Source organism: Chelonia mydas, chromosome 2, assembly GCF_015237465.2.
Source record: "Chelonia mydas isolate rCheMyd1 chromosome 2, rCheMyd1.pri.v2, whole genome shotgun sequence".
In the NCBI taxonomy this organism is placed as follows: domain Eukaryota; kingdom Metazoa; phylum Chordata; order Testudines; family Cheloniidae; genus Chelonia; species Chelonia mydas.
Window position 1 is genome coordinate 109,638,646 of NC_057850.1, and position 468,796 is coordinate 110,107,441.

Sequence of the window (468,796 nt, forward strand, 5' to 3'; positions counted from 1 at the left end):
ACATTTGAGAGAGGGGGCTGTTTTTTGTTTTGTTTTGTTTTTTGCTTTCCCAGCATTACAAATGGAAGCTTTGGCGAGTTCAGTGGTTAGTTAGTTCATGCTCTCTGGCAGAGCTCTTCAGTCTGTTCATGATCAGCCCAGGTTGCTAATGACCAAAAGCAGCTGTCGTCCAACAACTAAAAGAGGAGCCTCATATGAAATGAATGGCAGCCTCTGCCAATGCTTAGTGAACAAGTTATCCATGTCCTGAAAACCACTAGTATAATTGATGCTAATTGCTAAGATTGCCATGAAAAATGACAGAGATGGAGGTTTGAGCATGGAGACTGACCTGCTCTCTCATTCCTAGATATGGTCTCCTCTGCACATTGGATTACTTAAGTGGAGTGATATAGGGAACACTTCCTCTGTTGCTATGTCTGCTGCATCAGTTCTGTGGGTGAAAGTTGCTCCCATACAGAGGGTCAACACAAGGTGTGTGTTCCCTGCTGGAGTGTTATTCTGAGGGCACGAGTTGCAGATCAGCACCACTGAAGTCCTACTCTGGAGTAAATTTCACGTTGGGTGAATATAGGACTTAATTCTCCAGGACTGCTGCACTCATGTTCACAAGCATCCCCTTTCCCTTCTAAGCAAATAATGAACTGCTCATAGCCCAGTACGGGCAGGAGAGAATGGTGCTGAACTGCCTCCTGTGGGATCACCTGAGATCCATGGGCTCAGGGAGAAAAATCTCCTTTGCTTCTTCCTTGGGGATATATAAACACCCAGTAGAAGAATGAGTCAGAAATTTCTAGTTTAAACTCACTCACTTCTTTCCTATATGTGTTAGGCCCCTGGGGGAAAATGAGGGCCTAAATTCAGACATGGGATTGGCTAGGCTCAGAAATACCAATTCCTCCCAGAATGCAAGAAGAACAGTGGCACACTAGCCTCCCCTGATGCTGCACTGGGTCTGCTCCTTGGGCCACCATGTAACGTGATGCAAGGGGGTTGGGGAGCAAGGGGAAAAAGTCATAGGTCCTACCTCTGTTCTTCCTGCTGTTGAGGTGATGTGAACCCCTGTGTGGGATATGAAGAGGGGACACACTGCGCTCCAGGGATTGCTTTGTGACAGGCCATTGCATGAGTTATGTAACGGTAGAGAAAAGATTGTTGTTGAAGACCCTTTTAAATGTAAATCACTCTGGTGCTACAGCTAAAATAACCTAGTCAAGAAATACAAACATTAAGGTTCCCATAGCAAAGTTAACTCAGGTGTGTTGCATGGACAGTATCTTCCATTTTTTATTCTTCTTAGTATAGTATATTTTTATATTGTAAAATGTGTACATTTGCTGACCCACCACACGTGCAATATGACCTTGTTAATGTTGTTATTGGGACCTCAACTTCAGAATGTCTCATCTTTTTTTTTTTTTTAAACTGTGCAACCTAAACCATTGCATTAACACAGATTTGTGCATTTAGTTGAGAGACAATAACTCTGCAACTAGCAATAAGTTATGAACAGTACAGTTCTGGAGCCTTACATTTTCATCCATCCCATAAATGATTTTACACAGTAGGGTAGGTAACATTGAGTTTGAGTGTGTTTAGTTTTTGCTTTTTAAACACCCTTCCTGGAGAACAGATAGAATCTTAAAATCCAGAGCTTTGAAGTACTATATGGATGAATTAACATTGCTAGAGGAATTGTAATTTCTTCATTTACTGATATTTGTATGTTGACATTTACAGGCTTAACTTGGTGTTAACATAGCTTTCTATATTTAATTTTCTTGTTTGGTTTTAAAGTGAAAGAAAGGAAAATACCCTGCTAGCCCTGTGGTATAGTGCAACTATTTAACCTTCGCTACTATCTCAATACTTATACACTAGCTGGGCTGGCGTAGAGTTGCACAAAACACAATTGTGCAACTTCATAGTACTGCTTGCAATTACACAGTTAAAAACAAATATATTTTATGTTGCACCTGCATAAAAATATATTTTTAAAGATCTATAAACTATTAAATTTATTTCCGAAATGTTGAAGTTCAGGCTCCTTTTCAGTTATTTGTACACAAGTAAACATCTAAACAACATTTTCAAAGCAGAAAGTATCCATTTTTTTTCTGTTCATGTAACTCAAAAGCACGTAAGTGAAATTTCCTCAGACTTACAATAAAACAACCTCTGGGCAAAGTCTAAGCATATAACGTTTTAGCTTTCAGGGAATTTTTGATGAAGTAACGAATGAATGAAAACTGGGAATTGTAATATAAGTTGAGTTCCAACTTTAAGTGTAGCATTAGCTCCTGTGAATGTAAGAATGAGGAGACTAGGATAATATAAGAAATGGAAAAATATTCTTGTTTTAAGGAATGCAGATTCATTAAACAACACATATCAGTATTGGACAGCATCTGTGTGATAGGTTGGATATCAAGAAGACTATTACAAGATACAAGTTTGGAAAGTTTGCATCCAGATATATTGCTGAAAACATTAGGGGGATGCTGTATGACTGAGCTTGGTTTTTAGGGTAACGGCGGTGAAATGATCACAATCTGTCATGCTAGTGCTGGTAGAAGTCTTGCTTTCAAATTAGTATCTCAGTTGGCAGTAAGAATCCAAGGAGCATGTGTGCTGTATTGGCATGAACTGTGTGACAGGCTGACAATATCCTGGATAAACTTTTATTGAATTAGGTTGAATGCCTTTGGGTCCACTGTATTAAAAATGCAATTGTGTGTGTGTGTTATTGTAGACTTGTATGCAACTCCTCTAGGAGGAAGGGGATAATGATGCAATTCTTCTAGTTATCAGCCCCTTTGAAGTCCCTGGATCGGTTCATATACTAATTCCAACTGGATTCTCCAGGGACCAAAAGATAGAGAAAATGTTTTTTTGGATAAATAGCCTGGTTTTAAACATGCTCCTGGCCTCCTTCCTGATCCAGTAAAAGGACACGACCTCTAATCCACAGAAGGACCCAATCCTTAGGGAAGGGTTAGAAGGACAGGGCTAACAAGACCCCATAAGACTGCATGCTTGTTCGGAGCTGAACCTGTGATGAATTTGAAACCACAAGGAAACTCCTTGGGTGGGGTTTGAAGGACTGCTCCTCCCAATGCCCATCATGTTAGGGTTGGGGTGATCTCTGGTAAGCTCGTTAGCATGTATATACATTCTTTTATTGTTTTTAATGTTTTCTCTGTAGTGCTTTTACCTTAAGAATAAAATAGGCTTGCATAAAAAGAGCTGTCTGGTCACTATAACTGTGGGCAGTCACACTGTTTACCGTCTCTGAAGAGAAAGGAAGCAGGCCTGCTTGGGCAGCCTGTCTCTGATGGGAATAACACAGTGAAGACAGGGAACTGTTCAGCCTGGAGATACCCCAGTTAGAAGGAAGAGAGACCTGTGTTTTCACCCCAGAGAGGTGACTGCCAGGGGAGCCAGAAGCCTGAGAGCAGGTGCTGTTGCTGGACCCCCGAGGGGAAATACAGGTGCTGTAGCCCTGACCTATGACAAACTGGAACAAAGACAATATCTTGGCGTAAGCAGCAAGTGCAGACTCCTTTAAAGGCATATACAAGTTTTCACTGTGAGCTCAGTGTGAACTACAATGAAATGCTCACAGAGACAAATTACATAGGCCCCTCCCCCCAAGAAGCTCAGTCTAAAGCTGAGGAGAACAAGAATTGATCAGGTTTAATGTTAAATGGTAAGAAAAAAATTGAAATACAGCGCAGAGTGATCAAAGCAACCAGAAATATACAGAGAGTATCAATTCTTCACAATGGTAGGAGCTCAGTTCTGAAAAAATTGTTGTTTTCAACCGATTTGGCCAAAACCCATGGAGTTGGGCCCATGTCTTATTTAATTTATTTATTTTCCTTGTTTGAAATAAAGAACAAAGCTTAATTCAACACAGAGCACATAGAGGTGAAAGGCTAAGGAAGCAGGGTTAATTGCTACAAGGACTGCTATATCCAATGTCACCAATTTGTTCAGCCCCTTTTGGTTTTACTTTAGAACTATACTGGGCTTAGTAGTTTGTGCCTTTGTAAAGGTGGGGACTCTCTGTTGTGTGCTCGGTTCTGCAGCACCGCATGAGAGAGCTCCAGCAGTGGTTCATTTGCTTTCCATTTCAGAATCGGTGAAGCAGTTGGGTTAAAACAAGAAAAATCCTGATTCCTTCATCTGAAATTGAACTGAGCAGCCTTGTGAAGTCTGAAAATGTTTAGATAACAATTCCTTCCTCCCACCCTCCCTCCATTATGTACTGTCTTCTGCACTTCCATATGCCATCTGAGGCCAGTAACCGGAAGCGCTGAATAGGAAATCTTAGCATTTTATACAGGAGTAGGAGTTCATCGTTAACACCCTGTACACTCGTTATCCTATCACATTGATTTTCACACTGTGGGGTGTGCCCCCATGCGAGGAGCAATGAGATTATCGGGGGGAGGGGTGGCGAGGACCTGAGTGATTACGAACTTTTTTCTTGTTTTTGAAAATATTGTTGATAAAATAAGAATTTGTCTCCCTATCTGAATCTCCTTCTGCTACTGCCAGGCTGGAAGAGGAGCAAGGGGGTGTGGCCTCTTCCTGCACAAGGGGGTATTCCAGTTTGCTAGTCTCTCCAAAGGCTGATGTGCATGCACTCCCTTGTGAGGCTCCTGTGCATGTGTGCATGGGATTGCATCAAGGCCAGAGGAGCCTATGGCCTGTGAGTGATTCTGGGTTGTTCCCAGGGCCAGGAGCATGAGGATAGGGGTGCAATCTGGCTGGCTGTGTCCTGCTAGAACTGTCCACCTGGAGCGTGTCCCAGGAAGGAACGTTCACAGGCCAGGGAGCAGCGGGGCGCACCAGCCGAGATGGGCTCCCAGTCCCTCAAAATTTTGAGAAATACTGTTTCTTACTAGGGTGGGAAGGGCACATGAGAGATGAATCTGCAAAGTGTGTGTGGAGGGGGGCACAGCAAAAAATATTTGAGAACTTCTGATCTATCGTAGGATTCTTAATAGTGCCCTGCCCTGCAGTATCTAAGTGCATTACTTACTCTTCACAACACCCCTGTGAAACAGGCAGTTATCCTTCTTTACGGAGAGGAAAGCTGATAAGGAGACTCACCCCAAGGCCACAGAGGTAGTGCCGGAGCCACAGTTAGAATCCAGGACTCCCTGGTCCCTTGTCATTTGCACAGACTACTAGAATATGCCTCTCCTGGTTGTTAGTGCAATATTTATGAATGGATGTACAAAATACTGGAAGCTGGAGACAAATCTTGTTCTCACAAGGTTTCCAACAGGATTATGCAGACTCAGGATGTTTGAATAATTTGGATGAATTCTGGTTAAGGGATGAAAATCTGGGGGGCAGGGCAGGCTTAACTGAATTAAAACTCTGGATATTTCAAAAGTTGCCCACCCCATGATATTTCAATGACAATTTTAGTCATTCCTTTGACTACTGCACTAAACAAAATCCAGTGCATTTGTTCATCACATTAGTTATGCAGCACACTGAGTGTGCTGCTCTCCTAGTCCAACGTGCTATCACTAACCTTAGAAGATTCATATTATATTTAATTTGCTAGTCATAGGTGATGCAAACAAATCCTGTTTTATCATAAAACAAACTGCAATGCAGTTTCCCTTCATAGGAGTAGTTGTTATCAGAATCACTATTTAAGGAAAATATGGTCTTTTTAAAATCCAGTATTATACTGTAGTTTGCAAGTCTAAACATATTTTGTTTATTTTTCATATGTAGTGGTTGTTTCCTTTGGTGAACTATTAACAATGAATGAAAAAGGATACATTTATTTTATGATATGTATTCTTTGAGTAACATCTGAACACAATAATGCTATAAATTGTCATTCATACAAGACAGAGTTCAACTGCAAAAGCATATGGTAATTTTCAAGAATCTCTAAGCTTTGCTCTTTTTTAAATGTCACCAGTTCACTTACACTACTGTATCTTAGCCCTGTGTTTCCTGTGACCTTATCAAGAAAGCAATTTTCCCGTCTTGTAGAACACCACCTGAGAACCTGCCAAAAGAAATCGAAAATCTAGATTGAAACCCAGAGAGTAGCAGTGGATTGTGAAAACAGAAGTGTGCTGTTCAAACTTCAAAGTGCTCATGACAGAAGTGGAGCTGATATGTAGTTATGTTATGAATACTGTAGGAGCTATGATGTAAATACCTAAGGATACAGCTCTGTAACCTAGTTATCACTGTATAGATTATATTGGGGTTATAAGACTTTTTGGTGTGAATGTACTGATCTAATTTAATAAAGTTAAGAGCAACCAGGGAAGCAACACACCGGCTTCCCAGATAAGAACACTTGAGTACATCCTAGAAAGGCAATGGACCAAGCTGTCAGCTTCAGAGATCCTGTATCTTGTCTCTAACATGCTGTAAACATTGTTTTGCAATGCTGGGTCCTACCAGGTCAAAGGGCTATGAATAAAGTATTTTGATTCTTGTGAAGGTGGGCACGTCTAAGCAGCTGTCGAGCGGACAGACTGACAGAGAGAGAGAGAGAGAGACACTGAAGGAGTTGGGAATGGTGAGCCTTAGAGAAAAGCAGGCATTGCATTTAGTTTGTCTTCTCTGAAACATTTCTGTTCTAAATAAATGGTATTTGCTGTAAAGAAGCTGTTTGAGTTCTAATTACCACTCTCATTGCTCCAGGGGGAACAGAACTGCAGCATCTAGGCATAAGCCATATCTGCTGAGGTAATCACAGTTGATACACGAGGACCTGCAATTCAGTCCCCGGTCTGAGAGAAGGAAAATCGCCTGATTCCACCTTGAAAGAGAAGTGATGGCTCAAGGCCAGAGACCTAAAAAGGGTGCACTCAAAGAGACCAAAAAGGGTCAGAAAACTCAGTATCCCCGGTAACTGACACTGCTATCCCATGGACTCATCTAGAGACCTCCACTGTATCCAGATCCCTCCCATTCGCTGTGGTGTTATTTCTGATGATAGAATAGTCTCAGATAATAATACTGGGAAGTAAAATGTAAAACCAGAATTTCCAGATCATTATTGGTTAAAAATTAGTGCAATTATTCCAGTTTTCATGACTCTTGTCAAGGTTCCTTCCCCACTCTGAACTCTAGGGTACAGATGTGGGGACCTGCATGAAAGACCCCCTAAGCTTATTCTTACTAGCTTAGGTTAAACGTTGCCGCCACCACCAAAGTGTTACACAAAGAACAGGGGAAGTGCCCACTTGGAAACGTCTCCCCCCAAAAATATCCCCCCATGCACTACACCCCCTTTCCTGGGGAAGTCTTGATAAAAATCCTCACCGATTTGCATAGATGAACACAGACCCAAACCCTTGGATCTTAAGAACACTTTAAAAACAATCAGGTTCTTAAAAGATAATTTTAATTAAAGAAAAAATAAAAGAATCACCTCTGTAAAATCAGGCTGGTAAATACCTTACAGGGTAATCAGATTCAAAACATAGAGAATCCCTCTAGGCAAAACCTTAAGTTACAAAAAGACACAAAACCAGGAATATACATCCCATTCAGCACAACTTATTTTATCAGCATTTAAACAAAACAGAATCTAATGCATATCTAACTAGATTGCTTACTAACTCTTTACAGGAGTTCTGACCTGCATTCCTGCTCTGGCCCCGGCAAAAGCATCACACAGACAGAGAGAACCCTTTGTTTCCGCCCCCCTCCAGCTTTGAAAGTATCTTGTCTCCACATTGGTCATTTGGGTCAGGTGCCAGCGAGGTTATCTTAGCTTCTTAACCCTTTACAGGTGAAAGGGTTTTTCCTCTGGCCAGGAGGGATTTAAAGGTGTTTACCCTTCCCTTTATATTTATGACAACTCTCAAAGACAAAACCATAGAATCTTACAATTTTAAAGCAAGGGGAATGCAGGAGTTTGGTAATTAGACTATAGACCCTTTACTAAGTCAAATCTAGCCCAGGTTATTACATAGTCTGAGCTCTTTGTCATAAAGGTAAGTGAGAAATTTAGAACATCAAAAGCACTGTGGCTTTCTTAAAACAGAAATCATCTCAAGAAAAAACCAAACCAAAACAACTTCACAGCTTGGCTCACCAATTCCATAATTCAACGACCTCTCTTCAGAAAAGAGCTGCCATAGCTTCTGGCTGGTCCAGTGTACACAGACAGCTCTGTGTACAGCTCTGAGCGGCTGTGGTTGCTGTCATGATTTTTTTAAAATTATGAATGTGCGGGTGGGGGGGAGGGTTGGTTTACCTAGTCTCTTTACTGTAATGTGAAACAAGGAGGAAGAGGATAGAATATTGTATTTTAGGTGCTGATGACCGGTGGCGTGAGATCGATCAGATTAGAGGATAGTGTCGCATGGGAAGTGGGTAGAAATTTTATAAACAAACTGGGCAAAACATTAGAGAAAATACTGTAGGAACAATCCTGTACTGGGAAGGGACAGATCTCTTGGATTCTCTAATGACTTTGTGAGATTCATTTCCTCCCACTTTTCCTTGGAAGACCCAACCGAACGGAGGACTGCCAGATTTACCCTGGATTATCTGTTACGGAATGGAGCTACAGAGCAAATCTTGATATCTGAGGTAGGCCCAAGAATGTACTCCAGAAGCATCAGGCACCTCCTGCCCTATTCATGATCTAAAGAGGCTCATCTCCATTTTTGCTGGGTTCTATTCTTCCATAGGTAGATATTGCACTATCTGATTGAGGCAGTAAGGCCTGGATCCACAAAGGGACTTAGGGATTGCAACACCAAACCTTAGGTGCCTAGGAAATCACTCAACCAATACTGGGATCCACAAAGTGTGAGTTAGGTGCCTATGCTCCCTATAGAATGAATGGGGGGAGAGAGGCAACTAACAATGTGATCCACAACAGCCTGCACATTAGGAGGGGAGCTGCCTAAGATAGCCAAAAGGAGGCTCATGAGAGGGGCTAAGCCCCTAGTCCTCATGGAGTGAGGCACCTAAGTCCAGGCTGCAGGGAAGCCTAGCTATGCCTAAAGAATCATTGGCACAGGCCGACTGGACCCTGGGTCTCCCACCTCGGTGCCCTAACTGCCAAGTTATAGAGTGTGTCGTTCTCGCTGAGCTAATGACTATTTAAGTATTTATACACAGTGGAACAGCTTCAACAGGAGAGACTGAGGTAGACCCACATAAAAATATTCCATAAGCCACCCTCCTGAGAGGTGGGAGACGCCCTGTTCAAGACCTTGAAATCAGTGGGAGTTAGGCACCTAAATACCTTTGAAGATCTGTGCCTAGGGGTCTCCACTAGATGGACATGAGCCATTCAAGGTCGGGTGGTCACTTAAATCACAAGATTGGCTGAAGAGGGTTCTTCTGACCAATCAGAAACCTGAGCAGTTTGGTATGCAATTTGCCATTTCAACTAATCATGAAAGAGAATGCATTGAGAATACAGCTGGGCAATGCCACTTCTATTGTTTATATCAACATTGTGTATCTTTTTCCATAAGCATCTGTGAAACTTGACCATTTTCCATGAATCAATATTTTTTTTAAAAAAAATTGAATCTACCTTTAAAACCTAATTTAAAATATGAAATTCCCCACACCACTGCTAATCAGAGGAACACTGGAGTGTCTTATGCGGGCATGCAGAAATCTCCTATTCCACATGAAGCTTATTATAATTTCATCTATTTAAATAAAAAGAAGGGAATGATGGGATATATATAAGGTTTCCAGAAAGGTAATAATTTTTAATTAATTGATTTGCCCTAACAAGAACAAGGTCAGATTTGTCCATAGAAAAGCTTCTCTTTTAAAATATGAAATCAAAGGCTTCCAATTAGTGGAATGCCTCTGCTGTTTTTAGCTCTTTCTTTGAAAATAAACACAGTGTGAAGGTTTCTTGCTCAGTCGTTCCTGCCATCCATCACCACTGATCCTCCCTCACTCCAGAGCCTGCATAACCCTCTCATGCTTAAGCATTGTTCTAGCTCCTGCCTGTTTCAATTGTTATGTAGTCAGCTTGGCTTATAAACTCTTTTGGAGAGAGGACCCTATCTTCTTCTTTGGGTAACGTGCCTAGTGCACGCACGCATGCACACACATGCAGCCCTGCAATTTCTGCCACTGTTCATTATGCTACCACCCTAGTTAATGAACCCCAAAATTCCTTCTCCTGCCCTTATTACTGTTGGTTAGGAGATTACAAGAAAGTCCATTCTTTATAGGAGACATCATTATATAGGTGTGCAAACCAGAGGGGAACCGTTTGAGTGTCTGGTAATTAAGAACTCAGGAAGGACGTATTTGGGGAGACCTAGGACTGGAAGTGTTGTTGGTTCACCCTGCAGAGAGTAATTAGGCTGATGAAAGCCAGGGTGAGACCTTATACTTGTGGCAGGCTACCGGTGTCAGGGAATTGAACTATAGTTGAACAGCACAAAGGCTTCCAAAGTTACAGGGCAGGTGATGACAGAACTCCTTATGGTCTGTGTGGACTCCAAAACATCACAACAGGTCAGGCAGTTTGTAAAAGTCTGCTGCATAGCAAGGATTTATTTTTTGTGTGGGAAGTTCATTCTTTCCGGTCTCCATTTCTTCGCCCCCGCCCCCCCCCTCCCCACACACATTCTCTTTCTTCCCACCCTCTTTCTTTGTGCACTCTATCTGCTATGGGGATCTCTGGTTGTCTATCTCTGTCCTCCCATGTGTTAGTTGAGTGTGCTGCAGCTCCTGGTCCCTTGGTTATCTCTTTAGTAAATCAGAGGTCCCTGGGAGACATTGGAGAAGCTAGACAGCATGTCTGTAATTTTCATGATGCTGCGTAACAGAGTTCTTGATGGGAGAGGGTTCACCATGATCTCCTCCAGTCCTGCTCCACTTGTGTAGGCCCTTCATTCCACAATCTTCATTCCTTTTGATCATTCTTTCCCTTTGTCGTTACTGCTGATTAATAACAGGGCCAAGTTTTCAAAGGTAGGCGCATACAAGTATATACTTTACAGACATTGGCATCTGCGTAGCTTATATGTGTATTTCCCCAATGTGTGCGCACAGCTTGTATATTTGTCCATGCACATGGCCTGTTAAGTACCTAACCATCCATTTTTTTTCTGTTTCCTTTTCATCAAAGACAGTGTGTACTCATTACAAGCTTGTGAAAGAACCTGCTAGTTCTAGGAACTGTTCAGTCAGACATTTCAATTCTGCCAGTTCCTGCTCCTCTTCCAATTAGCGCTTTAGAGTATAAGCCTTTGAAACTTATAGTAAAAACTCCTTATGGGTAGGAGCTATTAAAACTGGCTGCTGCCAGCACATCCTCTTTAGAGAGACAGATGTCCCACTATTAAAACTGACATTCTCTGAATAATGGACAGGAGCTGGCCAGGAAATGAAAGATGAACAGCAAAAGTGGCAGTATAGGGGCCTGGCACAAAGTCAATTGCAGTGAATGGTAGTCTCCCTGGACTTCAACAGGCTTTGGATCAGACTCCAAGAGCGCAGAGGAGCAGGCATCCAGGAACAGCACTAGAAGGGGTCAGCAGAGCATCAGGAAACCAGGGTATACGGCATGGGAGCAGAAGAAGAATCTTGAAGGGCCTGGAGGAAGAAGAGTTCCTGGGTGAAAGCCAAACTGGGAGGGTAGCGTGGTTTAAAGAGCATGTACCCCGGAAAAAAAGGAATGGTTAATCCATTTACTCATTTAGTAGTTATAAAATTTGCACATCCACCAATGTTTTTTAAAACATTTGAAGTTCTGTTTTCTACAGCTGTTTTTCTTCTCATTTTTGGCACATTTCTCGTTATAGCCAGAGCCACGTAGCTCCCAGTCTCTCTCTCCGACAGACTCCTGGCACCTCTCAGGCCATCTCTTTTAAATCTCCCAGCTGCCTCTCTTACCCCTTGTAGCATTTCTTGCCTACTCCATCTGTCTATTTTTTCTCTCCTCCAGCTGCCACATTTGGCTCTCCAGACATCTTTCATTCCCTCTTTCCCCTTTCTTCCCCAGACTATGCTTTTTTAGCATGTTGTTGTGCATTCATTTTACAAGGATGATTGTCTTCCAAAATCTGAAAAAATTCTTATCATATAGAAATCTATTAAACAGAATCTCATCTAAGCTTCTTCACAGTTGTCATGAATCAAACTGTGAGTTCCTTATGGCTAAGGACAAAGCTGGGAAGCTGACAGAAAGACACATGGTGCTAAATTATCAAAGACATGATTGTACAAGATTTCTCTTTGCCTTCCTATGAGTAAAACTCAGTTATGATGATTTCATGGAGTTTGTAACACCCTCTGTGTAAGAAAATCTACTCAGCATCCCACATTACATTAAAAATGTAAATACTGAAATACAGAAAAATTTCAAACAACAACTCAGAATGATTCGGCAACCAATTTCCTGATTCTTTTCTTACTCATGCAGTATGCAATCAGTGTCATCAATACATCAAAAACCTATTTCTTAAACTATTGTTTTGGATTGTAGGGGCAGTGGTAACAGCCACCTTATAATTTTTTAGTCCAGTGGTTGGTGCACTCTCGTGGGATGTGGGAGTGCTAAGTTCAATTCCCCACTCTGCCTAAGGGGGAGAAAGGATTTGAACAGCAGTCTTCTACACACAGGCGGGTGCTTTAACCACTGAGCTACGGGCTATTCTGATATTAAGCTCCCGCAGTCTCTCCTGTTGAAGCTGTTCCACTGTGTATAACTAACAAAAGAGTGATTGCAGCAGGGGGACTGAACCTTGGGTCTCCCATGTGGGTGCCTTAAGCACCAGGCTACTGAGTCATTGTCACTCTTGCTCTGTGGCCCAATAAACCCTTAGTATTTATACAAAGTGGAACAGCTTCAACAGAAGAAACTGAGGAAGCCGCACATCAGACTATCCCATTGCCCAGTGGTTAGAGCATGCTCCTAAGAGGTGGGAGACCACTATTCAAATATTTTTCTCCCACCTCACACAGAGATGAGACTTGAACCTGTGTCTCCCACATCCCAGGGGAGTGTTGTAACCATTGAGCTAAAAGTTATAAGGTGGGTGGCACCTCCTCCTCCAGCAGCCAGATTTTGAATAAGACCCAATCTGGTAGGTGGCCTCTGAGCACTTCTACCAGATCAGGCCCTGCATGCAAGATAGGTGGATAAATGCCTAGCTCCCCATGGCTCATGTATTGCTGTGGGGCTTAGGCAGAAGATAGGCCTCCTGATGCCTAGAGTGAGGCAACAGTGTACATGCTCAGAGGCATAAACTTAGGTGCTGAGGGAACTATTACCCTGAAAAGTCAGGTGCCAAATAGGTTTAGGTGCCTACAGCGTTCAGTGGGAGTTTTGTGGACAACAGTGGAGCCTAAAACTGGGACTTAGGCACCTAAACCCAAATCTGGGGTACCCTAAGTACCTTGTAATCGTTCGCTAGTTCTGCTACTGTGATGAATCTTCACATTCACTGCAGACGTAAATTTATAAGTCAACTTCGACAAACATTACTATTAAACCTTTAGTGTCTTCCACTATTTTGGCTGAAGTCAAGTCAGACTTTTGAAAGTGCTTACAAACTTGAGGGTACGAAGGAGATATTATGTAAAACCTGGCTAGGACTCTATAAAAGCCCTGTAGGAAAATGCCATCTGAACAAAACATCCTTGAAGGATCATAAAGTAGTACAAAAGACAGAACATAAAGGTCTTATCTTTGCATAGCTTTACTGCCTATCTGAATCACTGTAGCTGCATTGTTTCACTGTAACACAACTATTTATCCTGGTATAATCTTGGACCACTCTACCTCCCCTACCTTAATGGGCTGGGTGAGTGACATCCTCCAAGACCAAAGCCAGTGGTACTCCAGGAATTAACCAGTAGGGCATGTATTTTGAGAATACATCCATTGCCCTTCCTCAGAGTCTAATGGCCTGATCCAAAGCCTAGTAAAATCAATAGGAAAATGTCCATTGACTTCAATGAGCTTTGAATCAAACCCGAGGCCCTGTTTAGACTAGGAAATTAGGTGTTTTTAACAAACATGTTAGCTAACAGATTAATCAACATGTTTTCAAACTTAGTGCAGACAAAGGCAGTGGTGTTTAAAAATGTGTAATGTTGTCATGTCAACCCTAGGGTCTTGGCAAGGCACCTGATCATCACCAGGCCAGAGAACAAGAATCCCAATGTTGTTCCCCTACTCAGATTTTACTGCCCGCAAAAGAATCTCTGACAACAATCTGAGAAAACTTGGTTTTGTGTGTTAGCTCAAGAGCTGCAGCAGAGTAAAACTCTACAACTAAATGGCTCATCGGCCACATACGTCTAGGATAGCAAGCAGCTCTACATAATTATCAAGCACTATCAATAATCCATGGCCATATGAAGAACCCTATTAATAAGAAATGCTGTTATTTGGAAAAGACTAAGCTAATGATGCCCTAGTTTCAAAGAAACCAGATATGCTCACTGTGACACCGCACTCTGAACTTCCCATATTAGATCACCAGATATCTTTGACAGTGAGAACGTAGAATATGTCTCTGTGTTCAGCATACCCACGCAGTTCCACCCTTTGGATGATCAAAGGACACATCAAATTAGGTAACAGGAATGGGATTAAACATATTTTTGAGATTAGACAATATTTATGTCGTCCCCCCCCAGCCCTTAAAGTGAATTAGACAGAAATACTGTTTAATGGTGCTGAGCCTCACACTATATATTGCATTTTACCAGTTCACAGTTTTGCACGCTGTTGGATATACATTTAGTTTTAAAAGAAATTCTCAATCCAAAGCAGTACTTGTAGCTAATTAAGAGACTCTCAGATGAATTCCCATTTATTTTACTAAAAGTTGGACTGCCTTTATGGAGCTCTCCTTTACTTTTTTCAAACTAAATATTTAATACAACCAGTGCCTTAGTTTGAGTCTCCAAAACTGAACTGTTAGACAATCAACTAAAGATAGGTTGTATCGACCATCATAAAAACAATGCAGCCAAGCTATTGTTTGGGAATCTATTGTTATTACCAGCATTATTATTTTGTTACTAGCTTTTAGAACAATCATATTTTCACTGTGAAAGATACAACATTAAGTGATAATGAAGATTAACAATAAGAGATACGTACAAGACATGCTAACTATTAAGTACAGCGGGTCAAAAAAAATTTTAAATGTCCATGAGAAATTTCAAAGCTATTTCTGTTTCACAGGGATCATAAAAGACTGATTTTTCATTTACTGAATTTTTTTTCTGGTTTTTTTCTTTACTGAAACTATTATCAACATTTTTCATTTACTGAAAACTGGAGCTTTGAATAAAAAATTTACTGAAAAAACAAAACAAAACACCAAAAACACATTTTTTGGTAAATGAAAAATGTTGATAACTACCACAAAAATTGGAAAAACGTAATTTTTAAATGAAAATACCTTTATGTTAAAAAAATTTAAACTAGCTTTACTATTAATTAATTACATTTATGAATGGGAGGAAAAAGGATGATCTGTAGAAGAAAGATAAAAATATTTTGTTTTGACTCTTTTACAGTGTTTTCTTCCAACAAATTTAGTATTTAGTGAATAATCAAACTGATATTGTTGCATGCACACTATACAATACTTATGCAGAGAAAGATTTTTTAAAAATATATTTTTATTTCGCTTATACCAGTGGTTCTCAACTAGGGGTATGCATACCCCTGAGGGTACGCAGAGGTCTTCCAGGGGGGACAGCAACTCATCTAGATATTTTCCTATTTTTACAACAGGGTACATAAAAAGCACTAGTGAAATCAGTTCAAACTAAAATTTCATACACACAATGACTTGTTTATACTGCTCTATATACTATATACTGAAATGAAAGTACAATATTTATATTCCAATTGATTTATTTTATAATTATATGGTAAAAATGAGAGTCAGCAATTTTTCAGTAATAGTGTGCTGTGACACTTTTGTATTTTTATGTCTGATTTTGTAAGCAAGTAGTTTTTAAGTGAGGTAAAACTTGGGGTATGCAAGACAAATCAGACTCCTGAGAGGGGTACAATAATCTGGAAAGGTTGAGAGCCACTGGCTTATACAAATGATCATTTGCAATGTTATCTCAAAGACACAAACAAATATCCCATTATATCTATATCTATCTATCTAGATATATCTATCTATCTATCTTATACCAGTTTATATATGTAAGCAGTGTCAGGATGAGCTCCACCCTGACATCTGGTGGTGAGGTGTGGCAAGTTGTGGAAAAGAACTTCAGGGGCCGATCTCATTTGCATAGGCACACCCACTCTGCCTAGAATGAGGCCATAGCTGCCCAAATGGTCACTTTGGCTGCTGTGGGATCCCCAGTGTCTCTGTTATTGGGGCAGGAAGAATAAATTGTTATTACCCTGATTATGGGAACTGTGCTTGGAACTGTACTTGGCCTTTTGTTATGATGGAGGGACTCACCATCAACTAAGTAGCACTCGCTAAGCAAGGGTCATGGGTTCCAAAACTCTGTGAATTGAGAGAGGTTGGGGACAAGTATTAATACTTGGTGGTATAGGCCCCTTGGTGAGGGCCTTACATGCTAATTGCACTGCCTCCTCTCTCCACTGTGGAATATGAGAGCTAATTTTGATTTCATTAGGAGTCTAGTCACAGGCTGCTGAGCTCACTTTGGGTTAATGGTGCACCAGCACTGAGGCTCCCCTACTACAAGCTGAATTCACCAAAGAGCTGAACTGACTAAGAGCTGAAATCACTGAGCGTTGTGTTAAGTAGTGGGGGAGCCTGAAGATATATTGTGGAGAAGTTTGTGGGATGGCTGGAGTGCCTGGTGGACAGGCTGGTGGAGCAGTTCATAGGACGGCGGGAGCTGCTGGTGGGACGAAGAGCAGTTCGTGGACCGGCTGGTGGAGCAGTTCGTGGGACGGCGGGAGCTTATTGTGGGCCGCGGAGCTGAGCGAAGCAGTTCGTGGGGCGGCTGGTGGAGCGGAGTGGAGCGAAGCGAAGGCCTATGGAGCTGTGGGGCGGTCAGCTTCAGATCATGTAAGGTGCCTTTTACCCCCGCCCCCATCTCCACCCAGGTTGGGAGGTAAAGCTCTGCAGATAAACTTTCAAACTCTGGGGCTGCCCTGACCAGGGACAGAGACTTTTGGGTCATTGGACTTTTGGGACTTTGGGTGATTTGGGGTTGCTGGACTCAAGAACCAAAGGGAAAGGGCATGCCCCAATTTGCTTGGGGTGGGTTTTTTGCTCATGGGTTGTGTTATGAATCCTGTTGCTGGTGGTTCCCCAACATAATGCCACATTGTTTCTCTCTGTTATTAAAAGGCTTTTTGCTAAACTCAGACTAGGTGCTTGCGAGAGGGGAAGATATTGAACCTGGCCCTTATTGCTGCCAACTCTGACGGGCAGAAGGGTTACATATATATATAATTTCTCCCACATGGAAAAAATATATAGGTAATATGCAAATGCGATATAAATAGTGCATTGTTTTACATATTTATATATTAAATATATTCCTAGTTTGGTCTCACATAGGAACTAATATAAAAGCCTACACACATATGTAATATGTAATCCATTATGTGTATAATACACATATGTCTTTTCCACGTGGGATTATCTTCTGTTAATTTGCACAAAATTGTGAATTTGAGATAAAATTTTTGGTTATATGCATAATGTATACATATTTTTAAATCCTCTCTGCATCAGTAAATCCCATGTTGTACATGGTACACACTACAATATCTGTTTGATCACTCACTTATTATTAGGTGTAGTTATGTGTGTGCATGCGCTTATGGATTGAGAGAGAATTTGTGAAATGTGAGAGACGGGATCACCAGATAACTCATACAGAATGGAGTATCATGAAGTGGCAAATAGCCTAGAATGACCATGTATGGTTTCCAAATATTTCAGGTGCCTCATGGTCCAGATCTTTACAAATTTCTAAGCTGGGTACAGACTGTAAACTCTGGAGTGTTATAAGAAATATGATTAATATGTTTTTGAGGGGTTTATTAACTGTGGTATAACCGTGGAATGAATGAGCCAGGTTTCATCCTGGTGTAATCCCAATGATTTTGTCCCATAATTTTCTACTGTGAATGTTCTCTGAAAAGTAATTATAGGGGAAAAAACAGATACCGCTTTTCAAAATTAACTATGCCATGTCCACCATTTGAAAGGAGAGGCACACAATACATATAAAATCCTCTAAAGCACTAGTAGGACTGATAATCCAGAAAGAAGTACTGATTCAAGGGTTAATTTTGTTATAAAAATTAATGCATGGGATAGGCCCATGTTGTGGAGTAATTGTTTAATAAGATCATTGGAAACTAGTAATATTTGGAGGGAGAGGGGCTATTGTAAAAGCTGTACAATAAATTCACATGTGATCTGAAGATTGCGAGAAAGTTTCACTTCTTGGTGAATCTTTACATCAGACTTCAAATCCCTAAAATTAGGGGATCATAATGGAAAAGCTAACATATCTTCCGTTATTGCAACACAGCAATACTATACATTTGAGCACTGTGTTATGCATTTCTGCCATTAATACCTCACAGTTTTTGGACTCTTGACTCACCAAAGATATCCTGTCTATGGATACAACCCATGGAGACAACCAAATGTTTGCTACTAAACACACACAATGTGAGTATCTGCTAATCACAGTTCATCCCCTCTGACACTTGCCCAAATAACTGCTACCACTGCCAGACTCAAATAGACCTCTCTGTCCCTCTAATAACTGGCTTCCTTCTAAGCCTACCAAAGGACCGGACACCCACAAACTCAGGTCTGTCACCCTTCTGAAACAGACAGAACTTAAAAGAAAATGCAATTACTATCATCAACCTGCAGAAGATCAGATTTAAATGTACTCCCTTGCCTTCTCCCATAGATCTTGACACAAATTATCTGTTTGCATATTTAGCCATCAAAAATATATAACCAGGATGCAGCCTTGATCAGATGGAGCTTGTTACATACCTTGGGAAATACATAAATGTGAACACATTTGTGCTAAACTGAGTTATACTGCAAGCGGAAGAGTCCTGCACCCTTAATAACAGATATCCCTCAGACTCTCAAATACAAAGATAATGCAGCATTACTCCTATAAAGTCCAGCACAAAGTTCAGTGTCTGCTCTTTTAATCCCAATGGTGTACTATGAAGCCCCTTGAATTTGGTACCGTTGACACACACATCCAAAATAACTAGCAATTTAGGGGGAAAAAATAACACTTGGATGTGATGGCGTCTCATTTGTTTGTTTATTTTTGACATGGAAACTCCCAAAACAGTGACACTATAGAATGCAGAGCGTGCAGTAGATTTGCCATGTGCTCATTTCTCTTATTAGCAGCATCTCCTAATGCCTAAATATGGTGAATCACCAGTTTGTTATGGATATCATGTTGCAGCTGGACTGTTATCCATCTCCCAAATGTGATAAACTGGAAGGGAGAAAATAATTCTACATTTGTATAAGACGTATTTAATACAAATAACTTCCCTATAAATACACAAAAGGCAGACTGACCTCCCTACAAAGAATTTACAATCTGCACCCAAACACTACCTGCTTGTTTTGTGCCTTTATAACATTTGTTTTTTTTAAACTGCAAAACAATTCTGGCTGGGTCTAATGCCATAGAACATAAATAACCCAAGAGAACCTATGAAATCACTAGAGAAGAAGCTATTTAGACACATCAGGAACTATGCTATAAATCAGTGTTTCTTAACCTTCTCAGGCTGGTGACCCCTTCTTCCAAGTGCCCTGTTAGATTTACTATAAAAGCCAGTGTAAAATTGTATCAATGATAATAATGATAAACCTATATAATTTATTTGTGTGTGTTTTGAGAATTCGACAAAGAATACTTGACCTTGAAGAGTAAGGGTGTGCAGGGAGTGGGGGAGTGAGATTTTCTTTGCTTTAGACTGTAATAACATTTTCAACATCTTGCAAACACCTCCTCCCACCACTCCTCTTCTGACCCCCCTGGGGGTCACAAACCACTGGATGAGAAACACTGGTCTAAACAGATCATACAGACATGGGAATGTGGTCTATTTAGCACCCCTTCAAGTCTCATGCTGCAATTAATATTTTGCCAAAGAACAGGCCAGAATAGGGCAGAATTACTTCTTCTCAGACAGCTCTTTCTATATATTTTGGGCAACAAAGTGTGTATTCAGTTAATCAAAGAAGGTGAAACATTGGTGAAATGTGCCTTGATTTGTGGTCTTCAAACAATGAGGCTCTTTCCAGTAATCAGTGATAATATATTATCCTGACAGGAATTAAAAATGCCAAATACTAATTTTAAAGTGGTCTTGAATTTCTTGTTCTCTGCACTCAGTGGCAGTGACAATGAAAATAAAGTAACAAAATCCAACTGATATTCAGGTGGATTCCCTAATAGAAACATGAGTAGAGTCCATTAGAATCCTACAGCTGGTCTTTATTACTTTCCTCTTGTCTTTTTGCTGTTGTACAGGAGAATCAGTAGCCACAGAAACCTTCAGAATTATTGCTCTGTTCCAACACCTACTTGCCTGGTGGAACTCCAACAGAAGAATTCTTCCATTGACCTAACTACTGCCTCTTGAGGGGGTGGATTTACTGCAGTGATGGAAAAACCCCTTTCACCGCTGAAGTAAATGTCTATACTCCAGTGCTACAGGAGGGTAGCTGCAGCTGTGCCGCTGTAACACTTGTAGTATAGATATACACTAAAGCTTGGTCTACACTTAAAAGTTATGTTGGCGTAGCTACGTCAGTCAGAGGTGCAAAAAAATCACCCCGACCAACACAATTCCCAACATAGATGTAGCTATGTTAATGGAAGAGGGCTTCTGTTCACATAGCTAATATTGTTCGGAAAGGCGGTGTTCCGACACTGACAGAAAAAGCTGCATCCACACTAGGGGGCTATGCCGGCATAGCTATGCCGATATAGGCTCCATAGTGCAGACATACCCTAAATTATGCATTTTGCAAAACTGACCTAATTATAGCCTTGCTAAGTGAATGAGAACTAAGAGTGCTCTTCAAAGTCCTATTGATCCAATATGTATTTCTGACTGCTGGAATTGATAGGGAACTTTACTACAAGCAGGACAATCTGCAAACAACCGCCACTTAATTTACCTTTGATTTCTTATGACTTGAAAATGGACTGTTGTCGATAGCCAAGGTGCCATTAAAAATTTCAGGAACTTTATTTTTTTCCCTTCTGTTCCACCAGTAAACATCTGGATTGAGGCTTACCAAATGGTCAATGAAATTAATAAAGTGACATCTTTTTTCAAAATGCCGATGCCCAATACACATATCAGTGACGCTTCACATGAGACACCCACCAGTACCACAGTCTGAGAGCGCCTACTTTCAAGTCTAACATTCTTATTTCCAACTTCCCAGCTAACCCAAAACAGTGAACAAGGGGGGGAAAAAACTTGCTGCTCCCTGAAGTGCACTCATTCAGAGAGGCAGGACTTCTTTGATCTTTTTTTGATAGTAAGAAGCTTGAACCTCTTTGTAACAAATACAATCATGGTCAACTTGCTAACACATTCACTAACTAAGCTTTTTGTTACAGCTCCTAATTCAGAGGGACCTGGCTGATCTAATTGAGAATTTTCTAAATCAGTGTATAATGTAATCTGACAATGTCAGTCTTCCCTTTAAAGTATTATGTGCAACAACTTGTTTCAGTTGCCTGTTATGATTTTTTTATTAAGCTGGATGGCATAGAACAGTTCCTTGCACCAGATAGCAAAGATTTTGGTGCAGTTTCTTTCTACTTCCTGCAGATTTACCAAAAAAAAACCAGTTTGTTTGTCTCCTTCTCTCTCCTTCACTGAGTTTCTCCCATCGTTCTCTATTTTTCGCATGGTGACCCATGAACATAGACTCCTAACTCTTCATTCCTGAACTATCCATCACCACAATTTTCTGAGTCTCTTTGGATCTCTACCATGCTTCTATTGATATTATATGATAATCTGTGTTAAATCCAAAAGTAGGAATGTGTCTGTTTTCTAGTCTCCCTTTGGATGTGGTTGGAACATCATGAGAACAGCTGATTTGTCTTCATTTCAACCTTTTGGACCAAAACTTTGTGAGAACAGCGTGTGGCATTTTGATACCATCTAATCCGATCACAAACCTTAATCCTGATTTGGCCTTGAACCTCGAATTCTAAATTAGAGCCAAATGCAATCTCCTCAACCCATAATTTGTTATGCGGACCGTATATTGAAGGGGGAGAATGAGAGACTAAATGCATGATGTCATGGTCTGGTTTAAAGGTTTGAGTGTGGGATGGACGTATTCCAACCAGCCTCCATACTGCTGTCCATAGCCAGTCTTTGAGAAAAGACAAATGCTTTAAGAATCACATTTAATGAAGAAAAACAGGAATGTCAAATACTAGAAATGTGCAACATTGCTCAGTTAAAATTATAAGAGCAACCTTAACTAAGGAATTTTCTGTTGACTGGTTTTTCAAACTTAAAATCACATTAATTTTCTTTTAATTTTAATGTCTTTGTTTTTTAAAAGGTGATTGGGGAAGAACAGAAGAGGAAATAAAAAAAGAAATGCTGAACGATTAGGCTATTCAAGTTTTAGGGGGGAAAAATTAAAAGGGCAACCAGAAGGTACACATCACTCCCAGCCTCTGACGACTGAACCTGTCTGCCTTATTTGTTGACACAGGAGAGTTATGGAGTGACTATGGCTTGATTTACAACTGGGAAGGGAAGGTTAGAGGACCCCTAAACAAGCATTGTGAAACACAGTAGATGTTATCTGACCTAACTTTCTGGGTGGCTTCACAATCTTCACCCACAGAGCTACTTTTTAAAATTACTGTTGTTATTTCTATTTTTGGGCTTCCATGAAGACCTGACAATATCCTATAACAAAAAAGCAATAGTTTGTAAATTTGCATATAAATTCACGTACAAACTACCAGAAGTATGCACCTTCCTATTTTGAAGTTACATTTTAACAAAACCCCAAGGGAAGATACTTACATGCATAATGGGGCACACAGGACCAGATCTTAGCTGGTGTATATGAGTGTAGCTCCATTGACTTCAATGCGGCTATGGTGACTTTCAAGGGAGAATCAGGCCCAGACTATTTACAATCGGTTCTTGATATAAATATAAAATCAAACCAATATACTTCTAAGATATTCCTCTATGTTTTACTTTACAGTGCCCAAAGGCACTCATCTTACATAACATCTGATGAAGACATCGTTCCTTGTCCGGAAGAGATTACAATTTAATATTAGACACTACACAGTGAGTGGGGATAAAGAGCAGTTGCGGGGATGTGGTGAGAAAGGAAAAGGCTTAGACCAACAAGATCATGTTATTCAGCTTCCGCTATATTTCCAGTATTATTCCTATTATCTTTCTCACTGTGGCAAGTTCCAAGAAAAGGTGGCAGATGAGGAGAACAAGTGCCTATCACTTGATCTATTCATCAACTGATGTCAAAAAATGTCAAGCCACTTGTGATTCATTTGTACCGAGATAGGCAGGAGAACTGGCAACGATGTGTTGAGATTTTACACGGGAAAGTCACGGAGCCATAAAATAAAAGTAGAAATCTCACTTTCCCATTTTCTCCTTTGCCAGAGAGTTCACCTTCTGACCCTAGAATAATCTGAACAATTGCAAGGCACTCCAAGAGGAACACATACATTTCAAACTTTAATGGGATGAAATAAGAAGCGTGGACATGAAAATGAGAGAGAGAGAAAAAATATATTGTTAGAATTCTGTTTTGTTAGAGAGTCTGGAATAAAAAAAAATCTACATTAGGAGATCATTCAGGGATTCAGAAGATGATTTTTAAACATTTTTATTGCCAAGTCTATTTCCAGCACACACAAATCTCTCTGATTTAATTCAAAATTCCTCTCCCACTCCCAGTGTGCCCAAAATCACAAAAAGAGGTAGGCTGGTCAAGCTTCATAACAGACCTGTAGAATGGGGCCCAAAAGTATTAGTCTACTGTGAAAAGCAATAGATTTGGCTGGTCTGCGTGTGGCAGGCTGACCTTTCCTCAGAAAAGGTCATCCTGTTAAGGAATCAGGTTCCCTAGCCTTCCAGGGATTCTGCTGCTCAAAAGGCTCTGGATATTTTAGGCTAGATCATAATCAAGCCCTAAAAGGACAGAAATCAATAATTGTTTTTCAAACCTTTAACATTTCTTAAATGAAATCAGTTGCTGGGGTCAGTCCATTTAACAAGTGTCCACATTAAAAAAAAAAAAAAAAAAAAAGTAAATAGCTATAACTGTAACCATTGTTAAAAATCTCAGCAGAGGAGTGAGGGACACCATGGACATAAAGGCTGTACGACACTCACTAGGTCAAGCGTTGAAGGACATTGGCAAGATAATGTAAGGAAGCTCGATTTGCTTCTGTCTGAGTTGTCTCTGTTCTATGGTCAAATGGAGGACTTTAGTTTACAGTGCTATCAGTGTGATTCTCTTCACTGCACTACACACGCTTTTCAAGAGACAGATTTTTTTCTTCTTTTTTTACAATGACTATTGGTGGAAGAAAATGAGCCCGCTACATATCTATGATTGCTGCTTCCATTTTGTGTCCTATCCAATTGCTTATCTAACATGCCCCTAAAATTAATTATTTAGGGAATTTGATTCTAACTCACTACATTTTATATTAAACTGATTTGCTAAACAAACAAAAAGCTGGAGTACAGTGGCACTCTAAGTGTAAGGATACTTTGGAAGTTAGAACAAAATAAAAGGTTAAGCATTAATATTAGATTAAATTCTAAATTAGGTGTGTAAAGTTTTTCAGTTTTTCAAGGTGTGGCTCAGATATGGAGTGACCAAACCAGCTCTTTGAACAAGTAGAAGACTTTAAATACAGAAAGAGAGCTTAGAACAATTCAAAAGAGGCCAGATTCTCAGATGGTGTAAATCAGCTTAACACCATCAATGACAATTAAGCATGGTGGTTTACACTGCCTGGGAATCTCGTCATTCTTTTGGATGAAAGATGTTAAATAAAAGGCTTTCATTTTCCACATGAGTGCATTCACTCTGGATGTAGAAAATCAGGTAAGTGATGGAAAACTAAAAGAACAGCAGAATAAACATCTATCAAAAAAGTATCAATGAAGGAAAGGATTCCGGGGGGGGGGGGGGGGGGGGGGGGGGGGGGAATGGAATTTCTTTTTAATTTTTGGTCTGCTGTGTTTTTGAAGTAGCACATTGTATTTAAAACAATGTATGTAACAAGAACACATATGGTATTATTATGGTTATTATTTATTTTTATTACAGTAGCACCTAGAAACTCCAACATAGATCAGGGCCTTATTGTGCTTGGGGCTGCATATACACATAGTGAGAGACAACCCCCTCCAGATCTGGTATTGTTCATTTATATATATATATAATTTTACCCTCAGCCATAACTGTGCAGCCACGGAGGTCATATAGCTGTGTCTGAACTCAGAATTTGGCCACTGACTTTCCTCCTAGCATCTACATTAAGTTTTTTGGTGTTTTTTTTAAGTGAGGACATGCAGGGTAAATGCCTTTTGATTAGGTATTCATTCCAGGTGAAATCCACTGCAGCTGCATAGAAACTGAATAATCAGTCCCTATGGAGACAGAGTGTGACTGGTGAAATCCTCCACCAGTGAATGGTGACTCCTGGACGTACACACACACACACACGCACGCTGTTGCTGTTCTAGTCTATGACTTCATGGTGTCTGAGAGTGAACAGTGTTCTCCAAAACTGAAGGTGACTGAGCTTTGCAAAGGTTCAGGAGCACAATATTTACTGAACTCCAGAGAGGAAGGGTAAGCCACAGAGCTCTGGCTTCAATTCTTGACTCTGGCACAGTCCTCCCTGTGCCTCCGTTCCCCATCTGTAAAGTGAGGATAATAATAGTCCCTTTCTCACACCCTTTGTCTATCTTACCTATTAGGGAAAGGGACGGTCTCTTATAACGTGTATACAATGCCTAGCAGAGTGTGGTCTGATCTCATTTGGAGTCTTTTGGTGTTACTATAATCTACCTACTTATTTTAGGTGTTTATATATTCCCCATCACCTTACTATCTGAGCATGTTACAATCTTTAATGTACTTATCCTCACAACACCCCTGTGAGGAAGGGAAGTGCCATTCTCCCCATTTTATAGATGAGGAACTAAAGAACAGTAAAATTGAATGACTTGCTGAAGGTCATAGAGGAAGTCTAAGGCAGAGCAAGGAATTGAATTCACATCCCCCAAGTCCAAGACTAACACCCTAACCACTGGGGCATCCTTCCTCATCAAAATATAAAATAACAACATCCCCCTTTATGCTTTTAGGACCGTTTTTCACAAACATTTTTGTAAAATGTGTGTCCCTGTTTAACATATTTTTTTTTAATTTTGAATATTTTTGACCAGCTGTACTCTGAACGATAGTACCTGATGTGGCTGTACGTGCCACTGTCCACTGTGCTATTATATTAATGCTCATATTAGACCAAAGGCCCAAGCAAACTCCTAAGCAAAGACCCCTATTGACTTCAGCTGGTACTGGATTGGTACCTAAAGGCCTGCAGCTGCGCCCATTGACTTCAATGGCTAACCTCCCAGTGGTGCAGGATCAGACCCTAAATATGAAAATTAATCACCACTTATTTTTTCTTATGATTATGTGAAGCTAATTTTTTAACTGCTGTAATTTGTTGGTGTGCAACCAATCAGAAATCAGTCATGGTCAATTTGAATCTTATCTTAGTTTATTAGTTATAACATGAAGTTTGCACTTATTGAAAAACATGGTATTGTGAGTCATGTTAAGCGCAGAGGAGTGACTAATCATCTCTTAGAACTGACACCACAGGAATGACAACAGCAGAGAAAATGTAGTGCTAATAAATATTAGAATTAGTAAGAGCAAAGACATATTCATAGCTCCCACAGCAATCCAAACAATACCAGAATGGGAGAGTGACCAAACCCATACAAAAGGACTATAACATTTTGGATAGGACACTGGGGTATTTAAAAAAAAATGGTTCCAAGTATTATATGGAATGCCATGAAATATTGGATTCTCTGACAGACTTGTGCACTGACATTGAAAAAAGATGTAAGGAAGTGTTTTTGGGAATGCACAGAAACATCAATGGAAAGTTGTGCACCTTGATCATACTTCATCTGGTTTAAATGTTATCACGTCAGCCATTATTAGGATGACTATATTTCCCTATGTTGAATACGGGATACCTAGTAAAATTATTTGTATTCAAGCGAGTTCAACGGCAATCAATCAGAACTATGCAGTACAAATGTTCAAATTAACATCAAGCTGACTGAGCCCCTGTTAAAAAAAAATACTGTGTAATTGGATTCTTTTTAATTACCTTGTTATCTTTAAGTGACTTATCTTTAAGGCTTTAAGGTTCACTTGGAGAGGGGTGACACACATCACTACCTCCCCCCACACACACACACGGGGAGAGGTGACACACCTACACTCCCGTACACTTCTCTTACCCAGGGGGGATGACCGACCAACCCAACCCTCCCTGCCCAGCACTCTCCACCCTCCATGCCTGGCTGGGCCCCTGTCACAGACTTGCCTCTCCTAATACCTGGCACCGCGTCTTCCCAAAGCAACATGGGGCGGGGAAAGGAGTCACAGGGCACATGCAGTGCTGGTTTTACAATGGCTCCAGTGGCTCCAGGGAGCCGGGCCCATGTTCAGAAGTGGTGCCAGCCTGTTCCGCTTGTACTGTGCCCCAAGACCCCGCTGGCTCCCCCCACCCACCACTTGCTCCTCTTGGCCAGCCCACCGGCTGGCCGAGGGCTCCTCTTCGCCCCATGGCCCCACCCCCTGCTCCTTTCAGCCCCTTGGCCAGACCCCAGTGCACCTTCAGCTCCGAGCAGTCTCTGCTTCCTGCTACCTGTGGGGCCTCATCTGTCTCCCTGGAGCTGAGCTGCCTGGGACTGGTGCAGAAGCCTGGTCTGTCTCAGCCAGGTTTGTGTGTGTGTGGGCGGGGGGGGGGGGGGGGGGGGGAATAGTGTGGAGGACTTGGCTGGGCCTCTCGAGGCAAGTGTGTGTTGAGGGACTCCAGCTGGGGCAGGTCCTGGCCTGACTGATCGCGCCACTCCTGAGGGACGGAGTGATTCCTGGCCCTAGGACCGGCCCTGGGACCAGCCCTGGCTGCGCTGCCGGCTTAGACCGGCCAGCTTAGACCGGCAGGCACAGTCGCCTCCCAGCAGGGCTGGTGAGTGCGGCCGGGAGGCAGGGCTTGCAGGAGTGGGTCTGTAGGGAGTATGGGGGTGGTGCTGGGCTGGGAAGGGGTGGGGAGGATCTGTGTGTGTTGGGGCAATAGGAAGTGGGGGTTCTGTGGGGGATGCTGGGCAGTTGTGGTGGGGCTGTGGGCAGAGGGGCGCAGGGCAGGGGTGGTGTTGTGCAGGGTGCTGTGCATTTGTGGAGAGGTCTGGGGAGACGCTGGGCATAGTTGGACCGGGGGGGCCTCTGGCCATAGGGAGTCGGGGGTGGCGGGGGTGGCATAGGCCCACCCCCGAGGGGAAGGGGCATGCTGGCAGCACAGGGCCGGGCAGGCCACTGTGCCTCTGGCAACTGCCGGTTTATAAATAGTTCCCTCGCATTGGGCGGAGCGGGGCCGCCCCTGCCATGCTATGCCCCATTGCCTCTGGCTGGCCCCTTGCTCCGGGGACTGACCTTCCCGTGCCATGCTCCATTGCCTCCATGGCAGCCCACAGATATGTTTGGCGCCAGGCCCACAAAAGGTTAATCCAGCCCTGGTCACATGCCCCCCTCCCCAGATTTCTGCCAGGGCTCACACAAGAATGTGGCCAGCAGCAGCCTTTCCGCACTATGTGGGAGGGAAGGGACACGAGCTGCTTCCAGCCACGGGGAACGGCGGGAGAAATGACCTGGCCCGCGTCTTTGCAGAGCTCATCTCTTCCCCCGCCCTAACCCTCCTTCCCACTCCCCTGTGGCTGGAGGCAGCTTGTCCCTTCCTGCCTGCACAGTGTCAAAAGCAGCTAACACCTCCAGGCTGCTGCTGGCCACCGACATAACCCAGCCGCCTCCTGTGCCCTGGCTGCAGCGCGGGCAGGAAGGGGTTAAGCCCTAAGGATGCACTGTGCACCAGGGCCCAGGGAACCTGACTGTAAAGGCTTCAGAGAGGTGGCTCAGCAGAGGAGGGTGCCTAAGGGATGGAACAGCCTCGCGCTCCCTGGGGGGGGGGGGGAGGGGGAGGGCAGGTGAAGAGGGTTCTAAGCCCCTGCCCCAGGGGCTACTGTGGAGCCTGCAGGGTCGGGGCATGAACAGGCTGGAAATTGCTTTCCCCTCCCTCGATTTCAGAGCTTAGCTGAAGGGAGGAGAGGATGCCCCATGCCAGTGCTGTGCGGGGCTCTGGCACACAAAGGGCTCGGCTCCTCCTGGCCAGTGCACCGGGCTGGAGGGTCTTGGGCTTTCCAGGGGCACCAGCCCAGCCCGAAGCAGTGGGGGAAGGAAGGAGCCTGCAGACCAGGCTGTTGGTGAGCTGAGCGCTCTGACTGGGGGCTGGTTCTCCACACAGCACTGGGAGTGGGATGTGCCCAGTCAGGGGAGATATGGAGGAGTGGTGGGGCTGGGTTGTGTGAAGGGGCAAAGCAGGGAGAGGACAGCGAGAGGGGGAGCACGTAAAGGGCCAATGGGTGGGCAGGAGAGGCGACGTAACCGGTCGCTGCCTGGCACCTGTCCAGACTCACCAGCCACCTCAGCTCACAGCCAGTGCCGGCCGGAAATGGGACAGAAGGCTGGGCCCTGCTGGCCCAGAGCCAGCACGCAGCAGGGGCTGCACTGACGGGCCAGCAGGAAGAGCAGCCAGCCCCGTGAGCTACAGCTTTGCCCCACCACCAGCCTTTCACACCCACCCCCACTCACTGCTGATGGGCGGGTGGCTGGTGAGCAGGGATCTGACCAGTAGCAGGACCCACTAGTACTGATCAGGGGGAGACAGAAAATATTGGACAATTTGCCCATTTTTAAGAAAAAGTTGGGACACCTGCAGACGGGCTTAAATATGGGACTGTCCCCTTAAAAACAGGATGTCTGGTCACCCTAGCCACGATGAATGACTATAAACTTTTATGCATGGCTTCTAAATCAAGATATTGTATATGTTGCTCACTGCAACTGAGACCGTAGATCTACCTGCAGAATATTTTAACATGGGGACTCTTTCTTTTCCAAACAACAATTGAGTCTACCCCTTCCTTAACCCCTTTTTAATTTTGTCTCATTTAGTGCTGCACAAAAAGACTCTCAGTGGCCCATTGCTCACTGTGCTCTGTCTGTACAACAGGAGGGGTTACAGTCTGGACCACAGATTAAATGTGACCAATGAGTCCTACAATGTAGTCCATGGCCTTGCTCATCAGTCATGGAGGGGTTGCCCACAGAAGCTGCAGAAGACAGCTGTGATCAAGATATGGAGCACTGCATGTGGAGACAACTGATTATAGAATGGAAAACTGGTTCTCCTGGTTATCATGAGCCAAGTGGAACAGGAAGACATATTTTTTGAAGAAGCTGAGAGAGGTTGAGATGTAACTTAACAGTCTTTTATATATTTTAATATGTCTAAAAGTTGTGGAACCAACATGTGTCTTTAATATGATCTTGACCTTAAAGATTTCTATACACCTTCTTCAAGGAGATATTATAAAACTGTTCTGGTTATTATCCCTCACTGTTTTATGAACATCCATGAGCTATATGACTTGGAAACAACACTTCAATGTAAGATGCAAGGTGTGAACCCTTCTTGTACAGACAAAAGTATAGTTAGCTGGGGTCCCCTTTCAACAAAGCCTTGGAGATACTCCAACTCAACAGCTGGGCTAGATGACCTCCTGCAGATGAGACTGACAGGTTCCAATTGAACTTCAGTGGGTGTTGCTGAAAGGCGGCTTCACTGATCTCATTTAGGGATTTAATATAAGTTAGTAGGTAGAGTAAAAGATTAAACATGTGGTGTAACTCTGTGCCACAGTTTCTTAGTGGCTACACTATGTTGGTTTTTTCCTTTCTTTTAAAAGTATTTGTAGTTTACCAACGTATATGGGATTTGGGAAGAAAAGTGATAAAGGAAGCGGTTGCATATGCACACATTACAAACCATATTCTGTCTACGGTGGTGTTTGTATTATGTTCATTTTGGTATCTAACCATAATACAAACTAATATCTTTTCCCTAAAAATCTCTTATATATCATTCACTATATTGTTCCAGGAATAAATACCAAATTTCCCTCAAATCCTTATCTTTCAAACAATGTAAAGAACCCAATTCTGATCTTCATTACATGGATCAAAACCTGTAGTCAGTGAACTTATTCCAGATTTACACATGTGTAACTGAAATCTGGCCTGAAGTTATGATTTGTAATGACCCTTTATGTATTTATGTTCATGTTTTAATTCATAAATCAGCTTTAGAATGTTTGTTTTGTTCATTTCTTTTCTCTCTGAAAGATGTTGGAATGGAATATTTGATGGGGAATTAATAAGAGAACTTCAAAGAGGAAATATTTAGCAGAACAAACAATTCCTTTTCCAGGGAAAATTATAGCCTTTTTATATATGGTACAGTAGGTACAAAGCTAGTGTAAATACAGGGGTGGGAGGTGTGAGAGAGAGAGGTATTAAATGAAGGAATGGTTTGGAAACAAAAAGAAAAATATTTCTGACACATAGTATTGAACTTTCCTACATAAATCTTTTTAGCCTATCTTTATTCAAGCCAATCTTTAGTCTTGGAACTTGGAGTGAAATTCTGGACCCTTTGAAGGCAGTGGCAAAACCCCCATTGACTTCAGTGGGACTGGGATTTCACCCCTAGAGCCTGAAGCATTTACAGATCGTTCTAGTCCATATTTCATGCATCAATATGAATTAATTTTTTGCTACATTTTTAAAGCAAAATATGGCAAATGGAATGAGAGCCTTTGCAATGCCAACATTTATCTTAAAGCCCCCCCCGCTCTATTTTTTATGTATTCAATATTTTCATTGTAGAAATTCATCCATAGATGAGCACAATTCAAAAACCCAGGTACAAGAAGAAAGCTGTGTCTGTTAAGAGCCTCATACTGCAATACTTACAAAGGGAGAACACACATTATTATTTCTTTTTTACTGAAAGAAAGACGACCTTCTGCTGAACTGGAATGGCAAAAGCATAGACTGCAAATGAAGTTATTTTATTTTGACCATAAAAGAACCCTTTGAAAACTGAAAAATTAAAAAGATACCAGTCCTTTCTTCACAGTGACGGAGTATCATAATGGAAAGACTGAGCATACCTACACCAATCCTGCAGTCCTTGCTCACTGACCTGAATGAAAAGTCTGCAAGATGCCCTTTACTTTTTTCACCAATATTTTACAATAGAAAATGACCAACCTAGATTTCATAGCACAGATCATACTGTGATGAGTCGAAAGAATAGTAAATATGGCAGGCGACCAGCTTGGCTTAATGGTGAAATCCTAGCGGATCTTAAACATAAAAAAGAAGCTTACAAGAAGTGGAAGGTTGGACATATGACCAGGGAAGAGTATAAAAATATTGCTCGGGCATGTAGGAAAGATATCAGGAGGGCCAAATCGCACCTGGAGCTGCAGCTAGCAAGAGATGTCAAGAGTAACAAGAAGGGTTTCTTCAGGTATGTTGGCAACAAGAAGAAAGCCAAGGAAAGTGTGGGCCCCTTACTGAATGAGGGAGGCAACCTAGTGACAGAGGATGTGGAAAAAGCTAATGTACTCAATGCTTTTTTTGCCTCTGTTTTCACTAACAAGGTCAGCTCCCAGACTGCTGCGCTGGGCATCACAAAATGGGGAAGAGATGGCCAGCCCCCTGTGGAGATAGAGGTGGTTAGGGACTATTTAGAAAAGCTGGACGTGCACAAGTCCATGGGGCCGGACGAGTTGCATCCGAGAGTGCTGAAGGAATTGGCGGCTGTGATTGCAGAGCCCTTGGCCATTATCTTTGAAAACTCGTGGTGAACGGGGGAAGTCCCGGATGACTGGAAAAAGGCTAATGTAGTGCCAATCTTTAAAAAAGGGAAGAAGGAGGATCCTGGGAACTACAGGCCAGTCAGCCTCACCTCAGTCCCTGGAAAAATCATGGAGCAGGTCCTCAAAGAATCAATCCTGAAGCACTTACATGAGAGGAAAGTGATCAGGAACAGTCAGCATGGATTCACCAAGGGAAGGTCATGCCTGACTAATCTAATCGCCTTTTATGATGAGATTACTGGTTCTGTGGATGAAGGGAAAGCAGTGGATGTATTGTTTCTTGACTTTAGCAAAGCTTTTGACAGTATGCTTGTCAGCAAGTTAAGGAAGTATGGGCTGGATGAATGCACTATAAGGTGGGTAGAAAGCTGGCTAGATTGTCGGGCTCAACGGGTAGTGATCAATGGCTCCATGTCTAGTTGGCAGCCGGTGTCAAGTGGAGTGCCCCAGGGGTCGGTCCTGGGGCCGGTTTTGTTCAATATCTTCATAAATGATCTGGAGGATGGTGTGGATTGCACTCTCAGCAAATTTGCGGATGATACTAAACTGGGAGGAGTGGTAGATACGCTGGAGGGGAGGGATAGGATACAGAAGGACCTAGACAAATTGGAGGATTGGGCCAAAAGAAATCTGATGAGGTTCAATAAGGATAAGTGCAGGGTCCTGCACTTAGGATGGAAGAATCCAATACACCGCTACAGACTAGGGACCGAATGGCTAGGCAGCAGTTCTGCGGAAAAGGACCTAGGGGTGACAGTGGACGAGAAGCTGGATATGAGTTAGCAGTGTGCCCTTGTTGCCAAGAAGGCCAATGGCATTTTGGGATGTATAAGTAGGGGCATAGCGAGCAGATCGAGGGACGTGATCGTTCCCCTCTATTCGACACTGGTGAGCCCTCATCTGGAGTACTGTGTCCAGTTTTGGGCCCCACACTACAAGAAGGATGTGGATAAATTGGAGAGAGTCCAGCGAAGGGCAACAAAAATGATTAGGGGTCTAGAGCACATGACTTATGAGGAGAGGCTGAGGGAGCTGGGATTGTTTAGTCTGCAGAAGAGAAGAATGAGGGGGGATTTGATAGCTGCTTTCAACTACCTGAAAGGGGGTTCCAAAGAGGATGGCTCTAGACTGTTCTCAATGGTAGCAGATGACAGAACGAGGAGTAATGGTCTCAAGTTGCAATGGGGGAGGTTTAGATTGGATATTAGGAAAAACTTTTTCACTAAGAGGGTGGTGAAACACTGGAATGCGTTACCTAGGGAGGTGGTAGAATCTCCTTCCTTAGAGGTTTTTAAGGTCAGGCTTGGCAAAGCCCTGGCTGGGATGATTTAACTGGGAATTGGTCCTGCTTCGAGCAGGGGGTTGGACTAGATGACCTTCTGGGGTCCCTTCCAACCCTGATATTCTATGATTCTATGATTCTATGTAGCAGAACAATTGTCTCGCAGATGCTTCTCTCACATTCCTGATATTACTGTAGCAACTACATGAATCGCTGATATGGAAAATTAATATTAGAAAAGTATTTAATGTTATTTTAATTTTCTTTTGATTTTATCTTATCTGGTGGAAACAAGGTGAATTAGCCCCACCCCACCCAGCTTTCCACAGGTTGTGAGTGAGTTCTCAGAGCACAGTTTGAGAACCACTGTGTGGTTGTCATTGATCATTCAATGCTTTAGGTGATTTCAAGAGCTCTGCTTTATTCTGTCTCTGGTAACAAGTTCCAACTGGCTATGCATAATGAGATGCTTCATAGCACCTCACGCAGATTCTCTGCCTGGGAAGCTCAGCCCTTAAAGGCATTGTCCCCAGTCACACACTGTGCTGATTAGGACACTAACCACTTTTATGTTGGGTACAATGCCATTTTTAAGGCTAGCAGCAATATGAATCAGCACTGCAAAGACCCTAAAACAGTAAGGCTACATTTGATTTCTTTTTTGAAAAAAAGGCTTCAGCAATAACAAATCCTGCAGAAAGAGCCATCACTTGTAAAAGATATTGATTTAGATAGACTAAACTGAACAATTAATATAATGTAATGTACCTTGACATCCATGTCATCACTCTCATTTAAGAGGACAGAGAAGGACACAGAGACTGAGATATCCTCTGAGTCCGAGATGTTCTTGGTCAAGGCACACAGCTAATGGAGTTTGGGTAAAGCTCACACTGTGGCTGCCCCAATCCTGTTCTGTGGGGAAAAAATATGGGTTAGTTCGGTTCAGTACCTTTCATGAGCACTATCACCATAATAATAATATTTAAATGGCCATTCATTGTGCTAAGATTACCCAGTCTGTCTACAGGAGATATTTATTTATGGCTAGATTGTGACTCGCAGTACAAGCCCATTTATGGGAGAGTAAGAACCCTCCTTACACTCTTAGGCCTGAACCACTTACAGGGCCTGAGGATGATTGGAGCTCCTGGATAGGGCATTTTGAATGAGCCCAACAAGGGTGAATCAGTGGTCTGGAGAAGAGAGGTGGAACTTTTGGTATTGTTTCTCAAATGCAGGAAGCAGCAGGTTTTCACATCTGCTCCCCAGGCACAGATGGATTACAAAGCCCTGAGCAATGACTAGGTTTCCGGCACTGACACTTAACTAGCTATAATTACCCTACTCAGATGCTTCATAACTTGCATTTGGGGCAGGTAGGGTGGCCTAGTGCTAGCACTCTCTAATGCCATAGTGGAGTTCGTTGTAAAGCAGAGGCAGTACATTCAACTACTATGCTGGAGGTAGTGCCTCATTTCATCCAACTGCAATACAACTAAGACATACGGACAATCTCTTAAAGGAACCCAATCTGCCTGGGTGAAAAGAATAATCAAAGGAATGGAGAGCCAAAAGCATGGGGAGATCAATAAGGCTCAAACTGAGGTGCTGAGGATTCTTCAGTGAAAAAGTTAATAGCCCATTACAACTAAAAGTACACAACTCCTTTGGAGTTATTGTTTCATCGGTGCTTACAGACTAATGAGACAGAAGTGCATCAAAAAGTTGGCCTGGGTCAGTGTGTGCTGCACCTTTAAATGTAAAGCTCTCTGGTGAGGGACAATGCTGTAAACCCATTCAAGGTGAGTGTTACAGAGCAACACTATGCTGGCTCTCATGAAAACTGAATTTGTTCTTTCTTTGTTGCTTTTCCTGGTTCTCAAATAAGTAATTCTGCTTGAAAATACTTGGGGTTTTGTGTGTGTGTGTGTGTGTGTGTTTGTTGTGCTTTTATTTATTTTGTATTGAAAACATAAAACTTCATTTGAAACTGATTCAGAAAAGCAATATTGTAGGGAAAGAATTTTTCTTTTAGCAACAGAATGAATACCTGTATATTGTAACTCTAAATCATTACCCATCCTTTCGTCACAGAGATGGAGTAGCGTAATGCAAAAACTGAGCACATTTAGGGCCTTATCCTGTGCTTTACCCATGTTAACTGTCCCCTGAACTTAATGAAACGGACACATGAATCACTTTATTCATGTTAGTAAAGTGTTCAGGACATTAGATTATAGCTTTTTTTTAAATTAAGGCCCTGATTCAGCAAAACCCTTAAGCATCTACTGAACTTTAAGCGTGTGAGTAATCATCTCTGATTAGGTTTCAGAGTAGCAGCCGTGTTAGTCTATATTCACAAAAAGAAAAGGAGTACTAGTGGCACTTTAGAGACTAACCAATTTATTTGAGCATAAGCTTTCGTGAGCTACAGCTCACTTTGAGCTGTATCTCATGAAAGCTTATGCTCAAATAAATTGGTTAGTCTCTAAGGTGCCACTGGTACTCCATCTCTGATTAGCAAACCACTTAAGCAAAAGCTGTGCATAGGGCTAGCCTACCTGATCTAACTTGAATCCAGCTAGGACAGGTAACAATATCAGTGAAGACAACACATTGTGGGCAGTCCAAGCCTGGTAAGGACCCGGGTATGTACTTGGCTTGCTAACCCTTTCTGAATTCCATGCTATGCTGTCTTCACTCTATTGTTACTCATGCTAGCTGGATTCAAGCTTGCTCAGGTAGGCTAGCCCATTTTTGGGTGTATCTTTTGCTATGTAGATATACCCAAACACACATGGAATGCTTATGTGCTGTGCTAAATAGGGAAAAGATTATCCACATGCTTAAAGCTAACCATGTGTTTATTATTTAACATTTTTATGTAGTCGCACCAAAAGGTCAGCCAGGTCAGGACCCTCTTGTGCTAGGCACTGTACAAATATATATTAAATAACAGTCACTGCCCCAAAGAGCTTACAATCTAAAAGATAAGACATAACAAGTAAATGAGACCAAAAAGAGATAGTATAATACCCTATCTGAGACTACATGTAATCTGAATCTGCTCTAACCTTTTCTTACAGGTGGTCAAATGAATGAAGACAGATTCTCCCCTTGTTTTTAACTAGTTTGCTCATATTTCTTCTTTTTTGACAGTATCTGTTTCATTCATTGCACATCTTGATATCTGATACAGGCAAGGTGTCTACAAAATGCTCCATTCAATTAATTAATTATATATATTTACTTGGTTCAATAGGCTAAGATGCAGATTTTATAGATAAAAGATATCAAGATATGTCCTGAGTAGATTGCAATATGAGATAGGCATGTCTCGCAATTCAAACTGCCAAGATGTTCTGAACAAGCTACTCCCATTTGTGTTATATACATATATTGGCTTGAAATCAATATCTAATTAATATTAATCAATGGTATTTTGTTCTGCAATGCTTCAACAGAATTGTCTTTATAAAATCAAGGTAACTAATAACCATATTTGTTTGTTTCCAAGTTTCATTTATCAATCAGATATGGCTTATGTCATTGGTAAAATTTTTCAACAGTACAAATTCAAACATATGCTTTGTAATTTTATTCCCAGTGAATTATTATAAGGATTGAGGAGAGGATTTTTAACATTTTCCTCAGTTTTCGTCTCTGTAAAAATGAGTATGCAGGTAAAAAAAAGTGCATCATAGTATTTTTTATAGAATATAATTCTCTTATTTTATAGAGCTTGACATAGTATATCTCTGTAACAGACTCTGTAGTTCATCGTGGGATCTGTTCAGAATTTCAGAACTACTCTTTCTTCCAGAAAAGGAACTAAAGTATGCAAGCCTTGGGTGCAGCAACAATCTGTGTGAAAGTCAAAAAGTAAAATGAAAAGATTATACAACCAAAGGTATATTAAATATGATCCATTAAAGTACAGTACAACATACTTCATGCAGCATTAAAATTTAATCTCATAAATTCTCTAGCAAGAGGCTACTACTGCAGTTTTTAACTCAGTCAAAGCTCCTGTTAATTTCAATGGGAGTTTTGCTTGAGTAAGAATTGTAGGTCAGGCCTCCATAAATTAATAAGTAGTACTGAAGTCTCTCTGAAGATTTAGGGTTTTATCCTGAAAGTGACTGAACACACTGACGATCCAGAAAAATAATTAAGCACATGCTGAAAGATAATCATTATTATTAATTATTGACGTCAATGGAACAACTCATGTGCATAAAGTTAAGCACCAAAGCATCAATGTTTTGCTGGATCATGGGCAGAGTGCTCAGCCATTATAGCCTGATCCTGCAATCCTTAAGTACACACGTATTTCCATTTGAAGTCAGTACCATATAGTTTCATATCACCTGTTCTATTGCGATCCAAAGCCTGTCTTTTTTTCTTGAGAGGTTGAAATAGTTTATAATGAGTCATCTGTTCATTACATTTGCATATACAGTATTCTGTAAACTACAAACAGGCTCATAAGAGTTATTTTGGAGGTCTTTTGTCCTTTTTTACTCTTTAGAAAACCATTAATAAGAATTCTATTTCCTGGTATTGTCTTTTAATATTATTTTTATTATTTATATAGCAACAGAAGTGGACATGGCTCTTAGGACTGTATATTTTGACATATACCTGCTTTTAGGTCTTTTGTTTCTACTAGGTTTCCTCTGTACTTCGAAGTAATTTACAATGATGATATATTTATTTTCTCCTCTTATTGAATTTACCATTTGTTGCTGTTCCCTTTGCTCAGTTGATGTCATCCAACACTCTGGGCTTGTCTACACTTACCGGGGGTTTGACGTGCAGTGATCGATGCATCAGCAGTCAATTTAGTGGGTCTAGACCCGCTAAGTCGACCGCCAATCACTCTCCTGTCGACCCCTGCACTCCACCTGAACGAGAAGAGTAAGGGCAGCCAATGGGAGAGTTTCTCCAGTCGACATCGCATAGTGTGGACCCCGAGGTAAGTAGATCTAAGTACATCGACTTTAGCTACGTTATTCACGTAGCTGAAGTTGCATAACTTAGATCAATCTTCCCCCGTAGTGTAGACAAGGCCTCTCTTAAAGGAAGTGATGGATGCCCATTCTGATTTATTTTGTTTTATTGGTAGCTGTAGCTCCTGTTTAAGATGTTCGAAACCAGAATGAACAAAGCACTAGAAAATATATTATAGGGAACTATTTATCTATCTTTGATATTTATAGGGCATCTACGATCTTGGTACCCAAGTGAACAATCCTACTCTGCTAAGGGGATTGACCTAGTAGGTCTTTTCCATCTCTAATTTCTATGAGTCTATGATACAAATGGGTGATGTTTATAACCCTAGTGCTTAGCTAAATGTATTGCATTTTTGCTTATAGATTCATAGAAATGTAGGGCTGGGAGGGACCTCAATAAGTTAGCAAGTCCAGCTCCTTGCACTGTGGCAGGATCAAGCAAACCTAGACCATCCCAACTTGTTTTTAAAAGCTTCCAGTGATGGGGACTCCACAACCCCCCTAGGAAGCCTATTCCGTAACTTAACTACCCTTATAGTTAGAAAGTTTCTCCTAATATCTAACCTAAATCTCCCCTGCTGCAGATTAAGCCCATTATTTCTTGTCCTGTCTTCAGTGAACATGGGGAACAATTGGTCTTCAGCCTCTTTATAACAGCCCTTAACATATTGGAAGACTGTTATCAGGTCGCCCTTCAGTCTTCTTTTCTCAAGACTAAACATGGTCAGTTTTTTCAACCTTTCCTCATAGGTCAGGTTTTCTAAACTTTTTATCATCTTTGTTGTTCTCCTCTGAACTCTTTCCAATTTGTCCACATCCTTCCTAAATTCTGATGCCCAGAATTGGCCAAAATACTCCAGCTGGGGCCTCACCAGTGCTGAGTAAAATGGGACAAATTACTTCCTTTGTCTTACATACAACACTCCTGTTAATACACCCCAGCATCATGTTAGCCTTTTTTGCAGCTGCATCACACTGATGACTCATATTCAGCTTGTGGTCTACTATAACCCCCAGCTCCTTTCCAGCTACCTCAGTAGTTATTTCCCATTTTGTAGCTGTGCATTTGATGTTTCCTTCCTAAGTGAAATACTTTGCACTTGTCTTTATTGAATTTCAGCTTCTTGAATTCAGACCAATTCTCCAATTTTTCAAGGTCATTTTGAATTCTAATGTTCTCCTCCAAAGTGCTAGCAACCCCTCTCAGCTTGGTGTCATCTTCAGATTTTATAAGCATACTCTTCACTCTATTATCCAAGTCATTAATGAAAATACTGAAGAGTACCAGACCCAGGATTGACCCTTGCAGGGCTCCCCTAGATATGACCTCCCAATTTGACAGCAAACCATTGATAACTACTCTTTGAGTATGGTCTTTCAGCTAATTGTGCACCCACCTTATAGTAACTTTGTCTAGACCACATTTCCCTAGTTTGCATATGAGAATGTCATGCAAAATTGGGTCAAAAGCCTTACTAAAAGCAACGTATATCACATCTACTGCTTCCCCCAACCCACAAGATCAGAAATCCTGTCAGAGAAGGAAATTAAGTTGGTTTAGCATGATTTGTTTTTGACAAATCCATGATGACTATTCCTTATAACCCTATTTTCCTCCGCGTGCTTACAAATGACTGTTTAATAATTTGCTTGTAAAACTCTTCTGATCTTGACTGTATTCCATTGTCTCAAATGAACTTTCCATCATTTGGAAGGAAGAAATCTGTTTACATTTTATCAAATTAAACCTTCTATCGCATTAACCTATTATCTCCCCAGACTATAGAGGAACATTAAAATGGATCTTTCAGAATGTAATATATTCAGTGAACTTTTGATCTTTCCATTTCTCTCTCTTTCTCCATACTTTCTTTTCTCTCGTCTCCCTCTTTTCATTTGTCCTGTTTCTATTCTCGATCTGTGAGTATCTGCGATACTTCAGTTCATATTAATCTGTTTCCCTCCTAAAACCTGTAAATGGGATTCATTCTACTGATTCAGTAGGAGTTTGATCAAGGCCAACAAGCCAAATAGATATATTTTCATAATTGTGTATATGGTGATGCAGCATCAGTTCCTGTTAGTTATGAACTAGTTCACTATCCAGCAAGATGACAGTTTGGCTTGCAAGACATTTTTTGTTGATCTTTGCCATCAGCTTTTCTCTATCATATTTTCTTATATCTCACCATATACAAATATATAGCTCTGCTGAATTGGTTAGACAGTACTTCATTAATGTATAGTTTCCTCAATCCCAATTAACACTTATATAATTCAAAACAAACATTTTATGTTCCATATTTTATAGAGTTCCAACATTGAATTATAGAAAATCATCTATATTGTTACATAAGGACTTTTTAAATATATATGTACCTACAACAGGGGAAACTGCCACAAATCCCAACTGTGTGAAATAAATATTTTTTACGTCAGGCAATTATTTTCCTTTTAGGGGCAAACTGACTTTTCTAGATCTCCTGAATTTAAAAACATTCTGCTTCCTCCCCATGGCACTAACCAATATATTTATACCCTTATAACTCTTCTAGCATAGACCACGCCTAATTCCACTGACTTCAGTGGAACTCCACTGGGATTGAATCTGTCCTTATGTCTGAGAGACAATGAAGGGCACTGTCCTGGCTGTGTATCTCGATAGATGTGCAGTGTTGTTACAGCCACCCATGCTGGTCCCAGGATATGAGAGAGAGAGAAGGTAAGTGAGGTGACATCTTATATTGGACCAACTTCAGTTGCTGAGAGAGACAAACTCTGGCACTCCAGAGAACTCTTTTCCCGACTTGAAGAAGAGCTCCAAAGCTCGCCTCTCCTCTCACCAACAGAAGTTGGCCCAATAAAAGGTATTATTACCTCACACCCACCTTGTCTCCATATTACAGAGGGAAGACCAGGCAGGGCTGCCCTGGGTAGCAAGCCAGAGTAGATTTCCTTTTCCCTTGCCCAGCTTTTCACTCAGGGCAAGGTATTACCCCAGATCCTTGCTTCCCCCACCTGCTCCATTTCCCCCCCGCCCCAACCTGCTGTCTTTCCCCTTGGCGAGCCCACTTTTCCCAGCCTCCTCCCTAGTGATGTGCTAAGATTTCCACTTCCTCTCCGCCTGTTACACAGGGCTGTTGGTGGAGCTGCTGAGAGGCAGTGCTCGCTCGCTCTCTCTCTCTCTCTCTCTCTCCATTTTCACACAGCCCCTCACCCCCTTTGCTGTCTTTCTCCATCTCTCTCTTGCTGGACTTGGCTTTATTTGGCGCTCCCGGAAGCGGCGGTGCGTGTGGCTCTGCCGGGCTGACTGACACCAGCTCCCACGGTAGGGGAGGGGAAGGGGAAGGAGGCAGCGGCCAGGGATTATCCCCGCAGCGAGGACGCGAGCAGGGGGCTCCTCCAGCCAGGTAATTCCGGAGCAGCCCGCAGCGGAGCCGGCTGTGGGGGCCCCGCAGGAGGGCTGGGGTGGGGGCAGCCTCGGGGGGGGGCGATCCGGAGCGGGGCGGTATGTGTGTGTACGCGCGCGAGGCGGAGCGGCGGCTGCAGGGGGCCGTGCAGAGGGGCCCTGCGTTGCCAAGCGGCTGCTGCCTGCAGAGGACAGGTGGGGGGGGGGGGCGATGCTGAGGGGTGGGGGTAGGGGGTTTATTGTGCCATGATCCCCAAGCAGTGCTGCCCTGGCGGGCTTCTGGGGCGGGGCTGCATAGCGGCAGAGCTGCCTGTGCCTCCTCTATCTGGGTCAGCTCTGCACACTGGTGCTGCCTCCCCCACATGCTCTGCCTGGGGCTGTGGCCTGCTGCTGGCCAGGGCCCCGGTTCGCTCTTCAACTTTCGGCTCAGCCCCTGAGAAGCCCCAACATCACTTCACCCCCCCTCCGCCCCCCATGAAGCCAGGCTGACAGCTGCACGCAGCAGTAGAGACGCGCTTACAGAGAACCAGGGCTTTTATTATTACAGCTGTACCTGCATATTCTGCTTTTCAACCTCGTCTTCAGCTGAGGAGGAGGGAAGGTGTATGACAGCCCCTGAAAGCAGCACTGCAGGATTTGGCTTGTTGAGGGTAGATAGCCATGAAGTGTGTTGGATTAGAAACCCCACCCCCGCATCACCATGTCTTTCTAAGAGATTATCGGAAACCCTCTGGTTCTTCGTTTAGATCTGATGGTGTCAAGTGATGCCCTGCTGATTCGGGCAGTGCAAGACTAAGATTGGCTAATTTTGTTCAGGAGCCAGGGCTGTTTGATGGTGGCTAGGCTAGAGCCACAGAAGCAAAATGTTAGGTGACAAGAGACATAGGTTAGTGATTAGCCTACAGGTATAGCTGCATGGAAAGCAAAGGGTTAAAGAGCAGTTTAGGATATACTAGCTATAGGGAAGACAGAGACTCCTGCTTATAGGGATGCTACAAAACCAAAGGCGGGGGAGGGAGAGAAAGAGAGCAAGAGAGAAGAATCAAGGAACTCAAAGCCTACATACACCTTGCATTTTGAAATAAATGAACATTTTAAAGGAATGTTCTCAACAGATTCATTTTGCACAATAGCAGAGTAGAACTGATCATGAGCCCACCTGAAAGACTATAAAATAAATGTGTTTTTTTTAAAATGACTGGTAATTTAGAGCCATATATTTGCAATAGACAAACACAGTTGATGGCTTATACCAAATCAGACCAAATTTCATCATAATCAGCATATTTTTTAAAATAAAGGACTTTTGAAAAAATGACTTCCAAAGTTTCATTATCTAAATGTGTTCTACTAATACAATGATAGAATATATTTAAAGAAAAACACATTGATCAACAGGCAGCTATATTAACAGTTGTTTAAAAAAGGGGGACTACTGTGTTTTTAAAAAATGCTGCAGGAGATAAAGACAAAAGTGATATTTGTTTCAGTGGGTACCATGCTTCATTGTTCTATGAAATCATTATCTGCAAACCATTCATATTTCAGGGAGTGAATGGCATTTTTAAAAGTATATTGTAGATGATGGGGGTGGTTAAAACCCCCACAAAATTGCAAGCTCTTAAATACTGTTTCTCAAAGCTGTCCTTATTGCATAAGGTATTAATACATTTAGCAAAGTGAACATTTTCACATGCTAATTTTTATGCCTCAGACATATTGAAGCAGGTTTTTCTTTTGTTTACAGCTCACAGAATAGTAAAGTTTCCTTTAGCTTTTGTTTAACACTATAAACTTTAAAACAAGGATTTTATAACAAAATTGAATGGGGGGGAGAAGCTTTTAAACAATGTAATACTATGAACAGTGCTTTTTCTATAGAGAAGCGAGGTGTGTAGAATAGTTTGACGTTTTAGATCTTTGTTGTAATAAAATGTTACAGGGTCCTTAGACAATTTCTGTGATTCATCAACCTCTTCTCCCTCAAGAAAGCGAGCACTGCTCAGATCTAGATGGTGCACATACAGAACTCCAAGTGTAATGAATAAAATCTGTTTTCTCTATTAAATGAAAAAGGCGTGCATTATTTACTATAGTAGGTCTAACACATTACATGGCTTGGTCATCCATTGTAGACAATGGCAAATACTTCAGTGAAAAAAAATGCATAGTATCCTCAGTCCTATAGCTAATGGTGAGTGATCTTGGTATACGAAGATCCTATATTAACCAAAGTGAAAACAAAGAAATATTTGTTTACCTATGTTCATATCAGACTTCCACATTCAAAACCATAACTCACCTAAATCTCCCTTGCAAGAGCAATAACTGAAAATCCTGATAGTGGCTCCAAAAGAACACTAAAATTACCACCTATACAGGACTAAATTTGATGGGAATCTGGGATTTTACCCTGAATTATCATACACTGGAGAAAGAATGTGGCCCAGTGGAGCAGGCAGGAGGACTGGAAGTCGGGGCACCCATATTTTGTGCCTGGCTCTACCACTGATTTTAGTGTGACTTGATGCAAGTCATTTAATTTTGCTCTATTTCAGTTTACAGTCTTTAAGGAATAAGGACATTTACCCACCTTAGTAAAATGCTTTGAGATCCATATAGGAAAAATGCTGACATGCAAAGTACCTTTAATGGAATGTTCTTTGTTGATTTGTGCAGACTTCATTGCTCTAAAAATCACCTGCAAAAAAAAAAAAAGATAATTTTAGTAGGTGTGTCTTAGTAAGACATTTTTATAGGTAAAAATTGGGAAAGTTCCTTTACTTCTCACATTTATTAGGCAAACAAAAGAGCAAGTTAACCCTAACTTGCGCTCAGTTTTCAGGCACGTAGATCTTATAACAAACTAAGGAAGAGACTTTGGCTGAATTATTCAATTTTTGAAAATTCTTTCCTCTTAATTCTAGATGTTTCTCTTGTATTTGGAATGCAAAAGGAAAGTTCTTTTGTATAGCTTAATTAACAGTTATAAATTCCCATGAATGGTGATCAAAGCTGTCTAGTCTATACCAAGAGTTCCCAAATCTTTTGGAAAACTGATAATAGTTTCAGACTAAGGGCCCAGTCTGACTCCTATAGATATCAGTGAGAGCTTGTTCGGGCTCTAAGTCTTTGTATGTACCTCTAGTTCATCTATACATATTAACTTACAGTGGCACTTGGGCTCCTGGAGACTTCAGTCTAATGGTTCCAACCAGTGTTAACACACATAAAGAGAGTGACTCACTCTTGTGAAGTGTTGAGCCAATGGTGGCCAGTGGTCTTCAGCATCTCAAGACTCAGCTGGCAGGAGCAGTCAAAAGTACTAATTATAAAAGCCTGATGTGCAGGTACTGCTGTGCATTGGGAATCACTTGGCCCAATGAATAAGGTTTGTGGCCTAGTTAAAAGGTAGATAAGTGGCCAACTACATAATTGGTTAAAGTATCTGATTTAGTTCCAAGGCAGTGAGTTCAAATCCTATTACAGCATAGGATTTGTAATATTTCAGTCCAGTTTTTCCATCATTGTAACTACATATTAAGGCGTTACTTTTCTGAAGCAAGACAAGCAATGATTCAACACATTCTGTACCTAACCACCAGTGGGTTTAGGGAAAAGAACAATTCAGCCATATAAAGATTTCATGTCAATCAGAGCAGCCATGTTAGAAAAGGTTAACTGTACAAATGGTCAAGTTAAACAAGACCTAATCAGGGCTAACTTGGTCATTCTGGAGTTCATAATTCCACACATTGAAACTCTGACATGGGATAAGTTGCGTACAACTCTGTCACCCTGGGATATATAGCTGTTAGTTTTCATAAACAGAGTAAGGTTGAGCTTGGTCACTATTAAGAGGGAAGATCTTCAAATAGAAACCAAGGTGCTATAAGAAATGTTGTTGGTAATTCAGTAGGTGGCACTCTTCATTCTGTGTCAGAAGCGAACACATGCCCCAGCACAGTTTTGGAGATATTGTTCTGTTAGAGCCTTTGTCTTTGGAATGAGACATGAAAAAAGGGCCTGATTACTTGTCATCAGTAAAGATCACCGCACTTTTTGCAAGAGTAATAATGGTACCCACCATGTCCTAGCCCTATTCCAGACATTCTTCCAACTGCCATTTCTTCTGTAGTTTCAACAGGACAGGGCAGTATTCTTTGCTTGTTCTAAACTCCTGTGAGTTGTTAGACCAATGCTGTATTCCATACCAGAAGTGGCTGCATTCCCATATTGAATGAAGTGCTTCCTCTGCTTATAAAGTTCAGGCTAAATGTGGTCCATGAGTGATGGATTTTATAATTATGATATGGCTGAACTGTCCTCATTTTCTGATGGTGAAATTTTATTGGATCATGGAGTATATTCATGGTAACTGTTTTCCATCCTCCTTTCTCAATCCACTAGTACCAGTTAAAAAGTCTACTCTAGCTCTCTTACAGAAATGGACCAATTCTCATTAATATAAGTCAGATTCAAATGATGTTATTCTACCTCCTTTTGCAGAAAGCCCCCTCCCCCATCCCTAAGTACTAGGATCGCAGGGGCAGGACAGAGGAGTGCTCCACAAATCCATGGCATGTTTCTCTGGTAGCATGAAAGAGGATTTGAGTGTGGTGGGAAGTGAGCTAGGAGAGTGGTCAGTTAGTATGCCACAGGCCTCACTTAGAACTTGATCTAAATCTCTTAGAAGAGAATTGGAGTCTTTCCACTGACTTTAGTGGGAGTTGAATCAGGCTTTGTGAAGCCACAGCTGATACAGCCCATGGAATGCAGTATTAATAGCAGCAGAGTAGTTACTTATTCCCTCCCTCCCTACCTCCTGAATTTGCAGGAGGATTCCTGCCCAGTCTCTCTTAAATCTTGAGCAATCTATTCAGCATTGGTGAGGCCTCATCTGGAATACTGTGTCCATTTTTGGACCCCACACTATAAGAAGGATGTGGACAAATTGGAAAGAGTCCAGCGGAGGGCAACAAAAATGATTAGGGGGCTGGAGCACAGGATTTATTAGGAGAGGCTGAGGGAACTGGGATTATTTAGTCTGCAAAACAGAAGAATGAGGGGGGATTTGATAGCTGCTTTCAACCACGTGAAAGGGGGTTCCAAAGAGGATGGAGCTAAGCTGTTCTCAGTGGTAGCAGATAACAGAACAAGGAGTAATGGTCTCAAGTTGCAGTGGGGGAGGTTTAGGTTGGATATTAGGAAAAACTTTTTCACTAGGAGGGTGGTGAAGCACTGGAATGGGTTATCTAGGGAGGTGATGGAATCTCCTTCCTTAGAGGTTTTTAAGGTCAGGCTTGACAAAGCCCTGGCTGGGATGATTTAGTTGGGGATTGGTCCTGCTTTGAGCAGGGGGTTAGACTAGAAGACCTCCTGAGGTCCCTTCCAACCCTGATATTCTAGGATTTAGAAAAGATTACCCATTGACAGCCCATTTTGCCTGAATAAAACAAAATTGAATGAGGAATGCAGGATTTGACAGAGTATGGATATTCTCGAGAGCTAGGGTATACTATAGAGAAACGATCAAGTTTGTCCTAAGTGGTAGTAACAGCAACTTAACTGTTGCCAATTCTGGAAGTTTTGCCTAGAGACTAATGTCTTCTTGCCTTCCATGTTTTTTTATTTGTTTGCCATAATTCTCTGTGGTCAAAGAAGTGAAACACTGACAACTTCTTTGCATTGGGAAGCATACCCTTTTAAATAGCACAAATGCGTTTTAAAAGCACAACTTAGATAGAACTCTAATTTAGTTAAGGATTTTACCATTCAATCTTATTGGATGTAGTAGTCATACTTCACCAACTCCAACATCTGTGGCCGCATGCAGTATATTCTCCAAGTTCAGCAGCTCATTTTGCTTGCATACAGTAATTGGACTTGTGGCATGTAATTAAGTAGCTTGCAAGCCCTATAGAATGTTTGATTACTTGAAAAGTATTATGCTAATACATGGCAAAGGGGTGCCTAAGAACACAATATATCTATTGATGGGAAAAATACTTAAAATCTTACACTTCATTGTCACAAAGAGAAGCAAGTAAAACCAGACAAAAGATAAGGCGAGAACTGGGAGAACAGTGACATAAAAGGTAGCATAAGTGATTAGGAGGATGTAGTAGGAAATGGGTTGCCTTCGTTATTTTAACTCCATCAAATTGGCAATCCTTGATTGCTACAGTAGATCATTAAATAATGAACTTTTCTTTGTCATCACCATTGATGAAGCATTAAGAATTATTCAGCTGTGGATGGGAGTGGTTTTTTGTTTTTGTTTTTTAAAACAACTGGATATTCATGTGTAATTAGAGAATGAACTGCTATTTCAAGGGATACTAAATATATATGCACATACTATATTCAAAAATGTGAATCAGTAAAATATTTCAAAGACCTCAGCACAGTGTGTGCATACACAGATTCTTGAATAATTATCCTGGCATGTGCTATTGCTTACCTGTAGTTATATGAGACTAAATTGGGATGTGATAAGAAATTTAAGATGTGTTTCTAATCTTAGTCTCTGTTTTGATGGATGGGATTTTTATTTTTTTAAATGAAAGCTCTCCCAATATAAAATACTGTCAAAATATAAAATGCCACACTGGCCTCTTGAATGTTTTTGTTTTTTTTAAACTTTAGTCTGTTGGACAAAACACAGGAAAGAGGAAAAGTGACAGAAAAACCAAACACACAGTAGATAGGCTCTGTGGTACTAGTCAATTTGCATACCAACTCTGTGAAGTCAAACAAAGGAAAAAAACTTGGGGATAAGTAGGAGAAAACAAGGAAAAGTCAGGATTTTCTCTTCTCCATAGAGGTCTCTTCTGATAAAAAGGCTTTTAAGACTTAACACTGTACCTGAAGAGTGTAGCGCACAGAAAAAACCCTTTTGGATACCATCTTGTGGCTATATATATAATATTTAAAAGACCCATTTTCATTAATAGAACATCAGTTTTCATCATCTGTATCCATCAAGACACAGGTATGAAAGTTCCTTTATACTTTGTACCATACTAGAACCAGTCAAAAGCTTCAAACACTGACAATTTTTTCCATTTCAAATTTTAACCAAAAAACCCCTCCCACACACATTTTTTGCCTATTTTTTTCCAAGGCGGTTAAGGCTAGTCAAAATGTTGGCAAAAAATCAAAATGCTATAAAAATGCAAGAGCATTGCATAATTTAAAAAAAATATATTTATAACATTTTTACAGACAGCTGTCCTCTACACTTAGGAGCACTGTTCCTAAAACAACCTGCAGCAGGGCCAAGGGCAAAATCAGTGCTTCTATATCGTGATGCCAACTTTTCCCAACCTAGCGCTAAAAATTTCCCAAATCTTCCCAAATCTGGTGAAAAATTCCCAGCAGTGCTTCTATATCCTGGGAAATTTCCCCAAATCTGGGAATTTTTGAATAAAATGTTTCAACTTGGGAAATTGGGAATTTTCATTCAAAACATTTTACTCAAAAATTCCCAGATTTGGGGAAATTTCCCAGGATATAGAAGCACTGGGCAAAATTGGAAGAAAGCTCACCAAAGGCTCAGGTTTGAGTACAAAGTCACCCTCTCTCTAGGTAGGGTTTTATTGCAGGGATTCTTGTTTAATCTAAATTGACATTAATTTGGCATGTCTCTAACTACATTCTTTCCATGGAGTTAACATAAAAACAAAGTACTAACCATACAAGGTAGCACTTCTGTTTCTCTAACATGCAAGCTTCTGGCAAACACACTCTTCCTATCTCACCGTCTTCTATGAGAGAAATCCCCATTTTGTCTCCTCCTGCCACTCATGCTTTATGGTGAAGCAAACTCACTACCCATGCTCTTTTCCTTTTCTTCCTCCTACTCCTCTTCCCTCCCACCCCTTTTCAGGTGATGAAACTAAATAGGTTCTGCTGCACTTAATTAGTCCCATTCTTCCTCTCCCCTTTCGCCACCTTAGTGTCTCTGACTGGAATTAATCCCTAAAACCATAAGCCATTGCATTGGCTGGCACAGTGGGGCCTCATTTTATGGACAACCTGAGTGTGGGGAACAGCAAAGTTTTGAGTTCCTCACCAGGAAATGCCAACACACCTGTAATAATTTAAAGGAGGTTACATGTCAATAACAGGGGAAAGTAGCTATTCTTTGCATTTCCATCTTACATTGGCTGTGTTTTATGACAATTAAACTATGATTGAATGCTTCTCCAGTTTGAGAAGAATTCCAGGAACGTGCTGGGATGTTTCTCCTCACTTAGTATATGTTGTACTGCTTTCTTAGCTAGCAGATGAAAAAAGCCTTCCTGATATAGATTGCTACATACTACTCTAAACCTGTAATAAATCTGTGGTTGGCTTTAAGATGCTACCTTTTTAGAATACTGGAGGCTTGGTTTTTGTATATTTTGTAGTTCAGTTACATCTTATCAGAGAGCAAATGCATGGGCCACTATAATTTGAAGACTATGACAGTGATTTCTCCAAGCAGTGCAAGGGATTTAGTCACACAACTTCCAAATTGCATCTCATGAGGTTGTACAGGAACAACCGAGGGCAGAATTTGCCCTGCACTATCTGTAGTGTGGTGGAGATATGTGAGAAAGAAAGGACCCAGCTTGACTTTCAGATCCCAGGCTGATTTTGAAGGGGCTGGCAGCTAGGAAAAAAACAAACCATCTTTGTAATTTTAAACTGAGTGAATATGGTAAGGAATCAAAAAGGCCCACTAAACATGGAACCCTATGACACTATTTTTACAGTTACTTTTCAGAGTAAAACTATACTTAAGAGGCTACCACCTTTCCTTTGTTCAAAACTGGAATCTTTGCTCTTCTGATTGTCATCATGTTTTTTCACTTTTTTATTTTCTTATGTCACTGTGCTACTTACCCTCATGGACTCATTACAGCTTGTTTCTACTTGAGACAAAGCAATATGTTTTTCTCCTGTCAGCCATACAGAATGATGGCAGGAGCAGGCCCATTTGTGCTGCTCTTTCTTTGTCTGCTATGTTGGAAAATATTTGAGATGAAGAGTGTCCAGAGAAATTATTCTGCAGTTTTGTTCTTTCCTAGGTTACAGACATAAGTATATTTGTAGGTAGAGGTCAGATGGGGGTAGGGGAAGGAATGGTCATTCTGTTTTAAGGTTTGCCTATAAAATATGCTCTGCCCACGTCTCCATAGGCTGTGCTAGGCTCCTTGGGCTTGGAGAAAAAATAAATGGTGACCCCCCCGTCAACACCACCCACTTGTGACACCAAATTGAGATATCACAGTAAATTGTGCAAGTCTATGATCCCCCTCTCCTTTTTTACATGCATGAAATAGTTAACAGCGTTGATATTTAAATTATCATCACTGGGCATCTGAGTTAACATCCTAGTGAGCACCTTTCAGAGATATTGTTCCAAGCTTTTTCCAGGCTCAGGTAGGCTATGTCTTTACTGTAAGAAAAAGAAAGCTGTGTTTTTTACATCAGATAGTTGTCTTAACTTAGACTGTAGATGGTCCTTATTTCAAGATGATGAGTCAGCCCAACCTCACTTTAGAGTCTTTTACAACTTGAGTTTTAGACTTTAGCACATGAGATTTGTGTAGAATGTGGAAAGAAGAGAGTCTGTAGTTTCTTTAGGGGTGTACAATACTTATTTTAAGAAAAAGTTCTTATGTTTTCACAAAATCTTGCACATTGTGGAAGCTCTCCTGGTGCCATCTATCTTATTTCATTCAGACAAAATACCCAGTATGTTAAAAAACAAACAATGTTTGGAATATTTATGACCAACTCACTCACTGAATATGCAGATTATATTTTGCAAAAAGAACAATGTACACATCTATTGTAGGCAGGTTGAGTTCCCACCCTGCACCATGCACAGTGGATCTAGTCCAAGCTTACCCACATCCAAGGATTTGCCTTTGTTGCTAATGTAAATGAGAACAAAGTATAAACCTCGACGAACGCTTTTTCCTGAAAATGTCTGTTCCTAGGGTTTTTCCCTGTAGAATCCACTGGCTTTTACTTCTAGTTTCTTGTTCTGTAGTCACGCACAAACCTTATTAAACTACTAGGGTTGAGCTAAAAGGACCCATTAGCCTGACAGCCAAGGTGAATCAGCAGAAGAGCTCTGCATCTATATGTAGAATCCTAATACCCTGTTACATCTTTTTAAAAAATTAAAAATATGTAGTAATAATAATGATAAAAACTCTCTTTGCATATTTGGCTATCTAATAATAGTACTTTAGACACTCTCCCCACAGTACGGGGACAGGTAATTAGCACAATGGTGTTTGTTCTGGTTGCTAGTGTAGCTTAATAATATGCAGTTTGTTGGAATCTAGTATTACACATGTGGTATCTCTGAGGGATTAACACTTTTCACAGTGATGTTTATTAGGAAATAACATATGCATACCCTGGATGTCATTTACTGGGATAAAATGTTCACAACCTTAAACGGAACATGTGTGCATGAAACCTGTTAAGTAAATGATGAAGGGGGGGGGTTCCATGCTTTGAAATCTAGCTGTTTATTTGATTTGTTCACATCATGTACTTTTGGAAGGGAAAGAAGACAACATTAACTGATGAGAGGTCAGATCTTAAAGAAGCAAATACAAGACTTTCTTGGTTTCTTGAATTGAAGGTGTGTAGTCATTAGTAAAAACAACCAAGACAGAATCTTACCACAGTATATACGAGGATTGGAAAGATCTAGGAAATTCAAGGAGAGAGTGTACATTCACACAACTTTTAGTCCAGACTTAACTAGCGTTCTGTATTGTATCTGTAAATAGCAGGTACAAATGATTGCAGGCACAACCTTATGCCAACAATTATTTGCAACGGTATTTCAGTCACTTGGATATCTAAGTACCTAATTTGCAGGTGCCGTCAGGCTGTGCACGTAACCAGAATTGCACTGACAGTCATTTGTACCTGTCATTTGGAAATGTAAAAATAGAGACCACTTTTGGAAACCCATCCCTTAAAATATAATTTAAATTTACTGGCGAGGAGAGAGGAGATTGTTTTTCTAATGTTGCGATGATGCAAGCTAAGTAGTTTTTATAAAGGAGATCAGTAGACCTGTCCTTATCCTAGAAATTGATGAAAATTAAAATCACCAAAAACTACAGAAGAATGATAGTGCTGTAAAACCTGTGCTCATATTCAAATGTCTAACATTGTTTCTGTCTTTTAGAATGGCGGAGACACAGGTGTTGATGGAGAGGCTGGAAAAAGCTGTAATTCGACTTGAATCATTGTTTTCAGATTCACACAGATCCATTGGAATGGAGTGTGGAGCTGTAAATGGAGTCAATGGAGGTATGAGTGGCTCTTTCGAGAACTGCATGCCTTTTTTTGGAATGCCAGATATATAGCTTGTAAGTGGAGCATGTTTTTTGTTCCAAGAGAGGGAGAACAATCCCAGCCCCTTAAGAGCTGAACATTAGCAGAAAGCAATATTTTTCTTTTTGTAGACTCAGTTGGAACATGTCAGGAGGCATCCTTAATCTTAATCATACGTTAGCATGCCCTAGAAAATTCAAGATTTGAACTAATCTTAAATATATAGTCCATATTTCAAGCTTTATTGCTCTGTTTTACTGTTTATATTGTTACAGAGTGCTCACCAGTTGCAAATGTCTGCTGAGGCTAATTAGCAGAAGAAATGAGTGTTCCTGAAAAGTCAGAACATACATTTTACTGAAGAAATCAGCAGTGCAAACTTTGGATTTATTTTCCAGCTCCCTGAATTGAATTTCACTGTGCAGAAACACTGCATGTAATTGCCTGATCCCCTTAATAACAGCTGAACTTGTTCTTAAGCATTTGCTCACTAATCGCTGCCACTATCGCAGCATTGGCCTTATTTTGTGCTCTCTTTCATCCTCTGTCCCCAGAAGTGCATCTCCAAAGTCCTGGAGTTTGGAACAGAGGAAGGAAGGCTGGGATCACAATCTACCCACACCTGTCTGTACCATGTTGCCAAGCCATACTTAACACTGTGCAGCTCTTAAGTTAGACTTTTGGTTGTCCTTGAAATTTCCAGGTTAAGCAAAACTGCATGAATGAATAGTCAGAGAAAAACACATGACCCACACAGAAGCTGGGAAAATAAGTAACTATTAAAAACTGTGTATTTTCAAAACATAGGCTCCAGTCCTGCAATGAGCTCCTTGCGGGGAAGACCCCTGCATCCACAGAAAGCTCACTGTGGGATTGGAGCCATTGTTACTAAGGTCCCTGTTCTGATTATTTTAATTGCAAAGCCACATCTACCCATGAAATTTGCACAACCCTGTGCTTATGGGGCCAGCTACATCAGATGGGGGGCTCACCACTGGGGAAAGTGCTGCTTTAAAATCCTGGCTGGGCTGCACAGGAAGTCAACCAGCAAAGCCTGTCTGTGAGAGGTTGTAAATAAACACATCTTCCAGCTGGTCTGGCCCTGCCTATTCTGGAGGCTGCATCCGTCAGTCCCAAGTTTCCTGGAGGACCAGGGGCTACAGGATATTCCCTGTATAGCACGGCTGCCGCAGGCAGTTGCCACAGATGTGAGCCCAGAACCTAGGCTGTGCTGGCTGCGTGCATAGAGCCCACATCATATGCAGTGTCACACTCAAGCAATCCGTGAGTTTGGAGAGATGGTAGCCGTTCTAGCAATAGTGTTCATTTTGGGCCATTGTTATGTGTGTGGTGTCATGAGCACAGCTATACGTTATATGCCTGTGATGGTTTGTTTCAGGGCAGATTTTCCCATTCCAAATGGTCTCTATGGCTAAACATGATGGCCCAAGTTCCTCACCAGAGATGAATGTGGCTCAGTAACATGACACACAGAGTTCCCCATCTGTATTTATTCACGTCACTTTCCTTAACTGTGCCCCTCAAAGATGGAGGCTCTGGGCATACCTCCTAAAGACATGTTTTAAGCCACGTTATCACTCAACTTAGTCTTAGAGCTTTACAGTTGCACCTGTCTTATAGTAAGGTCTTTATTTCATTTAAAACAGGAATTCATGTAAAAGAGTATATGTTCTTCCATAGTAATGACCCAAATAATTTACCATTGCTTACTTCAGAATATATGTGTGATAAGTTAGGCTTGAATGTATATTGTATTCCATCTTAATTGGTTAATATCTTTATCATACATGGCTTGATGGAGAAGAGTACACATTTTGGTCCTGAAGATCATGGTGGCAGGCTTGCAGGAAAAACATGCAGTTTCTGAATTACAGAGAGGTCCACAGCAAACTCTAGGATATGATCTCATAAATCAGCAGCTTTGCTTCCTAAAAATATGTGTAGCTGTGTTCTGTTTTTCTACAGTGTTAGTGTAGTTGATGGGCTGCTGTTTGAGTCTCCGTGCTCCAAAATAAAAGTTTAAAATGGAGTCTCTTGGAGACTGGCATGGATTTTTACAAAGAATATAAATAGGCTTTGGAAAACATTTTCTTCTCCACCATAAAAATCTTTGTGTGGTAGATCCCACAAGAAACTTACACATAAACATTTCAAATGGACAAAAGCCCAGAAATCCTTAGAATCGAAGGTGAGAGAAAAGTAAGTGACATAAGGAGAACAGGACAGCCTAGGCTTTCCATCAAGCAGCTTAAGCACAGAGTGCTAAACATAGGCAATTCCAAGTCCTCATTGTCAAAGCTAGTGTTTTCTGTCAAAGGGCCAAAATGCTGTTACTGCAAAAAGAGCTTTCAGAGTTATTAATCAGGGTTCTGCCGTAGTGCAGTGCCAACTGGTTAAGACAGCACTGGGCAAAGCCTGGGGTCCCTTCAGAACAGGCTTCACTTTTACCAAGTAGAGGGGAAGCTCAGGGAGAGAGGCAGGAGAAAATTTTGACCCTGATTCTGCAAAGCACTTGAGTAGCTTAAATTTGCATATGTGCTGGATCGGGGCCATAGAGAGGATATGACGGCATATCAGGGAGTGAAAAAGGGACTGGAAAACATCCTAGAAAAGATTACTTTCTCTGGCTTAAATGATATATAAGGTTATTCAGAAAGCCAGTTTGGTGTAAGAAACTGACTCTTACCTGGGTTTCCCAGTAGTCCAGACAATCCACGTCCAGTTTAAATGGAATCCACTATATCAGGAGACAGTAGTATACTCTATATGAAAAATTGTGCTTGTACTCATCAGCTTGGTATGTTAAAGGTCACATAGTCATTGAGATTAATGATTTAGTAAAGTTAGATTTTTTCCAGTGACCGGAGGAGCTTTTATCATTAATGGAATTTACAGTTTTGTAAACTCAGACAATGAAACAAGGAGATTCCAATGCTGTGCTTCAGTATACTGATCGCTTAGGAACTGATTCCCTCATATAGTAGAATTGCACTATTGCCATATTGAAGCCCCATCTTACTAGAAATTGACTTACTGGTTTTTAATGTCTGCCAAACACTTTATAAAGCTTCAGGAATGGGTGTGTGGAATAAACATAGCAGTGGTTCAGTACAGATTCCTTTAGGAGGATGACACTTGTTTTATGTATATTAATAGCACTGTGTTAATGAAAAGGTCTAAATCATGCTTATCCGGTCATTCTGACTTTGCAATATTGAAAAATGTTCATTTTAGCACCTGTTATTTTAGCACAAAGGCCGCTAGCCACATACAGTATATAGATTACATTATTTTCACGCTGCAAGCTAGGTTCCACTGGGAGCAATATTGTTTGGTTGTTGCTGGAAATAATGGTGATGCATTAATTTTCACTGATTTTACAAATCAGTGAATATGGTAAAAGATTACAACCATTTTTTCCCATTTCTACAGTATTTTTCCCTCTGGCAGCAAAGGACAGTATTACAAATTACTGACTTTATGAACCAGTTGTAATGAAATGCCTTTCTCCCAAAGGTGTAGCACCGTACGTAGAAGCCTTTGATAGACTGTTAAATGGGAGTGTGGCTGAGTTTCTCAGGAATAGCAAGATCCTGGAAGGTGATGTGAAGATACATGTGAGTATTTTCCCATTTCTCCCCAGTATAACTGTGGTTGTCTCTAAATACACAAAACCTCCTCTACCAGCCTTGATTGTGGAGAGGGCTATGGAATTCTCATTGCTGTTGCTTTAATTATTAGTAGTAGTAGTTCCCAGAGGTCTCAGTCGGATAGAACCGCATTGTACTAGTGGTTGTATGAACACAAAATATGATACAGTCCCTGTCACAAAGAGTTTACAATACAAGGCACTAATGTAGAAAAAAAAACCTTACACATATGCATTAGCATACACAATATGAGTAGTCCCATTGCGTACAGTTCAGCAAGAGCATGAATATTTGCAGGATTGGGGCCTAATTAAAGACAAGGTGCAACAAGTGAATAAAAAGCAATATGAAGTAAGAAGGGTATTAATGTGCACAACTCGGTTCCAGATCTTAAGTTTTGGGTTTTTTTTTATTTTAATCCTCATCTGCTTTCTTTATTTTCAGGACTTTTGCCTATTTTGTTTTGTTTTAAATTATTAAATTGTTTTTAATCTGCCCAATTTTTTAAATCTATGCCTGTTTCTTTTTTCTTTTGCAATAAATTTTGTAACAAGGAAGTTTTATAAAGACAAAATTAGTTCACATTGAATGTGGTCATTTTATGTGCTGATACCTCCCTTTTGTGATCTGGGTTTTTATTTTTTTTAAACTGTCTTTTCTAAAATTCAGTGACAATATACTCATTATCTTATACACATTATCTTAATCCCTCCTGGTCCCCCAGCATGAGATACATAACTCTCTGTGGCTTGTTTCTCATGCTGGGGGACAAGGATGGGATTCAGATAATGAGGAGGTTCTGATAACAGCACAGAGACCTCTGGCCAGGACTGTGAGGAGGAGCCCCCAGGCATGGGGAGGCCACCCTGCTGCTGTATGGGAGTGTGTGGAGCCCTCTGCAGCCCTGTCATGGAAGTGAGTGAGCGGGGCTGGAGAGGGCTCCCTGTACAGCTGCAGGGTCAGTGACACCCAATCCCTGCAGGTGCAAAGTGCAGGGAAGGCTGCAGCCCTGGCAGGGCAGAGCAGAGTCCTGTATGGGGATCTCTGCTGTGCCCCACTAAGACCTCCCTCCCTCACCTTGCATCTGCAGGGATCAAATGTCACCGGCCGTGGCAGTACAGGGGGCCCTCTGCAGCCATGCTGTCATGGGATTGAATGAGTGGGGCAGAGCAGAGACCCCTGGCAAGCACTGTGAGAAGGAGGAGGAGGACAAGCTCCCGGCCCTGGGGGAGACCACCCTGCTGCTGATTGGCTCCTGCCCTCGATTATCTAAACTCCCAATTACTGAGATAAAATCTGTGTCCCCCACACTGTTTTGATAATCAGAAGTATACTGTATTTTCTAAAAAGAAAAGGAGTACTTGTGGCACCTTAGAGACTAACAAATTTATTTGAGCATAAGCTTTTGTGAGCTACAGCTCACTTTCTGTGGCAGAGGGACAAAGGATGGATTCATCTGATCACAGCTTGCAACATCCTGTCTATCCTGGTAATGTCATAAAGCTACATGCAAATGGGTGGCTCATCGCTCAAAGTCAGTTAGCTGATCTGAGTTGGGGGTGAAAGAGGGTCAGGGATTTTCCCTCATCTCAATAGAGCTGTGCGACCATGCCTTTCCCCGTATGAATTAATCCTTGCCTAATTCACTGCTGCTGCTACTCTACCCCACAAACCCTGTAGCAAGGGAAACATGCAGCATCCACTGAGTTTGCAAAGACAGGGTGTCTCACCTTAGCGGCTGAGAGCATCATATTCAAAAGACCCTTGCACCCAGTCTGCTCAAGGTACAAGAGTTCTGAGGTTGCTCTCTGAACTGGGTCTCTTGTATGGTTTTATACATTATTGTCCAATAGGGTTAGAGTGCCTCAGTCAGGAAGCTCTAGCATATTGGAATGGATCAGGAGATGAGGCGGATCCAGAGTCTGACTGTCTTTAGAAATTGCTACAAAATCTGGCTCTTCAAAAAAGTCTTCCTACCATAAGAATGACACTCCCAACACTTGTAGCCTGAAGCCCCTACCAGCAAAAAATAAAACAAAACAAGCTGAAAAAAGGAGGGGAATTCCCTAGGTGCTATGGGAATACAAATTATAAAATAATAATAAAATATTTTTAAAAACAGAAACCAGGCCCTAAGCAGAGATTTGACCTCAAAAATAGAGAAGTGCGAGAGCCACCATGAAGTTCACTGTGAACTTCACTATTGCAATTGATGGGCAGCAGTATAAAATCCCATGATAAATAGGAAACCTTAGTGTTGCATCCTAACAAACAAACAAAACAATGACATGGGCTAATTTACATATGGAATCCCGAATCTCCTCTATGGTAATGGGTACACTGCAAATCCAGCCGCAGAACTCTGCTAATTGAGTAAATCCTCTCTAAGCTGGCCACCATTTGACATACACAAATTAGTCACTTAAAAGAATACTTAATTGAAAAGATTGAATCTTCCTGAAAAGGTGGGCAGTGCTGACATATTGTGGGTGCTCCTGGAATATAAATACAATAATAATTAAGAGTGTTTGTTCAGAGCTATAGAAACTATTAGTAAGTTTCCAATTGTATAAAGAAAATGGGATTCTGTTTGTAACCTGTTAAAATATTCTGAAATTTTAGTCTCTGAATTTACAACATGAAACACAGACTATAGTTGCTTTATGTTTCTACTTGCTGTTGCAACAACATCTGTGCTTTACCGTAACAAGCAGAACCAGGAGTGTTTTTCTTCTGGGTGTCTTATAGACCATGTGTCCTAAGCATTATGCTTGCAGCTGCTGTCTCTTTCACATAATAAGCTGAAGGGAAGGTTGTATTTTGTTTCAAAAAACACCTGTTGCCTAGAAAACCTCACATACCTGATTGATCAGGATGGTAATATGAGATAGAGCTCATAGGGGACGTTATATTATGCTAAAGAAATAAGGGATTTAATGTGATGCATTTCATGTTTATTGCTGTAAGAATGGTGTGGTTTGTGTTTCTGATGAAAGGAAGAGTACAGCTACATCTCATGTCCGCTGCAGTGCCCCATTCCTGTGTTTTTCTTAGCTTACTGTATGCTAGTCTTTGGAAAGAGAACAAAATAAAAAAGAGAACTGATAACTAGCTTTCGTAAGCCCTGGTGAACATAACAGCGCAGTGGATTTCAGAAAGATTAGTTCACTGAAGAAGAGTTCGGCGTAGACCCAATCCAGTTAGTAGTAGAATGGTTTTGAATTCAAACTATAGCATGTCTAGTGATGATTATTTTGGGAGGTAAAATGCATTAAAATAGCTAACCACATCAAAAACCAAAAGCAAGGATTTTTGTATAGCCTATTGAAAACAAGCTATATTAAATGTTTACGGCCAGATCTTCGGCCTTGCTGAGCCCCTGTGGTGATGCATATTGGCCACAAAACAGGTGTAACCGGCTATCTGGCAGTGTATAACTGGGGAAACCAACTCTAATCCATGCCTCTCAGAGCCCCTGAGGCATAGTGAGGCTGCTCTAACTTGAGGCCAAGGATGAAAAGGTCCAAGGAATCAGGGGAGTGCAAAGATGGCCTCCTGGTTTAAACTGCACTCATGTGGATATTCCAGCAGCCACAGATAGCTGGAGCAGAGGTGCATCAGTGACATCCCCTTTTGCCTCTGGGTGAAGCTGTCCCTGCTGGCACACAGGGGAGGGGAGGGGTGATTTTTATACATACATACACCAGCAGAAATTAATCAACCCCCCTGTATATTGTGTGTGACATTTAAATTGGGTTTCTAGGTAGTTTCTTGAGAAGAAAGATCTTGGAGTCATTATGGATAGTCCTCTGAAAACATCCACTTCATGTGCAGTGGCAGCCAAAAAAGCTACCAATGTTAGGAACCGTTAGGAAAGGGATAAATAATAAGACAGAAAATATCATATTGCCTCTATATAAATCCATGGTATGCGCACATCTTGAATACTGCATGCAGTTCTAGTTGCCTCATCTCAAAAAAGATATATTAGAATTGGAAAAGGTACAGAGAAGGGCAACAAAAATGATTATGGGTATGGAACAGCTTCCGTATGAGGAGAGATTACAAAGACTGGAACTATTCAGCTTAGAAAAGAGACGATGAAGGGGATATATATCCAAGGTCAGTAAAATCATAAATGGCATGGAGAAGATGAATCAGGAAGTGTTATTTACTCCACATCACACAAGAACTAGGGGTCATCCAATGAAATTAATATACAGGAGGTTTAAAACAAACAAAAGGAAGTACTTCTTCACCCAACACAGAGTCAGCCTGTGAAACTTGTTGCCAGGGGGTGAAGGCCAAAAATATAATGGGATTCAAAAAAAAATTAGATAAGTTCATAGAGGATAGGTCCATCAATAGCAGTTAGCCAAGATGGTCAGTAATGCAGCCCCATGCCCTAGGTGTCCTTAGCCTTTGACTGCCAGAAGCTAGGAGTGGACAATGGGATGGATCACTCAATGATTGCATGTTCTGTTCATTCTCTCTGAAGTACCTGGCATTGGCCACTGTCAGAAGACAGGATACTTGGCTAGATTGACTACTGGTCTGATCCAGTATAGCTGTTCTTATGTTCTAGGAAGGTCTTGTAGTTCAGGCACTGGCCTGGGATTTAGGAGATCTGGGTGTAGTTCCTAGCTCTGCCACAGACTTTCTGTGTAACCTTGGGCAAGTCACTTAGGCCCAGATTTTCAAAGGTATTTAGGTGCCTAACTCCCAATAAAAATAAATGGGAGTTAGGTGCCTACATACCTTTGAGGATCTGGATCTTAATCTCTGTTCCTCATCTGTAAAATGGGGATAATAATCCTTTTCCCCCACATACTTTCTCTATTTAGATTTTAAATGGATCAGGCAGGAACTTTCTCTTGCTGTGCATATACACCACATTTAGCACAATGGGTCCCCAATCTCAATAGAGGCCACTAAGCACTACTGTAATGCAAATCATTATAGGTGCTGACTCTGTGGGTGCTCCACGGCTGGAGCACCCAAGGAAAAAAATAGTAGGTGCTCAGCACCCACTAGCAGCCAGCTCTCCTCTTACCCACAGAACCTCCTGTCCGCTGGTGACCCCACCAATCAACTCCTACCCCTCCCTCCCAGCGCCACCTGCCGCCACGATCAGCTGTTCCACGGCATGCAGGAGCCGCTGGGGGAGAGGAGTGGGGACAAGGTACGCTTGGGGGGAGGAGGTGGAACTGGGCGAGAAGAAGCGGGTTAGGGATGGGGTCTTGGGGGAAGGAGTGGAGTAGGGGCAGGGCCTGGGCAGAGCTGGGGCAGGAAGAGGTGGGGTGGGAGCATGGGAGGAAGGAGTGGAGTGGAGTGGGGGCAGGGCCCGGGGTTGAGCGGGCATTGAGCACCCCCAGGCAGAGGGAAAAGCCGGTGCCTGTGCAGATCATTAATGATGGAATCTCATGTCAGTGTTCATGTACCAGGATTCAGCAAATGCTATAGGTGAACATGTACATGCAAGGTCAGACTAAGCAAGAAACATGGTTATGTGGGAGACAGACAAGATTGTCCATGATCTTTGCAGGCTGTTGTATCCTTGCTTTGTGCTGTTCACATTTTTCACAGAAGATATTAATGTGCCTTGCTTCAAAGCAGTTAATGGTGACATGACATATCTGCAGCCACCTTGCTTTGTCATGGGCTGTTGCTTTCCAGTTGTTGGGATCAACCTGATATACTTTCACGTTTGACTTCAGGGTGTCTTTATATCATTTCTATTGGCCACCACGAGAACAGGTACCTTACATTAGATGACCATAAAATATGGTCCTGAGTATTCTCAAATTGGCAATAGAACGAGATGCCCAAACTAATGCAGCTGAGTGTTTATGAGCATGCTTTGAATGCCAGACATTCGACAATGATTCAGGATTTCGATATTGGGAATCTTGCCCCACCATTTGATCCTGCAAATGGACCAAACACAGCACATGTGGAACTGATCAAGTTTCCAAATCATTAATAATAATTAGACTAAGGGAAGGTAACTTTCTTTTTCGTCCTGTTGGTAACTACCTACAAAATAAGTAATAATCTACATCTGTTCATGACAAGCATTTTATTGTAAGATATAACACTCCCTGTACTCAAATCATCTGTCCTTTACAGGGAGACGTGTAGAAGTAGACATTGGACTTTCATGGTAATGATTTTTCAACAGGATCTCCTTTCTGTGATGGGCAGAAAACACTTTTACAATTTATATTGCCTAATTTAACCACGCACTATCAAACCTATTATTTGGCTGATTCCTCATTAACAAGGCAATGTGCTTACAGGGCAGCAGAATGCACACGTGTACTCTCATGTTGATCTTGCTGTGCCCACAGGCTGTGTGGTTTCAGGCATTGTGCTAAAAGTTGAGTCAGGACTCAAAGTAGAGAATGATGTCAGTCTGCCCAATGAGAAGCATGCAGCAGGGCTATCTCTCAGCTGTTGAAAGCAAACACTAGATAGAGCAGTTTTCAGGGTAGGGAAACAACAGAGCAAAAGAAAAAAGAATGAAGCAAAAATATTTTTAAAATATTCAAAATACAATTTTGTAAAATAAAGAGAAAATTAAATAAAAAATAGTCTTAATATGATGTTGATCGAAAAAAACAATATTAAAAAAATCCAGAAATTCTCAAAGTTAAGGTTGCTTTAGTAATCCTGACTTAGCTTTATTGCACATCCTATATCTGTACCATAAAATATTACATAATATAAATTTAAATCTTAATGTATTACTGGTTAAGAAGACAGACAGGAATACAAGATACTACATATGTGCAATATGGTCAAATTACCAATGCAATACCCACATTTACTTGTGGAATTTCCTGACTTTTGATTGCTTGGAAGCAGCTCCCATGGAAGTCAATCAGAATCTTTCTGTTGATTTTAATAGCAAATTGGATTGGGTTCTTTGTTTCTTAACCTTAATGTTGCAGTAATGCCAGCTTTATCTTAAAAAGGAGGAGAAAAAAAGTCCAACAGACACTGCTTAAAAACGGGAAATGGTGCCCAGCATGCCTAGCTGTGCATTGCTGGCACCAGAAGCATGCACCTGTAAGTTTGGGGGTGGGGGCGGGAATTCTACTGGGAGTCCTCCAGATGGCATTTGTTAAGTCAGAACATTAAGAACCCAAAAACAAAAATAGTCAATCTATCAACAATTCTATACAACCTGCTTCCATAGGCTTGGATTCTGCATAAATTTACACACATGCTTAAGCATGTACATTGTCCCACTGAAACCACTGGGATGGCTTGAGGGAGGGAGTAGAGTTAAACACATGCATAAGTGTTTGCAGGATCACGACCTTAGACTGTAAGCCTCTCAGGACAGGGACAGTGTCTTCTTCTGTGTTTGTACAGCACTGAATACTGTGGGATCCTCATCTCAAAATGGATGTTGACAAAATAGGGAAGGTTCAGACAGAGGCTGATTAAGGTTTTGTGGGGCCCTGGCCAGAGCAAGTGGGGGGGCCCTCCCAATGGTCCCGCCCCCGTTCCGCTCCTTCTGCTTGCGGCCCTGCCCCTGGCCCCACACCATTCTGCCCTGCCCACTGTGGCCCCTGTTTGCTCCCTTCTGCCACCCCCCACTGTGGCCCCAAGACTGGAGAAGCTCTGTTCCCCTGCCCCAGCCCTGGGGCCACAGTGGGGAGTGAGAACTCCCCCAGCCCTGAGGCTGCGGCAGGGAGTCAGAGCTCCTCCATCCCGGGGCTGCAGCCGGGGTCTGGATGCTGGGTGCTTCTTCTGCTGGGGAGCAGGGTCGGGACATTGGGGTTTCCCCTGCCCCGTCCGTCCTGTGGTATCTGCTGGAGTCCGGGCGCTGGGGCTTCCCCCACTGCCTTGTGCTTCCGCCAGAGAGTGGGGTTGGGGCTTGGGGGCTTCCCCCGCCACGCCCGGTGCTGCTGCCAGGGCTCCGGGCTTCTGCTGCCCCACGGCAGATGTCTGCTGGGGCGGGGCAACCATTTTCTGGGACCCCCCCAATTGGCTGGGGCCCCTGGACTCGGCCCCTGTCGGCCTGTTGGCTAATCCACCACTAGGTTCAGAAAAGAGAAGAATTATGTGAGATCTGGAAAATCTGCCTTAAATAAGAGATTAAAGAAGCTTCATCTGTGTAGTTTATCCAAGAGAAGGTTAAGAGGTGACTGGAAGCTGAAGTAGACAAATTCAGACTAGAAAGAAGGTGCAGGTAACAGTGAGGGTGATTAACCACTGGAAAAATATAGGAGGGATGTGGTGGATTTTCAGGCACTTGAAGTCTCTAAATCAACATTTGAACTTTCAAATTTCAGCAATTTTTGAGGTATGATAAAAACTGGTGGTGAGAATAGAAAATAATGTTGTCAAGTTTTTTTTTGTAATTCCCACAACAGCTGAACATAATCAGCTTCAGTTTAAAACAGACATCTTCTGTGCAGAAACCAAACATGAAAAATATCAGCCCATAAGAAGAATTTTGGGGGAAGTCACAAGTGAGTAAAAACAGGGGTCGGGTGGGAGTGTGGTGTTATAACTTAAGCCTTTTCTGCATTCTTAATTCTAGAGGTGGCATCCTCAACCCTGCTCTGTCTCCTTTTTGCTTGGTTAACGGGCCTGAATGTCATAAAGGGGTCCTAAAAGCCCCGGTTGCAGCTGGGGGAGGGTTCCTTTGGCACACACACTGCAGAAGACAGCTGTCGGGTTGCCTTCCAAGGAGCTCATTCTAAGCCCCAGGATAGGGGGCTTGTCAGGGGTGGCACTCCAGCAGGCAGACTTTGGAGGTTCACAGCCATTAGGAAACGGTTCCCAAACCTCTTCTCTGCATGACCCCATTTTCAGATGTATTGTTTCCTATGACCCCAGATAATCTGAAGGATGCCATTTTAAAACAGTGTCCTCTGCACAGCATCACCTCGTAGGTGCAAGATCAGGCTTCATAGAGGATGCCATTTTGTTCTGCACATCAGCGGTGTCCACCATGGAGTGTGATCTCGCAGACACCATACATGTGAGGTCATGGTGTACAGAGGATGCCATTTTACAATCCTGCGCACTCAGGATTGCTGTGACCCCACCCACTAACGGAGCGACCCCACTAGAGGTGTCCGCCCATAGATTCGGAACCACTGCAGGAAGGCAATCCTCCTTAAAGCTCTCCTTTGCTGTGATGCCTGTAAAAAAAAAAAATGACAATGATGAGGCTGCTTTGTGTTCTAAGACCACTGCATATCATGCTGACCAATACTGTCTCATTGTTTCCTTGCACTGTCTGCATGTACTTATTGCTTGTTTCTTGTCTTATACTTAGATTATAAATTCCTTGGGGCATCTGTTTTTCCCCCTATGTTTGTACAGTGCCTAGCGTAGTGGGGTCCTTGTCCATGACTAGGGCTCCTAGGAGCTATGGTAAAATAAATAATAAGAAGTCCTGAAAGGGGGCCATACCTTAGACAGCCCCAAGGCTAACTTATGCTGGGGACCTCTTCAGTCCCAGACAGCCCAAGATTGGGAGAGTACAAAGGTGGGTTAAAGCCGCCATAGCCGCCCATCCTTCTAGGCTGGGAGTTCTGTGCCTGTCACAGTGCTAGCAGACTCCTATGTAGTCCTCGCCAAAATAGAAAGCTGCCCTGATCCAGCAGAAAATCTAAGGGGGAATGGCAGAATTAGTATTACCTGCCCTCCGCATCAGGGCAAGCTCCCCGCATCAAGCAATAGTTGACAGCTTCTTGCACCATTGAATCTGGCCTGTGGTTTTAATTTCTCTCACAGTGAAGGAGAATGTATTATTATTTTTTCATCCCAAAGCTGCAGTGCTACTGAGCCCAGTTTTTCAAGTTGAGAATAATATACCCCTCAGTGTCCATTTTTAAAGCTTTTCCTCTGATGCTGAACAGTAGTTCCCCTCTCTTATGCTTGATTGGAGTTATTTGTTTTTACAGGCAGTGAACAAGCTTTTTCATTAATTTTCAATCTCATTTTCTCCAGGAACCACGTGCCTTCACTGCCCGGCATAACTCCTCTCTCCCTCCCCCTCGCTTTTTTTTTTTAGTTGGTGGCTGCAACTGTTTGAGTCGCATAGAAATGCTGGGTTTGGAAACTGGGGGTTATTTATTGCAGTCAGCATATATGCAAACAATGAGTTCAGAATCTGGCTCTTCAGTCAGTTTCTAGAAAAAAGGAGTTCAGTGAATAATGAGTATTAACAAGGCACAAGAGAAACTGATGTGCCGTTTGAATGTTGTTTTAAATAAGCTGGGAGTGATGTTGCGGGAGGGGGGAGCGACTGGTATTGTAAATGTGCATTTGCCTCTTTTTGTTCAGATTGAAGCATATTATCAGTATGTCCAGTTTCATGAATGCTGGAGAATAAATTTGGGTAGAACAATCCTGTTGTTGCTAACTTCTGTTATCATATGACATCATGAACTATACTATATCACTTCATAATCAATCTGAACTATGCACACATACACACAAAAACACCAGTGGGTAATGCAAAAATTTATTTAGTTATTTACAAATTTAATTTCACATTTCTCAACAACTCCTGGAGGTGCAGTAAAATAGATTGGTACAGGGTCTTGAAGTCAGTAGTTAAGTCTGAAATCTTTTTATAGCCTTCTATTTAAGGAATGACCTTAGGTCAAATTCTGCTCTCAGCTATATCACTGTGAACCTGGAATAAATCAATGGAGTTACTTTGAATTTACATCTGGTATAACTGAGGACAGAGTTTAGTCTCCTGAGCTTATTCTTATAAAATACCTGTTTAACAGAGACCAAGGGTGACTGCAGAAACTGCATATTTCTTTGTAATCAATACTAAAAATTAAATCAGAGCCCAAAATATTCAAACATGGTGCCTAAAAGTAGACCTCTAAGTCCATATTTAAATACCTAGGACTGGTCTGCACTACAAACTTGCATTGGCACAGCTGCATTGATGCAGCTGCACTGCTGTAGCGCTTCTGGTGAAGACTCTCTAAGCTGACGGAAGAGAGCTCTCCTATTGACTTAAAAACTCCACCTCTGCGAGAGGCAGTAGCTACATCGGTGGGAGAAGCTCTCCCGCCGACATAGTGCTGTCTACCCAGGGGTGTTAAGGTCAATATAACTATGTTGCTCAGGGGTGTAGATTTTTCACACCCCTGAGCAATGTAGTTATACCTAAGTAAGTTTGTAGTGTCAACCTGGCCCTAGATAAATGGCCTGCTTTAGTGCTTTTCAGAGATGCTGAGCACCTGCAACTCCAAGTCATGAACTGGAGAACCCTGGGTACATAGTACCTCTGAAAGTCAGGCCACTCTTTAGCAGATGGGTACCTAAATATAGTTTTAAATGCCTTAACTTTAAATACCTACATCTGTAAATTTTGGCCTGGGAGTCTTCCAAAACCATATAAATGGAAATCAAATTCAAAGGAGCCAGGATTCTGACAAATTACTTACTTTGAATGGTATCAGTGATTTCAGTAGGGCTACTCACAGAGAAAGGTGGGTAAGGGTGTAAAAATCTAGACCAGGGATCGGCAAACTTTGGCACACGGCTTGCGAGGGTAAGCCCCCTGGCGGGCCGGGCCGGTTTGTTTACCTGCTGTGTCCACAGATTCGACCAACCGTGGCTCCCTCTGGCCGCGGTTCACCACTTCAGGCCAATGTCTGTGGGAAGCGGCACGGGCTGAGGGATGTGCTGGCCGCCGCTTCCCGCAGCCCCCATTGGCCTGGAGCAGCAAACCGTGGCCACTGGGAGCCGCGATCAGCTGAACCAGCCCGGCCTGCCAGGGGTTTTCCCTGCACAAGCAGCGGAACAAGTTTGGGAACCACTGGTCTAGAGTCAGCTGCATAGAGACATCAGTGGGACCAGAAATTCACCCTTACTTTCTGCATGGGCCAATGAGAGAAAGATGATGGTCGTTTGCTCGCTTTGCTTTTCCTAGACCAGTTCAGTTACTAGCCCAGTGTTTAGAGAATTGTCAGTGACTAACATTTGGCCCAGTTATACAAACCAAAGAAACCAAAACAAAACAAAAAAAAGCAATCAAATTATTCAGCAGTACAGCATACATATTGTCTCTGCAGCTGCACTGGGTAGTTTGTTTGTTCCTGTTTAATCAAAGCTCCATTCTTTCTCCATTTCTTCCTTGTTCCTTAAAGCCATCAGGAGGTCATACTTCTGAAAGAGTAGCCTCTTCACTCTCAAAAGGCTCTTGAAAACAGACAAGTATCTCAGAGGCAAGACCATTTTCTCCTTTTGGTGGTTGAACTCTTTCTTACAATTCTTAAAAGAAAGAACGGAGTATTAGCTCATGGTAATGTTGTGACCCTCAGTCAGTTGGGGTGTTTATTGCTATAATGTGTGTGTGTAAGATAGAATAAGATGTTTAAGCTGGAAGAAAAAGTAACACATTGATGCTCTTAGAGCCAACTTTGTGATTGGCATCATTTGAGCTTCACCAGGTTGTCCCCCTGACCATCTTGGCTAACAGCCATTGATGGACTTATGTGTTTTATTGTCTATAAAATGTGCTTATGACGAGGTAAAGCCACAGCCTGGAAAAAGGTGAGGGATTGATTTCCAGGCAGGCCCTCCTGAGACACTCCCTTGTGGCAGGACCATCCCTCCCCAGGATTCTGGCCTTGGCTCGCCCATCTCAGTATCCCTCAGATCACCCCACCACTGCACTTTAAGCCAAAGCCATCCATGTTCCAGGCTCAGTTATTAAAATACGGGCTTCAGAATAACCCTTTACAATCTGAAAAGAAAGTCCCAATTTAATAGCTCAAAATTTATCACTTAGCTCTGTCATCTTCTGCCAATCCAGACCCTTCCATCCCACTCATCCTTCAGAATGGGGTACCAGGCTTCCTTCCATGTCCTCTTAATATACTCAAGGCCCAGTGGTGGATTATCTTATGGGCCCCTGGGGCCTGTCCCCAGGGGCCCCGGCGAATTGGGGGGCCCCTCAGGATTGCCGGAATTCTGGCCCCACCCCCTGCCCCACCCCTTCTCTCTCCCTGCCACCCAGCTCCTCCTCTTCCCCCTGAGGCACCGCTCCGTGGTTAGGCCAGACGCAGGAGTTATAGGATGACCATATTCCCCACACACCCTGTACGGCGCAGCCCCTCGAATCCCTCTCCCCCCTCCCTCCCACTCAGAGCTACCAGCCCCTCTCCTTCCCCTCATTTTACACATGGGTATAGTGATACGCACAGAGGTTAGTGAATTACCTACAGTCAAGCACAAAGTGAATCAAGTATCACTGCTAGTTAGAGAACTCAAGAGTCCTGACTGCCAGTCTCCAACACTTACCAATAGATACTGTTTTAATAAAAAAATTCATGTCTCAGCTATTACAATATTTGGCACTTAGGCAGAGTTCTCTGGCATAATGCTGTGTTATGTGTACAGACATCTGCAGCTGTCCACACTCACTCACCTGAAATTACAGGCTCCAAAACTACTGTCACAAGTATCAGCAGGGTTATTAATTCAAAACCAAACAATTTATTGACAAGGTGACAACTTTAAGATAGACAAATTTTTAGTGCGGTGAACCATTTATTTTCATTCATATTTATTTCTATGTTGACTGTTTTACATCAGTGTTTGATTCTTTGACATGTAAATAAACAAGGCTCCTGCCCTCAGCAGCTTACGATCTAGTGTTTTCCCAATAAATATTTATTTTATATTTAGTATTTTTAAATTTCAAGCTGCTTTATAAAAGCTAAATAATTAATCCTCACTCCCTGCTTGGGAGGTAAGTAAGTAAAAATCATTTTATGATGTGGAAACTTAGACAATGCAAAGTTATGCCAGAAGCAAAGATCACCTAGCGAAGAAGAGAACTCATTTTTCTGGCTCCACAGCCTGTGCTGAGATGCTCTTACTACATCAGCTTCTCAAACTACTTAAAAAGAAAAAGTTACATCTCGTATCTGTGTTAAACAGGAATAATTGAAGTATTTTAAATCATTACATGTTTTTCTTTATTAAACAAGTTGCAATAAGATAGGCAGTTCTAACTTACTTAAAACAATAAAGGCAGTAAAATAAAGTGTAGCAACTGTACACGGTTCCTTTGTTGTCTTCAATAAATACCCCCATAGCTGTTTTTTTCCAGACAGCCCAGTATGTTATATATAAGCTATGTAGGCTTTTCGCAGCTCCCCTCTCACCCTCACTCAGATTCATTCCTTCCCCATTTGAATTGGCCTTTTAGACAGCCAAAATTTCCCCTCTCTTTTAAACATATATACACACTGCTCCTTTGCTCCCTGTATTTGTATACAGACCTTCCCTTCTAGGGCCCCCCCGAATCCCTCTCTCCCCTCCCCCCGCACAGAGCTGCTACTACCCCAAGACCCTTTTTGGCAAAGCTGGGCATTTATCCCATTTGCTCTTGCCAATTGATGATGGACAAATACCTAGTTTTGCCAAAAAAGTCAGGACGTCCAGGGCAGGGCTTAAAAAGGGGACTGTCCTGGCCAAAATAGGATGTATGGTCACCCTACCATGTCACCCTACCTACGTATGGTCACCCTGCCTACGTATGGTCACCTGTAATAAAAGCCACCCAGGGAGCCTGGGGAACCCCGGACCCTCCACCTGCCCTGGGCGAGGAGCCGGGGTGCCCGAGAACAGCCCCCGGCTCATGTCCCAGCTTCCCAGGATGCGCTGTCTAGGACAGGTGGAGGGTCCAGGACTCCCCACAGCAGCCCAGGCTCTCTGGGCAGCTCTTACCACAGCCCAGCTTCTGGCCAGGCCAGGAGGCAGGGCCATGGGGGGAAAGGGAGAAGCAGAGGATGGGGCTCCATGGTGGGGTGTGTGTGTGTGGGGGGGCAATGTTCTTTGTGCCCAGGGCCCCAATAAATCTTAATCCACCTCTGTCAAGGCCCCAAATGAAGAAGCTGAATAAATAGCATCCAGCCATCCTGGGCCTAAACAAAACTCCCATGCAATCAGTGTCTGCCCTCCCTGGCCTGGGCTTAAAATCCTAGTCCATCCTGGGTCCTTCCCCAGGACCCTGTCCCTGTACAGAAGAGCGGGCTACAGGGTAATTCCCTGATCCTTTTACCCAGTAGCTGTCTACTGCTTCCTTCACCAGGGGACTCTGGGAAGCACCATGCAGCTATCCCAGAGAGCTCCCACCAGTACACATGTACCCACACACATACACTGTCCTAACTACTTCAAGGCTCTTTATAGAGGCCAGGTACTGTCTATGAGGCCCCATTGAGAGGCAGCTAATTAGTCACAGGTGAACTGAACCCAGTCCCTCTTAACAGGGCCAGTCATCCTATGACAGGATCCTTGCTATCCCTGGCCAGACAGGATATATAAGGAAGAAAAACCTGGGTCATGGGGAAGAACACTGTGGCCTCTTTCTCCTTGGCTGGTTGAGGCAGGGAAAAGTCTGGGGATAGCAAGCAACATTTTTCAGCTGAGTTGTTATTTTGTGTTGTTCATCTCCTTTGTTATGAACAATCTACCATGCAGGGACCTGGGCATGGAGTTTGCTTCCCTTTCTGGCTGCTGGAACAGCCCACCAGCCTACAGCGCTCATATTCCCAAACTCAAGGTGCAGGTATGAAATGTATACACATTCAGAATTTATAGTTTGCAAAGATAATAAAAAGAACAAACATTGCCCCAAAACAAAGCGAATTACCACCACCACCACCACCACAGCCTGAGAGGAGGGATGGACTTACCATTGCCTAGGACCATGCCTGCACTACAGAATTGAACTGTTCCTAACTGAATGGGTGGTATAGAATTGGGTCAGGCACAAATGGCTCAGCGTAACCTTGTCAGTTCACATTCTGAACCAATGAAGCTTTGCCCAGTGTCCAAACTAGCACTATTGTAAACAGTTCAATTGCAGTATCTTTTCTAAGCTTCGCTCCCAGAGTTCCTGGCACCACTACCAGAGCAGTGCATTCAGGGAGACATCAAAAGCCAGTAGTGAACAAACATAAGAAAGGCCATATTGGATCAGACAAATGGTCCAGTATCCTGTCTTCTGACAGTGGCCGGTGCCGGATGCTTCAGAGTGAATGAACAGAATAGGGCATTTATTGAGTGATCCATCCCCTATCGTCGAGTCCCAGCATCTGGCAGTCAGAGGCTTAGGGACACCCAGAAAATAGGGGCTAATAGCCATTGGTGGACATAGCCTCTGTGAATCTATCTCATTCTTTTTTTGAACCCAGTTATAGTTTTGGCCTTCACAACATCCCCTGGCAATGAGTTCCACAGGTTGTCTTTGCATTATGTGAAGAAGTACTTCCTTTTGTTTGTTTTAAACCTGTTGCGTATTAATTTCATCGGGTGACCCTTGGTTCTTGTGTTATGTGAAGGAGTGAATAACACTTCCTTATTCACTTTCTCCACGCCATTCATGATTGTGTAGACTTCTGTCACATCTCCCCTTAGCTATCTCTTTTCAGACAGTCCCAGTCTTCTTAATCTCTCCTCATAGGGAGTCTGTACCATACCCCTAATCATTTTTGTTGCCTTTCTCTGTACTTTTTCCAATTCTAATACGTATATTTTTGAGATGGAGTGACTGCATGCAGGTGCATGCAGTATTCAAAGTGTGGGTGTACCAGGGGTTTATATAGTGGTATTGTGATATTTACTGTCTTATTATCTATCGCTTTCCTAATGGCGTCTAACATTCTGATAGTTTTTTTGACTGCTGGTTCACATTGAGCGGATGCTTTCAGAGAACTATCTCTGATGACTCCAAGATCTCTTTCTTGAGTGGTAACAGCTAATTTAGACCCCATCATTAGGGTGCACTGTAGGAGAGTGGTTTGAATCACTACAATTTGGGCAAGTCTCCATCTACACTGGCACTAAAAGAATGCAGTAGTTTAGACTGTCTAAAAGGAAGTTTAATCCAAATCGTTTCTTGGAACACATGTTAACCATTCGGAGCACTTTTGTATGTGGACATGAGATATTTTACAAGTCTACTGGGGGACTAAACGTTCTTAGAACAGTAAAATTCTCTAGAGTAGACAAGGCCTTACTTGGCCGGATAAGGGGGAGAAGTGAATTCCTGAGTCAAGGACCCTCTGCTGAGAACACACTGCCACCAGCCACTGTGAAAATACATGTATCCTCCAGATGTTGCAGACATATGTACTGATGACAACCTTCACTGAAGCCTGAATTTTAGCTAACATCAGCCCAAATATATCTATGTGAAATTGTAGAGGCAGCTTCAAAACTGCTTAAAAGACACACACACACACACACAGCATACAGTTTATTTAATCTCTTTAGTCATCTGTCATGCACAGAGCTAATTGTATGGTGTGGCAGCTAGGATGATACAGGTATACTGTTTTTTATCGTGCTTTCTCCAGAGAAGGGGAAGTTTTGGCCAGAACTAGGGCACAGTGCTTTTAAGATGCATAGTTTACTGTACTTGTACATTAGGAAGCAGATTTTCGAAACTGCTAAGACCTCAGCAGCTCCCATTGACAGCCATTAGGAGCTGAGCTCTTTTTAAAATCCAGCGTCTTATTTAGGATCTTAAATGGGAGCTATTGGGTGCTGAGCTTTTTCGAACATCTGGTTCTATGTATATGTGCCTGTACAGCAATCTAGCCAGAATTCTGCAGAGACCTTTTGTAGGACAAATGCAGTGTCACTGTCTGTAATATGCCACTGCTCTTCCTTTTTAAACACCTCACAGCCGTTGGGACTGTTTCACACATTTCATTGTTACCTACATGTTATCTACTTAAACAGACAGCATTTTTTTTACAGGGAGCTGGTCCCTGAATTGGATTCTTTATTCAGTGTACAGCCAGCATAGTGAGTGGAGCATAGCGGTGAGGTGTTCACGGTGAGCTAGGTTTCACTGTCTCGAGACCTGGGTATTGATAAACGTTACTGAGAATGTACAGAAGGACCCACTCCTTATCTGATTGTAGTCAATGGAAGCGCTATAGACTTCCATAAGAAAGAAATTGGCTTCATAGTTTGCTTCCTCTGTAACGTACACCTCAACTGAAGGCACCTGCCCACTAATTGTGAAATCTGTGCACAGCCTTGAACAGGCTAAAAGGACTCCCAAAGATTTTGCATGCCCGGAGAGCTATGGCTGCAAAATATTTCCATTGGCACCCACGGATAGCCGGAAGTTGTGCCCTATCCAATAGGACACAGGTCTAGCCATGTTTACCCAGGCATTTATGACTTCCAGACTTCATTACTTCATTTCATATCTGGGAAGGAAGCCAAATAAAACTTAAAAAGCTTCAGCTGATACAAAATGCAGCAGCCCATCTGCTCAGCCACAAAAGTCACTGTAAACACATCACCCCTGTGCTCACGGTCACTACACTGGCTGCCCATTCAATAAAGAGTCCTATTCAAGGACCAGCTTTCTGTAAAAATAAATGTATCTGTTTAGGTAAATAACTAGTTTGTTAGAACCCGGGAGGTAGAGCCCTGCGCGGATACAAAATGTGTGTCCGCATCCAATCCGCGAGCTGCAAACATGGTCTGCAGATGTAAAGTGGATATCCACGGATTTGCAGGGCTCCTCAGGTAGGTGACAATGAAATGTGTAATGTCGAGTTCCAAGTCTGTGAGGTGGTTAAAAAAGGAAGTGCGGTGGTAGATTACAGCCAGTGATACTGCAGTCTCACTGTGAAGAAGCATTTGTGTTACTTTGCAGAGACATAGTGGAATGAAATCAACACACCTCCATAAACAGGGATATGCAGTAGAACTCAAGTAGAACCATCTTTAAATATTATTGCTGGGAGAAGGAAGTAAACAGTGATAATAAAAGGCCTTATAAAATTATACTATATTAATTGCAAAGGCTATGTTAATACAACCTTTTGGTCAAGATTTAAATACTCATGCCAGGAACATGAGCATTCTGGTGCCCACAGCAGCCTGAAGTATCTAAAGCCAGATTAATTCCTGGCATACAGTAATCACTCTGAAATCAGCAACATTACACCACAGACATGAATTGACTCACATAGTATCTGATGTTACTAGGTATGATATTAAAGGTAACATTCATGTGTGCAATGTGTCTGGTTTACTCTTGCTATAACTTTGAATTTCCTGACTCATGTATATTTAAAATCAAAAATCAAAATCAATCAAAAGTTATATTCACATGGGCTTTTACAGTTAATTTCCTTGTTTTATTTTTAGATGGGAGGGACAGATAAATAAAGGAAAGACATTGGGGAAAAACAAAAGGACCAATATGTACATTCCCATTTGAAAGTACAGTTATTAGGTTAATTTAACATAGTCATCCTGTTTTTCCGTTTATTGATATTATTACTCAATTGTATTATCATTGTGCCTAAGAACCAAGTTCAGAAACCAAGACCCTGTTGTGCTTGGTGCCATACGGAGAGCTTACAATCTAAGGCCTGGTCTACACTACGAGTTTATGTCGGATTTAGCAGCATTAAATCTGAATTAACCCTGCACCCGTCCACACAACGAAGCCATTTTTTTGACATAAAGGGCTCTTAAAACTGATTTCTGTACTCCTCCCCAATGAGGGGATTAGCGCTGAAATCGACATCGCCATTTCGAATTAGGGTTAGTGTTGACGCAATTCGAAGGTATTGGCCTCCGGGAGCTATCCCACAGTGCACCATTGTGACTGCTCTGGACAGCACTCTGAACTCGGATGCACTGGCCAGGTGTACAGGAAAAGCCCCGGGAACTTTTGAATCTCATTTCCTGTTTGGCCAGGCGAGCTCATCAGCATAGGTGACCATGCAGTCCCAGAATCGAAAAAGAGCTCCAGCATGGACCGAACGGGAGGTACTGGATCTGATCGCTGTATGGGGAGAGGAATCCATGCTATCAGAACTACGTTCCAAAAGATGAAATGCCAAAACATTTCAAAAAATCTCAGAGGCCATGAGGGACAGAGGCTACATCAGGGACGCAACATAGTGCCGCGTGAAACTTAAGGAGCTCAGACAAGCGTACCAGAAAACCAAAGAATCAAACGGGCACTCCGGGACAGAGCCCCAGACATGCCGCTTCTACGCTGAGCTGCATGCAATTCTGGGGGGGCTGCCACCACTACCCCACCCCTGTCTGTGGACTCCGAGGATGGGATACTCTCTGCCATGGCTGCGGATTTTGCAGATGGGGAAGATGAGGAGGAGGATGAGCTTGAGGAGAGCACACAGCACACAGTTTTCCCCAACAGCCAGGATCTTTTTATCACCCTGACTAAAATACCTTCCCAACCCAACGAAGCCGGAGAAGGGACCTCTGGTGAGTGTACCTTTTAAAATATAATACATGTTATAAAAGCAAGCGTTTTTTAATGATTAAGTAGCCCTGAGGACTTGGGATGCATTCGTGGCCAGTATTATTACTGGAAAAATCTGTTAACGTGTCTGGGGATGGAGTGGAAATCTTCCAGGGACATCTCCATGAAGCTCTCCTGGAGGTACTCTAAAAGCCTTTGCAGAAGGTTTCTGGGGAGAGCAGCCTTATTCCGTCCTCCATGGTAGGACACTTTACCACGCCTGCTAGTAGCAAGTAATCTGGTATCATTGCATGACAAAGCCTGGCAGCGGATGGTCCTGGTGTTTGCTGGCATTCAAGCAACATTCGTTCTTTATCTCTCTGTGTTATCCTCAGGAGAGTGATATTGTTCATGGTAACCTGGTTGAAACGGGGGAATTTGAATAAGGGGACATTCAGAGGTGGCCGTTCCTTCTGGGCTGTTTGCCTGTGGCTGAAAATAAATCCCCCCCCCCCGCAGTTAGCCATGTGGTGGGAGGGGGGGCCATTGGCGCTGAGCTGTTCGCGTTTGGCTAGCAGGGATCTTCCCTGATACCAGCCAGGCAGTGGTGGGAGGGGAAAAACGATCATCCCAGAGAATTGGATGTGGGGAGGGGGTTAGTTTGGTTTCTGCTGCTGCACATTAACAGGAAAACTGCAGCAGTAAATGGCCAAGTCAACGGGCTTTGCTTGGTATGGGAAAGGAGGGGGCTGCTGTTATGAAGGTTGCAGAAGCCGAAAGACTATGGCTTACCATGGCCGCCTGCAAGCCAAATTCTGTTGCCCGGCCCTGCGTGTGTGATCTCTAACACCAAAGCTGCAGGCACTCAATGTAAGATGCAAAATGCGATCTTGTACCAAAATCACATGTGCTATGTAATGTGAATAGTGTTGTTCACCGTGAAAGAGTATAGCCATTGTTCTGTAAAATGTATCTTTTTAAATACTTCAACCCCTTTTCTTCCTCCTGCAGCTGCAGATGTTTCAAGCCTCCCTCCTCCATCCCAGAAGCTATCTCAGATAAGGCGGCGAAAAAAACGCACACGCGATGACGTTCTCTGAGCTCATGCAGTCATCCGGCACTGACAGAGCTGTGTGGAGGGACACAATAGCAGAGTACAGGAAAGTGGCCAATGAACATGAGGAGAGGTGGCGGCAGGAAGATCAGAGGAGGCATGAGGAAACGCTGGGGATACTGCGGGATCAAACGGACATGCTCAGGCGTCTGGTGGAGGTTCAGGAATGGCAGCAGGATCACAGTCTGCCGCTGCAGCCCCTGCTTAACTGCCTTCCCTCCTCCCCAAGTTCCATAGCCTCCTCACCCAGATGCCCAAGAACGCGGGGTGGCGAGGCTCCGGGCACCCAACCACTCCACCCCAGTTGACAGCCCAAGCAACAGAAGGCTGGCATTCAACAAGTTTTAAAGTGGCCTTTTGCTTCCCTCCTACCCTCCTCCCACACCCCACCCGGGCTACCTTGTGAGTTATCTCCCTATTTTTATAATCAATTAATAAAAAATACATGTTTTTTAAACGATAGTGACTTTATTTCCTTTGCAAGCAAGCTGTGATCGAAGGCGGGAGTGCGGGTGGCTTACAGGGAATTAGAGTCAACCAAGGGGGCGGGTTTTCATCAAGGAGAAACAAACAGAAGTGTCACACAGTACCCTGGCCAGTCATGAAACTGGTTTTCAAAGCTTCTCTGATGCGCACCGCCTCCTGCTGTGCTCTTCTAACTGCCCTGGTGTCTGGCTACGCGTATTCAGCGGCCAGGCAATGTGCATCAACCTGCCACCCCACCATAAACGTCTCCTCCTTACTCTCACAGAGATTGTGGAGCACACAACAAGCAGCAATAACAATGGGATATTGGTTTTGCTGAGGTCTGAGCGAGTCAGTAAACTGCGCCAGCAACCCTTGAAACGTCCAAATGCACACTCTGCCACCATTCTGCACTTGCTCAGCCTATAGTTGAACAGCTCCTGACTACTGTCCAGGGTGCCTGTGTATGACTTCATGAGCCAGGGCATTAAGGGGTAGGCTGGGTCCTCAAGGATAACTATTGGCATTTCAATATCCCCAACAGTTATTTTCTGGTCTGGGAAATAAACCCTTTCCTGCAGCCGTTTAAACAGACCAGAGTTCCTGAAGACGCGAGCGTCATGAACCTTTCCCGGCCATTCCATGTTGATGTTGGTGAAACGTCCCTTGTGATCCACCAGTGCTTGCAGCACCATTGAAAAGTACCCCTTGCAGTTTATGTACTGGCTGCCCTGGTGGTCCGGTCCCAAGATAGGGATATGCGTTCCGTCTATAGCCCCACCACAGTTAGGGAATCCCATTGCAGCAAAGCCATCTAGTATGACCTGCACATTTCCCAGAGTCACTACCTTTGATAGCAGCAGCTCAGTGATTGTGTTGGCTACTTGCCTCGCAGCAACCCCCACAGTAGATTTGCCCACTCCAAATTGATTCCCGACTGACCGGTAGCTGTCTGGCATTGCAAGCTTCCACAGGGCTATTGCCACTCGCTTGTGAACTGTGAGGGCTGCTCTCATCTTGGTATTCTTGCGCTTCAGGGCAGGAGAAAGTAAGTCACAAAGTTCCATGAAAGTGCCCTTATGCATGCGAAAGTTTCGGAGCCACTGGGAATCATCCCAGACCTGCAACACTATGCGGTCCCACCACTCTGTGCTTGTTTCCCAGGCCCAGAATCGGCGTTCCACGGCATGAGCCTGCCCCGTTAACAGCATGATCTCCAAATTGTGGGGGAATGCAGTTTTAGAGAAAAGTGTGTTCATGTCCTCATCACTGCACTGCCGTCACCTCCTCGCCTGGTTTTTCAGGTGCTGGTTCTGCATACACTGCACGATAATGCGCGAGGTGTTTACATTGGTCATAACTGCTGTGGTGAGCTGAACGGGCTCCATGCTTGCTGTGCTATGGTGTCTGCTCCTGCTCGGGCAATCCAGGGAAAAGGGCGCGAAACGATGGTTTGCTGTTGCTCTGGTGGAGGGAGGGGCGACTGACAACATGGCCTACAGGGTTGGCTTACAGGGAATTAAAATCAACAAAGGGGGTGGCTTTGTGAGAAACAGAATGGCCCCCTCAAGGATAGAACTCAAAACCTCAAGGATAGAACTCAAAACTGGGTTTAGCAGGCCATTGGTTTCACGGAGGGAGGGAGGAGAAAACGAATACAAAACAAATCTGGTCTATTTCTTGTTCTGATCCACTTCATCTATCTTTACACATCTTGCTGGCAGCAGATGTGCAGTGCAACTGCTAGCCATCGTCATCACCTGGGTGCTCGGCAGAAGACGGTGCAGTATGGCTGCTGGCCATCGTCTTCTGCTGGCAGCAGATTAAAAGACAGTGCACTGCCGGTAGGACTGAATCGCCATGAGACAAAACTTAAAAGGGAAATGACCTGGCTGAGTCACTCCCATGTTTGCCCAGGCACCCCTGACCTCATCGAAGTCGGCTAACAGAGCACCCTGGACTACATCAACGACGGCTACCAGTCATATTGCACTGTCTGCTGCCAAAAGGCAATAAACTGCTGCTGAGTAGCAATGCAGTACCGCGTCTGCCAGCACCCAGGAGACATACGGTGACGGTTAGCTGAGCGGGCTCCATGCTTGCCGTGGTATGGCGTCTGCACAGGTAACTCAAGAAAAAAGGCCCAAAACGATTGTCTGCCCTTGCTTTCATGGAGGGAGGGAGGGAAGGGGGCCTGACGATATGTACCCAGAACCACCCGCGACAATGTTTTAGCCCCATCAGGCACTGGGATTTCTACCCAGAATTCAAATGGGCGGCAGAGACTGCGGGAACTGTGGGATAGCTACCGACAGTGCAGCGCTCCAGAAATCGATGGTTGCCTCAGTACTGTGGACACACTCTGCCGATTACATGCACTTAGAGCATTTGTGTGGGGACACACACAATCGACTGTATAAAAACGCTTTCTACAAAACCGACTTCTATAAATTCGACCTAATTTCGTAGTGTAGACAAGGCCTAAGTATAAGAGAAGAGACAACGGATGTATGCAGACAGACCAACGGGAGAGTACAAGGAAACAGTGAGACAAGTATTAGTCAGCATTATACACAATGGTTTCAGCGCACCAACAGCCTAGCTGTTGTCAAGCTTTTTGTAGGCTTGATGGTAAAGGAGAGTTTAAGGAGGGTTTTGAAGGTGATAACGAAATAGCTTTGCGAATGTTTATGGGTGTTCCTCCCAAGCATGAGAGACAGCATAGGATGGGGTGGACAAACTATGGCCCGTGGGCCATGTCCAGCCTGTCAGACCTTTTAAACCAGCCCTCGAGTTCCCGCCGGGGAGCAGAATTGGGGGCTTCTCTGTTCCGCGTGTGCCATGATGCCGCGCAACTCCCGGAAGCAGCGGCATGTCCCACCACCAGCTCTTACACGTAGGGGAAGCCCAGGGGCTCTGCACACTGCCCCCGCCCCAAGTGCTAGGTCTGCAGCTCCCATTGGCCAGGAACTGCGGCCAAAGGGAGCTGCAGGGGTGGCACCTGCGGACAGGGCAGTGCACAGAGCTGCCTGGCCATGTCTCTGGGTAGAAGCCGGCGCGGGGACATGCCGCTGCTTCCAGGAGCTGCTTGAGGTAAGCGCTGCCCAGAGCCTATACCCCGACCTCCTCCTGTGCCCCGACCCCCTGCCCCAGCCCTGATCCCCCTCCTGCCCTCCGAACCCCTTGGTCCCAGCCCGGAGCACCCTCCTGCACCCCAAATCCTTCATCCCCAGCCCAGAGCCCACACCCCCAGCCGGAGCCCTCACCCCGCCCCCGAAGCCCCAGCCCAGAGCCCCCTCCCACATTCCAAACCCCGAAGCCCCAGCCCAGAGCCCCCCCCCACACCCCAACCTGGAGCCCCCTCCTGCATCCTGAACTACTGATTTCTGGCCCCACCCCAGAGCCCGCATCCCCAGCTGGAGCCCTCAGCCCTTTCCGCACCCCAACCCCCAATTTTGTGAGCATTCATGGCCTGCCATACAATTTCTATACCCAGATGTGCCATCCCAATTTCTATACCCAAAAAATTTGCCCACCTCTGGCTAGGAGAAAGCACAGATATGCTTGTCTGAACTGTTATCCTCTACGCCTGAATTGGATTCTCCTGATCTGCAGTTGAATGAGGATTAGATGGTACATTCTAGCCCATGTCAAGTTTTGTGCTTGTTTGTGCATGTTCAGAAACACAGAGGACCCAATGCTACCAGTAGCTGAGCACCACCTGTAAGGTGCTGGACTCCCCTACCTCCATTGTCTTGTGGCCAATCTGTACTGCTGCAGGGAGTTAGACTAGAAGCAGAAAGAGAGAATTAAGTCATAACACTTGACTTGGCGGTACCAACTAGAAGAGTGAAAGGCTGTCGGGGGGAACTAGGGCATAAAGAAGGAACAGAATAATTGTTAATGCTAAGAAGATGAGATTAATGTTACTATTAACATTTATTTTCCTTCCAAGATTAAAGTTTAATTTGTTTTGCTCCTCTTCTTATAGGCAGAAATGGTACGTGCTGCTTTCCAAGCACAGAGAGCCTTCTTGTTGTTAGTGTCTCAATATCAAGAACCTCAAGAGGTAAGGAAATCAGTATAACATTTTGGGAGGCAACGTGTTAGAATGTCTGTGTATGTATAAATGGCAGCACTCAAGCTCTGGTGCATTCACTGCTCTTTATTTAGAGGGAATATGTGATGGTGTGGTATAAATGCTGTACTGACATGAGTTTGGGATGGGCGCAGTACCAATGGCAAAGCTAGAAGTGGGTCATGCGGCTACTCTCAAATGAGCACTGATATAAACACACTATTATTTATGCTTTGTCACACGTATGGCAGAACATTTAAAAAATATATTAGAGAGTTTTAGAACTTTTTTCGTAGGACGAGTTGTTGCAGTCCTCTCTACCTGTAAAGCAAGGTACCTTAGTAGCTCAAAGTTCTATTGCACAGGGATCGGAGTAAGCCATAAAATCCCCCAAATGCCCTAAAACAGTTTTTGCATGCCCAAAAGTGTCACAATACTAACGGGACCTTTGGACCTTCTGGGGCTGGAAGTGAGTGCTGTGTATCTCATTGGGAAGCCAGAAATCTCCTGTTTCCCATGGAATAAAACTTCCATCTCTAGCCCTGCAGGGACACTAGGTAACAGACTTGAAAACCACAACACTTTTTATGTATAGAAACATTATTATTGGCCCAGGGCTGACTCGTGTCCTGCCTGAGGCCCAGATTACACTAATTTTGGGAGGAAAATACTTCAAGGAGGTAGTATTATGAGGAGAAGGAGGAAACATTTCTCTGTCAGGATGATTATTTTTTTAAAGGGGAGTTATTTGAATCATTCTTCACAATTTGAAGCTAGGGCTTGGAGCAGCCCTATGGAGCCTCTATTACAGATTCTGTAATACACTGAGCTTTGATCTGTCTGAATCAAATATCCCAGTCTCTCCATGGGCCCACCCTCAAATCCTCCTTCATGGGGCATGCAGGGAATTAAGAGTCCCTGTGCATAGTCTGTCCATGGCCTGCATTTTTGTGTAGCTTCCTCATTTTTGTGTAGTGCTCCTTTTGAAGTTAAATGCTACTGTGGTGGGTTTCTTTGGAATTTCCTCCCTACAAGGGCGTTACATTTAATTACATTATGGTTGCTATTCCTGAGTGGTTCAGCCATATTCACCTATTGGACCAGATCCTGTGCGCCACTTAGGACGAAATCAAGAATTGCCTCTCCCCTTGTGGGTTCCAGGACTAGCTGCTCCAGGGAGCAGTCATTAATGGCGTCCATTAATGACTAACTTCCATTTTAAGACACACAATGGTCAGCCAGGGAGATAAGTGTCTCCTATCCCTTGTCTGAACAGAAGCTGTTTATCACCTTCTCGTGACCTGTCTTACATACCTTAAGAATTCAGTTTTCAGTATACATGCACATTATCCCTTCCATATTATCTGTACATATATTTTGCAGTGATTGTGACGAACAGAGTGAGACAGGCTTTCAGTAGAGACCTTACATGACATTCTTTGGCACATTATTATCCATATAACTGATTCAGGAGATCCCAGTAAAATTCTATGAACCCCCTTTGCCCTCTGCCAATTGACATCAAGAGGTTCCTGGGTCACGATAAATTAAGCACTAGGCATGCAGTATTGCCACACCCAAAAATAGGGAGTCAAGCCCGCCCAAAAGTTCATGATTGGCTTTAAAAAAGAACGCATTTTGGGGTTCTTTTTGTTTGTCTTCTTGTTTCTGAGCTTTTGGCAGAATTGAATCACATTTTCAGGCTTCTCTCAGCAACCATGAGGGCTAGAACCTTTCAATTAAAAAAAAAAAAAGTAAACTAAGATTCTCATGTAAATCACTGCTTTCCAGGAGCTGGGGCTTTAAGAAACACACTACATATTGCAGATCTTGCAATAAAATCACAAAACTTGGCAACTTGGGGCATAATTTTACTTGCGCTTTGGCTGGCATGACAGTTTTGTTTACCTTGTTAGGACTTACAGCAGGGATCTCAAACTCAGATCACCACGAGGGCCACATGAGGACTAGTACATTGACCTGAGGGCCGCACCACTGACACCTTTTAATATAAAGATACAAAAGCCCCCGCCTCTTCCCCCAGCCCCACCCCCACTCCACCCCTTCCATGAGTTCCCGCCCCGCCTCTTCCCACCCCTTCCCCGCCCCCATTCCAACCCCTTCCCTAAAGTCCCCTCCCCAACTCCGCCCCCTCCCTGCCCCTATTCCAACCCCTTCCCCAAATCCCTGCCCCTACTCTGCCTCTTCTCCGCCTCCTCCCCTGAGCATGCGGCTCCCTGCCCTCCCCCCTCCTGAAAAGCGCTAAGCACCACAAAAGAGCTGTTTGGCGACAGGAAGCACCTGGAGGTAGGCAGAGGAGCGGGGACGTGGTGAGCGGGGGGGGTGGCGGGTGTGGGGAGCTTGGGGCCACAGGAAATAACTCCGGTGGCGGGCGGGTGGGGGAGCTTGGCGGGCCACAGCAAATAACCCCGCAGGCCGCATGTTTGAGATCCCTGACTTAGACGATCAAGGCTGGAATGTTATAGCTATAGACAGAGGTCCACGTAGTCATAGTGTGTAGGCGAACACTATTGGAAAGTTAAAAATGTCATAAGGTGTTTTTTCCGATTGCTTGTGAGTGAGACCAAGCCCAGTGCATTTGTTCCTTTTAATATCAAGAGCATTAGGGAGCATTGCTGATAACACACATTTATTTTGGTGGGCCTCCATAAAAAGGATATTGCTGCTCATTCTAACTTTTTTTCAGACCCAGTTCTTTGCATAGCTTTACACTCAGCTATTCTGTGGGCAGACCCGAATGCTGCGGATGGCTACTTATTCCGTGCAAAATGTAGTTTGCATGGCAGCAGCTTGAATAGTATTTTCCATTGCAGAGCATGCAGTTCCAGGTACCACTCTGTCTTTTCACATCTACATGTCAGTAGTAGAAAAAAAAGCCTGTGTTACTAATTCCACACAGATTAATGGGTTTGCAGATTATTTTCTGCACCACATATGAAAATTGGTGAGCATAGAATATCCCAAGAGCGGGAAGGAAGGGGAGACCCCCCCCCATGACTATATCAGTGTGATGTAATCTGGGTCTGCTTGTATTTATAGCCTAAAGCTACAAAGTCAGTGTGGAATCCAAACAGGAAAGCTAATCATTAGTGTATCGGAATGCACAGGGCAGAGAAAAGCAAATGAAGATAACAGCGTATCTGTAAATGCAAGAGAAAAGGGAGTAATTCTGTCATTCAGCTGTCTAGACTGTTTGCTTTAGTAATGTAAAGCTGTGAATGAGCCAGTGAGTTGCAATTATGGCATAGTAGCTTTGTAGATATTCAGAGACAGCGGTGTGGAGACTGAGAGGATTTACTGACTTCCTGTGGTGTTGGGATGTCGCACATGGTGACTTTTTAAGAAAAAAAACTAAAGAGAGAAAACCCTGAAAAAACAAATTAGCTCAGCTGTCTTTGCTAAAGAAACTAATGAATTAGGCAATCAGCATTAGAAAGATGGCTGTTGAGGTAATAATATTATAACTTTGAGGTCAGAAAATAGAAATACATAATTTGTAGAAGTCAGGATTTTTTTCTCTTCTCCTTTTATTCAAATGCTGAGGTGACTAATTAATTTAGTTCTTTAATATCTGTAGTCAGTGAGTTACTATCAAATGCTCTTCCATTTAGCTAAAACTCATTTAGCTTGGTTTTGTTCAGATTTGTTTCTTATTATTAGCTTCTACATTTTTTCATCTTGGAGCTTGTGGTGAACAGCATTTATCATCTGTATATGTGAAAATAACTGTTCCAGATGGCATACCAATCCTGCATCAACTGCAATAAATTACTTAGCAGAGTGCATGTTCTCCTTACTTTTTATGGTCATGTTCTATATTTGTAGGTTCAGTGGAAAAGATCACATGACAAAACTATCATTTGATATTAATGTTTGTGTCCCAACTAGTGGCTGCTGGATACAAACTAATTCTACAATTCTTACATTCACCCACTTATTGGAAGTAATTTTCTGATGCTACATTTTAAAATGTTAAAAATGTAAACCTGTCTACCATAAATTATTTATACATGGGAATGGAAAGGGGTGAAGAGAGAGCCAAAGAGGTGTAAGTGTGTTGTGTTCTGTGAGAAATTATTTTAAAAGGCATTTTGATTTATATGCTTTTTGAGCTGTTCAAAAAATTAAAATATCAAAACATTGTGAAACAGTTTTGAACTGAATTTCCTATTCCACATATTCTATTCCAAATCTAATTCTGAATCAAACAGAATATTATTTTGTGGCATATTTAAAGTTATTTATTTCCTTGAGTAACTATCTTTTTAACAATATAAGTTTTTACTTGTGATCTGCAAAAAATGCATTCTTGTTCCAGAATAGTACCATTCAAAGTCATAGGAGTAAACATTCTATGAATGATAAATTTTATGCCACTGCTTCTTCAGTAACTGTTTCTTTTCACTTCAAGAGTTTAAATATCTTAAAAAACTGCTTTGTCAGTTTGATCTTCTATTTGTACGGCTGTTCCCACAAAGGGGATCATTAATAAGATAAGTTTGCCCATGAATTATTATAAGTATAAGCAGTATCAGCTTTAGATCTGTGCCAAACACATTGCTGCAGATGGTACTGGACTGAGATGTTGTAGCCCAGTTTATCAGGAACCTCTCATATTAAAGTTTATTCCTCAGATATGTTGTGGGAGACAGAGGGGCTTTTTTCATGATGTAATGATGCACATCTTGCCATTAAGTCTATTCATTTAAAATTACACCACAGCACTTCTGAGGTAAAGCCCTTTACATTCAAAAATTTAGTGTCCATACAAATAGGCACAGCTAGAAATGTAAGAAACTGGTCATAAGAGATTATCACAACCAGATTCAGATGACAGATGCAGTTCAGACTATAAATGGTGCATATGTCTGCCAATCCCCAGCTGGTCTGATATTAACATTCTGTAGACAAACATTCCGGTTAAATACCTGCCTTTAATGTGCAGATGCTATAACCAATTTGAGGGTGGGGAATGGGAAGGGCTCACCTAGAAAAAAATAAATCACAATAACCTGTCCTCAAAATCCCACAAAAACTAGGGAAGTTAGAGTGGAATTGTAGGAGCAAAACCTGAGGTTTTAAATGGCCCTTTACTCAGACATGACTTTCGTTAAAGTCAGTGGGAATTTGCCTGAGTAGAGACTGAGTAAATACGTCGAAATTTAGTCTATAGAAATTAGAGATGAATGTTTTCAGCCAGCTCGTTCCTGCGAGTGCAGGATTGTTTGCAGCATCATATTCTTAAGTTTTTTTCCAGTCTGTTTTGTCCAGACTGAAAAGAAGTTGAGCACCATTCAGATGAAGCTAGCATCTCAGAAACATTCAAAAACATCAAATGGTCCAAATTCAAGTCAATTGAAGAAACCCATCTTCCAACTAAACAGGTCCCACTCTCTTGGACGGTCACCCAACGTTCTCTAAGGTGGTGTGGTCATTTGCTCCTAATATCCACCAGCTTCCCTGAGAGAATTATTTTCAATTTTATCTAATGAAAGCAGGATAGAAAAGACCCCTCGGAAGACCTAAAACACAATAGCTGGATAGTCTCAACAGAAACCTGTTGGTCATCGGCATCTAATCCAGTAACCCACCAGATTTGGCTCAGGACAGAACATCATGGAGGCAGCATGGGAACTATCCTATTTTTAAATTACCCCAGTGATAGGATGGCCGCTGCATCTCATGGGAGACTATTGCCTCAAGTAGGAGATTTTTCCTATTACTTATGTAGAATTTCTCTTTGTTGATTGTCATTCCATTACTGATTGCTCCTAGATATACCACCCATGGACCACCTATTTTCTAAATACATCCCTTCCTCTTCAGTCATTGCTCAGCCAAACTAAACATTTTTGGTCAAGATCTGCTGTCATTTTACTCATTTGGTTGACTTCAGCAAGGCTGCACCTTTGTAACTAGAAGTAGAATTTGGTCCAATTATTTTTTCTTCTTTCTTAAATCTTTCTAGGCCCTCAGGGCACAATCTGGTAAAAAGTGTGGAGGTTGAAGTGAATGAGAGTTGAGAGTGCTGAACCCCTAATAGGAGGCACTCAGCACCTTGCATCATTAGGCCCTTATTCCCCCTTCCACCCAGGTTCTCTGCATTCCTTCCTGATTGTCAGCATGTTTCAGGTATGAATAAGCCTAGAACTGTGTGATGCCTGTGGTCTCATTAATGCCATATAAAGAGGGTCCACAGGCAGCATACAGTTCCCAGCTCCTTCATGTGATGCCTTTTGTATATGCAGCCCAAAACTGCATGGGCTCTTTTTTTGTTCAGCATTGCACACTTACATCCAGTTGTCCACCACCATCCTTGGTTGTTTTTTTTGGTAAGTATTATTGTTTTCCAAATAGCTACCTGCCATTGGTTGTGTATTGCTCACTTTTTTTCCTCCAGATGCACTTTACCAGCTTCAGACTAATTTTATTTCCTGCCCACATAGCTCACCTCTCTAGATCCCCTTGTATGGTTTCTCTTTCCTCATTGGTGTCTGCAAAACCTCCCAAGTTAATGTCTTCTGCAGCTTGATGGTCTGAAGTGTTTGAGACACAGCCCTGCAGGCAGGGCATTAGCTTCGGGAAGGCATAATGCCACCTGGAGCTCCAGAGAGTACAGGAAGGCTGTGGTTGTTGTGGTACCATTGAGGAAGTCCATTCTCTGTACCCTACCAGCTCTTCTGGCCAGTGCAGAAGGGAGGTGAGGCTACGGTTCTGCTTCTTCACACCCTTTTGAGGGGCAGACACCACCAGCATCGCTAGCCTCTCACAGATTTTGCACTTCTCAGTGTGAGCGCTGTCATCGTGTACACATGCAGGGGCCAGACACAAGTAAGAGGGAGGCTCCTTCCACCTTTGACCCCCCAGCACATCCATGCAGGGGCTGAGCACCATTTTACCGTTTTAACGGATATGCTATTCATTGCCTCTCGAGGCTCATGAATGAAATAGTAAATGCCTTTGGACACAACACTAATAATCCCTGTGGCTCCTTATTGGATACCTGCCTGAAACATTTCCTTTTGGCATTTATTCTTTCTCCACAATCCTTCAGCCAGTTTTCAGTCCCTGCAGAAATGCTCATACTCAAGCCCTTGAGCTATATAAGGTTACATTAAACCATTTTGATGTAAGTATTCTGGTAAGAGTCCCTAATCCACTAGGGACCATGCTCTTCATTTTTTGCACACCCAAAACTGAAGTAGCTCACTCCCTTGGCCAGCAGGTCCACCCACTTCCCAGCACTTTTGGTCTGCACTCACCCCCGCTACATCTTCTGGCAGGAGAGACAACATGGTGATTGGGCACTGCTGCAGTCTCCATCTCTGGCAAATATGCTACCACTAGTGACCTGCGACTGGGGTTTTTGCCATCATAAACACAGGGTGAATCCGGTGAGTGGATTTTAACAGTGGCAGTGTTTAGAGAAGAATTATTGTCCTTCTTAAAGCTGTTGGAGTGGTACTACAGCATGTGATTGCTTTTTAAAACCCGAGAAGCTTATATAGCTAGTCAGCTCAGTCTTCCTGCGCACTTCTGTGTTTTCAGTTAGTGCACATGCCCTCCTACCGCCATTCTCTGTCATGAAATTTGCTTCAGTCTATTGCTAGAACATACAGAGTAGGGCAAACCATGTAACAAACAGAACCCAGGAGTACCTCGAGCAGCACAAATTAGGAGCAAATCTGGTCTTGCCTGGGTAGCAGCCCACAGTTAGGAGTGGAATCTGTTCAGTTTGGCTGGGACAGCAGAACACCTAGGTGGGTCTGCACAGTTTGTCTGACTTTAAGAGTGGCTCTTTGTTGGACGTACAGTGTGCTGCCTGGCCAGAATGACCGCAGAAGGTAATGCAGTGTGCAGTAGCGGCAATTCTAATTATAAAAATTGTCAGACTGACTCCAGGCTCCCAGGATAAATATATTGGGCCTGATTCTTTGTTGGTATAACTTGGCACAGCTTCACTGAAATTTACACCAGCCCCAGGTTTCTTCACTGATTAGGAAACTATTTATCTTTCATGTTCCTGGCTGTTTGCTTTCCTAACGTTTTATGCATAAAAATAAAAACCACAAGTGACAAAAATAGTAATTTGTCAGTTTTGACAGAACACCAATTAGTTATTGGGTTGGGCATTGCTGTGGTTTTTAAGAGAAATACATCAAATGCCATTTAAGTGACTGCTGAATCACATGCATCTGTCAATAGACAACTGACTTGGTAAGGCCAGGAATTTTCCCCCACACTTGTCGCACCTTGTTAAGGCCCAGGTCCTGCACTATTAAAGTCAATCGGAGCTTTGCCGTTGACTTCTGTGAATGCAGGAACAAGCCCTAAATGTACAATTGTGTTGGAGACTCATTTAATTTAAGAAAAATCAGAAAATTCACTTATGTATGGAGGGTCTGCACAAGGCCCCCTGCATGGAAATATTGCTGTAGCCCTCCCTGGGGGAGGTGTGAGTGGATTGGTCACACAGAGGGATCTCTGTACTGATCCTGAATAAGCTGGTGTGGTGAAGGCCTATGGACCCAGGGTGGGGGAAGTTCAACTGAAGCTGCAGCTGCATATATTTAGCAAAAAGAAAAGGAGTACTTGTGGCACCTTAGAGACTAACCAATTTATTTGAGCATAAGCTTTCATGAGCTGTAGCTTATGCACAAATAAATTGGTTAGTCTCTAAGGTGCCACAAGTACTCCTTTTCTTTTTGCGAATACAGACTAACACGGCTGTTACTCTGAAACCTGTCATATATTTAGCAGTAACCCACTTGCTCCCCAGTGCACAGGGGCAGCGGATGCTATTCTGGCCCAGAGGCTGAAGTAGCAGATGCAGAGGGGCTGCAATTTCTTCCCACTCAAACCTCACACAAGACAAAGCTCCTTTGTGCAAGGGGGGTGAATCATCTCATCCCATGGAGGAGGAGTGTGCAAAAGGAACTGTCCGGCAGCTGCCTTTGAAAGCTGGATACATTTTTGCTAGGAAATAAACAAACAGAAAATTGTAACCATTCAAGGGATCCAGATATTTCCCAAACAGCAAGCCCTGGAGGTTCAAGGCTGTTTAGCAGCTTGTTTTGGGTTTATTTAGATTCAGCTCTGAAAATCATTCCTCAGCCTAACACAAGCACCACCTCAGTTGAGTTCAGATTAGTAATAAAATAGAAAAATTTTTCCATCACGCTGCTGACATTCTTGAATGTCAAAAACAAAACAACCTTTCATTCCTTCCGTATGCATAATAAAAGAAGGGTTCAGGTCCAATAAAAAAAAATGCTCTTTACAGATTGCCTTTAAAAGAAACACAAACATTTGAAAGTGTGGAAAAGCACAGTTAATGCACTCAAACTCTGCAACTGTAGTTATGCCAGAAACTCTTAGATGATTTTATCCAACCATAACAGAGTTTCATCTCATCAGCGATAACAAACTACAATGCCTTATTCTTCAATACACAGTGATATCACTAACTCTGGCCTACCTTATGGCCATACACAATTCACAGTAAAAGATATGCTGTACTGCTTGGTGGAGGTGCAGGGAATTATTCTAACTTGGAATCCAAGATGGGAAGGATCTAGGAGGACCAGATAGCTGTGGGGATGCAGCATCTCAGGTTACAACTCATCAGATGCTAATCCAATCACTGTGTAGCTCCAGCATTGTTTCGCAGTGCGACCACTCTCTGCTCTCACTCGAACTCGGGTAACCTGGATGCTGTAACTGGAATGTACGAACTCAAACTAACTGCTGCAGTGTGGACAAGGTTGAAGAGAACTCAGGGTATGTCTACACAGCAGCTGGAGGGTGCTTCCAAACACTGCTGGAGCTAGTGTGCTAAAAAAAATAGCAGTGTCCCATAGCATCATGGGCAGTGGCTTTGACTAGCTACCTGAATACAATCACACCCAACCTCCAGGGTATATAGTTGGGTGGCTAGCCTGAGCCACCTCCTGTGCTACCCTTGGCTATGCGGTTATTTTTAGCGTGCTAGCTCAAGCAGAGCTAGCACGTGTCTGTTGATCCAGGATGGGGAACACCTTCCCAGTTGCTGGGTAGATATACCGTAAGTGTTGTCAACCCCAAGCTTTTTTTTTTTTTTTAAATTAGTCAAGCCCCAAAACACTATGAGATTGGCTTAAAGTCGTGAGACTAAAAATAGTACATTGGCTTCTTTTTATTTGCCTTGTGGTTTGTGAACCTTTAGGATTCACATTTTCAAGCTTTGCTCCACAACTACTAATAACGGTAAGAGATTCTTGTCTGGCATTACTAATTATTATAAAGGCTGAAAGGTAAGAGAGAAGCTAAGAATTATATTTGATATTTTTCAGTTGTACTATTCTGCATTTTTTAAATTTCAGTAAAATGATGTTATAATAGGAATGGATCTAGTGTTTAAATACCCAGAGTCCTAAATTACTGTACCTTGAACAACTGTGCTGTTTTACATGACAAGAAATTTCATGTAGCACATGCCGAAGACATGTTGAAGATTTTTTCCAACTAAATTGGTCAGATTCATCTCTTTGAATTGATTTTTTTTTTGTTACAGATACAGTATAGAGATTCACTTTAACGCAATGAATATTAAATCAGCTGGTAGCTAATAAAGAGAAAATTCTTTTAGAATCCTGAGCAGAGCAGATCCATATTGCTCCTATTGTAGAGCCAAATCAAGAGCTATTACTGCCAGAAGTAAGAGTATTTTATTAATTAATTGCCCCGCATCACATAGTCAAATGCACTGTATATCATTCATCTAATGGTACATTTCAATCATTTAAAGAAGTTCGGATGCTTAGGGCTGGATTGTGACAGACCCTTGCCCAAGTGCATGAGTAACAGGAAGCTATGCGCGCACACATACACACACACACACACACACACACACTTTGAGGATGAATCTAGCTGCTGTATGAATCCAAATTCTGCTCCTTTCAGTTTCTCTAGCACTTAATATTTCATCTTTAAAAGCCCTGCGATGGGCTTAAATAACTTAATAGAAAATGTAAAATGGACTACGTTTTTAGAAATATTTAATATGTAGTGCAGCAAAAGAAAATATATATCTCCCTACATTCAAAGCAACAGAAAACTCTAACACACGTAAGATGAATGGACATAATCTTGTACTGAAGTCATGGGAGCTTTTCTGTTGACCTTAATGAAAGCAGGATTGGGTCCCCTGCCCACAGTAATAATACTACTTACCTCTTATTTAGGGCTTTTTATCCTTGGCTCTCAAAGCATTTTACAAATGAAGGTAAGTATCATCAGCCCCAATTGACATATAAGGAACTGAGGCACAGAGAACTGAAGTGATTTTCCAGAAGTCACACAATAAGTCAGTGGCAGAGCCTGGAAGAGAACTGAGGTTTCCTGATTACCAAGCCTGTGCCCTATCCCCACGACCATGCTGCCTCGATATGCAAGGCCTTTCTGGAGCTACATGTTCTGTTCCTGACATTCTCTTGGGCTGTTTGGATCTGGGCCATGAAGGTTTATGATGAGCTAGAGACTGTAAACATTCTTTAGACTCTAGGAGCAAATTAGCACAACACAAAAGCAGGGAAAATACTTTATTTAATTTTATTTTTGCTAATCACTGTTGTACTCAGATTCCTGAGTGTTGTATGAAAAAATAAAAACTGTAAACAAGAACTTTTCCAAACTTGATAATATTATGGTCACAAAAACAATTTTTAAGAGATCGCAGGGTCTTTTCAGACTTAATGACTTGTAGTTGGGGAGCCAGAGATAAACAAGAATCCTTTCTGATCCAGTTAATATTGTAAATATCATATTTTTGCCCTTTGTGGAGGCAGGCCAGATATCACCAACTTTTCAGATGCACCTTTCTCAATGTGACAATAATAAGGTTCGAGACTGACTCCTTTAAAATTTTTTAACCCCTGATTTTTCCCCTGTTGCTGGGAAAGCCTTTTGACCATGTGTTGATTTATGGTAACTTTGACACATTTATTTTAAGTAGGGAGAATATTTTAAGAAGCTTACGTCATGCGGAATGGCTTGAAACACATGTTAAAGGGGAGGGAAATAAACAAGCAAAGCTTACTGCTGTGTGTTATTTTTTACAGCCATCAGAAGTCATGAGATATTGTTGCCCAATCAGAAGTCATGAGATATTTTAAATGGCAAGGCAGGAAGAAGGTCATCCTGTAAAGGTATTCCTCAGCTGATCTGGGGAACATTTGAACTTCTCTTTGTTACAACTCTCTCCCAGCATGGAAAAGAAAATTGTGTAGCTCTCAAAAGGCCATTTAGGAGCTTTCACCTTTTCCACTAATCCCACTTTTGGTTACATCTTTTGCAAATGAAGCCACTTACAATCAATCTTTCTTTGCTGACTGGAAAGTCTTTCTGATAATTAATCTCTCTGTTACACTACCTACCTATTTTAGGAATTGTATAGCATCCATCACTGCAGTATTTAAGCACTCTGATATACCAGTTTCTTACTACAGAATGGACCTGCACCTTGACTGGGCAGGTAATTGTACAATAATGGTAATTTTATTATGTGAATGGTAATGCTGGTCCTCAAAGTATTCTGAAAAATGAATTTTCTTCAGTAAACAGTTAAGTCAGTCAAACAGTTACACTCTTAGGAAAAATGAAAAGAAATATCTGTCTCAGACAACTTTGTCCATAAATACTAGTGGCCAACTTCTCCCCTCGGTTGTATTTCAGGAAAGAGCGTGGGCACTGGAGAATGGTGTTCTCTCAAGTCGGTCACATGTCAGTGTGCGGCATGAGTTAGGTGACTGAACTTTTAAAATCAAAAACTGAGCCATTTTTGTGGCAATATATTTTAGGGTCGCAAGATAGTTTATATTACAGATAAGAAGATGCTGACAGATTCTCACTCTGCAGCAACATGTGTCTATTACTGAATGTGGTAAACTTTCCACCAACTTAGTGTTTTGAATGAGTTTATCTGGTACACTGGACAAGTGTGATTAATATTCACGTTGAATAAAAGAATAGCTTAGATGGCCATCTGTGCTCATCCAGCTTTTCTCTTCATTCCAAACGCTATTCAGTCGCACTGAGTACTCATTCTATTGGACTGTTTGTTGCTGGTAAACACAGAGCAAATTCTACTTGGTATAGCAATACATCAAAACAAATATTTTGTACTTCTAAAAAACAAAGTCAGACATAAAATACATTTTGATAAATAAAATGAAAACCCAGGGCATTGCAAATGTCCTAAAGAAGTTTCTGGAATATCATATGAAAAACTAACTGTCACAGTAACTCCAAAATGTATAATCATTTTAGGAGTGGGGTCCTGTGACCCAAGAATCTCGTAATGCCAGTTGATAAGTTTATGGGCATATCCTGATTCTAGTATGTACATTTTGCTTTGTCAAAGAATGTCATGTGAGGTCTCAAGTTAAAGCAAGTGTCACACTGGTCATTACTATCCTAGTGAAATGTATGAAGAAGTTATGTATATACACACACACTGAAAATATGTTTTTTAAGTCTGTATCAAGATGTTTGTCACCAGCAAAGGTGAAAAACAGGTTTTCCTCCAAACGGGAGGTAAGAAATGTGTGTGTCTCTGTGTCAGGATGTAAATTAAGCATTGTAAACTAACACAATGGCTGCCCATTTACATATGAAGTCAAATATTAATGAAGAGGTGTGAAGCAAACAGGGAAAGGTCACACAGGAAAAAAGACAATCTATGGGAGGTTATCCTGTCTGTGAGTAAAGACCATGAACTTTGCTGATATATCTAGAAGACAAAGAAGATACCCCTTCATCTTGTACCTAGGAAGTAAATGGACGATGTGTTTATATTCATGAAAATGGGATCTCAGCCAGCCTTGGTTGAAAGTGTTGAAAATCTTTAGGAAGGAGGTTAATCTGTCTCTAGAAAGTGTGTTATGATATTGTTTCATATGTAACCATGTTTCCAGTATCCTTACTCACTATCTCCTGAATATCTATTTGATAATAAACTTATTCTTGTTTTCACTATAAATATATCTCAGAGCACTGATGTTAAGCAAAGTGCGGGTCTTGAGCTGAATCTTACAAGCTAGTGTATGCCTTATGTGTACATTTGTTTTCTCTGTGTGTGTTTTCTGAGTGTGAGTGTTCTCTATATCCTGGTATTTCTCTGAGTGTTTAATGAATACGGGGCTGGACAAAACAGGGAATGCTCAGAAAGGGCTTGGCGGTTGGTGTGTGCCAACCTGCTCAGAGGGAGTGAGGCCTGCAGAGGCCTGAAGGCAGTGCTTGTATTGCCAGAGGCCACTGGTTTCAGGGAGTTGATCCACAGTGTGAAGGAGTCTTGTCTGTGTCTGCTAAAGGGAGGTAGTAGTGAGGTGCCTCACAACCATGGGTGCCCTTGGGGAGCATCATAGGTCCCAGGAAGCACAGGTCCCTGTTTAACTATATAGCAGGGGTGGCCAAACTTACTGGCCCTCTGAGCCACATTCAAAAATCTTCAGAAGTTCGAGAGCTGGAGCACACCTGGCAGGAGCCAGGGCTCGGGGCGTCAGCCCGACTCTTGCTGAAGCCCCGAGCCCCAGCAAGTGCGCCCTACAGGGCTAAAGCCCAGAGACTCCCCCCTCCCTGCTGGACAGAAGTCCCTACCCCACCACCCCACTGCAAGGCAGAGGGCCTGAGCTCACCCCCAGTCTGGTAGACAGAGAATGGGGGGACGTGGGGGGCTTGCGAGCCACACTTTAATGGTAAAAGAGCCAGTTTGACCAGCCCTGCTGTATATATTGCACATATCTCAGACACTGCCAATGCTGACTGTAATTTACATTGCAATGCACATCAGTATTTAATGGGTGGATGTTTTTCTGTTGTAACTGGAGCGGGGCAAATGAAGTTGTGTGGTGAGCTTACAAGTGATACAAGACATTGACCTTTATTGCCTCCCTAAATCGATGGCATTACACGGAGAAGTGCTGAGCACAGAGTGCCTCCAGTCTGCCAGTGTTACCAATAGTTTCATGTTTTACTGCAGAGTGAGATGGCCGTGCTGCTCAAACCTATATCTGACAAGATCCAGGAAATCCAGACATTCAGAGAGAGAAACCGAGGAAGTAAAATGTTCAACCACCTCTCAGCTGTCAGCGAAAGCATTCCTGCACTTGGGTGGATAACAGTGGTGAGTTAGACACAGACTAGGGCATTTTTAAACGCACTTCTTAATGGTACTCCATAAACAAATAATCAAATCAGAACAGTCCTGAATATTATTTAACTCTGCATTCCCATCTCCTTATTTCTACCCTCAGGCCTAGTCTACACTAGGGGAGTAAGTCGATCTAGGTTACGCTATTCCAGCTACATGAATAATGTAGCTTAGGTCGACTTACCCTGGTGTCTTCACTGTGCTGTGTCGACGGGAGATGCTCTCCGGTCGATTTCCCTTACTTTTCTCGGAGAGCTGGGGTACCGGAGTCAACCGAAGAGCACACTGCTGTCGATTTAGCAGGTCTTCACTAGACCCGCTAAATTGACCCCCCACTGCATCGCTCGCAGCGGCGTTGATCTCCCTCGTAGTGAAGACAAGCCCTTAGTCTAAAATACTGGTGGGGGGTTTTGACTAATGTTTTAACTCTTCTCTTCTTTTATTTTTTTCTTGCTCTGCTTGGGCAATGGTGCTGTTCTCTTAGTCTCCTAAACCAGGCCCTTATGTCAAGGAGATGAATGATGCTGCTACCTTTTATACTAACAGGGTGTTAAAGGATTACAAAAACAGGTATGTTGCCTGGTGTGAATGTCTACGTTTTCTCTATTGATAGCTTAGAACTGGCTTTACTGAGATGCTAGAGAGTACTGTATTAGTTGCAAACACATGACAAAAAAAATGTTTTGAAAATTAAAAAGCATTCAATGCGTGAACACACGACACACACACACACACTGCCAACTACAGCACTACCCTGTCTGACTGATACACTGCTGCAGAGATGGAATTCCCTGACTGCCCATCTTGCTTTTCTGCTTGAAAAATTGCACTTAGGCTCTATCATCTGGAGTCCATCTCCATGCAGTTGAGACTTTACTGCCCCTTGATGCTGTGTTTCCAAAGGGGCTCTTTTTGCACCAATACATGGGGATCTTAAGGGGTGCGCACAGGGAGGCATGTGGTTGCTGCAACACATATGGTGCAGTGCTATTGGTGTTCTGTAGCCTGAGACAGTGAGAGGATGACTCCTTTTTCTGAGCCCCTTTGGGGAACCCTTGCACAAATCCCATTCACTTGGCCTTTGCAGAGTTTTTAGCCGATAGTACCATATTGTTACTAAAATACAATACCTGCAAATTAGGGTTTTTTTTTTCCCCCTTAGCCATCATCTTCCATGACAAATTAGGCTGATTGAAATCCCATTTTTGTTCTTTTATAGAACGTAAGGCATTTGATACCGTGCTACATGGGGAATTATTCGTTAAATTGGATAAGATGGGGATCAATAGGAAAATTGAAAGGTGGATAAGGAATTGGTTAAAAGGGAGACTACAACGGGTCCTACTGAAAGGTGAACTGTCAGGCTGGAGGGAGGTTACCAGTGGAGTTCCTCAAGGATCGGTTTTGGGACCAATCTTATTTAATCTTTTTATTACTGACCTCGGCACAAAAAGTAGGAGTGTGCTAATAAAGTTTGCAGATGATACAAAGCTGGGAGGTATTGCCAATTTAGAGAAGGACCGGGATACCCTACAGGAGGATCTGGATGACCTTGTAAATTGGAGTAATAGTAATAGGATGAAATTTAATAGTGAGAAGTGTAAGGTCATGCATTTAGGGATTAATAACAAGAATTTTAGTTATAAGCTAGGGACGCATCAATTAGAAGTAACGGAGGAGGAGAAGGACCTTGGAGTATTGGTTGATGATAGGATGACTATGAGCCGCCAATGTGATATGGCTGTGAAAAAAGCTAATGCGGTCTTGGGATGCATCAGGAGAGGTATTTCCAGTAGGGATAAGGAGGTTTTAGTACTGTTATACAAGGCACTGGTGAGACCTCACCTGGAATACTGTGTGCAGTTCTGGTCTTCCATGTTTAAGAAGGATGAATTCAAACTGGAACAGGTACAGAGAAGGGCTACTAGGATGATCCAAGGAATGGAAAACTTGTCTTATGAAAGGAGACTCAGGGAGCTTGGCTTGTTTAGCCTAACTAAAAGAAGGTTGAGGGGAGATCTGATTGCTCTCTATAAATATGTCAGAGGGATAAATACCAGAGAGGGAGAGGAATTATTTAAGCTCAGTACCAATGTGGACACAAGAACAAATGGATATAAACTGGCCACTAGGAAATTTAGACTAGAAATTAGATGAAGGTTTTTAACCATCAGAGGAGTGAAGTTTTGTAATAGCCTTCCATGGGAAGCAGTGGGGGCAAAAGATCTATCTGGCTTTAAGATTAAACTCGATAAGTTTATGGAGGCGATGGTATGATGGGATAACATGGTTTTGGTAATTAAATATTCATAAATAGGCCCAATGGCCTGTGATGGGCTATTAGATGGGGTGAGATCCGAGTTACCCAGGAAAGAATTTTCTGTAGTATCTGGCTGATGAATCTTGCCCATATGCTCAGGGTTTAGCTGATCGCCATATTTGGGGTCGGGAAGGAATTTTCCTCCAGGGCAGATTGGAAGAGGCCCTGGAGGTTTTTCGCCTTCCTCTGTAGCATGGGGCACGGGTCACTTGCTGGAGGATTCTCTGCTCCTTGAAGTCTTTAAACTACGATTTGAGGACTTCAATAGCACAGGTGTGAGGTGTGAGGTGGGTGAAATTCTGTGGTCTGCGTTGTGCAGGAGGTCAGACTAGATGATCATAATGGTCCCTTCTGACCTAAATATCTATGAATCTATACCTGATTCAAGTCCTTATATCAGGTCTGTTGATACACATTTTCATCCACACTGATCAGCAGAGGGAAAGCAGCTCACAAGTAATTTAATCTTTTGCCCAAGTAAAAATTAATCTGCAGATCTGAATTTTTGAGAAAGTTCTTTTAATTATAGTTGTGAATTGCCTGCTGGAGCCCAAAATGATCTACTCTGGGTAATTCTTTGCTCCATTTTAGAATGTACTTTTTGAACGGGTATAAGCACCAGTGGGGAAAGTGCACCTTTTAAAAAGGAATAAACAATGTGCATGATTTTTAGGGATGAGGAGAGGGATGATGTTTGTTTAGTATTTCACACCAAGATGTTTCTGAGTATTGGAGCTGAAAAAGTTATATAAAAATAAACAAACAAGACACAGGATTTAAGTGTGGAGATTTTTCTCTGAGGCTTTGTTTTACTTTAAGACCTGATCCCAGTGCCCATGCAACGGAATCAATGGGAGTCTTTCCATTGACTCCAGCGGGCCATGGATCAGGCTTTTAGTGATCACTGTTATTATCTTTAACTGGATTTTCACCATTAAGGGCTCCATCCTTTACTCCCATACATATTCTTACTTCCACTCATTGTCCCATTGCAGTCAATGATGCTTGGAGTTTTGGAAAATTAGGCCACTTATTTAGGTGCCTAAATAGTAATTTGGGAACCTAACTTATTTTTTAAAATCTTGGCTTATAAATATGAGTCTGAGAGAAATTATAACATGACACCATATTATCTAGCCTAAAGATGCACATAACCTTTGCTTCCTGACCAGCCTTCATTTATGACAACTCCTCCTTTTCTTTTGAGATTAATATTTTGGTTGCGTTTAAGAGTTTATAAGGTGCTGGTTAAAATGTTCCAAGGGGAAAGGGTAGCAGAGCACATGCTCATTTGAGAGGTGTAAAGGAAAGCAATAAGCTACCTTTGAACTCAGAAGCCAGGACATTTTACAGAATATGCTGATCTTTAATTCTCTAAAAATCAAAACACTGAAGGGGACCAGGTTTGAATTCCTGGCACAGGGCTCCATCTAGCTTTATTACTGCCCTGGCTCACTTTGAGCCTGGGCAGGAAGCATTCTGTCCTGGAGCCCTCTTGTTCCCTTATCTCTCCTCTGGAAGGATCTCAGGGCTCACCAGTCTGCTAGGCCTCACCATTTGCTGGGCTGCCTGTCTGTCAGCAGTCTTCTGACTGAATTGTCAGTGGCCAATGACAGATGCAGTCTCTAGTCTGCTTTAAATACAGGGTAGCAAGTATCTATATTTAAACACAATAAATCATACATAGAAATATTTCCTTTTTTTTTCCTTACAGTGACTTACATCATGTTGATTGGGTGAAATCATACTTGAACATCTGGACTGAGCTTCAAGCTTACATCAAAGAGCATCATACCACAGGCCTCACCTGGAGTAAAACCGTGAGTGCTCCTTCCCTTTCACAGTCAGAACAGGAAAATAACACTAGCTCATTCTGCTTTTACCAGATTCTGGCATTATTGCAGTGATACCAAACATTATCTCCGGGAGAGGAAAGGATTTAAAAAAAAAAAAAAGAAGACGACATTTCTGTATTTAAAATTTTAAAAATATTTTAAGCGGATAAGACAAATGTGACCCAGGAAGAAGATTCAAAACAAAAGTTGACCGTGCAAAGCAGTGAATGTTGTAGTAAGGTAGCTTTTTAGGCTATGTCTACACTACAGACCTTACAGCGGCGCAGCTGTACCACTGCACTGTAAGGTCTCCTGTGTAGCTCTTCTATGCCGGCAGGAGAGAGCTCTCCTGCTGGCATAATTAAACCACCCACAATGAGCAGTGGTAGCTATGTCGGCAGGAGAGCATCTCCCACTGACATAGCGCTCTCCACACTGGCGCTCTTGTTGGCGAAATTCATGTTGGTCAGCGGTGTGGTTTTTTCACACCCCTGACAAAAGTTTTGCTGACAAAAGTGCTGGTGTAGACAAAGCCTAAGTCTCCTAGTATGAGAGATCTAAAGTGGGTCGGGTGCATAGATAAAATAAAATGGAGATCTGAGTGGGCGGAGGTGGACATTGTAATAATAGTCGTCAGATATGAACAAACTAGGCTCAATGTATGCTGGCTGCAGGATTTTTCTTTCTTTAATCTGCCTTTGTGGATAGTGCCATGTCTACCCTCATCTTCCCTTTCACTTTTCCAAAGCATCACAACGGATGGGCCCCAGGGAGGTGAAGCCTCCCCAGAAATTTTGTGTCTTAAACAAATCAGAGACTAAACAGTGCTGGCTGTGTGGCTGCACAACTGTGCTTCTCCAGGGCAGAGCAGGCAACGGTCACAGCTCACTGTTCTTAGCCAGTAGCAGAAGTTACATTCTTTTTGCTCTCCGCTGAGAACAGCTGAAACTTGTGCGAAAGATGGACAGAATGATGCTTTAGGACGATTGTGGCCTAGACATTTGGGGAGGTGGAGAAATTCTTTGGGCTCCTAGTTCTCAGCAGCAATGAGGGAGGAGTAAGGAAATTAGATTCTCCAGGTCCAGTGCGCTATTGCTTGCGGGGATAGAGAGCAGAAGAAAGGTTAAGAAGGGGATAAAAAGTTAAGGAGAGATTGAAAGATGGAAGAATGGGAGGGAAAGACAGAGAAGAGGGAGGTTTTATAATGAGAAAAAGAAATACAAGGGACACATACCACATTATTATAGTATAGATAATTTTATTTTACTATGTTATACGAATATAAATAATTATTGAGCTCCATGCTGTGTGTATATATTGTGTGTAACATATATACAATATAAGTACATTTTCATTGTGTTACAACTATGATGTGTAACCACATTAGAGGATCATCTTGCAATCTGTTGTCTATTCTTCTCTTAAATAGGGTTAAACTTTAAGAATAAAGAATTTGCTGTGTTTGACACACATGCAAGGATTTTGATCCTCTGTCAATATAAAAATGTAAGAGTCTAAGTTTCTTCTTGGTAGTCTAAAGAATGTACTCACATTACTTATTATCTAGTTAGAGGAATTCTAGATGTGAGTCAAAATGTCTTATGCCCTGAAATTTCATTAACAATTCTTTGGTTTTGGAGCGTCCTAATTCTTTTTAAAAAGCACACACATACAATATTGTTCATAGTTTCTTTTGTGTAAGCAAATAAAGACACAGTTTAAAAATTTGTAATTAAGTGGAATGGGACAAGTCACCAGAACGTTACAGTTTCAGGCCAAAACAGTTTTCCAATCCAAAGACATAGAGAAGCTAAAATTGTATCTTATAATGGAGGCTAGCTTTAACTTCAGCTATGAAGTGGTTACCTCCCCTCCAATATATATGGCACATATGTAGAGGTGAGATCCATGTAATAAACTGTATCTGTCGCTAACCTTTGATGCCTGCATCCTAACCACTAAGCCACCTCTTCTTAGACGTATTCTAATATTACAAATCCATGATTGCCAAATCACTACAGCCTAATAGTAGGAGTCAGGATAAAGGCCCTGATGCAACTTTTATTGTAGTCAACGAGAGTCTTTCCACTGACTTTAATAGGAGTTACATTGGCCCAGAGAAAGAAACACATATTAGCATGCCAAGGATCGCACTTGACATGTCCCTTTAGACACATACATTCACTGCACATGCCTTGCACTCAAGGGGCTTGAAACTTACTTCTGTTCAGGGAAAACAACTGTGCCTAGTACATCATGTTACTTGTGCCCAGGGATAGCTTTTGCTCAAATTTGCACTGGACTACAACTTTGCACTCTTCCCTGTGCACCATGCAAGACCTTGAAGCATAGCAAGTGCAAGTGCAAGTTCAAACAAAGGAGAAACTAGCATTTGTTGAAATATGTGTACTTTTTGGTCTAAAAGTAAAATATTAAACTTTTTTGAGGTATCTGAGGAATTAGCTGCTTTTTTGTGGGGTTCTTTCTTTAGCAAAGATTTAAAATATTAAACTTCACTTTCGTTCTCAGTGTTTAGTATAAAATTACACCGTTGCTGCATCCTATTCTATTTTAATCCAGTCAGTGGGTGTGAGAAGAATTACCGATTTTGAAATGATTATAAGACAGAGCTAAGGAACTCTATTACCCTATTAGCAGAATGAGCATTAGAATAAGGGCCAACTTTATATCTGCGAATATATAAAAGAAATAATTTTATTTTACATAATGGAACTTTACAGGTATGGAACTAATATTAAGATAAGACAAAGCTATCTCATTTGCATTTCGTCAGATAGGAGTCATTTTTAGCTTTGTGGGCACCTGCAGTCTTTCCCAAAATAGTAGCTATTGCAGGATACATTTGACTGGTTGTAAGTCAGCATCTCAGCCTCCCACCCAGGGTCTCTCTGTTTCCTTTGGTTTAATTGTCAATCAGAGTGCTGTATGCAAACAGACCGAAACCCACTATTTGTTCATATCAAATATAACGTCTCCACAGACAGTACTCCATCCATTACAGTTGGTTAAAGATGATTTACTGCATCCTTAGTATTATTAGTTTCGCTCACTTGAAATATGTCCTATCTGAAGTGGTTTATCCTGAAAGTATGGTTCAGTTAAATCTCAGATGACCTGGGGCTCAGATGTCACATTCTAAACAGAATGTTCTTATTGATGTGATGTGTAATTCTTTTGACATACCACCAAGTGAACCTTACAAAGTCAGAAGTTTAATAAATTAGCATGTATCTTTTCTGTTTAGATATTTTTCTACTAGACACCTGTAACAAATCCATGAGTTATAAAATGGTATTATGATTTTTCTTTTACTTTTTAAAGTCAGAATTAAACAGTCACATATCAGTATTTTTGGATAGTTTCAGTGAATCCCTGATTATATACTCAGGCTTTCAAAAGTGATACACCTAAGAGTTTTGGCCAGGCATAAAGTGACTGTATCATAAAGATACTGCATTTAAAAGGGAACTTTTGACCAATTTAGCACAGGTTTAATTCCCAGTGAAATCAGTGGAACTACTCACAAGGCCTGATCCTGCACTATTGAAGTCAATGGCAAAGATCCCATTGACTTCAACAAGTCAGGACCAGACCCACAGTGTATAAAGTCGGGCACACGCCCAGGTGTTTGCAGGATCAGGGTCTTAGATAGGTACTATGGGACTATTGCAAACAAAATTGTTAATCCTTGAAAGGAATAGCATCCGCTTATGTGCATAAAAGGAAAAACTGGTAGGTTGGCTAGGCATTGAGAAAGAAATGTTTATGGAAAGAAAATGTTGGTACAGAATCGCTATTGTGTATACAATAAACTTTTGACCAACTTGAATGCATATTTATAAGTACCATGTCGTACAAATAATTTGTCATTGGTATCTACACAACTGAACAAGGAATGCTAGAAATCACACTCACACACAAATAAAATAAATAACTCAGAGTGTTTGGGGTTGTTAAAGAGAGAGAAAAAGTGTCTTGGAAAATCATTAGGAAATTACTACTTTTTTCCAACCAGTTTGCAAATATCTTGGGAAAATGTGCAAAATCAAGAACATAGGAGTTACCAAATTAGATCAGACCATTAGGGAATCTAGAACTGTATCTCTGTCTCTGGCACTGGCCAGTTCTGGATGCTTTAAGAGGCAGGTTCAAGATAGGTCTTAATGGAGTACAGTATAGCGGCCCTAGTACAGGGCACATAAGGGTGAAAGCACACATAAGCAATCAGCCCTCATAATATAATCACAGGGGCTCTATCAGCTTTTATTATTGTGCTTATGCTGATAAAAATAGATCTGTACAGAGTCTGAAAGATAATAATGTGCCCTGTTCTGTCACCCTTATTCATTTCGGTCTTGATTCTGCCACCCTGTTGAGTAATACCTTATTCTTTAAGCAGTCCCACTGAAATATGTGTAATTATTTGAGGAGTAAGTTACTTCTCAACGTTCATACAGGTGGCAGAACTGAGCCACCTGTATTTGCAGATTTTTTAAACAAATAATAAATAGGGTTAGTGCATTTCTGGGCTCTTTGCTCATGGAAAACCTATTCACAAGACTGGTTCCCCTTGGAAGAACCTGAGGGACTAGATAGGTCGACGGCACGTTCTGGGCTGCTGATACTTCCACAGTGCCATTGGACACTTAGGCTGGGTTTCCACTGGAGGACTTTGTGAAGATAGACATTGGAGGAAGTACCTCTCAGCAGAGCCTGAGTAGCCGCCCCTCACAGCCCACTGATTGGCTCATGCTGGTATATAAACCAGGAAGCCATCATGGGGAGCTGTCTGAGCAATGACACAGACTGCCTGCTTGCTTCTGCCCCAGACCTTGCCTTGCTCTGGATCCTAGACTCTGGCTTCTGACCCTGGTTTGTCCCCGACTCTGCTATTTACCTGCTGTCTGTAACCTGGTTCCTGATTCCCTGGTATCCCAACCCAGCTTTACTCTGACCCTGCTACTTGCCTGGTGCCTGACCCTGGCGTCCTGGTATCCTGACCTGGCTTGACCCCAACCCTGCTACTCTTCTCCTGCCTGCAATTTGGTAACTGACCATGAACACAGGCTACCCACAGCCCAGCCCTGACAGTTTACTCAAACCACCTTCACCCCCTAAGCCCATCTAACCCCTGCATATATGATGGAAGGGGTGGGCTGCCCTCCGACCAGTAGCTCCCCAGGGGTCTGGGACCTGCAAGAGCAAGTTGCCAACCTGCAGGCGGAGAACCTAATACTACAGACCCGAGTGATGAAGCTCACTGTCAAAGCACAAACCCTACACAAACAGCTGGCATGCTTACAGGGAGAAGCAGCCGCACTATGTGCCCGACAGACCACCCATCGCCTGAACCAACGCCTGCGGTGCCACTGCCCAAACAGTTTGACAGGGATTGTTGGAAATTCCAGGGGTTTCTGAACCAAGGCAGCCTGCTCTTCCTGCTGTGCCCCCAACGTACCCCATGGACCAGACAAAGGTGGAGCTAATAGTCAGCCTGATTGCCTGTGAAGCATTCGATTGGGCTTCCCTCCTGTTGGAATAGAGCAGGCCCATGGGGTCTGATTGGGACTCCTTGCAAGCCTTCTCAACCATCTTTGATGACCCACATTGTGGCTGCTCTGTAGAGGCTGCCCTCTGGAAGCTTCGCCAGGAGCAAGGGCCAGCCACTTACGTGGCTCATTTCCAACAGTGTGCAGCGGACATCCAATGGAAAGACACTGCCCAACTACATAAATTCTGGTGGTGCTCAGTGAGTATGTAAAAGATGAGCTAGCCTGCCCCATCTGCCTACAGGCCTCTATTGATCTCACATCAACTCTCAGCTGTGTGAGTAGAAGGAGGAAATGAGGGGTGGTCAGATGCCCCCATGTCCGCCCTCTACACCAAAGCCTGTAGGACCCAGTCCTGAACCCATATAGGTCAACAAGGGTCACCAACACTTGACCTCAGGAGAAAGAACATAGACAGCAGTGAAGCTCTGTTTTCACTGTGTGGTTCCAGAACACTCCCTTGCCTCCTCTCCAGCTCAGAAGAGCTCAGGAAATGAACAAGACCAGGCGCAGTAGGGGGGTACAGTCTAGGCACCACCACACCTCATGCTCTGGAACCACCCCCAACCCTCAAGTAGAACCCAACCCAGAATTGGGGGGGAGGAGAGAAAGAGTTAGAACCTGGACCATGAGAATTCTGGGCTGCTAACAATTCAGCATTGTCATAGGAAGCTTACGCCACGTTTCCGCTGGAGTACCCTGTGGAGCTAGGCACTGCAGGAAGTACTGCACAACAGGGTCTGAGTGGCAGCCCCTTGCAGCCCACTGATTGTCTCATGCTGGTATATAAACCAGGAAGCCATCATGGGGAATTGTCCTGAGCAATGACACAGACTGCCTGCTTGCTTCTTCTCCAGACCTTGCCTTGCTGTGGACCCTAGACTCTGTCTTCTGACCCTGGTTTGTCCCAGACTCTGCTATTTGCCTGCTGTCTGTAACTTGATGCCTGACCCTGACTCCCTGGTATCCTTACCCAGTTCGACCCTGACTTATCTCCTGACTGCAACTTGGTAATTGACCAGTGCATACAGGCCACCCACTGCTCAGCCCCACTGACACCCATGGAATAAAATATAGAATTATATTTTCATCATGATATGCAAGCATAATTTTCATGAATGTTGACAGGATTGTGTTTGTGCAACTCAAAGAGACTGTTCTTGCCAGTATGATCCAAAATAATTCAATCTGAAATCATTTCCCTAAAGTAAGGTTTTGGGGATTCATTGAATTGATTGGAATGTGTGAAGTTTCAGAAATCACGTGAATGGGTGGGAGTCATGATACCTGGTTCTACTAGGTAAATCACTAAGTGTTGTGCCTCAATTTACCCATCTGTATAATGGGGATAATAATATTTACTTACCTAATAGAGCTCAGTAAAATTTAATTCATTAATGCTTGGACATTTTCAGATGTCAGAAGAGACTGTAGAAGTGCAAAGCTATTATTATAATGAACTGTTGAAAATGATCAGCATATCATTTCCCCCACACAACAACTGTTCTGTTTTGTGACAGTTGCAACCATGTTTCCTTGTTACCACTTTTTGAACTCTAGACGAAATCTACAGCTGTAGTAATAAACTGTTCCTTCTTTCAGTTGTCACTGGTGAAATGCAAGAGACTACTGAACTATCTCTCCCTCCCCTCGCCCCACTTTTTTTTCTTTTTTAGAAAAAGGACTGAACAGCTGTAGTATAAGCTATCAGGAATGTCTCATAAAAGTTTTAGTTTGCTGGAGGGGTTGAGTGTGTTGGGAGGGACCAGGGAAACACATCCACTCCTATTCATGCAGGTTTACTTTATGGCCTGAAAACAACTGGCAATAAGGAGAGTTTGCTGTAGCTAACTGTATCTCAAATCAGTGCTAACAAACAAATACTGCCTGAGGATTATTTTCCAAAACATTCATCTCAAGTTACTTGTGTAGAGCTGGGATAATTTATTTTTTGTAGACCATGGTCATTTGGGACAAAATTGGTGAGTTTTTGATTTGATGAAATAGTCTCACAATAGTGGTGAATTTAGTGAAAATGTTCCCTTTGACGCAATCTCAAGGAAACACTAAACATTTTCCCCATTTATAAAAAAACACAGATACCTAGGAGAAAATCTGCAATTTACGAACAGTTTCAAAATTGAGATTTATTTACAGTGGGCCGATCCTACTCACATTGAAGCCAATGAGAGTTTTATCTGTGTCTGCAAGTCTTATCTCCTAACACATATTTTTCTAAAATATTCATAATGGAATACATAATATTTTTAAATGTTCTTTAAAAAACTGAAATTTTGATTAAAACTCCCCTAAGCATCTTCAGCGAGAACCAGAGTTAGATCAAACAGTGGTAAGTACTGCAGCCCATAAATTAGCATGCCAGTCTGCCCTTATATTAGTCCCAATACAATCATTTGGCACTTCATTCCCAGCTACAGATGCCTGCTCTAGACATTCTCTCACGGAATCGCCACCATTTCCTTTAACACCTCAACATTTTCCCCATAAAACTTTGTCTTGTCCCTACCATCTGCATGCTCAGAGGAGGAGGCTGCAAAGGCTGATTTTTGCAACCAGCAACCTCATGCTATCTTTATAGTATATCTGCCATGCTATGTTTAGTTTGACCCATTTATCAAAAAGCCACATAGCCACGCCCAGGGGGAATTATAAGTCTTGTGTTCTTATGTGGAATAAAGTTCATCTTTCTTTTCTGACCACCCCCCAGAAGAAGAGATGTTGGGAAGGTATAAACATACACCTGATGCAATTCCATATTTCCAACAAGAAATTTAGAAAATAAATGATGCACCCACCATTGCCAGCGACACTCATCTTTCATAAAACAAGGGGTTAACATGATCAGGTGAAATTCCACCCCGTGTTACTGTATAGCGGTGCAACTCCACTCACCTCAGCAGGATTGCACAAATATAAGTAAGGGCAGAGTCTGGACATAGGGTTTTAATCCTCTAGGTCTTGGTAAGAGACCATGGCTTGCCCCGCCCTTCCTGTCCCCCCCCAATCTTTTCTGGGGCACCCTTCTGCCCCATGTTGTATTTCCCTCTCACTCATTTTGCTGACCAGCTTGCATCACTTTAATCTTAGCCACTTCCATTTCACAGAACACACTGTGCTCCGAGACTGTTACTGGTGCAATGCCAAGCTGGAGATTGCCTGGCAGAGGTTCCTGTAGAAAGCTTCAGCCGTCACCTTTCCCCTGTAAGACAGAGTCTCACCACTGAGACACTAACATTATAGAAACTGCCATTCAGGACACTCAATGTAAACATGGCAGAACACCATCCAGTGCTGAAATCAGTTTCCCCACTGGTGTAGATAGGGTCGGTTACATTCAACACACTTGCTAAGAAGGTGTCCTCACTCCCTCCTTCTAGCAGGGGTTCGCAACACTGTATACTGATTTGGCCCTATCCACACCAGTGGCCAAACATTATTCAGCCCCAGTTAAGGGGAAGCCTGGGGAGACTTGTTTGACACCAGCCATCAAGTGCAGCTTGAGCTGTAGTATAAAAACACAGCCAGGGGGATGGAATGGGAGGACTGAACATACATAGAGGGAAAAGGAGAGAAAGATGTCTACTAATCAATTTAATAGGTTACAAGAAGTATTTCCACATTTTTTTACTTTTAAAAAAGAAACAGCTTAAATAGGCCCATTAAACAAATTACTTAATGATAGTACATCATCATTCAGCTCCAGGGTGATTTAGAGAACCCAGACTTTGTAAAGCATCTCTGATTGCGTGATTGAATGGTATCATTGCTCAGTGGCAACATAGGCCCTATGTTAAATCCCAAACAGGTGATAAATGGCACAAATGCATAAAAGCGGCTTCAGAGCTGGAGAGCCGGACAGATAAATAATCCTGCCGAGAACCAGAAAAAGAGGATTTTTTTTTTATTCACAAAGACTGCAGCCCCTGCACATCAGCTGTTTCATCTTATAACTTCCATATCATTGGGCAGCATGAATGCTTGCAGACAGGTGGCCTAACATGTTGTAGTTAATAGGGCCATAACATTAAGCCACTTTTACAGAAGAAACACCTTAACAAAAGATCTATGTCTCTGTGTCATAGTCCACCTGTTCCTGGAGGCTGTTACATGATATTTTGAGCTCTACGATCCTCATCTTTGTGCCTGCATGTGTATGAAGAGAACAACACAGAGCAGTAATCATTTCAGGCATGTAACTAGGATTAAAGGGGGGTGGGGTATCCTTTTATGAGGAGAAAGTGAACCTCCCCATTGGGAGTCCTATTCATCTGTTGCCTTGAAAAGGAAAGCGTTCAATGAATTTCAGGGGGTTATGCCCCCCCAAAACCACTTGTCTCGTCCTCAATTAGATACCTGTATCATGAGATAGATATAAAGGGATACATTTTATTTCTAACTTACTTCAGTTATTTATATATATATATATATATAATTGTATGTATTATTTAGAAATTTATATTTATACCCAATGTCTTTCCTCACTAAGAGCAATCAGTAGACTACAAAATGAGATGTGTTCCCATTTAAATGTTCCACAGTAATCTCACACTGCACGGGAACCTTCATCCTCCCATCTTCCTTGTTATTACACATAAAACCCTGCAGTAGATCACCAAAAGCTAGAACAAAAAGAGGCATGTCCATGTCTTTCTGTGTGTTTGTACACCACCTAGCACATTAAGGCCTCATTTCTTATTGTGGCGTCTGGATGCTACCATAAGGACAGATACCTTTCTGTGGTTCACTCAATTTGAACTTGATGAGTGATAGAAGTGAGATCCTTTCTGCGTCTAGCCCTACAGAAACTTCCTAGGAACTTAACCTTGGGAACTAGGAGCAAGAGTGATCAGGTAGGTTGTAACGCCTGCGCTGGGACATTACCTGGCTTAAATTACGCTCCAAGAGCTACCATAGAGAAGCTACTCAGAATAAAGAGCTTTGGGTCCAAACACCTCTTCCCCACTGATCTGCACATTTGATGTCGCCCCTCCAGCATGGTGTGGGGTTATCAGCTTCTTCCATGCAACATTCTACTCCTTCACGTCCCTGGCCCATCCAGTGGGGGAAAAGAGGTAGGTCAGGAGGAACATATGGGCAGCTCTGTGGAGCTAAGGGTGGAGACATAATACAGCCACGGTCTGTATTACATTCCTGCACCCCTTCCACAGCAGTATCCCCCTTTTACAGAGAATCCTGGGGCATGCACAAGCTGCTGGAGGTTTATAAGCATGACGCCACAGGAACTGTGTCACTGAGGTACAGGGGGCTGCTAGGGAGCCAGAGTCAGTATGGAGGAACAGGGCCTCTGTGCAGATGACTCTGACCTACACAGGGTCAAACCCTGACCCCAATGGAAGGCTGCAGAGGAAACACCATGATGATAATCCTGTGGAGTTTCCTGTCCCTTGCACAGCTATTTCCACATAGAGCTAGGTTCTAGCCTTTCCAATGTTCATAGGATCTTACTCAGACAGCTACAAAGAATTCTTTGTCCAGTTATATAAATCTTTACTAAAGCAAGCTTTACTAAAGCAACCACATTGAGATTGCTAGTACTGTATGATGAAACGTGTATGATACATTCCCTTCTTCTCAGATGTCTTCCTGTATTTGTATAAAATTGTAATTTTAGCTAGCTAGCGCTGAAGTCAGTCACTTCCCTAATATTTCTTCCAAGGGGCACATTTGCAAGTGATGACACTGTTTCAACAAAAAGATCTTAATTACAAATGGAAAATGACCACGCAAAGATGCAAGTGGGAACAAACATCCCTGAGCATAACTTGAGTGGATGTATGTAAACCAGGGCACTGAAGAGAGCAGCTGTTACCAAGGAAAACAGCTGAAATGAAAATAGAAGACAGGGGCTTGCAGATAACATCCCTCGCTAGTCAAATGGCTCTTAAATACTCTTTGTGTAAAGATACATTGTTGTGGACATCTGCTCAAAGTTAATGTAAAGAGTTGTTTGCAAATAGCAAGCCTTTTAAGCACCTGCTGTATTAGAAAAGATGAACTTTTGTGAGCGTATAATGTGCTGTTTTTTCAATTCCCAGGGGCTCACACATACACACTCCACGCAATGCAAAGCACAAATAAATGGGCTTTATGAAGGGAACTCAGTGGAAACTGGACAGCAATGGAATTCACCCCAATTCAGGGACAGGTCACCCAACTGTAAAATACCCCTTACATAGCTACTACTCCAGCTTGTATGGTGATTGGTGCCCCACGGTGATCCCTATGCAGCCATTCCTAGATACTAGAGCAATTTATGGATCCAATGGACCCTCCTAACCAAGCCCACTCCAAAACTGCCCTCCTTACCAGCGTATTTGGAAGCAGCACAAAATATATTGCCCTGGCAGGCTAGGGATGCAGAGACTTTCCTGCACATCCAGTCTGCTTGCCTGCTCCCTGTCCCCTTGCCAAGAGGTGTGATGGTTCTCAGGGTACCCAGGACTGTGAGTCATCTTTCTTACCGCTGCCTCCAGCAAGAGGGAGTCTTCCCTTTGGTAACTGAGTATCACCTCCCTGACACCACCAGCCTGTCAGCCACTCAGACACTCTCCTCTGGGCTATGCCAGCTCTGTCTTCACCTTGCAGGTTAACAATAGGTGCGCCCCAAGCCTTGAGTCCCTTTGAATCATTCCCTTGTGACATCCAGCCCCAGACACTGGCTACTCACTGAAATTCCAGATTCTCGGCACCCAGAGGTGCAGGGTACCCCAGTTTACCAGTTTTACCTTAAACCACCACTCCTGAAAACCACACAGCACTTGTGAACACTTACAATAAAACAAAAGTAGGTTTATTTAAGAAAGAATAAAGATTTAACTAGAAGTGAGAGAAAAGGATGGAAACAACTGGTTACAAATACAAAACAATCGTAAAACACAAACCTGGGTCTATGCTTAGCAGTAGTTACCTTTCCTATACAACAAAGTAGGCTTACCCCCAAAGTTCAGCTTGTTGCAGAGCTGGCTGGTTTCACAAGAACTAGGATCCAAACGTTCATGAAAGCCCCCTTGTTAAAGGGTTTCCTCAATGAATGGGTCCAGAGCGCCTTTCCCTACACTCTGTTATAGTGAAACAGTGTTTTGTTTTTATTCATAGCCAGGGCAATCTCCTGCCTGCTAAAATGTTCTTTTTCACCTCCAAGTGGTTTTGTTTTGATTGTTGGCATTTGTCTTTGATGGTTTTCCATTGACTGTTCTGCAATGTGGCAAGGGTAGACAATAGAATCTTGCATTACCTCACCAGCTGACTAGGGAGGGGTGGCAACTCTTGCTTGAATAGGTCATCACCAAGACTACCCTGGTGACTAATTTTTGCTCCAAGTCGATAAAGCATAATTTCAATATAAATACAATATTCCTTAAATATTATCCATATATATCTTGCAAAGATTATGAGTCTTGACAAGTTATAAGCACAGTTGCCAACTTCCATGCGGTAAATAAGCACCCTGACTTTCACAATAAGCCAAAAATCAAGCAAATCCCATTTCAAAACAAGGCCAAAACAAGCCAATCCCTAAGAACCCCAACACTCTATGTGACTAGATACCCCTGTCATGCAGTCTGGGACTGTGGTGGGCCCACTGTGCATCCCTGACTCTCTCCCCTGCTTGCCCCTGCTTGCCAGGAGCCGATCAAAAAAAAGAAGCAACAAGCTGCAATAAGCTACAAGCCAAACAAGCAACAAGCCAACAAGCAACTCACAAGTCAATTAAGCCAAAAACAAGCCCAATTTCTGCATTTTTTCGTGGGTTTGGCATGTCTGGTTATAAGTTTTCTGTAGATACCTTACATGTCACTCTTTATGGCTAAATATCCTGTAAGACATGTGTTTGATGTAGTGAGATTGTCAGGTCTGAGGTGAGATTTGTTTTAAAAGAACAGGGGACCCTTGCCCAAGGAGCCTCTATGCTACACATGGGTCCTCCTCCATGGAATGAATTTCATGAAGCATGAATATTTACTTGATCTAAATTGGACAACTCAATATTGTACAGGTTAAAAGAGAGAGACAGACACACACACAGTACACACAGAGGCAGACAATTGACAGCAGCACCAGTATGTTTCTGTATGCCTCCTAATTATTTAAATTGGTCTGTCTTTTCTCATCATTCTGTCCCAGGTGTGTTCACTGGGTGTGTTTGGTAACTTCAGCTGAGTCCCTCATGCCTTGAGATGTGTACGTACAATGGAGCAAACTCAGCCCTGAATTATACCCCAGCAATCTCATTACCTTAGATTTGTTATTAGATGTCTCAGTGGCCTAAATTATGACTGAAATTCATGACAGGTTAAAAAGTGGGACTAGGTTTTGAGAATCTCTTCCTGTGCAATAATTATGGAGACAAATTCTGCTCTTACATACACCCATGTTATTCTGTTGATTTTTATAGGATTACTTGGCTGTAACTCTTCTTTCTAGATCAGTGGTTTTCACGTGGGGTCCACAGAATGTCTAAGATTTCCAAAAGGATCTGCACCTCCATTCTAAATTTTTTAGGGGTCAACAAATGAAAAAAGGTTGAAAAACACTGTTCTAGACACTTCCCTAGTCAGTGTCAGCAACTTTTATAGCCTTCTTCCAAAACCCATGATTGTACTCTAGGCTGTTGTGCAGATTGATTTCTCTGCAGTCTGCTGATATTCTGTGTTGCTTGGCTGTAATTGAGAAAAGAATTTGGCACACAAGAAAAAAGTTTGCAACAGAAGTTCAACTTAACTCTTGAACTTCCTTGATTTCTGTTACAAAGTCGATTGTTATTTTCTCTTCTCCCTTTCCCAAGCCACCTAAATGTGCATAAAAGTAAGAAACAAGAGAAAATGCAGCTTATTTACCATTCAATCTTTGATGGCTCAGTGAGTGCTGCTATGAATTCTAGGAGTGTAGTGGAATATAATGATTTTTGTAACCTCTATTGTTTACTTAGCCCATGGAGGAGGAGGAGGAATACAAAACACTGCTGGTTTTACAGTGTTTAGAGTTCTGATCCTTTACTCACTACCTGAGTCATAACTTGTATGCAAAGATCTTACCCTAGACTGAAACAGTGGGAAAGTACATTATAGAGGTACTGTTGGTTGAATATATTAGCATATTTTTGTCAATTACTGCCATGCTTTTTACTTCTGATACAATTGCCAAAATGCTTCCTTGTTGTTATAGGGCCTGATCCAAAGCCTGCTGAACTCAAATGAAAGACTCCCATTGACTGAAATGGGCTTTAGACTGGGTCCATAATAGGATGTGAGGCAGTTTTGCAGCCTGGGGGGGAAATGATCCCAAAACCAAACAAAAAGTTCTGTTTTCTCTATGGAGAAATTTACCCATCCCACATAAGGCTCAAGGATCTGTGCTCTATGGGAGTGGAGTGGCTGTGGAGGTAAAATCCACCTTCCCATCTCAGGTTTTGTGCAGCCCAGCCTAGCCTTCACCCTCTTGACTGCTATTCTAGTCTATGGGCTGGAATAATTCAGGGACTCTGCTCACATGTGAACCTATGGCCTTTCCAGCAGCCTCATCCCATTGTAGCCTTCCCCATTGGATTGTGCTGGACCCACACAGATGCCAGGTCCTCCTATACATCCATTTTCCTAGCGACCTGCCTGTGCAGCCCCCATGTAAGATATAAGTGGTGCAGAGGGCCTCATGCTACTTCCATATAACCAGCCTGGGCTGCTGCTTCTAGGTGGTAGTTATGCCTGAAACAATGAGGTTTTCAGGTATAGATTCCAAACGTCTGATCTTCCATAATGGATCCTATAAAATGTAGTCTTTATCCTCCTCTGCAGAGGTGCTGTCCAGATGAGGGATTCTTGGAATCAGGGTGACACTCGGTGAGTGGTCAGACAGAAAAAATGAATCCCAATTCCTTTGATCCTTCCTGTCTTTCCTGTGAGTCAGGCAAATTAGAAATCTAAGATCTGAATTGGATTTTTTACTAATAAAGCTGTTCTGTTTCTTTTCATAGTGCACTGGCATAGACATATAATTCAAACAGACCAATACCATGTACTGCTGATTATACAAACCAATTGCTAGAAAGATTAGTTTATTCACACTATATCCATGTCCCTCATTACAGTATTTGTCTATAACTGGTATTATGACTGCACCTGGAGCTATTGTGTTAGAAACATATAGAAATTTTAAAAAATAAAAAGCAGTCAAATCAGAATTCTGAAATATAGTGTTGAATTTAACAGCCTGAGTCACCACAGCCCTACACCACATTGCAAAGTATATTCAAAATCTGAAGGGTAGCATTTTATGCCCACTTAGCATGTGTATAACTGGCTGGGCAAGTTCCACCCTATTATTCATTGTGTTATCTTCACTGGAGATTAGAGTGAAATGCTTTTTTATTTGTCTGGCCTATACTGAATGTGCATCATTTGGGGGTTTATTTTATCTGGGTATTTGGGGAAATAAGAAACTTTCTTCCTTACACTATGAATCTTTCTTAATATGTAAGTTCATTCATTAGTGCCAGCAATTTTTCCCAAGCCCACTGCTGGCCGAAGTCCAACTCCCAGCAGCATTCAAGTATGAAAAGAAGTAAGATTCCATAATAGAGCGTTTTTGAAAAACTGTATTAAACATATTTTCCATCTCTCCCACACATAGGGCCCAACTGCGTCAACAGCATCTGTGTTGTCTACTCTAACAAGTGGGCAGTGCCTCCCACCACCCCCACCTCCACCGCTGCCCCCAGGACCTCCTCCTGTCTTCGATACAGAAAGTGGAAAGGATGAAGCAACCACATCTCGCTCAGCCTTGTTTGCCCAGCTTAACCAGGGAGAGGCAATTACCAAAGGTTAGAGGAAAATAGTTCAACTTGTCACTCTTCAGCCAACTGATACTAGCTACCACTGTACGTACTTAGCCAAATTCTCCCTTTAGTCACATCTATACGGCCCAAAGCCAGTATATTTTTAAGCTTGGAAGCCTAAATTTAGGCATCTAAATCCATATTGAGGCACCCAAATAAATAGCCTGATTTTCAGAGATACTGAGCCCTGGCAGCTCCCATTTAATAAGTAGGATCTCATAGGTACTCAGCACCTTTGAAATTCCTGTCACTTATTTAGATCCCTCAATGTGAATTTGGGCACTTATTATAGGCACCCAAGTTTGACACTTTGGGTCCTGTTGACTTCAGTGGCAGTGCTCAGATGTCACTGAGGCTAGAATTTGTCCACTCTGCATTTTCTGCATACACTGATTTGTACTGAGACATTGGTTTAGATAAGCAGGTACCGACTGCTATACCACTGTATAATGTTGTTGTAAGTACACCTAGATAAAGCTATTAAGCTTTTCTTAATAAAACTGGACAGTCTTAATTAGTGTACACAGTTTTGAGTTGAAATATACGCAGTACAGTAAAGTTCAGTCTTTGGCCCTAGGTATTCTGAGGATGGGTGCATTACAATCAGATTAGCTAGAGAATCTAATTTTCACAGATGAACCTATAAAATGAATGGAGTGGCGGCATGCACAGCTGATGACAGATATAGTGAACCTTTAGATCTGTGAACAGAGAGATGCCAATAGACATTGCTGAGCTTATCTGTGAAGACATAATGCCAGCCCATTCACAGTAAAAGAACCTTTATTTAAAAGTATGAGGCCAGACTGTTCCCTTTTGGCTAAATACCTAAAGAAGCATAAAAGTGTGTTGGACATTTTAATACAATTGTAATCAAACTAGCTATGGTATTCTCTTCCCTGTTTTAATATTAACCTCCCTAGGGGCCTAATGCTGTGAGAGAGACTCAGTCATATCAGCACCTCTTTGTTTATTTATCTATCTATTTATTTATTTATTTATTAGGGCTACGACATGTCTCAGATGACCAGAAGACCCATAAGAATCCCAATCTACGTGCTCAGGGTCCGCCAGTTCGTTCTCCTACAAAAAGCCATACTCCGAGCCCCACTTCTCCCAAAAATTCTCATCAGCAGAGCCATTCTCCTTTGTTAGAACTAGAGGGAAAGAAATGGAGAGTGGTAAGTTCAGCTCACATCGCACATATATACACACACACACACACACGTACTTGTGCCTGGAATATCCCCAGAGGGATTGTACCTGCCTGAGGCACAATCTCTCCAGTGCTCCTCTGGGGGCACAGTGGCTCTGCACTGTCCCATCTAGCCACAGCTTAGTCCTTAATATTCTTGTGAGATTTACAGCTTGTTCATTTGTTGGTGAGAATAGTATGAGAATTTACCTGAACTGGAAAATACTCTTATAAGGTTCAGAACCAATATTTTAGTTCTTAACTCAGTCAAAAAGTCCCTCAGAAGGAAACCCACAGAGAACTCCAATTGAGTAAAGTCCCATTGTGCAAGCCATTCTTACGTATGAGAGATATAGTTGTTGTGACACAATGGAAGTTCTCATTTATTAGCCAGTGGGAGCACCTCTATCTAGATAGTCATATAATCACAATATCATAGTATTTACAAATAGAAAGAACAATAGTTCTCCATCTTCTTTCCCAGCCTATAGAAGGAATAGCTTGATTCGTTTAGTTTTGGAGGGGGTATGTGTGGTTTTTTGCATGTGCATGCAGAGAACTTATTGAATGGAAAGTTATGTTGTTTATAAGGGTGGGGAAGACAAGACATGATTTAGTCAGTTGGTAGCTTACATAGGCCCTTGTTTGCATGGGTCACAGTGTGCATGAGGGACAGCCATTGTTTACATGGGTTGTGCTATGCTAGTGTTAGAATATTCCAGGTACTCTCACTGAGACAGGAAAGTGCAGTAAAGGCAAAACATGGGAGAGCCCCTGTGTACATGCTAAGTAGACCAGCATTTTGCTATGAATTCTGTTTTATTATGCTGGGACACGCAGTGTGTAGCTTACATACCTCAACTCTCCCATTGAAATCAATTGGAAGTCTTGTGTGCAGAATGGGCCCTCAGTGTCTTAAAAATAGAAAGGAAGGTCTTCATGCACTACTCCTTATTGGATACTGCCTTGCTCACACCTAACCCTAATGAATTATATAACAGTATGCACCAACAACTTGTTCTATTCCTGAAGGTGCCTACTTGTTCTAAAATTGGGTGGTAACCAAGCAACAACTTCACTGAGATAGTTTTAAATAGTTGAGTGTATAAGAACCTAGTACCAAAATAAACATTTTTTGGTCTTGGTCAGTGTTAAGATCTTCACAACACAGACACTTCAGCTCTAAATCATGCACACACAGCACTGAATGTGTGCCCTCATAAACACAATCAGTTAGACTTATCACAGGCTGAGATAAGTGAGAATCTTTTTTCCTCCTCATTCTTTTTCTGTGTGAAGATGCAATGACTGGAATAAGTTGTGCTTAAAGTCTACCTTATTGCTGCCTTATTAAAGATAGTGAAACCAGTATATGCGTTTTTTAAAACAGGAATACCAAGAGGATAAGAACGACCTTGTTATTACTGATACTGAACTCAAGCAAGTGGCTTACATTTTTAAATGCAACAAATCTACACTACAAATGAAAGGAAAAATAAATTCTATTACAATTGGTGAGTGGACAGTCTCACATATGAGCTTTGGGGCAGTAAGTCCTGGAAAGATTTGCACATGCAGGTAACTTTATTGACATGAATAGTGCTGTGTAAAGTTACTCACACGTGTAAGTCATTGCAGGATTGAAGCATTTTAGTTTTTAATGTGGTCATGTGATTTTTTTTAAAAAAGATCTTTTATTTTGCCTTCATTCGTTTCGGGTTTGTTTGTTTGTAGACAACTGCAGAAAGTTTGGCCTTGTGTTTGACAACGTCGTGGGTATCGTGGAAGTGATCAATTCCAGGGATATTCAGATTCAGGTAAACATCCAATTAGACAAGAAGAAGAAAAGAACCAACAACTTCAAAGTGGTATTTGACTACTAGAGATAATTTCAGCTTCCCTGGAGTATACAAAAAAAAATGTATATTTCCAAAAATTACCTTTTAGATGCACTAAATTCTTCTAACTTGTCTAGAAAAAGGTTGAGAGTTACTATTGTTTTTGCCTTTGAGTTTTCAAGTGCCACTGATCATGGCTCCCTGTCGAGAACACCTTTCCTTAATGTTCTGGTGCTGTAGTTGAGATCAGCAGAGGTATTTTCTGATAGTCTGGGAACTTTTACTTCTGGGGAGTGGTGGTCAGGTTCTCTCAATGAACGGTCCCCAGGTTTGGACTCCATGCATCCTGGTCCATCAGTGCTGGAGTTTGGCAAAGCTTCATGGCATAGTGCCACTCATTTGCCTAATTGGTGCTAAAGTCAAGAAGGTGGTTGTGAGGCTCAGCTAATTTTCTCACACTGAGGATGTTGGGTAGATTTTCAAATGGCACCTAACTCCAAATGACTTTAATTGAGCGCTAGGTGCTGAGCCCTTGACAGTCTACCCCGTTAGCAACAGAATGGAATTGAAATGGCTTCTTCAGCTTTGCTGGGGGAAGGGCAAACAATGGCTTTTCTTTAAAATATCAATAAAAAATAAAACTGTTAAAACACTCATCAGCTCATATCCTGCCATCCGTCTCGAGGCTCACATTCCTCACTGAAATCAGTGGGGTCTTCTATTTACATGTAGATGGGCAGATACAGCACAGTGAGTGACATTAATAATGGAGAATACTGTACCATGCTTCAGAAATGTGGGTCAAAGCCACCACAGGGAGAGGAACAGCAAGATATTTTGTATCTTTTAAATGTTAAACAAGTGAATGCCATTACTACTAGCTACTTGTCTACTTCTGAACATTTACCAATAATTTTACTGGTAATCACTACATTTCCTTTTGCAGGAAAGAGGCAGTTGGGAGAGAGAAAAGGGCATGATTATTTAAGAAATAGTGATTTTTTTTCAATAAATAGAGGATTTTGATTGTTAGCGCTAGAACTATTCACCAAAGCTGAAAAGTCTATACACAATGAATAGGAACACCACGTCTCGTTAAAATTCAAATAAAGGGGAAATAGATTTGCTAAAATCAAAATGCCTTTGATGATTCAGGCTTCATGAATGTTGCATAAGATTTCAGTGCCTTATAGCGTGGCTGGTCTTGCACTTAAGAAAAGCATGAGTCAGGCTGAACAACAACTGCTTGAAGCAGGCTGCTCTCTTCTTTCTAAGAGTTTGATCCTGCAAGGTGCTGAGCACCTGAACTCTGTCAGCACTTTGCAGGTTTGGTCATATGAATGATATGTTAATGTAACAGATCAATGGAATTCACCAAGCAGATCTTGCCATAAACAGCAATAATAGTGCAATGCTCTTGGCTCTTGACCCCCACCAGTATAACTATTTACTGATTATTTTTCCTGCTGGGTTAATATTTGTCAAATAAAATACCCCCAGGCATACCATATGATCCATATAGGAGCATACTTTCGCCTCAATGGAGCTCCATTAAAATCAACCTAGAGACAGTGCTCCACTTGCACAGACTAGCTATAGAATCAAGGCCATGGCCACTGAACACTCTGTGTTTATCAGCATGTTGTTCAGGAACTGAATCTAAAATGTATTAACGTGAATGATGTGAAAAAACACTCCTTTTTATTTACATGGGTGTGTATATATATATATATATATATATATAGAAATATATATATATATATATATATACACACACACATATATACCCTGCTGCTGCTGTTTTATGACCCTAACTAACCTCTGTCCTTTTGATATCTTGGCAATCATATACCATGGGGCTCTAGTTCCTGCTTTTTTTTTTTTTTTTTTTTTTTTTGCGGGGCAGGGGGTGGAGAGAAGGGGATTCTTACTGAAAAACAGTGACTCAACCACTTTGCCCTGTGGAGTTGTTTACAACCCCACAGATGCAAAGAGGAGTTGGCTCGTTTCCTCTTCTCGCCTCAAGTAAATCTTGCACTTGCTTTCAAACTGACTTAAAGAAATGACTGTTTAATTTAAATTGTAATCAATTTCAATACACTTTTAGAGCTGTACCATTGCTGGCAGGGGAAATAAAAAAAATCCTTTCTTATTATGTGCTGCAATACCTCAGAGACCCTTCAGGCTGCAGAATGTTTTAAGCAGAAACTTGTGGAGCATCTCTCTAGTGAAGGAGTATTTGCAGTCAGAAAAGGAGTACTTGTGGCACCTTAGAAACTAACAAATTTATTTGAGCATAAGCTCACGAAAGCTTATGCTCAAATAAATTTGTTAGTCTCTAAGGTGCCACAAGTACTCCTTTTCTTTTTGCGAATACAGACTAACACGGCTGCTACTCTGAAATCTGTCATTATTTGCAGTCAGTCACTCTGTGTGTGGGGGGGATCTGTTTCCCCATAAGTCCCACTGATGTACATGCAAGTTATGCACTAGTACTGGTGGGAGTGTGTGTGGATCCCATCATCTTATCCCCTTTGGTAAAGAGGGCCAAGGGGTGGAGACCGTGTCTATGTGTGTAGGAGTGAGAGGCTTGTTGTTTAAAAGTTGATGTTTTAGAACTTCAGGGCTAGAAAATAACATTTAATACAGTTAAACAGTAGCAGCCTTCCCACCATCCATTAATTGGTCCATGCCAGTCTGTTTAAATCCCCAAATGTAAATGCAGCTGCCATACATCAGAGTTTGGTGGCCAAAGCTAGGCTCAGCAGGTGGATGGGTTTTTGTTATTAACTGTTACTTTCACTGACGCAGTGGCATTTGGTATTAGGTGCATTTATTGTTCTTCAGGTGATGGGGAAAGTGCCAACCATTTCGATTAACAAGACAGAAGGCTGCCACATATACCTCAGTGAAGATTCATTAGACTGTGAGATTGTGAGTGCCAAGTCATCTGAAATGAACATTCTCATCCCCCTAAATGGAGATTACGTAAGTGGAATATTTTTAAAGACTCAGTTTTTCTCTCTCTTTTAATCTGTGTAGTGATTAGCCTTTCATATTACGAGGCAAGTAGGAGTTAAAGTGCCACAATTCCCCCCCCCCCCCAGCAAGGTCTGATTCAAACCACAGAAATAAACCCTCTTTCATACACCAATAGTCTCAGCTACAATCCATCAAAGAACACCTTTTCCTGGGGTGCAGAGTAATTCCGTACATTAAAAGAGCCGTTATCTCCTTCCGTTGTGATGGAAAATAATTCAGTGTCTCCTATGTCACTTTAGTCTCTGGCCTGTGTGAAACAGATTTCTAACTTCAGTTTCCTGCCACATATTATAAGAACATCAACTCAAAGGTCAAGAAATGCCAGTGTTAAGGTCAACATCATCACATATTAATTCTCAAATAATACAGTGTATTTTTAAATACAAGCTTTTGGTACGTGTATAGTTTCTTTTAGTACTTTCTGCACATGCCAGACAGAGTCCAGGAAAGCATCCGATGAAGTGAGCTGTAGCTCACGAAAGCTTATGCTCAAATAAATTTGTTAGTCTCTAAGGTGCCACAAGTACTCCTTTTCTTTTGATTCATACATAAGGGACACGTTACCTGAAGCCAGGGCTCTGACTCTTCTACTGAGGTTCTCATACTATACTTAGGACTGCAGTATCTCAGCACCTCCTGTGAAGCTGTGCCTCATTCACTGCATGCAATACAGTAGCAGGATATCATATAATTAGGCTGTGTTGTAATACATACACACAAAGGGGCAGGGTTAAAGTTGTGTATGCAACTTTACTGAGGGCTTAACCAGGCTACCTTAACGTTCTCTTAATATTTTTGTGCTGGAATTTCATTGGGGAGTTTTTTGTTAATTAAAAAAAAAAAGCCTAAATGTTCAGCAGTGACTAGTGGTCCTGGGTGCCCAACTTCCGACACCTTAAAAGGGCCTCATTTTCAGAGGACGGTTGCTAAGCACTTTCTGAAAATCAGGCCCCTTTGAACGTGTCTCGAGCTGGGTACCCAAAATCACTAGTCATTTAAGAAAATATAAGTCTACTGCAGGGTCTGAGGAAAGGAGCCCTCTCTTCCACATCTTAGGAGCATCACACAATTTTTACCCTACAAGGTGTGCAGCACCTGAGGCCAGGGATCCAGCAGAGTTCACAGGTGCACACTGAATGAGCTAAGGACTCCCGTGAAGTCCTGCAACATTGACTGTACATAGTGTGTCTTTTGGAATGCTTCACTGTTAAAGTGGTAATGTGACAGTGTTTTTGTTAACATGCACCTTTGTTCATCCACCTAAGACTGGTGAACAATTATCTTGAGATCTGAGATTACATCTGCTACCAAATTCTGGGGATTGACCATGGGTTTTGCTCTGTAGGACATCACTTTTCTCTTTAAAATTCCTGTTAGTCTTGTTACTACCTGACCAAGTTTACTGGTATTTACCAGGTTTTCTTTTCTACATTCCCATCCAGTTAGCTTGACTGCCTGCTAATGGAGTCCATAGTCTTTTTTGAAACAAGTTATATTGATGTAGTTTGCCCAAATAATGAGGAAAGGGGGCTGTTACAAACTAGCACAGGAACAAAGCTAAGTGAATTATGGTAATAATGAGCTTGTTTTCTGTGTGACATTGAAACAGTTTCCTGCGCGTAATGAAGAAGGCCTCTTTGTAATCCAGGCATGTCTGAGTTATAAATGCCTTGTCAATCATGCAGCACTAATAGTATTCCATCAGTTTTTATAAGATATCCACTGTTTATCTAACAATCATTGTTGCTCTTTCCATTTACCAGAAAGAATTTCCTGTTCCTGAACAGTTTAAGACAGCATGGGATGGATCTAAGTTGGTCACTGAACCTGCAGAGATTGTAGGTTAACTTCCTAATGCCATACAGCACCCGCTGACCACGATCTCAGACCAAGGTCAGCCTAAATAAAACAGCAACATAAAGAACTAGAAGTAACAGTAGCATATATTGCTGTAGTAGGTCTTCAAACAGCAGCTCTGTACACTAGAAACCATGACATGTCTGGCACGCTTTTATTAGGCATTCTGATATTTTTAAAGTTTCCACAGTTTGCCTTCATTTACGGTTTTGATTCTACATGATGTCATGTGAACATAAGGGATTTTTTAAAAAAAATACTCCATTCGCGTTATTGGCTATTACACTGCACACAATAAGCCAAAATATTGCATGATATATATACTTTGTTATAATCATGTTTCAGTGCATTCCTTTTTATGTTTCTGCTAGTCAAAAATAATCTTAAAACAGTTAAGATGTTTATTTTACCTTTTAGACAATTCATGTATGATGCGGTGAACATGTACCTTTAGGAAGTGTGTGATTCTTGTAGATCTGTTCTAATAATCATGGGGATTTTTAAGACACAAAAGTACAATTTTCAGCAATACATTTTGCCAGTGGAATATAAAAACAGGATATTTTAATCAAACATTTTTCTAATATGTATATGTAGAGTATCCCTCAGCTTTCAGTTTACACAGACCTGTTGTATCCCTTTTGGTTGTAAATTATTAATCCTAATATCTTCTAGAAAACGTTATTTAATGTTCAGCATATCATCTGAAGGTTTTTCACTTCTCTGATTTCTTTTGTGTTCCTTTATTTGGGGTTGGGGGGACAGGAATTGGGTTTTTTTGTTTTTCTTCACACAGTACTGCACAGCCTGCTCTAAAAACTGAGGGCAGGTCTACACCAGTGGTTCTCAAACCTTTGTACTGGTGACCCTTTTCACACAGCAAGCCTCTGAGTGTGACCCCCTTTATAAATTGAAAACACTTTTAAATATATTTAACACCATTATAAATGCTGGAGGCAACGCGGGGTTTAGGGTGGAGGCTGACAGCTCGTGATCCCCCCATGTAATAACCTCACGACCGACCCGCAGTTTGAGAACCCTTGGTCTACACTACATCCAGGATCATTGCTCTGAGATCGATCCACTGGCAGTCAATTTAGCGAAGACCCGCCAAATCAACAGCAGATCGCTCTGCAGTCAACCCCTGTACTCTACCCCCAATGAGAAGAGTAAGGTAAGTTGACGGGAGAGTTTCTTCTGTTGAAACCCCCCCTCCCCGCCCCCGCAGTGTAGACCCCACGGTAACTTGACCTAAGGTACGTCGACTGCAGCTACATTATTCACGTAGCTGGAGTTGTGTAGTGTAGGTCGATTTTCCACGGTAGTGTAGACATAGCCTGAGATAGGGTTGTTTTATGATTTGGGCACATGCTAAGTGTCAGGTGCCCTATAACTGATTTCCTTGCTGATTTTGGTTCTCTAAAGTATTCTATTGTATAAACTGTCTGTGGGGATGTAATCCCAGGGTTTTGATTGGTTTTTTTAGTCACTTGCAAGATTTGCATACTAATCTTCAAATATGTCCATAAATAAAAGCCATAGATGTATTCCATATGAATTCTGAACCCAAATTAAAGGGACTCTTTCTTGTTTAAGACCCTTGATTCTATGTTACAGTTCTTATTTACGTGCTTTTTCAACACTAAGGTGGCGTGTGCTATACATTTTACGATTTCAGCGTGTAGTACTCAACATTCAGCATACATTTTTGATCACTTGTAATCCTTTGTAAGAGTGAATTCATGGTTATATGCTTGCAAAGCTAGTTACAGGATATACATTGTGCCTCCTGCACCTTTTCAGAGTACATCAATTCCTTCAGGTTTAAGGTATCTGATTGTACTACAACCAATAGTGCTCACACAATAAGGGTTTATTATCTGATGTTTTAGCTGTATGTATAATGTTGTGGCTTTAGTACATAGCATTTTTCAACGGTAAACCTATTCTGAAATAAAAAAAAGGAGTCTGTACTTGGTTTAAATACAGCGAGTTCAGAGTGCACTTCATTTAAGTGTTTTCATCCATTTTCCTAAATGCCATTTCAAAAGGTCTGAATGAGGGGAGGCAGCTCTTACTCCCTGCAGTTGACCGAGTGTCTCTTGTACATCATATCCCACCCTCCCTACTCCCAGAGAATAGCTTGGATATAATGTATTAGTGATAATGGGCAGACTTGCAGTTTCAAAATTAAAGCCTTAGTGGCAACCACAGAACTTCAGAGGCCCTTACTTTAAATAATTGCATTACATAACATCACTCTCTCTTTCTGGAGCACCTGTATGTGCTATAGGGTATGTCCTGGAAATGACCGTGTTCAAGTGGGAGTCACTGAAACTTTGTTTCTAGTCTCAGCTCTGCCACTAACTCACTGTGGGCCCTTGGGCATGACCCTTTTGGTCTGATTGTCAGAGGTGCACAGCATAGCACCAACCACTAGTTGTGCAATGTATTTCACCTGGATGTAGAGCACATACCTAAAGGAACGGGTAGCCGGTGTAGGTCATGACTGAACAGTTTATTAACATTAATTACACTAATAATTCCTGCAGTAAAACAATCATACATTGGAACATTCTAAACCTGAGCCACTGACTTCTCTTCTAATACTGCATCTGATATTGATATTATATATGTCATCACTCAGCAATGTGATGCCAACCAACCCTTTGGACTGCTGAAGCAAAACAAGTGTTGAATACTCAGTAACAACAGGAAGCAGATATACAGCTCTGACTTATAGTAGGCAGGCAAATAATTTCAAAATATCCCGGTGAGGAACCAGGGATACTGATTCTCCCCTGAAATAAGTGGCGGTTTGAGGGGCAGTATACGTGTATGGCTTTTCTCCTAAATATTTGCAGGGAAAACACCACTGTGGTACAGCTTTCTCCTTACGGATTATGTTCCTGCAAATGGTTTACAAATATTGCAGAAAAGGCACGTCTAAGGAATTATCGTATTAACTGTTGATATCAGATACATGTGCCCTTGCTACACTTTTTTAAAAGTGCAGTTTAGCTTCCTTGCCATGCACTGTCATGTAGGATGGACTGCCCCCTGCCCTACAACGGAAACCCATCTTTAATGTATCTACGGGACATGAAGGAAGAGGATCTTTTTTAAAAAAATCCCAGCTTCTGACTCCACTTAATACACATCTGTGTATAGTTGCCTCTAAAGAATAATCCTCTACTGAAAATCATATATAAAATCATGTTGGTCAAGATATGTAGATGCCTACATCCTTCAGGCCTTTTGCATAATGACGATCTGATGAACTGTGCCAACTTTAATCGATTGTCTCCAGGTTTGATCTACACTTAATGCCTTCCCCAGTTCTGTTGCAGCCCTAATGTGTGAAGATTGTTGTGTATTATCATGTACCGATTCCAGCGATCTGTGTCCAAGTCACACCCTCATTGTGCTTTTCTGCCCCAAAATTGTGCTTATTCTTCAAACTAATTGTTGCACCAATTTAAATTGTACAGCATCACACTAGCTAGAACCCACTTGGGTGCATACAATGATCTTGAGAGAACAATTATTTAAACATGTGTGCTATCTGTGGGGATAATTGTGGCACCTAGGACAGTTATCACCTTTTTGAAGAAGAATTACACAATCAGTGCATCCGATGAAGTGAGCTGTAGCTCACGAAAGCTTATGCTCAAATAAATTTGTTAGGCTCTAAGGTGCCACAAGTCCTCCTTTTCTTTTGCGGATACAGACTAACACGGCTGCTACTCTAAAACAATCAACGTAGTGTGATTTTCATGAAGTTTTGTACCCACATAAATATTGGAAATAATGCAGGGAACAGGCCCTTTTGAACTTTAAAGCCTTTATTCTCAATGTTGTCATTCTCTGTATATTTTTGTTTGTTAATGGAAAGAGATGGGAGTTATCAGGTGGCCAAAATAGCAGCTTCTAGTTTTAGTGGCTGAAGAGTTGTAGCTTTATGAGTGAAGAGTCAGCCTTGTATCCAAGGTAATAAATACAGGATACAAGGTTGTATCTTCTAAACACATCTCAACTTCTTTTCATCAGTGTAATTATAGATAAATGTAACTATTATCATTTTACTCCTAGAGACAATATCTAGACTCTGGAACCACAGGTTAAAATCCTTCTGGCATCACTTCCGCCCTTTATCCTTCCAAGGTGTATAAACTGAGCACCATAAGTCATTTACTGTATACGTCCTTCTTTATTATTATCATACCTTCCCTGAGGGCCTGTCCGCTTTGCATGGATCTTAGAGATCCTAGGACATTTCCACAACATTAGGAGGTCGCTTCATTGTTCTTAGCAAAAAGTGTCCCTTCTCCACACTGTTGTGCTGTTTGTTCACTGGCTGCTGCCAGCCACACCAAAGGTGACTGCATTTCAGTGATACTGTATGTATGTGGCCAAAAGGACACGTGCAATGTGTGTTGCCAAATAATGAAAATAATTACTGCAGAATACAAAGTTCGCATGTAATGATGTTAGAATGATCGAGTTTGTAGAAAGCCACAAAATAATAAAGGTTTCATACTGTGGGGCAACATCCCATATCCCGTATGAAGTTCATCACCCTTTGTTGACACTATGGGCTTGTCTACACTGGCACTTTACAGCGCTGCAACTTTCTCACTCAGGGGTGTGAAAAAACACCCCCCTTAGAGCTGCAAATTTCAGCGCTGCAACGCACCAGTGTAGACAGTGCCCCAGCGCTGGGAGCCGCGCCCCTCGTGGAGGTGGAAGCTGCGCCGCGAATACACAGCTGCAGCACTTTAACATTGCCAGTGTAGACCAGCCCTTAGCCTTTGTCTCTACTGCCTTGCACTTTGTGTAGTATTTGGGCCTACACAGCCTGCTCTTGCCAAATTAAAAACATGAGTTTTTCCATGGATTTTAATGGGATCAGGATCAGACCTTAAGGGATATGTAGTTCTAGAAATAATCCCAACATTATATAATAGAATCTGGGCCAATTTTTGGTACAGATTGATGACAGGATATATCCCTGAAAGCAGAAACTCAGGTAGTAAATACAGTAATTCCCCAACCGTTATCAAGAAATGGTGAATTGGCCCTTTGTTTCATATTATCTTAAAAAGGAAACTGTAAAAATCCTGATTTATTTAATCATACTTGTCATTAAAAATGTAGGAAAACATAAGAGATTGTAAGTATTGAGGTACTGACCCTATATATCCACCAGGTGGCAGAAAACTATTGTGGTGCAAGAAAATCCAAGCTGTCTGGGTAATCAGACAATGTAGGAACTATACTATTTATACAGAATACATGTACTAATTTAGAATTGCAGCTAATCCAGGAATTAGGAAAGTTTACACTCCAAAAACGAGGCCAAATTTACATTGTTAAAAACAAGAAAAGATTATTTGATTCTGAAAATGATCGTTTGAGTAAATCCAGAGGGGGTTTTTTTATTATTTTTTTAGAAAGTGTCAGGGAGGGAAAGAACATCCAGGTCTAGGTGTCAGTGAATAATTCAGCTCATCTATTTTCAGCTATCCTTCTATAATAATCATTTTAAAAACACACGCAACAGGAAATACCTACCTGGCTTAGAACACTGAAATCTAGTGAACAGGGTTATTGAAGAAGGTGACAGAGGAAATAATTTGAAATACAGAAATCTTTCCAGTGTGTTCAACCAAAACATTCATGTTATTATTAATTGTTAAGTGTGGTCAGAGTGCTCGGCTTTGTACAAGTCACAGTCCATGCCCTGTAGAACTTGCATCCAGTATTTGATTTAGTGCCATTGTATTATACACATATCCCAGAAATACCTACACCTGAAACCCCAAATTCTACTCCCAAACATCAGCCCATATCATGTAGTCAATGGAGATCTCCAGCCTAAGAGCTAAATAGCCTACATAAGTGAAATGCTGATGCCATTGACTTCAGTGGAGCCACAATTTCTCTCTATATCCCTTGCACCTCCAGAGGGTGGGGATGACTGGAAGATCCACATGGTGGTAGAAAGACTCTGTGACTATCAGTCCAGCCTCTAATGCCCTCTGGTTACTTAGCGGGGTGAGGGGAAAAGGTGTAGAGTAGTGTTTACTGGTTTGTGGTTTGTTTACCTGCCGCTTCCGCAGGTTCGGCTGATCGTGGCTCCCACTGGCCGCGGTTTGCCACTCCAGGCCAATGGGGGCTGCGGGAAGAGGCATGGGCCAAGGGACTTCCATTCCTTAGCTATTGCTACCCTGAGAAACTGAGAGCTTTCCTCTAGGTCTCAGCTCTAGAGAAGAAAATAATAAGCTGTTAAAAGCCGTCCCCTCCTAAATTCCAGCCAGTTACACCTATGTAAAACCCCTGAGGGCAATGGGATTGCAAAGGTGTCACTGAGGGCATACCTGAAGCCTGGAAGATTTCACAGATGTAACTGGAGATCTAATTTGGCCTTCAGAACTCTTTATGCCAGTGGTAATGCCCAGGAAGGAAAGAACTAAGTTGGACTTCTGGAGGCTAGTTGAATTTGCAGGGCTCGAAATTAGAAAACCTATTTAAAGCAAAATTTTAAAAAAGTACAGTTAATATAAAAATCAATGAAAGGTAATGAAAAGGAGCCCCCTGATACCAATTTTACAGTCCCTTTACAGAATAGATCTCCACTTAAGGATTAATAAACATTTTAAAATAAATCTGTTTTTCAGGATCTCTTAAAAAATCCCTGGGCTTGCCATAGTCATTCAGCAGCAGAGCAGCTCTCTACTGTAAGAGTTTCTGATCCCACAGTCTTTCTTCCAAAATGTTACCTTACATGAATCACACTGTGCAGTTCTCGTTTGCTCACCCTTCTTTACCTCCTTTCTTATCTTTTCTCCTTTCCCTCTCTCAGTGATTAAAGTGCACTGGGTTAGAGGCCCAGAAATAAAATTTCTAAAACTCAAGCAGGGGTGACATTTCAGCCCTACCTGGGGCAAAAAATACCCTGCTTTCCTCTCTTGCTCGCATCTCCTGGGGCCAGTCAATCAGAGCTGCTGCAGGAAACAAGCTGTGCTCTCTCCCCTTCCTCTCAAGAGCCAAAGCCCTTCTCACTGGACGGAGCACAAAAAATTCAGGGTAGCTCCACTCCCTCCTTCCCTCCTGTGAACGATAGGATGGTTCATGGACCCCCACCCCACCCCCAAATGGTTTGGAATGGAAAGTGTGTGGGGGTGGAGCCCCTGGAGCTGCCCCCTGCAGCTTGGAAAGGGGAGAGGGGGCAGCCCCTGAGTCTGGGGGGGGGGCGGGGCAAAGAACTCCAAGAGCTGCAGGACCAGAGATGAGGCAAGGTGGGAGGAGACCTGATGTGAAGTGTTGGAGGGACAGAATTGATGAGCTGCAGAGACAGGCCAATGCGATACCGCTTTCAGGTCTGTAGAAAATGATAGATCCACCCAAACACTTTTTTCAGACCACTTTATGCACTACCCTCTTTTTGTATCTTTCCCCACTTATGCCATACTTTGCAGTATAAGAAGGTCTCAATTCATCTGCTTAATCTGATCTCTAATTTTGGTCTGGTCTATATTAGAAAACATGCACTAGTGTGGATCTTCCTACTACAGATGTGCTTAAACTGATTTAGCTAACGTCTGTCCCACTCAGTTAAATCAGTTTAAGCATGATTTAAATGTCTTTCAATCCATCTGTATTAGGGGCTTGCAACAAAGTAACTAGATTGACTTCAAAATCAATATGGTTTAATCCCTGTGAGGTTTGTTTTGTCTTTCTAATATAGACAGTTATTTCTCCAATGTTGCTGAGCACCATAGCTTGGCAGCAAGGGGAAGATGTACGGCCACCAGCCCTGTTGAAGGTGGATCTTCAGAGGAAAGCCATCACTTCCTACTGAAGAGTGGCTGTGGTGCACAGCAGCATCTGGAAACCAGCAAAGTAGTTTAAAAATGTAAAGTTAATTTTAGACAGCTGAGTTGGAAGATGCTGTAAGGCTCCCAATTTAGTTTCTTACACTTCCAAGTTTTGCAAAGAGAGAAGAGGGAGACAGAAAAGATGAGAGGCCGAGGTCTCAAGGCAAAAAGATACTGTCTGACTTAGATACCATGAAAAGAAAAGGAGTACTTGTGGCACCTTAGAGACTAACCAATTTATTTGAGCTTAAGCTTTCATGAGCTACAACTGATGAAGTGAGCTGTAGCTCACGAAAGCTTATGCTCAAATAAATTGGTTAGTCTCTAAGGTGCCACAAGTACTCCTTTTCTTTTTGCGAATACAGACTAACACGGCTGCTACTCTGAAACCTGTCATTAGATACCATGGTGACAAGTGCCTTAGAAACAACTAGGATACATAGAAAAATGGCAACTTTTAGCTACCTCCCATCCTCCTGAGCCTTGATGCCCCTAGCTAATTCTGTGTCCTCTAGTTAATTTCAGTTTAGAAAATGCAACTGCAAACCTAATTCCGTTTTCAGAATAGAAAGTGATTTGAAAGTAGCCAGAGGCCACAAACAAGCTGAAAGCACAGATGGGCAAGAACAACAGAGAAAATTAAATTTATCCAGCTACATCTGCTCAGAAATGTAGGGTAGGGTGAGAGCACATTTTAGTCATGTCAGTAGATTTATTGGCATGACAAGGTAACTGTTGGTAAGACTGATTCATCAGTGATGTCGACCAAATTCAGAGGAAAGTTTATGGGAAGCTTAAGTGGTAACTTATGCCCTGCCCCCTTAGCACATCTGTTACACCAGCTTAAACTCAGTTCTGAATTCAGAATGGAATTTCAGCTGGTAATGGGGTTTGTACAAAAGCTCCACTCTATCTTTTACACCCCATGTAACACCATTGACTTCAGTAGAATTGCATGGGTGTGATGGAGGACAGCACTGGGATGAAAATAACTTAAATTATAGGAACAATGAAACCAAGACATGCTTGCTTATCTACAGAGCAGCCCCAAATGTCTCATGCATTGACTAAAGAAACTTGTTAATTAAGGAATACAGCTGAAGGCCTTTGGGAATGAAGGGTTTGCCTACACGTGTTTCAGCTGGAGGTTAATATTCTCACATTAAAAAAAAAAATCTTTGTGCACATGGTCTCTGTGGTTTGCAATGCAGGTAGTGCTGGGACCAGGAGGTCATATGAGAAGATATTAAAGCAGCTTAGAGTACGAAGTCGTCTCTCTCAAAAACTCTTAATACTAAGACATTTAATAAAGAAAGCAGTACTCAACTACACAGATTTCTGTTGAGAAATCTTTCAGCAATGCTCTCACCATCACATTTGCTGCTCTCTGGGCTCTCATCAGCATTAGTGGCATTATTTTGTTATCTTAAATGATTTACTGTGGAAATTCCTGGGGTCATTTCCCTGCACCTTTAGCTGCTGGAGTACTGATCCCTACATAGACCTATCAGACAAACAGATTACCGCACTGAGTGAAATGTATTAAGACTCACATGAACTGTCACCAAGTACAGAATCAGTGACCGTAATCTAAAGGCAGAAAGCAGGAGGCACAAGCAGTCTAAACCTAGTGGGGAGCAGAGACACACTTTTTACTCATGGAGGATAGGTCCATCAATGGCTATTAGCCAAGATGGTCAGGAACAGAACCCCATGCTCTGGGCGTCCCTAGCCTCTGACTGCCAGAAGCTGGGAGTGGACAGGATCAATCACTGGATTATTGCTGTCATAAACATACAGCTCAGGGTAGCATAAAATCCCTCCTTTACCTGTAAGGGGTTAAGAAGCTCAAATAACCTGGTTGGCATCTGACCAAAAGGACCAAGAAGAAAAGAAGATACTTTCAAATCTTGGGGGGAGGTTTTGTTTGTGCTCTCTTTGTTTGTTCTCTCTCTGGACGAGAGAGGGACCAGGCAGGAAAAAACATCTCCTAAAAACCTACCTGAAATAAGCATTTAAGGTTACAAAAATTGTAAGTAAAGACAAGGAAATGTGTTAGATTATCTTTTGTTTTAGCTTGTGAATTTTCCCTATGCTAAAAGGTAATTTCATTCCTGTTTTGTAACTGGAAAGCAGAGTCAGAGGAGAATCCTCTGTGTTTTAAATCTTTTTATTTACTCCTAAAAGTTACCTTCCATCCTCATTTTATAGGTGTGATTCTTTTACTTTTTTCTTTTAAATAACATTCTCCTTTTAAGAACCTGATTGATTTTCAGTGTCCTAAAAACCCAGGGGTTTGGTGTGTGCTCACTTTGTAACCAATTGGTTAGTATATTATTCTCAAGCCTCCTCAGGAAAGGGGGTGAAGAGACTTGGGGGAATATTTTGGGGAAACAGGGACTCCAAGTGGCCCTTTTTCCTGGATTTTTATCTAAATCACTTGGTGGTGGCAGCAATACTGTCCAAGGACAAGGAAAGGATTTGTGCCTTGAGGAAGTTGTAATGTAAGGTGGTAGAAATAAGCTTAGGGGGTCTTTCATGCGGGTCCCCACATCTGTACCCCAGGGTTCAAAGTGGGGAGGGAACCCTGACAATTGCCCTTTTCTATTCATTGCCTCTAAAGCACCTGGCACTGGCCACTGTCAGAAGACAGGATACTGGGCTAGACAGACCATTGATCTGACCCACTATGGCCATTCTTACGTACTCACTAGGTGGAAGCGCAAGAAGGGTATTTTTCTCAAATGAGCAGACACTATTAAGGACTTCTCCTCAAAAAGCAATGAGGCCAAACTGGAAAAAGGAGAGAGAAAGTTGACGTAGCCACCTGCACCTGCCTCGGGACCACAAAGGGTCAGCAATGACAAAAGGACACGTGACAAAACCCACTCCCAAGCAGATCCGACCCACCTCTGACAGCAGCAGTGGCAGGGGGCGTTAGGGGGGTAGGAGTTGCGGGAAATCTTTCTCTTCTTTGCCACCAGGTGGGCAGGGCAGCCTCCTGGGGGCTCTCCATGAATGGGGTAACACTTTTTGGGGGTGATTTCCCTAGACCCACCTACCCCGGTGACACTGAAATGCTCACAACTAGGAGTCCAGGGGCACCTTAAAAGACTACCAGATTTATTTGGGCATAAACTTTCGTGGGTTATGCCCAAATAAAGCTGTTAGTCTTGGAGGTGCCCGCGGACTCCTTGTTGTTTTTGTGGGTACCAGACGAACACGGCTACCCCCTGCTACTCAGAATTAGGGACCGTCCTCCCAGCCGGGTCACCTGATTTAGGGGCGGCCCCGTTGCACTGAACCTGGGCGGATGGAAAGGGGGGTCCCTGCAGCGCAAAGGCAGGCCCCGCCCCCTTGCAATTCCATTCCCGGGACTCTGCGGTCTCGAGCTCCGCCCCCACAGCGCCAGCAGCTCCCGCCTTAGCCGCTCAACCCTGGGCCATACCATCTCACCTCGGCGGCGGGGGGGAAGAGCTCTTCAGCTTGTCTCATGCCGCCCCCCCCTCTTGGCGGCTGGATGGGCTGGAGCGGGTCCCCGCGCCTGCGCAGTCGGGGAGCGGGGTCGGGGAGCGGGTGTGCGTCACAGGGAAGGCGGAGGAGGGGACGGGGTTATGGCGGAGGTCGCGGCAGCCCCGAGCGAGCCCGAGCCGGCGGGGGCCGAGGGCCCCGAGGCCAAGGCGCTGAGCGCGGGGGAGTACGCGCGGCGCGTGCACCAGTGGCTCTGGGACTCGTACTGCGGCTACTGGAGCTGGCAGAGCAGCCTCCCCGCGCTGCTGGCCGCCGCCGCCCCCTACGGCAGCCCGGGCCCGCCCGCCGCCGGCTGCCCCCCGCCGCCGCCCGCCTACTACGGCCCCTGCTACCTCCTCGCCGCCCCCGCCGCGCCGGGACCCCGCGCGCCGCCCGCCTGGCCGGGAGCCGCCCGCCTGGCCGCGGTGCCCCGGCCCGGCCCCGCCGCCAGCAGCGCCCCGAGGGGGAGCGGGCGGCCGGCAGGTGAGACTGGCGGGGAGGGGAGGCGGGCCGTGCCTGGCGAGAGACCCCGGCCGAGGGGCAGGCTCGGGGGCAGCTGGGGAAGGAGTCTCCTAACTCGTGTCCGACTCAAGCGGGTGGCCCCGGCTGGGTCTCTGAGCTGAGTGGCCGGGGCGTCCTGCGGGTGCCTGTCTTCCCCCGTGCCGCCTCTCCCACTGCTGGTCTCCAGGCGGACTTTGGGCCGGGCTTGTCGGTGATGGGGCTTTGCTGTTATGAATTAGGTGGGTGAGGCGATATCCTTGACTGGGCTGACCTCTGTTCGGGACAGAGCCCAGTTGCACAGAGCCCTTCTTCGGGTCTAATATTTAGCGTTTTATATTTTCGAAGCATAGCGTTGTGGTTGGCCTGGGAGTGGGAGCTTCTGTATTTCATACGAGGCCCTGCCACTGTTTTGTGGTGTGTAGGCAAACTTAATCTCTGTGCTTCAGTTTCTTCATTTCACTGTAGGGGAACTATGACTGATGAGGTTTAGGTGCTAAGGTTGTAATGCTTCTCAAAGAGCTTTATAGAAGCAACAGTGTTATTGGGATTGTTTAATGCCTCTGAACTTGAGTGTATGACACGCCCTTTAATTGCCTAATGAAAAAAATGGTGGTGATCCAAGTACTAAATAAAATCATTTTATTATTGAATCAACAATTTTATCCTCTTCAGAAATCAGTACACTAATTTACTATGCCAGAGGATAATGTGTGGAATAATGGATAGTTGGTATTGTGTGTTTCACTGGCATCTGAAAGTGGTCACAACTATCCTTGATATTCAAAATCAATGTTCCCTCTAATTTTTGACAGGCCGTGTGCGCAAAAAATTTCTTCTGTGCAAATTGTTGTGCTCATGGTGTTTCGCCGTGTGCGTGGGGTTTAGGATCTGTGTGTGCGTGCACAGTTTAGAGGGAACAGTGGTTGTGACCACAGTCAAAATTTCATGGAAGCAATAAAATAATTCTTCTTAATTCAGCATAGACAGTTATCCTCAAATAATAGCATGTGCAGTATTATATTAGTAGCACCATCCATGTTAATAGATTTCGGAATTCTGAGATACTTTAACAAGTCTGTCATATTTAAATCCGGACTTTCACAGCCTTAACGCTTACCTTCCATCTTAACCAGTTGTTGCTGCATTTAATATATTAGTGTGGCTGTAGTCGGAAGAATAAAATCAGAGGTTCCATATCACTAACTTTCATATTAAACATTCTCATATTAGAAAGTTGACTTGATTCCTACCTTCTGGCACTGCATGCTCAACCTGGTGTGAGGAAGTCCAGCTGTGTTCTTCACATTCTTGCCTCATCTTTGGTTAAAGATTGTACAATCAGAATTTGACAGTTGTGACAATGCAAGAATGGGAATTGAATCTGTTTTGCTATTTTTTAGCATTAATGAGACTGAATTTGTCAGTGAGGTAAGCAGATATAAAAGGAAGATGCACAGAAACAAATATTAAGATGGTGCCCTTCTTACCTAATCGCTCTTCTAGCTGTATTTGCCTTTTAAAAACAAGAACACAGAGGCTGAGAGCTTTGTGCTGCTCTCAAGCAATTTGTTGAGGCTAGTTTTCAGAGTGCCATTTGTGCAGCTTCTGTGGATGCCTTGTGAAGATGCCTTTTTTGGTAGGAGAGGTTATTGTGGGGGAAGAAGTGGAATAGTAAAGGGTTCCTTCTCCCTTCCAAAATATACTTGTGTGAATTTTAACAAGGTTATATTAAGTCAGGTGCATGAGTATATTTAAATTGTAATTGTTAGAATATTAGTTTCATACAAAAAAGAAAAGGAGTACTTGTGGCACCTTAGGGACTAACAAATTTATTTGAGCATAAGCTTTCGTGAGCTACAGCTCACTTCATCGGATGCATTCATACAGGCGCTCCTGTAAGTGCTGCTGAAGAAATAGTGTGGAGAATCAGCCTAGCTACAATTCTTTTATATGGCACTTTTCCTTTTGGTTTAAAAAAGAAAAAGAAAAAGCTTGCTTGTATTATTACTACCACCACCTGAGATTATTAAGACCATTTTAAAAATGATTGCATTTCTTTCACCAGGGCCAGTTAAACCAGAGTAGCCACTTTCATTTTCCTGTTCTCTCATGGTAGTGTAACCCGCTGTGTCTGCATAGGAATGCTTGTCTGCTTCTCCTGAAGTTTAAAAAAATAGACAATTTCTTGGTCTTTAATTGTGTTTTTTTTTAAAAAAAAACAAAAACAAAAACCACTTGGGGCCAAGAGTGGCTAGGCATTTAGGACACCTGTCTTGAGATATCTAAAAGGACCCTCCTTGATTTTCACAGGGCTCGTGCTCAGTTCTTTCTGAAGTCTTTCTCTAAAGTGGAATGAGTGAGTGGTGGGAAGGAGGCAGTTTTAATACCAGATAAAAAAATTGAACTTCAGGAAAACATTCTATATCAAGTTCCTTGTAAATATCATAATAGAAGGCAAAAATGATACACTACAAAAAGTAAGCTGTTCAAGGGTGTAATATGTGACTCGGACAGAGCAGGGAGGGGATGGGATTAGGAAGAGCAACAGCAAAGATATGTTACTCGGTTTAGGTACATGCTTAGTTAACTTGTTGTCATCCAGTTCCCATTGTATCAAAGTACATTTTAAGGAGGTAATTGAATAAAAAGGATATGAGCTTCCATGGGTCAGAATAAGGATTTTTAAATGTTCCCTGCAGTGGGACAATGTGGAATACCATTTTAATATTGCCTCTTATTCTGCATAGTGCAAACTAATGTACATTCAGGTTTCAGTTATAAATTGCTTTAGCACAGTAAAATTTTAGGTAATTAACTGTTTTTGTTACAGGTCGGGAATACATTATCCCATCCTTGGCGCACAGGTTTATAGCAGAGATGGTGGATTTCTTTATTCTTTTCTTTATAAAGGCAACCATTGTCTTAAGTATTATGCATCTCAGTGGAATAAAGTAAGTTAAACCATTAAGGCATTATTATATAAAGCTTTTCACTCTTGTGATTGAATATTATATATATATATTGTGTATTTTGGAGTAGCTAGAGTTACACAGAGGAGAAGCACGTGGTGGAACCTTAATTGATAAGAGGCTCCTTTCAAACTTACTTTGTCTTTTAAAAATAGATCTTTATTAAAGTGATGCATTATACAGGTGTGTGTATTATAAAAAGTTACTGTAGATACCTAGAAATGCTTTCAAATGTTAACTTTTTTTTGTTAAATAAGCTTAATAGTTGGCATTCACAGTTTGTTTAAAAATGAAATTTCTGAGTATGAGCAGTTGGGAAAACACTTTAAACTAGCTTGTACTTTTAAAAGAGACTATCAGGGTTTTTCAAAAATCTCTTATGCCGTGTTTAGAAAAACTTTGAAAGCTGATATATTTGAAGGTTTTTTCCTGCATCAGTTGTTCTACACAAATTCCATGGTCTTTGGTGTGGAATTTTTATTTATTTATTTTAAAGAAAAAGGCTAAGTAGCATTTACTAAACGAAACACTTGTTTGCAATTCTTTAGTATGGGTACGAGGTAAGATAAGTCAGATGTGGAACCTGTCAACCTTGACTGTTCTTTGCTCCTTGTATAAAATGTAATTTTAAATGCTACTTGAGAACATGTTGCATGAGAACATTCATAGGTTTATAAAGTCAGAAGAGACCGCTGGGATCATCTAGCACGACCTGAAATAATTCATGTTTGAACTGGGAAAAACATCAAATCTTGATTTAAAAATTGTCAGTGATGGAGAATCCACTTTGGCCCTTGGTAAGTTCCAATGATGGTTACCTTTGCTGTTTAAAAACTTGTCCCTTGTGCCTTCTAAGCTGAAGCTAGACAATTCAGACATCAGATCTTGTTATACCTTTGCTAGATTGAAGAGCCCTCTATTGAATTTGTTTCTCATGTAGGTAGTTATAGACTGATCAAGTCACCCGTTAACCTTCTCTTGGTTAAGCTAAAAGATTGAGCTCCTTGAGCCTTTCACTGTAAGGCATGTTTTCCAATCATTTAATAATTCTCTTGGCTCTTCTCTGATCCTCTCCAATTTATTCTGAATTGTGGGTATCAGAACTGAAAATAGTATTCCAGTGGGTGTTGTACCAGTGCCAAATAGAGATAATACAGTCTCCCTAATCCTACTAGAGATTCCTTTGGCTATACGTCCAAGGATTGCATTAACCCTTTTGGCCACTGCATCTCACCTGGACCTCATGTTCAGCTATTGATCATCCATCAAGATCTCCAAGTTCTGGTTCATAATAAAAAGGAGGAAAGGGATGACTCTGCCCCTTGTGTGGAAAGGTCTGCTTTCTTTTCCCTGATGAGCATCTACATGAACTTGCAGTATCACTATAAAGGTACTGGCACTGGAAGATAGGTCCAAAGTTGGTGCCAAATGAGGAGTAGGTGCTCAGATGGGTTTTTCCTGCATCATTGCCAAGACTTTTAGAGTCTCAGTAGACAGTGATGGTTTGGTCTTCCGTGCCACTTCTGATTTAGCTGCTACTAACAGTGCTGGATAAGGGATTTGCTCCTGGTATAAGGCTGAAGACATTCCAGTTTTGGACCTGTGAGAGACAGCGACATTACGGCCAGAATGGCAATATCTGTTTTGGGTCCTGTGTTAGAGGATCTTGGCACAGAGGCTAGTCTCGGTTCCCTCAATGGCCCTGTCTGAATATCAGGCTGTAGGCATGGAAAAACCAGATGAGCCTTGAGCCTCAAGTGTCTTCCCCCTTCTAGTGGGGGTGCAAGGGAGTGAAGGTGTGGCAAGCTGTGCAAGACAAAGAAGGTATTGGATGTATAAGGTACGATCAGTCAGGAGGTGTACATCTTGAAGGGCTGGGGGCTCAACTTGGTCCCAGTGGAGAGTCAGTTGTTCCCCGGGACAAGGGCAGTCTGTGTACTCTAAACTATCCTATATGAAAATAATCTAGCGTAAGGGAAGATCTAGCCTTAGGACAGGAAGGCAAGTTCCATTTTCCGTCTATGGCAGCAGAGTAGGAACTGAGGTAGTTGAGGCTCCCCTCCCTTACACAGAGTTGGGTGATGAAGCTGCCTTCCTGTAAAATCTCTTGTGTGCCCCTCAAAGGATATTGCTTTTCAAGACAGCTCCTCATCTCAACACCTGGGGCACCAGATCCTGCAAGTGGGTATACAGAGGAAGGATCTACATTAATAAAACTGAGAGGTAATCTAGAATAATGAAGGAGGCATAACAAACCTGGTGCAGTAGCCCAGAAGTGACCTGTTAAGAGGTCAAAGTGGTTCTGTTCCTTGGTTGAGTATACGAAAGAAAGAATGGAGGGAATCTGCTACAGATGACTGCTTTTTTTCAACTTCAAGGCCCTTTCTAACTCAGTTTGTTCCCCTATCTACTGCACAAATGATGCAAATTTTTAAGGCTTATTTGTCTGCTCTTGCAAACATCTTCATTCTTTCTATGCATGCCCTTATGCTTGGAATGCTGAATTAACCAATAAGACTACTGCTCTCTCCAGACTCATTTCTGCTGTGATACTTAAAGGAAAGCCAACCAATTATGGCTGTATGTGCAGCAGTTATGGGAAAAGTGAGTTAATTTGAGATAGAATAATTGGAATCACGAGACTGCAACATAACTAATCTATGTAACTACATGATCCAGTTTCTTACTCTTGTCCCCTTCTCCTTGCCTCTTTGAATCTCTTCATAATTTTTCTCCAAGTAGAGTAAACTGTTCAGGGCAGGGGCTTTGTAGCTATATATTTGCACAGCATGTAGCACAATGGGGTTTGATCTTGATTAGGAGCTATAGGGACTACTGCTATCCTAATCATGAAAAACTTTTTTCTACTCTACTCAGTCTGCATGGGAAGATGGGATCAGTGTTGTTTGAACCACCTACTCTTGATGACCTAATTTAAGCAGCCTTTGGGGGAGAGGTTTTTTTATAATGCCTTATAACTTAACTTAAATTATTAGGCTTTCCAAAAAAGAGTTGTGTTGTTGTATACATGTAACTGAAGTATGCAAGTTTGATATTTAGACATGTGTAACTATTTCATTTAGGGGTGTGGCTTCTTTTAAATGGTTAAACCAGTATAAATGTGCCCTATACTGGTATAGCTTATTCTCCTTCCTGTATGGGAATAGCTATATCAGTATAAAGCACCTTTACATCTCTGTAACTGTGTCCATACTAGGAGTTGTACTGCTTAATTATATGGTACAGTATCTCCTCATTTAGCATCGTCCTGGTTAACATTGTTACGTCACTGATCTATTAGAGAACATGCTCGTTTAAAGTTGTGCAGTGCTCCCTTATGATGATGATTGGCAGCCACCTGCTTTGTCCATTGTTTGCAGGAAGAGCAGCCAGTTGGAGCTAGCTGGTGGGGGCTTGGAACCAGGGTGGGCCAGCAGCCCCCCATCAGCTCCCCTAAGTTCCCTGTGTGGCAGCCGCCCATCAGGCTGTCAATTGCTGGGCAGTTCAGCTGTCAGTCCCCCCACTGCCATGTGCTGCTCCTGCCCTCTGCCTTGGAGCTGCTCCCAGGACCCTCCTGCTTGCTGTGCAGGGGTCTGGGGGAAGAGGAGTGCTGATGTCAGGGTGTCCCCCTCCACCTGCTCCTGTACTCCATCTCCACAGAGCAGGAGGGGGACATGACAAGGCTCAGGATGGAGGGAGCTTGCTGATCTCCTTAAAAAGGCAGTGTACTTAAAGTGGGGTCAGTGTACTTAAAGGGGCAGTGCGCGTGTCTGTCTCTCTCTCTCGTGCTTGCCCACTCTCTCTCACGCTCACACTCTCACACTTGCACACACCACACTACACACCCCCTCCCAGCACTTTGGAAAGTGGAGGGAGTGGTACGCTCCAGTGGGATAGTGTGGGTTCAGCATCATGTTCAGTTTCTGCAGGGAATGTATGCAGCCACTGCCATGGGTCTATTGTGTCTCCGCCCTCCATTCATGCTGCCTTGTAGAGTGTGAGACTACATTAACAACAATGTATTAACCCTTGAGGGCTCAGCTGAGCCCTAGTTCATCATTTAGCAGCAAGGCATTCCCTGGGAAATATCCCACCCTCTGATTTCACCACCTCAACCAAGCTTCACAATCATCATTGCTGTGTATAGTATTAAATTTTGTTTAAAACTTGTGCTCTGTGTGTGTGTCTTTTGTCCGGCAAAAAAAATTTCCCTGGAATCTAACCTCCCCTTATTTACATTAATTGTTATGGGGAAATTGGATTAGCTTTAAATCGTTTTTGCTTAAAGTGGCATTTTTCAGCAACATAACTACAACGTTAAGTGGGGAGTTACTGTAGTACCTATTTTTAAGGAAGAATAAAAAATGATCCCGGAAACTACAGGCCTGTTAGTTTGACCTCAATTGTATGCAAGGTTTTGGAACAGCTTTTGAAAGAGAAAGTAGTTAAAGGATATAGAGGTTAAAAGGTAATTGAGATAAAATGCAACATGGTTTTACAAAAGGTAGATCATGCCGGACTAACCTGATCTTTCTTTGAAAAGATAACTGATCTTTTTAGACAGAGGAAATACAGTAGATCTACCTAGTTTCAGTAAGGCATTTGATATATTTCCAGATGGGAAATTATTAAATTGGAGAAGATGGGAATTAATGAGAACTGAAAGATGGATAAGGAACTGGTTAAAGGGAAGACTACAATGGGTCATACTGAATGGAGAACTGTCAGACTGAAGGGAGGTTATTAGCGAATTTCCTCATGAATGGGTCTTGGAATCAGTTTTATTTAACATTTGTATTAATGACCGTGGCACAAAAAGTGGGAGTGTGCTAATAAAATTTGTGGATGACAAAAAGATGAGAGCTATTACGGTCTTCCTCCGTATTGGGAATATCATACAAGAAGGTCTGGATGACCTTGAAAACTGGAGTAATAGAAATGGGATGAAATTTAATAGTGCAAGGTCACGCAGTTAGGGACAAACAAAAGAATTTTTGCTATAAGCGGGGGACTTATCAGTTGGAAGTGACAGAGGAGGAGAAAGACCTAAGTGCACTGGTTGATCACAGGATGACTATGAACTGCCAATGTGAGCAGCTGTGAAATAGGCTAATGCAGTTCTAGGATGCATCAAATGAGGTATTTACAATAGAGATAGGGAAGTATTAGAACCATTGTACAAGGCACTGGTGAGACCTCATCTGGAATACTGTGTGCAGGTCTGGTGTCCCAGATTGAAGAAAGATGAATTCAAACTGGAACAGGTGCAGAGAAGGGCTGCTAGGATGATCAGAGGAATGGAAAACCTACCTTATGCGAGGGAGACTCAGAGCTTGGCTTGTTTAGCCAAACCTAACCTAACCTGAGGGGAGATAGGATTGCTCTCTATAAATACATCAGAGGGATAAATACCAGGGTGGGAGATGAGTTATTTAAGTTGGGGGCCAGTGTTGACACAAGAACAAATGGATATAAACTGGCCATCAACAACTGTAGGCTTGAACTTAGACAAAGATTTCTAACCATCAGAGGAGTGAACTTCCAGAACAGCTTCCCAAGAGGAGCAATGAAGGCATAAAATTTAACTGGCTTCAAGACTGAGCTTGATACGTTTATGGAGAGGATGGTATGATGAGACTGTTTACAATGGCATGTAGCCAAGCTGCGACTGCTAATAGCAAATATCCCCAATGGCTGGTGATGAGACACTAGATGTGGAGGGCTCTAAGTTACCACAGTGAATTCTTATCCAGGTGTCTGAATGTTGGGTCCAGTTGACCACCATATTTGGGGTTGGGAAGAAATTTTCTCTTGGGTCAAAATTGCCAGAGACCCTGTGGTCTTCATCTTCCTCTGCAGCATGGGGCATTGGTCACTTGCAGGTTTAGACAAGAGTAAATGGTGGATTGTCTGTAACTTGAAGTTTTTAAATCATGATTTGAGGACTTCGGGAACTCAGCCAGAGGTTATGGGTCTAGTACAGGAATGGGTGGGTGAGGTTCTGTGGCCTGCAATGTGCAGGAGGTCAGACTAGATAATTGTGATGGTCCCTTCTGGCCTTAAAGCCTGTGGCCTGGTCTATCCTACACAGTTAGGTCGTATGCAGCCTTGTGTTGACCTAGCTGTGGAAGAGTCTTCACTTAAATTTGGCTGCTGCCAATGTGCTTCTCTGTGCCGCTTTCCCCGAGTGGCATTATCACGGTATGTGTAATTAGGTCAATGCAGTGTCACTCTAGACACTGCATTGCTTATGTTGACTGTAACTGGCCTCCAGGAGCTGCCCCACAATGTCCCACACTGACAATATAGTCCATACACCAAGCACTCCTGGTAAGGATGTGCTCTGCTGACACAAGGAGCCAAATGTGCGCACACGAGCAATTTAATAATCCTGGCTGAATGCCCATGTAACATAACTTGTACTGTAGAATTGGGCTATGAGGCTGAGTCAACAAGCTACATCTGCACTAGGGATTATGCTGGTATAGCTACATCTATCAAGGGAGTGGTTTTTTCACATCTCTGATGGACATAGCTATGCCTATATAACCTTTCAGTGTAGACCAGGCCTAGGTTCCAAAGGGGTAACCAAAGTGGTGGCTGCAGGTATGGCAATACCATAATGAAGGTCAAATGCAGTAGGTTTGTGGAATGGCTCACTTGTTAAAGTGAAGTCTTCTTTTGTACAGGGACATTTCCAAGTTTGCTATGCACTATATAGTAGAAGAAATAGATGAAGACACATCCATGGAAGACTTGCAGAAAATGATGGTAGTGGCCCTTATCTACAGGTTGTTAGTCTGCTTCTATGAGGTAACTAGTCATGAATATTAAATCCTAACTTATCAGCTGGATATCCAGGTCAAATGTTGTTCCATGACTATCAGAAATATTTGAAAACTGATTAATTAATTGGTTAAGAAGTTTAACACTAATATACCAACTGAAGTTGTTGGAATTACTAATATAGGATACTACTAGAAGTTCATTTAACCATAAATTCCTTTATTAAATCCAAAGGCCAAATTATACAATTGCTCTAAAAATCTAAACAATAAGCAATCAATACATCTATACAATAGCAAACATAAGTTGATTAGTACACTCTGAAAAGGCCCATCCTAGGGACATCTCTCTCATCCTGACTGGCATCAGCATAATCAGATAGGAATGACAACTACGCTTAGCAAACATGGGTTTTTTTAATACAGTATAACAAACAAGTGATGCCATTGCCAATTGCTTACTTCAGCTAAAAACCAATTTTGGGCCATCTGGGGCTGCTCTTTTCTTAGCTTTCCATCGACCTTGGCTAAGACCAGATAGGGTTAGGGCAGTGTGGGCCATTTTCTTTGAATGTATCTGTGTCAAAGCTAGCTGCAACTGGTCTTTTATCTCTTTACACGTGCCCATATTTTAAGATAATATTGGAGGTTACTATAAATTCATCACAACCCTTTTGTCTGTTAGAACCAAGTTTTTGTTAGTGTTCTCTTAGCCATATTTCAAGAATAGCCTTCTCCTAAAACTTGTCTTGTTAAATGTTACATTCTTTTTTAGCATTTGAACCGATTATTTTTCAAGGATTAGTTACATTTGCTTAGCTCTTTACACAATTTACTAAACACACACGTAATTCTTACCCAAGCTAAACTAACTTTAAACCTTTTATTTTAAAACTATAAATGTAAACTTACTACATGAGAATAAATGTAAATTAAATATTCAGTGTATTAAGATTAAGACTTCGGTGCCATTTGGATTGCTCTTATTTATAGATCAGACTTACTAAAATTATATACATTTTGGGCAACCAACAGTGATGGATTGCAGAAATAAATTAGTTGATTTCTCTTGCAGATAATCTGCATTTGGGGAGCTGGTGGGGCAACCCCAGGGAAGTTTCTGCTTGGACTTCGAGTTGTGACATGTGATACATCTGTACTTATTGCACCAAATCGTGTGTTAGTGATTCCATCCTCTAATGTTAGCATAACAACGTAAGTATTCTTCACTTAATTGTATCACTCACAAATTAATAGGTTTGAAAGTACATGATTTGAAATAAGATTACTTTGCCAGCATTTTGCTAATTTGTTTCCTTATTAAAACAGTCATGTATAATGAGATCTCTCAGTCCATACTTGGTAGTGAGGGGTCTGCCTTTTAACACTAAAGAATTGAGGGGATCTATTTCTTCTGAAATATTGGTCTATTATAGGCGTGGGTGGGCAAGGTTCTATAGTCTGCAATGTGCAGAAGGTCAGTGTGTCCTTTCTGGCCTTAAAGTTTCTCTCTTTGGCAGTGAGACTTATCAGACAGAATCCTGCAGTGACCCAAGAATCATGTACTGACTATCTAATCACTTAAAGAGAGAGGCATATTTTAGCTTTGCATGTTAAAATACTTGATTTCTAAATCCATATGATTCACTTTGTGCTGTATAACTTTGAGGTACTGGATCAGTGGCAAAACTACTCTGGGCAGGGACTGAAAATTAAAACAAGCTGATTTCCTTCTCATTCTAGGTCTACAATACGAGCCTTGATCAAGAATTTTTCTATTGCTTCCTTTTTTCCTGCTTTCATTACGCTGCTATTTTTTCAGCATAACAGAACAGCCTATGACATTGTAGCAGGAACTATTGTGGTAAGAAGAAATGGAGTCAGATGATACCAAAAGAAGCCCAGATTACCAAACTTTTTTTAACTCCTAAAAAACAAAGTAAAGAAGACCATCAGTATTGCTTGCCCAAACTAACTGGAGACAGATTCGGACGTTAAACAATGAGTCATTCCAGTATGGTGGCAATGATTATCTTGAAAGTATTGATTTTTCTTAAATGCCAAAGAGGTTTCAGAGAAATAGTACCTATTCAATTTGGGAAGTATTAACATTAGGTTGACAGGAAGGAAACTGCTTATATTTATCCATAAAGGACAGTATCTCTCAGTCTCCAGAAGGGAGATGCCTTGAAATATTGCCATCTTAAGAAGTACTAGTTCTACAACTTGATTATTTTATGGCAAAAGTAAGCTGGAGAATGTAGTTGTCGTCTATGTTGATGTTTACAAAACACATTACAGAAACTATCCCTTAGAGGGGATTGCAGTGTTTCTTTGGGGGATGGAGGCAAAAATATAGCTAATGTTTCCATTAAACCGATGCATTGTGCCGTGGTTGGGTATTATCAACCCCTAAAAGGCTTAGTGAACTCCTTCACTTCAAGAATTGTATTTCTTTACCACTTTTTAAATGTCTTATCTAAACATGTACTGTGGCAGGTTTTTTGCATGATTGTGTTAAGCATTAAGTCACTTACTATTTATGTCTGTCCTAATGAAGAGGTAAATTAAGTTACTACTACTTTGTGGGAAGAATAAGTTACTGTGGTATTTGTGAATTAGGTTTGTGTAAATAACTTCAGAGCTATAAAATTAACATGGTTACAAACAAAAGGTGAAAATGGTTGCTTCTGTTTGTAGGGGAAGGAAAGTTTTTACTTCCCTCAAATTGTTGCAGATAGACTATGTAAACTGATAGATGGAGTTTATATGTAGCATGTAGAAATATCAACCAGAACACAAATTATGGCTAACTGTATAGATAAGTTCAAAAATTGGTTTTCACTTTATATTTTAAAATTCTGCCTAGTCACTGCTATATGCAAATAACTTGGATACCTACTGATGAATAAAGAAGCCTAATATTTTGCATGATTACATAGCTTTATTTGTTTATTCATGTAATATTGACTGGGAAAGAGCTTCTGAAGAACAATGCCAACTTTTTGTTAAAAGCTTGATTAAATGTGTTAATTTTTTTAATGAATTGGAATTCCCCATTACTGTCTGTAGTTGGCTTAGGACTAAATATTGACAAGTGGTTGCAGCAGTTACTCTTGACTGTCATCTACTTTGTGCAAGAGGGTGTTGTGGGAGGGTATTTTAAAATGTGCAGTTTAAACATAGAACAAGCATTTGTACTGTTAATGAAATAATTTAGGAAGGTGAGTGCCACTATCAACTTTCATAATAGTTCAGCATTTTAACGATTGTTTGGTGTATCGTTAGGGCTAAGTATTGAAGTGTTCCTGAGGGAGTGCTCTGATCTAAGGAAGCATGAAGCTGTACTAATTTTCGCTACAGTGGTGTTTAATCTGCTTTTTGGTTACTGCTTGCAAAAGGTTGAATGTCTGCTTTACAGAGATGTATATTCATTTGCATGATTAGATTCCCCCGCTCCCCCATCCCGGAGTCAGCTCACTGCTTCTTGTAAACTTTGTCTCCACTTACACACTGTAATTTTTAAGTCTTGCCTGCTAACTGCAGATCAGATTAGAAACTGCCCGTTTCTTAAACTGCAGAGCCACTGTTTATAATCTGAACCTCAGCTAATACTCATTCCTAGAACTAATGAAGTCGATGAACACTGAGTTCAGCCACAGTACAAATACAACCATATTCTACTTTCCTTTCTGGTTTCACTGTGTGGTAGGGCAGCAGGTTTCACCAGCACATTGTGTGTGGTGTACCCCCTCCCCTCCCCTCCCCTTCCCTTCCTAAGCGGTTCCTGTTCTGCACATGCTGTAAGCAGAACTATTTGGATACAATACTAGCATGAATAGGTTAGATGACAGAAAGCTGGGAGATGAATCTACACTACAATCTTAAATAGCTGAGTTAGTCATACTAGTATAATTAAAGGGTTTTGGGAGAATGACAGTAACAGTGAATATGAACTACTGCTAGATAGAGATGACTGGCTAACTCTGCTTAAGCCATTGCTTTTCAGTACAGATATGGCAGGGGAGGGCAAACTACAGCCTGTGGGCTGGATCCAGCCTGCAGGATTGCCAGCCCCATGGTGCAGCGGGGCTAAGGCAGCCTCCTAGCCTGCGATGCTCCCAGAAGTGGCTGGCACCACATCCCTGTGGCCCCTTGGAGGGGCGCTCTGTGTGCTGCCCTCACCTGCAGGCACTGCACCCTGCAACTCCCATTGGCCGGGAATGGGGAACTGCACCTAATGGGAGCTTTGGGAGTGGTACCCACAGGCCTGAGCCCCCTACCTTGAGCCCCCAGCCCTCTGCCCTGATCCCCTTTCTGTACTCCAACCTCCTGCCCCAACCCAACATTCATTGCCCTGCATACAATTTCCCCACCCAGATGTGGCCCTCAGGTCAAAAATTTTGCCCATCCCTGAGATATGGGTGGCTGTTTGGCTTGATGGGCAGCCTTCTGCTTGTATCTAAAGTCAGGACACTGACCAAACCTTTTTCAGCTGGAGACCCAGATTCCAAACCTAGACCCATCATCAATTTAGACATCTTTTATTTGTATTAAAAGAGTGACCCCCCCCAAATTATGATGGCACTGTACAAACAGTCCAATGAGCCCTGTCCAAAGAAATTACAGTTGAAGAAAAGATTTAAAAAGTAGTGGGTTTATTTTACAGTGTAGTCATTGCAAACAACTGGAGCTAGGCTTGCTATTTTAGGGAAGAAATCATTAGTATTAAAAGGAGCCATCTTTGCAAGGTGTATTTTGCACATACTTTTCCTTCAAAAATGATAATTGTACAGTTTTAATAAATTTAACAGTAAATAGTGTAGTTAAGGTAAAATCATTCCACTGGCTACACACAATATAACTTCCCATTTAATCTGTATTCACTAAGGCTGTAATGTCTCACACCCCAAACTCTTGGGGGAATGTCTTATAGGTGTGGCTCAAGCTTAATTGTACCAGCATAAAATTGTTCTAATGATGTATGGGTCTTCTCCCTGAAGACATGCATTTTTGAAATCTTAAGATTAGTCCTAACCTTTAAAACTAACACCCAAATCAGATTTCTGAAAGGCTCATAGCATTCTAAACAGGAATCTAGTTTCTGCTATATAAATGAATTCATTCTTTGTATCACAAAAGGCTGCATGTTACCTTATCAGTTGCCTATAGATGATACTTTGTGTTGTCTGTTGCACCATAGTGAGGCTGTACTAGAGTAAAACTTCAGAGATTGTAGAATCAAGAAAAAAACTTGACATGTCAAGGTTCTGCTCTTAAGTGCTCAAGATGTCAATCAGATGACCAGATTTATGGTGAATTGCTGCAGTTAACTGTTGAGTTTCTCTTGTTTATATATTTAATCTTATCTCAAATAAAAGTTTGTTTCTACAAAGTACTTGAATTCAAATGTCACTGCCTCTGGCTTCAGTCTGTTTCTTGCACTCAAATGGGTGCTTGCCATCACTGTTTGAATACCCTGACCAGTTCCAAGTTGTCTGATACTTCAAAGACAATTTATACCATTCAGTTCCTCAATAAAAATCTAAGCCCTGAAGTGTCCTTTTATCTGAAGTGTGACATTACCACAAACATTTGAGTTTTGAAATTAATTCCTTTGAATTATCAGCACTTGGTCATAGCTTGCTGTCATTCATAAAAAAAAGTTCATCTACAGCTGTTTGCCTATTTACAATATAAGAATTCACTTCTAAATTAACAGTAGACTATAAATTAAATGTGACCAAGTTATGCTATACTTATCACAAAACTGGATCGTTCAGCTGTGCTTGTGGAAAATGAATGGCTTGTCAGTTGTGCTATTTGCCAATCAGTGACTGTAGGCTGGTCTGTATAAAATACAAGTACCCTTTTGTATTCCTACTTCAGCTAAAGCATTAGGTATGAAAGATGCAAGGTAAAAATAGTGACAGGGAAAAAGGACAAGCTAATCATGGACTGAAGTGTCTCCCCTCTTTTGGAGAAGTGTTGTATTGTTGAGGAGTGATTAAGATCAGCCTAGATATTAAAATTCAGAGGTCTGTGAAGGAGACTACCTAAAGGTGGGAGGTTGAAACGTTCTCTTTGCAAGAGGCATGTTCTGCTTCAGTCTTTAGGCATATTTCAGAAGAAATTACCTGTTAGGAGTGTGTGCTTTGCTTTATAACAAGGTTAACTCAGTCATGATGCAGAATCCTTGCAGCAACGGGAAGAGTTGCAGCTCTGGAAGTTGCTAATACTATCGCTGGAGAGCTGCCACCGGTTGACATTTTTTCCTGTAGAGCATCAGTAGTTCTTCACTGTAAGTATGGCTTGGCTAGGATAAAAGGGATGTTTATTTTTAAGGTTTAGCTAACACTTCAGGCATACTGTAGGAACTGCTACAATTTCCTTCCTTCCTTCCTGTGTGGAGGCCATTTTCTGCCCACAGTGGGAGAGGGCGAAAATAATTCCTTGGTAACTTTCAGGGCTTATCTTTACTGAAGTGTTAACTCAACATATAACTTGTGTTGCTTTAACCCACCTCCTGTCCATATACAAATCTTAAGTTTGAATTAGGCGCTTTAAACCTGAGCGAGTTCGCCCATCATCTGCTACAAACTGAAGCTCAGGTTAAGGCAGATCAAAAAAAGCCCCTCAAACACATGCACTTATACCAGCAAAACAGTGCTTTTGCTAGTTTAATCTCTTTCTCTCACGGGAGGCCAGGGATGTGGGAAACACCCCAGCAGCTGGTTTTGGTTATACCAGTAAAAGTGTCCACCGTAGGAGAGCTTTGCCAATGTGGTATGCTGACACAGCTATTCCAGCAAAGCCTTCCAAATGTAGACCTGGCTTTAATAAAGTAGGGAGACCTTGCTGCTCATCTAATCACTCTGTGCATCCTCAGTGTTGTTTTATAGTGCGGCCAGTCACTTGAGTTTAGCTAATGTGCGGCAATAGCAGCGTATAGACAGTGAACCCTTGAAACAGGTAATTACTGTTTGCAAAGGTGATCAGTACAGTAGGAGTGAAGTGGGGAGCTACCCCTTCAGCTGTTTAAATCTGCCCCTCCCAAGTTTCCAACTGTTCCTATCACCTGTACAGCTCCACTGAGGGGAGCCCTACTGGAAACAGACTAGCATACTTCTTATTAAGTCTTCTGAGCTTGCTTAGAGCAATGGAGCTAGGTGGGACTACTACAGACTTTGTTAAAAAATACCTACACCTTGTCTCCACTAGGGTTTTACAGCAAGATAGAAGTCTGTCAAACCCTCCATTTTGGAAGTGAAGAGAAACTTGAGGTTCCAGCACAGTCAAACTACTGAAATTAAGCAGCTAAGAGTATGACAAATTCCCCATTTTCAGAGATGACTAGCACATTTAACTACAAAGCTGTTTTAAAAATGTAATTTGATGTGTGACTGACCATAAATATCTTAGCTATCAAAACACTTAACTTTTAAAATTTTTAGTACTAGTTTGTGCTTTGGTAATTCTAATAGGCTAGAACATTATGTAAAATGTTCAATGCTTAAGTGAGGAGTCTTCCTTGGAGTAGGCTTTGGATTTGTCTACACCAGAGAAGTTTGAAGTGTTAACCACATGTAGCTCCTCAGCACATGTAACATAACTTAGATTATTAACACAGTAGAATGGATACCTGGGTTCCAGCCAATCCATGTTTCTGAACGTCCAGTTGTTTAAACCTCTAAACCACCTTCACCGTAACAATCGGAGGTAGCTTGTTTCCACAGGGAAATGGATGTTTTTGTCAAGATATCCTTAGCTCCAGGAATGCCTCCTTACTTATGTAATCCTCCCACTAGTCTGTTTCTGGACCATGAACAATATTGGCAAGTACAGACTGTCAAATTCTGGCAGCAGAGGTGGGTGTCTGACCATTCCCCAGTGAGCTCTGAGATCAGCTTGTCTTCCACCAGCTCACTGCAAGAAATACTTACTGCTGCCTTAGAAGTTTTAATCAGTACAGTGGAAGCCACCATACCAGGTGACCTGGTGGTAGGGATTTTAGAATTTTTCCCTAAAATTATTCTAGGTTCAGAGGCTTTCTAACATCCTCACTAGAGTCTCACAGACCACCATCCCTTCCTATTTGCAATCACTTAAGAGCCCTATGACAATTACACAGAATACTAGGAAAATATTTAACAGCTGGAACAAGGACAAGGAGCCAGGCCTATGTAACCGAGTCACCAGCAAGTGCTTTGCAGTTTGAGATGCTCTGGGCCTCACCTCAGTCCCATATGCTACAGCTCTCTGAATGCCTTGACTTTTTGGTTGGTTTTCAGTGCTGTTGAACTCCACACAGCAGCAATTTTAATTAAATCAAGTAAAATACGAGTACAGGCAAATATTATGGTTATGTGCATTTATTTTGATTTTTAAAAGTATGTAAATGTATATGCAAATTAGGTGCAGCCCTCAGGCTCTAGGTAAGTAACCAGTTACAGCCCCTCTGGGTTGAGAAGTTTGAACATCCCCTCGTTTCGAGGATCCATTAAATCACAGAGCACACATTTATACCAATCTCTGTATTTCTGTTAAAAGCAGAAATGTTGCAGAGAGGTATGACTTCTATTCTGATGGACACAATGCTTCATCTTACAGATAGGTTTCAATGTGAGTTAAAACTACCACAAACAATATTTCATAATTTTTATTGATGGCATTTATCCCATGGTTTAACATGTTAATTATACTGTAATAAACATGGCTTTAATATTAAACTTTTCCTTATTATCCAAAGTCACCACAGTCCATTTCTGTAAATATAAAAATATATACTTAATACTTTGTACAATACTGGTTTTTGGTCCAAACAAAAATGGATCAGAAAAGCCAATAAACTCACTTTAAGAATTCCCAATTTTATTTAAAGATTTTCCAAATGGATTTAGGCAACTTTGAATAATGGGATTTACATAATAAAATCTGAGACAATACTAAACAAAAATTGCCATAACACAAAATTAAAATTTCAAGTTCACAGATCTGTTATGCCAAAAAAGAGAAACAAAATTGTATTTACACTTTTTCATAATAAAATAACAAAAAGGCGAGACAGGTGATAAAGAGCCGTAAGAATGAAAATATAGAAATAGCATATAATTATTAAATGGAGAACTACAGATCTAACAAGTCCTTAGCAGGGACCATCCTTTAATCAGTCTTCCTCTATCAGAAAATTTTAGTGCACAATACACCCAACTCACTCACTTCACACATACACCAGCACAAACTCAGCATAGAAATCATTCATTATCAACATTCTCTACTCTATACAGAATCCCTTCACTGATATAATTACAAGTTTGAGGCGTCAGTAAACGCAAATGAACGCACATAGTGGTGCAGATGAAGAGGTATTATACAAAGCTATTTGCTGTGCAGGCTATCGTCATGTCTATAGCCAGACCATGCCAAGTCTGAATAAAGAAATTACTGGATTCTAAAATAGTTTTGCTTGAGAACCTTCCTGTTGCCAACTCTACCTCTTACCAGAAAAACTAAATGGGGAAAAAGACAGCAGAGTTTTGAATTTCTTTAGGCAGATCTGACTTCAGCTAAACCCAGCATGAGGTACAATCCAATAAGTGCAGGGCACCAGCTGTTGTGAAAATTGCTGTCTAATAACCACTGACAATTATTTTCTACGTCTAACTGCAGTCTTTATCTTCCGCCCAGAAACTGAAGATCCAGAAGCAGAGAACACATTTTTCCCGTTAGACCTGTCAAAAAGAATTCAGAAGTAGTCAAAAGTCTAGCATGCTGCCACTGGAAATCTCAGGATCTTTCTGGAATAATTTAAAATCATCATATGTATTCTGACAGCAATTAGCTAGGCCCAAACTTCATAAAATCCACAGCAAGAGAAGGATTCCAGAAACAAAACAAACATCCACATTTACTGTATTACACACAGAACAAGATGAATAAGTTGCTGGCTTTAAAGTAGATGCAAGGTCTGCAAACATGAGAGGCAGCCTAATTTTCATGCCTCGCTTGAGACACTTCAAAAAGTACAGGAGGACTTGTGGCACCTTAGAGACTAACAAATGTATTTGAGCAGAAGCTTTCGTGAGCTACAGCTCAGTTCACGGCTGCTACTCTGAAACCTTTAAAAAGTACCTGATCTTCAGAGGATGGATGCTCAACATCTGAAAACCAGGCCCCTTTAAGATGATGCCAGATTTGGCACCCAAAACCACTAGTCAGTCACTTTTAACATAATTCAGTCTAAGTATTTATATGGAGCTCATTGTTCATGTGAACACCTAAAGTAATCATGTAAATGAAGACTGATTTGGGAGTTGGAAGCTGCACATACTTAACTCTAACAGCTATAATTCCTATGAATTAGGATCCTTATTCCTCCCCACCACCACCACCCTTTTAGTCACTTAAAAGATATTCTTACCCCATTGCAAATGATGGAGTCGGGTTGAATGGAAATCCTGAAGAGCCAGAAGGCTGGGTTGGTGGCGCTGATGCACCAAAATTAAATACTCCTGGGTTATTACTTGTGAAGCTGAAATTATTACTACTTCCGAACTGGAATACAGCACCTAAAAAAGACAAAGTCTATGTTTAACTCCCCCATCCGATGCAAAAAAAAAAAACAACACAATTCTTCCCCTTTGCCATTCTATCATATAAGTTTGTGTCACAACAAGACTACAGGCTTCCCTAAAGCAGTGATACCAAAGTAGCTATTGCTAAAACCTACACTAAAAATATTCACTCATTTAAGTGGGGCAACTTCATGGAGGACTGGGACTTTTAAGCCAACAGCTACTGCAGCATTGCTGATTCAGATACAAGGTGATGGCCCTGTGACTGCAGCAGCTTTTAATATGTGCAGCAGGTTTATTAAAGTCATTTACGGTACGTGACAGTCAATTCCTCTTTATTCTGGATATTTGTGCATTTCAGATTATGTGCCTTTAGAAGTCAGAATAATTCATTATAAAAGCAGGGCATGTGGCATATTTTGAATGGTCTGAACATTTTTAGGAAGCCTTTCGAAAAGGAAATTGAGGAACTATACTTAAAATATATTTATAAGCACAGGCGATGCCTCCCACAGGTTGGATTTATGCATAATACTTAAAGTGGTTTACAATTTATCTGGTCATTCATAAATCAAAATACATACTATAAAGTTTTCTGAACCAAGAATTGTATTCAATTATTGTTTATTATCAAACAAAAGAGTTTCAACATATTCACATAGGCTTTCAGTGAGAGGACGCAGTTACAGACAGAGGCTCCAGAACAGAACCCTTCTAGGTAAGGCAAGGCAAGGCAAGGCAAGGCACCTCGCTCTTATTAACCAAGTACTTCTTTGCAACTTACATTTTTCAATACTAAAGTCACAACTACTGTGATTTCAACTTCCAGGGACACTCCCAGAGCTTACACCCAAATTTTGGTGCTGTTAAAAAAAGTGTTACTGAACCTAAGTTAAGATTTTTTAAAAAGTGGGTCCCTAAAGTCAGTCTCTTAAATCTATAGGAGAGCTTCTAAAATTTAGGCTATTTAGCTAGGTGCCTAAGTATAAAATAAAATAATGTTCATTTTCATTCTTATTGTATTTTTTTATTTTGAAGAGAAAAAGTTGTACAAAACCATTAATGCAAAACCATTAAAACCGGGAGGCAGACTCCATGGTAGGTGTACTGCCTGAAACAAAAGGTAGGCAATTTTTAAAAATTGCTGAAGGTAGTTTAGATTTCAAGTTAATCATTAAACCCCAGACTTACGACGAGGACTACACCCACTGCAGGACTAGGGCCTGACTATTTCAATCTGAACAGTTTATTTGGATTTGAACATTCCCTTGCAATGTTTACAACCCAGCCCTGTGTTACAGGACAAACAAAATCCATTAAAAAATGAAACTGACTACTGTACTTTCACTGTCCAAACTGAGTGAAATGCAAAAAATAAATAAATCTAACTTTCTTTTCAATTTTTCTATTAAGAATGAGTCATAACATTTAAAGGTATTATCGTGCCCTTTTAAAACTGTTTCCCTATTTTCTGTTACAGCAGTAACCTTATAGCTACAAGCCTAGCTGTAAATAAAGTCTTACTTTACAGTTGAGTGTTGTGGTTTTGATATTTAAGCAAACATTTTATACTGTGCGAAGAAGTTCATAAATTCACCATCCTGAAGGCTCAACAACAGTCCATATGTTTGTATAACGCCTAATGCAATGAGTTAGGCACTACCACAATATAAACGTTAAATAATTTGTGCAGACCAGGTAATCAGACAGACACTGATCTCTAAATGCCACCAGATCAAGGGACGGCTGACTAAGTCTTTCAAATGAATAGAAATAAAGTGTCGATATTGTTGCTATGGATAACTGATTACTGACCTGTATTATTTGCTTATTTTCCTAGATGATGTTTATAATTTCTATAGAATTACTGCATACACCCCTAGTCAGTGAGTAAAGCTCCCACAAAGACAAGGAAGCTGGAAAATTGTTCCTTTTAATAAAAAATATGCATTCTATTCTGAGAAAATACTACTTAAGCTACCATAATCAAAAGAATAATAAACTACAGTGACAGAGGAGGATCCTCATGAATGCAGGGCCTTGTCCAGGCTTAGAGTATATTCATCTTCAAGTCACATTGCCTTCAACCTTGTGGTGTGAGTTTCATATATTTTTATACTTGTTTTTCTAACATTTGTTAATTTTAACACTAACATTCTTGAAAGAGAACAAATCTTAATTTCACCCTAATGAATTTTGTGGGGAAGTTTCTGATGAAGGTGGGGGGTACCATCTGACCTCTCCGAATGAGGCAAATTACTGAATAATTCTGTTAATGGACATTACATGTTATAGTAATCAGATTCTATTTCTTATCTGTAATAAAGTGTTTAATATGCACTGTGTTTGAGAAAGGAGATTAAAAAATAAAACAATTTATTCCTTAAAAGTTGTAGCGTTTTACCAAAAGTTGGCATGAAATCCCACGTAGCCTTATTACTTATTGAACATTTACGGAGAGTTCTTTCTAGAAACAAACCTACATCTTGAGACCAAAATAAATGTCAGACATGAAGGGCTTGCACTCACTGGAATTAGGTGTTGTACCGGAGCCAAAACCAGGCTGTTGGCTTGCTTGCTGTCCAAACACAGGAGGCTGACTACTGCTTGACACAGACCCGAAGGCTGGAGGTGCAGGCTGAGAGCCAGTTGAAAATAATGAAGTTGATGATAATGATCCAAAGGTTGGAGCATTTGGCTGGCTGGCACCTTGACTTTGACCAAATGTTGGTGTCTGGCTGGCACCAAATGCTGGACCAGCAGCAGGTGCTGAAGACCCAGAGCCAAACACAAATGAAGAGGAAGAACCTAGAAAAGCAAGGAAGCAGAACAGAAACTTAAGTATTGCATATAACTGACATACAGTAATAACTGAACACACAGGGAACACATCTGCCAAGTGTCACTATTTCAATGACTTTTCATTTTGTCTAAAGACATTTCAGGCAGCAATTACACAACAAAGAAAAAGAGCATGGTATACTGCACTATAACTTAGAATGAAGGAAAACAGATTTGTTTAATTGCACATACAATTTTGGATTTCTGCATTAGAAATAATAGTAAATTAATATGTCATTTTTGCCTCAGATTCAGTGCGATTTATTCAAAGTGACAAGCTGGTTTGCTGGCAAAGAAGCCATAATTCAGAGTTAGGATATTATTTGTTCTTAAAAAATGTGGAATTCTTCATATGGCAATTCCAGGTCCAAACTCTGAACTGCTGCTTCTGGCACAAAGAGTTCCTGAACTTAACTTCTTGGGTTATGAGGGTTGGAGACAATCAAATTTAAAATTCTGCTTCTTAATAGAAAGAATAACAAAATAAATTTTACTTAAATCACTGGGTGGTTTGAGCCTGTATCTCTGAGTTTAACTTAAACTCATGACAAATTAGATGACACATTTTAGGATTTTAGACTCTGATCTCTAATTTGTTTGAATCAGAGGGAGATAAACAGGATCACTGTTCTTAACCCATTAACCTGGAAGAAACAAATCTGATCTTAAATGAACTGGTCATAGTAGCAGCAGCAAATGCATGAGTGTTGTGCTTAAACACTGCACTAATGAAGAAGGCTGCACTAAGGTAAAGAAGTCAAGAATTCTGTGCTTAAAAATACTAATGACATTTGAGGATTTTCACATGTGGAAGGTGGAGTGGGAAGGTAAATAAATGACCATTTTCACTGAGAAGCCTGAGGGCTGTCAAGTTGATCTGAGCTGCAGAGGAGGCAAATTGAGAACCAAGGGCTCAGCAAGGTAACTATGACAGCTACAATATTGTGGCAACAAATGGACCCAGACCATTTAGTGAGGGCTTTAACTTTTCCAAGAGGTTGTTTGGTTTTTTTTAATCTCTTTACGTTTTAAAAAATTGGGAAATTAGGCTGGATTTTCAAAAACTGGTTCTGGTACAGCAATATTCCATAACTTCAATCAAATTTCTCTACGGTTTCCATATTGGAAGCAGAACTCTAGTTATATGAACTGAAAACCAAATACAGAGGTTATGTGGTGTATAAAACAATGACTGTGACACTTTGCTCTTAAACTATTTCTAATCCTTATGCCTTTTTCCAATAGGAATGCCTTTTCCTAAAAATTTCTGTGACAAAGTCCTTGAGATTTATTGATGAAAAATACTAAGAGCTAGGCATTTTTTTTCATAACAAGGTAGCCCCACTAATGACTGTTTGACTCCTTTGTTGTACAAAGACTACTGAATAGCCCATGTATTCTCCACAGTAAAATGCTGATGGAAATAAAATCGTGTTGGTCCTTCATCTACCCACCACAGTGAAATTACCAGCACTAAATGGTGTACATACCTGTAGAACTTGATGTGGTTGTGGCCCCAAAGTTGAAAGCAGGGGTTGCAGTATTGTTACTGCTTGTTCCTGAACCAAAGAGAAATGACCCAACAGCTGCACCTGCGCTGGAGGATGTGGTTGCTGGTTTGTTTTCTTGAGAGAACCCAAATGACTGAGGGGCACTGGATTCAGCAGCATTGCCAAATGCAGAACTGCTCACAGTGTTGCTGGCCTGTCCAAACAAAAAGGCAGCGGCAACTGGTGGAGGATTTGAGGCAGAGGAGGAGCTGCCAAACACACTACTGCTGTTAGCTGAAGTGCTTGGTATGGCTGTGCTGGAGGAACCAGAGGTCAAGAAACCAAAGGCTGGCTTTGCTGCCCCTTGATCTGAAAAGAAGGAAAGCAATTATAAAGTACTTTAGAAATGGCAAATGAGGCTCTGAAGGCACAACATACGTTTTGTTTCAAGCACTGTATGCCAACAACAACACTGGATGACACTTCAGTTTCATGGCTTCTCTCTCGCCTATGTAAAACCAAGGTGAAATGCATAAACTGGTCTCTTTCCCAGGAAAAATACAATGGGGGGGGGGGGGGGAAGGTTCAAGAAGAAGACTACAAAGCAGAGGAAAGGCACTCCTGTCTTGGCTCTACTTGTGGCTGGCAAGAGTAGGGATGTTCGCTAAGGAAATATGAACTAGCATTACAGAGGTACAAGTACTTAGGGTTTTTTGTTTTGTTTTTGTGCCACCAGTAGTGGAAATGCTTGGTAGTAAATTTTTCCAAGAGACATCAGAACAAATAGTTTCATGGCTATGCTAAATGGATCCTACTTCGGGGGGGGAGAAGGGACAGACTGATTTAGAGATTTTTCTTCTCCACCCCACTGTGAATCTAAGGACCTGATCCTGCTTTCCCAAGTCAGGCAAACCTCAACAACTAAAGTGAGTACTTAGCCGGTGTAAAGGCTGCAAGGTCAGACCCTTATACTTTCACAAAAATTCCAGGGTGCCCTGTTTATCCCTAATGGGGGTTAAAGTTTACTAATTAACCCCTGTGCTATCTGGAAAATAATTTAAAATTGGTAAAAGTGCATATATAAATATGCATATTTAAGTACCTTCAAGATTTCCTACAAAAGCAAATAAGACTAACCCTCCTCAGTCCGATTTCTTCATCAACCATTTTGTTTTAAGACATTAAACTAAGTTTACCCACATTTTGGAAAGCTTTAAGCTTTCTCTAAGTCTGTTGCTCTGTCCATTTCTCAGTCTTAATTGTCTGGCATCTTCTTTTCATTTCTCAGTCTCCATTTTTCTATTACTTAGGTCTCTGTTTCAACTCCCCCTTTCTTTGGGGATGGAGAAGGGGCCACTTTATGCTGAAAGGGGAACTTAATTCCTCAAAGGACTGTCACAAATCTTTTTAATTAGAACTAACAAGAGTCCTTGATGACACTGACTCTGGGATTAAAACAACATGTAAATATTTGCGTCATGGTATTTCATCTCAGAACTCTGGGCCCTCATTCTACTATTTGTCTAGCAACATCATCATGCAGTTTTATGATTCCGAACAACATAACACTGTGAAGAGACTAATTGCAAAACAATATTTTTAGTCAGAGTTACTGACAAAACTCTTTGCTAATCCTTTAGACAAAAAAAATCGGTTTTAAAACATGACAGGTAGTTGGGCACAACTGGAACTTAACAGCCAGAAAGCCCTCTATGCAGCGACATCACTAAAAAGCTCATTTTCACCTGCAAAGGTGGAGATATTACCAATATATGGACTAATGTGGGACAATATACTAGTACCAGATTTTGTACCAGTATAACTATTCCAGTTAGGGCTGTGATTTATTTTATCTTTTTTACTAATATAGTTATAGTGGTATAACTTCTCGTGTGGCCACAGTTATAGCAGTATAGCATATTCCCCATCCCACACTGGAATACGCTGCACAGGTATAAGGCACCGTTACACTGGGATAACTGCGTCCACACTGTACTGCTTTAACTATGGAGGTATGGAAAGCAAGAGGTACAACTTTTGTATTTAGGCAAGGCCTAATAGAAAATGGTTCTTGCATGCAGTAAATATTTTCTCAATTTTTCAATCCATGGTGTTCAACTCCACTAAAGTCCATAGAGAAACTGTAACAATCCTGTTATCCTCTAAGACCCAGAATTGTAAATTCATCTTCATGTAGTAAACAAAAGTTTTTTTTCTAAAAACCTAACACATGAACAAATCACTCGAATATATTTGTTTTCTTGGCAGTGACTTAATTTTGTTACTTCATGGACTTGACCAGACAACTAAAGTTTAAAGCAAGAGATTCTTTTACCTGCAGTATTGGTTTGTGCCCCAAATGTAAAAGCTGGCTTTGTTTGCTCAGTTTCCTTCTCTTCTGGTTTTGTTAAGTTGAAACTGAAAGTGGGTTTTGCTGTGCTCTCTTCTTTGGTCTGCTCAGACTTCCCAAATGAAAAGATGGACTGCACCTTTGGCTCCTCCTTGTCAACCGTCTTCCTGAACACTAATGAAGTAGCAGAGGTAACAGTGTCCTGTTTCTCCTCTGTCCTTCCCAAGACAAACTGTGAGGCAGATGTGGGCTCCATGCTGCCAAAACTGAAGCCTCCCTTTGCCGAAGGAGTTTCATCTTTTTTCTCCTCTGACTTTTTAAATAAAAAAGGAGTTGTTGCAACTTCCTTTTCTGCCACCGTTCCAAAACCGAATCCACTCGCTCCTGTTCTATTCTCTGACGGAGCAATGGAGGCAGCAGAACTTGTGCCAAAACTGAAACCCCCTAGAACAGGTTCCTCCTTCTTTTCCTGCTGTCCAAGATTCGATGTCCCAAACTGAAATGCTGAAGTAGATGGATTGCTTGTACCAGAGGGAAGTCCAAAGTTAAAATTGTTATTCTTACTGTCTCTTTTACTCTCCTCTGATTTAGAGTCGGAGGAAGTGACTCCAAATTTGAAGTCCCCTGCAGTTTTAGAGAAATTAAAGCCACCAGTCATGTTGTTTGTTACAGATCCTGACTCTGATGTAATACCAAACTTCAAACCCCCTTGTTCTCCAAATTTAAAACTTTCTGTGCTTCCTACTGTCTGAGATGACTCAGAGGATGATGACTGAATACCAAATTTAAATGACGGTGCAGCAGCATCTGAGGGGACAGCAGCGGTACCAAAACCTGTAGAAAGGAATAATAGACTACATTTGTAATACAGACACATGCACTTAAGTCTTGCTCTGCAACAACACTGCTATTCTGGTCCTGATCCTCTCCTGAGCCAATTATATCAAAAAAAAACCTTTTACTAGAAATGCCTTTTGTTTGTAGATTGTCAGTTACTTTATCATACAGACCCTCTCAAATGAGTGGTGCTGTATCCCCAACTAGGATCAAAGAACTGTACTTACGACTCACTCTAAACCTAAACTTTTTACACACTTCAAACTAACAGATTTGGTGATATGGAATACTTTAACAACAAGAATATATTCCCCCCCCAACACGAGATATTTTCCCCACACATACACACAAGGACAATGCTGAGCCCTAACAAGTCATTTGTGAACGTTTATTTTCTTTTTTCTGGTATACAACACACACACTTTGGAAAAAATGCAGCAATTCACACAAATCTTCCACTACAACTGATAAAAAAAAACAACTGAAAGAGTGCAATTATTATTTCCTTCAGGAAGCAAACATTACCTTGCAGCTCAGGTTTGGTGCCTGGTTTTGCATTCTCACAAGCTATGCACTTTGTGGCCTCTGCTTTGTTTTGTACCAAGCATATTTCACAGTCCCAGCTTCCCTCAGGTTTCTTGAATTTGTCTAGTCCTAGAAATCCTCCAGAAGGAGTGGAGAAAGAGGATGAGCTGCTACTAGTCACAGGCAATGAATCCCCTAGGAAACAAAGGAAAGTGTTAAAAGTCTATTTAACTAACTAACTAACTAAGATAATTTCATGAAGCTCTTAAGTTTCAAATACACTTTCAAGCTGTAATGTATAAACTGACCAAGCACAAGAAGAGAAAACAAAACCTGCAGATTATTTTAAACATAAATTGAGTATCTCTGAAGAATCTTGAAGAGCTTTACAAACTTAAAAGTAATATACAGACTATATAGAGGGATTACTTGAAGCACACTAAAATGCAGCCAATGCTAGGTTTAAACAGCTAATGAAGTTCATAGGCTACTGCAACATACCTCAGCTATTTAAGACAGAAAGGGAAGGAAACTGTATCCAACTGAAACTGCAGGAGAAATTCAGGTTGACAGAAGGTAATTACCAGAGCTGGAATTAATGCTGGCCCAACTTGTAAAATGACATGAGGTAAGAAGTTATTTACTAAGCAGACTCATCAGCAAATTCCAGCCAGATCTCTTCCTCCTTCCCCTCTGCCCCTGCAAGCCTGAATAGAGGACTAAACACTCCTGCAGCAGCAGTGACTCTTCTCCTCCTCCTGCTCCTTGGTGGTTGCTAAAGCTACTCCCACCCTCTACCCCATCAGAACTGTCAAAGGCTGGAGGAGAAGAGGAAAGGCTGGTGATAAGGCAGAAAGAAGAGACTTGTCTAAAACCACACACCCCTGTCAGTGATAAAAGAGCTAGATCTCATGAGCTCCAGACTCCCAATGCCATGCTCAATCACCCAAACCAACTGTCTTCAACAGCAACAGAGGCTTCTTTGAAGAGACATGGAAGGCACCGTATTATCTGCAGCACTGGCATGCTCTCATTAGTAGCTGGCTCCTTCTGCCTGTCCTGCAACCTAGACCCACTGTCATCCCCCAACAGAGTGTGCCAGTGGATGCTGCTCCCGCAGCAGGTCTTCTGACTTCCATAACAAATACTCAGATTGAAGCACAAATCCAAATCCAGCACGTATATAAAGGGTCCCCTGAACACCAGTTGCATCCCAACAAATTTATCCTGTTGATCTAGGTCTTTGAAGCAGCCAGATTGAAGAACTGCCTGCCTACCTTCTACTCTTCTCCTCAAATTCACCCTCCTTTGACTTCAAACATGGAAGATAGGGAAGATATTCACCCTCATCCCACAACTTATCTTTTAGAATGATCGGATATTCTTTGCCCTCTCTCTCCCCTCTAATTCTCATCTTTGATGGACCTGGAGGCCATGCAGTTCTCTGCATCATGGGGATCTCACTGAAATCTTTCATTTCCCAAACACCCCTCAGCAATAGCCCAAAGCCAGACAAGCCACGTCTAAAGGGCCAGCTCACATGAGCAAGTCTCTGAAGTAACAAGGTGTTCACTATGGTGATGAAAGTCCACAAAAGCAACAACCTCTGGAATTGAATATATATTTGGAAGAAATTCCACTCTAACCGTGCAGAGTGGTTGGAGAGCTAGGTTCAAGCTCATTTTACAGTTGTCAGAATTTTTCAGGAAGGCTTTAAAAAGGTGATAGCACGTTACATATTACTAGAACAACTCATTCTTAAAGTCCATAAGGGGGTCCTTTAAGAAGGGTTTTCCACCATTTCCCACCAACCAATCCAGATTTTTACAGCTCACAGAAAATCTATAAACTAAGCCTTGGCCAATAGTCAGTCTGGAGTCTTGGCTTAGTGGTCTACAGACCCACCCCCACTTCCAAACCCTTAATGTGATTCCCTTTTTCTAGCTCTCTGGCCATCGCTTAGGCCAGGAGGGTGGGCGGGGTAGTCGCTCTCTCTATGGATGCCTATTCCTGCAAAAGGTGCCCCAACTTGGAGATGTTCCTAGTTTTATGCCTAAAGATAGATGGCCTTATTTCAGTGCATCTCCCTTCATTCTGCTCCCACCCACCTTTACTGAAAGTAGCCACGTGGCAGTCAGGTGCATAAAATTATAAATAAAACTCAAAACATATATATTAATATTAATTTTAGACATATAAATACACTACACACAAAAATCAGATGCAGTCAGGGTCAAAACATATTTATAAAGAGCTCAAAGATTTTGCAAGGAAGAGTGGTTCTCTTCAACTGTCATAAAAATGAAAGTATGTGTACGTAGCTTCTCCGACTCAGAGGCCAAAAGGAGCCACCATGATTATTTAGTCTGACCTGCACATTATAGGCCACAGAACCTCACTCACTCACTCACTCCTGTAATAGGCCCTGGCTGTGTTACTGAAGTCCTCAAATCATGATTTAAAGACTTCAAGTTACGGAGAATCCACCATTTACACTAGTTCAGGCCAGCAAGTGACCTGTGCCCCACACTGCAGAGGAATGCGAAAACCCCCAGGGTCTCTGCCAATCTGTCCTGGGGAAAAGTTCCTTCCTGACCCCAAATATGGCAATCAGATCCTGAGCAGGTGGGCAACATACAGCAGACACACACAGGAAAGAATTCTCTGTAGTAACTTAGAGCCCTACCTACCCCCATCTCTGCTACTGGAGATATTTGCTAATAGTAGCTGCGAATGGGCCATATGCCATTATAAGAAACCTCATTGTACCATCATCTCCATAAACTCATCAAAGACAGTCTTGAAACAAGTTGGGTTTTATATGCCCCTACTACCCCCCTTGGAAGGCTGTTAAAGAACTTCATTCCTCTGATGGTTAGAAACCTTTGTCTAATTTCAAGTCTAAACTTGACGGCCAGTTTATATCCATTTGTGCTTGTGCCAACACTGGCCCTTAAATAACTCCTCCCCTTCCCTGGTGTTTTATCCCTTTGATGTATTTATGGAGAACAATCACACCTCCCTTCAGGCTTCGTTCTGTTAGGCTAAACAAGCCACACCCCTTAAATCTCCTCTTGTAAGTTAGGTTCTCCATTCCTCTATCATGTTTGTAGCCCTGCTCTGCCTTTGTTCCAGTCTGAATTCATCTTTTTTAAAAATGAATTGCACACAATATTCCAGATGAGGTTTCACAAGTCCCTTGTACAATGGTAATAAACACTTCCCTTTCTCTACTGGAAATACCTTGCCTGATGCATCCTAGGTTTGCATCAGCCTTTTTCACGGCATCATAGTCATCCAGTGATCGACCAATGTACCTAGGTCTTTTCCAACTGATATGTCCCCAGCTCATAGCACAAATTCTTGTTATTTCTCATTCATAACAAAATAGCTATGTGCTTATATTAAGGAAGACTATATAGCTGAAGCTCTCCCCTGCCATCTAGAAGTCAAGAGACATTCCACTAATGGACTGACAGTTACTTAAACATAAAAGGAATGTGGACACACTGCCAGGATATAAACTAGAAGTCCATTCCTACCTTCATTCTCTGATGAGTACACATTGGTACATCTGTAAACGTGTTTTTGAAGACTTTTTGGAACCACAGTTCAAGACAATGTGGTTTCTTTCTCCTCTCTATAATGCAGTACTACAAAAGCCTTAGGAGAATGAGTCATTTGTCTTGCAAAAGGAGTTTAACTACGTTATCAACTTGTGCTGAAAGATGAGCTACAGTTTAGGGAAGCGTAACCCTTTGGGGCAGAACTACCTCATTCCAGGCAATGAGGAGAACCAGATGCTAGTTCCAAAGCAGTGGCCCACAAGCAGAAACTTGGAAGAAATGGTAACCAGAAAACAGAATCAAATATTTAGATACAAGTCATAAGAGACAGATGTGTTAAAGAGCTTATACATTAATCTTAATCCTCAATTTTAAAACCAGAATATTCAGTGTTCTATACTTTAAGCTTCAGATAAAACAGATTTTTTTTTTTTTAAAGACAAGGGCTTTTTAAAAAAATATTTAAGTAAATTTGCAAGCACGGACAGTTAAAATACAAAAAAAAAAAAAAAATTCGTACCTGGTCTCTCACATTGACAAGCTACACATTTACTGTCTTCTGCCTTATTTGACACAAGGCACACTGTACAGTCCCAAGAACCCTTCGGCTTTTTGAATTTGTCTCCAAACCCCAAAGTGACTGTAGTTTCAGTGCAGCTAGGAGAGGAAGTCACTGTTGTATTTTCTGTGACCACTGGCAATGTCAGAGCAGGTTTTACTCCTGTTCCAGGCTTTGGTGTCTCACAGGCCACGCATTTTGTAGCTTCAGGTTTATTCTGGACTAGACATGTATCACAATCCCATGTTCCTGCTGCTGTTTTAAATTTGTCTCCAAAGCCCAGTGTTCCCGTGGCAGGAGCAGTTGATTTAACAGTGCTGCTTAGAGTCAACATTCCACTCTGTTTAGCAGGGTCTGCTGTTGGCACTTTAGCAGCTTGACAGGCGACGCATTTGTTGTCTGTTGCCTTGTTTTGTAAGAGACATGTGTCACAGCGCCAATACGATGAAGCTTGTTTAGAGGTCTCTCTAAATCCCAATGAACCTGCAGAAAAATTACTTATTGCAGGCCGTGTATAAACTTCTGTGCTTGTTGAAACAGGCTCTGTGGCTGTAGGGACGTGTGTCTTCAGAGAAGTAAAGTCTAGAAAAATATAAACACAAAATCAGACACATTTACATTAGCTCCTTTGAGGAACTCTTTTTAGCCCTCATTCATCTCACCACACAACAGGAGATCTACACGGGGGTCCTGGGGATGGGGGAGGACTCCAGTACCATAAAAACAGAAGTGGTAAAGCCACTGTAAAAAAGCTTTACACCATCCACCCCTGTGTTTTTTTCCATAGTTAATATTGGAGTCCTGGACCACAGTGGACTTCCATTCAGTGTTTCAACACTGAGCTTGTTTTCAATTTGTCAGCAAACTTCATCTTAGATGAATGATTTAATTAAAGTTTCTCTAGAACTGCAATGCTGCATACCAGTCCAGGTTTTACTGTAAATTCTTTTAAAATGGAACCCATTATCTCACCAGGGCTTTTTAGAATATCCAGTACACTCCCTTCTTTCAAGACTTTTGCAGGCTTGAAGGCGCCATCGTACTCTTCCTTTTCTTTCCTCTTATTGCTGGTGCTATTTACAGCAGTGGTACCTTTAAACAGAAAGTTTACTACTTTCAAGGAGAAACATGCTCAAACTGAATCAAAAGGTTATTTCCTTCTTCCATCCCTCCCAAAAATATAAACTTTTCAAAAGTCTTCCTACTTTCCAAGATTTGATTTTTAAAATTTTATGTTCACACAAGATAGAAACTTATGTATGCGTGTATTATTACAAGAACTATACAAGTCCAATCAACTTTTTATGTATAATTACAAAGTTACTTTCTAATTTCAAGAAACATTTACACAGCCTCCCACTTTCAACTTAGTTGACAAGCATAATAAAATTAATGCGGACTCCTGCAAAGAGAGGTTGGATGTAGAGCTTATTTTCCATTTGGAAATTTCCATTAAAAAAAACATTTAAAAAAAAAAACAAAAAACAAAAAACAGAAAATGCAGTTTCTGTAAAACTGAAATTTTTCATAGAAAAAAACTGATTTTGCTAGGTTTTTTTATTTATATTTTCCCCAACAGGAAAATATTTCACTCTGGGTCAGTTCATGCCAAATAAAAATATTTCAGTTTGTTGAAATGAACCAAAACATTTGGTTTATAAAGTCAGTTCAAGATTAAACTGCATCCTCCTATCCTGCCACCTTGCCCCATGAGAGTTGTAGTTTGGATCTATCATGCCTCCATTCTTTCCTATGCGTTAGGCTCCCTCGCCAGTCTCTCCTGTGACTGGGCCATATGATGCATCATGGGAGTCACATGACTATTCATGTATCATGAGAGATATAGGATGGCTAGAGAGCCCAGTCTCTAAGAGAGAATGAAGGCAGGAGGCACCCAAATGACAAATCCAATGAGACAATGCAGCACCAGAAGAAGATGCAACTTAACACTGAAGTGAACTGAAACAAAAGGTTTCAATTTGGGAATATCAAAGCATTTTGTTCTGATCAAAAATGCAGAAATGTAAAAACGTTTTGCCACTTCTGAATCAATTTTTCAGAACTTTTTGTTCCACAACTTTTTTTTGATATTTTAACTTTTTGTTCCACTTGAGGCTGAAAAGAAATGTAGAAATAGCAGAATTTCTGATTTTCATTTTACTGCAGTTATATGCAGTAGTATTAACATCCACTGTTGCAGTTTTCCCCAAGAAGATTTTTTTCTTCCTTACTATCACTGAAAACAAACTATTAGGGCCTGCAATTAAGAGTGGGAATGGGAAAGAGTAAGACTCAAAAGGAGAGAAAAGAGTTGCTTTCAAGCTACCAAAATTTTATACTTAGAGAAAGATCTGCCTGTCACACTGCTATTATTGTGCCTGTTTATGGACAGAAGACTTCAGTCTCTTGGACTATAAATATAGCATTTGTATGATTGATCTGACACAAAGTGCACCGTAAACTACTTTTTAATCCACTCACTTTTTTAAATGTCAGATCAATTTTTATTACTTTTTGTTAGTTTTTGTACTGCTAGACTGGGGCCATATGTGCCAAAGTTCTGGTAAGACAATTTCTATAGCTAAATTATAAATACCACAAGATAGGATTTCATCATTAAAATGGTGACACAACCTGAACTGTGGTGGCACAAATATGTAGTTTTAATAAATGACATTTAGAAAGAGTTCCTAAAAAATCTGGGAAGTTACCCCAGTTTTGATGGAATAGAGCTATTAAGACAGAAGGGAAGGGAATAAGTTAATAACAGGACTTTCATGTGCAGTAACTACAACACAGCAAGTGTTCTGAAATTCCTTGGTGTGTAAGATGTGGATTCGACATCATTTTAAAACAAACAATCTGAAATAGTCAATTAAAAAAAAAATTAGTCAAATATACTTTCAGGGCCCTTGAGTCTCCCTGCCAGTTTTTGTAGTTTAAAAATCTGGTTTTCCTATCTTTAAAAAAAAAAAAAAAAAAAAAAAGTTCTAACATTTGCTGTGTGAAAGACACCCACTAACAGAGGAAACTGAATATTAAAAAAAAAAAAAAGCTATCAAATGCAAAAAGTTAAACTAAAAGAATTTTTTCTCTATAACCTTTCACAACAGTAATCTTAGTTGCTGCTTGTAACAATAGTATATAAAGTTTTCCAACAGTAGTGTGGTTTAAATTTACAGTGTCCCCATAACTTATGCACAAATTAAAGTATGCATTACATGATAGCATTTCAGTGGCATTTTCATATAACACACTATGCCAGAAGAAACCCTGGCTATGTAAATAAAAAAACATCCCTTGCAACAGAGAAGTATTTAGGGTTGTGGTTGGGAACTCTTATTGCTTTCAGAAGGAACAAGTCAAAGAAATAAAATTTCAAGTCTCAAGATAAACCAAACACGTTAATAATCATTACTTAGGCATTGTGATTGAAACACAAAAGGATAAAATAGCAGCCTATAGGAGGAAAAGTGGAAGATTGAGAGTGAGGGCTGGGAGTGGGATGATTGTTCTAGAAACTCCTCCTGGTGACACACTAGTTCCAATACCTGGTGGAAAATGATCCCCATCTGAGAGCATGCAGATGGTGGGGTAAGACAGTTCAGCTACGATATGCCCACCAGCCAGATCTAGTGCTAGAAAAAATAAAACATTTCAGGTCTGAAATGCTGGATTTTTAATTACCTGGGCTAATCAGAAGTGGCACTGGAGTATCACTGGATCCAGAAGCTTGTGTTGATTTCACAACAGGAACACTAAATGTAAACCCAATCTGAAGAAGGGGAAGGGGGGAAAAAAAAAGAAAAGATCTTTTCAATGCCAAAAGGAAGAAATCTTAATTCAGTCTAACATAGAAGTACAAATTCAGACTTCAATTCTCTAGCATACAATTTATTTGGCATCCAACTGAATATCGAAACGTATGTTCCTTTTTCCATTATTTGCCACGAATGCCACTTTACTGTTTTGAAATGTTTTGCTAAGCCCACAGCAAAAGCTTCAAGGACAGCCGAGTTTCTACATGCATTACTTACAGACAGTGGAGGTAGCACTTCTGCCTCAGTAGATTTTACAATTGGAGATGAAAATCTGAACACAGGACTGCTAGCATTACTTGCTGGTTGCACCTAAATTTTCAAAAATAAAAAAATTAAGACTATCTAAAAAGAAAATATGTTGAAAGAAAAACCAGTAACTATTTAAGGCTATAAAAATATCAGGAGTTCTGCACTGAACTTGGGAAAGCTAGTTTCGACATTTATCATTCCCAGACAAGAACTATGATGAAATGCAATTAAGGTTCAGAGTACATATCAGTAGTTTATGGTAAAATATATCAGAGTCATGTTTTAATTATTCCAAAACCATATGGTATAAATTCAGAAAATTCAGAGTTGAGGTTACACTGAAAATATATTCAAATATGCTAAGGTACAAAAATGCAGCCAAGACACCTAAACAACCTTAAATTTAACTCAACATTTACAAGGTCCTCCATAAATAAATGGGTCTCCGATTCTTTTTTAAAAAACTGTACACAAATATTAAAATGTCTCTAGACATTTTTAATGTTTATTTTTATTGCAGTTATATACACTAATTATTGTGATGACATTTCTTTCCTACTGATGCTTCCAATGCCATTTATGGTACTTCTAAATTGTTGAATAAATCTTGGCATACTGTAACAATAACAGGCTTTCCAGAGCACTTCCAGATGCTATACATCTGTATTATCCAATAATTAATCCATCAACTTTGTGAAACTACATCAAAATCTTTCAGCAATCTTATTACACATCAGAATATAATGGCCCTCATTTACTCAGCTGTACATAAGCTAACACTAGTTAGTCTACCCCCTAATACCACTAAGAACATATCTGATATGCAACACGGCGAATGAACAAGACAAACCAATTCTAACCCTGTAAAGTTTTAAGTACATACAATGTAAAAAATTACCTTGTTAATCACTGGTTGTGTATTAGTGATTGGTGATGACGACACATTAGTACTGGCAAGGGAGCCAAAGCTGAAGTTAGGCAGTGATACAGTATTAATTGGTAAGGGTATTTTGGGTAGTACTGGTGCCTCCGCCTCCTAAAATTGTACATTTATTTAGTTATTTTTCTATTCTACATTAGAAACTACATTTCCCTCTCTAATATCTATACAAAATTAAAAGCAGCAAAGCCAAATTTAAAATAAAATGACAAAAATCTATCCCACACCCCACCCTAGTCTACTAGAACATTTTTAACCTTTGGCAGGCACTTTCCATGGGTATGCCATGATCATCATGTGTACAGCAGGTAGAACAGGGAAGACTGTCTCAAAGTTGCTAATTCAACCATTGCCCATAGGATGTGCCATAAAAATAACATAGAATGAAAGAGAGTCTGAGTTGTTCCTCTCCATTTAAAACTTGTTTTTGTTGTTATCATCATTTAACTTTAATAACCAAAATTCTAGAGAAAGGATAGTTGTGCTAGTTGATCCTCCCTACTCTTTAATTAAGAGGTGGGATTTCAATACATGCTGAGATTTGCAAGAAATCCTCTAGCAAAGCTAAGGAAGACCAGTCTTGACGTTTCTGATATTTCTAAGGTAAAAAACAGAGAAAGCAAGTTTTGTTTTTTTTTTAAAACACACACACACAAATCTTTCGGGCCTTTTTTGTACATCACAGAGACACAAAAGGGCATAAGCCCTATTTTAGGAACACAGGAATTGTCACACTGGATCAGACCAGTGGTCAATCCGGTCTAGTATGCTGTCTGACTTCATGGTATGTCATATAGTTTAAGGTAAGGTGTAAAGACAATTATGCAACAAACACAGAAGCCACTGAAGCATAAAGACATTTCTTTTAAGGTATTTAGCTGCTGAAATTAAACTGGATATTATAAAGATTTAACTAGTTTAACGACAACTCATTAGTGGCACTTGGATCTATGCAGAAACAATTAAGTGTGGATAAATTAAGACCTAACTTTCTCCCTGTGTTTATACCCAAAGGAATTTGGGTTCCCAACTTCTATATTGGTTCATTTCAACATATTTAATGAAAATTAGACCTATCAAATCTTTATACTAAGTTCTCTTATTTGTACTACAGAAATACCCTCCAAGATCTCCAATATCCAGCTGGATTTTCTCTCTACATCAGTTCAGTCAAAAGATTGGTCTAATGATTCATAACTTTATACTTAAGACAAAAGAGGCAGTGTATAGTTTACTGTATGCTTTGGACTATACATATTTGAGACACTAAACACAGAAATAATTCTGTGGACATGTACTACTATTTATGCGTTTTATTAAATTGATTTTATTAAAAAAATAAAGAGGGAGTGGCTGATTTGTGCACCCGGGAAGCATTAGTCAATGTCACCCACAGATCTCTAACATATTTAATATTTTTGCATGCACGTATAGTGTTGTCTTCAGCTTTATTCCATTTCAAAATTTTGATTTGTTCTATATTATTAAGTCATATAAGATAGAATTATGAATTTAAGTAATACTTTATTTGCTTACTGCCACTTATTTAATATTTTAATCCTTTAAAATAAACTGTACATATTACCCTGACATATTTACTCAGTGTTTCTTGTATAGATTTATTCAGCTCATAGCAGGGAAACCCTACAATACAATTGGAAGAACTCCTAAAGTAATATGGCCAAAGTTTCCAAATGCAGCCTCTCATTTTGGGTGCCCAACTTCAGAAATCTAGGGCCTGATTTCCAGAAGTGATGAGTAGCTATTGACTGGAGATGGAAGTAGCTCAGCACTTCTGAAAAGTCAGGGCCAGGTGTCTCAAGCTGAGTACCAAAATTGAGGCATTCAAAATCAGCAGCTCTTTGAAGACTTGGGCCTATATATCCAACAGAATTAACTATTATTATTTATTATTTGTATTATCATAGCACCCAGGAGCTTCAATCATAGTCCAGACCCCATTGTGTTAGGCAATGTACAAACATGACTGGCTTGTAACTATTAATTTTTTGTGTAGTCTCTTAGGAGCCAAATATGTCAGTTTCATTGCATCCATGCTTTGAAAAATTCCACTGTGATAAAGCAATTTAACTGAAGTATTTTCTCTTACCTGTTTTTCTTGTCCTGGTTGAGATACATAATGTACTCCTCTTTCCCTTCTCATCTTGCCACCGCCACCACCTCCCACTCCAGAATATAATCCATTGGATGCAGGTGTACTGAATTTGGGGTATGTGAAATTGCTAGCACAGAAATAAACAGTATATGATTAGAGGGCACTCTTATTACTTAATTGTTTTAAGCTCTTATACCCTCAGTCTGGGCTGGAACAGAAACCTTCCCACCAACAGTCCAGAAAAAGCAAAGTTCTTGTCCAAGTTGTCTTGTGTTGGTCAAATAGACATCCCAAGCAATAAGAATATTGCTAAATAGAAAAAGCTACAACCAAAAAAGAGAGTCAATCAATCAATCAGAAACAGTCCCAACTCCACAAGGTGTGATGTCTGAGCCAGCAGAGAGGAAGATGGAAAAATTAAGTTAGCTAGTAAAATATGTTATTCTCCCACATCCCTTATTGTTAGCCTGGACAGTGGACATTTCAAATGAAATATTCACCACCAAATGAGAGACCAGATAGAATGGGTGTAACGTGGGAGGGAGAACAGATCAGATTACATGCAAACACTGACACATCAAGATTTCAGCATAGAGAAGATATAAAAGGATGTCAAGGTATCTGTCTGCCACTGTTATGGAACGAACCTTGACAGAAGGCAGAGACTCCAGTTTCTGCAGCATGACAGTGAGAGACAGAAGCCTTAGAAGCTATTGCATCTTTTATATGGCCCTCAACAGAACAAAGAGGAGTTCTGATTGTGTTAACATTCCAGAATTCTTTTCAGATACACATACATCAAAGAGCTTTATAAAGTGTAATGGAATTTTCTCTTTTTCATTCCAAAAGCCTGGACAGAACAAAGGGGAAAGGTATTCTAACCCAAGTGGAAAGGGGAAAAACTACCCGAGGAAAGTAAGGAAAAAGGAACAAGATTAAGCATTATACCTTGCCCAGATGAAGAGAGAGATAAAAGTGCCCAACAGAAAGAAATCCTATATTGAAGCTCTTCTTGTGGCCAAGCAGATGACTACTAAAAAGGCAGGTTTAAGCACACATGAAGGCTTTTAAGCCCCAGGTCAAGTCCCCATGAGGATGAGGGCAGAGCCTTGGTTTAACCTGGTTAGATGCTCCAGAATAATCTCTTCTGCTCTGGATGGGAACCTATGGAAGAGCACTCTGTTGCCTCTTAAAGCCTAACTAGCACTTGGATGCTCAACCTTTTACTATCCAAACTTAAAAGAGCAGCAAGAATTTTAGAAATTTCGTATTTTACTCAATTTAACTACTCCTGCACCAGAGCCTGACTCAGACTCTTATGCAAAATATGTAACCTTTTCTGCATACACCTGTTTGTCACTTATGGAGGAAGTCACTCCTCTGTCCCGAAAGGAAAGACTCTGACTTACAAATCTTTACCCAGATTTCAAAAATGGAAAACTTTTGCAAAAATCCTAAGGGACTTCCCTTGTTTCTTATCAAGAGCCACCCAAGAACTAAACAGACCCATGGATTAGAGTGCAGACTCTCTTGATCAATTAATACAACTGGATTGACTCTCTTGCAAAAAAAACAGTATCAAAAAGGGTGTAATTATCCCTTCCGCAGAAGAGTAGAAATCCACAGAAGCCAGGCTTTGTACAAGTTCATTATCTTCATGCAGAGGATATCTTGTGAGAAAAATCCTATTTCCACTATAGAATAATCAATTTTGAGGGGGAAATGCTAAACTGAAACTGATACTGAGGCTATGAAAGTTGAGAGACTTATAAAAATCATAGAGGAAAACTCAGGTAATCATTTCCAGGCCCACAGAACTGCTCCAAGAGGGTGAGGGCTAGTTTCTGAAGGCTAACAGAGCCTTGTGACTCATCTAGGGATGAAGCAGCAATTTGTCCTGTATGTTACACACAGCAAAGCATCTGATAAGGCCATGCTGCCTTCCACAAAGAGCATGAGATACAACTAAGAAAACCCCCCCACTGTTCCTCAGACGTTCTTGTCAGCTGTTGGAAATGGCCCACCTTGATTATCACTACAAAAGGTTCCCGCCCTCTCCCCACTCTTCTGCTGGTAATAGCTCACCTTAAGTGATCACTCTTGTTACAGTGTGTATGGTAACACCCATTGTTTCATGTTCTCTGTGTATATAAATCTCCCCACTGTATTTTCCACTGAATGCATCTGATGAAGTGAGCTGTAGCTCACGAAAGCTTATGCTCAAATAAATTTGTTAGCCTCTGAGGTGCCACAAGTACTCCTTTTCTTTAACTAAGAAAATGGTACTGGTTCACACTCAAAAGAACTTCCCTCAGAGAGAACCCTACCTTACTGTAGTAACCATATGTGTACAACAGGACTGATACATCAATTGGTTGCTAGGTTAATATACTCTTCAATATCATGAGCCAAAACTGAAGGTGAGAGTGTAGGACAGGTGGAACCACACAGGCTAGTCCACTAAGCGGGTTACTTCTGCCATGTCACGGGAAGTGGTAGGTCAGCTCAGAGCACCTTAAACCAAGGCTTCACATTCCAAACTATTAGAAAAACGTGAGGCTGCTACCATACAGAGTACCCAGATGAACTAAGAGAAATATCTTCACTGCAAAATGCCTTACTTCTACAACATCTAATCCTGACAGAATTGCTAAAGGAGCTAAGGTAATGTTAGAAATCTAGTTCAGCTAGCTGAAAAACTGTCCACACTTCCTGGAGAAGGGAAATTACAATGCCTCACCAGCCAAACAGCCCCCTCTACAAGAGTGACATTGCAAGAACTTTGTTTATTTCCTGTCTTCATTTGCTGGTAGGAAGACACATACTGGCTAATAAGTGGTTGTCTGTAAATCATATTATTCTTGTGTATCCTTTTTTCATTTAGTATAATTACTGCTATCATTAATTTATCTATCATCATTCCCTTCTTTTCTACTAAGTGTATATTAACAGACTTCAGACATTTCATATGCCATTTCTGAGAAACAATTCTTAACTAAAGAGTCCCAATTTCACACACTGTTGTGTGATCAAGAAATATTTCTTATTTCCTTTAGAAAAAGGGTAAGCACGGAGATTCCAGCGGAGGATGCACAAAGCCACCACCCTTCTCTCATGTAAGTAATTTAGATTAAATCTAGGAGGTCAGACATACCTTTCAGGTGGCTCTACTTGCTGTTCTGCAGTCAAATTCTTCTCCCTCACTCCCTGCAAATAAAGGAAAATAACTTCGGCTTCTCTGAATTTGCTATTATTTGAAGCACAAAACAAGACTGTAGTTATGGCAATTCTTACAACATTTCTTCTGCTTCTTTTATTAGTTAAACTAACTAGAAAAATCTAATCGCATCTACTTAGACTTTGGAGTTAAGTCACTATTACAGACACACTCAAATTAAGCTTTGCAGCTCCAATGGGTGTCATCAGTTTATCACTATTACTGATTAAAATAATGGGAGATTAAATTCTTTTTGTATTAACCAAATTTCACTAGCATAGCCTGCATACAAGACACATTAAGTACCAATTTTAACAAACACTGGATTCCAAATAATATATTATAAACTTTTTGGACCAAAATCTGGACTGATTTTACAGTCCATGCAATCCCACTGAGGTAATATTTACTGAAATTAAGCAGTATATCATATAATACTAGCAAGGTATTTACATTAGAAAGAGCATGCCATTTTAACAATCCCATTAATCATAGAAACAAACATCTACTGACATCTGACTCATATCAATCTTCTATCAGGACAAAACACAAACTCTGCAACCTAAACAATTTATGAATTCATAGATATTAAGACCATAAATTACCATTATGATTATCCATTCTGACACTGTATAACACAAGTCCTATAATTTTACTCAGTAATTCCTACATCAAGCCCATAACTTCAATCTGAGGTAAAGCATATCTTCAGAAAGACATTCAATCTTGATTTTAAGACTTAAAGTGATGGAAAATCCACCACATACCTTGGTAATTTGTTCCAACAGTTACCCTATTTAAAATGTATACCTTATTTCTAGTCTAGTTTCTTTTTCCAGACATTGGACTTGGTCATGCTTTTGTATACTAGACTAAAGACCCTTTAATCAGAAATTTTCTCCCTGTGTAGGTACTCAGACCGTGATTTTAATCTTCTCTTGGATAAACTATACAGATTGAGCTTCTTAAATCTTCCTTTGCAAGACAGTTTTCTACACCTCTGATCATTCGTCTGAACCTTCTTTTCTGAACCCCAATTTTTCAACGTCCTTTTTCAAGCACTGAGACCAGAACTGGATGCTGGGCTCCATTAATGGTCTCCTTAACACTATACGTAGACATACTGCCACCTCTCTATCCTACTCAATATTCCTCTGCTTATACATCCAAGGATTATGTTAGCCCTCTTAGCATGGCATCTTATCATGACCCTCTAAGTTGTTTTCAGAGTCACTGTTTTCTAGGATGTAGCCCCTCACTGTGAGACGCACACTTTTTGTTCCTAAATGTATCTTACATTTGGCAATATTAAAATACATGTTGTTCAAATGAGTCCAGCTTACTAAGCAATCCAGAAGGCTCTGCAGAATTGACCTGTCTTTTTTTTTTTTTTTAATTACTCCACCAATTTTTGCGTCATCTGCAAAAGTAGCCAGCAATGATCATATATTTTCCTCCAGATCACTGAAGATAATGAATAGCACTGGGCCAAGAACAGATTCCTGAGGTACCCCACTGGAAACATGCCCCACTTGATAACAGTTCCTCAGTTACAATTACTTTGTGAGATCTATTAGCCAGTTCTTAATGCAATTACTATGTGCCACACTGATTATGCCATTTGCATAGAACTTTGTATTCAAAACAAAGTGTTTACAGCGTGGGGAAAAATCCCATTAGAACAGATACACAGATGATTGTGAAATACAGCTCATCTCTCTCCCCTGTAATATAACAGAAAGCCTCAGCTAGTCATTAAAACACATATAACATGGAGTTTTGTATGGAATATTCAGATAACATTAAGGTTAGAGAGATAGACCCTCAAAAAATTAGAAAATCCAAAATTAAGCCTGCACACATAATCTTAGCTCTACCTCTTGCAGGTATGTATTTTTTCTGAGAGTTGCTATTGGAATAAAACATCTTTAGTCTCTTGCTGACTAAGCAGGCAGCCCTAACAGATCACAACCACTAGGTTTCTTTCTTTAGTTCCCTTTTATAACTACTTATTTTTCTTCTATTAAACACTTTCACTCCCCCCTCTAAACTGCAATGAGTTTCTTCTCTAGGTTCTCACTTGCATCAACATGTAATCATTATGAGTTACAAGGGGCAGTTAAGGTCAACAACATAAAACAGGTCCTCCTGCTCCCTGGGCCCTTCCAGACATGAGACTTAAATCCAAACTGAAATATTAAACACAAAAATGCTGAACTGAGGCACCCCCACATATGGTAGCTGTGCTGTTTATTTACTAGCAGACAGTTCCCATTTAGAGTTTAAAATTCACTGAATATTTATTTAATTCTGACAACTTTTGAGTCTAATGAAAATCATGATAAAATATTTATGCTATCTACATAACAGCTCAAAATTTCAGTTTAAGTTCAATATTGTAAAACTGAAAACCCTCCAGCCTGAGCCTGAACATCTACACTTCTAGTTTTAGCCCCACAAACCCGAGTTAGTTGACCTTGGCTCTGCGACGTAGTGCCGTGGGTTTTTTATTGCAATGTAGACGTACCCCCAATGTCTTTGCACTTTAACAGCTCACCGTATATTCCTGTCTCAACTCCCCCATAGCAGTGCTGCCTTGGTTCACAATGGGGAGTTCAAGGAGCAGTGCCATGGACAGCCTTTCAGGCCTTAATGCCCAAGTTACGGCCACGGAACCTCTAAAAGTAGTGACAGTTAAGGGCCAAGTCATCTACCAATGAGAACTCTTGAAACACAAGTCCAGTCTTCTCATGCCACTGACTCATTACAACCAACAGAACGGCTTCAAGCAAACAAACTGTAGAGAAGAGGCAGTGACCTAGTTACCACTCTCACAAACTTGAGCAGTGACATAACTCTGTAGCCTCTATATTCCTAACAATTAAATGCAATCATTAATTTAGCTTCATTACAACCTAATTTCTTCAAATATAGCCTATGCACAAAAGATTTCAATTGATTTTAAGTATAAGTTTGAAGTGTCTGTCTTTCTTTTATTAAGATCACTCAGGAAAACAAAAAAACTTGACAGATAGACAATCAATCATTTAAGAAAGTTAACTCAAAACTTATTAACAGATTTACTTGTAAATTCTCAGAAAATTCATTCTGTAAAAAGAGCAAGTCCTGTAAGTTTGGGGAGGGTAAGCTGTTTTGTTTTTTTTTAAACCACAAAAAGGTTAAATCCCTGCTTTTAAGGACAAAAGGGAACTCAGACTTAACTACTGAGCTATAACCAACTCCGCCATAATAGACTGTATTACAAATGTCTGTGGCTAGGAAATATGTTGGTGTACTGCCTAAAATCCATTCAAGCTTTACTCAGAAGAGCCCAAGGGAGAATACTTAGTGAAAATATCAATACTTTTTCGGAATTTTAACAACTATGCTTTCTATAGAAACATAAATGGCACCCTCTTTCCTCCAAGCCTATGCCACTTGGTTGTTCAACAGTTTTACAACCCATACACTTCACTTCACTTTCAAAAATATCCATAGGTTGGTTCCTCCCACTCACGTCAGTCCTACTTCATCTTCCTCCAAAGACGATCTCTGGCAAAACAGATAACTGCACAGGCAGGGGGGTTCCCTCACTCTTCTGGTTCAACCATCTCAAAAGAGACCCTCCCGACTTTCCAGTCCCCAGTATTTGCATAATAGGAAAGGACAAGGTACAATTTTTGTCTGGGAACTATGGTATATTAGAACAAGCTGCAAAAGTTTATATGTTTTATAAGTTACCTATAAAATTTTAGAGTAACACAAACTGAAATGCCCTACAGGATCTCACAAATTAGATCACTGGGAGACCACAGCTTAACTGAAGGGTAGTTTATACATAGCTTAAGTATGTTTATTTAGCATGAAAATAATCCAAGTTTTGCTAGATAATTATTTCAGCAGAAGTTTCTTGTAAGACTATCAGAGATTTGATCATAACTAGGTCTCAAAATTTACTGCACTTCTGCGTTATCCTTTCAGTCCAAATATAGTCCAAGCCAGCAGCACATCATTACACTGAGGATGACCAACCAATCACATAATGGTCCATGAATACAATAAAAGTCGACACAAATTCAAATATTCCTTCTACAAAGATTCCTACTGTCTTAAGCATTACCCTACCCTGAATGTTATAAATGGTCTTGACAGGTAAGAACATCTCAGTAGGAGAACTATTTATATTTATAGCTCTTCCAAAGTTAAGAGAAACCGTACTTACTTTGTGCTTTACGTCTACTCCCTGTCTAATCTTGCCTGGCTCAGCAGCTGGAGTCAGAGATGGTTTAAAATACTGTAACCGGCTCATTGACTGAGAAATTGTCTTCGGTGTCACTAGTTTCTGGACTGGAGGGTGCTGGGATTCCACCTTTAAAAGAAGCAGCAATCAATATAGTTAGTTTGGAGTCTTTGGGATCATTTATATTTACTTAAAAACCTGAATAAAACTAGCTAACTACCTCTACGCAATCACTGCACTCAGTGAGGTGCTTTCATTTGCTATACAGGTATTCGATGCGCATGGAGAAATTAGGAAGAAAGTCAAGCAAGGTATTCAACAGTGTCTTGAATCTAAAACCAGGATTCCTCAGCTAATTTTAGTAACATTTAGGAACATTAATTCACTGAAATCATCAGAGTATTATTCTGTTTTACACACACAATGAAATTTGTGGTCACAGTTGAAGCCAGGAAATAGACTTCTATGTCAAAGTGCTAATGGCTAATCAATCAACCCTCTGGATTTGATTACCCCAACAAATCTCATCCTAAAAAAAATACAACAGTATTAGTCAACTAAGCCCTCAAACCATGCAGGCACTTTGAAAATTTTACCCCACATTTCATTTTACTGACTCATTTTAAAAAGACAATGTCAATTCAAATTTTATCCAAAATTTTGGATTTTGCATAAAGCAAGCTTCTACAGAAGAACCAAAAAGATGAACACAAAAAGAATCTGTAAATTTTCTTTTTAACAAACATTCCAACGTTAAGAGTTATTTTAAACAAATAAACTATATTTATTTAATTATTATTAACTATATTTAAACTATATTTGCAACTTATACATTGCTACACTACATACATATCTAAAAATTAAACTGACTTCATTGATTTTCATTGTCCTAACAAAGAAACAATATTTCAATGAAATAGTGAAAATTAATCTGAATTTTATAATCTGCTTCACTTGCAGTAATTTAGTTTTGTCAAACACCAGTAGAGAAAATAATTTACAATATTATTTTTAAACTAACAATATCCCTATAACTCAGGAAGGAGCCAAATTTTATTTCCCCTAGTGTAATTTCAAGGATTATTTCATGAAAAGGATCTTTTTAGAAGCTCATTACAATGCTTCTTGTCTGCTTCAGATACCTTCCATAAAGTATGTGTTAAACTAAGTTTGTTCATCAATCTAGTCCATTCTAAATGGAAGAATTTTGCAGTGTGAATTTTAATGTGCATTATCAAAACATTATAAGGAAAGGTAGGCGGACGTTTTTCTGCAAAGGGATTACAGATAAAAAGCACTAACGTGAGTGCTATTCTGACCTACATGGGTTTTTAAAGTAAGAAATGTACTGCACCACTGATATCAATTGAAACAGTTTTTACTAAGTACACAAGTGTTCTGTCAACAGTCCAGTTACTCTGGCAGCTAAGCACAAACAAAAAAAACGCCCAACAATCCTTGTCTCGACCAGCAATTACTACCATCAAGGGCTTCCCTTTTCTTGCCAAATATTGCAGTATGAATAGACAATTCTTTTCCTTTCAGCCAGAGACAGCTGTGTGCAACATTCGTTTAGTCTGACGTCGCCAGGTTCTCTGTTGCATAACTGCTACATCTTTTTTAATGCCTCGACACAGGTGTGGCTCTATAATTTAACTGAAAATGCTATACTGCAGTTTTCTTTGCAGTTTATTTACATGACACTTATGCTGAAGAAATTACACACTATACTTTGTGTTCGAGTGTCATCTTTTCAACAAATGCTCAACTACAAAAGATGTAGATTCTAATATGTTCTGGTAAACTGTCAAGTGTAATACTATTTCTAGTCAAAAGGTCAGTACAAAAATTTAAGAGACGTTCTCTCCATTTTCTGTGTAAAACTTCATGTGGTGGATGCTATGGAAGGAAAACAATATTTTTATTTCTATAGTGGTCTCAGATCCCAAATTTATGCAATATTAGAAGTATCTGAAAAACTTGAAAAATCCATTAGCATTTTTCACTTGTTAACACCATGATAGGAATCAGGATTTACCATACCATTATGACTAATTAGGGCTTCTTTAACAACAGCTTAAACTTATTCTTATGTGTAAGAACATTGGTTAAAATTATAGAGGTGACCAGAAATTACAAAATTCCTTCCCTCCTCAACAAGCCACCATTTTTCAAGACAGAAGCACTAAGAAGCACAGGTAACAAGTTTAAATCATTGGTTTAAATACAAGTCTGGCAGAGTCATTTAGCACCATTTATAAATATTTATTATTTGTTCCATTTCTGGTCACTCTTCCGGCACAAGACCTTCCTCAAACTATTGTCTAACACACACCTTGCTTGCCAACTAGTAGCGGGAAGAAGCAAAGCTCCCTTTAGAGTTCCAGCCATGTTCCTCTTAGTAACAGATCTCAGGAAAGAGCAACATGAAACTAGCCTGCCCCAGAAGTGGCGTGGATAACCGTCCCAGCCCTCCCAGATATAGTGTATACAAGAGAACATTTTTTGTCATTAATAACCCAAACAAAATATAATTTTAATATTATGTGAGTTAATATCCTATTGCTTGTATACACTACACTGTATACCACTTCAATTCATATCCTTTTAATCAAAATGTAAAAGGCTGAAAAAGAAAAAAATAATGGGCCTGCTATAGGTTTGCAGAAACTTCACAGTACTTAAAATTAATGAATATTTTAATTAAATTGATAAAACTACCTGGGTATCAGTGAATCCTTACCTGTTTTCTCTTTGAATGGAAGCGAGTAATATCCAGCATGCTCCTGTCCACAGGCTGTAAGGAAAAAGCCACACGTTAGAGGAAAATTCTTTACAATGACATTGGCATGAAACAAAAGAGAAGACAGTTTAGAGACAAACTTACAGAAGACAATGGAGAAGCAACAGAAGATGGAATCCTTTTAGCATCCTGTCAAATAAATATTACAGTAAGTTAAACTATATTCAGAAAGTTTTCACCAATATGGTGCAGGTAAGTTTAGAATGTGTTACATGCTCTTGCACTGAAACACAATAGAGTAAAATGAGAGCCATTTACTGCTAAAGGACTTGACATCTTCTCCAGAGACTGCAAGATGCGCCGCGCTGTGGAACTTGTCACTCCATAGGATTGCACATTTGCTTGCTTAGCTTTCATTTGTCTTCTGACTGGTGTCTGAAAAGTTAGCATGATAAATGTTAAAATGTTGGACTTCAACATTCATATATTTATTTGTTTTGGGACAAAAATGGGTTGGATCCCAATATTTTAGAAGAGATGTGGGGAATGAGCTCAATGAGGACCTACTGAAGAAAATGGGAGTCTACTGGCTTCACAGCAAGAGTTGGATTGTCCCCGCCATGTGCCTGAAAGATGGGTGTGGGACAAAGTGACGTCTTAAATCACTTCAATTCATATTCTTTTAATCAAAATGTAAAAGGCTGAAAAAGAAAAAAAATAATGGGCCTGCTATCTTTTTTGAAAAAGGGCAGGAAAGAAAAAGTAAGTAAAGTCTCATTGCAAGTCACTTCTGAAGAATGTACTTTGAGTAAGCAAGAGAAGTCAGATTTACATGACCGTATAATGAATCATCTTAATCAGTTTACATCATGATTAGGAATTCCAATTTGTAGTTTCTCTTTTTAATTATTTTCAGAGTTTATATTTTGCTACTACAGTGCCTTGTAACTTCTTTGTAAAGAAGTGAAACCTTTATATTTACAACAATACATATCAAATATAACTATAAAAGAGAAGCTACAAAGGTCAAAAGGAAGAATACTCGGAAAGCTTCCTTGAATACTAATTTATTGTTGGCATCCTATGTTGCCCCTGTGTAATCACAGACAAATGCTGTGCATCACACTGCTGCTATGTGCAGGCAGGAAGCAAAGCATAGAGGGTACAAGCAGCCAGTAATACTGGCTGTAATCCACAGCAAATAGCATGGGCAGGATTTGAGCTTATTCCCTCCTTCAAAGGAAGCTTGCCATTTTAGTTCCCCTTCCCCAGGCCCAATTATGTTTATTTTTTAAAACTGATTTTTGAAAAATTGCAATCAATTTTTTTGGCTGTTTATAGCATTTATGATATTAGACATGGTCTTAGTCTATAAGACATTATCTGTCTTTAAGAGTTGTATCTTTGTAAAGTGCCATGTACGTCCATTCAGATTATGTATATGTTTAAATGGATTGTGTTATAGTGTCTATCTTGACATTGCACTTAGGATTGTATCCTAATCTCTGCTGGGTAGAAGAATAAAGGTCAGCAAAACTACGTTGTTTGTTAAGTAGTATGTCACTTTAAATATGAAAACTTTCAAAAAGGCACGAACATCTGTTCCTGCTGTAGTTAAGGTTACATGATGTTTTACACACACATTATATACACATATATACTATGTGTATAGTGAAGCATGCGTAAATTATATATAAATTGTTATGCAACTTTAAAGCAATCACTACTGTTTCTTCTATAATACAAGTTTTCCAATTTAAAGATGCATGATAAAGTATAACTGTATTATAATACAGCTTGTCCCTGTCTCTCAGACAACAAACAGCATTGTACTATTTGTAATTTTCACTGATCATTTCTACAACATTCCTAAGGCCAGACTGTTATTACACAAACAAGGCACTGACCCTTTACTATTCTACTCAGCAGAGATTAGGATGCATGGAATTCATCATGGAAACCTGTATTCAATGTTTCACTTACTCTGGTTTACATCCGGAAGAACAAGAGAAGCACAGGTCTCCATGAGAGCCAAGGATTGAGTACCACTGCTCCAGTGAGACAAGGTGGGTGAGGTAACATTTCTTATTGGACCAACTTTTGTTGGTGAAAGACAATTTTCAAGCTACAGAGTTTGAGTTTTCACCAACAGAATTTGCTCCGCTAAGAGCTATTACCTCACCCACCTCGTGACTCTCCTGGAATCAACATGGTTACAACACTCCTTTTAGTGGCTGGCTGCTGAAACAAAAACTGCACAAGAGTGTGTATGCACACTGGAGAAGCAATGGTTGCTCTACAACAGTTTTTAAATTCAAAATCAGTTTAATAAGCAACTATTCATCACCAGTAGTCCCACAGGTGAATACGCTCATGAAATTTACCTTTAAGATTGGAAGCTTTCCTGGTTGAAGACTTCTACATTTGACAGTTTCCTCCCCCATTACTGAATGTCAGTGATATCACTAACTAACACGGATGCTACTCTGAAACCTATAATAGTATAGTGTCTACTACTGAAGTATTTGATAACAAAGTAAGTTTTTGATCTATCTTGATGCACATTTTCAAGACAAAATTTTCATTTTACATTTCAACTGCTCTCCCCTGCCCATATAACCAATGGTTTCTCTTACCTGATAAGGAGTAATTCGTATTTTAGATTGCCTTGCTGCTGCTGCTGCACCACCATAAGTGGTTTTTCCAGGGTAAAATGGAGAATCCCCAAGCTGGCTTGTCTTAAGGACAGAAGCATTACCAAGTGACTGCAGAGAGAAATATTAACAGGTAGTTAGCAAAATGGAGACAAAACTAATGTGATTAGAATTTATATTGTGTAGTACTCACAGGGGATAGGGCTCCAAAAGCAGATAAGTTGAATGCAGGTTTTTTAGAGCTGGTAGCAGAATGTTGTGTGAGAGAATGAGATCGTTCAGCCTCTGTGGACCAGAGAGGTGGTACTGATGTATTTTTTGAAATTGCTATATCTGACAAAAGGACACATGGTGTGTGTAAATTATATTGTAAGTTAGTTAATACACAAGAAAATTGGATATAAAACAGCATTAAGGAGAGACATAATAAAATCGAATATTTAATCCTGCACTATTCTACCCCAGTGTTTCAGGGTTCTTTAAACAAACTAATATTATGTATTATGGCAATATAATCTGCTTCAAAGAGTAGGAGCACCAACATCATCCCTGAACCCAGGCTTTGTTCTCAAAAGTGTATACACAACTAGCCCTTAGAATGGAAATTCAAGGAACTAAACAGAACTGAATACTGATGGATTTACTATAAAACGGTATTTCTTCTTTCTGACGAAGACAGGAGGAGACTATAACACATGGGGATTGGTAATCAGACTATAAATCCTTCACACGTAGGTCAATGGTTCAAGACTAGCCCAGGTCAGAAATGACTCATTCATAAATCTGGTAACTGTTTAGTTATCCATCTGAAATGAGATAATGCTCTTATTCCCATTACTATCAAATAGTCCATAGAAACCACCAGCATTCTTACCGGCAAATTCAGGTAGGCCAAGAATCGCAACAGCATGGAAACAACTATCCTCACCAAGGATAGCTCCTCCAGAAAGGGGGAGAGCAATGGTTGATGCACAGTACGAGGAGACCTGCAATATGGCTGCCTGTGCTGTCCAGCACTTATTCTGAAGATAAAGGATCTCAGTATCCAAAGGTGTCAGTCCAAAACTTAAAATTTTTACTTTAAAATCTTGAGAATGTTTTTCCTTAGTGAATGTAGTATTCATGAAATGTGACAGACTTGTCAGTATTGAAAAGTGAAGTCCTCTGTCCACAAAACAGATAAAGCACAAGCAGTGCAAGTCTCCCCACATGACCCTGACCGTATGCCTCAACTCTGACCTGCAGAACACCCCAGCCCATTTTCAGGGTTTCCATTGCCATTCAATGCTGAATTACATTGGTGATTTTGATATGAACATCCATTTAAAATTAAACTGATTGAGACCACCACCCAATTTCATGAGTACAACGAGCTGTCAGTCACTACTACCTCAACTTAGATATGAGTATAACCTAGGTGAAAGGCTTTGTGTTCCAGCACCAAGTCCTGAGACATCCTAGTCTCATAACAGCATTTTTCAGAACACTCGTCTAAAAATTACAATGTGATGTAATATTTCAGATACTTAAACAAAGTTAAATTCTTAAATACCAGAAGATATACATCTAAGTAATTGGCACTAACAAATTTTGTATTTACTAAGATGACAGATGGCATATGAAACAAACTCAATTTATTCATGTTGTGAAACACGATCATCATATAAGGCAGATATGACCGTAGTAAAATGAAAGTTACCTTTATCAGATGCTCTAGAGGAGAAGCCACTAGTAGTTGAGATGTTATCATCATCATGCTGAGAGGTAGAATCTTTGATTTCTTTTACAAGGGAGAGTCCAGAACTGCCAATTGCAAATGCAGAGGATGTGGAGGGCTGACAATGTGGTGATGGGGAATCCAACATGGTGCAATTCAAATGACTCCGATGAAGAGAGGGTCTTGTTAATACATCTGAGAAGTTTAATGCAGATCTACTTGTGGACGGTTCTAAAGAGGAATTAAAAAAACACAATTAGCATTCTATTACGCAAGGTGAGTGTACAACCACACAGAAATCAAGAGCTGTTTTCTATCAACAGTCACTCTACTGCCATGTGTCAAGTACAAAAATAGAGATAAGCCAAATTTAACTTCTTCCTCACCCATACAGGGTTTCATTTAACTGTCTGATGACAGCAGCAGCACTACATGCAAATACTTAACCTACTGCAACATTAAACAAAATTTTAAACTACAAAGAAGTGAGGAAATTCAGTGTCAAGGTTTCCTTAGCAGCCCTAATGTTGTCCCCATGTCCAATTGCTCTCAAATAGAGTCTTTCATCACACAAAATATATGCAAAATTTACAAAATGCACGTATGAAGAAAATGATGAGATTCAGACATTAGACAATTCACCTAATTAATACAATCTCTATTAGATAGAAAGTATTAATAGTCACTTGATTATATGCAATAAAGGTACTTTTTTTGGTATCTTCTCTAAATTTTAATTGTACTGGCTCCCCCTACAAATGAAAAATGTTGTGTCCCTGCCATCAGTTATTGCTGGGATTTTAGCATACAGAGAGAGGATACAAACCTCTTGGTTTGTGTGAAAGTGATGCCACCCTATAGTAGCAACTTCTCAAATAAATCAAAAGGTCTGAAAGGCTATTGGTGGATTAGTTCTTATAGTTCTTGTGCAAAGGAGATGGCTATTAAAGTATATTTTATCTAAAAGGAGCCTGAGGCCTTCCTCAGACGTTCTAGGAAAGCAAATGCTATTAATATCAGCATCTATGGATTAGCTCAGTGTCCAGAATCATGGTGCGGTCACTAACCAGTCTGCCCAATCTCCAGCAGATTTTTATGACAACATCTTGAGAGGAATTATATACACCAGGCTAAAGGTCCAGCTTGGGAGAGAGCATCTGTGCTTCAGGTCAATGGTTCCTGAAAGCTGATTATATGGAGTTTGTTTTTTCTGTTCTCAAGTCATTAAGATTTATCTGTGGCATTCCTCATTTGTATCATAACTGATCAAAGTTCTGGACAGTAGTGTTATTCCTAATCCTTTGGAGTTGTTTGAGTAAATCTGCTGTGTGGTTGTCCTTGCTGAGAAGTCCTGTAAGTACTTCTCAACCCAAGACAGTATGTGTTCCTCTGTCCTGAAGACATCCCCTATTCCTTTATGAAAACTTGCTCTCTAGTCAAGGACTGCGAGTGCTGTAAATTTTCTTATTTGCCCTTAAAGTCTTCTTCAAATGGTGTTGCTAGCAGAGGCAACTAACCTTCTCCAATTTGACAGTCATATAATGATAGATGCACACAAATGACCTCCTTACCCAGGCTAGCAGTTTTGGTGATCGCCACCCAGCAAACATTTTTAATACATGCTCACAGATGGGAGTATCTGGATAGTCCTGCACTGCAAATTTAAGAAACTATTGCCATGTCCTGCCAACTTTGTCATGTTTATAGGTATCCTAATTTTAAGGTAATTAAGAACTAACCTGAATTTACCACCTGTATTACTGATCAAAGGAGCCTGATTTAAAAGTCAGGACTCCGAGGAGGGTATCTTCCACTCATTCTAGACTGCTCATCAGTATCTAGAAACATAATGAATGTTTCTATGGTAATGGGATAAGAGTTTTTCATCTAGAGCTCTTTTGTTTATAAACAATCCAGCTTACTTCTGAGTACAAATCATGACCATTTAACAGCTATTTAATGGATTATATGAAACTCATTGACATATAATTCCCTATAGGACACCCCTCAGAGAACACAGGAAGACAATGTTTCAAATGACACATTTGCACTTAAAATTGAAAAAAGTTATTAAAACATTTGTGTCAGAATTTGTAAAATCGTTTTTCCTTCCAATTTCTCTTAAGTTATAATTAATTCGGAAATGTAAATTTATGAATAAAGATTATTCAACTAACTGGCTACAGTTTTGATTGCAAACTCCCACATACCTTCTAAATTAATTCTTGTTGACTCAGGAGTGACTCTCCCATCAAACACTGGGGTGTCATCATCTGCATAACCATGATGGTAGTTTACTGGAGTTTCCTGCTGGCTTGTAGGTTCGCTTGCATCTACACATTCATCTTCACTTTTATTGAAATACCTTTGTAACCACCCTGGTACGATATTCTTCACTGATTCTGTAACTCTACTAATGATTCCCTGCTTGAAAAAGAAAGTGCTTATATTTAACCACAAGCATGAACTCAAAAATATATTTTGACATACAACATTACGCAGATACTAAAGACATGTCAGGCAAGAGCTGCTGAGAAAATGAATACAACAGACAAGAAGTTCAAACCCTTAAAGAAAGTATTATATTCCTCGAGGACAAATAAGAAGACTATTCATTGGACAATTTCCCTGCATCAGAGTTTTTAATCTCCCTGATGCCCTTCTCTCACCTAATTCTCAAAACTCTGATTGAACTTCAAGAGACAGGTCACTAAGCTACATTCTTCCTCCAGTTTGTAAGAAGACCTTCTTCCTACCCCTTCTCTTAGTGCTTGTCTACACGTGGAGTTGCTCCTGATTAATGCCATATGTGAATATTCTTTTGCTAGAATAAATGTGTCCCTATGTGGAGTTAATCAGGAACAACTATATGTGCAAAGAAACCCTTAGTCAACATCTACAGTGACATCAAGCTACTTCCAACAAACCATGAGCCTCATGATTTTTTGCTCATGGCACTTTAAACATTGACTACTTGTATCAAAATCTATAAAATACTATGCTTTGAACAGATATCTGTATCCTCTGATGAACTGTTAACATGAGTGAGTAATCAATGCTGATTTATCATTGTTATATTAGTGTTATTGAAAGAGAGTCATCAATCGGTCATTAAGTTTTGAGGGCTGAAGACAGTGTGCTCTTGAACTAAGTTGCTGTTGAAACTTAGTTGGAAGAAACGTGGCTACATTTCAATAGCATCTATGGCATCAAGAATGTATCTATGTGGGACTGTCAAAATAATTAGTGTTCTGCTCTTCTACCTTGGTTAAGTTTCACTCAATGACACATTTAATCTTCAAGAACCCCCAAAACCTAATTTTTTGCACTTTTTAAAATACACAAATGCTTTTGTTTTCCATTTAATAATTCTTGGCAAGGTTTATATTTTACTTTAGAAGATTATGATTTCATTACTTCTGTCTACACATCACTTGATTCCTACTGTTCCTTTTACTTCAGGCATGTCGAATCATTATTTAGACACCATTTGGTAATCACTAAACGTTAATCATCCATTTGAAGTATCGATCAACAGCTTTCAACTCTATTACAGTTAGAATGAGAAATACCCTAGAATGAGAAAAATTCGTAGCTGTAGCTCACGAAAGCTTATGCTCAAATAAACTGGTTAGTCTCTGATGCATCCGATGAAGTGAGCTGTAGCTCACGAAAGCTTATGCTCAAATAAATTGGTTAGTCTCTAAGGTGCCACAAGTACTCCTTTTCTTTTTGCAGATTTATATAGAATCACTATATCAGATACTACAAACACCTTCAAAGTGTTCAGACCCTCTGTAAAAAGTTCAATTTCAAAACACTTCAATGTCAGCACTCCAGTCAATTCCATCCACTAGTCATGCTCTTCAACCCCCCTGATTCAGCAAGATGCATAAGTATATGCTAACTCTTAGCACCTAAGTAGTCCCTCTAACTTTAAATAGGACTACTTAAGCATATACTTAACTAAGAACTTGAGCAGTCCTATTTAAAGTAAATGGGACAACACAAGTGCTTAAAGTTAGGCTCATTCTTAACTACCTTACTGAACCTGGGTCTAGGTTTCTAGGTAATTATGTAACTTTTCTTTCCTAATAGACAGAACAAGAACCTTGCTGTACTCAACTTTCTAGAATAAAAGTTATTCACAGACTGAAATCAGAGACTTTCTAACAAAAAAGTCTTTCAAATAAGTTCATATAAACACTTGTGATGGAAGTTAAAAAAAAAAAAAAATGAAAAAGGCTTGCGTAACCAGCTTGGATGGCTTTTTTCTGCAGAAAAAGTTCTACAGCTGGTTGATCTGAAAGAAAGTGGGGTCATTCTAGCTTTCCTTGTTTAAATACGGAATCTCCTTTACAAATAGCATCATAAAGATCACAATAGACACACAAATGTACACAATATGTAATCCATACTTACTACTAAGATAGCACTTGGCATCTTGTACCGTACAAACACTAAACCTCAGCTTCCCTACAGGGATAGTTGACTGTACCCAAATCACACAACGAAACAGATTTAATCATGATCTAGTTACGCAGTCCACTGAATCATTTCTTTCCAATTTGAAGGAAAAATAAATGTAACACAATATATAAGAAAACACTACAGAACTGTTCATTGCATGTCAGGTTATGTCACTGAAGCAGTAATTTGAAACTGGAATTTCAGAGGACTTAAAAAAATGCAAAACTGTCAGTTCAAGTTCTGTTTCTACTACATCAAAATCAATAGACTTGTGGCAGGACATTATGAATGTTGTTCCTCAATGCTTCAAAAGCAAACAAAACTAAACTATGTGGACTTCACTGTAGAAGATTATATATAAACATGATCAAATGAGTAAACTGAAGATTCAAACTACTTAAACTGAGGAAGAAAAGACATTACAGATGACTTTTGTTCTGTCATAATTGAATAGCAGCAGCGAGGCACCTCCCAGAGTGGCGTTGGTGGGAGCCAACCAGAACAGTGGATTTCAGAATTAACACCATTAAAATGTGTTGTGCCAGTTCACACCTCAAAGCTACCATCAGATATTGTCTGTGGACTCAGGCAGACATTACTGTATGGGTTATATCCTGGTCATGTTTTCAAGTTTTCTGTCACAACCACAAGGGCTAGGAACAGAACTTTTATTTTATATTAAAGCTTTCTTTCCAGAAGCTGCAGCCCTAGGCACATGTCTACAGTGCCAACACCTTAACCTGGCCTTCCTATAAGATCCCATTTGTTGATTTTTTTAAATTATTTTTTGTAATTTGACTAAGAAAATTTATCCCCTTGTTCAGGGTAGGAAGGATGGTTCAGTGCATCGGACACTGGAAGGGAATGTCAGAGACATGGACTAAATTCCTGGCTTGGCCACAGGCTTCCTGTGTGACTTTGGGCAAATCACAAACTATCCTGTATAGGCATTATATTTATTTAGCCCTATGGCAGACTGCTATTGAATTAGATAATTTCTCACACGTTACAGCAGTTTCATATGCTATTGTTAGTAATAATAACAGTTTGACCAGTTTAAATTCATTTACATCTTATTCTCATTCCAGTGTAAACAGTAGGAAAACACTACAAATCATAGAAACATGGAATCCTGGAAATAAGATAGGCAGTTGAAAAACAAATATTTGAAAACATACAGTACAAATCTTCAATTATCTACATTCTGCATCTGGTTCTGCTTACTGTCAGAAGACAGGATACTGGGCTAGATGGACAATTGTTCTGACCCAGTATGGCCATTCTTATGTTCTTAACGCTATTAAAAAAATAAAACTAGTACTATCTAGAAGAGGTGGTAGCACCTACAGTTTTGGCTGATTATTTAAAAGTAATTTTGATGGCTATTTAATACATACAAAGATGCAACTCTGAAATCAAGTCAAGCCTCTACCTAGGATGAAGATTTGACTAGCAGCTGTAACCAGTATAAATGAATGTTATAATTCAGTGGGGAGGGGGGTTTAAATATCCACTCTTCAAAAGGAATCACAAGCAGAAATAAGAAGTATATAAAACAAATAAATGTGCAAACTGTTTATGTCACAATTTCATTCCCCAACTTTATTTTAAAATAATCCTTCCGGTCCTTTAGCTTACTTTCTGCATCTGAGACCTTGTCTACACTGGTGGTAGTGTGTAGGGTACATGTAACTACAGACTACAGTGAAAGGCCTGCTGCATCCACACTCACTACTGTGAAAGGCTGTGGTGGCAGGAAGCAATAGGGAAAGCCTCTGGCAGGGAAGAGCTGTTGGAACGTTTCCCCACTGCCTTCCCCCTTCCGGAACCTTCCCTTACTGCCGAAGTCTTTCATCGTGGTGGGGAAAGGCTCCGGCAACAAGGAGATGGTAGGACGCTACACTGCTAAAAGTAGTGGTATAGATCCAGGAAGCACTGCTTGGGCACGTAGAGAGCCATGTAGGGTATATACCCTAAGGCAGTGGTTCTCAACCAGGGGTCCGGGGCCCCCTGGGGGCTGTGAGCAGGTTTCAGGGGGTCCGGGAAGCCTGACTGGCGTTAGACTTGCTAGGGTTCAGGGCAGCAAGCCAAAGCCCCATCATGCAGGACTGCAGCCCAGGACCCCGAGCCCTGCCACATGGGCCTGAAGCTGAAGACTAAGCAACTTAGCTTTGCGGGGCCCCTGTGGTGTGGGACCCCAGGCAACTGCCCTGCCTGCTACCCCCTAGCACCGGTCCTGGCTTTTATATGCAGAAAAATATTGTTGTGGCACAGCTGGGCAGTGAAGTTTTTATAGCATGTTGGGGGGGCCTCAGAAAAGAAAAGGGTTGAGAACTCTTGCCCTAGGGTTAGGCATGTAGGTCACTCTACTCATCTAAGCTGTGCCTCACCAACTACATTGCCATTTATACCCCTGGTAGCTGGGTGTACAGTGTCTCTAAATGTAGATATACCATGAAACTACTTTATGCATGTGACAGTTTCACCTATTTGCATTGGCCTTTCACACAGCAATAGGAAAGAAAAAAAAATTTAAAAGAAGAAAGCGTGTTTGAAAAACCACAACAAGTAGTAAGGGAATCCAGAGCAAGTGTGTTATATGAAACTACATTCAATTCTTTTCTTTAAAAAAACTGATTAGATTTCAAGCCAACAGCATTAAAGATCAGCTGCAAAATTGCAATTTGCCTTAATGAACTTAATGAAGCTAAAAGACTATGCATGAAGTTCAGATCATACCTTCAAATAGCCAAAGGTATACACTCACTAATGTAAATAACAAGTGGAAATTAGCCACCAATAAGCATCTTTATCAGGCTGTAAATGTTCACATCCAGCCAAGTTCTCAGGATTTTCCTTTTTCTTGTCAGAATTTACTCTAATTTCTTAGAATGCATGAATCTCAAAATGAAACTGCATATTGCTATGCCTAAGTAACAAAGTGATCTTGAAGTGGTCTTGATCTTGACTCCTGGGGGAATTCTACACCACCATGCAAGCACAGAATTAATGTCCCCCCCAGATTCTCCCCTTCCCCGCAGAATAATTGATTCTGATGGGGAAGTGAAGGGAAGTTGCAACTACATCTTTCGTTCACCAGGGGCTGATGTGGCATGAGAAGAGAGGCAGCTGGCCCATGGGCTGGAGCAGCCAGCTGTGGAGAGGGAGGGGGCAGAGGCTACCTTCTTCACAGAGCCCTGCGCACGGGGCCTTTAAGGATGCACTGGATGGAAGGGAGGGAGAATAGAGAGGCACACAAGGGGCTGCTGGGGGGTCACACAGATGGGGGTTTAGAAGGGCTAATAGGGGGCAGATTGTGGTGGGGGAACAGCAGCTAATGGGGTGACAACATTGAGCCAGGGTTGAATGGGGTGGGGGTACAGGGCCACACAGGGATAGAGGGAGTGGGGATGGTTGAGTGGGGGTGCAGGGACATATGGGGACAGGGGCAGCTATGCCTGGCTGAATGGGGAGTGGGGGTGCAGGGACATATGGGGACATGGGCCAATATGCCTGGCTGAATGGGATGCAGAAACACATGGGGACAGGGGAGGAGGGGTTCAGGGACACATGGGGACAGGGGCAGACGTGTCTGTCTGAATGGCAGAGGCTAGGAGTCAGCCAGGTTCTGCATGGGGGAGGCTCCCCAACTCTTTAACAATCCTTCCCTCCCTTCCCCCCAAAAAACTGTTCCATACTTCTCACACCTACACCCAACAACCTGCCAAGTTTACTCCCAGGCTCCTCCCAAGCAATTACTTCCCTGACCCTCAGCTCTCCATTACCCCGACTTCCACAAGCCTTTGGGCTGCTTTTGAGGGGTGTGGGAAATACGTTTCTGTATTGTAGTTTAAATGAATTATTACTCAAAGTTCTATATTGACATGCCTAGTAAGGAATTTGTCAAAAAAACATTTCCTGAATCTTTTTTGTTGTCTGTATTGTTACAGACATACTTGAAGACACGTATTTTGAAATAAATTACCAAGTGATTGAAACTGGCATGATTATATTGTGTTATTTTAACAAATAAAATATACAGAATTTTAAAATATTGTGTGCAGAATTTTTAATTTTGGGTGCAGAATTCCCCCCAGGAGTAAAGTATGATAGAACAGCATATTTGGCCTTTTTTATTATTATTATTATTATTATTAAATGAAGGATTGGTAAGTTTCTGATTTAATATCGGTATTTTGCTCCGAACAACGTTACTGGCATGCCACCAATTACATAACCCTTTGGAATGTTTGCTTCATTTAGGGCAATTGGAATACTTCCAAAATTTTGTTTCTAAAATCCTGAATGAAGGATTGTGTCTCTTGATACCAGCTTGTTTTTCTTTCATTATTTGAACTGAGACCTGGAAATGCTTTAAAAAATATCTAGTTAGTTTACTAGATCCAAACATCCCAGAGAAGATACTGCAGTGTTCTACATTTTAGTACCACTAGCAAATCTGCAAAGCAAACACCCAGCCTATCATTACCAACAATCCACATTGTATACGCTACAAGAGAAGTCATACCCAGACATTCCCGGTTCTAAGGAATTCAGGTTACCAGTTGGTTAAAGCCTGTTCCTGCCCTGCTCCCCCAGTATTGAGGGTCTCTGTCTAGGTAAATACATTCTATGTTTTTAGCCTATAGTATATAGTGTAAACATTTCATAAAACTACATAAGATTGGAAAATGTGAGACTACAGCCTGCATGCAAGCCTTAGTAATATGTTGTGCCTGTCACTGATCAGTTCTATCAGAGCACATGCTAGGTATAACACCTTGAGAAAGCCATCAATTACAACACTGAAAAGAAAAAAAGAAAAAGAAAAATTTAAAATACTAATATGCACCTTAACCACTGTTATGGGCACCATGCTAAAATGCAAGGAAAAATTGAGAGGAATCCCTGGCAACCCTAAAGTCTATGATTCTAAGAGAGACTGGGGATTTAGCTAACTGTATTTGTTTGCATCAAGACTTCTATATTTACACAGTGTAAAATACATCTACAATTGAACAAAAACATAATTTAGAACTGTAATAATGGAAAGCCAGCTCAAAACCGATGATACTGGTTCTATTCATATAAAGAAAAATTGTTTCAGACTAAAATTAGAACTTTTATTTAAAAACAGGCAAGGCAGCAGGATGGCAAAGTAGAGTAAACACTCCTGACAAATACTTTGACATGTACTGAATAGAAAATCATCCAGAAATACCTTTTCCAATCCATCTCAGATTATGTGCTTATATAGGCCCTTCACCATATTATCTGAACACTTACATAGTATTTAAAAATAGGAATAACAACCCTCTCCCCTCCCTTCCTTCCTAGTCTGTAAAAAAAAAATAGCTCAATTAATTTTTTAAATGTTTACTTGTGAGTTCAGTGGAAGAGCTGTCTGATTTTGCTCTCCCTCACTATGTTATATGTGGAGAGAGAATGACGAAGAAATATGATTCACAATTAATTCTAAAAGTGGTGAGGTCTATGAATATCATCACTTCTTATGGGAGTTCCATTGCCAAAGTCCAGCTCCCATAAAAGTTCTGTCTCCACGTTTACAAACTTCCATTGTAGAAACTGGTCAACAGTTTTATTCTTCCAGTGGAACGGAGCTATCGTGCAAGGTCATCAGAGAAAAGGCAATCTCTCAGGGAGAGGGGAGATAGCATCACTCCCATGAAGAGCTTTGAAATTTAGGACAGATAACTTCTCTATTCTATGGGGAGACCGCACAGAGAATGGACCACTGAAGTGATCTGTTTGTGACAATTTGTGTTGCTAAGAACCCCCAAGATAAAACAGAATCATAACTTAACACCTTTGGCCAAAATAATTAGCAAATAAATGACTATCAGAATTTAAAGTCCTCAATTAGATGTATGAACAATTAGCTGCGTCATACTTAATTAAGAACAGTGAAAGTGGGGCTACGTTACTGTGCAGAGTAAGATTTCAAATAAATTAAGCATGAAAATAAAAATGTGAGACACTAGTAAGGACAAGTCTCTTGTGCTTTTTTCTTTTTTTTAATCTATAAAGGACTCATTCATATATGATGAAGTGATAGATGACCTATCCTACGGTAACCTTCTAAAAAATTGTTTAAATGTGATTGCATAACCCGAATGTGTGTGTGTGTTCGGGGGGAGTGGGGGGGGGGGGAATGTTTGCTTTGTTTAATGTATATGGACAGAAAAGCCTTATTTAGGCTAGAAAAATTAGGCACCACAATTTATCAGTAGAATCAGTCTAACACATGACACATGTAGTAACAATGATATAAACTGTAGCATAGACAGGACATATGCATTTTTACCAATGTATCATCTAACCCTTGGAATGGAGAAAGAAAGGTTACTTATCTTATAGTAACTGGAGTACAAGATGTGTAGTCACTGTGGGTGTGAATACACTCTGTACATTGGGGACCAGAAACTCTTCAACAGCAGCATCCACTGGTCTGCACTTGCGCCTCCTTGTGCTTTCAACTGAGGGCATAAAGGGCAGTGCAGACCAACTGCCTCTCCAGTTGTGATTCTAACATGGATCCCAAAAGGACCTGAGCAAAGGAAGGCAGTCTTTAATATTCAAAGGGACCACACATCTCAAATAACTCTAGTTACTGTAAGGTAAGTAATCTTCCTTTCTTCTTCAAGTGCTAGTCCCTATGGGTATTCACTGTGGGTGACTCCCAAGCAGTGCTCATTAAGGAGAAGGGCACAAGGAAGTTTGTTATATCACAGAGTGCAGGACTGCTGTGCTAAAGGAAGCATTTCACAGCCAAAGCTTGGACCAGAGCATAGTGCCTGGTGAAGGTGAATACAGAGCCCCAAGTAGCTGCTCTGCATATCTCTGAGAGCAGGATTCCCTGTAATGAGGGTACTGACAGCACTTGGACTCTCACAGAATGGGCCCTGACAGTTTGAGGAGGATGGACTTTTATACGATCATAGCACAGAATGATGCAGGAGGAAATCCACTTAGAGACCCTTTGGGAAGAGACAGCCTTTTCCTTCACTGTTTCAGCAACAGTGCCAAACAAACCTTGGGGACTTCCAAAAAGGTGCCATTCTGTAGAAGGCCAGAGACCTACACAAGTCCAAGGAATGGAGTCGTGTCCCCTGCATTCTCAGGTTTTTGGAAGGTGAACAGTCTAGTTAAGGTGAAATTCAGAAGGTATTTTAGGTATGAACTTTGGATGTAGTCACAAAGAAAACTAGTTCTAGTGAAAAACTGTACAAGGCAGGTCCGCTATAAGGAACCCAAGCTCCCCAACCCTTTTAGCAGAGGTAACTGGTATCAAGAAGCGACATTCAAGGAAGGTGCAGAAAGGAACAGTAAGCCAAGAGTTCAAATGGTCATCTCATGAGAGAGGAGAGGATGAGGCTCAGATCCTAGGCAAGGACTGGTTTTGCAATTTGAATGTCCTTATGATATGCTTCAGGAACTTTGCAGTAGTAGGATGAGTAAAGACTGAGTAGTCTTCCCCACTGGGTGGGAAGAGCTCAGAGCTGCCACATGTACCACTGGGACCTGACAGACAAGCCACGTCTTTTGCAAGAAAAGATACTCCAGAACAAGAGGAATGCCCAAACCCTCTGATGAGTAGCCATTTGACATGTCCGGGACCTATTTGTCCATTGTAATAGTGTGCCACATCAGAAGGAAATGGACCAGGTGGCCTCTGAAGGGGACAGCAGCAGACATTGTGGAGACTGGCTGTCAATCCTCAGGTGCTGCAACACAAGAAGCAGCTGACACTAAACTGGAGGATTGTGATGCAGGGTGCCTACACAGCTGGATCCTCTGTCATTGCTTTAGGGGTTCACACATCTTCTGTTGGAAGAAGATGGTGGTTGATGTCAAGGCAGAAAGGAGACCTGGAGTATTTTCTACACAGTGCCGAAGTACTCAGAGAGCAGAGGGTATGAAGTCACTTGTTTTGTCCCTAATGAGATTGTGACCTTCAAAGGGAAAGCCCTCAAGGGTGGTTTGGACATCCCAGAGGAACCCCAAGGCCAGCAGCCATGATGCCCATCTCATGATTATGGATTGTGACACTACATCAAGGGACACCTGGAGACAAGATCTTGACACTAGTTTTCCCACATCCAGGATGGCCTGGAACTAAGGTCTGTTTTTCTGAAGGAGCTTGCTATAATTCAAGAAGTTATACTTAAACACTGAAGTTGGTAGTTTGCTATTCAGAATGCTAAACTAAGCTGACAAAAACATCTTTCTTCCAAAGAGGTCAAGTCCTTTGGTATTTTTATTCAGTGAAGTGGATTTGGGCTGAAGTAGCTGGCTTCTTTTTGTAACTCCTTGGACCACCAAGGAATTGGAGGTAGGGTGGGAAAACAGAAATTCCACGCTTTTGCGGGGAGCAAAGTAGCATTTCTCAGCCCTCTCTGGGGCACAGGTTGCAGTAATGTGCACGATAAATCGGGCAAGTTCCATGATGGCCTTGCCAATCTGGACTGCCATTTAAAACGGAGATGTAGCCTGGAGGATGTGCAAAAGCAGGTCGGCTGGATCCTGGAACTCCTCTAGTGGAATTTGGAGAGCATCTGTGATTCTCCTGAGGTGATCCTGGTACTGTTTAAAATAATCTAGGGGTAATGGAGACGCTGGTGATAGTGCCTCATGTGGAGAAGACAAGGTTTCACTGGTGGATCCAGCTGCTCCCTCTCCATCAGCTGCTCCCTTGGTGACTAGTGATGGTAACCACTACTGGGCGCAGAACATAGGGTCCTCATATTCAGGTGCCTGGAAGTATGGTTCCCAGGGACCTCAACAGAGATATAGGATGGGGTGTAGGGGTACTTGTGGGGGTCCACATCAAGAGTACCATTAGTCCCAGGACAACAAATGCTGTTGGGGAGGACATGAGGGCAAGCGAGTGCATTTGGAAGCAGTCTGGGTTGATGGCTCTTTGTCGGATATCTGGAGGGTCAGTCAGTACAAGCTCATTTTTGTTTGATGAACAGGATTCTTCATGTTCCAGTGGTGGGGCTGGTGGCGTAGTGGGATGGTTCCCACCAATCAGGAGCAAGGACAAGCAGGAAGTAGAGAGGATCAGGCTGATCTCTTTCTCCAGCTGGTTCACAGTATTGGCGAATGAATGGAGAGTCGATGGCGTGGAGACCTCCTGGAGCAGGATCAGTTCAGAGAAAATCAGAGATGTCGGGTCTGCATACATAGCTACGTCTTCCAGAAGATTACAGGGCCTTGAGCTGATTGATGTCTTTGGCTTTGTCTAGACCATTGGTGCCGTCTTGAAGGAGGAGGATCTGTAAGTGGCTGGCACCACTAAAATGGAGGAGGGGGGGAGAATCCCTTCTGACTTTATGAGGCATAGGCGTTGTTAACGTCCTTTAATGTGTGGCATTGGGGCACTGGAAGCTCCCAGTACCACCAACACTGCCTTTTTAGTACAAGCTCTGAGTGCACCTGTTCCGGGGTGCAAAGTCTCAGGTGGTGCTAGAGGAAGAGGTGAGGCAGACCTGTTTTTCAAAGATTTATGTGGGGACTTGTCCCTCTTCTTGTGTTTGCCCTTGTCCTTCTCCTGCCTCTGCCTCATGGAGCCCCTGTGCTTGGTGAAGGACTTTGAACCACCGGTACCAGATGGCAGAGGAACACTGCCCAGTGACGCCAAACAGGTTGAAGGGAAGCAGGAGGGTTCAGGATACAAGCAGGGTCTCACGGAGAGCTACATGAAGTGTTTTCAGAGCCTGAGTTCATGAGACTACTTTGTACATGGGGGGGAAAGAGCAAGAGATGCCACACCTCAAGGGCATGTGAACCTCCCCAAGGCAATCCAGGCACCTGTCATGCAGGTCGCTCACCAGGAAGACCCAGGGGCAGGCCAGGCAAGGCTTAAAGCATGGTACCTTGGGCATAATAGGTAAACAAGACAAAGGGGAGATAATGGAGGAGGACCCTCAATTCTCCACTAATTAGCACTAAAACTAGACTAAACTATCTCAGCTAAAATATTGTTTACAATATTTACAGATTCTAGGTAGGAGAATGAAGAAGAGAAGAATGGACACAAGGTTCTGGAGAGGTGGTCAGTTTGCGCTGCCCCTTCTGCCCTCATTTGAAAGCATGAGGAGGTGCAAGGTGCAAACCAACAGACACTGCTAATGAAGAGTTTCTGGTCACAGGCAAACAGAGCATTCATAGTGAATACCCAAAACGATCAGCACTCGAAGAAGTGACAAGTTATTGGCGTAGACTACATACCGACACTTTTATCATCATATCATGTAGACTGCGCTGAGCCACTGTAGCCATCGGGGCTGTCAGATGATGGGGAAAATTGCAGTGAGATTGTGTTAACATACAGGGGAGCAGGGTTTGTAGAGTATGAGGTAGTGAGATTCTGGCACGTAAGGAGAGAGCAACCATGTTGGTGAAGATGCAAGTACAGGAAATGAAGAAACCAGGGAAGCACTAGAATGTTATTGCTTTCTCCACCCATCACATCTGATAAAGTTTGCTGAGGAATTAAGTCACTCTGCACATCTCTTTACTCCTGTGGGAATTCTGCACCAAAAAATTAAAACTTCTGCATGCTATTTTAAAATTCTGCATATTTTGTCAAAATAACACAATATAATCATGCCAGTTTCCATTACTTGGTAATTTATTTCAAAATACCTGTCAGCAAGTATAATTGTAACAATACAGACAACATAAAAGATTCAGGAAATGTTTTTTGACAGATTCCTTGCTTGGCATAATTAATACTGAACTTGATGTATCTTTGTTGATAGTTACCTTCTTTTTCAGTGAAATGAAATATTTCATTTAAACAAAGTCATTATATAAAAATATGCTGTATAAAAGTACAGTGGAACCCTGATTATCTGATCTAATTGGAATCTGGGCCAGATTGGATAAACAAAAATCCAGATAAACTGGAGAATGGGTGATTGGGGTTCCCACCATCAGGTGTGGGCAGCTGGGGCTCCGGCTGTCACAAATTCTGCATGAAAAAATAAAATTCTGCATTGTGCAGTGGCACAGAATTCCAGCAGGAGTATCTGTTGGATGGAGAAAACAAGGAAACACTAGCCAAACCCTGCCTTCTTCTCATGTTGTACCCCAGCGCTCCTTACATACTACCCCCATCATTCCCTGCCCCCAAACTCCAAGCACCTCTGCTACCTTGACAAATTCTTTACCCTCCAACCCAAAACCTCCCAATCACTTGCCGCCATTGCCTCCATAAAAATCCTTGTCATTTTCCCCTATGCCCACAACTTTCATATACAAACGTTAACTAGGACCTTGAATTTTTAAGGTAGTAAAAACTCATTATATATTTTCACAGTGAAGCAACATATGCTTATCTTAATGTCTTGCTGAGGTCATAATTAAACCTTTGCATTTCTTTGAGATTTGGAGAAACTGGATGCGTGCTTTCTGGGTAGATATATATGGGAAGTGAAAGTTTGTTGTGGAAGTAAAGAATCTATTGCTTTGTTTACAAAAGAATTTCCTATTAATGTTATTACTTGTTCAGCTGTACCCATGTTAGCAACAGTGGGAGCTCAAGCATAGACAAGACTCCGGCGGCTTTAATTAACATAGCAGTAAAGCCAAACGAAGCCAATAGAGCCTTGTCTACTAGGGAACCCCAACTGTGCCAGTGCCAGTTGGCATCAGCAGGAATTTCTTTGTTAGAGTCTTTGAAGGTTTGGGACTGGTGAGACTAGTGCAATAAATTACATGAACTGAAGCTGCTCCGGGTGTTAGTGTAGCCTAACTGGCGATTTCCTGGACTTTTTGTGACTGCGTTGATAGGAAATGCACTTTAGTAACATTCTCTGAGACAATTAAGCGCACGTGTATGTAAAAATATCAACTAGGATTAAAACTTAGTTCAACATGTTATCTGTCCATGCAAGAAAGAAAAAAAAGTGCTATAATATGGCTTAAACACAATCATGTTTAAATGTGGTTAATTTTGTAGGCAGGTCTCAATTTGGTTTTTTCTAAGCTCTGTTTAGAATGCACATCAACAATATTAGCAAAGAGTGGGTTCTAGCACCATTATGCATACATAACGTAAAAGACCGCTATGCCCACCCAAGACTTATGATTTTTATTCTTTCATTACCACAGTTGCAGCAATACCAGCTGGGAGCATTAATATAAACTAACTAACATTTTAAACACTGACTGTGTCATCTAGCTGCCCAGAACTTCCTAAGTGTTTTTAGCATTGTAGTAGGGTCTACACTAGGAAAATTACTCATTGCTTACAAGTGGTGTGAGCAGTTGGCTTGGTTTTGTTTACTCTCTAGCCATATGATTTAACAGGATCTGTATAAAACAAAAACTCTTCAAGAATCAATGCTATACTGTCTTTACCTCCCTTCCTTATTATAGACTGAGCTGATATACGATAGGGCTATTGTGATTCAAACACTGAACGTGCCAATCCTATTATGTATTCATCTCATCTTGTTCACAAGTCCTCCCTATTAGTGAAGACGCAATTTTTGAGTTAGACATGAACTCTGTAGCGTTTTACTGTAGATACTACCTACACCAATGGGAAGGATTCTCCCATTAGCACAAGAAGAATTCTTCCATCAACCTAGCACTGTCTATACCAGGGATTAGGTTGGCATAGCTACATCTCTCAGGGGAGCGTATATTTTCACACCAGAGAGACATAGCTATACCCATGTAAAATCCTAATGTAGACTATACTTGAGTTTGAAACTTTGCATGTATAGAGAGCCCTTATTTAGAAGTATCATCTTGTTAAGTTTGGGTGATGAAATGGGAAATATTAAACTAAGGTAAATAATTGAAAAGTCACTTCTTATGCTCAGTGGCCATCTATGATTTTTAGCATGGCTCAACAAAGCTCTATCAACTTTTAAGCATCATACAGGGGCTTTGTCTACAGCAGAAGAGTTAGGATCCAAAATTCACTTTTGGGTGGCAACAGTGGAAGTTGTAGTTACTTTAGTCATGGCTCAAGAGTTTTTAAATCTATATTTTGTCTAATCCTGCTATGTATTCTCTGACCAGTCTGATAAACACAAGGATTGCCACTTGGACAATGTGCTTAAAGGAGATTGTAAGTATCCCACCGAAGCACACAACAAGGTCCTCTGAAGACAGATGGAACATCAGTGACAAGATAAACCAGTGGTTTCAAAAATGGCAGATTCTGCAGTTTCATCATGGTTGTCTACAATTTCTGATTCATTCTGTAGTGTTCTGTACATTCTAATCTTCTGTTAAAAACAAAGAACTGCTCTACATTATAAAAATTGCACTGGTGTAACTAAACACTGGTGTAAACCAAACACTAAACCGTGGTGTAACTAAACAAATTGACTTAAGCTAAACAGATGTAAGACTGAAAACTGTTTAAGTGAATCTATACTAGAGGTTTGAACATGTGGGTATAGCTTGTCTAATGTAGACCAGTCCCAATTTTCTTTTTCACTGGCGAAGATTAAGGTGCCCCAATATGTTTCTAACCTATATGGAAGTTGTCTGCAGCCATATAGCAGCAAAGTTGGTAATTGCTTTCCTGTTCTATTCATTTCAGTGAGGTATGAACATCAAAACCAAATTGGAACCATTTCAATTTAAACACGATCAGTCAAAAGCATTTTGTGTCTCTCAAAAAAACACAAGAAACATCAATTTAATATTATATATTAAGGCAATGTTAAGGTTACAAAGTGCAAATCAAAAATATATATTGAATGTGGGCAAGTTAATGTCACTAATGTTAATACCCATTTCCCCGACTTGTGTGTATTTATATCTGTAATTTTACGATTTCATTAGCAGGTTTTTTTTATTTTAATTAACCTGAGGTGAGCGTGCTGAAAGCCCTAAGTAGCATCATAAACTGTGAAGATTCAGGACACTGCTCCTTTATTTCCTAAATTTTCCACACAGATGGTAGTCATGTCAATTAATGCACTACTAGAAGGCAATCAGGACTTGCCTACATTAGAAAAGTTCCACCAGTTTAATTAAGTCTATTAAAAACCGATCTCGTTAATACAGTGCAACTCATTAATACAGATATACTTAAACTTGCTTGACCCTTACTAACCAAATTAGGATAAAATAATTTAAAGTGAGAGTTAAATCAGTTTAAGTACAGCTATATTAGAGATCTGCACTAATTTAATTCACTTGATTTAAATTTAAGACAATTTGTAGACCAGCCTACAACTCCATAGCAATAGCTGCAGTAAAAAAAATTATGAATGGAATTTGTTAATTTGTAATTTGTATAAGGACCTTGAGCGGATCACTGCAGACGACATGGCTCTGGGAAGAAGGATAAAGGAGTTTGAGGCACAAGCAGTGTTCTCGTCCATCCTCCCTGTGGAAGGAAAAGGCCCAGGTAGAGACCGTCGAATCATGGAAGTCAATGAATGGCTACACAAGTGCTGTGGGAGAGAAGACTTTGGCTTGTTTGACCATGGGATGGTGTTCCAAGAAGAAGGATTGCTAGGCAGAGATGGGCTCCAACTAATGAAGAGAGGGAAGAGCATCTTCGCAAGCAGGCTGGCTAACCTAGTGAGGAGGGCTTTACACTAGGTTCACTGGGGGAAGGAGACCAAAGCCCTGAGGTAAGTGGGATACCAGGAGGAAGCACGAGCAGGAGAGCGCAAGAGGGGAGAACTCCTGCCTCATACTGAGAAAGCAGGATGATCAGCGATGTATCTTAAGTGCCTATATACAAATGCAAGAAACCTGGGAAACAAGCAGGGAGAACTGGAAGTCCTGGCACAGTCAAGAAATTATGATGTGATTGGAATAACAGAGACTTGGTGGAATAACTCACATGACTGGAATACTATCATGGATGGATATAAACTGTTCAGGAAGGACAGGCAGGGCAGAAAAGGTGGGGGAGTTGCACTGTATGTAAGAGAGCAGTATGACTGCTCAGAGCTCCAGTATGAAACTGCAGAAAAACCTGAGAGTCTCTGGATTAAATTTAGAAGTGTGAGCAACAAGGGGGGTGATGTGGTGGAAGTCTGCTGCAGACCACCAGACCAGGGGGATGAGGTGGACGAGGCTTTCTTCACGCAACTAACAGAAGTTACTAGAGCACAGGCCCTGGTTCTCATGGGGGACTTCAATCACCCCGATATCTGCTGGGAGAGCAATACAGCAGTGCACAGACAATCCAGCAAGATTTTGGAAAGTGTAGGGGACAATTTCCTGGTGCAAGTGCTGGAGGAACCAACTAGGGGAAGAGCTCTTCTTAACCTGCTGCTCACAAACAGGGAAGAATTAGTACGGGAAGCAAAAGTGGATGGGAACCTGGGAAACAGTGACCATGAGATGGTCGAATTCAGGATCCTGACAAAAGGAAGAAAGGAGAGCAGCAGAATAAGGACCCTGGACTTCGGAAAAGCAGACTTCAGCTCTCTCAGGGAACTGATGGGCAGGATCCCCTGGGAGAATAAAATGAGGAGGAAAGGAGTCCAGGAGAGCTGGCTGTATTTTAAAGAATCCTTATTGAGGTTGCAGGAACAAACCATCCCAATGTGTAGAAAGAACAGTAAATATGGCAGGCGACCAGTGAAATCCTTGCTGATCTTAAACACAAAAAAGCTTACAAGAAGTGGAAGACTGGACAAATGACCAGGGAGAAGTATAAAAACATTCCTCATCCATGCAGGATTGAAATCAGGAAGGCCAAATCACAATTGGAGTTGCAACTAGCAAGGGATGTTAAGAGTAACAAGAAGGGTTTCTATAGGTATGTTAGCAACAAGAAGGTGATCAGGGAAAGAGTGGGCCCCTTACTGAAAGGGGGAGGCAACCAATGACAGGATGTGGAAAAAGCTAATGTACTCAATGCATTTTTTGCCTCTGCCTTCACGAACAAGTTCAGCTCCCAGACTACTGCACTGGGCAGCACAGTATCGGGAGGAGGGGACCAGCCCTCTGTGGAGAAAGAAGCTGTTCAGGACTATTTAGAAAAGCTGGATAAGCACAAGTCCATGGGGCCAGATGCACTGCATCTGAGAGTGCTAAAGGAGTTGGCGGATGTGATTGCAGAGCCATTGGCCATTATCTTTGAAAAATCATGGCGAGTGGGGAAGGTCACGGATGACTGGAAAAAGGCTAATGTAGTGCCCATCTTTAAAAAAGGGAAGGAGGAGGATCCTGGGAACTACAGGCCAGTCAGCCTCACCTCAGTCCCTGGAAAAATCCTGGAGCAGGTCCTCAAGGAATCAATTTTTAAGCACTTTGAGGAGAGGAAAGTGATCAGGAACAGTCAGCATGGATTCACCAAGGGCAAGTCATGCCTGACTAACCTAATTGCCTTCTATGATGAGATAACTGGCTCTGGGGATGAGGAGAAAGCAGTGGTCGTGTTATTCCTTGACTTTAGCAAAGCTTTTGACACGGTCTCCCACAGTATTCTTGGCAGCCAGTTAAAGTAGTATGGGCTGGATAAATGGACTATAAGGTGGATAGAAAGCTGGCTAGATTGTCAGGTTCAACGGGTAGCGATCAATGGCTCCATGTCTAGTTGGCAGCCGGTATCAAGTGGAGTGCCCCAAGGGTCGGTCCTGGGTCCGGTTTTGTTCATTATCTTCATTAATGATCTGGAGGATGGCGTGGACTGCACCCTCAGCAAGCCTGCAGATGACACTAAACTGGGAGGAGTGGCAGATACGCTGGAGGGTAGGGATAGGATACAGAGGGACCTAGACAAATTAGAGGATAGGACCAAAAGAAATCTGATGAGGTTCAAGGACAAGTGCAGAGTTAAACGTATATAGTAAAATTGATATAACTCCCCGTGTGAACATTTACTCCAGAATAAAAACTTACATCACTTAGAAAGAGGCTTTAAGTTAAATAAACCTGGGGGGACACACTTTTTCCAGAACAAAAATATCCACACCTGGAGTTATACTGGTTTACGTTCACAGCTCAGCAGCTATGAGTATAACTTTCCACCACAGTCCACCCTTTAAATCATTTTTAAACCAGTTTAATTAAAGTGGAGTGATCCCCTGTGCTTTCATTTTAGTTTATCTTAAATCTGTTCAACAGTCTTAAACTGAACCAGAAAGGACTGCTCTAAAACCAAAATAAGAGCGTCCAAACAGGGGTTTTTACCTCTTTAACAATATTGGTTTAAATTCCCATTTTAGATTAAATCAGTGCAACTTTGTGTGCACAAGCCTTCAATAAGTGTTTTGACAGCGGGATAAAGAAGAAATGGCAGATATTTGAAGTGTCAACGAAATAAACCACTCACTCAATCTGGTGAATGCCCAGACAATGGGACAGACTGACATATATCCAATGGCAACGCCTGAAAGTTGTCCAAATTTTTCGTGGCTATTCTTGGAAAGAATCAGATTTGAGACTAAATACAGAAAGAGTGGACAAACTGAGGAATAATCCCAAGGTTCTGTTCTAATGAGTCAAAATTAAAAAATTGACTACAAGAAAGGGTTTCTGCAAAGTAGCATTTTGGAATACCCAGCATAATTATTATTTCTATAGCACGAGTGACCACAGGGGTATATTATACAAAATGTAGTACAGACCAGGGATTCTCAACATTTCATAGCAGATCATGTATTAACAGAAAGATTATACTGGGGACCACTTTTTCTCCTGTGTCACTGTGCAGAATACCTCCCTTTCACAATTTGTAGTTGCACAATATTTATGCATTAAATACAATATCAGAAAAAGATTATGAACAATTCAATCAATTTTTGCTATCTTTCATGTGACACAGCAGCTGGAAAAATAGAAGAGCCTGCACCACATGATCTGTCAGTTTTCCGTTAAGTCAGCAGTGGTCCACGGACCACTTTCAGAAACAGTAATATAGACAAAAAAATGTAGGCATGTTCTTACTCTGAAAGAATCTCATACTCTAAATTGATGGATAAACTACCTAGGATAAGATACAACAGCAGGATGTAAACATTATTTCTCTGCTTCAGAAAGGACTTTTCTCCATTACAAACTTTATTCTTCCATTGGGAATGAAAGAACCTAAGCCTTGAGACAGAACTGAAGTATATACCAATAAGGACTGTTATGAACCTATAGTCTCGTCTACATTTGTCATGGAACTACATGCTAATATGAGTTCCCTGGTCAACATACCCTAATGAACCCTGCTATAAATTGTTTCACAAAACTATGCTAAGCTATATTTAAAGTGAGTTGAGATAGACGAAAATTGGTAAAAATGCCTGTATCCACTCTACATTAGCATTTCCAGCTTTACTAGCACAACTGCTAGACTAAATGTGAGACAACTGCTAAAAATTCTCAGTGTAGTTAGGCCCCTGTGGAGTAGGAGTCATTTTTATGCTAATGGTGGAAACTGTGTTAATACCTGCTAATAAGAACCATAGTTAAACGCTGCTCTTGATAACATGGTTGCCACCTACGTATAGATGGTACCAGAGATAAAACATGAGCTGAAATGAACTACAGCCCAATTCTTGAAAGACAACAAACTTTTAAAACCTGTTAGTGTTCAGTTTCTTACACCAGACTACTACTGAACTAAAGTTTGTAGAGACAGACACACAAAATACTCAAATGAACATTATTATTCTTAAACTAAAAAATCTCTGACTCATTTACAGAATATCACCAAATTATACTGTTGATTGCAAAATTCTAAAAGTTATGCCTAATCATGAGACTTTTTTTTTCCTAGGATGATTCAGCAGCAGACAATGAGAAGATGTTCCTCACAGAGCAGGGCAGGTAGTTCAGATATATGACAATTTTTTATCTCTTTTGGCTCTTGTATTTCATGTCACTCAGAAGCAAAACAACCAACAGTTTAGAATGAGGGATTGTTCATGTGCATGTGAAAAAAAAAAAAAGATTTAAAGCACTGGTACATGCAGGATTAGGCCTGAAAGAGCAATCACTCTGCATGCGCAGACCCAGATATCAAGCCTCAACAACTTCAGTGGGGTTCCAGATGCTCAAAGCAATTTGCATGACCAGGACTTGGGAGGGGGATGCAATACTACAGCTCCATCAATGTATTTGCACTTGTGCAAACCCCCTGTGAAGATATACTACCCTGGTACAGCTTAACCAGGTTTCAAACACAGGTAAGCCAGTTCAAGTCACTTTTCACACCAGTGCACAAAAAGGTAGACAACTCCTTAAAAGTACAGATGACGTAACTCCAAGATTAAAACCATTAATCTGAATCTTAACGTGAACATACAGGTTGGTGGCAGGCTTTAAAAAGCCTGGCCAGTAAAAATTGACTTACCCAAGGAGGAAAAACAAATAATTGTGCTTTCAGGCTTTATAATTTTTGCCTGAAAAATTTAGTTTTAAAGTATTATAATAAAGAAAGCAATTTTCTTATTACACCAAGTTACATCTGTAAATTTGACCAGTACATTCAAGTATCTATTCTTAGGCCCTGATCCTACAAATATTCCCAAACACATGCTTATTTCAGCACTTATCCAAAAGAACCTTTTGGGAATATACAAAGACAACACAACTGGTGCATTTAGACTAGAGGATTGGGTCCATAATTACTATGGTAAACCTTTCCATACATCTCCTTCAAAGTTTCTCCTCAACTAGCAGTGATCAACACATTCATTACTTGCTATTTCAATACTTCTTTAGCTTTTACACAAATGTTTCAATACTACACTTAGAGATGAAGAAACTGATTTTTACTGTTTAGACGTCATTAAACCACTGTCTCCTAGAGCAGTGGTTCTCAAACTTTTGTACTGGTGACCCCATTCACATAGCAAGCCACTGAGTGCGACCTCCCATATAAGATATATAAAAAAGTGTTTTTAATTAACACTATTATAAATGCTGGAGGTGAAGCAGGGTTTGGGGTGGAGGCTGACAGCTCGCGACCCCCTATGTGATAACCTCATGACCCTCTCAGGGGTCCCGACCCCCAGTTTGAGAACCCCTGTCCTAGAGCTTCAGCGACAGATGCAGAACAGCGTTACACAATTGTATAAGTATACTTAAGGCTGCAGAAAAATTACAATTCCTTTCTATTATTCTGAGAAGCAGTATGTTATAAGATTTATGTATGACAGACCCTCATTTTATATACAAACAGAACATAACTGAATTGCCTGGCTTCTCAAATTACTCATTAAATAATGACAGGTTTCAGAGTAACAGCCGTGTTAGTCTGTATTCGCAAAAAGAAAAGGAGGACTTGTGGCACCTTCATCCGATGAAGTGAGCTGTAGCTCACGAAAGCTCATGCTCAAATAAATTGGTTAGTCTCTAAGGTGCCACAAGTCCTCCTTTTCTTTTTTCATTAAATAATGTATTAACTTAGTTCAACATTTACATAAACATATTCCCAAATGTATGCATACATATATACCCACACAGATGAGATTTGTACAGTACATAGGTATACGAGCACCCTAAAACTCCTAGAAACACACACAGTAATAAGGAAGGATCTATTTGCCTGTCCACCAGCCATCCCACCTAGTTTCTGGATTTTTATCTATAAATGCCCTGCAGTATCAAGTGCTGTAATATATAAACAAGTTATTTTGTTATTTATCCACCACTTCAGCAACATTTAAAAAAACAAAACATATTTTAATATTATTACTTATACTGTATTAGCATCCACAATGTGCTAGCAACCGATATACACAGAATGACAGTACCAAAAAAAATTTATGAGAGGGGTTGAAGATTATGAACTATTAGCCTACTGAATTATCACAAGGACAACTAACTTCATACTGCTCTTATAAAGTGGTTTGTAAGATGTTTTGAAACTTGTAAATAAGAATCAAAGATTTGGTCAAATCTCAAAATTCACTGTATTCTAACACCTATTTAAGATAATGTCATTCTAGAGCAATGATTCTCAAACTTTTGTACTGGTGCCACCTTTCACATAGCAAGCCTCTGAGTGCAACCCCCCCCCCATAAATTAAAAACACTTTTTAATATATTTAACACCATTATAAATGCTGGAGGTGAAGCGGGGGTTAGGGTGGAGGCTGACAGCTTGTGACCCCCCCAGGTAATAACCTTGCAACCCCCTAAGGGGTCCCAACCGCACTTTGAGAACCCCTGTTCTAGAGGTTTATCCTGATTGTGTATAATGTTTGCCCAAACGTGAACACAAATTATTTCTGCTGATAAATATCTTTTAGCAATCTGAGTTGGAAAGCAACTAGTAAATTGGGCATTATAGAAAAAGACTGTATCAAGAGTGGAGCTACACCACCCCAAAGTCCCAGAGATATTACAGGATGGGCAGAGTAAAGTTTACATCCTGGGAAAATCTGCACCCTATGCGCATCTGTGTGACAGGAAACGCTCTCCAGATTTTTCCTTCCAATGTTTTATTTTCCCCTTCCCGCCCCATCAAAGCTGTCTGAGGCAAACTGAGACGGGGTTAATTCACACATGGCACCAAGTGCTAAACACGTTTCCTCTTCCCTCTCTTGACCCCTCCCTGCTTCACCAAAAAAAAAAAAAAAAAAAAAAAAAAAAAGGGCAGGAAATCCCTAACTCCCCCCCCCCACCCCACCCCCGCGCGCTCCCAGAGGGAAATCCCAAACCCCTCCCCGCTGACCGAGAGGAAACCCCCACACATGCGTACCGGCCCCAGCGCATGGGAAAGCCTCCCCCACACGCACCCCCAGCCCCGCAGGAACCCCCCAGCTTCCCTTACCCCCCCACCCCGGGCCGCGACTCCCCACAAGCCCCCAGCAGCCCGATCCCCCACGCGGCCTCGCCGCCCCCGGGCTCCACGTGGGTCCCCAGCCCGCGGGGCCTGGATAGACCGGGGATCCTCCGCCCGGCCCGGCGGCTCCCAGACCCCGCGGGCCCCGGGCCGGGCGGGCCGCCGTGAGGCTGAGCCCCCGGCCTGGCAGAGCGGCGCGGCCCATCCCCGGCCTCTCACCTGCTTGTTTCTCGGGTAGGGCTTCGCGGCGCCCAGGTGGTACCGCCGGGTCCGGATCTTCCCCCCTCCAGTGCCGCCGCCGCCGCCGCCTCCCCCGCCCGAGGCCATGCTGGGATCCGGCCCCCCGGCGCAGAGCGGGCCCGGCCCCCGCTCGCTCCCCCTTCCCCCCGCGGCCTGGCCGCGCCGCGCGCTCCCTCCTTCCCCTCTGTGCTGTCACTGTCACTATGGAGATGCCCCCGCCACGCGCCGCAAGGCCTGTCTCGCGGACTCCGGGGCCTCACGCGCCTGCTGCCGGCTCCGTCCCGCCCGCGCCGCGGCAGACTCCGTGCACCCCTCCCCCCGGCCCGACCAACCACACAGCGCCCGCCCGGGCAGGCCGCGTCACTAACTCCCGCACAAGGGGATGCGTCATCCTGCTGCGTCTTACCCAGAAGCTAGTGCGCCCCACCTCAAAAGCTCATGGGAAGTGTAGTTTCGGGAAGTGGCAGGAGCTGCAGGCGCTGGCAGAAGGGCAGGTAGGGACCGAGCCAGGTTAAGGCCAGGGGTGTCTTTTTCCCAGCTCCAATCGCAGTTTGCATTTAGCAGAACTCCACCCTTATTGCTCTTTAGATCGTGTGGGTTCTTTTAAGGCTAGTGTGTGGCTTATTTAGCGCTCAACATAATTTTGGAGGCTTCAGGTTGACAATGTTGCTGTGTGCATTCATGTTATACCCGCACATATTCTGGTGGATTATTTCCACTCTGCAGCGATCAAAAAGATTTGAATCAATATAATCAGAAAATGTGGTAAAGAAAAGTAACATCTGCCACTGGATCCATAACTGCTTTTGTCCATAAGGCCAGATTCTGGTTGGCTGTTATGAAAGCCCACAGTGCAATTGGAGGGACAGAGTTGCTATGTTGTGGTGCAGGGAAGAGCGAGAAGCACATGATGTGTCAATGGAGATAAGTCCCGTATAGATGTTTGATAAGCGACACACAAGCATCAGAATTATTTCTAGGTGAAGTCAGACCAACAACATGTCTAGCAAAAATTTAGTCACTAAAGTTAAATAAGTGTTAATAAAAACAAACACACCAAAAATGGCCAAATCTCAGCTGCTTAAAACGAGCCAATGAAGTTCACTTCAATCTCCCTGGACACTCAATAACAGACTTAAAAGTGGCCGTTCTTCAAGAAAAAAATTTAAAAAACAGACTTCAACGAGAAACTGCAGAACTGGAATTCATTTGCAAACGTGACACCATCAAATTAAGCCTGAATAAAGACTGGGAATGGCTGGGTCACTACAAAAAGTAATTTTCCCTCTGTTGATACTCAAACCTTCTTGTCAACAATCGGGAATGGGCCACATTCACCCTGATTGAATTGGCCTCTTTAGCACTGACCCCCCACTTGGTAAGGCAACTCCTGTCTTTTCATGTGCTGTATATTTATACCTGCCTACTGTATTTTTCACGCCATGCATCTGATGAAGTGCGTTTTAGCCCATGAAAGCTTATGCCCAAATAAATTTGTTAATCTCTAAGGTACGACAAGGACTCCTCGTTGTTTTTGCTTATACAGACTAACACGGCTACCCCTCTGAAACTTGATTTATACCAGATGATGATCTGGCTCATATTTATAAATCTATGTCAAAAATGCGGTAAAATATAAAAATGCCCTTCCAGATAGGTTTATAGAGAAAATTTTGCCCCACAAATTGCCTTCATTGATCCCTGGAGAAGAAACAGTCAATCAGTTGTGACGTGCCCATTTATTCTTTCTGACTGGTCTCTTTCTCATTATAGAGAGCAGTTCACAAATATGGGATGGACTTCTTTACAAACGGCCTGAATCTTAATCAATAAGGAACAAAAAGGCTGTGCCAGTCACTGAAGTTTTAGTGAACGAATTCACCACCAGATTTGGGGTTCCAGGTGATCGGCGCACAGATCAAGGGGAAAAATTTGAATCAAAAGTATTTCAACAGGTTTATGAGATTCTAGGAATCCATAAGACTCACACCACAATTGTGTGGGAAGGTAGAATGGGTCAAAAAAGGTTAAGCAGGCTACCGTTTCAGAACAGCATCAAACCAACTGTATCCAGCATCTCACATTCTTTTTGATGGCCTATAAGATAGCAGTCAATGAAAGTACAAAATGAACCCCCCATGCACCTCATGTTTGGACATAAATTAGGGACCCCCCCAGGAAATCTCTTCTGTAGAGTTTCTGGGAAGGAACAAAGGAATTTGGATCATTTGAACTATACAGATATTCCACAGCCCCAAACTGAAAAAGCACACACTTCCTTGGGAAAATTTGAAAGCATCTGAAAATGAAAAAAGACTAACCATAAAGATCATATGGGGAAACTTTAGGGGGGCTAATCTGATTCCACAGTCTTAGTGGAAGGAAGGGTAGGAACCCTAAAACTGATTAACCTTGGGAGGGATTCAGTACAGTATTGATAAAAATAAATGAAGTAGTGAATAGTATACAGCTGGATACCAGGACTAAGTCCAAAATTACCCAGAAGGTTCATCTGAGAAGATACCAGAGAGTCAGAATTCCAACTTGGCTACCCCAGAAACTGAGAACACTGTTTAGCTGAGGCTGAAAGACCAATGGATGCCCTGTTAAAACAGAATGGGAAAAGTCCTTCATTGTTGTCCCAGCCCGCAGACTTCACAGAAACAATGGACACACTGCAGGAGTCAATGAAAAGCAGCCCTTTCAAACTGCTGAAAGAAAATCAATCAGGGAGTGACAGGCTTTAAATAAATTTGGATAGGAATAAAATTAAGTCAGGAGTAATGGCATGGAAAGTCCTGACAGGAAAAATACTATGTAAATCATTTAACCCTTATTAGAGGCAGTGCTGGTAGACTAGAATGAGCTGAAGAGAATGGGACAAGAAGCCAAGTGAGGAAGACTGAGGCAGGGTTGCGTCGGAAGAATTGTTCATTGTCTGCTAGACTCCACAGAAACAGTGGAAACGCTACAGGAGTTTGCTTGTGGCACGCACCAAGCATGCCCATTATGAGTTCCCATCACAGCCCCAGACTGTCGTGCACAAGTATAAAATCAAATTGACATAAAAACTGTGTGCTACATCAACATTTTCTAACTTGGATACCAACATTTAGGGACTTATGCACCTCCCCATCCCTTGTGTAGAGCAGTGATCTCTCCCTTCTCCCACTACATATCTCATCTTCTCCTTTCCTGCATGAATTTGTTCTTCCCACTTGCCCTTCTCCTTCCTAAATTATTCACAGTCTCTCTCCTCCTCCCCCATCCATCTGGCTCCAACCTACTGCCAAGCCTTTAACTTTCCAAAATCCACTCACCCCCACCCCCAACTACTTATGGGGTCTCATTCACTATTTTCAGGACACCAATAGACTTCTGAACAAGGAGTAGAAATTTTGGTGAGAGTTTTTCACTAGCCTCCATGGAGGAGCTGACCATCTGCTCCTTCCTCAGCTAGGATGGTGGGCCACAGGTGCTCCACTTCTAGATCCAGAGATCCTGTTTTTTCTTCCTCCAGCTTGGGGTGGGAGGTTGCAGAAGCCTGTAACTCTTTTGCAGGAGTAAATCACAGTTTGAGCATGATCAGGCCAGTCTTTAGTCCCAGCTTGCAGATTGGATGGTATGGCCAAATCCAAGATACCAAGGGGGAAGTGACAGAAGCTACTAGTTAACTACTTTGCATAGTTGCTTTATAAAACCTAAATGAGAACTGGGACTGTTTCCAGGATGTACCCTCAACAGCAGGAATCCGCAATCTACGGGAGATAAAATCTTACATCCACTACTTAGATTCAGGATTCTTGAGGGACAGCTGCATAGGTGGTTGGAGAAACTACAAAGTTATGTTATAGCACTTCTCCTGAATCAAGCCCTTAGTGGGTGCTAATATAAGTTAATAAATAATAAAATGAAATAATTTTGGGGGCAAGGATGGTCTCTGACAATGTGTTTATATAGTGCCTAACATGCCTAGCACTGCTCTCAGTGGAAGGATCAGAAGGAAAGGAAGGGTGGTTGGGGCCACTCCCCCTTTATATCATGGGAACCCCCTGCAAGAGAATGGGAGAGAGGGGCAAATGACGCCGTGGGCACCGCCCTCTAGAAGCTCATGGCGTAGGTGCCTTGGTATTAACTATGTGCATCTGTGGAAGCCACACCCCCAATGAAGGAACTGCTCGCTCCCTTCCTCCACCTGGCTCTGCCCACTACCCAGTCCCAAAGCTCCCCATTCCGTGTTCTCAGTTCCAGGGCAGGGGATTCTACGTAGTTTTTTAGGGGCTCTGGGGCAACGGCTTCAAGGGCTCTTGAACTGGCACTTCCCTGTCCTGGAGCCGAGTGCTGAACATGGGGGGCAAGACAGGGGAAAGGTACATTCTACAGAAGCCCCAACCCAAAACAGCCCTATCCTCAACCTCCCGTCACCTGGGAACACCGCCACAGCAGCCCCAGCCCCTCTCTCCAACCCAAGAGGCACAGGACAGTTTTACAGCCAGTTTGTGACTCACAGGAATGGGAAAGGTGGAGCAGCAGCACTCAAGGCCTGGAGAGCCTGAGTAAACAGCTAATCAGCTCAGGCCCCGCAGAGCCAAGGCCTCCTGGCCCAGGGAACAAGCAGGGCTGACTGGATAACAGGGAGAGGACCTTCTCTCCCCACCCCCAGCCTCTGGCAGGGCTGCAATGCTGGGGAGTGAACCACAGAAACATTGGTCCCTGTGCTGCCGGGATGCTCCCTTCTCTGGCAGTGCATGGAATGCGGAGTCCTGTGAGGTATCTGGCTGGAGCATTCTAGTAGGGCCGAGTCATCCAGCTGGCCTACTGGTGCCTAAGAGGGGCAAAATATTCTTCAGACCTTAGACCAGGTTGAGTACGTCAGGGATTCCCAAACTTTTTCCCCTGATGCCCACCTATGCAGCTGCAATAGGCACTGCGGCCCACTATTAACACTTCTTGAAGAAAATTATTTTTATGATTACATACATATAAATTTCACAGTAAATAAACAATCTAATGTTTCCTTTTCATTTTAACATAAATGATTGTAAGTCCTAGCAATATGCACTCAAAAAAAAAAATGCTTAAAAATCTTTGAAACCCAACAGTTGTAGTAAAACTACACTTTAAAAAAATGTTGAGAGCAAAGTGTGGTGTTCAAACAGGGAAAACTCAATTTCGTATAAAACTGAAAATAAGCAAAACGACGGTTTTAACAAAATAGTTAAAAAACAGTGTTATTTGCTGGTTTTAAAACAAAATAGTTGTCCAACTTTGAACACTATATTACGTTTTCAATTTTTTTAAGTGTAAAATCTGAATTTCTGCGCTTTGTAAGTAACCCAACCCTACTCTCTGCTAATTAGAAAAGAACCAAATATTGCAAATACAAATATAAAATAACTTACAGACCAGGAGTCTTCTTAATGGGATGGAAGTGCCAGATTCTCCTTGCACAGTTTTTCCAGTTGGGGACACATTATTGAGGTTCAACCAGATCTCATCTTCAATTTTCAGCCCCTTGCTGACTCCAGCCCTTGAGTGCAGCCCTGTATGCTTTCCCTGCACACGGTCTGTCAGGCAGGGCAAGTGGATGGGGCTGCGTGTCCTGGAGCTGCGCTGGGGGCCAGGGTTGGGAGGGGAATGGAAGATGCAGGGGGCAGGGGAGGGGGCAATGCCCCTACAAGCCCTCCCCAATCTCTGCCCTTGACTTGATGGGAGAATGCAATTTTGCCAGTGGACCACCCGGGATTGTGTTGTAGCCCACCTTTGGGCCATGGTCCACAATTTGGGAAGCCCTGGACTGCGTAACTCACACTGGGGGCATTGGCTCCGAGTGAGAATCATGCATGGGCGGAGGGACTGCAGGGCACAATTGTACCAGGGTTTAGCAACGACATGTAGCTACTGTATCTGGGGCTTACAAACTTCATAGAGGTTGGACCCCAAATTAGGTAGCTTACATATCAGAGGTGTAGGGGTCACTGCTACCAACGTAGAAAATTCAAGCCACATGCTCTAGAGCTCAACACCACAGGCAAACTATACCAATAAAGTGAGTTCAGTTTCCAGAGCTGCAAAGGTCTTGAAGTCCTTACCAAACCTTCTCCATCAAGCTTCAAGGGGCCTACACCTACATCACTTACTCCCACTCCCCCTTGAGTCCACCAATTACTCTCCCTTCTCCTCCCCACACACATCCATCAACTCTCCCTCCCACCCTCATCCAGTCCATCCACTCTCCCTCCAAACCACCAGTTCCTCCTTCAGTCCCCTCTTCAAGGGGTTCCCAAACTGTGGGTCTGGATGCAAAGCTGGTCACTTCACATTATGGACTGACTGGGCAAGCTCTTCACGCCACCTGGAGTGAGCTCTTAATAGCAGGGAGGAAGGCACCTGGTGATGGCACTCTATTCTGCTGCGCCCCCTGCCATACAGGAGGCTCTTTGCCTTATGGGTCCTGTTCCACTCTCACAGCTTAACAGCTAGAGAGTAAGGGAGCCTCCTGCAGGTCTATGAGAGAATTTATGGCTGGAAGATGCCTCCTATCTGCCAAGCAGTGGCAGGGCTCGGAAAGCATCCCAGCAGCAAGTAAGAGATAAAGAAGAAACAGTAGAAATTTCTGGTCAGCACTCAGAAAAGCCAATAGTGGCATGGGGCACGCTCAGTAGTGAGGGGAAAGATGAAGACACAGCACTGTGGGTGGAGCGTGTACTCATTGTGTTACTGTTGCATTCCTTGGCAGCCTGTTCTTCTCAGCTGCTACTACTGGTCTGTTCAGAAACAGCACAATAAGTCAAGTCTGCAAAGTCTCACCACTCAGCCCCTTAAAGGAGGGAGGGCTATTTGAACCCCTTCTGGTTTATGCAATTGGCCTATTGCTTGCCATTTAGGCAGCCCTCCCAGATTTTGTTTTGATCACTTTGTTTTTAACAAGTCATCAGAAAACTCAAGATTCAGAGCTTCAATTTGATACAAATCAAGTCATAAAACTAAATTTAAGCCCCCCTGCACTTCAGAACCAAATTCACCATTGGCTACGGTATAAGGAATTAACTGTCAATGATTAGGTGTTGGCACTGTTTAAAACAAAATCATTGATTCAACAGCTATTGTATTTATCAGCTATTAAAAATGTATAATGATACAGTACATGGTTTATGAACCTCACTTACGTTGTAAATCATAATAGAGACAATTAACAAGCTAGAATGACCACCTTCCCACCAACATCATAAAACAAGCATGTCATAGTGCTGGTGCCAGGATCAGATGTGAAAGTGAGATCCTGATTACTTGTGATAGTTAAAAGACTCCATGGCACCTTCCATAGCCTTAATACTGGCAAAAATTAGTAATGACAGTAGTTTCTGTTCACAGGGCCCTTAAGAACTATTCTTCAGTTTCAGGCCCAAACTACACACACAGTGAAGGGATCCCTGTACCTGCAACATACTTTATTGTCCTTAAGGATTAAACTCCTATATAAAAGTAGTGAAGTCTTTCAACTGGACTCCTCCGATTCAGAGTCCAACTGAAAGAAATGAAGGAACATACACATCTTCTTCCAGCTCCTCCAACACACAGGGTGTGAATATGAGAACATTTAAGTCCAGACGGAGTCTCTGTATAACCTTTTACTAAAATGTAATGTACACCCTCTCTCTTTGCATGTTACAACTGAACTTGGCACAGAGTTTTAGCGTAAGGAACCCTAACTAAAATTAACAGAAATTTGAGTTGGTACAATTTACTTCCATGCCAAAGGGCCAAAAAAGAGAAATGCAGTGAGGAAAGCAAGGTACAAAAGAATGAGTTTTCACAGTAGGATTATAAGGATACATAATATGGTATATATTGGGCTCTCTGTATATAAGTAACTGTCAGATGCCAAGGATATTTTCAGAGGTTTCCGTGAACCTTTAAACACTATACAAATACAAGTGGACTGCTGATAGACAGTATATTAAATAGGAGGACAGGAGTGCCAGATGCCAACTGCTCCAGCTGCACATCATTGCATAAGTTAAGCATGCCTCTAACTAGTTTAAATTAGTTTATTAAAAAACAAAAACCAATAATGGAGCAAGTGGCTGCCCAACTGCAATTCTTCAGTGTCAGGAGGCTGCAGGAGAGCCATGGGAATGAATGCTCCATTCCCAAGTGTGGGAGTCCCCAACACTGATGGCTGCTAGCTAACTGAGCCAATAGCATCTTCAGAATATGTTCACATCTATATTTATTTTTCAGATATTTCTTTGGTGCTAGATCTAATGTTCACTCTAGCTATAGCCATTGTATAGCATGGTGTCAGTTCCAAAGTAGAAGTTAGAAAGTTATAGAAACAAGGAGACCATTTGGATTTTGCAAGCCCAAAAGAGAATGTGTACCAAATCGCTTACATGTGAAGAAGTGAAATTCCCCACTGACAGGTTTGCAGAAACGAGATTTTATTTACACAAGCAAGTCTATCTTGAGATTCTATTCAACTCTTTACATTTCTAGAATATTTACATGATTTCAAGATGCTTCATGAGTAGAGTGATGAACAAAAATTACAAAGGCTGTCAAAAGCTTAGCAAAACAACCCATCCTTGTGCTTTAAAACTTATGGTCTAGAGTAATGTAGAAGAAATGTAATGTTAGCACCTTGGTCATAACGGTCATGCTATATATTCATGTAAGACACTTTTAGAAAGCATTAGGGATTTCAGAGGTGACCGTATCCAGAGGCTGCCAATGACAATTCATGAGTGAGTCATAGAGTTCTTCACTTCTTTCCATAAATTGTCTGTTCATTTCATCAACATCCAGATGGAGCTGTGGATCTGCAAAAATAAACCCAGTAAATAAAAAAAAATTGGACCCAGCACCGAAGACCTACACAGGCACATACACAAAAATTAATGGCAAGAGCTTCATATGTGACATGTGGTTACTGTTATTCATTACACCAAACTTTCTGCCTCAAAAAACAACCACCAAAAAAAACCCTCTGCAATCTGGACTTTAAAATAACCAACATTAAATTACATTAATGCTTAGGGTTAAAGTATGGAGACTACATTACTACTTTGTGAAAAAATCAATTATATTAAAACACACTTGCACAGACTTGTTGAAGGTATTAACCTAAATTATACACCCATCGCTACAAACCTGTGAAATATCACTACCCCTACATTTAAAAAGGAGAGAAAATGCATGCCAGGATATGCTTTCCTAATATCCCAGTATCCAACATACACTTATGTCTCAGGCGTGAGGGTGAAAAGTTGCTGAAGGAGTTAGGTTCAAAGTCTTACTTTGTCTGTCTGAACCTGACCAAACGTCAATCATGATAAACAGCAATTCAAGCAGGGGACGAGCCCTCTGGCATAAGCTAGCATACCATTATGGTTAGATAAATGGTAGGGCATCCCACTTTGTTTGGGACGAGGGGGAAGAGTTCTGTACAAAATATAACAGATGTCTTTTGCTTTTTAGAATAGGATTCTGTTAAGCAGTACTGATATTAAACATGCTGTAAAAGATTTATGAACCCTGTTTTCTACTGAGATTTTTTAAAGCAGAGTCAAGGCTGTAAAAAGCTGGAGAAATTATGATAAGGTGGACAATAACACATGGATGAAAATTAGCAGAGTGGAACAAAAGACTATTTCGTCTTCATGTAAGAGCAAATTAGAAGAAAGTCATTTGTCATAAAGAGTGCCAAGTCTGAAAACTCCTAATTTTACATACAATGTAAATTACGTTACATTCCCAACTTGCTGACCTCTGTGCCAGTATTTAGAATAGCTCATTTGGAAATGCGAATGCAACATTTGTAAAGATATTTTTCATGAACTAGCACTACTTTGTCAGCAGTTTTGTATAGAAATTTTATAACGCCAGACATTATTAGGACCAAACAATCTGGAAGAATGAGAGCATTAGCTTTACCTTCAGTTATTAGTTCATCATTGCTTTCAGCCACAGTTGGGGTCTCCTGAAACAAACAAGAATATGTCTATGTTAGTTTTATAGAAGTGTAATCATTATCAATTCCAGGTTCTCCAGAAATTTTTACATTCAATTATCTGAAAAAAGGATTTTCAATGCATTCATGCATCTTCGTTTAAAAAAAAAAAAAAAAAAAGTTAAAAGCTGTAAAAAAATGGGGTTTTTCAACCTCAAGCCATTCCCTTTCTAAAAAATAGACATATTCAGGAGAAAGCCAATTTAATAGTTAAGTATGGCTTAGAACAGGGGTTCTCAAACTGGGGGTTGGGACCCTTCAGGGGGTCACGAGGTTAATGCATGGGGGGGGGGGGCGGTCGCAAGCTATCAGTCTCCACCCCAAACCCCATTTTGCCTCCAGCATTTATAATGGTGTTAAATATATAAAACAAGAGTTTTTAATTTATAAGGGGGGGAATTGCACTTTGAGGCTTGCTATGTGAAAGGTGTCACCAGTACTACAAAACTTTGAGAACCACTGGCTTAGAACAACTAGAGAATTAAACTATGTGCCTCACAGACAGACTTATTAGGATAAAAAATTACATACAGATAATGTTGTCAGAATCACATTTGGCAAAAAAATACATAAATAATGCAAGGACAAATGGTACACATTTAGAGGATTATAGAGGTCTAATACTAGAGAAGTTTATCATATTAAGGCTTGGATATTCAGACTGCCATTTAGTCCTTATTTTACACATTATCGTAGGATTTAAGCATGGTTTCCATGTTAAAACCAAAGGGGGGAAATGACATACAACTCTGTTATAAATTAATTATGTAATTTAAGATTTTGGGAAGAACTTATCTTCAATGTAAATTCAGTAAGATCAATACCTCAAATACAGCTGGAGTCAGAACTGAGTCTCCTATAGCAGAATCTCCAACAGCTTGCATGTTGTCATAGGAAGGATAGCTATAGTTGTAATCAGCATAAGGATCGTAACCCCACTGTGAGTAGTAGTTCTGATAATCTTGATAATAATCATTATAGTTATAGGACTGATACCGCTGGAATTCTGCTTTCATTCTAAAAACATATTTAAAAGTTTATAATTAGAATTTAAGAACTGGATGTAAACTGATTTTAGTTTAAAATTAAACAATTTAATAAGTCTTTGTACATCAAATTATGATGGTGAACATTTCTCTGAAAAAGTTGCCAGAAATGAAAGGGTGAGGAAAATCACTGCACAGTGCTTTTCATCTGTGTTTATACAGAAGTAAATGGTCTCACCTCTGCCAATACCAATAGTAATTACTATCCTGGGTAAAATCCAAATCCATGAAACTATTACTATTTCTATCCATTTACTTTAAAGTAAGTTTCAGTGTCAGCATAAACACAGTTTCTGCAGCTAAAGTCTAGTGCTCTGCTATAAATTGGTTAAGTAGTACTTGTCAAACAGCTATCAAGTACAGCTGCTTTAAAGCTACGTTCTTTTTTATTTAGCCGTTTATGTTTTGCTTGGCTAATTACTAAATCTTTGTTCCGGGGGAAAAAAAACCAAAACAAAAAATCCCAAAGAGATAACAGATTACACATTTTAAGGAGCATCTGAAACTTCTGGGATTTTATTTCTTTAAAAACAACAAACAAAACAAAACAAAAACAAAAAAACAACCCACCTCACATTTCCCCCCTCCCACACACACTCCGCCTGAACTTGTTTTGCATGGAGACTGGTTTGGCATTCAGCAGCTGCCAGGGTTTTTTTCCCCCATCTGAAGTTATAATCTTGTTTGTGACAATCATTGCCACAACAATTTATGAAGTCAGAAGTGGAGAATAAGCAGCAAAAGCACATAAACTCTAAAAAGGAGCCTGATTCATTTACTAATAGAGTGAAGGAAAAAATGTAAAATAGTTTGACAATTTTTTCTTCAGAAAAATTAGAAAACTCCCTATTTTAGATTCATCTGATACTCATTCATCATTATACACTATACAATGAAGTCAGGTGGACTGATTGCACATTTCAGAGACATCAGATTTTCCATATTTAATACCCAATTCTAAACGTGGCCCTGTGCAGGCAGACTCCTGTACTTGTAGGGCCCCATTTATTTTCATAGTTCTCTACACAGACACAGAAAAGCCAGTTGTACAGTCTGCACCTTAACCAAGAAAGCAAAGCTAAAATAAACCAAAATAAAGTAAAACCTCTAGTTTAAACCTAAATTTGAAACAGATTAAATGTCTCCTGGGTAATGTCTTCCAGATTTTAAATTATTATTTTTTTTTTAAAAAGGCACAGAAGTCAACCAGTCTGTCATTACTAAACTAGAAATATAAATCAATATAGGACCTACACATAAGTGCATTTGTCATGAAAGCTGCACCCACACTTTAATGACAGTTACTAGTGTTACAAGAGAATAGGATGATACATAAACAAATTGAACCAAGTTATCTTTTCTCAGTTTTTATACACAGGAACAATCAAGTCATTTTTACCAAATGGACAAGGACAAAATTAGCAAAGAAAGACACTGAAGTTTTTGAAAAGACATTATTAAAAAAAAACAAACAAACAAACAAACAAACACTCTTTATTAAGTATGCAACACTGATCCTGTTTTGGGATGTGAAAGAAACATACCCCCATATCACAGGATCCCCAGAAAGGAGAAATAGACATTTTGTTCATAACCTGACAGTTTGAAGACAATGGTTTCTAGCTCTCAGACCAGCTTTGGGCAGTGCCAACTTGAATTAGAAGAAAATTTATCTCCTTTAAAAAGGGAAAGAGGTAATATTTACAAGGTCTGGGTATACCTAAGAGAAAAGGAAGCTTCATTTTTGGATATTTCCCACAGATTAACAGGAATATAAGGTGAGGTAATTTATGTATGTTTAGGAGCTTTCCTCCTCTTTGTTACATGCTATTTCACCCATGTACTGGATGAGACCGTATGTCAATTTGATATCAACCTACCCAAACCTAACTGGTAAAAGCGGGGATTGCCTCAAAAAGTGCCTATCACTGACCAAGAGTTTAGGAGGCAGAACAAGGAACCTTTAAGAGTGATTCACAGTCCTCACTTGCATGTTAAGAGCTTCAGTCAGGAATCCTTGGAGAGCAAAGAACATTGATGGAAATCGGTGTATTTTCAGTATATCGCATTTGGGATCTGATTTTGGCTTTTGTACTATAGACTTTTTTTTTGTTCTCCCTGCTTAAGAGTGCTCCCTCACTTCACCAGATCATTGTAAAATAAACCCGGTACTATTTTCATTGGAAAAAACTCTTTTTATTTACTCCTGAAGGCCCTGATTGTGAAATAACTTATGATGTGCTTAACTTTGCTATTATGAATAGCCACATTGATTTCAGGGGGACTACTCACAGTAGTAAAGTTAAACACATGCTCATTTAGGTGCTTTTGAAAAAATTTACCCCAGAATTCTGGCCAGGCTCTAGGTACCTCATGGTTACCAGACAGGAAAAGCAGATGGAGGAGCACTAAATAGAAGAACTGCAAAACTAGATCCTTTATATCATGAAATATGGGATGACACCACCATTACAGTAGATGACATATGGTTTGACAAGGTGAAGCTACCAGTGTTTAATGACTACCTTTAATTCCTGTGTCAGTACAAGACTGATTCATTACCTTTTAGAAATTCCTATACTCAGTCGGATTCGTTTTCCACCTAGACCTGGTGCATTTTGGCAGTCTTGCAGTGCTCTCATCTGATCACCTTGTTCACCAAATCTGACAAAGCCATACCCCCTGCAAATTCCAAAATGTAGAGATTTTAGTAATTCCACTATACACAGCATTATAACAGAGTTAATAAGTTTAGTGTTGTCTTCTGCAGACAAACCCCTTATTTAACATTGTAGTTACTATGGCTTACAGTACATATTTGCTTTCTACCTGTTTTGTTTTGTTTGTTTTTAAACACCCATGCTAAATGCTTTCTCTCAGAGCTCAAACTTGTGTCAAAAAGCAAATACTGACAGCTGACTACAGTCAGATTAATAGAGCAAGTTTCTTTTAATGGTGGTTCTCAACAAAAGATTAATTAAAAATAACGTAGTTACCTGTGTATCATATTAATGGAGTATATGGCAACTGATTTACCCACATCCTCAATTAGTGTTAACCAAGAGCTATCAATTTACAGTACTTAGCCTTTTAAGAAGAAAAGTTCACTTTCTCCGTATTTTGTGTTTCTTGCCCCCAAAGTGTACTGTGATCTTAATAGGGAATCAGCAACAAAGAGTTATAGTCCCAGTCCTGCCACTGATTCATTGGATGGCCCTGGGCAAGTCACGAACTCTCTGGGCTCTTTTTGCTGCTCCACTGACTTCAGTTTATGTGGCCCCTTGTCTATTTTCCCCATCCAACAAATGAGGATAATTCTTAGCCCTCGGTACCGCACTTGATTATGCGTACGTGCACTGCTGGGCATGAGCAGAGCCCCATTAATTCAATGTACATCTCCTTTGCCTCCCCAGGTACATTTTCTGGCAGGCAAACATGTGCATAATGAAATCACAATTTGGCCTATTAGGTGCCCAATCCAGACAAAGACTTGAAATCGCACAAGGGATTTTCCTCTAATATTGCTTTGTTTATAGACTCTAACCTCTGTTCTACCTTCTCTTTGCTTTGGGAAAAAACACAGAAACATGATCCAGGTTTAAGTTTGACAAAGTAGTTTACAAATAACAGTCTACAGTCCTTTTATCAGCAGCATTTTGATTGTGTAAAAATTACCTGGAGTATCCCAATAGGTCTGTGGCTATTTTGCAGTCAATGCACGTAGGATACCTTTTCACAAAATAATCATAGAGCTGAAAATCATCCACTTCAGGAGTTAGCTCTCCTACAACTATTGAGAAATCTGGTCTAAAAAGGATTGAAAAGAAATAATTAGATTGCAAGAATATTGAAATCTTAAGAGACTGCTCAGAAAGCTATTAAGTTATTGCATATAACTATGGGACTAATCCTGCAAACATCATGGTCTTCTATAGCACTACACACTGTAGTGATCATTGTACTTGGCAGTGTACACATTTGCAGGATCGGTCTAAATCTTGTAGTACTGTACAACCACTGTGGTGCAATATGCTCGAAGCTGAGTCCAGCCTACTGCTCTAGCTAAACAGGCTTTACTTCTGCTTTGAGAGTGAGCAGATGTCCAAGTCAATCCACCTTTTTAAAAAACAAAACAAAACAAAAAAAAACAAACAAAAAAAAACCAAACAAACTCTGATTGGATTTTACTATGTCTTAGTTAAGAGGAAAGAAGAGGAGTGATAAAAATACCAGCAACAAATGAATAAATGCATAGTTTATGGATCTCAAAGTACTAAGTAAAAAGAAAACCCCAAAAATATACGCTATTGGCATCACTCACATTTCAGCAAAGATTTAATAGCAGAGTGGTGTAATGAAATCTCATTACAAAGACTTACTTCTACAAAATATACTAGCATAAACAATACTTGGCACTTACATAAGAACCTCCATTTAAGAATCTCAAAGTATTCGTTCAGTGTTCACTATTGATTTAAATGGATTATTATGGACAGGGGCTTGTTCTTTTGGTCTGTTTCAAGAGTTTTTTTACCTGATTGGAAGATTAACAACACTAACATAGTCTGTTCTTCCTGCTTTTATTTTGTTCTTTTTCTTTCGTTTTTTCTGTGGTCCTCTCCACCAGCTATAGGTTTGTAGGGACTCTCTTTTGTGCTTTCCCATTGTATCCTGCTGGGATGAAAAAAAAAAAGCTTTATAGTACTTAGTCTCGTTTAAATTCCTCCCACCCACTCCCCATCACCACAGGTGATTTCCCCATATTCACCTTGCCCTTGAAAGAAGCCTGGGGTCCCATCTCTCCCTCCGCCTCCCATGAGGGAAAGCAGCCTCTGGGGAAAATGCCTGGCAAAAATAACAGAGCCAAAGGATTGTATGAACAGCCATATTCCCCTGACTTGTCAAGCTGGCTAAAGGATTGAAAGCTTCCTCTTGGAATTAAAAAAAATAAAATAAAGCAGTTATCCCTTAGATGCTGGCCAATCCTAAATGTTAATCACTTTAAGGACCGGACTGCGCCTAAGCGTTCTGTAGGACTTGCTAGAGCAATGTTTCTCAATGACCGGTCTATGGACCAGCGCTAGTTCCTGAAATCTTCCTGACACAGTTTAGGAAAGCAGCAAGCTGGTCGCTGGCATAAAAAAGGTTGAGACACACTGTGCTAGAGCACTCTAGTAGCATTTTTTTGGGTGACTGAAAGGCACAGCTAGGTCATCACTCTTGCCTAAAATGAGCCTTAACTGGCCCTGCTTCCCTTTTGCTGGAAGCTTTTCCCTTCCTGCTGCTGTGAGACACCTCTCCTCACAGCTAGTTGTCAGTCACTCGCTCAGGCCAAGAACCAAGAGGAGGTTGGTAGATGGGATGCAAGGGGAAAGCAGGCGAGGGACAGATAGACTCTAGTTTGGAGCCCAGGGGAACTCATGCCCAGATGCAGGGCAAAGAAGAAACAGGCACAAAGCATGCCTCACTCAAAAAAGAGGAAGGAGGTAGGGCAACTACAAAGAGAAGAGAAGGAGGGAGATGATGGTAGAGTTAACGCAGGTCATGTTCCTCACCTTAGAATCTTAAGAATGAGGATTCTCATCCTTAGGGCTCCAAGAGTTAATACATTTGGTATTTATCAATAAATTTTACTTACTAGAAGTAGAACGTTAATGTCTGTGTGAGTGCTTGCATATATCCTGCTCAGAGAGTGTTACAGGCAAGCTCCTCCATGAGAACTGACTTTTAAACAATGGGAAGTCCAATGCTTCATGTCAGGTCCCCCAACCTGCTTCAGTTGATATAATTAGGTTTCCAGAGTAGGGGAGAGTAATTAATTAGCAAATTACCTGAAGGAAGCACAGGGCTAGAATCCACCTACTCAGAGAAACTATTTTAGTTTTATATTTGCTAAGAATTCTGGATATGGTTTAGTATCCCTCCTAAGCACTGTGGACCTCGACTTGTTCTCACCAGATGATCTTACCTGGTTTGCCACTGTTCAGAAGTTTTCTTCACAAGGAATGCTGCACTGCTTCACAATTTATTCTGATCCTCTATTTAAAGAAAAAGGGGAGGAGAGGAGAAGTTTTTATGAAAAGTAATTCAACTAAAAAAAATTGTTGCTGCACAGCTAAGAACTTGTTCACCTTCTCTTAAATCAGATTTAAGAGATTTAACTTGAGGAATTTTGAAAGGTTCCAGAGCTCAGACTTGCATTGCAAAAGCCTCACCTTAATACACCTATGCAGACCACTGCTATTGGCAACTATTGATTATTTGTGGATCAAATAATCATTGCATCATATCATGACACAGCTTGACTTGGGGATAACCTGGAATGACCACACATATCCTTTCTATTCACCAAGACCAGTAATTATCTTTCAACTTCTCTATTCTAGAGGACAGTTGTGAGTTTTTATTCTTATTCCACCACTGCCTCAAGGTTTTCCATATGTGTGTGTATGTATATATCTGGCTCACACCCTACTATTATTTTAAACATGTGTTTGGTTGATGGAGGATATAAGGTCAGCTTAGAAGTAAGGAAAGATCTATTATCCAAAAGCTTAAAAAGATAGCTAGCTCATTTTTATGGGCCTTTGAGGTTTTCTTGGTTCTTCCTCTCTTTGGGCCAAATTCAAAGGTGCCTTGGTTGGTGGTGTAAGTTACAAATCAATAAGAGAGTGCAGAGTGGTTCATATGGAAGAAGCACCTGTAGCAGTAAAAGAAACAAGACAGTATAAAGTAAAGCAGAGGGAGAATTTTGCCCTCCTGTATCTTTTCTAGCTACCCCCCTTCTGCCAGCTTAGCATGTAAATTTCACCCTCTTACTGACTTGTAACTTACATAGCCATTTAGCACCTCTGAATTTAGCCTCTCATTATTATTTGTATTACAATAGTGGCCAAAGGCCCATGCTAGGGCTACAGCTTTGTGCAGTTATGTCATTAGTTTCAATGCCTTTTCCCCTTAGCTCACTCACTTGCTCTACACAAATTTTAAGGAAAATCTGAAATAGCTGTTCACTGTGTATTTTCTTTTAAATCACCTCACTAGTCAAACAATGTTAGGGATAGGAGCACGTCACTGCACACAGCACTTTCTCTCACAACAATTTTTTAAAACTCTGTTACTCCATTGCAAATGATTTTTACATTCAGTACTTTGTACATTTTAATAAATGCTTGCCTGATGAAATTTCACCCCGTATTATTCCACATAACAGATTTTGTAACATATTACCCTAAAGTGGGATCTATGTGGCAAAATACATAGTACATCTTTCATTCTAATGACTATGGGAACTATTGTGAATTTAGTAAATCACAACAGTAACTCAGTTTGAAAACTGTTAAAACCCTGGCACTGCGAAGACTTAGCTTGTCTACATATGGAGTTATTCAGGAACAGCAACTGTCCTTTAAATTCACAACGTGCCTTAAGGCAAATTAATTTTCATGTGTAGACAAGCCCTTAAACACACACATAACTTTGTAAGAGTTGAGTAGTCCCACTGACTTCAGTGGGACTATTCATGTGAATAGTCACTCACATGCTTTAATCCAGTGGTCACCAACCGGTCAATCGCAATCGACTGGTCGATCCTGGGGACTCCCCCAGTCGATCACGATCTCTGGTGGTGTTGTGGGGCTGCTGCTAGGCAGGAAGGGAGCAAGCCTTGGTCCCACACGCTCCCAGAAGTGGCTAGCACAGCCCCACGGCCCCCCCTTTTGGGGGGGGGGGGCAGGGGTCTCGTGACATTGCTCCTGCCTGCAAGCGCTGCCGCCACAGCTCCCATTGGCCGGGAATGGGGAACTGGGGCCAATGGGAGCCGAGGGGGCGGTGCTGGCAGAGAGGGACAGCATTCGGAGTTACATGCCCTCTGCCCCCCCCGCATGGGCTACAGGAGTGCATTGGCCCCTTCTAGGAGCAGCATGGGGCCGGGGCAGGCAGGAACCCTGCCTTAACCTTGCTGCACCGCAAACCAGGAGCCACCCACGATAAGTGCTGCCCTGCGGGAGGCCGCCACAGTCCCCTCCTGGAGCCAGCACCCCAATCCCAGACCCAGCCCTGACCTCCCTCCCAGAGCCAGCACCCCATACTCCCTCCTGCACCTAAACTCCCTCCTAGAGCTTGCACCCCAACTCCCTGCCCCACGCTCAGCCCAGAGCCCCCTCCCACACTGTGAACCCCTTGGCCCCAGCCCAGAGCCCGCTCCCCCTCCTGAACCCCAACCCCCTGCCCGGTTAAAGTGAGTCAAGGTGGGGGAGAGCGAGCAGGGCAGGGCCTGGCCTGGGGAAGGCGTGGATCCTGCGTTGCGCTTAGATTCAAAAAGTGATCTTGGGCATAAAAAGGTTAGAGACCACTGCTTTAATCTTTTCAGGAGCAGCACTTCACTTTGAATTTCAGCAATTAATTTTTTAACAATATGGGAGACTTTACAACAGCACTCTACTATTAACTCTTTTCTGATACAGATGGATGTCATTTTGCACAAATTATGAAATGCACAGATTAGCAAAATGTGCATCAGCAAGGTTTTACTATAGTTCTGCTATTTAAAGAGACAGAGCCAACAAAATTTCACTTTTGTATAAAAAAATAAAATCAAAAAAGTTCTAATACTAGGCCTTTAGATTAAAAACTGTCCAATTTACTTTTGACCATTTATGCGGTTTGTTTTTGGACTTACCACTCTGTGCGAACATTTAATTCAAGCTGCAGCACAATAAAAAAGCAATCTGACCGCAGAAAAATTGTATCAGAAAAAAAAGTGATGCAATAATATCTTGATCACAGTTATCATGGTCTTCTATATGAAACAATAATTTTGGTATTTTATTTTCTGAGCTTGATAGTTGTCATTTGATCTTTTCACTGCAATTCAAACAAATTTTTTAAAAAGTTAGAGGTATACACATTAATAGGATACATCATTTATTCATACTAACATTAGCTACATAGGTAATTTATCATTTAGTTATTAAGGTCCCAATCCTGGAAAGACTTGCATGCTTAACTTCAAGTATTTGACTCCAATAGGGCTACTCAATGGGACTATTCACGTTTAACTTTAAGCATGCGCATAAGGGCTTGTATGTATCTGTAAGTTTTGTCTCTTTAATTATACTCATGTAGTTAAAATGTCAAAAATACCTTAGGGTGAATGTAATTATATTTGTATCAAAATGCTTAGACTAGTATAACTTATTCTGGGTTGGGAAGGAAAATAAGCTATACCAGTATAAAGCACTTTTATACATGTCTAACTGCATCCAAAATATGGCTTATAGCTGTATAGGTGGAAAAATCACACCCACTAACTGACAGTCCTATCAGTAAAACTTTTCTAGTGTAGACCAAGCCTAACTTTTTCAGGCAGTAGCATGAAGGAAAGATTTTTAAAAGTAAGACCATTTAAAAAAAAAAACAAACAAACAAAAAAAAAAACGACCATTATGAGATTAATGTTGCATAAATATCCTTAATTCCAGTTCTTTTTTCCGACTTTATAGTAAAATGGAAAAACCATGGCCAGTGAATCACATATTCAGAGGCACGTTTAAGACCTCGCAGCTGTACGTCACGAGACAGTAACGCAGAGGGGTCGCGCTCGGGATGGGTAGGGGTGGGTGCCTTGGGCGAGGCTCAGGGGGGCTAGTTATAGTTGCCTGGCCGGCGCGCGGAAGCTGCTGCTGCTGCTGCCCGGGGTGTGCGCGCGTGACGGTATTTGTGTGGCGCGGCCAAGGCGCAGAGAGCCCCGGGCAGAAGCGTTGAAAGGGTCGGGGGGGAGGGGGGGGATTTTTTCACCCACTGACCCAGGGCGGCCGTTTGACCCCGAGGGCAGTGACCCGACCCGCAACTGTCCCCCGGGCGGATTCCCCCGGTCACTCCCCGCGGCCTCCCGGGGGTGGGGTCAGCGGGCGGAGCTGAGAACGGAGTTGCCATGGGGGGGGAGCCGCCCGCCAGGAGAGGGGGAGGGGCGGCGGCGGCGGCTCCGGGAAAGGCCCCGGGGAAGGACAGACCCACACCCCCAGAAGGAGGAGGGGGGGCGATAATCCTGGGAGCGCGCGCGAGAGAAGCCCACCCGCTTCCCCCCGCTCGCGAGCCCCCCCCCGGCCCGGTCCCGACACTAACGTCTCCCATCCACGGCGTCGCCATAAGGAGCCGTACGGGTCCTACTTCCGCCCCCGCCCGGGACCTCACGCTGAGCTGGCCCCAGCGACGCCTGTTACCCCAACCCCAGGGCCCTACCGCGCCCACAGCCCGCGCCCTCCCTATCCGACTCGGGGACTCCAAGGGATACACCCCGGCTAGGAAACCCGAGGGGTGGGCCTCGGGCTCGGGGGTGTCCGGGCGTTGTCAATTCCGGCTCAGGCAGCGCGTGGCCAGCCCCTGCGACGGGTGGCTAGAAGGACCCCAGGCGTCGCCTCCGAGCGTGGGGGAAGGAGGACCCGGGTCGCGGCGGGGAGATGGAGCTAGTCGGCGGCTGTTACGAGCAGATTCTTTTCGGGTTCGCGGTGCGGCCGGGGGAGGTAACGGTGCCGAGGCGGCAGCTGCTGGGGGCCCCCCAGTAACTTACCCCGGAGGTGCGCGCGCACGCCTGCCCGCCTCCACGCGGGCTTTAAGCAGGCTGGTTCCGCGCGCCCGCGACGCCGAGGGGTTCCCCCTGCTGGGCGCTCGCGGCCGGTGCGGTGAGCGCTTGGAGCGAGCTGTGAGCCGGGCCGGGCGGGGCTGCTCGCAGCTGATCTGATCAGCGCCGGGGCTTGGCTTGCAGCAGGGGGTGCCGGGAGCCCTGCCTGGTGCCTGCTACAGGCAGCCAACACTGTGCCTCGCTCTCGCTGCCCGTCGCCAGCTCCTTGCCAGCCCTCCCTGCCCCTGGACGCAGCCACATGCTGGTGCAACTCCGTATGCCTGCGGGCCCTGTCCCCTGCGGGGCTCTAAAAGCAGGAGCCTTTGCCGCCCGAGTTACTCGGCTGCAGTAGGCATAGCCACACTCTTTTTGGCCCAGCTACCTCTAGAGGGGCACAGAGCACCACACTTGTTATGATTATTATTTAGTACGTTTATTGTGGTCCTTAATACCTAACAACCAACCCAGAATGGGGCTCTGTTTTGCTGGGCATTGCCCAGACATAGAACAGTAGATGGTCTGTGTTCTGAAGCATTTACACCCTGACTAGAAAAGACAGACACAGCGGGGTGGAATATACCTGCAGAATAAACTGTGTGATTGCAACTAATGGCACATTAGTTCCACAATTTATCACCTCCACTTCAGCTACCCAGGGAAGCATCAAGGCTGCATAGTAAGGGTGGAGAGGGGGATGTCAAGAATATAGAATCATAGAAGTGTAGGACTGGAAGGGCCCTCAGTATGTCAGCTTGTCCTGTTCTCTGCACTCAAGGCAGGACAAAGTAATAACTAGACCATTCCCGACAGGTGTTTGGCTAACCTGTTCTTAAAAACCTCCATTGACAAAGATCCCATAACCTCCCATTTTTCTTAATGTCCAGCCTAAATCTCCCTTGCTACAATGTAAACCCATTGCTTCTTGTCCTATCCTCAGAGGTTAAGGAGAACAATTTTTCACCTCCTCCTTGTAACAATCTTTTATGTATTTGAAAACTGTTATCATCCCCGCCTCCCCCCAGTCGTCTTTTCTCCAAACTAAACAAACCCTGTTTTTTCAATCTTTCCTCACAGGTTACATTTTTTTAGACCTTTAATAATGTTTGTTATTCTCCGCTGGACTTTTTCCAGTTTGTCCACTTTTTTCCTGAAATGTATCTCCCGGAACTGGACACAGTACTCCAGTTGAGGTTATCAGCACCGAGTAGATTGGAAGAATCACTTCTAATGTCTTGCTTACAACAGTCCTGCTGATACATCCCAGAATGATGTTTGCTTTTTCTGCAACAGTGTTACTGTTGACTCTCATTTAGCTTGTGATCCACTGAATAACCCCTTGATTCCTTTCCGCAGTACTCCTTCCTAGGCAGTCATTGCCAAAGTGCTGAAGGAGAAAGGGGAGGACTGGCTTGGATTTTCCTAAGAGCCTCAACTTGTCTCTTTCTTCTGGAAACCATAGAACCTCTTTCCACACAGCACCAATCCATCTGCATCACTAGTCACAAGGGAAGCTCTGGAGAGTGGAGAAGTTGTGGGGGAGGGGATTTTGGTCACCATAAAAGATTTATTTTCTCAATCATTTACATGTTTTACTTTTGGCTTGACTCAGATTTAGATGTAGAGGCCCTCAATGAGGAGAGTCGTCGTCTCTTGGCTATCTGCTCCTGGCGTTTTTCTTTGGCCTCCCTCATTCTCTTAGCCAAAAGCTTAGTATATTCTGCTGCTTCCTCCTTGGTCTTCTGAGTTTGTTGCTTCTTTAGAGCAATACGTCTGAGTTGTTAGGTTGATGGTCTAGTCACACAGTGACCACTAGGAAACTTCCTTCACAGGTTCCCATTAGATTTGTAACAGAATAGAACATTTTTGTATGTTTGGCAAAATGAGCATGGCTAGTTTTTGCTATTTCAAAATTAGTCTTATACTGTGATATTTATAATCTGATCATAGACAAGTTAGAACATATCACACTGGTTGTGTTTCAAAAAAGGTTCATTTTATATTTTGTTTTCAGAACTGGATGCCTATCCCTGACTTTACCCATCATGCCCACACTGCCTCATTATCAGCAGTAGCTGTGAATAACAGATATGTAGTCACTGGTAGCAGAGATGAAACAATCCAAATATATGACATGAAAAAGAAGATAGAACATGGGGCATTGCTTCATCATAATGGTAAGGGAACTTTTCTTTTTAGAGGTATTAATTACATGATTTACTAATGGGTGTGTTTCTGTAACAGAGAACTGTCAATTTTTAATGGTGCCTTAGTTGAGATACATTTGAAATGGATTAAGGAATTATTAAATGCATATAAATAAATGTGACTTACGTTAGAGAGTGAGGGATCAGACAGAATTCAAAATTGTATGCTACTACAGACAAGGACAAGAGAGGGGCATCAGTGATTTTTAAATATGGTAATTAAACTTATTTTTATGAAGAAATATGTAGTAAGTAAGCCAGGTTTCATCTAACAAGTAGAACAAAAGGCTGGCATGTTTGGATGCTGGAAGCAGTCTGTTCTTTCAGAGATACAGAGGTATTGCTGCATGTTTTGTGCATGCGTTAGTTTTGCAAATAATGTATGAGGTGTGCTTACAATGTTGTAATTCCTAGACATGTATTATGTAAAAAGGTATCTGTGTTATAGGTGTGAGGCAAAATGAAAACAATTTAAGTGACTTTCATTTTGAACTTCAAAATATAATTTCATGTGTGTGACTTTATTGGAAATTATGCAATTAAGTTTTAAAATATTAGCATGTCTTTAAGTGAATATCTTGACGTTTTATATAAAACTATTTTTTGTGTAGTATTTTTATTTAAGATGTCATAACGTAGATTAATAGTGCTGATCTTGATCTGTAGGCACGATAACTTGCCTGGAGTTCTATGGGAATGCACACTTATTAAGTGGAGCAGAAGATGGATTAATTTGTATTTGGGACACAAAGAGATGGGAATGTCTGAAATCCATTAAAGCACATAAGTGAGTCTTCTGAACTGCTTCTTTTTAGATATTTTTGGTTATTTATGTGACAAAGAAAATACATGATTAACTTTTTTTGTTGTTGACTTTATTAGGGGGCATGTGACATCTCTTTCTATTCACCCTTCTGGAAAATTAGCTTTGTCAGTAGGAACAGACAAAACATTAAGGTGAGTCAAAATTGGCTGAAAATCTTATTTAGTGAAATTTACTAAATTATCTCATTGAATTATAAGAAAGGATTATATACTGGGGCTAGATTGTGAAGCAAGGATCAGGGAAGCATCTGTGATGCTGCTGTCAGTTAACCTATGTAACTGTGTATGTTTTCACACTTGCAGGATTCCTGGTCTATCAATATGTACCTCTGTGCCTTAGCCTACACTTAAATTAGGTCATCATAGCTATGTCAGTCAGGGATTCTAAAAAAACCCACATACCTCTGACTGATTTAGCTATGCCAACCTAACCCCCAGCACAGATGCAGCTATGTTGATGAAAGAGGGCTTCCGTCAACGTAGCAACCATCATTCAGGGAGGAGGTGTTCCATCAATCTAGTCTGCATCAATACTAGGGGGTCATAGTTATGGTAATATAGCAATACTTGTGAAGTTTCTATAGTGTAGCTGTACCTAGCACTTTGAAATTTCCTGTTAGCTCCGTTGAAATATTAAAGAGTTAATATTCATCCTGTTGACTCTGTAGTATACAAAACTGGCCTTTTAACCCAAAGGAGTAGGGAAGCCCACCTTTATCAGACTGCTAGATTGATGTCTTCTGTTAGCTTCAAGAGTGATGTCAGTTGCATGTGGAACAAGTGCCAACCTTTCAGGGAAGAATACAAAGCTAAGAGATTGTTGTTGGGAGGAGGACTGGATGGCCTGCTCTAGACAGGAGTGCAGACTGTTACATTTTTAAAACTAGCAACAGCATTTTAAAATATTCTTTTAAAGAACAGCGCCAGCAGCTGTCCCAGGCACATGCTGCCACCCCTTTCCCCCCGCCCCGTTGTGCGCCAGTGGCAGTCCCGGGCAGTGCTGCCCCTCCTTTCCCTCCCCTCCCCTGAGCACCAGCAGTGGTCCTGGGCTGTGTGAACGGGGTCCCCAGCCACATGCTGCTCCTGCCCCCCTTCCCCCCCAATACCAGCAGCAGTCCCAGAGCACCCGTGGTGCCCCCGAAGCCCCACCTCCAGAGCACCCAAGATTTAGTCAGGAGTATAAAGTACAAGTCATGGACAAGTCAGGCCATTCATTTTTGTTTACTGTCCGTGACCTGTCCATGACTTTTTTACTAAAAATACCCATGACTAAAACATAGCCTTACCAATGGTTAGTAAATGGTACTTTAATTTCCCTGTGCTATTTTAAGTGATGCATATTCAATCCCTTTTTGGTATTTTACAGAACATGGAATCTTGTAGAAGGACGATCTGCCTTCATCAAAAATCTGAAGCAAAGTGAGTGTGTCAATCTAATCTGCAAAATATTTATTAAAACTAAAATTAGATGAGTTCCTTTTGTATATGTGCATATTTGTTTAAAAGTTACACTAGGGTAGCCTTTGACTTGCAAATGTTTGACTTTTTAATTAATTCACTCTGCTCTACCTTTTACTAAAGATCAAAGGCGCATGTCCTGAATACAGAAATTGCAATGGACAGGGTATAGTAATACTACAACAGAAATCTTATTTCTTTCCTCAAAGAAATAAGGCTAAAAATCTTTTTTTTTTCTGTACCTCTTTTAATTATAACACTTTAGATGATCAAAACGGAAAAATTAAAAAACATAATTTGCTATTTATTCTGTTAGTGATAGTAGTAGTATTTGTGTTACTTGTTTACTTTCTGCATTTATTTCAGCTTGGACATTAAAAATAGACTAGACAGTTTCTAAAGATTTTCACTTTTAGATTCTTATGCGCTAATATGAATTTGGGTTGCAAAGACTACAGAAAAATGTTTCTTTTAAAATATAACTCTTTATTGGAAGTTTCTGTTTTTAGTTCTTTGGAACATTGATTTTTGGTAGGGTTTTGTAAAAGCTTGTTTTTACAAAACCTAAATTTTGGGACCTAACAATGTTTTTAAAAATCTGTTTTGCTACGAGTAGATTTATTCCAGTAAATATGAAGATTTGATATGATTTCCCCTTCCGGGTGGTAATATAATCCCCTATCCTGCAAACACACATGAACATGCTTACGTTTACTACTATGAGTATCATTGAAGTTAATAGTACTACTCCTGATAATAAATTAAGCATTGGCATAAATATTTGCAGGATTGGGGTCATATACATTGCATGTTAAAGATTGCAGAGTGAAGATGTCAAGAATGAGATTCAGAGTTTTAAAATTATTATTAAGGCAAAACTTACATTCTTTCTGGTTGTTTTTTACTTAAAATTGTTCAGATGCACACATAGTTAAATGGTCTCCTAGTGGAGAGAAGTATGTGGTGGTCGTAACTAATAAAGTGGATGTCTACAAACTTGAAACAGCATCTGTCAGTGGTGCCATCACAACTGAGAAAAGAATTTCTTCCGTTAGATTTATAACAGTAAGTACATAAAAGAAGGGGGTGGAAAGCTAACTTGTTTGAATTACTTTAGCCTCATCTGCGTTTTCTTCTCTTCGTCTTCAAGGATTCTGTTCTTGCTATTGCCGGAGATGATGAAGTTATAAGACTGTACGATTGTGACTCACAAAAGTGCCTTTGTGAATTTAAAGCTCATGAAAACAGGTATTTTATATTTGTCCTGTTAAATTGTTTTAAAGTTTATGGCAGTGTTGAATACACACTACTACCTGGTTAGTGGCAGCATTCAGAACATCTTGGCTTAATACAGTTTATTTTTATTTTTAAAATAGAAAGTAGACTGCCTTGTTTCTGATGTACGGAGTTGCAAATTCAATACAGATTTGTGCATTCTCACTGAGTGTGAGTGTACACCTCTTTTTATATGAAACATCAAGGAATCCCGGTGTCAGGTTTATTTTAATACCTACCCACTGGATATATGATGATTTTGACAATAATATGATCTGGATGGATCCATGTCAGCCCCTTGTCAGGTGGAAGGGACTGTCCACATACCATATAAAAGCCTTGGGGGGAAGGACAGCAAAATGGAAAATATACAAGCAAGTCTTTTTATATATGTTAAATACAGTATGCTGTGTGTTCGTGATTTTAAATTGTCATGCCAATATTTTCCAACAAGAGTTTGCGCTCACATCTTTCGTGGATGTATTCTAAAGAGAAATGGATTTATACCTCCAGATTCTGATTTTTTTATCCATAAAATAGTTACAGCACAGCACAAGAATTGCAGAATTACCTATTTGTCCCACCAGTGTGCCTCAAATCAGTTCTCGAGGAACTACTTTTTAACAGTGGTAAGGATTTCAGGTTTTTCATTTCTAATCTATCCTTGGCACCAGGATGCCAAATGGTACTTAGCATTTTTTTATCTTGTTCTCCAGAATCTCAACTTACTCTTGTTTTTGTTTTAATTAAAATTTCAAGCCCTTGTGGTTGAGGAGAGAACCTTGAAAACAAGCGAAACAAATGTAAACCGATGCAGAGATGTTTCCAGTTCTCTGCAGGTGCAGGCATATTATAGCTTGGAGAGGTGTGAACTGCTCCATTCATCTAAATGGTCTCAGCTTAGATGCCCAATAATAATGATTTAATCATCTATATTGTTCAACATTTCACTGATAGTCAAAGCATGTAAGAAAGGAGAGGGAGGTGTGTTTGAAGTATAAATTGAAAGGATGGGGACAGCAGAAAAAGAGGTGGAACAAATTGCATTGGAAGAGTGTGCTTCTGTTCTAAAACACAGTGGGTATGTCTACACTTATTGTGGGAGTGAGTCTTTCAGCTCAGGTCCACAGACCTATGCTAGCGGGGCTCGCACTAGCGCACTAAACATAGCCGTGTAGAGGTTGCTTTGACATGGTCAGGGTCTGAAGTCCACCTCAACCCTCAAGTTTGAGAACCCGATCTCCAGCCCAAGCCACAATATCCACACAGGTGTTTTGACAAACATGTACCAGTACTTAGTTGTTTTGGTAGTGTCTGCACCTTTTCCTGGTCTTCTCCACAAAGCAGTCATGAGTCTTGCTCAACACCAGATACTAACAAACAGTTGTCCATCAATGCTAATTTTTAGATTGGATGTTTTTCTAAAAGATGTGCTCTAGGAATTATTTTGGGGAAAGTTATGGCCTTTGTTATATAAGCGGTCAGACTAGATGATCACAGTGGTCCCTTCTGGCCTTTAAATCTGTAAATAAAAATTTAAAAAATGGCATAAGGAGTCTCTTTTTTTCTTTACTGAATCCCCATAAGCATTGACTAAGAGGCTGTTACCAATTTATAATCTTGTACTGGTGTCCAAATAGACACCCGTGTAAAATAGCACAGTTGGACTCCAAGCCAGTAAAAAGGGAGTCTTATATGTTCCTTTTATCATTAAAGAAATATCTAGCACTCTGTCTTAATTTAGATGCCAATTCAACAGAGCACTTAATCATATGCTAAAGTGCGGTTGATGTCAGTGGGTGTTCAGCATGTGCTTAAAATTAAGCACTTACATGCTTTCCTGAATCAGGGTCCTAACAGCCCTCAACATGAATTTTTCAAAGGCACATATTGCTCCAAATGGCAGAATACAAAACAGATTAGTCCTGTGCATGAACTGTATCTTACATGCCTGAATCAAAAATATTCACATGAAGCATCCATAGTTTGTGGCTCTCTATATGACATGTAGAATGTTCTCTCTTGATTTTTAATTTCTGATAACTTCTTACCATCTGTCCTTATTAGTTGAAGCCACCTGTCATGCTATTAAGTATCCAGGTATTATATTTTGTTCTAGAATAAAAGACATCTACAGTTTTGAAAAAGAAGGACTACAGGTTATAATTACTGCATCCAGTGATGGATACATTAAATTGTGGAATCTTGAACTCGATAAGGTTAGTACATTAACAACTCATGGAAAAATTGTGGAGAACTAATTTACAAGTGAACATTAGGTTTTTAAAAAGCATGCTGTGCCGGGTTCCCCCACCAGGGTACCTCCTGGAACTAGGGTACCACAGCGCCCCCCCAACCCACCAGCCTGGGCTCCCTTTACACTGTATTGCTGTGACAAGCGCTCTCTCCAGGCTCCAGCCTGCACTTTCACCAGCACACATACAGGTATGGACACACCCAACTGCAGTTACATGCAGACACTGTGGTCAGCCCTGCATGGGAATGCTTCATTTAGGGAACTTCCCAGCTACTCAGGCATGCACCCCCTCTGAAGTATAAACCCAAAATTATACCATCTTGCGCTATGCAGGGAACTGTACAGCGTAAGCTCATGAAATTCGACCTGTCCCTCAATGTGGACAGGAATATAAAATAGCTTTATGCCCTGAGTTATGACTCCCACACACTGGTTTTAGATACAGCAAAAACAAGTTTATTGACTGAAAAAGATAGATTAAGTGATTATAAGGGATAGCAAACAGATCAAAGCAGATTACCTTGCAAATAAACAAAAACACAAACTAAGCTTAGTATACTAAACTAAAGAGATTGGATATGAATAGCAAATTCTCACCCTAAGTGATGATACAAGCAGGCTGCAGATTCTTAGGGGGCAAGCTGTACTAGTTTATAGCTTGGAATCCCCAGATGTTCCATTCACAGGCTAAAAATCCCTTTATCCTGGGTCCAGCACTTCCCCCAGCTCAGTCTTTGTTCCTTAGGTGTTTCCAGGAGTCTTCTTGGGTTGGGAGTCAGTGAAGAACCAAGATGATGTCACTCCCCTGATTGCAGAATTTGTTTCCCCATGCCAGTCAATGGAAAAATACTGATATCCCAAGGTGGAGACCAGCACCAGGTGACCTGGTCAGATGTCCCTGTTACAGCAGCCATTACTTGGAGGCTGTCTGTAGTGTCCTCAGGAAGGCTCTCCAGGTGGGAGATAAGCGTCTCCTAGGGCCTATTGTTTCTTCTTAATGGCTCATTAACCTGAATGGGCCCTTGCCAGCCAGCTATCTAGACTGACAGCATTTTACCTAGTAGGTGTTGCCCAGGAATAGCTACATGTGAAATAGATACATAGTCAATATTAATAACTTTGGATACAAAAATGAAACATGCATACAAATAGGATAATCATATTCAGCAAACTATAACCTTTCCAATGACACCTCACATGACTTGTCTTGCAAAAAATCATTATGATTATGTCATAATCGTATCATAATAATATGGTGAAGAATATGGGGTGCAGTGTCACACATGCATTTATAAATTATTTTTAAATATTGAATAAACCTGTTTGCAAACTAGAAATTATGAACTTCCTCCACACCATGTTTATCGGCAAATTTTTATATATATATATGCGCACTTAGATCTTTTGGCTATCAGTTCCTCTTACCATAACTTTAAAACTTTTAATTTTTAGTGGTGATTTAAAAAAAAAATCTCTGAAATTCTCAAGTAACTTCACCCTCCATCTCGTGCAAGGTTATGCTCTCCCTGATTTCTAACTGGCCAGTCTTATAGCTTCCTAATCAATCTTTTATGCTTTGGTGGTTACTATAATCTTTTGTAATGTTGATGACTAACACCATTCTTTAAAAACACAAAATATATTATTTACTTTTTGTGTTCAAGAGGGGAAAAATACAGTCTTGACTGAAAAAAATCAAAGATGGTGATACACCAGGCATTTCAATTTTATATTGAGCACTTTTATTCCAGTGTTCATTCAAACATTTTATTTTTTGACGAAGCAGAAAAAAAAAATCACTTCAGAATGTGTCTTTTGCATTTTTATCCGAATGCCTTTTCCCAGGATGCAAAAGGTGAACAGTTTTAGTAACTGTAGTTAGCCAAGGTTTATCAATTATTCATTCTTCATTGAAATGTGATAGGCCCCGTCCTCACTACAATTTTTAACCAAGTTTGTAGCCAATTATTGCCTTGGTTGGCTCTAATTGTGGGTTGTGTCCTCACTTTTTTTCATCATTATTGTTATTACTGTAGCACTTAAGGACCGCAAAGAGGGCTTCATTGTGTTAGGCACCGTACAAATGACACAAAAGACAATCCCTGATCCAAGAAGTTCACATTCCAAGATTCAAACAATATTGTTAAAGCTCAGCAACCATGGCAGCTAACAGCGTTTGTTTGGCTTCAGCCAGAGACCGAAGCTGGCACATGGTTGTTTTACTGTTACTGATTCAGCGAGTGCTTTTTCCCCCAAGAGCAGCTGTCCTAAACATGTTTACGTAACTGGTGGGCCTGCTCCTTCCTCCTCCCAGCTCTCTGTGTGGTAGGACATTCCAAAGTGCAGTGCTTCCTGGGCTGCTATTGCGTGTCCCCTCAGGACACACTTTGTCTTGATGAGATATTATGGAATGTTTGCCCAGATTGTCCCAAAGCGCACTGATACAAACACAGTTAAGCAGTATGGTAGATGTAGATACACAAATGTGATTGTGATCACAGAAAAGCTGCTGTGTGCACATATACTGAACCATGTTACTTGTAACCAGTTGTAACCCTGTATTTGAGGAAATAAACGGGGGGTGGGATATATTTCAGTCATATTAGCTTAACACCATTGAGCCCCATTAAGTTGCAGACTAGCAAGCTTTGTTGTAGCCAAGATTCACCCAGGCTACAGCCAGCCAACTAATGATTTGAGTTGTGTTGAGCTCTCTCAGTGGAACCAATGTAATTAAAAAACACACCTGTCTTGCCCCTCAAGATGTACCCTTAAGGCAGCCATCTGTCTGACAGCATTACAAAACTACAGTTAACAGTTGTGGCATGGAGATATAAAGCCTTAAAAGTAGATGTACAGGTTAAGTGACTTAAACTATATTGAAATAACCTCTTAATGAATCTGTTTCTATATTTTCCTCAGATCCAGGATAGCCCATCTTTGCTATGTGAAGTCAATACCAAAGCCAGGCTTACATGTCTAGCAGTATGGCTAGACAGAACTTCAGAAACCAAAGAGAACCCTGACAACGCTGCAACCTCTTCTTATGGTAACAGAGGTGGATCCTGATTATTTTATGTTGAAAATAAGTCCTATTTAGGTGCTATTAATATAGTGAGAAAATAGAAAATACGAGAGCAGGTAGGAGTTTTTATTGCATGTTTTGTGGATGAATGTGGTGCTGTTAAAACTAAAGGACATGATAGCACTTATTTAGGGCATCATACTGATAGACGGTGCAAACTTTCTGGCCTAATACTCTCTCAGGGTATGTCTACACTACCCGCCAGATCGGCAGGCAGCGATCAATCCAGGAGGGGTCGATTTATCCCATCTAGTCTAGACGCGATAAATCGACCCACGAGAGCTCTCCCGTCGACTCCTGTACTCTGCCACTGCGAGAGGCGCAAGTGGAGTCAACGGAATAGCGGCAGCAGTCAACTTACCGTAGTGACGACACCGCGGTGAGTAGGTCTAAGTACATCGACTTCAGCTACGTTGTGTAACTAACATCGATTCCCCCCGCCCCCACCACTGTAGACCAGGGCTCAGTCTGGAGCAGTAATGCCAGAACTAATGAAGATGCAATAAATAAGCAACCATATAACGGCATTTTGCAGAATCACTTTTCAAATGGAACCCACTTGAAGGATTAAGTTTTCCCAGCTAAAAATATACAGTTTTCTCAAATACACATGACACTACTTGCTGACTGTATTATTGAAACATGCCAGTCTGACACTTTGGATGTCCACCCAGACCACTAATGGGTTCTGTCACTGTCTGCCCTGTAACCCTGGGTGCCTGTGGAGTGCAGGTTTGGTTCAGAGCCCTGACACCAGCAGCATGCTATAGTATAATGGTCTCACCCTGGCTTCCACCAGTCCAGTTGCTCCTTCTAGGGTGACTCAACAACCTTCCAGTCCCAAGTCTCCCCAAAACCATCTCCCCTGCAGTGTCCAGTCCCTCTTACTGGACACTCACAGAGATAACAGCAAGTTCGCTGCCTCCAAAAAGCCAGTACACAAAACAGCTTGTCAGCTCAGCTGGGGGGATCGCACTCCACCATAATACACAGCACAGATGGTTCGTAGTAAAACGGAGAATAAGTTTATTAACAAAAAACATAGATTTAAGTGATTTCAAACAAAAGTGAAAGAGGTCTGAAAGGGCTACAAACAAAACAAAAAGAACACGCTTTCCAGTGTTGACAACTTAATTCTAGCAAGATATGGCTTTTGCCTAACATAGTTCTTTTGTCAGCATTTTGCAGCCTCTTGTAACAGGAGGACCCATCTTTCATAGATACAAAGCGCTGGCTTCTTTGCTGTCTTGGGTGATGAATATCCCAAAGTCTTGTCGCAACTCCTTATATCTCCAAAGTTTGTCTTTGTCTTCAAAGCCAAGAAGCCTTCCTGGGGGCTCAACATTCTGTCTCCACCAGGGACCCGATGCCGTGTTAATTTCTCAGTTTCCTGAGATTTACAATGCAAATGATATTCCTGCAATCTCCGATGCAAATGAATGGCTCATTGTCCTTGTCACACCTGGTTCAATCTGCAGTTGAGCCAAAGAGGTGTTGGCCTTTCTCTTTTGTCTGCTTACAGCAGGGATTCACAAACTGGGAGTCGGGACCCCTCAGGGGTCATGAGGTTATTACATGGGGGGTCGCAAGCTATCAGCCTCCACCTCAAGCCCCACTTTGCCTCCAGCATTTATAATGGTGTTAAATATGTAAAAAAGTGTTTTTTAATTTAAAAGGGGGGTCGCAAACAGAGGCTTGCTATGTGAAAGAGGTCACCAATACTAAAGTTTGAGAACCACTGGTTGCACACATTTCACAGTGATATTAATGACCAGCGGGGTTATTGGTTTTCCAATGATACACTACAAGATACCTTTTAAATTAATATTATGGCAAGTGTGTGAAGTTCATTGAGCTAGTCGGGCCAGATGAGATTTACTGTTATATACCAGGGAGGCCCTGGCCATCTGGCATTGGGGTGTTCTGAGGGTCACAGTTAGTCTGACCAAAATCTTAATTTTCTGCAGTGTTCTCTAAGCACCTTTAAGTAAGAATTAATGTGGTAATATTTAGGTAAATAAAATGCTCAGGCTTTTAGGGTACTGGTTTTGACTGGCAGTATGCTGTGCACGGATTCTTAAACCTGTTGGGTCAGATTTTCAATGCAGTTTTGCGTCTCTAATAGGTCACTTGCATGTCAGGTATGTAGGTGTGGACAGATGTATTTACCCAATATCATGGGTCTAACTTAGCAAATCTAGCCCAGTATTTTTTTACTTGGCAGTCCTGCATGACCATCTAAAATACATTTACTTGCTCACTTGATATTCGGACATTGCATACCAAGTAACATACATGGCACTCTCCTCTCTTCCACTAAAATAGATTATAGAGCTCATTCTGTTTCAATTTCTTTTTTAAATGGGGGGAAATAAATATGTACTTCATGCCAGCAGAGATTTCAAATATTGAGCTTAAAAACTCATGATGAATAACGTTCTGCTTTGTTTCAGTAAATGAAGATGAACAGCCATTGATAACTAGGAAAAAGAAGGTTTGTTGGACTGATGATAGTGATAAATCAGCAAAGGGAGATAGACAAGTGACGCCCAAGAAACGAAAATCAGAAGGTGCACAGCAAAAGAAGAAAACGAAACTACAGAGCTCAAAATGAATGTAACCTCTTTACCACTCAAATAATAAGCTGATATTAGTAAATTTCGTTATCGCTGTAACCATTTTTTACACCTATCACTTCTACTCAAGCCATTTTTTGCCATCTCAACAGGGCACATATTTCTGAAACTATCTAATTTTGGGAGTAGAAAATTTTTCTACATTGGTAAATGACCATTCAGAATTTTGGAAGGTGGCAAATCTGATGGTACTAACTTTTCTTGAAATATACCATTCAGAGGTAAACGCATAATGATGTATATCTAATTTATGTTTTTAATTATATCAAGTATAGTATAAACATTCTCTTTAAACAGTTCTGAAATTCAGTTTAAAACTACAAAAATTGCTGCAGTTCTGTGTTAATATACTTGGATTTTCTCGTTTTAATAATTAAAACTTGAAAATAGGTTTCAGTGAAATATACAATGAAAATGTCTGCAGTTAACCATTTCTACAATGTTAAACTGTTTGCAACAGGACTGGCAGCCCATAAAGATCTTCCACAGTGTTTGGGCACTTGTATCTAGGAGGACTCAATTTTGGAAGGGACCAGTTTTTTATATAATTCAGGGAAAACTGTGTTTTAAATATACCTACTAGGCTGGATTTTTTTACTAAAAAAATGTGCCTGCCTTTATCACTTTAAGGGTTATCTTTAGACAATCTTAATATATACTCCATGATGTCATAAAAATAGAACTACCAAAAATATCCTTCATATATTCACAGAAAGAAAACTTGTGTTTAACCCTTAAGACAGCAATGAAAAGAGGGTGTAAAAAGCAAATTGTATATTTTTTGCCTTCTACTATTTCAAGTCTTTAATTTTAAAAAGGCCTGTGTCCATAAATTCAACTCTGTTTATGTCCTCTTTTTTCCAGGAGTTGGTTTACTTGATTGAAACAGGTTTCAGAGTAGTAGCCATGTTAGTCTGTATCCGCAAAAAGAACAGGAGGACTTGTGGCACCTTAGAGACTAACAAATTTATTTGAGCATAAGCTTTTGTGAGCTACAGCTCACTTTATCGGATGCATAGGTGCCACAAGTACTCCTCTTCTCTTTTTCATTGAAACAAACACTTTGGTAACTTTTATGCAGGCATTTTACAAGTATTTACATTTACTCTCAGGCTGTTGAAATGCCAGTGTTAATAGGAAGTGGGCTAGAACAACTTTAAGATGTCCTATATGTTTTAAATCTTTATGTTCAAAGAAATCTAATATAAATTAGTTAAGTTGGAAAAGCTTACATTAATTTCTTTCCTTCTCCTTTTCTCCCCTAAAAATGTTTATCAAGTCTGTGCTCTGAGATTTATTGTGTAAAACAGAGAAAGAGTAGTATTTATTATGTACGTAAAGTTGTCTCCCTGATGAACCATTATACCATTGTGCTAAGTATTTGTACTGGGCATAATTCCACCTATCTTTAAAGGAAAGTGAGCAGAGAATGTTCAGTCAAAATAAGAATCATGGCTGACAATAGGCATTAAAGCAGAAATGTTCTCTACTCCAGTGGTTCTCAACCAGGGGTCCAGGGACCCCTGGGGGCCGTGAGCAGGTTTCTGGGGCACCACCAAGCAGGGCCAGTGTTAGACTTGCTGGGGTCCAGGGCAGAAAGCTGAAGCTCCATTGCTTGGGACTGAAACCCGGGGCTCTGAGTCCCACCACCTGGGGCTGAAACCGAAGCCTGAGCAATGTAGCTTCGCTGGGGTGCCTGTGGCTACCCCCTAACACCGGCCCTGGCTTTTATATGCAGAAAACTAGGTATTGTGGCACGGGTGGACTGTGGATTTTTTATAGCATGTTGGTGGGGGCCGCAGAAAGAAAAAGGTTGAGAACCCCTGCTCCACTCTATATAAAAATTTGATTAACCTGAATGTAGAGGACCAGATTAGTATTGAAGGGGTAGGAAAACTCAACAGAATGAATGGGGCCACACTGGAAAAGGAATGCAGTGTATCTTGGGGGGGGACATAAAATAAAACCTGTAAAGTATTTTAGCACAGCAGCCTGACTCTGCCTGAGCACTAAAGGGTCCTCTGACACAAAAGCAAAACAAACATCATCTGGACTCTGCTAGGATCTTTCACTTTATGGTGGCAATGTGTTCTTGGAGTAGGGATCTATGTTAATCTTTTGTAACTTTTTCCCTTATTTAGTTGAACTAAACCCTGTCTGTGTTAATTTGATTTTTAAACCTGGTTTATATTGATTTAGCTTAGCTTCACAGGGACAGTTTAAAGTCACACCTTTATTTAAACTTGCATAACTCTGAATGAAAAGGAGTACTTGTGGCACCTTAGAGACTAACCAATTTATTTGAGCATGAGTTTTCGTGAGCTACAGCTCACTTCATCTCATGCTCAAATAAATTGTTTAGTCTCTAAGGTGCCACAAGTACTCCTTTTCTTTTTGCGAATACAGACTAACACGGCTGCTACTCTGAAACCTGTCAAATAACTCTGAATATACATTAAGGCCTAAAATAGTTTTTAGAAGCTTCTGGTTTTATACAAAGCTTTTACCTATATAAAATAAGCCTGATCCATTTGAGGGTGCAGTGTGAAATATATCCAATCAAAGTTTTAACTGACTGCTAGGCCATTTTAGTGGCAGATATTGAGAGTTGTGTATGGTTCTTTTAGAACTATATTTTGTATAGTATTTTCAGATGTCTATTTTTATTTCTATTTAATATGTCTATGGGCTGAGGTGATGGATGCCATTTATACATGTAGACTAGTAGATAGCAATTTTGGTTTTTTAAATATGTAGGATGAATTTTCACAAACACTGCAATATGGAAATATGCAGATTAATCTCTACCCAAAAAATTAAGCATATACGTGTTTGACTGTGGATCAAAAACTTGAATTTATTGGCTAAGACCCTATCCTGCCAAGACTTTTGAACTTGCTTACTGCACATGAGTAGACCTATTGTCTTCAGTGGAATTGCTTGCATGTAAATCTTTGCAGGATCTAGGCCTAAAGAACTATATGACGTTAGCCCCCTTCCATAAATGTCTCCACAGCCAATTCTATGGCCCCAGGTGCAAGTATACTCATGCTGACTATAGCCTGTTTCTGACTCTGATATTACTGAAAAGGTTCAGTGCTGTACAGTGTTGGTTTGGGACTGCTCGCTTTTTTGCTTTGAAACCTGAAATGTGGTGTCCGCTCTGAATTCCTATTCAACACCTCTCAGGTTCTTTGAACCCTGTAGTACCATTGAATTGAAGAAAGTGAGAAGATAGTTTAAGCACTTGTTCAGGTGGTTTTGTTTAAATCTTAGTAGTTTGTAAGAAGTGTTTTTCTGTATCCTTCATATGTCTTTGGGATATATTTTACCTCACAGTACACAAGGTGTTGGCAGGAAATGTTAGTGCAAAACACTTTCTTCAGCAAATGTGTCCTTTTTACCAGTGTTGCATACTTACTATAGTGGAAGAAACTGTTGCATTTACCACACTTGTGAATGCATTTGATGAGGGCCAGAGGGATCTTCTGTAATTGGGCTTTCAGCTAATTACTAGACAGAAGAAACATTGAAAAAAAACTACTAATCAATAACATCTGAAATGTGTATGTTACACTTTGATAAGGACTGAGCTGCAGTGGAATAATACTGTTTACTAGATATGATCCCAGTAATCAAGTTATTGTCTGGATCTGAATTTCCTAAGAATTTGTGGGTGAGGTTTGGATCTGGAGTTTCTGCTTGGGCCCATCGCTAGTTTTTTAACCTCTCTAATTGTAGAGGCGTATATAAACTATATATCATTTTATGCTAACTATAGGCCCAAAGTTGGATAGTCAACAAAATTTCCATAAGTCAGCAGTCATTACAGTGGCAGTTATCCTAGTTAAGTCTGAAATGAATCTCCTGTTGTCAACTGCAGTCTCTCTTTTTATTTATTATTAAATAAAGTTATTGATAACATTCTCAAACTCCTTTTGGGCTGAAAAGAAATGTTTTTCATGGTTTTTTTAGGTCAGAGGTGACGTTTAAAAAACAACAAAAAAAACCTTTCACCAAAATCCATTAAGCCTTTTTTTTTTGAGAGGTGTATGCAGTGACAGACCAACCATTTTCTTCCACATGCTCCTGTCAGATACTTTTAGCAAGTGTAATTCAGCAATAACCAGTGTGAGGGCTGAAGATATACATGTTTAAAAAAAAAAAGAGTTCTGCAAGGTAAGCACTTCTTAGCTGAAACATATGTCCCACGCTGTACATTGATAGCATGTTCTTATCACAGTCTATATGAAACCCATAGTAAAGACCTATTTCTGTTTTACTGAGCAAATCCAGGAGAGAAGCTTCTGATAAGACAGACATGTTGAGCGGCGATCAGAAGAACTGGGCACAATGGCCCATCATCTGTTTATCACAACTGCACCTATTGTGGTTGGTTGGTTTGTCCCTCCTTGGGACCCAGCCAAGAAAAAGAACATTCTCTCTTATTTCAGAGTAGCAGCCGTGTTAGTCTGTATCCACAAAAAGAAAAGGAGTACTTGTGGCACCTTAGAGACTTAACAAATTTATTTGGGCATAAGCTTTAGTGGGCTACAGCTCACTTCATCGGATGCATGCAGTGGAAAATAGAGTGGGGAGATTTTATATACACGGAGAACATGAAACAATGGGTGTTACCATACACACTGTAACGAGAGTGATCAGGTATTTTATATACACGGAGAACATGAAACAATGGGTGTTACCATACACACTGTAACCTGATCACTCTCGTTACAGTGTGTATGGTAACACCCATTGTTTCATGTTCTCCGTGTATATAAAATCTCCCCACTCTGTTTTCCACTGCATGCATCCGATGAAGTGAGCTGTAGCTCACGAAAGCTTATGCTCAAAGAAATTTGTTAACTCTCTAAGGTGCCTCAAGTACTCCTCTCATCTCCCCCTGCATCTGTTTTTCATTCTTTTTTTCCTTCATCCTCCTCTTATCAGTAATAGCAAGTAGATGAAAATAAAGTGTTGTTTATTCTTGATTGTTCTTGTAGTCTAACTTATTTTTCTGTAGACCACTTGAAAATTGCTGAGGATCTCTACAGACCACTTAATAATCTTTCCAAATATTGTAAAAAAAAAAAAAAATGTTGGGGTGTGGGGTCTGGCCAGGAGCTAGGGTGAGGGAGGGGGCTCAGGGTTGGGGCAGGAGGTTGGGGGTGGAATGTTTACCTGGGGTGGCTCCTACTTGGTGCAAGGGGTGCAGGTGGGGAGTGCAGGAGCTACTGTTTGGTGCTCAGGATGGATGTGGGGGGGTGCAGAAGTCAGGGTATGGGGAGGCTGGGGGTGTAGGGGGTGCAGGAGTTGTTGGGGGGGTTCAAGGGCTTGGAGTGTGTGAGGGGGTGCAGGGGTCAGGGTGGGCAGGGGGCTAGGGTCATGGGGGTACTCACGGCAGGGGCCTGGAGGGGGGGTGTGCCGTGATTCCAGCCCCTTCCCCAAGGTCCCGCCCCCGAGCCTGCTGAGGCTCTGCTCTTCCCCCTCCCCCCTGCCGGCAAACAGCTGATCGGCGGCACGGAGAGGGGAGGGGCGGCAGGGAGCAAGCTGAGGGCAGGAGCCTGGCTGCCCAGCTGCAGCCGGAGCCCCAGCGCCAGCCGCACCAAGCTTCTGCCCCCGCGGGAGGGGGAGCGGGTGGGGGCGGGGCGCCGTGGTAAATCCAGTACTGGGAGGGTGAGGCGCTCCCCTGCGCGGGGCGGAGGGAGCCAAGCCAGCCCGCCCCCTGGGCCGAGGCGGCGGGAAACCCCGGGCGATGCGCGGCTTAGCCGCCCTTTCCCTGCCTGGCCACTCCGGGCGCGGCTCTGATTGGCTGGCCCGTCCCGTGCCCCGCCCCGGGAAGGTTCGGGGGTGGAAGGTCGGGGCGCCCCAGGCCCTGTGCGAAGGTTCCCGCGGCAGCTGGGCTCCAGGGGCGGGCAGGTCAGTGCCGCCGGCCTGCAGTGCACGCGCCCGGCCCTGGGGCTGCCGGGCGCGGGGGGAAGCGGTAGGGGCAAGTACCTGGCTTGGTACTTCTCGCGTGGTGCTGAGCCGAGCTGTGCAGGGGGCTGAGCGAGGCTCCGTGCGCGGGCCGTGGGGTGGGGGCTGAGCGAGGCTGGGCTGCCGGGGCGCGTTTGGAGGGGGGAGGAGGTGTTTTCTGTGTGTTGCGGTTGGGAACCCCAGACCCTGGAGATGGTGACGTTCCCCTCTGGTCACGGCTGGTTTCTCGCCCTGCCCTGTTCTCTGTTTGCTAGCGTCTTGCAAACTGCTTTCCCCCAGTCACTCTGCATCCCTCTGGGGGTGATCACAGGGGTCTGTCAACCCGTCTTACAGAAACGAGCCTGAACCAGCCCCCGCCTCTGAGTTTCCCCAGGCCGTGGGGAGGTGTGGATCCAGATTTGTGGCTGGCGCCTGTGTGTGTACTGGGCTGAACCCAGACCTAGATCCAGACACCCCTGAGCCTGGAGAAAGTTCAGATCCAGATCTGATCATGGCAACATGGCCCAGCCTCTGCCTGTTCAGGGAGGTTCTGGGCTAGAGCTATTGCAGGACCATGAGGTTTGTTACCCCTTGCGTTGTCATTATAGGGAATTGCCTAAGATGCTTGACACAGAAACATTACCAATGGCCTCTATTAACGAGCAGCTTCAGTACATCTGTCTCAAGCCATTAGACCCTGAACCACCTTCCTTACACGCTGCTTCTCCTTGGCCTTCAGGTTCAGTGTTCATCAAACCCATTTAAAATCTATTTTAATATTCTATACTTAATGTGTGTGATATCCTTTCACTTAGTCCAGAACTGTTCGTTCATATGAGATGTTTCTCCTTCTCACTTGCATCCAGATACACTGATATCATGGTATATGCTTTCATGTTCTTAGGATTTTAAGTTTGTGGTGCATGTTTGTTCTTGTTTCTCAATGATTGCCAATACCTTGTCTAAAAACAGAGCAGTATAGGGAAGTTTGCATTACTGTTGGCCAACCTTTAGTCATTATACAAAAACTATACATCAATAGAGGACTTCCGTTTCAAGTGTTATCAAGTTAATACCTTTGAGAGCATTAAAGTAAGTTTAAAAATAAATTTACGTTTGCATAAAAGCTGTGTCAAGGAAGGAGGGAATGAAAAGAATTAATATAACTCTGATTTCCTTGTTATGTTCCCAGAATGGGTTTGGACTGGATAGGCTTTGGCTATGCAGCATTGGTTACATCAGGTGGAATAATTGGCTACGCAAAAGCAGGTATAGTATTGATAAAGCCTCAAACTCTCTGGTGCATCATTGAATTAGATGTTGGGAAATGGAACCACCCTCACCCCCCTCATATAAAAAGCAAAATATCAAGTTTTCTGCACAGTGTAACTTCTTGTAGAAAGAGGCTATCTAAATGTTCATGCTGTTCTTAACTTTGACAGTTTAAGGTTTATGCAGATCTTTCACTGTAGTTGGGAGTGGACAGCTGTAATTTAAGTTGGTGTTTTTTTGTGATAAACTCACAATCAGGCATACCAGTCGTCTACTGATGGCTTTATGTTCTTTGGGTGCATCGCTGTAAGCTTGCTTCAGAAAGGCTTTGTGGCTGATGTCTTGAATATCAATGACCTACTTATATATTTTTCAGATAACCTATAAAAAGGTTAATTGCTAGTGGTTTTTAATTTTGTTTTTTACAATTGATACCAACACCATTTTGTACTCTACAAATGGTCCCCTTATCACTTCTAAAAATGGTACATTTAGAAGAGTAACTGCAAGTATTTAGGGAGCTCAGCTTTCCATTTTAACCTTTCTGTAAGTAGTGTGACTTGTTTATGCTGTGTCAGAGTTATTTAGCAATATTTCTTTGCAGAGCTGCATTGAATATATTTGCACTTGGAACTTTATTCCCTGATCTGCTGCTTCCAGTTCTGCTTTTCTTGGTTTTCATTCCTTCATACAGAACCGTGGATCATCAGCTGTTCAAATTCTTGCAATGGGACGCCTCAATTCATGTGGAAACCCTCACTCAGTTTTAGGATAGACCCATGTTTAATGTGGACTGAGGAGTTCGCTGTTACCCATTGGCCTGCTCCTACATCCCTGAATTCAGTAGGAGTTTTGCCCACAAATATGAATAAATTGGAGCTCCAGCGAGCTTGTTAATGTGCTCCCACTAGCTTGTTTCATCCTGTAGTGTAGGTGACCAGTCAGGATGGAGGTAGTGAACAACATTTGGAACTTGCACTGAACTTTTGATTAGTATTTCTCAGAGCACTTTACAAAATGATAAGCATTATTATCCTTTGTTTCGAGATGGGGAAACTGAGACCCAGAATTTAAGTGACTTTTCCGAGGTCATGTGGTAATTCAGTGGCCAAGCGAGGCATGGAACCCAGGTCTCCTGACTCGCAATCTGAGAGGAATGATTTTTTTGAGGGGAGGAGTAAAAGCAAGTGAGGTGACTTGACGGGGTATGAGAGACTGCTAATAACTGAGACCTGCCTGTGCCAGTAAAAGTATGGGACAAGCATGTTAAAAATAAAGGAAGAGTAGCTGAGCAAATGGCTCTGTCCATCATTATATTCACTTTATTCTATAGCTATCTATTTTTAACTTAAACCTGAAAATGTTCAACCAGTGAGATCCCTGACCATTCTGATATCCTTGCAAAAAAGAGATGCCTTATATAATGATGTCACTACTGACAGAGTAGGCTCTTTAATAATTTTTTTCTTTTTTAAAAAATGTTCTCAGTGTAAATTACCTCTATTGTATATTCCTGTGTGGAGATCCTTATGATCTTGCGATATCACGTTCATATGTCAAATCTATTACTGTAGTGCAAATCTAGGGAGCGTTATCTCCTTCATCTTTTATAGGTGGAGACCCTGCCTGTCCATATCTTCAGAATGTCCAAGTGTGTTTGTAATAACTTAAGGTTTTGTTTGGCTCCAACATAAGTACTGAAACATATCTTGCCTATGTTGTATTCAATGGGGTGCTCCAAAACCAATCTGCAGGCATGCCAGGGAAATCCTGGCATCACGCTACCTAACCCCCTCCCCACCCCCTGCCCAGTTGTGTCATGAAATACGGGGGGGGGGAGAGCGGGTACCATGTGTGAGTAGCTGTGGGCATGGGCATCTCGTTACTGTTGATCATTGAGGCAAAATTCAGGTATGCGGTGGCCATTCTGCGGAAAATCAGTTACTCAATTTGAAGGAGAAAGCTGTAGCTACGCTGCTGAACTGGATGGGAATAGAGTAGCCACTTGCTAATGTGCGTGTCTTTTCCTTACACAAATGAGTATGTCCTGCACCTCCTCTCCCTCCATCCCCTGCTTTATCCCAGATGTGGGATCTGAACCAATAGAGCAGCTGATGATTAATGACTGAAGAATGATCAGCTTCCTACAGCACTAAGTGCTCATCATTCTGGTAAACTTTGAGTAAAGACTTTTATCATACTAGCCTTACAATTTCAGACCATTTTAGTGGTGACCTGCAAATGGAACAGATGGAATGCTATCACCATTAGCAATAGGCGTGGAATGCTCCTCTTAGCATGATTGATGAAGGCATTCATCACTTATTAAAGGTGATGACATTTTGTCAATTCCATTTACAGGTTGTCTACAAATCACTGAGGATAGGACTGGAAATAGCATGCATCTTCTGTCAATAGTGCAGGGTTATCCTTTTGCACTAAGGACCAGATCTAAAGCCTACTGAAGTCCATGGGGATCGTTTTTTCCATTGTCTCCAATGGCTTTGGATTTGGGCCTTTTGTGTGTTTAACCTTGAATACTTCTATTATTGGTGCCTTCTAGCCCTTCTTGGTAAGTTGTCTAATCGTCTTGCCTAGCTAGTTTAAATTTCCTTTTTCTAATCTCAGGTCATTGCTATGTGAGATCTGTACCACCCAACATAATTAATCCCTTTATTTCATGCTAGTACCTCTCAAAAGCTTCTGGAAACATTTGGGGGGGACAAGTTCTTTTACCCATCAAAGGTCATGTCTAATGCTTTTATTCTAGGGACTCTTTTTGTGTTTGTAATTTATCAATGACTTATTTGCATGTTAAAGAACTAAACGCTGTAATGTTACCTGCAACTAATCTAGTGTTATTTGGTACTTTGTTAGGATCTGTATCATGACTTTCTTAATAAAAGCCAGCCTATTCAAATATTAACACCCCTCTCACATTTGATCTAAATTCTAGTCTACCTTATAACAGTGAACGAACATGATTGTTTTGTTTAACTGCTTGGTTTATGGACCAAGTTTATGTCTGATCTTCTAATAAGTGCAGTATGTTTGATTTATTCAAGGTAGTGTCCCATCTCTAGCTGCTGGTCTTCTCTTCGGGAGCTTAGCTGGACTGGGTGCTTACCAGCTGTCTCAGAATCCAAAAAATGTGTGGCTTTCTCTGAGTGAGTCTCCTTTAAAATATCTATGTAAAACAAATGTACTGTTATGTTAATAACACTTCAAGGCTGTATATGATGGTGCAGCAGTAGGGTGCACCATAGCTAAGATTGTGCTTCAAAGTTCACTTTTAACCGGGCATTTAAAACCTTTATGTTGTAGAACTCTCACTGAAATGGCAAAAAGCAATACATTGAATATAAACTTAGAGCACTATTTGAAATTTTCATGATGGTTTAATGAAAAATGAATTGATAGAATAATAAGAGTTTAATAATTATCCCCTTTGGTATGTCTTCCCCACCCCTCCCTGCTAGACTGTCTCACTTTTCTTAGTACTCGTTTGGCAATAAATTTAAATCACTCCAGGCTCTGGCTTTTAGCCACTTCGTTGTGTTCATGTACTGATTCCTAGAATATCAGTTATACTGTACATCAGGTGTGTTTGTCTATAGAATATTGTATGACATTTTAGCCTTAAAGGAAAACATATGCCAAGCCAAACCTGCCAAATTTCAGTTTGCAGAAAAATCTGCTGTGGGTATGAATGGTCATCACTTCCAGATAGTGAGAGAGAAACCCCCATCAAATGCTGCCAGTAGCCTAGAGGAAAGAGGAGACCAGGTGGGAGTTCAGCTTTCACCTCTTCTACGTGCTGTTTAAATTCCTCTGCAATTCACTACCCCTATTATTGACTACAGTCATGAACCCCTACCTAGAAGACAGTTAGGAAAGAGCTGTTGACCCCACCCTTTTTCCCTCCAGCCCCCTTTCCTTTTAAAATAAGTTAATAGTTTATGCAAGTTCACTACAAATCCAGACCTCAGGTCTAAGATAACAACCCCTAATCTTCCCCACTGCACCACACTGTCTTTCAGAGAGACTAAAACTGTTTTGGGTTATCTTGTCCTTAACAGCTGTAAGCCACATTCTTGTGCCAGAGCCAGGGGTTCTGATCATCAGTGTTCTACTGCTGACTAGTAAACAATGTAAGTCACTTGGAAGTGTGTGTCAAGTCCTCCTCCAGTGACTGGTCTAGAAAGGAAGTGCTCCTGTAGCTCAAATAATAGGAGCCTAAGTTAGGGGACCTGAAGGTCAAGGAGTTCAAACTCTGCTGCTGCTGGAAGGCCGGAGTGTATGGTTGCATGCAGTTCACATAGTGAAAAAACTACTTTTGGTCAGGGTTTTTTGGTTAAAAATTACAATCTGTAATATGGTGTGAATCCCCAAAATACATGTTTTGTATTGCAGCCACTTGTCACAACATTTTGTTTGTGTAATCCAATGGAGGCAGGGGGTGTGTGAAGTGTAACCCTCTGTCTGATCCACAGAGGACGTCCCTCTGTGACAACTCTCAGCTTGAGGGCATACCTCTTCAGAACAAGCTGTAAAATTGCATGCTTTTAGCTCTAGAGGCCATTGGTTCAGTCCCCGGTCTTGGGCAAACTGATGGTTGTCACATGTGCTGGTGTCTTACATTGAGCCATGTGCTTTATACTGGCTGGGAGGAGGGAGCACAATAGGCATATCTGCTGTAATGCAGGGATGACACCCTGCTGCTGCAACTGCTACTTCAGAGGTTCTCTGCAGCTGACAGGTATGTTTTTCACTGCTAAATCTAGAGGGTTGCTCTTTGTTTACTTTTTAATAATTTATAAATGGGGATAAAATGGTATAGGCACCCAGTTTACTGGGGAACATCACAGCCTCTCGCACTCGTCATAAGGGTCAATATAGACACTGCTTCAACTGTGCAATTTATTCCTCTGGTTCCCAGGCAAGTGCCACTTCCTTTCTCACTGACTCTTGGGAATTATACACCGAAGCTGTAGTTTAAAAAAAAAAAAAACCAAGAAGTTAGCAAACACAAACTAATTTAATGGCAGTTAAGGTTGTGGCACTCCACCCACTCAAACCTTAGAACTATGGAAATAAGTAATGGGGAAAGACTTGTGTATTCCTTTTCACCTTCATATTGCCTATAGCACTGTTGATACGCACTCCAGGGCTCCGTAAGGCTTTTGCTTCCGTCTCCAACTGATGCCCCAAAGCAGTACATACCCCACCTTCATTAAACTTGCAGTAACACAAAACCTTAATGTCAGCAGTGTTAAGGCAAAATAACTTTCCAAACGTATGGAATGTGTGACAGTTAGATGTGCTGATCTGTTGATATAAAATAGGGGTGGGTAAACTTTTTGACCCTAGGGCCACATCTGGGTATGGAAATTGCATGGCAGGCCATGGATGCTCACAAAATTGGGAGTTGGGGTGCGGGATGAGGTGAGAGCTCTGGCTGGGGGTGCGGGCTCTGGGTTGGGGCCAGAAATGAGGAGTTCAGGGTGCGGGAGGGGGCTCCAGGCTGGGTCAGGAGGTTGGGATGCGGGAGGAGGTCAGAGACGCAGGCTGCGGGTGGCTCTTACCTCAAGCAGGTCCCAGAAGCAGCGGCATGTCCCCATCTCCCGCTCCTACGCGGAGGCACGACCAGGCGACTCTGCGTGCTGCCCTGTCTGCAGGCACCGCTCCTGCAGCTTCCATTGGTCATGGTTCCCAGCCAATGGGAGCTGCAGAGCCGGTGCTTTGGGCGGGGGCAGCATGCAGAGCCCCCTGGCTAACCCTACACATAGGAGCCAGCGTGGGGACGTACTGCTGCTTCCGGGAGCCGCGCGGAGCACGCATGGAGCGGAGCAAGCCCCCGACCCCACTCCCCAGCTGGAGCACCGGAGCAGGGTAAGCCCCCGACTCCGCTCCCCCACAAGAGCTCAAGGGTTGTATTTAAAGGTTGATGGGCTGGCTGCAGGCTGTAGTTTGCCCACCCCAATATAAAAACATAAATTGTTTCCCCATCTTCACATATATCCATGTTTGTAAGGTCTTGAGTGGAGATGTCTTAACTGCCACTAAATATAATTTTTGTTTGATTACATTTATGGTGATCAGTCCATTAGGACTTAAGGCAGTTTTAACAAAATATTTGTGAAAGGCAACAAGGTTAAATGCCAATTCTGATCAGTACCCTAGACTATAGTTGTATACAAACTAGGGATCCATCCTGCAAACCCCAACTTGAGTAAATAGGCCCATTAGAATTATTTGTTGAGGGTTGAGCAGTGGATTTGTGCACAGATGGATCCGCTAATCAAACCCCCATAAAGGGAGGTGGTGACAGAGGTCTGCCATTCTGCTCACTTTTATGTTTTGCAGTTGTTGCTATGGGCTGGCTACTCCATGAATGGGCTAAGGATTTCATCCTCCATATGTCTTCTGTGCTGAGGAATGAGCTCTGCATGTTTTTCTAATCACTCAGCTTTTTCATTGGAGGTGTGTAGTTGTCAACAGTTTGGCCCTTCATTTTTAGCAGCTCCATGAATTTGCATGGGGACAGTGCCAGGAATAACTGATCAAGATGGATAATACTCTTAGCTCAGCTAATGGAAGATAGTGCAGGTTCTTGAAATAAATTAACAATACTTAAGGTATATGAAGCATGCTAAATCTTCAAAGTCTTTTACAAACACAAATTTAACTAATCCTCAGAACACCTCTGAGAAATAGGTGAACAAATATATTCTCGCTGTTTCACACATGCATGCGCGTGCACACACACACGCATTGGGGAAACCGAGGTGCACAAGTTTTGCCCAAAGACTCAGAGGGAGTCAATGCCTGAGTTGTGGTTAGAATAACTTATTTCTGATGAAAGATGCATCTTTTTCCAAGGGAACTATAAGGACACCAGATAGGTGTATAAAACCTGCGTTTAAAATATTACCCCTTACAGTGGGTTTTAAAAAAAAATTTACAGAGTTTTCTTGATTTTTCTGTTTTATGAAATTAATTGTGTTTCACACTTGATCTTATTTATCACTTCTTTTTTGCTCGCTCTGAGTTAGCATGTCTCTCTTGCGCACATACCTCTGAAATAGTTCTGACTGGTCATCTGATCTTTCATTTAGTTGCATCTGGAACACTGACTGGAGTTATGGGAATGAGATTTTACAACTCTGGAAAAGTCATGCCTGCAGGATTAATTGCTGGTGCCAGGTACTACACCACATGCTGTTTCTAATCTTACTCCATAAGTTTGAGTCACTCCTATTTAATTACATTGGGGTTAAATTACCGTGTTCTAGGATTATAAAATATTTAAATAAGATTCCATGTATCTTTTTAAAACCAGATCATTTCAGTTTTCTACTTATGTTTTTGCGGGGAGTATTTGGAAGTTTGCTCTGCACTTTTTTTAATTTCAATGAACTTACAATGTTTTCCTTTAAACAGTCTGTTAATGGTTGGGAGACTTGGACTGAAGATGATTGAAAAGCCCCATGATCCATAATTGTGACTTAATGTGTCAATAGGAAGCCTGAAAATGCAGCTGCCTGAATATACAGAGAGTACATAACTGTTCTTGCATCAAATAACTTTTTTTTTAAGATGGGGGAATTTGATGGCATGGGTAAGTGTTAAGTGTACAAAATATCATTTGTTTCAGCAGTCAATATTTATCCCTACTTTGTTCTGAGAAGTTGGGTTAATGTTAGTTTAAATTTCTCCTAATACATCTTTCATTAACCACTCCCATTTTGAGCAGTCCAAAAAAAAAAGTATAGACAACGTATGAGGGCTAGGGAACTGGTGCCTAACATCATGATAAAGACAATTCCCATTGTGGGCCAACAGGAGTACTTGGTCAAATACAATACAAATCTGTATGGTTACTCTGCATGCAAACTATCAGAATGCTTTACCTGACTGCGGTTTGGCTACAAGAATGTCTAACACCAACTGAATATTTTATTGCAAAATTATGTTAAGCAAAATGTCATTTAAAGGAGATTGATTTTTATACTAATAAAACCTGAGAATTTATATTGCAAAACCTATATCCTTTATTGGGCAAGTCTGGATTGGGGCAGGTTTGTGCCCTTCCTGTGGCTTACCTTTTCTTTTCTTCAGAAAATCTTTTCAGTGCACTCTTCTCCAAATGCAGTCTTTGATCATGTAAAGAAAGGTAACTTTTTAAATGGCGGGGAAGAAGACAGAATTACATGTGTACATTGTGTTAACACTGCATTAAAGACTCTTTAAAAAAGAAACCTCTATTGTGGATAATTTCAGCAAGATTTATGCAAGAGTATTTGAACTGTTGAAGTCAGCCTAAAATACACAATCACTTGCATTTTCTATTCGGAGTATAAAATAAATTCTGTAGTTCTGGTCTTCCCTACTCACCCTTTAGTTTCTAACAGTGCTTGAGCATTTATAGCATTTCTTCAGTTAATGGACACAGGTGTGACTTTATTTTGTAATCATAAACATAACTCTGCTTTCTGTGCAGTCTGTGGCTTAAACTGTAGTACAACTGTGGAAGATAGGGTTGATCCAGTACAGTCTTATAGTATAACATCTTTATAGTAATTATAATGATATTTATGCTGACTTGAAATATCCTAAAGTGTTTTACAAATACCAGAATCCCTTCACCCAGTAACAAAATGCAGCCACTTCTTGGGTGGAACTGAGCACCTGTTTAATGATGGTTTCCACCTTAGGGCTCTGAATCGCCGACGGGAATGCTGGGGTGTTAGCCCCATTCTGACTCTCGCCTTGGTTTTAAACAGTTCATACTGGTTCATTTGTGCCTTAGGCATTTCAGCCGCCACCTCAGCTAAGGGTCCACTGAGCTGCTGCCTCAGCTCTACCATGTATTGGTCTATAGAGATGCTGTACCCAAGGCAGGCCCTTTCGAAGTTTTCTAAGAAGGCCTCGGTATCATCGCCTGCCTTGTAGGTGGGGAACTTTCTGGGATGGGAAGTGGTACCTGGAGAAGGATTGCTAGGGTTTGTTGGTATATTCTGCTGAGCCCTTGCCTTCTCCATCTCCAGTTCATGCTTCCTCTCTTTTTCCTTCTCTTCCTCCACATGCTTCCTTTCTTTTTCCTTCTCCTCTATATCTTTTTCCTTTGCCTCCATAGCTCTCCTGTGAGCAGCCGCTTGGTGGTGTTCTGCCTCTTTCGCTGCCTCCCTTTCTTTGTCCTTTGCCTCCATTTCTCTCCTGTGAGCAGCTTCTAGGGCTTTTTTGGCTTCTTTCACTGCCTCCAGTTTGGCTAACTCCAATTTGTGTAGTGCCTTGGTGTCTGTCATCTTTACCTCTCTGTTTTTAACTAACTTTACACCTGAAGGTTAGAAATAAAACAAACAAAACTTGGCTTGTAAAATTTTGCTGTGCTGTAATAGGATACCTGTATTCTCTGATAGTGATAGTCAGCCTACAGAAAAATCCAAAAAAACCCACAAAACCTTAACACCTTTGTCTCCAGGCAAATAGGCAGAAAACCCCTCTAGTTACTTTTAGGTAAAAAAAAATAATAAAAAACGAAGCATGTTGTACCCAAGGTGGATTTAGGTCACCAGAATCTAACAAGAAATCTGGCCAAGATTCCAGGATTAAAACCCATTACTCTGGGGGGGGGAGGGAGATCTTAATAAGCATAAGTGTTCAGAACCTTAGGTTTTATCCCAAAGATAGTGCCTCTAGCAACAATGACCACCGCTACCGTAGTGCGGTACAAAGACTGCACTGATTTGGGACGGGGAGGGCTACCTACTGACTCAGCAACACCACTGTGTGCAGCATCTGATGTTTTCCCTGAATTCCAGTAAATTAAAAGCTTACTCCTTCAAGTTATCAAAGCCCATTTCACTGTTAGCAGAAATAATGTGGGCAGAAAACTGAGCTTTGAAAGCAAACTGCTGAGGAGGAGAAAGCCTTAGTTAGCTGGGGAAAAAACTTGGTTATATCTTGGAAACCATTTCTCTTTTAGCAAGGATCTGCCTTGCATTACTCCTTGCTCTAAGAATATAGCACGTGACTCCCTGTTTTTAATGCAAAGCATCCACCAAGCTATCATTCTGCTGGCGGCTTTAAAAGTGCCATTTGCCATGTCCTAGTTCTGTCATTTATCGTGCTGTGAGCTGATGGCACCTTGGCATCTCTGGCTGAGGATCAGTACCTGCTCAGAAATATGGCCTGAGGTATTAAGCAGTATCATTTTACAGTGCTAAACTTCCTAGCTTGCCAGCTTTGCTCTCTGGTTGAACATTTTAATCTTTGGGAAAAGAAGGGCCAGGCACCCTCCAGGCAGTTATTACATAAGATGGAAAGTCTTTGTTCCTTAACATCCCCCATCACACGGTGTATCTGTCCTATAGCACTCCCTTCTGGCCAAGTGTGATGCTATAGGTGCTCGCTTCCTCAGTTTCCCCCAATGTCATCTATAAATTAAGATTTTTTACATAAGGAACAATACTCCTTCTGAACGGTCTAGCTTATTAACTAAAGGTCCAATGAAAAGAAAGCCTTCACCCCAGCACCTTAACTGGGAGACTGAGTCAGTCTCACTTTATCCATTCTCATCTGGGTCCACCACTTCCCTTCAGCTCAGGTCCTTTCCCTGTAGTAGGGTCTCTTACAATTAAAAAATCTTTCCCTGGAGCCAGGGCTGGGCAGAGATCTGTCACCAGCTGCTCTTCTATGGGGCAGCATCTAGTTTCTGACAGGTGAGGCTTCCTGTCACTGTTTGGGAGTTCCCTGTCACTCAGAGCAGTGGCTCTCAATGAGGGATCCACCAAGCAGGGCAGGTTTTAGACTCGCTGGGGCTCAGGGCAGAAAGCCAAAGCCCAAGCACTGTGGGGCTGAAGCCTGAGCCCGAACAATTTAGCTTAACAGGGCCCCCTGTGGCATGGGGCCACAGGCAATTGCCCTACTTGCTCCCCCCAACACTGGCCCTGGCTTTTATATGCAGAAAACCAGTTGTTGTGGCACAGCTGGTGTCATAAATATAAAGGGAAGGGGAACCACCTTTCTGTATACGGTGCTATAAAATCCCTCCTGGCCAGAGGCAGAACCCTTTCACCTGTAAAGGGTTAAGAAGCTAAGATAACCTCGCTGGCACCTGACCCAAAATGACCAATGAGGGGACAAGATACTTTCAAAGCTGGAGGGGGTTGGGGAACAAAGGGTCTGTCTGTCTGTGTGATGCTTTTGCTGGGAACAGATCAGGAATGCAGCCTTACAACTCCTGTAAAGTTAGTAAGTAATCTAGCTAGAAAATGCGTTAGATTTTCTTTTGTTTAATGGTTTGTAAAATAAGCTGTGCTGGAGGGAATGTATATTCCTGTTTTTGAGTCTTTTTGTAACTTAAGGTTTTGCCTAGAGGGATTCTCTATGTTTTGAATCTGATTACCCCTTAAGGTATTTACCATCCTGATTTTACAGAGATGATTCTTTTACCTTTTTCTTTAATTAAAATTCTTCTTTTAAGAACCTGGTCCAAGGGTTTGGGTCTGTGTTCACCTGTACCAATTGGTGAGGATTCTCATCAAGCCTTCTGCAGGAAAGGGGGTGTGTGTAGGGTTTGGGGGGCCATTTTGGGGGAAGACGTCTCCAAGTGGTCTCTTTCCCTGTTCTTTGTTTAAAACGCTTGGTGGTGGCAGCATACTGTTCAAGGACAAGGCAAAGTTTGTATCTTGGGGAAGTTTTTCACCTAATCTAGTAAAAATAAGTTTAGGGCATCTTTCTTGTGGATCCCTACATCTGTACCCTAGAGTTCAGAGTGGGGAAGGAAGCTTGACAGCTGGGCTGTGGAGTTTTTTATAGCATGTTGTGGGGCAGGGCTTCAGAGTACACTGCGGGCCCTTTCCTTTGATAAGCTCCTTCCCTCAAGAGCTTCTTGTCTCTGGGAACCGCCTCAGCTGGGCACTGGTAATCCTTTATCAGGCTAATTAACTGCCAACCAGCCACCTCAGGATTTAATTACTTCCAGAATCCAGGTGTGTCTGAGTTGGCTTGTGCTCCCCTAGAGGAGACTGTCTGAGGTAGGCTGGTCCCTGACTCCCCTGCAAGAGCTAGCCTCTGTGACACCCCCTAAAAAAATAAAATGTAAAATGCCAATTTAAGAACCGGCACAAAGGAATGTGGGAGGTGGTGACAACTCCACCCCTCCTGCTTTTCAGTGGATCAAATGTCCTTGTGTTTTGGTGCCAGATTCCCAGCTCTGCCAGATGTCCTGTGTGGTCTTGGGCACGTCACTTATTCTCTCTGTGCAACTGCTCCCAACTATTAAAATGGAGATAATCATCGTTTCTCCCATAACAAAACTCGCAAAGGTTCCAGCCCTGCCCAATATTCCTCCACCTAACATCTGGCAACAGAAATGGCCAACAAACTCATCACTAAGGTCCAGCAAATGCCACGCTTGCCACTGTTCAGGAGTAGGTGAAAGGCGCCCTGCCACTGGCTACGTAGCAGAAATCCTATCTGGACAGTGCTGCACATTCTCCATCCAGCAGATTAAACAGCAGCTCACTGGCAGAGGGCCTCTGCCACTACCCAAAACTCCCACGTCAGCAGGCCAATAGAAAGACTACCTGACTTTGAGCTTCTGTGCTGCCTCTGGAACCAGCTTAACAGTTTCAGGTGTGGTGCAGGTCGCTGTCCCAACACCAACTATGCTTGGGACATCCAGCACTGCACACATTGCATCAGTGGGGCTGTGGAGGATGCTGTGCACATGCCGGATGGTTGCTCTTTGTGCTGGGTTCCTTGGAGGTCTTCCCAAGCTGAACACTGCTGAGTCAGAAGCCACTGGGTGGATCAAGACCATTTACCTAGTTTTGTTTTTTATTTTGTTTATCCTAAACCTGGCCTTGCTTGTCTTGCCCATGTGCAATTGCTCGTGCTCTCTCTCTCTATCTATCTATATATATATATACTCGTGCACGCACACACACACACCCACACCCTTTGTCCAGTTACTTTGTCTAGCATTTCTATTTGGAGTGTAAGCTCCAGGGCAGTGCCTGACCCTTATTGTGTGCTTGTACAGTACCTAGCATAATTGAGTCCCAATCTCAGGAGCTAGGGCCTCCAGCTGCTACTTTTTTCCTCCTAATAGTTAATATAGTTTTTATTTTTAATTTGGTAGAGTATTAATCTAATGGAAGAATCACAGTAGGACAAATGTATATTTGAAGGAATCAGTGTCACCGCTAGGTCACCTGACAGAGTAATGTAGTATATCACAACTGTGGCTGTATTTTGGAGATGTCAGTATATTTTAATGATTGCAACATAGGTGGGGAGAGCAAGGAGCTCAGGGTTCTATTCCCAGCTCTGACACTGCTCTGCTGTGTGACCTTGGGCAAGTCACTTAACCTTTCTGTACCTCTAATTCCCCATCTGTAAATGGGGGAAGCTTATTCTATCTACCTCACATGAGTTTCAGGAGGCTTATTTCATTAATGTTTGTAAATCACTGAGGTCCTTTCCCGCAAAGTGCTCTATAAGTGCAAATCATTCTTACAATTTTATTTTATTTTATCCCCCTGGGATCAGCACATGGATAGTCCTTTCCATCAATGGATCTCGTCCTGGGTCTCCTGGTGAAAGACGGGTGTCAGGCATCCCTGTGGCATCATTTCCCCCCTGCCTTTGCTGAGGGTTTTTGGGGTGACGGGAGAGCTTTGGCTAGGGAGCAGTATACCAGAAGTGGGGTTTATTTACATATGCACCATGACAGCCATGCTGTCCAAACGGAGCGTGGGAGTAGTCGTGGAGGTAAAGGACCTCTCTGTAGAAGAGGCAACTCAGTGTACTCCCCAGCTGCTTCTTAGTCCCACAAGCTTCAAGGTCCATTGTGGGAACTAGAGTGAGACTGTCATTGTCATTTCCATTGCAATCAGACTTGAATATTAAGTCAGCTCTATGCAAACACCCTTGAGGGAGGTATAAAATAAAGGTACAGTGCTAGTTCTTTGCTTTAAAGTTGACCTGCAAAACAAGAAAAATATTGGGCTTGTGATTTTTTTGACTTCTTTAGGGTATATAAAGAGGACTAAGCTTTTTTTTGGTCGGTCTGTCTGTCTGTCTTTTACATTAGAAATTCAGGTCCTTTCTAGGCTGGAAGATTCTATGATAAATGGAGCACAAGTGAAATGATGACATCACAAGAGCCCTGAGACTGAAAGCTACGCACTAGAAAGGGAAAGGAGTTTTAGTCAGATGGTCGGGTATTTCTGTTAGCACCTGCTTAACTCCAATATCTGATTAACATTTTGGAAAAAGGAAGCCTTTATATTCATGATATTTCTAAGAGATCAAGCAGCAGTAACCAACCCTCCAGGTCCCTTTATAAAGAAGCACAGAAAGGCACATGCCCATGTTTAAAACAAAAATCATTGCAGGTCATTTTTAAGACTCAGGGATTGTCTACACAAAAAAGGTGCATGACCTTAACTAGTATAGTTAAAGCAGTACACCCCTCCACCCCAAGAGTGGGAACAGTTATACTGCTTATCAAGGTACTTTTTCCTGTATAGCTACTTCTGTATGGGAAGGGGAATAAGTATTATAAAGCATCTTTATAGCAGTATAACTGTGTCCATGGCGGTGGTTCCACCACGAGGGCCATGCTGCCTGGGTGATGGAGTAAGACTTGTGACATGTACATAAGATATGCTATAGTCAAACACAATTTATTGGGCTTTAAACAGGGGAAGCTGGGTGAAATTTAATTGCCTGGAATATAAATGAGGTCAGATTAGATGATCTAGTAGACCCTTCTGGTCTTAAACTCTCTGAAAAATTATATTGCTAAAAAAACTCACCCCTAACTGAAATAGTTATACCAGTGCAAGATGCGTGTGAAGATCAGGCCTTTGTGTATTAAGTAAAGGTTTCCAGTGATGGTCGAAGAGGGGATAGAAGAAAAGCTGATGTTAACCTACTGCTCCATGTACCTCCCCACCTTGCTTCCTGTGATTAGGAAGATAATACACGGACACAGAATAATTCACACAGGCTTTCTATTAAGCTTGAACTATGTTTTCACACGTAGTGTTCTGCCCTTCAGAAATGGCAAAGGTTTGTTGAAAGCTTGGGCAAGTTGCAGCAACACTTGTTTCAGGGGTTTCACAGAACTCTTCTATATATGCAATGCATTTTCTTGGCAGCTGCCCTGCTCATATTTTTGATTAAGTGGGACAACAGAGGGCACTAGAACTGCAGCTATGTTTATAACAGGAGAAAGCAAAATATTTATTATCAAAGACAACAGAGTGAAGAGAATTCCTTCAAGACACATCCCCTTGTAAAGGCAGGAAATTGAACATGTGGGAAATGCTTCCACCCCTCGATCCTAGTGAACAATCCCATACTCAGAGCTGCAGAGGAAGGCTAATAATAATTATATTAATAAAGAAAATTCAGTAGAAATCCTGACATTCTTTCCCATATGCCCTGCAGAAAATTCCTTCCTGATTTTATATTTGAAGATCAGTTTAGCTTTGCTCATGTGAGCAACATCATGGTAGTTAAGCATCTAATCCTACTAATACAGTACGTGGAGATAATACTGATGTGTAAGCAATTGACAAGTTGAGTTAGGTTCTGCTGTACCATTAGCAGAAGGGAATTAAATCATATAAACAACATAGCCTAGTCACCTGTTCAGTGTATAAACAGGGAGAGGATGCAGGATATTTTTGCTCTTTAAGCAGGGACATTATCAGATAATACTAGGCAATGGCTGGAATCAGCTTTCTGCTGCAAGTAACATAAAAACATCCCTTAGTTAGTAGGGTTATTGGATCTGCCAAAATTATCAGTCCCCTTCACATGCTCCCCTGCAAATATGAACAGCGTCCTCTGGGCTTGAACCAAGTATTGTTTCATTAATATTCAGCACCACATCTAGCAGAGAAGAAAATTACACCCAGGGAAGAGAGGAGATAGATGAAGAGCAGTGGGAAGAAAGTAAATGCTTCTAAATTCTAAAGTGAAATTTTTCTTTGCTGACTCCCCCTCCGCCATCCTCACCCTATGTAAAGAAACTGCCACATGACATGTACTGCAGATGGACTGCAAGTGTTTTATAAGTAATCACACTAGTCGGATTCACAGCATATAGTATTTGCCAGTCAGTACAATGTGGATATGGTCCCTGACTGGGGCTTCTAGTTGCTACTGCAATACCCCTTAATAATTAATAATCATACCCAAATGTTTATATTTAATTAGTTTGGATTGGGGAGGTAATCCACAAAATTGTTGAGGAAAGAGTGAGATTAGTCCATATGGTCTTTTTGTTTTCTTTCCTTGGCCCTATTCTCCACAAATAGAAGATTTTTATGACTGGGAGTCAGAGCTCAGACATCCTGGTGATGGATGAAGAACAGTAACACAAACCTCCCCTACTAATTTTGCTCCTATCCACAAAGCTGCTGCTAACATGATTGTCCTGGCCTGTCAATCTGACCACGACATCCCCATCGTTTACTATCTCCCCTGGCTCCCGATCCTCCGTCACATTTAAACTTAATGTCCTTGCCTTCTAGACCCTACATCACTTGCTTCCTTCCCATTTACCCAACCTGCAGGCAGATCTTCAGTTGGTGTAAATTGTCATGGCTGGTGTATTAATAGTTTACACCAGCAGAGGATTTGTTGCTGGGTCTCCCATTGCATCAACGTCTACCCCATTAGCTCTGCCCATGATACAGCCTTGCTGCCTTGTTGATCTGTTTCTCCCATAAGTGTCTCATTGCCTTTTTCACACTGCCCTGCCTGTGCTGGTTTGCTGAAACTCTATCTTTCTCTTCACTCATCTCCCTCCTGAAAACATGTGATGCCTATGAAAAATTAGTCAATAATAGTCACTAACTTCTAGCTCTACTTCTGTCTAGATCTAGAAGTAACTAAACAGAATTGCCCACAATGTGCACATGACAGTCCTGAGTATCCACCCTGCTGTATTGCTGTAATCCTCCATCTTTCCTCACCCCACTCCAGCCTTGCTTGCTGTGTCACATCTACAATGTAGGCCCTGATCAAGCAAGCTGGTTCATGGCTGTGAACATCATTGAAGTCAATAGTTTTCAGTGTTTGGCCCAGGTGGTTCAGCTTGCAGGACCAAGGCTTCAAATTGTAAGTTCTTCAGGGCAGGGCAGGGACTATGTCTTCTGGAAACACCTACCACACTTTTGGGTAGCATAAAATAATAAATAGTTAGATACAGGAGGTACATAGTGGTCCAGATTCTCAGGCGGCACAGAGGGAGCGGAAACCTCTCCTAAGTCCCCAGCTGGGGATACTTCCAGTGAAGGGGAGTCCCTGACAGGCCTGGAGCCAGCTCCCGCAACTATCTCCCTCTGGCCCAGCGCGTATTGAGGATGTGGAGGTGTGTGTCTGGGAGGCGCAGGCAGAGTGCGTGGTTGGAGCACTGAGCACTCTGGCAAGCCCCATCTAGCACATGGTAGCGAGGTGACCATTGCCAGGTGGCATGGTTTATAGCAGGCTATGTGAAACTGCTTCAGGGCCAGGGCAGAATGAGGGCGGAGAAAGTGGCTCCCTGCCAGGCCCCTGCCCCCACTCTGCTATGTCCAGTGTTAGCTACATGCAGCAGAGATCTGGTCCAGCATGTTGAGTGCTTTTCTGCTAATGACAGTGGGGATTTTATCACAGTGTTGTTCCATGATGCTCACGCGCAGCGCACACACTCTGTGCACTCTGACAGGCATCTGTACACACATGCGCAAGGACATCCACGCTCCCTCTTTGCTCCTGGTTTTCTTCTTTGTTAGCGGCTGCTGCCACCCATTCCTGTTTTCCTGCCCTCTTGCACAGTCTCTCCTCGACCAAATGCTGAACAGCAGCTCCTCCAAACAGCCCCCGGAGCAGCTGTGGCAGAGGTGGCGGTGACCTGCAGTTGTTCCTATATTGCTTAGAACGTTAAACATGAGGCTGTTAACTTTTTTACAGAGAGGGAGGGAGACGGCCAGAGAGAGAAAAAGAAACATGGGTTAACAGGAAATAGGGACAGGAGCCATGGATTTTATTCAATGTGTTTGATTTATAGAATATGTCCCACTGGGCTTCCTGCAAGGTGAGAGCATTAATCATAAATCTGCATTAGATCTGAAACTCAAGGCACAGATACTGTATTGTATCTTCCCTACAGAGCCAGCACTCTCTACTCAGCATAACTGGAAGGTTGGAGTTATAGACCCGATTTAAAAAAAAAAAAACTTTAAAATGTGCTAACCCCTCCTCCCGACCCTGAAATGGGCAAGTTATGAAAAGGAAAGGTCAGCCATGCACCCGCCCAAGACACAATACTCAGGGTAAGAACCAAGCTAGGAAAGGAAAGGGTTAGTCATTTAAACAGCCTTGTTAAACAAGACCTAATTAATGCTAATCTTTCCCTTTCCCCCACCCCAAATTAGCACATCCATAGTGGAGTGTGCAGGGAGAAGACTTTGCAGAGAAGAGCAGGGGAGAGGTCAGACTAGCATTAATTGTTTGTTATTTAGCGGGGCCATTTCAAGTGACCTCATTCATTGAGCTTTCACTGAGTCTTGTTTTAAAATCCAAGATGGCGACATGGTGAAAAAGCTCTCCATAAGTCACTCTTTACCTCAGGAGTGTTTGCTGTTCTCTGGCTCTTTATCAAACATTTGTCTGATATGGAGGTAGACACTGAAGTTCCGGTACAGTCCATTCCAGAGACAGAGTGAATCCAACTGGCTCCTGAGCTGCTCCACGTCTACAAAAATCTGAACAGTGTGGGGAGGAATTAAGAACTAAAGCAACAGAAATTGACGTAAAAAGCCAGAAGAAAGCAACTATGACAAGTGTGTTCTCCCCTGGGTTTCCAGTCTCCTGCTTTGAGAATTCAGCTCTCACCTTCTGAGACAAAGAAACCTGCAGGCCTGTTTCAAGGTAGCTCTTTTACAGGGGTCATTCCTTGCCTCCTGGCTGACTTTTTCCTCTCCCAGAAAAGCTGTTTGTAAATGAGCTGTTTGTTTAATATAGGCTTAAGAGCCTGACTGTGGAACTATTAGGCTATGTCCTCATTGTAAAAAGAGAGAGCCAGCTATCTTGATGTAAAACCCTAGTGGGGGCAAGGCACAGGTAGTTTTAACTCAATGTAGCTAGTTAATCCCAGGTGGCTGAATTCAACTACTGCTATTGAGCTATACTGATTTACACCAACTGAGACTCTATCCCTTTATCTCCTTCTCCTACCTAGTGATTTAGAATGTGTCTTTCCCCTTTAAATAGAAAGATCTACAGAAAAGAGGGAGTTTTTTTAGGGATTGGGGATTGCTAGAAATGCAAACACTCCCTTGCTTCCTGCCAATGCTAAAAGACACCTCCAACATGGGGGCATTTCCTCACTGAGGACGTATTTTTGTGTTCATTTCTCATGAGGCTGCTGTGAAATGCATTGAAGATGAGACAGCTGAGGCAATAGCTTCCTCTGGAGAAGAGCCTGAAGCAGACCATTTTAATCACTGTGCACGTTGTAGACTCGTGTTGTATAATCCAGTTAAATTTGTAATCGAAAATAGCGCCAGGCCAGATTGCACCTGTAGGACCCAGGAGTGGAATTCCCCCTCCCTGCATAAAAGGTGGGGACCAGTTGTTTCCAGGGCCCCCGATAAGGAGTAAGGAGGGTTGAGGTGGGATAAATGGGATGGGTTTGGTGAGGGAAGCACACTGGCACCTACTAACCCCATGGGACACTTAAGACTTGAATCTGTGGCAGTGCAACTGCCAGGTTGCCTGGGGCCCATAGCTGGTACTGAGGCACAAAGACCCTGTACCCCCAGCAGATCCCTGAGATCTTTGTGGATCTCGGGGGATCTGCAGTGTTTGGGTGCTGGACTCCCAGGGAGGATTTCTGTGGAAGCTCTGTGAGGTGAACATCAATGAGTTTCCTGGCCCCATCTGGATATTTCCATGTAGGGTTGTGAACTAAACCATTGTTGTTTCCTTTTGTTCTCCTCAGCAGGGTGAATGAAGCTCCATGTGGTTCGGGCTTGTTAGTCCATTCCTCAGTGTATATCTTACAAGAGAATGAAACTGAGTAATTTCAGTCACTGGCCTATATTTCAGCTGCCTCTGTGGGCACAGTTGAAGGGTTGAGGAGCCCACAAAGAGTGACTTGAGGCTCCCTCCCCCTGGAGGTGGTTCTAAACCAGTCCTGGCCCTAGCATAGTTTAGAGCAGCCTCAGGACTCTTTTAAAGTATGTTGGTTGTGTGTATCCTGCAGGAACCAGTATGGCAGCTGAGAATAGCCAGAGTGCTGTCGCACTTCAGTCACAACTCCAAGCCTGCTAAGGCAGGGACCACAGTGTGGGTGGCATAGGAGCTAATTAAACAGCTCTATGTCACTTGTGGACTCCCCCATGTCGAAAAATCCCCAGCTAGGGAAATCTGCGGGCTTTCCAGTCCTTTGCGGTCCAAAGCATTACAGAGGAGTTGGATCAAGGAAGAGACTGTAACCTCTATGTTTTGTGTTCCCTTAGTCTAGTTTGTAATTGAAAATAACAATTATTTTTCTCTTTTGTGTTGACATACCAAAAAAATGGTATATGGATTTTGATCTCTTTATAAATACGCTCTGTGTATGTCTAAGAAACCCACACTGTAATGCCAAATAATGTTCTGCTAGCACTTTATTTATTACTGTATTACAGTAGTGTCTAGAGGCCCTAACAGAAATGGTGGCTCCATTTTGCTGGCACTGTACAAACACAGTAAATCCCTCTGCCAAAGACCTTACAGTCTAGACAGATGGGAGAAGGAGTGAGAGAAAGGGAGATTTGTTTTTAATGTTTACTAGTCGATTTTTAAATTGGTACTAGGTAGGGTTGCCAACATTCTAATTGCACAAAACTGAACACCCTTGCCCCACTCCTGCCCCCCCCCTTCTCCGAGGCCCCGACCCACTCACTCCATCCCCCCTCCCTCCGTTGCTCACTCTCCCCCACCCTCACTCACTGACTCATTTTCACCAGGCTGGGGCAGGGGGTTGGGGTGCAGGAGAGGATGAGGGCTCCAACTGGGGGTGCAGGCTCTGGGGTGGGGCCATAAATGAGGGGTTCAGGGTGCGGGAGGGGGCTCCAGGCTGGGGCAGGGGGTGGGCGTGCAGAGGGGGCATGAGAGCTCCGGCTGAAGGTGCGGGCTCTGGGGTGGAGCTGGGGATGAGTGGTTTGGAGTACAGGAGGGGGCTGTGGGCTGGGGCCAAGAGATTTGGGGTTGGGGGGGACTCAGGGCTGGAGCAGGGGGTTGGGGTGCAGGAGAGGGTTCGGGGTGCGGGCTCCAGGCGGCGCTTACCTTACCAGGCTTTCACATTATTCAGAGGAAGGAAGAAGCGTTAGTGCTCAAACCATGACCCACTTTCATACTCACAAACACGCTGCCTGGGCTGGCCAGGCCCGGGGGTAGGAGAGACAGAGAGAGAGAGAGGTGGACGGGAGGTTATCCTGTGCACAGGTTGTCCAGAGATATGCCGCAAAAATCTCCAACTTGCTTCCGCCCTTGGGAGGGTTTTTTTTTACCTCCCTGGGGTCTCTTGGGGCGTCCCTTTCAGAGTCCTTTGCTAGGTATTCCAGTCCAAGCTGGCTGCCAGTGGTTTCTTCAGCGTCCCCAGACCACACCGGCTCCAGGGTCACAAAGGCAGACTGTTGGGTCTCACTGGGCAGCCAGCCTTCGCAAATGTAATCTCAGTCCTGCAACTTGTTTTGCCTTTGTTTTGCCTCTGTCTATATTTTTCACAGCCAGCTGGGGCTGAAATCAGGTTTTGTTTTTTTTTGTTTGCTTGGCATGGTCTGTGTTGATTCTTGACCTTGAACACAGAGCAGCTTTCTTTTGATCTCTAGGCCAAGCTGACTTTTCAAATTAACCTGTTCCTTTCCCTCCTCGCTTTCAGCCTTAACTAATTGGGGGTATAAAGGAGCAGAGGGAATTGCTCGGGTAGGGAGGCATCCAGATGTTTTGCATTTAGTTTTCAAACCCTGTACTTGAGTTTTTAAATTTTTCCTGGGAGTCCTTCAGATGCTGCACTCAGACTCATGGCGTCTCTTTGTGGCTTCCTCCCACCAATAAACAAATTGCTCCCACTGTATGTCAGAGGCTTTTGGTGATGTAAGGGTTCCTCTGAGATATATGATTTTATCTAGATTGAAGGTACCTTCTAGTGGGAATTATTTAGATGGATTATCACGTGTATAAAAACTCCAATTTTCTAAATACCTGCAGGTCCTAGGACCATAACGCACATACATGTAGTATGCAGGGGTACCCTTCAGTGTTGCGGGGGAGTTCTTAGACTGTCCCCCACCCATTTTGCAATCACACAGGGGAGTGCCCTGGCCGCTCAATGGCTCATATGGGACCGCTGTCCATTCAGTGGCTCGTAAAGTAGGGAAGCCGTTCACTCACTCACGCCTCAGGAAAGGGTCCGCTGGGTCACAGGTTCCAGCGACTAGCGGCTTAAGTCTGGACCTGCTCAGTGACTCATAAGTAAGGACAAATTCTCCGCTGGGTCACAAGGTTCGGCTGACCTCCCCCTTGCTTTCAGAACTCCCACGTGGCGTAGCCCTGGGGCGGCTGGAGTCAGCTTACATCTTAGACCTGGTCAGCGGCTCATACCCCTCATTCATTCATTCATTCATTCTCTCACACACACACACACATTCCCCATACCTAGATGCATCTCATTTAACAATAACCTTAATTCTTTATGTCCAGACTTAATACAACCTTTCTCTTATTTGAGACGGCAAAAAACCCCTCCGCACCGATGCATTAACCTTACTTGAGGGCGGCAAACTATTCCTCAGAACCGCATGAACTAACCTTACTTGAGGGCAGCAAAAAATTCCTCAGAACCGCATTGCATCTGATCTTGTTGCTTAATCAATAAGTTCGCATGGCGTAAGCCCCAAAGTGACAGGTGGCCCCACAGGCAGTCCTCCTCCGATACCCCAATAGAGATTTCAAAAGGTCTCTTATCTCTGTTGTGATGTCATGGAGTTTGAAGGGGAATGGTCCGCAGTAGTTGTTGCTGTCTCAGCCGGGCGTTGCCATCTGAGTCACGGCACCAAATTGTGGAAGAAAAATGCAGTTTTCACTCTTAGGTTGTTTGCAACAAGTTATTCACAGACAGTTTATTCTCAAGCAATTGCAAGGGGGAGAGTGCACATGGACAGGGATTCCCCCTTCCTAGGCAGGTCTCTGCCAGATAAATAATTAAGGCAAGCATTTATACCTTTTCATAGAATATCAGGGTTGGAAGGGACCTCAGGAGATCATCTAGTCCAACCCCCAGTTTTTGCCCCAGATCCCTAAATGGCCCTCTCAAGGATTGAGCTCACAAGCCTAGGTTTAGCAGGCTAATGCTCAAACCTCTGAGCTATCCCTCCCTCCATTGTTGCATACAATAGTGATCAACAGACGTGTCTTGTTTATACATATTCCTTCCTGATATCTTACTTTTCTAAGCAGTTCCTCTATAGTCTGCATTCCATTCTTATCTAACACAAGGTCAAAACAGCATCTCTTACAGTTTTCCCACTCACCCAGGCCCTGCCTTAAAGTCTTGCACTATTAGAGTTAGAGTTAGCCTGACTCTTGCTCTGTTCCTAAGAAAACTAAAATGTCTGCATTCAAATTCCCTTTATTCCTTTTTCCACTTCCACAAAACCTCCTGGCCACGACTGTGAGGAGGAGGAGGATGAGCCCTCACCGCCGGCCCTGGTGGAGGCCACCCTGCTGCTGAATGGCTCCAGCAGCTGAGGGAACCTTGTGCAGCCCCACTGTCACAGGAGTAAGTGAGCAGGGCTGCAGAGAGTTCCCTATGCTACCACCGGGCCAGTGATACCAGATCTCTACAAGGGGGCGGGGGAATGCAATCTGGCAGGGCAGAGCAGAGACCCTTAGCCAGGACTGCGAGGAGGAGGCCCTTTCTGCAGAGGAAGCCACCCCATTGCTGAATGGCTGAATAGATCCTGCCCTCTCGATGATCCGAACTCCCAATTACCCAAATAAAATCCATGTCCCCTGTGCTATTTGGATAATCGGGAGTATACTGTAAGCCTAAAACAAAGTGCATGAATGCCAACATTCCTCCTCCGAAGAATGAGCTTTTGGCAACAAAACCAAATCTTATTTCTTTCCTTAGAATCAGAAAATGGAAATGGTCAGAAAATGACATCGGTGCAGTAGTGTGGAATGGTCATAACACGCTATAGACTTAGGACAAGATGATGGGGGAAAGAAAAGTTATGGCCAGGTCACACAGTGAATGAAAAATGCCTGCCAATAAGCTTGGTTTTGCTAGATTTTCTCTACAGTCAAACAAGCCTGGGATGGTAGCTCTTCGATTCATAGTCAACTAAACTATTTTATAAGTCTTACAAGTCAGCCTATAATGTCACCGGCAAACTAACATCTTTCCCAGTAAAAATGGTGTAATTAAGATTTATTCAATCCATCACAGAATGTCACTGAGGCAATTTGCCCAGTACTGTCCAGAGATGTAAAGACACTGGACTGAAGATCTGGGTTCAGTTCCAGGTCACTGACTTCCTGTGTGATCTCGGGCAAATCAGTCTCTTTGTGCTGCAGTGCCCTGTCTGTAAAAAGGGGCTAACAGCGTCTCCTTTCTCTCACCCTTTGTTTAGACTCTAAACTCTTCAGCCCAATGACTGTCTCTTAGTATATGTTTGTACAGTGCCTTGCACAATGAGACCCAAATCTAGCTGGTACAGTAATAACAATAAGTATTTTCTCCCTTTTTGGCTGCAGCACATAAACAGGGATCTATAACAATGAAATTAATGTCTCAGCACTGTGATTTTTACATGAATTGCTGTAACTGTATCCCTAATCTACCAAGGCAGTGCTGACCCATTGAAGTTGCCCAGGTGTAACAGAGGATAGAATTTGGCCCAAGCACTGTTCGGACTGAATTTATAAAAGGACATTGCAATTCTCCTGTCTCCCCTTTTTACTTGCTTGTCACACTCCTACCCCTGACTCACGCTGCTCCACCCTAAAGAAGCAGGAAAGTGGCTGCTTGCAGAAAACATGGGCTCTGATCTTCAACCACTTATGCACTCATATAAAGTTACTCACATGTGTAGTGAATGACTGGAGTCCTGGTGCATAACTAGCTGCTTTCGTTCAGGAAGCTGAGGCATATGCTCCTATGAAGCATAAGCAAGGGTGAACTTTCCGTAAGCCAGGCTGCTTTGTGGTCTCCAGACTAGCACTGTGTCACACATCCAACGGTCACATGAAGCCCTGTTTCAGAGTCAACGTGACTTTCTGTAGCACTAATTCCTGTCACATTTTATTCATTAAGCTGTTTTATGTGTTCTTTCCATTGGGCACATACACATACTTAAAACCCCACATGCATACACTATTCAAATCCTCATCATGCTAAAGAGACACCGAAAAGATCGCCTACCCCAGCTAAACAAGCCCATCCAAACGAAACCCCTCCTTTCTAAACCCACCTGCTCGGATCAACCTTGCAGCGTGCCACAGAGTACAACAGCCTGGTTTTGTCAGACAAAGTGGAAGAGCTAATTACTGAGTCAAGGGCCCTCCACTGAGACCTCCAGCTCACAGTCCTCATGGATACCTCTTGGAGCTCTAAGCTCGAGCATCCCCATAGATACCAACTGTTGGGTACTTAAGGCACTAAAGGCCAAATCCTCAGCCCAGTGCCTAACCCAAGGAACTGGGCTGGATAATGGGCTGATGCGTGGGGGTGGGGAAACCTTTCTCTCCATGTCATGAAGTCTGCTTTAGCTCCCCTTTCACCCACATCCTTCACAGAAGCAAGCACAAGAGGATCTGTACTGTGGGGGATTCCCTGGTTTGGCCCTGATGCCAAACATCCTCCAGTCTGCCCCTCCATGGTGCAGAACACAGATCCCATGCAGGGGACTGTGCAGCAAACATGGTGTGCACCGCGTAACTTGACCCCTCAAATTCTTTTCCTCCTGGTGCCACCAAGCTATGCTGGCAGGGGACCTTACACAGCCATGGAGGAGGTGGCTGGAATTTCCCCAGAGAGAAATGTGACAGCATCTAGACACCTAGGACATCAACCACAAAATGTTTCCAAGAAGAACATGGACACTTTGAATTGCATCTGGAAATGAACAGGAAGCTAAGTATTGTTAGTTATTGTTACTGTCATTTCTTAATACCCGCACTGTTTAAAATATTCATACTTTGCTCTGCTCTGTGGTCCAGCTGAGGACTCCCAATGTGCTTTATAAATAGTAGTGAATTAAGCCTCACAGCAGCCTGGTGAAGTGGGGTGGTATTTTGCAGAGACAGAGAGTGGGTAGTGACTTGCCCAATACATGTTCTTTGTGTGTCATGTCCTCTAGGCGGACTCTGCTTGGTTTTTTAAGCTTGATTCATGCTGTGACGAAATGGCAAATGGACCTCAACAACCACAAGTGTACAGCTCCTGCCCAGGGTGGTTACATTTCCTGTGCAGCCTGAAGGCATGTCACTCTCATTTTCAGTAGGGTAAACAAAACCCTTTAAAAGCTCTCTTGCTTTAAAGTGTTTCTTAGACGTTTGTGCAAGGGGCCTGTCTAAGAAGTTTAAAAGAGGAAGCAGGAGGGTGGGTAAAGAAGAGAGGGGAAAGGAACATGGGATAAAATCCAAAGGCAGGGACCACTGGGACACACATTTATTGTCTTTATTTATATGACACAGGGCATGTCTTCACTGCAAAGTCAGCCTAGGCTCTTACTTGGGTTGCCTCTATTCCCCTCCCATCCACGCATCAAACCCTCTCAACTAAGTTTGGTGCTGCTTTATACCCAAGCTACCTGGCACAGGGTGGGGCCTGGTTCAGAGCTTGGGTGCTGCTTTTACTTGGGCTGGTAACCTGTCCACTATGCAATGAAGATACAGGCTGAATCTCTTGAGTGCTGCTGATAGCCCTCCAGTGCCTTCCCACAATTCCCTCACGTGTCCAGTAGGACAGGCAAGTTCTCCCACAATTCACTGGGAAAAGTCATAGAGCCATGGGATATGCCCCAGAGCTCCTAATGACACATGCAGGGGGGTGCAGCACCAGGGAAGAAGATACAGTAACTCAGATAGGGCTTTGCAGTGTGGCTGCTCATAGCCAACCCAGGCTAACCAGGGTGCTTAGATCTGGGTGCCGATACCCAGGCTAATTCTGCAGTGAAGACCCACCCTGAGAACCAGCACAAAAGGTGTGACACAGCCTGACAAAACCAGGAAATTCTAAGTCCAGGCTGAGATTTTGTCTTTTTAACTTTTGCCAGGGACATAGCGGTAGGGGAGTTGTGTGGGAACAAACGGAGAAACTAGAGGCCCAACTGCCTGACTTACAGAGAAAGTCTGGGCCCTTGCTTTATGTCACCACTTCAGCTTGTTCGTATTTTTTCCTTTTAAGGAGTTAATAATATATATGTAAAAATCTATAGTATATTTGAGCAAACAAATCTCTCCAAGAAGAATATAAACAGGGCATTTATTCAACACAGCCCAGTTTCTCAGGTAAATCTCTGATCTAAACACAAAAAAAGAACAGAAGACATTTCCCCCAGTCTAAGAGTAGCTGTTCTAGTCTCCCAGTTGAATATTGGACATTAACACACAATTATTACATACATTATTAGGCTCCTTCTTATAATTGTAACCCCCTCCCCCATTGTAAGCGATATCAGAAATCCCAGTGCTTTGTATGTGGCAATGCTAAACTGTGGCCAGAGACAAAGAGAATTATCTAGAGGACAAATGAAGGATGTTCCTGAAAATGTGCTCTCTTCCTCCTCCTACCTTTGACACAGATCCTGCAGTCCTAACGTAGGCAAATTGCCATTGTAAAGATTTGTCTGCATTAGCACTGCAGGATCGGGCTCTTTGTGCTTTAGATGGCTGCCTTTGAAATGTCTCTTTGCACTCTGTTCTCCCTTGAACATTTCCTTTTATCAGAGCTTCCCTTGCTCTATAGCCTGGACTCAAAAACGCAGCAATTCTTATATTTAGGCAATCTCCTACAGCTTGTTTGGCTTTTCCTAAAAGAGGAGGTTGCTCACAAAATGCTGTTTAATCTTCTTGCCCTTTTATATTTCACAGCAAAAAAGAGCTAATAATGTTATAGCTTCAAATTGGCCCTTCGTCATTGGAGTGATATTTTTCCACTCTTATCTTCGCTTAGAGCAACGACTAACAGAACTGTCGGCTTTTGATCAGTGCAGAAATCACATATGTTTTGGAAAGAGAAAATTGATCATTGTTGGCTAACCCTAATAGCTTAGTAATTAGGTACTTTGCATTGCCATGGAGAGAAGGATAGAGCCTACAACATGGGGCCTGTGGGGCTCGGGGAAGAGATGAAAGTGGGCGAAATGGAGGATTAGCAGTGCTGCATAAGGAATTCTTAGGTGCTCCTAATGGAGCAAGCAGTGGACTGTAACTCAGGAAGCCTAGGTTCTATTCCTGGCTCCACCGCTCACCTGCAGGGTGACCTTGGGCAAGTCACTTCATTGCTCTGTGCTTCAGTTTCCCCATCTGTAAAATGGGAATAATTTGCAAAGTACTATGAGATCTACTGATGATAAGAGCTAGGTATTATTATCTGAAATTTAGTATCTTCCTTGTTATTACATGGATCTTAAAACAATGAGCCTTATGTACTCATTGTACACACCTTTCTGCACACAGCAAAAAGCACTGGTAAATATAAAAAGCCACTTAAATCAGGCTTAGTACAGCTCCGTCTAACTTGGCTGGAGAGAGTCTTCATTTTGGGCAGCTGGTGGAGCTGCTGCCTAGAAACCACAAGAGTTTCAGCTAGGGTAATGTGCAGGATGAGCGCACACACAGCCATTCAATGGGGGAGCGGTTTCTAACCGAACAGATCTGCTCAAGTGTTGATTTACCAGGCAGGGGACCTATCTCACAGCCCCAGCTGATGGCCTTCTCATACAGTTATTGCACCTTTGACTCATTCTTAGATTCGTTTATGTCACATGAAAAATTATTTTTCAGCTCACTCTTCTAGAATTACAAACACTGGTGCTTGTACTGGTAATTGTGCTGTTTTTGACTCTGTGGTACTGGGGGATGTTGGATAAGATTTTGCTGTGTGCTAATGGGAAGTGTTCACTGTGACCCTTAGAGCCCTTCAATGCCAACTGGCAAAGGATCCCGTGTTCTGTTACAGCCACTCCTATGCGGTCTGACAAACTCACTACACCTAACACACGGGATTCACAGTATTTACCCATACAGGGTCATGTGGGGTGTCGGATGAAAGCTGATGTCATACTGATCCTCATCATCACTGTGTGATGTATGTATGGGTGATATTTAAGAAGTTGTAGGTATGTACTAAAAATATATTTTAGGGTCTGTGTCCCTGGCAGGGTTGACCAACGAGGTTTTCATAGACAAAGGAATGCTGATTTATCTATGTTCGTTGTAAATTAACATTGTAAGCCAATATACTGCAAACCCATTTACGTAGGGAACCAATAGGGGGATGTGAACTGAACAGGGGAAAGCACAGCGGAGTCTGTACCCGAGAGGTCAGCCTGATTGGGGAACAAAGACAATGGATTTGGGGAAGTATAAGGAGAAGCAAAAGGACATTTTTATTTAAGCTCAGCACCAATGTGGACACAAGAACAAATGGATATAAACTGGTCATTGGGAAGTTTAGACTTGAAATTAGACGAAGGTTTCTAACCATCAGAGGACTGAAGTTTTGGAATAGCCTTCCAAGGGAAGCAGTGGAGGCAAAAGACCTATCTGGCTTTAAGATTAAACTCTATAAGTTTATGGAGGAGATGGTATGATGGGATAACATGATTCTGGTAATTAATTGATCTTTAAATATTCATGGTAAATAGGCCCAATGGCCTGTGATGGGATATTAGATGGGGTGGGATCTGAGTTACTACAGAAAATTCTTTCCTGGGTATGGTGAATTCTTTCCTGGGGCTGGTGAATCTTGCCCATATGCTCAGGGTTTAGCTGATAGCCATATTTGGGGTCGGGAAGGAATTTTCCTCCAGGGCAGATTGGAAGAGGCCCTGGAGGTTTTTCACCTTCCTCTGTAGCATGGGTCACTTGCTGGAGGATTCTCTGCTCCTTGAAGTCTTTAAACCACGATTTGAGGACTTCAATAGCTCAGACATAGGTGAGGTTTATCGCAGGAGTGGGTGGGTGAGATTCTGTGTCCTGCGTTGTGCAGGAGGTCGGACTAGATGATCATAATGGTCCCTTCTGACCTTAGTATCTATGAATCTATTTTGGTGTCACTGAGGAACACCTGTGGCAGGGTATGTGTGGGGGTGTTATTTGTGAATGTTCTGGACGCTGGACTGAAAACCAGCAAGCTCTACAGAAAAGGTTTAGGTGAGATAAAACTGCTTTAGATATGGATTGTAGCCTGTTAAGTTTTGATCTCTAGGAAGGATGTTATACTTTGTTTTATTTGTAACCTGCTGTTCTTTTTACTCTTGCTCACTATCTCTTAAATCTTAACCTTTGTTAATAAACATGCACTGTATTTGTTTTCACTATAAATAGATTACAGTGCTGGGTTGTTACACTGGAGCTGACAGTTGACTCAAACAAGCTGGTGTGTGTATACTGTATTCCCTTGGGAGCAGCGAACCTGGTAATTACTGTGAGGGCCCAGTGACTGGGGCTGGACGCTTCAGAGGAACACTCTTCAAGAGGGCTCAGGGTGCACCTGTTGCTAACCTGCAAAGCAAAGTGGAACAGGTAGAGTCCTGAAGAGAGTGCTTGAAAGGCTGGTGCTGTACAGGTGCTGGCACCCAGCTCCCACAAGAAAGACTCCCCCACACTGGAGGCAGGGGGGTAACTCTCAGTCCTGGGCATCCCAAGGAAGTGTCACACCCACATTTATGTGATACCTGGGAATTTATTAGACTAGCTCTTAGTAAAACCTTTACTGGCATTGTTGTCTTTGCTCTTTACACAACATAGTGAATATGAGGAAACTACAGGAACACAGTTCCAAATAACTGTGTTTACTAACTATATACAAACACACAAGGCCTAGCTATGTAGGCATACTGCGGCATGGGTTCTGGTGGCTTCTGCAGTAGAAGATCAGGAGGCCCACTTGAGGGCCTGCAAATTATTTGAAGAGAAACTACCCAATTCCAATCGTCAGGAGGATTATGGTATCCTAGTTGTTCATATAGCATGTGTAAGGCCCTACCAAATTCGTGGCCATGAAAAATGAGTCACAGACTGTGAAATCTGGCCTCCCACTTTGAAATTTGGTCTTTTGTGTCCTTTTACCCTATACTATACAGATTTCACAGGGGAGACCAGCATTTCTCAAATTGGGGGTCCTGACCCAAAAGGGAGTTGCCAGAGGATCGCAAGGTTATTTTAGGGGGGTTGCGGTATTTCCACACTTGCTTCTGCGCTGCCGTCAGAGCTGGGGGGCTGGAGAGCCGCAACTGTTGGCTGGGTGCCCAGCTCTGAAGGCAGCGCCCCGCTGGCAGCAGTGCAGAAGTAAGGGGGCAATACCGCAACCCCCCCTACAATAACCTTGTGACCTCTCCCAGAACTCCTTTGGGCTAGGACCCCTACAATTACAACACCGTGAAATTTTAGATTTAACTAGCTGAAATTATGAAATGTACGATTTTAAAAATCCTATGATCGTGAAATTGACCAAAATGGACCATGAATTTGGTAGAGCCTTAATCATGTGGCGGAAACCAGCATGGTTTGCTAAGAGCCGGCCCCGCTCTATGAAACCCAGCGTTCTTAGGGGGTCTCTTAGCCTAACAGGAGCTTCAACTGTTGCAAAGGGAGAGGGAGCAACTTACTTTAATTTAAGATGAAAAAAGAAACAGTTACAGAGGCCTTCTCTGCTATCTGGTGAATGTGGGGTTAACTCCAGTTCATTTGCCTGTTCCCCTGGTTTAGGTGTTCAGAGGAGGTACTATAGCAGGGGCTTGCAATCTTTTTCTTTCTGAGGCCCCCACAACATGCTATAAAAAGCCCATGGCCCACCTGTGCCCCAACAACTGTTTTTCTGCATATCCAGTAGATTAAAAACGGTATTAAATTGGGAGTTCTACAGTCACACACACACACATAAAATATATAAAAAAAGGATAAGATACATACTAAAATAAAAAAATGAATATTATGCTCGAGTATTAATATGCCCAAGCTGCGCCGCATGGGCCGAAGCCAAAGCCCGAGCCCTGCCACCCGGGGCTGAAGCTGAAGCCTGAGCCTCACTGTGCAGGGCCCCCTGTGGCATGGGGCCCCAGGCAGTTGCCCTGCTTGCTGCCCCCTAACGCCGGCCCTGCTGAAGCCAATAGGTTTCAGCATATCATGCAGAAAAATTAACACACGTTCTGGTAAAAAAAGAAAAGAGAAGAAAAAGCTATGTGTCCAAATAGCATGAGGTGAAATGGCTTTTATTTTTTGCATGCTCTCTGGTTTATTTTGGCAGACCCTTCCTGAAATCCAGTTGAGAACCACAGTTCTATAGGACTGGCTGCTTCAGAGACAAAAGGAGAAAAATGCTTTTGGGAAGGTAAGGCCTCCAGACCCTGAGGTATACCATGAAGTAACAGACTGAATACAAAATGGAAGCCCCTTGTCTTTGTGAGGCATTGCAAGGAGTGGGGTGTGTTTGTAGGGAGGATTTGAGAGCAATTTGTTCCTTTATTTTAAAAGAGTTTAAATCTTTTTGTGTTTTGGTTTTCAGGGCCCCATTATCGGTAGCTGTGAGAGCTGCTTTTGACTGAACAAATGAAAGATCTTGTGAAATTCTTATGCTACATGTGAATTCTGAAGCCAAGGCAAGATGTCCAGAATGTTTCCAAGTGTGACAAATTGCACAAAAACAGTTTTGAGTTTTGCCCCCAAAAGCAAACAGATGCCAGACCGTTCACCCAAAGAACTCTGGGATTTGGTGCTTCACTTTTCCTTTGTCATGCTGCCACTCTCTATAGGGAGCTCCTCTGAATAAGTGATGGTGGGGTTTGTTTGTTTTCTAAGTTACCCGTTTATTCATTTCTTCCTTGACATTTCTCCTAAAGGTCTTCATCTGGCTTTTCCATGGTAACAAACACAGTTTTGCTCTTTTCCCCACTCCCTTTTCCTGTTTCTGCATCTTCCTCAGACTGATTCAATTCAAAGGAGTGCTTTTGTGAACCGAATTCCTCATGCTAGTTGTATCTTTTTGTCTCAGGTCTGCTTCTGAGTCACTGTTACCTCAGCCAGTCATTGCCAATATTGCTATTCCACCCCAAAGGGCCTTTGGATCACAGCAGGAGAGAAAATTGATTCACTGTTTGTTGTCACTGAACACTAGCTTCTTAGTACCTATGGAGGAGAGAGAGGAAACAGCTCATAAATACTGTTCAATAAGCACTTTATTAGAAAGATGAGATCATTATAATCTGTATGATGCTAAATAGATGGCTGCGCAAAACCAGTGATCCCAACAGCCTGCAGGTTTCAATGGAAGTTTCAGGAAATGGGCAGCTGAGAATCCAAACAGAAAACCAATGGGAAGGAATTTTTCCCCCTGGCATTGTATTTGTTGTACACAAAACACAGGTGCACATGGGATCTGATCCAAGATGCATTGTCTTCAATGGGCTTTGGGGCACGCTCATAGCTGGTAATAGTTGTTCTGCTGAGGGAGAAAGTAACCACCTAGAAATCCCTTCAGTTTAAGGCAGGAGGATGCTGGAATGGGGAAGCAGAGAACTAGGAGGACGAGGCCTCCCTTAATCATGTGGCTCATAGGGGATGGATCATCCCTTCTGCTTCTGCTCCAGTTTTTAAAAACCCTACACACATCCTCACTCCTGCAGTAGGAGTGCTCCCAGGGGCTTACCCACTGTCTGTGGATAAGAAAAAGAGCACTCTCCTAGACTTATTGATCAATCATAAGAATCCATCCTGACTGGCTAATGCCTGTTTCCTCTTGCGCAATCCAGCAGTATTTGATGATTAAAACTTAATGACTATTTCCCCTTGTTTTTTCCTACCCCCCCCACCCCCCACTGTTCCTCAGACGTTCTTGTTAAACCCTGGATTTGTGCTGGAAATGGCCCACCTTGATTATCATACACATTGTAAGGAGAGTGATCACTTTAGATAAGCTATTACCAGCAGGAGAGTGGGGTGGGGGGAGAGAAAACCTTTTGAAGTGATAAACACCCATTTTTTCATGGTCTGTGTGTATAAAACATCCTCACTGCATTTTCCACTTTATGCATCCGATGAAGTGAGCTGTAGCTCACGAAAGCTTATGCTCAAATAAATTGGTTAGTCTCTAAGGTGCCACAAGTACTCCTTTTCTTTTTGTGAATACAGACTAACACGGCTGCTACTCTGAAACCTATGGATACTGTGTAGCTTATTAAGATCTCCCCCTCCCATCGAAAGGTATGTTTGCATTAATATATGGCTAACCATGCATGGCAGAGCTTTCCCAGTCTCCTAGAGGTATTGAGTTTGAAATTTCTCAGTTTAAACCACAATCCAGGTATCTCCAGGCTCAAACATCTATTGGCACAGAAGCTGAAAAGATTAAAATTGAACAGTTTGGTAATAACCTGCTTCACAGATTACATTTTTGTTTAGTCCTGTGGTTATTTAGAGACTCCTGGAGAGATCCCACCCAGCAGAAAAATGTGACTTTAAGAAGAATTGACACTGCTGTGCAGGACTGGGGAAAAAGATATGGACCCAGGCACAGTCCTGTGATGTGAGGAACTGACATGAAGTTAGGCAGTCTTGGGGTTTGTAAACTTCGTTCAACGTGTTCAAAACTCTGAGGTGTACTCCACTCTCAAAGGTTTTATAGATATTCATTCTGTTTCTGCATTTAGTCAAGTCAATAAGCACAGCACTGAGGCTGAAAAAATTCACCTGAAACAGCATATCACTTGCCATATGATAGCAGGCCATAATAATAATAATAATAATTAATAATATGACCAACCTCATATATAGTTTACATTTTCATCTGTAGATCTCAAAGCACTTTACAAAGGAAGTCAGTGTCTCATTTTACGGATACAGACACAGGAATTTAAGTATTTTGACATACATATTCCACATGAGATTTCTCAGTTGCACAACTCACTTTATATTTTGGTGTAGTTAGCCTGACAGCAATATATAATGCAAAGGGCTAAATACTGCCCTGATTTGCATCCCATGGGTAAGACACGACAGAATTAATACTTGATTCCCTCCATTAGAGTACAGTAGTGTGTGTGTGTGTATGTATATATATATATATATATATATATATATATATATATATATATACACACTTGAGGTATAATTGAAAAGAAAGTTACATTATCATTTACTTATCCTGGTGTAATCAGAACAATTATAATGAATAAATTATATAAAGGAAATGTCTCATAAGCATCCCTGCAAGGGACTGACAAAAACTGGCTGCTTACCAAAGGTGGTCTAATAAACTTGCACTCAGTAGCGATGTGGATACTTTGGCCATGTCATGTAAAACAAGAAAGGGTTGAATACAGATTTTGCTGTTTCTTAATTATATATCCAATTAAACTTAATTTTTCCAAATGGAACAGGGATGTAGAACTAAGTTAGATGACAGGAAGTGCAGGGCACTGGACTGAGACTCAGGAGACCTGGGTTCTGTGCTTGGTTTTGACACTGGCCTGCTGTGTGTGACCTTGGGAAAGTGTTTGTCCCTCTGTTTCCCATCCCAGTCTGTGCCTTGGGCCGGAGACCATCTCTCATTAAGCACCTAGCACAGAGGGGCCCCAATCTTCGCTGGGCCATACAAATAATAACATGATAACAATGAATGACAGTTTGGATAAGCAGGGGACTTTTCAATGTATACAGGCCAGACTTTACATTTGGGTGCCTAAAGTTATTGCGATAAAGGGGAGGGGATATTGATTGGGTTTTGATTGAATCATTGCTAATTATTTTCTGGTTTTGGGGTGTATTTTTAATTTGTGGACAGCCACTCAGAGCCTGAGACAGGTATCTTTTATATATTATACACCTAAATAACTAAGAGGCCAGATTTTCAGTGGTGCTGCGTACTGAAGTTAATGAGAGTTAAAATCAGGCCGCTCAGTTATGGTAGATGCCTACCTATGGACTTAGATGCTTAAATTTAGTCATCCAAGTTTGGCAATATTGGCCTTAATGCACACTAAGAGGACATGATCTCATTTTAGATACACAGGGTTTTAGAGAACCAGTATTCAGATAAATGAGTTTCCACTACAGTAAACTAACTACATGTTAGAGATCTAGTAAAAAATATCCTGCTTCCCCTTATTTCCCAATCCTTCTAACTTCACTTCTTTTTTATTTGATAAAGTCTTCTGCTTCCTTCTTCCACAGGGCTGTTTGTCCATCAAGGGCCTTATCCTTCGTCCCTTGAAGTCAATGAAAATGTTGCCATTAATTTCCAGGGGAGAAGGACGGGCTCCTAGATAAGCTCTTCTGAAGTTAAGTGACAAAGTGGAAAAAATACCTAAATCCTGTTTACAATACAGTGCAACTTCCAATGTTGCTACCACTGGTGGAGCTGTGCTGGTGTAGGATGAGGGGTCCAAAATTTCCCATTGCAGACACACTCCAACTATTAGTACTGAAATAATGATTCAGCATGTGGAAAGATCAGCTTGGGCCGCAAATTGCTTAGCAGGCAGCTTGGCAACAATAATGAGAAGACTATCAGAATAAGTGATCTTTTACAAGGAGAAGGGATAGCAATAGAAGTAGACACGTATCTTAGCTTACCCTCTTGGGATCTAGGAATTGGGCGGGCAGAAGCCTGCCCACTGCTAAGGAACTCCCCCCCCCCTCCCCCCACTCAGCGTAAGGGGAGGATCCACAGGACCTGGAAGCCAAGTGATTCCGGGGGACAACTAATGAAATAACAGGGACAGGAGAGTGATCCTACTGGGATCCAGGAAGTGGGCTGGGTAGTTCTCCTTTCACTAGCCAGCTCTCCCTCTCATAAGCACTGTTGTGCTTGTCTGTGAGTGTTTTCCCTTCTGTCTTGGTGTGAAAAAAAGAAATCTAAACGAGGCTCTTCCCTTGCCCTTAAAAATGTAGGTGAATTGACAGAAGGCCCGGTTGAGTGATCAGATAGTATTCCTCTTTGTGCTGTGCCTGGAGGAAAAGAAATCCTTAATGGACTGCTATTAAAATGGTACATCCCCTATCCCTCCAGGACCTAGTTGTTCTCACAAACCCAACGGGGTGGGGGGCAAGAGGCCAATCAGAAAGTTGAATTTTGCATGTCCTGCACATAGTGCTACTGCTTGTGTACATGGCTAGGTGGTGTGTGTGTCATGACATAAGGTAGGAAATGCACTCATTCAGGACTGTGTTTTCTTTCATGAAAGTCTATCAGCTGTGTTGTTTCTTTGCGTGGTTTCAGTTCAGATTAGCCCCCTCAAAACTTGGATCCTTATCCAAAACATACTCTTTCCCTATCTTTTGCCTCCCTTCTTCTCTCTCTCTCCCACCAAGCTAGATACCTCACCCTTTCCTTCACTGCACCTTCCCCTCACCCTCCATGCCCTCCCTGTCTCATTATCCCTGGTGTTACCCTTTTGTGACCTCCAACAGATCTCACATATGAGGACATCCCCAGTAAGAGATATCTCAGAAGGCATTGTGTACCTCTGACCAGGGGAGCCCTAGAGAGCCCTAGGACTCAATGCAGCAGCAGCTCAAGGCCTAGCAGACATACTATCAGACTTTCCATATCTTGCAGAATGCCTTTTAGAAGTTGCAGGAAGGGAGGGAGCTGGGGTCTATTGGAGTTTATAGGGAGAAAAGTGGACAGTTAAGAGCTGGAATAAGGATTTGAAGGATAGGGATTGACATGGGAATATCCATAAAGGATTCCATTTAGTTTCCATTCAGGAACAGCTGGTGTTCATCTTTGGTCCGTGTTTCTCTGAGCTAGGTTGCTCAATGCTTACTCTCTTGATTTTGAAATCATAACATTAGTGGGCCTGTGCCAAATTTGGCATTAAATTAAATCAGCAGGAACCCAGCATAACTCCACTGAAGTTAGTGCAGTGATTCCAGATTTTATGCTGTATAATTGACTTCAGAATCTGCCCCAGTATTTACAGTTAGATCTTCCTTCAGGAATAGGAAGGAATCAGGCTTCTACGTTTCCAAGGTGCAGTCCAGCATTTTCCACTGTGATGCTGCTGTATGTGTGGAGGTTATTGAACTCTGTAATCCCAGCCCTTGCTTCTGAATTATTCTGAGACCATTTATAATTGCCTTTGTACCTTTGTAAAAAAAAAGTAAGGCATGCTGGCAGCCCTCAGCATTCAGATCAAATACCACTACATGATGCACTGCCTGGGGTACAAAGGGAAACAGAAGATGGCAATCAGTGACAGCTAAAGCCCAGTAGACACCAGTTAAATGTAGTGTAAATCTGACAGGTGGAGGAACCACCTCTAAGCAAGTTTGTCTGTCTTAAATTAAAAGAATAATTTCAAAATTGTAGGTCCCATGTCCACGCTAATTCAAAGCATTAAACACAGCTATACAGCAGGATTTGTATCATCATGATGCTATTTTGAAACTGTGATTTAAGCCGGTACTAGAACGACAGCTAATATTGTTTTCACTACTTGTCTTGACAAATATTCACAATTTCATTGCAGGCCATTTCAGGCCCTGAATTCACGGTGTGGTGGTTTTTCCATTAAAGTATGTGAAATGATCAAAACTTTCAGGGTAAAAATGGTTGTCAAAACAAAAGATCAAGTTTCAAATTTCAGAACATTGAGATTTTTTGCTCAGAAATTAGTCTGTTTTGAAATTTCAGATTTTTTTTTCCTGTGTGAAATTAGACCAAATAATAACAAAAGTGGAAACCTCAATTTTCAAGGTCTATGTCATTTCACTGTGATTATTTCACCCAGCCCTGTCCAGTCTATGTTTGGGTCTTGCTGGGGGATAGACTGAACCATGGCTCAGCTTCTGACGAACACAGTAAACTATGTTTTAATGGAAACGAATCATGTCAAATCTATTTGGTGAGTGTGATCCGTTAATCTGATTTTTTAATGTGGTTTGACTAATGTGATGAAAAGCAATAGCTTTCCACTGATGTGAGTGGGGATTTAGAGCACAGAAGTGGGGCATTAGAGGTAAATATTTAGTTGCATGTTCTCATTTCTTGCATTACTGTCTCACAGTTTTCTCTTTCCTTCTGCTTCATTATAGAACAGTGGGCGCCCAGCCATATGGTTTTCAGTGTCCCATATCCAATATGTGAAACACAGCTCTTGTGTCTAGTATTAGATTCATGATTTCACACTGTCCTTAATAACGCTGCCCTACTTTTTGTGGGTATGATTTACTACTATTAGCAGTGCTGAGCACTGAAACAGAAGCCTTATTACCTTTCTGAAAAAGATTCCCACATTATTGGCTCCTCCTTGTCCATTTGATTTTTGGGTGCTTACTCTATATTAAAAGTCTGGGTGTCTTTTGCTTCTCATGAAGCATCAGTATTTGTAACTGGAACATTATAATGCTCCATTAGATTTGTGGAGATTAAGGGCCCAGTCCTCCATCCATTGTTAGGTGAGTTGTCCCACTGAAGTCCATGAGATACTTCCATGAGAATTACTTTGTGAGTCAAGCTTGCTTAGTCAGTTACTATAATAGTAAATATCAATGGATCACTATTAATTAAAGATCTAAAGGTAGGCCATATATAGTTTTCTGGCCTACTGAACCAGTTTCCCTGGAACATTTCCCACCTATATAAAGTACCTATTAAAAAGTGTTTTCTCATGTTGACAGGGACATTTAGGTGCATAACTTGCATAATATTAACTGGAGTTACTGATGAGAAAATTATCCTCAATATTGTGATGGGAGTCCATCTCTGGCTGTTATGGTTGCAAAGAACGCTTGAAAATGTGACCTCGGTGTAAGTGATGCATCAATGTATTCCTGCTGAGTTTGTGGAGAGCCGGAAGCAGTGATCCTGCCCAGTTCATTTCAATGGGTGCAAACTCAGATTCCAAAACCACTTTAAATGTCAACATTGTTAACTATTTTACCATTCATCAAAGGAGATAAGAAAGAAGAAGAAGGATAATGTTATGAAATCTATATAATTGATTCTGAGTGATAGCTCATTTTGGGTAGGCCTGTAACACTACATGGAGGAACAGAAGGGGGTTGTGATTAGTTTAATTTTCCTGACTGGGGCCTCAGCTTTGAAAGGTTTGGGAAACTTTGCTTTTGGCCACTAGAACTGAAAGGATTAAAAAAATCTCATGTGCTTTCACTTTATCAGCTGCTTATTTGTTTTTTACATTTCCCTTTATTTGGACAAGGGAACTAGACTTTTCTTTATAATCTCTTTTACTTTCTGGTTCGTGTGCTCTAACATAATGTTGTGTATTTGCAGGGACAAGGGTTCACAGCACTGCAGGAGAATGTGAACACAAACTCTTTTTTGGGGGGCTGAATTAAAAAAAACCACTTTTTTATTCATGCTAGATTTGGTAAAGGCCCCCCTCCCCCCCTTTTTTTTTTTTTTACAAAGTCTAACTTTAATTCCTAAATGATGCTGTGATCTTCTAATTATCCAGTGTTTTAAAATGTTTTTTAAATGGCTTATGTGGCACTTTTAATATAATAAGAGATTATGTGTCTTGATTGACTGTTCATGGAGGAATTATGTAAGATATTCTAAATATATGTATGTTTGACTGAGAAGCATGTGAGAACAAACCAAACAGGGTTGGCAACATTTACATAATAACAGGAATGACTAATATGTGTCTATAGCACTTTTATCAAGGATCTGAAAGTGCTTTACAACATTAATCCTCACCTTAAGCTTGTGGGGTAAGTAATTAGTATAACAATTATTTTAAAGCTGTGTAAAATAAGGGCTTGTCTACATGGTGTGGAAAGTGCACTACAGGGTGTGATTTCTAAAGCACACTGATATGCTGCACGGTAACTGACCTCTACAGTCTCTGGTGGTGAGCACTAGAAGTTCCCTAGTATGCTTTAATGTAGTATTGTTCAGTCCTATGTTAAAGTGCACGAGGGAATTTTTAGTGTGCACCAGCATAGTCTGACACTACACCACACCAGTGATACTCAGACCTCAGTGAATCAGGAACCAAATTACTGATCAACATTACAAAAAAGAGCCACAGTAGTGTGAATTCATTGTTTCATTTGCTATAGTACTATATATTCATAGTTAAACAGTATGACAGGAAAATATTTAGTTATATATGTGACTGACCAAGTATTATTATTTTATCAACTACAATTGGGTAAAAGCATAGTTAAAGCATCCTGATTGGTTAATAACTTAGACTGGTTAATCTTTAAATCACACAGTGTTTTAATAACGTGTGCTGCAAAGAGCCACAGGAGACACATTAAAGAACCACTAGCAGGTCTCAAGCCTCAGTCTGAGTATCACTGGTCTACCCATACCAAATAGTGTGCAACAACAAGCCCTAAAACACTGGACTATTAAGAGACTGATGCTGCAAGGTGCTGAGCCTTTCAGCACTTCTCAGGAGATGCTCTCCACCTTGATGCTTGAAATTCATAGGCAGAATCAGGAATAGAACCCAGTCTCCTGCTCTAACCACTAGGAAACACTCTCTTCCTGAAAAAGAGGCCATTACTTGCATGACTTAATTTTTGAGTTATAAGGAATCAGTTCTGCCTGGACTCTAACAAAGCACCCTCAGTCCCCAAAGCAGTAGTTCTACCACTTGCGATAAAGGCGAATCTCCATGAGCCGTCATAGGACTGATATAATGGGCTAAATTTATCGTTGATGAGAATGCATTTGCTTCAGTGGGTTTCTTCCAGCAATGAACTTAACAAATAAATTATTTAGAATAGTGAATTTAACAAATAAACAACTTAGGCCAAACAGTCCAAGTCATTTCAGACATGATGATTTCCTTGGAGTTGTACTCATGCAGGATCTGGATCCGTCCTTGTAACTTTGTTTTGAGTACTATCTTTCATGCAAACTATTATCCTAAAAAGCCTGACAGAGTTAGATAATACAGCTGCAGAGTTAAATGACCTGGCATTGTATTACATAGCGCCACTGGAAAACCTGAAGGGATCACAGCTGTGTAGAGATGAATTATTTGAAAACAAATTACAAAAATTGCTCTGGACTATGAATACGTTAACATGCTGATTATTGGTATATAGCTGCCTAACCTGGCCAATCTAACCAGAATTGTTTCCCCATCTTCTTCTTTTTTGCATGGCACATAACCAAGAACAATTCTTTACTTTTATTTCTTCAAATCTCTAGCTGCCCATCCAGTGCTCTGGGTGCCTATGCCATAAATTAAAAATCACAACATATACAGAGGACTCCCCATAAATCCATCCACCTCAGCCTATACCCTCTTCAACAGCTTTAAAGAGGAGGGGGGAAATGGGCTTTTCAATGTGCCTGGAAGGTTAATAAATCTGGGCTCTGGTGGGCCAAGGGAGGGCAGCAAGTTCCTAAACTAAGCAATAAAAATACCAATATGCTAAAACACCAACAACAACCCAGCAGAACAAAACCCTGCACTGGAACATGGCTAGTCCTCTTTAAAGAGGCAAATAGATGAAACAAAATAATGTTATCAGTTCTTCTGCTCCTGGGATTGAATGTCCATTTAGCTCACTCCTCCTGTGTATTTACAAAAGGTAAAAATGAAATTTGTGCCTACACTTTTTGAATCACTGTGGTAGGTAAAGAACAGCAGCACTTCCTGTTGTGAAATGTAACTGATTCTCAGTATTTTGGAAGCCTGGCTTAGCAGGCTGACAACACTGTCCGCTCTTTTATGGAACAAGATTTATTTATTTGGAATGAATTTTGGATCTCTCCTGGCTGCAGTATTTAACATATGTTGCATGTCTGCATTATTTTTTAGAGTTGCTATATTTTCTGCCTACTCCAAAGTTTCTCACCGAAGCATCTGGTCCTGGCCACTTTTAGAAACAGAATACTTGATTAGATGGACCTCTGGTCTGATCCAGTCTAGCAATTGCTATGCTCCTGTATAAAAATGGATTACCACCTAGTTTGACTCTTTTAAACATATTTTATATGGGATACTTCATAACTCTCAAAAACAAGTTAATTTTATTTTACATATTTTAAAGTGTCTAAAAAAACTCACAATGCCATACTATCTTCTTCCTAAAGCAACTTGACTATAACAGGGTTAAAAAAAGAACTAGTTAAGTTCATCGAGGATAGGTCCATCAATGGCAATGAGCCAGGACGGGCAGGGATGGTGTCTCTAGCCTCTGTTTGTCAGAAGCTGGGAATGGGCGCCAGGGGATGGATCACTTGATGATTACTAGTTCTGTTCATTCCCTCTGGGGCACCTGGCATTGGCTCCTGTTGGTCTGACCCAGTATGGCCTTTCTTATGTTCTTAACTTCTTAGCCACAGTGCAAGAAATGCAATGTGATCAATTAAAAACATACTTATTAGCTATATAGCACATTTCATTTATGAACCACTTTACAAACATATAGTATGAGTAATGACATGGTTTAGTGCTTAGGCCCAAAACTAGATTTCAGAATTCAGGGCTTCTATGCTACTGATTTACTATGGCCCTGATTCAGCATGGAGCATTTGGTGCAACTAAATGGGACTACTCACATGCTTAAAGGTAGGCAGCTGCTTAAATACCTTGCTGAGTTGGGTCCCACATGCTGTCATCTAAGCTGACATTTTCAAGTGTCCACTAATTCTGAGTACTTCATTTTTGGTGGGCAGCTGGGGACAAGCACTTAAAAACTGAGGGCTCCAAAATGAAGAGACACTTTTGAAAATTTTGCACTTACTTTCTCTCTCCCTCAGTTTCTCCATCTGTAAAATGGGGGTAATAATACTTACCCACCATTGTAAAATATTGTGAGATCTATGCATAAAACATCATTCTCTGTGTTAAATGGTGTTGTTATTCAACCCCTTTTTGTGGACCTGCAGTCCTTTAATGAAGGGCTCCTAGCTGCACAGCATACAAATGCCTGTACAAGGATTATGTCAATGATTGGGGATTTCAGAGTCACCACTGCTTCCCTATAGCGCTACATACTTAAGATGCGTATCTGCTAAAGAATGGCTTCAGACTAATGGAATTGGTATGCTTCAAATGTACATTGACCAGGCTTTAGTGGGGCAGGGTCAAGCCCTATCTGAGTCCTCTACTAGCTTATATGGCCTACTTTGCTGTAGAGTTCCCTTTTGAACACTGGGCCATTTAATACAATAAATGTTAACACAGCTCTTCCCTTTAAATAAAAGTAGGGGAACTTTGTGAGCTGTCTCAGTGGAAATGCAGTTAAAGAGACCTTGAAATAAAATGTATGCCTCCTGGAAAGAATGAATTCTCAATAGTCTGAGAAACTGCAAAATGTGTTGGAATCTCATATCTATATGTATAAACTTGAGCAGCTCAGCTCATGTACCGTTTCTAGTGCAGCATATATGTGTCACTTAATACGGTTTGAGTGGGAGAACCAGACTTGGTCTGAATCACCAAGTTTCCTTATCTCTGAATCACTGTTATCTTCGAGTAAAACAATTGCAGCTCTCAGAGGTACAGAAGCCCAGTCATGATGATCACAAACTGTAAAATCTAGAAGGAACCAACTGGTTTAAAGAAATTTCACAACTGTTTTATGCTTGAGGACCCAGATTTATGTAAAAGGAAATAAGTTAATTCAAGTTTTAAATTCTAGGATTTGAAAACTATTCTGGTAGCTAGCAAGCTCTGTTTTCTGATATCACAGAAGTTATGTATTGTTCAGCTTTGCTCACTGTTATTCCAACAGGTGTATTAAAAAGTTGTAGAACTACAGTTATAGAATATAATGGTAGTACAATTGTTGTTAAAATAGACTTTAAATGAACAGATTTTTTTAAGTGCAGAGAGAGACCAAAGAAGTTGCTTCAGACGATTAAGGGCCTGACCCAAATCTTTCATTTGACTTCAGTGGGCTTTGGATAGAAATCTAACAGAATACATGTGTAGGAACCTTACATCTTAAAGGTCAACAGAAAGCTTTTACCTGCCAAGAGATGACTGAGTTCAAAAGGCTGCCAGGTTCCTGCATTTCTCTTGCAGCAGCTGATTATTCAGGTGCCCATAACAGTTCCTATCTGCAAACACTGCATGCTTTAGAGAGCCTTTTATACAGAATGGTGAATAAATCTAATACTTCCAAGAGACCTCTTTGAATATAGGTGTTGGAAGGTAGGAAGGATTTCTGATTGTACATAGGGTAACCAAACAGCAAATGTGAAAAATCGGGACAGGGGATGGAGGATAATAGGAGTCTATATAAGAAAAAGACCCCAAAATCAGGACTGTCCCTATAAAACCAGGACATCTGGTCACTCTAATTGTACATTCCCTTATGGAAAGTTCCCCTTTCAATTAGGCTAGTAACCCGCCTTTGCAGCGAGGTCACAGGCTATATCACTCCAACGTCTTCCTACAGTTCCCTCCCTGTGCCCAGAAGGACTGACAAGTTCTCCCACAATTCATTGGGAAAGAATCATAGAGTGGGTTGACTTACTGCAGCACAAAGAACCACGGATACGTTCCCAAGAGGCCCAGCAACGCACATGGGGGAGCCAGCACAGGAGCACCAATGAGGACACCGTAACTCAGATATGGCTCTGTGGTATGGCTGCTCATGTCTGGACTAGGCTAACTGCAGTGGAGACATATCGTAAGGGTGAGCTTGTTGACAAAGACATGTTAACAAAATAGGAAGTAATGAAATAAAACAACTAGCAAACAAGAAACTTCTCTATAAAAATCATGGAATGAGCAGGAAGTACTAACTTCACCGCTCAGTCACTTTCATCCTATCCTTCACCCTTCATCTACAACTACATGTTATCTGTTTAGATTGTAAGCTCTTCAGAACAGGGACCTTATCTGCATCTTTGTAAAGTTCCTAGTCCATGTTGGGGGGGCTGAAGTAATATAAAATATATAATTAATAAATCATAATTCACGCTCCATTTCCAGTCTATTCCTGTGATTTAGCTACATTCTTGGGTTTATTAATATACACAGACAAGGACAGTAAGACAAAGAAAAATTTCCAAATTACTCATCCCAGGAACATAATCTATAAATAGTTTTGAGCATCTGACTGAGGACCCAATACAACCTTGACATTCTACGGTAAGGTAATGCTGCTGTGGTTATTTGACAAATGGACCTGGATCATGTTTCAATTGTTTTAAGCTCAAATGTATCAGTCTCAGTTTAGTCTGATGGTGCTTAGTTCAAAGATGCAGAGTACATAGCAAGCAAGACTGTTTAACTTGTAGTGATCCTCCAGGCTTCTGTTCTTTTTTTCAGTAAAGAAGTCTTTGCCCCCTCGATGAGGGCAGAAAAAACAGAATCTCCATGCAGCAGCTGATAAAGGGAATGCTTGCTTCTTACTCTTAATTTAATTTTCATATAGTGGTGAGTTGCAAAAATGTCCCTGGCACAACTCCAGGAATCTAATGTAGAAAAAAATGTTTTCAATTGCATTGCAATGTAATACATAAATGCAAAAGGAAATTAGTGAAGTAACAAGAATAATAAAATGGTTTCTTTAGATGGGTTGCATTGTATAGGGGTTAGCAGAGTGGAGAATAAATTGAAAACCAAGATGACATTGACTGAAATCCCCCTACATGGGGTCAACGAACTTCCTGACCCTGACTTTTCTCTCTCAGGTATGACACCATTGAAACTACATTGACCTCAATGGAGTTACTCTGGATTTACACCAGTGTAAGTGAGCAGCACAGAATTGGGTGAGACATTTTTTGCTCATCCATTCTGCCTGTGGAAGTAGAGGGGGTTTGTCCTGCAAAATCAGTGGCTCTCCAGGATCTGTACAGATCTTGGTGAATCAACAGAGGTCAAGCCAGTTTGTGCATCTGCAGTGGTTCCTGGCTGGCCCTCCCAGACTACCTCTGGCCCTTTGGCAACACTAACCCTGGGTTGTATATCTCTCAACCTGCCAAGGCCTGATGTGGAACACAATGTGTGATAAACACCCAGAATGAGGGGTCAAAAATATTAATTCAGAAAACTTAAAGTGCTGAACAATTCTTTCCTTTTGTACATATAACTTTCTGTAACCTCAGTTTTCATGATTCCTTATTTCTGATGTAAATAATTTTGAATGATAAAAGTGAGGGGACATCGACATTTGTGTGGGACGCAGATAACTTTGGGACTAAACTAAGTGATGTCTCTCAAAATGAGGAACATTTAAGAAACATGCTGCCAGGGAATCCACTGCCAGCTGCTATGGCCAGAACCTCTTGTCGAGGGGAGCTGCATCATGATGGGGTTCACCAATAACTTACCTGGGAGGGCCATGTGGAGCTGATGGGGGTCTAATGCCACACACAGTGATTTCCCTCCCCTCCAGCACCACTGCCCTCCTACACAAGGAAGATCCCAGTCTTCACAGAGCATCTCCTGGGACTCCTGGGATAGGGAAATGCTGGTGCAGAGATGGCACTTCCGCCTTTCACAGCTGGATAGCTCTGCTGGACCCTGCTCCCCTGTTTTGTGTATATAAAAAGATCTTCTACACTTTCCACAGTATGCATCCGATGAAGTGAGCTGTAGCTCACGAAAGCTTATGCTCAAATAAATTGGTTAGTCTCTAAGGTGCCACAAGTACTCCCCTCCTGTTTCTACAGAGACTAAGAGGGCAGTAGTACCTGTACAAAGGAGGAGATGAAAAAGCCAGCTTGGGGGAAATACAAAATGAAAGTTAGTGAAGAAATTTAACTAGTGTATTTTATCTCTCTTACAAACAGTATAGTTTACTACTACTGTATTTATATCATTCCCTGCATTTATAGGGCTCCCAGTACCCTGGTGTTTAGGCCCTCTTTACAAGCTTTAAAGTGGGAGCAGTTAGCATTAGCAAAGCAATCTTCTTTTTATGATGATAGGCCAGAGAAAACTTGAATGAGAGACGTTTGGATGTGTCATGGAAAGATGTGCAGCCAAATCCTTCTTTATTAAAGGGAGAAGCTTAAAAAGCCCCTGCCTTCTAACAGATGCAAAAGAAGAGAGTCTCCCTCCAGACTTGGCAAGTCTGTATATTGGGTCTCAAGCCGAACAATAAGAACAAAAATAGGTGGGGGAAGAGTTAAAGTGGAGGGAAGGCTGAGTAAGCTCCTAACAAGCCCTGAGCCCCAGGGGAGAGGGTTGCAGCAGCCGGAGAGGGGGTGGTGAAAGAGTGAGGGAGGGGAGAGGAACTGAGGAAGCCTATCCTTTCAGGATCTAGGTAGCCCATCCTTCTGCCTGCTTCTATATCCCCCTGCCCCAACTAGTGCCACCAGCCCTCTGCTGCCCCCTGCCAAGGGCATGCCAGCCAATTGGTGCTATTTTTCGATCGCACTGGGAAAGAAACCAGAGTGGTGGCCAATGACATGGGAGCTCTAAAGAGGGCGTTGCAGGAAAGCAGTAGGTGACAGCAAAACTCCTCCTTTTCTCGCAGTGATCAGGAGTGCTCTGTGGTGAACATGGCAGATGCAGAGTAAGGTTCAGGCTGCTGCCGCCGCCTCACTCTACAACTTGTTGGCTGCCCCGCAATTTCCCCTGTCGCGGGCTGAAGAGGTAGCTGGCCGGGGAAGAGCAGCCGGGTTCGGGGCTGCGTGTGCGTGTGCGGTGGGGAAGAGAGGCGCGCTGGGCTGTGTGATGATCCGGGTATGGAGGGCGAGCAGGGGGGAGCATCGGGGGCCGCTGCGTTGCTGCTGAGCCGCTCCGGGAGCCGCGGGGCGCAGCAGGGACCAGCTGCCAGGCGGCGTGCCAGCCACTGCTGCTGGGCTCGGGGGCGGCGTGTCCCCCTTCCCAGGGCGGCGGCGGCGGCGGCGCTGGGCTGGGTCTGATCGCTCCTTGCAGGGCCGCTCGCTGCCGCGGCGCTTCGCAGCTCCGCGCCCTTCCTCTGCGCGCGGCAGGCAGGGGCGGAGGGCGCCGAGCCGGCCAGGGGCAGGGAGCTGCAGCCATGCTGCCCGGGGTGGGGGTGTTCGGCACCAGCCTCACCGCCCGGGTCATCATCCCGCTGCTGAAGGACGAGGGCTTCTCGGTCAAAGCGATTTGGGGCCGGACCCAGGAGGAGGCGGAGGAGCTGGCCAAGGAGATGAGCGTCCCCTTCTACACCAGCCGGATAGACGAGGTCTTGCTGCACCAGGACGTGGACCTGGTCTGCATCAACCTGCCGCCCCCGCTCACCAGGCAGATCGCGGTGAAAACCCTGGGTGAGTGAGTCCCACCCAGACGCCCTTTCCTCCCTGCGCGCACTGGGAAGCGTCTCCTTCCCCCTCCGGCTAGGGCTGCTCGGGAAGCATCTCCGGGGGTCGGGGGAGCATGTGCGGGATCCCCATGGCTGGGGATGGGAGGAGCATCTGTGGCCACCCATTGAACGCGTGGAGGTCTCCCCTCGGAGCTTTTCCCTGTGCGTAAATAAACCAGTCAGTCACTCCAAGGAGAGGAGTGTGTGTGAGAGAGAGCTGGGTTGTGTTAGTGTCCTGTAGGAAGCCCTGCTGGGGAAGTGGAGTTATTGAAGCACTGTTTGTGGTATTTTAGGGTTACTGAAACTGGCTGAGATGATTTAGTTGCTAAAAAGTGGGATTATGAAAGCTGTCACTGTCTTTAAGATTTGGATGCATGGATTTTGAGATATCATCAGTCGTTTGTATCAGACACCTCGTTAAGGCAACATACTGGAAGTTTTTAGGAAGCAGTGTTTCCCATCTCTCTTTTTTCCGAGTGTTGAAAGAGTTCACTTTTAAATGCTTGATGTCGAGACTAGTTACTCTGCAACATTTTGGGTAGAGCTCTACCAAATTCACAGGCCATTTGGGTCAATTTCACGGCCATAGGAGTTTAACATTTTTTAGTTTCATGATTTCAGCTATTTCAATCTGAAATTTCACAATGTTGTAATTATAGGGGTCCCGACCCAAAAAGGAGTTGCAGGGGGGGTCGCAAGGTTATTGTAAGTACCGCTATCCTTACTTCTGCGCTGATGCTGGCAGTGGTGCTGACTTCAGAGCTGAGCCCCCAGCAAACAGCCACTGCTCTCCGGCCTCCCAGCTCTGAAGGCAGCGCAGAAGTAAGGGTGGGAATACTGCGGCCCCTCTAAAATAACCTTGTGACCTCCTGCAACGCCCTTTTGGGGCAGGACCTCCAATTTGAGAAATGCTGGTCTTCCCCCGTGAAACATCACACACAAAGAAAGGACTGAAAAATAGGCATACTGTACACTTATAAAAATAATCTTTGGATTTAATTATACTTTAACACATGTAAAAACTGTGACCTAAATTCTGCTTTCATTTACACTAGTGGAAAACTGATTTACCCCATTTACTTCGTGTCGGGTAACCAGATAGCAAGTGTGAAAAATTGGGACAGGGACTGGGGGGTAATAGGTGCCTATATAAAACAAAGCCCCAAATATCAGGATTTTCCCAATAAAATCAGGACAGCTGATCACCTTAACTTCATGGCCTCCAATGTAAAGTATTTGTTTTTCTATCAAGGTTGACTTTAGTGGAGTTACTCTCAGATTTACACCAGTGTCACTGAAATCAGACTTTGGCCCTCTAAATTTAAATGAGGAAACGTAAATTAGGGGAAATGTGTTGAGTCATCTTTGTAACTGACAAAGGTATGTTGAGGTGGCTGTTTAGTTTCTTTCTGCAGTTCTGTGGGCTGATGGCCATGCCTAGGTATTGCATCATAGTAGCAAAAATTGCAGTATTACATTGCTACTAGAAAGCATAGTAATACTAAGATATCATTAGTGATGTTAGTGTCGATGGGCATTTTCAGTCTTTAAAGGAAGAGTTGAGAACCAGCTCTACAAAACTTTAGTTCTCTATTCACAGGTCAGGTATAGTGCAAGCATCTGCAGTGCAAGCTTTGCCACAGTGTTTTAATATCTCTGATCAGAAATGGTTCTTGTCTTTGGGTAAAAGAACCCGATCATTTTTTATAGCAAACCTTTGACTTTTTTCTAGACTGCATATTATTTATGCTTTGCCTGTCAAAGTATGTGTTAATGGTTTTATAATGTAGATCTAAATGACCCAGAGAATTTAAATTACCATGGAGTTAAAAAGACAATGTCAAGGTTTTAGACCTCAAATTTGATCTAATATAAAATTGCTAGAATTTGACTGGGAAAGTCCTGCAAATTCTGAATATCCCCCTGCCCTCCCGCAGTCCTCCTTAATGTACTACTCCTTTACTAAGACCTTTCTCTTACCGCCTGTGCTTGGGTGTACCATGTCTCTACGTTCAACCCCATAGAACAAAATGGGATTCCACACAGGCACTGGGGGAAGTAGGGGTGGAGGGGGGGGGGGTCTGTTGCAGGATCAGAATCTATGAAATCAAAAAGAAAAACAGTAGTTTTGAGTGAACATCATGTTTTGTTCATCTTACGATATGTGTATGTATGTAGCAGCAGTTAACTAGAAAACATTATTTCCAGACCTGTGGTGAAATTATTAATGATGTTGGTTTGGCAAAATAAATGCAGGCTACATTTTCAAAAAGGAAATGATGTTTTCACATTACTGATGGATAGTACCTCTCCCACTCCCATCTGTCTATGGTCAACTTGCCCTTCACTATTTGTAGGTATTATTTTTGTATTGCAATTGCAGTGAAATAGGTAAGAAAGAAAAATGAGAAAGGGTGCCTACGTAAGAGATCCGAGCATGATATAAGGTACTGGTGTAACTGACAAACCCTGGTGGTCGGGATCCAACCTGGGACCTCTGAAGCTAAAAGCATGAGCCTCTACTGCATGAGCTAAGGCTGTAGCAGACTCATTAAGTGCTACATGGTCTCAGTGCCACTAGAGGGGACAGAACACCACACCCAGGAAGTGTGTGGGTTACACTGGCATGCAATCTAAAAGGTAAATATTAAAAACGTTATTTACAGAAATATTTTTATCTATTAGCACTTCCTTCCCTCACTCTTTTCAAAGTGATCTCTTTGAGAGCACTTTGATTTTAAACTCAGGCATTAGTTCTGCAAAAATGAACATCTTTGTGGATTCAAATACTGTAAAATGGCTTAGAGAGTGATGACTTTCTTTGAGTCATTGGAGTCTCAATTTTTGGAAGGTGGAGTGTACTATTTCTGAAATAAGAAGGTCCATAAATCTTTCCTGAGCCGGTGAAATGGGTTCAAACTTCCACCTCTGCTCAGGGTACCAATGTAGCCTGATGGAAATTGTCAGCCACTGTGACAAAGAAAGTAAATGGGTCTTATCTCTTCTTTACTTTTCCATGTGTTTGTTTCTCTCTTCATGCTTCACCTCCGGCTGCAAGAAACATTTGTATTGCAAGGTAGTCACTGATAGGACTTAGTGATACCTAAGAGTTTAACTTGGTGAATTAGTCTGTAACAAGGACTGAAAACAAACACTGCTGTCCTGGATTATGGCAGTAAAGCCGGAGGGACATAGGAGTTTCTCCAGTATTATTCTATACAGAAATCCATTCTAGTCTATCCTGTTGCTGCTGGAGCTCTGTAATATGCCTTTAGGGGAGTACACCTTTCTTCTACTCATAGCAATAGTTTGTCATGAAACATGGACCTTTCACCTGCAATAGTAAGTTGTTTTGTTTTCGGTATGAAATGCTTTGTTATTAAAAATTAAAAGCTTGGGGAACCAGATGGCAGAAAGCGTTGGTTACACAGTATTTCACTGTCACCTCTAGGGACCTTTTACACTGGGAATTAACCGCACTTTCCCCACTGCTGCTCTTTTTCTGATACAGGTCCTTGAAGAAAAGGAGTACTTGTGGCACCTTAGAGACTAACCAATTTAGTTGAGCATAAGCTTTCAAATAAATTGGTTAGTCTCTAAGGTTCCACAAGTCCTCCTTTTCTTTTTGCGAATACAGACTAACACGGCTGTTACTCTGAAACAGGTCCTTGAAGATAGCTCTGGTGTAGATGGATGTGGGTGTCCTTACAGCTGTGCTGCTTAACCCCGGTTTAGACAACACAATGATAAAAATTCTTGTGCCCTATCTTTAATGCTTCACCATTTTGACCTGCAGGTGGAATTGCTCCTTGAGCTAGACTGATGGCAGGCAAAGGGCTAGTGCAGCCCAGGCCTGAGATGGTTCAGAGCCAGCCTGCTTTGGAAACAGACAAAAAGTTGTTTTAAATCCAGGGCTGTTCAGTGACCCATGTGAAATGAGTTGGTGGTCTGAGTCCAGTTTCTATGTGGAAAAAAATAATCAAACTCCATGGGTCTTGGTTCCTATATGTAAAATGGGGATAGTAAAACCGCTTCTGTCTGCCTTGTCTGTTTAAATCATAGGGTCTTGTGGGCAGGGACTGTCCCTTGCTCTTTGCTTGTACACACCTTGCACAATGGAAACCCAGTGTTAGTTGGGGCCTCTGGACATTAGGATAATACAAATACCAAATAAAGAAAAGAAAAGGAGTACTTGTGGCACCTTAGAGACTAACCAATTTATTTGAGCATAAGCTTTCGTGAGCTACAGCTCACTTCATCGGATGCATTCACAATTGGCTTCCCTCTTGAAGAAAGATAGATCAAGGCTTGAATGGCCATGAAGGCCCATTCTCGTATTTAATATGAACTCTGTTCTTTCTCACTGGTCTTGGCAGGCTTGGGGCACTTGCGCCAACTTGTTTTCATGTTCTTTTTCCATGAGCTGGAAGTAATTTTCTCTTCCTCTACCTGCCTACAACTGCAATATGAATGCACCCTGGGTATAACACTGATGCTAATGTAGGTTTAGGAGAGGTGGGGCAGAGCAAGTCTAGACAGAAAGACAATGTGCTTTCAGAACTCGTTAGCATTCAGCACTAGAAGAGTTACTGACATGATTTTATCCCTCTGGAAAAAGTTCTAACTTTCCGCACAGTTAAAAATTGTCAATACATGAATTCTGACAATGTATTAAATATGATATTCCTCAGTCCTTCCCTGAAGCTGTTGTATAGTATTACTGTGCGCTGCTAAACAGCTGCTGCATGACAGCCACTCATGTACCTGAGGTGGTTCCTGGGAAATCCTTGTTAAAATGTCACCTGTAAATTTAAAGGAGAGCTGGGGTCATTTATCTGTCTCTGCTGGAATTCCCCCACTGTGTATGTGCTGCTAAACCATTCCTGCCAGGGCTCAAGTAAATGCTTCTAAGGAGCAAATGTTTTGCCTTTGGAATGCATCTAGTGTCAGATATTTTTGAAATATGTCACTGAGGGTTACCCTCAGCTCCTCTGATAAGGACTTTGCCTCCTCTCTCATTTCACATTATGCAGATTAAACACTCTTCTATGCTCTAAATATTTACAGTATATTTTTCAGGAATATAGTCTAAACATTATTAAACATTTATATTGCAGTAGCACCTAGAGGCCAGCCAGGTCAGGACCTCATTCTGGTACCAAAATATTGGCAGCACGTCTACCCCAGAAGTAGAGGTAACATCAGTGGTAGTGAAGTGATTCATGAATCTAATCTATAATTAATTTGCACCTTCCTTTATACCCATTTAACCCTGTTAAGCAATTGCATAATTGTAACTGTGGTAGAACTTGATCCATTGTCTGTAAAAAGGTTTGGGGTCCTTTGGGATGAGAGGCTCTATTAAGGCAAACAGCATAATTATTTATTAATAGCAATGTAATATCTGTCCTGCTATAGTCAGTATAAATGTGGCCCAGCAGCAAGGACACTGAGTAGAATATCTTGTGCTTGGTAAATGGATGACTTTGCAGAATATTAAACTTGAGTTATGTCAATCATATGACAAATGAAAAAGTTAGACTAAAAGCAATCCACCTTTAAACAGCACAGTCAGGGGTAGTTGTGAGGGGTACCCATTTTGCACAAGCCACCTACTAGGAAATCAAAACAAACAGTACATTGGCCATCAGCTGTACATACTCAATACCAGTTGAACAAACAATGTGTATTACAGGAAAAGGTAACCAACTCTTTTAGTGATATGTGGTCCAATCATGAAGTCCTTCCAACTCCATCATTATTCCAGCAAACCTCCTACTGGAATATGGCAGGATTGTGCCTGTGATCTTGTCAAGGTGCTGATTTACTCAGGGAAAATACTACCGTATATGATCCATATACAATATAAATCAGTAGCTACAGTCATGAGTTCATAACAACAATGGTAGCCCTGGCTTGTGCTTGAACACCAACAACAATAACCCACTCTCCTTTGTGTCCTCTCCTTCCTGTCCCTCCAATTATGGGTACTTCTCTGGATTTCCCACATTGTCCTGTTTTCTCTGAATTTGTCTTTGACATTGTCTACATTACAAAATTTTAGGGGGGAAGTTCCCGTTGGTGCTGCTAGCAGTTCAGTTGCTCTAGGAGGAGCAGCACTAGTGGGAATTCTAGAGTAGACAAGGTTTTGACATCCTCCACTGTCTGACTCACTTGTTGGTAAAAACATGGGAAGTTGTTGGAGACTTCTCTACACTAGAGAATTACATCAGTTATAATGGAAGCAGTTGTATTAAACCAATTTAAGTACAGTTAACTGAGTCCTCTCTGGCCATGCTGAATTACTTGGAGTTGATGCAGTTTTGTCCAAACTAGTACTGCTCCAAACCATTTAATTTGCAGTGCCCTCTTAGTACCTATTCCACAATTCCTGGTTTAGCTCCCAGAATTCCAGAGAACATAAGAACATCTTATGTTCTGATAATATATATTATTAATATGATATATATTTATATGCCAGCCAGCATATATTAGTCAAGAAATGTAACAGAGGATAAGGCCCAAAGTGTTTTACAAGCATACTAGGACGTTAGATAAATTCTTAGAACAATACATTTCTCTCATGTAGATAACATATAGCATCGTCCCCTCCCTCCCATCATCACTACCACTGGGGTAGCTGAGCAAAGTTACTACCACCTGTGCTATTTTTTCCAAAATTTCCAATATAGTCAAGGTTTTTGGGTATGACTTCACTGCAAAGTGAAGGTATGGTTGTAGCACAGCTTGGCTTACCCATGCTATCTTTAGTCTGGCTAGAACAGGTAACTGTAGTAGTGAAGACATGGTGATATGGGATTCAGCATAGGCTAGCAACCTGAGAACGTACCCAAGTGCCTAGTGGGCTTGTAATAGGGCGACTGGCCGAAGTACAAGTTTATGCCACCAGGCCTTCATTACTATTGTTACTGTACTAGCTAGATTAAAGGTAGGGCAGGTGTGCATACTCAACCTATAAGCACACCTGTGCTTGCAGTGAAGGCCTTCTCTGTACACTAGCGCTTTTTGCATCACTGGTCTAACATTAGTCCAGTTCCACAGTGGCAGTTAGCAACCGTGGCAGTACTAATGTAGACAGGGATAGACATTTTCCCCCATCGTCATTACCATTGGCAGAGCTTCATTGGTTGTAGATCAGTGGCATGAAAAGTCTTAATGCAGATGCATCTGGGAGCCTTGTCTACACTAGAGAATCTTTTCAACACATTTCCACTGTCACAGTTCAGGGCAGCTCACCTGTATTTCCCTCTCGCAGTCCAAGAAAGCAACCCACTCTAGGCTCCCAGCTCCCCTGCCATCACTTCTTTTGAATGGAGACCTGTCTCTCTCTCTCACTCCTGATTAATCAGGCCAGTGTCTGAGCTTTGCTGTCTCTTCAGTGTCTATGAACAGTGTAATTGCCCACCGCTGTTATAAATGACCATACAGCCCTTTCTAAGCAAGCACATTTATTCTTAAAGTGAAAGCATTAGACAGAAAACATATAACAATAAAAGAACCTACACACATGCTAATAAGCTTACCAGAAATCACCTCCCCAACTCCAACAGGGGCTCTGTTAGAAGTCAGTACTTCAAATCACACCAAGGAGTTTTTCCTATGGTTACAAGTTCATAACAGCCTCAGTTCAGAACAAGCACACCCATGCATAGGTTAGTCTTTCCTTCTATACAGCCTGGGCCTTTGATCTTCAGAGTCTAGGAACAGATAATCAGAAGACAATGGTTCCTTCCTTAAGCTGTAATGTCTAAAGCCTGGGTTTTCCTGTAACCAGGGAGGGGTGGAATTTGCATTCACCTCCCCCTAGGTATTTCCCAGGAAATCCACTTCGCACATAGTATCCCAAAAGACCTTTCTTCTCTGCCACATTGTTCAATAGAGTCCTTTGATCATCCAGGCCCACAATAATACATAAACTTTGCATTGAATACAATGGACTCCAAAGATCCTTCAACCTAATTCAACAAGATTTTTCCAGGATATTGCCACATCTGTCACACCCAGCATTGCTAACACTGGGTTAGCAGCATTGGAAGCCATAGGGCTAGTCTACACTGGCAATGCTAAAGTGCTGCCACGGAAGTGCTTTAACATGGCTTGTGTGGTCGCGGCGCAGCTCTGGGAGAGAGGTCTCTCAGTGCTGTAAAAAACCACCTCCACAAGGGGCGTAGCTCCCAGCGCTGGTGCACTGTCTACACTGGCGTTTACAGCGCTGAAACTTGCTGCGCTCGGGGGGGTGAGGGGGGTGTTTTTTCACACCCCGGAGCAAGAAAGTTGCAGCGCTGTAAATTGCCAGTGTAGACGAGCCCATAGTTTAGCTGGCTCTCTGACTTGTTCTGAGTGGGTTTATTTGACATGGTGCTGAAAATGGCTACTAGAGCCAGATAGCACCATTGGGAGCCCCAGTGCAGATGGATAATAGAGACTCAACTGAACTGATGCTAACTCTGGTATCTTACAAACCATTTTTACCTTAGTGTGGACAAGGCTTTAGGAATCACGGGAAACAGTGATTAGCTAAATTGGGGCAAACCATGACTTGCCCTTGTCTACACGTAGGGCCCCTGATGATGATCTGCACCAGTTCCTGAATCAGGTAATATTGTGCATAGACAAGGCCTTCCACTGTAAGCTCTTTAGGCAGGGATCTCCTTTATCTGCACGTCTTCTACGAGTTTGAGCACATGGTCAGCGCTAAGCAAAATAAATAGCAACAATACATATAATGCACTTTTAGTTTGTAAATCTTTTTCATACAAGCTGTATCTCAAAGTGTTATATTAGTCAGTACTATTAAAATTATAACAGAGGTTGTTCTTAGTTCTGTTATTCAACAAATCCCAAGGCTCTGTTTACACACAAACTACATTGGCATAGTTAAAGCAGCACAATCCTAATCATGGGGGGAGGGATAGTTCAGTGGTTTGAGCATTGGCTTGCTAAACCCAGGGTTGTGAGTTCAATCCTTGAGGGGGCCATTTAGGGATGTGGGCCAAAAATTGGGGATTGGTCCTGCTTTGAGCAGGGGGTTGGACTAGGTGACCTCCTGAGGTCCCTTCCAACCCTGATATTCTATGTGGGCACAGTTATATTTGTCTAAAAGTACTTACAATCGCTTATTCTTATATGGGAAGGGGAATAAGCTCTATTGGTAAAAAGGCACCTTATTCTGGTATAATTGAGTCCTCTCTAGGAGTTGTACTGATTTAACTGTTTTGATTAAAAATACAAATCACCTCCTCCTGGAATAACATAGTTATACTGGTACAAAAACTATGTATAGACCAGGCCTTAGTTTACCCAGATATTTATCTTGCTTGCATGGCCTTCTGCCTTCATTCTGAATTTGTGACCAGTCCTCAAGCCCATTGTAATGTTAAATTCTCTGACTCTACTTCAAACGTTTACCTCAAAGGATTTTTTCTTCATGTTTTGGTGCTCTTGGGCCCAGTGGTACAGATAAAGGACAATACATTGTATTTATGTAAGAACTCTGTAGATAAAGTACTTGTGCTATGCATCTGATTTTAAGTTTTGGAAGAATTCTAAGCAGCAGCGTAATTAAGGAGGAATGTATAGATAAAATAAACCAATGACAATCCTTTTGAAAAGTAAACTTTCAAGATTTACAAGCTCCTTGCTATTGTCACTTCTAGCTTTCTTCCTTTTGAAAGCACTTTGACTCTTTAGAGTGGGAGATGTTGTATAACATAGGGGATTGCTTTGATTTGGTGGACATCCACTGATGTAGCTGGCCCAGTGCAGACCAGATAAATGTCTAAAACCTGTAATTTGCATGGTGCTGTTTACCACTGCTTGAAACTCAGGGAAATTGCACTGGGGCAAATGGAAGTTTATTTCAGTTTATTATTCCATATGTCTTAGAGATTTCCCCCCTGTAACTAGTGGGAACTGGGTACCACTGCCTGAAAATCAGGACAAATCCTTGGTGTAGATAAGGCTGGTATTTTCCATTAAATGCTTTAGATTCCAGCTCATCAGTATAGCCAAGACTAGGGATTGGCAATCTTTGGCACGCGGCCAGCCAGGGTATGCTCCCTGGCGGGCCGGGCCGGTTTGTTTACCTGCAATGTCTGCAGGTTCAGCCGATTGCAGCTCCCACTGGCCGCGGTTCGCCACTCCAGGCCAATAGGGGCTGCGGGAAGGGCGGCCAGCACATCCCTCGGCCCGCACCACTTCCCGCAGCCCCCATTGTCCTGGAGCGGCGAACCGCCGCCAGTGGGAGCTGCGATCGGCCGAACCTGTGGATGCGGCAGGTAAACAAACCGGCCCAGCCCGCCAGGGGGCTTACCCTGGCAGGCCGCGTGCCAAAGGTTGCTGATCCCTGGCCAAGACCAGTCAGTGTCATCAGTTTGCCACTATATTAACCAGGATTTGAAAACAAGTGATCTGGGTTTCTTTAAGCTGAGGATGAAATCACCACAGCAGAAGCATGTTTCCTACTTTATTATTCATGTTTCAGTAGCTCCTAGGAGTCATCAGTCAAAGATCATAGTCCCACTCTAGCAGACACTGTGCACACTTGTAACAAAAAGACAGTTTTTACTCCAAAGAGCTTCCAGTCTAAGATCTACAATATGTTTTACTGATGTAACCAGATTGGTGCAACTCCCTTGTGCTGACACTCTTAAAGTGGTTTAAGGCCTGATCTGCACAGATTTGTGCCAGTATAATTGCATTGATTAGGGATGTGGGTTTTTTTTATAATTATAGCGGTACAACCTGGGGTGCAGTCATCTTGGTATAATGCCTTATACTGGTATAGCTTATTCCCCTTCCCATATGGGAATACACTATACCAGTATAAACATGTTTATGAAGTGGGGGAAATGGGGTTGTATTGCTTAAAGTATACTAGTATAGTTACAGAGCCGTGCAAATTGTATGTGTAGACAAGGCCTAACAGTGCATTATATTGATTTAGATAAATCAGGCAAGTTGATATTAAGTGGACTGAGATGTATATTGATTGAGATTCTTAATGTATTAAATTAGAAAATTAAACTCAGCTCCAAGGTGGTTAATTTGGCATTTCACTAGCCCTGACCTCGCTTAGCTAAGCTAAATAAAATCATATTTAAAAATACAGATCTGTTACTTTACTGTGATTTATAGAGCCATTTAAATAAGTGAGGTTATTCTGTTTCTTTCATCTTTTACTTCAGATGGGATCTTCCTTCTAACCAAAGTATCATCCAGGTACAGCTGACTTTCTTTCCACCTGTACATACACAGTCTGTTAATTAGTTGTAGTGAGTCTCCAACCCATATGTCCCCCATTACCATAGCATCTGAGTACCCCACAGTCTTTAGTGCATGTGTCCTCACAACACCCTTGTGTGGTAGGAAATTGCTATTGTCCCCTTTTCACAGATGGGAAACAGAGGCAGAGAGACTAATTGACTTGCTCAAGGCAGAGTAGGGGATTGAACAGCTCCCAAGTCCTAGGCTAGCGCCCTAACCATTGGACCTCTAAGTTCAAAGTTTAAAACAAGATTTATGACCAAATTAATTCCTGATGTAATTCCATTGACTGCAGCGACTCCCTGTTTTGTGAAAATTATATTTGAATCAGATGATATTAAAAAAATCTGTTTACATTATGGAAATAATGCACTGACTTTATATTGTCTAAACCTTGTATTTCCCTAATCCCTCCCCTCCATTGTCAAATGTCAAACAACATCTCCCCCACCCCCACAACGTCCCACACCTAGTGTCTAATGAACATTTTGGAGAAAGGATGTCCATGTTATACATTCAACAACCTCTACGTTGCAGCCTGTCCCTGTTGGCTCTCTGGTGAGTGGACCCAATCACAAAATCCCATATACTTCTAAGCCATCTGGGTAGTAGCTGGTCACTGTTCCTATCTCTGGGTCTCTCAGGCACATTCCCATGTCTGACCCCATTCTTGGGCAGTAGGGTTGCCAACTTTCCACTAGCACAAAACTGAACACCCTTGCTCCACCCCTGTCCCACCCTTCCTCCAAGGCCCTGGCCCTGCCCCTGCCCCAATTCTTCTCAGAAGCTGCTCCCCCCACTCACTCCATCCCCCCGCCCCGGTCGCTCGCTCTCCCCACCCTTACTCACTCACTCATTTTCACTGGGCTGGCTCAGGGGGTTGGGATGCGAGAGCAGGTGAGGGCTCCATCCGGGGATGCGGGCTCTGGGGTGGGGCCAAGGATGAGGGGTTGGGGTGTAAGAGGGGGCTCTGGGCCGGGGGCGTGGAGCCAAGGGGTTTGGAGTATGGGAGAGGGTTCCAGGCTGAGGCAGGGGGTTGAGGTGTGGGAGGGGGTGCGGGCTCTGGGCTGGGGCCAGGCATGAGGATTTGGGGTGCAGGAGGGGGCTCTGGGCTGGGACTGAGGGGTTCAGAGTGCAGGAAGGGGCTCTGGGCTGGAGCAGGGGGTTGGGGTGCGGGCACGTGTGAGGGCTCTGGGAGCACCTAGGACTAGATGTTGGGAAAGCAGACAATGAGAAAAAAAGCCAAGAAACTGGCACCCTGCACCTGCTAATTATGAGCTTAGTAGAACTGACTTAAGGGGCCTTGTTTCTGGTTGGGCCCCATTGGTGCTTTTTATAGCTGTACTTCTAGGTGATTGAATTTGCCTCTGGTTTATCATGTGTGCCAGATTTGGGGCACGATTCTGCAACTGGATCCACTGTGGTGGAAGGAACCACATCGAACTCATGCTCACCTACACGGATCCAGTTGGAGAATTGGGGCCTAAGGTTATAAAGTCTTTGGAGAAGGGACTGTGACTTCCTTTATGTTTGTAGAGCACTGAGCACACACAGATGGCACTCAGCAAATGATGGTGAGGAGGGTTATTACTGAACATATGTAGCACATAGGTGTGAGCAGGGTGCTAACCAGAGAAAAATCAAAACATGCTCCCTGCACGGAGGAGTTTACAAGGCAGGTGAATTAATGTGACTAATGAATGCTACTAATAAGAACAAACCGTATTTGACACTGGGAATAAAATTCTCCTCTCATCAGTTACCGTGCCACTTTTTAACTATTGGATAAAACTTGATGCCTTGTATCCCACATTAGCAGCATACACACTTTGAGTCCAGCAGACAGAAAAAAGGTAATTGTTTTGTTTTGTATTTTTTATGTTTTCCATGGCTTATAACAGCAGTAAGGACCTCTGAGTCTGGCACTTCCTTGCAGTGAATGGTTGGCAGCCTTCAGTGCCTCCAGCTGATCATTAGTTGCCAGGAAGTGCCAAAAAGAGAGGTCTTTACTGTATTAATGAGAGTCCCCGGAGCGTTAGCCCTCACATGCATAAAAAAAAGCTTTATTCAGACCAACTTTCAAAACTGCACACTTACAGTGGGGTCAAACAAGAGCATCCAATGGAAATCGTTATCAAATGACATTGCTTAAAACTATAAAGTGAATTAAAAAACAAGGACACAGTCATATTATATATATCCCAAAACTAAGGTGAAAAACATCTATTCTAAAAGTGCATGGAAATTCCCTGCTTCCTTCACTTCTTCAGTCAATAAACAACATAATTCTACAGTTTTATATGGTGAGAAAGAAAATAATGTAAGGAACAGCTGGAAAGTGCTCAGCTGATATCAATAATCATGGCTGAGTTAATGCATTGTTAATAATATAAAAACAGAAGGCCAGATTCTGATCTCTGCTACCTTGTGTAAATCAAAAGTAGCTCTAGTGAATCAACAGAGATACTTCTGATTTACACTGGTATGACTGAGATCAGACTATGGCATAAAGAATACGACTAGTAGCACAATGCAGACAGCAGGGCAATATCATCTAAGTGGGGAATTTTTTTGACAATTTAGAAAATTATTTGCGTCTCAGGCTGACTCTGCAAATCCTTGCTCACTTCAGCTTTCATATCTATTGCATCAAAAGTACTGTTCAGCAAGTGAACAGGATAAAACCTGTAAGTCTTTTGTGAGTAATTACTTTGTGTGAAGTTGCTCTGTTATTTAGTATCGTGAAACGTATTTTGCAATGAGATGCTTCAAAATGCCACAATAGGGCATTCATTCCATGGATATGAGAATTAAGCAATAAGAACGGCCATACTGGGTCAGACCAATGGTCCATCTAGTCCAATATATTGTCTGCTGACAGTGGCCAGTGCCAGATGCTTCAGAGAGAGTGAACAAAACAGGCAATTTTGAGTGACGCATCCCTGTCATCCAGTTCCAGCCTCTATCAATCAGCTGTTTAGGGACACTCGGAGCATGGGCTTGCATCCCTGACCATCTTGGCTAATAGCCATTGATGGACCTATCCTCCATGAACTTATCTAATTCTTTTTTGAACCCAAGATGGTCAGGGATGCAACCCCATGGAGAAATCAACAGAGGTACATCAATTTATACGAGTTGATGAACTGATCCAGAGTTTGTAATGAACTCTGATCTTCTGGGATGAAAGATGCCACATAAATGAAGAATGTGATTAAGATTAAACTGTCTCTATACCAGACCTTTTTCTAACTCCAAGATGAGGCTACAGGAGAAGAGTAACTTACATTATAAGCATCCCACGCTTATGAACAAAAGATTTGTGACCTTATTTCTAAGGCAAAATGAGCAATAAAAATAAGTAGCAATACTTCTACAGCATCTTGTGACTGAGGATCTGAAAGCATTTCACAACAATGAATTTTGCCTCTCAAGCCTCTCAGAAGTACCGATTGAGTAACGGAAATATGGAGATGTTAATAGACTCACCCAGGGTCGCACATGAAAGTGGTGACAAAGACAGGAATATAATCTGGGTCTCCTGATTTCCACACCTGTGCCTTAACCACAAGACCCTCCTTTCTCCCAAATGAACAAAGCATCAATAGGATTAGCTACTTTAGGCCATGAACACAAGGTCATTCTAATTTCTGAAGGACAGATCTGTGTGTTACTCCTCCAGCCTGGTGGTTTTCCTTGGAGGTTTTATAGCTGCAATATAAGCTTAAAAAAGCCACAGTCTCTTGAATGTTGAAAGAAAGTCAGGTACTTCACTCAGTGGCACTCATTTCTGTTGGTTATGGGACAGGCTTCAAACTGATTGCAGTGCAAATCTTCTCGAGGGGAAGGATCATGGTTGTGGTGTCAGGTTAAAAATGAAGGAAAAGTTGAGGGAGAGCCTTATAGGGCTCCACAAGCATATAGCACCCAGTGTGGGGAGGAAGAGTAATATTTAGAGCAAAGTGAAGATGTGACCATGAGCTGTGGCTGTGCTGTAGGATTACATTCGCCATTGAATTTTATTTTGATTATTATTGCATATAGTCAATCCGGTGTTTGGCTCTTATTTAGTGGCTGCTGCAGAGATGGTATTAAATCAGCTCGATACCAACAACAATGGCTCTACCGCTAGCAGATGTATGTTTATTTTTAATGAGGTTTCTATGATGTTCAGTATATGATTTGGTCCTTTCTGTGCTCGGAAAGCTTTTTTCCTCTTCATTTGTAAAGGAGTCAGTACATTTCTGGGTAGATCTGAGCAGCTGGTATGTTGGAAAACAAACAACTTAATGGCAAATAAGCATATAATGTTAGTTGTGCGAATACAACCTTGAGCAAAAAGCTCTGCCAACAAAAGCAAGTTCAGCTCTGCTGCTGCAGTTAGAGATGCTCAAATATTAAAAAGATGCTACGAATCATCTCAGGGCATTTTTTTAAGTGTTACAGACCTTATGATCTCATGTGTGGTGTTCACTTTTTTTTTTTTTGGTCGTGGTGGGGGGGGGGGAAGAGACGCTAGTGTTGGGCATAAGAAAAAAAACCTACAACACAACAACAACACGCAACAAAGAAGGACCAGAGTAGTCACAAAGCACTGGGAAGAGGCAGGTATAGCATTGCCAGCTTCTGAATTTGAGGTAATTTACAACTGAGTCACACCATACCATGACTGTATTTATTAATGACCTAGCACAAAATAAAACGGTGGAGAAAAACCCTATTATAAACAGCCACACTCAGCTTCCCTTTGTGGATATTCTATGCATTTTGCCACTTTGATAAACAACTAGAAGGTCACCTAGATTAAAGACAGTCAGCTCACAGTAGATTTAAAGAAAGACTGCAGTGTAATATTAATGATACTCTAGTAGTTACTGAATCAGATTACAAAGGATATATCATTAAAGGTTCTTTTGATGCATCTTACATGTGATCTGCTGCCACCTTAATTATAGTCTTGCATCTACTCCACCCTACTGAAAGAGAAGAGGGCCAGCTTTTGATGAGGAGTTACACACAGTTACGCTGAAGACCATTGTGCACAGGGGATTCAATCTCACCCTAATTAACCAGATAGGAAGTGCTGTTTTGCTAGATCGCTGAGATTTAGGAAATATTCTATTTGAATGCATGAAAGCAAGAATTCTTAATGTCATACAGTAGAATCCAGTTGCATAAAGATACTGAAATTGTTTAAAAATTGAGTGTACCTTATAAGAACTTTGAAAGCACACTGCTTTCACATGCATTCAAGAGTGTTCCTAATCTACACAGCCAGTTTAGATTTCCTGCTCGGAAGTAGCAGACATTGACAACAAACTTATGGAGCTGGTAAGATATTTCTATATTTTAAATCCATTTTGATTAAATAGGCAGAATTCTTTAAGTGACAGAAAAAAAAAATCGAGATGGTTATGTTCAGAGCTGGAAATTCTGAGCGCAGGAACTAGAGCATATGGATTGTAATCAGCGTGAAGAAATGTGCATATTCATATTAAAAATAACTATACAGGACAAAATTTCAATAGCCTTACTCACATTGAATAGTGCCTAAAGCCACAAATAATCTCACTGAAATCAATGGTACTATTTATGGAGTAAGGGGCTACTTAATTAGGGTAAGGCTATCAGATTCTGCAAATCCCTTCACTCTGAATGGCCAAAAATAGCTGTCAAACACAAATATAAGGATCCACATACAGTATGATTATTGCAAAATGTATGTAGATTGATTATGCAAATCAGGCACCTAGAAGCTGAGTGCTGGAAGCTATATAATAAAGAAGACTGCAGAGTTACGCATCAGTAATTATTTTTTTAGAAGTTTTTCCTTTAAAAATTCTTTTAAATAGAAATAAACAAAGATTGTCCATTAAAGACATTCTTTTAGTGTGGGTGATAAATCTAAGTCCCGTACATGAGACCAGGACTCTAGATTGGAACAGCAGGTACCAGGAGTACAGTAGTGCACTTGTATCCTCAGTTATCCTTCCTCTAGTGGTAAATAGAATGGATCCTTTTTTTCCCCCTCTTAAGGCAGCAGCTAGTAGCCTCCTTTGAGATTAATAGTGCTGTGCCAGGAGTTGATCAGGGGAGGGTAATGAGCGGGAAGGAACAGATTGCAATGCAGTTCGTACTGTTCTTCTGGATCTCGAGCACACTTTCAAGGTAGCCTAAAGAGTAGAATTTTCAAGGACATTTCCAGGGTCAGGTTCCTATTCTCCGTATCTTCAGGAAGAGAAGAAAACCATTGCCTCCTGGCCCTGAGCCCAACTAAATAAGCCATTTTATAATCAGACAACACTGGATATTTTAAAAACCACATACTTTACATTTGTTTTTCTCCTTCCATCCCAGCAAAGTTGCCTGGCCCTTCCACCATTCCATCTTCTTAATGTTCTACATCCCAGCAGTCTTACCAGGATCTGGCTGAGGTTTGAAGATGATTTGAGGCTACTTAACTTGACAAATTATTCTACTCTGATCAAATTTGTTATACTAATGCCTAATAGCCCATCATGGACTAGTACCCGGTTATGCTAAGCAATGTACAAACAGAACAAGATGGTTCTAGAAAACTTATCTGTGGTGCTGTCATCCTGCTTAGAAGTGTGCAAGGTCCAGTTTTGCACTTTACTATAACAGATCTCACCCCACCAGCACACCCTCCTGAAGCCACTCACAACAGCGGAGGTAAGTTTTGTCTCAGTTTTTCCTACAGTCCCCCAGGATGCCCACGCATGAATCAAACACACATTCCATTCTCCAGTTCCTCTACCCCTATTCCAGGCCCCACTCACCAGGCCATCTACCTGTGAGTAAACACTCCCTCTTCCTTAACTCCTGTGCCACTCTTCCAAGGGCTCCACATGTCTGGCAATTCTCCATGCTTCTTGGAGGTCTGCTCCTACAACTCTCAACTCAGGGCTTCTGCAAGATTGCTCCCTACAGCATTCAACTCCCAAAGCCCCCCTTTGAGCTGCAAGTCCTAGCCAGGCTGAGCTGCTTCTCATAGGAATGTCCCTCCAGAATCAACCCCCATTTTCCGGGGCGCAGCCTCCTTTGACTGAGCTGTTTCTCCCCCTTTACTTAGAAGGCCTCAGTACTTGTCTTCTGCTGAGCAGAATTCCCTAGCTTAGAGTACTTCTATCCTCAGTCTTCTTATGGCACCAGTCATTCCTATTTATTACTGTCTCAAGTAGTACTCCCTAGTTCTTTCTTACCTGATCCCTGGGTCTTTATAGGGGCCAGGTGCCATCTATTAGGCCCCATTGGGAGGCAACTAACTAGTCACAGGTGCACTGGACCCTTTCTCTCTTAAAGAAGCCAGTCACCCTAGGATGCATGCCCCAGTGCAACTACAGAATCAAATGGTAGTTAAGGAGCAGGTGACTGAGCCCTAACAATATTTGGAGGTATGGCTTACTTTTATGTAGCTTCTTCACTTTTCTCTCCCTCATTCTCCTGGATTCATCTGTTACAGTGAGGTATGTCAGGGCCTGAATTTAGCAGTTGGGACATTAAAGATGCAGTAATTTTGCTCTCTTGATTTGTTAGCAACAGATAGGTGCCCAATAATTGAGGTAGTTTCTTGAAAGAGCATGACCATGGCAAGAGAGAAATCGGGTAAGTCTTGAGGTTCAGATAGGAAAATTGAGTACATCAAACTTTGCTTTAGAGATTTAACGAAAAATATCCTGTCTCAGTCCTTAAGCATGTCATTAAAGATGACGAGGGACTGGATTCATGTGCACAATAGTTTATGGTGTTCATGAAAAGACTGTGGATTGCATGGGGAGTAACATGCCTCACATATTTGAGATGCTGTTAGAGAAACCTGGAGTAAAATACATTCCAATTGCTCTGAATGGTTGATCTTAGAGCTACTATCTTTTGTTTCTGCTTTTAAAAAACAAAGTATTTTGCACTCCCTTTGTGCTTGCTTTGCACACGTGCAAATGACTTCACAAGGTGCAAAGCAGAGCCATAGTTTATAGTCAAGCATTTAGAGCCAGTGGAGTTATGCCAATTTACCTCCTCTGAGGATCCAGACTATTGTGTCACAGGCATACAAAACAGAAATGAGACCAGTGTGGAACAATCGGTGATTTAGTTGCGGCTTTCCTAGAAGAGTTTAATATGCTCCCCTCTGTGCTAAAGTATCCTAGAGGGGGATGACTGAATGCCCAAACTTTGCAGCTCCAAGGGTACTCTGGACTCTGACAAGGTTCTCCTCTCCCCCAGAACATGGGATTGATTGGCAGAGATGTGGAGGGGTGAAAAGTGGGGGCAGCAGAGGGCCAGGAATCTAAAGGGATCTGGTTCCCCAATCCTATGGATCCTGCTCAGCTCTGTGGAGTGACCTCTCTTCTATGCTCCTTCATAGATATCATAAGTCACAGCACAATGGCAGGAAAAGTAAGTTATGTTGCCAATAGCTGCTGGCCTTCCATTATACCCTGTAACAATGAGGAAGGAGTCAAAGAGCATGCAGCGGGAGTGGATGCTGTCTGAGGCAGAATCCATTTTCCTTAGGGTGACCAGACAGCAAATGTGAAAAATCGGGACAGGGGTGGGGAGTAATAGGAGCCTATATAAAAAAAAGACCCAAAAATTGGGACTGTCCCTATAAAATTGGGACATCTGGTCACCCTAATTTTCCTCAACAGTAGCTGATTTCCATACAAATTACTGAAGTGTCCAAAAACACCTAAAGAGATTGGCCTTCATTAGCATAAAACAGAAAGTTGATCCATTCACTTATATTTTTTTGGCACTTTTCAAGCTTACAAATGGCCATATGGCTTTCTTTCTTTCTTTCAAGCAAACTTTTTTTTAAAAGTAGGGCTTACTCTCAGGCTGAGGCTTTCTTCCCAAGTTTCATCTCTCGGGCACCTTTTTTATGTTTGAGTTATAAACCCTGAAACTAGGATAATGGAGTGGAATTTGTAATGGAAATGTATGGCAGAACATAGCTGTGCAATTGGTATCAATAGAATACTGTACAGTATCTTTGCACAGCAGCAACCTTTAGACAAAACACAGAGTTTAATTCATTTCTTTGTGTGTAAGTGCCTGTTTTTTCTTATTTTCTTGGGTCGTTGGCCATTCTAATCCCAGGAGAGGGGCATGGAAGTGGTGTGAGTAGGGATAAAATGGGGTCGAATACCAACGGTATTTCTAAATGTATTGGGAAGAATTTCAGGGGCAAAAGTACAGGTAGTGAGCCAAATCCACTCATAGGATAACTCCAGTGAAGGAATGCAGATGAATTTGGCTCATAACTTGCATTTGGAGGATAGGTGATTAAAGAGTAAAGGGGATTAAGAGTGATCCAGTGGCTAGGGGACAGAATTAGAAGTCATAAAATCTGGGTTGTGGACCTGACTCTCTCATATGTGACCCTAAGCAAGACCCTTTGTTTATGTTCCCCCGTCTGTAGAACCGAGATGATCATACTGTACCATATTTGTAAAGTGTTGTTATAAAGCCTTAACATTCTTGGACGTTTCTTATCTTTGAAAACACAAATTTATGTGAAGCTAGAAAACATCAGATGCTTTTTGATTTGGAAAGGCGGATGGATTTGGGTGAAAAGATAAGCAGGGAGGGACTTTTCTCAGAGACGCACCTCAGCCATCAGAACGGAAAAATAAATTAACAAAGAAAGTTGAAATGGAAACACTGACTGACAAACCTGGCTGACAGGAAACCAACTGAATACAGCTCAGTAGGGAAGGGAGGGAGAGAGAGCATGGGCGAAAGAGCATTTTAAGCAACGTGATATATTACTGTGACTAGACTGATTACAAATGAAGGGGGAAAGAGAGACCAGTTGGAGAGCTGCTGCTTCTCTGAGTCCATGGCTAGACTGTACCTGTAGTCACAATTCCTCCTGTTCTCCTGCCTTTCTCCAGGAGGGGATTAATTTGCTACAGCCCCATGTCAGGTGTAGGATATTTCCTGCCTTCTGCTGGCTCAGGGGTGGGGTGGGGGATGCAGTGGGGAGCAGGGTGGAAACTCAGTTCCCCCTCCTCTGCTAAAAGCAGAGAGAGAACTCCCATCTTCTTTAGCTGGTATGGAGAGCGCTCCCCCTCTTGTTTCTATCTATTGTAATAATTGTGGCTCAGCTCTGGTAGCTGGTATGTTGTGGAGGAGGATTGGAGTCAAGGCTCCATTCAGCTTCCTGTCTCTTCTCATCCCCTCCACACCTGGATAAGCAATAATTAGCATGGAATATTAGGAGATATTCGTACATTCCTTCCATTCAGAAACAATCACCAAATGGCTCTGGGGAGTGAGGGTTGGTGGGAGTCTGAGTGTGGCACAGGCTGCTGGGGTTAGCTGCTTGTTCCTTCACTGCTCAGTAATAATAAAGATCTCAGATGCAATCAGAGAAGGGATTTAGTTTTACTCTCTTTGGAAATTCCTTGGATTATTATGGAAATAAAAACATCTGATGGAGGCATCCATCGAGATCTGCCACTGATTGACCCCATTTCTGTGCCTGGCGAACAGCCCGCCAGTGGATTTGTCTCCTTTCCTGCCCTCACTTCATGCCATAGTTGGTGGAGAATACCGTGGTAGCTAACACTGATTTCTCTGCTTTCATAAGGGACTGAGTAAAAAATATAAGCTGCTGCAGGATGGAAATATGTTTGTGAGGGTAATAAGAAAATCTTTTATTAAATAAAAAATAGGCCAATATCACAGGTTCTAAAACCAACCTGCTGACCTCCCCAATCCATTGTGCAGCAAAGCAGGAGGCAGCTAATCTAGTGGCTGCAGGAGCAGGCAGTCTGGCATGGGTTGGTAAGTGCTGGGGGAAACCTCAGGCAATAAGGGAATCTGCCCCAAGTGCTGCTCTCAATTCCAAATGCAAAATTCCTCTTTTGAGCATGGAAACAGGTGCCCTTTGATCTTGCTATTGGGGCACCTAAGGCTGGCCGGGGATCTACCACTAGGTCAAGGGAGTTCTCAGTCCTCTCCAAAGTGCTTCTGTGAAGACCCTTTCCTTTCAATATGGAGGCCAGGGTGAAGGCACAGGGATAAAATTGCCAAGGTAAAATATGAGGGGAAGCTTGATTCCCAAGGGAAATAACCACTTGCAAAAAGTTCTTTTCCAGAAAGCAGAAGAGGCAGCATTTGTCCTCCTTGGAGGCAGGGAGATTGGGACGGGTTGGAGAATCCTTAGAACCTCTGTGGTATCTCAGATTGGGCAACCAAACATAGGGGTGCGCAGGATTAGTGAACACCTCTGAAAGTGAAAATGCTGTCCACTGGCTCTTGTGAGGCTTATAGTGGAAAGGGTTAAGCAGATGAATTAAAAGATTTTCCTTATTCTGTTTTCCTTGATCTTGCTCAAACCTCCTGTCAAAAGGGATCGAAGCCTCTCTCCAGGGAGATGAGCCTCACAGTCTGAGACTCATACAGAAGAATTTTTGCAGGGGGGACAAATAGAGTAACCTATCTGGTGCCACTGACTCCACACTGAATTACTGGCTACAGGGCATAACAATCAGTGTTGTTGCTCAAAAAGAAAATGCTTTTGGTTCCAAAACTGCAGCAGTCCATTGAGCAACAGTGTAGTGGTTAAACAGGAGGGCTGAGGCTATCCTGGAAGAAAGGGCGGGGGATGGGAGCGGGAGAAAGGCTTCACCAGCAGAAAACATGGTAACAAACATTTAAAGTTAAGCAGATTTAGTCAATTTAAATGAGGCAGTAAATATCTGTTGCAGTAGCACTAAACTATGACAGGTTTCAGAGTAGCAGCCGTGTTAGTCTGTATTCACAAAAAGAAAAGGAGTACTTGTGGCACCTTAGAGACTAACCAATTTATTTGAGCATAAACTTTCGTGAGCTACAGCTCACTTCATCGAATGCATCCAACGAAGTGAGCTGTAGCTCACGAAAGCTTATGCTCAAATAAATTGGTTAAAGCTTTCGTGAGCTACAGCTCACTTCGTTGGATGCATTCGATGAAGTGAGCTGTAGCTCATGAAAGTTTATGCTCAAATAAATTGGTTAGTCTCTAAGGTGCCACAAGTACTCCTTTTCTTTTTACTAAACTATGAGGCGTTTAGTAAGTTGGTGTAACTGAAGGTGTTTTTTGCCAAGCACATGTTCTGCACAGTTGCTGTTAGGTCGGAAGTGCTGTTTCAATTACGTCTCTCTGCGTGTATTTATAAATATATGTGCTATCTTTCTCCCTCCTGAATTGGTTGCTGGGGTGCAAAGGAGACAGGTTAATGAGGTGTCATCTAGTCAGAATGCAAGATGTGTTTAGAGGTTGATTAAGGTTAAAAGGGGCCCAGAATCACCATAATTTTGAGGTCCTCAAGTAGCAATGGTGCTATGAAAGCTGTAAGTTGTTATGTGGGATGGCCATAGGTATCTACCACATCTAGAAATGGGTTAGATGACATGCTGGTAAAAATGCTGTTAGTAGCACCAGCGCAGCATGAACGATTACTAAGAAAAAGGTAAGGAATTACCTAGTGCAGATATAGCCCATGTATATGTTATCCCCTCTGGCTGGGTGCTCTGCATGACAGCACAGAGGGGGCTGATGACTGGACAGCAGCAGTGTGCTGTGATTTGAATGAGCCTCTCTGTAAGCACTCATTCACTGTTACCTTGCGAGTAGAAGTGGATGAAGGATAGATCTTGTCCACTAAGAGACCTTCTTTGTTTTTTGGGGAGCCTAGCAACCTTTGTGCCTTGAACATTCTGGTCACAACTGGCGCTAGCTTGGTGAAAGAGTACAGCCATTATGATCTGACTGATCCCCAGCACGACCTGTAAAATAAACAAGTAAATAAACAAAATAAAGCCATGCTAGAAAAAGGACCGTTCATCTATAGGTGAAATATCTAGAGAAATAGCACATTCAAAAATGGGTTAGTCACTAAAATGGTCAAGACATAGTTCAGGCTAATTGGTTGCCATTGCTCCAGTTCAGAGTTCCCATGTACAGGTTTATGATCCACAGGTAGTCCTAATTGTGACTTGCTTAACTTGACCAAATGAACAGCTAACCCTTTCCTACCATGGCTGTTTCTATAGCTAGCATGACTTCGTATAACTGGACTGTGCTTATCTTGGCTTCTTTTTATTTATTTATTTTCCCTAATGTGAAATATTTTGGATTAGATAAGATTTACAAGGAGGAACAGATATAAAATTTCAAGGTCTGCTACTCCTGCTGCGTTGGCTTACTGACATATCCCCTGAGGTCAAACATGCTGGGCGTACTGCCAACATGAGATCATAGATTTTTTTTTTTTTTTGTGAGGGTGGAGGTAATATTTCATCACCTCACTGCCCATGATTCTGTCTTAGTGCTTCCCTCTGATGCTGTTTCTTTACTATTTCATTTTTGTCATCCTGAATGTTCAGAGGACGGCAGCTTTAGAACCTAATGCTGTATATTTATCGGCTGGCTCATATGATGGTGGACGATACTACATAGTACTTGAGCTCTCCCTGGTTCATTCCTGAATTGCAGGTGCTTCCCCGTAGACGAGTTAACTACCCTGGAACCTGATTCTGCTATCACTTACAGCAATGTAAATCAGGAGTGACTCTGTTGAAGTCAGTGGAGTTACACAAGTTGAAACTGGTGTGAGTGGTGAATCATGCCTCCTCTCTTCTCTAAATCTTCTTGACTGTCCTAAACACAGAGTGAGAGAAGAGTTAAAGATTAGCAGTTACCCAGGCAGTTTTGGGATACAGGATGCTGTCTTTCAAAGAGACAAGCCTAATATTTGGAAAATCATTTATATTCAGAAACCATAAGCTGGATGTGAACTGGAAGCCTGCATGCGCGCGCACCCTCCGCTCCCCGGGAGTGTAATGTGGCTGTTTCTCTAGATATAGAGGAATTGTTCTTTTTCTAGCATGGCTTTAATTTTATTTTCTTGTTTACTTGTTGTGTGTGACTGAAGGAAGTGAAGAGTAAAGAGGGGAGCTGATATAATCAAACTGATTTATCCGTGATTGTACTGTGGATCAGGAGTTGATACAGAAGCTCATTCAATTTCACTAATGATTAGTTAGTATTTTTATAACAACATAATCCACAGGTGCTGAAGCTTTGCTGTGAGTAAAAGCAAAGTGAATGGGAGAGAATGCCAGGAGATCTGGACACCCTTCCCTCCACACCATCCTTGCACCCTCTTGTTTCTTGCCATATGGAGGACTAAATAATATTAATATTAATTAGAAGCTGTCAGTTTTGACCACCTGCTGTGTGTTTCTGAATCATTATATTGTCGAAAGCATACCTCACCTGGCAGGAGTTTACAGAATCCAATTAACAGGTTTAAGGGGTTAGAGTATAAGATGTTACAGTTTAGCTGGCTGCAACCCAGCCTGGTTACTAGAGTGCACCAGCAAGCAACCATTGCAACTCGTCCTGACAGTGATGTCATTAATATGGAAAAGTGTCTGTGGTAAGCTCAGCACAGTGTGTTTCTTCTTGAGGCATCTTAGTACAAGGAAACTGAGCAGATATAGCAACATGAATCTATTGAAGAGTTTGTGATGTTGCACTCCATATGCTTATGAGTGTAAATATAATGTAACTGGAATATGATTTATGCAAAAGGTCTCTTGTAAGGTATCCTATAAGCGTATGATCTACTGAGTGTGTTCATCCCATTTGTTTGCATGTATTATTTCTATGTCTGGAGTTAGGAGAATAAGATGTAAACTTGTAAAAAGAACAGGAGTACTTGTGGCGCCTTAGAGACTAACACATTTATTTGAGCATAAGCTTTCGTGGGCTCCAGCCCACTTCATCATAAATGTGTTAGTCTCTAATGTGCCACAAGTACTCCTGTTCTTTTTGTGGATACAGACTAACATGGCTGCTACTCTGAAACATGTAAAGTGGAAGCCATTAAGGGTGCTTCAGAATCCATGAACTGTGAATGGGTTTGTTTACCTTCAAGCCTTTCTGGGTACCTGTCTTCCAGCTACTAGGCTATGACGAAGGAGGTCTTACAGTGACATGTGATCACATCTCCTGAACTGGAATCCATCTTAAACCTGGTGCTTTTCCATTTAGAAGAAGGGATGGGGATCCAGAGAGACACAAGATTCCTGCCTTGTGCCAAAGCTATAAATAAAAGGGGGTGGAACAGAACAAAGAGGGCTGCCATTCATGAGAAATCTCCGAGTTACCACCTGAGCTGGAACAAGGACTGTACCAGGGGAAAGTATTGGGCCCAGACTAAGAAGGAGTCTAGTCTGTGAAAGAAGTTTATTGGAACATCTCGGAGGGTGAGATTTACCTGTATTCAGTGTCTTAAATGTATTAGGCTTAGACTTGCATGTTTTGTTTTATTTCGCTTAGTAACTTACTTTGTTCATTCTGTTATTACTTGGAACCACTTAAATCCTACTTTTTATACTTAATAAAATCACTTTTGTTTGTTAATTAACCCAGAGTAAGTGATTAATACCTGGGGGAGCAAATGTGTGTATATCTCTCTATCAGTGTTATAGAGGGCGGACAATTTATGAGTTTACCCTGTATAAGCTTTATACAGAGTAAAATGGATTCATCTGGGGTTTAGGCTCCCAGAAAGACTGAATATTAGGTGCTGGGAAAGTCCCTGTTAACTGAGAAGCCTAAGTTAATCTTAGTTTCCGTGCACTGCAGGGGGCATGGCCCAACCTATTGGTCTATGCTGTAGCCGACTGGTGTGTCTAGCTCAGCAAGACAGGAGTGGAGGGAAGCCTTCTCTGGTTTGTTCCCAGTGGTATCCCAGCGCATCTAGTCACAGTCTTGAGGGAGTTTCTGTGGTTTATGGGGGGTTTTTTAGGTGACTGAAAGAAGGAAGAACTGTGTTCTCTTCCCACACCCTTAGCACTCTGTCTCTCAACCCACAAACTCCTTTACTGGGCTGACTGTATCAGCTGCCACCTCTCTGGGTGACTTTAATCCCTGGACAATGCTTAGATGATAAAGCAATAAATGATCTCTCTCTGCTTCTTGCTATCTCCATTCATTTCCTTACCTTCTAAGCATTATATGTAACAGGCTAAGAAGATACAAGCAGGTGTACATGTTAACATCTTACAGCATAATAGAGCAAAATGTACTCTTACACAGTAGATCAGATTAATCTTGCCATTAGAACATATTCTACCCCTGCAGGTTAGTATTATTTATTTAAATGTGGATATTTTGTGGGCACAGATGTGCTGTGGTATCCCCAGTCCCAGGGCGGCTGTGTTCTTGAAGTAGTCATAGATCATTGCAAAGAAATCAGAGCATTTAGAGGGTTGATATAATCATAGTGGACTGGAAGTACCTTTGGGTTTCCATTATGATGACAGTACTGCCCTGGTCATATCACATCATAGGCGTAAAAACGATTGACTTAGCAGGGCTATAGCTATTCATATTTGGACATATTGCTCAGAAAAACTAATAAGCATTTTTATTGCTTCAGATATTCATAGAAATTTTGATATGGAAAAAGCCTATTAGATCATTTAGCCCATCTCCTCGCCACTGCAGGATTGTTCCCTGCAATGCATTTTTCATGCAATCTAGTTTTAAATATCCTAAACAATGGGGCTTTCACCATTTTTCTTGGGAAATAATAACTCAGACTGATGGATCTCTCAGCTGGGAAACTTATCCTGATATTCAGTCTACATTTTCCCTGTCTTAATTTCATCCCACTACTCCTTGTTACCTTTGTAATACCCTAAAAATTTCATAAGAGCGACCATCCTCTGTCTAGTTCAGTCTCCTGTCTTCTGACAGTGGCTGGTGCGAGATACTTCAGAGGGTATGAACAGAACAGGGCAATTTACTGAGTGATCCATCCCCTGCCTTTCAGTCCCAGCTTCTGGCAGTCAGAGGCTTAGGGACATCCAGAGCATGGGGGTTGTGTCCCTAACCATCTTGGCTAATAGGTCCATCAATGGCTATCCTCTGTGAATTTATCTAATTCTTTTTTGAACCCAGTTATACTTTTGGCCTTCACAACATCCCCTGGCAATGAGTTCCACTGGTTGACTGTGCATGGTGTGAAGAAGTACTTCCTTTTATTTGTTTTAAACCTGCTGCCTATTAAATTCATTGGGTGACCCCTTGTTCTTTTGTTTTGTGAGGAGATGGGGTGGGGGGAAAGAAGGGGGTGGAATAGGGCAGGGGGAGGGGAATGGGGGAGTGAGGGGAGGGGGATGGAGAAGAAAAGGGGATAGGGGAATCACGGGGGGAAGCGGGAGCCCGGCATGTGGCATCCCCTCGGCAGCAGCTGGGGCTCCCCACGCACTAAGCTCCTCCAAACTTGGATCCTGCTGGGCTGAGCCTGCCTACCCACACCTGTCATAGAGGGGCAGGGCCCCGGGGGTGTTTCTGGGGGAGGCCCAGCCCTTGTGCTGTGTCAGGGTCAGGTGCAGCCTCACTGCTGAGTCACTGTACTGGGGGAACTGGGGGCTTCAGGGTGATCTCCCACCTCAATGCAGCCAGTGGCCTGTGATTCCCACTGCCATGTTGGAGCCACATTTATTTATTGACAAATAACATTTGCAGAATTTTAAAATATTGTGTGCATAATTTTTTAGCGCAGAATTCCCTCAGGAGTAATATTTGAGTTCCTTCAGAAGTCTTGGATGAATACCATCTGATCCTTGTGACTTATTACTGTTTAATTTATCAATTTGTTCCAAAACCTTCTGTATTGACCCCTGAATCTGGGACAGTTCCTCAGATTTGTCACGTAAAAAGAATGGCTCCGGTGTGGGAATCTGCCTCACACTGTCTGCAGTGAAGACCAATGCAAAGAATTCATTTAGCGTCTCAGCAATAGCCTTACCTTCCTGGAGTGCTCCTTTAGCACCTCATCATCCAGTGGCACCACTGATTGTTTGGCAGGCTTCTGATGTACTTTAAAATATTGTGCTGTTAGTTTTTGTGTCTTTTGTTAGTTGCTCTTCAAATTCTTTTTTTGGCCTGACAAATTAAACTCTGACAAATCAAATGTTAAAGTGTATCTCCTTTCTATTTTCCTCTGTAGGATTTGATTTCCAGTTTTTAAAATATGTCTTTTTTTGTCTCTAACTGACTCTCTGACTCTCTTGTTTAGCATGGTGACATAATTTTTTGTCCTTTTACTTTTTCCCCCCCTTAAATTTGGCATTAACATATAGTTTGTGGTTCTTTTGAAGAAGTTTCCATGCAGCTTGCAGGCAGTTCACTTTTGTGACTGCTCTTTACTTCTTTGATCTTGTTTACTTCATTTCCATCCCGGATGTTTACACCCCTCAGATATGTATAGGTAGTTCTTGTTAAGGCTACATTTTAGTCATGGGTGTGTATATATATATATATATATATATATTTTTTTTTTAGTAAAAGTCATGGACAGGTCACAGCCAGTAAACAAAAATTCATGACCCATGACTTGTCCATGACTTGTACTATAGATCCCTGATTAAATCTTGGGTGCTCTGGGGCAGGGGGTGGCCCAGGGGTGCCGTGGGTGCTCTGGGGCAGGCAGCGTTGCATGGCCTGGGACCCGTGCTGGGGGGTGGGGGCTGGGTGGCAGCACGCAGCTCAGGACCACCGCTGGTGCTGAGTGGGGGGGCTGGCGGGGCTGGCAGTCTCCCTACCTGACCGCCCCTATGCCTAGGAGCCAAGGCACATGTCGCTGCTTCTGGGGAGCTCCCCAAGATAGCGCCACCTGGAGCCCTCACGCCCTACCCCTGCCCCAACCCCCTGCCTCAGGGCTGAGCCCCCTCCCACACCCAAACTCCTGCTGGGGGGAGGGTGGACACGGTAGCCCGAGACTGCCCCAGCAGCGGCTGGTGTGGCTGGCCCAGGGGCTGCCCAAGCTGCTCAGGAGGCCCCTGGGCCAGCCACACTGGCCGCTGCAGAAGTCCCAGAAAGTCACAGAATCCGTGACTTCCATGACCTCTGTGACAGACTCGCAGCCTTAGTTATTGTTCCTCTTTGTCTGCTTTTAGAGATTTCTGCACCAACACATCACACCCACACAGGGGTGAAAGTAACACAGAAGACTTACCTGTACGGGGGCCTGGCTCTGGGCTCCTGAAAGGGGGCGGGGCCTTGGGCGGAAGCGGGGGTCAGCCTCCACCAGCCAGCACATCTGCGCTGCCTGGTCTGCACCGCCCAGGGCTCTGGTGGTGATTTAAAAGGGCCCAGGGCTCCAGCCACTTCCACGGTAGCGGCGGCGGCCAGGAGCCCAGGGCCCTTTTAAATTGCCAGGTCCCACAGCTGACTTTTACCACACCCCTTTGGCGGCTGCCCTGCTGGTAGGGTCCCTACCTGCAGGGCCGCCAACGGGAGGCCATGGAGAGGAGAGGGGCAGCAACGTAAAAGTACTGCCGCCCCAGTGCTTTAACATCGGCTGTGTATGGGCTGGTACCGGTGGCCACTTCTTACTGGTATGCCATACCCGCCTACTTTCACCCGTGCACCCACATTTCAGTGTCATTGCTGGAGTCCCATCAGACACCTTACTTCTCAGAGCCTGTCCAAACAGCATTCAGATGACAGTAACACTCTGACCATTGGGACAGAGAATCATTATTAAGTTACACCTTCCTCCAATTGAAGTTACATCAGATTCTCATCTAAGTGGCGTAGCAATAAATAGAAAACGGTCTATATGTCGTCAGAGTTGTGCTTCCTAGAGATTGTGGTCACAATCCATCTGCTCTTCCCTGTGCATTTCCAGCGTATTGGTCAGGGGCTTAGTCCTGCCATGGGATTTGTACAGTTAAATTCCTGCATATGTTGTGGTGCAAAGGAAGGGGATTATTGCTGAGGTGCCAATTGGATCATGGGGAAAAGACTGCTTAAGAAAATCAGAATATGTTACTTCAAAAAGTACAGTCTTTGGAATGGTTTTGTCTTGCATTGTACTGCATATAGCAAGTTGGCAAGATATGAGTGGAGTCTATTATGTCCATTGATCTTAGCCATGTTTGGTAGACAGACAATAACCATGATTTTAAACTCTTTAATGAATGGCACATTCTGTTGCTTGCTAGCCTGGCAGTAAGTCTTGTCACTCAAGAGGGTGATATTTCTATCAGCATCTGATCAGATGCAGCCAGTTAAAAATTAGCATACACTTTAAAGAAAGGTTTGTTCTATCTTCAGCACTGGAGCTGAAATGCTGCAGTGTGAAGTCAGAAGAATCTCATGGGGGGCTTGGGATGGGGGATGTTGGGCTTTTTGTAAAACTCATTCAAATATTAGGCACATACATAGTGCTGTAGGCTCTGTTTAGAGAGAGTCTGTATATTCAGTCATATCGGGGGCCATTAGGGACAGGCATGATGTTTGCATATATCTTATTCGTGAACACTTACGGAAATGTGTCTGAGCTATACTGAAATATAAGTTCATGGTGAAACATGGTCATTGCATAATTAAAAACTGAGAATACATATGTGTGGTTGTACACTGAAAGATATAACACATCATCATAAAATATGTACTCCACAGTGCTAGCACTACGTGTCATAATTTGGACTGTTTATGGTGCTACTGTCAACTGAACTTCTTATCTTATGAGTTTCCGAGCATCACAAAATCTAGTGGCCTGTGTGAAATGAGTTGGTGGTCTTAATTCCTTTCCTAGGAGGGAGGTATCCACATCATATAAAGCATGGTGTCCACAATTGGACACCGTACGTCAGCTGAGACCTCACCAGTGCTGAGTAGAACAGGATAGTTACCTCCCGTGTCTAACATACAACATTCCTGTTAATAAATCCCAGAATATTAATCTTTTTTGCAAATGGATTATGTTGCAGACTCTTATTCAATTTGTGATCTGCTATAACTCCCAGATCCTTTTCAGGAGTACTACTGCCAGTTATTCCCCATTTTGGTATATATCTATTTTTAACTTCTTAAGTGTAGTACTTTGCACTTGTCTTTATTGATTTCATCTTGTTGATTTCAGACCGGTTCTCCAATTTGTCAAAGTTGTTTTGAATTCCAGTCCTGTCCTCCAAAGTGCTTGAAATCCTTCTTAGCTTGGTGTCATCCACAGATTTTATAAGCATATCATCTACTCCATTATCCAAGTCATTAATGAAAATATTGAATAGTACCGGACTCAGCACAGACCTCACTTGATTATGTTGCCTCAGTTTGGCAGCCAACCATTGATAACTACTCTTTAAGTATGGTCTTTCAACTGGTTGTGCATTTCCCTAGTTTGCTTATGAGAATGTCATGTGGGATTGCGTCAATAGACTTACTAAAATCTACTGCTTTTCCCCCACCCACTAGGGGAATAACTTTGACTAGGCCAATAACCCTGTCAAAGAAGGAAATTAGGTTCATTTGGCATGATTTGATGTTGACAAATCCATGTTGGCTATTACTATAAACCTACTATCCTCTAGGTACTTATAAATTGATTGTTTAATAATTTGTTCTAGTATCTTTCCAGGTATTGAAGTTAAATGGAATTATCTATAATTCTCCAGGTCCTCTTTGTTCCCCCTTTTAAAGACAGGCGCTATTTTTGCCGTTCTCTAGCCCTCTGGGACCTCATCTGTTCTCCAGGAGTTCTCAAAGATAATTATGAATATTTCCAAGGTAGCTTCTGCTAGTTCCTTAAATACCCTATGGTGAATTTCACCAGGCCCTGTCAACTTGAATACATCTAATTTAGCTAAATATTATTCAGTCTGTTCTTTCCCTATTTTGGCTTGCTGTCCTTTTGTCTTATAGCACCTCTTCTTATTGTCTTTCGTGTCTCTTGATAGATATAACTCATTTTCTATGTTAGTCTTTCTGATTTTGTCCCTACGTGCTTGTGCTATTTTGTTCTCATCCCTAGCAATTTGTCCATATTGCCACTTTTTGGAGGATTCCTTTTTAGATTTTCAGGTCATTAGAGAGCTCGTGATGGAGTCATTTCCACTTCTTACTATTCTTCGTATCTTTCCTTTGCATTGGGATAGTTTGTTGTTGCTCCTTTAAGACTGTGTCCTTGAGAAACTTCCAGCTTTCTTTTTTATGTAGGGCTTGAAGGACCTCAAGAATGCATCAAGTTCAGTCCCTATGCTGATGCAGGATCAGGTAAACTGAATCATGCAATCTATCATATCATGACCCCTTTCACCCAAATTGCCTTCAACCTTCAGATGTGCAACCAATACTCCCTGTTAGTCAGAATCCAGTCTAAAATGGCTGTCCCCCTGTCATAAATACAAAGGGAAGGGTAAACACCTTTAAAATCCCTCCTGGCCAGAGGAAAAACCCTTTCACCTGTAAAGGGTTAAGAAGCTAGGCTAACCTCACTGGCACCTGACCAAAATGACCAATGAGGAAACAAGATACTTTCAAAAGCTGTGAGGAGGGAGAAACAAAGCCTCTCTCTCTGTGATGCTTTTGCCGGGGACAGAACAGGAATGGAGTCTTAGAACTTAGTAAGTAATCTAGCTAGATATGCGTTAGATTCTGATTCCTTTAAATGGCTGAGAAAATAAGCTGTGCTGAATGGAATGTAGATTCCTGTTTTTGTGTCTTAAGGTTTTGCCTAGAGGGATTCTCTCTTTTGAATCTGATTACCCTGTAAGGTATTTACCATCCTGATTTTACAGAGGTGATTCTTTTTACTTTTTCTTCTATTAAAATTCTTCTTTTAAGAAACTGATTGCTTTTTCATTGTTCTTAAGATCCAAGGGTTTGGGTCTGTGTTCACCTGTGCAAATTGGTGAGGATTTTTATCAAGCCTTCTTCAGGAAAGGGGGTGTAAGGGTTGGGAGGATTTTGGGGGGGAAAGACATTTCCAAACGGGCTCTTTCCCAATTATATACCTGTTAGACATTTGGTGGTGGCAGCGATAAAGTCCGATGGCAAAAGGTAAAATAGTTTGTACCTTGGGGAAGTTTTAACCTAAGCTCGTAAAAGTAAGCTTAGGAGGTTTTCATGCAGGTCCCCACATCTGTACTCTAGAGTTCAGAGTGGGGAAGGAACCTTGACACCCCCTGGTTATTTTCTCCACCTTCTGAAACAAAAAGTTGTCCCCAATACATTCCAAGAACTTATCAGACATTTTGTGTTTAGCCGTATTCCTTTTCCAACAAATGTCTGGGTAGTTAAAGTCCACAGTTACTACCTGCTCTTGTGGAGACCGAAACTCGCTCACTCCTCCAGACTGGTTGGTCCCTCCAGATTAGGACATGTTGACATTAAACCTGGGTTAATTGGCCAACAGAGACCTTCCTTACTTAGGGAAATGCTCCTGTGCCACCCCCTCCTTAGCTACTGGCTTAGAGGGTGTGGCTGGGATGCCCCTATGCCCATCTGGTCCATGGAGGATCAGCTTATATTGTGTGTTATACTTATCCCGTTGATAAATAGAGGACTTAGGTCTCCAGGGCTGTCAATCTTGCACTTTTGTCAGCCTTAAATTCACTGAATAATAAAGTGCAATTGCCATATTATGAGATCCATATGTGCTGTGTGAAGGATGTATGGTACAGTTAAACCCATCTGGTTTATACAGAAACTCATCTATAATTCACAGCCTTCATAAATATGTCATTCTAACCACACTCACACACCCCCTACCCATGTTCTACCTCCCCTGGGTTATTCAGGTCTGACAGCTTCTGAGATCAGACCTTGAGTCATGTGGCAGATGGTTGAATTTAACTGAATAAATTTGGTTTTCATTTTAGAAGAATACTCCTTGTAATCACAACTGTTTCAGAGAGCATCATCTTGAAGTTTTGCAATTTCCCCTTAGCACAACTTTAAGTCTATATCAATCAATTTTTTGTCAAGGTCCAGACAAAATAATAATAAAAAGAAATAATAATAATAATGATGATAATAATAATGAAATAAAAAGATTTTGCCGTTCAAAAGCATCTGGCAGTCTGGACTTGGCCCGCAGATCACCTATTGATAAGGCTGCGAGTCTGTCACAGAGGTCACAGATTCCATGACTTTCCAGGACCTCTGTGACTTCTGCAGTGGCTGGTATGGCTGGCCCGGGGGCCGCCTGAGCAGTTCAGGTGGCCCCTGGGCCAGCCGCACCAGCCAGTGCTGGGGGAGTCTTGGGCCACTGTGCCCCCCTGTCCCCCAGCAGCAGCGCCGCCCCCACAGCAGCAGTGGGGGTCCCAGGCTGTGCACCGCCTCCTCCCAGCAGCAGTGGGGATTCCAGGCTGCACACCACTGCTTGTGTGTCTGTCCCCCCCCCCCTTCCCCCCCGCCCCAGAGAACCCAAGATTTAGTCAGGGGTATATAACAAAAGTCATGGACAGGTCACGGGCTGTAAATTTTTATTTACTGCACGTGTCCTGTCCATGACTTTTACTAAAAATACCTGTGACTAAAACGTAGCCTTACCTATTGACTACCCCTAGTCTATAGACTACTTATTATGCAGAATCCATTAACAACATTTTTAGTAGAGCAGAACTGTGTCTAGCTCCCAACTCCAGCTTCAAGCTTTGATCCTCTACAACTGGAACCAGTGCCCTTCTCTCCCCCCTAGAGCATTTTCATTCTATGGTATTTCTTTTGCTTTTATGGGGTGAAGTTGTTGGAGCCTTGATATTCGCTTCAGGCTTTAGTTTGTGGCTTAATTAGTACACACAAGATAGCTTTCCTTAGACTGTACCATACACATGTGCTTCTAAGCATATGAGGATATGTTTCTAAGCTGTTTCATTATGTGAGGCATGGAGATTTGCAGTGCAGTGTACAATACAAAGCTCTCAGAAAGTAGTATAAATATGTTACGTCTCCTTACCATGAACAAACCTATGGCCTAGATCCTCTGGACCAGCTGTGCTGCACTTGGTGCAGCTCCAGAGGAGCTGCACCAAGAATCATAGAATCATAGACTATCAGGGTTGGAAGGTACCTCAGGATGTCATCTAGTCCAACCCACTGCTCAAAGCAGGACCAAGCCCCAACTAAAGCATCCCAGCCAGGGCTTTGTCAAGCCTGACCTTAAAAACTTCTAAGGAAGGAGATTCCACCACCTCCCTAGGTAACTCATTCCAGTGTTTCATCACCCTCCTAGTGAAAAAGTTTTTTTCCTAATATCCAATCTAAACCTCCCCCACTGCAACTTGAGACCATTACTCCTCAGTGGTAGCAGATGACAGAACGAGAACAGTCTAGATCCATCCTCTTTGGAACCCCCTTTCAGGTAGTTGAAAGCAGCTATCAAATCCCGCCTCATTCTTCTCTTCGCAGACTAAACAATCCCAGTTCCCTCAGCCTCTCCTCATAAGTCATGTGTTCCAGTTCCCTAATCATTTTTGTTGCCCTCCACTGGACATTTTCCAATTTTTCCACATCCTTCTTGTAGTGTGGGGCCCAAAACTGGACACAGTACTCCAGATGAGGCCTCACCAATGTCGAATAGAGGGGAATGATCGCGTCCCTCGATCTGCTGGCAATGCCCCTATTTATACATCCCAAAATGCCATTGGCCTTCTTGGCAACAAGGGCACACTGTTGACTCATATCCAGCTTCTCGTCCACTGTAACTCCTAGGTCCTTTTCTGCAGAACTGCTGCCTAGCCATTTGGTTCCTAGTCTGTAGCGGAGCATGGGATTCTTCCGTCCTAAGTGCAGGACTCTGCACTTGTCCTTGTTGAACCGCATCAGATTTCTTTTGGCCCAATCCTCTAATTTGTCTAGGTCCCTCTGTATCCTATCCCTACCCTCCAGTGAATCTACCTCTCCTCCCAGTTTAGTGTCATCGGGAAAACTTGCTGAGGGTGCAATCCACACCATCCTCCAGATCATTGATGAAGATATTGAACAAAACCGGCCCCAGGACCGACCCTTGGGCCACTCCACTTGATACTGGCTGCCAACTAGACATGGAGCCATTGATTGCTACCCGTTGAGCCCGACAGTCTAGCCAGCTTTCTACCCACCTTATCAATTCATCCAGCCCATACTTCTTTAACTTGCTGGCAAGAATACTGTGGAAGACCATGTCAAAAGCTTTGCTAAAGTCAAGGAACAACCCGTCCACTGCTTTCCCCTCATCCACAGAGTCACTTATCTCATCATAGAAGGCAATTGGATTAGTCAGGCATGACTTGCCCTTGGTGAATCCATGCTGACTGTTCCTGATCACTTTCCTCTCCTCTAAGTGCTTCAGAATTGATTCCTTGAGGACCTGCTCCATGATTTTTCCAGGGACTGAGGTGAGGCTGACTGGCCTGTAGTTCCCCGGATCTTCCTTTTTCCCTTTTTCAAAGATGGGAACTACATTAGCCTTTTTCCAGTCGTCCGGGACCTCCCCCAATCACCATGAGTTTTCAAAGATAATGGCCAATGGCTCTGCAATCACATCTGCCAACTCCTTTAGCACTCTCGGATGCAGCGCATCCGGTCCCATGGACTTGTGCTCTTCCAGCTTTTCTAAATAGTCCTGAACCACTTCTTTCTCCACAGAGGGCTGGTCACCTCCTCCCCGTGCTGTGCTGCCCAGTGCAGCAGTCTGGGAGCTGACCTTGTTCGTGAAGACAGAGGCAAAAAAAGCATTGAGTAAGATGGCATTTAGCTACCTTGGCTTTATGGCATCTCAATCCTGGACATGGTGGGGGCTACTCTATTTTATATTGGCTGCTAACAGCCCCAAAGGACCATTCTGGCAGCCGTGGATCAGCTGGGCATTGGGGCATCCTAGCCGTGACCTCTAGGCCAGGAGTTAGGGAAGGGGGTGGCATAGGCGGATTTCCCTGTAAAAGAGAGAGCTCTATTGGCTAATTAAGCCAGGTATAAATCAGCTTTGTGCCATTGGGACAGCACTCCAGAGTCTGGCCCTGATATTTTTAGAGGAGGTTTCTACGGTATGGTTATCTTTCACTTTATGTGATCAACTGTTGCATAATGTTGCTGCATTTCAATGTTAGGCAGAGTGATTCCTGTATACACTGAGCTTAATTTTGCTCTCGTAGTGTTAAGTGAGCATAAAGTCACTGAAGTCAATGGAGTTATAGTGGTTAAAAATGATGAAATTGAGGTCAGTATCTAGCCCATTATTCATAGGTCTGTAAAGATTTGGAGGATCTTGTCTAAATGAAAGGTGGTATAATTTGTAAGTTGCTATTTATTATTAATGATCTTTTGTTGTTATTTCCAGGTATGTATGTAAGAAAAGTCCCAGTTAATTGTGTATTCAGTATGATGATGTTAAAATGGAGTTGCGAAAAGATTGTCTAATCCATACCAGCGAGAATGTTTCAGGTTCCTCTCCGTGCATGATCCACAGAATAGATGACTCTGTACAACTCTCACAAAGAGATCTTTGGCTCTTTAACTCAAGCTGTCACAGCTCATGCTTATTAGCTCTGGAGGTGCCTGGTTCAATTTCCAGTGTGTCAGCCATGAGGTTGGCCACCACAGTAGCTCTCTAGTCATTGTATCAGCAAATGGTCTAAATTTAGTAGATTACTTAAATTGGTCTCTCTTCTCTTGCTAAGGGGGGAAGCTGGCATCCATCCAATATTTGAGAAATGCAAACAAACCAAACCAACTCGACATCAGAAGAACAGATTCCTAATACATTTGTTGAAATCCAAAGACTTTCCAGAAAAGGTTCACATCAGTTTGTGGAAATTCAGCTTCCCAATTCTTTGCTCTCCAGCTTTCTATCCATCCATGTTGGATGTTTTTCTGAAAACTTCTGTACTCCCACATCATCCCCAAATCCTGTTTTCCCCTTTACATATTAATTTGAATTTAGCAGGGCTGATGCTGGAACATGTAACTGGAGCAAAACTTCTTTACACCAGTTAAATCCCTGCTTTTGCCCTGTTTTACACATCTCAAATCCACTTTAAACAACAACGACAAAAAACGGGGCATCTTCCTACTTAACATTTCTTAATGGCTACCTGATTTGTCTTGATACCATGAATCAGGTAGGTTAACAATGCTAGTCTTCCCAGTTTAGGTTTTATCACCTGGGATGTTCACAGTTTCAGCAGAGACAGGGCCTATTATGGAACTAATGTAATATTATGCCCAGAGTTTGTAATGAACCCCCTTCTCCCTAATTCATTGCACTGTAACTTTAAATACCTCAGCAGCAATGGTAGTCTGATTCAGTCACTTTGATTATACAGGGGGGAAAAGTAATCCCCAAATATACTGTGAATGCTACCCAAATAATAATAAACAGTCACACCAGGCTGAGGTTGAGACAAGGTGAAAACTTTTAAGAGCTGTTGAACAGTAAATTACAGAAACGCAGTGACCCACAGGACACTGGTGCAGCTGGAGATGGATCCACAGCCCTTTGAAGTTAATGGGAATATTTCAATTGATTTCAGTAGGCTTTGGATTAGACCCATTATTAGCTATGTGAGATTTTTCAAAAGCACTCAGCACTGGTCTTAAATTAGCTTCCATTGACATTGACTTCAGTGGGAGCAGAAGTAGATCAATGCTGAGCTTTCTTGACAATCCCTGGGATTTAACACCCTCTGTTGTTTAACTATAATGGAGTGAGGTTGGGGGGAAATATTTACAGGATGTAGAGCAGGTATTTTCCCCCCAGGAGATGCAATTTTGTCTCTCTCTCTCTCTACATATTGGCCTGATTACCTTAATCAATGTTACAACTCACTCCCTCTCTATATGACCAAAAAGATGGAGATGCTTGAAACCAATGGCAGATCTTGAGGAAGGTAAAGCAAGTCCATCTACAGGTCACTGGCCAAAGCTTTTTCAGTTGGTGCTGGCAGTCTCCTGGGGAAACATAATTGTAGTCTATCAGAATATGCCTTAACCTGATGCCAGGGGATGAGGTCTAGACCAGAACCCAGCTGGCAAAGAGGTAAATTGCTACTAGCCCTATAGTACTACTACTAAGGAATGAGATAATGTCTCTTTGCAGGTAGCTCCACACAAGGCAACAAGAATGGGAGCTCTCATGTAGACAAGGGGTTTATTACTTGCCAGCCATTTTTTACCACTGCAGCTCTGACCCTTCTGCACATACTAACCAGACCAAAAGAGAGCACAGACCAAAGAAAGTCAAACCCCTCTGAGAAGGTATATGGAAATTCCATTATTTTCTAAGCTCTTGTAAGTTTTATCATTTAATTGGAGTGGGGATGGAGGTGGCGGTGGGAAAAGCTTTCAGTAAAAAAAAAAAAATTGTTAGAGAACAAGTCTTCCTGGAAATACAGGAGGACAAAAGCTGGCTGCCTTTTCCGGCTAGCGCTATCCGGGACAAACAAGCCTTTCCCCTCATGTCTTCAAAACCATTGATTTAAGGAAAGAGAGTAATTGTAAGTTGAGGACAATGGATATTTACTTTTGGAAACAATGGACTTGATGGACTGCAAAACATGACCTAATTTTCAGCAATTCATTGGCCTCCGAGCAAAACTGTCTTGGTCTGGGATGGAGAAAAGTGCATTATTTGCCTGAGTTGACCATTTCTTCTGATGTAAATCTCTGCTCTGCACATACGGCGTGTGTCAATTGGGAAAATGTATCGTGTTACCAAACCTGTTTAACATTTTAATTAACTAATGAGCCTGTTAAACGTGACTTAACCTATTGTAGACACGGCAAAACGTGTTTTAAAACTTGGTATTTGGTCATGGTTAATTATATACTCCCTACTATAGTTTATCTTGACGAGCTAGCATGTATTAAAACTACAACTGCCTTGTCTACACAAGGATTTTAACTTGTGTTTAATGAAATGTTAAACTAGTTAACATGTTTTCTAATATGATACATTTTCTTCAGTGTAGACCAGGTCTCAGTGTGAATTCAACCCTCTCTGCAAGGAGCCTGGGGATTGAAAGGAGAGGGGTACAAGTGGGGCATTGACATCAATCCTATCTCATTTCCCTCAGTTACTATTCCATCTTACTGTGCTCCACAGCCAGGTATCTGTGGTATCTGGAGCCAGGAAGGGGGGTGGTGGTGAGGATCATGTGGGATCCAATGGGTTTGAACAGCCGCCATTTCCCTTCCAAGCTCTGGGATTTAAGGCAATTGGCTCCATGTAGTCCTAGCCCTCTTGCATCCATCTGTAGCTTTGTAAGACCTAGACAGACACTTTTTTCCTCACCCCCAGAGAAGAACTAGAAACTACTGATAATTCTAAGAAAGCTAGTGTTTGGAATGTCAGAAGTAGTCCTGGCAGAAATGGATTAATGGGCACAGTGTGGGTGAGGTGTCCAAAGGTGCATGCCAAATGCAGTGGATGATGTGGTCCTGTTGTTTACCAGGGCTTTCGTGAAATTAAAAACAAGTTTAGTGTGAATCTGGTGATGAAATACACATAATAAATAACACATGCACAGTGTTAAACAACAAGCCACATATACAGATCCGAAATGAACAAAATAGCAACAATTCTAACTTTGCCATGTAGCCAAGAGCCTTATCAACATATTTTTGCACACTGTGTACATTACACAGGTACGTGAAAAACATATAGAAGTAGATCCAAAACAGAATAATTGCAATACACCTTCACCTGTGTTTTGTGAGTTTGGATAAATGGGACTTGGAGCTGAACCACCTTAGCTTTGGACTTTGGATTTGCAAAGCTGAGATCCAACCAAACCTGAGCCCTGTTGGTCCTCGTATCTATTGTACACATTCACACTTGTCCTCTCTGCTGCAGACAAGCTCCACACCTATTTCCTCTAGGTACAGCCAGCCATATTATAGTGCCTTCCCAAACAGGGTCATTACAGTATACAAACTCCAGTAACCACCTTGTATTTCCACTTACTTTGCCTCACACTTTCAAAGCAGTAATTCTTGGTTCCTGTTTATGTTGAAGTCTCGGATGCCAGTAGGGAGCTTGATGGGTGGACTAGGCTAGTGTCTATGGTTGTAGCTTGTGTGACTTGGTGTCCCTGGGGCAGCCCTCACTGAAAATGCCAAGGTCAGGGCAGGCTGGAAAAGGGAGAGCAGATATTCCCAAAACTGGTGGTTAACACTGAAGTTAAACTTACCAACCAGTCACAAACTGTGCTTCTGATCCCCTACATTGGTTATTAAGAAGCTGAAGAAAGAAATCACACAGGCCCCTTTATTGCATTCCAGTTCTCTGGCTCCCAGTCAGCGTACAGGCTCAGTAGAGTGAGAAGTTATTTAAAAACTTTGCTCACTAGACAAAATGTTCTTCTGTCCCCAAAAGGCCAGCCACATTGCCAGGTCAATATCAGTTTGAATCTTACCCAAAATACCAGACTGCCAGTCAATCCTTTAGCATCTAAAACTAAAGGTTTATTATAAAAGAAAGAGAGAACAAGAGAGTTGTTAAATCGTCAAGCAATTAGATACATCCATAAGACTACAAAGTCCACGTATCAGGTTCTTATCAGTGTTGGGGAGCTTCCTGGCTTGAAAGTCCCTCTGGAATACATACATCCATGGCTCGGATGAGTCATTCAGTCCTTTGTTCAGTGCTTCAGTTTGTGGAGAAGTTGCTCCAGAGGTAAGAAGCAGGAATGAAGACAAAATGGAAAAGATTCAGTTGCCCTTTATATTCCTTTTGCCATGTGGCTTGTACTTCCTGTGTCCCAAACACAAGTGTCACAGCACATGCAATGGAGAAACCTTGGAGGCCCCTGTCCATAGGCATGCCCCTATAAGTCCCGCTGACTCATAAGGTGTAGCCGCTGGCTTCTTTCAATGGGTTCTTTGTACATCTGATGACCCTTGATGGGCCATCGAACAGGCTAGGCAGTGCTGATGCCAATCTCTCTGGGGGTGTCACCCAGAAACACAGCACAAGTTTGGAAATTCATATATACCATACATATCTATAACTCATATTATAAAGGGGATACAAACATGAACAAGATCATAATACTTGGCAAATCATAACATTTTCACAGATCCCTTACATGGCATATCTGGTCAGATTCCTTGCAATTTTATAATAATATTGGTATCAACAATATTATAGAGTGTGTTCCACATATTCCATACAGCGTCACAGCTTGTCATCAGCTTCTGCACAAAACTCCCATTGATTACAATAAAAGTTCTGTGCATGAAATAGAGGTACGATGATGACAACTATCATGGGTCTGATTCTCATTTACACTACATTGTTCTGGTACAGTAAAGGTGTCTTAAAACTGGGGGCATGTGTAATTTACAGTCACCTTAAGGGCTCTTTATTCTGCCAGAGGAATATAAAGGGGCCTTAGTGTACATGAGAATCAAGCCTTTAGGGGTTCTCTACACAGTAAAGTTAATTCAGATTAAGGTAGGGTGTGAATTTAAAGTGGAATAGCTATTCCTGATTAACTCCCTGTGTAGACGCTCTCTTATTCTGGAATCAGTGTTTTATTCCAAATTAGCTTCAGCCATTTTGGATAAAGGGAGTTACACAGTCCAGAATAGTTTCTTACAAAATAACTCCCCCATGTAGATAAGTGTTTATTATCTCTGAAGGGCAAGTCCATTTATATCGGACAATATGTTTTTACGTCTGAGAGATCATTTAAGCAGTTAGTGTTTAACTAGAGCTGCAGGTTAAACTCTATAGGTGTGGGATTTGTATGTGTGAAAATGAAATGGTTTGGGTGAAATTTTTGAGTTCACTTTTACATCAGCTCAGCTTTTATTGCCATTTCCTCTCCCTCCCCCCCCCAGCTCAAATGAAACACATGGTTAAGCTAGTGCTGCCACAATATATGAATTCTTAGCTGTGACCTCTTCCACCTGGTAATGAATTGCAGCAAATAAGTGCTTCTCATTTCGTGATTAAACACAGGGTTTAGATGATTAATGTAAATGTAGGTAGGGTATACCATATATAGACACCTGCAAGATGTCTTGTGGTAAAGGTTTAATAAGGTGTTTGTACTATGGCGTTGTTGCTGAGTGGGAAGTTAGAATTACACATCATGGGGGACAAGAATGAGGCTAATGTTTAACATTCTTTTTCTGTTGCCACCATGTGTTTATATATACCTGCTTTCATGGCCATAATAACAGTTTCTTTTCACATGTATGCTTGTAAGAGGATTGACACTGAAACAAAAAAGTGATTTTTTAAAAGAAGAAACAGTTGATTTGGCTGTAAAAACCTATTTCCTGGAAGCAGTAATTTTGTGAAAAAAGAAAAGGAGTACTTGTGGCACCTTAGAGACTAACCCATTTATTTGAGCATAAGCTTTCGTGAGCTACAGCTCACTTCAGAAGTGAGCTGTAGCTCACGAAAGCTTATGCTCAAATAAATGGGTTAGTCTCTAAGGTGCCACAAGTACTCCTTTTCTTTTTGCTAATACAGACTAACACGGCTGCTACTCTGAAACCAGTAATTTTGTGATTTCTCTACAGAAAACAAAGACACACATACACAATCCCTTCCCCAACCCCTTCCCTTTTTAATGTATTTTTGGATGTATTGCATTGGAAAAATGGCCTGGAATTAAAGGAAGGATTTAAACGAAAGTGCTTTATTATTGGCATATGAACCTTGATGGGTCAGACAGGCATATTGTAGCCCTGTCAGCCTCAAGCAAGCTTTCTATGCTGTAGTTTTGTTTTACATTCTGGCCACTGATCCGGAAACGGTATTACTGAGAGTTTATGGGCAGGCTGTGGTTTTGAGCAGACACTGCAGTAAAATTCCCTTCTGACCCTTTCTATCATTCAGGCTTCCACCAAACCCACTGAGTCACCTAGGGGTTTGGATTAAAAACATTTCACACAGTTAAACCTGATTAATCTGTGCCTGGTTTATAGCTTTATGCCTGGAAAAGCAAAGGATTTCCTTGGTGGCTAGGCCTTTGGCATACATACCATTGTCTTGTCTTGTTCTTAGGGCCTGCCTGCGCTATAAATTCAACCAAAATGGAACCTTGTTGTCCACTGGCAAAACAGGTTTAAGCCAAGTTGGAAAACCCAGTTATGGTCCGTCTACATTACAAAAGGCACCAGGGCTAGGGAAAACTGTGCTGTAACTGGTTACATTTATAGCATTCACAGGACTTAAGAATAATCTAAATTAAATATGGAAAATTCCTTGTAGGCTTTCCAGATTATTCTCCTGCCTGGGAAGGATTGTTCCATATAATATTAATTTATGTGGCATTGTAATTATCCTATAATTAGGCCTAGTCTACACTAGTTTTGCTGATATAAACTATTTTGGTTAGTGGTGTCATTTTAAAAAACCCCAAATAGTTACACTGGCAAAAGCCGTGCCGTGGACACAGCTATACTGGTATAAGTCACTTTTATACCAGTATAGCTTAGGGTATGTCTACACTGGCAGAGTTACAGCACCGGCAGTTACAGCGCCGCTCAGAGAGTGCTGAAGTGTTGTGTGTTCGCACTGTCAGCTGCCTGTGCAATAGTGTGTTCACACTTGCAGCGGTATTCGGAACAGTGCACTCTGGGCAGCTATCCCACAGAGCATCTCTTCCTCTTCTTCCGCTTAGAGTTGTGGGAAGGCGGAGTGGGGTCGCGGGACATCCTGGGTCCTGTCCCAGTGCCCCGTGATGCATTGCTTCACATCCCAGCAATCCCTGTGCTTCCGTCCGCATTTGGCGCCATCTTTCAATGGTTTGTGTACTGCGTGCTCTGCCTCTTTGGGCTGCAGGAATGGATCTCACACTGTTGACCAATATGCTGCTTGCTCTGACCAACACGTCACGAGTGGCAGTGGAGTTATACACTACAAAGGCAAGAGGAGTGTGACATTGATCTCATGTCATAGTTAGTACGCGTGGCGAGATTGCTTGTGACATTCATGGAGGTGCTGACCACAGTGGAATGTCGCTTTTTGGCTTGGGAAACAAGCATTGAGTGCATCGTAATGCACGTCTGGGATTACGACCAGTGGCTGCAGAATGAGGATTTTGGATGAGGAAAGCCACATTCATGGGACTGTGTGATGAGCTTGCCCCAGCCCTGCAGTGCAAGGACACAAGAATGAGAGTTGCCCTGTTGCTGGAGAAGCGCGTGGTGATTGCGCTATGGAAGCTGGCTACTCCAGACTGCTACCGATCGGTTGCTAACCAGTTCGGAGTGGGAAAGTCGACTGTTGGACATGTGTTGATGGAAGTGTGCAGGGCCATTAATCGCATCCTGCTCTGAAAGACCGTGACTTTGGGCAACGTGAGTGACATTGTGGATGGCTTTGCACAAATGGGCTTCCCTAACAGCGGAGGGGCGATCAATGGCATGCATATTCTAATTCGGCACCAGACCACTTAGCCACCGAGTACATTAATTGGAAGGGGTATTTCTCTATGGTTCTCCAGGCACTTGTGGATCACTGTGAGCGTTTCACGGACATTAACGCAGGCTGGTTCGGAAAGGTGCATGACGCCCGCAGAATGTTTTCCCCAGGCATTGAAATTGAGGGGGGTGTTGGAATATTCAGGGGGGTGAGGACCGACAAGTGTTGAGACTGTGAGGGCGAAGGTGGGCTGTGTGGCACCAAAGTAAAAACTGAAAAATGTTTCATGACCATTTTATTAGATTCAACTCATGTTTTAAAATCATCACAAAAATTAAAGTTGGCTACTCAAGCCTACTATGAAGCACTACATCTACATGTTTCTTGTTATAATTTTGCACTCTTTTTTTTGTGTCTTTTTATGTGTCCGTTACTTCCAGTCCTTCATGATATACTCGTGATCAGGCAGAAGACGACTTCTTTCAGAACACAAAATTCTATTCAATGAGGCAAAAGAACGCTCAACTGTAGCTGTTGTGACTGGGAATAGCAAGAGGTGAATTCCTACTTCTTTCATCCCAGGAAACATAGCACAAAGATTGGGTCGAACCACTAGTGATGATAAAGAACTTTGAAGTTTAAATCTTCATTTGTTTGTCGGATGATATTCCACTCTGTGTTCAAAATTTTCTATTCTGTCCTGAGCACCTGGCAGCCCCATTGCTGGTAGTGCCTGACTCCACTCAACTGTAAGTGTTTTATAAGACAGGCATCTGTAAAAGCTATGTAGAGGTTGAGTAGAATCCAGAAATCACAATTGTAGATTTGTAAGAACTAAGTCTGTGTACTCTTTCAGCTGGCTTAACAAACACTTCTTGTCCTCTTCACTTCAGGAGTCCATATAAGTACCTTAATTAGTCAACTTCTGGACTGAAGTCTTTGCTTCTTCCAGGACATTTTCAATGGATATCTCTGATTGATCCAAGGGTAGCTTCTATTGCTGGACAAAGATCTTCTGCTGCTGTAGCAGATGCCCCTCACTTAGAGCTGATCGCGGAAATCTTTTTTCTCATGTTGATTTTTGTCAAAATTAGTCTAGAAAGTTTTTTGGGGGGTTTTGTCAAAAAAACTGAAAACCCCAAAGTGAATTTTTTTTTTTTTTTTTTTTGGCTTGCCAAAAATCAAAACAGTTTTGGCCAATCTGGGGGGTGGGAGGAGAGAGAGATTAGTTTTACTGGAAAAATTTTCCCTAAGTAGCTGAAATTTTTCAGTTGCCCAAAACTGAAACTTTTTTGGGGGGGAGGGGTGATGAAAAAATTGAAAGAGTTCATTGAAAATAGATATTTCCTGAGCAATTTTCTACTTTGATGAAAAAGCCATCTCTTATTAAAAGAAGAAGAAGAAGAAAGCTTCAATCAAAAATTTTGCACTGGTCTACCCTCAGTAAAATAATAGCTGCTGATTTATTTTATTTATTTTTTTTTTTAATCAGGCCAAATCCTGCAGGCCTTCTCTTGTCACTAAGACAGTTGAGGTTGAGGCCCTCTGTGTGTGAAGAACTCCAGGCACAGCCTAGAGACACGTGCAGTAGCATTACTTCCCTTGGACACCATGGAGGCCAATCCAAGGGGTTGGGTTCTAAGTGGAATGTGAAGGCAGGGAGTGGGTGGAGCATTGAAGGATGGGGTTGCAGTAGGTGCACGGTGTCCCCTTCTGTACCCAGCACAGCTCATATCAGATACGCAATACAGCCAGAGGCTGAGATGGGGAATCCCCAATTATGGGGTTTTCAGGGTGAGCAGCAGAAGCCTTGGCAGTGTGACTCGACTGGAACTGTGCTACCTATGAGGCTGGCACTGGAGGTTCCAAGCTGGTATGGATGTATAGGGCTTCCTCACAAACAGCCATGGGTTCACCCTGGTCAGGGGTCTGTGGTGTTTCTGGACTGGCCCTTGTCCTTTTCCATGCTGGACAGAATGGCTGGGAAACAATGTTAGTGAGGAAAATGTTGCAGAGATCTCCTCTCCCAATCCTTTTTCACCCTCCCCTTGGCTCCGCCCAAAGGTTTTCCATCAGTTTTTAGTCTGGCAAAACCACATATACTCAATGGAAATTTGCTTAATTGTGAACTGCACAATTTGGCCAGGTGTAAGAACCTCAGGATTTTATTTCGTTACTAAAGATGGATATGGATGAACTCCAGACAGAAGCCACATGCATAGAAACAAAGGACCACATTCAGAAGGGAGCCTAAGAGGCTACCTAACTGGTGTTATTTACGTCTTCTAGGCTCTTCAACATATCTGATACACCAACTTAGAGGCACCTGAATTTATCTGCGAGTCTGTCCCAATTTTGCAAGGACAGAGTAAGATCTGTTGGGTATATTAATGTAAAATTAGTTATTTTAATGCCAATGTAGCTTATTATTGGATCTAACGGGTACACTTATGAACTTGTAACATTCTTCAGTTGAAGATAATTGGCACTCAGAGGTGTGAAATCTTTGTCTAATCACTTTTTTTGTACTGCCATCATTCACTGTAGTGTCTGAGAACCTTCCACATAAAATATATTGGTAATAGTGAGGTCCCTAGTGGACTTCATAGAATCTCTGGCTCTTCACTGTTTTGCAAGCATAGAAAGCTCCGCTTCGGGTGTGTTATTTTTTTAAAAGGCAGTAGGGAAAGGAAATGGTTGATGCTGTGAATGACATTCTGGTTATGGTGGAAAAGCTTCATCAGAGGAAGGTTTAGCAGTGTTTCCTAAAGGTGTTCAGATGATAAATTCATATGATCTCTGCCTAGAAATTGGGTCTCAGCTAGATCTCCTTTCCCTTTGTAATCCTTTTTTGTTTTTTAAAAAAGAAATGATCACTTCTAAATAACTGATTCTCACAATCAAATCCTGACTGATCCATTAGCAATCGGGAATGGCTTTTGGGAGAGTAATTTTTGATCTATAGAACAGAATGAACACTACAAGCAGTGTTAACTAAAATCAAATTTTACTCTGTGTTGAATGTCATTGCACACTGATTGTGCTATAACCACTGTCCATTTCACACGCATTTATATCACCAGCAAATTATGAGCGAGAAGGTTTTCAAAGATTTGTCCCAACATAGATGTGCTTCACATGTGTATATAAGTCAAACTTGTCAGGGGCATTGATTACGACAATGGATGTTGCAATGGGTTAATCCTTCAGGCTTTATTTGTTCATGTCCATTTTTTTTCAATAGCAAACATTTTAGGTTTATGTAACAGGAGTTAGTCATGGGCAAACAAGCCCATCCAGGCATGTCCCAACAAATGCTAATCTTTGCCCCAAGAACAGGAGTCTGTCTGATACAATGATCTATTCCTATAACCCTCCTAAGTGGAGGGTTATAGGATCTTTATATATAGATCTTTAGCCTGCCTGCCGCGCAACGCAGTTGTAACTTGCTGTCATTCAAACTTCTGTGAAACGCTGGCAGTGGTTCCTGCAGAATGTAGCAATGACACAACATTTTGTCCCAAGTTTCTCTCAGTCCTGTTTGGTTCAGGAAATGTCAATATAAATAGGGTTCTTCAAATAGCAGTCTTACTTCACGGTCATGTGTTTGCAGCCAGGGAATAAACGCTTCCTCATTCCAGTTATGATATCACTTTTCCAGACCCCTCTCCAAATATAGGCAAAGAAAATATTATTGTGTATGTGAAATAATAGAACAAGACAAGTTCATTTCAGACCTTATGGAACTGCTAAGAATGTGTCTAATAAAGGTTTTGATATAATAATTACTCTACGACAGTGGTTCTCAAACTTTTGTACTGGTGAACCCCTTTCACACAGCAAGCTTATGAGTGTGACCTCCCCCTTATTTATTAAAAACACTTCTTTTTTTTTAAATAAATATTTAACACTATTATAAATGCTGGAGGCGATGCAGAGTTTGGGGGTGGAGGCTGCCAGCTCACGACCTCCCATGTAATAACCTTGTGACCCCCTGAGGGGTCATGACCCCCATTTTGAGAACCCCTGCTCTACAAGAAGGGAGCGGTGGGCTTGTGATTAAAGCACGGGGATGGAAATCAGTAGAGCTGGTATTGTTCGTAGCTTTGCTATTGCTGTTAAGTGGAAGGTGCTCATATACTATGGAGATGGGGAACAGTATAAAATGCTGAGCGAGACAGACAGCCAGTTGGAAGCAAAGTCCCTAATGGATTTCATGGAGTCTCTGGTGCGCCTCCCTTTCCGGATCACAACTCTACTTGGGGCAGGGGCTGTGGGGGGTGTTTGGAGGGGTGTTAGTAATTGGGAATAAAAGGGGTGTTCAAATTCAGTGTACAACTCACATTCAGACATATTTTTCAAAAGTGGCCAGTGATTTCAGGAGCCTCAATTTTTAGGCACTCATCTTGAGACATCTTTGGTTTGATTTTTAAGAAGTACTGGGCAGGTGCCGATCCCACAGGTTTCTCCTGGAGCTATTGGCTCATTCAGAACTCCTGAAAAATCTTGGGCTCCCAAAATCTACAATGCCCCAAATCAGTGGCCAGTCTTGTCAAGGTCAAAATTGTCATCTCAGTGTCCCCATTTGTTTAAAAACCAAACCCAACAGTACTTCCCTATCTCACAGAGAGAGTATTGGGCAGCTCAACCCATTAATGGCTGTAAAGCACCTGAGAGTCTCAGGCCGAAGGCACTGGAGAAGTGCATCATGTTTTATGGATATTACAAAACACACATCCAGTGCTGCAGGTGTTTTTTAAAAATGAAGGCAATAGCATTCATTAGTTCAAAAGACTTGGGGCTTGTCTACACTGGCAATTTACAGCGCTGCAACTTTCTCCCTCAGGGGTGTGAAAAAACACCCCCCTGAGTGCAGCAAGTTTCAGCGCTGTAAAGCGCCAGTGTAGACAGTGCCCCAGCGCTGGGAGCTACGTCCCTCGTGGAGCTGGGTTTTTTAGAGTGCTGGGAGAGCGCTGTGCTGCGACTACATAAGCCCCGTTAAAGCGCTGCCACGGCAGCGCTTTAGCATTGCCCGTGTAGACTAGCCCTTAGACGAATGGTCACATGACAAAAGATTGCTAATGATATGTCTGAACTACTATCCATCTGTTTCAGTTGCACAAGTTAGACTATTTTTACTTAAAAATTCCCACTGTTGCTAATTTGGGTGCAGCTTCTCCTCAGCCCCCCTAGTCGTCTTGTTTCAGAGCTAAGGTCCATCTTAGAAGACACTCAGCTACCATTGGTCTAGCCATGGAGATCTCTTTAAAAGTAAAAGATGGTTCTTTGTGGCAGTGGTCCCTACTGTTCCAGCCAGGTATATAACGAAGAGGAGCTTTGCTGTACTGGATTCCAGCAGAAACACCGTCACGGCTGAAATTGGCCAGACTGCTGGGTGAGCTGCTATCCTAGAGAGAGCAGAGGAACCCCACAGACCAGCTGGCACCATCACACCACATGGAAGCCAGCATCGTTGTGCATTTTACCTTCCTAATCCCTGCCTGCCCTTTCCACCGAGCCATGCAGAAGGCCAGAGGAGCATGTTTTTCAGTGATAATAGGAGAATGAGATTGTCATAACGAGCCTCTCCTCCTGACACAAAATTAGGCTATACTAATTCGTGTGCTCATTTGCATGCCAGTACCCAGGAGACTTTTCCACCCTATTACTATTTCACAGGAATGCTGGCCTTTGAGCTGAGGGAAAAAAGGGAGGGTTGTGTGAGCTGTGAGCTGGTGGGGAATAGGCTGATTTCTTTTGCCCTGTGCTTTGCTAGTACAAATGGTGGAGGCCTTTCTTTGTGTCTAGCTTCCATAGAGTTACCAAGTGGTAATTAGGTACAAGTGATCTAACTGTCATTTAAGTGAACAAGCCTCCCTTGAAAAAAGCTCTGTCTGCACTCACTTGCACCTACTTGTCTGTCTGTCTCTCATCTTGCTGTCCATCTGGCCTTTCTTCCTGATGGTGGAAGTTTAACCCTTTCATTTGCTGCTTCTAGGGTGACCAGATGTCCCGATTTTTATAGATACAGTCCTGATTTTGGGGTCTTTTTCTTATATAGGATCCTATTACTCCCCCACCCCCATCCCGATTTTTCACATTTGCTGTCTGGTCACTCTAGCTGCTTTCCAGGGGACAAGGAAAGGAGAGGAGAGTAGCCTTGTAATAGCAAGCTTCCATATCCCTCGTAAAATCTCAGCTTTTCCTTTGAATCATCTAGAAGAATCACAGTTCTCTTATAATGCTCCAAATGGGGAAAGTTAATGTGAGTCATCACAAACCGTCATTCACCTGTATGCCAGCAGCCAATGGAGCTACACTGATTTACGTCAGATGAGGATTTGGCCCCCCAGATCTTTTGGAGTCTCTCTTTCATGACTCATCATGCTTAAAGTAGCCGTTTAAGGGGTAGGTTCTGCTGCCCTTACTCCTGCAAGTACTGCATGGACATTGCTCCGCATGTAGTCCCATTTTCTTTAATGGGACTACTTGAGGAGTGAGTGAAATTGGGAGAATCTAAGAGAGCTCACATCGTGGGGCCAGATTCTCCCATCCTTACTCACGCTCCTTGGATGGTCCCAGTGGGCCAGACTGAGAATCCCTTACTCACCTTGAGTAGTCCTGTTGCTTTCACATGGGTCAGGGTTCACAATCTAGCTACTGAAGTCAGTGGGACCATTTGTACAAGGTAGTGCTTATCAAAATGTGTAATGGCTCCTCAGTTTAGCTGTGGGAAATCAGTGGACTGTTTGTGGAAAGAAGTACTATTCAGTGTGAGCATGGGTGGCAGAATCTAAACAGCTGGCACAGATTTTCTGCACGGAAGGGCCTGCTGCCATTGAAGGCCATATTATGTCAGGATTCCCATATGGACTGCTCTGATCACTAAAAACCCCAAAGTTCAGTAACATTGACATGGCAATGGGTCAAATTTTCCCCAGGGTTTCACTCTCTAAAATTGTGCCTGTAACTGTGCAAGGTCAAGATCTTAGGCATGCAGCACCTCTGGCGTGAAAGTGCAGGCATAAAATTGCAGATACAATTCTAGAGGCAGCAATTGAAAATGTGGGCACGATACGACAAGCTACTTTGTGTATTTGGGGGCACTACTGTTTTCCTAATGCAAAAGGCTCATATAGTGATTTGACTACCCTTTATGAAAAGGGAGTAGATGGGAATCTGATAGTGATTTATGCGCACATTAGAGTCTTGATTCTCCTCTAAATTGTGCCAGTTTTAAATCCAGAGTACCTCCATTAAAGCCATCAGAGTTAAGCAACTAATGTAAGACTGGTGTGTGAGAGAGGAGCCCAATATGTCCAACTGCCTGAGCACTGGATAGCCCTGGCAGCATAACACTTCCTTACTCGGTTTCAGCACATCGTGTTTTAGAGATGAAGCGACTGCAAGAAGCAATTCATGCCTGCTGCTGCGTGGGGAGAAGGGAAATATACAAGTAATTTGTAGTCTGCAAAAGGTTAATTATTGAAAGCAGCAGCATCCCTAACAGTGGCTTTAAGCTAGTCCCTCAAGCAGCTTTATGTTAATTTCGTGGAGCTAAAGGGTTATGTGCACTGCATGTGGCTCAGCTGCTTTCACACACAATCCAGTTTCTTCAGTGGGCGCTAGAAGACTACACTGATATAGTTAAAGCAGCATAATATCTAGTGTGGATGCAGTTATATCAGTAAAAAGGTGCTTTATACCATATAGCTTATTCCCCTTCCGTATAGGAATAGTTCTACCTTTATACCACTAAACTTGCATACTGTATAACTATATTGGTAAACAATCACAGCCTTGTGCTTCGTCAGTGCTGGTTGCAGACACAGCGACATTCAAAGGATGGAAATCTGGAAGTACAACGTTAGGGCCTGATCATGCAAAGCTCTTGAATTCAGTGGGAATGGAAGGCGTTCAGCACCTTGCAAGGTTAGGCCATTTCAAAAGCGGCCATTGAGTTTAGGTATCTCCATTTGGGGGTACCCATGCCCAGCCTGAAATGCCTTGTCCTGATTTTCAGAAAGAGCTGAGCAACAGCTGTAGCTTCCATTGACTTCAATAGCTGATGGGGCTTCCCTTCAATAGCTTCCACTGGTTTCTGAAAATCAAGTTAAAGGGGTCTCTAGTTGCACCCCAAAACTGAGTCCTCCAGAATGAGAAGCTGCTTTTGAAATTTTGCACCTTATTTTGCAGCTGTAGAAATTTACCTCACAAAGGCCAAACCTTTGTAGGAACAGCAACTATCAGACTAAAGTTAAATAACTACATTCTGCACTCAAAGCTCAGATCAGTGTAAATTGCATTCAGTTTGAATGTTCTTCTAATTTGTTTGCACTTTGTGAACAGGTATCCATTAAAGACTTCTTTGAAGCTGTGTGGGTGATTCTGATCTGTGAGTTCAGAGATGACAATTGCATTTTCTTGAGATGCTTGGTAGAATTTGATGCTCTCTGTATATACAAGTATCACGTCACTCAGACATGAAATGCTACCTCCTCTGAACTGGAATGGGGCAGCTGTTGAATAGCACAAAGCAACACTATGCAGCAGTCGAATAAAGGAAGCGAAGAAGAATACCATGTCCAACTGCAGCTACAGGGGGGATTGTAGGCAAGCCTAATATAATTACCCAGAATGGAGTTTGGCCAGCATGGTGAGGTTAACATGACCTTCCTCTTGCACGAAGGGCCATAGTATTTTTAAAGACCACAGTGATAAGGAACACAGTTTCACATCTTCTCTCAAAGATGGAAAAGAGGAAACGAATTGGAAATGCATGCAGCAGTGTTTTCTTTTGTCATTCTGTTTTCACTTCGTGGAGTGTTACTGATATTTGTGTGTCATCTAGTCATCCCTTGCTGATGAAAAAGACATGTTCTCCCTCGCCCTTCCCCATATTACCTCGTCTCTGCTCTAGTAAGGCTCAGTGTACCAAATGGTAGGGTGTCAAAAATGATTCCTGCTGTCTCTCGCTATTAGGAACTTTTTATTTAGTTTCTTGTGACCTGCCCTCTGACCCAGATATCACAATAAATGACAGGCTGGGAAAAACTTGAGGCTTACACTGATGTCTGCAGTTCTGATCTGTGTCCAAAACTGTTTCTGTGGTTTCCTGGCACTCATTTCTTCTATCTTGTTAAACTAAATCAGGCTGTGCTTATGGCTTTCTCGTTTTGGTGTACAGCATTTCTCTTTGGTACATAGTTTTTCTGTTTCCAAGACATCACTCATAGAAAAGGAGGCCATTTCTTGTGTAAAGTCAAAGAATGTGAATATCTGACTCTCATTTTTCTCCCTATTCCCTTTGATGTTTATCTGTTCTCTGCAAACTTTTATGTAATACAGTGACTGGTGGGAGGGAGAAGCATATGATGCAGATAGTCCTGGATTAAAGTAGCTTTTATAAACACTTTATGCTTGTGTAGGATACATTCATTTGTTTTCTTGGTTTTTAAGGAGCAGGAGTATTGGCTCTGTTGGCTACAAAGCAGACCAGATTCAAGAGGTCAGTGATCTAAATGTATTTGTTTTTTATTATTTATATTTCTGTATCACCTACAAGTTCCATTCAAGATCAAGGTTGCATTATATTAGGCACTGCACAAATGTATAAGAAAACACAGCTCCTGCCCCCAGACCTATCCCTGTTGGGTGAGAGAAACACCAGGGAAGGTTGTGTAAGAGAAACACCAGGGAATCATTCTGGGAAAGAACCAGAGAATAAATCTCTGCAAGTGTTACAGCACTGGAATAACTGGATCTTATCATTAGGGTGCCTTTCAGGCAATGCATTAGAAATAGTCTATAAAACAAGATAGAGCAATGACTCATTACAGGAGGAAAGTAATGTCACCAAAAATCTGTTCAAACAATATGTGCTAAATCATCAAGAGATTCAAACTGGATTTCAAAACAACTGCGGTCTGAGTACCACATACTTCCAGTAGAAGAGAATTTTACAAGCAAAGGCCAGAACAGAACAGCTTAAAAGCCCCTTTCTCCATGCTTTCGGGGGAAATCTTTTGCCTAAATGAAAGGAGCCAAGCCAGTAGTGTCTGGAAGGATACATGCTTCCTGTTGAGACATAAATCACTTTTGATTCTGTCTGGGAGATGTATTCTGGGAACAGTCACTGGTGACTTGAGAAGTAAAACTGGGTATTGTGGTGGTGACACAATTCTCATGTGCTGTGAGCGGACAGCAGCTCTCCCTTGCACTATGACACTAGAAGTGAATAAGAAAGTTCTCACATGCTGTCTATTATTAAAGGGATACAATCTACTTGAAATTTAGTCAGCTAAATAAGTTTTAAAGCAGTTTTGATTACTTTTTCTTAAGGACCCCCTCTGCCAGTTTTTGTGGTTTTACAATTAGTTATCATTATTTTATTTTATTTGTATTGCCATAGTGACAATTGTGGAACACTTCTGTTTCCACTTTTAGTAATAGTAGTGAGATTTGTAAGTTGCCGCTGTCCTTTTTAAATTGATATTTAAAAAAATACATTTGGGGACCATATTCTGTCTTGGATTCTCTAGTATAGAAAGCCTGCCAGATAGGGCTGGATTTCATGGACAGGGTTAGGGCATACTTGCAAGCGTATTTTGCTGCTTCTCTGAACAAGATGGAATATATTTGTGGCTAGCATTTGTTGAGACCCATATATGTGCTAGCTATCTGTGGGGCTGGATATGCCCCCTCAGGGCAGCAGGCTCATGGAATGTTATATGGAACCTTCAGGTGTGTCCCATCCTTTTTTTCTAGAATGTGATCACCCTCCCTTTGTTTATAGCTAGAGGGGAGTGGGAGGGTCCAGAGACTTTTTTTTTTTTTTTTTCTTCTGATGTACCATGGAGTCACAGTATAGGAAAGGTTCAGAACCACTGGTAATTGTGCTTCTCTGGTCACCCTTGTGTTTGTTAGGAAAAGTCCCTCCAACTGTATGGACTGAAGCTTTGATACTGCAATATCACTCGTGCGCTGGGAACCCATTGAGGCTTTGTGTGATTGCAGAAGTTTGGCCTGCACACGGTGCAGCATAGGGTCAGGACATAAGGCTGGAATATACACAGAGAAGTCCTGATAAGATCCTAAAATGCGGGAGCTCTCACAATAGCTAATGCCACTAGAACTCTGGGACTGAACTGGGCTAAACTGTTCATGTGGAGGGATGTGTGATATCTTGTTTAGTAGCATGGATGACGAATAAGCATTTAATAACTTGGATCAAAGACAATGTTCATAGGCTCATAGATTTTAAGGTCAGAAGGGACCATGGTGATCACCTAGTCTGACCTGCACATTGTAGGCCACACAACCTCACCCACCCACTCCTATAATAGACCCGTAACCTCTCGCTGAGTTACTGAAGTCCTCAAATCATGGTTTAATCCACCATTTACACGAGTTTAAATCTGACAGTGACCCGTGCCCCATGCTGCAGAGGAAGGTGAAAACCCCCCAGGGTCTCTGCCAATCTGACCTGGGCAAAAATTCCTCCCTGACCCCAAATATAGCGATCAGTTAGACCCTGAGCATGTGCGGAAGAGCCACTGGCCAGATACCTGGGAAAGAATTCACTGTAGTAACTCAAAAGCCCTCCCCAGAGGCAGAAGTGATAGAGGCTGGTTTGATGGATCTGTGAAGTCAGGCCCTCGGCTGAGAGGGAGGCACAGAGATCAACAAACCTTGAATCTGCTTATCGATGGTAGGAGTAATCAAAAATGGGAGAAGGAGGCTAGTGAGTCTGGATGCATATGGTACAGCTGATTTCTGGCCCCTTCTACCACTCTGGTCTGCCAGCCTTCTTCTATTTGAGTTTAGTGTCCCACTGGGCTGTGGATGGTGGCGCGCAATCTGGGTGCCCCCTAATGTCACATTAGAGCCTGGAATTCAAGCAGGAGGCAGCTGGCACAAGGGCGAGTGGCCAGCACTCGGACAGCTGAGCCTGCTTTGCATTCAAGGAGAGCAGCAGCACCCTTGCCACTGGCAGCAAACACCACCAACAGAACCAAACCTTTAACAGCGAGTGAAGCAAAGTGGGCGGGTGGATGTCTGCCCTGGGCAGGGCGGTTATAAGGCTTTGCAGGAGAGGGTCTCTGGGATAGGGAAGAAGAGAGGGATCTGTGGAGGAAGCTCTGAAATAGAGGAGGAATGGGAGCAGCCTACATGCTGGGAGTACAAAATGTCTATGGATCTGGGCTTTGAGTGGCATTGTAATCGTTTAGTATTTGTATTGCAATAGTGGCGAGGAGCCCCATTCATGGATCTGGACCCAATTGTGCTAGGTGCGATACAGACTCAGAACAAAAAGAGAGTCCCTGCCCCAAAGAGCTATTTTATTTTATTACTTTGCCCAATGATTCTTTTTGAAAAGCCTTAACCCTCTTTTATTTTTAAAGCATGCTCCTCTCTTGCATTTTCTTGCTTTTTTATTTTGTCTTTGTTTAAATATGTACTTTTTAAGTGTAGGAGAAGCGCATAACTCCTGGCAATAACATGGACTTACATAACTTTGCATTATTAGATATTTAATGCACTGGGATGACACTAATCAGTTCTCTAATAATCCCCTTTCCCACTGCTCATCCTGGTCTCGATTCTCATTTACATTAAGGCCCATTTACACTGCTCTAGCCAAAGAGAATAAAGCAATCTTATTGTAAATGCAAATCAGGGCCCCTCTTTCCATTCGTTTTTATTTTGGGTCATTCTATCAAAATAGTGGGTTGGGAACAGGATGCACTTTCCTCTAAATGAGGACATCCTCTGACTCATGTGTAAATCAAGAGTAATCCCACAGAAGTCAATTAAGTTCCACTGAGGTAAAACCAATGTAGGGCCTGGTGAGACTAATTCAGAGTGGTACTGTGCACCTGCAACTCCTAATGAAGTCAATGGGCCAGATTCTTCTCTCTCACCAGTGCAATGTCAATGGAGTTACACTGGTGTAAAAGAGTGAGTGAGGGTCGTGGGCTTATTGGGTGCTGAGACTGCTAAGCCCCTTGCAGGATTGGACCCACTTAAGAAAGTGTATAGGATTTCCTAGTGTATTGACTCTCTGATGTTGTTGTCCGCACTGTTCTAATTGCAAAATGTCTGACCCAGTTGGGAAAGCTTTTTCTTTCCATGTGCCAATGTTACAAGGAAGCTGCTGACTCCAGTCTGAAAACCCTTCTCTGTCTACAAAACACTCCAATAGGGCTCCTTGTATTCAGTCTTCCAACCAGCACACATGAAGGCAAAAGCAAGACAGGAAATCAACTGAGATTTAAGAGGTCCAGATCAGCCTAGGATGAATCGGTGCTTCATGTTATGTAGGTCACACAATTCACAGACAGATCAGAGAGCAGTCCCTTCATTTTTGAAGTTAGTGTATTTTGACAGGAAATTTCCTCAACTTAAACAATTGGCTTTAAATGCCATTCATATGAACCAAATTACCCATGGAGCCGGCATGGTAAGTTTGTCTTTTTTTAGTCCATTAAATATGTAGGTAAAATGCAAAGGGCGAAATTCAGAGACAATATGTCTTGATGGAGGTTTAGGTAAGACTTTATTACACTCAGACTCTCAGTTAGACCCCCTTTGACCAATTTACACCCACTTACCAATGTATGAATATAAGGGAGCATATGATGGTGTAGCTTACATGCCCCATGGCTAAAAATAGGTGTAAGGTAGTGTAAATTAAGACAGGGGAACTTAAAGTGAATTAGTGAGCAGCATGTTATTGCATTCTCTTCTTTGTCACTGATATCAGAGCCTCAGATTCATCATTTGATGGCCACTGAACATTGACTCCTAAATAAAATGCAAAGGGAGGAAACAGGATTTATACACTGCACCTCCAGAAAAAGAATAGGACCTATGCAATAAGAACTGACATAATGGATCAGTAAGGACTGGATGGGGTAGTGAAATGCCTGAAACATAGCTGAGGAGTATCACTCTGTTTGCCTCATTGCACATAGGAAGGCCCTGGGGTATCGGACTGTTATAAACATGGAAGAAAGAAGTTGATGGAGCCAGCAGCAAAATTGCTCCTCCTCGCCCACTTCTTTTGAGTAAACTCCCTTTTCAATGAGCTTTTGTTAATATTGCTCCGCCCCCTGCTTTCTGACACTTGTGGGCAGTCAGGTTTCTACTTCTTAGAAACAGTGAAATCCTCACATGGTGCTCCATGAAGACAGCGTACAATTCAGTGAAACCAGGGCTGTCATGTACACTGTGCAGTGGTGGTGCTGACCTTTTATTACACTATTCCATTACAAACATATCACACCACGCCAAATTACACGCAGTCTTAAAGAAGAGTGGAGCAGCTGGGATTTTTAAATTAAGAGAGGATAACATTTGACAGGGATATCTATCTGTTCCAGTTGTGCCACTCAGGAAGTTCTCCATTCTTTAGCTACCTGCTTCTGTTGAATCCTTAATGGCATGAACATAGAAGGACTAGAATATCAGGCCTTTTGAAAGCATGCTTCTCTGTCAGGGAGTGCATTCCATTGCAGTGCAGTGGGAGGAAATGATGTCTTATGGCCACATTTTTCAAAAGGATTCATGGATTTTTGGGTGCCTCATTTTCTTGCTGCCCAGTCTCTGACACTTTGAATAAGATCTTCAGAGCACCCCGGCTCCAGTGGGTACTGCAGAAATCAGCGTCCAGTTGAGCACCCAAAAATGGAGACACCTAAACGTAGAGGCCCCTCTTGAACGTATAGGCCTATCTGTTTATTACAGATTGAACCCGGAAATGACACAAACCACTCAGCAGAGTGCACAAGGTGAAAGGCCCTGTGAGGTTGCCAGTCTGGAGGTTTTCTTGGATGTGAAGGAAAAAAAAGAAAAGAAAATGAACAGCAGTCACATAAGAATAATAATAGATAATATGAAAAGGAGGACTTGTGGCACCTTAGAGACTAACAAATTTATTTGAGCATAAGCTTTCGTGAGCTACAGCTCACTTCATCGGATGCATTCAGATAAATATATTTAACATAAAGTGCCCTAGGTGTGAATGGCACTTTACGGAGAGAAGAAAGACAGGTGAGAGCAGAATCTAACTCAGTCCTTGACCAAAAGAGCTTAAAACATAAAGGCCCAATCCTGCAAACATTCTCAGGCATTGTGCCTATTGTTGCCATAAGTAATACAATTAATTTATTGTGGTTATTCATGGCAGTAAGCACTACTTCTGGTGGTAGATGTTGGCGTGGACCCCAGTTTACCTATATATGCCATGATGTAGGGGTTAGATGACATTGCATAAGGGGAGTGCAGTCTATTAAATAGTTTCTGAGCCCACTAGTGGTGCTCACCATGTTCTGTGTTTTAGAAGGTGCTGGAATTGTATCTGTAGCAAAGCCTTGCACTTTGTGTATATTTAGTAAACATGGTTAATTGGACCCTAGCATACTCATGTGGTTCCATCGTATTCCGCTTGCTGTGTAAAGAGCAGAAGACAACAGGCTGGGAAGGAGGCCTAGACAAAATAGGGCTCTGAGATTATTCTTTTGTGGGTGGGTGGGTGTTTTGCTAATTTAAATAGAATTGGCTTAGTGGGGTAGCATGGAACTGACTTCAGCTGGAGTTTTGTATGCGCAAGTGTAACCCACACACCTTCTGGGTGTGGTGTTCTGTCCCATGTAGTGGCACCAAGACCGCTTAGAGAGTGAGCGAGAGAGAGAGATTGAGTCTGCTCTAGAGCCTTAGCTAAGAGGCAGTTGGCTTTTAGCTCATGCAGTAGAGGCTCATGCTTTAAACTCTAGAGGTCCCAGGTTCAATCCCACCTGCTGATGACCAGGGTCTGTCAGCGTTACAAGGGGGGTGCTCGTCCGGGGTTTCAGTGGGGGAGTCCCTGAAGCTTGGGACGCGCTTCCTCAGCTAGGAGAAGTATGTAACGCACGCACATTCTGCATGTGGCGTTCTGTCCCATCTAGTGGCACCAAGACCACTAAGAGAGAGAGGTAAAATGAGTCTGCTCTATAGCCTTAGTTAAGAGCCAGTTGGCTTTTAGCTCATGCAGTAGAGGCTCATGCACTGAGGTCCCTGGTTCGATCCTGCCCGCTGATGACCGGGGTCTGTCAGTGTTACACAAGGATGGCAGGATTTGCCCCTTCCTGTACAATGCTGATAGTTAGATTGGGGTAATACTGCCCTGAGGTTTATACAGCTAAAGAGTAGAATGGGCCTGAGTCAAACACCTGGATCAGATTTCCCCCAAATTTGGTTGTGTGGGTAAAATGTTTTTAAATTTGAGTCTTAATTTTGTAGTTTATGCCCATCTTTACTAAACCTCCAATATTTCAAGTATTTGTGCCATGAAACATTGATAATGGGGGGGTGGGGGCTAGCTATATAGCATCAGGCACCTTTGAGGTTTGGTTTTGTTTTGTTTGCAGTTACCAATTTGGAACGATAAAGGAGTATTCCTTTTTTAGAGGGTCTTCCCATCTGTGAGTGCATTTGATTCCATTTGGCCTCTGTGTGTTTGTACACATAGCACCAATTTGGATGTACCCTGGAGCATTGGATTTGGTAAGATGAGTTCTTGAAAGCATTTTAGACCAGATCAGCTGTGAAGTTTTACCCTCTTGACCTCTCCTCCAAGAATTGTCACCTTTTTATTTTAGATTATAAATAATTGAGTATGTTGAGTCTGATCTATTTGCTGGCATAACCAAAAACTGGGAAGGCATAAAGTGTGAAAGGCTTGGCATTCCTCATGGGCATTCCTGATCTTTTCTCTGCAGGGAGAAATATGAATGTATAAATCAATATTTAGTTTGAATTTCAAATTTTGCATCTAGGTAACATGAGATCTCGTTTTATCAATAAAGCTTTGTTTTGTGTATACAATTTCCACTCCTTTAAAAGATTAAATAATGATATTGACACATTTTCTGGGGGCAAATACTGCCCATTCATGCACTCTTCTTGATTTGATTTTTGTTTATTCCTCATTTCATTATGAACTATAATCCAGCCAAAATACTGGAATGGTTTTAAAGCTACACTCTGTGTGGGGGTGTATGTGATATGGCTGCCTTCTAGAAATGACACTTTTCATTCATGGCCATCCTAAAAGCTGCTATCAAATGTTCTAACATTATTGACAGACTTAGGTTTCAACAAGCTTTATTTATTTATTTATTTATTTATTTATTAACTTAAGTGATATGAGGGAATATGCCTGGCCTGGAGGCGACACAGTGAATTAATGCTCTAGGGTTTCACCCCTGGGACCTGGATTCACATCTAATTTGAGTCACAAATGAAACAAATTTGGTGAGATCATCTGCAGGCTGGTCCGACTCCTTAGTGAAACATTTGTCCATGGAACCAACTTCCCCGTTTAGCTTCTGTGCTAGGGACAAGCTCCTCCGCTTGTGTCAGTCGTCATAGCTTCAGTTTACAGCAGCTGAGGATGCTGCACTAGGATTGTAAGTGAAGAGCCAAGGTGTGTTGGAAATCAGTGATGGAGGCATGGAATCGGAACCTGTCTGCAGCACTGTCATTGGCTTCAGCTAGCTTTGCCAGTCCTTTGTTTGCATGAGCCCTGAAAGCCCCACTTCCTTTCTCTACCCTTCGCAAACCTTTGGTTTTCTGCGTGGATGCTATCAAGCAGAAAAGGCAAGTCACACTGTAATTTGTGCCAGGTGGTTGGGCTCTGTTTACAGCCTCCCATGGCTTCTAACTAATTTAATAATTTTATTAAGATGTTAAAAGAAAAAGAAAACAGTACAGCGTTGAAGCGTAGAAGTTTCTGGTTATCAGAGAATAACGTACAGATTATCAAGGGGTTCGAAGTTCGGTTTAAGATCGGATGGCATGAGGAATACATAATCTGCAACATCCCTGATTGGGGGTAAAAGGTTAATGGGTCAAAGTACAGACATTGAGACATGAGGGTATGTTGTTCATATAATGGCTATGTTCAGGTGTGGAGTATAACGAGTGGATGATGAGGATGGATTGACCCTCATTTGGTGAGATTTAATGTTCAGTGAGTTTATGGTTCCAGTTCATATGGTCCAATGGAAAAAGTCTCTTGTTCCTTTTCTCATAGTTGATGCATGATGTCACTCCGGCTCACACCTCCTGGTACTGTCGGTGGCCGGTGATGTGTTTTGATGTAGGTGTCCCTGGACCATCGGATGGTGTCTGAGACCATGAGGCGCCGCATGAGCCGTGCATAGCATCGACCCATCCCACGGGTCCGCAGCACACGCTCGTTGCAGGAGTCCCAGGCGCCCAGGGCTCTGACGATCAGGGCGTCCATCTGCACTTTGTAGCCCTTCTCTCTCAGGGTGTTGGCCGGGGGGCGTACTTTTCCAGCTTACGAGCTTGGGCTTCGCGGAAGGCCGGGGATCAACACCCCTGCCTGAGCCTTCCCCCTTTAGCAATCTGTATGACTTTCACCTGTAGTTGAGCTCTTCTTTGCTCATGTATCCCCGTTTGTCAGGCACAGACGTGCCAGAACTGCAGCATGGGACAGCACAGTATGGAAAGGCAAGGAAAGATGGTCCAGGAGTAAAAGCACTAGCCTGGGACTTAGAAGTCCTGGGTTCATTTCCCTGCTCTGTCAGAGACTCCCTGGGTGACCATGGACAAATCACTTAGTCTTTGTCTGTGCATCAGTTCCCCATGTGGATAATGGTACCCGCCTACCTTTCAAGGTATTGTGAAGTCAGGCTTAGACGCTATCATTGTGCGGCCTTATAAGTACCTTAGAAAGGACCGTGCAAGCAGAGATGGCCCAAGTAAAATGATTGTGTCTGTGGCATCTTGTGCCACTTTGGGGAAAAAAGAGACCCTTGTCCTTTCCTTCCCCCTAAGATGGAGGCTTATGAAATAAGCAGCTTTTGCAGCAACGTTGGCTTATTTTCAGCTTCACTGCAACATCAGTCATGTCCTCATCCCTCCTGCCTACCGGAAATGTGACACAGGAGCTTTACAGACACCTGCACACAGTAATACAAAGAGAACAACTGGACTTCTGGGATATATTATATTATGACTGTTTGGTTTGGGAGGAAGCACTTGGGTGATATAAACAAAACACTGCCACCTTTACTCTCTTTGGCCAGATGAGGACTAACCAGAAGTGTGACTATTTTCTTGGGCTCTCAAGTAGTCCTAAAAGAGTGGCCACTATTGATCAATATTGACCATATTGATCTCCCTATCCTGGAGAGTAGTAGTCCAGTTTTCAAATGTTTGGTTCAAACACTTTTTTTTTTTTGTAGATATTATCGCAACTATTGCGCACACACATATTTTCCTGTATTCAATTTTCAAAATTACCCCAAGATTTGAGACTTAGTATCCTCCCTTTTTTACTCCTTTCCGCCTCTTTTTTGAATGCCATCTCTGGGGACCAAGATGCTAAATTATGATGAATGTTATCACTTGACTCCCTAGCACATGATTTAAACTACTTACAGGCTAGCTGGAGCTGCCTTACCTTGCTGGATAACCGTTCCATTTGACTATCCTTTGTGAGGAAGGAGGTTGATAATCTTTGTTCGCTTTTCTGTGTGGTCCCATGGAAATCCTTAAGAAGATCTCTGCAGAGACTGCTTGCTTGGAGCTCCTTTTTTCTGGCCTCACAGCCATCTCACAGGCTGGAATAGGGCAATTTTTTTTCTGCATAGAGCTGTCTTTGGAATGCAGAAGTTTATGGTGTAGACAATCCAATTGGTGCCAAATGCTATCATGTTGCTGCCACTCTGTTAGGGTCTAAAAACAGTCCTTCCTGTGAGAGGCTGTAACCATTGGTGTTCATGGAGACATAGCATGGAAAGGACACAGAAAATCTTTTTCTCATGGAAAATGTGATCAAGTATCACTGTACCCAGATACCACAGTGCTGGACACATCCTTGGATGGATGGAAGAATAGATTGCATGGGTAGACCAAGAAGCACCATCGTATACTTTATGGTCCTTCATGTTGCAGTAAATACTAAAGCCCAACATAAATGGTTAGAGCCGTACGGCTGCTCAGGCTTAAAGATGTAAAGGTGAAGATATGCTGCTCTATGGGCAGAATTGGTAGGAATGTTCAGGCAGTACAGAGATGGCTGTATGGCTTGTCCTAGAAAAGACAGAGAAGTTGCAGTACGTGGTGCAGAAAAGCCCTGGTTGGCCAATCATGATTAATTGTTCTTATAGGTCAGCCTCTTCTTGGCTCACCGGGATAAGGCCTGCCAGGAAGAGGCACTAGACCAGACCAGTCTGTTAATATGAAAGTTCTTTATCATATAACTGGTTGGCAGAGAACTGTTGGGTAATTGTTGGAGGAAATGCAGCCTAGGGTTTAGAGAAGGGCACTGGGAGTCAAGATTACTGGGTTTTATTCCTGCCTGTGCTGCTGACTTATGTCACCTTGGACAAGTCCGTTTTCAAACTTGGATGCCTACGGGGTAAGCACCTAAATAAATGGCCTAATTTTCTGAGATGATGAGCACTTCCAGCTCCCACTGATTTCAGTGGCAGGTTTTTTTTTCTTTTTTTCTCACTCAGAACCTCCAAAAATGGGGCCATTTTTCATTTTAAGCCTAAATGGGGATTTAAGTGCCTCATGATCAGTGCTGGAGCTGGGCAGGAATTGGTTTTTCGAGATTTTGACATTTGTGAGCTGTAGCTCACGAAAGCTTATGCTCAAATAAATTGGTTAGTCTCTAAGGTGCCACAAGTACTCCTTTTCTTTTGACAAAAAGTCGGAATCTCAAAAATGTCAACAAACTCAAAATCCCCCTCCCCCCCACAACAAAATGGGTCAATTGAAATGTTTTGTTTCAATAATTTGGGAATGTTTGGTTTTTACTTCAACTTCTTTTTTTTTTTTTTTTTTAATTAAAAAGACTGTTGGGCTTTTTTTACTACAATTGTTTGTTTCAAAATTTAAACAGTCATTTTGAACCAGCAAGCCAGAATTTTTGTTTTGAAAATGTCAAAATGAAACTTTTCAAAAATTTCAAAACACTTTCTTTCAAAAAAAAATTTTGAGTCAAGAAGATTGTAGAAACCAACCCTGAAATGTTCCAGTTTAGATGAATCAGTGTTTTCTGATGGGCCTGAATCATGATTGGGGTCTCTGGGCACTACTGTAATACAGAGAATAATAGTAATCATTGTGAGGGTGTTCTCACTTCCTCTGTGTCTCTGTTTATTGAGAAGACTCCTTTAGTGAGTAAAGTTAAGAGTCTGGCTGCTACATTCAACCATGCTCTTCCATGGAGAGCCATACACATAGGTGCCAGAACAATTTTTATAGTGGGGGTGCTGAAAGCTTTTACTGTATATTTGGTTGCTCTTACTACTTCAAGCCAGGGGATGTTGCCATACCTCCAGCACCTATGGCCACATATCAGATACGATACAAAAATTTGATTTCCAAATTGTGCTGTTATTTATCCACAAGAAACTTGTAACAGCAGCACCTATCTCCTTGGGACTGTAAGTCTTGACTATTGCCATTCACTCTCATCAGGGCTGCTGGCAATGCATCTCCACCACACGCAGCTTGGTCAGAGTGAAGGAGCCTGGTCACTCTCAGGTTCACATTGTTCTTGTCCAGCATTCTTTACATTGGCTGCCTGTCAAAAGGTGGATTGATTTTTATATCCGCACTGTTGGTTTTTTGAAGCAGTTAATGGCATATTTGACACCTTGTCCTGGAGTCTCATTCAGATGGATGCCTGTACTCAGACCCCACCCACCTCTTAAGAACCTTACCATTGTGTTGTAGATCGGCAGGCAATCGGACCTTTGGGAATGCATTCGCTCTTACATCCATCTCCTCCCACTTTCAAGAAACACCCCAGACCCCTTTATTTATAGGAGTTGTAGATTATGCCCCAGTCCCCCACTGACCCCCACTATCCCTCTTTCTTGAGACTTTCCGTTGCATAAATGATAGATAAATAAGTGGTTTGTAGTGGAATATTTTACTGTTGAACTATTGTGCAACACCCTAACTTCATTGACTGGGGCAGAGGGCTTATTGACCTGAGTTCTCAGTCCATGGTTACCTTCCATTCCTTTCTATGCACTGGGTTGTCCACCCACAGGATCAATTGTTCTGGGGCCTGTTTGAGGCTTGCGGCGGGGAAATAAGCCCTTTATGGCTGCATAAACTCAGCCTAGAATTCAGCTTATTATTACTATGGTTTGAGTATTTATTTTAATAATTACACAGCAGTATATAAAGAAACAAGCATTTTTGGAAGGGGATTTAGGAAAAGCTGCAATGAATTACTATTAAATGTCATTGCTTTTGATGTATGTATTTTGGACTCTTTTTAAAAATCCATATTTAAATATTTAGTGGCATTTTGTCCTCCTGGAATTTAGGGCGGTATCTTGTAGTCAGCCAGTACGTACATTCTCAGTGCCAAGGTAGGAAAAATGCCAATTGTTTCTATTCATTTTACCAGATGCAGCCCCACAAGTTGACCGGGCTGTGTTTGAATATCCTGTACAGATCTGTGGTTGAGCTTCCTGGAATTAGAAACTGTTCGCTAATTTCCTCTCAAACTCCATCCTTAAATGGTCTTGGGAGTTTCAAGTTCTTGTATCATGCTAGATAGATCATGTAGGGCCACTTGTTAGGCAGTTTCCTGTTTCCTGCGTACATTATGTAGGCTGGTTCTCCACTGCCTCTCACATTTATACCCACGGAAGGCAGGTGTAAAATGCTGTCACATCAGAATGGCTGCATTTTACACTTGCTCTGCACAGGTGTCAGTGACTACACAAGATGCAAGGCAGTGGGGAGTTAGGCCTTTTCTTGCTAGGACGTACATGGTGCATCCATGGCGCTATGCAAGTGATCTTTGCCTTGAAAGTAATTGTACTTCTAGAGGTAAAAACATTTTGTACTGAACAGTAATCTCAGCTCTGTAACTGTGGGCTGTTTTGATGTGTCCCTGAGCTAGAAAAAATATTCTGTGAACAATCCTGTGCTATTCCCTGGGTCCTAAAAATATAGAGGGTGGAACCTCTAAAATTTGCTGGTGGTTAAGCAGATTTGCAAGCTATGGGCTTAAAAACAAAATACTGTACTTCTGGAAAGTTATTTTCAGGTTTGTGAAGAAAGGGGAGCCTTCTACCTCCACCGAAATGTTATTCTGTCAGCATCTGCTCTCCAATCCCCTATCTGTGCCTTAATTGGCTAAATCCCGAAGTCCTTAAGGAGTAAGGACTGAATTGAAACTGACTAAAGACCCCAGGATAGAGCACAGTAATAGTGATATATGGAGCATCTTTCATTCCAGGGGATCCCAAGACACTTAGTAAGTGTAATAAACTAATACACAAACTACCTTCCAGATAGCATAAAGATTATTTCACTTCAAAATACAGCCATCACTGGGGTGGAGCACAACAGTTGTGGAAGCACAAAGGGACAGGTTAAAACAAAGAGTATAGGGTCAAGTTGAAACTGTAGGGGAAATTTAGGTAAGCAGAATATAGTTACCTACTACACCAGGGCTAACACCCCTCTACTCTTATGAGAAGTGCCATAAGATCTTTAATGACTGCAAGTGATCAAGATCTTTGTGTTTATATTTCATCTGATAAACAGCACCTCCAACAGTGAAACGCTCCCTTATACCAGATTGACACATTGGATAAATACTGAATTAAGGGACAAAGTGATGTTTGCTGAATTATGAGAACAATTTTCTGCCAGACCTAAGGGTTCCTTGGAAGTTTCCGCCAAAGATGTGTCTGCCCCTTCCTCTGAACAGGTTCCAGTGTCAGGAGATATGGCTGCAGGCTTTTCTGCCTCCGTCTAGTATAGCTGTCTGGGAAAGACTTCACTGCATTCCCCAGCCAGGCACCTTTCTATACCAGTACATTCTTACAGAATGGAAATGATTAATGAAGCAATTAACCAGCCTTTCCACAACTAGGTCAAAACCTTGTGCAAACATAACTTACGTTTTTACCAGGCAGACTTTTACTCATTGTCACGATTTTTGGATCCCATTTGAGAGCGACAGTAGGATAAGAGGGACAAGCTCCACCTCCTCACGAAAGCAAAGGGAATCAGCTGTGGGTGATATTGTGTGGAAAATTAAATTAAGCCTAAATGAACAAACGGAACAGGGTCTTGCCCTAGAACGGAGCTGAAGTTAACCTTTCTGGAACTCTGTTGCCCTTGAGGTCACTCTGAGTGTGGTACACTGAGGTGGCTTGTTTCCAAGCATTAGTGAAAACGTCAGCTAAGATACAGTGGCTGTCTGACAAATGAATAGCTGTGGACTAGGTAAGGACTTCCCTGCTTCTCCCCATAAAAGCTTCCTGCTCCTATTAAAATGTCTCTCAGAGAGAGAGAAACCATTTCTCCACAGATGGGCCTTAAGTGTTGAGATTTCTTTGCTTACAACATAAAGTGTACCCAGTGTATGTCTTAAGATCCTTAGGGGACTACAGATTTATGGTTGAGAAGCCTTGAACTACATCAGTAAAATAATCTGTGGTTGTTCAGGGGGGCAAAGTCAAAGAAACAAGAATCTGACCAGCCTGGCAGTTCTGACTGGATATGGTACTCCTCTTCACTTCCTTTCCTAAACAGTTATGCAGAGGTGGCTGCCTTTCCTCAGTGGGTTTCAACATATGTGGGGCCTGATTCTGAGAGATGTAGACCAGTGCTTCTCAAGCTATCTGATGTGGGGGACCAGCAATTTTTTTTCCCCAATGTGCGCGCAATCCGGCCGCTGATGGCTCGCGGACCGGCACTGGTCCGCGGACCACCATTTTGAGTAGCACTGATGTAGAGCATTCTCAACTCCCATTCAGCACCTGTGAGGATTGGGTCCTGTGAAGTGTTTAACACCTGAGAGTTGCTGAGCATCCTCAATTCCCACATCTTCACTTCTTACTAGGCCAGAAATGGAAAGCTTTGCCTACCAAGTTTCGGGAGAGCAAGGAGATCCCAGATAAGAGATTCTACTCTGTGGCTTCACCGGCTGGCAGTCCATGTTGAGCGCTGTTGGTGCAGGTCTGTGTAAAGTTAGCCAGCAGGATGCAGAGCCATGCAGACACAAACCTTGGAAAGCCCCCTGTAGCCATCATCTGTGAGAGAAAACTGTAAAATACATTTTGGTTTTTGGAGGGGAAAAAATTGCCTTCTTGCATCAAGAGTCCTTTTTGCTTTCACCCAACCCCCCCTAAAAACCTTTCCTTGTCCTTATGGGAACAAATCACTAACATCCAGTGTACAAAGGGCAGCATCATTCTTTGAGCTCTAACTTGCATTGGAAAGAAAGAGAGTATATTGCACTCCAGCAAGTAGAAAAAGGAGTAGGAGACCAAAAAGTTACTGCACTTTGGTACGACCATCTGAGAGCATGGAGGTAGCAGCTGGAAAGCAATGCATGTGAGTCACTCATGTCCTGCACACTTTATTAGGGTAAGTGCACGTTCCCTGCCAAAAAGGAGGCCAAATCCCTTCCATTATTTGCTGTCTAGCAGAACAGCATAGGCTAAGAGAATAAAGATCAGATAACTTAAAATCTTGCCAAGGCGCCAAAAAAAAAAGTGCTTGTTCACATGTAATACATGAGGACAGTCATCGGAGTCTGCACAAGACCCATGTATGTCCTTCTGGGCTGAGCTGGTGTCACACTGATAGTCGCATCTATGTGAATTTTGGATGAGTGCCGTTCTGTGTTCACTTTTGGATGAGGACATGTCGGAAGGGTGTCGTCTGTGATAGATTTGTCGTATCTTGCGTAGTATGTCTCACTTATGTTTATGATTTCTGGTTTTAGCTGTCATCTGCGATGAGAACGTGCAGTGAATTTATCAAGCACTCTGCGGAAAAAATCATGGGCTACTTACAGATTTTTATCAACCTTTATGACATATCTATGGTGGTCATCCTGCTGCTTACTGAATGTTCCATTCCTCCAGCATGTTCCCTCCTCTTCAAGGGGTACCTTCATCTCTTTATAGGACTGGTGCAGTAGTCCAGAAGCCAGCTAGTCCAAAGCCAGTCAGCCAGCCTCTTTCCTTCCTTGCTTTCTTCCTTCCCAGAAATAGATGTTCCTTTCTTTACCCTAAAATTTTACAGAACAGCTGATCCAGTTAACCAGGGAAGCAGATGTGAATGAACGAACACAGGTTGTTGTATGTAGTGCTGTCTATGTTCAGTGCTTGTTCTTTAAAAAGTTATTTGCATGGCAAGCAAAACTTTTCAATAATGTAATGAATACACACTGGAGAATATTTTTTCTTCTTCTTCCACTTCAGAAAAGAATCAAATACCTCCCCCACACTAATGGAAAATAAACAATCAGCTTGAGTTGGCACCCCTAGAGTCAGCAGAATATCATGACCAGATGTCTGTGTTTAACTAGTTCTCACTTTGGAAGGGACATTTGTGGATTTCCCAAGTAGTAATATGCACGAAAAAGAGGTATTTCAAATATATCTGACCACAGCAATACATACCACCTACTAAATCGCCTAACACTCCAGGGTAAGTTCCAAGACCCCTTACAGGATAAGCTCCATCTTACACTGGTGCAGTGCATCCACACTGAAGGTTTGCGCTGTGTAGCTGCTTCGGTGCAAACCACCCCAGTGTGGCCAGGACCTCAAGGTTGGAGCAAGAAGAGAAAGCATGCATATGAGACACATTTTATTTATGCTGTATTATGGAAAACTGATTTAATGAATGTACAGGTTGCATAGAGTACATAGTCAGTAGCAGTGTGCACATATTAAATCCCTGGGGGACCCAGCAGTCTGACAGTTCCCTGTACTTTGAGTTTCTGAGACATGAGCAGTTTGCTGAAATCTCTCCTCACCTAAGTACCATTGCAGCTGCTCTGTTTAGATTGGTAGCTGCTCTGTTCAGATTGCCAGGGTAGGCTTCTTCGACGGCACAAGTCCATATCTTGTATCTGCAAACAACATTCAAGGCACAAGTGCCTTGGCAGAGACTGGCGCAAATACTCTGACTGTATTGGCCATGCTGTACAAAATGTTTTCCTATGGAAGACGATCATTGCTCTATACCATCTGTCTTTGCTGGTATATTCTAAAATTATCTTGCATGGGAGCCCAGACCTACATACAGGTTATTTTGCCAGTGTTAAAAAAAAAAAAAAGTAGAAGACACTTATTTCTTCATCCATATTATCCCTGTGTTTGAGTCGCTTCATTGGCTCCCTACTGAGCTGCGAATCCGATTTAAATTTATCCAAGCCCCTGCATTGCTCAGGCCCTGTCTGCATCTCCTGCTTCTGAAGCCCACCTCTCCCAACTTCTTTACCAATCATATCAGCCTCAATATCCCTTTGTCTGAGTGGAATTAATTTGCAGCCAGCATGTAGTCATCCATATGCAAGCCAGGGATGCTCTCGGGAAAAAGAACATGGCACATGCCCAATAGGAGGAACTGTTGAATACTCCTGTCTTCTTGTTCTAGTGTGTAGAATCTCAGCTGGCAGTGCCCTGGGAGGAAAGCAGAAATGTGTGTGTCACAAAGGCACAGCAATATTAGTGATTTAAGAGGAGGCAATTATGGCTGCTGTCTCAGTCTGTGTGAGGATGACTATATGAGGATGGGTCACTCTCCTTGGCTCATGAATCCCTTTGCTTGCCTCTCTGTTGGGACTGCCCTGTGAGGGCTAATTAGTGCCAACAGTGAAGGTAGTTTTTGTGGTATGGACAACTGTCCCCCGTAACTGGACTGAGGCCTGTTTCCACATAAGTTGCCAAATAGCCATCAAATCTAATGACATTCATTGAGTTGATACTGACCTAGCTGAATTCTGGCCTGTGCCACAGAGGTAAAAAGTCCCATGTCTTCATACTAATTCTCCTGAGCTCTCCAGTTCCTCATAAGACCTCTTTCTGGGTTAAACTTACCAAATTAGAAAGAGCAAAGTCATTTTTGACAGCTACTTCTTGATGCACTGAATCCTAGGGATGAAGTTCTGTCCGCTACAAGAGGCCCATGCAGAAACTGGTCTCTTTTGCCTTTGTTACTGTTTTGTTTCCAGCTTGTCAGTTAACCAAGGCAAATATTAACTGCTCAGCTAGAAACTGAAGATGTGTTACAAATAATTTTTTTGTGCCCATTGTTCTGGCCTTTGAAAGCTTTGCATATGAAGACAGCCCACGTCATGCCTATCTGCAGAGCCCAACGCAGGGATAACACAGTGAATCTGTTGGGAAGCTAAAAAGAGCTACTTCACGTTGAAGTTCAGCTCATCATGTTTGCTTTTTTTAAAGCCCCATATGTGCTTTTCGCTGTGGGTAGGCTTTGCACCATCAGTTTGCCTTTGGCTTTCTTTTCCAGCTATCTCAGAAGCTAAAAGGAGTGACAGTGAAAACAGACATGGGATTCTTTACTAAACACTGAAGATAAGGGCCTGGATTCACCCTGACTAGCACCGGGAGGTACAAAGTGCACCTACTTGTACCAGCAAGGCCTGCTGCACATCTGGGAGTCCAGGCAGTTGTTTCCACTGTTTTTTGAAGGGTTTTGCCACCCTGCCTTAGGATAGGTTTTACGACAGGGAGGACAACTAACTAGTTTCCTCTGAAGTTTTATAGGAGCTCTGTGGGTGAAAGATGGCTATTAAGAGGATGCACTGAATCATCAGATCAGACCTTAGTTGCCTTGGTCACACCTGTTTCCAAGCCAGGACTGGCCCCACCCCCAGCAAAAGGGAGTTTGCAACAGCTTTCCACAACTCCAGCCTTCCGTCTATTAGACTCTTTGCTTTGTGAGTCTGGTGCCCTGGCTGACGTTGGTGGAGGGCACAATAACCAGGGGTGAGTCGCCCCAGTCCTGCCCAGAGTACCATTTCCCTTCCACTGGCATGTATCTTCTGTAGTTGTGTACAGGAGGGTATAAAAACGTGATTCCCCTGATCTTAAAAACATGTCAGAGGGAATCCTTTAAAATTTGAAGTAGCTGCAGTTGGGAAAGTGAAGGTCAGTGCCTTGGAGATTGCTACTATTGCTTTAGTTCATCTGACCAGTCCTCTGTTCTTTCTAAAGTATGTTACACTGGTCCCCATTACATTTTTGCCTGTGGATAGTGTCCACAGTGGCAGGAGACTAGTACACCACAGAATGGAGTAATGTAAAATACACTTTTTTTTATTGGGGACAAGCATAATGGATTAAATAAGGAACAGTCTACAGTACTCATCTGTGAATGGTAACACTTCATTTTGCTAGCACACCATATTTTTAACACTGTGTTTTCCATTAACGCAGCACAGATATAAAAGATTATAATCTTTTAATTATGAGCCTCATCTGCAGTACTGCCAGCCTCAAATGTTAAAAAATCATGAGGCAGGCCCAAAATCATGAGATTAAAAAATGTTGGGCTGGGTGTTTATTTGCCCTCTGGTTTTTGAGTCTTAGCAGGTGAACTTGCTTCACATTTTCCAGCTTCTTTTATGCAACTGTGAGGTCTAGAAACTTACTCTTTTTTTTTTTAAATGAAAGTTGAGATTTTCTTGCAATCTCTTGACTTCAGCAAGTGGGGCTTTAACGAGAAGACCAAATATTGCAAGGCTCACAATAAAATTGTGAAACCCTCTGGTGTGGAAAGGTCAGCAGACAGAATAGACTAGGCTAGATTGCTGCCTCTGCCACTGACTCACTATGTGACCTTGGGCAAATCACTTACCCTCACAGTGCCTCAATTTCACTGTCTCTAAAATGGGGTTCATGATACCACCTTTGTAAAGTGTTTTGAAATCTGTGGATGAACAATGCTCTATAAATACTGATTCTGATTATTTTCAAAGTCTTATTTAGGTTGCTTGCCAGCTAGCCTTGTTCCTGCAAGCTGCAGCATGGGCTGAATTAGGGATGGTTTACTCTAAACGTTCCCATGACAGGTGCAGATCCAACCTCTGTGTTAAGTTGGGAATGGCACTGGAAGGTCAAAGTCCTCTGCCTATAAAACTTCCTCAAGAAGGTGGCTGATGTGAAGTCTCTGTAGATACCCATGCAGGTCCAATTAGTCTAGAGTCATTTTAACAAACAGTATGGAAAGGGAACCGCAAGATTGTTTTTAAAATTATTTTCCCTCCACTGCTAGACATTATCAAGTCTGGCAGGTGGATCTTAGAAGGTTGGTGAGTCAGCCCCTCAAGGAACAATATTGTGGCTCCATGATATAATCAGCCAGGGCAGGGGCATTGTTTGAGTGGACGTGTTCCTCTCTACATCCACACAGTCCCAAGTGCTGATATTCTAGCACTCCTCTGGTGCTGGAGTCATGAGCAAAGCTCCTATCTGAATCAACCTATGCATGGTTACACTTGGTTTTGTAACTGGAAACATATCTCATCCGCACTGAAATTCTGTGATTTGATTATTTCATAGAACAGTGGTTCTCAAAGCCGGTCCGCCGCTTGTGCAGGGAAAGCCCCTGGCGGGCCGAGCCGGTTTGTTTACCTGCTGCGTCCGCAGGTTCAGCCGATCGCGGCTCCCACTGGCTGTGGTTCGCTGTTCCAGGCCAAGGGGGGCTGAGGAAAGCGGCGGCCAGCACATCCCTCACCGCTTCCTGCACCCCCATTGGCCTGGAGCGGTGAACCGTGGCCAGTGGGAGCCGCGATTGGCTAAACCTGCGGACGCAGCAGGTAAACGAACCGGCCCGGCCCGCCAGGAGCTTTCCCTGCACAAGCAGCAGACCGGCTTTGAGAACCTCTGCCATAGAATACACAAATCTCCCTGTATTCGGCCTGGTTTACCAGAAATTTTTGTACCAGTATAATTATGTCACTTGGGGTGTGATTTTATTTTTTTTTTAAAGCCAATATAGTTATACTGGTACTATCCCTAGTGTGGGTGCAGTTATACCAGTATAAAGATGCCTTATACCAGTACAGTTTATTCCCCAGGAATAAACTATACTGGTATGCTGCACCTTTATACCAGTATACCTGTATCCATTCTAACTGCCACCAGTATAGTCAGTGATACAACTTTCACGTATGGACATGGCCTTAGAAATTATGAGCCCTTGGCCAGACTTAAGTTTGTATTTATTAAGGTATTACTTTGGTTATTAGAAATTGGGACTACATTAAGTGTTGTGAAGTTATGTTCATGTTATTATGCAGCAATTTGAGATACTGGAGCTATACAATTGTTAAATTGAAGTTGCTGTTTGTGCTGGAGTCACTTCCATTTGACATACGCACTGTCAGTATGGAGAGCGATTTGCAACCTCTTTTTTTACCATTGCCGTTTATATTTTTTTGCCTACAATAAATCTGTTGTGGTTTTCTAGAAATCTGCAGTTTTTACTTGTAGTTCATAGTATGGGGGTTTAATCACAGACACTAGTGCTTTTCCTCAGAGTCCAACAGTGCAGGTAAACATTGCAGTCAGAAAAGTAAATACAATTGATTAGGTTAGTTTTCTTTCTAACATCCAGACCCTGGGTTTCCTACTGATAGTGATGTTACAACGTTGGCTGCTTGGTGTTCAGTGAAAAAAATCAATCTGAAAACTGTCTTTTTGAATCACTCATAATCATTCAACCTCCTAGGGATTACACGTAGATTGTAGTATGTGTTTGGGAATGCTGGTTATTTAGATCAAGGGTTATTAGGTTGAAAAATCTTTTTAGGGCTTGTCTACATGGAAGATAAGCTGAAAAGTAAAAGTGTGACTATAAAGTGCACTAGTTAAAAGCATATTAAGCCCCTGTGGGAATGCTTTCATTCAGAACTAAAAGTGGTTTTAATTTGCTGTAGCTTAATTCACTTAAAAGTGAATTAAATGTCTCTATCTGTCTATCTTTCTAGCTATCATTTCCTCCCCTCAATCAAATGTGTTGTTTGATTCTAGAGCAAACTTAAGAATTGCAACAAGTTTTAAATGTGGATATTATAGTTTACCAACTCACAGGGATATTGCATTAGTTAATGAACCAGATTCATTCTACCCCGGGCACAAATAGATGCAAACTACACCCCCTGCACCCATGGGAACACTTGGACTGGAGTGGGGTTCAAATTCAGAGACACCCTCCCCTTAGGAGTTTACCTGGGAAAAATTGCTTTAAATTCTGCCTGGTGCTCTCCTGAGCCCTATTGAGAGAAGTTGCCTGAGGACGTGTCTTCACTAGCAATGTTAAAGCGCTTTAACGTGGCCGTGTAGTCGCATACTATGTATGCGTGGCACCAGAGCTGGGAGAGAGCTCTTCCAGTGCTATTAAAAAACCCACCTCCACGAGGGGCTCCCAGCGCTGGTGCACTATCTACACTTCCATTTTACAGCGCTGCAACTTTCTCACTCAGGGGTGTGAAAAAACACCTCCCTGAGCGCTGCAAGTTTCAGCACTGTAAAGTGCCAGTGTAGACAAGGCCTGAGAAACACACACAATGACCCTGCCTTAGGACATGCTAGAAGATGGAGGAACCTAGACTGGAGTTGTCTAGTGGCAGAAAGTCTGCCTGAATGAGGTATAACAACACGAGCTACCCACAATGTCCACTTTGGTGGGAGACACAGAGCTGGTCATCAGTGCCCACAGGGCAAGCAGGACCACCCGGGAATGCTGAGATTTGTTGAGTTCCTTAAACTTTTTAAGTTGGAGCGAAGGGTACTTATTCTCAATTAAAACAAACAAATGGCAAAATATAGTGAATATGGCCTAAGCCACCATTGCTCACTGCAGTGTAATTTAATTGTGTCTTGTAACGGGGCAGCCTAAGTCACGCTTAACCAGTTTGAGCCTGAATGGCATTTTTTAAGAATTCCATTCAGAAAGATTAAGCTACAGAATGATTGTGGACAGGGGAGGCTGGAATCCAGGCAGCTGGAACCTGATGAATTCTTTCTGTCTCAGTCAGCTGCTTGGGCTAAGGCTGAGACCTTGGCCCTGATGTAAGCTCTGCAGCCTGGGGAGTAATTAAACATGCATCAATCTTTCTGATGGATCCAGAGGTGGAGCAGCTCACGTATTTAGAACTGCGGATTCACTTTGATCCTCGCAAGATAAGTTATATTTGCTACTTTTCAAAATGGGTTTATGGCTCGTTTAATAGCATTGAGCTGGCTCTGCCAGGAATAAAATATGAACTAAAAACATTAAGCTACTATCTTAAAATAAAAAAAGACTTAACAAATTTCCCAAAGAAGAACAATGTTAATTTAATTGTGGAGTAATTTCAGATGAAATGGTAATGAAGATACTGATGTAACAGTTAGTTTAAACCAGGGGTCTCGAACGTGCAGCCTGCGGAGGTATTTGCTGCAGCCCGCCAAGCTCCCCGCCCTCCCTCCCCCCGCCACTCCAGAGTTATTTCCTGCGGTTGTCAAGCTCCCCTCCCCCCCCAGCCTCCCCTCCCCCCCAGCATGTTGCATCCCGGCTCCTCTGCCTATCTCCAGGTGCTTCCCACCACCAAACAGCTGTTTGGTGGCGCTTAGCGCTTTCCAGGAGATGTGGATAGGAGCGGGGAGCCGTGCACTCAGGGGAGGAGGTGGAGAAGAGGCGGGGCAGGGGCGGGGATTTGGGGAAGGGGTTGGAATGGGGCAGGGAGGGGTCAGAGTTGGGGTGGGGACTTTGGGGAAGGAGTTGGAATGGGGGTGGGGAAGGGGTGGGGCCTCATGGAAGGGGTTGAGTGGAAGCGGGGCAGGGAGGGGAGATTCTTTTGTACCCTTATATGAAAAGGCGTCAGTGATATAGCCCTCGGGCCAATGTACTAGTCCTCATGTGGCCCTCGTGGTGATTTGAGTGAGATCCCTGGTTTAAACCATGGATTACTTATAGTCTGTTTATTGCTGTTGTATGACGGGCCAAATTCATTTCTGGTGTAATTCTGGCTAGTCAGTGGAATTATATCTGTGATGAATTTGGCCTGAAGCTTGGTATGGCCAGATTGTGCTTCCACTAAAGTCCATGGCAGAACTCCCATTGACGTCAAGGGGCGAATGGAACTGGACCCTATGGCAGCTTGGAGCCAGACCTAATAATAGATACAGTATAACTCTATTTATTCACTTAGAGTAGGGACAGAGTTTATCTGAATAAACAATGAAACCAAACAGGGCTGTAATCTGATTTTTAATATTGGGTAAAGAGGAGGCCTGCTGCCTATTGTATTTTGGTACAATCCAAACTGGGGGAGAATTGGAGGGGATTTATTAAAGTCACTCCACTAGCTACTTGATGGCAAGTTAGGGCTTGTTTTAGGGAGAAGAATAGTATCAGTGATGCTGCTATAACTCTCCTGTATGGACACTCTGTTCTGGAATCAAAGTGATTTGATTCCAGAAAAATGTAATTATTATAATTATTCTGCTATGCTGGTCAGTTTCCTTGTGTAGACACACCCTTAGATTCTCAGTATGAGAATTATATTTTATCCAGTTGAAACTACATGGGAAATTATGGTTAGGCGAAATGTAATTTCCCAGTTTGGAATTAGATCTGGACACTGGAAGTAATGCCCTCCCATCTCTTACAAAAATGCCAGAGGCTCTTTAATGACAAGTGCTTAAGCCAAGTCCTTTGTAACCTTTTTCGGTGGAGAAGGAGGAGGGGAGAAAAAGGGGAAGGAAACAGGCCTCAGGTCCTGAACACCAGCTTGTTTTCAAATTCATTTAGAAAGAAAGACTGATTTACCAATCCCATTTTACCCTAGAAAGATAGCTGTTCCTAAGTTAAACAAAACCGAACGTTTACAAGACCAAAGGTTTACAGTACCACAGTTCCCAAGCTATAGTAACTCTTATTCATAACAAAATATGCTCATGCTTCCTATATCATCATCCTACAATAAAGACAGTGTACCTCACTCAGACAGAGGGTAGAAGTTTATAAAGAAGTTTATAAAAAACACAACAAACTAAACCATAAAGTGTGTGGAGGACGCACGATTTGCTGCATCGGTGGTTATGTTGTGTGCAATACACTTATTGACCTGACACGGCAGCTCGTAGTTCTCTCTAAATGAAGACTTGGATTTCCTATCACTTTCCCTGTCACTCTGCAGACAAGATGTAATTTCCTCCGTGTTCTTAGGGCTGTGTGAATGCAGACAAAACTGTCAGTGTAATGGCTGCATTAATTACTCCAAAGCATCAGTCTTTGACGTTTCTTCTTTGTGAAACGTCAGGGCCAGTGCCAGACTACAATTAGCTTGTTGAGTGTGGGATGGGGAATGGGTTAGGAGAGAATAACATAAAGAGAACTGACTCAGATTAACAGCTGTAAATGTAACCCATTCATATCTGCATAAACAATTCTGTGCAGGACAAGGCAGCCTAAAAAAAATGAATCTGCCCGATTGCCTAATCTTCCCAAATCCTTTACAACAGCTGGGCATCTAGTTGTTTTCAGCTAACAAAAAGAAACATATTAAAGGCAGATGCTAATGCCTGAGTAGAGTGGAGATTAACCATAGGTTGTCATAGCCATATGATTTTTATTATTATAATGTAGACTGAATTGATGGACTGCATTTTACTGTCAGGGGAATGTAGAGCAATTGGAAGTAATTGGAGCAAATAAAAGACCAAATACTGAGTTCCTTACCCAGTAAATTCCCACTGAAGTTAAAGACTGAATAAAAAAAATGTTTTTTCTTATATTTAAAAAAAAAAGCCCACATGCTGAAGTTAATGGGTGTTTTGCCTTAGTAGACCATGAATAAAGATTTTCAGCTTTTGGGTCAATGATTTTAATGGAAGTTTGTGTGAGTAAAGATTGAGTAGAAACTCAGGAAAGACTGAAGGGTTTGGCCATAGATTTTTTTTTTTTTTTTTTCTTCCCCCAAGTCCTTTTGGTGGCACGGAAAAGCACCAGACAGTTGCTCGGGAAGCATAAGTCTGAGCATGTTTCAGATGCTTTAGCACAGAGGTTTTCAGCCTGTGATTCATGGAGCTCATCCTGGTGGTCTGTGGATAGTGGACTGATGGATAGATGGTGTTGGCTCTTCCTCTGAATTTCAAGGGGTCAGATTGTATTGACAGCTACAAATACATTAAATACTTCATTAATCTCACTTGCCCATGTAAGCATTTGCTCAACTTGTTACAGGGATGTTACGTGATTGTGAATGAGAAAGAAGGTGACTTTAAACCAATCTCTATCAAAATGTGGTTCATGCTATAAAAAATTTGGGAATCCATGCTTTGCCATGATACATGGGTAAGTAGGAAAGCACAAGACTCAGCTGCTGGAAAAGGGCTTGATCCTGGGCTCATTGAAATGAACAGCAAAACTCCCATTGACTTCAGTGATGCAGGATCAGGCTTTGAGTACGTTCATATGCTTCATACACACACACACACCCCAAAGACTTAAGTTTAAAAGAATTTGGCAATCCACAACTAACAAAGCAAACACCACGTGCACAAAAAACTGAAACAAGGAAGCAAACAAAAATGAATATGGGAGCTATTAGAAAAGTTACTGTGGACTTGATCCTCAAGGCACTGAGTAGTCAAAAGCATACTAATATGTACGTTCTTTGGGGCGAGGGCTACCTTTTTGTTCTGTGTTTGTACAGCACCTAGCACAATGGGGTTCTGGTCATTGACTGGGGCAGCAAGGCTCTCCTGCAATAAAAATAATAAATAATATGTGTATTCGTGTACAGTGCCTAGCACAATGAGGCCATGAGCCCTCACTGGGGCGTTAAAGCACCATCTCAATACATATAAGTGATAATAAATAATGATCACTGATCTCACTTTTGTACTTTTCCCTCTACTATTGTACCTTCAGTGCTGGTTAGGTGGTGTTCATCTATCCAGAGTCTCCATCGTAACATGCTGTTGTTGGGGCACCTTTTCTCAAGTGATTTGTGCGTTGGTTGCCCTGCACAACATCTTGCCCAAACAGCCTATCCTGAAGGGGTCTAACCTCCTTTTTTTTTTTTTTTTTTTTTTTTTTAAAGAAGAACCAGCTGTCTCTCTTTCCTTCATTTAATATCTCTTCAAACCACTGCCACAGTAAAATTGTCTCCTCCAAAATCAATTCTTCACATCTCCATTTCACCTGCTTTCTTGTCTCAGCTGTGGATTCCTGCCTTGACAATAAAATCAGATCGCTTCTTCCCACTCTCACACTGCTCATGTGAGGTGTGTGGGTCTTAATGCCTGGGTGACACCTAAACTGATCATTGCGAATAGGTCATGTGCTTTGAAATCTGCATTCCCAATATTCTCTGAAAGGTGTATGTTTTCATCATTTATGTAACATTAAGAATGAACTATTGCAGCGGTTCTCAACTGGGGGTATGCGTGCCCCTGAGTGTATGCAGAGGTCTTCCAGGAAGTATGTCAACTCATCTGGATCAGTGTTTCTCATGCTGGAGGTCAGGGGGTCGTGGGATGGGTTTGGGGGGGGTTGTAAGGGCAGGGCTGGTATTAGTGGGTGGCAAGCAGAGCAATAGATCCAGAGCCCCGTGCCACAGGGGGCCCTGTGAGGCTCTGAAAGGCAGGCTTGCACTTGAGCCCCAGGAGGTGGGGCTTGGGCTTCAGACTCCTAAAAGGGGTACAGTAGTCTGGAAAGGTTGAGAACCACTGAACTATGGGATAACTTGAGGTTCCATAATAGTCAAGCCTTGGTCACACAGAGTCACAGACTCTGGGTTGTTGGGGGGTTGTTGTTTTTTTAAACATAACTCTGGGGCAAGCTGGTTGCTGGTAGGATACTTTATACACAGTTCTAAACAAGCTGCTTGAGACCTAAACATTTTTTACAAGCTAATTAATTCCATTGTTGGGCAGTGACACAGACCTTCTCTCAATTGGCTTTAAATAAAAAGTATATTCATTTTTTTTTATAATATTCAGATAAGGGAAAGAGATTCAATTTACTTTTGTAAATTATGCTGACCTTAATAAAAATTATATAAGCCAGTGGTACAACCATGATTAATGCCATCCTTGCTATGTATAGCTCTGCCAAATTCATTCCTTTGTCAGGAATTTTGTTTAGCATGGTTTTCTCAAAGAAGTGTAGTATTGCCATGAATTTTCCCATTACGGATATATTTATTGAACTAATTTTAGTCTTCAAGCCAATCAAGTAACTGACAGCATATCATACTTAGGGTGTGATAAATACATGAGAATAATGGTTAGAGTATCATATACTATATATTTTAGTCAGGGTTTCCTGTTATACATACAAGGATTTCTTCAGACCCTTGAGCAGTAAGTTTTGTTTTTCAAGGGCACCCTCCTCCACAACACATCTCAAAGTGTCCTCTTCATTTCCATGCCCAGATCTGTCTCCTACATAACTATTCCATTATGTTATTATCTAACTATGGCTAGTCCTGGAAATGTTCAGGTTAATATTGATTTAGATCAATTTCAGAGCAATTCAAAAGCTTTGCATCAGAATTCAATAAATGATTCATGCATCATCTAAAAATGCTGGCCCCACTGAATAAGCTAGCTCAGTATTATAGTTCTCAAGCCTGAAAGAAAAAAACACACACACTCTCTCTCACCCCATTTTGAGCTTTGATTCTTTCTCCTGGTCTTTGCTTGCCAAGATTTTGAATAGGAAAAATCCTTCTTTCTCTCTTGCAAGTCATCTCTTGCTCCTCCATCATTATTTTTACCACCACCAAAGTGTTTTTGTTTTTTATATTTAAATTATCAGTTGCCCCATGTGGGTGTTGAAATACCTGTGGTCTCCAAACTAGTTGGTTTCCGCATGTCATTTTACAACAGCCAGATCTCACGGATAGTGATTACTTTTACACAAAGGGCCAAATTCTGGTCTCTCTGAAGTCAATGGAGGCAATGAGAGGCACTGGTAGTTCTCCCAACCCTGTATAATTCTAGAACATACTTATGAAGGGAAATAACATGCAAAGGGAGTTGCTTGGTAAAAGGTTTAGCATAACAGAGCAGTGGAATGTTTTAGTCCTGGTAGCAAAACACTCCCCTGAAAGCTTTAAATTCACCACCACCATCTTTCCATAGCTCATTAACCCATTGCTTATGGCAGGCAATTCCAATCCCGCTGACATGATAAACATGAAGTAACTGCAGGTTTTATTTTGTTTTTACAAATAATCTTGCATAAAAGTGCTGCAATGTGCTTGTTACAGGCTCTTCCTTTATCCCGGTCAGCTCTGTCCCCAGCTGTTATTTATTATTCGTATTATAATAGTGCCTAGAGACTCCACCCAAAATCAGGGCCCCAATGGGCTGAGCACTGTACAAACCCAGCGTAATACAGTCCTTGCCCCAAAGAGCTTACAATCCAAACCGACAAGCCAGGTGAGAGCTGGGGGGAAGGGATGTAATGTACAACCGGAGTGATGGTTGCAATTGCAAACAGCCTGTTAGTGCCATGACCTTTTGTTGGGTTTCTTTGTAATGCTTTGGGTTGGGTTTTGTTGGGAGGGGATTGGCTAAACAGAGAGAGAGAAAGGAATGGGGAGGGGCATTGAAAGGAGGGAGAGCAAGGAGGACAGGAGAAAGGAGGGAAGAAAGACAGCGTGGAGGGCAGGCGTAGTGAGGCTGAAGAGAAGAGACTGAGGGAGGGAGCTGGAGCAAATAGCTGGTGAGCCCACAGTCAGAGCTGTACAAAACTTGTGCACTGGTGATGTCATTAACATCTGTAGGTTCCCGCTGCAGCTGCTTGTCTGCTTCTGCCAGTTGAGTTTCTGGGTGTGTCCTCCCAGAAGTTTTTCGTCTTTGAGCTCGTACGGCTTGGGGAGGGGTGGGGTTGCATGGGTCCTGATGCCCCCAGAGTGGGGCGTTTCCCGTGGCAGTTCTGGATTCAGGGGTGCTGGGGGATGGGCAATGCCACCTGTGTCAGAGCTCCTCCCTTTCCCCAACGTTACCGTAATACCTGTTGCTGCTGCTTGTCTCTGCTCCTGTGGGCTGAGCTACTGGGTGACACCACAGACTGCCTCGGCCACCAGCTACTTAGCCCTGCCTGATTTAATTCCATACCCCTGTGGACTAGATGTGGAAAAGAAGATTGAGGGCCTTGGCTCTTCTTTGAGTAATCCTGGGTAAGGTACTTGGGGCGGGGTGGAGGGAGTGTCTCCTGAGGCCTAGGTAGATAGCATATGGTGTAACAATGCTATTAGTACCTACATGTAATGTTTTCAGTCCTGGGAGCTCCTTTATAATAAGTACAGTGTCTCTCTAATCCTTACAGCAGTGTAGTGATGAGCTAAATAACAGCACTTGCCCGTGTGACAGTAATGTTTGAAACCCTGATGCTGTGTGGCAAGATTTTCTGTAGCTAAAGTCTAATGAGCTAAGAGAGCCTCTCAATCATCAGTGCAGCCCCTTGGAGCGATGGCATTGAAGTCCATGAGTTTGCACAGGTGTAACTGAGATGGGAATCTTGCCCACTATATGTTGCCTGGGTTTAAGATGTGACAATGGAAAATCTTGATTTATGGTGCCAAAGATGTATGCCTTGTGATGCCTGAAGTATGCTGAGATATGACTCTATGATTATGGTGCCCCTGAGAGACCAGTGAGAATATCTATTTCCCAGAGCTATCATCATGATCAAATTTTTAAATAAATTAGAATGACAGCATGAGCTAGTGCCTTCAAGTTCTGTAATTGCATATGATTTCTGAGATGTCAGTCTTGAATTACCTGTCGCGGTCTCTCAACCTTGTACATGTTGTTGTCCACTCTGGAGTGGCTCACAACTGTGAGTGCCTATCTCAGGGCAGACTGTCAGAAGACAGGGCAGACACCCCAAACTGGTGGTGTTCTATATTTAGCCAGTGACAAATGTGAACTCCTGGATCACTAGAACAGTCTTAGACTGCAGACTGTGACTCCATAGTATCTTGCCACCCAAGCAAGCTGGACTTAGTGCAGGGGTGAAAGTAACTTAAGGGACTTACTGATATGCAGGGCCAGGGTCCTGAGCGAGGCGGGGGGTGGGGGGTGTTGCTCAGGTGGAAGGGGCGGGCCTCAGGCAGAAGGAGCAGGGCCTTTAAATCCCCGAGTCATTTAAATCATCAACACTATCCCAGGGTTCCGGCAGCAGGGCTCTGGTGGTGATTTAAAGGGCCAAGGGCTCTGGCCGCTGCCGGGAGCCCAGGGGCCTTTTAAGTTGCCAGCGTGGGGAAGCTGCCCCCTGCCGGTACGGTTGGCTGTGTACCGGCTCTTGCCGGTCTGACATACTGGACCATATCGGCTTACTTCCACCTCTGACTTAGTGATAAATGGTTACTCCAAAAATCACACCATATTTAGGTTGTTTCCAGTCCCAAGAGACCAGATACTTACTCCAGATCAATGGGTACCCGTACACCAAAGACAACATCTCTAGCCAATCCTGTAATAAATTATCTAAAGGTTTATTAACTAGGAAAGAGAAATAAGTGTTATTTACAGGTTAAAGCAAGGAAACATATACACACAAATGAGTTACCATCTAAATCCTAAGAGTGACAGAGTTGAAGTGATCTGCCCATTCAAAGTGTCTTTCAAGGTGGACTCAGGAGATAACCCCTTGGGATCTCTGGTTTCAGTTTGGTTTCTCTGGCCCTGTGAGAATTCAAACAGCAAAGAGATGAAGAATCTTCACATCCACTATTTTTATTTCCCTCTTCCAGCATTCAGATCAATGGGTTGAGGCCTTCTGCACATACGTCTCCATGGGTGGATGGGGCAATTAACAAAGCTTTTTTTCTTATAATGGCCCATTTTAATAGTCCTCTTGGATGGGTAGGGGGACGATTCCCATGCCTGGGTTCACAAGTTCAAAGCAAAACTTACGTATTTTCTTATAGCATAGAATACTGACATTACAAGAGAGATTAATGCATGCAGCAATTTACAAGCATTTCATAGAGTCTAAACACTAAATATGTTCTTATAAGACTAAAACTTGTTTTGAGCAAAACTAACATATAGGTGAACCAGTCTGGCCTCCAGCTATGAATTTGTCAGTCCTTAGCTAATGCAGGCAGTTTTGGCAAGAGCTGGCACCTGGTCTGCCAGCCTCACACGTGTATGCTAGTTATATGTAGTAAAACTGAAATGGTTAGTCCAGCTTCACATAAATCAGAATGTGACTGTGAGGTTAAAATTAAAGCAGTTCTTGTGCGGTAGTATGATGCATGCATCCTTTCAGTTCTATAAATCTGACCTACAGTTTAAAGTTCCATCCAAATACAACTCATAGTACCTGTACTTCTTTCCTTCCAGCTTTACGCCCACAGAACTTTGCTTTACCAAACTCAAGTTTTGTTTTCCTGTAATCAATACATTTAGATAGTTGAGAAGATTTTTGAGGTAATGGCGGAATATTGACCAAAACAAATATATAAAGACACATCTTCATCTGCAGACTCAAAGAAATGAGATGGCTTGGATTAATTGGCTTCAGAGGTTTTTACATTCCTTACTAATACACCCAGTCACCTTTTGTACCAGAAGGTATACATGCATATAGTAGAGTGGATTGATTTAAATAACTGAGTTTAATCTTTCTTTGTATTTATATTTTTTAGTTAGTTTCCTAAAGAGAGGCTGATTCTCATTAGTTGGTAACCATTCAAATGTGTTTACTTGCAACTAAATATAGTCTTTACACTAAATTTAGTACTTCTTGTTTGCCCATGCATACAGGACACTCACACTCACACTCACACACAGGTATTAAGCACCTGGTATTAATATATGTATATATCTATATGTGTGTGTTGGGTAATCATGCTAAATTGTTCTACGCTTATTCTTACCCACGTATGCTAAAGCATATATCCCATATTGCCCTAGGAGAGGTATAACTCAGCACTTGGCTGAGGTAAATACAGAAGCTGTCAAAAGCTAGGTGGGTGAGTGTTATGAAACAAAAGTACAATGTGGTACAAGGATATAATGTAAGGTGTATGGATGTTTTGTATTAGGGAGTGTCTTCATGCCCCTTAATATTTGGAATTTACAATTCAAAATGAAAGATGGGAAAATACAGGAAGGGTAGTTTAAACTTAAACTTAAGTGACATGAACAGTGCTGTGTAACTTATACATAGCCATCCTATAAAAGATGACTAGTTTAAGGGGGCATTCTATGTAAGTTAAACTGAACATGCTGTGAGAATTTGCTTCCTGGGAAGGATTGGTGAGGTACTTTCTTTTTTTCTTTCCTGTGCCATGTTACTTTGCCTTCAGACAATAAATTTGGCTGAGCTGGGTTATTTGGTCCCTTGAACATTCTTAATAATGAACTGCAAGTATAGTCAATTAGTTGGTTATGCTTTTAGACAATATTCTTTGGGCTAACCAGGAGGATATACTATATCTATGCATATTTATTTAAGAAATGATATTGTTGAACATACATTTATTCATATTCTTCAGTTTTACATTTTTTATTATATTGGAAAATGGTGAACGACGCATTTCCTTATTATGATGACTTTTTTTACTCATGGTTTGTTTCCAGCTGCATTTGATGGAAATAGGAATTCAATTAAAAATGCACAAGCACATCATTTTAGAATAGTTTTTTATTAATTAAATAAAACAACCTTAAATATTCTGGACACATAAGGAAAAAAAGTTTTATCAAAACATGTTTTGCATTTAAAACTACAGTATGTTCCCAATTATCTGAACAGCACAGATTTAATTTGGATAACTGGGAGTCTGGTTAATCGAGATAGCAGGAGCCATTCAGCAGCAGTCTGGTGGTCCCTGTGGTCGGGGGCTGCTGCTACTCCTTGCCGTTCTGTCCAGGGTTCTCTCTGCTCTGTCCTGCTCATTCACTCCTGTAACAGCAGGGCTACAGAGGGCTCCCTGGTTGCTAGTGACACCCACTCCCTGCAGGACCGTGGGGGGGGGGAGCTGTGGGGCAAAGCAGAGACTCCCAGACAGGACTCTGCTCTGCCCTGCCAGGACAACACCTTCCCTGCACCTTGTGCGTGCAGGGATCAGGTGTCACTGCCAGCTCTGCTCTGTTCTGTTCTGCTTACTCATCCCCGGGAGAGCAGGGCTGTAGAGGGCTCCCTGCGCTGCCGCAGGAGCAATTCTCTGCTTTATTATCCGAACCATTATCCGAATCCCATCTCTCAGCATGAAGTACGTGCTGCAGAGGTCAGGTATCTTATGCTGGCGGACAAGGATGGGTTTAAGACAATGTGGAGGTTTGGATAATAGGGTTTTAGATAAACGGGAATATACTGTCATTGATTAAACAAAGGTAGCATTAACTGTGGTTAGTGAATTGACAGATTTTCAAAGTTATTTAGGTGCCTAGAAATGCAGAGAGGTGTCTCGTGGGATTTTCAAAAGTACCTAAGCAGGTTTGGTGTCTAAGTCATGTTGAAGTCAATGGGAATTAAGTGCCTAACATGCCTAGGTGCTTTTAAAAATCCCAGTAGGTGCCTCTCCAAATCTTAATACCTAAATACCTTTGAAAATCTGGCTCCTCCTTTTCTTCCCTGTTTTTAGAATAAGTAGATCTCATCCTTTCCCACCTGGTTTATATTCATTGTCTGGAAGAGGAAAACAAGCTTTGTTAACTCCTAATAAATGTCTAAACTTTGAATAAACTAATCCACATGAAGAAAATATCCTTTCTGCACCTGCTGGCTCAACTGAACCGAAAAGTAATTAAGGCAAAAGCTTTTCTGCACAACAGAAAACTGAGAACTGAAACTCCTTTAGATTTGCAAAAATGACAATACCGTCTGTTGCTCCAGTGTGAAGACTGAACATAATATAGATACATAATGCAGTGCGGAACATTGTGACATATTTATAAAAGCTTGAGTTGACCTCAAAAGTTTAGGATGTGTTTTCCCTGATTCTGAATATAATTAAAGCTCATTCAAACTGATGAGGACTCATCAAAGCAGCATCTCTTTTTAATTATTTAAATTATTTTAATAATTATAGTAAGTTTAAATCTTATTACAGGTTGTCATAATTTCACATTTAATTTTAAACAGGTTCATTTTTTAAAAGAAAAATTGTATTAAATTTAAAAAATCTGATTTAAATAACTTTAAAAAAAATCTTTTATTTTTATCCACCATGGCACACAGGTGGGGGAGTTCAGCCTACACTCTGAGGACCCCATTCCCTATCTAAACATTCAGACTATCCTTGAAATGTCTAAATCTGCCCTTTCTCTTCAAAAATATACTTTTTTCTGCTGACTAATTTAACTCATTCCACCAAATCTCAGTATCTTGAAAACTCCCTGAGCAACAGTGATAGGTGCAGGCTCTGGACTAATGAATCTTTGTGATGTAAATGCAGTTTTTGATTAGATGCCCAGACTCCAAATAAAGGCCTTTTTGATTTCCATGTGAATAGGAGGAGGAGAAAATATTTGATTGTAGGTTCACATCCTGAACTGAACAAGTCCAGGGCTAGCCTCGTTCCAGCTGGACGTTGGACATCTAATTTTGTTTCCAGTGAAAATGGGGCTGTCAGCGTATTTGAAGGAGTCAAGCAGATGGAAAAATAAAGCTGGCATTGCAGATTTTGAGAATTGATTAGATTGGAAAGTCTGTAAGTGAGTTAGGGCTGTCGTGCATTGGCAAGTCATGGAACCTGATATAATATTCTCTGCTAATTATTTAGGACATCTGGCAAGTACAGGGATTGTGTGTGGGTAGAGTGACTTGCTGGACAGCAGATAACCAAAGAGCTATGTGACTTATATAAAATGTAGTATTGCCAGTCCCAAGCATTGAAATATCATTGAGTTGGGTCCCCAGAAAATCATGGGATTGGCTTAAAATTTTAAAAATATACATAAAGTTTGTGTTCTAACTGCCTGGTGGTTTTTGAGCCTTTAGTTTTGTGTTTTCAAGCTTCTCTCTGCAACCAGGAGGGCTAGACACTTATTTTTTTTAAATGAAAGCTGAGATTCACACATAATCACATGATTCCGTAAGCTGTTGCTGTAAGAAAAGCACCAACTATTATAAATGATATCTATATGACATAGATAATAAAATCATGTGAGTTGATAGCATTGAAAATGTTGTGTTAAATCTTTGGGCTTGTGAAACGTATCAGATTATCTAGTCTACAAAACAGGCAGATGCCCCACTTTGCCTGGAGCAAACACGTCCAGGGAGTTAGGGTGAAATTCATCCTTGTACAGAGGGCCAGCACAAACCTTACATGCCCAAAATAAGGATTGAATAGGACCTAAGTGGTGCATAGGCCCTGTATGGGGGGGGGGGCGGGGTGTATGCATAGGGCTTTGCTCAAGGGTGTATTTTACTCTCAAAATTAGTACAGTCTCCATAGCTCATTCAGTTCTTGGCCTTTGCTGAGCTTGCTAACAGGGATGCCAAGCGGAGATAATATTAGTGATGGTTTTCTGAAGTAGACTCCTGGACTTAGACTAAAACTACCAGCTCATTTCAAAAGCTGACAGATGCCAACAGCTTTCAGTGACAAGTGCCCATATCTGAATGTAAACTGGTGACCTAGAAGCCAAAGCCTCTTGTGTCATTTTGCCAATCTCCTGAACCAACTAGTCCCCCCACCCCAAGGCGAGCAGAACACTTGACTGCACTGCTGCCTGTGATAGGCTGGTGCGGTTCCATTGCTTGTCTCTCTCTCTCTCCAGTTTGACAAGGCACAGGAGCATTGTGGGAGCTACAATACTTAAAACAACCTGGAACTGAAGCACCCATTTCTACTGTTCAGAACCAGCACCTTGTTCGCCACTGGGCCAGATTCTGAGCTTAGTTATACAGGTCTGACTCCAGAGTGAAACCACTGGAGTGATGATGGAGATACGCCTGTGGAACTGACAGCAGAATTTGGCCCATTACGTGGAGTGACCCCTTTTAGCAATGCCACACTTTCTGACTTGAAAAGGTTCCCCCCCCCACCCCTTCCTCCCCCCCGCCCCCCACGCGTGGGTAATAGCTCACCTTACCTGATCACTCTCATTACAATGTGTATGGTAACACCCATTGTTTCATTTTCTCTGTGGATATAAATCTCCCCACTGTATTTTCCACTGAATGCATCTGATGAAGTGAGCTGTAGCTCATGAAAGCTTATGCTCAAATAAATTTGTTAGTCTCTAAGGTGCCACAAGTCCTCCTTTTCTTTTTGTGGATACAGACTAACATGGCTGCTACTCTGAAACCAGCCAAAGAGAGAGTCTCTTTGAGCTGGGGGTGGGGGGGCTTTTGAAGATAGGATGATAGAAATGGTGATGGAAGCTCTGCAAACTAACTTATTTTATTACAAAGTGTGAATTCCCCCCACCCCCCTTGAAGGTAATACAGCAACAGGGGGTGAGTAGAGCACTCAGGAATGGGGTCGGATTGAGCACTCTGGATGGCCATACTTGTGTAAAATTATTTTATTTAAGAACTCCAGGACAAGGATAAGAACCTGCAAAAGAGCCAGTCCTTTTGAGATTCACAATATACGTATTGTTTTATATAAATTAGATGTATCTGAATCTGGTGCTTCTCACTGTGGGTAAATATCTTATTATTTTGGCTGAAATAAGCTTGCTATGTTTTCCTTAGCTTTTGTGTCGTTAATGTGGCTCTTGCTATCTGCAACAGTGAGCTGCTCTTGTGAAAGATGTTTGTAGGAAAAGCTGCACTTAGCTCAGTTAAAGGCAGTGATGAAATGACCAGTAGAATGACCGTTATTCCCCTTGCTAAATTGGCTTCTCAAAAGTATCTTGTCCAACAGTGGACATGACTAGACCTTGACCCTAAGCCTGGGCAGCAGGAGGTAAATATTGTATCTAGGTTAATTCCTAAAGAATCCAATTTTGGGACTTGCAGCCAGAAACGCATATGTTTTCTTGAGACTGTCAATATTTAAAGAAGAGTTCCTCCTTCAACCCTGCCTTTTGGTGGGCATGCAGCTGATTCATTCCTACTGCTCAAAGCTAAGGTGCTCATTCCTTCTTTGGAGAAGGAAACCTGGGGGTGGCGGGGAGAGGTGGGTGGATTTTGATCTCCCTGTTTCTTATTCTGTCTGCACAAACATGTCAAAGTGCTCTAAATCAGCTGTTTTGTGCAAACCTTTCATGTTCTCCCTGTTTCAAGAAAACGATTGTAGCAGCTTACTTATAAATGTACAGCTGGGGAGAGAACAGAGCTTCTTATCTCATAGAGCAGGGGTTCTCAAACTGGGGGTCAGGACCCCTCAGGGGGTCACAAGGTTATTACATGTCGTGAGCTGTCAACCTCCACCACAAACCCCACTTTGCCTCCAGCATTTATAATGGTGTTAAATATATAAAAAAGTTTTCTTAATTTATAAGTGGGGGAGGGGAGGTCGCACTCAGAGGCTTGCTATGTGAAAGGGATCACCAGTAAAATAGTTTGAGAGCCACTGGTATAGAGTCAAATGCTGAACAGCGTCGTCCTGAAAGACCCGTGCTGATGATAATATAAGAGCTATCTGGGCACAAAGCAGAAGGCTGTTCAAATCCTCGACAGGGTAGAGCAGGGATCTCAAACTCAAATCACCACCAGGGCCACATGATGGCTAGTACATTGGCCCTAGGGCCGCATCACTGAAACCTTTTCATACAACGTTACAAAAGTGTAGTCAAAAATGAAAAAAATGAAGAGTAATATAGTATGCTATTAAAAGTCAATGTATTAACTTTTTAAGAACTGTAATGTGAAGAGGGCTTTTAATAAAATATAAACACCTGTAACTATTCCTTATGTGGTCAGTAACACTGATGATGATCTACACTAACTGTCTATCAACGTAGCTGTAATGGCAGGAACTTTTTAAAATAACTATTCATACAAAATACATTTGCCACTTTTAACAAACATTCTTCCCAACTACTCACAGCAAAGAATCATACATGCTGAACTTCATACTTCATATTGCTCGTCTAGTCCATGAGGCCCCACCCCTTCCCCAATTCCCTGCCCCAGCCCCGCCTCTTCTCTGCCTCCTCCCCTGAGCACGCCGCGTCCCCACTCCTCCCCCTCTCTCCTGGAAAGTCCAAAGCGCTGCCAAACAGCTGTTTGGTGGCGGGAAGTGCTGGGAGTTAGGCGGAGGAGCGGGGACGTGGCGCACTCGGGGAGGGGGGGAAGAAGAGGGGAGGAGGGTGAGGGGAGCTTGGCTGCTGGTAGAGTCGGCACCTATGGTGGGCCACAGGAAATAACTCCTCCGGGCCGTATGCTCTCAAGATTTGCATTTGCGGCTTTTTTAATTAATAAAGAATCCAATTTCAAAAACAGATCAAAATGCTGCAAGAAGAAACTGCAAGATTCCGCCCTCCCTTTCTCTCTCTCTCTCTCTCTCGGTTCTGCTCTTGCCTCCATGTGTGGGCCTAACTCCCACTGATTCTAAAGGCAATTCCCCTGTGTCTCAGGGCCCATAGGGTGCTTGATCTTATTTTGTTGTTGTCTGTTTGTATATTGGTAGCACCAAGAGGTCCCAATCAGGGCTCAGTTGTTGTAGGCACTCTACACACATATTTTAAAGATTGTCCTGGGGCTCCAAAGAATTTACAAATACAGTACAGTCTTGCCCTCATGTACACACGTGTGCATAGCTGCATATTTTATGTGATCAGTGACGGTGTGGAGGACAGGAAAAAAACGAGCAGCAAGTGTTGGGAGAGGAGGATGAGAATCAAACTGGAACAGGAACTGAACCCAGGGGACTCTCTCTTCCATTGTGTAGATCAGCTCATGATTGAGCCCCTGGGGATTCCTCATTGAGGGATTTGACTGTATCGGGGACCATTTGACCACCCCTATTCTCTTCCAGCAAAGATTTAAAGAAAACTGTGGCAAGCAGAGGTAATCCTTATGAAATACTGTCTGTCTAGGAATAATCATTAGAATTTCTTATTATTAGTCTCATGTTCTCACATCACATGATGACACCCTAGGATATAATTGCACCCGATATTTTCTCTGTGTTCATGGGTAATTGTCCAAACTTGGACCCACTGTAAAGCATCCATGTAACAGAAAATGGCCCATTGAAATAATCACCGAGCTGTATCTGAAGCAAATGGTACAGCAGAACATTATCTGTTAAAGGAATATAGGTCAGGAAGATGAATGCAAACACATCCTGCACGGTGGCATCACTGAAGGGATTACACAGGAGCAGGAGAAGACTGACTATAAAGGAGAAAGCTTAGACACCAGTCTGTAGGTAATCTGTAAAGATGAGAAAGGAAATGTAGAAAAGAAAACCATGGCTGTTTGAACGGGAATCCAGTAAAATATAGCACAATTAGAAAAAGTTTATATGTGTCTATAGGTATGTCTGCACTTACAGCAGCATGTCGAGTACATACATTACATGCTCCCCATAGCATGGGTATAAATAGCAGTGCAGGTGGTAAGGCACTACTTAGGCGAATAGAGTGAAGACACACCAGAACCTTACATGGCTCTCCACACACCTAAACAGTACCTCCCGCATCCACAGTGGTATTTTGAGCAGGATAGTGTCCCACTGCCAGAGACTTTCCCTGCCACAGAGAAGGACTCCGGCAGTGGGGAAAGGCTCTGGCAGCTCCCTGCCACTGGACCCTTTTCCCACTGCCAGAGCCTTTAACTGATGCATGTAGCTACACAGTCCAGTGAGGACACAGTCTGCTTTTCACTGCAATGTGTCGCTACACGTAACTTACATGCTGTCACCAGTGTAAACAAGGTCTATTTGTCAGTAGCCGTATAAAAGGTGGTGGGGGGGGAGTTCATTCCCTTCAGGGCCTTTAGTCCTGTGGAGATGATTTACCAGTTTTGACTACCTCTTCGGTGGTGACAGCCCTAGCTCCAATTCTGATTGGTCCAATATGTAGCAGACAAAGACTGAATAGGAAGTGTATATAAATTGATTGTCAAGGCCAGATTGTGACCCTTTTTCCTCCCCACTGGCGAGCAGTTAGTTACTTATGTGAGTGGTCCCAGTCTGACCCCAAGGGGTTGTCTATCCTATCTGAGCACCTCATAAACATTTACGAAAGTATCCTCACAACATCCCTATGAAGGAGGGAAGTACTATACTTCATTTTAGAGACAAGGGACTGAGTCACACAGAGATTAAATGGCTTTCCTGAGATCACACATTTAGTCTGAGCCAAGAACTGAACATGCATCTCCAGAGTCCTTCTCCACAAGACCTTCCTTCCTTCTCTCAGGCTTTTGTGTAGACAAAGGCAGGACATAATGCAGGGCCGGATAGGTGATAGGAGTTCTGCCATTGCTCATCGGACATAAAAATCTATCTGTGCTATTATAAATGGAATTAAGACTTCAAGAACTGTCAGGTCTTTTCACCCTCCTTTCCATGTGAAAAGCCCAGGTACAGCCGTAATATATACAACACTTTGAGTCTTTTTTTGTCTGGGAACAGGTGTCACTTGTAACTAATGCTCAAATTGGAATGGTACAAAGTGATTTACCCCGCTGTCATTTTGAATTGCTTTCTGCATGCTAGCGGTTATTGCAGGTCTTTTTGTGTAACTTTACCTTGCCAGCACTGCATTTGTATATGTACAGGAAGAAAGAAGTCATCAAGAAGAAGTCCATAATAAAACAACTATTAGATATAAAAGCCTGCATTGCATTCAATACACCCAGGTAGCTTGTTAAAACAGAACCCTCATAAAAAGTTCAATATAACAATGTGCACATATGGGAAATGTGGGAGGACAGATAGTCACAGCTATATGCTTTACATGTTTGACCTCTTTTGAGACATCACAGGTCATCTTTGACATCCTAGATATGTTGCTAATGTCTTGACAAGGGGCTCCCTCAAATATTTTGCACCTCAGCCAGAATGATTCATGATGTTCTGTGGGTAAAATACTATTTCTCACTCCCCCACCCAAAATAATCCATCAATCCAATACACCTCCCTCCCCTACAGAATCCATCAAACAGGAAGGGTGGGGATGGAGAAATGAGTCCCCTCAGAAGAAAATCCCAGGATTTTCAATGTCCTACTATGGGCTACTATGGGCATAAGATCTCCTCTACCATGCGCTTCTGCAAATAAGAATGAGGGAAAGCTTGGATTAATGTCTCACTTTTGTACCCCGTTTTCGGCATGAATGAATTTTGAAAACAAGAAGGGGTTCGTTTTCATTGCAGTGCTCAGTCAGCTGATATATCTTATGAATACACTGTGGGATTTTTGTGCATATGGTACCACTGGTTCACAAAATGTTGTCTTCTTTCCAGGATGTCTCTTGTTGGTCTTGATCAATATTTGCCCATTAAAATGTCCTGAGCTCACTCACTTTTTTTTTTTTTTTTTTTTAACTGTTTTGCAGGTATTGGAAAAAATGTCATCTGTGACCGAACAGCAACTCCCCTGGATGCCTTCAGGATGATGTCTGCAGCCCATTATTACCCCAAGCTCATGAGCATCATGGGGAACGTTCTCCGCTTCCTGCCTGCCTTTGTGAAGATGAAGCAGCTGATTCAGGAGGGCTATGTGGGGGAGTTGCTGGTGTGCGAGGTGCAGGTGCACAGCGGAAGTCTGCTGGGCAAGAAGTACAACTGGAGCTGTGATGACCTGATGGGGGGTGGGGGTTTGCACTCGGTCGGTACCTATATCATCGACCTCTTGACCTTCCTCACCAGCCAGAAGGCTGTGAAAGTCCACGGGCTGCTCAAGACCTTTGTGAAACAGACAGACCACATCAAGGGAATACGTCAGATCACCAGTGATGACTTTTGCACGTTTCAAATGGTTCTTGAAGGCGGGGTATGCTGCACTGTGACCCTCAACTTCAATGTCCCCGGGGAATTCAAACAAGATATTATTATGGTAGGTTCAACTGGACGACTGATTGTAATAGGCACTGATCTGTATGGGCAGAGCAACAGCTCTCCTCAAAGAGAGCTCCTTCTAAAGGACTCTATGCCAGTCAGTAACTCCTTACTGCCTGAGAAGGCCTTCAGTGATATCCCATCCCCATACCTTCAGGGCACTATTAAGATGGTGCAGGCCATCCGGCAAGCATTTGAGGACCAGGATGACAGGAGAACCTGGGATGGGAGGCCCCTCACCATGGCTGCGACTTTCGATGACTGCCTGTATGCCTTGTGCGTAGTGGACACCATTAAAAAGTCAAACCAACTAGGGGAATGGCAGAACATTGCCATCATGACAGAAGAGCCAGAGCTGAGCCCTGCATACTTGATCAGTGAAGCCATGCGTAGGAGCAGAATGTCTCTGTACTGTTAGCTTCACTCAGCTCTTAGAAAGGAATGGAAACAACACAGCTCTTAAAGAATAATTCAGACAGCATAAGGATTTGGATATGTAAAAGTTTGACAACATGGGAAATCGACTAAACTAGTTGGTGTCTCTATACAACGCTGATGGGAGCATTAGAAATGCCTAAGCTAGACAGATGGAAATGAGAATTGTTTAAGGGCTGACATAAATAACTTGTGTTACCTGTTTAGCAGCAGTATTAACTGGCTGGATAGAGAGATATCATGGAAACGGTTGTGTTTACTGTGAAAGTTCAGGAAGATCCTTTTTGACTTACCTGTCCTGCCAGAGGGCTGTGAAGGCTCTGTCATGTCAGAAAGTCTCCTGTGGCATCTGACGTGAAGAGTTCCCACCATGCCAGCTGACAACACCACACTATACTACTACGTTACTAACCAGTGCATAGAATAATAAGACTTGTTGTGACCAAGTGTCCCGTGACCTGGACAAATTTGGCAGCTCAATTTTCATAGCTTATTCTGAGGTGTGTGTTTTTTCTTTTTTTGTTTTTGTTTTTAACGCAATTAAGTAGGGAACATTGTGGCTTTTGTAAACAAGTCAGTCTCCAACAGCAGCTCATATAAGTGTGGGGGGTGGGGAAAGCATTCTACAAGTTCATGTTAAGCTTCAATGTTAGATGTAAAGATGTGCTCATAAAAACGGGTTGTGCAAAACCTTCATCAGCAACATCCAGGCCACGTGACACTCTTCTGATTTGGGATTTGTTACACCGCCAAAACTTGGGCCAGGTTTACAGACTTTCCTGTGAGTGTGGGATTGAGTTCTCAGTGAGCCGGGCTTGAATTATGGCGGAGAATATACAAAACTAAGTGGGCTTCTACCCAAGAGCTATGTTTTGAGTTTTTGTGTTCTTTTAAATGTATGTGAACCTCAACCTAGAAGAAAAAATCTGCACCAGCCACCAGGTTCCACATTGCTCAGCCCACAAGCTTTCAGCTTCTGATGATGGAGGGTCTGAATGAAAAACCACAACGAATGAGAAAAATTCTTATAGATTTTCAGGGAAAAAAGTAAAAATCTCCTTACCTGCCTAAAGTCAGCAGCCACAGGTACTGTGCTGACTGTTCCCTTTGTCACCAATGCAGGAACAGACAAGTGGTCTCTTGTTTAGTTATCCTCTTTGTCTTTAATGTATTAGGCCCTGCTCTTGCAAACAATTTATGCAGATGCTTGTAAACTGTCCTGGTAAGCTCTGTGGCACTCCTCTTATGCATTAAGCTACTCATGTGTTCATGAGTGTGCGGCATCGGGGCTGCAGCTTGAAAAATAACACAACAAAATGTAATCCCCAAAAGAATACAAAGCAAAATTACATTTGTCTTAAACTATAGCAAAACCACTTCTTTTGGTTAATCTGATGGGGGACAACCTCTTACGAGATTTATGTTTGCTATAAGGATTGAGAAAGAAATTTTGAACCTTTTTTCTCAGGGATGCCAGGTCAGTATACTAATTGATTGTTTAGATTTTAAAAATTATGACTCTTTAAATTAAAAAAAAAAAATGTTTACAGCTCTGTCATCTTTATGGATGCTTAAAGCTCCCTTAGGAATCCTGCTACTGACCCCTACCTTATTACCTTGTTCTCTTGACTGCCGTGGTCTAGGCTTTAGTGCTGCATTCACTGAACTGGGAGAGCAATGTTAAGTACAAATTTTATTTGAAAAAATATGTAAAATCCTAGATATTTGTGAACTTTCATGACTTCTTCCCTGAGATCTATAAATAGCATGAATGATGGAGGAAAAAGGTCACAAAATTTGTTTAAAATAATATTGTGAAATGAATCAGTCGATTGGATGATTACTGTTCGACCAGCTCTAGCAATTGTATCTGTTGTTTACTGCTTCTGCTATGGTCTTGGGCAAGGATGCAGGGCTTCTCCTGCTAGGATCTCAAGTTTGTATTTTTTTTTCCAGTTGTTTAAAATTATTCCTTGGAAAATAGTTGTCAGCTAAGCAATTAAGCAAATAGGAAATAACCAGAGTTATAACCATCGTTGCATACAACACTATTCCTTTATTTAAATAAACCTGCTATCTCACACACACACACACACACACCCACCCACCACAGAGGGACAGTCAGATCAAAAACTAAATCTCTCTTAGCAAAAGAATGATATTAATCAGAGAGGGTCAAGAGACATATATTGATTTTTTTTAATGCAGTATGGTATAATCTCCTTACTGAGGACAAAGGTAGAGTCATGGATGCAGGATAATGTGGATGACTAAGGGACAGAAAAATCAATGGCAGGGAGCTAGATATGATAAACCAAGTCTGATAAAAGAAAACACCATCCCAAACTATAGACCAAAAACCTGAATTAAATCTGAACCAAAATATTTTTTAGTTTCTCTTCATTTATTATTTGCATTGCGATAGGGTTACAGCGCTCCAGTCGTGGACCAGGACCCCATTGTGCCAGGTGGTGCACAAAATTTAATATCTTGGCCATCTATATTTTTAACGTTTGTGCCTCTCTGCAGTTTTATGGTTCTGGCTGAAAGCATAAGTGCTAGAATCCTGGGCCTTGTTCCTGCAGTGAGCTCCATGCAGGCAGAATGCGGAGTCCTATTGAATTCAATCTTTCTGTCCCTGAGGTGAAAGCTTTCAGATGGTGTGCATCACCCTTCCTCTCCTTAGCCTTATTGGTTCAGATACTGCAATTCGCAGAGTTTAACTCTAACTGGGGTGGCAACTGGTGACTGCTTGCAGTCAGGATTGAATGAAGTTTTCATAATTTCCAGGATGTAAAGTGAGATGAAATACTGCTGTCTGGGCAAGGATTTGGTAGCATCAGATATAAATATATTAAACTGCCATCTGAATGAAAGGAACAAGTGACTAGTTTATTTGTAGAATGTGTCATAATATTCCAGTAAAATTATGACTTACTCTATAATAGGGCTATTTAGATTTGCAGTATCAAACCCTCATTATTTTTTGGGACAGTGTGAAGTACCTTAAGCTGAATGCTGCAACTGGCCCCTGGAGTTCACATCACATTTAAGAATTTGGCCAACGGTTAAAAAAGGTTTACAGTATTTAATTTAAAAGAGTCCCTGGTACTTTACCAATGTATTTGGAATAGCACTTTTAATGCTACTCTTTCTCTAGTGCCACAAGATTTGAGCTCCTGCTAGAATTGGTGCAGACCCAGTTATTCAAATCCAGGCTACTATTTAATGTACAATAGCCCAGAAGTAACCTTGTGCACTTGCTAAATCAAAGATAGTCTTGTTTTCTAGGGCTGCTGTTGGAGAGGCTCTTTCCTTTGCCATTCGTTACTTGTGTACATGTGATATTAAAAATTGTGATCTGCCGAAAAGAGGCAGAGAGCCAAAGCAATCCTCATTAAGAGGCAAGTTATGCCTCGCAGTGAATTCAGTAGAAAGACTCCCATTGACTCCATGTGGAATTGGATTTGTCTCCAAGTGAACTGTTTACCTCCAGGTAAATGGAGGGCAGCCCCTCCTCATGTCCCTGTGTAGCATCAAGGCACAATTTCAGTCCTTCCATGTGCCCCATAAGTTTCAAGATACCCCAGGTGGGTGAGAAGGTGGGTCCATGGCCCTGTATACACCAGCTAGCAGAATAAGCTGGCCATGCAAGTGAAGTATACTATATCTCCTGGACGTGTGTAATAGGTGCACTCCACCTGCGTGTCAGGGATCTCAGGAAGGAATCATGTTTTCCCAAGGGCAAAATTCCTCTGAGAACTCCCCCTGGAGCTGTGCCCCAATGCAGGGCTCAGTTAAACCCTAAACAATATTAGCAACCTCAAGCTTTGGGCTTTCCCTTATCTCATATCCTGCACATGGCTAGATTAGTAGCATTCAACCTATATAGTTAGAAAATACCTATGTATAGATAATACGTTCTTACCCAGGATCCCTATATGGCATAGAGTCAGTACGTTCTTACCCAGGATCCCTATATGGCATAGAGTCAGTGCATGCATAGACAAGCTCAGATTCAGCATGAGTTTCGGCAGAACCTTTGGCTGAAAGCATGAGAAATTCCTGTCTAGCTGGCTTAGGGCAATCAGAGGCACTCTCCACTTTGTACTGACTTTCTTTTTCTTTTTCTCATCTCTTCAATAGCTTTTGAATTACAGTGGCCACAGAAGAGAAGGGGTATCCCTATCTCTGCTCCACATTGTCCTGGCATATAAACTATTCAATTCTGGCATTATCCCATTTATTTTTATGTCCTTACAACTATAGCAAAAACCCTTTTACAACTAAAAATGACTGTTCTGACAAAAATTAACATTATTCTTAGTTGATTTTATTTCACAACAAAAGACAAACTTAGCATCCGATGAAGTGAGCTGTGGCTCACGAAAGCTTATGCTCAAATAAATTTGTTAGTCTCTAAGGTGCCACAAGTACTCCTTTTCTTTTAGCATCTCCATTGCGTCTTTGCAGAGATCTATAAATTACTACTGACAGCAATGCTTGTCACTGGAAGTTTTTAGCCCTGGACTTCTATATGTTGTTGTAAGTATAATACACTGAGTGTAATCTGTTTACTGTTCATTTCTGTACCTATAAGAGTTTAAAAGCATCTAGCAGACCTTGGGCTTTGTGCAGCTATTTAATGCATTTTCTTAACACTCTTACCGCCTTGATGGGCAAGTGATATGCCTTAAATAGCTGAAAAGCTCAACACTGCACTGTTTGACCTCTAAAGATGGCTTTTGGGTATTTAGGACTAGCTGTGAGATGGCAGGCTTATGCAGAATAGCAGGTTTTCTTGTTCTTGTTAAAATTGGAAGCAAAATCTGTAAACTTTGTAGATGAAGTATGAATGAATAATCTTTAGTCCCGTTCACTTAAAATTCTCTCCTTGCTGTGGATTTCTTAACCTACAAGGTATATTCCATTAAATAACAATGATGTCCAAAAACACCCCCCCCAAAATCCCCACTTCCTTCCTGCATGAAAGGAGGAATTTTAAATAGATAGGACTGTACATAGGGCTGCATTCATGAACCCATCCATAACTGAACTGTCTCTAAGTCTCTTTCTTGCTGCTGCTCTGATGCCAAGCATTTGAAACACAGAATGACCAGGATTGTGGTAACAAGGAACCTGAATTGTCTCTTCTTTTGAAGAGGATGTTGCCTCTAAATCAAAATAGTCATCATGGCCAGATCAGCACTGAATTAGTTTTAATTGGGCCAGATTCAGTCCTGGTATAAACAGGTACAATTCTATAGATTTGTATTGTCAGAGTCTGAATTTGACCCAGTGTGTTTCACTCATATATTGCCATTGTTCTGTATAGGAACTCTGGTTGATTACATGGATTTAGCTATAGATAATCCAGGTTCTCCACTTCTGACGCTGCAGTGCTACTTATCTTTAGAAGCACTAAAATAAGGATTAACACATTTACCATATGGTTTATATGGTTTTACAGTCCTTCCCACAGCCTTCTTTCTTTTTAACCATCAGTCAGGCCCACTGATACGGATCTTCTTTCTCATCCCACTGCAGGCCATCAAGACAGGTATCTGTTGAGAAAGGCATCTTTTGCTTCCTCATCAGTTTTGCTCCCACTCTGTATAACACAGGGTAGGTCAGGTGGCTAATTGCTGATTTGAAGCTAATCCCAAAGCAAAAAATTGCATGAGTAAAAATCCACTGAGTTCGAATAAATTACATTCCCATTGCCCAGCTAGGACAGACAGTAGCTCGCTGCTATTCCTGGTTCATGAATGGTGCCCATTGCTTCTCTCTGTACTGTCTTGTTGGGTTTTTTAAATCTTAAAAGCAAAAGTATCTTCAGTTTGTTGCTATATCAATATTAAATATATTTATTTTGTTTTTCAAACACAAATGCAAAGTGTGCGTGTGTATATATATAAAAGTCAGTGCATGGACATATGTACAGTAGATATTTTAAAGAGCTATTTATCAAGCAAAAATAAGTGTTATAAAGTAAACAGAGTCTATATTTTATATATAATGTAGATAGCAAAAAAATAGTGTTTAAATTATAGTAGGACTTTTTTTTTTTTTTTAAAGAAATGGACAGTTTGACGGTTCTAGCATTTTAACAGCCAAACTACTTCGTAAGGAAGCTGCCTACTGTGTTTCTCAGTTGCCACAATATCTGTCTCTTCTCCTGGAAGGTGATGTGCATTGTTAATTTTATATTGCTTTGGGAATGTAGTTAGTTATACTCAGCCAACTGGTATATGCTGCTTAAAACATGGTTTCTGGCTGTTCTGCATATTTGCATTGGTGGAATAAAAGGATCCTAAATGGCAAATAAAAACATAAAAGGAGATGATTCCAGCTGTCAGCCATTTTTCCCCCGTCCTCTTGTGTTTTGTGCAGTGAAACAGCATCAGTTATTTCTGTCTTCTGGTGTGATTGTTAAGTTCAGCACGTCTGAGCAAAATACACAAGATTGGTGCTTGAGGTGATTGTGGGGTTAGGGAAGGGAGCAGTAGATATTAGAAGGTTTAACTTTGTAGCAAGTTTTTGAACTGACTCCTTCTGGAATGATTTAACCTGGAGAAATGTTCTTGTATTTGCAGAAAGACACTTTAGGACAGGGTAGCAATTTAAACGCCCTGGTAGTCCTATCCCATGTCTGGATGTATAGCCCCTGTCCAAGGTCTGCCAGAAAACGGGTTTCCTCTCTCTCTCTCTTACAAAGGAAAGAACCACATTTGCACAATCCACTGGGATTTGCAAGGTACTAGTGTTCAGCAAGCAGTGAGGAATTTGTAACTTTACAAGACCCATTGTGTTTTTCTCTTCAAGGAATAGGGTATTTTTCATAGATTCCAAGTCCAAAAGGGACCATTGTGATCATCTAATCTGACCTCCTTTTAACACAGACCACAGAACTTCCCCAAAATGATTCCTAGAGCAGATCTTCTAGAAAAAACATCCAATCTTGGTTTAAAAATTGCTAGTGATGGAGAATCCACCACAGCTCTTGGTAAATTGTTCCAATGGTTAATTACCCTCACTGTTAAAAATGTACACCTTCTTTCCAGTCTGAATTGGTCTAGCTTCAACTTCCAGCCACTGGATCACGTTTTACCTTTCTCTGCTAGATTGAAGAGCTCATTATCAATGTTTTGTTCCCCGTGTAGGTACTTATTGACTGTGATCAAGTCACCCCTTAAACTTCTCTTTGTTAAGATAAATAGATTGAGCTCTTTGAGTCTGTCCCTATAAGTCATGTTTTCTAATCCTTTAATCATTCTCGTGGTCCTTCTCTGAACCCTCTCTAGTTTATCAATATCCCTCTTGACTTCTTTCAGTTTGCAAATGTATTCTTTACATTTTCTTTTGTTTGACAGTAAAGCACACCAAAAAGGTGTTAAAACTCTGCTCTGTCAGACCTGGCCCACTTCTCAGCCATAAATACAGTGCACTTTTAAATCCATTGCAGTGTGGAAGCTCATTAATGATAACATCACCATGTGTGGCCAGATTTGTACCGGTATTTAGGCACCTGAAGAAGCAGATAGGATCCTGAAATGCCTAGGCAACTTTGAAAATCCCACTAGATGCCTATCTGCTTGCTGAGGCACCTAAATACCTTTACAAATCTGGCCTACTGAGTCTTTCATCTTAAAGGGTCCCAAAGTGCTATGTACTATATATAAACTGTGTGTGTGTGTGTGAGGGCAATCACTTCACTCATCAAAGTACAGCCACCCCAGGGGGAGGCTAGGGTGAACCACAACCAGTTAACACCTTTAAAATGTGTGAAAACCTACCTACACCGGTCGCATTTATAAATATCACATTATCACATTAGCTAATACATTTTTTAAAAACCACCTTTTTCTCCTAGTCTAAACAGAGCAAAGATGCAAAGCAGTGTAAAATCAATATCTTTTGAATGTTCTGTTTTAAATATTGTTTGCCCCACGTAGGCCAAAATATCACTACATTGGTCAGCCAGCCTTGCAGAATGCTGCCTCCCACAGTAGTTGCACAAGGCTGAAATTTACATCTCATTCCTTCCCAACAATTTCACATAAACCTGAGACCTACTTTTATTTCTGCGGTAAAAACTAATTAATCCTTGTACAGCTGTGCCCTGGGGGAAATTAGCATGAAAACAAGTGCCAAAGATACAGTGGGATGATTACTGTAAGCATACAATATATAATTATACAGGTGCGTCTGAATACAACTGTAAATCTAAACAAAATTCCATGCTAATGAAGCTTTTTAAATAGTAAGGCCAGCATGTTCAAAGTTGGGTTGGTAAAGTTTGACGTCTAAATCCATATTTAGGAACCTGCTTTTCAAAGACTTTTGAGTGAAATCAGTGGGAGCTGCCAGTGCTCATCACCTTTGAAAATTAGGCTGCTTATTCAGGTGCCTAACTTCAGGCAGTTAAGTCTGAAAGCTTTAACCTGTACTCACGCTATCCAGCCAGGGTATCAAAAACAACCAACCAAACTTGAAACTGATGTTTAACTTTTTAGAATAATTAACTTTCTGCTGACACTCCAGTAAGTGTTCTCCAGCACTAGGAGGAAAATGATTGAAAAGATGTATGTGTGCAGAAGAAAATCAAGAACGGGATAAAATGTAAATTCACAGAAAACACTGATAAATATCCCTTGCTGAACAATTTGGGATGTTTTTTAAACTGGGCCGAAGTGTCGAAGCAATGCATCGGCTGTAGCGTGCTCTGTAGTATAAAGCAAGTTCAGCGGATGATATTATTTAAAGTCCTCCCAAATTATTTATTTCTCAAGGAAATAAAGGAAAAAACTCCACAAGCACAGGGGTACAGTGTGACTGGAGATTTGCGTCCATAGTGTATATCTTACTACGTGAGAGTGCAAATGTTAAATCAGAGCAGCAGTCATTCAGAACACTTTCTAATTTCCTGCTTAGCTCTGCCAGGACTTGCTCTTGTGATTTATAACATCCTTGTTATTCACTGTTGTCCATCATTAGTGTTATATTTATTGTAGATAAGAAAGCAGAAGTGTAATTTGCATGTTAGTGGCTAATCTCCTTCAGTGCAATGTCAGTTTTCTTATATTAAGCTGCTGTTCTTCTATGAATATGTCTGTCTGCTTTCCCCAGTCTTTCCCCCTAAAACCCAATAATATTGTATGTTCAGATTTCGGAGGGTTTTTTTTAAAAATGGGGGGGGGGATCTTGAGCTGCCACATACCTTCAGAGAACTATGAACCTGTTGTACATAGGTTTAAGGCACATATATGCTACCCAGTCAGCTCATTTAGCACTTATTTGAGCTCACTCCAGAAACAACTAACTTCTCATCTAAGCAAAAAAGAATAAAATAATGTTGCCCCTTTGGCCCAAGTATGTAGCCAATATTCAGGGTCTTGCAGGGCTATTTCCAGGTATATTCTTCGTTGAAACTTGTTACTTTACAAAAAGTGCATATAAAGTCTTGTTTCTCTGAACTCGGTAGAAACAACAAGAGGCAATTCCCTTGCTCAGAACCCCCCAAGTCTGCCACTTCAGTGAGCTTTATGCCCAAGAAGCCCTGTGCTTTGTCTTCCTCCCAGAGTCGCACAACACTTCCTGGCTTTCTGCTGCTTCTGACACCTACAGTCTACAACCAATTTCCTAACCCCCTGTGTTTGCAACCAGGAAAATCTGTTAATCTCTCTGGGCTCACTCTGGCGTGCCAGGCAACCTATTGTCTTGGGTCATCACCATGACTGTAGCTTTCTTACTACATGAAGGGGCTTGGTTGCTCCATTTGTTGAGCCTGAAAGAGTGCTTGGCACACCCACTGGCTTTCCAGGGTCTGTGATTCTTTGGATTCAAGACCAACTTGATGGCAGCCATGTGCCCCTTTCAGCATAATATTTTGCATTTATCTGGAACCTTCCACATGAGGATCTTAAACCTCTTTGTAAATGTCAATGATTTAATTCTCACAACATCCTTTGAGAGAAGTAAGTATTATCCTCATTTGACAGGTGAAGAAACTGAAATGTTAAATGGCTTGTCCAAGGTCACACATCAGGGGCTTGTCTTCATGGCAAAGTTCACAAGTGTTGCATCTAACCTGAATCCTGTCCACACACAAAACCTGTTAAACTGAATGTAGTAATGCTTTGAACTCAAGATAACTGGCCCACCAGGGGCCATAAGCTAAAGCTTGAGTTAGCACAACTCATTAGCTCCTAACAGACTCTCTGCAATGTGGATGCAGGCTAGTGCCACTCGTGTGTTGCCAGTTCTCCAATGCCTTCTCACAATCCCCCTGCGTGCCCAGAAAGGAAAGTCAAGTTCTCCCGTAATTCACGGGGAAAGAATGCATAGAGTAACTCAGCATACTGCAGTGCAAAGAACCCTTGGACATGTCCCCAGAAGTCTCAGTGCCACACATGAGTGAGTGCAGCGCCAGTGCTGACATAGCCACTTGAATGTTATTTCACAGTGTGACTTCTCTCATCGGAGCAAGGCTAACTAAAGAGATGTAATCTAAGGCCTGGTTTACATTACACAGATCGATGTAAGTTGCCTTGCGGCAACCTAGTTCTGGAAGTGTCTTCACTTAAATTTGGCTCCCGATGAGGTAAGTGCCTCTCTCTACACCGATTTAGTAACACCACCTCCCCGAGTGGCGTAGAGTCAAGGTTGATGTAATTAGGTCGACGCAGTGTCAGTGTGGACACTGTGTTGCTTATGTCAACTGTTACTGGCCTTCAGAAGCCGTCCCACCACACTGACAGTACAATCGACACAAGCACTCCTGGTGAGGACATGCACCTTCCATACAAGCAGGCAAGTGTGCGCACACACAAGCGATTTTATAACTGTGGTGGCTGTACGCTGACATAAGGTAGGTCAACATAATTTTGTAGTGTAGACATGACCTAAGTGTAGATAACTCCAGGTATGTGTTCACTGCAGTTACCTCAAGTCTGCGGACTTAACACAAATCTCTTGCCTTCCGTTACTGTGCTTCAGCCACAAAGACTATCCTCCTTCTTTTTAATACAGTGTTGTTGTTAATTCCACTAGTGTTTAAAGATTAAATATAAATATTTTAAATATGCTAATGACTCTTTTATTGGGTACATACAACAGCTTACAAAAAGCTGCAAGGATTCCAGAACCAATGTGCTGAGTTCAGTGATGCTGGTATTACCAGATCGTATAAAATACTGTGTTTGTGATGAGATGCTTGGATCTCAGTCCCAGTGCTTGAAAGCTCATCTGCTGAGATGTTCTGACATCTTTTTTTTTTTGTTTAAAATGGCCTCTTTTTGCATCCATTTCTCTTAAGACTTCTGTTTGTGGTTTCACAACTGCAAAATCAGTGCTCCAGTTGATCTTGCTGCAGTAGTAATGGAAGCCAGGCCCCTTCTAACCGTACCAATTGTTAGGTAGGACTAACTGCCCTTGTCTGGCCGCTGGTGGGCTAGCCTGCTGGAGAAAGGGAGGAAACAGGCTGGCCAACAGACCCAGGGGTTGAGTCATCAAGGATTGAAGAAAGCTCGCAGCAGAGTTTGACAAACAGTGTATTAAAATACTGAGCATTTAAACATGAATGACTCTTCGCACAGTGCTCCCATGAGATGGGAATAATCATACTTGCCTATTTTGCAGATGGCAAAGCTGAGGCAGAAAAGTTATTTATCTTGTCTGAGGCCATAGGGAAAGTCAGTATGATCGCTTGGTTTAGAATTCCTAAATTCCTCGAGTCTCCTGCTCAAATGATTAGACTTCATCTCTACCAGTGATTCAGTCATCGGTGACACACACGCACACGGCCTATATTGGCTGAAATTTCACAGTCAGGCACAGCTGTGCTGTCAGTAATACTAGTGCAAAGACCATTTATGAAATATTAAATTTAGGGTCTGGATCAGACCCTATTTTATGTGTTAAAAGCCAAATTCAAGAAGAATGATTCAGAATTGTTCTTTCTTGCAGTTTATCATTATGAAATGTACATGCAACTTTAATGTCTTTCATTTTAAACTAGATACAAGCTCAACTGGTCTGTGTTTTTATGTAATAGGATGTTTCCCTGAAATGATTCCTACTGTGTCACCCGTGGGAGTAAGAGATTCACAATCTGGCCCACAATGAAAGACTCAACAAACAAAGAAACCAGTCTCTTACTAATAATTTGCATTCACGTTGTACTTTTCATCATGGGATCTCAATTGCTGCTGGTATATATTATCCTTATTTTAGACATTGGACAATGAAGGACAGGGAGGTTAACTGTCTCACCCAAGGTCACGCAGCAAGTCAGTGACAGCTGGGAACAGAAGCCTGGTCTAATTTCCACTCCCTTTACTCATGCTCCCTAATCTAATCATAATTAAATATAATTAATAGAACACATATAGTTATAATACATAATCCATTTCTAATATGCTGTAGTATATGAACACTAGCATGTTAGGAGTGCCTGGGCATGGTTTTTGTACCATTTTAATTATATCAGTTTAGAAAAGTGCTTAAAGGTGGTAGCTCTACTGACACAATCACCTTTCTAGAACTGTATGATTTGCATAATTGTGCCCACACTAAGGCATTGCACCCCATTAACTGTATCAGCTTCTAAACCAATATAGTTAAATTGGTACAAAAACAAGGTGTAGATCAGCTCTTACTTAAAGGAATAATCAGTATGAACAACTCCAGCTCAGTTACCAAAACCGAGAAGTCCCATAGGCTACTAGAATAACAGATTTAAAATGATAAGTAAAGAAACAAACATCGGAGTCTGGAGACATAGGAGAAGTATTTCTCCCCGCATCCTGCAGTGCATTCTATTCATTTTGGTGACTATTTCTATTCAGAGGTCTTTACTGAACCCTCCAGTGATTTACAACTGCACTGTTTAGATGGCAGTGGCAGCAAGCAATTATCTGGCAGGCCCGCTGACAACCACCCCAGGGTAATTCTACATGTCTCTGGGGGTGCTATTCTGTGACTTTCACAGCTCAGTATTATGCTATAAACCAACAACCAGCAGGTAAGCTGTGCTAACAGAGCTGTTAATGATCAAGGGAAATATGGACCTATAAAAAAAACAAGCCCAGAAAATGAGGAACAGGAAAGAGGTATACAATACATTGCCCCATCACAAAATAAACATACCAGGTCTTCCAGTTTAACAGCGCTAGTTCTTTCATATTAAAACAAACCTGAGCCATGACGGATATAATTTGGAATAATTATTTAGGGCCCAATCCTGCAAGTAAGTCTGCTAATACAGACACCTGAGCCCCACTGAAGTAAATGGGACTCTGCGTGCGTGCAGGGTCCATAGCGGATCTGTTTGCAGGAAGGAGCCTTAGATGGGAAAATTCCTTGAAGATGTGAACTGTTAGGTACATGCTAAGTATTATTTTTTTAGGATTTAATCCTTCAGCCTTTACTAACGTGAGTAATCCCATTAAAGTCACTGGGCCAGATGTTTGTGTCTGCTACAGCCCTTTTGTACAGCTCTGTTAGCACAAAGGAGCTGTAAATCCACTTTACTCTGTCTCTTGAGGATTCCCCTAGCATGCTCAAATATCCCCACGTAGCTAGCTATGTGCCAGGTGGTATGAAGTCCCTGGCATAGGGGTGTTGGCTATGGCAAAGGAAGCCTGCTTGGCATTCAACTGTACTTCAGTGGCCCTGGCTGTTGGAACAACCCCTTGAAGCTGTTGGCAGCTGGGGTTCACTTTAGAAAATCTCTGGCTACTCTAAATTGTGCCAAGTACTGAACTGATCCTTGGCTGGCACCAGGATCAGGAGAACCCAGAGGTGGCATAAAACCACCTTTACCTCCATTCAAATCCCATGCTGAACACAATTCAGCCAGACCCAAGAATCGGGGCCATTTGGACGACTTGCGTGAGTACAGACTGCACAGCCAGGCGCAGAGCGTTGTAGTATTGTTATCTGGATAGTGCGCTCAGTGTTTCTCAAATGCGACCACCATGGCCAAATGTATCCGCCAGGGGCTTTTCATGCAGCCACAGACCTCCTGGGCGGTGATGGGGGGGAGGGGAGAACAAAGAATCCCTCCCCCCTCCTCCCTCCCTCTTGCTCCTGGATGCACCGCCCTGCACCACCTCTGGAGTCAGGTGGGGCACAACGCTGAGGAAGCAAGGTGAGTTCTCAACCTCTGGGGATGGGGTGGGCAGTGAGGCTCAAGCTTCAGCCCTGGGGTGGTTGGTGGTGGGACTTACGGAGCCTGGCTGCGTGGACCAGGGCTCCAGACATGGGGATTTGGGCACTAACACCCTGCTCCAGCTGCAGTGTTTCTGGAGCTGACCCCCCAGCTCTCACCACGCGGCCCCAGCCTTCAGCCATGGGGCTTCAGGCTCCATCCAGTCCCTGGCCATGCAGCGGCGGGCTCCAATCCCCAACTCTGGCTGCGCCGCACCAACCCCTGATGGTGGCTGCTGGCCCCGGCTGCTGAACCACAGCCGCATGCTCCAACCCCCAGCCCTCGCCACTGATCCAGGTGCTAGCCCCGGCCGCTGACCCCTAGTCCCAGCCATGCTGCAGCGGGCACTGACCCTGGGTGCCGATTTCCCAGCCCCAGCTGCTGACCCACAGACCTGACTGCAGGTGGTCGGTGCTGATCCCCAGTCCTGGCCGCTGACCACGGGCACTGGCCCTGGCTGCCAACCCCTAGCCCCTGGCGTTCAGCAGTGGGTTTCAAGCCTGGGCCTCGGCAGGTGCCAGCCCCAGCTGCAGACCTCTGGACCCTGCCATGTGGCAGCGGACGCTGGCCTCTGGTGCAGATCCATGGTGGTGGGCTCTGATCCCCGGCCTCGGACACTGATCCTGGATGCTGAGTCGGAGCGCTGGCTATGTGGCAGCAGCCGCTGGCCCCAGGCACCGATCCCCAGCCCTGGCATGAAGCATCGGGCGCCGACCTCGGGCTCCAGTGGTGCTAGTCCCAGGTGTCGACCCCGGCCGTACAGCAGGAAGAGCCAGCTCCGGCCATGCCGTGACAGACACTGGCCCTGGCTTCTGGCCATGCGGCAGCGGGCACTCGTCCTTGGCGCCTACCCCCAGCTCCGGCCGCAGGGCTTACCGCCCACCCCATCACTCCTGGCCCCTGCTACTTCCCCCGGCCCCACATCCATCCCCTCATTGCCCCTGGACCCCGCTACCTCCCCTGGCTCCGCATCCATCACCCCTCATTGCCCCTGTACTCCGCTGCCTTCGTGGCCCTGTATCCATCCCTCCATCCCCTAGGCCCCGTATCCATCCCTCCATCCCCTAGGCCCCCATTATCTTCACTGGCTGCATCCATCCCACCAGCGCTCCGGGCCCCGGCTGATTCCACCTCCGAGCCCCCCATCCAGGGTTTCATTTGTGCTGGGGCTTGCTGAGAAAAGTGATATTAACAAACATGCATGTATCACGTTTCACAGCAGACTTACTAGCTAGCTGGGAGGCTGTAAAAAGTGATACTTGTATGTTTGTTAATATCACTTATCACTTTTCACAGCCTCCCAGGTAGCTACTAAGTGTCCTCTGAAAAGTGATATTAACAAACATACAAATATCACTTTTCACAGCATTACTTTTTTTTTTGAGTCTGCAAAAAGCAACCCAAACCCTTACATAAATAAATGACAATGATTTGGACGTGTATATGGGCATATTTATTTATTTTTTCCTAAAGTCAATGAAGTATTTTAGGAAAAAGTGTCAGTGTTGTTGGGTAGAAACGGTTCAATTTATTAAGTGTACATAGTCGCCATTTTGGATTGGTAAAAGAACAACCTGTCCTCCATCTTGGCACCTCTTCTCCCTCAACTCTTTTGGTACTCTTTTTCAAGCTTGGTGCCAACGCAGACGGAAAGGTGGGAAAGATAGTGTCAAGTGATAATAAAATCTGACCAGCAACAGGGAACGTATATAAAGGTGTGTTCAAGTGCTGAGGATTGGTTCTTTCTGTGTCTCTGGGTGCTGTGAAAACAGGTCATTCCAGTGAGGCACAGAAGTCACCCCACAGCACCAGCCTTGTTGTTAGCGATAGCCCTAAGGGAATAAGGCCGAAGGTGGACTAGCAACACCTCATAAGGTTCCTGTGGATTTACCCTCACTCACTCATTAAACCATAACACAGTGTAGTGTCAGGTTTCAGAGTAACAGCCATGTTAGTCTGTATTCGCAAAAAGAAAAGGAGTACTTGTGGCACCTTAGAGACTAACCAATTTATTTGAGCATAAGTTTTCGTGAGCTACAGCATCCGATGAAGTGAGCTGTAGCTCACGAAAGTTTATGCTCAAATAAATTGGTTAGTCTCTAAGGTGCCACAAGTACTCCATGTCTTTTTACAGTGTAGTGTCCACATTCAGCACGCAGGACATCGAGGTCAAGAGTAGAAGGCAGAAGATCTCCCACTGAAGATCTACTTACCTGTCACAGAGGTTTCTGATCCTTCCACTTGTCCCTGAGGCCCTGGTTCACGTCTGCATTCCTATTCCTGTTCTTTTGTCCAGTGTCTGCAAGACATGGTATAGTCCTTTGTTATTCTTGCAAAACCCCACTGTGCAAGGGTTTGAGCTTTGGGGTTCATCCCTATTATGCTGTGTTAACAACTGAGCAGTTATTCTTTGTGGTATCTTAGTTGCAGGGACTCTAGTTTGTTGTTGCGTATCCCAATAAACACTATTTTGTTGTTTGCAACCTTAGCCTGCCTGTGTATTAACTACACTAAAACACCGTTGATAGATGTGGAGGGGGGGTAGAATACTGCAGATAGCCCATCTTCTGTGAATTGTCTTGGGCTAACAGTGTGGCCACCAGCAAGAGTTGTACATGGCAGAGGGGCATTGCTGGTACATGATGGCATATATCACATTGGTAGATGTGCAGGTGAACGAGCCCCTGATGGTGTGGCTGATGCAGTTAGATCCTATGATGAACCATCATGTGCCAGCAATGCCCCTCTGCCATGTACATTGGCCAAACTGGACAGTCTCTATGCAAAAGAATAAATGGGGGGAGGGATAGCTCAATGGTTTGAGCATTGGCCTTCTAAAAACCCAGGGTTGTGAGTTCAGTCCTTAAGGGGGCCATTTAGGGATCTGGGGCAAAAATTGGGGATTGGTCCTGCTTTGAGCAGGGGGTTGGACTAGATGACCTCCTGAGGTCCCTTCCAACCCTGATGTTCTATGATTCTATGACACAAATCAGACATTGAGAATTGTAACATTCAAAAACCAGTAGGAGAACACTTCAATCTCCCTGGACACTGAATAACAGACTTAAAAGTGTCAATTCTTCAACAAAAAAACTTCAAAAACAGACTCCAATGAGAAACCGCAGAACTGGAATTAATTGGCAAACTGGACACCATCAAATTAGGCCTGAATAAAGACTGGGAGGAGATGGGTCACTACAAAAAGTAACTTTCTCTCTGCTGATACTCACACCTTCTTGTCAACTGTTGGAAATGGGCCACCTTGATTGCATTGGCCTCATTAGCACTACAAAAGTAATTTTACCTCCTTTGATATTCACCCCTTCTTGTCAACTGTTGAGAATAGGCCACTTCCACCTTAAGTGAATTGGCTTGTTATCACTGACCCCCCCACTTGGTAAGGCAACTGCCATCTTTTCATGTGCTATAATATATATTTTGCTTACTGTATTTTTCACTTCATGCATCTGATGAAGTGGGTTTTAGCCCACGAAAGCTTATGCCCAAATAAATGCGTTAGTCTCTAAGGTGCCACAAGGACTCCTCGTTGTTTTTGTTGATACAGACTAACATGGCTATCGCTCTGAAACCTATCTTTTCCCAGTTTGTGAATCGCTCTGGTGCTCAGGCAGGAGCTAGGTGTCTGCGTGCCCAGGGGAAGAAAAGTGGGTGCCAAGGGAATTTTACTCTAAAAACTTAGGGGCTCAGTGAGATTAGGCACCTACCGGACTCAGCAGGAATTTTGTGGATTGCAGCAGAGCCGAAACTTGGAATAAGTTTAGGTGCCTAGGTACTTTCATGATCCCATCCAAGTTTTCTAGCACCAGTTTTTTTAGTTTCAGACCAAGCCACTGAATTTTGTTGGTTCCTTGGGTGGTTGCTTAAGCCAGAGTTCACATGTGTATGCAGTCATATTTGGACATTGTTCAGCTTTCATAATCTGCAGTCTCCACCCTTCCTGCCTTAAAACTTGTGAACATCACTTCTACAATGCTTCCACTCTTCACTAGCCTGAGAAAAGGGGAAACTGGGGGCACTTCTGAACCCAGGTTTCCAAGGGCAGCTGCCCACTGAGTCATCAGGCTCCCTCCCTATTGTTATATGATGGGGCTTTCTATTGTATTTATTTAACTGCTTCCCTGATTAAAGATACTGTCCATAATCTCCTTAGAAACAAACCTACAGTGCTTACTGTGCTGCCATGCTAAAAAGAAAGGTTAGACTCTCTTTTCCTCCAAACCGTTTAATTATGATTTTATTATCTTAAACTGTCATTTCTTCTGCTTCTCGCTTCAAGAAGGAATTTAGTTTGTGAACACTTATGGCGAAAACATTTGCATTCTTTCTGCAGGTAGAATGTAAACAATAGAGTGATCCTGTTATGGCCAGGATGTTGCCAGGAAATGGAGCCAAGTTTTCCCAGCTCTGCTCAAACTCACAATGAAATGCTTATATGAATACAGTACATTCTCCCCCGCACACAGCACTTTTTAAAATAAATGTTCACTGTCCTGAAGAAAATAGCTGAGGTGAAATCATATCTGCAGAAAATCTAGACTGACCCAACTAAGTATTCATGCCCTTCCTTTCCCCATGATAGTTATTATTGTGTATTATCCAGTCACTATGGCAAAAAGCCACAAGGGGTGTGCATTATGCTATTGGTGCACACTTGGGACACACTGTGTCAGCTGTACTGAGACTGAGTGCCTGCAAACAGATGAGCAGTGCCTCTATTCAGATAAAATTCTACACAGATACAAGCTAGCTCAGGTTTAGTTCTGCAAAACTGAAACCAAAGACCTGGTTTACTTGGCTCAGCTCTAGTACATTGCAGCATCACGTGCACTGTAATACAATGCAGATGTAGCTGCCTGTGCTGTGTATGGTGGATGTCATTCCACTGCACTGGCTTTTCATACACCTTTTCATAGCTCAATCTGCCTTTGATAATTTAATGACATTACTATGCATCTTTGCAGCTTCAAATAAGCTTTTGTCATCCCATTGATACGGCAATGATACAAGAGGGACTAGAAAACAAAGCACTTTCAAGGAGCCATAATACTTAAGGGGACATGGCTGCCATAAAATTGTTCTGGCGTTAATAGCAAAGGCTCTTCTTTTCATGGGTAACAATGGACACTATGTGGTTCAGATAATGCAATAAAATAATTAACACCAGTCTGGCTTCATCCTCATCTTGCTTTGTAAGACAGTGGGTAATTAACTTGAGCAAAACCAGCGTCACTGTAAAAGACAAATACATTAGCATTCCAACTAACAAGTAAGAATCAAGAGATACAGTGTGCCATCAATTAATTAGTAGTTTATTAGGGATTAGTAATTAGTTTATAATGCCACCTAACACCCATATAATTTCAAGTCCCTTTTTATTCTTTGTTGTGTCCCCTTTTCTGACATCTTTGTGACACTTTAAAAAATTCAACATTTAGGCAATGGTAGTTTAATAGATATATTGCTATATATTATACAATATATTTGTAATTTTATTATAACCAGCACTGTTGCTTAGTTGGGTGAACCCTGAAGAAGCCACAGTGCGGACAAAACATTAAGAAAACTGCCTGTAAGGAATGAACAGATCACTTAAAACCGAAAGAGAACAAATTTGCTGAATTTTTTATTTGACTATTCACGTGGTATGCAGCACTGAGGAGGGGTGGGTGGTGCTCTGCATTTCTGGGAGCTCCTTGAAGTACTGTGGCCCAGATCCAACTCCCAGTGGCCCAGATCCAGCCCCCCAGAAGTCAATAAGACTCCTTCAATTGATTTCAGTGAGAGCGGGATTCAGACCCTAGACTGGCAAAGTGGCCTAGTCAAATGAGTTATTAACAGGCTTTCTTGAACAAATATACACTGCATGGACAAAATTATCAAAGTCTCTTCCCAGCATGCACTGAATTCATTCTTGGGATGAGTTCTTTCTGTAGCAAGTCTCCGTCTCAATTGTTATAAAGTCTTAATCAGAATCTGGAGGAGATTGTCCTAGAACGTACTATATGCTCTTATTTACAATGGCAAATCCACTGAAATAAATGGAGTTAGTCCAGATTTGCATCAATGTAAATAAGAGCAGAATTTGGCTCATACTTTTTGTAGGTTGGCTTATACTATGGTGTTTTAGTTAATGTGACTACCAGTGTCCTTTGCTACACCAGTGTACAATGGAAGACATTTCAGCGATGTGCAGTGTAGGCAATTGTGAGGCACCATTGCACAAGAAGAAATAAATGTTTGTTAAAAGCAGAAAAGCACAACCAACTGGCAGTTTTCAACAGTTAGCAGCCAACTGTTTAACTGAAAATGCAACCAGCTTTACTAAATCATGTAACATGATCACATGTAGTAGAAATCATTGTATTCGTGATACATTTTGTCTCTCCGTGGTTAATGTTTTCAGTTTCATTTGCGTTTTTTAAATACTTTAATGGTTAGCTATTTTTTTCCTGAAGGGGGGCTAAATAGTGAGGAAGGTTTAGCTGGTTAAAATAACCAAAAACCTGGATAGAATGAACTCCCTATGTCTATAAAATCCATATTAATTATATTAATTTCCTGCCTCAGGTGATGTCCACACTAGGCTCTATTATAACCATATTTGAAACTGTTTTCAAACACAGCTATGATCAAACACAGTTGTAACATGGCTTGTGTCTAAACCTAACTTGCTGTAAAACATATTACAAACTGGATTCAGAAATGATGGCGGGGGTAGCCTTTAGATTGCGAAGTCTTCAGGGCAGGGATTATTTTTCACTTTATATTTTTATAGCACCTGAAACTATGGTGCTCAGATCTTGATTAGGGCCTCTAGAGGTTGAGATAATGCAATAAATAATAGTATACCGCAGCTCCTTAGCGGGTGTGTGTGTGTGTGTGTGTGTGTGCGTGCGCAATAAATAATAGTATACCGCAGCTCCTTAGCGGGGTGTGTGTGTGTGTGTGCGTGTGTGCGTGCAATAAATAATAGTATACCGCAGCTCCTTAGCGGGGGTGTGTGTGTGTGTGCGCAATAAATAATAGTATACCGCAGCTCCTTAGCGGGGTGTGTGTGTGGGTGTGTGTGTGCGCGTGCAATAAATAATAGTATACCGCAGCTCCTTAGCGGGGTGTGTGTGTGTGTGTGTGTGCGTGCAATAAATAATAGTATACCGCAGCTCCTTAGCAGGGTGTGTGTGTGTGTGTGTGTGTGTGTGTGTGTGTGGTGTTGTAGCTGTGCTTGTCCCAGGCTCTTAGAGACAAGGTGGGTGAGGTAATATCTTTTCCTGGATCAACTTCCATTGGTGAAAGAGGCAAGCTTTTGAGCTTCACAGAGGTTCTGAAGAAGGGTTCTGTGTAAGCTTCGATGCTATTCTCTTTCATGAGCAGATGCTGGTCCAATAATAAGCATTACTTCACCCACCTTGTCCACTTTCTTAAAACCCAGCATGATTCTGCTCTGAGTGCTGACAAGGCTTAAAATAAAAGTAAGATGGAGGTTTGAGTGAGCTTCAGCAACAGTACTCTGAAGCTTGTGAAACTGATAAGCTTGTTTCCATAAAGGAACACCACAAACAGAACCCAGGAACCACTCCATGCACAGACAAGCGCCGTCCCTTGCTTTGACACAAGCAGTCAAAAAAAGCAGAAAAAAATGACAGCAGTCTGCCATCTGGTGCTGTACAGAATTACTGCAATACACTTAAATAACTGAAAAAAGAAAAGGAGGACTTGTGGCACCTTAGAGATTTTAGTCTCTAAGGTGCCACAAGTCCTCCTTTTCTTTTTGTGGATACAGACTAACACGGCTGCTACTCTGAAACCTTAAATAACTGAGTACATGCTCAACAATAATAATGTTTAAGCAGAGCTGTTGCCCAGTAGTGTTATAATATAGTTTCTTCTTGCCAGCACGTACAGGAAAAACAGGTCAGTCAAGATTCAAAACAAACTGATGCTCATTCTTTCTGAAAATCAGGTGCCTATGTATTTTGGTGCCCATAAATGGATTTAGGTGCCTAACTTTAGGCCTTTAAAAAAAAAAAATCTCAGTGTTGCCAATTCACGAGTCTCTTGGTGTTGTTCTTAAAGACTCAGATCCAGGAGTGATGTTATTAAAGAAACTCAGAGAGCCCATTAAAAAAAGAACAGGAGTACTTTTGGCACCTTAGAGACTAACAAATTTATTTGAGCATAAGCTTTCGTGAGCTATAGCTCACTTCATCGGATGCATCCGATGAAGTGAGCTGTAGCTCACAAAAGCTTATTCTCAAATAAATTTGTTAGTCTCTTAAATTTGTTAGGCGCAAAGGTGCCACAAGTCCTCCTGTTCTTTTTGCGAATACAGACTAACAGGGCTGCTCCTCTGAAACCTGTCATTTAAAAAAAGGTTTCTAGCCCTTCTGATTGCATAGAAAAGCTTCAAACTGTCAACCCCACAAGTTCAAAGCCTCCAAGGCAAATCAGAAAACCCCACCGGTTCTTATTTTAAACATCTCGCGATTGTTTGAGCGCTTGGCAGTTGCAATACGGAAACCTTGGCTGTTATGAAATCCCACCCTGAGGAGCAAGGTTTGGATTTTTCTCCCTGGGGGGGGGGGGCAGCCGGCAGGGCAGCATGGGACTCCAAGTGTTTCCTTCTCCTTCTTCCCACGTGGGACGGAGCTGGGACTTGCTCTCCGGGTCACAGTCTCCCCCGGGATCTGGCGGGGGTGCGTCTGTCTGTCTTCCCTCGCCCAGGGAAGGGGGCGCACTCCCCGGCTGGGGCTGGGGGGGGGGTGTTTCTCCCGCGCTCAGCCTGGGGGTGGATTTGAGCGAGTGTCTCTCCCGCTGCCCGGCCTCCCGCCCAGCGCCCGCCCGCCTCCTCTCCACCGGGAGGGTCGGCGGCGCCTGCGCCGGGCTGGGCGCCGCCTCCGTCGTGTGTTTGTGGCCGGGCCCGGGCCGGGGCTCAGCGCTGCGGGCCCGGGGGGGGCCGCCGCCGCCGCCGCCGCTCAGCGCAGGGTTTGCAGAGAGCCGGGGCCGCGGGGGCCGCTGCGTGGGGAGTCTCTAGTCCGGGGTCCTGTCCCCCCAGCGCCCTACGGGCTCTTCCCCCGGTCCCTACAGCTCCGGTGACCCCACCCACCGCCACCCCCTGTAGCGCCCCGACCCTCCGGAGCCACCCCCCAGCCCCTATAGCACCCCACTGACCTCCAGCCATCGCCCTTATAGCACCTCACTGGCCTATAGCCACCCCCCAGCCCTTATAGCACCCCCCAGCCCCTATAGCCACCCCTCAGCCCCTATAGCACCCCACTGACCTCCATCCATTGCCCTTATAGCACCTCACTGGCCTATAGCCACCCCCCAGCCCTTATAGCACCCCCCAGCCCCTATAGCCACCCCCCAGCCCTTATAGCACCCCACTGACCTCCAGCCATCGCCCTTATAGCACCCCACTGGCCTATAGCCACCCCCCCAGCCCCTATAGCACCCCACTGACCTCCAGCCATCGCCCTTATAGCACCTCACTGGCCTATAGCCACCCCCCAGCCCTTATAGCATCCCACAGGCCTCTAGCCATTGCCCTTATAGCACCCCACTGGCCTATAGCCACCCCTCAGCCCTTATAGCACCCCACTGGCCTCTAGCCATCACCCTTATAGCACCCCACTGGCCTATAGTCACCCCCCAGCCCTTATAGCACCCCACTGACCTCTAGCCATTGCCCTTATAGCACCCCACTGGCCTATAGGCACCCCCCAGCCCTTATAGCACCCCACTGACCTCTAGCCATCGCCCTTATAGCATCCCACTGGCCTATAGGCATCTCCCAGCCCCTATAGCACCCACTGACCTCTAGCCATCACCCTTATAGCACTCTTCTGGCCTATAGGCACCCCCCAGCCCTTATAGCACCCCACTGACCTCTAGCCATCGCCCTTATAGCACCCCACAGGCCTATAGCCACCCCTCAGCCCCTATAGCACCCCACTGGCCTATAGCCACCTCCCAGCCCCGATAGCACCCCACTGTCCTCTCTGGTACTCCACCATCTGCTCACCTGCCCCCTACAGCATCCTGCTATTATGCTACCCGACTCCCTCAGCCATTTCCTCCCTCTGTAGCACGCACTCACTCCCCTACCCCCTCCCCGTCAGCCACTCACCCACCCATTGGCTTCCTCCCTGTCAACATCCTGCTCCTGTAGCAGGGTGCTGTTCCCTTCCGCCCAATATAGCACCCCCATTATTTCCTTCCGTGCAGCTGGTATCTCTGGTAAGTGTCAAACACCCCTGGCCTCGATGGAGGAGGCGGGTAGGGAGAGGAGAGTGTTATGAATTGTGGTGCCAAAGAGGGATGCTTGTGTTAGTAGTTTTAATTTCGTCCCTGGGGTAGGTGACCCCTTCCCCACTTTCCCAAATACATATATGCTAGAAGCGTTTCCTTTGTAAATGTGGAGGTTTGCAGAAAACTTACAAAATATGAACTGTGTGTATGGACCAACACGGTAGAAGTGTCACTTGCTGCTTCTCCAGAATGAGTGTATGCTGTAGAAACTTGCTAATCCACATAGCTCCATAAGGTGCATGCCAGAAGATGGTTGTTCCCTCTTTGCAAAGATTTTATGGCAAGGTGGTGAAGTAAGGTGTCATTCTACGTCTTTCGTCTGGCTGGTGTAGAGCAGCAACTACAATTTTACCTGAAGGTGATCAAACCAAATGGTTACATCAGCAGTAGCAGAATTTATTGCAGTAATGCCTCCTTCATATTTATAAACTGGGCAGTAGGTAGTGATATATTTGATGGGAACCACACTTGCACACCGAGAAGTACTTGATTTTCCATTTGTGCATTAGATATCCGCATCGACCATGGTTGATTCAAATTTGGCTCAGAGTTGACCAAGATGACTGTGGAAGGTCAAACCCAGGAACCTTCTGCGTGGGATCTGGCACAAGGTGCTTATTTTTTAAGTCTTGTTTAGCCCAATCTACTTTCCAAGCATCCTGATCATAGCCTGGTTGTATGAGGCTAAACAAATGTTCCCAGAAAGGCTTGCGGGATTTAAGGCGTTGCATGTGGGGGTTGTCAAGATCTTGGTGAATAGGAAGACATCTGTTTTGCTGGATTCGCTGAGCTTCGCAGAATGTTGCAGCAGTTCGGTGTATCGGCGGGGGAGCGATGTTAGACAGGACAGGTAGCCAGGGTGTTGGAGTCAACTTAAGGGTTCCCGTGATGCACCGCATCACTGTATTCTGCTGGCTATCCACAAGTCACGTGTGGCTGCATCTGCTCCATACTGGTGCACAATATTCAGCTACTGAATATAAAAGTGCGATTGCAGATGTTCGCAATGCTGATGCACTCCAGGTTGTACCTGCTAGTTTCTGGGGATTATGTTGGCTCTTGTTTTTATTTTTGCAGCTACCTTCTCAAGATGGTCATGGAAGGTGAGGGTGTGGTCGAGTTTCACTCTGAGATATGTTGGAGAGTAATCGTGTTGCACATTTTTATCACAGAAAGCTACTTTGTGTGTTTTTGGCACTCTTATTATCAAGATGAAATGCGCTTACTATTTTTTTTTAGGGTTTCGTTTGAGCCTCCGTTTCTGGAAATAATAATCCATATTTTGGAGGTCCTCAGTTAATGCTTTTTCAATGTCTTGCAGTTTTGCTTGGATTGTCATGACAAGATCATCTGCATATCCACATTTTTGTGATTTAGCTGGAGACATGTCACTTACATAAATATTAAGAAGGATTGGCGCAAGTACAGAGCCTTGTGGTAGCCCATTGTTTATGATACAGGGTGAGCTGTTCTTATTACCCAGGACATCTGTAGGCATCTGTTACTCAGCATGGTCCACAGCAGGCAAAGTGTTTGGTAGCAAGGTATAATTTTAGCAAGTTTCAGCATCAGGCCCTTAATCCATACAGTATTGTACACAGATGAGAGGTCAACAAATACTGCACCAGTCTTTAGGGTTTTTTTTGATAGCCTCAGTGTGAGTTGTGAGTGCCAGAACTTGGTCACAGCAACTATGTTTTGGCCGGACACCTGCCTGTTCGACAGGGATAATTGGCTCAGAAAAAGGGTGTATTCTTTTGAGGATGATATGCTCAAGAAGTTCATAGGTCGTTTATAGTAGAGAAATTGGCCTATCACTTCCCACTTCATCAGGGGGCTTTCGAGGCTTTGGAATGGCAGTTACCATTGACTCACACCATATTTCAGGGATCTGTACTGTCCTTAAGGTAATTAAGTACAATGTTGCTAGCCATTGTAGTCTTTTGGGGCCGAGATGGTGGAGGAATTCTGGCGGAATACCGTCAGGGCCTGCAGCCTTCCCTTTTTTCATCGCTGCAAGTCCTTTTATTTCCTCAATACTGACAGTGAAAAGTTCTCCTTGTGGGATTGATGGGTTTGGTAGAGTTGTTGATACACTTCTCTTCTTGTGTGTTTATCAAGTGGTCCTTTTGTGTTCTCCACCAGTTTGGAGGCTATCGAGTTTGGCCAGATTTTTGGTGGCCAGTACTCTGTGGGATTAGCGGCCCCAAGACGTCGCAGTCGTGTCCAGGCTCGACAACTTGAACGTGTAAAATCAAGGTTTCGCACTCAATCAAGCGAGCACTGGCATCTTGCTGTGTCAAAGGAGTATAGCAGGGCTTTTGTGGTATGAGAGCTCCTGGTCTGATTGTATTGCCAGAGCAACTCCTGTGCGTCTCTCGTCCAGCAGGGAGTGTGCTTTTTTCGGAAGCCTGAGGGAATGTTCTTTCCAGCTCCTTTGAGGAGCCCTGCGAACCGTTGGTAGCATTTCAGTCTCTCTGGAATCCTTGCAATGGTTTTCTCAACAGTCTGTTTGTCGGCATCCCAATCAGCTTTAGCAAAATTCCATCGTGGTACTGTACCTATTTCAAAAAGAACACAGGAATTTCGACGCCTATGTATATCATTATAGGCCTGTGTAGGCTGTTTGGAAATGCCGATAGTACTTCACATGTTACGATGAGAGTGTTACCACTTTGATCTTTAGACACAAATGTTAGGTCTGGATTGTACCCATGTTGCCAGCGACTTGAATGGAATGTTGATTGTTGTTTTTGTTCTTAGATTAGTTGTAAGTCTTGTGCAGATATCCAGTCCATGAGATCTTCGCCATCGATTTCTTTTGTTTTATAGTCCCACATAGTGTGGTGACTATTAAAATCACCTGCATAGATGCATGGAATAGGAGTGTGGGGTAGTGCCGATTTTGGCCATCTTGTGTTAGGGGCTTTATAGACCTTGATCATGTGGAGCTCCCCTACTTTGATAGTTGTGGTAAATGTGATTTCCTGTTTGGTTGATGGAATAACGTTAAAATCTGTGATGGTGTCCTTGATGTATATTGACAAGCCATATTTAGGATGATAATGGCTAGTCATTAGGTTGTATCCATAGATATGGTAGTTCCTAGCCTGTTGGTCATTGCCAACATGGATGGGTCTCTTGCAACATGAGGACATCGATGTTGTAAGTCTTCAGCAAGTTTCCAAGGTACTTGAATTTTGCCAATGAGAATCTGTCATAAATATAAAGGGAAGGGTAACCACCTTTCTGTATACAGTGCTATAAAATCCCTCCTGGCCAGAGGCAAAGTCCTTTTACCTGTAAAGGGTTAAGAAGCTCAGGTAACCTGGCTGGCACCTGACCCAAAATGACCAATGAGGGGACAAGATACTTTCAAATCTGGAGGGGGGGAAAGGCTTTTGTCTGTCTGTATGATACCTTTGCCGGGAAGAGATCAAGGATGCAAGCCCTCCAACTCCTGTGAAGTTAGTAAGTAATCTAGCTACATAATGCGTTAGGTTTTCTTTGTTTTGGCTTGTGAAATTCATTGTGCTGGAGGAAATGTGTATTCCTGTTTTTGTGTCTTTTTGTAACTTAAGGTTTTGCCTAGAGGAATTCTCTATGTTTTGAATCTGACTGCCTGTAAGATTATCTTCCATTCTGATCTTACAGAGTTGTTCTCTTATCTTTTTTTGTTCTTCTAATAAAGTTCTGTTTTTTTAAGAATCTTGATTTGGTTTTTTGAGTCTTAAAAATCCAAGGCTGGTCTGTGCTCATCTTGTTTGTTCTCAAGCCTCCCCAGGAAAAGAGGTGTAAGGGTTTGGGGGGATATTTTGGGGAAATAGGAACTCCAAGTGGTCCTTTCCCTGATTGTTTGTTAAATCACTTGGTGGTGGCAGCGTTTACCTAATCTCAGGGCAAAGACTTTGTGCCTTGGGGAAGTTTTAACCTAAGCTGGTAGAAATAAGCTTGGGGGTCTTTCATGCGGGTCCTCACATCTGTAGCCTAGAGTTCAGAGAGGAGAAGGAACCCTGACAGAGGCCTTCAACATTAAGTTGCAGGATTCTTATCCCAGGGCTTATTTGGCACGTTGTATGGCCCTGAGGAGGAGCTTTAGGATTTGTCGAGTTGCTGCTCTAATGACCTGGAAATCACTGAGCGGCGTTCGGTTGCTGAGTTGATGGCATTCGTTGTGAATTCTCACTTAACAGAGTGGGCCCATGAAAGCTGCCATCTTCCACTCCGTCATTTTACTAAGAGAATATTAATTTTCAAAAATATGCTAAAGGACATTTTATTAGCTTGGTATGAGGTATTATAATCAACTAGACTATGCTTATCAGATTAACAAAGTATATTTTGTAATGATGCGTCTTTGCTTTTCTGTTGTTTATTGATAATTGGCAAAATTCACTTGATCTGCAAATAAACCTCCTAGGTCAAGACCTTGCAGATACTTACGCGTACTTTATGTAAGTGAATACTCCCACTGAAATCACTGGGATTGTTTGTAGAATAGGACCCTAGTATAAGTGCTGGTTAATAAGGTTCTATTATAGCGATAGGTAGACTTGGCAGAATTCAATTTTTTTTTATAATTTTGATGAATATTATCAATGTTTTTATTTTTATCAATTGAAATTTTCACAGTTGTAAGAGATTATGGGAGGGTCAGACAATTAATGAAACATTGACGTTCAAAAAGTTAAATCTTTATAATGCTTAAAACACCAGTTGTCAACATCACATGTCAAAATATACAAAGTAAATATCCTTAGGTAAGTAAGACCTAGTAAGTTCTTAAGCAGCATTTTTCTTACTTTGACTATTGTTGACAGAAATATTTTTTCATCCATATGTGCATGTCCTGGAAAATTGACGCTTACCAATAAAAATCTAACCCTTTCAAGCCTCGTTTTATTATAAAGGGGCACCACTCTGTCTACATCATGCTTGACCGTTTAATAGTATTTTACTACTTATTCCTAAATTGCTGCCTTTTAGATTTAGTAACGTGGTAATAAGTGTTTCCTGAGAATGAAAATATTTGTATAAAGACCAATTGAGGAGGAGGAGTTGTTGTTTTTTTCCTGCAGAGGTCTCTTAACTAACACACTGAAGACACTTTTTCCTGTTCAGTTTGACCATATGAAGTCAAGATTTTAAAGTTGTTTGGTTGCCTGACAAAAAAGTAGTTTTTCCAGTTTTGGGGGGATATCTGATTCTCAAGTAAATCAAAATTAAATATTTTTGCTATGGTGACGGTTTAAATAGCATTTCTCTGTACAGTTGTACCATGGTTTTTTAGGTTTCTCTTATTTTTAGCATTCTGTCACTGTAGGTTTAGTTGTGCCTTTGCTTTAATATCAGTTAAAATGTCACTCCGCCAACTGTAAGAGAAGTGAGACTAATTTGCTGTCTAAATACTATATGTCAAACACAAGTAAAAATTCAAAACTCTTTGGGGCAGGAATGGTTTGGGGTTTTTTTGTTTTTGTTTGTTTTTTGCTGTTTACCCAATATACCTAGCACAATGGGGCTTCTGTGTACTGCTGCAATACAAATTAATAATAAATACTCTAAAGGCCCAATCTTGCAGTGCTTGGCTTGTGAAAAGTCTCAAGTGTTTATGACAGGTTTCAGAGTAACAGCCCTGTTAGTCTGTATTCGCAAAAAGAAAAGGAGTACTTGTGGCACCTTAGAGACTAACCAGTTTATTTGAGCGTAAGCTTTCGTGAGCTACAGCTCACTTCATCAGATGCATCCGATGAAGTGAGCTGTAGCTCACGAAAGCTTATGCTCAAATAAATTGGTTAGTCTCTAAGGTGCCACAAGTACTCCTTTTCTTCAAGTGTTTATGTAAGTGAGCCATTTTGGGATCATCGTCAAAGAGGGATATGTCACCAGTAATGTGAATAGTGTCTGTCTAAGTTTGAAATCTAAGCTTGATCTGATCAAACACAAGAAACACAAATCTTTTACTACTTCTTGGTTTTGGGTGCTAATTTTGGCCCTGATCCAACAAAGACCTACACACCGGCTTAACTTGAAACATAAATAGTCTCATTGTATGCTTAAAGTTAAGTGTGTTCAAAAGTCTTTGCAAGATCAGGGCCTTTGTGTATATCCATAAATACGTTTTGTTCCTGGTCCTTCTACAAGCCACTAGAGAACCATAGTTGAAAAGGCTCTATGCTTGTGCTATTCACTGTAAAAAAATAAATAAATAAAAAATTATTGTCAAATTTGTCATATATTTTTGGACATCAAGGTCAGGATTGTTTTTCTTTACTCTTGAGTTCCAGCGTCTTAGCTTTTGCAAATCCTCAAATTACAAGAGATCCTCTCTGTAAAAAATTGAGTTCAATCACAATGGAGATTTTCTATCACAAAATATAATGTACACATTGTATAATATACAACATATATTTTAAGATAGGGATAATTTATTTATATTTCTTTGATCTGGAATGACAACTTTACGGTTGTGGTTGATGCAGTGCATGACGACAATGTGAGTGTCTTATTGAAATCTGCACAGTCTTTGACAGTCTGCATTCATCTACCTGTACTCTTTGAGCTTAATGCTCTTTTGGCTGATGTAAGCTTGGCCTATCTCTGGCTTCCTCAGTTATCCTTGTGTAGTAGGTACTGACAGTTTTACTTGTCTGGATAGTAGTTCTACTTGTCCAAGGTTGTCAGCAGTCAGATTTCTCACAAAATAATCATATATTGTTTTAATTGATTTTGCAAAACAAAGTGTCTTTATTTTTCTAAAGCAATATAACTTATTACCCAGTTTATTTTCCCTAAAATCTTAGATCTACCATACTGAGTCCAAAGTCTGTTTTTCAGTAGCGTCTGCCTAAAGATGCATGTGCCTTGAAAGTCTTTCAAATTCACTAGATGTTACTCATGCCATAAAGATGAAGGAATTTAATTATCATCAATATACAAAGGCAGTTTTCTCTAAAGTAAGAATACACTGTGGATGTACTTTTTTGAACCCCTCCTCCCCCATCTTCTCCTGCAGAATGAAAGATGGCTGAGGATTCTCAGAGAAACTTCCGCTCTGTCTACTATGAAAAAGTGGGATTTCGTGGTGTTGAAGAAAAGAAATCATTGGAAATCCTATTGAAAGATGATCGATTGGGTTAGTTGATTCCACTATTTCCTGTACTATCTGGGCATGATTTTTGGTTGTGCTGAAAACCCACAACTGTAACTGAAGTCAGCGGTAGCTGCTGGCCCTTAGCACCTCTGATAATCAGGTCCTTTGTCTTTAAACTTTTTATGTTTTTTACTGTGATATTAATAGTAATGTTGCATAGAGAGTAGCATCTAAAATCACTAGGGGATATTCTAGACTTCAGTGGTACTGATAGCTTTCTGGAGGGGCATTTGAGAAGCAGTGGATATTTTATTTAGAACCTCTTGCTTATTTTTTGTCTTCTTCTTTATGCCAAGAAACTGAAAATGTTTGTATGAAAGTAATTTTTGTTCAAGAGTTGCTCAGCTTCTGCTGCTAATTCCTCCTCCTCAAAGTCACAATGGATTGTGATATGATTATTATTTCTACTGGTCTCTGAGGTGTGCTAAGTCGTGTCCTCGTCCCTGACCCCACCCCCCCCCCCCCCCCCCCCCGCCCCGGCTTCATTTTAAATCAAGCTAAGATTTAAATTTTCAGTAGAATCATTGGAGCAGTTTGTACGCCACTTCTATCCATTTTGAACCAAAACTGATCAGCTTTTATTGATACATAGTCCTTTTAAAGTGCAATTCGGAGATGTAGATCTGCAACTGAAGAGTTGCCCTGTTTCGGTGAATCAATGCCACTATTGAAATATTTCAAGTTTAAAATGTTTTGAGAAATATTTGCTTTCTTTGCAGATGTTGAGAAGCTTTGCACATTTAGTCAAAGATTTCCACTCCCATCCATGTATCGTATCCTGGTGTGGAAGGTGCTTTTAGGTATGATATGTGAGACTGTGGTTTTAACTGTAGAAATAAGAATAAGCTGGGTATTTGTCATTTGTTTGGGGGTAGTAAAGACATGGAATACTCCTTTTTGTGACCACTTGCTAATGATAGCCATGGGTCCACTTCTGCATACTCAGAAGTTTCACACAGAGAACATTTAATGTACATATGCAAGTTAACAATGATTTGATTCTCTGTTTTATGCATACATTTTGGGAACTCTTGTACATGCAATTTTACAAAATTAGGTAATTGAATTGAACTTCTATAAATGTGCTTATAATGTCATGTACATTATATCAATAATTAGTGAGGGTAAAGTTGGATGTTTAATATAAATAGCTGACATCTAATAGAGTTTTCAGTATTGTCAAAAAAAAATTAGACATCTGAGTGAAACTGAATCTCTGATCAAAACTAGATTTTAAAAAATTAGGGATTTGTATTGAACTGATTGTTTAATAAAATATGTCTATGGTTAGACTCCCTATTGTAGTAAGCTTTCTAACAAGGTTTAGCTCTAATTTTGCTTCTAATGTTAAATGATATTTGCCATTGGAGAGGAGAAGGAAACCGGGACCATAAATAGGCCAAGTCCTAGATTCTGTTTAGCAAGTGAGTCAAATTACTAATTCCAACAGTATTAATTGTGCTTTGGAACCGCTTTTTCGGTTTATTGGATTTATTAGATGTGAACTAACGAAGCTGGGGGTGTGCAGAGCCCAGCAATAGTAATAATTCTTAGAACTATGAACATGCCAAACTTCACCTTTAGGATGCTTTTCAAACATTAGCTAACCTTAAAGGAATATTGCCAGTTTGAACATTTAAAAAAAAAATCCGTACTTAAATCCCTAATAATGCTTTAGTTCATTAAAACTGAAATAACTTTTGGAATCTGTTTTTTTAACTATTTGTGTCTGCCTGTCTACTTTGTTCATTGCTATTATGACCATAAAAATAGAGTAGTAAATGTCAGTCTTCTGTCTGCTCAGTTTCACTTCATGGCTCTCATGCACCAATACAATGCTTTAGTGTCTGGGTTGCAAACACCAGAGAGAGGAATGTTTAAATCCTGTCTAAAACTTTTCTCGTTAAACATTTTTTTGTTTTCTGTATTTAAAAATAATTTCAAAAGTGAATTATTTTAAAAGTTCATGAATGTCCATGTTAGGATTTGTAAACCCTTTTTTGGTGCAAAACCTAAAAGTTGATTCTGAACCTTGTGATACAGTTCCTTTTATTAAATGATCATACATAATGAAACCCTGAGCAATAGCAGAGTTAAGCTTAGGGATAAACACAGTTCTTGAGACAGGTAACTGAAAGTTGTGGAGATTTAGAATCCTTTAAAATGTTCTTAGCACCATCTATATTTCTTCCTCAGAAGTAACAGCAGAAGATCTTTCATCCAAAACTGCACTGTTAACTGCACAAAGGAATTTCTGTGCAAAGTTGTAATTCAGTTTAGAGCCAGTAGCATTTGTTCACTGCCTCAGATACCTTGATTTGTGAATCTTACAACCCTATGATACAATTAAAAGTTGGATAGGTCGAGTCCTTCTATGTCTTTTTATATACCAGCTTATATTTTAGTCTGATTCTGAGTATATAGCAAGTGTAAGAAACATGTTTACAAATCTCATTTTAGAACTCAGTCTGGAAACTTTAAATATGTGAACTCTTTTCAGTTAAACAACCCAGAATAGGGTAAAGCATTCTGCAGACACCTTGGGTCTGCTGAGGCACAAGGGATAGTTGAGTGCAGGGAGAATTTCTTGTAATATGTCTTCAAGGATTTTTCTTAGTGTAAACATTCATCCGGAACTGCAATCCAAAACATCTCTGTCTTGATGTTTGGAACAACAGCCTTATCCATTTCTGTGGGGAAGCATTATGTCTCTTGTAAAGAAATGTACTAGTTTAGCAAGAGGGTTGCAGTCCCATCAGTGAACTACTTCTGAAATTGGATTTGAAAGATGACAGGCCCTGATGCCTTCTCAGGTTAGTGTGTGCCATATATATATCCTGCTTAATTTCCTCAACAAAGTATGGCTCATTATAGCTAAGTGGAGAGTCTGTTGCACTGAAATGATTTATAGACTTCACTGCATTTTTTGTAACTCCCTTTTCTCTGCCTGCCTAGGGCCAGTTTTCTAGATTTAACATGTAAGTTTAGCAGCATGTACTTGCTGAGTTATGATGGCTTGTTCAATCCCAGCTGTTAGGATGCAACCTGATTTGCTCTGGCAGTTTGAAGAAAAGTGTCTATATCTGTTTTGTTTGGTACTCAAATTCTGCAATTTCCTGGATTAACACTTGGGAGTAATATTCTCCTTCATTTAAAGAGAGGCAAAAGCAGCAGATTAACCTGATTCAAGACTAATTTTGAAGACTGCCTCCTTCTGATTAGTTCCTGCAAAACTACTGATTAGTTTTACACCATTAGTGATACATGGGAGCATTTCTGCTTTGGCCTCTTCAGGATCTTACTCTTGAAGTCACTGGCAGTTTTGCTATTAACTTCAGTGGTAGTGAGGTGAAATCATTAGGATGAAGGAAAGTGCTCGATTAAGAGAGCACTAGAGGAAAGATGTCATATGAGTCTGTTATGGATATCATAAATCATTTATTGGGACAGTGGAAAGATAACTAATCCTTCTTGAATTGGTGGTAGAAAGATTGGTGTTTAACATAATCAGCTGTGTTATGTGAGGAAAATTTAGTGTGTTACATGCTTCTTTGGTTGACATGGTTATGGGGCCTCTACCTGAAATGGTTTCATCCTGTGTTATTGAAATTACTTCCCACCACTGATTCAGAGGAGGATTGATCTTTCTGGTAAAGTCTGCAAAGAAGGTTCCACTGTGGGTAATGTAAATTAAATAAGAAAGTTGCACAGTACCTTTGTGTTACTTATATGCACACATACAACCCTAGTATTCTCAGAGGGACTGTTAAATTTTGGAAAGGGAACTGTTCTGTTTTTGTATCACTGCTCTTCAATCTAGGCTACTGCTGATTTGTCATGCTGTTGGTAAGACATTTGTATAGGAAGTGCCCATTTTGTTTTTTCTGTCAGACCATGAATGCCTTTATTACTAAGGAATAAAATATTTGTTCTGCATCTATGTTTATCTCCAAAACAAAGGGAAGGTTCAGCACAAATACACAGGAAATGCAATATAGTAAATACTACAGATGAATCCAAGCCAATGGCAGTTTAGATTTTTTTAAAAATGGATTTACTTTGTTACATCATTAAACTTTTAATTTCCCCTCATTCCAAACAATGAAACCTCTTCTCAGTGTACCAGCCTCCAGTGACCTCATGGACAAAAAATGATCAGCCAGATGCTGAGGCCTAAAAGGGGATCAGAAAACCAAGTCCGTGAATAAATCATTCCTGCATTCAGTCAACACATGACCTTCAGTTTTAATAAATATTATTATTTGCTTGGTCTGTGTCGTCTTGACTTTATAGGCGTGTATACTGTAACTTTAACCAAGCTTATGTGAGTAAGAGCTGCATGATTGGGACCTACATCTTCTGCAGGCTGTATATTAGTACACATTGAAGTAAGCAAAGCCCCCTAGAAGGGGGATTCACTGCTTTCCTTTTCTCTCCTTTTTTAGGAATTATTCCTCCTCACCATGAATCTCATGCTCTGGTGATGAAGTACCGAAAGGAACAATATAGGGATGTGTATCATGCCCTCCAAGTAATTCGGTTTATCAAGGATTCTACCCCACAGGTTGAAGTTTTCCTCCGCATGCATCAACTGGAGTCAGGAAGGTTGCCTCGAAATTTGGCTTTTCCTCTGGTCAGTCATTTTTAATTTTGTCTTTCAACAGAACTCTTTCAAACAAAAGAAACATTAAACTGAAACTATTAATAGCACAAAAGATATACACAGAGACAAAATGAAGTGAATGTAAAACAGGAACTAATATCAAATACTGGGTTTTACTCAGACTGTACATTTGTTCATTTTCCCAAAAATCTTGCATAAGCTTTTATGCTGTAAAAGCTTTTCTATATATTTTTTTCTGGGCTTTGTAGCCTTTTTTATTCTAGCTCCTACCCTCATTTCTTTTTTTCTAAAATGCCTTAAAGCAAATGACAATCTTGCTGCAGCAGAGATTCCTGAATGTCTTGGGGCCAGGCCACTAAAAGTAGTGATTTAGTGCAATTTACATTGTGTTCCTAAGTTACTGCAATTTACTAACCTGGCGTTTTTGTTAGCCTGAGCTGTTTTGGGGTTTTATTAAAGTATTTAGTGCTGCTCCAGAACTACTTGACCATTGATGATGGGAGTCCTGCTATCTAATAGTTAATTTCCATGACTTCTGATCCCTTTGTGTGTCTAAAAGCAGAGAGCATGATATAATCTTGGTTACAGGGAAATCTCACATTTAGTGAAAGGAAGAGAGCATGCATCTCAGGTACATATTTAGTTGTATTTTGGGAATAAGGTGCCTTGTCCCATGGGGTAGAGTTTACTAGTATCCAGGTAATTAAAAGTGTACAGAAGTGTCCTTTTATCTAAAACAAAATCATTCTGTACACATCAACATCTATAAACAAAGAGCAATTCTATAAACTAGCAAGCATTGTGGTGTGAAAGGGAGGAGGATGGCCCCATTTATTTGATAGAACACACACTATTAATATTGACTCATGTCACCTGATGCTGAGAACTTTTTGTTTCTATTACATGACTGAGCCATGCTAAACTTCTGTCACTTTGATTTAAAAATATAAACTCCTGTTTGTTTGTTTGTTTGTTTCAGTTTTTACAGAAAAGACAGTTATGCAGTTATTACCAAATGCTTGAATTATGTCAGTATCATTTCACCTTTCACACATTTGTCCAGTTCATCTATCAAAATTACCGGGTCAGGGAATCGCAATAATTTACATGGGCAGCCCAACAATTCTGTGGATCCCAATTTTCTGTTTTGTTTTCTAGGAACCAGAAGATGAAGTGTTTCTTGCCATAGCTAAAGCCATGGAGGAAGTGGTGGAGGATAATATCGACTGCTACTGGCTTGTCAGTAGTTTTGTTAATCAGTTAAACAACAAATACAAAGATTTGTTACCACAGCTGGTAAGTATATTTTGTGAAAAGAGACACTGGGTGGAGTGGGGGCAGATGTGACTTGGTATTCATTGAACATCTTGGGAGCTACGTCTAGGAGCTAGCGCAGGACTGGAAGTTAGTAGACCTGGTTCTATTCTGCCACTAGCTACTATAAAATAATAATCTAGGCCTCCAGTTGTGCTTTGTAAATTCCCTGGTAGAAACTTTGTGATGTAAGAAATTGGTCTTGTTTGCTAAAACATGTTTCAATTGTATATTAAATTTTTAGACTTAAACAAAAATGTACAGGTTCGAGCACAGATATGATTTAACTTTTGTATCTCTAACCTGCTGCTGGGATATCCAGCGCTGTGAGCCACTGGGTTACCCTCTGCCTCAGCAAGAGTGAGTTTTGCAGGCAACTAGACTTTGTCTCAGCTCTCTGCTACATCAGCCAGACTCCCTCCACAGCTAGCTCCTCAAGGCTCCCCTGGCCCAGACCTTGCCTAGCAGGTAACAATCACCACTGAGCTCCTCAGAGATGTTTCTCTGCAACGCACAACCCTTACCACTGTGCATTCACAGAAGATATTAAGTTTGCCCCTCTGTTAAAGAGTCAGTACATCATAGGTTTATTAATCTAACTAGGGTAAATACATCCGTCTTTTCAAACAGCACTGAGTTGGTTTATAGTAAAAGTAAAACAAGTTTATTAATAGAAAAACATGGATTAAGTGATACCATGTAAAAGAGATAAAGGTAGAAGTGGTTACAAGCAAATAAAAATGAAAACACACATCAAAAAGTCTAAAATTTAATCTAGCAAGATATAGTCTTTGTTCAAGATGGTTTCTCTCACACCAAGTTTCCTTGCCAGCTTTTTCCTGGTTGGCTTGGTCGAGACCTATCAGAGAGATCAAATTGCTTGGTTTCTTTGTCTCCTTAAGGTGAAGGAGCCCTATAGTATCTCTCTGTTCCTTATATACCCAAAGAGATGTCTTTGTCTTACAAATCAGAAAGACTTCCTGGGTATTCAGTCTCCTATGTCTCTCTGAGGTGCAGGAGCCATGTTAATTCTCTGTCCCTTGAGTTCAGGTTCAAGATAACCCCCACTGGCTTAGCTTGATAGATTTGTTTTTGGCTAATGTGTAAATTGAGGTAAACCCACATTCCTCTGTGTAAGATAGACCTATTTATAACCTTTACCTAGGCTAAACTGTTTTTTTGGGGGGGATTATCTACATTTAAAATGCTACAGTGGCACAGCTGCAGCACTTCAGTGTAGACACTACCTATGCCAGTGGGAGGGGTTCTCTCATTGTCACAGGTAATCCACTTCCCGGAGAGACGGTAGCCAGGCTGATGGAACCGTGTTGCGGATTTTTCATACCTATGATGGACCTAATTAAACTGACCTAGTTTTCTAGTGTAGACCAGGTCTTAAACATGTTCTAGTAATGTTATACAGAGGGAATTCATAACTTTGCATATGAGGTTAACACATGCATTTTATAATATTGTTAGTAATCAGCATATTTTTAGCTTTCATATGATAACTCAGAAGGCATATTTTGTACAAATATTATTGGAGTAGTGTGTAGGGTATAAATACAGGGATGCCTAGAGTCACAGTATCCAAGCTCAACTGGAACTCCTACAACTGCAGTCACTTTTTAAAAAGTATTTTGATTTTAAACAAAATCTGTCACAAGCCTAATTACATTGACAATTCTGTACTTCACATCAGACCACTTGTAGAGCTGTTTAAAATGTTCTGTCTCTTCTACTGTGTGTCATATATCCTTCATTAGCCGGTATTCAGGCAACAGTTGCTGGTGCTGGTTTTGAACTGAGAACAGGTTATTTTGTTTTAGGAAAACAATACATTTTGAATCAAATTGCAATAAAATGTCAGTTTAGTAGGTTGAGTTCTTTTGTTAGTGGACATTTAAAGCAGGTAATGTTGAGTTTCTGCAGAATTTCTTTGTTAAAGGCAACTTGAAGAAAAATTTTTTAGGTTTACTAGCATTTATAAGAAATCTATTGCTTTATGTAGACCTTTCTAATTTGTCAAATAACATTACAGTAAGAAACCTGTTCATAAACAGTGTCCACTCATGTAAATACATACTGGTGGGCATGATTCTGCACAATTGAAGTCAATGAGTAGAAGCTCAAACCCTTAATGTAGATACTGTACATGGTGCTGTTATAAAATAGTTGTTTTGTAAACCCGCCATCTGTTACTGGAGTTAATACACTTAACTACATCAATTGCCATAATTATTAGTGTTTGTATGCCTGAAGGGGTGTTTTCACAAGTGTTCCCATTAGCAAGAGAAAGGGCTATAGATCCTTCGCTCCAGATTTTTTTCAATAGTTTATGTATTCTACCAAAAATAGGAATTTTGAAATACAGCCAAAGGAAAATCTTTGTCCTTTAACAACTGAAAAAATTAGTCATTTGTCCAGCTGTGTCAGAAAATAGTGAAACTTCTGTGATTTTATATAAAAATATTGGAATTATAAATGCATAACGACTTTTTAAATTCACTCTTTTTTTTTTTTTTTTTTTTAAACCCCACCATTATATGCTATTCTGCTGGCCTTCCTAAAACACTTCTGACAGGCTTTTTTTAAACAGCAAACAATGCTTTTAATACGTTGCGTAGTGGTTTGGTCTGAGATGTGATTTCTCCTGTTTTGCTGCATTGTGTGTTGGTTTTGTGAATTGCTCAAATGGAGCTAGGTTTGAGATGAACTAAACTCAGTTTTACTTGTGATGGTAGTAGCAATTGAACGTTGGTCCCCAAAGGGTGAAAGTTTAGTGCAGGTATAATCCTCTGCACCACCTGAAATTCTGACTCCTTACTACACAAAGGAACAAATGCTACAGTATTTAGAAGCCCTCATAATGGTAGGTGACTTTTTTTTAGGAGGGGGGAACAGAAGTTTGTTTAGCAAATATGCTATCAGCCAAATTGCAGAGTTCAATAACCCTTGCTGTAGGTGAATGTGACCTTGCAGTACATTATCTAATGTTAATATTTTAGCATTTGTTTTTTACATATGTACACTTCTCTTAAAGTGAGAATCAACTCTGAATTCCATTTGATGTGAGGTATTTAAAACTTTGATTTCCCTGTTCTTTCTACAGCCAAAAGTTCTTGAACAGTATTTGAATGTTGAGGATAACAGACTTCTGGTGCATCTGAAGGCATGCTCTGCAGTGAGCGAACTTCCTTACAATCTTTGGTTTAAGAAGTGTTTTGCAGGCTGTTTACCTGAATCCAGTTTACAGAGGCAAGTGTTCTCTTGTGTTCGTTTGTTTAGGAATTTCAGCTTTGTATAGCTGCTAGTACAAGATAACTTCTGTTATTTCATCACCCAGAATATGAACTAGATTTGAGGAAAACTGATTAAAGTAGCACTGATTTAGAAATCATAACAAAATTTGATGTGACTCCCTTATTACAGATATAAGATCTTTTTAAAAGTGTGGATTTTTTTGGTATTTAAAAAAGATGAGGTTAAAATTTAAGAATTTTGGCTCCATGTGCTAATACCACTTTCAGCTTCTTTGTATTTAAAACCCCAAATCCCTATTTTGTGACATATGGGCTAAAGGCACCTAAATTTTCAGATGTTTTAGTTGCAGTTATTGCTTCACTAAGTGAATGTTTACTCTTGATTATCATTTAATTTAAAAATGTAGTGGGAGAGTTTGTTTAAAAATATAGCACTTGATATGTTAAGTATGACAAAGTTCATGAAAATAAAGCATACTGTGGGCTAGTCTACACTACACAACCTTTGCCAATACAGCTATGTTAGTATAGTTAAACCAGCAGAGTCCCTAGTGGAGATGCCACCTTGAAGGATTGGAGCCTGTTTATCACTGTAGTAGCTAAGTGTTTTTTAAAATATTTACTTTAAAATGCATAAGTCACTCATGGTAAGTGGCATTCTTGTTCTGTCAGTGTCTGAGAAACAAAAGACAAACCTAAAAATATAAGCCACACCTATTTATTTTAATACGATTGTTTCCTCTTCATTTCACTCTGAGAATTAATTCTTCTTCTTCGAGTGCTTGCTCATGTCGATTCCATGTTAGGTGTGTGCGCGCCCAAGTGCACAGCTGCTGGAGATTTTTCCCTTAGTGGTATCTGTAGGGCCAGCTCTGGTGCTGCCTGGAGCCCCGTGCTCCTGCGCTATAGTATATGGGGTACTGCCAGCCACACACCCTCTCAGTCCCTTCTTATTGCCCGTGACAGTTGCAGGAATGCTTCTTGTGATTGCAAGTTCCCTTGTGGTTTTCTTGGACTGTTTTAGACTTTTCTCTTGTAAATAGTTACAATAGTTGTTTAGTTAGAGTCTTAACTGGGACATTGTCCCAGGGATGGGGCATGCCCCGGTCCCTGGGCTTTAAGCCATGTGACAATTGGCTTAAAGCCCTATTGATGGAAGCCACCCTCCGCTCAGCTTCAGAGCTGTCCCGTTCTGATTTGGCACCGAGCACGCTTGCCTCCGTGCGGAGTGCTCCACTGGCACCATGGTCTTCTCGGCACCACTTCCCTTCACCTGTGCCCAAGAAGAGGCACAAGAATCAATGGGCTGACAGGGGACACTCTCCAGTACCGCAGACAGTCAGGCAGCAAGGGACCTGATATCTCTCCCAGTGCCGCCTACACCTCGAGACCCAGGCCCGACTCCGGGGAATCCTCGAAGGTGGTTCCCTTGAGGGGGAAACCTTCTATGAGGCCACCTCAATGGCCTTCAACCCAGTGCTGATCAACTATGGGCTGCAGCGTCATTCGCCAGCTTCCCGAATTCCATCCCTCCAGCACCAATCTCCAGCACTCTGTTGAGCGTCTCTGGCACTGAGGCACCGGTCCCACACCACTGCTCCCCAGTGTGACACCGCTCTCTGGCTCACCGCCATAGCCATCAGCAAGTGGCAGCGACAGCTCCCCCTGGGTCTCCGAGGGAGGAGTCCCCTTGGGGTCCGAGAGCAAACCCAGCTCTCCCCCAAGACGCCAACGACATCATTCTTACAGGCCGGATTTCACTGCAGGTCCGTCATTGGGGCCATGGCCATTGGTTCAGTGGCAATGTTGGAACCCCTGGGGGTTCCCTCCCATGCTGGGATCATGTTCCCAGCAGGCGTCCTGAGTAGTTTCCGAAGGATGGACCCTGGTTCTGATGCGACCGGCTCAACTCAGAACCGGATCCCGATACTGAAACCCAGCGGTTCCGGCGCAATCAGTACTGTTAGTGGAGGGAGAGCCAGCCATACCAGCAGTGACAGCCACCTTCTCGTCTTCCCCTGATGAGGCGGTCGCAGGACCTGCCAACCTGTTGCCACCAGATGATTTTAGGGCCCACCAGGAACTCCTCAAGTGAGTTGCCTCGAACTTGGGGTTGGAGGTGAAGGAGCTTGAGGAGCCTACCGATAGCCTCTTCAACATTCTGGCTGCAGCGCCTGTCTCCAAGGTGGCCCTTCCAGTGCATGACAGAGTTCTGAAGCTCATCAGAGCACTGTGGCAAACTCCATCTTCTGTGCCCCCAACATCTAAAAGGGCAGGGAAAAAGTACCATGTCCGTCCCCAGGGCTTTGAGTACATGTATTTGCACCCATCCCCAGGGTCACTGGTGGTCTCAGCCACAAGTGAACGGGACAGATGGGCAATCTAGCACAACCCCTAAAAATAAAGACACTAAGAAAGTGGATCTTTTCTGTAGGAAGGTGTATTCTACTGCCAGCCTACAGCTGCATATCGCCAGCCAGCAAGCTTTGCTGGGGCTATACAAATACAACATATGGGATTCGATGGCCAAATTCAAGGACTCATTGCCCCAAGAGTCAAGGCAGGAATTCTTGGCCATCATAGAAGAGGGCAAGGGCAGTGGCCACGGCCTCCCTTCAGGTGGCATTGGATGCGGCTGATGGTGTCAGTGGTCTCCATGCGGCACAGTTCATGGTTGCAGTCCCCTGGGTTCTCTCACAAGATGCAGCAATCCATCGAGGACCTCCCCTTTGAGGGCAATGCTCTGTTTTCGGAGCAGACAGACACCAGGCTGCATGGCCTGAAGGACTTCAGGGCCACCCAGTGCTCCCTGGGGCTGTATACACCGCCAGTCTTGAGAAGACACTTCTGGCCACCACCCAGGCTCTCGGGTCCACCTCAGCAGGGACTCTAGAGGAGAAAAGACAGAGGCTTCAAATGCCACCAGTCTGCCCCGTCATCCTCAACCCCCTAGTCGGGTCCTGCATCCACTCTGATGGGCTGACAGGCATTTTGAGGGTGTGCCCAAGGACAGCGTACCGGAGTTACCTCAGGATTTCCCCCCCCCTTTTATTTCTGGACTGTTTGTCCCCCTTTCTTACTGCATGGACCCAGACTACCTCAGACGGTTGGGTGTTCAATACCATAACAGCTGGTTATACCCTGTAGTTTTCTTCCACCCCTCCCTCCCACCCCTTTTCCCTGTCCCTCTTCAGGGACCCTTCTCACGAGCACTTTCTCATCTAGGAGGTGGAATCCCTCCTACATGTAGGGGCCATGGAGGAAGTTCCTCAAGAGCTGAGAGGGAAGGGGTTCTACTCCCGATATTTCCTAATCCTGAAGGGCAATGGGGGTGCCTCAGGCCCATCTTAGACCTGCACCACCTCAACAAATATCTCAAGAAGTTGAAGTTCTGCATAGTCTCCCTGGCCTCTCTCATTCCCTCCCTGGATCCAGGAGACTGGTACGCCGCCCTTGACTTGAAGGACGCCAATTTCCCTATTTCTGTTTTCTGCAGACACAGGAGATTCCTCTGATTTGATGTAGGCCAGCACCATTGTCAGTTCATGGCTCTGTCCTTTGGCCTATCGTCTGCTCTGAGGATTTTCACGAAGTGCGCGACTGTGGTGGCAGCTTACCTAAGGCATTGAGGCTTGCAGATCTACCCATACCTTGACAACTGGCTTATCAGAGGCACGTCTCAAGCCCAGGTCCAACACAGCCTTGACTTGGTATAAGCCACCTGTCAGGTGCTGGGCCTCCTTATAAACTAACAGAAATCAACTCTGACCCTAGTCCAGAGAATAGAGTTCGTAGGCACAGTGCTCAACTCTACCCAGGCCAAAGGCTACCTACCGGAGACCCGATTCCGAGCTATGTCAGAGCTCATCGCAAGCATCAGAGCCCATCTGCTCACGACTGCTTAGGTTTGCCTCAGGCTACTAGGTCACATGGAAGTATTTACATAGTCCAGCATACATGGCTGCACCTCAGACCCTTGCAGGTGTGGTTGGGGTTGGTCTGCACCGCTGGCAGACACCATTTGAACTTAATGGTCACAATTCTGTCGAATATAGTGTCCTCCTTGACTTGATGGACAGACCCGCGATCGGTGTTGGCAAGGGTTCCCTTTGTGGCCCTGCTCGCTTCGGTGACGTTGGTCTCCCGATGCCTTGGATCTGGGGTGGGGAACCCACCTTGGCAACCTCAGTATGCAGGGCCTCTGGTCCCAGGAGGATTGCTCCCTCTATGTAAATGTCAGGGAGCTCAGGGTGGTACACTTGGCTTGCCAGGTATTCTTACACTACCTAAAGGGCAGAAGAATGCAGATCTTGATAGACAATACTTCCATGATGATGTACATCAATAAGCAAGGTGGAGCCCACTTGTCTCCCCTGTGTCAAGGGGTCTCAGTGTGTGGGACTTGTGTGCAGCATGCCATTCATTTCGAGGCGTGTCATCTCCTGGGAGCCTAACATTTGCTGGCTCATCTCCTCAGCAGGTCCTTCTCTTCTCGCCACGAGTGGTCACTCCATCCAGAGGTGGTCAGTGTCATCTTCCAGAGGAGGGGAACTCCCCGAGTGGACCTATTTGTGTCCAGGCAGAACAGGAAATGTCAGCAGTTTTGCTCGATATGCGGGCTTGCCAGAGGCTCCCCATTGGACGCCTTTCTGCTCTTATGGACAGGAGCACTACTATGTGCTTTCCCACCAATACCCCTGGTGCAAAAGGTCCTCCTGAAGGTCAAGAGGGACAAAGCAGCAATCATCCTGGTGGCTCTGGCATGGCCGCGCCAGCACTGGTTCAGCACGCTTTTGGAGCTCTCCCTAGCAACTGCATTAGAGCTCCTGCTCTGGCCAGACTTGCTCTCGCAGAACCAGGGCCATCTGCTTCACCCGAAACTAGAGTCCCTGCATCTGACAGTGTGGCTTCTGCATGGCTGAATGTGGAGGAATCGCCCTGCTCAGCGCAAGTCCAACACATTCTGTTAAGTAGCAGGAAGCCTTCCACCAGGGCAACCTACCTAGACAAGTGGAAATGCTTAACATGTTGGGCCTTGGGCCAGAGTCCTTCCCCATCCTGGTCCTCGCTTCAATCCATTTAGGCTACCTGCTCCACCTCAAGCACCCAGGCCTGGCCATTTTGTCAATCAAGGTGCACTTGACAGCTATCTCAGCCTTCCACCCTCCAGTCCAGGGCAGATCAGTCTTCTCCCATGAAATGACGATCAGGTTCCTGAAGGGGTTGGAGAGACTCTACCTCCAGATTCGCGACCCAGTCTCTCCGTGGGACTTAAATCTTGTGATCTCTTGGCTCACAGGTCCCCACCGTTCAAGCTACTAGCCTCCTGCTCCCTGCTGCTCCTCTTGTGGAAGGTTGCGTTCCTGGTAGTGATCACTTCAACCCCGGAACTCTGAGATAAGAGCACTGACATCGGGAACCCCCTTACATGGTGTTCTATAAGGACAAGTTCCAGCTTCGTCCCCACTTGGCCTTCTTACCAAAGATGTCACAGTTCCATTATAATCAGGACATCTTCCTACCGGACATCTTCCTACCAGTCTTCTTCCCAAAGCCTGGCAAGACTAATGAGGAGCATCGGTTGCACTCTTTGGATGTTAGATGGGCCTTCGCCTTCTACACTGAGAGAACTAAACCCTTCCGTAAGTTGATGCAGCTTTTTGTCGCAGTGGCAGACAGGATGAAGGGCCGGCTGGTTTCCTCTCAGAGGATCTAGTCGTGGATAACTGCCTGCATCAAGTTCTGCTATGAAAAAGCAGGGCACAAACTGCCCATTCCACCAGAACGCAGGCTTCTTCAGGGGTGTTCCTTGCGCAAGTACCAATTAAAGGTATCTGCAGAGCTGCTACCTGGTCTTCGGTCCATACCCTTGCATCCCATTACACCATCACCCAGCAGGCCCGGGACAATGCCAGCTTTGGTAGAGTGGTGTTGCAGGCTGCATGTCTGTTAACTCCGAGCCCACCTCCAGGAATACTGCTTGTGAGTCACATAACATAGAAATGACGTGAGCAAGCACTCGAAGAAGAAAAAACGGTTACCTATACTTCATAACTGTTGTTCTTCGAGATGTGTTGCTCATGTCCATTCCATGACCCGCCCCCTACCCACTGTCAGAGTTGACGGCAAGAAGGAACTGAGAGGGTGCAGGGCTGGCGACATCCCATATACCGGCACATGAGCATGGGGCCCCAGGGGGTTCCAGAGCTGGCCCTACGGATACCACTAAGGGAAAAATCTCCAGGAGCCGTGCATGTGGGTGCGCACACATCTATCATGGAAACGACATGAGCAACACCTCCTTGAAGAGCAACAGTTACAAAAGGTAGGTAGGTAACTGTTTTTTATGCTTAAATGTGTCAGGAAGGAGATTATAGGTGCATATTTGTACAGACTTTATAGTAATGAATGAAGTATTGCTAATTTTTGAAAAAAAACAACAGTATTTCAGGACAGTTACTGAAGGTCTTGGTAATGAACTGAGACAAGGCAGAATAAGAATTTACTTTAGTAAAGGAGTGCACTTGATGAGGAATCTAAGAAGTTGTCCTGAGAACCTTCTAGCATTTTATTTCTTTTTACACAGACTTGTAATGTGTGCCTTGTTTATGGAAAAGTGTAGATGTGGAATAGTTCTTTGCATTCTTTGACAGAACAATGGACAGTAAATAAAACTTGATGAGCACAGGATTTTGCATGAAGCTTACTTTGTTTAAGCTTCATATTCTTATTTCATTTTGTATTTTTTTCCTTGTAATTGTCAGTATGTTTCTGTCCAGTGAAGGAATGGTAGGAGAGCCCTTCTGTGGCTAATTTAACACCTCTGCGTTTCTAAGGATGTTAGTCTCACACAAAAAATCCCACTAACCCATCCTAACAAGTAGAGCGTTTGCTTTAACTTTCAGTGACAGTGAATAGGACTTCTAGTACAGTTTAAATTTCTGTAGTCATTTCCCCATCAATATAATAATAAATTAACCTTCACAAGTTTTCTGAAGCATAAACCATGAAAGTATGTCTGATCCTAACTTTTAGGATCAGAACAATTGAACTAATAAAGATGTAATGTGTAGAAACCATGTAAAAAAATACCTAATTACAAAAATAAATACATTAAATAAACCCAGTGGCCTTCTACATTAGCCTTTTTTCTATAATTTTCTACTGCTGCAGCTCGGTTGGTGGTAGCATTAGCATAGACAAGGCACTGACAACCGCTGATGTATTTATCATCATGTCATACACTCACATTCCAATTATTGTTTTAAATTAATTGAGCTGCATGGGCAGTAATAATAGTTGGAAGTTAAGGAGAGAGCGCAAGAGGAGACAGAGCTGGTTAGTGCTAACATTGGCCAGGTCTACACTACACGCCTCCGGTGTTATAACTACGTCTCTCGGGGTTTGAAAAATCCACACCTCTGAGTGATGTAGTTACACTGAATTTAACCCCCATGTATTCCGCCTCCTGGGGAGGTGGATTAACTATGCTGATGGGAGAGCTCTCTCCTGTTGGTATAGGAGCATCTTCACTTAAGCGCTACATTGGTGCAGCTGTGCTGATGCAGCATTTAAGTGTAGCCCTGCTTTTGTCTCCACTCCTTTCCTTCATAAAGATTCTCCTGGGTGGTGTGAACTAGGGATTAGTTAACTAATTGTAGTTGTTTTAATATGAGCATTTAAATGAAATGACTGAAATGCTTGTTTGGGAACAGGTTGAGTATCAATGGAAATGTTTCGGGGGGTTTTAAAACCCCCACCCCTTTCTGTAATGAGTTCACTCACCACACCAATTAAATCTGGCAGCAGAATCATGAAAGAAGGCTGGATGTGTCACAGCAGCTTAGTTTTAGTACATGTTGGAAAGACTCTTTCCCAGATCTTTTTAGGATTATAATTCTTTGTGCAGTCACTACAACTTATACTTCTAGTATCTGGGAAGTAAACATTGTCTGGGGCACTATCATTTGGCTTGTGCCTTTTCTTCTTGACTTGTGATGTATAAAGTAGGCCTGAGGGGTTTATGGTTTTTTTAGAAATTCACGTCCTGTGTAGATTTTGCAATGATTGGAGAATGAGCACAAATGGTGACATGAAGAGCCATGATAATGAAGGTTGAAGAATTGAAAGAGGGTGGGATTATTTTTTAATAGGGAGTCATGTAGTAAAACTATTTACAGCCCTTGGAAATTTACCATCCAGGTTCCAGTCTAAAGTTTTCATTAGTACATCTATAGGTTTATGCAGCATACTAGGGGGTGTGGATGTGAGGAAGAGAGTGGGTTGGAAGGGTCGGTAGCTGTTATCTGTGTATAATTATTATTTACAGAAACATAATTGACGATACCATGTTGATATCAGTTTCACTTCTCATACAATAAGATGGAATATTTGGTCACAGTAGGTATACTTGTTTAGTTAGCTCAGCACTTTATTCCTTCTGAACTTTTAGTTTCAGTTGGTTAACTATTTGACAACTATCGTTATAGATGTGCTAATTTTATTCCTTTTCTTGGCACCAGGAAAAAAAATCTCATTGTCACTGATACTGTTCTGACAGTCATCCATGTGTAATAATTAAACTTAGCAGAACAAGATCTGCTTGTTAAGTTTTAGCTTATAATCGTCTAACAGTGCAGAACATCTGTATGTGTTTTATTTCTAATTGGGGTCTTTGTGTAAGCTTGGCAGCAGTAGGCACTACTACTGTGCTGCTCTGCCCTTAATCCATCCTAGTTAGAGATTTAGTAGAAGTCAGTAACTTGTGACATTTGATTTCCTTACTTTGAATATAGATGGTACAGGTACTGCATGTATAATTTAATACATTGCTACATTCATGGAAACTATCTGGAAAAGAGATTTGTTGCAATGAATAAAAGATTAGAACAGATTAATATGGTTTGTTGACTTTGTTACTTACTATTTTAGAGTTTGGGACAAAGTTATTAGTGGATCCTGCAAGATTCTTGTGTTTGTTGCTCTGGAGATTTTATTAACCTTTAAAATGAAGATAATGGCCCTGACTAACACAGAGAAGATCACGCAGTTTCTGGAAAATGTAAGTACTTGTCCTAGCTGTGCATTGTTTTTGGTGGTATAGCAAATATTTTCAGGTTTAAAAAAAACAACAACTTTTTATCCCTTGTTAATTCAATTGGGATAAAAAGCATTGCAAAATGAGTTACATAATATTACCCAGAATTCTGAGAACTGGGTAATACTCGATCTGCCTTACCTCCCTCAGTCTTAGTGACAGTTTGCTTTTCTACATTAAACCCACAATCAATGTTTGTATGTATTTTTATTTAGAGGTAATATTTTAAATTTTAAGTTTACCATAGTTCTAATAACAGTTGCAGTCATTACAATGTTACAAACTTTTGGGAGGAAAGGAATCCATAAGGTAGCTGGTCCCAGGGTTTTAGGAATGGCTGATGTAGGCTTTTACCTTTAGAGGCCAGATTGATGACCACCTTCAGAAAAATCCATCGGAGGGATTATGGGGAGAACCCACTGTCCTTTAAGTCTCCCCCAATTGTTCTGTTGGGGGTGATTTGGGCTTCTCTTCCTCCCCCACACTGAATGAGCAGAGGTTTCCAGACATCCATGGAGGCAGTAGGCTCTCTGCATGGACCATCAATGCCTCAGCACTACCTTGAGCCATCTTGCGAGGACTTGTATCCTGGCATTGGATCCTACTCATGTTCATGTGGTACTGAGAGATTTCTGTGGAAAAGTTACTGTAGCTTCAAGCTGTATTAATTTTTTGAAATTCCTTACAAGGTTGATGGCACAAGGCTACCTGGCCCTGGTCTGCTCCCTCCCCAAAGAGTGCTCACTGTGGAGGTGACTGAAACACCCCCTGTGACGAAGCGGGACTGTTCTTAATGTTTCCTCTGAATATTGTGGGGGTGCCTCAGTTCCCCCTAGGCAGTTCTTAAGTATCTAGGTGGTGGGATAAGAGGTATGATCGTTGCAGAGCCCTAGAGGGCAGGTGTATGCAGGGGTCTGGACACAGAGAATGGCCAACACCCTGTTTCCTGGCAACTGATGGCCTGGGCCCTTCCCCCCTGGGAGGTGAGAGCTAAAGGGTTGGAGAACAAAGGAATCAGGTGACCTCCTGGCCCGAGAAAGGGACAAAGCCCAGAGGAGAAGGGCCTGGAGAGAGTTTCAGTTTGGGGCAGGCTGGGGACGTGGAGTGAAGTGCAGACGCGGTTGTCTGGCTCACTGCCCCCCAAAATGGACCAAGCTGAGAGGTCCTGTTCTCTGTATCTACAGGCTCTGGTTTAGACCATGTACCTGTTGTCTAATAAACCTTCTGTTTTGCTGGCTGAGAGTCGCGTCTGACTGCGAAGTTGGGGTGCAGGACCCTCTGGCTTCCCCAAGACCCCGCCTGGGTGGAGTCGCTGTGGGAAGCGCACGGAGGGGCAGAGGATGCTGAATGCTCCGAGGTCAGACCCAGGAAGGTGGAAGTTGTGTGAGCTGTGTGTCCTGAAGACAGTCTGCTCACAGAAAGGAGACTTCCCCAGAGTCCTGACTGGCTTCATAGGGAGCAGTTCCAGAGCATCGCCCGGGGACTCCGTGACAGCCCCCTCCACCTCCCTTTATGTGGAAACAATGAGATGGGTGCCAATCTGGCCATGCCTGAACACATTGGATCCATCCAAAGGCAAGTCCTGCCTGTGCCCATTTTTGTAAATATTTTGATTAGGGAGAAGAGATGACAAGTTTGGAAAGTGAAATAAACAGAATGGAGAATAGAAATATTACTTTGAGTGACTGGATATTTTGTTTTAGGCTCTTTGACTACCTTGTCAAACTTAACACAAACCTGTCTCCTGATCTTTTGTAGATTCCTCAAGATAACACTGACGCAATAGTGAGCAAAGCTATTGATTTGTGGCACAAACATTGTGGGACACCGGTACATTTGGTATGAGAACTTGCTGCAGTCCTCACAGTTTGGAAGGACATACCTTCTGATGGTACTTCCCTAGATTAGTATCTGTAGATGTTAAATTGTTTCACATTTGTGCTGTAAATATCATGGTGATTAATTTGTAAATTGTTGCAGTAAAAATAAAGACTGAGTTGTGCTGTGATAAGCAGTAATTTTGGTAATATAGTTGCAACATTCAAATGTGCTAGTACAGTGCTTTCAACCTTTCCAAACTGCTGTACCCCTTTCAGGAGTCTGATTTGTCTTGCGTACCCCAAGTTTCACCTCACTTAAAAACTACTTGCTTACATAATCAGAAATAAAAATACAAAAGTGTCACAGCATGCTATTACTGAAAAATTGCTGACTTTCTCATTTTTACCATATAATTGTAAAATAAATCTATTTGGAATATAAATATTGTACTTACATTCCGTGTATAGTATACAGAGTAATATAAACAAGTCATTGTATGAAATTTTAGTTTGTACTGACTTGGCTACTGCTTTTTATGTAGCCTGTTGTAAAACTAGGCAAACATCTAGATGAGTTGATATACCCCAGGGGTATGCGTCTCCTTGGTTGAGAACCACTGGGCTAGGGTCCTCTGAATTGTGGCATTAACATAAGTTGTTTAGCAGGGGAGGATGTAATACACAATCCAAGAACAGATTTGCCTGCCTCTTTATGACCCACTAAACTAGTTACATTTTGTGTCTAAATAAGACAATTAAAGGAAGCTGTCCTTTGGTGGTATATATACACACTAATAAAATGACAGCCTTTTAGTGCCATGTAATTAAAAATGTTAAATCAAGTTCTAAGGGAAAAAAACTTTGTATGTAATTCAATGCTGTAACAAAAGTGATAGTGTGTTTTGAACACAGAAGGGAATAGGCATTAAAATGTTAATTGTTATTAGGTAATACCTCAATTTATGGTTAAGAACAGTGGCAGCAGTACATTAGACTATGGTAGATAAGCAGCTTGCTAAAAACTGTATACAATTGTGAATTGTTGTGTCTTGTTCTGGAATGCAGAAACAGATGGATTTTTTTTTTTTAAAAAATGGCATTTATAGAGAACTTAACAGTTTGCTCTGTTTTAAGAAGAAAGTGATTCTGCTACCACTGCCATCCTCAAGATCCTCCCTTCTAATTCAGGTGAGACAGCTCAGTAGCCATGATTGAAATGCTGTACCAAAATTATGTTTGGTGGCTTTAATCTCTTCCAAGCCAACACCTTTCCCTATGGGTTCAATACAGTAGAGTGAGGAGCACCTCATCTCTCCTTCAAGCCAGTGGAAGTTGAAGATTGCCTCTTGAGAATCAGACTCTCACCGTATTGCAGGGTCAAGCTGTGTACAGGTTTGAGCAAGTGATGAACAAATCCACCTCATCTGATAGGAGAGATCTAAAAAAAATTGAGAGTATTTAAATAAGCCTGTTTAACACACATTGTTTTTGCTGCCAGGTCTTAATGAAAGTCAGTGTGTAAGCACCTGGAACCAGCATTTGAGTGCTAAACCAATTTTTGATAGTAGTAGCCTCTTTTGCAGCTGTAGAGAATATTTTCTTCACTTCGGTTTATTCAGCTAGTTCATCCAACCTGTTTGGAAGAAGAAAACAAGCTTTTCCGCTTTGTTCAGCTCCCAATCTGTTAGTAAACTAGGTGTGAAAATAGCTCTACTAGTTCTAAAATTTTGAAGGACATGATAACCGAAAACATTCAGTTCAATTCTCTAACTGCAAAGTAAAATACTTCCTTTGTGTAGAGAGGGGTGAGGTTTTTTTGGGGTGGGTGGCTGTGTGGGGGCACTGAAACAAATTGTGGTCAACTTCAAATAGATTCAGTTGAGAAAAGGAAGAAAATTTGAAAGGGGGTTTGTTCCAGCTGTTTCAAACAAAAAAGGTTCAGTTGTTTGCTGACTCTATTCCTTTAATCCATTTCAAACGTCAAACATGTTTTGTTAAAACTACTTTAGCTGCTGGATATTTTTATATGTGAAAGTTTTAAAAACAATTTAAAAGTGCGGTTTTTGTTGATTAACAATTTCCATCCACCTAGAGCTTGATACAAGTCACAAATAAACCATTCGGTGTTTAAGAATCTGCATTAATATGCTCTCTATATCCTGGTTAGCAAAAAAGCATCAAATTGAGTGTAAATGCAAGTCAACATGTTAAGGGCTACCAGCCAACCAGAAGTGGGGAAAAAAATCAACCTATCTTTGAAAATGCGGAACAAAAGTAAAGTTGGTGGACTTACATCAGTGTTTCCTGCTTGGTGCTTCAAACAATCCATGTTGCTAAAAAGGGATTTTTGGAACAAGAGTGTAGCTATGAATATAGAAAAAACTTTTCTTAAATACTTAAATGAAATTCAGACATGCTTTAACATTGGCCAGAGACAGCACATCTCCCGTTACTAAATCCAAAAAACCTTCAGCATAAAAAGAGGTGGTGTACTTTCTTTTGTTAGAACTAAGATCACTAAAGTGGAAAGGGGAAAAATTCTCTCTTCCTTTGTGCAGTTGGCACTTAGTACACACTCTTTCCCCCCCAGTGTTTGTGTGGGTCTTTCCCTCAACAACAGGGAAGAGCAAGTTACTAAAGTGTGATTATAGAACCATATACATTGTCAAGAGGTCTTGGGTATGAGTAGTACCTAAAACTCTTCAGTTCAATAAAAAACATTTCAGGTGGGTCTCACTCTACACTAACTTGCTTTTTTATTTTTAAAAAGATTCTACCTTGGTTCTTAATGCTGCAATAATGCAGTTGCAAAATTCAGGCCTTAGAGTTTCACTGAGTGGTCAGTAGGGTGTGAGGTCTCCTGGTGCCCCGGTCATTGTTCTGGGAGAGAGGCTGTCTTTTAGGCATAGATCTCTAACCAACCTATTGAAGCCCGAGACGTTCCAGCTGGAATCATGGAACAGAAAGACAACAGTAAAGAGTCTTTACCATTGCTTGCCTCTCATGGCTTGCTTACACCTTCATAACAAATAAATCCTTTATGTTTAAATGGAGTCCAGCAGCACTTCGAAGAATCTCAAGGGCAAAGTACTCCATGGAATGGCTGTAGAACTCCGTCTGTAAAAGGTCCAGTGGGATGCACCTAGTTAGAGCAATTCCTCTGAAATGGAGTCTTCAGTGAAAAGAAAAAAGACTGATTCAGCAGTATAGTCTAATATTAAAAACAGGTATGGCATAGAATAAATGTCTAAGCCTTTGGACTGCAGATTACATTTGGACCTTTTCTTTTTTTAATTGAAAGCGTGTTCTGTAGTGACAAGGAATCAACAACTCGTAGACTGGGAAGAGGAGCTTGTTTAATCAGAAGTGCCCATTAATGCAGACTGCTTTCAAGTTTGCAGGAGAATGTTCTCTAACTCACCACTTAACCAAATGCAAACAAAATGCCTTACTAGGACAGGTACGTCCCAAAGGGTACTGTGGTAAGCAATACAAACCGTTTTGAACTTCTCATGTTAACAATAGCTATTTTATGTAAACATTTTAGTAAACACTGAATGAATCTTCACATGCTGTCATGATTCCATTCCAACACCACCATTTAAAATGCCAGCCAAAAAACTCATTTGCAATCATAGCTCTGCTCCCTCTTACTAGATGTGGCTATTTCTTTTCACTAAGTGCATTATTCAGGCTGGGGCAGGTTCACTCGTTGATCTTTCTTCAGGCAGGATTGGGCCTAGAGAACAAGTTGGTTCAGCTCCATGCACCTACCATCTGGTTATGAGAGGTTAGTTTTATTTTAAAACCGGACCCAAAATTTCAACTCAGTGATTTCATTCAGTCCCATTGGTGAGGTATATGCCTCATGTCAGAAAGTTTAGCAACAGATGTGAGCTTCCCTACGAGAGTTGTGGATCTGGGTCAGGCCCATCTCTCTCTGTTTTATTATCAACTGTGGACCAGCAGCTCCATAAATATACTCACGCCTGTTTCCACATGTGGCCCTCTGACTGAAATCAATAGACGGGGACCAATTTTTTTTCCCCAGGTGTGCACACAAGTGCTGGGAGTAATGTCTCTGAAGTCAGGGGAATTATACTTCAAGTGGACCTGTCAGTCGCTAAACAGTGGGAATAAGATTAAAATCATGCAGTGATACTCAGCCCTGACCTACGCTGGAGGGCCGGGGGGCAGGGGAGGATCGATCTAAGTTACGCAACTTCAGCTATGTGAATAACGTACTTAGATTGACTTACGGTGGTGTCTTCGGAGTCAACGGGAGAGCACTCGGGGGTTGATTCATCAATGTTTTTTTCCTTTTAAATAAACTCTTATATTATGGAGCTATTAGTTAGTGATGCAACAGTTAAAGTGTTGACCTTTTCACTTTGACCAGGACTAAGAGCCCTATTTTTTCACACATAAATGAGGGAGTTTTGTCATACTGATTCTTGATGCCTATTAAATGGTGTGGGTGTGTGTGTATATAAAGAGAGAGAGAGAACATGCAATTAGTTACTGTGACAAAAGATGGTTCTAAGTGTGTTCACGTTATAAAGTTTCACTGCTACACCCCTGCTCTCTGTGTTCTCTGCACACCCAGTGGTGACCTGCGTCCTACACTGGAAGTCTAATGTCAAATATTAGATAATTAATCATACCTCAAAGGAGTTATGCCCAGAATCTGGAACTGATCAGCTCTTTCCTGAACTACTTGTCAGTGCCCTGCATCACTAGCTGAGCTCAGCACTGAGCCAGGGCAGAAGACTGGAAGATGAAGGGGAGGGTTGAGGTGAGAAGGAAGTGTGGAGAGATGGGGGAGCATGAGTGGCAAGCAGGGTTGTCAGAGGCTGAAGCAGTTGAGCAGGGATGTGGTGAGAGAGCTGGGGGAAATCCCTGCTAATGGCTGGGCAGATTGTGACTAGGGGTGTTTGGGGGCTTCACCTCAGACAGTGGGGCAAAGGCAGAAGGGCTGCAGCAAAGAGCAGGGGGAAATTACCGTTAGGGAGGCAAGGGACCATCTCTACCCTCTCACACACATCCATTCTTTCCCATTATGGTTCACCCCTGCTGGAAATGTACTCCAGCCCAGCTGCACACATCCCTGGGGGAGGAAAAAACCCAGAGGC

The 468,796-nt window shown here is 42.1% G+C and overlaps 8 protein-coding genes and 4 long non-coding RNA genes across 44 annotated transcripts; 8 read left to right on the forward strand and 4 right to left on the reverse strand.

Annotated features, from left to right (window-relative positions):
• Nucleotides 1–38,080: 38,080 nt before the first annotated feature.
• On the reverse strand, nucleotides 38,081–50,643 carry LOC122464535. Its single transcript, XR_006288671.1, has 3 exons — nucleotides 50,539–50,643; nucleotides 45,436–45,543; nucleotides 38,081–38,279 (listed from the first exon to the last, which is right to left on the reverse strand). It is a non-coding gene; the product is annotated as an uncharacterized LOC122464535 (long non-coding RNA).
• On the forward strand, nucleotides 42,525–129,129 carry CAP2 (cyclase associated actin cytoskeleton regulatory protein 2). Its single transcript, XM_007054875.4, has 13 exons — nucleotides 42,525–42,843; nucleotides 54,055–54,179; nucleotides 57,741–57,841; nucleotides 83,708–83,785; nucleotides 98,832–98,975; nucleotides 99,487–99,572; nucleotides 103,037–103,142; nucleotides 119,396–119,585; nucleotides 120,606–120,781; nucleotides 122,186–122,309; nucleotides 122,530–122,612; nucleotides 125,481–125,621; nucleotides 127,439–129,129. Exons 2-13 carry the CDS (start codon nucleotides 54,056–54,058, stop codon nucleotides 127,520–127,522), a joined length of 1,437 nt encoding a protein of 478 aa, XP_007054937.2. The 5' UTR covers nucleotides 42,525–42,843; nucleotide 54,055; the 3' UTR covers nucleotides 127,523–129,129.
• A 10,373-nt stretch (nucleotides 129,130–139,502) lies between these two features.
• FAM8A1 (family with sequence similarity 8 member A1) lies at nucleotides 139,503–154,587 on the forward strand. Its single transcript, XM_007054910.4, has 5 exons — nucleotides 139,503–139,662; nucleotides 142,254–142,374; nucleotides 149,082–149,205; nucleotides 150,253–150,392; nucleotides 150,921–154,587. The coding sequence occupies exons 1-5, from the start codon at nucleotides 139,638–139,640 to the stop codon at nucleotides 151,063–151,065; spliced, it is 555 nt and encodes a 184-aa protein (XP_007054972.1). The 5' UTR covers nucleotides 139,503–139,637; the 3' UTR covers nucleotides 151,066–154,587.
• Nucleotides 154,588–157,533: 2,946 nt separating this feature from the next.
• On the reverse strand, nucleotides 157,534–220,391 carry NUP153 (nucleoporin 153). 4 transcript variants are annotated; one of them, XM_037893112.2, is made up of 22 exons: nucleotides 220,051–220,391; nucleotides 195,827–196,043; nucleotides 193,599–193,847; nucleotides 192,093–192,232; nucleotides 191,882–192,010; nucleotides 189,564–189,680; nucleotides 189,390–189,434; nucleotides 189,246–189,299; nucleotides 186,485–186,631; nucleotides 182,200–182,252; nucleotides 179,040–179,172; nucleotides 176,888–177,025; nucleotides 175,957–176,049; nucleotides 175,607–175,694; nucleotides 172,892–173,011; nucleotides 171,881–172,501; nucleotides 167,795–167,989; nucleotides 166,418–167,266; nucleotides 164,083–164,451; nucleotides 162,281–162,559; nucleotides 159,598–159,745; nucleotides 157,534–158,908 (listed from the first exon to the last, which is right to left on the reverse strand). In XM_037893112.2, exons 1-22 carry the CDS (start codon nucleotides 220,156–220,158, stop codon nucleotides 158,824–158,826), a joined length of 4,377 nt encoding a protein of 1,458 aa, XP_037749040.1. In that variant the 5' UTR covers nucleotides 220,159–220,391; the 3' UTR covers nucleotides 157,534–158,823. The 4 variants fall into 4 exon arrangements, with proteins under 4 accessions (XP_037749040.1, XP_037749041.1, XP_037749042.1 ...); XM_037893113.2 differs by having other exon boundaries at nucleotides 195,827–196,040; nucleotides 220,051–220,195; XM_037893114.2 differs by lacking the exon at nucleotides 176,888–177,025 and having other exon boundaries at nucleotides 220,051–220,197.
• Nucleotides 220,392–228,498: 8,107 nt separating this feature from the next.
• Nucleotides 228,499–241,897, reverse strand: C2H6orf52 (chromosome 2 C6orf52 homolog). Of its 8 annotated transcripts, none has more exons than XM_043540082.1 (10): nucleotides 241,700–241,897; nucleotides 239,810–239,994; nucleotides 237,098–237,167; nucleotides 235,898–235,974; nucleotides 235,664–235,800; nucleotides 234,805–234,936; nucleotides 233,692–233,811; nucleotides 230,908–231,100; nucleotides 230,008–230,053; nucleotides 228,499–228,893 (listed from the first exon to the last, which is right to left on the reverse strand). In XM_043540082.1, the coding sequence occupies exons 4-10, from the start codon at nucleotides 235,925–235,927 to the stop codon at nucleotides 228,757–228,759; spliced, it is 795 nt and encodes a 264-aa protein (XP_043396017.1). In that variant the 5' UTR covers nucleotides 235,928–235,974; nucleotides 237,098–237,167; nucleotides 239,810–239,994; nucleotides 241,700–241,897; the 3' UTR covers nucleotides 228,499–228,756. The 8 variants fall into 8 exon arrangements, with proteins under 8 accessions (XP_043396017.1, XP_037749052.1, XP_043396015.1 ...); XM_037893124.2 differs by having other exon boundaries at nucleotides 235,664–235,803; nucleotides 241,700–241,717; XM_043540080.1 differs by lacking the exon at nucleotides 241,700–241,897 and adding an exon at nucleotides 241,372–241,510 and having other exon boundaries at nucleotides 235,664–235,803.
• On the forward strand, nucleotides 241,513–260,484 carry PAK1IP1 (PAK1 interacting protein 1). Of its 6 annotated transcripts, none has more exons than XM_037893116.2 (11): nucleotides 241,532–241,652; nucleotides 243,104–243,256; nucleotides 243,762–243,924; nucleotides 244,621–244,741; nucleotides 244,837–244,911; nucleotides 246,146–246,198; nucleotides 247,157–247,302; nucleotides 247,388–247,485; nucleotides 249,632–249,731; nucleotides 252,692–252,827; nucleotides 255,308–260,484. In XM_037893116.2, the coding sequence occupies exons 1-11, from the start codon at nucleotides 241,590–241,592 to the stop codon at nucleotides 255,466–255,468; spliced, it is 1,269 nt and encodes a 422-aa protein (XP_037749044.1). In that variant the 5' UTR covers nucleotides 241,532–241,589; the 3' UTR covers nucleotides 255,469–260,484. The 6 variants fall into 6 exon arrangements, with proteins under 6 accessions (XP_037749046.1, XP_037749049.1, XP_037749044.1 ...); XM_037893117.2 differs by having other exon boundaries at nucleotides 252,692–252,818; XM_037893120.2 differs by having other exon boundaries at nucleotides 241,568–241,706.
• Nucleotides 260,485–261,086: 602 nt separating this feature from the next.
• LOC102947427 (transmembrane protein 14C) lies at nucleotides 261,087–270,981 on the forward strand. 4 transcript variants are annotated; one of them, XM_037893128.2, is made up of 5 exons: nucleotides 261,087–261,412; nucleotides 262,641–262,717; nucleotides 265,786–265,887; nucleotides 269,839–269,926; nucleotides 270,164–270,981. In XM_037893128.2, the coding sequence occupies exons 1-5, from the start codon at nucleotides 261,249–261,251 to the stop codon at nucleotides 270,219–270,221; spliced, it is 489 nt and encodes a 162-aa protein (XP_037749056.1). In that variant the 5' UTR covers nucleotides 261,087–261,248; the 3' UTR covers nucleotides 270,222–270,981. The 4 variants fall into 4 exon arrangements, with proteins under 4 accessions (XP_037749056.1, XP_037749057.1, XP_043396020.1 ...); XM_037893129.2 differs by having other exon boundaries at nucleotides 261,346–261,476; XM_043540085.1 differs by lacking the exon at nucleotides 261,087–261,412 and adding an exon at nucleotides 262,006–262,027.
• Nucleotides 270,982–281,518: 10,537 nt separating this feature from the next.
• LOC114022697 lies at nucleotides 281,519–296,907 on the forward strand. Its single transcript, XR_003566689.3, has 4 exons — nucleotides 281,519–281,662; nucleotides 293,339–293,536; nucleotides 295,260–295,343; nucleotides 295,518–296,907. It is a non-coding gene; the product is annotated as an uncharacterized LOC114022697 (long non-coding RNA).
• A 232-nt stretch (nucleotides 296,908–297,139) lies between these two features.
• LOC122464536 lies at nucleotides 297,140–309,449 on the forward strand. Its single transcript, XR_006288672.1, has 2 exons — nucleotides 297,140–301,857; nucleotides 308,357–309,449. It is a non-coding gene; the product is annotated as an uncharacterized LOC122464536 (long non-coding RNA).
• A 1,920-nt stretch (nucleotides 309,450–311,369) lies between these two features.
• Nucleotides 311,370–418,198, forward strand: GFOD1 (glucose-fructose oxidoreductase domain containing 1). 10 transcript variants are annotated; one of them, XM_037893132.2, is made up of 3 exons: nucleotides 311,378–312,152; nucleotides 317,305–317,382; nucleotides 410,916–418,198. In XM_037893132.2, the coding sequence occupies exons 1-3, from the start codon at nucleotides 311,900–311,902 to the stop codon at nucleotides 411,833–411,835; spliced, it is 1,251 nt and encodes a 416-aa protein (XP_037749060.1). In that variant the 5' UTR covers nucleotides 311,378–311,899; the 3' UTR covers nucleotides 411,836–418,198. The 10 variants fall into 10 exon arrangements, with proteins under 10 accessions (XP_037749062.1, XP_037749060.1, XP_037749065.1 ...); XM_037893133.2 differs by lacking the exon at nucleotides 317,305–317,382 and having other exon boundaries at nucleotides 311,384–311,511; nucleotides 311,966–312,152; XM_037893135.2 differs by lacking the exon at nucleotides 317,305–317,382 and adding an exon at nucleotides 368,116–368,164 and having other exon boundaries at nucleotides 311,396–311,511.
• Nucleotides 373,771–400,555, reverse strand: LOC122464537. The gene is made up of 3 exons (XR_006288673.1): nucleotides 400,390–400,555; nucleotides 379,495–379,499; nucleotides 373,771–373,781 (listed from the first exon to the last, which is right to left on the reverse strand). It is a non-coding gene; the product is annotated as an uncharacterized LOC122464537 (long non-coding RNA).
• Nucleotides 418,199–434,549: 16,351 nt separating the features above from the next.
• Nucleotides 434,550–463,852, forward strand: LOC102944484 (TBC1 domain family member 7). Of its 6 annotated transcripts, none has more exons than XM_037893140.2 (9): nucleotides 434,954–436,321; nucleotides 436,903–437,004; nucleotides 443,409–443,528; nucleotides 444,266–444,346; nucleotides 447,992–448,179; nucleotides 449,329–449,466; nucleotides 452,597–452,742; nucleotides 461,679–461,808; nucleotides 463,029–463,087. In XM_037893140.2, exons 3-9 carry the CDS (start codon nucleotides 443,417–443,419, stop codon nucleotides 463,038–463,040), a joined length of 807 nt encoding a protein of 268 aa, XP_037749068.1. In that variant the 5' UTR covers nucleotides 434,954–436,321; nucleotides 436,903–437,004; nucleotides 443,409–443,416; the 3' UTR covers nucleotides 463,041–463,087. The 6 variants fall into 6 exon arrangements, with proteins under 6 accessions (XP_007053148.2, XP_037749068.1, XP_027676006.2 ...); XM_027820205.3 differs by lacking the exon at nucleotides 463,029–463,087 and adding an exon at nucleotides 463,603–463,852 and having other exon boundaries at nucleotides 434,961–436,321; XM_043540090.1 differs by lacking the exon at nucleotides 463,029–463,087 and adding an exon at nucleotides 463,603–463,852 and having other exon boundaries at nucleotides 434,961–436,318; nucleotides 436,902–437,004.
• Nucleotides 463,853–468,796: the final 4,944 nt, after the last annotated feature.

Coding starts and splice junctions, on each gene's coding strand:
- C2H6orf52 (XM_037893124.2), bottom strand. CDS start 235,927: ATGGGACCCCAGGCTTCTTTCAAGGGCAAG. Junction 235,804..235,897: donor AGGCTTCTTTCAAGGGCAAG/GTGAATATGGGG, acceptor TTTTCATCCCAG/CAGGATACAATGGGAAAGCA. Junction 234,937..235,663: donor GTTGTTAATCTTCCAATCAG/GTAAAAAAACTC, acceptor AATCCTTTTTAG/ACCAGATTTCTCAATAGTTG.
- LOC102944484 (XM_007053086.4), top strand. CDS start 443,417: ATGGCTGAGGATTCTCAGAGAAACTTCCGCTCTGTCTACTATGAAAAA. Junction 444,347..447,991: donor GGTGTGGAAGGTGCTTTTAG/GTATGATATGTG, acceptor CTCCTTTTTTAG/GAATTATTCCTCCTCACCAT. Junction 461,809..463,602: donor TCACGCAGTTTCTGGAAAAT/GTAAGTACTTGT, acceptor GATCTTTTGTAG/ATTCCTCAAGATAACACTGA.
- NUP153 (XM_037893112.2), bottom strand. CDS start 220,158: ATGGCCTCGGGCGGGGGAGGCGGCGGCGGCGGCGGCACTGGAGGGGGG. Junction 167,990..171,880: donor TTGTCAATGTGAGAGACCAG/GTACGAATTTTT, acceptor TTTGTTTCCTAG/GGGATTCATTGCCTGTGACT. Junction 159,746..162,280: donor CGGTACAACACCTAATTCCA/GTGAGTGCAAGC, acceptor TGTCTTTTTTAG/GTGCTGTATTCCAGTTCGGA.
- LOC102947427 (XM_037893128.2), top strand. CDS start 261,249: ATGCGCGGCTTAGCCGCCCTTTCCCTGCCTGGCCACTCCGGGCGCGGC. Junction 261,413..262,640: donor TGGGCTCCAGGGGCGGGCAG/GTCAGTGCCGCC, acceptor TTATGTTCCCAG/AATGGGTTTGGACTGGATAG. Junction 262,718..265,785: donor AATTGGCTACGCAAAAGCAG/GTATAGTATTGA, acceptor GATTTATTCAAG/GTAGTGTCCCATCTCTAGCT.
- GFOD1 (XM_037893132.2), top strand. CDS start 311,900: ATGCTGCCCGGGGTGGGGGTGTTCGGCACCAGCCTCACCGCCCGGGTC. Junction 312,153..317,304: donor GATCGCGGTGAAAACCCTGG/GTGAGTGAGTCC, acceptor TTTATATTGCAG/TAGCACCTAGAGGCCAGCCA. Junction 317,383..410,915: donor CGTCTACCCCAGAAGTAGAG/GTAACATCAGTG, acceptor ACTGTTTTGCAG/GTATTGGAAAAAATGTCATC.
- FAM8A1 (XM_007054910.4), top strand. CDS start 139,638: ATGGGGCTTTGCTGTTATGAATTAG. Junction 142,375..149,081: donor ATGCATCTCAGTGGAATAAA/GTAAGTTAAACC, acceptor TCTTTTGTACAG/GGACATTTCCAAGTTTGCTA. Junction 149,206..150,252: donor TGTTAGTCTGCTTCTATGAG/GTAACTAGTCAT, acceptor TTTCTCTTGCAG/ATAATCTGCATTTGGGGAGC.
- PAK1IP1 (XM_037893116.2), top strand. CDS start 241,590: ATGGAGCTAGTCGGCGGCTGTTACGAGCAGATTCTTTTCGGGTTCGCG. Junction 243,257..243,761: donor TCTGCATCACTAGTCACAAG/GGAAGCTCTGGA, acceptor TTTTGTTTTCAG/AACTGGATGCCTATCCCTGA. Junction 246,199..247,156: donor CATCAAAAATCTGAAGCAAA/GTGAGTGTGTCA, acceptor AAAATTGTTCAG/ATGCACACATAGTTAAATGG.
- CAP2 (XM_007054875.4), top strand. CDS start 54,056: ATGGCGGAGACACAGGTGTTGATGGAGAGGCTGGAAAAAGCTGTAATT. Junction 54,180..57,740: donor TGTAAATGGAGTCAATGGAG/GTATGAGTGGCT, acceptor TTTCTCCCAAAG/GTGTAGCACCGTACGTAGAA. Junction 119,586..120,605: donor GGGAGAGGCAATTACCAAAG/GTTAGAGGAAAA, acceptor TTTATTTATTAG/GGCTACGACATGTCTCAGAT.